At 43.5% G+C, this 576716-nt stretch overlaps 1 protein-coding gene across 1 annotated transcript; it reads left to right on the forward strand.

Moving 5' to 3' along the window:
• Positions 1 to 32876: 32876 nt before the first annotated feature.
• Positions 32877 to 446632, forward strand: LOC308125596 (partitioning defective 3 homolog; the record flags this gene model as incomplete). Its single annotated transcript, XM_080489471.1, has 24 exons — positions 32877 to 32996; positions 72902 to 73000; positions 163041 to 163215; positions 191961 to 192136; positions 196442 to 196573; positions 220858 to 220958; positions 223014 to 223097; positions 229778 to 229903; positions 232982 to 233197; positions 234197 to 234384; positions 242038 to 242177; positions 242650 to 242782; positions 258876 to 259057; positions 259475 to 259645; positions 276954 to 277101; positions 289899 to 290085; positions 305218 to 305366; positions 316513 to 316746; positions 321917 to 322139; positions 346571 to 346699; positions 355584 to 355886; positions 426360 to 426480; positions 437970 to 438097; positions 445220 to 446632. The coding sequence occupies 24 exons, from the start codon at positions 32877 to 32879 to the stop codon at positions 445659 to 445661; spliced, it is 4107 nt and encodes a 1368-aa protein (XP_080345597.1). The 3' UTR covers positions 445662 to 446632.
• Positions 446633 to 576716: the final 130084 nt, after the last annotated feature.

Raw genomic sequence — 576716 nt, forward strand, 5'->3', positions numbered from 1 at the left:
AGGCCCCGGCTCCCCAGCCAAGAGGAGGCGTGACAAGAGCCCAGAGTCTCAGTGAAGAAAGAGACGCAGGCTGAGTTCAGCGGATTTGGGCCTCGGCTCCGTCTGGACAAGGGACCAGGACCAGGACTCTGGAGACCACGACTCCGGAGACCAGGACCCCGGAGACCAGGACCCCGGAGACCAGGCTCCGTCCACCTCAGGCCCCGGCTCTCCAGCCAAGAGGAGGTGTGACGAGAGCCCCGAGTCTCAGGGAAGAAAGAGACGGAGGCTGAGTTCAGCGGATTCGGGCCTCGGCTCCGTCTGGACCAGGGACCAGGACCAGGACTCTGGAGACCAGGACTCTGGAGACCAGGACCCCGGAGACCAGGCTCCGTCCTCTCCCACTGAGAACACCACCAGGGGCGAGGACGAGGACTCTGTGGACCTGGCTCCGTCCACTCTGAGAACCAGCTCCTCCACCCCTCCAGGGCTGCACGACAGCAACTCTGACTGAAGCAAGTCGGTTTTGCTCGTTGGTCTGTGCTGATATCTGCCACCTTTGATCCGTTTATGTAAATGTAAATATAAGTCAGTATACCTGGGGTCCACCTCTGGAGTCCTGATAACTAGGTATGCGAAGAAAAATTTAAAAGTCAACCAAATTGAATGCAACTGGTACCACTGGAAAGAGCAGGGAAAAACTAAGGAAATGACACCAAAACCATTCAGTTATCTTAACAAATAAGGAAATAATTGGCAAAAGAAGTTTACTAATTAGTGCAATTTTCTTAAAGGTGAGTAGCACACAAATCTGTGACCAAAAACAAAACTTTTTACATAAAAACACTTGTAGTTTCTTTAATATGCAAGATATCTCTGGGGGCTTTTTCAAAGGAAAGAACCAGGTTCTAGTTCGGAGCCAGGGCCAGCCTTTACACCAGTTCTTTGTCTTTCCACTGCCAAAGCCCTGGCCAAACAGGGGCTAAACTGGTGCTACGCTGGCCCACTTCATTGCTGGGCCAAAGAGGAGCCAGACCGGGGCCCCGACACGTCATCAGCTGGGGGCGGAGTTATCGCTGGAGTTATCGCCACCTAAAAGGCGGAAGCGAGGTTTTAACCGGCTTTCTGAAAACTACAGCGAACACGGAGCCCCAGAGTGGTTATAGAGAAAAAAGTAAAAAAAATAACACGTGGGACAGTATAATAAGTCGTTCCCTGAAGTTAATAATACGAGGGAACAGGATTATTTAATCCGCGTTCGTGGCGCCGCGTCTCTCGAGATGCTGCAGAGCTCCTCCTGTCAGTCAGCTACGTCGGATATGATTTAGAAGCAGTTTTCCATTGTTGTTTATTTTTCACACTTTTCATGGTAACATTATTATAACTAACGTCACGTCCAGGTCTTGTTTCACCTTCTGACTGCCGACTGAGGCGCTGCAGCCGCTGAGCAATGCAGTGTGCGGTGCTCATTTAAGAACTGGCTCTGGCACCGGCACCGAACTAGCTCCTGGTTCTTTTTGGTGGAAAAGCCCCCATTTTATTAGGATTAAGATTGGAGCTGCCACACCCGTACGCATACTAGTAAGTCCTGAATGTTGCACCCATGTTGGTTAATCCCTGCAGAAAGAAAATGCATTCATGAAGATTACTAATAAATACTGTCTTGGTTGACTAAACAAAATGCGTCTTGCCTGCCTCACATCATTAAACTATTGGCAATTAAATCTGCTGCCAAGGCCCAGGGAGACACGTCATAGTCTGTGGCATCATAAGTTTCGTCCTCTGACCAGTATGCAACAACATACTGTTTTCTCTTGGCCTTCAAGCTTTCTATTTTGCCATTGTGTATGATCTGCTGATCCCTCTTGTAGCGGAGATGGTAAATGTGGTCCCCAACACATTTTCCTGGGACAAGGTTTGCAACCTGTTCCAGTTTCTCAGTGTCAAGATCTGGAAACTTTGTTGGTAATTGTTCGACGGGAGTGTTTTTCAGTCTCCGCTCCAATTTGTTTCTTTCCGTTGTCTCCCTCATTTTCTTTTTGTCTGCCTGTCTTCCTGCCATCACCTTCATTAGATCATTCTGCTTCAGTTTCTTCTTCCTTCAAGATGGCGTCTCGCTTCTCCTTCGGCATTTCATCAAGATAAGCAACAGTGCAATTCTTCTGGGCTCTCAACTTGGATGAGAGGAAACACAGGGTGGCCTTTGGTGATTCCTTCTGTGCTGCACAACATCCCCATGATTTCCTCAGCATCCATGTGGGCCCTGGCTGATTTTGTTTCCTCCATCAATACTTTGGTGACATCAGTTGTGAAGTATTTCTTATACTGGCGATCCAGGACTTCAAGTCTGGGAACTTTGACTTATGCAGGTGTAGGGTTCCACATATATGAAATAACACATGCAGGCGGTTGCCCCGATATCGGTGCAGCAAGCCACGTGCCAAATGTTCCCTCTCCAGGAACAGAAGGAAACCTTTGGGGTCCCCCTTGCCATCATTATAGCGCATCTTATTTAATCCCAACACAATATTTCCAGCGATGCAATCTTTACCAAACAGCTGTTTTCCTGCTGCTTCCTCACATCCTTTCAGGGCAGAGCCGGTCTTTGTTGCCATAGAATCGAGGGGGTGCAAGTGGCAGTTTAGTTCGTTTAGGGCCTTGTTCCAGGCTAGATTCAGCAACCGTATTGCTGCGTGGTTTGTGGCACATCTATCAGTAAGTGTGTTTGAAATGTTGGAAATAATTATCCGTCTTGTGTCATGGTGATCTCCATCATGGAAGTAGGAGTGGGTGGAGGCCAGATTGTTTATAGTGTCACATATATGCTTGCAGTAGTCATCAGCCGTGCCCCCAGGCAGCTCCTCTATGGCAGCTGCGAAGCAATCCCTGACCGCTGTAACATGGGCACTGTTTATGTGCTTGTCCTCCTGGGCAGTTGCATCAAATCCTAATGTGGTATTTGCATTTTGAAGAACTGCCTCAGCAGTTTGAAGTTCTGCAATGGCCCCCAGCTCTCAAACAATATGTTCCACACTCGATCTGTGAGGAATTTCTTGCAACATCACACCGAGGCCTGTCACGATAACAAATTTTGCTGGAGGATAAATTGTCCCAGAAATTATTGCGATAAACGATAATATACCGTTTTTCCACTAATATATTAATAATGGCTTATAAATGCAAGTATAGCCTTTTAAAGATAAATAAACTTTTATTCCTTAAGAATATTTAAAATGAGAATTGTATTGTGAAAAAACAGATTGTAAATATCCAAAATAAATAATTAAAACAACCTCTCTCTCTCTCTCCCTCCTCCTCACGGGGCTCTCATGGTGCACTCAGGTGTGCCAGGTGCCCCCCCATCCCACACACACACACACACAAGAGTGATTGACAGGCAGTGTTGGGAAAGTTCAGTTTCTACATGAACTGGTTCAAAGTTCAGTTCACAAATTTTAATATGAACTAGTTCAGTTCATAGTTCTAAATTCATAGTTCCAAAAATGAACTAGTTCATAATTCTTTTTTTTTTCAATATGTTGCTGCGCAGAACCCACGTATCAGCAGCATGAAGCTTGTTAACCCTTAAAAAGCCGAGTCGTCCTCCGCAGGGTTCAAAGCATATTAAAAAAAAAAAAAAAAAAAAAAAAAAGTAGTGGCTTGTCCGGAAAGTACGGTAACCATACGAAGATGAAGTATTAATTGTGGAGACAGAGTATTGGGTCGTGCTGCTGTCTTATATTTGTCGTGATGCTTCCCATGTTGACGTATGCGGTGGTGTGACTCTGCAGGCTGCTGTTGCCAGATTGGCTGTTTTCCCCCCGACATGTTCAGGCCCGTTTACAGTGAGCCTTACCCGGGTTTTCCGCTGGAAGGCTCAGAAATCTGGCAACATTAACAAAACAACATTAAAAAAATTATCGAGCCTGGCAAACTTATCAAGCTCATTTTTAATTATCGTGCAATTAATTGATTTATTGATTTATTGATTTATTGATTATTGCGACAGGCCGAGTCACACCATTAGGAATAGAAAATCTCTCAATTAGTTTTGGAATAATGTTAGTGGGAACTTGGTTTTCCACTGCATCATAAAATAAACCATTATCCGCATTTCTGAATTGTAGGCTTTCATTTCATTTTTTTCATTCATTTCATTTCCAAATTTATTTCGAGCTACACAACAGGGGGCATAAAAGCCAGAAAAAAAATACAATAAAAGAAAAAATAATATCAACACTCTAGCTCGAAAAGGAGTGGGAAGAAGACAAGCTTATTAACTCCCACCCCTGTTCATAAACTTAAATAATAATGATAATGTGGCTGCTACAATAACACTGTTAAAATAAAACAGAAAATAAAACAACAGAAACAGCCAAGACATAGTCTATTAGATAATGTAAGATATTACTAATACAATATAATCACTTAGTTATTTCTTGTTAACTGAATTACATGTTATATCCTCTTACAATAATAACAACCATAATGATAAAAAATAATGACACCAATAACAATAATGACTGCAATAGTATAATAGTAATAACAACAATAGACTTCATCATTAGCTAGATCTGACCATTACAGTATTAAAGTATACATCACTTTGTAACACCCATTAGTAATCAAGTACCTATTTCCTCCTTCTGGTATTTTGACCATACTATTTTTTTATATCTTGATTTTAACTGATGAATATTTGGACATTGTTTGTGCTCTACTCCCAATTTGTTCCAGAGTTTAACTCCACATACAGACACACACATACTTTTCCTAGTGGAAGACACTGCTTGAACCTTAAAGTTATCATACCCCCTCAGGTTATATCCCCCTTCTGTGCGTGCAAAAAGCATTTGTATTCTTGCAGGTAGCACATTTGTATTAGCTTTAAACAGAAGTTGGGCAGTAGAGAATTCAACTAAATCATGCAAATTTAACATTTTAGACTGCAAAAATAATATATTAGTGTGATCACAATATCCTACTTTGTGTATAATTCTTACAGCCCGTTTTTGGAGTATAACAAGGGGGTGTAATGAACTTTTATAGTTATTGCCCCAAACTTCAATACAATAATTTTTGTGATATCATAATAGATCATTATTACTAGCCTGGTTATATGCACGCCTTGCTGATTCCAGTATTTCGGTCTTGAGTCGGGTCTTAATGGTAGGAATGTGGTCTGGGGTGATGTACTGGGTTTTGAACCTGGGGTCCAGGATGGCTGCAATGTGGAGGTCAGGAAAACTATATTATTTGGTGTCAATGTAGTGGAATCATTGATAAAAATAAGCGATCGGGAAGCACCCAGGTATTATTGGTAAAAAACGGTTTGTGTACTTGTAAAAGTGAATTTGTAGTTGTGTACCGTGAGTTGTGTACCTGTAGAATTGTTTTCTCTCCACAAATACAACACCACACTTACAAGTCACAAATTCGTAATTACAGGAGCACAAATCCTGTTTTACAAGTCACAGAACTGTCATGCTGATATTTTTCCTCCAATTATTGCAGTACATCTGATGAAAAACATATTTGTACACCTGTATCGATGTGAAGTTCTTCCACACAAGTCACAGATTGTTTTCTTCAACTACAAATCACACAAGCGGCTCCCCTCCGCTGAGACATGTGGTGAAAAAGACCTGCGCGCTCAGTCTATGGAGAAAAAGGCGGCGCTTATCTGAGATTGACGGATTTCACAGCCAATCAGGAGAGAGGATTTTGTCCCGCAGCCAATCAGAAGAGAGGAGCCTTTCTGTTTTGATGCCGAAACGGAGGAAAGAAGTGACGGGACGTGAAGTTTTTAGTTAATGTATTCAAGGTCGATTCATACTCCATAAGAACAACACGAGAGTTCGGCAGTGCGGGGTTCTGCCGAACAAAATGACGTTTTTATACTCCGATAAGAAGCTGTCGAACTCGCAGGCCACGCCCCCTCACAGCAGCCACACGTCTGTGAAGCGGCGTTTAAACTTTTCAACTGCAGTTCATTTCTCGCCTCCAGTGCTTTCAGAAATACATTTCGCTGAACTGTTTCAGTAATAAAAGAGAGAGCTTTTGTCCGAGCGCGATGTTAGTCCAGTTATAACTGCAAGAGCTGATAGCTGTTCGTGATGCGTCAGGTGCATCATGTAAAAGCCTCCTCTCCGACATTGTAATGAGCTGCGGCGCGCCTTTTTCACGCTTCCGCGTTTTAAACCGGATATGGTGCTCATTTAGTTCCGGTGGCTCTCGCTTTAGCCTTGGACAGGAGATGCTGCCAGTGGGGAATCCAAAATGGCCGACAATATGGCGGCTGCCTCGAGATCGCCGCCATATTGTTCCGCCATTTTGTTCTGAATCACCACCACAGCGCCACCCTTGGTGGGAGGCGGTAGTACATGAAATATGGCCGCTTCCTTCTTGGGATCCAAGAGGCTGCCAGTAGGGAATCCAAAATGGCCGACAATATGGCTGCTTCTTTATGATCGCCGCCACATTGTTCCGCCATTTTGTTCTGAATCACCACTACAGCGCCACTCTCGGTGGGAGGTGGTAGTACATGAAATATGGCCGCTTCGTTCAGGTCGCCGCCATTTTGTTCAAAAGCACAATCACAGCGCCACTGTCGGTGGGAGGCAAGAGTACATGATCCGCAGTGCGACCTTGCTTCTCCAGAATTGAAACCCCGCCAGTGCGGTATCAAATAATGGCGGCGTAAGGGCGCCGTCATACTTGTATGTGGTCGTCGCCATATTTAAAAGGCAGAATGACGTCAGTGGCTAAAGTTGGCTAAAGTTAAAGTTGGCTAAAATGTCCAGTTCTGGGAAGAACAAGTACACTGGAAGGTACATCCAGGTAGATTGTATCTGACTAAAGCTCAGAGAGTATTTATAAGGTCCACAGCCAAGTGGATTGAGGAAGGAGAAAACACCATAATATTCATTAATTCATTCATTTTCTTCTGCTTCACGGGGGTGACAGTCTGAGCACCGTCACCCAGATCACATCGCACCAATTAAGAACCTTCCTGCAGGTGGTGAGTCCATGGGAAGGTGGCACCCGGCACGGGACACAAACCCACTACCTAGAGATTGTTAGTCTCATGCGCTACCAACTGAGCTAACCAATCAACCTTCATATTCCACATTCAGCCTAGAAAGAAAAGATTCACTCTCATGATGAACGGGGAAGAATACTTAGAACCAAAAAGTATCGTGAAGGAGATCTTGAATTTCTTTAGAAACTGTATGATGATTCTTATTCTAAACAAAATGCTGAATTACTTTAAATCATTTATTACTGTAAATGATGAAACCTTTATGTGAGGAGGATTTAAAATTGAAGTATCATCATGAAAACAGCCTCTGACTGATCTCCAGGCTCAGATGGAATCACTACAAACATTCTGAAAAGAAATGAAAACGTTGCTATTTGAGGCAATAATATATGACTAGAAATGAATTATTGACAATGAAACAAGGTAGAATTATTTCAGGATGTCTATTTGTCATATTTCCTTACCTTCAGGACAAAATAAGAAAAGTTTCACATCTAACTCCACTCTGCTCTATTCTAAATTCTGCTTTACATTTACATTTCACATCACTGCACCTGTGTCATTTTATAGCCCAAATTGTCGGCGAGCCATGTAACATAAGTTTATTCTGTATACACCTGCTGCGTACATGATTGACTAAGTTGTCTAACTCTCTCTGAGCCTATTTCAGCAACACACTGCAGCTGTAACCACAGTGAAGCTCAGGGTCAGAGGTCAGAGGTCAGCTACCAAACTGATCTGCCTCCTTCATTCATCCAGTGACAATGTGTGGCTGCATTAAGCAAAACAAACGACAAGAATGGAGAATAACTGTAGTTTCTTCAGCAGGAAGGAGTAAATGTCCATGACAAACCTTCAACAAATACCTATGACACCTTTAAAAGAATAAAACCATCATAAATCATGTCATTGTTCTTTATTTTATATACAAGCACAGGGTACTTTTTTTTTTCAATATTTTATTTTCATTTTACATTTTTTTTCAAGACAATACAGTACAAAACAACACAACAAAACAACATGGCTCAGATGCATAAATTGTTACCAAATGAGTATACACAAGAATATAACAGAAGGGATGCAGAGAAAAAGAAAAGGAGTTCAGTCAGCAGCTACTGTATCTTGATCTTTTCAAAATGAGAAAGAAATGGATTCCAAAAGTGGGCAAAAGTGTCCATGGAGCCATGACGAAGTCTTTCCATTTGTATTAGATACAACATGTCAGTGACCCACAGCTGGAACGAAGGAGCAATGGGGGACTTCCATTCTTTCAGTATTATTTTTTTTGCAACAATTAGACCCAGTTCCAGTGGTTGTTGCATTACAGCAGGGATAGTCCTAATAGTTTGAGTGCAGCCAAAGAGAACAAGTCCAGCTTCAGGTTGAATGGGCGTCTTATATGCTTTGGAATAGAAGTCAAATATTTTTGACCAGAAGCCTGTTAGTGAAGGGCAGAACCAAAAAGCATGAGACAAAGTACTTTCTGACACGTTGCACCTGTCACACATTGGGGAAACCGAGGGATAGATTTTGTGTAATCTGGCTTTAGAATAATGCAAGCGGTGGACAATTTTAAATTGGATCAATTGATGTCTGCTGTTCACAGAACAAGAATGAATTTTAGATAAGCATTTGGTCCACATGGATTCAGATAATTCAATGCCCAATTCTTCTCTCCAAGTATCCCTCGCTTTCACAGTACTAGCGGTAATATAATCATTCAATAGGCATACCGCTTTTGAAACAAGATGCTTGGAATCGGGAGGGCTTTTGAGAATTTGATAAATTTCATGTTCAACTGGAAGATTTGGAAAATGTCCAATTTTCGATTGAATATAATGCCTGACCTGTAAATATCGAAAGAAGTGTGACTGGGGCAAATTGTATTTTTCCCTTAATTGATTGAATGATGCAAATTTACCATCAACATATAAGTCATTGATTGACATCAAGCCCTTCCTTCTCCAGTCATTGTAAGACTTGTCATGCCAGGGAGGTGCAAAACAATGATTGAGGCATATAGGCGTTTGTACTGATGTGTTTGGTAAAGACAAAAAGTTTCTTATTTGGTTTAAAATCCTAACGGACTGCTTTAACGTATAGCACAGGTTCTTAAAGGACTCTGGTTTCTCAAATTTGGAAAATAGCATTGCTGGTAAAGAGGAGTTGTTGGTAGAGTTGGCCTCCATTTTAAGCCACAGTGGGGTAGAGGGTGTCTGATTGTCCAGAGTACCTTGTTGCCAAAACATTAACGCCCTAACATTGGCAGCCCAATAAAAATGTTTAAAAACTGGCAGGCCCAATCCTCCCTCCGTTTTAGACTTCTGTAAGTGTATCTTTGAGATTCTGGCATGCTTGCCATTCCAGATATAGGAAAGGATAATGGAATCCAAGTCTTTAAAAAAAGCGGATGTAAGATAAATTGGGAGATTTTGACATAAATACAGAAATCTAGGGAGACAAACCATTTTAATCGAGTTTATGCGCCCAATCATTGATAGAAGCAAAAGCTTCCAACCTTCAATATTCTGCTTTAATCCTGATATAAATCCTGCAAAATTCAATTTGAAAATACATTTTGGATCTTTGGGTATAGTCAAACCAAGATAAGTGAAATGGTCATTAACTACCCTAAATGGAACTCTTTCCAAAAAGCCTGGTGAGTACATTTTGGTGAGAGGCATAAACTCACTCTTTGACCAGTTTATGGTGTATCCTGACATTTTTCCAAACGATGTAATCAGGCTGAGAAGATGAGGAACCGACTCCTCAGCATCCTGCAGATACAATATTACATCGTCAGCATATAAACTGATGATCGTCTCCACACCACCAACCTGAAGCCCACGTAAGTGTGGATGCGCTCTAATTGCTGCAGCAAGAGGCTCCAGTACTATAGCAAAAAGTGCCGGTGATAAGGGACAACCCTGCTGAACTGAGCGTTGCAGGAGAAATGAAGTTGACCGATCGCCATTTGTCAAAACAGAACACAGCGGACTTGCGTATATTAATTTTACCCAAGATATAAAATCTTCACCAAATCCAAACCTACGCAATGACTCAAACATGTAAGGCCACTCAACCTGATCGAAAGCTTTATGTGCATCAAGAGACAAAATAGAAGCTGCTTTGGTGTGACTATAATCAGTGTAGATAGTATTGAGCAGTCGTCTAACATTGGAAAAAGACAGTCGACCAGGGATGAATCCCGTCTGGTCAGGGTGAATAATAGATGTTAGATGCCTATTCAATCTTGTAGCCAGGATTTTAGTTATTATCTTCCGATCAACATTTTGAAGTGCGATTGGCCTAAAACTAGCGGGATCTGTTTCCTCTTTGCCCTTTTTTAAAATAAGAGAAATGTTGGCTTCATAGAGAGTTTTTGGTAACTTCTCACCACTTTTGGAGTCACGAATCATTCTGAGTAAAAGGGAGCACAGGGTACTTTAATAGAGAAAACCCAACAAATCCACATGAGCAAGCGTGAGCGACTGTGGAAAGGAAGAACTCCCTCTAACAGGAAGAAACCTGCAGAAACCAGACTCAGAGGTGGAGGCTTCCTGCTGGCCGGTTGGGGTGAGAGGACAGAGGACAGAGGACAGAGGACAGAGGACAGAGGACAGAGGACAGAGGACAGAGGAGAGGACATAGGACAGAGGAGAGTACAGCGATGAAAGCGTCAACTTCCTCAAGAGAAAATGGGCTCATCAGATATTTGACAGTTTTACAGGTAGAATAAGGAGGGAATTCCAATTAAAAGAAGAAGAAAAAGATCTGAATTGGATATTTATTGAATCTCGGCTTTGTGGGCCATGTTTCTGAATTTGACTTGAATTTATCAGTCGGCCATTTTGCTGCTTCACTTTGCACTCCGTCCAAACAAGTCTACTCTTTCAATGGATCTCTGAGAAATGTGACATGAAGATGTAACCAGGTTAATAATGTAATTAGTTTATATTTGTATTTCTTTATGAAATCCCCCTAAATCCAGATCAGTTATAGATACTGTTGTCACTTTCTTAATTAGTTTATTCATCTTTTTGTTGTTGTATTACCATACCTGGGCTTTCCCTTTAAGAAATCGCTCCATCTTGACATGTAAATACTCATGTAAATACTTTGTTATGTAGTTGTGAGCGTTTTTCTTTAGTGTGTGCCGAGTGTGAATTTCGTGTGAATTTCACTTTTTAATGGGTTGTGTGAAACACGAGTGTATGTGTGTTTGTCTACCCGCCAACAGGGGGACTGTCAACCTGCTGTGTGTGCGCCGATTTTCAAAAGAGTTATTTTCATTGTTTTCTAAACAGGTATGTGCACTAACTCACTTTTATTGTTGATTTAATGAAGTTTGAACTTGTTGCATTTAATGCGTTTGGGATTTATTGTAATGTATTTAGCCCGTGTGTCCCATTTCCACAACACAAAAAGTGCAGGAATGGAATGGTACGGTCCGGTAAGGTTAAGGTTTCCACGGCAAAAATTGCTGATGGTACCGAAATAACCGCTCCAGAGGTTGATGCTTTTCCGTCGTCCTTCCGTTTTGGTTCCGAATGAGGAGCCGTCTGCTGATTGGTCAGTAATTTACTACACGGCCGCAGTATTTTAATATGCCGGCTGTATGAATCCTCTGTTGTTAACATATTCAGGTCTTTATTTGCGGCGCAACTCTCACGTTGGTCCAGAAAGAGCAGAAGCGAAGCAGGGACATAGACCAGGACTCAGGAGCAGGCGAGGATCGGAGCTCGGAGGCAGCTGTGGCCATCCGTCGTCCAGCTTGGAGCAGCTCCAGTGGACTATCGAGTCCGATCATCGCGTCTCGAGACGCGACGTGACGCGACGTGATGCGATGTGACAAGTTAGAGGGTGTATAACGGAGCCCAAGTTTAATAAACAGATGGATTTTAGTTTGAACAGGAACAAACAGATTTTGATTTCTTGTGTTTACCTTCGCCAACACGGGTTGAGAGGGGGTTGTGTGTTATTTATTGGTTTGTATGTATTTTACCAACTTTTCGCAAAAACTGTTAACCCTATTTTCATGAAATCTTGAGAGATGATTTGTCATCATCCAAAGACCAATTGGTTGGATTTTGGGACGTTAACGGCAAACCGTTTTCGATTAAATCAGCAAAAAACTGAAAAACATGTTCCCATACAAAGCGGATGAGAGGCGCCTAATGGAGGAGATCAAAGGAGATCAGCCGTCTGTTGCCATGGAGACGCTCCATGGTAAAATTCATGCATACAAACCAATCAAAGAGTTCTCTGACATAAAAGAGAAAATACATCATAGGGAAATGACATCACAACCTCTCTTTCATTCACTGCAAAGGAAGACGACCTGGTGTCTCCCAGAACTAACTGATTGACTGCAAAACTCACACTGCTGTGGACGAACGCTGTTAGAGAATCACACGACGCACACGACCAGAATCTCCTGCACATCGTATCTTTGTTGAAGACAAAACATTTGATCAGTGAAACTTTCAAAACTCAAGAAATGGCCAATTACAGACCGATCCTCCCAGAGGCAGGAGACAACAACAACAACGATCCTGGTAGGAATCCCACATTTTTCTTTACTCTTCATCTTTCAACCATCAGTGGAAACTCTCGCTCTCTGTCTCGTTGACTCATAGAAAGCCCAGGGTTTGACTTTGATTAAAAAAAAAACTCTTGGTTGGATGTCCCAACCTCAGTAATCCACAGCAGCACAATGTCATCCATCACATTGGATTGAGCTGTTTACTGCACTGCCGGTTATTATTTGGTTGATGTGGGTGATTTGGGAAAGACGAGGCAAAGCTTTTGTTAATGTTTCCCCCATCGTGTTCGGAGACCTTCATATGTTTTAACTGTTTGATATTCCTTCTGTCACAGGCCTACTCAGGTTGTTCTGGAACCATGGACTTAGAGGTCATCCACTAGCCCAACGTCTGAATGACATAGGATTGGACCTACATGAGTGGTTAATCAGGAACTTCGGACACCAGCTTGACAACGTTCCCCAAATGAACCAAGAGGCAAATGGAATCGCGTATGACAGAGGCGATGTCTTCATTGACCGCCTGCATTTTGAAGCAGAGGTTGGGGACGTCCCCGCCGTCATCCCAGATGATGAAGAGGCATTAGAAAATGTAGAGGACCCCCCCGCCGTCCTCCCAGATGATGAAGAGGAGTTGGAGGATGTAGAGGACTACCCCGCCGTCATCCCAGATGATGAAGAGGAGTTGGAAGATGAAGAGGACATGGTGAACTTAGAACAGGGTTGGCTCTTACCCTCTCACCCTGAGGCTCTTCAGCGGTCCCCCATGTTTCCCCCCGCAGTTGCGTCTCAGGCTCAGGAGATTCCCGATAGGCAACTGCAACAAGTTGACGAAGCCTGGGCTCCTGAACCGGCAGGCCCTGGCTCTCCGGCCAATAGGAGGCGCGACGAGAGCCACGGGTCTGAAGCAAGTGATATCTGGGAGCTGGATTGGTACGATAGTGACGAAGACGAAACATCCAACTCAGACCTCAGCCTCATCTGGACCAGCAACCACGAACAGGACTCCAGAGACCGGGACTCCGGAGACCAGGCTCCGTCCACCTCAGGCCTCAGTTTTCAGACGAAGAGGAGGCGTGACGAGAGTCGCGAGTCTCGGGGCAGGAAGAGACGGAGGCTGACTTTAGTGGATACGGGCCTCGGCTCCGTCTGGACCAGCGACCAGTACCAGGACGAGGAATCCCAGGACCTTGCTCAGTCCACCTCAGGCCTTGTCAGGATGAGGCCTGAGGATTCCGAAGACCAGGACTCCAGAGACCAGGACCCCGGAGACCAGGCTCCGTCCACCTCAGGCCCCGGCTCTCCGGCCAAGAGGAGGCGTGACGAGAGCCCAGAGTCTCAGGGAAGAAAGAGACGGAGGCTGAGTTCAGCAGATTTGGGCCTCGACTCCGTCTGGACCAGGGACGAGTACCAGGACTCTGGAGACCAGGACTCCGGACACCAGGACCCCGGAGACCAGGCTCCGTCCACCTCAGGCCCCTGCTCTCCGGCCAAGAGGAGGCGTGACGAGAGCCCAGAGTCTCAGGGAAGAAAGAGACGGAGGCTGAGTTCAGCGGATTCGGGCCTCGACTCCGTCTGGACCAGGGACCAGTACCAGGACTCTGGAGACCAGGACTCCGGAGACCAGGACCCCGGAGACCAGGCTCCGTCCACCTCAGGCCCCTGCTCTCCAGCCAAGAGGAGGCGTGACGAGAGCCCTGAGTCTCAGGGAAGAAAGAGACGGAGGCTGAGTTCAGCGGATTCGGGCCACGACTCCGTCTGGACCAGGGACCAGGACCAGGACTCTGGAGACCAGGACTCCGGAGACCAGGACCCCGGAAACCAGGCTCCGTCCACCTCAGGCCACGGCTCTCCGGCCAAAGGGAGGCGTGACGAGAGCCCCGAGTCTTAGGGATGAAAGAGACGGAGGCTGAGTTCAGCGGATTCGGGCCTTGGCTCCGTCTGGATCAGCAACCAGTACCAGGACTTCAGAGACCAGGACCCCGGAGACCAGGCGCCGTCCACCTCAGGCCCCGGCTCCCCAGCCAAGAGGAGGCGTGACAAGAGCCCAGAGTCTCAGGGAAGAAAGAGACGCAGGCTGAGTTCAGCGGATTTGGGCCTCGGCTCCGTCTGGACCAGGGACCAGGACCAGGACTATGGAGACCAGGACTCCGGAGACCAGGACCCCGGAGACCAGGACCCCGGAGACCAGGCTCCGTCCACCTCAGGCCCCGGCTCTCCAGCCAAGAGGAGGTGTGACGAGAGCCCAGAGTCTCAGGGAAGAAAGAGACGGAGGCTGAGTTGAGCGGATTCGGGCCTCGGCTCCGTCTGGACCAGGGACCAGGACCAGGACTCTGGAGACCAGGACTCCGGAGACCAGGACCCCGGAGACCAGGCTCCGTCCTCTCCCACTGAGAACACCACCAGGGGCGAGGACGAGGACTCTGTGGACCTGGCTCCGTCCACTCTGAGAACCAGCTCCTCCACCCCTCCAGGGCTGCACGACAGCAACTCTGACTGAAGCAAGTCGGTTTTGCTCGTTGGTCTGTGCTGATATCTGCCACCTTTGATCCGTTTATGTAAATGTAAATATAAGTCAGTATACCTGGGGTCCACCTCTGGAGTCCTGATTACTAGGTATGCGAAGAAAAATTTAAAAGTCAACCAAATTGAATGCAACTGGTACCACTGGAAAGAGCAGGGGAAAACTAAGGAAATGACACCAAAACCATTCAGGTATCTTAACAAATAAGGAAATAATTGGCAAAAGAAGTTTACTAATTAGTGCAATTTTCTTAAAGGTGAGTAGTACACAAATCTGTGACCAAAAACAAAACTTTTTACATAAAAACACTTGTAGTTTCTTTAATATTCAAGATATCTCTGGGGGCTTTTTCAAAGGAAAGAACCAGGTTCTAGTTCGGAGCCAGGGCCAGCCTTAGCACCAGTTCTTTGTCTTTCCACTGCCAAAGCCCTGGCCAAACAGGGGCTAAACTGGTGCTACGCTGGCCCACTTCATTGCTGGGCCAAAGAGGAGCCAGACCGGGGCCCCGACACGTCATCAGCTGGGGGCGGAGTTATCGCTGGAGTTATCGCCACCTAAAAGGCGGAAGCGAGGTTTTAACCGGCTTTCTGAAAACTACAGCGAACACGGAGCCCCAGAGTGGTTATAGAGAAAAAAGTAAAAAAATAACACGTGGGACAGTATAATAAGTCGTTCCCTGAAGTTAATAATACGAGGGAACAGGATTATTTAATCCGCGTTCGTGGCGCCGCGTCTCTCGAGATGCTGCAGAGCTCCTCCTGTCAGTCAGCTACGTCGGATATGATTTAGAAGCAGTTTTCCATTGTTGTTTATTTTTCACACTTTTCATGGTAACATTATTATAACTAACGTCACGTCCAGGTCTTGTTTCACCTTCTGACCGCCGACTGAGGCGCTGCAGCCGCTGAGCAATGCAGTGTGCGGTGCTCCTTTAAGAACTGGCTCTGGCACCGGCACCGAACTAGCTCCTGGTTCTTTTTGGTGGAAAAGCCCCCATTTTATTAGTAGTAAGATTGGAGCTGCCACACCCGTACGCATACTAGTAAGTCCTGAATGTTGCACCCATGTTGGTTAATCCCTGCAGAAAGAAAATGCATTCATGAAGATTACTAATAAATACTGTCTTGGTTGACTAAACAAAATGCGTCTTGCCTGCCTCACATCATTAAACTATTGGCAATTAAATCTGCTGCCAAGGCCCAGGGAGACACGTCATAGTCTGTGGCATCATAAGTTTCGTCCTCTGACCAGTATGCAACAACATACTGTTTTCTCTTGGCCTTCAAGCTTTCTATTTTGCCATTGTGTATGATCTGCTGATCCCTCTTGTAGCGGAGATGGTAAATGTGGTCCCCAACACATTTTCCTGGGACAAGGTTTGCAACCTGTTCCAGTTTCTCAGTGTCAAGATCTGGAAACTTTGTTGGTAATTGTTCGACGGGAGTGTTTTTCAGTCTCCGCTCCAATTTGTTTCTTTCCGTTGTCTCCCTCATTTTCTTTTTGTCTGCCTGTCTTCCTGCCATCACCTTCATTAGATCATTCTGCTTCAGTCTCTTCTTCCTTCAAGATGGCGTCTCGCTTCTCTTTCGGCATTTCATCAAGATAAGCAACGGTGCGATTCTTCTGGGCTCTCAACTTGGATGAGAGGAAACACAGGGTGGCCTTTGGTGATTTCTTCTGTGCTGTACAACATCCCCATGATTTCCTCAGCATCCATGTTGTGGGCCCTGGCTGATTTTGTTTCCTCCATCAATACTTTGGTGACATCAGTTGTGAAGTATTTCTTATACTGGCGATCCAGGACTTCAAGTCTGGGAACTTTGACTTATGCAGGTGTAGGGTTCCACATATATGAAATAACACATGCAGGCGGTTGCCCCGATATCGGTGCAGCAAGCCACGTGCCAAATGTTCCCTCTCCAGGAACAGAAGGAAACCTTTGGGGTCCCCCTTGACATCTTTATAGCGCATCTTATTTAATCCCAACACAATATTTCCAGCGATGCAATCTTTACCAAACAGCTGTTTTCCTGCTGCTTCCTCACATCCTTTCAGGGCAGAGCCGGTCTTTGTTGCCATAGAATCGAGGGGGTGCAAGTGGCAGTTTAGTTCGTTTAGGGCCTTGTTCCAGGCTAGATTCAGCAACCGTATTGCTGCGTGGTTTGTGGCACATCTATCAGTAAGTGTGTTTGAAATGTTGGAAATAATTATCCGTCTTGTGTCATGGTGATCTCCATCATGGAAGTAGGAGTGGGTGGAGGCCAGATTGTTTATAGCAGGGCTATTCAATTAATTTGGAATCGGGGCCAGTTCATGAAACTGATGAAAAGTAAGGGGCCGGACAAAATGAGTAATTACAGTAACAAATAAAGAAAAAATTACAACATGTTGAAGAAATCAATGTATTGTATTTTGCAAGTATTTAACAATGTACTTTGTGCTACACTGACACATACTGCCATTGTGACACTTAAATTGCTTGTTTAAATATTAAAAAATCTGACCAGGCGAGCAATATCCAGGCCATATTAACAGGCAATTAGAGAAAAACAATTAACCAACAGTAAACATCACTTTATTGAACATAACTGTACCAACACAACTTTACAGGTCGCTGTCCTCAATATTTATGATTCCAGTCATTTGATTAACAGGCAACATCAAATGTATCTCCACCAAAAATAACAACAAAAGTAACAAAGTGCAAAATAAAGAGAACTGCAGCAACACAGCAGTGCATGGTATTTCAAACTGAAGCACCAAATCAGTCATTTAGAATTTAATTAATCAAACAGGCAAACAACCTCCTAGTGCACCAACAAATCCAAAACAAAAGTGCATCGTATGCCTCCAAATATAATTATAACAAAATAAAAGTGCAAGATACTTTATCAAGACAAAATGATTCAAATAACATATAACCATCATCTATTTGAAGACAGAATAATCACTGTGACCGTCCCTCAGTTGGCCTCTCTACAATGCCAGTGTTCAGCAGTTCCTCTGCTGAGGGCTTTTCACTACATTTTCTTTGATGGAATTGCATCAGACACCCCAAATTTTAGTCCAGCTGAGCCAAACAGTAAACATAAAACAATACTCATTGCTTGCTTGACTGATCACTTACATACAACACGAAAAGATTTGCCATCTAATGGGAAAAATGGCATTTTTTTGACCTCGCAAGACCAGTGAAGTCAGGTGTATAGGTTGTCAAGGCAATGTGCAGGCAGTTTTGCAGATGCTGGTCAGTAAGGGACATGCGGTCATGAGTTTTAATTGCATTCATATGTGAGAATGACGACTCACAAGTGTATGTTGAACCAAACATTGTCAAAAGAAAAAGTGCAAGATCCCTTGAGTGTGGAAATTTCTCTTGGCTGACTTCACAGGTCCAGAATTTTTCAAAACCTGCCTTCTGAAATGACTGTTGCAAGTCATCTGATGACTGAATGTCAATGAGTTCCAGTTGTAAAGACGCCTCATCCAATGATGATACCAGCTCCTTTCCTCTCAATGCAAAGTCTGACTCCACATTCACACAGAAAGGGTCCTTCACAAATCTCATAACTTCCGTGGCGATGTTGAAGTCATCAAACCTACTGGCAAAGTTGCTTTTCAATGACTCTATAAATCCTGACATCACCTTGGTAATTTTCAGACCAGATTTCCTCAATGTGGGGAAGTGAAGCATCCTCCCAGGACAAAGATCAGCAGAGAAGAGGGAGAGCTTTCTTTGGAATGCATGAAGTTTCTCAACAAGCTCTGCTACTGTCTTCTCTCTGCCCTGCAGCTCCATGTTTAGTTGGTTCAAATGATGGAAAATGTCGCTCAGAAAGCAAACAGCCGCATTAAACTCCTCATTTTCCATCAGAGACAGAAACTTGCCAGCTTTTTGTAATGTTGAAGTTTGCAGAAACATCAGAATATCCTCCCTTAGTTCACAGAAACGTTTCAATGCATTACCTTTGCTCAGCCATCTAATGTCATTGTGAACAAGCAAATCTTTATATTCAGCAGACGTGTCCGTCAACAGTTTGCGGAAAAGGCGGTGTTGTAAGCTGGATGTACAACGGATAAAGTTGATGATTGCCATGACAGAATCCATGGTCTCTTTTAACTCACCACTGAGTTTAGCGCACAGGACGCTTTGGTGGATGAGGCAATGTAGCGCTCTGATCTGCGGAGCCGCAGCGGCCATTCTGGCGGCCAGCCCGCGGTGCCTGCCGGCCATGGAGGGCGCACCATCCGTCACCAACAGGTTGATCCGCGACAAATCCAAGTTGTTCTCCTCAAAGAACGAGACAATTTTGGAGAAAAGAATGTCACCGGTAGTGTGTCCTTCCATGGGGATTAGTCCAAGCAGATCCTCGTGAAAACGTTCCCCATCAAAAAATCGCGCGTAGAGGCACAAGTGCGCAACATCGCTGTTATCCGCCGACTCGTCCGCGGCCAGAGACATCACCTTGGCCTTCCTCAGCTTGTCCAAAAGCGTCTCGAAAACGTCAGATGCCAGGGACTCCACTCTCCTCATATTTGACGTGTCAGATATTGGAATTTGCTTGACGGAATCAATGATGGTTTTTCGGGATTTCTCATCGGTTACCACCTCCTCAATGGATGCAAGCAGACACTCCTTCACTGTCTCCGAGTCAGTAAATGGCTTTTTCTTTTTAGCTAAGATCCATGCGATTTGTAAGAATGCCGCAGTTGCTCTCTCTTGATCCGAACAGGCACGAAACAAAATGCGACGTCTTTGCTCATAACAAGATGTAAGACTTGATAACCTTTCCCTCCGAGCAGCAGAGCCCCACGGGAAAGTGGCGTCAAAGTTCGCATGCGTTGTCGTGAAATGCCTTTTCAAGTTGTATTCCTTACAAACAGCGACACACTCATTGCAGATTAAACACACCGGATTCTTTTCCAGTGCAATAAAGGCATATTTTTCAGTCCATTCGCTGTTGAACTGCCTATTTTCTGAGTCGACTTTTCTTTTTTTTAAAGTAGAGAGGGACATTTTGGCTGGTTACCAGCGCAGCTTCATACAAATGAGTCGGAAGATCAGAGCGCAGCACGTTGGCACCGATCCAAAAAGCTGATTGGTCAAGTGTTGTCCCTCAAAATATACGTCCGGCTAAAACAAGTCCTAATTTTACCTGTTTTGCAGTTTGATTAAAAGACACAAAAGCTATCGCCAGTCTGGCTCTTGCGAGCACACGCCACAATCTACGCTACATTCCGGGGGCCGGTAGAAATTGTCTCGGGGGCCGGATCTGGCCCGCGGGCCGCCAATTGAAGAGGCCTGGTGTACAGCAATGGGGGTAACTACGTTTGAGCAGTTGACAGATTTGATTCTTGCGGAGCAGTCTTAAGGCCACAGCGTTGGTGGATGATTTTGTGTTGACACATCGGATGTTTGCCCTGATCATCCCACTTTTCCACGCCATGGACCAACCTTTCCTCTTGCGGAGCGCACATTACCAGTGTCACCATTAACCGGACGCATCCGAGACTCACTCTGGGGATTCAAACATGTGTCATCATTGCCATAGTGTGGGCCATTAGAGAGATAAGTGTCCCCTCTTGAAGGATAGGGGTCCTGCGTTTCCTGCTATGTTGTGCGTTGAGGATCATAAGCAAAAGGTGGCGGTGCCCATGGAGAGTGGTGGCCGTTCAGGTTTTGAGCCTTTCATCAGCACAGGTGTCGCTGGCGGGGTGTACAGAAAGTGTGCAGATCAAAGTGCTTCGGGATACAGGTACTCAACATTCGTTCATTGTGGACTCAGTCTAGCCTTTTTACAGCGAGTCACAGGCTGGTGACTTCATTGTAATGCGTGGAATAGAACTGGGGTATGTCTCTGTCCCCCGACATCATGTGGCACTGGAGTGTGATCTGGCATCTGGTGTGTCTTCTGCGCTGCCGTTGGAGAGCATACACATGGTTTTGGGAAACGAGATTTGTGGAAGTACGGTGTGGTCCTCTTGTCCCCCACCATTGGTAGTGGCTGAACCGTTGGCTTCTTGGTGGACTGGTGAGAGCGATATTTTCCCTGTTTAGCCTGAGCCCACGTCACAGCACAAACAGGGAGGTGATGTGGAGCAGGAGGTCAATGTGAAAGCTACAGCAGACCTGGTGCTGTTGCCCATGTTCCCCGTCACAATGTATAAAGAGGACTGGTTTAATGCGGAGAAGGTCAACCGTACACTTTCAAAGGTGCTGGAGGAAATTGTGTCTTCGGCTCAGATATGGGATTTGGCACAGGGTCACCTCGGGTGTGGCCGGCCTGTGGCGGTTCCGGGGTTGCTGCTGGGGTTGGTGGGCCAGGCTTGGCGTCGCGGTCTGTGTCGGGGTAGGGGTTTGGGGTGGTCGGTCTTCCTGGGGGCCTTGCTGGGGGGCTGTTGGCCACATCTCCTTGCCCTATTGTTCCCTGGACAGGTGGGCTGGACCCACATTTGCACCACCTCCTAAACCACACCACAATCACCCCACACGCACACCTCACACACACCCCCAAGCCCCACACCCGTGGAGCATGTTTTAAACGCACCACATACACCCACAACTGGAGTGAAGGATTCAGGGGGAACAGGGCGGGGCTTCCGGTGGGGAAGGCTGCAGAGCAGTGGTGCCCTGCCGCCCTCTGCTGGGACCCCCCGCCTTGCCCATCTCCACACCCAATTTTAATGCCCCACACAGCAACTTGTTTAACACCAAGTCACAGGATTGGGGAATGTTGCTCGTCAAGGATCGAGAAAAAGGAAGGATGGTGACCAGCACTTTTCTCGTCTGGTGTGGCTCGTGGGGCTCCGCCCCCTCCCTGACCGGGATACAGTAATAGGACTCGCGGTGGGGCTGGCTGCTGCTTGGCAGGGTGTGTTCCTGGGCGCTGGGGGGGCGGGGGCGGATGGGTTCTACGGGGGGGGGACTTTGGGATGGATTGCGGCGCCAGGGGCGGCTTGCCGGCACAGCAGGGCTCGCGGCACCGCCACAGGGCGCCCCATGCGGTGAGCCAGTCTTGTGTTGGACTCAGGGTGCGTGGGGGTTGGGTGTCCTCTGGGGGACCTAATGTGGTGGGGACACATCTCAAGCTGACATTGGCTCGGGCTCCGGCTGGGTCTGGGTGGGACCGATGTTGTGGAAAATCTTAAGACCTTTGTACTGAGCAGTGTTGCCACAGTTACCTTATTACCTAAAAGTAATCTGATTACTGATTACTGGTTACTTTTTAAAAGAAGCAATCGGTGAAGTAACCAAGTTACTTTTAAAGGAGTAACTAAGTTAGATTACAAGTAACTTTTTAGTTACTTTCAGCACCTGCCGACGACACCCCCCATCGTCTCAACATAAAAATTACAACTGGTTTGGTCAAAAACTCAGTTTGATCACCGCCTGGCCTCCTGCTGACACATATTTAACTTTTGACCTTCATTCTTTGTATTTATATCTGACTCTTGGTTTTATTTTTACGATTACTGGTTTTATTTACCCGGAGATGTATTTGTAGTCTGTTGCACTAAAGGCGTTTTTTCACCGCACAAAAAGTGCGGGAATGTACTGGTATAGTTCGTTACGGTTCGGGTTTCCACCGCAGAAATTTGGGATTTTCCATAGAATCCCGCTCCAAAGGTGGAGGCTTTTCCGCTCCCCCTCTGTCGGGGTACTCCGGACCATGGAACAGGTCTGGTTTGAGGAGCTGTTTGCTGATTGGTGAGTGATTTACTTCACGCCCTCAATATTTTAATGTCGGCTGTACGAATTCTCTGTTGTTAATGTATTCAGCTTTGCACTGGTTGTTTTTTTTTGTTTTGTTTTGTTTTTTGCTGAGTGACTTTCATGTTGGTCCCCAAAGAGCTGACGCGAGGCAGGACGGAGACAGTGCATCGGTTACGGCCGTAGCGTCTGCTCCCCGAGTCCCGAACGAGTCCACTAGTCACGTCGCTGGTCGGTGCTCCATCGCGTCGCCCCGGAGCTTCGGTTCCCCGACGCTGGAACCTGCCAGCTGTCCTGGCGTCGCCATCTCTGCCTCCATGCGGAAGTTGCAGCCGTCACAACCAGCAGCGCGACACCGGCACCAACTGACTTTGTGACACGGGAGTGGCTCCGGTGTCACAAAGCCGGGGCGACGTTCGCTCTCTAGGAACCAACATGGAAGTTACCGCTGCAGCTCTGTGGCTGCAAAAAAATGTATAAATTCCTGGTGCAAAGCGGAGTATGTAATCAACAAGAGAGGATTCATAAGGTCCAGATCTGTCGCCCGGTTGAGATTACTGTTGCAACGTTGCATATCTGCGGAGCTCTAAACTCCGCCTACATTTTAACGGGGTCTGCTTTGCCGTAGCGCTCCGAACCGCTCCGTTCCTTCCCTGCACATTTGTGCGGTGGAAACTAGGCTTTTGTTGTCTATTTATTTGCACTGCCTGCTCTATGCAACCTTTTAATTGCCCCCCTTCTGGGGGCAAATAAAGTCTTTGATTGATTGATTGATTTAGAAAAGGGTGGGGGCTTATTGCAATGTTCAGGTAACAAAAGAATTGGAACCAACCATCGTCATCAATAAACCTTAACGACTCGTTGGAGTGACTTGAAGTGTGATTGGCTGAGAGTGGAGTCCTGCTGGATGCTACCATAGTAACGCACAGTGACTTGGACAAGTAAGTTTAATCTGATTACTGGTTTAGAAATAGTAACATGTTATATGACCACTTTTTTTAGTAACAAGTAATCTGAGAGTTAACATAATATAAAGACGTCTCAGAACCAGTGATGGCGGTAACGTGTTCCTGAGGTATCTGCAGCTGGATGGCTTCTGTCTTGAGAGCTGCATCCAGAGTGGACGGCTGAAATGCAGGAAGCCTTTCAGAAACTTAACCAAGCGTTGGTCCGGCAAGCCAAGCTGGAGCTGAAACCATCATCAGCTGTTCCATCTTCACGTGCATGAAAAGGAGGGTGTAGCAACAGGGATAGTGGTGCAGAAACATGGAGCACATACCATCCTGTCAATTATTACTCTTCGTATCTCCCCAGTGGTCCTCGGCATGCCTCCATGTTTAAGATCAGTGGCTGCTGTTGCCACTATGATTGATAAATCCTCACCAATTGTACTTGCACACGATTGTGTTGTTCATGTGCCACATGCACTCTTGCACATATTGAATACTGCTGCTACTGAGATACAGGGAGTGCGGAAAGAAATTACGTTTTCTCTCTTGATGATTGAGAGAGGTCAGTGTTGACACATAAAGGGGCGTGCACAAGACTCCAGGGCTGGCTTGTGGCCTGGTGGTCGTCCTGTTTGGAAAATGATCTTTTCCTCCATGTGTCCGTCCTTGTGCCACACATGGAGGACAGAACATGAACAATGCCAATTAATATCCAAATCGTCCAGGGATTGGCAATTTAATAATATTTAGCATTGACAAGTAATTATCTCAGTTTGTTTGTTTGTGTGTTTGTTTATGTAGAGTCAACAACATAGATGCTATAAGAAAGCATTTCAGCGTCGGGGTTGGGGTAACTGAACAGGCCTGATCACCCTGTTGGTTATCACAATCCTGATTGAATTATTTTGTGGTGAAAAGCCCAGACAAAGAAGGAAATGACCCAATACCCAGATAAACACAAATCAAATCAAACTTTATTTGCGCTGCAATTTTTTTGTATGAAAAGGTGCTATATAAAGTGCTTCCCATACAATAAAAATACAGTGAAATAAAATATAAACACTCACACGAACGCGCACACACCACCAACCCCAACTGCCCTTATCAAAATATAAAAACTGATGTAAGAATGGCAACTAACATTTGAAGGAAGGTTAGAGTCACTGTGGACGTGACTGAAAGCTATGAACTTACACAGCAGTCCAAAGTGAACCATGTGGCAGTTTTAAGAAATGGTAAATCAAGAAAATACAGATGACTCGACAACGGACTGGGGACTATGTGACTACATATGAGTTTCATCTACAGGTGTCCAGGAGACTGCCGAAGCCTGGATGATTATGATTATGTATTAATCAAGTGTCTGTCTGAGTCTTCGTTTCCTAGACAGAAAGGTCCACACCAGATGCTGGTGGGGACGAGAATAGCCCTGCAGGTGAAAGGAAAAGCAGAATGGATCCATGTGACAAGGTGCCGTCTGGTGTGACCACCCCAGGCTGGTTCGGACCAACCCGGTCCGGAGACGGACGTGAAAGTTCAAGGACAGTAGTGGGGTGGGCTGTCCTGTGTTCATCCTGCTGCTGGTGTTCTCGACCAAGGTGGTCCAAGGAGATCAAACTCTCTATGCGGAGGCGGAGAAGCAGGCAGGTTGTCGGACTGGATGAACATCCACCACAAAGGATCTGTAACAAGACATTCAACCAAAGTAGCTCCAGCTCCTGCTAAGTAACACATTCAGACGCACAATAGAGATACTTTTAGACTGACTGAAATTCAGGACCAAGGCTGGATTTTGGGAAATACACTTTGTGTGAATTGAAAAACTGAATAATATAAAGTTGCTGGACCAGAGAGAGCTGGACTATCGGCCAGAAGACACTGTGCCTGAGACAAATAACAGGGATGCCATTGACATTATAGCAGGATTCTAAAGCTCTTGAAGGTGAGACTCACTACAGTCAGGGCTGAGCTTCACCTCTGAGTTTCCATCCAGCTGCTGGTGAGGATACTAAACTTTTCTTCCTGATGCTTTAACACAGACGCCAGGAGATGAGGAGCTCCAGCTGCGTCTGCCGGCTCACATCACCTGGTCCAATGGCTACAGGGGGTGGGGAAAAGCCGGTGACTCAGGTAAGATCTCCTCCTGAGCTGCAGCTTCAATACATGGGAAGGTCAATTGGGCAGAAAGCCGCCCAATCTGGCAACACTGATTTTCTCCCCGGCATTGGCCGGAAGTAGACCCAGAAACATCGTATTCAAGGTGTACTTCCCCAAACCCAGCCTTGTACGATCAAACTTTCTTAGATATCTACTGTCAGCTCAGGAGAGGCTGAATGTCAATTTGAAGTATGTTGTTATAATAAAACTTTTTTATTAATTTTTTTGTTTTTTTATTTTTTTATTTTAGTTTTTTCTTTATTTTTATTTTTATTTTTATTTTTATTTTTATTTTTATTTTTATTTTTATTTTTATTTCTATTTTTATTTTTATTTTTATTTTTATTTTTATTTTTATTTTTATTTTTATTTTTATTTATTTTTTTTATATATATATATATTTTTTTTTTTAACATTTCATAGAGAAATGTGTTCGACCTGCACATTTCCTGTGGGACCTTGTGGCACAACGGTAGCGCGTCTGACTCCAGATCAGAAGGTTGCGTGTTCAAATCACGTCAGGGTCAGAGGCTTTCCAACATATTTCTTCATCTGCGACAGACGCTGAGGCATCAGCTCCTCCTGAGGGTGGTACTCAATACACAAACTTGGCCTCTGGTGAAGGTTTTGCTTAATTAGATTGAACTTAAGTTTGATAAGGCTGCGCAGGAGAAGGATGAAATGTGACGACAAATTAGCCAGGATTTCAGTTTTTCCACATTATTGCCCCCTTCATCAGTCATCAGTTTTTTAAAAAAAAAAATTTATATGACAAGGTTTTCAGGTAGAAAAGTTATATGTTAGCATTCCAATCCCAAGTTACATTTAATTCGATGGTATTTAACAAACATATTAACAAAAATATATACTTGGTTTATATTTAACCGTGCCCGATTTTGTGAAATACAATCAAATGTCGTCACATTGTGTCACAATTCCCCTTTTCTCGTATTGCCTGTCTTCTGTGTTATTTTCAAAGTGTCGCTTCTGTCTCAGGCTTCTTGACTTCCTCTCCTCGTGTCTGATTGCTGCTCCCCGCCCTGATGTGTTTCACCTGCGCATGAGCGTGCGATTGTGTGCACCTGGTGGCTGCACTATAAGTGAAGCGTCAGCGCTGGGTCTCGTGGCCAGCTGGTCTGTGTCTCTGGGACGGTTCTCTGTGGTTTCAGCTGCGTTTTCTAGGATTCCGTCGTTTGTCTGCGTTTCCTGACCAAAAGTCCACTTTGTCTTTCAACCTGCTCCGTCGGGATTGAATCTGAGTTAGTTTTCTTATTTATTTTGTCCATCACCAGGTTGTATCATGGGGTTTTCTCCTGAAACGATGCATTGCTCATTGCACTATTGGAGCACTCAGTTTCTTACTTTAACACTGGAATAAATAGTAAAAAACTACTAATTATAACTACAAATTCATCTTGTTTACTTGAGTCAAACCCAAACTGTCCATCTACTGGAATTTACACTTTTGTTTTGTTCTTTTTTTGAGACACCTTTCCTGTTTTTTGGGGGTTGTATGGGAGTTTTATATATATATATATATATATATATATATATATATATATATATATATATATATATATATATATATATGTGCAGACACACATTATAACAAATGATAATCATTATCAAGGACATGGATCATGATTCAACTGATTTTTTCCAAATACTCCAAAGATAGTGTAAATGGTAAATGGACTTCACTTATATCGTGCTTTTCGGCTGTGTGAGCAGCCCCAAAGCGCTTTACATGGTTCATCACATTCACCCATTCACACACACGTTCACACACCATTGGAACAAAAAAAAAGCAACTTGACTTCCATTGAAAACTTTTGTCGTGCGAGCTCTTTAATTATAAAACAAAAAAAACTAAACGTTCGCGCAAAGTGTCACCATTGATCCATTAAAGAAGTAACTTAAATACTCTTTTAAAGTGTTACACTGGGCTTCTTTAATCGTTTGAAAAAAACAAACAAAAAAAAAACACCCATACTTCAACGGCTGCATGAGAACTTTTCTGGACATTTCCCTGTATTTTTATTGCTCTTTATTCTAATTTAACATTTTACCTTTAAATATTGTCTATGGAAATCTGCACTATCCCACTTTAACTATTGTATTCTTTGTGTCGTCAGTTTAATGCGTTATAAATCGCATGATGTAATGTGAGCTGCAGACCCTTGTAAAAGGGATCTTGGCCTCAAGGGGTTTTATTTTCCAGGTTAAATAAAAGTTCATTGAAAAAATGATAAAGATTTGCACCAGAACGTTTCATTAAAATGTGTTTGATGTTGACATTGTTGTCATTTTCCATGCCAGTCGTTTGGTTTTGTGAAGATATTGACATTTCTATGACCTCTAATCTGCAGCACCACAAATATAAACTACTATAACATTAGTTTACCAATCAAGGCGTGAGACATGAATGAAATTGGGCTGCGTCAGTCTGGTTTTTGGGACCGAAACGTTAGAGGTTAGTAGTGGGAGCAGGTTCAGTAAAATTCCACGTGATTGTCGGACAACGTGTTGGATTCTCTCGCGGTGAGGGAGGTGACGGTGGAAAGCATCAGCAGTGGTGGTGGGACCAGGCTGGAGCTCGTCTGACACGGAGGGAAAAAAACGTCTCTGTCGTCAACAAACATTTGTCTTTCCGCACGGCGGCACTTCTCTCCACACGGGACAAGTCTGGAGGTGTGTGGAGGAAGAATGTGGATGTTTTCCAGCTTCAGTCATGAACACATGGAAGTTTATTTTTTTTAATTGGCATTTCAGCGTTTACAGCCTGCAATGGTTGTTGGTTTGTTGCAATACAAAGACTGGTAATGAAGTGCTGTGGCATCACTGAAGCATAAATCAATTTAGACAAAGATTCTACAATTAAACTTTGTAAAAGTCAAAGTTTCTCATTAGATAAATTTGTTTTAGTTTGGATTTCATTAAGAGACTTTCTCTTGAAATGCTGTTTATGTATATTCTGGACCAGCTTGATTTCAACGAGTAAATATCTTCATGTAACTCACATTTCAAACCTTAGATTACCGGGGTGAGCTTGTATTCATTTCATTTCACATGCACTTGTTGTGTTGTAGACGGTTTAAAAAAAGACCGAATTCAGGCTCACGTCACATCCAACGTCATCTTGAAATAGTGAAAGTTCAATAGAATTTAGATTTATGGCACATAAACTGGAACATTTCAAGCTTTTTGTGTTTAATTCTTAATGTTTCCAGTTTATAAATCATGGAAATCCCAAACACCGTATCTTCAATTATTAGGGTATTTTACAGTATAAGGTCTTTTTTCAGGCATAATTATAATCACAATGAGATTATTCCTGGTTTCAGTCTGAGATGAGTTTGCATGTTTTTCCTCTGCAGACTTTGAATCAAACCAGAGTAATATTACTGAGAACATTTTGAATAAAAGGGATCCACTGATGAGCACAACAGGAATATTCCAGGTGCAAATAAACCCCAAATCGTAACAATTAAAAAGTTATTTTAAAAAAAAAATCAAATTGTGAAATTTTAACAAAAAGACTCTGACACTGTATTATTCTTTGAAATATAATTTCATAGATTATCAATTATGCAGAATAACACCAAAAATATTTAAGCTTTTTGTTTCATACATATGAACTATTCCAGAACCTTTTATTAAAATATTTAAAAAAAACAACACATCCTTCATGCATTCAGATAATCAACAAGAAGCAAGAGAATAAAGAATTCAGAGTTATTTTCAGTTTCCAAACACGTCCTGAACGAGACCCTGACTGACACTCCTCTTACTGCAGCACCGTGACAAAACAAGTGAGTTTCCATTAATAACACAGATCTGCAGACTGATTTTCTTTCTTTACTCAATAATGAGTAGAAAAAAAAGCTTTCAAAGAATTTATGTATGGATTACTTGTGTGTTGATCAAAGTCATCAATAGCCCATAAAGTCCTCAATCTGTCCACTAGAGGGAGTGTTAGTAGTGTGAAAGTGGGAGAGAGAGAGAGAGAGAGAGAGAGTGTGTGTGTGTGTGTGTGTGTGTGTGTGTGTGTGTGTGTGTGTGTGTGTGTGTGTGTGTGTGTGTGTGTGTGTGTGTGTGTGCGCGCGCTCTGGTTTTGGTCTTGACTTTGTCTCGGCTTCTTGAAATAAACAAAACACAGTTTTCAAAACGTTGCAGTTTAGACATAAAACCTTTCTGATGCCTAAACGCAAAAATGATGCTTTTTAACTTGAAGTCGCTGAAACGGGGCCTGAGGTCAGCTGAGACCAAATCCAACCTTCTGAAACTTGTACAGAGAAACTTTTCTAGTAGATCTGGAGAGCCAGCCTAGATTAACCCTTTAGTTTCCTGCTCACCTGTTTGGGAGAGACGCTCTCAAGTTAGTATTCTTAATTTGAAAACAGAATGTCACACAACTTGATCAAACCAACCAATCAGAGTGCTTTATGTTTTATTTTGTTTAACTATTTGCAATACATTTCAACTTACACTTTCACTTTTTTTAATCCTCAGAAAAAGAAACAAATACGTGATATTGTTGTTTTTTTTTTTAATATTTTTTTAAATGTTATAAAGTATCCGAATGATATAATAGTACATTAGAACATAGTGAAACACGACAGGATGTACTATTAGATCAAAATACAATAAGATAATAGATAAATCTGCATAAAGGAAAAAAAACGACATTCATGGCCAGAAAATTGTCAGTTAAAAAAAGTGATTTAAAACAAAAGAGGGTTTAGATGTTATGCATTAAGTTAATCTGTACAGATAGATAATCACTCATTTTCCATATATTACATTACAGTGGAGGGTCATACAAACGCATATTCATATTCATCCACCGTATTCATCAGTTCCGTAAAAAATAGATAAATAATTAAGACATAAATCTATAATCTAAAATCAGAATTCTTCGGCTGCTGCCCTGTTCATGTTCACTCATTTGGACTCCATTAGAGAGAGAGAGAGAGAGAGAGAGAGAGAGAGAGAGAGAGAGAGAGAGAGAGAGAGAGAGATTCCTCAGAAAAGGTTTCAGCTTTTATCATTAAATTGGGTCATACTTCACATCCAGCCTCGGGCCGATTCCTCATTCTTCTCTGCAGGTCAATAATTTAAACATAAACCACGTTAACATGGTGGCATAACTGCAGATCAGACTTATACTGTGTGTGAGAAATACTCAGCGTGGCCTCCGTGTTCTGCTACATGATGTAATTTAATTTGCACATAACAAAACAAAATCAACAATATACCCTGGTTGGTGATTAAAGGTAACTGTTTCAACTTCATTTCCAAGTTTTATGATATAAATCACTAAATGAACCTGAAATCATTGAAAACACGACAAAACTATTGCACATTAAGACAGTAAAGATCCAAATCGGAGCTCCGGTCTCAGCGTTGTGTCTGCTACTCTTAGTAAATTTGTTCAGAAATCAATGTTTATCATTTGCTTGGTGTTTTGGCCGGATTGGAGCGTCTTACTGGCCGGTTTTGGGCCATGAACCTTATATTTGCCACCTTTGGTTGAGAGTCACAAATTAGCCTAAAGACACATGACGTTAGTGAGGAAGCTCCAGCATGCGCAGGGAGAATGTGCACACAGAGCAACACGTCGTCTGAAGATACTAAATAAAGTCACTGCAATCCACGTGAGTGGATGGCGTGCGCCATCTATTCAGGAAAAAGAAAGCGTGAACATCGCCCTCGTCCTCATGGCGTTTATGTTTTGTTTAAATCCCACAGACTGTTTTTGGTTTGTTTAATGCGTTTTGCCATCGTCGCCGCGAAGCATCTATTTAGCTTTAGCCTCAGTGTGGCGCTGTTCAGCACGTCACAACAAATATCTGACACAATCAGAACTTCATCGCAGGTTGTCTTCGTTCGCCATGACAACGAAAGTCCATGAACTATCTCACTGTGCGACGTAGAACCACCGATTTAGATCCCAGACCAAAGATACCGCTACGACGGCTGAATTTTGCAATAATGGCCTTTAATAGAATTAATAAAGGAGTGCAGGCTGATACTGGAGGGATTTTGACGCGCTGTTTAGTGTTTTGCCTCCATGATACCACTCCGATCGCTCTTCTTCTTCTTCTTCTTCTTCTTGGATCAAACAATCAGTTACTGTGTGAAAATTCTACGGTTGCCTTTTTTCTGGTGCGTTAACATTCTAATAGCGGTCAACCACCCCCCAACTATTTGCGCTTCCTGGTCGACATCCTCCTTCGCCCAGACAGTAAACCTTCCCTTAACCACAGCGCCACCCTGTGGTCATATTAATAAACCACCTTGAATTATGTGACTCCTACAACAATTCTTTGGACTTTGGGATGAAGTCAAACAGGATCGAACCAGGGATAACCTCTGTGTGAGGCGTGAGTGCCATCCACTATACACCATAGTGGCATGTTTTTTTTTTTTGTTTTTTTTTGCATAAATTGATTGATGATGATTTTTTCCTTTTCTTTTCTCATTAAATACCTGCAAACTGCGAAGTTATGCAACTTTTCACTCTGTAGTAAACGCAGGAAAAACGCTGCGTTCCCCGGGTGTGCGAGGCTGCCCGGCCCGCATTGTGCTGCCTTGGTGTCGGAAACATTCTTGGTGCCTGCTCTGACATGTGTGCGCGCTGCTTGTCAGCTGTCCAGCGGTGCGCTCTGCTCTGCTCTGCTCCGCTCTGCTCCTCTCCGCTCGCTTTTTTTGTTTAGGAAGTTTTCTGCGAGTGAGTCAACGCGGCACAGGGGAAGGAGGACGCCACCCAGCCTCCTCGCGAGGACACAAAGAGAGAGAGCGAGAGAGAGAGAGAGAGATCCCTTGGACTAAACTGGAGGATTTGTGTATTTCTTTGCGGGTTTTTTTTTCTTCTTCTTACATTCCCCTCCTTCATAACCGGGGATGGTTCTCGTCCTTTTTACGCGTCTTTTTCCTCTTTGGAATTAACGCCGCGCAGGAGGGAAATGAAAGTGACGGTGTGTTTCGGGAGGACCCGGGTGGTCGTTCCGTGCGGGGATGGGAATATAAAAGTCCACAACCTCGTCGAGAAGGCGGCCATGAGGTACAAGAAGGCCATCGCCAAGGTAAGCGGCCCCTCCCGTCTTTGCGCACCGGGCGATTCCGCGACGGTGCGGCGCGGAGCGGCTCCGCAACATGGCGCTCTACCCGGGAGAGACCGGGCACAGAGAGGTAGAGACGGAGAGAGAGAGAGAGGGAGGGAGAGTGTGACCCTCATGGGACCACCGGGGGACAATTTGCTCAAGTTAAAGAGGAGATCTTCTCATAATCTCATCCAAAGTTTGTGCGCAGAGTCCAGCGCTGCAGGATGGCCAGTGTCCGACGGCTGCTTAAGTTCAAGGACTGAGTGCACACAAGTCCGAACGCACATGCATGAGTGCGTTTTTTTTGTGTGCCATCACTGCAGGATCATTGTGAATGTAATTCTCATTACAAGAGACCAAATCATGACAGAGAAGCTCAATGAAAAGGACTTATGTGCACAATGGCAACTCATTTAATGAGGAAAAGTTCACTTTCATGCCTGTTAATCCACATATTGAAGTCATTTCAGTTGCTACCTGACTCAGATCAATCATTTTACCAGACAGATTTCTTTTCTGTACATCACCAGATATTAGAGACAGTGAATCAGTCTCTGTGTCTTGTCATCAACACAGGACAGTGCAGTGAAACATTTCCACATCTGTGCTCTCAGTACTGTTCTGCTCAGAATACGTCTGAAGTTCATCCAAGTCTCGTGTGTTAAATGCTGGAATGTTTGACTGTGAGACCCCCGTGAGGGGACACTGATTGCTTTTCCCTTTTGTGGGTTTCTCATGTCTGGACTCTGAAGCCCATTAAATGACTCGATGAATGAATTCAGGTTCTGGTGCAGTGGTTAGTGACTGTGATTTTCCCTGCCTGTTGCCATTTGGTGCAGAAGTAGAATTGGTCAGTATAAGAAAATGCTCCTCAGCTCTTCTGTAGTGGCTGCCTTACTTTATTATCTTATTTTAATTTTGTTCATGCCAACTGTCTTCCCAAAAGCCTCTTCTCTGGCGGCTTACACTTAGATGGTTCAATTGTTCAAAATATGCGTCACCCGCCACCTTTCACCGCATGTGCAAATGTTGACTCTCCAAACCGCACCTCTTGGTAAGTTCACCTGAGATAAAGCCGAAATAAAAATAAACACCTGAGAAGAAAAATAAAGACTCATTTCCTGCAAGCGATGCCAGTTTACCTGCATATGTGGTAAGAAGTTGCTTAAAATAAAGAGCGAAATGGCAAAAAAAAAAAAAAAATGGCTGAAAAAGCTCATTATGAGTGAAAAAGCCAAAAATAAAAGACTTTTGAAATGGATTCTAAAAAAAAAAGAAGTAAAATGCGTCGAAACTGCAGAAAGAGTTAAAAGTAATAAAATGACAATATGCTTAATTAGGCCCTGTTTATACAACAAGTGGAAACGCATCAGAAAACGATGAAAACAATGTCCGCTTCCACGGAAACGGCAGAAAACTAGACATTTTTCACGCTGGGCCTCTAGTGGGTGCTGTTGTTTGTTTTTGTAATGAAACCACACACACATACAGAACAATACGCTGTAAACATTAACAATGGGAGTACACAGACATTCATATGGACAGACCCAGGACAATATGGACTGGGAGTCGTGACACTCTGGAGGAAAACATTGTCCTTATTGTCTATCTACTGAGCATGTGCAGAAGAACTCTATACTACGGCCAAGATGTGCATGTGCCGCAGCGGCATTTCAGAAAAGTTGCGTTTTCAGTGACTCCGAGCATCATTGTCATGTAAACGGACCCCAAAAGGCAAGAGTTTACTTGACAGCTCTGAGTTTTGTTTAGCGTAAAGCACCAATTAACTTTATTTTTAGTCATAAAGCTTGTGGACTCCTGCAGTAGATGTAGTATTACTGAAACACTTTGTGTGTATTAATGTTGAACCCGCGCTGTAGATTTTTTTACCACTGAAGTCCAACAATGACAGCGTCGGTCAACACCGGCTTCCCACCACTTCCTCCTGAGACGTTTCACTCCTCCGCTTACCAGCGCTTGATGGGTTTTCCTCGATTCAGCAGAATGGAGGCGACTGGCCCATTGATCCGTGCAGCCGGAGTGTAAATGTAGACGTGTGCGCCCTCCTCCGCAGAACGCTCGGCTCCAGGTCAACACAGAAACGCTTGCCCGACTGGACCTTTGGACCGCGGGAACATTTACCCTCAGCCTGAAACTATCACCCGGCGTGCAGACGTTTGAACTCAAGGCCTCAGTTTTAGAATGTGTGCATAATTCATACGGGACAGCCGAGGAGGCGAAGCCAAGCAGAGTGAGTGTCAGCACATGTTTGTGTGAGATGTGGGTGTATCCTCTCTCAGGGATATTTAACTGCTGGCATAAAGCTGAATCAAAACAAAACCAAAAAAAAAAAAAAAAAGCAAAAGAGTTGTAGGAGGGCAAGAAGGTAGAAGGTCTGTTTGAGAACTGTCGAAGAGGACCACGTGGGATTAATTTGTTGGAGTTCAAATGTTGGCTCATAAAAGGTTGATAACTCGGTCAAAAAGGACTTTTAAATAGCATTAAAAAAAAAAATTAAAAAAATATATATATATATATAAACAGAACATATTCTTGCAGAGAAGTTAATAAATTATATTAGTGCAATTTAGTGTTGAAATGTGGCTGTTTTTTAAATTGTTAATTCTTGGCTGTGCCAATGCAAACCCAATTTAATGCATTTATTTACCTATTGTCCGTAAATCCGATGTCACTTCATTACAGTTCAGAAAATTAACATTTAAAGCTAAACATCCGATCGAACACTGTCACATGCCCCCTTTTTCTCAGCAGACAAGCTCACTTCCTGCCTTCGTCTTTCTTTATTCTACATGAAAAGACGTCTCTTAGCCTCAGTATTCTCCTGCTTTGCTCCGTTCTTGCTGATTTTGCTCTCGTCTTTCCCCTGTAATGCACGTCTATATTCTCCACTTTGTATGTGAAGCTTTGGATTATCTCGGGGTTTGTACCTGATCCCCTCCGGGGACCTTCGGGCGGTTCGCCGTCGTCTCGCCGGGACCTGGAGAAGCAGACGTCTGTCATGAAGGATTCACTCAGTAGTTTTTAATGTGAAGGTGGCTTTTCTGTGGGCTCTCCGGTTGGCGTATGAAAACACCACGTGGACATGACGGGAAATGTATTTCTGGATTAACCCTCAGCTGGTGAGACGACAGGCACATAAAACAAAGCTTTATGAATCTTTCAGGAGCTGCAATTCAGTGTGGATCCTATTTGTTTTTTCTGCCTTCCCACAGTCGAACGTAGACGAAAGCCTTAAAGCACATAATTATCTTTTTCTTTTTCTTTTTTTTTTTTCCTGAAAAATTCCAAACATACTGACTGCGAGACATGTCACGACTCCCATTCAAACTGTAGAAAGGCCCAGATGTGTAAAAAAATCCTCATGGGAAAACGGGATTATGTAAAGGGAAGCTGTTCGTCAGTTCATCGGCAGCCTGAAAGTCTGAGGGCAAATCTGATTCCATGAGCCAGTTATTTATCTATAATGGCCTGTGAAGATTCATGTCAGCTTACTTAACCGTGACTCTGTCAACTCTGGGAGGCGGAAATCGGAGGGATCCTTTGCAGAAATGAAATACCCTTACAATAGACGCTACTCACATGCACAGTGGTCACATTGCTCGAGAAAAAAACACCAATGTGATTGACGTGAGGAGGTTTAAAATGCGTTTCAGATGTTGAAAGCTTTTTCTCTACAAGCTGGGATAAAATAAAACACAAAATTCAGTAAATGTAAGTGTGTTTTTAGCTTCACGGGACCAAATAGTCAAATAGTCCTGGTGTATCCTGAATTAAAAGAATATGTACATGAAAGCAAAGATGTATAAAAGAAAAATCAGTGTAGATTGAAAGGCAAACCTTTATTAGTCAAGTCAATTATACGTAGTACAATGTGCAGCGAAATGCTTTAAGTACATGTTCCACACCGAAACAAATTTTTTTTTTATAGGATAGAAAAATAAAAATACCAATTTAGAACACCCAATTATGAAAAACAATATTAGTATAATATAGAAATCGTGAATGAACGTATATTTGTTGCAGATTTAACATAATTCATGAAGGTATATTTTGAAAATTGGATTTTCTGCTTTGTCTACTTAAGGTCCGTTGAAAAATGACATGAAATAGTCTAAACGTGTGGCCTCAGAAGAAAATGGCTTTTGGAATCAACGACAACGTTTCAAGTGAAAACGCGTCGTTTTTGCATTTTCATTTTCATACAAGTTTCGCTTTTGCATGCTATGCATGCCTAAAAAGATGTAGTTGGCATGTTCGGCCACTAGTGGGTGCTGTTTGTTGTTTTTGTCATGAAGCCACACCCGCGTGCGTGCACAGAACAATACACTACGACCATTTCTACAGAGTCGGAGGATATTCGAAAAGTGGCATTTTCAGTGGCTCTGAGCACCTTTGTCGTGTAAATGGTGCCCAAAGAATCAACGAAAGTTTTGTTTTCATTTGTAAAAGTTGTCGTGTAAATGGTGCCTACATTTAAGCTAAAAGCTACGTACAATCAGACTTTTTTAAGATGTATTTTCATGCGCTGTTTTAAAAAAAAAAAAGAAGCATAAATGACAATTCAACTCAAGCTCCATACTCTATAAAATAAACATTTAAAAACAACAAATGATTCTAAAACCGCTTACCTTTCCAAACCTGACTGGGAAAACCTCTGTTATTGTCCTCCGCTCTGCTCCAAACTACAGGCTTCATCATAACACCGAGGTATTTGTGAGGCTTCAGTCGGGTGTTTTGGTAGAAACAGAAGACATCCTGAATATTAGCGGTGAAGGCAGAGAGGAAGTTGTTAAGAAAACATGCTGGGAAAAAAGTTAAACTTTCATGACAACGTAATAACATGACGCAATAACGTTTAGATTAAGAATGGAGGAATAGGAAGAAAAAGTATAGATGTTTTGTCTTCAATAAAGTTGTGTTTTTGACCGAGCAGCCAGTTTTTAAAAGTAGTTTTTTTCCAGATTAAACATATTGATGGAGCGTTTCACACATGTATTAGCCTCCATTTTCATAAAAGTGAAATTGTGAGTTTTTTTTTTTAAAGAGTCTTGACACATTGGGAAAATGACATTTCCCATCTCAGTTAGATGAATTTAGTGATGTCTTAGGCCCCGTTTACAGAACAAGTGACAATGGAAAACTTTCATAGTGTTTCGGGTGCCTGCTTACACGACAACGGTGCTCGGAGCACTCCGTCTCCGTGGAAACGGGGGGAAAGCGCAACTTTTGTGAAATGCCGTCACTGCACATGCGCGCCAAGACCGTAGTAGATTTAAAATAACAAACTACAGCGCCAACTCAAGGCCTGGCAGGCGAACTTCATCGTTTTCAAAACGAGTGTCGTGTAAACGCAAAACGTTTCTGAAATGAAAAACCAAAACGACGCCTTTTCACTCCGTACGGAAGACCAACATGTTCTTGACTCCATTAACATCTCACCAACATCTGCAAACAAGCAACACACTGTGGTTGGGTTCTTAAACGAGCAACGCAAACGGGGATTATTTGCCCGTCGGCGGCGCGACTGGTGAGTTTCGGGGCTCTTCAAAGCCACATCTGCTGCCAGGTAAGACCTTACATGAGCCGGTGCAGCTGTGCAGAAACGCAGCGAGAGAGTGGGAAGTGCTCCTGAAAGGGCTGTCGGTGCTTGTTAGCTCACTCCACTCACTGGTTACGTAATAGAGTGGAGCTCCCGGATTATGGGAGCTGGTTGGAGACGATCAGTCAATGTATATGAGCTGAGAGAGGAGAAGGCCGTGAGGGATGATAGGGATGGAAAGTGACTGATGGTAAATGAGGTCTGCAGTTCAACTGTGGTCACGCCGTTAATTTCTCCCACAGCAGAGGGGGAGTCGAGGGAACGGCAAACCTCCTATTCTTTAGTTGGGATGTTGTGGTTTCTTTTTCTTTGTGTTTCGTGCAGACTCCTTCCACTGGAATAGTTTCCCGCCCGTGTTTGAGTCAATTATCGCACACCTGCTGCTCCAAAAGTCACGAGTTAGAGTTTTGAAAAGATATCCACTCCTTTAACCGTCCGCCGACTGAAATCATCACTTCTTAGTTGTTGTTTTTTTTTTTCTTGGGAAAACACGTGGAGCGGTGAGCTCACTTCAGGTGGTAAACGCAAAGCCCACAGAAATCTGCAGCAATAATAGAACAAACAGAGGAGAAATTACAGGGGGAGCAGCCTGTAATTTTACACGGAGGTCGGTAAGAACATGTTTACGTCTCTTATCGTCGAGAACTGCGGCGAGAGTCAGCGCGGCGATGACGATTTAAAAGAGCAGAGCTTAGAGAAATTACTTAAACGAGGCCGTGCTTCAGCCAATTTAGAAACAGGCACTTTGTACCTCAGAAATTGCAAACAGTCATTTTTATTTTGGTTGCGACACTGATGGGAGGTTTAAGGCCTCTTTTTGCATTTTGCAAGTTTTTGAAAATGGCTCCCAGGGTGGAACTTTTTTGAAATGCTGCTACTGCCTCCGCGCACAACAGCCGTAGTAAATAGTTATTCTGCACATGCTCAGTAGGTGGACAATAACAACTAGGGCCTGACTGATACGGAGTTTTTGAAGCCGATTCCGATATTAAGTGGGTCGACTGATTGAACTATTTAGTGCTGGGGTGACGCGCCGGTTAGTAACGCCGTACATCGACGCGTCACATCAAAGATGGCGTCAACGTGGCAGCGGCAATAACGGCACGGACGGAGAACGAGCTCACATACCAGTCAAGTGGGAACGACAGAATGAGACGTCATGGGAAATGGAAAACTTAGCGAGTCGTCGTTCGTTTCACAAACTAGTTAACTTCGGTTCAGTAGAATGTGACTTTTCACTCTTCACTGCTTCGCTCTGGAGCGTGGCGTGAAGGAGTTGGAGCGCCCCCTACTGGATACGTAACACAAGCAAACGCAACACTCCCTGCATTTTATTAGTGAAAAATAAGTGTGAACGTCGGCGCCAATCGGGGAACTTGTGGCCGAATACCGATTATTCTGTAGTGGCTACAATTGGTTGGGCCAAACTTTTCATGTGTCGCGTCAACTCGGCCTGAAACTGTGTCATTGTCTGATAAGCTGCGAGTGCGACACACTTTCGGTCTGTGTTTGTGCAGTTTGTCATATCAGTGGGTCAATGTCACCTCGAACAGGAGGCGACGCTCGGGAGGCTGGATTACATGGTCCGTGCTGAATGACTATTTTACTGTTTGTTTTCTTTTTTTGCACTTGAAGCCAAATAGCAGAAATTCCTTCTGTTCTCCAATCATTTACAGGTTCCGTGCGGCGGCCGTGTGTTTAAGGTGTGAACCTGCGTCTGTGTTTGTTCTGCTTCCTGTGATAATGCGGCTCCGCTCGGGCTTACGCAGCTGACCTATTAAACACCAGCCTCTGATGTGCAGACTCCTTTTCATTATCATTAACTGCTGGTTCAGATATTCTGGCTGATCATTAACCTGAACCGTTCGCTGATGCCTGAGTTACGATTAAAGCTTCAGGCATGTCAGAGGTAGTTAGGAGCCGAATTGCTCCACTTAAGATCGAGTTTACAGTAGGTTTATGGACTCTGAGAAATATTAAGGGTAACACTTATTAGATGATTTGCACAAAGTATTTTAAACTAAGAGTGTCAATGGGTACAGAATAAAACTTTCCAACTGTTAATAAAACACGTGCATCACCAACAATTCCCTACAATACAAATTCCTATTGTAATTCCCCCCATAAAAGCAAAAATTCTAATATTTTTATATTTTTTACACACCAACTGAAATATTTCAAACCTTTTCTCTTTTATACTCTATTATTTTAGCCCAAAAGTCATGAAAATATAAAGTCAGTATCTTGACATATAGTCTAAGATCTTTTTAGTTTGTATTTTATATCAAAAACAACAAACTGTATAAACTCCATGTTGAATAGAGGTTTAAAGTCACTTAAAAATAAACCCAAATAATGTAGTTCACTGCCAGAATTCACCAGATATATTGACCTGAACTTGCCACGCTTCCTGTCTTTGCACACGTAACTTCCACTTTGGTGCATATGTTTCCAGGAGTGGGTAATCTAACAGAGCTATAACAGAAAATAGAGTCAAAGTTTTTCCTTGTTGTGGTGTTGAGTATATGTGATGAAAACGTTGATACTTTTTAGCAAGCTCAAACAACTACTGCAGAATAAGTCTAGAATCTCAAAAGAGTATATCTTGCATCCAGAGCATCAGGAGCTCTGATCTTTGACCTTGATGTGATTTGAACACACAACCTTCTGATCTGGAGTCAGACGCGCTGCCATTGCGCCACGAGGTCCCCATAAAAGTCCCCTCCCCCTTTCTAATTATCCTTTTCCTTGGGACAGTTTAGCTGCACTGTTATCAGTTGTTTTGTAAAGAAGCAGCCCATAATGATGCGCTGACTAAATGTTATTCTGCACGCTACCATTGAACAAAGAAGTTTCGGTCACTTCAGTAACTGTGTCTTTATTTCTGATCCGTCCCTGCCCACCTGATGCGCTCCTGTTTGTGATCAGTCAGGAGAAGATGACGGGTTTGGAGAAGCTCCCCATTAATCTCTTTTAATCCGGAGACACTCGGAGATGACGAACTGCAACAGATTCTTGGCCGTCAAGCAACAAGTCAGATCAATGGAGGCTATTAGAGGCTATTATCTCCTACACCTTGTTTGTACTGACTTCTCTTTACGTACTTCTCGTCTCCTATTCCAGAAGAATTGTTCTATATTTTCCTCAGCAAGTAGTTTCTTGTTGGTTCTTTGACGTTTCCCTGACAGTCAATCTTCTCTCCTATTCACCCGATGCAGCACAGCGGTCTGAGGACCCGTTTGCGCGACGCTGTTTCAAGGTGAAAACGCATGGTTTTTTGTTTCAGAAAAGTTTTGTGTTTACGCTTAGAAAACGAGGTCCGTTTTCCACGGAAAATGTAGAAATGCTGAAAACAATGGAGTTAGCATGTTGGACCACGAGCTGGCGTTGGTGGTCGTTTTTGTTATGATACTACACACACGTGTACAGAGAACAATACTCTATAACAATGGGAGTACACCAACAATCGTTTGGCGGACTTATTACGGTGATTGTCAACTATAAAACTCTATAAGAGCGTTAAAATCCCAGGAATATATGGACTGGGAGTCTATTGTCATTGTCCATCTTCTGAGCATGTGCAGAAGAACTCTTAAAAACAGCCGTAGTGTGCATGCCCAGCGGCAGCGTTTCAGAAATGTTGCCTGTTTCCCCCCGTTTCCACGGAGACGAAATTGGAGCGTTTTGGAAAAGGAGCTGTTTTCTAAAAAAAAAGTTAAACTTTCTGTGGCTCCAAGCACCGACACGCGACCAAAGTTTTCCGTTTCTCACTTGAAAACGTTGTCATGCAGACGGGCCCTGAACAAGCTCATCACGCTGTTCCACTGCTGTTGCTACGTGACAGGTTGTTAAATTCAACGTATTTGATGCAAAAAGGGCCGACATTATGTTTGTTATAAGCTGCAAGGACGGAAAAGCGCTTTCACCCTCCCGTGTGTATCGCTGAAGGCCTTTTGAAAAGATTCTACAGTTTTCACTCCACACGTCTTAACACGAGGATACTTTTTTTTTTTAACGCTTTGAAAATACACACAGGCATTGATTTTTTTTCCATCCAGTAAGGGTATTCTCTGGTGGAGCTCCTTTTTTTTCAGTGGCGAGGTGATCCTAAATCTGTAAAGAGGTGGAGCGCTCTTAGAGCTTCTGCATATTATATGATCGTCTGCAGTTCAACTCCAGCCAAGGACTTGTAGCTGGTTTTGAAAAATATGAGCGTGAAATGAACTGGGAAGGTCAGTTCGGGTAAAAAAAAAAAAAGAAAAAAAAAGAGCCTCAGGCAGAAAAAAAGACACAATTTCATCTGAGTGAAATACCAGAGCAGCACGTCCGCAGAGAAATGTTCACGCTGGTCGGTGGCTCATCCGTTTGACTGGAGAGGAATGGACGTCCAGTGGTTTCCATTAACAACCCATCAACAGCGTTGGTGTGCATTAGCCTGGCTTTATCCATTAAATCTGTATTTGTCCTCGGGACGGCATGATCTGCCTAAAGTACCGTGCTCATTGGCAGGAGCTAAATCCTGGGATTTGGTGAGTTGAGCTCGGTGCAAAGCGCACGCGGCCCTTTTTTGTTGTTGTGTACAGTGGCCCGCTGAAGTCGTCTCTCCAGTTTTTTTTTTTTGTCGTCCCGCGTTTTCCGTGAGACGACAACTCCTGCCCGGAGCTGGATCCAACTACGAGCAAGTCGCAGCAGAGGCCAACTATGTGGCTTGTGGTGTTTCGACACGCAGACCACGCCAGGCCCTCCTGGGTGTGATCCACCATTTCGTCAACAACCTTTTTCTGTGGCCGTGATCGACGCTGCAGAGCGCAAAAGTTATTATCGTACCACGTCTTTAACCAAGAAATGACAGGAGCGGGTTTTAGGAGAAACTCCAGCCCAGCGATGAGCAGCTTTAATCATATTGTATTCACTTCTTCTCCCACAATAAAGATTAAATTAAGTCAATCATCACTGCTTTTCACCTTTAAAATACATTTAGTTGAGCAGAAAGAAGACCCAGAACCATTTTGAAACTGTTTATAATGATCTACTTCCTGCCATCCGGCCACATTGCGAGACAAGCCTCTCTCTACAAAATCGGTTTTGTTGATAGCAAAGACATACTGTCATATATTATATCCATAATATCATATAATATCTACATGTTGTTTTATATGTATTAAGATCGACTATATCCATATGTATGTTATTACCTACTTTTACTTTTATTTAATCATTCTCTGCATATTTCAAATAAGAATTTGTAAGTGGAAATTTAGTGGAATTAATCGTTTTTAAGGCACCAAAAGCTTTGTGATTAATTGAATAAAAATGTCTAATGAGCTGATGGAGAAAGACGTGAGAATTTAATAAAATAATAGATAAATAAGTAGAGATAACTAGAGTCAGCATTTCTAAATCTAGTGTTGCATCAAAACACTATTCTAATGGAATTGAACTCGACGAACTGCTTCACTGCAGTTGTGCTTTTCCTGCTGTGGCATGTCACAGTATGTGTCCAGGACCTGTTGTGCAAACAGCAGGATTATTTACAGTAACAACGACAGATGGGTCAAATATTCATTCATGTTTCTAGGTCGCTGTTCCTCATTTCTCACCTGCTGAGAAGCATTCTTGTTCTTGCTCATGAGGTGTGAGGAAACAAATGACGAAGAAGGTCATGATGGCGAATGAGGCGTGGAGGGATTTTGACCAAAGACTGCAACCCGTGATGAAACATGGAAGGTAGAGATAGGTTGAGACAGGCTCCCGGATAATCTGCAATATTCTCCTGAAAGTGTTAAAACCTCCATTTATCAACCACTGGAGTTTCGGCGCGATGATGGACGCATCACCAGCACAACACCCAAACGACTGGACAAAATGTAATGTAGGTAGAAAAATGAAACAGCTTGTGGGAAACGAGACGAAGTGGCTTTGTTTACACGTCGTACCGTCCACGTTCCAGTGTCATTTATTATCCTTCGTATCGACGCTTGACGTCTATGGACGTCTGATTCAGGTGAGGTTGAAGTCATGCGGTGAATCAACTTTACGAAAAGCAATAAAAATGGTCTGTAAAAGCCTTTCACCGTGTCCGAACGCCTCAATGACAACAACACTCCTCAGACGTGGACCTTGTTGTAGTGTGTTTGACGCCAGTTCAGAAGGTTGTGTGTTCAAATCACGTCAAAGTGTCAAAACTCTTTTCCAGCGAAAACGCAAACCTGATGCGTTTTCACTGGAGGCATTGTCGTGTAAACGGTTTCTCAATCTACAAATTGCGAGGTCAAAGCAATTTAGGTAAAATAGAATTTAAGGCCGCAACAGGATCGTCTGTCAATTGTGAATTAGTGTGACTCAGCTGACATTTGAAACCAAGACTGGAGGAAAGCCTGAGGGCCTCTGAGTAGCACTATGTGGACAAATATTTCTGTTTTTTCTTTGACCTTGTAATTACAGGTACAAACTCTCCTGACACTGATCCATTTCCCTTCCGGAGAAAAAGGGTCAAAAGGGTATTTTGCACCCATGTAATCCGTCGCCCTGCTGTCGTGCTTCCAAACCCGCCTCTGGTGTCACAAATTTCAGCGATAAATCTTATTTGCTAATTGATTTACATGCATTTGTCATGTTCGTTTGAAAGGAATTAAACGGACTTGCCTGAGCTGTGTTTTTTTTTCTCTGTCGTTGGCTTTTGATCCCACTAATGCATTGTGGGTCTTTTAACCCACCCAAAGTCTTCTCTTTCACTGGATGAGGTGAATAAACATGGCTGTCTGTACTCAGAATGTGGACTAAGCCGTCGGGATGCAGCACCTGATCGTGAACTTTGGCGGTTTCTTCACTGTAAGTACAGAAAAAAATAGCAGCTTTCTACTGCAGTAACCTCAACGAGATCACGAAAATGCTCATCACCCGTGAAATAAATGTGTAATTCTGGTTTTTCAACCCCAGTTATAAGTTTAGGCCTGTCGGTATTCATTATTCATCATCAGCTTAATTTTTCATGCTCCCTGGATGCATTTTAGTCTCATTATCTTATGATCCTCGGAGAAGAAAGACGTTACAGTATCTCTGAAACTTCAAAATCTATCGATTATCTGCAATCGCAATCTGTGAACTCACACACGTGATAGTTTTTACTGGACCGAATGCATTTTGGATTGAATTATTTAAACTGTGAGGATAAAAGGACTTCAGTGTTTCCTGGAAAAAACACCTTTGCAAAAGCATCTGCCCTAAAAAAAAACAAAAAAACAAAAAAGCTATAACACATCCTTGTGCTTTATTCCGAACAGAAATGTGTTTGAAATGCCCGGTGTGTGACTTCTCATGCACTGGGATGATGGTGTCAGTTTTTCCGAGCCCCTGCCCACCGAGATATCCTCCCAAACATCCAGGCTGTGCTGTGAAATGGACTTGGCATCGTCGGGGCTCCGGGAGAAGAAAATAAATCCTGGATCTTAGAAGTGCTGAGACGTTGGCAGGACCGTGCGATACTTCAATCATCTGGAACGATTGAGAACTCGTGAGCTGAACGATTGGAAAAGTTTGCTGCTCTGCTGTAGTGAAAATCTCGTTTTTGTGAAGTTAATGAACGTGAGGGGGGGGGCGAAGTGGCCTCGGCAGGTTTCGGGGCTTAACGTCTTTAAAGTTTCGACTCCCCTCGTTGGGAATTCAGTCTTGTCTCTTTGCTGGGAAGTGACCCAGAGGTCTTTGATGTGGAAGGAAAGTATTGAGGAGTTCAGTGTTGTGGGATGGACGACCTTTGAGATTAAGCTCAAAGCTGGACGGAAAGTGAAAATACCACACGTATAAAACAATGTTTCTCTGTATTTAGCTTGAGGATTTTTGTAATTTGTGAAATGTACCTTTTTTTGCATGTGGATTGAAAGACATTCTTGTTGATGGAGTTTGTATCGCACGTTAGTCAAATGTTTTGACTCAGCAATAAGCCATACCACCTTTTAAAGGTTTCCAGAAAAAGATGCAGCTGCCACCGAGGCACAAAGACGGTCAGGCGCCCAGTTTGTTCTTGTCATCTTCAGGTTGTTTCCATCCGGGCAGGGCAGGTTATGTAACATGAGAAGTGTCTTGCAGTGGCTGCACACAACAGCGAGCTGTAATTATCGGGACGAATCCTGACCTCCTCCTCATCCTCCTCCTCCTCCTCCAACGTGTCGGTCGAGCTCACAGGGCTTATTAGTGAACGAAAACGAGCCGAAGCTTGCGCTACGACTCACAGTCTCAGTGTTAACTGTGTTAGTTTCATGTCTCTGGGATGGATGAGTTTCCATCATAGGAAGAGCTCCGCGACCCCGAACAGGAAACGGGCGACACGGGAGGAAAACACTTGAGGCCAATGAGGGGAGGGTGAAAAGAATAACACAGCAAGAAGTGAAAGCGGAAAAGATGAGCAAAGAGTTCAAGAGTTGTCATGTGCCGCTTGTGGATCTCTGTGATCACTAAACCAAGAGTGAACGGACGGTGAAACAGTGATCAAGCATTTCTAACTTTCCACAATGAAAAAAAATATTTTTTTCTTTGTTTTACTTTCTAATTATAGCTGTTCAGACACATCGAGCAGATAAAATATTTCACATCAGTACAGCTGATATAAATCCCCCCCTCAAAGAAAAAAAAGAAATGATGTTGAAATACAATGAAAGCTTGGCCAGGAGCCCGACTCGCGCCTCGCTATCAGAAAACCACACAAAGGGAAACCAAACTGACCCTTCACGGGTGGAGATAAGCCGCACAATGCCAGGTAGAACTGTCGGAGATAAGAAGTTCAAAAACAGTTAAAAACGTTTTGTCGATCAAAAGGCTGGATGTTGGGAGGGTGTTAAGGTGAAGGCAGCGAAGCGTCTTTTAATGTGGCTTAAGCTCGGCTCTTTCATCCGGAACGTGACCAGGACGAGAGGCCCCATGAAATAAAATGAAATAAATCCTCACGTCTTTTAGCGTTTCACTTCTGGGCCGACGGGCCACCTGCTTATCTGTGTTTCCATTCCCACACTGCAATTAGTGCGCAAGGTTTGTTTAAAATCCTAAAAGCACGTAATGGAGATGAACTGCTTGTGATATCAGTGTGTTCTACTTGAAGAGCAAACAGTGACTTCAGTGGGTCTTATCAGGGTTAATGGGCTTTCTTAACATTGACTTAAGGTGCTATTTACAAATTTCTTAGATTTAAAGCGTCTCATGTAACTTCTATTGATCTATGATCTATGAATGAAGCGATCTTTCATCGTAACACAGAGCGCATGCAGACCATCATGGTAATGAAATACGTCAAGAGGTCAAGATATGTAGGTAAACTTCTGAAAAGTGGCAAATACTCAATTAATTGTCACTTTATTTGTGTTTTATCGCTGCAAATCTGCACTGATTGCTATGAAAATATATTATGTCATGAACATTATGATAGTTGAAGCGATTTCTTGACTAAATTCTTGATTTTCCTGACACTTTTTATTTTTATCAAAGAAAGTGTAAAATAAAGTGTGTTGGACCCCGGCAAGATAAGCGCCAAGGTTTTTTGGGCGTCCATTTTTTCACAGTATTCACATATTTCATGCACAAGTGAAAACCTGTGGTTGTATGAGGTAAATTGTAGAAAATGTATACATAAATACATACATACATTTTAAGAATTCTGCCAGTTGAATGATGGACCAGAGAAAACAACAACTACAAAAATGTGGGTACTGGTCAAGGTCACAATATGCGATTTTCTTTTTTTGTAATCTAAAATAAAAATTCAAGTATTACGTTAAATACTAATTAAAGTCAGAAGTCTGAAAATGGGTTTCCAAATCTTTTTTGAAGTCATCGCCCTTATTTTTTTATTTTGTAGGAGTGTACAACATTAGAGTTTCAGTCGGAGTTTGTTTAAACAGGTTGAATGTATAATTTATGCTCATTAGAGGATACAACTGGACTGTGATGATATTAATACTACACGAGATCTAGTTTTTTTTTTCTTTCAAAATGTATTAAAATCAAATATGTACGACGGTCTGATGCAGACGTGAGGGATCGATCAGACATCAAGTGATGATTAGTTTACATGATGCATGTTCATGATTGACGTTTCGCTGTATTCAAACTTTACAGTTTGAACCGCCTTTATTAGTTCAAAAACATGACCTGTCTCTCCGTCAGAACTAATAAATGCTCACCCCTGGTCTGATGGTACCTGGTAGCTGCTTTAGATCCAAAAAAAATATGGCTGTGCCTGTTTATTGTTGTTTACTAGTTGTTTTTTTTTCCTTTTCATATCATCCTCCTACCCGAGCCAGGGCTTAGTGTGTGTGTGTGTGTGTGTGTGTGTGTGTGTGTGTGTGTGTGTGTGTGTGTGTGTGTGTGTGTGTGTGTGTGTGTGTGTGTGTGTGTGTGTGTGTGTGTGTGTGTATTTATTGTCTACGTGACCAAAACATGCCAAACACTTAAGCATAACAATATTAACAACAAAGCACGCCAAAGCACCTGTTTGTCAGTCACACACACACACACACACACACACACACACACACACACACACACACACACACACACACACACACACACACACACACACACACACACACACACACACACACGATAAATGTGCTCCCATGCTAAAGGCTTTATAACTTCCAGTGGGATTACAATTGGGGGTTCTACGTCTTGCTCAAGGACACTTCAACACATGAACATGCACATGCTTGACCTAAAGAGCCACAGCTGTCCCAAACTGTTGATGCAAAGCTCTCAATGGTCTAAACTTGTGCATGACACAAAGCATAAACACACAAACACGTCAATCAAAGTTTCACATGTGAGAAAACCCGAGTGCTCCTCGAGGCACCTGCATACCTGTAGTACTTCTGCTGTGCCCTTTGTGTAAACTCCAAGAGGAAACACGACAACGACTCGGCTGATTTTCTGTTTGCTGTCTTCAAACTTGGCAGCGGACGCAGCATTTAAAGCCAAACGCTGAGAGAGCGAAAGAATCTTGGCTCAGCATGAGGGTAAGCAGTACACACGTGTTTACTCACTACACTGTGACCATTCTGCACCGGACGGTGTGAGAAACGACTGTGGTAAGGCCGGAGAGTCTGAGTTCCTCAATTTGTGCTTGTATAGCAATTTTTTAAAGATTTTCTTTCTTCATTTCAAAGACTTTACATGTTTGAGGCTCCAGACAAATTATATTTGGATGGACAACCACAAAAACGGTCCTTTAGCTTAAAGGTCGCAGACGTCTGGAAGACAGGCGGCCATGTTGGATTGTTAATACTCTCAACAATAAAACCACCAAGTCCCAGGAGAATATGGAGTCATGACACTCTGGAGGCCGCCATGTTTATTACTGGCCATCTTGTCAGGCATACGCTGAACTACTATTTACTACGGCCGTGGTGTGCATGAGCAGTAGCGGCATTTCAGAAAAGTTGAGTTTTCAGTGACTCCGTCGTCGTGGTAACAGAAGCCCAAAAGGCCACGACAGGTTTCCGTTTTCCCTTGAAAATCTCTTGGTGTAAATCCTCCGTGATTGTGACAATGTGTAGAGGAACTGGAGATATCACCACGAGGAACGCAGCCTCTTGAGTTTGTGCAAGTGTGCACAACGCCTGTGCATGTGGCAAAACAGAAAAAGGAAAAAACAAACAAAAAACGCACAATCTACATCCAGGTCTGCCAAGAAAAGCCGAGGCCTTGTTTAACACAACAGCAGCACGCTCCAGCTGTCAGCAGAAAGAGAGACCTCTCTTCAGATATGCCTAATAAACGCCAATAAATCACTGTCTCCGGTTCTGATTATCAGTTAGAAAACGCAGAGCGGCTGCCTTGACAACTCCCCCTAAACAAAGTGTGAACCAGAGGGAGCTCCCTCATCCCTGTTTTCTCTGGTCTTGTGATTTCCCGATCTTCTGGTGACGGGCTCCTCCAAACATAACAGCACTTTGTGGAGCTTGCAGGATCCCCACCCACAGACGACGGAGCGCCTGTGGAGAGGGAAGCGGTGCCGCTCAGGAGTTGCATTAAAGAGAGGGGAAGAGGGGAGGGGGGGGGTTGCATGCCCAGAAATAGTGCTCGCACATGGATTTGTTCATGTCTCCACAGGAGCAGCAGCTGGAAAAAATAAAGTTGAAGAAATGAAACGGTGGACGATATTAAGTGTGTCAGCAGCCACTGAAAGCTCCCACTACTTTTTTTTTTTTTTTTTCTAAACTCGACGTCTCTGCAGCTTTCAAAACCTCAGAATACATTGCAACACGTCACGGCATGATCCCCTCTTTATCTCCGCACATCTTTCAAAATACTGTTTTCTCAACGAGGATTTTTAAAGCGTACGGTCAGATTAACGCGTCTGAGCCGGTGGGTGGGAATATCTCAGAAAAAAAAACGAAAAAAAAAATCCATTTTGCAAGACTGTGTAAGCGTTTACCCCTGGCAGGTTGACAGAGAGAAGAGAAAAAAACAAAGCACAGTGTGGGTTCAGGATAAAAAATAAAACGTCAGACCAGAAGCATGGGAATGGAGTAAGGATAGATAAAAATGGAAGGTGGAAGGTTGAGAGGGAATAAAGAAGATGTTGAGAGAAAAGCACCGGAGGCTGAGCTGCAAGGTTAAATCTAATGAGCTCGGTGTTTATCGACGAGTGAATTAGGGACACAATTACGCCCGGGAGAGTGGAAACGCTTGAACACACGCACACACACACACACACACACACACACACACACACACACACACACACACACACACACACACACACACACACACACACACACACACTGGAAAACCACTGGAGGTAATTCCAGGACCTGCTGATACTTGAAACAAGAGCGTAACGTAAAGCAACCTCAATACATCTCATTCTCTCTGGCTGTGCTGAAAATAACCACAAGACACCATGGCGGCCTCCGCGCGGACCGTTTCTTTGTTCGGTTGCACTGCGGCGGCGGAGTCGGTGACGACGCCGCGAGCTGATGCAACCCCGTATTGTATCTGTGCGTTTGTCTGCCGCCTCCTCGCTGCTCCTCCACTGCGCTCATTAAAGCCAGTGAGTAATGGGGGAGGCCGCCATCAATCCTCTTTAGGACCACCACGGTGGAAGGCTCAGTGTGAGGGGAGCCACAATAAGAGAGGGAGGGGGGCGACACTTGTTTTTCTCGGACTCGGGGGTACGTGGTCAGCGGCGGTGGAGGAGTGGAGCTCACCCGGATTGAAGAGGTGACAAAGAGCAGATACTTTAAAACTTATGAGAGAAGAAGCGTTTTTATATAATTACAGAGGCCGAGCTGACTAGAATCTACCAGTACTATACATATGAGAGCAGTGGAGTTGTTGTGGGGATTCACAATATGAAGAAAAACAGACCAAAAAGAGTGTGTTTTTTTAAGCAGTCCGAACAGAAATAGTATATTGATTTAAATAGTACTTTTCACCATGTAAGCAGTCCCCAAAGCACTTTGTCATTGGTAATCACATTCACCCATTCATGCACCAATGGAGGTGGTTACCATGCAAGGCACAGTCAATCCCTTGGAAGGATGTCAGCTTTCAGGGTCTTGCTCAAGGACACTTGACACATAAACAGGTGGAGATAGGAATTGAACCCGCAACCTTCCAATTGGGAGACATCCTCCCTACCGGCTGAGTCACAGCCGCCCACATCTGGATTTTTGTTTCACTCTCTGCCTCAAACATTCAACAGCACCACAACTCAAAAGATAAAGGAAACCAACTGCTTTGAACGCAGCGCTTGTCATCTTTGACCGGGGGGGTGACCGTGTCACCAAGAAGTGAGACAGGAAGTCAAGCCAAGGCCTTCGCCAAATGTTAACACACCTAGCTAACAAACAGCCTGTCCATCCAACCAACCATCCATCCATCCATCCATCCATCCATCCATCCATCCATCCATCCATCCATCCATCCATCCATCCATCCATCCATCCATCCATCCAGAATGTGAATGAATCGATGGTAGGAACCTTTTCTTGCTCAGCTCAGGTTTTCCACCAGGGAGGGGAAGCTGTTTTTTGACCGCTGAAGCATCTTAGTGCAACTGGAGCTACACGCGTGGATGTATGACCGTTTTTTTGGAAACCTGTTCGGGTTTAATGGACATTTTATCGACCTGGCTCGGGCCGGCAAGACTCAGTTGGTAGAGCGGTCGTTTCCCAATCGGAAGGTTGCTGGTTCAATTCCCATCTCCACCTCTCCGTGTGTCTTTGACCAAGACAAGACAGTGAACACCAATTGATTGAGAAGTGCCCTGCCCGGTCCCAGCCTCGGAATATGTGATTAACGATGTAAAGTGCTTTGGGACTGCTCGTACAGTTGAAAAGTGCTTAGGAGAGGTCCATTTACCATTTGGTGATGCAAAAGTTTGACTCCGATTTTGATTCATCAAACACGGTAATAATCAGAGCCTAAATTAGGTTGTCGTTAAAGCGTTGGCGTAGCCTCTATAGGAGGTGATCATTTTGTATCTTTTTAAATTATTTGATTATCAGTTAAAAATCCATTCATTGTTTTTGGAAATACACGGTCATCAAGTGTAAATGCCTTCGTTTTTGGAGGACTTGTTATGATTAAGAGGGTGTAGAGGCTCGCACTCTCGCCTCACAGTGAGAATGTCTCCGTGTCGAGTCCCACGGTCCACAAATGTCATGTGATGTGAATATGTATACATGTATATATTAACATTTTGTTCCTCATATGCTGACGATACCAGGCTATAAAATCGTTCTGATTTCTTGATGGACAACCTGTCAGGGGTGAATTCCATAGTTGGCTGGAATTGCCCCCGGACTGGATTAAGTGGTAAAGAAAATGGATCAATATTGTGTTTCATGGCAGAAAAAAACCCCAGAGCTATTTCCTGACTCGGTATATGAAGCCGAGTGAGTAAAGTCAAACTCTTATTACTGTAAATACTCTCAAATTAACTCGACTGCAATAGTGCAATGAGGCAATAATGAATTAATGAAGCTAATTAGAGTTCAAGGTTATTGGGTGAGAACTAAGGAGGAAGATTAGATTTATGTCTGTCCTTTACAAGCAGAGAGGTTGCTGGGAAAACTGTGGTTAAAACCGGCTAAACCAGGTTCATTCACCTGCACCTCCTGACTCTGAAAGCAGGTTTTAGTGAAGGCGTGGCGGCGTGTGACGGACCTTTCAGGTAGCGGATGTTGACAAATGACTGGTATGTTAGTAACAATCAGATCCATTAAGGATAATAAAATCCAGCCGTCTGCAGGCTGGAATGTGATCAGAGTTTTTCCAACACCGGCCGTCAGTCAGCCTCCAGCCGGGATCCTAAAGACACTCTCTTCAAGCGCAGGGGTGGAAAACCAGTCCCACGGTAGCCCGCAATAAAGTTCACCTCTATGAATGAAGTATTTATAGACTTTAAGAAAAATCTTCCAATCTTTGATGAGGTAAAATGATCAAATCGAATCAGTTCAGTAAATTAAGAAATAAAACTCATTTCACAACAGTTGATAAGGAAAAGGAAAGGAAAAAAAATAGCTGCTGCTCCAACTTTTATTTTTTCCATTAAAGCCTCTTGAAAATTCTATACAATACTCAACTCTTTATTTGTAAAGCACTTTTAAAACAACTACAGCCAAACCAAAGTGCCGCACGTAAATAGACATAAAAACATAAAGTGCAAACAATAAAACAATAAAAATACAATTAAAACTATATAATAAAAACAGGAGCAGACTCTCAATCTGGGTTAAAAGCTAAACAATAACAATTATAATAAAAAATAACTAACACCTTTTTGCAGCGTGCAACATCAGATTTTGTGTAAATAATGACAAAGGATGACACTTCCATAACACTGCTGGAAATGAATCTTAAAAAATTATGCGTTTCGCCCCCTTTTGCATCGGAAATATGTGTTAATCCATTAGTTTGACAATCTGACAAAATCTGACAAATTTTGACACAATATGGAAACACTTTGCACTTTGAAGACACTGCATTGCATTACAGTACTGTGAATGAGATGATTGGACATTCTATAACATATGACAGAAATAGATCAGATTTTACACATTTGTGAGCTATAATTCATCAAATATGTGCAATTCTGTTCAGTTTTACAGAGAATCTTCATTTGAAATACCTTTGAAAATGTATTTTAGTGAGTGACCCATAAAAGGTTTAATGGAATAAAGGCAGAAGTCACTTTTCTGATTGTACGCAATGTCTGCGTTCAGGTATTTTTATTTCATTTAATACGTTTTTAAGAATGGGAACAGAAAAAAAATGCAACACATTACTTTGCTAAGAGTATTGCTGTTTTATTTAACTTTAATTAAATTTTTTAATTATTTTATTACATTTTTTCTGTTTTTAGTGCTGTTAAGCTCCTTATGACTCATGTCTGGGAAAGGTGCTTTCTAAATAAAATTCTATTCTATTCTATTCTATTGCAGTGTATTTTGTCATGTCGATCAGGACTCCTGGTTAAAAACATTTTTTTTCCTTTTTTCTCTTTTCTTTTCTCTTCTTTCCTTTTTTCCCACTTTAAAAAAACAACAACTTTAATATACAAAGGAAAAAAAGACTCCTGGTTAAATGTGTCATTTTGCCAGATTTTTGCTTCAGTATTAAAATGAGAAAGTTTTTTTTTTGCAGAAATTGAAAGGCCTAAAATAACAGGCGGGTGTTTATGGAGCTGCGGATACGTGTTTGTAGAAGTCAGAAGTTGCGTTCGGGCTGTTTCCCTCCATCAGGCGTCACTGATCCCTGAGTGTGAGACGCTCGGCTTGTTGGTGACGATCAGTGTACTACAACCAAACTGCCCTAAAGACTCCAGGATATCGCAGCCGCGACTGACCGAGTCACCAGGGGATTAAACTCCAGTCCGAGTCGAGCAAGAGTTTGTGTCTCCAAGAGTGTTTTTTAGGACAGCCGTCCCACTGGCGGAGTGCACACTGCGATTGACCCTGATCTGGCTTCTGAACGGTTCCCATGTCTTTTCAGCCGCGCTTCCTCCTAACCTGCACCGCATTGACCCCGTTTCACCGACTCATCATCCTGCAAAAACATGTTGGACCAGAAAGAGAAAAAAAAAAATGTCTGGGCAGGAAATTACTCCGGGGCAGATAAATCCACCAACTTTACATGTCGATTAGTGAAATTCTTCCAGCGGCTCAGATTTGAGACTCATTTGTAAAAAAAAAAAAAAAAACGGTTTCCCAATAAACCAGCAGCTTACGTACATCTTTTGAACGTTGTTATCTAAACACCAGCGTCTCAATCTCAATCACACTGAAAGCAGGAACGATGCATCCCTCAATATAAACACCAATCGAGATAATTGTATCGTCTGAATGAATTTGAGGAAGCAGATTGATGCTTTCGTCTTACAAACCACTGTAAACATCGACCCACCACAACAGCAAAACTAACCATTATCCATAATCTGTCAAAGCTACATAGACTACAGTCTGATAGGAACCTCTTTTAAAATCACAACAGCAAAACATATACGAGTCTCCTACTTACCATCCGTCATGCTATTGTTCTCCTGGCACATGTCAATTTAAAGCAAAGGAATCTGAACCACCGCCACAGAAAGCCTGAGTCATCTGTGAATCATTTTTCTCGTGAAGAAGTTGGTAGCCTTGGGCTGCAGTTGTTGGAAACCAGCGAAGAACCATATGACGCCCATGATGAATGTGCAAGGTCATACAGCGCTGCGATGTATTAGCGCTGTAACAACAGCGAAATATTGTAGACAGAATGTCCAGAGTGAGAGAATTCAAAGGCTGTGCGCAGGTAAGAATCAAGAGATACAATCCATATAACAGTACAATATTTAATATAATGTAAAATTATGAAGAAAAATCTCATATGTAACAAACAATAATGTATTAACCGTTTGCCAATCGTGTCGCATTAAAAACAAATATTTCAAAGAAGTTACTACTGCAGCCACTATTTTAATATTGCATAAATGCATAACTTTTTGGGGAAATAAGCACCTTTTTCCCCCATTTTTTGGGGAGTTTGCTTATAAGGAAAATGGAGGGAATAGTCGTGAAATTCATTCATTGAGAATATCCCCGCATTTCCATGGAGATGAAGTCGTATTGTTTTTGCAAAGTTGCATTTCCCGGCTGTTTTTAATTGAGATGGGAGTCGGAGCGTGTTCGAAAAGTTCCACCTTGAGAGCCATTTTCACAAAGTTGCATTTTCAGTGGCTCCGAGCAGCATCGTGGTGAAAGCGGACACCTAAAAACGCAACAGATGTTTTACGCTTTCACTTGAAAACATTGTGTAAACGACGCCTAAGATGCAGAAAACGTACTTAAGCGATAAGAAACCAACAGCAGAACTCTGATTGAAATTCAGGCCATCTTGCTGCGGATTAATTTTCACCATACGCACATTAAACGAGTGTCTGTTTTGTGCAAATTGTGGTTTTTAATTGCTACTGATCTCTGGCGTCGTATCTCGACCAGTCTGAAGGTTTCTACATGTTAAAAGTAGGGATGTCCCGATCCGATCGGTAGATATCGGATCGGGGCCGATATTAGCGATTTGTGAGTAATCGGGGATCGGCAAATCCAGCCGATCACCCCGCCGATCTAAAAAAAAAAAACTAAAACAAAAAAAAAAACGCGGTCCGCAACGTCACCTAATAACCACAACAATCACGGACTACAAGCTCCGGTCGAGCTGCAGAAGCTAGAAGCAGGAGGAGTGGGGCCATAGACCTATAAAACTAGAGTTATATACAGTGGTTTATGCGTTTATGTGCAGAAGTCTACTTCAAAATTTCTATGTGGTCTGTCTTCTTCTGCTTTTTTATTGTGTTTGGTGAGTCACAGCGCCCCTACAGGCCTGGCATGTGTACTACATGCCCTGAAGCCTCGTGTTGAGCCGTGTTCATAGTGAGGTGTGGACGGTTTTTTGGGAGAAGGCCAGCGAGGAAAAAGATCGTTTTTTTCGTTGTGTGGATGTACCCTCAGTTTACAACAACAACTAAAGAGAAGGAGAAGAATTTTGATTCAAAAAGTGAATTTTACAATAATCTCTAGCTAAACAAAGCTTCTGCCAATAGTGATTTTAGCTTCAGACATCTTAGTTGCTCCAGAAATAGATTATTGAGTATATTTGCAATACCAATGTGAGTATCGGATCGGGAAAGTATCGGTATCGGCCGATACTCAATTCTGAAAAATCGGATCAATATCGGGGGCAAAAAAGTGTGATCGGGACATCCCCAGTTAAAAGTTTTTCTTTTCCTATGATTGCTCATTTTTTGTCTCCTATTTCTAAAACAGTTGTCTTGATGACTGCTGTCGCATTTGATTTGAATTAAAATGAACTGAATGGAAGTGAGTTTTCATCCACAGTGTAAAATTTGAATTTGTGACACACATTACCCATAATCGATGAAGCACTAAAGCGGTGTAGTTGGCATCAGCCCGCATGGGGAGAGCCAGAACCTTTGCTGTATTTCCCTTGGACGGAGTGTTGTGAGTTTTTGGATGAACCGGCTGTCGTCTGCTTCTCAGCTGAGAAAACTCAGAGCAGCTGTGTTTTCAGTTGTGAAAGGCGGTTTTGCGTTGCCGTTTGATGTGAGACGTAAAGGCTGCGTACGAACGTGGCGTTTCAGTACAGATGTGGCGGCTGCGGCGCAAAGTCTGAACCGAAGGGGCGGTGACTCCCCTCCGGCCAGAGTCTGCTCTGCATATGTTGTTTTTCAGATTTGCACACATGAACACAGACGCACACCGTCACTGCCTCTCTGTTTGGAGTGAGGCGTGTGAGACATCAAATCCCATCAAGAGCCGACGTCGTACACCATTTGTGGGACGGAACCTTTTGTAATCCAACTCTTCAAAACCTAAATAAAAAAAGAAAAACCTCTGAGATCAGGGGTCTACAACATTTTTAGAGATTGTTTCCCAAAAATGTTCACAGATTTTTCCGTTTTAGCTATTTTAATCCCAAAAAAAATTAAGACGTTTTTTGCTATTTCCATATTTATCATCACCGTTTCCTGGTGGTTAGAGTGGTTTTAGCTGAACTACCACTTGTTTTTCTTTTTTACCTTTTTTTCCTTTTTTTCCTTTTCTCCCCCTTTATTCTTCTTTTCTTCAATTTTGTCTTTTTTCCTTTTTTTTCTTTTCCACCTTTTTGGTCTTTTCTTCATTTTTCTTTTTCCTTTATTTTTTTTTTTTTACCTTTTTTCTTCTTTTATCATTCTCTTCTTTTTTCTTCCCCATTTTCTTCTTTTCATCCTTTTTTCTTCTTTTGCTATTTTTTCCCTTTTTTCTTTTTTCCATTCTTTACTTTTTTCTTATTTTTTTTCCTATTCTTATTTTTTCTTTTCTTATTTTTCCTTTTTTCTTATTTTCTATCGTTTCCCCTTTTCTTATTTTTTTTCCCCCATTTTTCTTTTTTCGTTTTTTTCTTCTTTTCTCGTTTTTTTTTTCATTCCTCCCCCCTTCCTTTCCTTTCCTTTTTCCTTTTTCCTTTTTATTAACAAATACTTTTCTGAAAGCTTCAGGGAGCCGCTACAGGGGAGCTGAAGAGCCACATATGGCTCCAGAGCTGCAGGTTCCAGACCTCCGTCTTCGATGTCACTTTTTCAACACGTTCACGCCAAGTCACGTGCTGCTGGTTATTTTTTTTCATTTTTTTTCATGGACTCCTCTCGTCTTTGCTGCCGCTGGGTGTGTTCTTGCTCTCACATTTACCTCCGTCACTTCCACAACACAAAGCCGTCTGTCCCCAGGCCCCGCCCCCTCCTCCAGCCACACAAGCCCAAATGTTAGGAGACCCTGTGCGACTGCTCTGTGCTGCACATCTGCAGGCTGTGAAAGAGCCGAGTGTGCCGTGACATCTCCACGCTGGGGTGTCTGTGTTTTTGATGAAACCCCCCCCCCCCCCCCCCCGATGTTTCTCTTGGCCTGTTTCGGGCCCCATCTGGCAAACACGGCCCACGTTGCTTTTTTTTCTTCTTTTTTTCACGAAACAATAAACAGAAGTGTGTTGAAATTGTGCTGACCGCCGCCTCTCTAAGTGGGCCAATATTCAACTGCTTTAAAAAAAATCTGAGCGTCACTCATGGATTTTCTGTCTCGCTTCGGCCGAATGAGATTTAGATAATTGACGCATCACGTCTGCATCGTATCCGACTGAGGTTTAGCAGATGGTCCTTCACGGGAGGTGTCCCGCAGGGTTTCCCACTAAAACGCTCTTTTTTTTTTTGGTAACCTGACACCCTGACCTTCTGTTTCTGCTCTTTGTCTCTAAAAGGCATTTAAAATTGACAGATTGGCTCTTTTGTTTCCACTGAAGATGTTTTACTGCTGGGCTGTCAGAGAATCAGAGCTTTTAGACTCTAAAGGTAAAGATCCTACATTGGATTACACATCAATTTGTCTGAAGGACATACAAAACAATCTGTTCTCTTCCTTGTCGTCCTTCACAACTGCTCCAGTGAGCTTGTGTATTTCATTCTGGCTTTGTCGCATCTGCAGCTACAGGGAAATAGTTCCAGGGCTTTGCTCCACCCCTGAAAGTTATTGTAAGGAAGCTTTGTGAAGATCTGCCGCTGTCTCCGCCTGTCTGACGGCCGTACAATAAACAACAACGCAGAACCCGCAGTTTGAATACTGGCACTAGAGCGAGGTGCCGTCCGGACGACTTTTGCCAACAAATGATTTGAGGCGTGTTTCGTGCTCAGCTGTCCTGAAAGCAGGCTGAATGGAGATGTCAAGAGTTCATAGAGGAACCTCTGGATTCAGGAACCTTTTGTCTGCATTTACTCGGTGCTTGTTGGGTGTTGAGTACAGGAAGAAACACACGTAGTGCAAAAGTACAGGTACTCAACACCGACTTGTATTGGTTGTTCTCAATCCTTTGCTCAGGGCTGGGCGATTTGGCCTTTCATCAATATCTCCATATTCTTAGGCCATATCACGATACACAATATATATCTTGAATTGATTAATTAATTAATTAATTTATTTTGCCTTAACCTGAAATCAACACTTTTGAGGTACACAATCACTCTCGTATGACTATTCAATGTCACATTAAAACATTCTTATTCATACGACATTTATATACAGTATGCTCATATTTTACTAGGAAGGGGGGGAATCACAGGTGAATCCTGCCAAAACAGTATTTATTAAACAGCACAATCATGAAATTGTCATCTTTTTCTTTTTTTCTCTCACTTGAATAAACAAGTAGAGCATTCTGTTTGTGACCAGGTAGATTACATCTTGTGTCAAGTGGGTTTTCATGAATCCTCAACTTTTTAACCGCACTAACTGGGACCGTGTCTTCTTCAATATGGCAGGTTGCCGCGACGTTATATTTATGTTTTGGACTATTTTTGTCGTATGCTATTGATCTGGAAAGGGAAGACGTCGGACTCAATTGCGTCAGCACCGTTTTCTTCGGCTTCTTAGTTGTTGTGGAACCGGCAGGAGATGTTGACGTGCGTAGTTTTCACACAGGTTTTCTCGTGGGTGGATTTTTAAACGGTGATATAAATTTGTTGTGCTGTTACCTTTTACACCGATTGTTCAACGTCTTCCTTCTTGAATCCGAACTACCGGCCACACGATGGATCCCGTGCTCCTGTTCCTCAATCTATCGCGCTACCCGCCAGCACTGTGCTACGCTAAGGTGTATGACGTAGCTCTCGCGAGAGAACGGGACGTCTGGAGGCGCGCCTGTTTTGTCTCTGAGAGACAGCGACTTAATGCTGCAGCGTGAAATTCGAATATTCACGATGTCACCATTTTCTTTTGCTCAATAACCCGACGAAAGCAGGTTGAAAAGGTTTCTCTCATCACTACTGAGCCCGTTTGCGTGAAGAAACCCGAGTCCATTCAATCCTCAACAACAAAGTCCAGGTGTGACTTTATCTAAACTGCTAAAAGAGTTTTCACAAACGCCTCAGAAGGACCTGAATACTTCGTGAAATGTCTTTTCAGATTGCGGGAACGCGGCCAAAAACAACAGCAGATATATAATGAGCGGGAGCAGCTCAACCTTCAAGGTCTCCGGGCTTTGTTGTCACTTTAGCTTGTTAGAATTTCACAGCGTATGTCTCTGCATTGTGTCTTTTCATGTGACGACACAAAACTATCTATCCTTTTCTGCCTTTCCATTCTGGAGGATCAGAAAGTCTCCTTATCATCTGTGTTCAGAATGGCAACCAACTCCAAAAAGCTGTAATTTGATGATTCTGTACATCCCATTTACGAGTTTCAACCTCTGTTTCAACTGTCCGACAACCTGGTTAGTTTCAATGCAATGTGATGAAAGAAACGGCGCGCTGAGGATTTATTGAGTGTTCATCGTCTGAAATCTGATTCGATTGAAAGTCTTTACCTCTGACTCTGGTTCTGCAGGTTTCTTCCTGTTAAAAGACAGTTTTAACCTTTCCGCTGTCTCCTATGCTTGCGCGTGTGGAATTGTTGGTTTTTCTCTGTAAAAGTCGCTTGAAATTGCTTCATGTTGTTTGGCGATATAGAATTAAAATGGGATTGAACTGAAATTTATGGGTCAATTCATCAATAAGTGAAATTCCCTTGGTAAACAACACTTAATTTTTTAGGATTATTGCACTTTAATGACTGACACTGCTGTTTTCCTCTCAAATTTATCAGCTACCATTGTTAGAAAATCTAAAATTATATTGTTTTTAATGAAATCTTTGTGGGAATAATAAAGGTAATCATGCCTTTCTCGTTAGACCACCGCTATCGTGTTTGTTTGCCTGCAGTTCCTCAGATGGATTAAATGTGTAAAAGTGTAAACTCGTCCCGGTTTTCCCACCGGCCACTCGGGGAATCTGGCAAGTCTCCCAAACCAGTGAGTTGTTCTGGCCCTGTAGACAGATTGCTAATAAACACGCTAATAAAATTGTGACTGTGGGAATCGGGCCAACTCTGCCCACTGTTTGCCAAGATTAAACACATTCTGTGAGCTGCCTGCAGTCTCCCCATAAAAGTTTTTTTTTTTCATTCAGCTATCATATGTTATGTCTTTGTCATGTCAGTAAATAGCCTCCGCTCTGAAAGCGAATTATTGTAGAGTCACAAGGAAGAGATCATGTTTGGGGTTGCGCTTCATTAGCTGCTGGATTTTTTTTTCGTTTTTCTGTTAAAGTCTGTCATGTGTCTCCATCACTAACACGTCCTGCCTGAAGCTTTGCTCCTTAATTGGCTTAATGATCATTATGTATAATTATGAAAGTGCTCAATGAGATCCTCATGTGATAATGCCGCTCTTAATTCGGTGGCGGAGCCTTCATCGCAGCAGCAGCTCCAGCCCACGCTGGGACACGCACACGCACACGCACACGCACACGCACACGCACACGCACACGCACACGCACACGCACACTCTCGCCCTTAAACTAACTTCAACCACCCTAAACTTAGATCTATCGCGAAATTCAACAATTTGCCTTCACTTTCTGGCTTCCTGGGTTATGTTTGTAGACGTTTGTTAGACATTATTTATGTGGCCTGGCAGGTAACATAACACATCGTCTAGTTCAGGGTTGTCGAACAGCAATAGGCTCCGATCCGTCCCGCCAAACCACCATGAAAATTTGCAGAAGTTTCAAAGAAAATGTTTAATCAAATTTCTGAAGGGTAGCGACACAACATAAAATTATGACCTAAGATATATGTGATTCTGCAAACTAACATTAGCATCACAGCCATGACTTTGTAAAATCATGTTTAATGCAACAGCTTCTTTTTGGACATTACACTGTGTTTTGCACCAGAAGGCCTCATTAAAATTTGTTTCATGTTGAGATTGTAGTAATTCTCAATAGTCATGACTGAAAAACATTAAAGTTTCAATTTAAAGATTATTATTGCAGTCATTTCCAAGTCCGGGTCACTGAAGAAGAAATTGGGCTGCATGTGGCCCCTGAATTCAAATGTGTTTGACACCCCTGATCTACGTATGATGACCTTAAGCATTAAAAGTTTGCCAGTATTAAGGGTGTAAGCATGCTCTCACACAGCCACTAATTTACTAACAGGACACTGATAGTGTCTATGCAGATGACATCATAAACGCTGTCCATGAACGTGTTTGCACAGTCGGCGGCTCAGCCTCCAACAGAGATGCTGCCGTTATCGTGACGAAAGGCATTACCCCCGCTGGCTCCCCTCGACTTTTATCGCTTCTCCGTTCTTTGCAAATGTTCTACTTTCTGACGGATCAACTCCCATGTTGTGTTTCGCCAAATGCAAAGGTTCATTTGCTGTATTGCCCAAAATGTTTGATAACTTCCTCCACCGTGGCTTCATTTCCTGCTTGTGGGGAGTTCAGTGCAGGAACAAAAACACATAAATAACACTTTTTCCTCCAGATTATTGTGCTGTCAACAGCGTCTAATGCATGTAAAATGAATACTCCTGTTAGTTGAAGATGTCACCCATGGTGTTAGACGGAGGTCATCTTTCTTAAATTGCATGTAAATCAGAAGTGAAATGTATTTGTGAGCAGTTTGGCATGCATTATACAGAATCTTTATTCCGAAAAACTATATGTCAACCCTGGAAGACATGTAAAATGTTGACAGGCCCTGAGCGTAGGTTGACTGCTTGAAGGGTTCAGTCCACAAAAGGGGTGTAAAACAAGGACACACACACACTCCAAACCAAACACTTCAACCTGTTTTTTGTTTTTTTATGCGGACCAGATGCTCAGCTTTCCACGTTGCACTTATCACAAGGAGTGAGTGAGAGTATGGAGGAGGAAGAGGACGGGGGGTTGTAGTCCTGCAGAAACAAGGTTTAGAAGCTACAAATCCTCCGCTCAAGCAGATCACACAGCAGGAAAGATGACGCCACCGCTTGATCCAAACACACAGCTCATCCAAATCAGGGAAGCTCAGTAAATCAGGTGGCTCTCCACTTGAAGAGTGACTCTGTCTCACAGTGACAGCGAGGTATTTTCTCTGCTCCAGGCTTTTTTCTCTATCCCCTCCAGATCAGTTGACAGCAGACAGCTGAGTGTTTCAAGGTGCGGCAGATATATGGAGGTCTTTATGTAAGCATGGCTGCAGGATCCCGCTCAGTGTTTGACAGGCTGTATTACCAGCTTTATCCCCCGCTAACCTCCGCGACACAAACTCAGACAGCGGTTTAATCCAGAGAGGAAAATGCCAATTATTTACCCTAAAAGCAATCTTCGGATTTTACTTTTGCCTCAAACATATCTATTATTTAAAGCCATTAGAGTCGCAGACAACACATTCAAAACTTGGTTTCTGAGTTCAGATAACTTATTTCTTGCAGCGGTCTCACAAACATGTTTCTTATTTCTCTCTGAAAAGTAGATAAAAAAGACTATTTCATTGACAGATCTTGTCCTTTTGAGATTTCTGGGGACTCTTCTGACTGTAGATCTGTGAACCCACATAGAGGCGACGCGGCTGAATGATTCATCACCGAGGTTCATTGAAGAGGAGCAACGTGTGAAAGAGTGAGGAAGCTCTGTTTGGTTTACTTTTTAAAACCAGAAAATGGTTCAGTCCCGCCTTGCAAACTAGTCATTAAAATTAACTCAGTGTGAGAGAGAGAGAGAGAGAGAGAGAGAGAGTGAGAGAGTGAGAGGAGAGAGAGAGAGAGAGAGAGAGAGAGCGAGAGAGAGAGAGAGAGAGAGAGAGAGAGAGAGAGAGAGAGAGAGAGAGAGAGAGAGAGAGAGAGAGAGAGAGAGAGAGAGAGAGAGCCTAAGCTAATGGCAGCTACACTAGAAAATGGTCCAGGGTGTCCTGTAAGATTTATTAAATTAAATAGTAATCTGATTACCGACTGGTGCTGCCTGATAACACTAGAAGCACAGTGTTGCCTCACCTCCTGTTATATTCTTCTTCTCTGAAAGAAATTACTTTCGGAAGAACACAACACTGCCACCTAAAGATCGAAGACCAAAGCGCATGAATTGCTCTTTGATTAAAGCTTTTTTTTGTTTTGATATTGTTTTTCCTTAGTAAGTAAGAACTCTCAATAAAAAGGCACAATCCATCCTTTTTCATGTTTATTCTGTGATTTGAGCTCAAATATTTACACAATGTTTTTGATGCTCACTTTATTAAAAAACTGTAATCAACGCATTTCAGCCGTCGAGGTTTGTCGAGAGTGTTTTATGATTTACTAATGTACAGATTAAATGTCTGATTTGACAACAAAACGAGAAAGCCTACATAAGAACAACTCTGTATGTACAAAAAAATACATTTAATGTTTAATTCAATTCATCAATAGTGTAAAAAGCAACAGCGTTTGCTTAATACGGGTCAATTTGTTATGAGTATGGTGTCATCTGCATCCTCCAATTCTTATTGTAACTTAAACATACAGTCAGGCCTCCTGCTTGTTGAATGGAGTTTTATATGTGAAAATCGTTTGAAGAGCAAAAATTCCCGATGCAGCTCTACTGTATATAGACGCGCTGCTGTGGATAATAACTGGCAGTCGGCCTTGGTCTTGCAGAGCGAGCTGCATGCGTACGGCAGGGTGTCATGTTTCTCTCTGTGGCGCTCTGCAGGCTGCGGCCTCTTTGGGCAGGCAGGGCATCAATAATGCAAAGACCCTGGAGGTGACTTTGTCTCGGAGGAATACCAGCGCACGGCTTCCCTCAGTAGCCAGACTCGGTCTATCGTCAGGCCCAGATTTCTCCACGAGACCGTCGGTATGCCCCGAAGGGACGTTTGGTTTATTTTAGTCTATTAAAATAAACCTGGTGAATGAAACTCAACTGGAACATAAACTACCGTCTACCACAGACCGACCCCCCCCCCCCCCCCCCCCCCCCCCCCCGACTATCAGAGCTGCTGTGTGACGTTGCTGCACGCATGAGAGGAAATTTACTTTTAGAAACTTCTTTTCTGTTGTCTCTGGATTTAAGCAAATAAAGCAGTAATCCTACGATACACGGTCATGATGAGTGATTTGTCCAGGCCTTTGTTTTCAACCTCCTTCTTCTGCCGCACCTTCTGCTCAGCCCCGTCCAGACACAAGGTTTGTGTTTTATGTTGAATATAGAAAACTTTGATTGAAACATGAAGAAATATCCTCACTGCTGTTGACTTTAGTTTTGCTTCCTCCTGACAACAACAGCGAGCAGGAGGTCAGATTATCCAGGTGGGAGTGTGTCTGTCTGTGTGTGTTTGTGACATTAATGCCTATGACCCACAGTGGAGAACATGCACTCCATAAATCGGCTGTCATTGTGCTAAACAGTCCAGACTGGGAGTTTGACAACTTCATCCCTGAGTTCACCTCTTGAATCACCGTGAGGTCCGCTCTCCTGGAGGTCAGAGGTCACTGCCTCATGGTTGTGTTTAAGCTCCTGGGACAGACAAGTGAAAGTCCGGAGACGATTCCACATCACTTGTTTGTACATTTGGGCACAATTCCAGGAGATCGTGTTGTGGTGACCTGATTCGGTTTGCCTGTTTCCAGTCCGGAGGTTGGGGGTTGATCAAACCGCCTCGAAATGTCACGCAATTACAACAGCAGCTGGTTTGGGGGCGCTGTCGCCCAAATCAAACCTGGAAGTCCCGCTGCTTTAGCCTGTGATGGCTAGGCTAGTTGGCTAGGCTAATTGGTAGCCACAAATAACTGCGATATATCGTCTTGAGACCAGATATCAATGGAAGTCTTCCTCACTGCTCCACGTCTGCCCGTGAGATATTTTCCAACTTTTTCTTTCTACGCCTGCTTCTTCTGATTCGCGCGGTTAGCTTTGTTTGTTTACTACCCAGAATGCATTGCACAACCCCGTCCTCTCACCCCGCCCGCGAAACAGATCTCTTACAAACGAACCCAGATAGCATTTCAAGGGGACCAGAGATCGCGAGTTAGATTCTGTTCAGAGTTCGTGGGCACGCCGCCCAAACAAAATGGTTTTTCTTCAAAGAGAAGTCAGGAGAATGTGAACACGCTCTAATGTCATCAAATCTGCGGTGGTCACATGACTTCTCAGTATTCCATTCATAGCATGTAGGAGATGTTTGGTGGATTTCCCAGGCACCGCAACATCAGCATGAAACATACTGTTAAGCCACCATCCATAGCTTTGCAGTTGGCGCTTGGTTTAAAAGTAGAAATTTGGGAACACTACAAGCACGCATGTGCGATATTTCACAGGCAAGTGGAATCGCAAGAATGTGTCGCTTGATACGTGTAATGTGTGTTTAAAACAAACTAAAGAGATTTAGGCGGGAAATCCGATTTGAGCGTCAAGACTTGCAGTGTGAATGGGGCCATAGTTTCCTTGATCAACAGAGTTTTTGAAAAGATCTGCCATCAGGATTCAAATCAACCTTTCCCATTTCTGTCACAGTTGAAGAATTCAGTGTCATTAATGGAAATCATTTGGTTAGTACAGTTTATCCAACAAGACGCTCTCTTTGCCTTTCTATTCACCCCTCCTCCGTGAAATCTTTCCATTCTTCCTGTTTTTACAATTTGGACGATACAGTCGAGAAGTGACTTCTTCTGATTCTGTTTATGTTCAACTCTGAGAAGTTTCCGCCGATAGCAGAGATTCTTCAGCCTTGGGGGCAAAAGTCAAAACCAAAAATTGTGGTATGTTGGGAATGAATGAACTTGGAGGCTGCATATCCATGTTTTTTATTATTATTTTTTGTTTGGTATGAACAAATAGTTGTTCAATGCCAGTCAGATGGCGGTGAGGAACAGTGAATACTTTACTGCCTTCTCATCACATCTCAGCAACTTTCTCAGTTTACAGTTTGTTGATGCCATCTTTAGAAGATAACAGCCGAGGTCACGTTTCATGCACCCTATAAACTGTTCCTGCTTTGTCTGGCTTCTCCAAACGTTTCAACCACACACATTCCTGTGAACGCTCTCGCTCTCGCTCTCTCTCTCTCTCTCTCATCAGTACCGTGGGGTTTTTTTTTCTTGGGAGCTCGAACCGATATGCATGGGCGCTCAGACTTCAAGAAAAGGTTTGACCCCGACGTGATTTGAACACGCAACCTTCTGATCTGGAGTCAGACGCGCTACCGTTGCGCCACGAGGTCTTGCTGCAAGCTGGACACATGAGTAGTGTCTCTATCTCTCCGCTGGGAATAGCAGCGCCTGGCAGGACTAATATAGCGATCATAGAATACACACACACACACACACACACACACACACACAGTCGGGCACATGTTAGTTTCCCACCGCCTTCGCTTCCCCGTCGCATTTCCTGCAGGCAGCGGTCTTTGAAACAGGCGAGCCACTAAGAAGACAGTTGTCAGCGTGCGTGAGGCGAAGAACAACAGCCTCTCTGTTCTCCCCTCACCTTCCATGCAGAATCACCCGAGCGGACACCTGATCAGACAGCGGCGGTGGCGGCGGCGGCAGCGTGCCGCTCGCTCCATGTATGAATGAATGAAGGAGTAAAACGGGTCAGTGGGGCAGGAGCTTTGAATGAATGCCCCACCCTGCCTATCTGCTCTCATCTGTCCCACCGAACAATGAAAAAGACTTTTAACCTGCAGGTCTGCTCAGCGTCAGCATGGCAGACACACAATGAGTGTGTAGTGTTGTCTCATCAATCAACAGGCCTGAGTGATGTTAATTCATTTTAATTCAAGGGCCACATGCATACATCCCAATACCTTTCTAAGTGGGCTGGACTGGTAAAATGGTGTCATAATAACCTTTAAATGGAACATTTATAGTGTTTGTATATCGCGGTGTTGAGTATAACTTTTGCAAAATGTTTAGAACTAAAGATTACTACAATCTCAACATACACACATATTACATCACATGGATCATCTCTATCGAACTGGACCAGTCGGACAAATTTTATTTCTAATCGTAGGTTCAATCTTGAATTTTAATAGTAATTTAAATTCAAATCTTAACTGGAGTTTTAATCTACTACGCTTATTTTTATTTCATGTCTGTTCAATTTCAATCTGGTATTGTTGTATGAGTGGAAGTGTGGCCGCTATGTTTCTGTCAATGCCAATTTTACTGATACCTTCTCGTGAAAAATGAAGTAAATTGTCAAAATATTAAAATAAAATAAATATCATTGTTTTCTTTAACATTTTTACAATTTCCTTGGTGGTTTGGCCGAATTGGAGCCTCTTTCGGGCCGGTTTTGTCCCACGGGCCTTATGTTTGTCCCTCCTGTGGTACAGAGACAATTTCCACACTTTCTCAAGCGATGCAAAGCTCATTCTCATGCTCATTGTGAAGAAACATTTTATTGACATGACTGTAATATGAACCTGATCTCATTCGAAGGAATGCTTGACTATAAATTACCCACAGAGTGTTACTGTACATGCCAATTGTCATACTTTGGAGTGTTATCTGTCATCTCAGGGTTGCATCCTGACGCAGGAATCCCTCATGCTATCAGATGGCGTTCTCAGTTCATCCGAAAATACGACGTGAAACGCTTCAGATTTCATAGTGAACTTTTCACACTCGACCCGACTGTATGAACAGTGCTGCTGATGTTTACTCAGCACAGGTTACACTGGTTTCTACAGGGCTGCCATAATCCCTCTGCTGCAGTGTGGACCTGCCTCTCATGTTTCACTCTATTTATTTACTACACTGTCCTTGACTTGGCACTTTTAGTGTAGTTGTTGGCTCTTCAAAGTTCACATAAAAAAAAAAAAAAAAGTCTTCATATGGCTCGACAATCAGTCAGGAACCAGAAGAAGCCTGAGAGTCGTCACATTCATGCGCCTCAAATCAAACAATTTTGTCTTCGACGACTGCATCAATCATTAATCTTTTATTGTGAATAATCTTGTTGTAATAATCTAATCTGTTCTCTGCTGAACCTCACGTGTCTGCGAAGGAGACTGAATCCACTTTTGACGCTTTGCACTACCTGCTGTCTGCTGCTCATGTCGCTCACGTAGAATTTTGAAGAATGTGACATAAAGACTGTTTTCTAGATGCTGCGAGGAAACTTTGACTTTATCTACTGGCTTTTTATATTGTGTGAAAAAAATGAGCTTCCTAATGGACAACGTGATCATTTGTCTATATTATAGTATATTTACTGTTAAGATGTGGATATATGGTGATGTGTACTCTTTCCGCAGTATTGGACCAAAACTACTACATCACAGTTTTGAGCTTGTGTTTCCTGTTTAATGTTGCAGGATTAGATCCACTTTAAATCTGTGCGTTAATCTGACTTTGAAAGCGAGCCAACATGTTTACATGTGCTTCTAAAGTCCAGTTGAACGCAATAATGTTGGATTTTGTTGAAAAGGCGTCTTTTTCCCTATAAGTAATTCAATCAGGTGTTCAAATTGAAGAGAAATGAAGGAGAATGAAATTAGAGGACGTCATTGCCAGTCTTGCGTAGACAGAAGAGGGAAGGTGATACCAAAAAACAGGTTAAGAGGAGGATTGGAGCATTTTGCCAGCTGAATGGCTGACATGATCGTCTTCCAACGAGTCCTTACAAACTCCCACAAGAGGAAAGAAAATTCCTTGAGGCGCTCATGTCAGTTGATACCTGATATTCATGCCGAAGCCTTGAAAAGTCCTTGAAATGACACTTTGAGAGTATTGTTTTTGGCTCGCTGGAGGCAAAAGAAAAACGGCTCTGCGGGGTTTTGGTAAAGTCTCGGCCCTTCTCTTCCAGCTCGGGTTTGTTTCTGAGATTAAAATTTGAGCTGCTCCTCGTAATCCGTCTGAGGATGAGAACCTGAGCGAAAGACACATGAAGCGTGTCTTCTGTTCAGTGCAGAGGGTCAGCTTGTGGTTTGTAATGACTTCCAGAGGTTAGACATTTGTGGCTTGTCTCTCCTCTCTGCTGTATTTCCAGAGTTTAGTTTTTTTTCCCCCCTTTCTTCCGAACTGGAAATCTTTCCAACCTATACGAAACAACGCCATACTGTTTCCTGTAGATTATCTCATGAGAAAATCTCTTCGCACTGTATACACAATAACACAAAGAGCTCATTCATCAGTCGCATTGTGGCAGATTTGTCTTGATGAACCGGATGAACTCACCATCTTTTTCCATGTTTAATAACCTCAAGAAGGAGGAAGAAAAATACCACACATGATTTGGCCCATTTTGCCTGGTGAACCACAGGGAAGTTCAGCACAACAGAGCCGTGCATGGAGGCATTTAACCACAGCGCAGCCCAGAGGAGAAGAGCACATAGAGAGGCAGGACGGGGGGAAAGGCGGACAAAGGAGCGAGGAGCTTCTTTTGATCGCATGGTTTGAAGGGGGAAGGAAAAGGTTCCTGACCGGGCCACCACGTGTCAATGCCTGCAGGCTAAAAACTGGGCAAAGCCAGCCTGCATGGCGAATGGGAAAAATGGGAATTCTTGGATTATTCTCACCATCAAAACTCCTTTTAGTGTCTATAAAATGACTTTAAAGTTTAAGATACCATGAAACCAAAACCGAAAAAAAACAAAACAAAATGAAAATTATCTTCATCTTTCTATTCAGGTCGATAACCTTACAGGTACTTTTGTAACTCCTGAAGCTTTTCAAGTGAAAACACAAAACTTTTCTTCCCTTTTTGGGGATCCGTTCACACGACAACCCTGTTCTGAGCAAATGCAACTTCTTTCAAAACGGCTCCCAGGGTTGGAACTTTTCGAAAATGCTCCGACTCCTTGGAAACGAGGAAAATAAAAAGTTTTCCGAACCGCTGCTCCTGTGCATGAGTACCACGGCCACGGTGCACCACAGGGCCACATACAGTCGAATTTCATCTCGAGTTGGCCTGACCGGTAAAGTAGGGACATATTAACCTTTAAATTTAAACTATTGGCGTTAAAGTAACTTCCAGACACTCTTTGGGACCTGCTGTTGATGCACATTGGACGATGACAGTTTTTCCTCGGGGAGACGGGCGCAGGTTAAACATACCTATACCCACCCAGGCTGCGTTTCTCGGTGGATCCAGGTCGAACTATATGCTCGGGCCATCCAGCGGCAGATTAAAACATTTCATAACCTCCATCGTGATGTCAATCCATCACCATGTTGGCGGCCCTGGTGTGCCAGCTGGCCGGATCACAACATGAGCTACATTGTGGTTAGATCAGCTGACTCCTGAGGAGACACAAGCTCCTAATCATCGGGGCTTGGCGGTGCTAATATGTTGTATGGCTCTACTTACATAATGCTAATCCTAAGTCTATATGGTGCACATAGAGCTGATCCCATTACAAAGCTAATACTCGGGTCTTTTTTTTTCTTTTTCTTTTCCCCTCCTCCAGGACCCCAGCTATTGGGTGCAGGTCCACAGGCTGGAACACGAGGGCGGCATCCTGGACCTGGATGACCTGCTGTGTGACGTGGTGGATGACAAAGACAGGGTGAGTGTTACTGCCGCTTCTTCTAAACTCCCAACCATGTGCTAGTGATTACACCTGTCGAAACATTTCGAGAGCGGTAAACTCCCCCCCGCACGCCGCGTAATCGCTCCGACCTGTTGGCAGCGCTCCACAGAACGCAGTCAAGGCCCCACTCTGATGTGTGTGTGTGTGGATGTTGTGAGTAAAGTGTGTGTCAGAGGCACTGTACCCTCTCCACCCACTCGGCCAACTGTAAGTCATTACCCATAATCCCACTGTCCCGGTCCCATGGGAACAATGGAGACAACACCTGAGTCACCGGCTGTCTGCAATCAGTCGTGAACGGGGATGAAACTGAGATTTTGTCGTGTTTTTTTTTTTTTTTTGTCAGTTTAAATGACAACGGTGCTCTTAGGGAACTGAAAACGCAACGTTTTGAAAACTTTCCGACGGGGAAAGCATCCAGCTGGTGGCTATGATGGATGTAGGAGTCAAAAACACATAATAAAAAATAAAGAGCAGAGAGAAACTGCTTCTTGAAAACAACATACATACAAGCATTTGTACCCCAACAGTTAACTGAGGTCAGACAAGTGAAATTAAAAATGAAATTTACATCCATAGAAGTCGCAATGAGGCAAAAAAAGGCTCAAATTAATAATTGTAACTCTTGTCTTGCTGTGTTGAGTTGTACCGGTAACTTGTAGTCGTTCTTAAAGGTGACCTGAGTGATTTATCTGGACTTCACATCACTGCGTTATCTTTCATTCCTGTCTCCTGTGTGTGTGTGTGTGTGTGTGTGTGTGTGTGTGTGTGTGTGTGTGTGTGTGTGTGTGTGTGTGTGTGTGTGTGTGTGTGTGTGTGTGTGTGTGTGTGTGTGTGTGTGTGTGTGTGTGTGTGTGTGAACGCCTGCTAATGAGTGTGAAGTAGGCACCATGGTTACGCTGATCAGGTGGGATCAGCGAGGAGGGGGTTCGCTGCTCTGCACCTGCTCCTTTCACCTTTTTTTAATTTATCTTTTGGTCTCTCATCTTGATCCAACAGGAAAAAAAAGAGGAAAGAATCAGAATCATTTTTATTGTCGTTATGTGTGTGCTTACATACACACAACGATATTGCAGTTGGAAGTCTTTCAGCAAAAGGAAAAAGGCATAAACTAGACTTTTAAGAAAGTGGAAACACAATAATTATGCAAATATTAACATTTTAAAAGGAAGAATCAACAAGAGATTATCACAGAAATCAATAAGTTGGAAAGGATTTATGAGAATTAATAAATGAATTAATTAAATACATAAAGGGAAAACCATCTTTTATTTATGTATGTACAGTATTTTATCAATTGACTCAAATTTTTATAGCTGTACTGTCTGATTATATGTGAATATATGTGTTCTATACTGCTTTGATGGACTTGATCCTTTCAATGTGACTCTAAATAATATTATTGGAATTAATATTATAATTATTTGTAATTGCACACCTGATCTGGGTGCAATCCTTCTTGCACAATGCAAATTTACAACTTAAAATAGAGAATATGTTGCTTCTTTGGGGATTTCATGTTCTCTCACTGTAAATGCTTGCTCTCCCTGGTGGTTGTCTTGCCTCATTACACCCTCACTGATAAAACCAGTGTAACAGGAACCACATTTTATTTTTCTGTGTAGATTTTTTTTGTTTATTTTGTTGCATTTCTTAGCCGGACATTGATCATATAGACATTAATCTCTCGCTATGGCCTCTCCGCCTTGCCGGTAATACGCCGTTGATCCTCCCACCAATAGCACTTGGCCTGAAAAAGTAAACAGTGAGACTGTGTTGACGGTGACTGGAGTATAAATGTGTTGACTATTGTTGCATGTCAAGAGTGCAGAGCTCGGCTGGAAGTCGGTTTGCACAAACGACTTTGCCCTCCTCTGTGTGTGTGTGTGTGTGTGTGTGTGTGTGTGTGTGTGTGTGTGTGTGTGTGTGTGTGTGTGTGTGTGTGTGTGTGTGTGTGTGTGTGTGTGTGTGTGTGTGTGTGAATGTGTGTTTGTAGAAGTTTTATCTCAGCGTGTGGGAGTTCAGCTGCTTTGTGTGTATACAGTTGTAGAAGTAAATCCAGTCTGTCCAGTTCTTTTCCCTCAGCTCTTTCCCCGTTTATTGTCTGATCCACATGAAGCCAGTTAACCTCTTATGTGTCACTTTTTTTTTTTTTTTTTGTTGAATTGCGAACGCCGCTCCCAATCTCACACATTTAGAGGCATCCAGCAATGACGAGCCACACGGGAGACCTGTTTGTGTTGCGGCATATTGTCACAAAAAAAACGCCAGTTTGACATTATTGTCGGCTCATGTTGATGGATGGTTCACTGCAGACCTGAGCGTCAAAAGGCCCGGGGGCCATACGTGGCCCTTTGGACACTGCTTGACTCAACGTGACGCGTGCTTCCAACGGTGTGAGACGAAAATTTGGAAGAAACCAAATGAAATTAAAATTTAACCTCTTGTTAGGTGATTCCTGATGGTTGCACTCAATTAAATGCCCTCTATTGATTTATGTCTTTTAGTCCCATGTAGGATCTGAACCATTAAATCTTTAGAGAGTGTTATCTCGGGATATTACACCACTTTAAATTTCAACTCTTTATGTGTCATCTGCACATGATAAAACATGTTAAAATACCAAAATCACACATAGTTCAGCTTAAAAAGTATTTCAACTGAATATATTTCCCACTGGACTTCTATAAAAGATGGCATTGAAAACTGCTGCTTCACTACATGATGTAATTCTTGCAAAAAAAACAAACAAAGTACCATAAATGTAAATATGTTTGAAATCTTCCTCTAGTTTTATGTGCACAGTGCTTTAATCCAACAGGTTTAGTTCATGCACGTGAACTCACTGGAAGGAAATGTAACAATTGAATCAGAATAATAGGATTGTCACCAAAGAAACTGGAGAATCAATGCAGAAGTTACAACCTTTAAAGGGTTAATGTGTCAGTTTTAAAACCACATTCAAAACAAGCTCACAGTTAAATGTTAGGGTTTGAGACTCTTTGTACTGAAGTTTAAGGCTAGGATTAAGGGGATGGGGGTGGATTATGTCTTGTGGCTTGTGCACATGTGAGTGTTTGTGTGGACAAAAATAAAACAAAAAACAACCCCTCCTCAGGAAGACATTTTTCGTAGCAGCTATGTTTGCATTTAGCACAATAACTGTACTTCCGCTTAAAACAGCCCAATGTTACAAAGTGTGTGATACGTTACGATTACAGTTATAGTCCTATGAGAAGTGCTGCGTGTGTGTGTGTGTGTGTGTGTGTGTGTGTGTGTGTGTGTGTGTGTGTGTGTGCGTGTGTGTGTGTCTGGCACAGGTACAACTGTCAGATTATGCAGCAGTGATTCATGTGCATGCTGCAGCCTGCCTGTCTCTGCTACAGAGTTGTTGTTGTTGTTTTTTTTATGACTATGTCATCTAACTTGTGTTTCACATGTGTGTTTGAACATTTGGTTTAGCTCTGGCTTTGGTTTTTAACGTGTCTTTGTTTTTTTTGTTTGTTTTTTTTAAAAAGGGAATGTCCTTAAAATAAATCCCGTTCCTGTATGTTTTCTCTTGCCCACTGGTGGAAACACACACGATCAAGCAGCGCCCTCTGGTGGTGGCAGCAGCAGCAGCGCCAATATACCTCAGTTGTTCATAAACTTTAATATCGAGAAATTAAAAAAATATATACATATAACAAAAAACAAGTAAGTCTGAAATATGATAAAAAATGATTACTGATGATGGAGATTATTTGCATAAAAAACGACATTTGCTTCCATCAAGTGATGATTAGTTCCAGCTGTTTGTTTTCGGCCACACGGCGCGCGCGAGTGCTTAAAGCGACTCCAACCAGTGCAGAAGGCGTCGAAATACGACCAGAAATACTTGTGTTATAGCTTTTATTAAGTTCAGTGAAGTTTCCAGTGCAGTTAGTGGATCTTTTAAGGAGGATGAATTCATCGCGGTGGCGTACCGTGAGGAAACAAATAAACAAACAAACAAAACAATGCGCACCAAAAACGCAAAAGGCCACGTTTAGGGCGCTCTGAGTTCAGGTAGGACCTATATAACTTTGAAAACGTACAGAACTGCAATGATATCAAACAAAGGTTTATGCAATGAATTTATTTCATGTGGATGTGCACATATATGTTGTTCATAAAGCTGCAAATTAACTTTGAAGCGACGGTTGTAATTACTTTAATTGGTTGCTGCTTGTGAAGCTTTTTTTTTCTTCAATTAAAAAAATAAAAAAGTTTCTCTTAAATAACTCAGCAAACCACTTCCCTGCATAATCCTGTCACTTCAGACCAGGCATATCCAGTCAGACTCCATGCAACCTTTCCCATTTCCAGCTGAAACAAAACTAAACGAGTGAGACATTCCTATTTTAACTCATGTTGGTAGTTTGCATGCCAACCATTTCATTTCTTACTTAAAACATCGACAAAATCATACATTATTAGTTCACACCAAGCAATCAATCACAGGATATCTCACCAAACACTGAAAACATAACAGCAGAACAAGATAATCAGGTAAACATGTCTGTAAAGAAGATGGAAGAAGTGTAACTTATTAAATCCCACCCCTTCTCCATAAATAACTTTTGTTCCTTCCACATATTTAAACATATATAACTATTATAGTAAGGCTTATTGTTGAAGAGAAATATATTCCATATATTTTGTTAAAATAATCCATTGATGTATATAACCATGACTGTGGAAGGATATTATTCGAAATGGGACAAAAAATATATACATTTATTCTGTCAGAATAGACAAAATAATTCTTTTTTGGCCTTCATCAACTCATGATGTTTTACATATTTGCATGCAGAGGCATTTCTATACAAACAACAAGATGGAGATTTTTTTTTAAATTTCCTTATATTTTAATCATCCACTAAAGAGGAGCTGAATGGCAGGTTGCAGACCACATGCTTGGACTGAGCTTTGTATTTCATGGCGGTGTCTTCTGCAGAGATTCAAGCCTTTCTATGTGGAGTTTGCATGTTCTTGACTCTGGAGGTGACTGCTGCAGGGAGTTTTTTTTTTTATTGTACATTAAAGATCACAAACTAGCATTAGCCTCAAAGCCATGCTGTCCAGTTGAGTTTGTAAAAAGGCTTTTGGACGTTTCACTGTATTTTGCACCAAAAGGTTCCATTAAAATTGGCTTCATGTTGAGATTGTGGTAATCTTCCGGAGAAATTGTTTAGTCTTTCAACACTCTAGACATTTTCATTACGTATACTCTGCGCTACAGCAAAGATAAACTCTAAAAGTTTAATTTTAAAGTTCATTATGGCCCCATTTTCCCGGTCCGGCCCACTCCAGATGAAATTGGGCCCTGATCTAAAATGTGTTTGACACCCCTGCGCCGAGCCTTCAGGTTAAACTTTGAAAAATAGTTTCAGTGTGATAAAACACTTCTGATAGTCATTGAATGCCTTGAAAATAGCCGCAAAACAGGCACTTCATCCAGGCGCCAGATGGCAATGTGGCAATTAGAATGACTCCCGGTTAGAAGATGGCCGTGGGTAAGAAAATCTCAATATGGGTCTGCTGAAATGAGTTCATAAAGACGAGGGGAAACGCCTGTGATGTGGCCAATTAGATTAAATTAGATTAAACTTTAATGGTCATTGCAGGGAAATTGGGCTATTCCATTTGCAATTACATCGCCGTGGTAACTGTCAAGTGTCGTTGTGCAAGACAAACTTATCGTCTCATTAGCAGCACGAAGTTATTGGAAAAAGTGTAGTAAACACATCGCGGGGATGTAATTTGCGGAGTTGATTTCATTAGCAGGGGAAGAGTTTGCTGAGCGGTTTGGGGAGCGAATGGCAGAGTCTGGTTTAATTTTCCCGGTCTCCTGGGACACGGCTCTGACTTAAAGGTCGGCATACGGGAGAATGAATTTATTTATGTATTTTATTAAATTTTTTTTTACGATGCAACATTTAAACCACCACTTATGTTTTGATTTCTCCTTCATTTCAAACCGTATCAGCTTCCATGGATCCTCAATTAATTTGCTATGTTGCGTATTTGTGTGTGTTTGCTGGACAAGAAGTAGACTGTGTGAGGAAGAAGAGGAGATTTTACCATTAGTAGGATGAGGAAGGGCCATTCCACAGGCTTAATGAGTGCATAGGTGGAGTGTGGCTCCTCGGGTGATTACCAGGAAAATGCTCATTAAAGACCCTGAATCAGCGGTTCACTGCTTTGTGTTTGACAGGCAGAGGTGAGCCTGCAAAGTGGGGAGGACAGATGCTGCAGTGGCATGATGCAACCACAGAGGGGCGCTCAAGCCTTGCTCATAGGATCAACCAGTCCTGGCAGTCTGCTGCACAGCCTCACAAATAAATGTCAATTCAAAATAGAAAGAGGGATCAAAACTCTCCCTCCCCAAAAAATAAATAAAGGTGTCGAGTCGAACGTCCAAATCCGACCGCTTCCTGCAATGTGTGCTAATGTGTCCTCTTTATAATGAGCGCTGCGTCCGCCCGGCCCCCGCGGCCCGGCCCCCTTGGACGGTTGGCATTTCCCCGGCCCCCGAAGTTGGCATCGCCATGGCAACGGCGGTCGGTTGCCAAGCGGGCACCTGTGCAGGGTCGAGATCAAGCCGTGAGTGAAATTAGCCGGGGCTAAAGCAGGGACCCAGCAGCTGCCCCCTGGTAGCAGGACACTGCCGGGGGAAATCAAAGACTAATTACTGTGTGTGTGTGTGTGTGTGTGTGTGTGTGTGTGTGTGTGTGTGTGTGTGTGTGTGTGTGTGTGTGTGTGTGTGTGTGTGTGTGTCTGTGTGTTTAAAGCCTCTTTTGGCAGTGACGGAGGTCTGCTGGGGTCTGGTTTTCGCTCCGTCTCTCCGTCACCTCTGCAGACAAAAGCAGAGCTTTTACTCTGCAGACTCGTTTATTGACTCTATATCTTCTGTGCGTCCGTTCAGACGTCGTCGTGACTCGTCTGCTCTGCAGCTGACAAACACTTTCCACTTTCCATTGAGCTGGAGCGCAAAATGAATTTGTCCTCTCTAAACATGTGCATCACACCTGCATTGAGATGCTTCCAAAATGTCAGTTCGGAACCTTCCCCCCCCCCAATATTGTGATATGTTAAATATTTTCCTGAAAAAATGCCAACTTCTTATTTTGTTTCGTGAATCGATTTGAAGTTGCTGCCCTTGACTGAATAAAGAACTGATGGCTATTGATCGACTGGTTCAACTTGCATTAAGACAAGGAAAGAAAGCATTTGAAGGATATAAGCAGGTATAACAGCTTTTCTGTCTGTCGGTAAACAGAGCGGTCGCATAATCCCTTGCAGGTCATGAGTGAAAATGGGGATAAAAGTCAATTTAGAGCTTATTTGATTCATCTAACTGTACGTCCTTGGCATGTGGGAGGAGGACGGTCCATGCGGGCTACCCACACGCAGGTAGAACATGCACAATTCACGCGATGACATTTCAAATAAAAAGGCATAATTTCTGCGTTTTCGTTTCAGTAAAGTTTCAAGTTTGTATGGAAACGTTTAGAAAACGATGTGTGTTTACAAGGAAACAGCAGAGAAAGATGTAGTTCACGTGCCTGGCCACGAGCTGGCGCCATTTGTTTTTGTAAGGAAAGCACACCCTCAGCAGGGAATAATACGTGGATAACGTTAACAATGGTGAGCACACGGATATTCACGTGGATAGACAATAAAGTTAGATTGTTATTCCAGTGACTGTCAACTGTAAAACTACCAAGTCGCAGGAGAACGTGGACTGGGAGCCATGACATTGTTTCTTATTGTTCATCTACTGAGCATGTGCAGAATAGCTATTTACTACGCCTGCGCAGTAGCGGCAGTTTAGAAAACGGGGTAAACGGGGCCGAGCAAGAAGACTCACAATGAGGTGAAAACCGCAAAATGCTTCTTCACCGCGCAGCCACCGACGCTTCAGTTGAGGCGGATTAACTCATGAATTTAGATCCTCACACACAGACACACTCGGACGTCTCCAGGTCAGTGTGAACCGTTTTCACCTTGGCTCGCAGCGGAGCAATAAAAAAAACAAAAAAAAACACTTGAGACCAAACAAGACGTCACACAAAGAAACAGACACACGCTCTGCTGCAGTCAGCTGTAATTAGCCTGTAAGGACCAGAGTCGGCTATGAAACATTGTGTGTGTGTGTGTGTGTGTGTGTGTGTGTGTGTGTGTGTGTGTGTGTGTGTGTGTGTGTGTGTGTGTGTGTACTCTGCTCAGAGGCCCGTGGGCGGCAGCAAGCAGTTTTTCATTTCATTTTCCTCCGGGGCTTTGGATTTATTGTCTGTTGTTGCTTGTTTATTCGGCTCCTACTTTCTGAACTGCACTTACTCGGGGAAAGATTTGTCGAGCGCTGTTGTTCTTTCTCAGCTCCTCCCCGGTTGTACGGTAACAGTCCCTCACAGCGCCGAGCGGCTCGGGGTTTCCTCTTAAAGTTTACGGTCATCTGTTGGGCGGCTCACTGCACAAACCACTGAGAAAGCTTCCGTCTGCCACTGAACGAGCCGCTTGTACAGTAATCAGAGTTACAACAGTGGCCCCAAGTGTGAACAATCAAATATTAGCATTTTGGCACAGTGTGAGTTTATGGATGAAGCACATGGAAGTCAGAAAAACTGACAAATCTTGTGTATTTCGTTTGATATGTCCATTTTTGCCACAGTCTGTTTGACTCTGGGTTCTTCAATGTTGTCCGGGACACACAGTGAACAGAGTCCAGCAAACAGCATCAACAACTTGATCCAAGCCCCTAATGAGTGCTGTAAATATGAACATTTTGCCATTAATATGTCCGATTTGATTCATAAAGCTAAAGTGCGTAACACATGTTGTCTACTTGTGAATAAATGCTGACAATATTTCAAATACATTGATTATCTTGAGGGTTAGAAATAAAATAAAAAAGCCAGATTACCATCTCCTCCTACCTCTACGTACGGTGCTTGTATTTTTTTTATCTTCACATTTGAAATCTCTGGACTTTTTCCTCTATTAATGGTGCTATGGAAATAGATTTCAAAGATGGGAAGTTTCAGTTTGGTGAATGAGACGACAGCGGTTCAGGACTTGAGAACTACCACTGTTTTAATCTATCAGACATAAAAGTATTCAGTGACATTTTCTGTTGATCTTGCTTTCGTGTAAAAATGCTCTGCTACACTTTGGAGGGACAAGTCATGCTACCTTCACTCATATCAACGATGACAAGGAATTTTGAAACACAAACATAACTTCAGCTACGTATCACATTTTCGTTATTAAACCCCGGAATTACGAGCTTCTGTTTAGAAATGCTGAGAGTCACGTTCTCCTGGAATATCAAGGAAACACTCCGACCATGTATTAATCTCAAATTAATCTCAAATTCCTCATAAAGACCAATAAACTAGTTTTATCGTACAAGAGACTGGTCTTGGGCTTGACTGAATCTCGGCCCCTTAAATCTTGATCTCCTCACGAGTAGTGAATATTCCTGAGTCACCAAAGACTCAATATTTGCTCTTGTGGATCATGTCTATCAGTCAAGCCATTTATTTTAGTTAATGCATCATGTCCGAATGTCTTGGTTGACTCTCTTAACATTTCTGAGTCAGCTGATTAGGGTTTGACGGTCAAACGTCTCTGTGACCTCAGGACAGCCTGAACTTAGTTGACGAATTACCAGCATAATCGATCACTGCGACTTTCTACAATTTGAAACGCAACCTTGCTTGTTGGCGCGGGCGAACATCCTGCTGCACTAAAAGAAAATGGAAACCTGTTCGTGTTGAATCTGTACAGCATAAAGGCAGAATCTGTGTGACAGAGGAATATGTTCTACAATATATCGTGAAGTGCTCGATCAAGGCGCACGATTTCTCTTCAAAGCACATTTCAAACTTGTTTCCTGCTTCGTACAAACCTCAATTTCAAGGATTTAGGTTGAATCAACCAAAGAATAAAAATCCCTTGTTGATATCTGAAGTACCAGCTCCAGTCTGTTGCCACATGAGTTCACATTCACAGTTTAGCCCAGTTAAAGTAAAACTATGTCGTAATGTATATAATGCTTTGGAGGAATTACAGTACAGTGACCATGTGAGAGCCGATGATGTGAAATCGGGGTCTTCTGGTGTTCTGGAACTTTTCGCGACACTTGTTTACGTCTGTCTTGTGAATCTGCTGAACCTGCTGTTGGAGACCTGCTGAGGCGCCCGTATGGATGACATTATAGTTGACAAAGCTCCAGCTTCAGCTGCATAGCATATGCAGTCTGACATAGAAAACCCTGAGCCCGGGGTGACGTTGGTATCGCTCCATCTTGCAAAGCAGCAGGCTTCTCCTCCATTTTGTGCCGTTTGTTTTTTTCCTGAGCAAAACCGGTGGAATCAGGTCACGTCACCAAGCCCGCCATTCAGCTCGCAGGCGATACGGCGAGCCACGTAGGTGTTTCTGATTTCTCGTCCATGACAGCTCCCCTTCAGGAAGAGGCTTCTGCCCATGTGCCAAATTGCTCCTGACGGGGCGTCTGCTCGCCGGAGTTGTGTCTGGCGGTGCCAGGACGTTTCACCAAAAGCTCTGGATAGGCAGCGCCAAAAAGCACTTCAACACACCTACGCAGAAATACACGCAAACACACACAGACACAGTCCACAAAGACAGACATACTCCCATCCTCCATGCGTGTGTCATGCAGGAGGATGTTGGCGCTTGCTGACAGCTGTCAGGGCTGCTTTGGCTCCACTGTCTGGATACTTTGCCAAATACGCCCATTATCTGCAGCGGCGGGGGCCTGTGGAGGCGCCCGGCATCGCCTCAGGGGCCCGATCTGGGGGTCAGACGCTAAGAGACAACCCCTAAATAGAGGTGACAGTTACAGGCTCCCCAAATAGGGATCCCCCTCCCCAATCTCCTAAAGACCCTTCGGGGCATCCCTCAGAGCACTTGGTCTAACAAAGGGGTTGGTTTCCTGCGTTATGTGGCAAGCGCTGGCCTGATTTCCTCTTTGAGCTGGATGAGTTGCTTTTGCCGTTTTTCTAATCGTCTCATTATGCGGCTGCCAGCGAGTTCAGACCCTAAGTCTCCGTGGAAGTCGTCTTCCCCACATGCGCCTTTTTCTCTCCGTCCCGCCTCCTGAGGGCGGCCGCGCATTCGCTACGCGGCTCGCGACCGCCACGGCGTGCCTGAAAATTACCCAAACAAAGTCACAGACAGTTCACCAGAAACCGTAATCTGAAACAGAAAACTTCAATCTCCCATCAATTGCGTATTCTTTTGAATATAGGCCCATTTCCCTCTCACCCGGCTGCCTCTCGACTCCTTGTTAAACCAAGCGAGTGTCTCTTCTGCATGACAAGTATCCCTCTGTAGCTTTTGTCTCAAGAGTCTCCAGACTGTGAGCGGCTGTTTTCAACACTTGACTACTTCTCTCAGAACCATATGTAATTACCCCCACGGATCCAAAGTCACTCCAAGGTTGTGGATGTAAATTGGCTCTCAAATAGACTTTGCAGCGCGAGGCTACGGTTTAGGCCGGGCTAATTTATTACACGGTATGCGATATACGTTACGGCGGGCTGGTTGGGTTTTTGAGCGGTGTGTGGGTTTAAATTTTGGAGCAATTAGCGAAGCCATGAGCGCGGTCTCGGGGCTAATGGACGAAGGATCGGCTGAATACACATGAAATTTCATCCTTTAAGCACAGAAAACACACTTTCATGCTAAAGAACATTTACGGCAAAGAGGACAAACATACAAACAAAAGAGCGCGGGGAAGAAAGAAACGGACGAAAATGAGCAAAGTCTGAGAGGAAGCAGAGCAGGATGAGAAGGCGTTGGTGAGCCCAGAGCGGTGAGCGGTGACGCCGAGTCTGGCGTTGGCGGCTGGCACCGTCCCCAGCTGAAGTTGATGCTGGCATGGAGAGACATCGAGGGGGGGAGGGGTGGTGCCAGGGCTGAGGAGCTAAGCTTGGTTTGGAGGGCTTTCGACGAGGCATATTGTTGTAGACGGAGAGCTGATTCCCCTCTAACACCACCGCCTCTCGTGAGGAAAGCCTCGAGACGTCTTCAGATTATGTCCCACTCACCAGAGATGCTGGAGGTGTAGAGGCGTGTTGCTGCACGGCTGCAGGTCCGGGTCATTGGTAGCACGGTAAAGATAATATTGAATTGGATTATTAGGTTTAAGAGTCAGAATTATCTCAATCGTCACAAGTTCATTGTTTCAGCCATCAGTTGCTTGTTGGTTTTCACATTATTTGCCTCGACTTCCTCTGTCACTGACTTTGGCCACGTTTGCGTTTTTGGGAACGAAACAACTCTGAGTCACTGAAAGCACAACTTTTTGAGAATGCTCTGTAAACTGGGGAAAAATGCAACTTTGTGAAAACGCTGCACCTGCACATGTGCACCTCGGCAGTAGTAAATGGTTCTTCTGTGCATGCGTGAGTAATTGGACAGTAAGAACAATATTTTCCTCCAGAGTATCATGACTCCCGGTCCATATTCTCCTGGGACTTGGTAGTTTTATAGTTGAGAGTCACACGTAATAACAATAAAGACAATTAAATTTTTTTTTGTATAAATATGAAGGCATTGGATTTGATAAGATATTTCTTTGTTTGACCTGCAATGGAGAATTGTATTAAATTTGGATTAGTTTTCGTTTTTCTTTTGAAAATAAACTCTCATTCACAGTATTTTTTATCCCATTTTTGGGGGGGAAAGTTGTATCGATGGGTGTCGATATTTGGTATGTAGGTTAAGAGTCACTATCTAAAGATAATGTGACACCGCAGATATGTATCGCTATCAAGTGTCAAGCATTTCATTCTCAACTTTCTAGCATGAGGATAATCATAAAAAAGACTGCAATTTGTAATACTTGGCTATTGTTTTTGGTTGAATTTCATTCTATTTTTGATTGATGCAACTACGATCAGTCTTTCTTTCAGTCTAACAAAGAAAATATTTCAAAGTATTATATTAACCTCAGTGAATCTGTATTTCATACTTTGCTTTGTAATTAATCTGCAGCTCACATGTATGCTGAACTGAAAGCGGCAGACTGTATGGGTTACAGACCATGCAATTAAAGAAAAAGAGTAATAAAAGAATATGTTATTGTAAAAAGTTGGACTTTGTAAGACCCTAGTGACTTAATCCTGTGCGTACGAAGGATTTTATTCAGTCTTTAAAATGCAAAATGTCTCAGTTTCCATTGTATCCTGTCCTCTTTCTGCCTGCGCTTGAAGTCACGCATACTAAGCACCGCATGCATTCATTATGGAGGGTATCCGAAGGTCACTGGGCCAATTTAAGAGGATGTGTCTTTGTGTGCAGCTTTGTCCAGAAGGGATTTTTCAGTAAAATTGTTATAAGCTCCCTTCACCACTATGTCTTCCTTCTTCCTTTGTGCTTCAAGGAATTGTGTGTGTGTGTGTGTGTGTGTGTGTGTGTGCGTGTGTGTGTGTGTGTGTGTGTGTGGTACTCTGTGGAGAATGTTGAGACGGTCCCTGCATGAATGCCTTATGTCTCTTGTACAACAGATGTGCCACAGCCTAAGGCCTCGGAGTTGTAGCTTGTTATGCTACTCGCTGTGTGTGTGTGTGTGTGTGTGTGTGTGTGTGTGTGTGTGTGTGTGTGTGTGTGTGTGTGTGTGTGTGTGTGCTGGAAGTCCGCATGCTATCCCCCCCCCCCATCCTGAAATCAGCAGGGAGCCTTCCCATGAAAGTCCCAAATAATAGGCCCACGTTTATCGTCAGAGAAAGTCATCCATCAACGCACACGCAAGCCTTCACATGTGATGGTTTGTGATATTATTGCCATGTCGTGCCAGGAGCGCTGTCCTGTATACACGCATTAGTATAAATGTCTGTCTTCGCTCAGGGAGGAAGGAGTCATGTGACGGTGTGTTTTGTCCCCAGTCAGTAACTCTCATCTGGCTCTCTTGTTGAAAGGCTGCTGCACTGTAAAATATTCACTGACGGAGTCTGTGTGTGGCCTCACCTGCTGATGATACTGCCAAAAGTATCATCAGCTAAAATGTCCAGTCGGAGAAGGGTGTATTGTTTTAAATTGTCTCGTATTTGTCTATTCTGCGTGGGGTTTATTTGTCTGCTTCAGGAGTCTGAAATGACCCATCTGTCTTTGTGTTTTTGTTGTTTTTTTCTATTACATCTGGAATTAGGAACTTGAGAATGAAGTGGGGCTTGTTGAGGTGAAGATGAGAATGACCACTCTTCAGTGAGACATCCTGGGGATTCCCACCAGAGGACTAGTGACTAAAATCATCTTTTCCATCTTAAATGTATTGAAACAGCAAATATTGGAATATGATACTTGTGGACGATCTACTCATTCCCTAAAACAGAATTAATTTCTCATCAATAAGTAGATTCATCTCCATAGTAAAAAGCTCTTTAATCAATCAGGGAGCATGGTTTCACCATGTCTTACTGTCTCACTGACGACTCCTCTGGAAGAAATAGATAAAGGACATTTTCAATACTGACATCTAGCTTTCCAGGGCACAGTTACATTTACATTTATTTTACATGTATTTCATGGAAGCAGCTCTTGGCCTTGGTTTGAGTGGTACTGCTGGATTTTTGATGTTGACATTGAAAGAAACGAGGCATATCCACTGTGTTTGGATTGAAGGATGTTCCTGGTGACTAGTTTCTCTAATGGCTACACTTCCTTTAAAAGCCATTATTTAAGAAAAAATAGAGAGAAAATGCTCAGAAAAATAAACATCATGACGTATTCCATTCATTCCTGAAGCCTTTCACTTTAAAGTTAGAAGTAGAAGCTTTTTTTTTTTGCTGTTTAAATTGTTCTGAATGTGGCCATCGCCATTAGCAGCAGTGACTTACCTTGTTTATGCTGAGCTCTATAACAAGGTGACGAATAAATTATGGAAAATGTAAGACCTGGATTGCACTTTGTTGTTATCCAACGTTTTGAAAGTGAAAACGCTAAACTTTACACGACAATGGTGGTCGGATCCACTGAAAATGCAACTTTTTAAAGCCTGCTCCCAAGGGAGAACTTTTTGAAAATGCTCAGATTTTGTAAACGGGGGAAATGCTGCAACTGCACATGCGCACCACGGTCGTAGGAAACGGATGGACAACAACAACAATGGCTGCCTTCAGAGTGGCATGATTCCCAGTCCATATTCTCCTGGGACTTTGTGGTTTTATAGTTGAGAGTCACCATAATACAAAACAGCTCCCACTATTTGCCCTACATGAAAACAACAATTTTCAGTGTTTCTACTGTGTAAATGGACATTGTTTTCAAAGCATTGCCATGTAAGTACAAACCTTTTCTGTTAAGACGATGCAAAAACGATGTGTTTTCCCTTGAAATGCAGCGTAAACAAGGTCTGAGTCATCTGATCCTCAGATTCGTGCTCAATTCATAGCATCGGAAGACTTTTGGTTCAGGTTATAATCTGAATAAACACATTTCTGTAGGCAAACAGAAGTGAGAAACATCATAAAACAAATTTCTGTAGTATTATTTTTGCATCTTGTCTTATAGGCATGTGTTCTCCTGCCATCTGATTACCATGTTTCCTTTGCACTGATTGTGAGTCCTCGAACGCCACAAGAACAAAACCCTCCTCCGGAGCTCTAAAGCTGTTTTAAACTCCTCTCCACACCTTATCGCATTGCCCTTCACTCTATTGCTTTCCTCCCACCTGCCCAGGCTTTAGCAGAGTCCTTAAACAGTTGATGACTTTGCCTTCCCTCTGTAAACCCTTATCTATCGTCAGGCGGTGCCCCGAGTGTGAACTCGCCATCCGTTGATAAAAAAGAATTAAAAAAATGTGTGCGTACAAACACATTCTCTCGTTTACCTCAATTACCCAAACTCCTATTAAAGTTAACCCTTCTGCTTGTTACTGTGTGGAAAGTGACTGTTATATTATGTGTGAGGTAGCGAGATGGTATGAAACGTTGCCAGAATGAAAGCCAACGAGTTCAAGCCCCACATTACTGAAATTAATTTTCTGCAGCTCACGCAGATGAAATTGGATGTTTTCGTTCAGTTCGTTTTAACCCAGTCCGCACGGAGACACAATCGAGGTTGTTTCTGTTGCTTAAATGCAAGTCAGATCTCTAATTCCCAGTCTTGACCGGGGTCAAGTATACATGCGGCCAAGAATCTGTTATGAAGTAGCATTCCTCAAAGGTTTTGTTGTTTCACCCACGTTGCCGACTTTTAACCTTCCGTGTCTTCTTGCCGCGTTTAACCTAATAAAGTGTGCGCAAAGCTATTGTGACAGCGCTCTTCTAAAACATTCAGAAAAAAAACTATGCTTTTTCCAATATTTGTAGTAAAGTGCAGCGATCCCCGAGGACAAAACACACACTAGGTCAAACATAGAAGGGAAATTACAACCTGCTGCAGAACTGTGTTGCACTGCTAATATTGGCTGATAGCTCAAAGCCTTGTCTCTGCGTCTGCAGCCGAATGAACAGGTGAATGATCTTCTTAACAAGGACTTCCAAAGATAATTCCATTCTGAGAGTTGTCGTATTCGAGAAGCCAAATCTGATTAAACGCAGGACTCGGTCAGCCGCTGGAGCTCCCGCCATGAATTATCTGCTGCTGCTGACAGGAGGAGAACCGTCACCGCACAGTGTGGGAGCTGCTGGAAAATCTTTAAGTGTTCACAAATGAGCGTTATCCAGCTGCGGAGCCACAACTAATGAATCCTCCGCTTTGATAAACATTATTGACATGGAGAAAAGATCGAGGCTCTGCGGCCCGTCTGCGTCCCAGAAGAGGAGGCCTCATGTTGTTTAGCGTCAGCACTTTTCCAGAAAACTTATGTCTGTGTTTCCCTTCAGTCTGACACTAAAGTGATGTTTTAAAAGTTGTGCCCCTGGACCGAGGCTCAGCTTACCGGATAAGTTAAAGCACCAGAGAACAAGATGCCTCATGCAGATAATGTCTGTTTGCCTTGAGTTAAGCCACAATGCTAAGGCTAGCTAGTTGCTAGTTAGTATTAGCATGAGCTTCAGGCAGCTCATGGCTTCAGTTATGTTTTAGAATTAAAAAAACAGAACATTTTCTAAAAGTTGCATTTTCCCTCCATTTACCTGGAGACGGATTCAGACTGTTTTCAAAAAGTTGCATTTTCCCTCGTTTACATGGAAATTAAGCGTTTTCTAGAAGTTGCATTTCCCCTGCTTCCACAGAGAGGGAGTCGGACCGTCTTCCAAAAGTCGCATTTTCCCCCCGTTTCCAAGGAGGTGGAGTCGTTACATTTTAGAAAAGTTCCACTTTCAGTAGCTCAGAACACCTAAAACGCAACAAAATTTTCTGTTTTCACTTGAAAATGTAAACAGGGCCCTGGACTCAGGGAAACAGCACAACAGATACGTCAATGGAAAATAGAGTGAGATTTACTCTCTGCTCCAGATTCAGTAATAATACTGATATTTCAGAATATGTTTCACTTTATACAGAAAACCTTTGCAGTGTTTCTTTCTGCTTGCATGAGATATCCTAGATAGCACATGTGGTTTTGCATCTGTCCTTTTTCGAGACCGTATTTCTAAAATCTTCCTCCTCGGGGTTCGTAACCAAAGATAGACCTGCAAATTTGAACAGCAGAAAGGCTGCGTAGGCACAACATGCATGGAAGACGGAGCTTTGACACGATACTTTTATTCATAAGAGAAATGATGACGACTGTTGCTGGCGGCAACGGGAGGATGTTAATAATTCATGACAGAAAAAAAAAACCCCCACAATCAACAGATGTCCTACCTACTACTCGCATTCAAATATGGCCCTTAGAACAACAACCGAGCCACACACACACCCTTCAACCGGCAACCAAAAGAAACCTATTTTGTGTGGTTTTATTCTCTTCGCCGCCTCTGTGGGCGTGTGCAGATGTTAACGACGGGACAAAACCTTCCCAAGTGAAATGAAATCGAGGTGGCAAAATGTGCACGTTGGAATTGTTTGGCAAGATGGAGTTTTGGGGACTATGCATGAGATATAAACGAAATTGCATGTGTGTGTAATGTGGTGACATAGTGCACACAGACACACACGCACACGGTTACCTCCATGGTGGTTATGATGAAAATTTGAGAGAAATTGAAAGAAAACAGACTGAGGCCATGTTTACACAACGTTTCATTGTTATTGTGTTTCCATTCCTGAACAATTTTGCGTTTACATGGCAACCTTTTGAAAACTTTTCTGTTTACGATGAAATGAAAATGATGTAGTTAGCATGCCAGGCCACAAGTTGGCACTGTTGTTTTTTGTTTTTTTTTACACACAAATGCTTGCAGAGAACATTATGCTATAAACATTAACAATTATAGTTGAGGGTCACCCGTGACAGCAATGCGGGTACTCGCCATTCAAAGTCCCAGGAGAATATCGACAGCGTTTTCAAAAATGTGTGTTTATCACCCGTTTCCATGGAGACAGAGACTGTTTTCAGCGGCTTCGAGCACCGTTGTCTTGTAAATCGTTGTCTTTGGTTAAGAACGTTGATTCAACGATTCCTGAGATGAACTTTTGCACATTAATCAGATTTTTGTTTTCCAACATATTTAATGAGTAGTAAGTTAAACTTAAACCCCAACATGTAAAAAAAAATATATATATATCCAGACGCCTGTTCCATAATCCTAAAATCCATTTGGGACAACTCCCAGACGGCCAGACTTTTTTCTTTGTGTGTGTGTGTGTGTGTGTGTGTGTGTGTGTGTGTGTGTGTGTGTGTGTGTGTGTGTGTGTGTGTGTGTGTGTGTGTGTGTGTGTGTGTGTGCTCCCTCAGTGCCCTGCTCCAATTAGCAGGCCTGTTAGCTGAGGTGTTGCACCTGAGACCAGACGAAGCTCACTGGGATCCTCATCCTCTTCACCTCGGCATCAACCAACCCCGATGAAGAAAAAAAAAAAATTTAAAACACAAACACTGTGACATTTTGTCTCCAACGCCTATGTTAATATTTTGTCATGTGTCTGTGAAAATTACTGGGGGAGGGAAATACTGAGCAGCGTTTTTCTTTTTTTTTTAAGCTCGGGAGGCGAGATAGATTGCAAAATGAATACTAAAGCGTTTACCTTTTGCGCTCGCTTTTCATACGAGCAAGGCGATATTAAAGCAAGAGACACTCAAGTGCATTAAAGTGCAATATCGTCGTGCTCTCAAAGCTAAAATCTGTTATAAAAAACGAGAAAAGACAAAGCAAAGGGGAGGAAAGTGGATCGCGAAGGCACACATGGCTTCTCCACTTGCTGGTTTTTTTAACTCTTTTTCCAGCACAAATCATCATGCTGGCGGATGTTTGTTGTTATTTTCACTTTGCTGGGGAAGCTTTTGACACTTCTGTAGGAGGTCCCTGAAATGTCTCTCCAAGAGGAAACGGGTGCAGTCACCTTCATAGAAATGTCATTTCATTTTAGGATTAATTAATTTTTTCTTATTTTTTTTTCATCGGCCCACTTAAGTCTACTTTCCTGTCTAATTATTCTGATGTGGTCGATTGTTCCCCGATACTTTTAACGGTATCGGTGCGTCCCTATTATCCGCCCCATCAGTTTTGCACCGTGTCCTTATCGTCGCCTCTCACGTCTTCACTTCCTTCATCAAGCACAGTTCTGTACTTGCCTCTTTCTCTTTCTGCACATCTCCTGGAAACTTTTCTCCGACTTCTCCTCTATTTGTCTCCGCCCTCGGCCTATTTTCTCCCGATCAAACGCTTCACCTGCGTCGCTCCGTTTCGACGCGCCACTTTTATGTCGCGTCATTATTATTTCTAGGAGAGACGGAAAGAGAGAGGGGGTAAAAAAAGAAAAAGAAAAATAGAATGAAAGTGCGAGGTGTTTGATTGGGGCCTATGGAGCTGGAGGTTGATGTGAATATCAAAGCGTTTTCCATTCCTGCGAGCAGGTGAGGCTGCCTGTGGCGCTCGGCGACAGGGGGTCCCTGCCGGCGCCGGGGCTTGAATGCGACTCTATAGGCTTTCGGGTGCGTTTGAGTCGGCACACATTTGCATTCGTGTGCTTCTGTTTGGTATTTAGAGTACTGTGCCCACTGAGTGGAAGTGCGTGTCTCCAGATTAACCCCGACTGTGGCTGCTTGGTAATGAATGCATGTAATGTCAAAGCCATTGAAGGGGTGTGTGTCTGTCTGTGTGTGTGTGTGTGTGTGTGTGTGTGTGTGTGTGTGTGTGTGTGTGTGTGTGTGTGTGTGTGTGTGTGTGTGTGTGTGTGTGTGTGTGTGTGTGTGTGTGTGTGTCTGGGTGGGGGTGTGTGTGAGTGAGATCATGTGACTTGCAGCTCACATAGTCAAATGCGACGGTGAAGCTTTTTCCAAAGAAAAGTGAGAGAAGAGCTGCAGAGCTGCACCTTAAGTACGTCTGCGCTTTAAAAACCTTTTCTGAGAGGCGTTAAAGGATGGATCAGAGGGGGCTTCTTCCATTATTCTAGTGATTTTGGAGAGCTGGACATTTCTGAACCTTGGAAAAAGAAAACCTCACAGTCCAGTATTTAATGATTGCAGCTCTGCATGGGAAAAAGAAATAAAAAAATCACTGCCTTGAAGTCCGCTTGGGGTTATGGACTGTAAGGAGAGTGAAGAACCGAACAGTAATTCACAGCAACCGTTCTGAAAGTTTTATTTTTCTGTCTATTGTTCCATTTTCATCAAAACCACGCAAAATCTGACACCTTTTCTTGAGGGGTGCTTCAATCGTGAAACGCAGAATTTAAAGAAAACAATAGAAAAACAACATGAAAATGCTTTTGATCTTAATTCAGACTCACTTTCTAACCTCTTGCTCAAGGTTTCTGCTCACTCTTTTCCCAATAGTTAGAAAACGATTATAAAAACTGTGGAAGTCAATACTTTTGATACTTTAGTCGATGGGAACCTTATTTGGTCTTCCACAAGAAACTATAACATTTTCACACCTACAGGGAATTTTACAGCGACTACTCAACCTCAAATATGTTTGGATTGTGGGAGGAAGCCCCCAAAGAAAGCCCAGGCACAGGATGAAGATACAAAAACCCACTCTATAAGGCCCTCGAGCAAGAACGCTGTGAGGCCAGAGTGTTAATAAGAGCACCATGTGGGCCACACACAAATAAAAACGCCTATTCAGATGTTTTTGGCCCATTATGTTTTGAAAAAATTAAATAATCATATTTTAATTGCATAAGGCTGTGAAGAAGGCTTTTTAGTTATACAGAATAAGGACCTTCATCCAGGTGCAAGACTTTCTGAACATCTAATCTGATTTTCTTTTAAGAAAAACTTGAGTGAACTCAAGTTTTCTGCAACAATCTCAAGTAGTTGATACTTGATGGGTTCGTCAAAGACCATCACATAGACGACAAATTCTGATTTTCAAGTGGGTCAAAGCTTGGAAAACCTCCACAGGATTATTTAAATGCACACCTATCACACATTTTAGTGTCAGACATGTATTAAACAAGCTGATGCGACTGACCTTGTGTCACTTTGTCTGAAGGTTAAGTTCAAACCGATGACGTAACCACAAACTTCATCTGGATCTGTTAAAACCCGATACTGTCTTCCTTTACTCACCAGCTAAACTCCACCAGAGCACATTACTTTGAGGGGTCAGCAGGGAGTTCTTGACGGGCACCAAACATCTCCTTGTTCCTCGGCGGCTCGCTCCGTCGTAGCAGAAGGACGTCGATGAACGCATGCATCTGAAGGAGTATAATCACCTCCCCGGGGTGTAGGAGTGATCTACTGACTGAAATGGGAGCTTCTGCCTTGTGTTTCTTTCACTGTAGTTTCCTGCGCCTGCAGCAGGGGGCACTGTGGTGCCACCGATGGAGGCCGGCTGTTGAACAGGTCAAAGTCAACTGGAAGCAGGAATCCTTGTGCCACACGGTGCCAAGCCACTCTCAGAATTAACTTTAAAAATCCCCTTCTTTAAAATGGGAGTCTTGTGATTATATAATAGGTCGTATTCAATTGGCTGGGAGATATATTTAGCTCGTCTGTACATTTGATCTTTCAGTCGCTATTTCAAGCATGCTTTTAATCGTGAAAGTGAAGTGAGTTGGGTTTTTTTTTGTGGGTTTTTTTAAAGTCAAGGACACCTAAGTCGGTCGTGGGCTGCAGAGATCCAAAGCATGTGCTTCTTCACATATCAGGAATATCTCATTACCTCGGCGTTGAAGCATGGCTGCCTATTCAGAGGGGCGTTGAAGAGACGGGCTATTCAGCAGCGTCCGTCCACATCACAGCAGAAGTAACCCAAAACTACTCATCCTTCCTCCAGCAACGCTCGAGCTTCAGACACATGCGTGACTAGAATCTGCAAAGTTGAAAAGCCTGAAGAAACTTGTTGGGAATGTGGGAAGCTCGGAGAAGTACTAAAGCGCCCGAGTTCTCGCTCGTCACGGAAAGCACAACAAGCGTGAAGTTAGAAAGCAGCCACTCTTCCTTTCTCTCTCTTTCTCGCTCTCGCTCTCCTGCCGACACCTTGATGTTAGCGGAAAGACTGGGAAGACGGTCCCAGATGGGATGGGAGAATGTCCCATTTATTATCCACTCCTCCTCCTCCTCCTCTTCCTCCTCAGACAGTTGTCTTACACCATGCGTGAAATGGCTCCAAATGGTTTCCCTTTGTCTATTGGCAGTGCTGCCGTTATGCTTTACATTAAGTCCTGGCCTCTGCGGGCTCGTAGAGTTTGTACAGTGTGCGATTCACGCTGCGTTCACCCTGTCACTCTGTGATATACTGAACAGCGGGGGGAACCATACACACTGAAACTACATGTTTCAGGCAGGAATCAGATCTATACATTCAATATCACCTGGCTGCCAGTGTAGGGGGAGGAAGCAGCTGTTTTATGTTTTAGGCTTCTCTTGTTTTGTAGGTGTATGAATGAACAAGTATTGACTTTCAAACATTTGGTGGGTTTAATCTGAATGTTTTCCTATTTCACATTCAGCCAGCTTGGTTTGACTGCCGTGGTTGTTGTGATTACATGGACCCTAACTAATCTGATTAATTGTAGTCAGATTGCATTTAAACGCGAGTTAAGTAGCTATCTATCATCCCAGCTATGTAGATAGCACTAGGATCCACCCTCTTCATTGGTTATATTTTTCAGTAAAAACAATTTCACAGCCAAGCAGAGGACACTCTGCTCTAACAATCAACCAACAGTTTCAAATTCCTCTTAAATCTTTTTAAACAAGTGTGTTCATGTTAAACAGTGGGGTCTAATGCAAATCCCTGAATGTTTTTTCACGTGTGCAGTGACCTTGGGTGCCTTTAAAGGTGCTGATGAATAAAAAACATGATTATGATATTGACACTTCTATACAATTAAAGTGGTAATATCCAATAAAAGCTTGATTGGATCAGAGTAAATATGCAAAGGTAAAGCATTATGGGATTGAGCAGCTGATTCTTGGTGCATTTAAACCTTCACATGAATCGGATCACTTTATTCAGTGCTCATGTAAACGTAACAGTGATTTCTTTTTTTTTAGATTAAGAGAGCTTAAGAGAGATGCAGCAATTCTGTGTTTCTTTAAAAGAGTCTGGTTTCCTTTGAGCAGCAGACGACACAACGCTGCTGTGTGCTTGATGTTGAAAATATGAATCAGGTGGTGGTATTCTCACCGTGTTTCCTTTAAGACAGTCATCATACAGCAAATAATTGTTCTTGTAGTGTGATTTGTGTCACATTTTTTAATAAACCGCCCTTGTCACACGATCATCTAACATTATTTGCCTTCCTTGTCCCTTTTATTAGTTTTTAGCATTTGATAGAAACCTCTTCATTACAAAATGCCTGAAAAGGCTGAGGCATAACACCATGACACATAATTGTCAATATTTAAAGCCGACGGTTTGTTCTGTGCTGATTGAAGGTTATTACATTTTGAAGTTGATGGTCACCAAGGACTGTAAAAGTACTTTTTCAATATATGAGCAATACAATGCATTAAGTCTGGCAACGATAAGATGTTGTAGTTTTGGTTTCTTCCAGAAAGTTTCCAGATCGGCTCCTATCAGAAGTCCTTCAAACAAACTTCGTCTGACTAAGATCCTGCTCATCGACTTCTCCTAGCAAAACCACTCTAATCAGCCGTTCGGGTTGGTGCAGACATTAGTCCTTCAACACATCCCTCCCACTGTAAGACTGCCTGCCTCTCCCTCCCCGTGAGCAAATCTCCACTCGGCATACTTTAGAAAAACTTCCCCGCACGACTACAGTACTTTAAAGCCCTAAGCCCCCCTGCCTCTCCACTCCCACCATAGACATCTTTGAAGCATCGCTCATCGGCAGTACCGCGCGGCTCTCGGAGCTTACGCACGGAAAGCCTAATGGCCCAGCGCTGGTTAACTTTCAGGCTTACACCCCTGTTGATGAACTGGAGCAGCCATCACCAGTGTCTCTCATCCCCAGCTAAAACCTGCATTGTGCAGGCGAGCTTTAGAGACGAGGAGAGGGGAGGACTGTCAATAGATAGACGGGGAGAAGGGGGGGAGGGGGTCTGAGTGGTGAAACCTGTTAATAGGCGTTTAAGTCAGGAGCTAAAAACTCTGGAATAATGAACTTTGCGAGTTACACGATGTGGGGCAGATTAGAAAGGATCTTTAGAGTGAAGGATTTACCCCACCGTGGCACCCCCAACGCTGTCAGGGAGGTTTTACGTAACCTCGACTGACACCTTTTAACATTCGTCAGGCACCCCTGACTTGAGACTGAGTGGCATTAAGATTGGAAAACATTTGGAGAGCATCTCGGCGCTGACACGGGAGCCAGGCCCTTTTTTTTTTGAAGCTGCGCCGGTTCACGGGCAGTCAAGACAAATCCAACCTGACAGGAAAATACAGCTCCAGCTCATACCGCACAGACATCTCCTATGTGCCGATACCGAGCGTGACAGGCGCTAAAACACAACGTCGCACTTAAGCCACGTTGGTGACTGGGACACTTTCCGTGACTTACCTGGGACTTTTGAAAACTAATGGGGCTTGAGATCACGTTGCTCATGTAACGGCCTCGGCTAACAGCGTGTTAACCTCTCGCCATACTTCAGCGTTTATAGATCGCCTGCTCTTATCTCTACTGTACGTGTCGAGTGGAGAGAAATCAATGCTGTAAAATACACACAATGTTAAGAAAAAAGCCTGCTGGGAGGCACATCTCTTGACGTGGTCTGAAATACAGGATCTGTGAAGTGTATATTTCTTTGTCCTTGTCGCTGCGCTGCCGTTTTACGGCCATCCCTCTGCAAGTCCGGTTGACAGGCAAACCTATTTACCAGTCAGCCCGGCCGTCATGTTTTACTGCGGCTGATTTCTCTGCTCAGCATCGCGCGGGCTTTCAATCCTCTAGATGACTCCTCTTTGTCCAAAACACAAAATCTTTACCACCGCTGCCCAACGAGAGAGAGAGAGGGAGAGAGAGAGAGAGAGAGGGACGGAGCCCAGGATTTACTTGGAGGAGAAGCAGTTGTTTTCTGCCAGGGGCAGCTGGGTTTTATTGCCCTCCACATGAAGGGCTTATTGGAGGGCTCTTTTTGTGCGCGAGTGAATTTTACAGCTGATTGCGTGCATCGGAGTAATCGTAAAACTAAGTAGAGGAGACCTGTCTTTATGGTGTCAGTGGTGGCCCGTTTTCTCCAGAAATAGGACCTCAGCCTGTGTGTGTGTGTGTGTGTGTGTGTGTGTGTGTGTGTGTGTGTGTGTGTGTGTGTGTGTGTGTGTGTGTGCGTGTGTGCGTGTGTGTGTGTGTGTGTGTGTGTGTGTGTGTGTGTGTGTGTGTGTGTGTGTGTGTGTGTGTGTGTGTGTGTGTGTGTGTTTTGCCGGTACTCGCAGTAGCCCGGGTCGTTTTGTCATTTGTATTCTCTCGCAGTGACAAGGCAGTGCACTTGTTGAATAAAACATACAGGTGTGCGTTTGTTTCAGGCTCATTGCTGTGGTTCGTTAATTTTATATCTCCACACTCATAAATAGCCTGACTGCTGTGCTCACTGGAGTGTCAGAGGACTTAGCAGACAGCCTTCAAGGGCGTTTTTCTTTCTTTTTTGTTTGTTTCCATCGTTGGTACCAACCAAGTGTAAATCAGCAGGTGAATACTGGCAACTCGCTAAGTAACACCCAACTCAAGTTTGTTGTTTCTGAAAAATGTGTGTTTGTCATTTATTTGGTTGTCTTGAGAGATATTTCGACTTTGGATTGAGTTATGGAGCCACTGTCATTGCCGTTCATCCTGTTGTATTTGAATAGGTTTGTCTCCAAAGTTTGGTTTCTCCTGCAATTTGTTAACATTTCATATGAAAATATATTGTTTGTCATTTCAGTCACTTTTTCAGAAAACTTTTGCGTTTATACAACCAACAGCGCCATGAGTTGGCGCTGTTGGTTGTATATTTTGTTCATCTATTCACGCATGTGCAGAAGAACTTTTATTATCTTTTATGGCCGTGTTGTGCATGCGCAGTAGCAGCGTTTCAGACAACTGGCGTTTTCCCCATTTCCTCAGAGACGGAGTTTGGCTGTTTTCACAAAGTTCCACTTTCCACTATCGTCCACTGATGCCTGCATTAATACAGCACTTCATTTGTTTTTCTTTTGCCTCGTCTTCTTTATTGGCTGCTTTAAAGCAGTATCTTGTTTATTTTTTATGTATACTGCCTGCGGAGAAAGATATCCTGCTTACTGAGCACTGTGGAGTTAACAAACAAATGATTTCTGATTCTGAAATGTGGTGCGTGGAGTTTTCTGCATTAGCGATTCCACCGCGTGATGAGTATCTGGCTGTTTTGTTTGTATCTTGAGCTAACAGGTGCAGGGGGATGCACATGCTCATGGAAGATCACGCAGGTGATGTTAATCACTTCCCCGCTGTTTGCAGAAGGTAGTACAGTGCAGTACAAATGTGTTAAGCAGGTGTATGAGAAGGCTCAGGGCTTAGAACCTCCACTGGAATCATCTTTCTTAAATTTCCAACAACTGGTAAAACATTATTTGAGTGATTTTTTAATTTTTTTTCTTAAAGCCTGAGATCAGTTGACTGTCTATTTTGTTTACAAGACAATTATACCTAATGAAAGGCAAACACTGGTAGAAATGTGTAATATATTCACTTTAGTTTGATAAATATGAAGGAAATGAAATTGAGGTGTTTAAATCAGCTGTTTAGTTGTTCTGTAGCTGTGAGGAGTAACTTTGCTCCTGTGATGTGTGTATTTATGCATGTATGTGCTTTATAGTCTCGTCAAAACCACCTTAACAGCCAAGTCCAAGAGTTTAAGGGGTCAAGACTGAGTCAAGACCAAGACCTTGCAAAACCTTGAGAGAGTGACTTAGACTCTTCAGGTTATGGTGGGTTGACACGAATGCAGGCAGGAGTGAAAAATCGTGCTGCAAAAGTAGCTGAATTATTGCTGGAGCTCCTCAGATCCAGTGTCCCTGCTAAATCAAGTAAACGGAATTACTGTAGTCCTCAAGCTGTCGCCCTTGTGAATGGATACCACATTTTCATGTATAACATGTACAGCTGAAACTGTACATTTAGTTGTGTTCACACAACTCATAAGCCAAGATACTTTAATAGATTTTCTCATTGTGGTACCAGTTTAACATTGTATAGTATTGATATACTCTTAATTCTAAACTTATTAAAAAAAGCTAAACCTTTTCACCAGTAGCCGCCTTTGCTTATCTGCCCACAATGTGCTGTAAGGACACAGGATTCATTGTAAACACATGAATTATTCTATATAAAGGACAATAGATCTGCATAGCCAGGGTCACTTTGAAGAGGATTAGTTTGAACCGTTCCCAGAAAAAGCTTGAGAGACGTACTTCTCGTCGTCCTCGGGGTGAAACGTGCCGCCCGAGTGAGGAAGGAAAGGTTTCATTGGGAGTGTGTTGCTCAGCCTCGGTCGATCACACTCAGTGGTTTTCCCACCAGCCACAAAAGGCAGAGACACGCAAGGAGAGAGTCCTGTGGGTAACTCGCGGGTCACGGCCCTCCATTTATCCATTCACTTCCTTTTTGTTTTCATCTCCACACCCACGCTGCAGTCCTCAGTGCAAAGTTTCTGTTTCATCTTCTCCATTCTGCTGTGTGTTGTTTTTTTTTTTTTCCCCTACTCGTCTCTCGGGTGGGTTACAGTGCAGCCCTGAGAGGATGTCCAGAGGTTGTTGATGAGGTTATGGTCGGTGTATTGCTATGGAGCTGAATGAGGAATGCTCCACACCTCATCTTTCTGCCCACACAGCCACTGATAGGAGGCTCATTATGCATCAAATGGCCGTTAATGGCCCTCAGACTGCTGGTCTTATCTGGATGAGCAGCTCTCCTTAGGCTCCGTGTCATCTGAGTCTCTGTGTGTGTATATTTGCACTAGTGTGCATGTGCAAATAATTCTGTATGTTTTCAATATATATGCCTGCTTGCATCTTTCAAATCCTCCATTCCTTTTGTACACACAGTCTTTGTGTCCTCGTTGTACCTGAGCACCGACGCCACTGTTTTGTTGTTTATCTGCATAATTCATGTGTTTTTGCGGTTCTGTATGTTTGTGCGTGCGTGAGCCGGCGCTTGTTTATCAGAGTGCTGGTTGTACTTGCCGCCCCGCACGTCTAACCTCTCCTCCCTGCTCTCCTGCATTAGCTCATGCTACTGATAGAGAGCCGCGATAACGCAGCCTATCACATCAAACGAGCCGGGGAGAGGAGGAGGAGGAGAGAAGAGGCGAAGGAGGGCTTGCAGGGAGAAAAAAAAGAAACCCTCCATCCTCCTTTCCCTCCACTCTTCTCACTCCATCTCATCCTTCTTTCCATCCATCCCCATGTTAAACCAATTAACAGTAATTACCGGGCCACCCCAGGCGCAGCTTCTTTCTGCTGGCTCCGCTGTTTCGTCCTCATCGCCACGCCGACACGAAGGGAGGCTTCGAGATGTGTCGGGAAGCGGGTCATTACTGTTTATTAGCTGAGGGAGGTTGATTTCCCTTGATGGTCCCTGCAGGAGGCTGGTGAAGTTTGACTGTTTGGTCATACAGCTGACTTTACACATCAGTCCAGTTTCAGCGATATTGTGGTTGGTGGTGTTACTGTCACTTAAGGCACTGGTGGGGAGGCTTTTTTATAAGCTCCCCGCTACACAGTCTGGTTCATTATGGTCTTATGTTCACATTTTGACAAGATCAGGGCTACTGGTGGGAGCAAGGGTACATTTATGGCCCAGTATAAACCAGTGGTGGCAGAAGTTGGTCTTTGTTTTCCTCTTTAACGATGTGTAACTTGTTTCCTAAGGTATATATTTATCCCAATACTTAATATAGTGCGACTCTAAGGCCACAAAGTTGGACTGCTATTACTGCTGACGCTCAGCTTTCAAACTACCAAGTCCCAGGACACAATGGACTGGGACTCATGACACTCCGTAGGCCGCCATTGTTGTCATTGTCCATCCACTGAGCGTGTGCAGAAGATCCATTGTGCAGTCGCATTTCAGAAAAGTTTGGTTTTCCTCCATCGAGATGGCGTAGGAGCATTTCCACAAAGTTCCATCTTGGGAGCCGTTTTGAAAAAGTTGCATGTTCAGTGGCTCCGAGCACCATTGTCGTGTAGACGGACGCGCCAAACTGCAACAAAAGTTTAACATTTAAAAATGTAACACTCGGAGTAAACAGGGCCTCACTCAGTAAGGCTCAGCCCAGAATCCAACTGGGGTTTTCTAGCTGTATCGCAGCTCCTCTCATCTTGGAGCATTTATTAAATTTTCTGTGATCAACTTCTTTCTTATCAGTGTCAAAGTTTCTCATTTTGTGTGTTATATCTTAAAGTTACCCTCCAACCAGATACGGTTGCTAATGGCTTCTTTTAACGGTTGGAAAACGAGCCCTGATATCGCCACCGGCGCTGAAGCTGCAGACGTCAAACGTCCGTCCTCTTCTGTTTGGAGTGGATGAAACAAGACTGTCGCCTCCGACTAAAAACTATCTACCTAAACGATAACTGGTCGTCCAGCCTCTCCAAAGTGGTCACTTGCCTTGTGATTCAAGTGTTTTTGTACTCGGAGGCAAAGATATTAAATTAGAATGCAGAAACAAAGCAATTATAACTTGTTATTATATTAATGTTCAGGCGATAACACGGAAAGAACAGCTAATCTTTGTTCTGGAAATGTCACACATTTGCAACTCAATTATTCCAGCAAAATGTGGACCTTTCCCACACTCACAATTAACATTTGCTCGAGGCTTTCATTAACAAATGAGTTTATTTATGGACAAGACCACTTTAATCCGGCTTCGGTGGACGGGACGTCAAAAGCCGAGCAAACAAAGGCTCATTGAATATGAACAATGGCTGTTTTGGAGAAAAGTAATACTTGAGGAGTGTTATCTGGCACTCAAAGGTGCGCTGATGATACTTAAATTTACTCAAGTTTGAGTGATTCGATGACATTTCGCAGCAACACGAGTGGCCGGGTGTTAATATTCAAATGAGCCGTTGTTGCGCTCCGAGACACAATCAATCGGTCACAGATCACACATTATCCCAACAATGAGACGCGATCAATCACGCTTAGCGATCTGCCCGGCTCGGGAGTCGCGGTATATGCTGATTCCTCAAGTTTACTCGAATACAAATGAGCCTCACCCCGCCTCCTCCTCCTTCTTTAACGAATGCAGGCTTGATTAATGAAGGCCGTTTTTAGACGGCGTGGAAAACTTTGAGGTGAGATGAGCAGGAGGTCACACGCTCCCCCACCCCCACCCCCGGCCGTGACAGATCCCGCGACCGACTGGTGAGACTTTTTCTCATTTACACAACGCCAGGTGACGCCTGACACGTGATTACGATGGTAAACGCAGCAGACACGCCTCCACGCCCTCCTGAGTCGGAGGGACCATGATCTCATCAATGTGAGAGATCCCCCACTTCCCAGTGTAGGGTGGGCACCTCGTTCCTGAATAATTTAAAGCCCTTTTATATCGGCAGTCCTGATATTGGTGGATGATGCCACTCCGCAATTATGTCCGCTTCAATAATAGATGAGTGTGTGTGTGTGTGTGTGTGTGGGGGGGGGTACAGTGCCTATTCACCAGTTTGGCAGGGGACGGCTGGCATGGTAACACGATCAGGCTGACATTAGCAGGAAAAAGGCACTTTTCAGTTTGGGTGCTTGTGCGTGCGTGCGTGCGTGCATTCTTTCACTCTCTTTTTAGTGTTCAGAAACTTGAAAACCTTGTCACCTGTGGAGTCTGACCTGAATGAATGTCCTCACATGTGTAAAAATGTATGTCTATAAAGGTCAATGATGCAGTTTTACGGTGAAGATTATAATCAATAGTTTTGAGAGTTCAAGCTGTCAGTGTGTGAAGTTTAGGCAACAACATTTTTGAATGCGTTTTTGTTTGTCAAAAGTTTTGTGTTGAAAATTAGGTAGGCTAAAAACATGAACAGACGGACATTCGTTTCACTGTTTTTACAGTGACTGTCAACCATAAAGCTACCAAGTCCCAGGGGAATATGGGAGTCGTGACAATCTGGAGGGAAACGTTATTGTCCGTCTACTGAGCACGTGCAGAAGAACTATTTTCTGCTGCGGTGGTCCCCCCCATGCGTCTACACGGCGACGGAGTGGGAGCTGTTTTCAAAAAGTTGTATTTTCATTGGCTCAGACATCCGTTGTTGTGTAAACACCCAAAATCTGACTGCAGTGGTCTGTTTTTACTGAATGTAGAGCAGAAGGACAAAAGCTCGCTTGATCTTGATTGTCAGTATGAATACAGGAGGTGTCAGAGAAGTTACCACAGGGATAACTGGCTCGTGGCGTCCAAAGTGAAGTCGCTTTTTGCTCCTTCGATGTCGGCTTTTCCTATCATTGTGAAGCAGAATTCACCAAGCGCTGGATTGTTCACCCACTGGCAGGGAACGTGAGCAGGGATCAGACTGTCGTGAGACAGGTTAGTTTTACCCTACTGATGATGTGTCGTTGCAATAGTAATTCTAAGTTTTCCTTTTGAAAGAGTCTCGTTAAATCAAACCTCTTAGAATTTAGTGCAAAAGACATTTTAAACGGCTGTGCAGTGAAGAAAGTTTGAAAATCCAAGGGAACCCAAGAGGATCAGAAAACCAAGACGACGCAATGAGATTGGGCATAATATATACACTCACGCTACCAAAACTTTGATTTATCCATCGTTAGTTGGCTTTCGTGGGTGATATCTTGCTAAATGATAATTTTTTACTCCATGAAGCATACATACATTGTGACGTTATTGCGTGAATGAATGGGATTTTACGGTGTTAAGCTTTTTGCCTGAAAAGCTGCATCAACAGGCTATAGGTGTAATTCACACACTGATTTATTTTCCCACTGTAATCAAATAGGAATGTCTCCATTAAAGAAGAACAGTGTGAAGTTCTGAAAGGTGTAAAGTTGGAGAGACAAGTTAAACTTGACCAAAGCCTTGATTTTGTTGCCTTCACGGACATATTGCTTGTTTGATGGGATGATAATGAAGATGTTTTTTTTTTTTTTTTTTACACATTTCCCAGCCGTATTGTGCAACTGTGCTATTCATACGTTAGCTGTGTATGCAGCTGCTTTTGGAGCCGGTTCTCGGCTGGAGCTTTGGCTCGCTCGGACCGGCTGCAGGTGGCCCAGAGGGTCTTCTGGCTGCAGGGCTGGAGGCGAGCGCTGACCTGTGAAAACCTCCAGCTCCAGACTCTCGGGTTAATTCAATAAAAGCCATTCAGACAGACTGTAGCCAACATCTGTGTGTGCGCTCACGCGTCGCCACCGCTCCGCTCTGGAGTCACCAGGGCCGTGATTTACGCTCCGTTACCGCTTCGCTCAAGTTTTTAGGGGCTCTTCGCTTTTAGGGGTTAACTGTGGCCAAGCACGGCAGTATTTCATCCCCTTTATGTCCCTTTAAAATATCTGACTGTCCGGGCTTCAAACAAACACGGTTTTCATCAATCAGTCGTCTATTTCTGATGTTTCACACGTGTCAGAATGGTGAAAAATGCCCGTCATCAGCCCCGACGGTTCGGTGTAATGTTCTCTCCAGCCAGCTCTTGAAAATATTATGATATTCAATCCGCAATCTAATAAAAACTGAGAGAAGAAGTGGATCATCACTCGTCAGAAGCTCGAACCAGCAAATGAGCAGAAATGGCATTTTCCATCATCCATCATGAAAACTTCAGTCACTTTGAACGGCTGCGTGGATGATGTACGAGAATGAGTTTTGCCCTTGAAGAGATGTAAAGGCTTTTGGTCTCGTAGCGCTCTTTAACTTGAATTTGACTCACGATAGGAAAGTAGTAGATTCTGAGAAATTGAATCCTAAATTTTTGTGGTTCTTTTTGCACCGGCGATGTCTCAGGCATTGTTTTTTTTTTTTTAAAACGACAACATTTTCAAGTGACAAAACTTTTGAGCGTCCGTTCACACAAAGGCGTTGAGAGCAACTGAAAAGGCAACTTTTTCGACAGTCACGGTAATAACAATCCAACTTTGTCTGTCCATACGATTGTCTCTGTTTGTAGTATTTTTCTCTGCGAGCATGTGTTTTTGCGTACATGCGAAACTTTTTTGAAACAAAATTCAAAAAGCGACGCGTTTTAACTTGGAACGTCATCGTCTAAACGGGGCTTCAGAGTCGGAACGTGACAGTCGCACTCGTTGCGCAGACGACGTATCTGAGATCGGAATCCTGGAGGAGCTCATCCTCCCGTCTGCCTATTTTCCATCTGTCATCTGTCCCATGACTGAGAAGATGTCAGCGACCGTCCCCCCGCCAAAAAATAAAAAGGATGTCTTTGTCTGCGGATGCATTGGAGAGGTGGGATGGGGGTGTGGTGAAAAAGGAGAAGAAGTGATGTGTGTGTGTTTGAGGTGAAAGGGGGCGGAAGGAGGTATCAGGTTACCTCCCTCCTCCCCCTCCTTCACTCTCTCATGCTGTCTCCGGGTTCTATCAGTCCTCTGCACCTCCAAATTAAATTTGTCCTGGGGTGGGGTGGATGGGGTGGGGTGGGGGTGGAAGTGGGCCAGCCTGCTTTGCTTCATCAGAGCAGCAGGAGCCTCAGAAGAGCTGAGCTGGCTGATGATGACAAGCCAGATGCAATCAGGGACAGGGCCAAGCCGTGTGTGTGTGTGTGTGTGTGTGTGTGTGTGTGTGTGTGTGTGTGTGTGTGTGTGTGTGTGTGTGTGTGTGTGTGTGTGTGTGTGTGTGTGTGTGTGTGTGTGTGTGTGTGTGTGTGTGTGTGTGTGTGTGTGTGTGTGTGTGTGTGTGTGCAAGGAGGTGAAAGGAGAAGCCTATCACATAGATAAACACAGCGTAGCATCGGTGGGGCCCTCGGGCCGGAGCGAGTGCACGCTTCCTGTCTGCCCCGCGTTGTTCGCTCACAGAGAATTGATTCATCTCTCCTGTGCGGAGCTGACCCATCAAGAGGAGCCTGTTGTGCTGCAGCTTCCCGACTGGCTGCAGACTGCAGCGTCTGTCGGAGGGGGCGGATGGACAGCAGATGAAAACGAAAACATCCTCTCGGGGAAGCATTGAATGGGCGCTCTCAAGTCACTGACAAGCCCCCCCCTCCCCAGTGGTGCTCAGAAACTCCAGGGACGATTGCTATAACAACCATTGTGAAGGTTTTCACTGCATCCTTGCAATAATTTCTTTCCATTAGTCATTCTGAATGATTCCACGGTTTATGGGATGTGGTTATAGACCAACACAATAGTTGAATTAAAGCGTTTTCTTTTTCTTTTTCTTTTTCTTTTTCTTTTTTTAACTTTTAAACTATACAGGGCTGTACCTGCGGATTATAGCCAAATAACCGCAGCAAGGTTACCATCGTTTTTCTACCTATTAGAAAAGACATTTTTCAGATACAAACGTGAACGCAAACCTTAAACCAACGCCACTTGGGATACGCCTTCATGTTATATTGGCCATTTTATACATTGTTTACAGTCCAGTATTGACCTTTTGAGTCATGTTTGTGTGTGTATGCGGGTGTTTTCTTTTTGTTGATAAGTCTTCCATCACCTTTAGCCACTGATCCTCTGTTGGTGGTGCTTCTTTATCCCAAAGTGTAATTATTTCTTTCTTGCTTGTGCCTTGGTCTTAATTATTTTTCTCAACTCATTTTCTGACATTTCTCAAAAACATGACAATGATTCACATGACGATTCCACAATTTCAGCATGATACTTGTTTGACAATAATTGCATTTTTATTTTGGGAGTAATAAAGAAGCAAACCATATTCCTCGAGGAGAATTCCCTGCCAATTTCCCCATTTTGATTTTATGTATTTAGTTGTGTCCTTTGTTGGCTTTTGCTGTAGTGAATAAAACCATCAAATGAAGTTGGAACACAAACTTATAGTAACATTTTGGGAGAGTTTTGAGTGCTTTTCGTTTTCTCTATGCTCACATTTACTGGTTAAAGCTCAGCAAAGCAGAGGAGTCTGTTTTCACAGGCCAGTGGTGCTCGTTGTGCATTAAACGTGCTCATACGTCTGCTGTTGTTGAAGGGGAGACGCCACAATATGAACTGGGAGTCGCGACAACGTTGTTGTTTCTGTCCAACTATTCGCACATGTGCAGAAGAACTATTTACTAGGGCTTTGACACAGACTGCTGGCATGTAAACCAACGGCCAAAACGTAAAAGTTTTCAGTTGTCACTTGAAATCATCATGTTAACGGGGCCCGAGTGGTTTGTGTATGTCTTGATCAATTAGATTGCTGACAAGTGGAAACATGTCATTCAATGTCTTTGTTTTTTGAATCATCCACAATCAAATGTTCGAAGTTGTTCTGGAGACTAATTCTTCTTATTCTTCTTCTTATTATTCATACATTTTTTTTAGCCCAGTGTTACCCTTTTTTATTTACCTGATAAATTCGGCAACTTGAATTGTGCAATTGACTTTAAAGTTCATCGTGCTGAATGAAACTTAGTCTTAATTTATTAAGGCTATTAAACTAAATCACCACAGAAACAGTTGAGATGTTTTATTTATACTTCCAGGTTCGCACACTTGTGCCACCTTCACGGTGAATAATACATTTCTTCTCAAAAACCGTGTTATCTCCGTGAGAGTTTCTCTTTTCACTCCATCAGGGTGTTAAAGCCTCCGTGTCCTATTCAAATGAACTTCCCCCCAATTCACACCTAAACTTCTATTCTTTTTCTGTCCTTTCCTCTCATTTTTGAGTGTATAAAAGTGATCTAAGGTTGCATTAACGAAGAAAACTCCTCACAGAAAGATGTGACACTATCACAGGCAACTTAATGAAAACTGCTCCCAAGATGGAGCTGTTGGGTAAACCCTCCGTCTCCATGGAAACGCGACTTTCCGCTTGCATCGTTGATGTTTGCAGCTTTATTGTTCTCTACACGTGAGTGTGATTTCATTCCAAAAAACAGCCAACAGCGCCCACCAGTGGCCTGGCATGCAAACTCCCATTTCCGTGTAAACGGATATATTTTTTCAAAATGTCGCCGTGTGAAAGCAAGACAATGATTTTTCACTTTGTCGCCGTGCAAATGACGCCTCTGCTTTCAGCGTGAACGCATCCTGTCAGCTTCACCGTACGATTGCGGAGTTGTTATTTGTAGTGTTTTTGGCACGACTCACAGGGCCTTTTATATTGTTTGCCGTTTTTGTTTTCTTGTTTGTCGTATCTGTTTACTCAAGACATCTCAGCGAAAAGGTCGATTCTCCGTCGTCCTTGCTCCGTTTGAAACTCCCAGTCTGACAGCTCCAAGTGCGGCGCCTCGGACTTTCCACTGTTGTCCATAGTGTAAAGGCGACTCCTGGGGCAGAAAGGTTACTCTTAATTGAGAAAAGCATCTACTGGGCCTGTGGCAGTTTCAAAGCCTGCTGTTGAGATAAGAGGCAGCGTTAACGGGCTTTGAGGGAGGCTGCGTGTTGCTACAAAGAGTTATAATGAGCGGCTGGTATGCACACACACACACACAGTCTCACTCACACACACACACACACACACACACACAGTCTCACTCACACACACACATACACACACACAGACAGATTTGGCCTTTCATTGGTCTTTTCAATGAAAGGAGAAGCCCAGAGTGCGAGGTCCGGCACGACTGACTGATGGAGCCATTGATTCTGGCTTTCATACACAAACACACACACACACATACACACACACACACACACACACACACACACACACACCCACCCACCCACTGACACACTTATTGTCTATCTGAGATGGTGACAATGCTTCTTTTCAGACTTCTTAATCGGCCCGACATTGACTAATTGAATTCATTAAGTCAGCGGCGGCGGGCCGCTCATCGTGTTGCCGGTTATTTACAGGTCCTTTTTAAAGAAAAGAAGCAACAATACGGAGGAAATGTCAAGTTAGAGTCAGAGTGACACAATGCATTCAACAGGACGGGCTGGTAAAAATAGCGCCACAATAACCTTAAAATTCAAACTTTAAAGTTTTTCTTTGTTGTTGCACAGAGTATATCTGATGGAAAATGCCTATATTTTCACAAATACTAAACAATTGGTCAAGAAAATGACTACAATCTCAACACAAAGCTGATTTTAATGAAACCTTCTGGTGCAAAATAGATTGAAATGCCCAGAAAACTTCTCCTGTAGCTGTTGCATTATGGGTATTTTTCTTTCTTTACAAACCCACCCTGAACAGCATGGCTTTGACGCTGATGCTAGTTTGCTATCTTTCGCGACATCGCCCATGTCTCAGCGATGTGTTGCGTCACTACTCTTAAGAAAATTGTTCAAAAGTTAAAGGTTTCTTTGAAATTTTGCCCCAATGTCCTTGGTGGTTTGGCCCAATTGGAGTTGATTGCGGCCCACGGGCTCCATGTTTGACACCCCTCCTCTAAACACACGTAGCGTTTAAGAGTCATGAATGATTTAGTGTGTTGCCTAACAGGAGTCGAGGGAAGCCCCCCCCCCCCACATCACCATTTATTTCAACTCGACTTTGTTTAATGGGGAAATGATGACAAAGAAAATGTATCATAACCTATTTAACGTTCAGTGTGTGTGTTTAGGCTCGTGTGTGTGTGTGTGTGTGTGTCGGAGAAGGTTAACCAGCCTATAGGAGGAGGGCGAGCTCTGGGGAGGGCTCTTATTCCAAGCCAAATAAAATCCTACATCAAGTTGGTTTGGAGAAGCTATCCCCGAGGCCTACTTAAGAAAATATCAACGCCCCGGTATGTTCCAGATCCAGGGAGTTCTCGACTCTGTTCTCCCCCCCCCCCCCCCCCCCCCCCCCCCCATCCCTCGCTCTTATTATTCCACACACTAACTATTTGGACATGTCATGAAATATGCTTTTCTTGCTCTCTCGTTAGTTTGCTGTGATTTATTGAATTAATTTCAGATGTGTAACATGCTGGAATAACACTCTGCGGCCCATCTGTGGGGCATTACAGCATTATATTCGTTTCCCGGCATTGTAATATGCTTTTATAACGGCCTCACTTTGGGTTTTTTTCTTTTCTGCACTGATATGGTTTGAGCTGAAGCATTGCGGCTGCTTCATGCTCCAGTCAATCAAAGGCCGAATGTTGCAGAAGTTTAATTACTTAAGTAAGTTTAATTACGCTGCTTCCATTATTTCGTTCCACTCACCTCCCCGGTTTAATTTAGTCACGCCGCGCTCGCGGAGCATTCTACGCTCGCTCGTCTCCACACATCAAATCGTCGGACATCGTGATCCGACCGTGTCACCGCCGAGCTCGGCTTCATTTAGATTCCTCGGGCAGCGCGTCACGCTTGTTTGACAGGGCGGCGGAGAGCGAGGGCCCAGGTGTGTGTGAATGAGCTCTTTACACACACACACACACACACACACACACACACACACACACACACACACACACACACACACACACACACACACACACACACACACACACACACACACACACACACACACACACAGTACAAAACAGCCTGTTCAGCTAATTCCCTCGTATTTTCTTTCACATTTTAACCAAATTTACTCGGAGCGGAGCACAGGAAGTGCTTTACGGGGTCAGGAGGCCAAATGGTTTACATGTCGGGTGTGGCCAGCCCAGGATGCGCTCTGGAAATAATAGGAAAATCAAATCAAAACCAACAAAGACACCAATAATGTGTGTTTTTTTTTTTTAAATAACCCAAAACTCTTAATTTATTAATCAGAATTTATTTATCCCTCTTAGGGAAACTAAATCACTACAGCAACTTCATATTGAACAAAAATAAGAATATTAAAGAATATTAACCATAAACATACAAATTATATTAAGAGTTTGTAATTAAGCATTTACAACTCAATACATAAAATTTTTCTGAGGAAACAATAGGTGATCATGTTAATTTCAATGTTAATAATTCACTAGATTTATGTAGAAATCCACCTCTAAAGCACTGAAGAGCTTCTTTAACGAGTGACATTAATCAATCAATCATCTTTATTGTCATTGCCACAAGTCCAACGTAATTAATTTTTTCATGGTCGTTTTACTGAAGTACTTCATATATGATGTTGTTAACAAATAAGGGGGGGGGAAAAATCAATATTTTTGTGTTTGCTATGTAAGGTTTTTCTCAAAAGGATTTTTTTCTTATCTTGTTCAAACGAAAGTGCAAAAACAGACATTTAAAAACTTAATTTCACACAAATATTAATGTAGTCTACATAGCCCCACCCATATTTATATAAACAGGCCAATCTGGAGCAGGTAAACACTCGAGGTGAACTATTCAGTTAACAGATGAAGCTCAACAAGAATGTATTAGTTTCTAAAAGTGAATATCAACACCTTCTGTCATTCTGCGAACAAACTATACAATTAGATTTTTTTGACAAAAATACAAGTCAACTCAATTTTCCTGTTTTTTAACTCATCTTCTCAACCAACTTTTTTCGGTGCAGAGCTGGACAAGTTTAAAAATACTTTTTCGCTGCCTCCTGATCTCAAAGTCCCTGAAATGTAGTTTACCATTTTACTTTTTGTCGTTTTTCTTTCATGCAGCTTCATTGAAGCTAAATACTTCTGACAACTCGGCTGGTCATAAAAAGAATAATTTTTTTTGGTATTGTGGAAAGAAGTATTGTAATTTTTCAGCTTAGCGAGGTAACTTTAGGGTTAACTCTGGGTATTCAGTACTTGGTGAGGGGTTATTTGTTAGTTATGCTGCCATGGTAACTTATATGTAACCTGCCTTATGTTCAGGAGAAAATATTGTCTTGTAAACTGGACCAGACTTTCCTGAATGTTTATTGATTTGTTGTCTCAAGAAACTCTGCATAAAGAAATAGATTCTTAACTCAAAAATACAAATTTGTTATCCAGTTTCGTAGCACTTTTTGTCTGGATTGGGGATTTCTAATTAAGTGAGGAGATTTTCTGGTAATCAAAGTTTCTACATAGGCCTTCAGGTTTGTATGATAAATGTATTAGAATATGTGGAAAAAAAAAGAAGTTTTTTCCTCAACTGTTAATTCTTTTAACTGTGACAGGAAATCTCCGACATGGTAGTATATTTTACAGCGTAGTTTCAGGAGTCGACGTGGAGGAAATCTAAACCTGACGGGGGAAACAACTCTCACGTTGCTGCGAATTTCAGGCATTTGTGTATTTAGAGATCTCCCCCCCCCCCCCCCCCCCCCCCAAAAAAAAGATGTGCTTCACGGGAGAAAGAAAGAGATAAAAAATAGAAGTAGCTCGCAGACCTAAAGCGGGGGATAACAAGGCGAGGCCCAATGCCACATACATCTTGTCAGGACCAATTAAGTGTGGGAATGCGAGCCCAGCTCTGGGCCGTGAAAGCTGCAGCTCAGCGTCTCCTTGGAGATGTACAGCGGAAGCCCCGCGTGTACAGAGGATTTCAGAGGTCAGGTGCTGTAACTGAATCACCCACCTACGTGTAGGGCATTCGCCTGAAGCCGCCAGCGAGACGATGGAGTCTGCCTGGCCCGGACACTGGGCTGCCATCTGTTATTGGGATTACAGGCGGGTGGACAGTGCGAAGGCCCGGTAGGTACGACTGTGGAAGTGATTACCGCGTTAAAAGTGCACAAAAGAGGCCCTGTGTCACCGGCCCGAACAGAGGAGGCGCTGGGAGAAAAATGCAGACATGTGTTCCTCGGGTGAGAATTATTTCTGGTAGACATGATGCGGTTGTGTTATTTTACCCTGGAGTGATGGACGGTAAATTAACGGATGGATTTAAACTGTTCAGCGTAAGGCCTCTCGCGTTTCTCTGTGTGGAAACACTCTTGAGTTTCTGCTGAGTCGATTTTAATATTTCCCTTAAAGATCCCCTCCAGACATGTTTACACAGTGCTAAACTCTGAATAATGTCTGATCTGAAGATTTAATTTAAAAGTCTTGACCTGCCTTTAAAGCGGAGGGTCTCACACCTCTCACCGGAAAACCCCCCATGGAGTTTAAACAACTTTTTTTTGTAGGAATCGAGGCACTTTAGAAGATTATTGGAAAACAGTCATGCTTATCCAGCTGAAAACATAACTCTTAAAGCACAAGTGGTCAAATATAAAGCTCATGGGCCAAAACAGGCCCACAAGAGGCCCTAATCCGACCAAAACCCCTTTTTGTGTTTCAAATACATGATCATAGAAACGTTAGTTTGCTCCCATATTTTTCCATGAGCTACACTTTGATACCTAATTTTTCCTTTTTCTCTCCTTCTAAGTCAGACTTGTCTTCAATCATGTAAAATCGGTTGTCTTGGGCACGCAACTGTGAATTCTCAGTTTTACTTCCCCTCTCAATCCTTTTCTTCTATCATCTTATTTTTCTTTTTTTCCCCTCCCTTCTCTTTTAATCACGCCGCCGTGTTTTTCTCATCACGGAGCAGTAGGACAGTGGCGCATGTCTGCGGTCTGCCGTTCCAAAAAGCCTCGAGTTCGCCGGGGCCAAGGCACCGTCTCTTTTGGCTGCTTCCTCGCAATCGCGCCGAACATTATGATGTGTTAAATACATTCGCCAGCTGTTTAACCACTGCTGCGTGCGCCGAGGGTCTAAACGAGGCAGTTGAGATTCGGTGCCCGTAACTATTGATAGTTTTTTGATTGCTGTCATAATCTGCCCGTATTGCCTTTTAAGGCAGGCGGCGGATGTGTATTTATAACGTGATTAGCAGCACTGATTCGTTGGGATGCGCGCGCGCACAGCAGCATCCATCAGGACCGCCGCGGTCGTCTTTATGCAAACTTCCACATCGTAGGTAAACAGTGCGCTCCAGCCGCAACGTCCCCATAACAAATAGCTGACTGCTGGAGGAGAGCTCATATAAATACTTATTGGACGAGCCAATTGTCTTACTGCCAGCTTAGGGACGGCGCCCTGGCTGGCTAAATTGAGCCCTGAGTGGCATTCATCAGCGTCCATTGTCATTCTTCCTCCTGCCTCTCTGACTGGAGGTAATTGACTGGAGAATAATGCGGGCCGATCAGTCCACCTATGGAGAGACGAGCCGCAGATTGATTAGCTCTACGGCGGCGTGGCAGAGCCACACAGCCACCCAGATATTGTTATTCTCCAATATGAAACGGCCCTAATGGAGCCGGACAAGGACTGATGATCAGAGGAGGATGGGACGGAATAAGAAAAGCGCTTGAAATATTACCGCCGCTCGTTTATTTAAGAGGCACATTTCGCACAATGAAAAGGTTGGGTTTCTCACCGTCGCTCGTCATATTTGGAGAGCAGGGAAGCAATAACGGGCCTTATTAGACTGACAGTCCGCCTGGATGCACTCTGATTGCTGATGGCACTTTAAGTGACACCATAAACCGAACGTCGAAGCTGCTAAAGACCGATTCTCACACTCTGAACTCCAAATGGCACAGAGACGCGACAAAAACTGTCCCAACTTTATTGCTCAAGTTCTCCGGAACGCTGGGATAAATTTGGGTGGATTTTTATGGCCAGCTTTTTGATTCGGGTGTATTATATGAGAATCTGGAAGTGCTTAAGAGTTACTCCTACTTCAGAGGCTTACTGTACAACTTTTGCGCCGTACAGATTACGTGCAGTGTGTTCATGATGTCCATTGAAATCGAATCCCAGAGTCCAGACGGACCCGATACGCGCATTCGCCCATAAACCTGCGCGCACTGCATGTAGGTTTATTTGGGTGCACATGCAGCCAAATGCCACGCCAGACTTTCTCACATGACACTCACACACACACACACACACACACACACACACACACACACACACACACACACACACACACACACACACACACACACACACACACACACACACACACACACACACCAGTATGACAGTTGAACTTGCACCCTATTAGCTTACCGGCATCGCACTGCCCGTCGCCCGGAGTCTGACTCGCCACATTCTCATACAGCTCAGACAGATTTCGCCGGCAGCTGGATTTACATCCTCAAATATGAATTCTACACTGCAGGCTGCTGCTTAAGGAGGCTTGCAGAATGCCTCGTGAAGCAGAAGCCTAGTTTATTTTAGTGGCACCACAAATGTCTGTCTTTTTTATTTATGAGGAAATGGTATCCAACCCATCTGCTGGAGCGCTTGACAATTGGGCCAATGCAACATACTGTACATAACAAAACCAGACTTTATACTTTGCCTGGTGTGCGCAGGCCTCGGATATATCTGCAAGTGCTGCGGTAAATCTGCACACGGGGCGGTCGGAGTCATAAATATCAACAATCGGTTGGTTGAATTGACGGTCGATTGGTGCCATGGTACATCATACCGTGAAGAAGCTACTCATTGAGTTCCCCTCAAGTCATTCAGACATATTGTCGGTTTGGTTGTTACGTAAGATGTTGCCTGCCTGAAGACTAGAATCTAATTGTGCCAATTATTGGCTTCCGTTGTCATATGAGCCACGACCAAACTGTGCTGTTGAACCTTTTGATGGAGCAGCTCAGGAGCGGAACTAGAGCTCCAGGTCAGTTACAATAATGCTGGACATGCATCATTTGGGAGCCATGTGTGGCATTTTCAATTGGGCTTTTAAGTGAAAATGGGGCTCAGAGCCGCTGAAAACGCAACATTTTGACAATGGCTCTCAAGGTGGAGCGTTTTGAAAACACTCCATCTCCCTGGAAACAGGAGAAAACACACCTTTTCTAAAACGCTGCAACTAATAACAATAATGGACAATAACAACAATGCTTGTCTCCAGAGTGTCATGACTCTCAGTTCATATTCTCCTGGGACTCTGTAGTTTTCTGGTTGAGAGTCACACGTATTGCGATCCCAACTTTATTGTCTGTCACCATTAATGTATCTGTGATTTCATTACAAAAACAAGCAGCAACCACCATTGACCCGACAAAAAAACATTTTTTCTGTTTCCGTGGGGAACAAATTGTTATTTTTCAAAACGTTGCCGTTGAAACTGAAAACTTTCCAGATGTGGTGTTGCTTGAAACATATCAAGATTTGTGGAATCTGCTCTTGACTGCATGGAATGTTGAAAATCTGGTCAAAACCAATTTTTCCTTCATGTCACATCCAGGATTGCGTGATGCTGGAATGTAGGAACAATTCGGGGAAAGACAACGCCACTTTGTCCTGGTGAAGGAAAAATGATTCTATTTTAAATTGACTGTTTTCTTAAAAGTTTCAAGGACACTGATGGTACGTTCTTCCCCTTGCACCTTTGTCCAGTTGCTTTAGTCCAGGCTTTCTGAGCTGGGTTGAGTGAGCGAGGGCACAAAGGCAAAGACAAAGTAAGAAAGAGTGAGCTTCTTGTGATGGAAGTGACGGTGACACTGGGCTTATTGCCTAGTCAAACACACACAGCCGCTGCCACACGCAGCCTGACCCAGTAATGGAGGCCAATGAAATCTGCTCATTGGGAGCAGGAGGTGGGGGGTGGTGGGGTGGGGTGGGGAGGGCGCGGTAACTGAGCCGAAACAGTCTCATTCTGCTGCTGTCATACAGGGAAAAATAGGCTGACTTCAGTCACGGGCGTGCTCGAGGCCCCCGCGAGGTCCCCGCCACTTCTCTGCTCCAGCTGTGGCGGCTCTTGACACCGCCGATGAGAATTTATGCTTTTTACGCCGCGACGCCCAAACGGATGTGACATGCAATTTCACCTGGAATGAACAACAAACTGTTTTTATAGAGTTGTACTTTCTCCCCTGTTAAAAAAAAAAATAAAGAAAAAAATAAAAAAAGTCGAGCTCACGAAACAGAAGGGGGGGGGGGGGGGGGGGGTGTTTAGAGTTGACAGAGATACAGACCGACCTGCATCCACCTTGTCGACGGCGAGCGGTATTTTTCATCGTCCTCCTTTTGTTTCCCACCCTGTAATCAGATTGTACTGTAATGAGGCTGTAGGGGAAGAGGAGAACAATTATGTGTTCAAAATGAGCTCAGCTCCTCTGCGGAAAGCTTTTTTTTATTTATTTTTTTCGCCCCCACCCCTTTTTTTTTTTTTTTTTTTTTAACGTGGCTGTGGGAGATGCTGCCTGGAAATAGCCCAGATTGCTCCCTGCAGGGTTTTAACACAGCTCTCCTCTGATTGCTCCATGTGATTGCAGATTGAATCCGGACACACACACACACACACACACACACACACACACACACACACACACACACACACTTTTGTGTCGTCTTGTAAAACTGGGCTAAAAACAATGGCTTTTTTTTCTGGAGGCCTTCAGTCATCTCCCTGTAGATACAAGGTTCGGTCTTTTGTTGGGAAGCACTGATACCACGAGTGCGAGTATTTACCTTTGCCTACTTGCCGATACCAAGTACCGATACCAGTACTTATTAAATGAAATCAAGCCTAATTCATACTCCATACGGAAACGATACCCGAAGGCTATACGTTGCAGCATGTCATACTTTAATCATGTTTAGCATTGCTGGTGTGTGAGCCCTGAAGATCTTTAGCATGTAGCATGTAGCATGTAGCATTTAGCAAAATCCTCCTGATCCACGACATCAGGTTAACTGCTCTTCCAAATGTCTGTGTGATATTTTGACAGAACTTAATTTACAGGCTGTCTTACTATCGTCAATAATGTCATTGATATTAGAGGATGTCCATACCGCCCATCCTCTCTTTTATGGGTACATCCTGCAGTATCGGTATCAGACCCAATACTGGTATCGATATCGGTGCTTCTCTCGTGCAGGATAAGATATGAAACCCAGTTCACTGGAATTATGCAGTGTGTCAAAGCACGTCATTCATCCCAGTTCACGGGGGGGGCGGCGTTCATATCTTGGAATATTGTGGTTATGGACAATTGAACATCATCAACGGGCTATAGGAAGCGTTGCCTTGAACTAAAAGGATTTGCAAGTGGTCAAACATAAAGGTCACCACATTGTCAGGAGGGTGTTTCTCATATCCGACCATTGACTTGTCAGTGCTTGTAGTGACGAGGGCTGTCAGGATCTGCACTCTCACTCCAGTGAGAGGAGAAAAGGCAAAATGAAGCTTTCATTTTCCTGCCTGGATTTCTGGGGGGGAAAAAAAAAGCAGATGAAAGTAAACAAACAACAACAACAGTGTTTTATGTCTGCTGTCCCCCTCCTCCCCCTTTCCCGTCCTCCCCCCTTCCTGCCATCTTGCTGTGTGTCTCGGGGGGGTTTGGAGAGCCGAGGAAAACCCTCTTTTCTGGAACCTTATCTATCGTGCAGCTTGCCCTCATGCAAACACTCCACAAGCGCCTCAAGACACGCTGAAATTAACATAATTTCCAATTTGGTATGCTTTTTCTCAAATTTTCTTCCTCTTCATTCTCTCTTTTCTTTGACACATCTGTCATTACTTGTCCATTGACTCAAGTCCACATTTAAGTTTACTGTAGAAAAAAAGAAAGGACAAGTGCTGTGTCGTGATCCTATTGGCAAGACATGTTTCTAATGTAAAGTTCATACTCATGTCTTCATGCGTACGATGAGATATGAGGTTGAATTTATTATTTGCTTTTTCATAATATTGTCCACGAGGGTTGTTAACATTGACAAATCATCAGTCACAACCAACTGTGAACCATTTCCATTTTTCCATTTCCATTAGTTTATTCATCCCCGAGGGGCAATTCAAGGCACGTCGAGCAACATATAGACATACTGGACCCATAAAGGAAACATCCCGTATACATCAAAAACAATCAACATGGATAATTGTTTATGCCTGCAAGCATCTTTCTTAGTGGTTTTTGAACTTTTCAGTGTGATCGTGTCAGGAAATCTTGAGCTCCTAAAGCATGTGTCAAACATAAGACACGTGGGTCAAAACCGGCCTGTAAGAGGCTTAAATCTGGCAAAATCGCCCAAAACAAAGAAAACAACTTAAGGAAAACAACAAAAAAACCTTGTTGCAAATTAGCCTCAAACCAATACGTTTCTAAAAACATTATGTAAAAGCTGTAGGGGTGATTTTCAGGACATTTCATTTTATTTCAAGACGATTTCATTATAATTGGCTTAATGTTGAGATTGTAGTCATTTTCCATAGTAATTGTTTGGTTTTACGTAAATATCGACCATTTTCACCACGTGTACTCTGCGTCATGACAAAGTAAAACTTTAAGTTTAAATCTAAGTGTTATCATGGCACTATTTTATCTATCCGGCCCATTCAAGATGGAATTGGGCTGAATGTGACCCCTGAACTGAATTGAGTTTGACACCGTTGTCTTAAACTATCCAAAGAGCTTGCAAAGTAGACTTATTTGCCTCTATATTTTTTATTAATCATTATTGTTCGCGTTGTTCCATGTTCAAGTCCAGCAGGACTTGACACAAAATTATAAACAATGAAAGAAATTATTCCATATTTGTTGCATTTTTACTTAATGTTTTACCCTTGTTTTTAGTGTATTTTGTTTTTCAAATTGATTACATTATTTTCCCCATTTGCCACTAGAGGCAGCACCAGTCCCGCTGGTGGCACTCCTAACATGATTTGAGAATCAAAATCTGTATCGTCATTATTTTCATGTTGGGTAAAAAAAAAAAAAAAAACCTTTGTTTTAACTATCCACCTACCCGATCCTTCCAAATCCTCTTGGTTTAAACTGTATTGCTAATTTGTACCATATGGCCACTAGAGGTCAGTGTTTGCATGCACATAGGTCCATTTTCACAGTTTTAAAAATTTATACTCTCTTGATGGAAGCCTTATTATCATTATTGTTATCACCATGTTAACTTCAAGGCAGAGTATCCGATTATTTTTTCCCGTTGCAGATACCATGACTTGGCCTGTTTTCCTTTACCCATGAGAAGACATGTGTTTGGTCTCTTGAAGGATTCATTCGATATTTATCAGTTTTCTTTTTCCTTTGCTGTCCGTGCTACTGCACATCTCTCTCTCTTTCTCTCTTTCTCTCTCTCTCTCTTGCTTTTCCTGGGTTTTTCTGGGTCTCATCTGTATTCTCGGTTCCATCACAATGCGGTTTTTACTCCTCTCCTCTCCTCTCCTTCCGTCTTCCTTCCCCCCCCTCTCCCAGTCAGTGATGCTGGGTTGCCTGGATACTTGATGTTTTTTTCTTTTTTCCCCCTCTCCTTCTACTCTGGCTGAGGGGGTGTGGGCCAGAGTAAAGTGGGGATGGAGAGAGAGAGCAAAGAAGGAGGCCAACAACAATCACCATGGGGCTCCGAGCCCGCTGAAGGGAGACGGTTGGAGGGAGGAGGGGAGTGTTGTGGGGGGGGGGTGAGAGTGAGGGGAAACCGAGGCGGGGATAAGGGGCGGCTGTCAGTCTGTCACTCTGCTCGCCGCTCGTTACACTCCCACCTTATTTGTCCATTTTCTCCTTTCTGCAAGTGTGTGGGTGTGTGTGTGTGTGTGTGTGTGTGTGTGTGTGTGTGTGTGTGTGTGTGTGTGTGTGTGTGTGTGTGTGTGTGTTTGACCGATTGTAGCATCCCTGACGTGAGAACATACCATGGCTTCATCTCTCTCCGTCGATTTGTGTGTGAATTATTGATCCATTAGTCTTGTGTGAATTATTGATACATGAGGCGAGGGAAAGGAACTTAATCTGTTGGTGGATCTCTATATAATTACCTCCTAAAACTACACACACACACACACACACACACACACACACACACACACACACACACACACACACACACACACACACACACACACACAGATCTTGCTGCAGATCTGTACATCGTGGCCCCTTGCTCACCCTCCTCACCCTTCATTTCTTCCTTCATAATAACCCATGCCAGTCTCTGTTTCCAAGACAACCACTCCATCAGCCTCTCATGGCTGTGCTGCCAATAGTGTGTGTGTGTGTATGTGTGTGTGTGTGTGTGTTGTGTTGAGTACCCCAGCACTGTATGTGCTCTTTCTCCTCCCTCCTTGTGAGATATTGAAGATCAAGAGTCAGTCAAGATTGAAAATTGATTTCTGATACACCACGTCTGGGTTTTGTACACACACACACACACACACACACACACACACACACACACACACACACACACACACACACACACACACACACACACACACACACACACACACACACACACACACACACACACACACACACACACACACACACACACACACACACGCGCTTGCAAACTCATTAAAACTTTACAACATATACAAACTTAAATAATTACACCACAGTCCCAAAGTGTAAAGCTCACCAGCATCACAGCAGTCCTCACAGAGGAAGTGCGACCGTATGATTCGAGTTTAAACACCTCATGTTTACTCCCTCCCTCACTTGGCGCGTCTCCTTTCATCCGATCTTCACTTTGGTCCGGCCGCGTTGTGTTTGCACCGAATATTGTGAGGTTTTTTTAGTTTGTTTTTTTTATGTACTAACACGTCTTTCTCTTCCTCGGTGCTGCTCCTGGTTTCTCCTGCTGCCCTCCAATGTGCTGGATTTCCATCCGCCAGGTAAGTTATTTCATGCCTCTCAGTCGCAGAAGCCACTTTCATCAACACACCCGTCCCAGCTGGTCGTGATCAGAGAGGGCAGGCCACACACACACACACACACACACACACACACACACACACACACACACACACACACACACACACACACACACACACACACACACACACACACACACACACACACACACACAGTACCCACTTTCTTTCCCGCAATCTTGTTCCGTCCCCCTCAGCCTCTTGTCTGAATATTATAATTTCTTCCCTTCCTCCCAGTTTGTGACTTTTTTTATTTTTATTATGGGAAGTGTGTCTTTATCACACACACTCCCGCACCCCCCCACCCCTGCAGTGACGGGCCCTCTGTTTGTGTGTGTTTGGTGTGAGACAGTGCTGTTGATGAATGGGCTGTCAGAGCTCCATCCAGATGGAGGCAGGCCTCGTCTAATAGGATCCCATGAAGACGGAGGTCCCGGCGGGCCGGTGAGGAGGAGAGTGGTCTCCGAGCGAGAGAGAGAGAGAGAGAGAGAGAGAGAGAGAGAGAGAGAGAGAGAGAGAGAGAGAGAGAGAGAGAGAGAGAGAGAGAGAGAGAGAGAGGAGTCTCTTATCAAGCATTCTATTCATGATAAATAATTAAGTCATAATTAAAGAAGTAATTGGTTCATACTTAGGAGTCAGAAATCGACTTTACTGTTATCGCAGGAGTCGGCGTTAGACGTGTGTATACAGTATGTGACTCGGTTGAGCAGTCATAAGCAATACCAGAAGATTTCCACTTGTTACTGATTGGTAACAAGTGGACATCTTCCAAATGCACTAGCTTTCAATATCTTGCACATTACTTTCATCTGGTCAGATATCTGTGCAGTTTACAGACTTTGGCCCCGTTTACACGACAACATTTCAAGAGAAAATGCATTATATTTGCCTTTTTGTCGCAGAAACTTTTCGCGTTTATACAACATGTCTGTTTACACAGAAACTATATAGTTTCCTTGTGGGGCCACTCCTCAGTGCTGTTGTTTGTTTTTGTATTGAAACCACACACACATGCGCGCAGAGAACAATACGCTATAAACATTAACAATGGCAGTACATTCGTATGGACGGACGACCAAGTTGGATTACCGTTATGGATGACTTTTCGCACCAGAGAAAAATGTGGAACTCACAAAAAAACATAGTTTTTATAAGTTCATAGGTTTTATATTCTTCCATTCTATGTTTTGTACTTTTTTGATCATTGTACATGTTTTAAAATACATTATATTTGAAAAACTGTTTTCTACCTGTACTCACATACCACTAGAGGGAGCGTTCATCCCCCAAGTGGTCAATCAGTGTTACAGCACTTTGTAAACGTGTGTAATACGCCATAGGTGATGTTTATAACGTATTGTTCTTTGTGCGGGTGCGTGCGTGCATGTGGTTTCATTACAAAAACAACCAACAACGTGAACTAGTGGCCTTGCTTCCTAACTACATCACTTTCAGCGTTTCTGCCAGACAATGAGTGAGAATATGAGTCATCGTTTCCCCGCTGTGTGTGTTTATACGCTACAGGACATCACTGGGAGGCTGGCGTCCACCATCAATTTAACATAACAGGCTGATGTCCAACCTGAATTTTTATGCAAAGTGGACCTCACGCAAGCTGCTGGAAAGCCTGTCGTTGGCGCTCAGTCAAAGCCGCTCACAGGGCTTTGAAGCACAGAATAAGCTCAAAATATCAAACAAGCGTCATCAACATCATTGCCCCTAACGACCTGTGAGATTGCTGAATGACTGCTTCAGTAAAACACTCACAGTCCTTGATGAACTTAATCTCATCTAAGTATGGTTTACCTGTCAGTTTCATCCCTTATTATAAAGTATTTTGATGACTGTTGTTTTATTGATTGATTTGATCCACTTTTTCAGACTTTTAACTGTCCATTCATCAAAAAACTACAAAACCACACAGTGACAAAGACTTTTGGACAGTCTGCGTGGGCTCATTAGGCCCCGTTTACACAGGGACGATTTGAAAATGGCAGAAATGCTGAAAACGTTGTTTTTAGCATGCCGGGGTGCTGTTTTGTTTTTTGTAATGAATCAGCACACGCATGTGCAGAGAATGAAACACTATTAACAATGTGGGTGGAGGCTGCCATTGTGGTTGTTGACCATCTACTGAGCATGTGCAGAACTAATTTCTAAAGGCCTCGTCATACTCCAGGAGAAAAACAAAATACAATTTGTGCCACTAGGGGGTGTGATCGAACAAGTGACATTATTTTTTTGCTCAGCTCTCTGTCAGAAAAATTTATGCCCACCTGGCACCCTCGGGAATTTTGTTTTGCTGTGTGGTCCGTGGACCCTTGTTCAGATCATTCTTGTTTACTTTCGTTTTCCGCCGGCTGACAAACCAAAATGGATGCCATCAAAGAGCAGAAAGCAGAGGAGGTAAGGCAATAAGGAAATATCATCATCATGAGTTTAAAATCTTATAAGGACACCAAAATGGCCTGGAATTCGTGGGGAGAAATATCCCAAAAGTAAAAAAAAAACCCCAAATGTGAGCGTGCGTGTGAAAGTGGAAAAACCTCTGCGGTGAGGGGGCGTGGCCTCAGAGTTCACGCAGCTTTTTCTCAGAGTATAAAATGTCCCGACTAAAACACATTTTCTGCTGCTGGCAGAAAAAAAAAGTAGTTTTCTCCCTTTTGGACTATGGCCATGGTGTTTCCCATGCATTACAGAAAGGTTGCCTTTTTCAGAGCTTTTTCAAAAACCTTCCACCTCGGGAGCCATCTTCAAAGAGTTGCAAGCAACGTCGTTGCTTAAACGAACTCCCAAAATGCAATGGAAGTTTTCCGTTTCCACTTGAAAACGGAGACTTGGTGTCCCGTAGGAGCTTTTTTTAAAGAGTAGTTAAAAGTTTTAAAGTAGCACAGACATTAAAGTCGTCTTCTGACGTGTCTGGAATTACCACAATACTCGTCAAGATTTTGTCATGATAACCTGATATTGATCCCCCTGCATCCTATAAGAGATAAACATTTGAATCAAACTCTTCGCTTGCTCCATCTGCCTCGTTCCCGTTATCTAATCCGTCCGGTTTCTGTAACAGGAGAGTACAAAAAGAATTAAAGGATTTCCACGAACACTATGAGCCTCAACCACTGCAGGATTTATGACCTCACTTTGAACCAAGTTAAACCTCTTGTTTTACAACCTCGTCCTCCCGTAATGAAATCAGAATGTCGTCGCGGCGATGCAGGAGAGAATAAAGGCTCTAATAATGCCCGTGAAAGAAATGAAGAAAAGACTAGTGTAATGTATTCAAAATATTTCAGTGTCGTTGGCACCTCGAGTACCTGCCAGCAGTGAGAGAGCGGTGTCACGTCTTCCACGGAATTAGAACGGCACCTATGAGACTGCAATCAAACAGAGCAGGAACTTAACGCAACTTTGTAAAAGGCGTCTTTGTCTTTCCACTTCACCTTGGTTCACAGTCTTTGCTTTGATCTGCGGCGTTTCTCGCCTTCTCTTCGCTGTCTTTTAACCCGACGTTCACTGGATGGTGAGAAAACGTATGGGGTGCGTGTGCACTCCGCGTTAACCCGGCACTTTCGGCGATGTTGCCGCATTCAGTTTGAACCGGCCCGTTTGAGGTTACACTGCAATGAGTTAACCGTACACACACACGCACACACACACACACACACGTGTGTGTGTTGCAGTCTCTTTGTCCGCCCCTCTTCCTCCATCTCATTTTCCTCTAATTGACGGATGCCGTCTCTCACCCCTCTCCGGCAGCTTTTAAGAAGCTTTTAATGGGAGCTCAGAGGACAACCAGCGCCATCTTTCTTTTCCCTTTCTGCTCCTTCAAACTAGCAGCCTTCAATGGCTCTCTTGAAAACCATTATGTGTGTGTGTGTGTGTGTGTGTGTGTGTGTGTGTGTGTGTGTGTGTGTGTGTGTGTGTGTGTGTGTGTGTGTGTGTGTGTGTGTGTGTGTGTTCGATAGACATGGGGTGAAGGGGGTGGGGGGGTTCTGGTTGGAGGGGGTTACCAGCTGTGAAGTGCGCTAATAGGCTCGCCCCGGCCCGATGTCGCCGTCTCGCACGGTCACTGCTTCCATCTCCTCCCCGCCGCCCTCATGCCCGATGGGAGCTCAAGCAGCCTGCTCAAAGAGAAATAACACTCCGGCATTGTTAGCCGAAGAAAGAGGGAGCGAGACGGGAGGAAGCGGAGAGAAAAGAGACGGAGCCGCAAGAAATGATAAAAGAGACTCCCTGTAAACCTCGTGTTGTTACTCGCGCTGCTCTCGTCAGAGCGACTAAAAGCATCACAATGAGTTTGTCTGGATTTAATTAGACGACATCTGTAACATGAGGGTTACACCATATCATCAAGAGGACCTGTCTCAATCCTACTATGGAGAAAAAATTTTTAAAAAAAATCATATTGTAGATATCTTAACTTGTCAGCGTGATGACACCGCTCCAGGAAGTACTGCTGGAAATCCTCACATTTGAATGAAATTAGTTTTTTTATTTAGTTTTTTTATGTCTCGCTTTTCAATCAAATGAGCCTATAAATCCTCTACTGATGGGAGCAGTGGGGGTTTGAATGTGGCTTTAAAGATAAATACTGTATATTACAAGACAAGGGTTGCAATCCATTATACCACAATATACTCAATATACTGCTGTTGTAAAATAAACTTATGTGACAGATGTACTCAAAAGCATTTTTTTCGTGCAATTGAAACCGGCGACGTCCCTCAATCGTTGATATTCCAGTAACGGCAATCTGTTGGAATTTCTTTCTTTCCATCAGACAGGAAGTAAAGCCAAGCGATGATCCTAGTATTAGCTGACGATAACTGAAACTTTTAACTGAATTTTTCTTTCACGTTTACAAAGCAATGATTTGAAAACGATGTCCGTTTCACATGGAAACAGCAGAAGCGTGGAAAATGTGTACTTTTCATGTTTGGCCACAAGGGGCCGCTGTTGGTACTTTTTGTAGTGAAACCACACACGTGCGCAGAGGACAATACGCTATAAACATTAGCAATTCGTATGAACAGACGACCAAGGTGTATTGTTATTACGGTGACTGTCATCTATCAAACGACCAAGTTTCAGGAGAGTATGGACTGAGAGTCATGACACTCTGGAGGCCGCCTTTGTTGTCATTGTGAGCATGTGCAGAAGAACTATTTACTACGGCCATGCGCGGCCGAGTTTCAGAGACGCCCCCCCCCCCCGTTTCCCCGAGATGAAGTATTTCTGAGAAGTTCCGTCTTCAAAAAGTTGCTTTCACAGTAACTCAGCCCACAAATGTTGTATAAATGAACGGCCAAATGGCAAAGAAGTTTTTCTGTTTTCACTTGAAAACATTGTCCTGTAAACAGAATCCTAAAGTGCATGACAATATTCATATCATGCAGTCTTTTTTTTTTTTTCCTGTCAAAAGAAAAAATTTTTTTTCAAATAAAACATGATTCTCAGCCTTCAATCATGTCATCAATAACTTACTCCTCAAGTACCCTGATTTCAGATTAGAGCAATTTTGTTCGACTTCATCTTGTAGTTGACTTTTTCACTATTTAATCACTTGAACGTTCCGAATCCAAGTTGCTGTGAGCTTTGAATCCTTTGCTCCTCAGAAGGATGAATACAACTCAGACGATGTCCTCTTCTTTGCATAAATGTTTTGATCTGGAGTGATTTCACTCCCAGGTAGCACGCCACAAAGGAAGCGCAGTCAAAGTACAGTACAAAGGAAGAGGAGAGGCGAGGTGGGCTTTCTTTCTTTTTTTCCTTCATAAAACGCCATTTTTCAAACCCCCCTTTGTCTCTCACCAGCAGTTAATTGTGTAAAGTGTGTGATGCTTTGTTTGGAGGAGCCACAACCCTTCAGCGAGCTGATCAAAACAGGCAGAACCAATAGAGATGAAGGGTTTGAGGTGGGAGGCAAAAAAAAAAAAGGGGGGATAAAACACTCTCTGACACAGTCAGACCACTTTTGATTCTGCGTGTTAACCTCCTTTAGCACCCTACATCTCTCTCAATTCACGAGTACAAACAGTTTCGTCAGAGGACTACCTCAAGGGTCGGCAACCTTTATGACAAAAATACGTTTTTGTCACTTTCCACCAAATCTGATTTAACTTGAGCCGCAAAACACATTTAACCTTTCAAATGAGGCTTCTAAAGTTGCATATATGGTTTGATATGTGAACATAATCTGTGTCTTTCATTGCATTTAGAAAGTTTCAATTCCAATTTAGGATGGAGAAAATGTCATTACATTTTCAGATATTTTAGAGATTTCAGCCTCGTTAGAGTCTGATATGTAACAACGACCCACAATGTTATAAAATATTATGTGATAAAACCTGAAATGTAATAACTGGTTTATAATGTAACAGAAGTGCTGAGCTGGAAATGTAATAAAACACAAAATGTAACAACTGGTCAATAATGTTAAGACCCTGAGCCCAAAACTTAAAAAACTATTTTAAAAAATATTATATAGTGGATCAGGCAAAATATTTTAGCCCTTATATTGTAATAATTTTCTTACATCATAAGGTGAGTCAATGATTTATGGTTTGGACTTGAACTTGAACTGCTTCAATTTGAAGAATGCTGAAAGAATGAGTTCTAAAGGTTTGGACTATTTGTTTATATGTCTATCTATGTACAGAATTTCTTGGTATTCATGTATTATTGCAGTTGCCCAAGTCATTTATAGTCTTCTGTTCTTGATAATCTGTAGTATAATAGTTTCTCCAATCGTCAGTACAAACTAATGTATAAGCATTAAACATATTAAACATATTAAGATCACATTTCAATTCTTGTTGAATCTCTTTTTACATTATTTACCAGTTGTTACATTTTGGGTTTTATTACATTCTATTTTATAACAATTCGGGTTGTTATTACATTTTGGGTCACTGTTGCATATCAGGCTCTAACAAGCCTTTATTTTTAACATTTATTTCAGACTATTTTGACAATTATTCAAATGATCAGTATCCTAGTAATTTTAGCGTTTGTATTTAAGCTGTTTTAGCAGTTTTTTTTCTATTTCTTGAGATTTTACCAACTTTTTTATAATTTTAGTTGTGCATTTTTTCTAAAAGTAATTTTTAGTCCGAAGTTAAAGGTCCTTTTGAAAATGTCTTAAATAAAATTCAAATGATATAAAACATTTATTTAGGTGTAATTTAGTGAAAAGGTTCAGGAGGGCCTAAGACTCCAACATTAGATTCCTCACAAACTTCAAATCTGTATTTACACATCGCATTGGCGTCGTCTACGATGAAGCGATATAAATTGTTTGGTCTGGAAACACAATATGACAAAAAGACAAACCCAGAGCCTCGAATAACCGTGACTTATCGCGTCTCAATAAGAGGCAGTACACATTCGAACGCGTCCATCTTTGTCTTTATCACAATCTGTCTTCACCTCCTTCCCACCACCACCACTCAATATTACAGCACTAATACTGCCACTTCATGTGCAAATATTTGAGCCTGCTGTCAAATCCCTAATCACACCGATCAATCTCCCAGATATTACCGTTCAACGGAAGAGCTCTGGACAACCACACATTGATTTTGATGGGTTCTTTTCTTTCTTTGCTTGTCTTAGCCCTTCCCTCCCCTGCGGCTATATCAAATTAAAGCTTTTTTAATATTTTGTAAATATCCTCTATCTGCTCTCGGGGTGACAAGGACGGCCCGTCTCATAAAGCCGTCAATGTCGGATCGCAATCGTGCAATAACTGGCGGCGTCTTCCCCTTTCGCCTTGAACGCCTTGTGTGGATTCCCTTGTTTGCCTTCCTCGCCGTAAAAGCACCGGGAATTCACATCACCTTCTAAATTGTGCCAGAAAAGTGCACCCGAATAACAAGCCTGAAATGTTTGAGGGCGGAAAACAAGAAAATGTCTGTAGCCTGCATGTCATCAGGCTAATTAGGCCGAGCCAGGCACTCGAGATGCATAGCTAATGAGCTCCTTCTCCATCTCTGCCAGGATCACCCGGCACGTCTAACGGTCACATAAATTCTCATTTATAGGTCATAATCTGTCATTTATGTACATGGGCTCCCCCAATTAGAGACGTGGGCCCTTCAGATTGATGCGTCTCCGGGGGATTCACAGCTCTGGTACCCTGGCACTCACAGGGCCCCATTAGTGACGGACCCCGACCCGGCGTCCCAGTCGACCCTGGAGGACCGTCGATAACCTGGCTCGTAAACGACGCCCGGCCCCGGCGAATGGCTCCAGGTGCTCGCTTTGAGTGTCCTGCCTGTGTCTTTTTTTGGTGTCTGTCGGCCGCAGTGGCGAGAAAAAGGAAAAAAGGAGCCTGGCGGAAAACCAGCAGTGGATGTGCGGCGGCAGAGAAGGGGACGTTGAACAGCTGGAGCTCAGGCTCTGCTATGCGTCTCGTGCTGCCATTTGCCATTTCGGACAATTGCTATTCTGTCGTCTGTGGCCCCAAAAAAACATTTCCATGAAGCATGTGCGCCAAATTACAATTGTAAATAGATCATAAACCTGGACCGCATTCTGCTTCCCTCTAATTAGAAGAAAACGCGTGAATTGCCAATGAATGGGGACATTTAACTCGATCCCAGTAGAATCACCTAAAGGCCAAACTGCCACTTTCCCATGACCCCACAGCAGTGCCCCGCGAGCTTCATCTGAGCTTCATCCGGCTATTGTGTGACACTGTCAGTCCCACAAAGATGTTAAATGATCTGCTCATCGCAGTGTCCTCCTCCTCACGCACTCCGAGAGACGAAACCCATGTATCTCTGAGCTGGAAATGAATGCACGTCATTTATCCTAAAACTTAAGACGAATGGATGATATACCTGATTTGTTTTAAGCTTTCTGCTTTGGAATAATGCAACCGCACAGTATTGCCTGGATTATGAAGAGCGATTTTAGTTATTCAAAAAGTCATGTGAAGGATTAGCATTTTTGTCGTCTACATTCGACTTGAGAGCGTTTTTATTAGAGAAATGCTACGTTATCCTACTGATCCAAATGCAAGGTTGTCGAAAATCATGCTTAAATGTGAGGCTATTGATTATTTCCTTTCTGATACTTTTATGGTGACAACAACCTGACATGACCCTCACACTTGATTGCTTCAGGATTTATCACTAAAATATATAAAAACAGCAATGAATCAGAAATTCCGACTAAATAGTTATCAGGGTGTCAAACTCGTTTTAGTTCAGCCCAGTTCATCTTGTTTGGACCGAACCGGTAAAATAGAGCCATAATAACCTTTACATTTAAACTTTAAATGGTTTTCTTTGTTGCGACGCAGATTAACGTAAATGTCGATATTTTCACATACGCAAACGATAAGTACTTAAAATGAACATAAAGACAATTTTAATGAGACCCTCTTGTGCAAAAAACTAACAGTGAAATATCGAAAGAACTTCTCCTCCAGCTGTTGCATTATGCATGTTTTTACATTGTTTTATAAAATGTGTGACACCGCTATCATAAACAGTGAGTTGCGAGCTAACTGGCACTGGCTAAAACTAAAACTTCCTCAGATTTGATGACAGCAACAGACGTATTTGTTGAGGTTAGTTTTCAACTCAACAACATGTTGATTTTTGACGTATTTTTGGTTTCGAAAAATAACTTCAGAAGTACGGTTGTTTAATTAGTCACATCAATTTAAAGTTTCCTAATTGTGTTCTTGAGTTAAGTGCCTCCTCCTGAGTATTTCTCTGCCGTACCTGTTTTCTCCAGATTGGGGTTGCAGGGGGCTGGGGTCTATCCCAGCTAACGTCTGGTGAAACAACTAAACATACTTTGAAATTTGTCCCCTGACATTTTGATATTTCAACTTTTTTTTTAATATTTCAACATTTCAACTGCAAATATAGGTGGTGTTTCGGAACGATTGCGGGTCTGAACTAGAAACTTCAAAGAAATTAAACTCATCTCTGACTGAACTCGGCTGAACTCGACCTGAAGGCAGGCGACGTCCCGGAGAGGTTTTCACTCCATCGAAGGCCCACTTAGTATTCGGGTTGCGCAGGAATATTTGGGCCGAAGATCAGCCTCCGAATCAAAGGAGGCTGGAGATTTAATAGCAGATCCTCCAAGTGGTTAGCAAAAAATAAACCCAATTGGGTTATATTCAACCACAGTTTTTTAGAGTGATTGAGTTGGCACCGTTTCCACTTGCACAATTCTGGGTGGACAAATATAGAAATGAAGCGGTCACATTTGATTTCCACTGTCATTTAGTAGAAATGCATCATATGTGGTCTTTTTTTTTTCATCAGGGATAGAATAAGTAGATTAGTACTTCTACCATTACTCTTATGTTGTTGGGTTACGCTGATGGAAACGGTGAATCAGCATGATGTGGCTTAAAGTCAGGCTTCCTTGAGTGGGGAAAAAAGAAAATGCTAAGTGCAAGTTAGGAATGCACGATAACGTCCCACCCCAGTCGTACCTTTAACCGTTAACTTCCTGCTTCTCGCTACCGATACTGAACTCATAACATTTTTAATAGTTTATAAACACACTTACGGTCAAGAAAGGTTAGTTGGATGTGTTGAAACTGGTACTTTTTCCTCTTGGCACTTTGGATGAACATGTATCACCTTCGCCAAAGAAAGCGATGTTTGTTATTTACAATTGGATCTAGTTATCATGCATCCCTATTGCAAGTCATGCTGTCCCTGCTGTGATGAACCTGGCTCGTTGACCTCTATTGAGCCGTTGAAAATACAGTTTATGCGTCGTGTTCACTGATTTTCCAGGACGTCGATTCAGATTCTTTCAGCTTCAACGTCTTCTCGGAACTCCTCTGTTCATACATTTAGTCTTCCTCTCCATCCTGCATTGTTCATCCTGGCTTTTCTATGGTTCCTAGAAAAGAAAGACATGGAGGGCATCCCTCTCCAGTCATCCGTCAAACGGTCGGTGCACATGGTTTACCCTGGGAAAGGAATCATGTCCGATCGCGCCGCAGAAACGGTGGATGGGAAAAAGTAGGCCAGACAGCTTTGTTATCCAGCAGGCATTGCAGTTTCCCAGTAAAAGAGCAATATTTTCACTACACTCCAGTGTTTCTTGAACGGTCACTCACGGGAAAGATGCAGAATGAGCACAGTGATCCAGTCCAGGCTTCGCTTGTGGGCCGGCCAGCTGTGTTGCAACCCAAGACCTCCTCTTGGCCGAGCCGGCAGGCCGGCGCAGGTCAGAGTCGGAGCGTGGGCGTCGGGTAATTTGCTTCATGCAAAGCGCTCTCCAGAGAGGTTCCTCCCGGGTTCTGTTACCAGACGAGGAGGAGAGGAGACTCTTATGTTGTGGTTCACCTCTAAATCTGTGGGAAAAAAAGAAAAGAAAACTCTGCAGTCCTTCATTTTGATGCTTCTCTGGGTTGCGAGCCAAACATGCCGTTGTGACTCACTGTATTTGAAAGGCTGAAAGTTTTTGAAGGCTGTCAATTTATTTTATTGGACTAAAAGGCCAGAGCAGTCAAGGATGAATAAAACAACTTGTTTAAAAAAACCCAAAAACAAAGAGTGGTGTTTGGAAAATGAGAAGTTACCATCAAGGCCATAGTTTGAAAACAGAGTAAGAAAGGCTCGGGTGAATATGAGAGTCCACCGCCACTGTCATTACCTGACAAATAAAAGCTGGCAGTTGCATTGCTCTTACTACTCCGAGGCAGTTTGTTTATTCACTGCACTGAAAGAGTCATTGAGGCTCTGATGTGGCCCTGACTCGGCTGTAAGGTTCTTGTTGACATCCATTCCCCAGTTGATACCGCAGTCTCTGCTGGTTCATGGTTAGCCCTGAATAATGCATATTAAGTGATGAGCTGCCCAAATGGATCAGCGGACAGTCTGTTAGGCCATGCATAAAGCAATCAATTATTCGATCAATAGCCCTCATTAGGCCATCATATAGTTAAGCCGCATGTATGGGTCTCTGGTTGGGATGAATAATTTACAGCCCGCAGAGGAAAAATGGGGAGGTTGGATCAGTTCAGCTCTGCTTCATGTCTGATGTCTTATCATTGGAAGAAAAGTTAATTCTATTATTGTGTTTCCATGTGTTAGTTTATAACTGTGAACAAACAGTAACTAAGAAGCCTCAAGGATTCCGTTTACACAACAACACCTCAAGTGAAAACGCATCGTCTGCATTCTTCATTTCAGAAAAGTTTCGCGTTTATACCAGATGCACACGTGCAGCAGAGAACAACACGCTATAAATATTAACAATGGGAGTACAGGGACCTATGTACGGACAGTCGACCAAGTTGGATTGTTATTGCAGTGACTGTCAACTATAAAACTACCAAGTCTCAGGAGAACATGGACTGAGAGTCATGGCACTCGGGTGGGAAACCTTTGTTATTGTTCTATATAATCTTCGCTCGCAGGATCTTCTTTTACGGTCTGTTCCTAAAGTCAGGACCGATCTGGGAAAACAAGGCTTTCAGGTTTGTGGCTCCATCGGCTGGGAACGGACTACAAAAAACAGAACCTTAATGTTACTGCTGCTTGTCTTGGCCAGAACACTCTTGAAGAAGAATTTTTATCTCAAGGTTTTTTCAGAAAAAACCTTGAGATAAAAAAAAAAATATATATATATATATATATATATATATATATATATATATATATATATATATGTATAACTATTCACTATGGCTGTTGTGCACAAGCACAGTAGCAGCAATTTGGCCATTTACCATCCATTTCCATTTTTGAAATGTTGCACAATGGAAGCTATTTTCAAAAAGTAGCATTTTCAGTGGCTCAGAGCACCGTTGTGTAAACCGACCCCCAAAATGCAACTTTTGAAAATGTTGTGTAAACTGATGCTAAATCTACTTCTATGGACATGATAGTACCAAACACAGGACGCGAGCTTGGTTCTGAATCAACATCTCTTTTTGCAAGGAAGGTTTTAGTAACGAACATCATACAGACCCAAAAAAACACTTTGTTGATGTAAAAAGTTGTCAATGCGACTGCAGAGCCAAGGGTTGTTTTCTCATGAGCCAAACAACAAACAAGTGCCACTAAAAAGCAGATCTGGTTTCAAATGGACTCTGGTGTGGTTCACTTGAAGTTCAGTTTCACAGACCAAAAAAAAGCTTTTAACAAACATTAAATGTGACGGTCTTAGCAGATTGTATACAGACTCATAACAGTATAGGACTTTTTTTTTTTTAATGTCTGTTAGTAATTCCGTAACTGGCAACCCATTATAATGCATCATGTGTTATCTTATATTAGGCCCCAGCTCAGGTCACCACAATGCTCCAGCATGTGTTTCATTTAGAATTATGGTCCACCAGTGTTTAGTCCTGACTAGAAAACTGCACTACGTACGCTGACGCAACTTCTCAAGGCTGCACATAGAGTTAATACTTCATACTTTGCTGTTAGATTGAAGCCGACGTGATATGAAAATGTAAATCCAGCCTGCAGGGAGTGAAATCTGTACTGAATGACACTAAGGTGTACATTTCTCGTCCACGTTGTATTTATATCGGAAACTTAGACTAAACCAGTTCGCCTGCAGATTGGAATGCGTTTGAGCTAAAAAATCTTTGGCGCACATGTTCAGTTCGACGACGCCTTCAAAGCCTTCGCCGAGGAGTCGTGCTGCGCGGCCTACTGTAAAATTTCCACCACACATTTTCAGATCTTGGTCGGCGGTCTCCATTCGGACCAGCGTCGGCTTTTGTGTTTGCGTTCGGCAGCTAATGAGCACCGCGGCATGCGCCTAACACAACAACGCTGAAGGGGGCAACGCTGGGAAGCCAGGCGCTGCCAAAACCGCTGGCGCCAGTCCCACATAGCGATAATCTGGAATAGGTGGAGCCTTTTGGAGATCAGAGTCCGCCGCCACTGCCATAGTCTTTTCCCATGGGAATCTTAAAAGAAATGTTTACACGACAGCGTGCACAGCCGTTATATCGCCTCCCTTTACCCAATTACAATGTCACTTCCTATCTCGTAGAATTTGGGGAATGGATTTTTTTCTTTTTCCATGTCCCAATGCTTTGGAGGAATTAGTCCGGATTCGCTTATTCCCTCGATTTTCACTCACAATAACCACAAACACTGTCTAGCTCCTGATCATTAGGCTAAGCAACAGTAGTCCCAATTCCCTGCCCAGTGCCTTAAATCCCCTTCCTGCCATAAGAGGCCATGTTTCCTTCTTCTAATTGCATCCAGCCGTTTGGAATCAGACCTGAATGGTTGTCTAGGTGTTAATTGGTTTGAAGGACTGCTAACAGGAGACAAGCAAGAGAAAGGTGAATTAGGACGGTGCATGTGGCTCGTAAATAGCACGGTGTGGGCCGGGTGCTGTCAGTTCCTGCTTGGGGGGGTGTTCTGGGTTTTGTCTTCCCTACCTTACAGTGGATCACACAAACAGATGGCTTCTCCTTCATTCACCTGCTTTGTCAAAGGGAATTTTTGATTTATTTTTTTAACGGTATCCAAAGTAGACATTTAGAGCTTGCTGCTTATCAGAAGTTCCTAGGAGTGTTTGGGGAAAATTTCACCCTCGCCTATAGCTCAAGTAGAAACTTTCTTTCTCAAGCCCTCAATCAGTCATGCCTACTGCATCCACCCCCCTGTCCCCCCGTCCCCAGACGCACAAGTTATTCATAAAGGCTTTTTATAAAACATGACTTATGGGTGGAAATGTGGCCTCAGCCACTTCTGTTGGTGCTGCCCATCTCCTGCTTTGAGAGAAAAATCTCCAGTGCCTCTCTGGTGTCCCGTCGAGACCGTTTAAAATACAGAGCCAAGCAAAACGCACTTTGAAGAGTCTGCTTTTAAATCACTGGAAGATGGCTGTGGCATTATGGAGATGTCGTCACATGGCTCTTCGGAAGACTGTGTCATGGAAAAATGTTGGATCTGTGCTCAGTTCATAGCTTCACAACATGAGCCGACTCTTCCTATTGACTTTACGTGTACTCAAAAAGACGAGCACTAGCAGACTTTGGCCTTTTCAGTTCTTTGGGGTTTGTTTAACAGTTTGTACTTCAATGTCAGATTCCTCTCCCAGAAGCCATGTTTTCTGTTGCTTTAGCAAAGCGTGGTCTGGTTTTACATGCACTCCTCATAACAAGTGTCACCGAGTGTCGGAGGCTGCCGTTTCCCCCGCCGAGAAATCTGCTGATTCCGTCCCTTCAAAGCTGCAGCTTACACTCCTTCTGAAGGGGGAGCTTATGCTCCTGGGAGGCTTTTTGTTGCACCGCAAGACATTGCTGCCTCACCCACCTGCCAAGGCCTATTTTCTCAGCAGATCAGTCGTCCACCTGCTCGAAAAACTGACATTTTGGCTCCCGCTGCATGCTCTCTGAGCGGCGCTGAGGCGATTTGCAGCCGGGTTCAGTGCAGTGGAAGCTGGATCTCCTGCTGGGTTTTGGCATCGTGGCTGCACAGAGCAGGCTGGATGACCATCCTCTTTTGTTTGACATATTTCCATTGTCTTTTCTTGATTAACTCTCACAATTGTCCAGATTGCAGTTCTTTACAAAAGAAAGTATAACAATAATTGATTGGTTCACTGAAACAGTTCATACCAAATGATGTATATAGATTGTTACTGAAATGACCTGATCAGAATAATGTCCTTTTCTTGAGAATAACTTGAAAACGAAATCGTGAATAAATTCAGAAATATATGACTGATTTCTTAAAATTTAAAGTAGAGAGAATAATCAAAATATTAAGAGTTAATATCTTTATTTTAATTATGAGGAGGCACAATGCAACCGATGTTTTATTCGTAAAAAACGTAAGGAACGCAGACAAAGGCGCCTTTTACGCAACAACATAATAAGTGAAAACGCATTGTTTTTGTGTTTTCGTCTCTTAAAAGTTTTGTGTTTTTACAACATTTTGCAAGCGTCTCATGTGCAGAATTATTTTATTACGGCCGTGGCGGCCTAGCACAGTAGCAGCATTTCAGAAAAGTTGCATTTCCCCCCGTTTTCACAGAGATGGAGTCTGAGCATTTCTGAGAAGTTCCACCTTGGGAGCTGTTTTTTCAAAAGAGTTGTGTTTTTAGGGCTTGGAGCACGTGTAAATGGACACTAAAAACGCAATAAAAGTTGTTCATTGTCACTTCAAAACGTATAAACGGGGCCTCAAATTTTGCAGAGTATCAGAAGAAATATTCATATTGTTGGGAATAAAGCTGCAATTTTACAATGAAGTCGAGCTGTGAAAAAGAATATTGTTGATAAATGTAAAATTTGAAGCAAAAAAATGACCAAAATGTTAACTATAGACGTAAACTGCATTATCTGTTCAATTTTCTGTGTGTTAGCTGTCGTCACCACACTGTCAGACGACAATAATCAGCTTCTTCTGATATAGACCAGAATGTATATAAAAAAAATACCCTTGATGTTAAACAACTGATTTGACTTTAGTATGAAAGTAAAATACCAAATATGATAAAAACAGAACTTGTTCCTGCGTATAATCTCTCGACTACTTTGCTTCAGTGGAAAGCACTGCCTTTGAACTGTGCAGCTTTAATGGAGAAACGTATTTATCACACTTTATATTCAGACAATGAAGCTTCCCAAAGCCTGATAGGTAAGAAACGGTCTTCCTCTTGAGACTGGCCAATTGACACACGCAATTTCAAGGAAGGACGGGAAGTGCATGTTAATGTGCTGCGGAGCCATGGGGTTAGGCTTTAATGAGAAAGAAGAAAGTACAGGAATAGAGAGATGGAGGGAGATGAGGCTGTTTTGGCGAAAACAAAAAAGATAGATAAGGATACAAGAAGCAGAAAAACAACAACTTGGGTTTTGGACAAATTCACATTCTTGCCACTATGCCATCTTATGAAGTGCAGATCTTTATTTTACCTCTCTTCATCACGTCTTCATCCCAGGGTTGAACATCTTTTTGGTATTCTGTGAAAAAGATATAGAAAGACTTCAAAGTTTTTGGACAAGCCCCAACAGTTGGATTTTTTTGTTTGTTTGTTTTTTTTCTCAGTATGCAGCGAGTTCAGCCAAAGTAAAGTGTTGTGTACCTGAAAGAATCTCGCCTGCAGGCAGCTGCTCGCACTACTATTTGATAAGTTTCAAACTCAGGGCCAAGTCTTGACGGATGGTACTCGGAGTAACCTTGCCGACGATATTTGGATGATTTGCGCAACGTCTTGTAATCATGAAGTCGTCTGAACTGAGCTGCTGACAGGAACAGTTTACCAGCAATAAATTTGAGACTGATCTGTGTTGCCAAAATATTAAACGGGAACTGCAGAGCAAATTTTGACAGGTGTGAACCGAGGTCGAAACAAGCCCCGGGGCACCCACACACACACACACACACACACACACACACACACACACACACACACACACACACACACACACACACACACACAAGCACTTGAACATGAACATCAGTAGCACTCAGGCATACTGTGGGTGTGACATTCAGGTAGGTACACAGACGTGTGTGTGTGTGTCTGGAGATGGTTAGGGGGCTGTTTTAAATTTGCATTGAAGAGACTGCAGTAAACAGGCGCAGAGGTCTGCCCTACAGCTGGGACTTGTCGCCAATGCTGCCAATTAGGCATCAATTTGGAGGTGAATCGCCAACAGCTAGCTGCTCGCTGCCAAGAGCCCAGTGTTACCCCATTCACCCCTTCATTTCCACTGAAAACCACTAAAGCCTGCAATAACCTCCTGGAAAACACAAGCAACTTCACATCGAGTTTTTGTGTTCATATTGTGTCAAGGGCTGATTCTGAGAAGTTGGGGTAGTGATTAGCGTTGACTTCACAGTGAAAAGAAGGCAGCGGCGGCTCAGGGGTGTTTCTGCGAAGATCTTTGAAGTGCGAGTGTTAGGCAACATTGACACAACAGCATGTCAAGTGAAAGTGTATCGCATTTGCTTTTCAGAAAATAAAAAACGGTTGAAATGGCAGAACCGCAGAAAACAATGTAGTTTTCCTATAGGGCCACTAGAGGGTGCTGTTTGTTTTTTGTAATCGAATCGCAGGCACTTGCTGAAAATTATACGCTGTAAACATTAACAATGGCAAGTACATGGACATTCATATGGACATGTCATGGCTAATACGAATGATTCTTGACTATAAAAATACCAAGTCCTACTATATGAGGGTCATGCCACTCTGGAGGCCGCCATATTTCTGCCATCTACATGGAGACGTAGTTGGAGCGCTTTCAAAAAGTTGCATCTTGAGAGTCGTTTTCAAAAAAGTTGCATTTCCAGTGGCTCAGAGCACCATTGTCGTATAAGCGGACCCCCAAATAGTAACGGAAGTTTTCTGTTCAAACTTGAAAATGTTATATAAACAGGTCCTTCGTTTCACCCACGAACTTTCTCCTGCAGGTTGATTGAGATAATTGGAGCTTTGTTACGTTTTGTGTTTTGTGTTATCCCGCCACACACCATCAGAACAAGGAACGCTGTGTTTGTAAAAGAATCGACATGTTCAGTCAATATACTGATGATTCGCTGTGGACTTTATACTCATATTGTCTCGTTTTGATCAGCCTGTGTTCATTTTATCCTCCTGTTTTTCTGTTGTTGTCCATTTGCTTGAAAGTTTAGACAAGTTGGTTCGAACTAGTAGTTATTTAAATGTTTTTATCAACTAAAACCAGTTTGACTGTTTTCCTTTGACTTCTGGATTCATCCGGGTGAACGGCTTCTAACTAGATATCCTCTAATTCTACACAATTATCAGGACATCCTGACTGAATGGCTGAAACACATTCCAACAACTGTGCTTCAGAGTCACTTAAATCACCTTTAATCTCCATCCTGATGCCCAGTTTGAACACCAGACCTAAATGTGTCGGGTCTCCACTGTGTGATTGAGTGAATAGCTGAACAACAACATTAAGCTTTCATATACACGGGTCAAGCCAATGCTTTAAGCCCCAGAGATGCTAAACCAGGATTATGCAATTTGGTCAGATTCCTTGCTTCCAATTGAACACCTTAGTCTATGATTAAGGTTCAAAACACCCAACCAATTAAGAAAAGTCCCCCCCATATATAGTACATTAGCCAATTACCTTCTCACACCCAATGCACAGTGTACATATAGATAAATGTACATTATGCTCCTACAATTAGTCTGCAAAAGAAGTGATTCTATTTTCCACAGAATTTACAGTTGTCTTCTCTCCAGTCTCCTGAAACCTAACCCTAACCCCCCCCCCCCCCCCCCCCACCTCAAACTCCTTGAACTCGCCTCACCTTGATTGGGCAACCAAACCGGCTCAGCCCAGATCAGCGCTCCGCTACGCCCAGCACAGCGTCTCAAGGTTGGGCCAAGGATAAAACCGCAGAAAGGCAAGTCTGGCCATCTGTTTTATTTGGAGTCGGACCCAGACCTGACCAGGCAGCCAGGTACAGAAGAAGAAGAAGAAGAGGAAGGAGCTGCATTTGACCTGATTGAGACCTCGACGGTTGAAGAGAGGACCGTTATTCGTCTTCTGTCAGTGTGACAGTTCTGTTGTTTTCTTGCCTTGTCAGCATGCAGCTTTTTCTCACAGCTGACGGCTCAGTCAAGTGTGAGAAATCTTGAGGGCGACATGGGATCCTTGTTTTGTATTTTTTGTTTTTTGTTTTTTTTTTAGATCACGTGGGCACCGATGAGAAAACGACTAAACTCCCCCATAACCTCACCACTAAGCAATAACTCCCCATATCCTCAAACAATCAGTCTTCCCCCGCATTTCTTGCAGCCACCAGGTTTTCCTTTCAAGCACAAATATTGTTTTTCCCTTCAGCCAGCCATGGGAACCCTCTACCCTCCACGCACTGTCACACCCCAAGGTCGTCGGGCAAAAACCAACCAGTCCCCCTCACCTCCCGCTAACTAACTGGCCTGCGAGCTGTGACATCTTCATCTATCACGGCCTTGATAAGGGCTATCTTTAATTACAGCCTCCTCTCCTCTCGTGGATCCGTATCTCTTTTGTCTTCCTAACAGACTCCCATCCATCCATCGCGTCTTAAAGATCCCTCCCAGGGAAGGCTATAGCATGTCACTGTCCCAACTCTCGGGACTCGGTAAGTCGATCCAACAGGAAATCAATAGCGGGGCCTAATGCTGAATAATTGAGGTTACGGGAGTTCAGCAGCGCTCCCCAGACGAGCACCCCCACCACCATCGTGTAACCTCGCTTTATGAACGGGGTGGGGCGCACTCTGTCCTCGAGTCCCTTTTCCTGGCTGCGTTCGCTTCAGTCCATCATTTCAACTCAGAGATTACGAGTAACAAATCCAGCTCTGATCGATTCCTCCTCAGAACGACGGTTCACTGACAAAAGCTAAGAATACAGACCGCGACATGGAGAGACAGTGGTGCACCTCAGAGAGAATAAATCAGTCCTGTCATTTTATGGGAAAAGTAACCCTGCGGTTTTTTAGTTGTATAAGTTGTAACCTGTTCCTTCTTAACGGTGTGAAAAGACAAGAGGTTTCCCAATTTGTACAATTACATTTATATATTTGGTCCTCAGCTTTAACCATCCAAACTATAATGGGCTCATTTCACCATTCAGACGCTGATCAAAGTGACTTTAATCCACAAATGTGCAAAATTCTTGAGCCTTAGATTGACCTGACATAAAAAAAACCTAAAAAACATGCAATGTTAAAAAACCTCCTGTTTTCATCAAGAGAAATGGTATAAAACCTCAACTTTTGATTCTTGATAAAATCACTTTTTTTTTCATCATCAACGTTATGAAGGAAGTTGCTTGCTCTCTCCATGTGTCCAAACTGTGTTTGTTTCCTTATGAAAAAACCTGACTCTATCAGGTTTTTGACCTTCTTGTCTTTTGTTTTTTTTGCCTGCTGAGGTGATGGGAGAGAGGAGCGAGTGGAGTTACTCGTCAGGTACTTAGAGTGTGATATGCACTAGAGGGCACAAGCTGCCTTGCAAAGACACCAAACCTGCAGTTGGAAAGCAGAGATTCCAGCACGGCGCTGGACCTGAGCTCAGTTCTGTCTCCTAATAAATTTCTGAGCAGCCTGTCGGAGCGACTGCATTGTTGTTAGACGAGGGGGTCAAACAAAATGCAACCCATTCATCCTGCTTTTATCCTGTCAGTGTTGAATCTACCAGTGTTTTTATAAAGATGAGAAGCTGTCTTTTTTTTTTTTTTTGACAAACACTAACCTGCTCAGCGATCACACTCAGATATCAGCTGCGTATCTGATCATCTGTCCCTCCACCTGTCTTCCTCGGCGTCTCGTTCTCTCGCAACTCCAAGCGCCTCCTTTTTGTCTTTTGACATGAAGAGGTGACTGCACTGCACGCTCTTCTCTCTGGGCTCTGTGAAGCGGGGCGCCCGGCTGCAGCCAAAGACGCAGCAGGGAGAGGAAGAGGCAGCAGAGAGGCACTCAGCAGCCTCCGTCCTTGTTATTCACTCGGAAGCTTTTGTGCTGAGTTTTTTTCTTTCCTCTCTGCCGTTGTTATTGTTCAGAGAGCGTCGTCTTGCCTTCCGTGGGCCATGCGGCAAGTTTCTGCACAGGCCGAGTCCTTTTTGCTAATAAATACACTGTCGGTGACACTGGTTGAGTGCGATATCGCTTCGGGCCTGGTTCTGCGAATTACATGGAATTGAATTAACACCTGCATTTATTTAAAAGTTCGCACAAACCTCATACGTAAGCAAAGGTGTTAAGTTTGCCAGGGTGTCGAATACAACGTTGAACAATGATCTAAGGACTCGTCGACAAGTGAAAACAGAAATTTCTTGTTTGCCATTTGGGCGTCTTGTTGACACGGCGACGATGCTCTGAGCTGCTGAAAACGCAATTTTTTTTAAAACAGCTCCCAAGGTGGAACTTTTCAAAAACGCTCTGACTCTGTAGAAAAGAGAACAATGCAACTTTTCTGAAAGGCTACTACTGCACATGTGCACCAAAGCCATAATAAATATGCTCAGTGGATGGACAATAAAGGCTGTTTTATGCTTGACGCGTGGGCGTGACCTGCGGAATCTGCATGAGACGACGTGTGTGTCATTTCTACTACATGCGGCTTCCGCTCTAGAACTGCAGGGGGCAGTGCATCGCAAACACACTTCCACCGCAGTATTAGATTAGAGCAGAATAAGTAGACTTCTTCTCTTTGACACCAGCAGGTGATCCTGTCAGTGGCGAGCGGAGCGGAGCATCCAACTATTGTTTGAATTAAATTTTCCATCTGTTGAAGTCTGACACTGAAGCAAATTGGCATCTATGAATCAAATCCTGTGTTTTCTGCGTGGATGCGGATGTCAAGTACAAAACAACCTTAAGAACAATGTTTTCTCCACCCTGTCAAGACTCCCAGTCCGTATTCTCCTGAGACTTTTGTAGTTTTATAGCCGACAGTCACCATAATGACAATCCAACTTGGTCGTCTGTCCACTAGAATATCTGCATTCTCCCATTGTTAATGTTTATAAATTATTGTTCTCTGCATGCATGCGTGTGTGTGTAGTTTTATTGCAAAAACAAACAGCATCCACGAGTGGCCCGACATAAGAACAACATTGTTTCTGCTGATTCTGTCAAACAGAAGATACGTGACTGTGTTAAAACGGAAAACGGAAAAAAAAGATGCGGTTTCACACAAAACGTTGTCGTGTGAACTGAGTGTTAGAATCAAGCACACTGATCATGTGCTTCTCTAACAAAGCCATGTCTGGGTGCACAAAGTCATGTCTATTGTTTTTATTTTATAAACATTTTTTTTAGGGGGCATCTCCCAATCCGTCCCTGTACAAATACCCACATGAGGATGAGCATACTCCTCCTCCTCCTCCTCCTCCTTGCTCTGCCTCACCTCCCTCCTTCTCACCTCCTCTCCGCTCCGGGCGAAGGCCACTCTGGCCTGCAGATGGCCGATAATGACAGTGCCGTCCCCACTGGCTGGATTTTTTTTGTGTGTGTATTTGTGTGTGTGTGTGTGATCTGGGTGTTGGCTCCATCTCTGTTCCTTTCAGTGCCAGCAGTGGGGCGTTTAGCTCCACTTGGCCACCTCTTTGCCGGCTGACTGGGTGACTGGGCCACTCTGTCCCTCTGCAGCCATTTTCTTCTTCTTTTTTTTTTATGTTGTTCACAGCTCAGGAGCTCACGAGTGACACTAGATAATGCACCACCTGATAGACTTAAAGAACAGTTGGCTTAGGCATCAGCTGACTGGCTGATGTATTTACCGACTGATTAGTGGTCAAGCCGAGCACCTGACACACTGACTGACACGCTGGCCGGCGCAGTAGCGCAACACTGACAAGCTGCTCAGCCCGGAAGACAGGTAGGGACATGGTAACCAGACTACCTGTGTGTGTACTAAGGGCCGGAGGTGTTCCATGTGTCTGTTTCCCGTTGGCCTGCATCTGCTCGTGTTTGTCTCTCTGGTGTAGAAACTAATATGAACAAGACTCTGAAAGAGAAATGCACTGGAGCTGCATGTGGAGGAGGAACACACGGCCTTCCAGATGTGAGGTTCAGTTTATCTTGTCAGGATTTTACACTCGTGTCTTGAAACATCTTTAAAGCGTGGAGACGTTGAATTTGATGAGGGTGTTGTGATTTATGTATTATTACGGCGACGTGTTTCTTTTCACAGTAATCAATCGCTCTTTATCATACATTAAATAAAACCTTTTAATCAAGCCTCAGGGCAAAATTTTGAATTTAGTTTTGATGAGCTCTGACCTCACTGGTTTATTGATAGTTCTGTGTATACAGTACATTTAATGTCTTCTTTGCCACAGTAATTGAGACATTGTTTGCTCCAAGTGTTAAAATGCCCACAAAGTCACTATATTACATTTGTCAGTACATATAATGAGATAATTTGTTATTGTAATCATAGTTAATTACAAATATTAGTAAAAATTTTTAGATATCTTGGGATTTTAAGAATTTATCACCACATTTATGCATTTTTCTGTCAAATATGCACCTTTTTTAATTTTTACATCCAGTAAAAGTCCAATTAAGCCAGCTTTATCACATCTACCTAACAAGTCAAACAATAGATGAAACTTGGGAGACGTCTTCAGCCGTGAATCAAAAATCCATACAATGTTTTGGCTGCCAATACGGAATAAAATTTTGACATTGCAATATTGTGTGAATATCAGCATCTTTATACGTGCAAATGTTAAGTCTCTAACATCCAGATTGAAAATGTACAACATTGTTTTGCATAAGATTACAAGTTGTGTCTATTTTCTGCTCTGATGTAGGCAATATTTGACAGAACCTTCATAATGTCGATAATAATTCTGTGTGCTTGGCTACCTTCACTCAGTGGAACTCTTGTGTAATGCAAACAAGGATTGAAAACAGTGGCAGAAACGGCTCTGTTGTGGAGATTCGCCGCAAAACACAAGGTTTTGATCACCATAGTATCCTCTGTTTGCTCCGCGCCTCAGCCATACGTCAGTGGATTTATTTTGGAAGTGGATGGAGACTTGCCCTCCTCAAGGGGTGTCGGTCAGCTTGTTCGGTGCACACCAGCAATCTTACTTCCACCAATGAACGGCACTATAAAGGAACCGTGGTTTGTTTTGATTGACCCAGTGTTGCCAAGTGTTGAGCAAACCGTTCGTCGAGAGACTGGGTCGAGCCGAAAACGCAGCCCTCTTTTCGGGAAGGCCAGCGCCGTTGGTCAGACCTCTGCTAAATGCCCACATCTTCCAGTCTGCACGCACACGGTTCAGAGCTCAGGCCTGTTTTGAATTAAAAATACACAGAAACCAGCCTGATGCCATCATTTGGACTAATTTCACAGACTTTACAAAGGCTCCTCTTGAAACCACAGAAGACATTTAACAAGTGTGTCACAGACATAATATTTTTATTTGGGTGTGCTCAACACTCTCATTATTTAGTAACCTAATATCATCAGATTTAATTGGCACAATTTAATGAATTACTTCTTCTGTAATGTGAGATCCAGGCCCCATTTACACAACATTTTTAAGCAAAAAATGGAAAACTTCTCTTGAATTTTGGGTGTCCTTTTACACGACAACTGTGCTCGAATCCGCTGATATTAAAATTGACATTTTGAAAATGTTCTGTCTCCATGGAAACGGGGGGAAATACCGCTACTTCACATGCGCATCACACCTGTGGTAAATAGTTGTTCTGCACGTGTGCAAGTAGATGGACAATAACAATAATGGCGTCCTCCAGCTTGGCATTGGTTCCAGTCATTAGTTTCATTATAAAACAACCAACAGCACCTGTCTGGATACATAGATTTTGTTGGTTAATACCGGTATGTATATAAATAACTACTGGGGTATTAATGAGTGATGGTTGGGGTGGAGAAAAAAAATAAGCTTTGCTTTATCCTACTTCTTTTCTTTTCTTTTGTTTGTATTTTTTTGTTTTATTGTTCTTCCGACATGTCCGAAATACACTCACATAATGCTAACTACATCATTTTTAGCCTTTCTACCGTTTCTGTGTAAACGGACATCGTTTTGAAAATGTTGCCATTTAAATGCAAAAACAATAATGCAAAGAACTGTGTGTTTTCACTTGAAACGTTGTGGAAACGGGTCCTTAGTGAGCTATATCCATTGTTTTTCTTCCCAAACCAATACCTTGCCCGTTCGTCTTTTTCGTTGTGTTTATATTGAGAGGTCCAGCACCCACGGAGTCACTACATTATGCACGTAATGTATTCCGAGTCAGCTCCCGACAGTTGGCTGCGCCAAATCATTTGTTTTGAAGTCTGTTTTACATTATTTCAAAGTGCCTCTGTTCACACGCGAGGCAGTCGGTACCCACACGCAGCCTCTGTTGTTGGTCCATGGCCCCGGGGCTGTTAGGCAGCTCACCCGGGGGCCATCCCAGGTGACACAGTCGAGCCCACCCAAGAGGGCCACCAGGTCCCGGCTTTGGCAAACCTATTTCAACTTCAAAGCCGGAGACATGAATCTCGATTCCGTTGGTTAAACGGTTTTGGATTCACTGTATTTGTTGAGAAATTTGAGTCTGATGAGACTCCAGTCTTTCTCTGCTGATCCTTCTGGATTCCTCGTTGAGAACAGAGCTCATCATGTGCAGTTCTCCAGCAGAAGACGTGAAAAAAAAAAGAAAAAGGTAGAAATCACACTTTGAAGCTACCGTTGCCCCCTTGAACCTGGATATTTCCTCAGCGGTTAACATGGAGCATCGGTGTGAGCGAGATCTGTGGGCGTCGGGCTTCAGAACACAAAGATCTTCTCACAACACTGCGAGACAATACGAAAGCAATTAAGACACACATGTATGACATGACAGCCCAGAAGGATAAATTCTTCTGCGTGATGTTCGGCTCTGGCCTTGCTAAAGGCGTGAAACGCTTGATTTCGATCCGCCTTCACTGTAGTCTCGGCGTGGCCTTGTCAAGGATATGTCGCTCCCTCTCTGTCTGCTGCACTCCACTTTCTCTCACTCACTCCCTCCATCTCGTCCCACCAGGGAGGCCTGAAACGTTTGAAGCGATCCTTTTTTCTTCTTCTTCTTCTTCTTCTTCTTTTGGCCCTCGTGCTCCCTCTCTCTGTGCCGAGGTCCCTGGATGTGGAGTTTTTAATTACTCTCTCCCAGCTTTGTGCATAACCAATGAAAGAGTGAAGGGCACTTGCCTCTGAAAGGCACTGTTAGAATATGGGTTTTTCTAATGCTTTCGCTTTGGGAGAGGAATACTAATACTCAGACTGTGACTTCTTGTGCTTTCGTGAGCATCTGCAGTTTGAGCGCGTACGGGGGTGTGGGGGGGGGTAGTGGGGTAGCTGTGCCCTGGGAGTGTGTATTTGCGAATGTGGCCCCTAGACAGACCGTCTGGCCGTTGTTTTGCATGAGAATCAGGGTTGGGGAGGAAAGGCGTTATTAGATTGGGCGTGCATCGTGGCGGGGGCGTGCAAGATGAAGACTGCGAGAGCAGGTAGGTTCATAGTATTGATTAGATTTCTTTAAGACCAGTTTGAGGGTGTTGCACCTGAAGGTGCCCTCAACAACTCTGTTTAGGCAGCAAAATGAATATATAGAGTGGCATGAAAATCAATAGAGGATACCATAAACAAATTATTTGACTGCAAAAGCCTTTTTGAGTGCAGCCTGGATTTTCTTTGCGGTCAGACAGCTAATGAAACCACCCACTCCTGCTTTTTTTTTTTTCTTCTGCGTTCTCTGAAAACCCTGCAAATGCTGACTTTTGGTTGTTTGGATGGATTTAACTACAAATTGACATGCAGGATTGTATTGTATTAACTCAAATAACTCAAGGAAGAACGTTTTTCCGTGAAATACAGCCTATTTTATGAATGAAAAAAGTTCTGCTAAACCAAGCCATGTCATTTTCCAGCCAAACTCGCGTTACTGAAATCATATAATTTAAATATGAAATCACATGCCATTTCCACAATTCAGCTTTTTCTTAATAGTCCTGATGTCAAGACTAAATTCAGTAATCTTGTGATCATTTGTAGCAATTTTTTTCTTTCATGAATCTAATATGGATGTGAAAACAAAGCACTGATATTTTACAATAGTATCTTTGGTGATAGTGAATATATTTCTTTACAACAGTATGTATTTCATCTGCCTGCTGGGGGTGGACGTGATTAGTTATTTGAATTGTTAAATCAGTGGACCTCAACTTTTTGCACCACTGACCAGTTTTAAGTAACAGAAAGAAGCTGGAAAGAACCGCAGATGGAAGCGATGCCTTTTCAAAATAAAACTCGATGCAACGGAAATTTTAATGTACATTTCAAAATAAAACATTTCATTCTCTCTTTGCAGCGCGGTACCAAATTATCCATACATTGAGACAGGAGTTGGAGGCATCTTGAAAAAGTTCCACCGTAGGAGCCGTTTTCAGAAAGTTGCGTATTCAGTGGCTCCATGCACCGTGTAAATGGACACCTAAAACTCGACGAAAGTTTTTCTGTTTTCGTTTGAAAACATTCTCATGTCAAGGTAACGCCTTCCAAGCAACACCACATTGTTATTAAAGACTCACCATGTGCTCCATGTGCAGATTATAACAGTCCAGTTGGGTGGTATCCAGCGGGAATTTGGAAGTGTTGTTTTCTTTTTTTTTTTTTTTTAATTGTCTTTTAAAAGTAAATGTTGAGTGTATCCACAGTTTACATGAAGCAATTTAACAAGAAAAAAACAAAACAAAACTGCAAATTGCGGGAGAAATGTTGAAGAGAGAATTAGTGAAAGATGCGCTCCGTCTCCGGTGAATTGAAAAAGAACCCCCTAAAATTGAAAACCTCTCCGTGAAATGAAAGAAGAAAAAAAAAAAGGGATAATTAATATGATCACGTTTAAAAACGTCGACAGGCTGATGGAACAAGATTAGTTCGGCATTATTTCATGCGTCTGCTCGGTGTTAATTAGCGTCAGGTAATTGATGGTGATTCAGGCCGTCGAGGTCGCAAGATGCTTATCATGTTTCTTGCTTTCTTATGGACACCCGCCCTAATTGCTTCCACGGGCATGTCATCATTTTCCCCTCGACGGCTCCCTCTCCTCCCTCATTCACTCTCTTTTGTGCACCTTCGAGAAGAAAGTCCTATTTATTTCCCAGGGTTGGACTGCGCCTATGACCAGAGGTTAGAAGGTATTAATATACATGGAGGGAAAAGCATCAGGGGCGTCGTAGGAATTTTCCCTTCTGTCAGCACTGCGTAGGTAGGGCGCCGTAATATGTGTGAATTCGTTTCCCTGAACGCAGGAGGAAAACTTCAAAGGCAGGGACGAGAACTTAGCCGGGTGGATTTGAAAGGGATGAGTCTCTAATCTGGTTAAACTTTGCTTGCTCTGTATATTTTCTCACTGCCTCGTCGTCCACTGTAACACCCCCACCTCCCGACATTGTGTTTTTTTTCCCCTCCCCTCGTGCGGCGATGAATCTTACCTTTTCCAGCTTTCCTTTTAAAAAAGAACTGATGACTTCGTGTTTTCTTGTCTTTTTTCTTTTTCTTTTTTTTTTTTTTAAGCAAGAGCGGCGGCGTGAAGCAAAAAAAAAAATATCTCAGCCCTTACGTCTGCTTGTTTGGGGATTATATTTCTTTGAGCTCGTCATCGTTCTCGCTCCCACGCATGTAAACACCCGCCACCTCCACCTCGCGCCTCATTCTTTCTTGGATTTGAGGATGTATTCTGGGATGCCGCAGCATCTTTTTACGCGCCGCACCCGCTCGGCTGTGTGTCATCCTCGCGGGTCTTGCCTCGGCGAACATCCAGGGCCTTCTTCCCTGGCGTCAAGCCCGCGTGACAGCAGCTGAAATATGCATACGTTCCGGAGAAGCGCTGCGGGGTGCCGTCGGAGCGTTATTTAGAATGCTGCCGATGGCAGGCCCGAGCGCCCCGGACCCGCTCTCTGAATATTTGATGGCTCTTAATGAACAGGAAAAAAAATACAAGCACTAAGCACTTTGTCTCCTCGACTTTACACCGTGTGAGGAGCAGTAGACCAGAGGAGGCGATGAAATATTGAAAACTGCAACTTTTACAGCAGGAAGCTTCGTCCGGTGTGACGTAGAAGTTAAAAGTAAAGGTCACGTCCTCTTTTCTCGATGGCTGCATTAAGGGAAATAATAACTGAGCTGTAGCCAAACTTGCACCTGATTGATGGGGGCTCGGAGGACGTTCCATGACTGGCTGATCCTGACAGAGGGGGCGAACGGATGGATGGACAGAGGGATGGATAGATGGGCTTGTGTGTGGATGAGAGATGGCGACGCGGTGCCATCACTCAACAAGTTTGGAGTCCTTGGAGCTCCTGGTGGAGTAAGTGGCTTCCACTACTGTACCTGCAATAACTTTGCGCCCCTGGATGACCGTGTAATAAAATGATGACAAATGACGGTGGCGGGAGACGAGACCTGCTCTCTTTGTGTTGGAGTGTGTGTCTCTGTGAGAGGTCTTTGTAGCTGAGACAGTATTTAAGTGCAAGTACACTCAAAATACTGCATAGCCAGTATAATCTTTACTGGTTTAGGACACTGAATATTAAGACTAAAATAACCTGAGAGGTTATTTCTTCTTACATTCCCTTCTGGATTAGATTTGTCATGGTAAATTTCTAATATTAATGTATTGCACTGTTCAAAACATTTTTGTTTTCCAAAAGTGCATCATAAAGTGCTGAATTAAAATATATTTTCTCTCATTTTAGTTTGTCAACTTTATATAATATTACTACAACTTCCTGTATAGGTTTCAATTAAAACCAACCATACTTTTGGGACGCACTCTAGCTATACATTAGGTTTTACATTCCTTTTTAAAAGAAATATCCTTAAGAATTTACACGATCCTGAAGGGTTTAACAAAAGTCTAATAGAAGTAAAGATAGTCATGAAAATATGACGTGTAGATTGATACAATAATATGAATACTTCTGTAACCATGGCCCCATTTATACAACAACTATTGCCTGTATGTGTGACTGGTGAAAACAATCATATCCGGAGCATCAAGAGTAAGAATACCTTTGAATTATATCATTTTTAGTCTAATTTGAAAGAAAATGCTCTGTTATTACCACATTTCCTTCAGGTTACCCTAACACAGCAGGCCAACATCAGCTTTTTTGCACATCAGTATCATATATAAGGGAAAAAAGGGAGCTGCTGTTTGTAAAAGATGCGTATATTTTTAACATAGTTTGTTTTTTTCAATGCAAAAAGCAGTTTGAAGGTATTTCAGTTTGTGTTTTGTTATATTTTGGAAGATGAACAGCAGCTTTTGGAAGCTGTGAGGTAAAAAGGACAAAAACTTTCTGGAGAAATGACAAACTATTCCAGCCTTTCAAGCGGTGACTCTTAGTGCAGCAATAAATATTCCCGGCAGGACGACGCAGGCTGACTTCTGGATGTGTTCCGTCTTTAATTGAAGCTGTGGATTGTGCGGGACAGGCTTCCAGGGGGCTGACTCACGTCGTCCATTACTTTTGCTCTGCTGTGAAAAACAAAAAAAAGCCACTGTGGCAGATAGGGATTAGCGTCAGAGCAACGCAGTGCAGGTATTACAGGCCTCCATCAGCGCTGCCGGCCACTTCCTGTGACTGCTAATAAACTCTTGTCTTGCATCTGAATGTGTTGGACCGATTTATTTAGTCCGATCACAGTTTTTTTGAGGCAGAGGGCCGAGTTTAGTGTTTGCGGTCAGAGTTTTGAGAGAAGAGACGGAGTGAGGTTGTCAAAACAGCTCCTCAGCTCCTTCCTTCGTCTCCACCTTGCTGGCAGAATTCAGAAGATCAAAGGAGGCCGACATGAAAAGGCAAAAGCTGATATTCATTCTTTTTTTTTAGTTGCCTCGTCTCCCGTACAGATGTGGGAATTGTGAATCCCGACCACAACGCACACACCGCGGGGATGCTGAGGAGAAGATGTGCTCTCTTTCTCTTTCTCTTTCTCTCTCTCTCTCTCTCTCTCTCTCTCTCTCTCTCTCTCTCTCTCTCTCTCTCTCTCTCTCTCTCTCTCTCTCTCTCTCTCTCTCTCTCACCTTCTCTCCCGCCCTCTGCCATGCCTCACCCCACCATCATCTCTCACCTTCCCCTGCTCTCGCCTCTCTCCAGCAGCCCTCGGGCTTCCAGGTAGATAGCGCTTGATTGGCAGCTGCTGTGACAGTCAGTGGAACCGCCTGGGAGTGGATGAGTGTCAGCCTTGCTCCAGGGGCTTAAGGCAGCAGCGTTGTAGCTCCCTGCTTGAGAGAGAGAGAGAGAGAGAGAGAGAGAGAGAGAGAGAGAGAGAGAGAGAGAGAGAGAGAGAGAGAGAGAGAGAGAGAGAGAGAGAGAGAGAGAGAGAGAGAGAGAGAGAGAGAGAGAGAGAGAGAGAGAGAGAGAGAGAGAGAGAGGTCCATGAAATGAGTCTCAGTCAGTCCTCTTCTTCTCTTCGCTTCTCTCAACTGAAGCAAGTAGGAGCTAAATAGGTTTTTCAAATCGCTCCAGAGTTTATCCCGAAACTGGAAACTGGAACATTTCTTCAACTGGCATCCTGCAATGTGCTCTCCTGCTTTGATATGTGTGTGTTTCTTATTGTAGGTTGCTGCATCTGTTATTAAAAAAAGAAGAAAAATACCTTTCTCTTGCCTCCCCCCCCTCTCTATCTGCTCTGAATCCTCAGCCTCGGCTGTCACGCCACTTGACAATTAGCCATGCTGCTCCTGTCTGCGCTCCGTTTGGGAAAAAGAAATAAAAAAAAAATAAATAAAAACTTTTCTCCTTTTTGAAAAACTTCTGAATACAACCCAACAACCGGCTGTACAGCAGCCACAGGGGGAAAGTGTGAAAGTTAAGAAAATAAAGAAAATGAAACGTGAAATCGTCTCAGTTTTAAAGTGGCTGTGACCAATTCCCACATTGCGGGAAAGCGTTCTGTGATGGCTCTCGGCGTGCCGCCGCTTCGACTCTGTCCCGTCCGCAGCAAGAGTTGCGTCAGATTTCTCTCCGGCCAAGCGTGGCCTGTTCTCCTCAGGACGGCGAGAGAGAGAGAGAGAGAGAGAGAGAGAGAGAGAGAGGGTGCAGAGAGGAGAGAGGACGCCGTGCGCCATTTCATCCACAGTCTGGCAGCTCCGGCTCCCTACACTGTCTGCAGATGTGCTCTGATGATAATCATGTGACTCGAACAGAAATGTTTGGGCTTTTTCCCAACTCCTCCATCTTCATGTTTCTGTGCTTGAAGAAGAAGCCTCCAGCCAAGCTGGCACTTCTGGAAATAATCACTTTTTTTTTTTTTTTGTGTTGAAGCTTTAACCTGATAGAAAAATGTGACCAAGTTATCCATGTTATTTGAAATGTGCTTTCAGCGTTGAAGCGGAGGAGCATGAATGTGTACCGAGTGGAAAATATAAAAGAAAGTTACCAAGTTAGCTGTTAAAGTACCTGCATGTCATGTCTTTGCTGTTGTGTGTTATTGTGTTTATCCATCTATGTAGTTTCCCTTTTTATCCGGTCATACAGTACAAAAGCTGATCCAAACTGGTTTTCTCATCTCCTTTGGTTTCCTTTCAGTGACTCAAAATAGGATACTGTTGCATGCTTGATATTAGCCCCTGAGCAGGAACCTGCAAATTAATAATTCTCACCTCACTATTTGGGTTTTCAAGAATTAAGTATGGTAGTGGTGTTTTCTCCGAAAAAAGTCATATTATCCAGCTTTTCAACACTTTCACATGGTTTCGTCGGTACAAAAATATTTTTTTCCAAAGTTTATTGCTTTTCCTTGATTTTCCTCCATTTGAATATTGGATCAGAGGAGCTGCATTCAGAATCTGCTGTGTCTGTGTGAGCTGGACTGGCTCCGCCCACACATGCCCATTTTGGGAAGAGGAGGAAGTACTTCCTCTGGTGGTGCCATGTGCCAGAGCAGAGCTGCCCAATTGTGGGTGGAGTCAAAGTGAGGGCCTACCTTGATTGGGATTGGCTAAACCCCTGATGACACTATATAGGGTTTGATTTCTGATTGGCTGGTTGGAGCAACACACAATTTTTTAAAAACTGAAACAAGCCAGGGAGAGAGAGGACAGACTTTCTTCACTTCACGATTATTACTGTTGGAAAACCTTTAGAAAGGGAATTTAGCATAATGTGACCCCTTGAAATCGACCGTAGTATCATTACCATTTACATCATAGACCTCACCAGCTTTTACATCGAATGCTGTTTCTGCCACAAAATGAGATTTAAACCTCAGTTGCCCGTATTTTAAATGAAGATTTAGGCCCCCTTTTGCATGACGTATACAAATGAAAATGGAAATCTTTCGGGTCATCACTACTTTGTGTTCAGCATTTCTTGCACGTTGCCGTGGAAATGCAGAACTTTTCTGAAGCACAAATGCAAAAACGATGCGTCTTCACTTGAAACTTGAAACAAATACATGTAAAGATATTTTGTGTGTTATTTTTATAAACTACTGTTCTGCTTAACATCAGTTTTGGTTTTCTCAGTTTTATTAAAAAAGTTTGGGGGGTGAATATGGTTTATACCTTCAACTTCAGTAAATACATACATACACCTGCAGATCTCTGGAAAACCCTTCATTCTACCTTATTCTCTTTGTTTACTTCAAGCCAGAGAATTCACGATGAGCTCTGCTACCCAATAAGCTAACATTATTGATGCGTCTCAGCCGCTGCTTTCTGGTCTCACAACAATTGATCATATGATATACATATTTGATTTATCACAAGTTATACACCAAAACCCAACCCGAGCAGTTGCTCAAGGACCCACAGTGGTGAGTTATTGACACTGGGATTTGAACCAGCGAGGTCTGCAGGCTGTTTCCAATACACGGCACTGTAAAGCAACAACCCCTTCATCCCAAACCGAGAGAGGCTGGCACTGATCAGATATGCATCAGTGCAGAAGACTTGATTTAAAAATGATGAAATTACTCCACCACCCAAAGCCCGTTGCATTTCCATCTGTCTTTCTGATAAGAGTTTAAAGAGTTTCTGAAATGAATTTAAAATGAAACTCATGAATACATCACTTTTTGTTGAGAAATGTTGGGGGTGGGGGATTAATTGAACCTGACTTTAGGTGAATAGATCAATAACAGACGCAGCTAAAATCCAAAGACGCGTCTGCTCCTTGGAAACCGGCCGATTGTTCCATTTTCTCTTTGGCTTTATGAGCTGGATGACAAACGGTAGATTGATGTTTCTGCCCGAAACTTGACATCAACACCCCCACACCACCCCCCACCCCCACCCTGCCAGATTTCTGAAATGAGGCAACTTTTCATGTCTTTGAGGGGGACTTGTGGGGGAGGCAGCACTCCGAGGACCCCATAAATATTAGATGCAGGATAAATGTAGACCCATTTGATGATGAAACGGAGGGTGTGTGAACGAGTTTAGCTCCGTGTCGTCACATACCAACAGAGTGCTGTGGAGAGCCTGGTGAAAGGATGCGAGGCCTGTCGAAGTGGACCTAATTAAAGGGATTTGGATCGTGTTTAAAAATGAATCACACTTCGCGGCGACACCAACAACACCGCTCGCCACTTCTCTAAATGGACAGCTGGCAGGCAGACGGCTTGTCGGGCCGTTAAATACTTGCAGCAACATATGAATGAGAGGCCTGATTACTTTGTCGCTAATGACTCGCTGGCTCACGCACACACTGGGCCAGTGAAAATATGTCTGGGGACATCGCTTCACTGCCGCCTCCAGTTCCTCCCATAATCCTCCTCATCATCATCGCCAACACAGAAATGAGGATCCACAACATTTTTTTTTAAGCCACTGAAACAGAAAAAAAAACCAACCACAGAGAAGCAACAGGAAATAGATTACAACTTTTTATAAACATCAGCAAAATTCAAGTCAATACAGTAAAGATAGGCGGACATAGATTTCAATGGAGCTTTGAGGTATACATTCTGCTCGCCATGTCAAGAAAGAAACAGGATAAGTACAACCTCGAGTTCACCATCCCAACCCTGAAGCATGGGGGTGGAAGCATCATACTTTAGGGTTGCTTTTCCACAAAACAATACAGGACGACCGCATCCTCTTGAGGGGAGGATGGATGGGGCCATGTATCACGAGATATCGGGAAACTACCAAGAGCATTGAAGAAAGGTCGTGGCTGACTCGTCCAATATGACAATGAGCCGAAACACAAAACCAGGGCAGCTGAGGAGCAATTCCGTAAGAAGCATTTCGAGACCTAGAGTGGCCTATCCAGTCTCCAGACCTCAAAGAGCTGAAGAAGATCTGTATGGAGGAGCAGCCAACATCCCTCCTGCAGTTTGTGCAGATTATCTTTTAATCTGGAATAAAAAACAAAGGGTTCTATACCAATTATATAGTAAATGACAGACCTCTATATTTGTTGTAGGGTAGAACACTTACACAAAACCTATTTTCCCCAATGTATCTGTTGTCAAAGTTGATGCTCTTACTGAGGCGATCATCGGGGTCAAACTCCTTCTTGGGTTTTTCCTTTGTGGAATTTGTTTTGTTTTCTTTACAAATATTCGGGTTTCCTCCCACAGTTCCAGTCTTGAGCGACTTTGAGTTTAATGAAAGAGTATAGAAAGTGGATGGATGAAACATTTTCAGGGCAGTTTCTTAAACTCAATGAGAAAATTAATCGTTTCTACATGAACTACATGAAAAGTCATTAAATTTTTTTGTCCATTTCACTAAATTCATTTATTTATTCAAGCAATAGTTTCGTCAATTTGTTAACTCCGTGCTAATTTCATATTCTCAGCTTGTTAATTCCAGAAAAGAGATTGTATTTTTCTCTCATGTGAATGCAATGCATTTCCATATTTAGCCAGTGAAGATAAGCTAAAGTTGGGATGAAAAGAGAGGCTGTCGTTATGGTTTCATTCAACAAATCTAATTTAGGCAACCTCAGAGCAAAGAAAGCTTAAATCCCCCCCTCTGATCTCTGGCGTGTTGGGATTTTCACACACAAGCATCTTGAGGGTATAAAGAGAATGGCCCTAAAAAGAGAATATATCCACTGGGCGGCAGTTTTCTGGGACCAAAACAGATTCGTTGTTGATGTCAGAGGACGGACGGATGGCTTGAAGATGATGGAACTCAAATAATCACTAGTTACAACCAAGGTGTGCAGGAGAGCGTCTATGAGGGTGAAGCTTGAAGTTGATTGTTTACAGCAGAAGACCAAAACCAAAACCGGACGACAGTTTTGACAAACCTTGAAGGTCTCCAGTCTCCATTTCCGCTGCTACATTCAGATACAAGAGTCGGAATTTGGCACAAACATGAAAGCTTGGGTCCACCCTGCTTCATGCTACTGCTGCTGTAAAATGTGTGGGAGATTTTCTTGGCACACTTTGGGCTAATTAGTATCAATTGAACATAATTTCACGTTAACACCACAGCCTACTTGATATTATTGCCCGTCCCATCCATTCATGACCACTGATTGATACTTCCAGTGAGGAAAACACACCATGTCGGAAAGTTCACGTCATCTTTAACAGGATGTTGACTCCACTGGACTCTGAAAGCATCCAGAGTCGCCAGAATCCGGACCAAAACACCTGCAGTAGAAAACCGATTTACATCATAGATGTCTAGCCGAAAAGTCGGCTGCAAATGTGACACTGGCGTGTCAATAAACACCAAACTCCTTAACGGCCTGTTGGATCTATACTTCCATTCTGATGTAAAAACGAGTTCAACCTGCGACTAGAAAGTTAGATATAAAGTTTTAATTGATGTTTGTACATTACCGATGCGGGATAGTTTGTGTGTTTCTAGAAACCCTAGATCTATGTCCGATGGAGTGTTACACTCCCTGGTCAGGCCTCCCATGCCGAATAGGTCGAACGTTCGAGACTAGATGAAGAGTGATCCACCGGTCGTCCATGTTGGGGGTTTGGGATCGGGCCGTGGGCAAATAATCCGCTCCCGTAAAACCTGCTTGTTACAGAAACGAAAACTGGCATTGCCTCCATGATTACCACAGATTACAGGTTACCATGAACGAACTCACTGATACGGCAATTATTGCCGTTGTTCAGATGGTCCCAGGATGAATTCATATACTGTATATTATAAATAACAGTGTACAGGTATAACAAAAAAAGAATCCTTCTGGAATCCTCCTTTAATTCGTGGTGTTGTCATGAACTAAGGTCTCCAGGTTCGTAGGTGACAGAAAGTTGCAGAACAGGATTGACTCAGTTTTAAAATCATTATTAGCAGGATTGTGACGTATTTGGAGTTACAATAAGTCAAATTTTGTTGATTTTTGACAATATTTGTCCTTGTTTTGCCGGTTAACCGCATTTACAGCCAAATGCACAGCAAAGTGTGTTTGAATTTCTGTTTACCACTAAGCAAAGCGGCAGCATATTACCTCCACAAGCAGGCCATGCCTCCTCATTTCGTAGGCCTCTCCGATTGCCTCTCTTGCACTGAGCAAATTTGCCATAAACTCTTAACGACCTGAGGAACGTAATTTGGAGAAGGGATTGGAATGTGATTAAAGCGAATTGGGTGAAGCCTTGGGTGATAGAGAACATCTCAGAGATGGCGTTGGGATGTGAGCAGTCATCTTAGTGAAAGGAATGGAGGGGGAGGTTTAAAAAAAAAAAAAGGCGGCATGGTTTAATTGTGTGAAGCCAGCGTGAGAGACGTCGCCGTGAATTACGGCAACAGTAAACCACACGGGCACACTCACAGGAAAGGCATAGATTTACGTGTTTGCCATCTGCAAAACACGTACACAGTTAAAGCGCCGTTCCCTCTGCATATGAATCGAATCAAAAAGGAGAGCAGGGGCTTCTAAACTCGTTTATATGCAGATTCGGCTACGTCGGGGTGATGGAAAACACCGCGTGCGTGGAGGGGGGGAGTAAAAAAAAAACAACCCCCACACTCGTGCTATTTTTAACCCTCAAACAAATACGATGTGGGATACACTAAAGCTGTTTTGCTCCCAACATGAACTAATGCTCTCTTTGTTGGTTGCTCTCCCCGCATTCATGGCTTTCCATTACATAGATTTGCAGGTAGCACAAAGGCTCAGAAAGGAGCTCCTTTGGAGTCTGTCATACACATGCCATTGTTCCGCGTCGCGAGGCATGCGACACGCTGTTGCCGTATGATTGCTCCGTCTGGATGGAATACAGGGTTAATCTTCTTGTGTGAGCTTTAGTAACAGGTTATGCTGGCATTGAAAAGCCACTTGGCAGTGTTATACCTCCACTCTGCAATTACGGTTTGTACAGCGTTTTCCGGAGGTCTCTGAATCTTTGTGCGTGCGTCTCAACACGAGAACATCGGGGGGAAAAGCCTCGGCTCACATGACTCCCGTCTTGGTCTGAACTAGTTCTCAGTATTCCTCTGACGCGATGTTTCTTCCCGTAATCCCGATTCCTGTCTCTCTGCCTCGCTACGTGGGCAGGTTGTGCCGTATGAATGAGCTTTGGGCGTGTCGGAGTCAGCTCATTATGGGATGCTACGGGGGGAGTTTTCTATCTGGCACCACTTCACCTTTGTTGGAAACGCAGCCCACGGGAGCCCAAGTGGGCAACGTCGAGCAGCCCCCCCCCCCCCCCCCCCCCCCCCCCCGAAACTGCATGACTGCAGATGTTACAAGATCAGTGGTATTGTGGTATCGTGACACTTCCAGCAAGACTGAATCATTTAGCTAATTCATGCGTTTTACTGCAAAATGCCTAAATGTAAACTCATGTCATGCATTGATGGATCACAGTTTGATTCACTTCCAGAGCCTGGCATGCACATGTTCAGGGTGTTAGGGGAAAAAAACAGATGACACATTAAGGCCCTGTTTCCATGACGTTTTATTACGGGTGTCCGTTTACACAACGGTGTTTAGAGCCAATGAAAACACAACTTTTGAAAAACGCTGCTACTGTGCATGTGAACCGCAACAGCCGAAGTAAATGGTTCTTGTGCACATGCATGAGTAGAAGAACAATAACTACAATGGTGGCTCTCCTGGGACTTCATGATATTATATCAGATATTATATATATATAATCTTTATCGCAGACAAAGGTCCATATAAAACAAGAACGTATCAGTACATGGAGAAAGAAGAAAACATTGAAATATAAAATAAAAAAAATTACAGATACAACATACTAAACTGTGCCTATAAAAAATTAAATAAGTTTAACATTTTTAAAATTAAAGCAACTACACATATACAAAACTGCACATGTTAAAAATGATACAGACTATTAGATATTTTTACCCCCTGTTTGATAACTCCTGCCATATATGACTCAAAACTATGTTTATATTAAACTAAATACTGTGGAGTGCTGTCCATACATTGCTTTTATACATGAACACAACAAATTCAACACTTCTTTATTTACTTAACATTGACACATGCCTACTCCCCATACGAACCCACCTTTCCTTCAGATTTGTTGCCATCTATTTATCCTCTAACACACACTAACGCCTGTTCTTTCCCTGACCAGCTGGTTGCAGTTTATGAAGAGCAGGACCCTCACAATGGCGGCGACGGCACCAGCGCCAGCTCCACCGGCACACAGAGTCCCGACCCCTTCACCACCGAGATGAGCTCAGCCTCGGCCTTCCAGCCATACCAGGCCACCAGCGAGATCGAGGTCACCACCACGGCTCTGCGATCCAGTGAGTGCAATGTCCCGACTCATATCGCCTACAAAGTATTGTGGAAATATTCTGCATAATACAAAAAAATGTCGGCTCCAGCTTGACCACTCTGAATGACTTCATAAAGACTGAACTGTTCACTTATATATCAGGTATGCAGTTGACAATGTTCAGCATTTTTTATTTTATTTTTTTTAAAAGAAAAAAAAAACTGTTGCCTGATGCAAAGACATGAAATATGAAAATTAGTATGACTGACACCTTCTGCATCATGCTGTGCCTTTCCGAAGAATAAGAAGTGAGTTTATGCTTCTGAAATGCAAAGCCTCAAAGATCACAGACATAAAAACTGGCATCTGCAAAGCAGGGAGTTATTGTGGAAGACGAGCTGAACAAAGAGGAGCGAATCCAAAGCGTATTCTGATTGTTATCTTTAACTGCTGTACATTTGCTTATTTTCCGGTGCGAAGTTCAGGTAAACTAAAATTACAGCTCGGGGGAAATTGCCGTGGCCCAGGTACAGTCTGTATTGTTGTGAGTCGTCCGAGCCGCCGCGATGGCGGAGGAACGCGGACTGATTACAGGTTGCTAAAACATATTTGATTGAGTGCGGATTTAACTGACACTCGGGAAAAGTTAACTTTTTCGACTGTCCAGAGTCGGTTTTATCCGACATACTCGAGGCGTCTTGTGCGACTTCCAGACAGACAGGTAGAAACCAAGACAACGGGAAGAATTGAGACACAGCGGGATGTCCAGTCATGCATGAGCAAAAGCACACATGCCGGAGCGAAGTGGACGCACACACACACACAGACACACACACACACACACACACACACACACACACACACACACACACACACACACACACACACACACACACACACACACACACACAGTCATTGTGGCACAGAAGTTGCTGATGTCCACCTACTCATGTGCCATGAAGTGGAACCAGCGAGCTGATGCAGGCCTGTCTGATACTTCAAAGGACATCTAAGACATTTCGAAGCCGAAGCTCTGCAGCACACGCAGACAGGCATGGACTGACACACTCCTGCACACGAATGAACTGTGGACTTTACACTCCTGCTTTGACACTGGTGGAGATTTATGTAGATTGTTCTTGAGAGCAGGTCTGCCAGACTGCGTTTCAATACGGAGGTGAATTTGCACAGTCCAGGTGTTTCCAGTGAGTCTATCAACGTCATGTGGAACGCTATACAGAGACAACGCAATTTTATGTCCATCGTACCATTCAGACACAAGGCAACTCTGTGTTTTACAAGGAAATGGAGGAAATACATTAAAATGAAGTGATTAAAAAAGACATGAAAAGGAAATAAAAGGTGTAAAATGTATTATTTAATACATCATCTTGTTTCGTCTGACTCTGAAACACATCAAAACCTCTCCCTGACGACCTCAGGGGTCCAAATGTTTCATATTCTACAAGTAAATCTGAGCTGTATTTAGGCCCAAGACCATTCAAAGCTTTTTGGACCAGAAGAGAGATTTTGAAGTGGATCCTTATACTCACAGGCAGCCAGTGATGAGATTGAAGCTAAGGTGTAATGTACTTTTCCTCCTTTGTGTTGGTGAGGTGTATGAAGGGAAATGTATTGCGAGCTGAAAGAGTGAAAAGCCACTGTAGATTCTTTTTTTGACATTTTTTAAAGGGAAAGTGCTTTATTCTATAAAATGTTGTTGTTATTTATTTATTTGCCACCAGAATAGCTACAAATCGCATATAACCTCAACATAAAACATCCGACTTTGTGTGCAAGTTAAAGAGACTGTGGGAGTGATAAAAACTGCTCGCTCTCCACCGATCCCACCAGGGGGCAGTGTCACAGTCTATCCGCAGCAGTTTCTTCCACAGAAGAGCTCATTAAGACAGGAAGTCAAGCAGACCTGGCTGACACACGTCTGACTTCTTCCATTATCCTACCATCGTCCTCCCAATGCTCTGTCTCTCTGCTGCAGTTGCATTGTAGTATTTGCTACTGAACTGATGCATAAAAATACTTTTGGCTCGCCCAGTTTGATTGATTAACATAGATGCTTGACGAGAATTGCACGTTCTGCACAGCCACAGTTTGAGTGAGGGCTGTACCAAAGCAGTGGAAGGTTGCAATAAAACACTCAGAGAGGAAGTGCTGGTGATGAATAATGCAGCAGACCCCATATAAGTGTGGTTTTATGACTTGGTAAATATTGTTTTTGTCTTGATCTTGGACCTCGAGCTAAACCCCAATGCCTGGTTTAAATTACACAGCGTGCAGCCAAGGAAAACTAAAGAAATCATCTCACTCAACAAAACTTACCCCATTTATGTATAAAACTCTTACAGAAGAATGGAAAATGTAGGTAGTTGCATCTGTAAATCACAATCCAGAGTAACATATCGTCTGGTCGTGGTCAATTCTCAAGTTTTTTTTCCAGCTGAGATTTATCGCTATTCTGTTTACATAAACATGGTATGACGTGATCAGACTGGTGTGTGCTTTTATGTGTGACCTTAGCAGTTTGTGACAACACATTCAGTTGCACCTAGATGAAAACTTGGTTTTGGTGTTTTACGGTTCACATAAGCTGTTGAAAACAATGATTGATGCCTTTCTCTCATCCTCCAAACACTTGATAATGACTTATACAGGTTAAGAGTCCATAGTGAAGGTGGAGTTTGTTGCCTCCCTCCGGTTTTGTCCTCTCATCTCACTCAAAAGTACAAACAGGATCTATTCATGCAGGCATTAACACTTTAGGTTTTCTTTCCACTTGTACTCACATCGGGACTGCACTATTTTCATATAATCTAAAATATCAGAGACTATAGCTAATGAAACGCCCACGCAAACATATCTGAGTGTGTCCTGGGTCTCATTGTAAACAATATATCTTAGATTGTGATTGTGATGAAGAAGAAGAGCTGATTGCTTCCTACTCACCAACATAATGACAGTGAGGATTTGTGTGTGTGAGTGTGTGTGTGTGTGTGTGTGTGTGTGTGTGTGTGTGTGTGTGTGTGTGTGTGTGTGTGTGTGTGTGTGTGTGTGTGTGTGTGTGTGTGTGTGTGTGTGTGTGCAGACACTGTTGTGTTGTTTCCCAGATATATTTTGACCTCGAAGGCTCTATAGTACACTGTGCTCGTTCAAGTTGTTGTTTCCACTTCAGAGGTTGCTTGGTTTTTGAGCGGCGGGCTGCGTGCGTGCGCACGGCCAGTCGGATGAGCGAGACAGACAGGCGGAGGTCCCTTTTGAGCTGCAGACCAGCAAGTTACCGGCAGAGATAATGCACATCAGACATCAAAGTGTAGCAGTGGCGCCCTCGGCAGCTGTGCTGTGAGGCAGAGAATTATGGCTATTTAAAATCATCATCTTTCAGAGCCATATTGATTGTTTTTTACAGCATCCCCCCCAGTCTCCTCAACGCCACCCCCGCTTCTTCTTCTTCTTTTTTTTTTGCCTCTGCCTTGGGAGCCGGTTCTAGATTTCCATGCTAACGTGTGCCACGCAGGTCAAACTGCTAATAATTGGATTGGAGATGAGATGTAAATTACAATAATGAATGTCATTTTCCCGTAATTATACGGACGCCGGCGCTGCCTTTGCCTCCACGTCGCACTAAATTCTAATCTTTCTGAAGTGAGAGAAAGCATCTGAAACTTTAAATTAGTGCAGGATCTTTTAAATTGAGCATTCTGCTTTCACTGAGGTTCATCTGTGTGAACCAGGAGTCGACTCTTTACTCTTACGACTTCTTCATGATGTCTTCAGACACCAGTCTTGTTGAGCAGGCAACAGACTGTGATCTCCTTTAAGCTCCTCCATGAGGTGCCTCTCTCGTTCACTTTGTATAGGACATTTTTGTTAACAGTTTTTTATAAATTATTCAGAAAAGGTTAGAAGTTAATGTTCCCAAATCGTCCCATGAAGATGTCATGCAATTCTGGTGAAAGGTTCCAAAATGTTGGTAAAATACATACACACCTACATACATACATAGTTCTTCACACAAATAGCTACATTTTGAATTTAGAAATATACATTTTTTTCTATCACTCCTTTTTAAATATTTTTGTATGAGTCATGAATGAAGACTGTCAGCTATCGCAACCCCACACAGTTTGTGGTGCTTATCATTGTCCGCTGTGAATCTGGAGTATCACGTTTGGAACCCGTGTTGTTAAAAGCTCGACAGCTTCATCAACACTTATTGATCGATGTGAATCACCTTCGGGTTTAAATCAAAAAAAAAAAAAGCGCCATTCAACAGATCACACAAATTTTCACCAGCTTTCCATCAGAGTTTCTCGAGCTCGACTTTCAGAGTTACGCCACGGCTCATCGATTATGCCTTCACAGAGAGGACCTTTACTTTTATTTATTTATTTATTTTTCCCCCAACAGGCTCAACAGGAGCATCGTTCAAGATACACAATCAGGGAATCGGAGAAGCTTAAGTGCCACTAGCGGAGGTTAAAACTCGCTGACATTGATGTGGAGTGGCTTTTAAACACAAACAGATGATCACAGTGATTGCAGTGATACTTGTATGATTCCCCCCCCCTCCCCGGAAGATCAAACTGAATTATCTTGCAGTTGGTCCATTTATAACATGAAGTCTTTATAACTTTCAGGCTGGCAGTGTAATGACGGATTCCTCCGGTGACCTGCTCCTCTGGTGAAAATCTCCCTCTGCCTTTGGTCGTTGGAGTTGGTGCCCGTGGGGGGGATGGGGGGGTGATTTGCTGGGACGTCATTAGAGAGATTGCCTGCGAGGGTGTGCAGGGGGATGACACCTTCAAAGAGGAAGGCCTTCATCTAATCAATTTGGCTTAGTGGTCTGCCACTGAAGAGGCTCCCTGCCACCAGCCAAGGCCGTGTAAAAGTCACCGCAGGCGAGAGGACGCTGAGCGACACGCTGGCGACCCACAACAACAGGACATACGGTGGTTCACTGTGTGGCGCCTTGTCTGCACAATGACATGCTCAAGTGAAACTAGAAAACCTTCGGTGCGTTTACACGGCAAAAGTGGCTGGAGTGAATGAAAACGGAACTTTTAGGAAACGGCTCCCAAGGTGGAACTTTTTGAAAATGCTCCAACTCCGTGGAAACGGGGGAGAAAACGGTCGGGCTCTATCTCTTTGTAAACGCTGCGACTGTGCATCGTGGCCGTAGTTAATAGTTCTTATGCTCATGCTGACGGTCACTAACAATTGTGGCCGTCAGATGATCACCCGTGATAGTAATTTAACTCAGTCGTATGTCCAAACCAATATCTGTGTACTTAATGTTTATAGCGTAATGTTCTCTGCTCGCGTGTTTCTGTGGTTTCATTCTAAAAACAACCAACAGTGGCCCAACATGGAAACTACATCGTTTTCAGCGTTTGTGCCGTTTTCGTGTGAACCGACATTGTTTTTGAAATGTTGCCATGTAAATGTGACTTCTCTGAAACAAAAATGCAACGATGCGTTCTTCACTTGTTATTTGTTTAAACAGGAGCTTTCTTTGCTTGTTTCTTTCTTTCTTTCTTTCTTTTTTTCTGGAGCATGGTATGGACTAGCTGGAACTAGCAGATGGCGGTAGTGCAACTTCAAGCCCAAGTGAAGAGATAAAAAGTGACGGAAGGGACGGAAAAGCTGCTGATAAGAGAGAGAGAGAGGGAAAGAGTCATCAGGGGCAAAAGAGAGCCATGAGAAACAGTGAAGTCAAATGGAACCAGCGGATGGCGGTAATGCAACTTTATGGATGCAAACTGCCGTTAAGCCCAAAAGAAGAAGAAGAAGCAGAGTCTGAATAAAGTCAGCCGCCCTGCAGTACCGTGTGAAATATTACCTGAGCAACTTTTCTTCGAGATCTTCATCTCAGTGAGAGGCTTCAGAAACGGACTTGCCTCCATCGTGGACTCCCCCAACGGCTTTGGGTGACTTCTAAAATCAGTGATTGCCTATTATAGATAGACTAGCAGGTTCAGTTGTGGGACCACATGCAGCTCGGCCCCATAGTGGGAACAGATACTTATCTGTCTCGTCTGCGGTCCCTCCCTCTCTCCAGTCCAGGACTGCCTCTGTTATCTCTCCCTTCAGCAGTGGACAGGGGATGCTGGGGGATCTTGTTTTTTTTTTTTTTTCTTTTTTGATTGGCGGAATCAGAGGTGATAACAGCAGCGGTAAATGTCAGCTGATTGCTCCAGTCTTCATCTTTCAACCACCTCTTACTGTGACCCTTCCCATCATATCTCTCGGATAACTTTTGGAAATCTGTGGAAAAAGTTATTCAAAAGGATTTCCTTTGAGATTTATCTTGGTACAAAGTGGAAATAGGCAACGCAAAGCCTCCGTGTATTGTTGGCATTTTTCCTCCCAGTGCCAATCAGAGCTCTGTACCAGTCCTCACCTGGTTTTATCCTCATGGGCAATTAAACTGGTCAGAGGTGGACCATCATTTCTTAACAGGAGAGCTTGATATTTCTGTTTGTTCCTTTATTTTCTTTTTCTTTTTTTTTTATGACTCCTGGAAGAGGTGATGAAATAGCCTTTATAAAGACTCTCTGTTTCACTCTCATCCCCTGCAGAGCCATAACACTATCCATCATCATGACATTTGCCATGACAAGCTTATCCTCTCAGAACCCAGAATGAGAATTGAGCATTTATTTAGCTCTGATTCAGAAGGAAAACAAATGAAATAAATAAATAAATAACATTAATACACCCACTGTTATATTGTTATGTTGAATTGAGGCAAACGGCTGCTGTTCCAATTGAGCCATCAGTTTGGAGTCACATTTTATCACCGTACGGATGCAGGAAAAGACGATTGAACAGGAAACATGTAATTTGAGGTATTGCTACAATTATAGTCTTGAATGGAATCCATGAAAATACCAACGTTGTTGATTTCAAACGAGTGGAGACACTTGTGTAACGGTTGGTTTTGACAGCTATTAGCACTGCTGTGAAGTTACATAAAATTATTAATTGATTACAGATTGTAATTTCTGTAAAAACAAACAATAAAAAAATAAGTTGTGTGCTTACTTAGCTGATGAAATGCAATGTACACAATTAAAAAGAAAACTAGCTTTAGCACTGCTGTTAATGAGTTTGTAGAGTTACTGTGGCGCGTTAGCTAATGACATTGTTCTGCTGTACTTATTCACTGTTGGTTTGGCGAAATATTTTTGGGTCATTGGTGTGCACTGTTGACATTGATATCTGTTTTTGAGCATGTCCGAAAACAAAACTGAAAGAAATGAAAAACTGTCTGTGCGGTGAATAAGTTGAACTTCAGCTACACCCCGTGTGTTTAAACTGAAAATAAGAAGCTATAAAACACCTGAGATAACCTTAAATAAATGCAGACAGCTCCTCTAAATGGTATATAATTTTCTTATAAGGCTGCCAATTTAGTAATATAATGTTCTTGAGCTTTTAAGTAGGAGTTTTCAGTTCGGTGATGTTTTTTTGTTGGTTCTGAAGGGCCCGCTAATGTCCAAACTGAGAGCAGAATATGCTTTTTATAGTTTGACTGGCAATATGTTGTTTTTTTGGGGGGAGATATGGGCTTTTGGGGGGTATTTTGTCCTCTGTGGGGGAAAATGAAGAATCCATTACCAGTTTCGGATCAAGGAAATTAATTTCTGGTTGTAGCGGTTATCTTTGTACAGTAGTTGCATTGCTTCTCCTAAATTAAGCAGGATATAATACATTCCTGTCATGACAAACTAAACTGTCATCCCAATTAGCAGGATAGAGAGACAGCAGCTCTGCAACTCGCAATCTTGCACAGTAACAAATAACCGGAACAAAGTAAGTTCTTTACATTCACAATTGTAACCAGTCAATAATGTGTTATGCCAAAAGTAAGGCAGGGCAAGTTTATTTGTGTAGCGCCGTTCATATGCAAGGCAATTCAAAGTGCTTCACAAAGGCAAAAGAATACATTAAATTACATTAAATCCATAGGAATAGAACAAGGAGTTAAGAAAAGTGCATTTAATTAAAACAGGAGAACAAATAGTTTTAAATTAAGCTAAGAGTATAGCATATAGACAAAACAAAACAAATTTTATTGTTTGAGTCAACTCATTTCTTTTAAGCGTCATTCCTCCATCGTTTCTTGAATACTTCTGTGCAGATCCATGCTTTTGCGTCACCGTTGCCCTTCGTAGACCCACTCGTCTCTCCGTTGTTCGCCACCCAGGGCCTCTCCAGCCCTGTGCAGCGCCTCTCCACGTCGCTCCCGCCTCGAGCACGCACTCGGCAGAGAGGACGTTCGGATAGCGAGCCCATCGTTAGCGAGCTAAAAGCACTTTTAAGCCCCACTGGTCCTTGTGAGACTCCGAACTGCCTTTCTGTACCTGCGTTAGTGGAGAGGCTATTAGTTATGTCAACTCTTAATCATACTCACACTTGCAGTGGGAGAGAGGGAGAGAGGGAATGCATGGCCAGGCTGGGTCTTTACGCTGCAGAGAAGTGGGCGTTCACTGGGAATATTACTCATAAAAACACTCATACTGTCATAATATCATCCACAGCTTATTATAGCTAATTATTGCGGGCACGGCTAAATGGTGAAGACAGTGTTTTGGTAATGAAGTGTGCAGTGCTTGGAGTGTTAAAAAAATCTCCACTCAGCACTGCTGGGAATGGGCTACTAGTATTGTTCCTATTATTACTCCTGCCAGGATCCCAATAAAGCTGTAGCGAGACAGCTGAATCATGCGGAGGCCTGTGTGTCCGATGGGTGTCTCGACTACTTTATTACTTCCTGGGTCAAGCTGAGAGCAGCTCTCTGGGTCACTCGGGTCGCTCTTAAAGCAGCGGAGGTCTTGATTGGGACACAAAGTCATTTACACTTTCTGACTCGTGGGAACCCGCCGGATTGGTACGCCGCTGTAACCCAGTGACGGAGATCATGGGAAGTGAGCCAGAGTTTGTTTGGTCTGACTCCGGTGTCACCTCAGTACTCAGAGACACTCAGCAGAAGGATTTCTGGCAGAATTATGTGTCTGCCTGTCACCGTCTGAAATATGTCCCGTCCATTCCACTTCTGACTTCCCACAGGACCTCGAGCCAAAGTTTGTTTATCTGCTCTATTTATGTCGTGCCAGGATCCGCTTTGCTTGTGATGGACTTGCTGAGAGCAGAATCCTAACACAACATTTATGCTGAATAAAGCTCTGTTCACACGATGTTTTCAAGTAAAAACTGAAAACTTTTGTTGAGTTTTGGGCGTCTGATGCACTGCAAATTTGAGAAGAAAGTTATTTAAAACTAGTGAAATTATCTATCCATTTGGCGAGTAAATTTAAAAAAAGAAGATTTTTAAATCTAGAAACAAGATTATACTGTAAAATTAAGGACTAAAAATATGTAAAGTTTTAAAACAAGCCAAATTATAATGTCTAACAATAAGATTTTAACTCTTGGCCAAAGCCAAATATTTTTTTAGTATAGTGCCACAGATGGCATCTATAATGTATTGGTGCACAATGTTTTGTCTTGTTTTGTTTGTTAATTCAGTGTTTTGCCGGTGTTCCACCATTTTTGTTGTTTGCACCAAATCAACCAGAACAGATTCTTCGTACTGTGAAAACTACAGCTGATAGTAAATCGCTTTCTGATTCTGTTTACATGAAAATCATGCTCAGTGTCACTGAAAACGCAACTTTTGTAAACAACTCACAAGGTGGAATTCTTTGGAAGACGTGTTCAGGAAGAATTATTGTTCTCTGCGCGTGTGATTTTTGTACAAAGCGACCAACAGAGCATGTTAAATACCTGGTTTTCAACATCTCTGCCATTTCCATGAGAATGGGCATCGATTTCGAATCGTTTCCATGTAAACGTGAAACTCTGGTGTGGGGTTCGGTGGTTGTTGTTGTTTCTGTGTGTGTGCCTTGTGACGCACTGGCCACCTGCCTTCTTTGTCAGTGATTACATACGAACGAAAAACTCTCCAAATGTTTGATTGTAATTTTGACCGTTGTGACTTCCAGCTGAAAACAACAAAAAAAAAAAAAGCATCTGAAAATGCCGAGTTCAATCAAACGGCTCTTCCTGCACAATAAGCCTGATTAATCTGTGGGTCAGGTTGATTTTACATCACTGCCGACCTGTCAGTTGTCCAGTGGACACTCTCTGGTGTCACCTACAAGCAGAGGAAGCCACAGACGCTGACTCGTGTTCATGAAGTGCTGCATCAAAGCAGATTCATTTAAAGCCGTCTGAAAGGACAAAGTCACAAGCTGCGGTGAAGAGAGGATTGTAAGTAGAGACTTAAAGAGCTTCTCAGAGAGTGGACTGAGTCCGTAGTCACAGGATCAAGAGCTGGCACACATGTTTATCCAGGAATTACACTACACGTCTTTTAATCACAGCGTCGGATTCTCCATGAAACAGAAGCAGCATCTGGAAGTGGAGGAACAGGACCGTTGCTCTGTGCTCCTAAAGTTATCTTTTAATATGAAAATCAGAGCTGGATTTTGAGTGTCAGCATTTGGAGGAAGAGTGGAGAGGCTCACAGTCAAAACTGACTCATGTCCAATGTGAAGTATCCAATCAGAGAGGATTTGGGTGGCCATGTCATCTGCTACTGCACTGGTTGTTGTTCTTCTGGCTGGTTTACTTTACCAGCAGGACTTTTCAACTGCTCACTTTGCCAGAAAAACAAACAAACAAACAAAACCTCATGAGTTTCATCAGGTTTAATCATTTGTGGATGCGTCCAAGAATGATGACATGAAAGTATTTCGTCTTTGTCCATGTCACAGAATCTTTGTTGCAACGTTACAGCGAGCCTTCAGAATCCAAACTTCTTGAGTTGTCGCCTTGAGAAAATGTAAGCTAATTTAGAGATTTTGCATTTTTTTCATGAATTCACAAGAAAGACAATCATCAACATCGTTACACGTTTTCTCATTTTCAGTTTTCTTTCATCTCCTCATCATTCTGCTGCCATGTGAGAATACAATCAAAATGCAAACAAAGTTTCAATCACATTTATACATGGCATGATCATATATCTGAAACAGGTTTTCTAAGATGCATGATTTATGTTTCTCTCTCTAAGATATCAAAACAAAGGATGTAATTGATTCTCAGCCATCCTTCTCCTCAATCCGGGGTAACCTCACAAAGTTTTTCCTTCGTCAAATAGAACTGTGAAACATTGCTTTTCTTTTCTTTTCAGCGCCCTCTCTTTGTTTCAAAGCTGTTTAGGCTTCATCACTGCAAAACTCGTGATAATTACAATGATTATACTTGAGAATAATTAGCATAATTGTGCACGCTTTCATGCCTATTCACAATATTTCAAAGCACTAATTTAACTCTGAATGCATAAAAATCAGCAGGAATGGTAAAGTAAAGCTGTCTTTATGTCTCTCGCGACAGCCTCTGAGGTTCATTTACATCGTGTGTGTCTCTGTGTGTGTGAGAGAAACTTAAAGAGGGTCAGACTTGGCCGAGGGCGATATATCCTTCTCCCAACACGATAACTCAAAAAAAGAAAAAAGGTTACTGGGTGTTTAGCATCTCTTTGTCTCCAGACTTTTCGTCCCAGTGGGCCTGAACACAGCTTCCCAGTCGTCCCAAACCCCCCCCCATCCACCTCATTAGTCCTTTTTGTGCCGCCTCCCACTCTGACACCTCAGCCTCTCCCTTTGTCTCCCAGCGGTGGAGGTCACCTGTACGATTAGTCTGCTTCACAGCACACATGAGGGGAACGTGAGCAGCCGCACGCTGGCAAGCGACACGTGGGTGGAAACGCAGGCCCGGCACAGACAGGTGTTTATCAGCACGTTGCCAATTCACAACATGGGAGCGCTGTTAAACGCATACTTACAAGGGGGCAGGTTGATTGTTTCAAGTGTTCATGAACGAGCGCACACAGCCGCACTGTATGCAAATGTCAACATTAGGGATGCGCGTAACTAGTTGGCTGAACAACCAAACGTCCGCCCCCTCAGCAATGGAAATATTAGTGTTATTCATGTGCAATGAGTGTAGAGAAGTATTATACTGCGTTTGTCATGTGCAGAATCCTGTTTGTGTTTTGTTTTGTTTTCGGATTGCTCTGGTTCCCGCCACAGTTCAAAGAAATGCAGATTCAATGAATTGCCGTCTTCCTAAAAGTAGAGACTTATTTTTAATACATTTTAATATATTCTTTGTATTTCTATTCAATTTAAAATTTGATTTATATGCTTCCCGTCAGCCATATCATTGAGCAGCACAGTGTGTCTTTCCGACTCTATGCAGACGATTCACAGGTATACTTTACCTTCAAATGAGCTGCTTTAGTTTATTGTTTTATTGGTTACAAATTGTCATCCAACAAAACTGAAAGAATCCTGTTATATTCCTCAAATCTCATCACTTACATAGAAAACTCCCTCCCTCCAAACATCAACAAATCAATCAGCAACCTTATTATCATCTTTGACTTGAAGCTTTTGTTCCATCTTCACTTTGAATCAGATGTCTGGTCATGTTTCTTCCAGCTTGATTCCAGTAATTCTCTCCTCACTGGTTTGCATGATGACTGCTTTTCCCTTCTCCCGACTGGTTCAGAGGTTTTTGGTAGTTTTTGGTGGATGTCATCACATCAATGTAGTCTTAACTTTCTCACACTGGTTTGCTGTCCATTTTAGATTTCATTTTAAAATGATGCTGCGATTGCCTAGTTTTAAACCGTGTTCAGCCCTAGATCCCAGCCACATTGACATGCTGACCAAATATGAGCCATTGTGCAGATTCAGATCCTCGGACCGGAACGTTCCCGCCGCCCCAAAAGTCGACGTTGAAAACCAAAGGTTCCTGGAGGAGAGACTGACAGAATCTCCTCCTTTTTAATCTTGTGTTGTTGTTTTTTTGAAACTCTCTGTCTTTGTCTGGCAAACGAAAGACATGCTCCTTATGGTAATTGGTGAACTTAAATGTTGTGTGTTTGACTTTTCTTTTCTTTTTTTTTTTTTTCTGTGTTTGCTCTGGTGACAGACTGGCGAGGTGCCCAGTGTGTATCTTACCCTTCATCCAGTGTTAGCTGGGCGAGGCTCCAGCGTTCATGACTTTGACTTGGATAAAAACACTCATAGAAGATGGATGGATTCTTTAATAGGGAGAATCGACAGCTTGTGTTGGACACAAAACAAATATTGATTTTTTAAGTTTCTTTTTTAAGTTACTATTCACTCAGTCACAGTGCAGAAGATTTTACAGTTAAATGGTAAGAGTGAATTACAAGTGTATGAAGTGTTTGGGAATTGGGATTAAACTCATCCAAACTTGTCTGCTGTGGGACATCGATCCATCTTATTTGGCCAGAGCTACTGGAAATCTTTCATGCCTCAACTCTCCGACCTCCTGTTTTCCATCAGATCCTCACAGATACCGTCCTCCCCTGAAAGTGCGTTGGAAATCCCAGAGCACTCCCCCTTTCTGCCACATTTCCATCTTTCCCCACCAAACATGATCTCTCTCGGATTACTTATTTTGGCTCGCAATCCCAGCTTTGATCGTCGCAAAACATTTACGCAAAGGCCATTCTCATGAATTGCTTTCATATGAGGACGTTTGTATAGTAAAAAGCTAAATTAATTTGACAGTTTACAGCAGCGACTCGGCGGACTTCCCATGCTACTCGGCGACCACATGGCGGTATATTTAGCTGAGCTTCTGGATTGTTTATGAGCGACTTCATCCCCTGTTTTTCCCAGCGATGCGAGTAGTGATTATTTATACAAATGCGTCTTGTGAGCCTTTAATCTCTCTTCAGGAAACACTTGAAGGAAGAAAAGTCATTAACTAACAGTCATATGCAAGAACTGGTGAATCTCTCTGATCCATTGCAGATTTTTGTGTTTTCATCGTGAATTTTCATTTCTATTAACAGCACTTCATTGATCTCTATCGGAACAGTCTTCTTCCATTTGCAGCTCTGCTGATCAGACCGCAGTCGGTACAGGAAAACACCCCGAGGCCCGTTTCATTTCTCAGTGTCTCTTCCCAGTGGTGCACGTGAAGGTTGATGGTGGGTTTTGGATTTCCTGCCCACTTACTGAAGCCAGCTGGGCCCAAATTGTCTTTGTCATGTGGAGTTTTGTGAAGCGCCGGAGATCAAACCCACTTCTTGCTGACTCGCAGCACCGAACGCACGAGGCCTCGGTAGAGGGTGAAGCTCACTGGAAGAGCTTTTCCATGCACATCAGTTAAATTCTGGGTTTCCTCTTATTTCTGGACAAGGTGACGACATGATTCCGACAAATGAATGAATCATTCCCGATTCACTTAAGTCATGATGCTGTGCATGAAACCTGGTGCAACACTTAACTTGGATCATATAATTGAAACCACTGCTGAGATATAATGAGTCTGATTTACCTCGGGAGCAATCTTTCAAATTGAGGGAGAAAGCTCTTGACATACATAAAACAACTAAACCAGTAAAAACATGAGTGTTTATGCAGATTAAATACTTAAAAAGTTACAACAAAATGCTCTCAAAAATAGTAGTTAGTTTATCTAAATCATTAAATGGCATGCAAATTAAAAGAGCCGAATTGGGGGAAAAACAAACAATCAATATTGTTTGACAATGCTTGGAATGTCACTTTGTCCCTGTAACACTGATAGAGTATCTGAAGTAAATTGATAGTCAGGGTGTTTCAAGAAGCTTAGGCTTTGTGTGATTTTTGGTTGTCTCTTCATGTAATCCAATATAGACGTCAAGGCGCTGGGCGGTAAACTTATTCTCAGCTTCCTAAAATCTTTGTCTTGACTCAGTCTTGGCCTCTTAAAGTCTTGGTCTTGGGATGCTTTGGTCTTGGTCTTGACTTGACTGGGTTACATGTTCTTGACTACAGGAGGTGTTACTGGGGGGCGTAACTATCATGAACATGCCTCTTTGTTCTTTTTCTTGCTGAAAATAGTTTCAAAAGACATTGGCCATAAGTTTGGAGCAGAGCGTGCCCCATTGTCCCTTTGAAATGTTTGTAGTAGAACAACAGAAGGGCTCAGCCGAGTGCATTTAGACATTGGGTCTGACATCACTTTGAAATACCTTTACATAATGTTGATTTGTTCAGACGAACAAGCGCCAGTGTTTGTTTGGAAGCTGAACAAAAGGATTGAGGTTTCAGTCCACTCTTTTGGGGTCCAAATGGTGACGTCACACTGTTATAAAATCACATTTTGAGCTTGATTTGAATCCACTCATGCCTAATAGACCAGAAAGTCTGTGACCAGAATCAGCTGATTCAACCCAGAAGAAAGACAATACAACAATCTTTTCTAATTTCCCAAGATTCAATACTCTTCATAAAGTGTCAGCAGTCAAACAGCTACTGGGATCACCTCCAGTTTACTTGTAAGGAGATAAATTCTCACATGTGTGACGCGTAGACGCGAGGCCAACGTGTTTTCAATCACAAAGCACACAAACTTCAATGCGGCAAGAAATGAAAAGAGCCGGCAAGTGTCCACCTTAGCATGACGGCACAATGTCAAGAGGCCTCACCCAGTCTTCAAAGGAGCCCCAAATGGAAATATGTGTGCGTGTACAATGCGGGTCAAATGAAGGAACTTAAGGAAGTGTCATGCTTCTCAGCCTGTGATCGCTGCTCGAGGACTTCCAAGTGCGGTTGCTTTTCCATTTCATCACTCGGCACACCTCACTGTGGGCTCAAGCAGAACTCAAACTGGAGGAAAGTTTTGACGTCAGCCGAGATTATTCATAGTTTTCATCAACAAGAAACTCCGGAAACTTAGGCAACACTTGCACATGAAACTATTTTCTCAAAATGTTCAACAACAACAAAAGAAATCCAACTAATTCTCAATGAAATCCAACGCCGTGCTACACGATTGTATCACTGAGTGCTGCATGTTACTTTTTAATGTGGTTCCACCCTTCAACTTGAATTTAATTCAGTTATCCACCTTTTCCAACTCAAAATATATTTTGTGTCAGTTTTGTTGTAAACTTACATCATTAAATATAAAGAATAGTCTCTCATTATATATGCCAGTGTTTACCAATTACCTGTATTGTTCCAAGGCTGCTGTGCAGGCAATAACCCAGCGAGACGTAGGTTTTTATTCTCACCCATCATCCCCGGCTCTGAATGTCTATAAAAACCTCACGCGCTTTCATAAAACTTGGTGACGGATCAAAGGAAAGCGTATCTGTGGCACATCATAAAAGCATCTGTTTTCAAGGATCTTTTTATTCACGTTTTTCTAAAACAAGTAGAAAGTTCAGCGTGGCGCGCAGACCTGCGTCGAGTTGTTTTCTCTTCGTTTTTGTCTCAAACGTACGCTCTGCATTAGCTCTACTGAGATTTGCACATGGGGCACTTAAACCTCTCCGACCTCGCGGAAGCTGCCGCTGCATCTGTGCCCAGAGGGTCTCGTCATTTAGGCCCCGTTTACGCAACGATTTCAATGAAAACGGAAAGACTACGTTGTGTTTTGGGTGTTTCTTTACATTACAACGGTGCTCAGAGCCTCTGAAATGGCAACTTTTAGAAAATGGCTCGCAAGGTGAAACTTTTTGAAAATGATCAAGTTGAGTCTCTGTGGAAAAGAGGTCCAAAATGCAATTATTATAATTTTTTTAAATTTACATGACGAGTCAATGAAAACTGCCTCGGTGTGTGTGTGTGTGTGTGTGTGTGATTTTATTACAAAAACCAACCAATAGTACCAACTACATCTGCCATTTCCAAATTGTTGCATTGTAAACTTTTTCCGACATAAAAACGCAAAATCAATGTCTATTCACTTTTCACCCACCTCATACAGATGAGTTTGATTATTAGTGGCCAAGCAAAATTTCTTCTTCTTTTTTTTTTTTCTTTAAATATTGGCAAATCTTTGGAATTTCACAAACTATGAATGAATCTGTTGTAACAAAAGTGAAAGCCTGTCAAATGTGTTCAGCAGCGTTTCTAAAAATAGGCGCGCGAACTGGTTCAGCGACAATAATTACAAGATTTGCGTACAGTAAGTCAGAGCCGGCGTCGGGCACATAATGCCAACAGCAGTTAGCTGTTAGCAGGACGGAGGAAGGAGACAACCGGACTTTCAGCAGTAAGTAAACATGTACACCTTGGTGTGAGTGACCGCTGCGGACTGACCTGTGCAGTTGGATGATGAATACAACTGAGATTAATATGATTCAAGTCATTATCACATAAAAGAAGATGCAGCTTGGTGTGTTTGTAGCAGTTGAAAGTTACTTTAACACGGGCTCTCTTTTATATCTTGAGGATGTGACTGGCAGCTTGACAAATCATCAAGTGTTTCAGACCAACAAAACAGCCAATTAACTTATTCCGGATTAGATCAATTGAATTGAATTTGTCTTCTATTCTCTCATAGCATACTGAAGCCACGCCTCATCTTGTGTTGAGAGAAGAAAACCAACTCCATACGGGAGTCTTTGCTAAAACACGATCCTCCTTGTTTTTGGAGATATACTTACTCCGACGAGTCATGATCTTACCACTGAAATTGTCTTGCACGTCAATCTTTTTTTCCTAAAATGATTCAGGTTTCTACTGTATTTCACGCTCCGACACAAGCGAAGCTTATGAAACTCGTCTGCTGCTTTGAATTCAGAATCCAGATGGCAGAAGAGGTTTGATTAGGGGAAGCCTGCATTCATTTAATCATGAGCAGCTTTGATTTTTTTATTTATTTATTTATTTTATTTTAGATTTTTCCTAACCAAACCGAATCCTCACAATGCGAGCCAGTCTGGTAACTGCCTGCTACCTCCTTGCCCGTGACATTTTCGGAGTGGTGTTTCTAATCATGAGCGACTCGGCCACATATCGAGCTGAGTGAGATTTATGGCCCCTTTTCACCAGGAGCCTGTTCCTCCGGACCAGCAGTAATGGAGAGACACACAAAGTGGTGTTTACATGGAAGGTGCTGCCGTGGTCCTGTTTCTGGTGTCGGCTGAGAGCTTGTTTGGTTTGTTGATTAGGCGCTCTCGGGAGGCCTCGCCATAAAAGAGAGTCTCTGTGAGTCTGGCGTGGGGCGGGATGGAGCCGGTGTGCCGCTGCCCAACTCGGTCTCATGTATTGTTGTGACTTCATTTGTGGAATGGATTGAGCATTTTGAGGCAGCAGTATTTTACATCATTTTATGTACATGATGACTGCCATTGTTAAGTTTAGAGTGTTTAAAGTGCTTGTGAGATCCAGAATAATTCTCGTAGGTGGTGGTTGTCTAAAGCCCCGTTAACACACAAAGTTTTCAAGTGAAAACGGGAACACTTTTGTCGTGTTTTGGACGTCCGTTTACATGACAACAGTGCTCGTCGCCGTCGAAAACGCTCCAAGTCAGTCCCAGTGGAAACGGAAGAAAATTCAACTTTTTGAAAACTGTCCATCTCCATGGAAACAGGCAAAAATGCAAATTGTTGATAATGTTCTGACTGTCTTCATGGAAACGGGAGAAAATACAACTTTTTCTAAACGTCTCCGTGGAAACGGGGGAATAAAGCGACTTCTCAAAACAACCGCAGCCCTGCCGCCACGGAAACAGGAGAACATGCACATTTTCTAAACGGTGCTATTGCACATGTGCACCACAGTTGTAGTAACTCGTTGTTCTGCACATGCTCAGTAGATGGTCAATAAGAACAATGTTTTCCACCAGAGTGTCATGACTCCCAGTCTATATTCTCCTGGGAGTTGTTAGTGTTATTGTCGACAGTCGCCGTAATTTCAATCGAACTTTGTGAACATAATGGACTGATGGTCCCTTTAGCAACCCGATGTTTACTGGGTTGCCTCCGGTTGGATGAAGCAGGTGTCGAAGATGTTTCCTGTTTTTCTGTTGAACGTCACTCTCAACGAATGTGAAATTTGTCTCATCAAGGTTATCCACTTCACTGTAAACTCACTTTCTTGAAATTGCGTTGCCTGTCTCTTTTGGAAACAGAACTAACCAACCAACGCTCGCCAATGTAATTTCACACTCGCCTCAATTCTGCTCTTGTCTCCGGCCTGCCGTGACGCTACGTCTGGAGCAGGCAACCAAAAAATGAGATCTGTGATGAGGAGTTGTCAGTTCATGCAAACCAGGTTTTAACCAAGCAGCCCCAGCAGCATAAAACCTGAGCGTTCATCTCAAAGGATATGTTTGGAAAAGAGATTAACTTTCTTTGGCTACAATCGATGTCAACACTCGTTTTTTGTTTTGAACTTCGTTTCTAAACGTAACCATATTAACTTTTCTTTTCGAAGCAGATTAGTTGCACTTCATCTGTTTATTTTGCTTTTCCACCCTGAGTTTATTGAAGGATTTGATCTTTTTATGCTTCAGACGGAATTAAAATAAAACGAGAAAGAGAGGCTGGCAGAGGATTGGTATTATATTTCCATGTTTGGTCACAAGCAGCTACACAACGTTTACATTATTCACTGAGGATTTGTGCTAAAAAAAATTAAAAAAAAAGAAGGGAGAGGATGAAAATAACTTGGGGTCACGCGCAGGTGCACACGTACAAGAAAGCCGAAACACACCCGTGCACAGATTACTTAAACAAATATTGTTCAAATGCACACTGAAACCCACAATGTGTGTACGGCAGGCCATTTAAACCGACGGGATCTTTCCTTTTCTTTTTCTAACTGCTCCTTCATGTTGCAGCTCGTCTCCATCCATCCATCAGTCGGATTACATCTCCGTCTTTTCGTAAAGGTCAGCAGTTGATGTTTATTCAAAGTTGGTCTCGTCTCGCTCTCTGGGCATTGCATCAGATTAGAGTTTGCAAAACATTTCACAGAGGCTCTCTAAGTGGTTTCCTCGACCCCGCTTGGCCTTCGGTTGACCAGTCCTCTACATATTTCATCTTCTCCGTCTAACCACCCCCCCGTCCTGTTTCCCATCACTCCAGAACTGGTCTGCTGCTCCAGCAAAAATACATGAGGTAGAACCCCCCCCCCCCCCGTGCTTCAGGTCAGGGTGTATTCAGCGGAAGTCCCCTCTCCTGCACACAAGGGACATCAATATGTAGCCAGCGGTTGGGGAGAGAGAGTCAAAAAATGGCTCTGTGCCATAATTTATTCAGACATTGAACTGGCCCGGGCTTGAAGTATTCAAAGAAGCCCAGGAAAAAAAAAAAATAGCTTTTAGACATTTCATGAAGCCATGGTCGCTTGGCATTTATATTTAAATCAGCCCGATGTGAAAGCAGAGGTTTGGAGCACGCCAGGGCCAGAGGGCCACAAGAGAAAATACCTAATTCACCCGCCAGATAGTCTTCATCCACGGTGGGCCGGTGGTGCCTCTGTGCCCACTGCCTGCACACATTTGTATTTAAATGCTGGTAAGGACTTGACTTCATTTATTCGGTAACCTCTAACCCACGTCTCATTGAAAAGGAAAATTCCACCCTTGGACAGAGACTGCAGATTTTCTTTTTTTCCACACTGCTATTTAGATTTTTTTTCGCCTCACAGCTTGAAGGACAAACACCCTGCAGAACACTGTCAAACTCTGCGAGAGGTCACACCGAAAGGAAAGTCAGACTACATTTGTTTGGAGTCGATGTGAAAAACCTCAGCTCTTGTTTCGAATGTTTGTATTTTTCGCTTTAGGATTTCGTGTCTCCGTTTCACAACATGACACCTCGAGATAGCAGACATGGCGTTTCTGTTCCAGTTTAGAGATTCACGCTTTGCGTTGCTCTGTGTTTTGTGTCGAATCAATCCCCCTCGTCATCGTCGTCTTCTTCTTTGAGGTTTAACAGCCATTTGCATCCATATAGATGCACAACCGCCATCTGCTGGCTCTAACCATCTACAATATTTTTATCCAGCGCCTTGCATTGCAGCCGCCACCATTATGTGAATGTGTATGTGAATGAAAAACACCATATAAGTGAAATCTCATTCACAGTTTAAACAGGTGTTTCTTTCGACTTCACTTCCCTTTGTCTCAACACTAATCCATACAGTGTATTTCTGATTCCTTCCTGAACATTCTGAGGTCTCATTATCTACTCTCTCTTCACTGTGTGCTTGTTGATTTGTGCGTTTCCTGCTGATTGCTCCTGCTGGGCCTTATTTTGCTCTTATGTGTAAGTTGATATCATACCTTCCCTAATTGTCAATCGATCTTTAAGTCTCTTTCTACCCTGCGTTTGTTCCAGTGTTGTCCACACTTTCACATGCTTTTCAATTTAAATGGAGCAGAGAAAGTAGTGATCCAGCCAGACCAGACAAATGCTCAATCCGCTCCTGCTGATTGTTTTTACATACAGTGGAAGATACAGCTTACATTGCAACAGTGGATCCCTTCTTTAAAGTCACTGATTGACGATATATCTCACAGGCTTTTTTGCATGAAGGCTGAGTGGGAGTGGATTTCCCCCGCTGATCCCTGCAAAGTAAACGGCCGTCATAGAAGCAGAAATACAGACGCTCAGTCTATCCTGACCGTGTCCTCTCCGTAACCTCATCAGTATGCCGAAGCACCGGCTCCATTACCTTGACTTGGCAGCCAGTCAGAAGGGAAGGGCCACTCCCTGCTTCCCAGGTACAGTGAAGTAAAGGCTCCTGCCTTTATCCCATTCCAGTGATTGAAAACTTCCAGAGCCAATACATTAGCACTGACCGTCCCCTCCCGTCTCTTTCGCCACCGCGCTGGAAGTTGATTTTGCCGTGCATTTAGAGCAACTGGAATAAGAAAGTGGACAAGTAAGTGTTATGAGGTGATGGCAAAGTTTGAGCGGTATTAGTTTGTAGTGTGTATGAAGGTTGGATTAGGTTCACAACACAACAGGCGATGAGCTTCATCTGAGGCCCCGTTTACATGACATTACAGGTCAATACGCATCGTTTCTGTTTCTTTTTCAGAAAGGTTTTTTGTTTATACGGCAAAATCTTGAAAATGGTGGTAAAATGGGAACAACCCTGAAAATGATGTAGTTAGCACGGCCAGTTAGTACGGTCACTAGTGATTGTTGCTGCTGTTTGCTTGTAGCAGCATTTTTGAAAAGTTGCAATTTATCCCGTTTCCACGGCGACCGAGTCAGAGCATCTTCGAAAAGTAGGGTTTTCAGTCTCTCCGAGCGACGTTGTTGTGTAAACGAACACACAAAACACCATGAAAAATGTGTATTTTCACTTGAGAACTTCATGTAAATGTGACCTTAGTCTTTAAGTAAAAAAAAACTCAACGCTGGACTGAAGATGCACGTTTTGCCATCAAAAACAACATTTAACATCATTCCAAATAATCAGCCCAGTCAAATCAAGAAAATGCTTCCAGAACTGACCATTTAATTCCTCTCACTCACTCTGCTCTGAATTTCAGTTACATTTTTGATTTCTTTTTAAACTTTAGTCACGACATAACACACATTGGTTCTGTTTTGATCTGATTGGGTCTGAGGTTTTCTAAAACACACTAAACCAGACTCAAAGTGTCCTTTTAATAATTCTTCATCACTTGCACCTGCTTCACCTGCTTACAGTTGTGTTTTGTTCACTCAACGTCACCAAACGCGTAAGACAATCATAAAATTTAACAGTTTATCGTCATACAAAATAAGTCAACAATACAGAAACATCAAAATAACACAATAGTTTGTAATAGAAGTGGAATGCCCTGTTGTTCTCGTGCATATTCTCATTTATCGAGGGACTGATGGTGAAGCTTTTTTTTCTGGCTGCACCAGTAAGTCTACTGTTAGTGATTGCTTTGAGTTTGATTAAAAAAAATAGGCCAGTAAAAAACTCAAATAAGCAGCCTCAGATCAGTGTGAATTCCTCCCATTAACATTGTTCAAACAGCAGTAAATGACTTTACTATTGACTTTCTGCTATGAGGATATATATATATGATGGTGCTTTTATCCACCGTGATTCATTGGAGCTAATTTATTTCCCGGCCAAACAAGGTGAGTGTGAAAGATAAATAAAGGACAGAGCAATACGAGGTAATAGCCCCGGGAGAGTCTGACCTCTCAGCGGTGAATTGTGGTGTGTCTACATCTCAATGACCCCGTGCCCTGACCATAATCCCTCACTACAGGGGCTGGATTAGGGCCTCGACTTATTACCCCCCCCCCACCCCCACGCAATGGTCTCGCTCCTGTTTCGGCCTGGATCGATTGCAGACACGGTCTGAAGTGGCGGGGCCGGTTATTAAACGTGGGACCGATGAAACCCTTCGGACCGCCGGGATAATCCCATCACAAATTAAGTGAAGGAGAATTGGTCGGGGAAGAGTAGATGGTGGGGGTGTAATCTTCATATTGTGACCCCTGAGTGGCAAACAGACAAACAAGCACACTCTCGCTTGTTTATGATATGCTAATCTTGGAGGATTTGTTTTTGCACCTATCATGGATCTGCTTTTTATTAAAGAAAAGATCTCACTTCATCATGAATCCTCTGTGTTTGGACACTATAATCAAAGCGTTAATATCAGTACATGTGCATTGGGGAGATACTGCTCATGCATCTATAATCAACAACAATACGATCTGATTAAACAGAAAAACTGAACCATTGTATTGTAGATTAAAATATTATCTTGTAGATCATATCATCCATGATGTAATTTAGCCTCATACAGATTTTTTTGCTTGCTCCTTAAGCTGAATTCATCTGTTGTAACAAAGTCATATATTAATGTTTAACTAAAATCAACCTTATTCTACATCCTTATGAGCTTTTTTTTTTTTTTTTTTTTTTAAGGAATCTAAGGTAAACAGAAGAAGCGCCTCTTTGGATTTTGTTTTCTAACAAAACATTGCACACACTGAGTTGAAAGAAGAAAGAGAAGATGATCTGAAGCCGAGAAAATCCCAAAATACAATTTTGAATGCATCATAATCTGGAGTTTTTCTCCATGAACCTCCCCACGATAAGCTGCAGTTTTTCAGTGGCCCATTAAGCTTGGGTTTAAGTCGACCTGCGCTCTGCTCAGAAGTCGTCGGTACTTTGTTCCATGAGACGTAATCCCAAATGAGGCATGTAGGCAGCTGTAGTACTCACAAACAGGAGGAGCAGCGTTGCCTCATATGTGCCGACAAGAAGTGCTGCAGTTCCGAGGAATTGAAGAAAAAACACTTTTTTAAAAACTTGTGTTTCGCCCTGTTTTACACACTTGAAATCTGAGCGTTTACCAAAATATTCGGTGACTCCGAGGACCGTTATCATGTAATTAAGCAATGGAAATGCACCAAAAAATTTTCTGTCATCACTTTGCATCGTGTAACATTGGTTAAACAGGGTCTTATTTAGTTAAAATATATATATTTCTTTTCTAAAGTTACTGTTTTATTTTCCGTTATTCAAATGAAAAGCTAGTGAGGATCATTTCGTCGAAACTGTATTTTTCAAAATAAGCATCCATCCATCCATCCATCCCTGGAAAAGAAAGCTCTCATTTTGTATTTTAATTTCCATTGTATATACAGCGGAGGCATTTTTCGCATCATTATTTAATTGAAGATTGTTTTTCAAGTTATGTACTCCTGTACTATTGATTGTCAAAGAAGGTTTACTTTAGACACAATAAAGCATGTTGAATAACCTTTTAAAAGCTTTTCTGTTGTTTTTAGTTATTAGTGACATCTAACTGATCCAGCATCTCTGTGGTCGAGGCCCAGTTTGAACACATTAAGATTTTAAGGCATCATTATGAAACCTGGAGTAGCATTTAAACGTCTTTTGGGCACCCTCAGATAAACAGGCTTCTGGCCACACATGTAACAACAGTTGGTCTAATTCGTATCCGTTGTTTGATCTGCATGTTTGGAAGCCAAAATAACAAAACGACACAGATGATCATTCTTTTACAGCAGACGTCTCCGTCTGCTCGCATTCGGAGGCACTCAAGTCGAATAAAGCAAGACTGATGTTGTCACTGTTTCCAAACACCCAGAAACATCCAGTAAGAGCTGCGAGCCTTGAGATGTTCTGAGAAATAGGTACATCAGAGCTTTTAATCCGTTGTTCGGCGGGCGACCCTGTCCAGTCGAAAATACAGATACGCAATCTTGTTACGCGAGGATTCGGAATCATTAACCGTCTGACAGTTTCTCCTGTTCGGCTTTCCCAGTCTTGTCTTCCTGAGTCACGGTCACTTCCTGTCTCCCTCGATTTTTCTGTCATCTTTAATTCTGCCGTGTAGGATAATGCCGGACGTTAATTACCCCCTCTGTCGGAGGTGAATATCATTATAAAGCCCTGAACTGGACGTGAACCAGACATTAATGCCATTATTGAATCTCCGGCCTAATTCAAATGTAAACCCACGATGACCGGCCGTCTCGCTGCTTCATGTGGATTCTTCATTTGATTTTCCGTCGTCCGTTGTGGAATAAATAAATGAAACACATGTACAACAAAGGAAGACATATCGTCTTAGAAGCCGCTGCTGAGTTTTGTCTGTGCAGATTTAACTTTGTTGGAGTTTTCACAGCTATCAGTGACTCCCACGTGGGAGATAGGGTTTTATGAAGTTAAGTTGCTCCGAAAAAAAAACAAAAAAACCCCAGCTTGAAACCCCCTGTCGTCAGCGGAGAAAGTTCCTCGAAGTTTCCAGATGTCATCAGATAGTCATTTGCATACGAAACCTCGCTGCCGAGGGAGGGGCTTTGTGGCTTGTGCTGTGACAACAGATCTCTTTTGACTCGCGTCAGATAATACGGCAAATGTTTCTGTGCTGACATCAGCCAAAAAGAGAGCTTTGAAAAACCCGAAATGTTCGGAAACCCGGCGGCAGCAGTGAGAGTGTCGTAACACACAGCTTGGATTTAATGACGAGGATCATTGTGGATGTAAAGCCACTAAATCTTGGGTGTGGGTTTGCTGATTACTGTTGTTTGCCCTTGTGAAGCACATTGTCAGCATTGTTTTTTAAGCCACATATCCTTAAAAACCAAAGGAAATATGTAAAGGAACAGAAGAGACGTTTCTGTCTGAGTGAGATGCTCTATGAAAGTCAGCATTTATTGTCACTGTTAGTAACTATTTGAAGGAAACATCACAGATATTTCACACAAAATGCAGTAATCCACAGCCGGAATGTGTTTTCATTTCAGACAAGGTTTCTTGTTTACACGGTAATGTTTTGAAAACGATGTCAGTTTGAATGGAAACGGCAGAAACACTGAAAACTACGTAGTTGGCATGCCAGACCACGAGTTGGCGCTGTTAGTAATTTTTGTTATTAAACCACACACACACGATTGCTCCCATTCAAAGTGGATGGGATTTTGGGAAAATGGGAGCACATGCACACAAAGCACATACATATGTGTAGATAATTTGGGAACTCTGCGCTAGGACGTTTGTTCACAATTCGGGCGTTTCTGCAAAAATTGCAAAAAGAACCTGCAAAATATTTCCCATTCAAAGTGTATGGCATTTTGGTAAAAAATACAAAATGGAGGGGATACTCGTCGACAGCGAGCGACAGTAGCGCACAACATGTGATCTGACATCTTCTAGTCATAGTTTATTTCTGTTCAAAACCTACTTCTTCTGTTCTTTTTGATTTAGAGTGCGCCCTCTACTGGATCAAATGCTCATTCCAACACATTGAAGCTACAGCAGTACACAGGGAAGAGACTTTCGCCCAATTCAAAGAGCACACATCTGTTTTTGTGGGTACGCAGAGCATGAACGAGCCTCTGTCGTCCAGTAAATGTGTGTTTACTAGCAGATTGCAGAGAGTCTGTTGAGTTGTGTCTGTGCATGCTGCTCCTCTTTCTCCTCCTCCACAAAGCTTCTTTCCACACACTGATTTTTGACAGGTCAGTGTTTTAAAGACCTTTAAAGACTTATCTGGGATGGAGAAGCGCTTTAAGCCTTTGATTGTGGATGATAATCTCTCTCTAAATTAAGTGTCAAACAAGAAGGGATTAAATTAGATTAGTAGGTAAACTGAGTATTTATATTGAGAATAAAAGAAAAAAAAAAGATACTATTGGAAGTTCAGGTGAATGATACGATTGAAAGAGGTCAAAAACACTATCTTATCACGATCTGCTCGTCTTCCTCGTCTGGCCTCGTCACTGCAAGAAACACTTCCTGTCCGACACCAAACTCCCCAATCTTGTCAAAGTGTCACATACGCACGAGTTGCTACACATCGTAAGCTGTGATTAAAATGCGTCGCTTCCACCACTAAGACTCGTCTCCGGTGTATCGGTTAGGAGCTTAGCACCGCGCATATGCTCGCTGCAGTGATCCGGCAACGGATGACAGGTGGTTCCTCAACTATTTGCATAATTATGGGTGTAACGTGCAGGCTGCTCGTACGTCATAAACAAATCCATATGGCCTTTTGGGAAAAGTCAGGATGATATACGCGGCGGCTCACGGATACCATCTTTCTCCGTTGTAACACTTTTCTTCTAGATTCCTTTCGGAATGTTTCAATGTTGAGAGAATTCATTCCTCTATTGGCAGCTCTGAACCAAAGTGGGAACTTTACACCAAGCCTTCATAGCAAATTGTTCGACTCGGCAGCTGTAACAGGGACCGGGCTTTCCTGTGTAATTTTCTCGTACATGTTCGACCGTGGGGGTGACGCCGGTTATGAGACCCCGCTGGAATCCCTGGAAACTTTCAGTTGGTTGTTGAACGCAGCGGAACGACCCTTATCTTAACAGCCAGAGTGTGATATACGAGCAGCTTTTCAGCAATTATAGTTGTAAGTGTTATTTTTAGAGCGACCAGGCGTGCGTAATCACATGTATATTTTTTTCGGATATTTACTTTGGGGTAATTTTCCAACTTAAAGCAGTGTGCACAGAAACTTCCTTTCACGATAGTGAGGCCGAAGCCAAACCAAAAGTTCCATAGTCCCATTACACAATGTTTTCTTTTGGAGTTATTAGAGCTTTAAAAAAAAAAAAGTACAGTACTTAGAATCACCACTATCCATGTTTCAACTGACATTATGGAGCCGAAGCATTAATAATGAGTAACTATGGAATACGAAAGTTGTGTGATTTATCTTTTGGAACTATTTTTGGGAATTGGTTTCTTTCGGTCTGCCCATTCATTCGTGTGCCTCTGTAATCTCCAACAGTGTCTATAATATGTGGTTGGCTCAAGGAAAAGTGCAGGCTGTGGGTGAAAGGTTGAGAGTAAGCTTTCTTTACCTTCTGTCTGGGATATGAAGACTGAACACTGATATCAAACCCCCTGTGGTTACATCCAATTAACCACCCCAACCAGTTCTCCACCGCTCCTGTCGGAAGCCACTCGATGACATTGTTTTCACCACTAATGGGATTACTGATATGCCGCAAACGTCGACAGTTTGCACAGTCAAGCTGTGCAGAATTGTATATTATTGATGCTTTTCCTCGGAAACTAAACTAACCATATTTTATTAATCCCCATTGGGGAAATTGTGTAAACATGGGTTTTTTAGAATGTACACATTTGACCGAGTTCACTGAATGACCCAATTTTAGATTTTGATTGTCAAAGCCATATTCGTGAAAGACATATCAAAAGTATTGTGATGGAGTTTTTCTTTTCTTTTTTTTTACAAGTAGACTCTGGAACCGAAGTTCAGTTTCTTTCAAGTGGACTCCAATGAAATAATCAAAAAGTGGTCATCATCACCTCAGGATTTTAAATGGAAAAGCTATTGAGCTTTTTCCATCCATCCTTCCATCATGTGTCAATGCCCTTTCTTCTTTCTTGTTCTTTTTCCCTCCATTCATCTTGTAATATGATTCCCTTTCCGCAGGCATGGCTCTCAATGTCCGTCGGAGCAGTGACCCCTCCGCAGCTGCCCTCGAAGTGGACGAGGTCCCGGAGGAACCGTCCAGAAAGAACCCGGCTCGCTGGTCCACGACCGCCGGTTTCCAGAAGTACGGCCACAAACCGCAACCGGGCGGCGGCACCGGCAGCCTGGAAAGAAAAGTAAGATAAGAAAACTACACGAAACTTCAGCTTTCAGCTGTCGTCGAGAGAAGTGAGTCAGTCACGTTCGGAAAATGTGTCAAAACCAAATTATAAAAACACGACTTTCACATTGCATTTGTCGTTACACCACCGGGTACTGGTGTTACGGATTCAAACAGCATCTTGCCCAGAGGTGCTTCAGTAATAACGTCGGCGATATGTGCTCTGAAATCTTCCAACCTCCAGCAGTCTCAGTTTTTAACTTTTCCCCTGCTTCCTCTGCTCATTTTTATTCCCTCTCTTCCTCTACGCCCCGAATCAAAGGACCGGCAGTCAGATAGGACGCTGGCGCTGCCCTGCTTGCCGATCTCCAGCAGTGGCACTGATAGACTCTATCTGACACTATTCCCTCTGATAACGAGGTTTCTTCTCTTTTGAACAGACGAGCAGAAATTGTTAAACACCGTCTCTTTGTTCCGAACTCACCCTTTTGAAGCTTTCTCTGATTATGAATCCGATCCGAATAAAGAATAAAACAGTGCTCAGGTACATCTTCCCCGTTGCTTCCAAAAGAAAATGTAGCCAATTAACTTCTCACAAATGGCCGCCCCCATGAGGCGCTGACAGACCTTCACTTCTCGCTGAGAAAGAGAGTGTGTGGTTTTTTTGTTTGGTTTTTTTTTTCATTTAAGGGGTGGGGGGGTGGGGGGATGATTGAGTGCTCTGAACGTGACACAGCAACGCTCTGCATGATTAGCGCTCTCAGGAGCGGAGGCTTTATAATCCCATTTAAAGACACTTTGGTTGTCACAGCCCAAACAAAGGGAGTTCAGGCTGAATTGCTTATTAGATCTCTCTTTTTGTCAGTGAAACCTCCTTTTAGTCCCATTATGAAGCTGAAGTAAAAGACGAGGACCAAAAGTGAAACTACAGCACTGTCAACACTCGGTTTCTCTCTAATGCGAGATAAGTTTGATATAATGTGTGGCTTCTGAACCACTGACTGAGAACTCGCATCTGATTTGACCACTTTTTTTTTTTTTTTGGTAGCCTGCAAAAATCTCAGTAATAATAACCAACAGTTGACAAAGTCAATATTGTTCCTTCAGAGTTGCTGAAAAACCAATACAATGCCACTAACAAAGATATGTGTACATTTTATGTCTGGAGTTGAGATTATTTTTGGTGGATTTGCTGACAAATGTTACAGATAAATCTTGTTAATGGTGTCAAGTTCTCTTTTGGGTGATACTCTGAAAAATCCCAATGTGCAGTATTTTTGATGTGTGTGTTGAGCTACTTTCTGTTTACGTCTCTTGTGCCAATATGATATTGATTAACCTCTATATTGAACATTTCTCAGTTTTAAACAGCCTTTTAAGAACATAGCATCGTCTGCAAAATGTTTTGTGTCTGCAAGTTAATGAGGTGCAACAGTGTCTGATGTTGTTTTAATGTCTCGGGAACCATTTACGTGATGCTTTCGATTGAAAATAGAAAACTTTTGTTGTGTTTTTGGGGTCTGTGTACATGACAACGGCGCTCAGAGCCACTGAAAAGGCATCTTTCTGAAAACGCTCCGATTACGTCTCCGTGTAAACGCAACTTTTCTGAAATGTTGCTCCGGCGCATGCACATCGTGGCTGGAGTAAATACATTTTAAGCACATGCTCAGCAGCTGGACAATAACAATAAGAGTGTCGTGACCCCCAGTCCATTTTCTCCCGGTTGTTTTATTTTGACAGTCACAGTAATAACAATCGAACTTGGTCGTCTGTCCACTAGAATGTCCATGTTCTCCTCCCATTGTTGACGTTTATAGCGTGTTGTTCTCTGCATGCATCTGTGTGGTTTGATTACCAAAACAATGAACAGCGCCAACAAGTGGCCTTGCATGCCAACAACGTCTTTTTCAGCATTTCAGCCATTCGTTTTCAAAATGTCGCTGTGTAAAAGCGAAACATACACACAAAAAATATGTGTTTTTCTTTGATATGTTGGGCAAACTGGGTAAAGTGAAAATATAGTATTCACACTTAAACACAGCAGTGGAGGCCGCTGGTCGGAAGTGGACACTGAGTTTATGTCAGCTGAAAGTTGAGTTCCAGTCTTTTAAATTAGCAGTACTTGTTGCTTTATTTAATGTGGCTTAAGCACACAAATGTGAGCAAGTCTTTTTACTGTAATGTAGCCTGAGCCACAATGAAAAATCCATCAGCATGAAATAAACTGGAATCATCCTTTAACGACGCGTGATTGATAAACCGGTGACGTCCAAGTGTCCCGTTTTAGCTCTTGACTCCCGTCTGGAGCAGGTGATCAGTTATATGAATTACAACAATTTAAGTCATCATCCTGTCAGCCGCACTCGGAAGAGTATAGTATGAAAAGTAATGAGCTACCATGAGGAGGCTGTCATTTTTTATTTTTTTTCAGCTGACAGAACCATTAAAATTTTTCCAATAAAAAAAAAAAAAAGAGGGTGAGTCCTCCAGATCCCCAACTCCTCTTCCAAAACACCCAACTGTCATATATTCACCGTCAGTCCCGGAGGAAGTCTATTTTTATACAATCCATAACAGATGTTTAATGTATTAGTCAGCATGGACGTATTTATTTCTTGGCATAAACCGTCTCAGAAAGAACCGTACGTCCGTGGTGAGCATTGCCAGGAGAGCATATGGAGGCAAGCTGTACGCACGGCACAACTACCTACAATATCTCTGTTGTGTGGGATCCTTTCCCTCACACGCCACAGCCGGCCTTGTTCTCCTCGGCCCCCAGAGAGAGGCCCCCGGTACGGCCGAGTCGGGCTCGGCTCTGCTAAATCTCCTCCGTCGTCAGGTAGCGCCGTAAACTCATCACGTCGCACAATGACTTTACAATGCTTCATATTAAGGGCCCGCCATGCTTAGCACGGTCGACTGGACGGCTCGGGCAGTCAATATGAGGCCGTTGATTTACTGCCACCCCTGTGCGATTTGGCACTTTTTTAACGGTCTGATGTGTCGTAAAAGTTTAGAGAGAGTTCCTCCTGACCTGAGCCCTCGATAGTATTGAGTCCTCGTGTCCAGCTTGAGTTTTACAGTCCCGTCTGCAGTGCTTCCTCAGTGCTTCACGCCACACTAAGACACACATGGCTTGTAACGGCACACAAGGTATACGGAACTATCCTGTTATGTCTTGCAGTATTATGCAACTTAGCAGGCAAACCTTGCTCTTTCCCTTCCTTCACTCCTTAACAACCCACTTGCTGTTGTGTGTTTTTTCTATATTAGCTTCACCGGTGTTCTTTTCCGGCGTAAAGCCTCATTAAAGGTTTCTAGACTGCTGTCCGTGTTTGTCTAGTTCCGGGGTGTCAAACTGATTTCAGTTCAGCCCGATTTCATCTTGAGTGGGCTGGACCAGTAAAATAGTCCCCTAATCACCTACAAATTTGAACTTTTGAGGCTTTTCTTTGTTGCAACGCAGAGTATATGTGATGAAAATGTCAATATTTTCACAAAACCAAACAATTACTACCAGAAACGACTACAATCTCAACTTACAAATTAAATGAAACCCTCTGGTGCAAAATACAGTGAATAATCCCAAACATATAGCTGTTGCATTATGCATGTTTTCACAAACTTTGAGTCCAATGCTAGTTTGCCAACTTTCATAGCAGCATCACTGATATCTCAGCTCGGGTCTCAGCGTTATTTGATAAAAGAATTAATGTTTTCTTTGAAATTATAAAAATGTGATTGGTGGTTTGTCGGGCTGGATTTGGCCCACGGGCCTTATGTTTGACACCCCTGGTCTCCTTCTTCAGTTGCTGCAACTCATCAAACCATAAAATCAGTCATTCCGTTCTGGCGAATCATCCCACTTAGATTTTTAAAATTGATTTGCTCTCCATTTCATCATTTTTATTCAAGCAGCTTCACCCACGACCTTCAGTTGTCGGTATAAAATCCAAGGCGAGCACGTCTGGTTTGCAGTCTTGTGTGGTGGCAGATGTGGGTTGTTTTCTTTTTTTGCTACTGGCCATTGTAATGGGTCCACTTAATTCTGCTGGTGTTTGACATTACCTTGGCATCGGATCTCTGGAAGGTGCTTTTTGTGTAATGGAAGAGCTCAGCTGTGGCCGTCTCATTATGAAAAAGCCTCTTATTAGAAGCTTGGACTTAAATATATGAGCAAAGGTCAGAGGGTGAGGGTAGAATGTACTGAGACGTGAATGGAAAAAGTTGATCCAAGCAAATAAGAAACTTTGCTACAATTTGATACAACACTTTGGAAGTATTTTAATATGATTCTTCATCTCTTATTACTCTGCAGGGTCGAGGAGCCCACGCCTACCGGAGTCTTCCTCGAGATGCGAGTGGCTGGACCACTCAGTTCCAGAGAGAGATGACTCGATCCTCCCTCAGCGCCAACCATCCAATGGTGGACCAATGGCTGGACCGACAGGTAGTGTGGCGCACGAGTACAAAAACCTCTGTCTTCATGTATGCATGTGTGTACCGATTGACAGAACTTCTATAGTCTAAAGCAGGGGTGTCAACCATAAGGCTCGTGGGCCAAAAGCGGCCCGCAAGAGGCTCCGATCCGGCCGAACCACCAAAGAAATTGTGAAAAATTTAAAGGAAAACGTTGATTTTTAAAAAAAGTTTCTCAACACTGAGACCCGAAACTTAGATATTGTGATGCTGTCATGAAAGCTTGCGACCTCGCTGCTATCAAACTAACCTCAAAGCCATGCTGTCAGTCACTTTCTAAAAAATACCCATAATGCAACAACCGTAGAAGTTTTTTGAACATTTCAATATATTTTGCAGCAGAAAGTTTCACGAAAATTGGCATTATATTGATATTGTAGCAATTCCCCATAGTAATTAAATATTGTCATCACATATCCTCTGCACCACAAACAAATACGTGTTTAAATTTAAAGATGATTATTTCACTATTTTACCAGCCTGGCCCGATCAAGATGAAATTGTGCTGTATGTGGGGTTTAAGCTGAAATATGATTCCAAAGCATCAAAGCATAAGGTAAACCAATATCTTGTACTGGATATATTAATTATAACTTACTAACCAATTGGTAGCCTTCCCATGTGAAATGTTTCTCAGTGCACCTCTCACTTCATGGAATACCGATCACACCAATACAGCAACAAACACAGACATAGTAAATGTAGAAAGTTCATGAACTGGTCTAACGTGTTCAGTGCCATCGCCATTCATCCCAAACCAAACCTCATAAAAGAGCCTGTCTCCCTAATAGAAGTAAAGTAGGTCTTCATCCAACAAGGCAAGGATGCTTATACATCAGTTCCAGAAGGTAGAGGCAGTTAATAAGGCAAATACTTAAATATGTCAATACATATACTCGGCCTTTTTGTCACATGGCGTCGTTGGTTTCATTCACATTTATAAGAACAGTAGCAAGCGTACAGATATGATGCATCGGTTACAAATGAAAGCACGTTACTTGTCTCCACAGAAGTGTTTGCTCTTTTTGTTAATACTGGGAAGCAATTAAAATACAATTTATTAATTGTAAAGCATATATAATTAGACACACATTCATTTTGTACACACATAATTAGCCCGGGTAAGCTGAGATCTCATGAGCGGGATTCGAACCCGCCGCCCTCCACTGCTCTTAATGTCCGTTCACACGTTTCACTGTTGAAAGAACACTAATTCAGTCACTTTATAAGATTATAATCCATGTGTAGTAGCAGTAAGCAGAACACACCATAGTAAGTAACAACTGAGGAGTGATTCCAGCCCTACTGGCTGCTCACCGCCCACACCAGCTTGAAACAGAGTCCGTGAATGGCATCTAACTTCACACTCGCACTCTTATGTCGCTGTGCTTTTCATAAAGTAACAGTGTACACTGTTAGTCATTGCAGGCCCGTCTCCTCACTTCACACCTCCTCGCTCTGTCGGCACTTTGTGATTGACTCACCCTGTGACTGGTCCCTCTACTCCTCCGTCTGCCAGAGCAGGGGGAAAAAAAAAAGAAGCTCCCTTTAAAAGTTATTAAAAGTGACAGAGGCTCTCTGCGGGGAGACGGCGGAATGACCTTGGGAAGTGTTGAACACGGCGAACTGGATGTGAAGAGGATCTCTCTCAGTTTCTGCTGCACTCGCGGCTAGCTTGGCTACCTGCAACGACTCACGGAGGAGGTGTTTAATCGATTCCTCCTCCACGTTAAAGGATGAGGCTAGTGCAAGGAAAGGGTGTGAAACATTGGGCGATGAAAGGAGAGGATTGCAGAACCAACTGAGGGAGTGGCAACGAACCAGTGAAGGATGATGAATCAGAATTGAAAAGAAAAGGTAGAACACTCGACTGACATTCCCTTCATTTTCATAAAGAGTGTTTTTAAAAAGTTCCACCTTGGGAGCCATTTTTAAAAAGTTTCAACTGAAATTTCCGAGTTCTGGATCTCGATCTGCAGCGTGTAGTCCGCCGTTGTTGTTGTTGCTAAGTGACGTCACAGAAAGGCTCACGGGGTCAAGAGGTGGGGCGATGACGTCATCGTTTTCAGTTAACGCGCGTCTTGCCCATTCACACGTTAAAGGCGTGGCGGTGTTTTCAAATTTCCCCACGCTGGAACCCGTTTTCAAAACGACTCCGTCTTAAGGCTCCCACGAGCCCCCCACGCCGTGTTGATGATTGGCCAAGAACAATGCGGTTACATGAAAAGACGTTGTCGCTTGGACAGGGCCCGGATTACTGTATACAGGTACCGTAATTTCCGGACTATTGAGCACCTGAATATACCAACCAAATTTAAAAAGAACAAAAAAAGAAAATTTAGAGTTACATGATGCACCTGAACGCATCACCCATGTAAGGGCAGCATGATTCTTGTTAACCCATAAAAATCCATAAATTAGCCGCACCATTGTTTAAGCCTCAGGGTTCAAAGAATGCGGAAAAAGTAGCAGCTTATAGTCCAGAAATCACCGTAATCACAGTAACTTAGGAAATACACGTAAATGTTACTGAACTCCGAAATCCTTTTTTCATTCATATATTAAACACGACTCTCATGCAATATTTTTGTGTCTCAGCCTTTGATTTCAGTCGCAAAATTTTAATGAATGAATCTGCCACGAAACAGTCCAAGTGGAGGATTTTGCTCAAAAAATACGCCTGCCGAGATATAAATGCAATAATGCCACGCAACGGGCGTGCCACATGTATGACACTAAACAGCCACATGGCGGCTGAACCCCGGCGCTACCTGGCAGCCTGTAATCCGACAGCCTCCGCCACCGAGACAAGTTACAAAACATCACTCTGCTCATTAGAAGTGACGCGGCGCAGGGTTCAAAGTAGGCGCCTCGCCGCCCCGTTGTTTCCCTATCATCAGGACGATCACTGCTTCCCCTCTCACACATGACGGTTTGATATTCTGTCGCTTTTGTCTGATTTGACAGGCGGGTGACGACATGGCGGCGTCGGGTTGCAAGATAAAAAATATGCAGCGTGGGTTAATTAAAAAGAACTGTGATCAGTACTGATGCACTGGCAAATGTAATGACTACACACACACACACACACACACACACACACACACACACACACGTACAATGACATGCATATATGCCATGGTTGCAGTAAAAGAAAACACCAATTAGTCATTGTTTGTTTTTCACAAATCGTTTTCATTGTTTGATTCGATGAGAAAAGACAAACGTAGAAACACAGTACTCAAAGGGTATGGCACTGATTCTATCGTCTCAATCGTTACAGTTTTATCTCGACATCCACGTGGGTGTCAGTGTCACATTACACCTGCATCTTTTCTAAACTTAGATATTCAAACTATTTAAAAGTCTTGACTTTAGTGGCTCGTGTGTGAAGCAGTTCGGTCGCACTCGCCACCAGTTGGTACGCGGCTAAAGTGCTTCACTTAGACATTTATATTTAAGTAGTCCTTCCCAAGCTCCTGCCATAAATTAGGAATGTTGGAAGTGAGGCTCACTGAAATGACACATCAAATCATGTTGCTTAAAATACCCAAAGAGGTGTTGGGAAAGGTGCTTTTTGACGTTACACAATCCAGAAATAACAAACTCGGAAGATTCAGAGGGAAGCAAAGAGTCTAGATGCTGGTTACATAAGAGTGTGGAAGCAGTGTCTTTTAAGTAATGCAGCATTTTCTGTTGTTGTAGATATTCTTTAGATGCAAGGCATGTAAAAAAAATACAGTTCAGTTCCTGTGTCCGATTCATTTTCATGGATAAAATACAGTATTTCATGCAGATGGTTACCTTTTGTTTGACCTTCAAATGACTTTGGCGAATTTACCATTTTTGAAAATTCAGAATTTACAGTACGTTTACTAACATTCAAAATATACACCTTGAGAATAGTGATTTATTAAACGGATGTGTCTGGACAAGAAACACTTAAAGAAGAATTTGTCTGTACATTTTCCCAATGGCTTCAATATGATGGAAAACAACAAAAACAGACCTGACGACTTTCGTTTGTTTGGATTTAAGTGCTTTTCTTCAAGTTCTTCAGTCTCCTTTGTGTTCAAGTTATTTTGATTTGAAATGTTGAAGCATCACAAAAAAATGCAGTGTTTGTCTCCTAAGAAAAGCTAAAGTGCACTCTGCCAGAGGAGCTTGACGCCAATCACCCAGTGGGGAAATTGTTTTAAAAAAATATTTTCAAGGGTTTTTCAATATGATGGTTGCTGTCAAATAATTGGGATAGTAAAGCCCCGTTTACAGGACGGTGAAAACGCTAAGTTTTTGTTGAGACGGTGTTTGGAATGAAAACAACCGACTGACTGGTGGCCCAACATGAAAACAAATCAGTGTCCTTGTACACAGACATTGTTTCCAAAACGTTGCCATGCAAAGGTGAAACTTTTCTGAAACAAAAATGCAAAACGATGTTTTCATTTGGAACTCTGTAGAAGGAAATTTACATCAATAGGATATCAGAGATTTGTGGGATATTTTCTTTTAACTCTCATCTCTCCATGTTTTGTTAGTCTGTTTTGACTCCACTGGCTGCTGAAGGCATGCAACATCCCAGAGCTCATTTCCAGTTTTTTTGTTTTTTTTTCTTATGTCGAGCATACGTGTTCAACACAAGGTCACGTGACCTGCAGTTATTCAGGGTGATTGTCTTAACGTTGATTTAACTCGTCAATAAATTCATATCAGTGTCAAATGATTTTGCTGTAAAAATTTCAGCGGCCCACACACTCGCACACACGCATCCTGCCAAATGTGGCATGGGGAGAAAGCATGCTTTATCAGCCCATATACACCAAGGCCTCGTGAGTTATTCTTCATATAAACAGCTGACATTAATGCTGTCCTATTATCCCACTGATGAATGTTAATGGGCCTTCTGCATCGCGCGCACACACACACACACACACACACACACACACAAACACACACACGCACATTTTGATCTGGTTGAGTGGCTCTCCACTGGATTATTTTGTGGCCTTGATGAGAGACTGGAGGCCATTACCATGAGCATTACCAGAGGCGGGACCGACGCCGAGCTGCCAATCACAGGCGGATACAATCCAGTCATCGGACGAACATGAAGAGCGACCGACGTCTTCGCGAAGTTTTGTTTGTGTGATAATTCCCAATTCATGATTTAACTGTGTTTTGCTGATTGGATGTTTCGTGGTTAACAGCTGCTGAGCCGTCACGCCGAGAACAAATTGAAAGAAAAAGGAGAAACTGGGGGGGGAGGGGACAAAACATTACATAACGGCGTCAAAACCACGTCTGAGTGGAAACGGCACTGATCAGACATCTTTGATCAAGCTTCCAACCGTCTGAGTGCCTCTTCCTTTGTTGTCTAAATGAGACACCTTGTCTGGATAGTTTTAAAGGGAAGTGGCGCCGCGCCCGGCTGCATCGCAGCGCCAAACATGTTGAAAGGGAGACGAGTCCATTCAACTTCAAGCTCGAAGAAGAGAGCGAGGAGAACGTGCTCCTTCCCTTTTATATGTTCTCACCAAAGGCATTGAGCACAAAACAAACATAGATCGGCCTTTGAGAGCAGATTTGATTATTGTATTGTTTTTTTTTTCATCCTTTGTCTTTGCCTCCATCCCTTCAATCAGAATCTAACAGTTGGTCGCCAGAAACGATAGAGGAACGTTACCGAATGACTCTCAGATATGAGCTGTGGACAAAGGGATTCCCAGAGGCTTGATGTGTTCGAGTCCACATTGAGATAGCCCATCCATCCATCCATCCATCCATCCATCCATCCATCCATCCATCCAACCGGTCAAACCGCTGCACCATTGTGTGGCCTCACATTGAAATGATTATTGGCAAAGATTATGAGATGAAAATTGAGAAATGAAATGTCATTAATGATTTCAGTCAACAATATCACTACTACTATGTACACTGATTGTTTCCCAGAAGGATCGGGCGCCTGGAGCCAGTTCCACCTGACATGACGTCCCCATTTATTGACAAGTTAACAGGTTTTTGTTTGACGCCTAACACAGGAGAAGATGCCCAAAGAGAGCCACTGGACAATAACAACCGACTTTAAACACTTTAAACATAGTAGAGACAAACCCCCCCCCCCCAAAAGAAAAAACACAAAAACTAAAACAAGATTAATTATTAACATTTAGTTTATATTCTGGAGACTGCAGAACTGTGGTCTCCTCACAATCCAAACTTGGGCTTTGTCTTCATCGGCGTCTTACTAAATGATGGAGCAGAACTTCTGAAAGCAAAGGATTTCAAGTTGATGACACTTTGGGCAAGTCGGTATGAAAGTTAGCGTTTGATTCTTGGCACTGTTGTCGGTGAGAATTCGCGTCTATTCTCTCGACTAGCTTGTTGGTAAAGCCCACACAGTCTGCGGAGCCCGAGGCGAGCTGCGAGCAATGTTAAAGCAGCCGAGCATGGAGAGAAAGCACAGCAGTCACACCCCCCTCCCTCTTCACATCCCCACAAACCCCAGACTCTCTCTCTCTACATCTGTCTCGCTTCCTTTTTGTCTCTCCCGTCGCCTCCGCCTCTCTCCGCCGCTACCTGGTGGCCAACTCGTGCACCTCTGCATGTCGCCATGCGGAATCTGGGGAGGGTCTCCGATGAGAGGCGGCGGGGTTCGTTGTGTTTCACTACACATTTCAGAGCGGCGACGGTACAGAGGACCTGTCTCTCATCAAGGGGCATTCCTCTTGCAGCGCCCACGGTAGCGTGGCAAGAGGTCATCCGACCCTAAAATCAGTCGATGAGGGTTTTCGTGAGCTAAATTCATAGATTCAGCAGCACACACTCGCTCTTTTGGAAACTGGAAGTTGAACTCATTCTAAGCACTTTCACAACAACTACCCGCTTTCATGCTCAAATGTTTCCCTCTTTTCTTGCTTTGGGCGGCTGTGGTTCGGTTGGCCGAGTGGCCAGTCGATTCCACATCTCCCCCTGTCTACATGTTGAAGTGCCCTTGAGCAACATGCTGACCCCCCCCCCCCCCCCCCCACACACACACACACACACACACACCTTGCTCCTAATGGATGGACTGAGCATCTCGCATGGCAGCTGCCTCTATAGGTGTGTGTGAATGTGATCAAGAGTATTAAGGAATTTGGGTGGTAAAGCGTTAAGTAAGTGGAATCTAGCCCCCATTTCCTGTTTCCTCCACCTCGTCCAAGTTTTAAGAGTTTAGTAGAATTTATTTTACTCATTGTAATCTGGATCAAATTGTTGCATACGTAGTTTTATATGACTTTACGAGTTTGGAGGTGGCATTGAAATCGAGAAAGTCGTCAATCTTTTTTTGTAAAACTTAAATTTCCAACTAAAATAAGTGGAAACTAGTAATTCTCCTCCTCCTTTACGAGGGCTCTGTGTGAATAACCACTCATGGGAGAGACGCAGGTCTGGGGGAGTCGCGATGTTGCGTTTCGCCCCATAATGGCCTCTCTGCTCTTAATTAGCCACCGAGGCTGAACGGCTGGGACCCCCAGTCATTCCGCAGCGGCTTTATTTCCTGCCATTTCTCTCAGGGACCACACTGCCTTTTTTAGCCTCCTTCAGTCCTGGTGGCCTTGTTGTTTCACTTCCAGCTGAGCTTATCCAGTCATTTCTGGCATTGTGCAAACTCATAAGTGCCTGTTGATTGACCGAACCTATTAATAGGGCACACGAATTGGAGGTTGTTCAAGATTAATAATTCATCATTCACTTATTTTTAATGATGTTACTGGTAAGACTGTACCGTACTCCACTTATCTTTAATTACCTTGGTGCTAATTTGTAGAAGAGCAGGAGGCCCGTGCTCATTATTTGAATATTTGGAGTTTCAGCTGAAACGCGCTTTAACCGCCTCCGACAGTTGTCCAGTTTGAACTCTTTACATTTACTCCAATACTTGTATGCTTTAATCTCTTGCTTATTTGAAGTTTTTCCCCCTCATTTATGTTAAAATCTTCAACCAGAGAAGTGGGCTGAGTGTTGGTGTAGTTTGACAGAGCACAGCACAAACCAACGACAGTCTAAAAACCGATCAGGCCCGACAGATGTGGGAACCTCTGTGTTCTCTCTTGAAATCGTCTTCTATTTGTGCAACTAAGGAATCTTTGCTGCTTTTGTGTTTCATTCTTTTTTTCTTAAAGTTTCTCATGAGTTCTCAGCATTTATCTGAACACACACAATTACTGACATTCCTAAAGTTGCACAATTGGAATTCATCATGGACATGTTGAATTTTCTTAGATCTTTTATCTCCATGTTGAAAATACCAACATATCCCCAGATTGATTGAGCTTGAAATGCTGTTTTTGTTTTTCATCTGTACTTTGTAGCAGAGCAAAGGAACTTTTTAAGTGTGACCAAAACCTCAAAGACTTCTAGGAAGAATAAAAGGCCGTGACAATGCTCCTCTTACTTGTCTGTTTTTGATGTGGGAGACATTTGTACTGAAAATAGGTCTGAATACTCGATGAACCAACAACACAGCCTTGTTTTGTTTTTTTTGCTGTGGGGTTTTATTTTGGACAAAAATAGCTTCACTCCTGATTAAACTTGCCTTTGTAACTTTACTGTGAAGGGCATTTAAAAACCAAGTTCACACAACGTTTCTGAAAAGCTTCCAATTTACACGGCTCTGTGTCGAAAAGGATGTCCGTTTACGTGTAAAAGGAAGAAGTACTGAAAACGACGCAGCTGACAAGCCAATTCCATCCACCTCTGTGAGCGGACCCCCAAAACACAACGGACGTTTTACTGTTTTCACTTGAAAACGTGTAATTGGGGCCTTAGTCCCTATTCCATAATGATTTGACGGCAATGGAAATGATGCACTTTAAGATAGAGGAACTGTTTTCACCACATGAATGTTGTGTGCAACCATCATGCTAAAAAATAATCTTAGAAAAAATATTTGAAAAACATTTTTGCCACTGGGCGATTGGCATCAAGCTCTCCTGGCAGAGTGCACTTTAGGGTTTTCTGAGGATACAAACACAACAATTTTTTACTTGTGATGATTCGCAAAGAAGTCTGAAGAAGCTGAAGAAAAGCACTTGAACGCAAACAAACAAGAGACTTCAGGTCTGCTTGTGTCGTGTTGCATCATAGTGGAGCTATTGGGAAAGTGTCCAGACAATTTCTTGTTCAGATGCATTCGTCCGATGACGAGTCGCAATGCGTATATTATGTAGCGAGTGAATGTAAATTCCAAATTTTCAAAAAGTCTAAATTAGTCAACTGCGTTGCTCCAAAAAAGTTTCACCTCAATATGTTTCTGCCGCGAGCAGTGTGTTGGAGTCTGCCAACAGCCTGCAGCCACAAAACACATTTCCCACTTTTCTGTTGGTAAATTAATGTGTGTGTGTGTGTGTGTGTGTGTGTGTGTGTGTGTGTGTGTGTGTGTGTGTGTGTGTGTGTGTGTGTGTGTGTGTGTGTGTGTGTGTGTGTGTGTGTGTGTGTGTGTGTGTGTGTGCAGGTAACACACATGTCATTCATTCGTTTCACAGCAGGACAAATATGATTGTAAATGAGCAATTATATAAAAAGCGGCACCACTCGTCATCTCATTATTACCTTAATGTCTTTGTTCAAATCTCCCAGCAGCGATCACCTCTGGGAGCTTTAGGCCTCGTTCACACCATGTTTTCAAGTGAAAACAGAAAACTTTTATTTCTTTGCGCGTGTGCGTTTTCGGGTGTCCGTCGTAGCAATCCAACCTCGCCATCTCTCCGCACCGATGTCCGTTTGTTGGAGCGTAATGTTCTCTGTGCATGTGTGTGTGGTTTCATTACAAACAGAACCAACGACATTAACCCCTGGCCTCGCTTGGTAACTACTTTTTCAGCGTTTCTGCCGTCTCCTTGTAAATGCAAAACTTTTTTTTTTCCAGACAAAAACTATGCGTTTTCACCTGAAACGTTGTGGTGTAAACGGGGCCTCAAGTGCTCGTGAGATTTTATATTAAGACAGTCGGCCGTCCACCAGGAAATATGGAGCTCTCCCCTTCACACACCTATGAAGACACACACAAGAGGAGCGCTTTACACGGCTGAACAACTTCCACAACTTAATCCCAGACACGCCACTGGAAAGAGAATCGTACCTCCCAAGGCCGTCGGCGGGAGAAAAGTGTTGCCTCGCTGAAGAGGCAGAAACAAAATTCTTGTCAAGAAAGGAAAGATGATCTTCTCTCTCGTTTCGCCACAAAGTTCGAGTCCAGTCTGGCTTCTGATCCCCCGCCCCAAAGAAGATACCCCCTGTTTGTTCTCTTCCTTCGTCATTTTCTTTCCTTCTTACTTTACCGAGAGTCGTGTCTCCCCTTCCTCCTTCTTATCTCGTTTGAGCAGCAGACATTTTTTGAAGTTGTCGACACTCTTTCCTATCAGCTCTGCCGTAGCCGAGAAAATGTTTTCAGTTGTCTTGCTTGCGTATGTGTGTGTAACCAGACAGTTAAGATTAAGGTTTGACTGATTCAGGCTTTGGAGAATGATAGCAGATATCTAAAATTTTTCTTTTCAAAGCCCCCGAGAACATTTCCGAGCCATTTGAACACTAAAATGTTCACTCACAACAAAAATTAAACCACCTTTGTTGTTGACAAAGAGGAATCAGCGTTTCTGCTTTGGTAAAGCCTGAGGAAAAAGAGAGAAGTGTGACAGAGACGCTCAATTAAAAGTAATGAAGTGTAAGCCTGATCAACGTGTGTGGGTTTCCGTAATGCCCTTCAGACAACGGATCATTTTAATTGTCACTTCGACGACACACGTTGGGAGTTACAAAATGGCACTTTTCTAAAAAAAAAAAAAAAGAGAAAAGCGTTGTGGCCGTCAGACACAAATACAACCTCGCACATCACTCATTAACAAGTGGTTTACTTGCACCAGGATCACCCAGAAAGCTGCGGAAAAGTCCAGAGAATTTGCATGAGGACCCACAACATGATTAGTGAAACAACGACTTTCCACTTGGAGCCGAGGCGGCCATTAGTAGTCGGAGAGCTACGACTTGTCCTCATCTCTCCTCATCTCAGTCGATTTGTTTCTTTTCAGCTCCCTCCTCCAGCTCTCCTGCTCTCTGCGGTTAATTACTACTCAGATGTCTCTTGCACATTCACCCCCATCACTGCCAACAGCCCTTCAGCCGGCAGCCGTGTCTGCGCTTCACTTGTAAACACATCACCTTCTTCTTCTTCTTTTTTTTTGACAAGTTTTGTTCGCTTTTCTTTTTCTTCCTTCAAAGCATTAAAGTTGAGTGGATGTACTCGCTGTGTTTCTCCGGGGAGAGGTGAGGACTCTGTTTACCCGGCTCCTCCGTCCCCCCACGCCGCCCGGTCGCGAACGTGTTAATTCTTGATTAGAGTTCATGCGTTCGCCTTCTCCGATTTGCTCCGTGGAGTGAGAAATCACTTTCTCAATGAGAATAATTGAACACGGGCAGGGGGGTGCCAGCTCATTACCCACAAATCACAGGGAGCAGGGGCACCTTAGCCGGAGACAATAATGACTTCAGGGAATAAAACCGGGGCCGCCAGCGTGGAGCCAAAAACCGACGTGGGCAGCGTTGAACAAAGCGGCCGAGGAAGACGTGCAGTCTTTTTTTTTTTTTAAACACTGTTTCTTCATGTGAATTCACTTCACGCTTATCTCTGTACGGTGAAATCTGTTTGCTTCCCCTGGAAAGCGAAGCGCCCCGGCTTTGGAGGCAAGGCGTCGCTGGCGGTGAAGCTTCCTGGTCGACTGAAATGATAATTCTGCCACAGAATAGCTGCTTTCAGTGAAAAATGTCAAACCTTCTTTTGTACCTTTGACTCCGAGCCACAAGATGAACTCTGGTGATTGACGATGCCCGATTTCCCACAGGGCAAAGTCGTTTACTCCTCTTTATTTGATTTCTCTTGACTCTCTCACACTATTTCCCTCACTGCTTTCTCTTTTTTTTTATTTTATTTTTTTTAATATGCCACACATTTCCACTCTCAACAGAGTGCCAAATGAGTCCACTGCAGCACAATGAGGTCCATTGTCACAATAGGCTTTTCTCACTGTTTTATAGGTCCCATTAAGGAGGCCAATGCTTTTAAGTCGCTGAAGGAATGTAATAAGGCCCCGGCCGACAGTAAACATCCACATATCCGCGGCCGCGGAGCAACATGAGACGGGTCTCCGTGTTCACCATCGCGGCCGGAGAGACTCGTTTCATTTGCATCGGCCACTGAAACAAAGTGGTCACAGTCGGATGCAAACGGAGAGGAATGGGATGGTTTTATTTCAGAGCCAAGGAGATGGAGGAATAGAAGAAGGCTCTAAATGGAGAGGGCGAGGAGGGGAAGTGGTGGTTGTGAGCCGGTCGGTCCATTTTTATTCCTCATGCACGGACGTAGCCATGGTAGCCAGCCACTTGGAGATACACCATTTGGGCTATGATTGAGATTCGTTCAGGCGGTGCTGTGATCTTGATTGTGCACCATTTCAATCTGGTTTTGCATCAACATCTGACTGCCGCTACTTACGAGCATCATGTAGAAGAACTCGTGGTATATATAGTGGTTTTACAAGGCCATCGAACCACATACTGTTGAGGACATTACAGAGGAAAAACATCCACAACAGTCTGTGACTAAGGCTTTAAACCAGCTGTGAACACCTTGTCACCTGTCGTTCTCCTTAAAGTGATATTGGAATTGTTGCGAGGCAGATGGAAATATACAATATATTTTGACCAAAAGCTCAGAAATCCCAGCATTCAGAAATGAACTTGTCAGAAAGTCGATCCTGACAACAAGTAGGAAGTCGATGTGATGGGTTTTCCACCAAGACCAAAACAACAACCGGATGCACAAGACATTATTTCAAAAATATGAATATCAGCAGTTAACTACCGGGTGATGTCAATGCCAATGAGGTGCGATATCAGAATAAACAAACTGTAATATACTCTAAGATACTCAAGTTTGTTTGTTTTTTTACATTTTCATTTTGCAGACTTCTACAAAAGCATGCACAGCAGCATTGTTTCTGCCGTTTCCACAGAGACTTGAACCGGAACATTTTAAAAAACTTTCGGCTTCGGGAGCCGTTTTTATAAAAAGTTGCATTTTCAGAGGTTCTGAACACCGTTGTTGTGTAAACAAAATCCAAAAGTGCTATAAAGTTCACCGTTTTCAAGTGAAATCATTGCTAACAAGTTATTTCCTCTTTAGCAGCTTGGCAGCAGAGTTGCAATCGATGCTTAAACATTTGCTGCTCAATGTTAATTACTTCAATTCAGGAAGTTCTAGTATTAGCAAGCCTGTCTCTGAATAAACAGAAAAAGTTGCATTCAACTGCAGATGAATCCGACTAGCAATTAAGATTTGTATATAAAATTGTGCAAGTCAATACAATTTGGCAATTATAATTTTGCATTCACATTTGTAGATACAGAAGAAATGTATTCACATTAATGCACTTCCAAGGGTATTTACATAATCACATGGTACTTTGTGAGTGGTCTACAATACATCTGTTGAAGATACATGTTTATACTTCAGCATCCATTTTTTACTTGGTGTTAATAAAAGACCTGTGGGTCAGTGGCTCCTTCTCGAGTAGCAAGGTGAGCATTTTAGACTGAATTTCATCCTAAGATTGGACGTCATGTTGGAGGATGAACACCTTCAAGGACAGCACATCAGCGTCACTGTTTGAAATGTAAAGCACGACGAGATCCTGAAGGGCATATTTATATTTTTTGCATTGTATGAAAACCATTACCAATTTTATGACTAAACTTGTCTGAAAAAGCAAACTAGACCTTGGTTGCTGCAGCTTATCTCAAGGCCTCAACGACATCCTGTTGGAGTTTTCATAAAGTACAGGTCACCCTCCGTATTTTGAGTGTAATCAAAGCTGCACACAGTTCTTATGACTCGGTGAGTGGATCGCACAGCAGCAGCTCCCTTAATATTTTCCAAAACAGAACATTTTGAGTCACTTTCATGAATCTTTCGGAGTCATACAAAAACCCATTGGCATAATTCTTTGGCTCTCTCAAGGCTGGATGCCCACAATGAATTTAGAATAGCTCAGATAGTGTTAATGGTGTCATTTCTAGCAAGAGTGCCACCGTAATGGGCCGCACTTTTCTCCGAGGAGCAGTTTTCCAATGGAATTTTTCCCCTCTCCATGCTCCCCGTATACAGGCCGCGGGAGCTGTTGTGTAGAATAGCACCCCTGCCGAGCTCCATCACAGCGTTCTCCCATATTCCCACATGCATTTGTGATTTCAACCAGAACCATGCTGACAAGGGTTTTACATTTAGTCAACAGCATCGGCGAAAAGCATGTCGCTTTGCCTGATGAGGCAACTGTTGGGCTGCGAGGTGAGACCTCCTGCTGTGATTGGCCCAAGAATGAGTGAGTAGATCTGTAATCTGTGTGTGTGTGTCTGTCGCAGGTGTGTGTCTCAGTTTACATGGCACGAATCGGCGAACCATTGTACGATCGTTGGTGGCAACAGCGGTGATTTTCCCTTCCGTACTCTTATCTGGTCTGATTGCAATCACTTGTTGTGTTTAGGAAGTAAATTATCATCCGCTCTAACTGACACACTCCTCTGATCAATCGATTGATTGTCTAATCCTGCACTCATTGCTTCCAGAGACACGTGTTATACACAGTAGCTCAGACAGCGCCACCGTCAGGTCATTTCCTTCTACAAGTTTCTTTTCCTCCCCAGATGGTATTAAAAAAATTATCAAGATGTTTTTCTATAATAATTTAACAAGGGGGGCTGTTAATGTTTGAAATCTGTAAAGTAAGAACAAATGTTAAATATAGATTATATAATAAATAATAATTTATTAAGTCTTTAATCAATAATTAAAGGTTATGCTGTGAATTGGTAAGTTCATATTTACTTATTATCCAAAAAAGTGATTTCTAATTCAAACTGTCATTTAGGTTTGTATTTGATTACCGAGTTTTGTTTGTAGTAACCCTTTGACGGTACAGAAGGTAAATGTTTTTGTAATAATGTTCTTGTTTTGTATGAATGCAACCGAAATAAAAGTAACTAACTAACAAACTAACTAAACTGCTTTTCCTTCCTCTCTTCTCGTTAGCACTAAACAACTCACTGCTGCCCATCCCTCTCTCTCTCTCTCTCTCTCTCTCTCTCTCTCTCTCTCTCTCTCTCTCTCTCCTGGCTCGTTAGATTACTCTATGTCTGTGCAGAAGTCTTTTGGGACCTCTCTTCATTACTGGCCCTCCACAGGCCCCTCATCTCCACACGGCCCTCTTCATTTAGCCCTGGCTGAGAGCACGGACTCGGCCAAATGGCTTTCTGCGCTCCCTCCACCCCCCCACCCTTTTTTCCCCTTTATCCAAGAATTTCAGCTTCCAATTAAAACTAAATGGAAAGCACTCCCTTCCACCACCACCACCACCTCACCCCGCGCTTCTCCCACAGCGCTACAGATGAGGCCCCACTCATCACCCGCCCCACCTGCTCAAACAAGGCAGCAAACAATGGCGCCTCTCGGAATAGAGCCTTCTCCCGCCGCAATAACTTGTTTCGGTGTGTACCGAAGCTTTAGTTTCCACTAAATTATTCATAGTTCAACATCATTCACCCCTTTCGTCTCTCCTCCATTCTTTACGTTTAGTATATTGAGGGTGTCAGGGTCAATAAAACCCTATGAGAAATAGACGAGACAATCCACTTGCCATCTCTTGCACTGCTGCCACACTTGGTATGTTTTCCTCGGTTTCGGCGAGGAGGCGACATCAACCGTTGGCAGCCTTGATGCAACTCAGTAAGTCAGTGTGATAATTACAGGAACAGCTACTAAACATATTAGAAAACATAACAAAAAAAAAATGGACTTTGCATTTAATTACAATCCACCAACCCATTGGTCCTTTTGTTGGATTTCAAACGGCCGTTATTACTGCAACGGGGGCGACGTTTGCTCGCTGACCTTCACAGTTTGAAAGATGGATTAAATATTCGGAGCAGCGGAAAGCAGACTGTCCTCCCACTTAATAAGCTCAAAATGATGATTAATCTGTGAAAAGCACCAGAGAGCTCTTTTTAATGCATTGGTAAAGACCCCGGGATTCAGCTGGGACCGTCCGTCCAGCAGGGCTGCGCTGGATTATCCGTGGAAAACCGCCTCCCCTCACCTCAAGCATGTCTATACCGCATCTTCACAGCCCCTTTTGAACTCCTGTTTGTCTTTCAGTGCATCAGAAAATCAGCTTTGAATGCCTCTTTGAAGTGCGACTCTAATGCACAATCACGGAATCTCTTTGGAAAACACTTCCTCTGTATTCGAAAAGCATTTTTCACAGAGTGTAAGAAGCGTTCTGTACAATCACCGGCAACTATAACTCAATTTGTTCCTACCCGGTTTGAACCTCCGGCCCTGTGGCACAGGAGAGGTCTGGTCCAGTTGCGGTTGTTATTGATGAGGTTTGGACAAAGTCTCGGGCTTCTCCGTCCGCTTTCGGCCTCATATATTGACCCAGTGATTGATTTAGGCCCTCATAATTAGCAGGCCTAATTTAATTAAAGTGCGATTTAACGATACAGTCGGCAAAGGCAAAGGCAGCGGTGTCATTGATAGATCAGCCCGGGCCTGATGTGAAACAGGCACTGGCAGATGATGTATTCCACGCAGCGGGGCACTCGGTGACAGAAAGGAAGGGACAAAGACTTGAAGACAAAGAGGGAGGACGTGCCGAGTACAGAGAGAAGGAGGGAGGGAAGCCTTTGTTTTATCCAGAATGTCAAGACCGCAAACATCCCTGTCTGCCTCTCACCTCCACCCCTCCTTCCTCCCACCACTCAATTCCGATCTGGACAAATGCAGACTCACATTCTTTGATCTAATTTCCTTAACAGCATTAGGAACCTGTCTGTCCCCGTAATTCGCTTTTCAAGTGAATCCACATCAGAGCACGAACGTTTATGAACCAAAAGCAATGTCTTTCCATAGGAGAGAGAGAAGGGGAAAAAAAACAGGCCGGCTTAAAGGGTAGGGATCTGTTGTTGATTAAAGAGGCGTGTAGGGATTTCGGAGGTACATTAAATTTAGCCAGAAAAAAAATGTCTGAGAGCATAGATTAGAATATTGAGAATTGACAATGGATATTTCCCAGTTTGGGTTTTTTTTTCTTGTCATGGGGGGCAATCATACTTCTTGAGCAGATTATACAAATCACATGGAAGTAAAGAGCTCCAGCTTGTTAACAACTACAACAACAAAAGATAGATAAAATGCTGACATTTTTGTCATCCATTCATCATGATTCAAGTCTAACTTTAGGCGTTCTGTTTTACAAGGATTTATTTTCATAACAAAAGATGCTACTTCTGTGTTGTCACATAAGAAGAAATAAATAAAATAAACATCAATAAGCTGATGCAACAATCCATCTGGCATCAGGAGCAGACAAAACTTCAAAATGTTGGCACATCCTCACATGTTGGCTCAGAATGCTGATGGTGTGATTTAAAGAAATTGATTATTAGTGTGGCAGAAAAGCACAGCAGTGCTTTTGTGTTCCCGTGTTGTTTGGATTAGTTGTTTAGTAAATGCTTGGGTGTGAGCAATGGTTTCTTTATCCACCGGCACCGAGGTAGATAAAGCAGGTGGATGGATACTTAGGCCCCGTCTTTTTCATATAGATCTATTGAGTTTGTGAGTTTATTTCACCAACTGCAGACTTATCGAAATGCTGCTGCCTTTTTCGACTGATGTGCAGATGCAGTGATGCTTTCAAAGTTTTGCTTTATGAAAAACAGCAACTTCAAAACCGGATACGTTTTTTTTTGTTGTTTTTTTTTCTTTCATTGTAAACGTGAACCTGATTCCAAGTTAAAACAGCTTTTTAACACCCGGCTTTCCCTCGAATGCCTTCACCTATCACAACAGCACATAGCTTTTATTTCCCTCGTCCTCCTTATCAAAAGGAATGGTACATCTAATCGCTTGGCTTTGAACAAGGCTGGAGCCCCTGGATGCAGGGTGTGAAATATGAAAGGCAGCACATGTCCTCATCAGAAGACGGACACTGCCCTGTTGGCACACAAACACAGGACCCGTAGAATCGTAACCTCCCTCTTTATTTTTTGGTTTTGTTCTGCCATAAAACGCAGGAGATGGCAGCCGCGAGGGTCATGCCGCTTTGATTTTCTTCCAGATTTGTTCTTTCCAGTCCAACAGGGAGCTCAACAAGAGATTCACTCAAAATCTGAATGGCACAGAGCTATAGGTGCGGAGTTCTGTCCGTTCAGTGCCATATATTCGGATTACTATGTATTGAAATCCCTTTTAGCTGACATTATCATTATGAAGATCATAACAATGTAAATAAGATAAGAAAATTTACCAGTGGTGTTTTCGTCTCCATGCTGACAACCACTAAGTGCCATTTAGGGAGGTTGTGGCTTGGTCATTATGAGCCTTTCATCATCCACTAACTGGTTTAACTCTTTACCCAGCCTTCTATAATGCACCCCTATCTGCTGCATAAATGTAAATAAGTGTCCCCGCAATCTTAATCAGCGTGATGCATTGGCTGTTTTAATGGCAGTGGAGTCCGACGGACTGGTGGGTGATATAGGGTTAAGGCTGTTGGAGTGGAGCCAGGTCGTTGGGTGCAACAGTCACGTCCAATCTAATCACAGAGGCCATAATTTGGCCCTAATGGCAGTTTCCTCCGAGCAGAGGAAAAAGGAACCCTCTGTAACGTCGGAATAATGGCTATAGGGTGAATTCTGACATGGCCTTTCCTGAATGTGTGCATGCAGACGGTGAAGACGCCCACTCTGATTGTCCGCTTTGCAAATTTACCTGAGAAGTCTTGTGTCTGACACCTAAAAGCTTCCCCTAAGCGCTGATTGAAACCAGCACGATCCTGGCTCCGCTTGAGGTAGAAAAGTATCAGTAATTGCTGCTGGAGGTCAGATGAACTTTAATAGGACTATTAGGAGTTATTACCAGCAGCTTGTCTTTGTGTGTCAATGCCATTGTGCTATGCAGCGGCTCTGTGAAGTCCAACCTGGGCCTGTCTTGTTGTACAGTGTTTAGTCGAACTGCAGTAACTGAAGGTAATGAGGGTACAATTACAGCTCCTTAACCTTTTGTGAAGGGAAACCACTGCCTCTGCCATTTTCATGTTTTATTTTTTTTCTTCTTTCTCCCTCCTCTCCTCCAAGAGCCGATTTTTCACACATGTTGCCTTCACGTGTTACCTTTGGCTGGGCTAATGTTTCCATAAGGGGCGTATGTCACCTCGCACAATTAATGCTTTGCGTTTTTGCCCTGGCCTCTGTGAATGCTGCAGCAGTCAACAACCTGACTTGATTGCTGGTTTCCCCTCTTTGCTCATACCCCGAACACCCTGCGATATTTCTGCACCCTGTTCTCTGGCGTCCATTGTTCTGCCAGGCGACAGACGTCTCACTTGCGTGACATTGTCTGACAGGGAGAGCCCCCCGTCTGCCGGCCCCTGAAGGCTGGGCGGTGGCCAGAATTACACCACTCGCTGCAACCTTTGAACCCATTCTTGTTAAGACCTTGATGTCAAAGATGGCCTCAGGAGGGAGCCCCCCCCCCCCACACACACACACTCTCCTCCTCCCAAATCCACCACTTCTTTACCCTGTAACAACTGCGTGTTGTACTTGTGGCCGGTGGTGTGACACACACACACACACACACACACACACACACACACACACACACACACACACACACACACACGCACAAAAACACACTTACAGCGGGTCTGCTTTAGGACAGCGCTTGATGGAGGATGACAGCTCGTCGACATGCCGCCTTTGCCCCAAACCCTGGAGCACCAGTGTTCGTGCTGCGCTGGTGCTTGTTAGTGTGTGTGCAGAGAGAGTCCCCCCCCCCCCCCCCCCCCCCCCCCCCCCCCCCCCCCTCAACCCCCCTTTCCGACCAACCAGCTGGTACCTCCCTCCCTCCACACGCTCCCCTGCCTCCCTTCGGCCCTGTCGCCAGTCTCTAACCTGCCTGTCCATTTGGAAGTAACAGAGCTCTGCACTTTGCAGTTCCACCTGCTCCTGATTCGCTTCTTCGATGATTCTCAAAAAAATCTAATACAGCCTTCTCCAACACTTGCTTTTTTTTTTTTTTTTTTTTTTTATTGTCAAAGAGGCTAGTGATTTTTATTTTTTTTCCTGGCGTGGCATCATGGCTTGGTTCCCTGCCTGCTGCTCAGGAGGACGGGAGGGAGAACAAGCCTGGAATGAGTGCCACAGAGAGTTGAAAAGCCTTGTTGCATCCTCCACTCTGCTGGTTACCAAGGGATCAACAGGGTGCTAAAAGCACTCAAGGGAGGAAGGAATGGATGTTTTTTTTCTTTTTTTCTTACAAAGATGGAAAGGAGGGCAAAGGGACAGATTCAGAGTGATGGAGAGACAAAGAAAGACAGCAGAGAGGGAGAGTGAAAGGGCAGAGAGAGGTGAATATATATTTAGCCTGTGTTTCTCCTCTGCTGTCACTCAGAGCTTAGCTTCGCCACGGACACAAGGACAGACAATAAGGGGGTTGGCAGGAAATCTAAAGCTGCCCAGGGTCTCTAGGAAACCCCCGGCAGGTCTCGCTCTGCTGGGCGGTCAGCAGTACCCGCTAGGTCTTCACCCTCGCCGAATGTCAATCTCAACAAGTCATTATTCAGTCTTTGAAGTGGTATTTGTTAGTCCGGCTCAAACACAGCCTTTGTCCAAGGCTCTGGGAGATAATGAGGAAGCCGTGCCCCCGGCGGTTGAACACCCACAACTCCCGACTCTTAACGAACCGCGGCGGACACTTAAGCACTACCAGTCCAGTGTCAAGAGCCCATCATGTGTCTGTTCATGAGAGAAGTGACAAGCAGCTGGGGCCTGCCTTCAAATGTTCTGTCACTGCTCAAAAAAGCACATCTTTCTCCACATTTTGGCTATATAACTTTATATAAACTCCAGTGACGCTAATTCAGGCACCACAAAACAGGTTTTATCCTCCGCTCATTGTGAAGTCAATCCACGTTTAGTCAAATGGTTCATTGTGTAATGAGACGTCTGGCACTTCAGGCTTGATCCGCCTAAACAACAATAATACAAGAAAACACACTTTGTTATGAGAAAAACCTTGTTCACAATTATGTTAGTAAGTTTTTAGCTTTGCTTGACATGTATTAAACCGTGACATGTCTCTTGAATCACTTCGTCTTTTATTAGTCAATATTAAAATGATATCAATAGTACTCAGCCCAAATCCATCCATCCATCCTACTGCTTTATCCGGTCCAGGGTCACATAGAGCTGAAGCCAATCCCAGTTAATTATGGGCGAGGGAAGAATACGTCTGAATGATACTCGGAGCCACTGATAAACGCAACGTTTTTGCAGCTCTGACTCCATGGAAGTTACGGAAAAGGCAGCTTTTCTGAAGCTGTGCTACTGTGCACGTTGAGTCTCCCGTAATAGCAATCCAACTTTTTTGTCTGTCCTTGCAAATGTCTGTATACTCTCCATTATTAATATTTAAATTTAATTGCTCTTTGCTTGAATGTGCATTTTGGTTTCATTACAAAAACAAACAACAGCACCCACTAGTGGCCAAACATGAAAACTACATTTTCAAAAGATTGCAATATAGACATTCAACTTTTCTGAAATGAAAACACAAAAATTATGCATTTTTACTGGAAACGTTATCATGGAAATGTGGCATTGAATTACAAATTCTCTTCTGAGGTGCGAGATCTTTGTTGTTATCCAGCAAACCATCTCAGCTTGAAGCCGCAACACTTTAGTGTATTCTTCTTTAAAAACATCACAAAGCCAGCCAACATTCAATATGTAAAACAATTCAGTTGTTCTGCAGATGTCCTTGGAATAAAAATCAATATCTGGGCATAGCGCGGATCACTGCACTCGCATGGAGAAGAAAATACCTCAGAAGGTTTTCAAACAAATAAAATTCTCATTTTCATGCAGATTATTTTGTCATTTGTTCATAAACAAGCATGCGAGGTATTATTACGACACGATACATCCTTTTATCTTTGATTGAATGCCTCTTTTATCCATATCACCGCGCCACTGTGGTTAAAACTCTTTTTTTTCTTTTTCATCCTCACAGTCCGTCTTGGTTTTGTTTCACTCAACAGACGTATCACCTTCTGATCTATTCTCTTGCCACTTGGTAGCAATTTTAATTGTTGAAGTCCTACGTCACACATGATTACGCTGCTTTTTTCGTGTAGCTGTTTCCTTTTTCTTTTCCCCCTGTATTTCTCCTTTCATTCCATCACGCTTCATCTTTTTTTCTGTTCCCCACTTGCATTTACATGTTAAAAGAAAAGACATGAACCAGCTTACAGTATCAAACTAAAGTAACAAGCAAGCGTTGCTATGAGCCGCCGCCGAAGTTAATTACACGTCAGCCGCGATGATACACCACTAATCAGCTCACCTCTCTGATCACGGCGTTGTCTAATGAGATAAAGTTCCTAAGCACACTCATCTCCTTTGTTTTATGTATTAAAAAAAAAACAAGTCAACATATTTTTTTTTCCTCTCATGCTCCATCCAGCAACCGTCAATCACGATTCCATGAACAACTCTGTATTCATTCTTCTTGTCCGATTTCAGCCCTCCCACATTTATTTATGCATATAAAATGAAATAATCAAGTCTCTCACACACACACACATGGGATTTTTCACACATAGAAAAGGTCTGAATAACAGGCCGTGCGAGGCGCCCAGGGACCTCAGCTGACATGTAATTATAGGCCAGGGTTCCAGGTCGACTGACTTATTTTGATAGCGGCTGGTCAGAAAGGGGGGGGAAGAGGTCTTTTAAGGTAGACTGCAATGAAATGTTCATGCTCCCCCCACTTCCTCCACCGCCCCACCACCCCACCTCTAATAAATAAATAGGGGATTGTCTGATTGTCACTGAAGAAATCGTGCCCCTCCACTTTGCATCTATTTTCATGAAAAACTCAACCTATTTGTATGTGCTTGACATTTTAGTGAAAGAGGAAGGTGAAGGGGCTGAGGAAGGTGAGGGGGCTGAGGAAGGTGAGGGGGCTAACAAAGGGCTTCAGTCGGGCCCCACAGGGAAGATCTCTGCACAGCCTACCAAGGATCAGCTGCTGCTAATGGGACTGGAAGCCGGACCATAATGAAGAAACTATAGTAATCACTGCGTCTCATTTGTTGACAGACCCCCTCAGTTTTTCTTGGTCGCCAACCTTCAACAGCTGATTGAAAATGAAGCCTGTGTTATTAGATATGTCTCTCCCCCATCCGACATGCGGGATGTCATCGCTGCGCGTAAGTGCCTCGGCTCGATCCGTACCATCCCCATAAAGAGGCCTCCAAATGAAGATTTTATCCCCCATTAAGGAGAGCACGAGGCCGCTGTCTCGTCCCAGAGCCTAGTTAAGCCCTCAGACGTCTGGCCCCGCCCGTAACCGCCGCCGTCTCACGGTTCTGCTCTGCCTAATGGCCCCGAAAGTGAGACCGGTAAATAAGACGAAGAAAGCAAGAAGAAACCGAAGCCATCAGGCGAGATCGCTTTTATTCAGCGCTGCCATCTTTTATCTTGCTGCCATCACCTCAAACAGGCAGCGGAGGTGCCGCGCTCAGTCAGGTCTTAACTTATAGTAAAGGAACAGTGAATTACGAGGGTTGCACTTTTTTCTCATCACTTTTTTTATAGGATGAGTACAAGTACCAACCTTTGTCTACTTGCCGATACCAAATACCAATACAGGTACTTAAGAAATGCCATGAAGTCTAATTCATACACAGACGATACGCGGAGGCTTTGCATTGCCGTGTATTGTGGATCTTTTGAGAGTACACCAAACAGTATTGGACCCAATACTCCATACTGGTATTGGTATCGGTGCATCAATTAACACAACTTGTCAAATGGGTTGCAGCTGTAGAGTGATGCTTCCACAGCCACATCAGGGTTCCAGTCTGTCCTGCCTCCAGAGTGTTGGATTTAAAACTGTGGAATAGATGTGACTTTTCCAACAGGTAATTGGATTAAAAGCTGGTGAAAAGACATATAGGCAGGAGAGGATGAGCTGCAAGTCCAGCCAAATTAAAATAATGACTGAATGCGTGAGAGCTATTTGTATGTTCTTGGAATTTTTTCTTTTTTGTTTGCTTTTTTTTAACAATCTGTCCTTTTTGTTCTTGTATTTTATAGGAGGAAGAGGAGCTGAGGAAGCACGAGAGGAGAATTGAAAGGATCGAGCCAGTAGGGAGGGCCGACTCCTCACTGGAACACTCACCGGTGTTACATCTGGAGTGAGTGGCCTTTTTACACACCAAAAAAAAAAAAAAAAAACTACCCCCTCCACTTATACACCATGCAGCGTGTCTTAAAAGCTTCCACAAATATATGTTGTGTTACTCATGGGCCTATATTCATGGAGTCTTTTTCTTTCCCCCCATCGTCGCTCTTTTTGGTGCTCCACCCCCTTTTTCTGCTGGTGTCATCACAGACACTCTTCTCTGGACAGCCTATCATTTTGAGATCGGGCACAAGTTGTCACTGAAAAAAATTAAGGAAAATCTTGTTTTTACCCAATCTGCCTTTGGCTGTATGATATATGTGAAATTATCAAAAGACTTTAAACAGTGTGGCAGTATAACTTAATTATAAACGTCTTGTGTAACGTTAATCGAATACTATTGGAAAGCTTGTTTGTTTCCCTTTCAAATAGTTTTACAGACTGTTGGTTCAGACACCGGTGCAAATGGGGGAAATGGTGAAGTCCAGTAATGCCTGGATTATTGGTAGCACTATGGGAGCAGACACGTTGTCTCGTAAATCAGTCTAAGATGTAGGAATCTTCTTGTGTCCTCTATTCAATGATCCCCATCATCCCACTGGGCTTCAGAGATACCTGGCTCATCTCATAGGAAGCCACACACCAGCAGTACATCAGTCAAACGTGGCAGACGCCATTCTGACTCCTGTAGCAGGTCGCTGCGAGAATCAGAACCCCGAAACAAGAGCCACAAAGAAAGGCTCCGTTTTGGCAAATTTTTCATCCGTCAACTCGCCAACTCAGCTCTGGTGCTAATACCACAAATAAAGGTTTCTTACAAATGTGAAACCATTTCAAAGGGAAATAAGACTTTTAAATGGGGAACAATCTATTCACACACAAAATGTCATTGCTTTTTATCCGACTTTACCTCAGCCATGTCTGAGGAACTTCTATCATTTTACTTTTGTGTAATCCTACCGTCCTACGATACTGAGCAAACTCAATTTAGCAGTGCTTTTCCAAAGCTTTGTTTTTTCTTACGCAGAGCGGACACAAGCTGCATTATCTTTTGGATATATTTTTTTAAAACGTCTCAATATATTTTGGCATAAGCAAATCACGACATTGTACTTCCACGCTATCGACTTTGTGCACGTGGGGGGTGTTGGAGGGTTCTGTGGGACAAATAACAACGTGGTATTGGACGCTGTCCCTCTCCCCCAAAAATAGATTACTTGGACTTTGGATTTGTCAGTTTAGGTCTCAACTCTTTTTTTATTGCCGCAAAATTTGATGTTGGACCTGAACTTTAATATTCATGTTCACTACACCACCCTCCCAAACAGTTTGACCATGAAAATGTCAATATGAACATGAGCCTTGTTATCATTTTTCCACTTCAAGATATATTTTCTTAACTTCTCTTTAATTGTTCAATCAATTCATTCTGCCTTCAGTTCATAGGTATTTTCTGTTTGCAAGTTGCTGTTGCCAGATACCTTTGACATGTTTCGATTGGAATCCAGTCGAAAAAAAATTAAATGCTGATAAACTTCCCCTCCGACACCATTTTCTTGATTATTGATGTTGATAATTAGTAGAATACTAATCCAATAACCTCTGTATGTGAGACGCAGACACAGAGAAGAAAAGCCTTGTTCTTGAAACGTCATCCCGCACATCTACATTGACGTTTGTCTGTTCATTTGTCTTCACGTCTTTATCTGCACAAATTAACCTTCTCCTCCTCCTCCCTTCCCTTTACACGTTTTCAATTAATTTGTCCTCTTTTAGCACAACAGTCTGATCGTAATCACTTAATTGGAGTCTCCATTTGGATCCCTAATCGACCCCGAGGTCCAACAGCCAGTCTTTGTAATGGATGAGTCTCTATAGGCAACGCAATGCAGCCTCCACCAACACGTTCCCCTACATCTTATTGACCTGGTGTCATGTTTGACTCTGCTGTGTTTTTAGATTTTGCATTCCTGCGCCTTCTTGTCAGTCCTGTTAGTTTTTTTATTCATGCCTGTCTCTCCCTCCCTCCCTCTTCCGCCTCCTCCCCTCATCCATCAACGTCCTGCAGGAGCATGCTCAAGCCGGTGGAGGTGTCCAACGGAGGCGGGCCCCTGGGGATCCACGTAGTGCCTTTCAGTTCACAGGATGTCAGGTAAAGTGGAGAAGACCATCTGAGCGTGAGAGGCTCACCGTCCTTTATGTCAGGAGCGTCAAACATAAGGCCTGTCCACCGAAACTGGCCTGCAAGAGGCTCCAATCCGGCCGAACCACCAAGCAAATTGTAGAAATTTCTTAGCAGTAGTGGACACAACACTGAGCCCGAGCCTTTTTTCTTTAGATGACATATTTCCTATAAAAAGAATGTCTAATCTGCCCCGGAGCCAACTTTTAATCCACTGACACCAAATTCTAAATGAAATATGGCCGACACATGAAAACTTCAGTGACATACTTCACTTCTAGTTAGTAACCATGCCATTCATTATTTTTTTGTATGTAGCCGTTGGTGAATACAGATAAACACAAAGTTTAGCATTTCTGGTTCACTTGTTTTTTTGGTTTTTTTTGTTTTGATTTCTTTTCAAATGCCTGAATTGAAGCTTGTATTTAAGGTGTCAAAAGTAAAGCCGTTATGCTAAAACCTGCTTTGAAGAAGCTCCAATCCAGCAAATGGTTAAAAATTCAAAGAATACATTTATTATATGTGAACACAACACCGAGCCCAGAGCTGAGATATCAGTGATTCTGCCATGAAAGATAGCAAACGAGCATTAGCCTCAAAACCATGCTGTCGGGGTGAGTTTGTCCAAAAAAAAAAAGAAAATGCATAATGGATACAGGAGACGTTTTGGGACATTTCACTATATTTTGCACCAGAATGCATCAATAAATTCGGCTTCATATTGAGATTGTAGTTTTTTTCTGTACTAATTGTTTTGGCTATGTGAAAATATCAACATTTAAAACCCTTAAAAATCTATAAAGTGGAAATTGAAATGTTATCATGGCACTATTTTGCCACTCCCCTCAAGATGAAATTGGGCATTTTGTAGCTCCTGAAGACCCCTGCCTTATGTACAAATACCTGAATGTTGGATATGCAGTATATGTTGTTGTTTTTTCACTCATCATTCCAGATTTCTTTCAGTTTTTTTCATGTCTTTGTATTTTTTGGCCCACAGCTGTCTTTTCACTTTTGATTTTCACAGTTTTTGTTATTGTGCGCCTCAGCAGTTAAACGCCACGTCTGTACTCAGCACATCCCATCGTGCACGAGCCCCCAGTGGCAAGGAGAACAGATGAAAGCAGTCTTTGCTCTTGACTGCACACTTTTCTCTTTTGTCTTTAGTTCTAACCTCTCTCCACAGTCACAGTAGTGTCCGCTGTTTCCTTAAAGTGATTCCCTTTATACTTTGAACTGATGGGAAGTGTCGACGAGGGGAGACAAGAGACGGAAGACGTCCCACTTTATGGTTACTCCAACAAAAAAAATAAATAAAAAAAGACAGAAAGTGGCCAAATGTAATCAAACTAAAAGCTTAAGCTGAGGGACTGGCGTCACACCAAGGTGAATGTGACGACTCAGCGCAGCAATGGGGAGAGAGGAGGTGAGGGGGAGGAGGTGAAGAAATGAAATGGGATGACATTTGAGGGGAAGAGGACGGCTGTCATTGAAGACGGCTGACTGAGACACTAATCTCATTGCTGTTTATAAGCAAGTGTCAGGAAACCATATTTAGCCTTGACCCGGTGTAAACTCCATCAGAGGCAGTGACACTCCGAGTTATCCTGAGTCAGAGAAGATCCAGTGAGTCACGACGAGTTGTGCCAAACAAAATAAAGCGATTATGGAAACAGTGCAATATTGCTGAGAGAGAAGCTCAAATCCAGCAGTGCATTAGATATGCTTTTACCCTTAAATGGGACCGTCTGTGCTTCAGGGATTTTTCTTAATCTCAATACTCGATTATAGAAGCTGCGTTTGACTCACAGTGTAAATAGTCATACTTTTCTTATGTTGACCTCACCGACGGGCTGTAATTTGACACCTGCATTTTGTGAAAAAATAGATGTTTTCATCCTGCACTTTGATACAAGCATCATAGCTGTTGATGTTTCTCTGCTGCACTACATCAGCAGCGAATTACCAAAGAACGACGAGGGAGCCGAAACCCAAACGTGGGCCCCGTTTCCATGTCGTTTCAAATGAAAACATGCCAGTTTTGCGATTTTGTTTAAAGAACGTTGCGCATTTAAAGACACCGTGAGTTCACATGGAAACCGCAGAAATGCAGAACGACTTTCACAAACGTTTTTCCTTTTTACTTGAAGTCGTTTTTGTGTAGACGAGTGAGCTTTTTCCTCATTGGAGAGTTTTTTTCTTTAAAGTTCCTCTCTATACCCAAAGTGTCTTCTGCCAAAATGTCGCAGTGATGCCAGTAAATGTCTTCTCCATCGGCTCGGGTCCGGACTAATAGCCATCAGAGCCTTCAATTAACTTCAGCCATGATAAGACTCAGTGCCTGGTCAGTGGGATGATGCTAATGGCTGCGGCCCAGCCCCTTCCTGTGTGCGCTTTGTGCTCAGGACAGGAGGCATTAAGCTCAGCGGGGCTGTCATTAGCGTCTAGACCAGGGCCAGAGGGGTCAGACAGCCCCGCCACAGCAGACAGCGAACAAGGAAGTGCAGGCACTCCGGCATCGGCTGGCCGCATTCTGCTCCAGTGCACCGACATCAAGTCAGATCCAAGCGGTGGCAAAGGAGAAAGCCGAGAGACTCTGTCACTCCTGCAGACACAGTGTCTTTAATACACAGATCCTTACCTAAAAGTCAGTGTGGAACAGTTTCTTGAAAGACACAAACTCTACCTGTCTCGCAAAAAACATCTGGACACACAAGCATCGTCATTCGCACACACACACACACACACACACACACACACACACACACACACACACACACACACACACACACACACACACACACACACACACACACACACACACACACACACACACACACACACACACACACTCCAGATGCTTTCTGCGCCTAATGAACTTCTCATTCCGTGACCAGTTTCAATTGTAAACAAACTGCGGACAATTGCCGTGCATAAACGGCTCCTGATTGGATTATTACTTGATTAAAGGCAGTAGATGAGCGAGCAGGTGGCCCTCCTTCAAATCGTCTCCCGGCGCCGCCGCTCAGCCACGAGATGGAGCGAAGACGTGCCGTTGTTTTCATGGGAAAAGTGGGACTCGGCATCTGTGGAGAATCTTCTCGCCACCAGAGTCCTTGTCTTATGATGAATTTTACCCGATTTGCAGATATTCAAATGGCGCTTCAGCTCACCTCCGAGAAACCGACGAGCGTCTCCAAAAGGCGTGGGAAGAAATTGAGAGGGTGATTGTGCATTACAGTCAACACAGTAATAGTGCTTTTACCAAATCATCCTCGTCTTCAAATCCCTCAAAGATGCTCCTTCATCCCCAGTCCTCCCCGCAGCCGCTTTGAATACTGATCAGGGATCAGCCCGAACTCCTTTATCTACTGTTTCTCGTCTGCCACCAGATCAGAAGTCATTAGAGGGTGTCCGGAGTAATCTCCAGCGCGTAATACTTTGTTTTCAAGCTGCCAACACTTATGCAGATAAAGCACAATCATGTCTGCCTCCGCGCTCGCCGCAATTACTCTCTGCTCGGCGCACTTAAGCTGACCTGGCAACAAGGAAGAGGGAAGGAGGGCTCTTTGTGATCTTTAATTTTCGACTCGGCGCCGAACTGTTTACCCCGACGCGAGGGGCCGAGATGAGCCCGCGCCACGAACGTGGATTTTCACATTATACAGCCAATTAAGAGCAATGTTCTGAGAAATGGCGGGGGGCGGGGGCCGGGGGGGGGGGGGGGGGGTTTGGCTCAAATGCTAAAGAGCTCCGCAAAATCTGCCCTTGACGTCGGCGGTAAACAGGGTCACACATTTAATGTGTCTTTGTTTGTGTGTCCGGCCAGCGACGGGGAAAGAAGTGAAAAATATGAAAAGCGTGCCTCTCCTGTCCTTGCCACTAATGAGGTGTTACTTTCAGGATAATATAGTCTACCTGCTACATCTTAATGGTTCTGACCCTTATTTTTTTATTTTTGTTATTCTTCCCCATATAAAGTTGACTTCCTGTCAGTTTATGCAAGGTCACCAAAGACTCAGTCAGCTTAGCTGATACCGCGGGCCTCAGACTGCTGCAGGATGTAACTCTGCTGTGTGAGCACACGTCAGATGTCTTTGCATGTGGTTATCCTCAGGGCCCGGCTAAAGCCTCCGAGGAGCTCAATGGTGTATTTATCGAGAGGGGGAGGAGGGAGGGGGGCTGTTTGAAGGTAAAGGTTGCCTGTTTTTGAAGGGATCGCTGAGATGGCACCGCTGCAGAACTCCTCGGGTGTTTATTACTCTCGTCTTAAGCTCCAGCAAAGGCAACTGTGGCGTCCCCCCCCCGGTAGCCAGAAGATGATCTCTTTGCCGTTGGTCTGGATTATTTCATACAAACCCACAGAGTCCTTTCCTCAGACCTGCCCAGAGAAAGAGACACAGAGCAGAGGACAGGAGGACGGACAGAGGCTTAAAAAAAATGTGTTTGTGTCGCAGTCCAGCTACAGGCCGCAGGAAAATACTGGAAAGTTAAGTTTTGTTTAACAGTCGATCACATTACAATAGGATGAAACTTTGGAAATGTACTTTTCACAGAATCCATATGGGAACTCACAAGTGAGCACCTTTTGTTGCTCCACTTATTTGAAAGCAATGAAGCACTTCAAGTTTTTCTTCAAAGAATCGATGATGCTTATGACTTTCAGCTTTATCTTTGCAGCTACGACATTTAAAGGCTCCGTTTACACGACGATGTTTTCACGTGACAATGGAAAACTTTTGTTTACATGATAACGGTGCTCAGAGTCATGAAAACGCAACATTTTGAGAACGCTCCGTCTCCGTGGAAATGCTGCTACTGCACATGCACAACTAGATAGACAATAACAACAAAACTATTGTTTGCTCAAGATGTATTGATTGGATCTTTTGGTTATTTTTCATTATACAGGTACTTCTCAAAAAATTAGCATATTGTGATAAAGTTCATTATTTTCCATAATGTAATGATAAAAATTTGACTTTCATATATTTTAGATTCATTACACACAACTGAAGTAGTTCAAGCCTTTTATTGATTTAATATAGATGATTTTGGCAAAAAAGTAAAGAAAAACCAAAAATCCCCATCTCAAAAAATTAGCATATTTCATCTGACCAATAAAAGAAAAGTGTTTTTAATACAAAAAAAAGTCAACCTTCAAATAATTATGTTCAGTTATGCATTCAATACTTGGTCGGGAATCCTTTTGCAGAAATGACTGCTTCAATGCGGCGTGGCATGGAGTCAATCAGCCGGTGGCACTGCTCAGGTGTTATGGAGGCCCAGGATGCTTTGATAGCGGCCTTAAGCTCATCCACAGTGTTGGGTCTGGTGTCTCTCAACTTCCTCTTCACAATATCCCACATATTCTCAATGGGGTTCAGGTCAGGAGAGTTGGCGGGCCAATCGAGCACAGTAATACCATGGTCAGTAAACCATTTGCCAGTGGTTTTGGCACTGTGAGCAGGTGCCAGGTCATGCTGAAAAAGGAAATCTTCATCTCCATTAAGCTTTTCAGCAGATGGAAGCATGAAGTGCTCCAAAATCTCCTGATAGCTAGCTGCATTGACCCTGCCCTTGATAAAACAAAGTGGACCAACACCAGCAGCTGACATGGCACCCCAGACCATCACTGACTGTGGGTACTTGACACTGGACTTCAGGCATTTTGGCATGTCCTTCTCCCCAGTCTTCCTCCAGACTCTGTAACCTTTATTTCCGAATGACATGCAAAATTTGCTTTCATCCGAAAAAAGTACTTTGGACCACTGAGCAACAGTCCAGTGCTGCTTCTCTGTAGCCCAGGTCAGGCACTTCTGCCGCTGTTTCTTGTTCAAAAGTGGCTTGACCTGGGGAATGCGGCACCTGTAGCCCATTTCCTGCACGCTCTGGATGTTTCCACTCCAGACTCAGTCTACTGCTTCCGCAGGTCCCCCAAGGTCTGGAATCGGTCCTTCTCCACAATCTTCCTCAGGGTCCGGTCACCTCTACTGGTTGTGCAGCGTTTTCTGCCACACTTTTGTCTTCCCACAGACTTCCCACTGAGGTGCCTTGATACAGCACTCTGGGAACAGCCTATTCGCTCAGAAATTTCTTTTTGTGTCTTACCCTCTTGCTTGAGGGTGTCAATGTTGGCCTTCTGGACAGCAGTCAGGTCGGCAGTCTTACCCATGATTGCGGTTTTGAGTAATGAAACAGCTGGGAGGTTTTAAAAGCCTCAGGAATCTTTTGCAGGTGTTTAGAGTTAATTCGTTGATTCGAGGGTGGGTGTGGTGCTCCAGATGATTAGGTTAATATCTCATTTAGAGTACCTTTTCATGATATGCTAATTTTTTGAGATGGGGATTTTTGGTTTTTCTTTACTTTTTTGCCAAAATCATCTATATTAAATCAATAAAAGGCTTGAACTACTTCAGTTGTGTGTAATGAATCTAAAATATATGAAAGTCAAATTTTTATCATTACATTATGGAAAATAATGAACTTTATCACAATATGCTAATTTTTTGAGAAGTACCTGTATATAGTAATGCTGCCTCCGTTTCCTCAAAAAGGGGGAATTGAGGCTTTCAGCTTGCATCGTGACGTTTGATTGTCGTAAACAGAGTTTCTCTCACCACGCCACCTCCTGTGTGTTCCCTCTGCAGGACTCAGGGCTTGCTGGTGAAGCGATTGGAGCGCGGGGGCAAAGCCGAGCAGGAGCGCCTCTTCCAGGAGAACGACTGCATCGTCATGATCAATCAGGGAGACATCCGCAACCTGCGCTTTGAACAGTAAGCTCCAGCGTGGGCCCGTCGTCTGCATGCCGTCGGCTTTCTTCTGCCCAGTCGCTCCACTTGTTGTCAGCCACACTGAATGCCATGCTGATTTTAATTTCGCTCCACCATCTCCGGAACTGGGACGCACTCGGCCTTCCGTTGGCGCTCTGTCACTCTGAGTGATGTCGTTCACGCCGAGAGCGGCGTGTTGGACGTTCAGTGCAGTGACAATAAATTGTGTCCCGGTTGATAAGTGGAATCCAAAACCGCAGGGAGGACGCGGAGCCCACACAGCCGCACAATCAAACTGAAATATTACCGACTTGTTGGCCCTCGTGTAATCGGCCTCGGTGACCCGCAGTCCTTCACCACCGCCTCGCTGCCTGATCCAAAACCAAATATACAAGCACACACTCTCTCTCTCTCTCTCCCTCAATCCATCGCTACCGGTTCATTTCCTGAATTGGAATGAAGATATGAGCCTGACACCTCCTCTCTCACGCAAACACGAGTCAAACTCAGTGGACTCACTCATATGTGGACACATAAAGCAACACTGAAAGCTTTAGCTACACCACACACAGCGAGGCTGTGTGTGTGTGTGTGTGTGTGTGTGTGTGTGTGTGTGTGTGTGTGTGTGTGTGTGTGTGCGCGCGCGCGCGCCAGGTAGGTAGAGAAATAGATTGCTTCTTCTCCGGGCTGCATTCTGGGAGGCAGAGTACAGAGGTGGTCCGCTCAGCTCGCCCCTTTATCATCCAGCCCACCACAGGAAGAAGTAACCCAGATTCACACAACCTGAAGTCACACTGAGCTGGACAGAGACTTGTGTTTTGCCTATCTGCCCCAGTGTTGTTTGTGCAAAATCTCCAGATTAAAAATAAAAATTATAAAAATTTTGGGTGTCGGGGAAAATCAAAGAACTTCTTCAGATGCACAAGAAATATTTAATGTTGGAGTGTAAAAACAAAGCATGGTTAAATCAGTTGGTTTTTTTTTGTAATCATCTCATCAAAATTATTGCTTTGAAATTCTTCACTCCACTTAATACATATTTATTTAATTTGAATTAAAGTGACAGTAGCATGTTCGCCGTTAGGGCCAAAGGTAAAGCGCTAAACTGGACAGCTGCTAGTAAATCAATGGAATAACACCATTTAAATCCTCATTAAAACAGCCCCAACTTTAAAGATGTCCTCCCTTTGAATGACAAAACGATATCTAATTGCATTGCATCTTGTCGTATCATATCACATCATGTCGCATTGAGCGAGAACATGTATGTTAAAGCTTGAAGCCTCCACATGAAGGGGATTTGGTGAAAAAAGGTCATCAGGCGAGGAGGCCCTCTAAATGTAGTCAGTAGAGAAGGACGGGTTCATCATGATCATCACGACTTTTTGAAATGCTACCGCACATACGCACCGTGGCTGTAGTTAGTAGTTCTTCTGCACATGCTCAGTAGATTGACAATAAGAACAATGTTTTCCTCCAGTGTCACGACTCCCAGTCCAGATTTCTTCTGGGATTTTGTAATTTCATAGTTGATCGTCATCCGGAATAACAATCCGACTTCATTGTCTGTCCATACGAACGTCTGTGTGCTCCCATTGTTAACAAACAACGGCAACTCGTGGCCCAACACGGTAACCAAGTCTAGTAAAAAGAGAAAATATCTCCATGTTTTAAAACTTTATCATCCAGCTAACTTTGTCATGCTAATGTATTAACCCCCCCCCCCCCCCCCCAAAAAAAAATCAAAAAAATTAATCATAAATAAATAAATCGTCTCAGTTTCTTTCCAGGTCCTCTCTACTGTGAAAGAGGCTTACAAACCAAATCCACAAGGGAGTGATGTTTTGTAGTCCTTCCTCCTTCTCACCAGCATCCCAATGCATGCATAGCGATGAGGAGAAGGAGCCAAACTTTCCTCTTTTCCTCGCTATCTCATCACTTCCTTACCCCCCCCCTTGATTGTGCACCACAGAGAGTGACAATGCAAAGTGATAGTCTAATCTCCTTGGATTGTTTTGCATGGGTAAATATTTTGAGGCGCTTAATCTAACCGAATGTAATGATGCATTGATGGGGGTAATTTATTATTCAATCAGGCTTGCGTGGAGGCTGATTGCTGGAGTGATGGCACAGTATATGTGCGTACTGACACTCCCGCGCGCGCGCACACACACACACACACACACACACACACACACACACACATACATACATACACCAGCCCTCAGCGTACATATGGGAGTGATTTTCTTCTGTAAATTACCATAAGAATAAAAAATGGGAGAGGCCGAATCCTGCAGAAGTGACACAGTACGGTATATGAGCCTCGAATGAAGTGCCGTCGGAAGCCGCTTAGTGTCTGTCGTTTGGACGGATCAGTGTGGTATTCCTGGCGTGGTAATGGTGGGGGTCCTCACCCCCCCCCCCCCCCCCCCCCCCCAAAACACACACACACACACACTGCAGCGTGGCCCTCTCCTGGCCAGACTATCTATATGCTAAGTGCCGCTGGCACGCCAAACTAAACAATCCTCGTGTCTGGGAATGATGTGGAGCACTTGTCTCGGCTTATTTGGCCCCAAACCTCACACGGGACTCGGTGCGTGCCTCGCCTCCTTTTCTCTTTCCCCTATTTTGTGAGTAAGAAATGAAGTGTGTGTTTACTTACGCTCAACCTCGTTGTCTGGAAAGCTTCCCTCTGTGCATGATTCATCATCTGTGTTGGGACTGTTGAGTCGATTCAGCTCCAACCACACACAAACATCCCTGCGAGGCTGCACATACAGTCAATTTCACTGCATACAGTGTATAGTATTTCATCACCCATCCGCATTTTTTTTATCTGGCAACCATCTTGATGCTGGTAATTATAGATAATGTGATTTCTCTACAGGAAGTAGGCCCACGATTAGCCACGCTAACCTCAAGTCTCGCGATCGCCTTTCAACATCCAGCACCTTGTAGCTGCTCCTATCCGTCTTGATCTCCCATGCCATGATAGTGCATCATTCTACGTGTATCTCTCATCATGTTAAAGCTAATTATTCATTTCTGTCTCTTCCACCGTCCTGCTGTTTGCAGAGCCCAGAACATCTTCAAGCAGGCCATGCGCAGCCAGGCCATCCTCTTCCACGTGATCCCCGCCGCCATGAAGCGGCAGTACGAGCTGCTGTCGTCACGCAGCGAGCTCAGTCCGCCCCAGTCCAACAGGGTCCGCTTCAGCCAGGCCTCCCAGCGGTCCAGTGTGGTGGTAGGGCCAGGGTCCAAGTCTGGGCCACAGCACGGCCTCAACCACAAGTAGGTTTCACTATTTTTCTTTCTTTAAACAACCTGTACGACGGCTTGCTTTTTTAATTTTTTGGGGGGGCTTTTTTTTTTTTCAGTATTACATATTTCCACGGAAAAAGTCCTAACTGCCAAGTTTAAATTGACTTACAGCAAATTCTAATTGAAAAATGTCTGACACATAAAGATTTTAGACTGTATCATCATCATTTACTAAAAAACCACCTAAAGTCGGAAAAACCTAATTGATGTACTTCACTCCTAGTTAGTGACCCTCTAATTCATTATATATATTGTATGGACATTGAGGACAACAGATGAACTCCAATTAACATTTCTGGTACACTTGTATAGAAGCAATGGTTGTTTAGTTGGTCAAACACATTTTTGTTCAACGGCCACCTGCAACCCAGTTCCATCATCAGTTGGCCGGAAGGGTAAAACAGTACTATAATACCTTTTAAATGTAAACTTTTTTTGCTTTGTTGTGGTGCAAAGTATACATGATAAGAATTTCTATATTTTCACAAATACTTTTTATTGATACTTTCTGGTGAAAAATAGTGGCTTTCAGGTCCCAGTGTTGTGTTGTGTTGTGTACGTCACTCATAAGAGATGTTTTTTTATTTTTTTATTACATTTTCTTTGAAATTTGTACAATTTGCTTGGTGGCTTGGCGACCAGATTGGAGCCCTTAAGGAGGCTGGTTTTGGTTCGCGGGCCTTAATGTTTGACACCCTATATGTATAGGCAAATGTGTTTTTGTTTATTGGACACACGGTATTTGTTCAATCAATCTTGAGCTAAAATGTGACTCGATGCCTGATGGGAATTATATCAGCAGGTGATATTTTTAATTCTTGTCACAGTGCTGTGTTCAACACCAAGAACAGCTTGCTGGAAATGGAGGCGATGCTGAGTTCATAAGCACGGCATTGCACAGGAAACATTTGATCCTTGTGGGTGCGCACCGAGATCTTTAACCCCGTCGTCTTCTTCTTCTCGCCGCAGTCACCAGGGCCCCCTGGCAGGCAGCACGCCGGAGCAGAGTCGGCGTCACACCACTCTACCCCAGGTCCTGCTGGCGAGGGCCGCGTCGGCCCCCTCCCCCTCCCTGCAACGTAGGGTGAGCGCAAACGCGCCCGAAAGCTCCTACCTGAAGAACAAAGGCCGCAAGTTCAACATCCAGCTGAAGAAAGGTGAGGGAACACTGGAAATGTGTTTGCATCTTATGAATATGAGGCTGTGTGTCGGTCACGTTGGAAACTACCTCCGGCAAATAGATTGTAACTAGACATTCAGAGCTTAAGCTGTCATGTGAGTCAAATTCATAATTTGGTGTGATTTCAACAGGCACTCTTTATTGCACAAGGATTTAAATTTATACTTTTTTTTTCCATTCAACCAAGTTGTCACACTCACAGATTACATTATTTTCCACTCAGCAGAGAAATATGGAAGATCCTGGTATTTTTTATTTTTTTGCAAACTCAGAGATCCCCCGCAGAATGAAACGTTTATCTGCATGCAGCATCCGATGTAAAACACATCCAGGCATTAAATGTCACTCGTTACCAGAGAAAGAACTGACTGTGGGTTCTCACAACGTTTTCAAGTGAAAATGAAAAACTTTCCTCGGCGCTACTGAAACTATTGAAAACGCTTCCGACTCGGTCTCCGTGGAAACTGGGTAATTGCAGCTTTTGGAAATGCTGCTTGTGTGCGTGCGCACCACGGCAATAGTAAACAGAGTAGGTGGACAATAACAGCAACGTTTGCCTCCAAAGTGTGTTGACTCCCAGTCCACGCTCTCCTTCGACTTTGTCGTTTTTTAGTTGAGTCTCACCCGGAATAACAAACCAACTTTTCGTCTGTCTGTTTGTTTGTTTGTTTGTGTGGTGTGTGTGTGTGTGTGTGTGTGTGTGTGTGTGTGTGTGTGTGTGTGTGTGTGTGTGTGTGTGTGTGTGTGTGTGTGTGTGTGTGTGTGTGTGTGTGTGTGTGTGTGTGTGTGTGTGTGTGTGTGTGTGTGTGTGGTTTTATTACAATAACAAACAACAGCGCCTACTTGTGGCCTTGCATGTTAACTTCATCATTTTCTACTGTTTCGGTGGAAACTGACAGAATTTTCAAGATGTTGCCTCTAAATGCCGAACTTTTCTGAAACGAAAACACAAAAATGTGTTTTCACTGGAAATGCTGTGTCAACAGGCCTTTTTATTATCCCCATCTCTGTCGGCCATGTTGGTCAAACAATTAGTCGAAGAAGTCTTAGTATAACCCGACATCTTCCTTGAAAAGCTAAAGAAGTCTCCTCTTTCCTTGGAGTTTGGTTCAGCAGAACAAGCCAAGAACAAACACAGTTTGTGGTTTGATCTGTGTTTCCTTGTCCTCCCATGTTAAGTGTAAAAATATGTTATTTCAATCCTGGAGCTGTCGTATTTACGCGTGGCGGGTTCACTTCCTGCTCCATTGCTTTGCCGTCGTCACATGAATTAACCAACAGTTAGTTCTGAAGTGAAGCTCTGATGAGGTGACTCTCCTTCTCCACCTTTTTGCTCTTTCTCCCGCGTTCAGAGGCGAGGCGAGCAGATGCTCCGTTTAAAGCCGGTGCCGGGGCCTCGGCGGCAGGCTTCTGGGGAATATGTGGGTTCAGCAGTGCAGGCTAAACGCCGCTCACTCCGGGGAAATGCAGTCACAAGCTGCTCTGATTTGTCTGGCAAAGGTTTCCGAGCGCTGTTCTTGCAAAGCGCATGGCTGCAAGTTATATTTATTTGTTTACAATGTGATAAAGTCCCTCTTATTTATTTCTTTTTTCCCCTCCGTGCACACGAGCCTTTCATTTTGTAACCAAGGGTAGATTTTGGTGGAGCTCCAGGTCGAGGCCGATGCCAGTTGTACAGTTTATTTTCACGAGCCACATGGCTTCGCGATCGAATTCAACAATACTCATAACTCTGCAAATATGCACCCCCCCCCCCCCCCCCCCCCCCCCCCACACACACACACAAAAGTGACAGAAATAGTTTCAAACATCATTGCTCATGATTTAAATGGGGTTTACTGGAATGGATGTCTCTCATAAACTGCGAGCCGTTTGTAAACTCTAAACGGAGAGAAATTATTGTCCGAATGTTGTCAAATTGGCAATTGAACTGAGTGTGAAGCCCCCCCCCCCCCCCCCCCCCCCCCCCCCCGAGCTCCACGTTGACAGTTCTGCATGATTGCCATCAGACTTTATCACTGCTCTCTGACAGCGAGCAGTTTTCCTGCGTTGCGGCCCGAGCGGCCCGGAGTCCCGGGCGGTTCTTGAATGGCAAATTAACGAGAGTGCCTTAATCAAATGTGGCTGTCGAAAAGGACATACGCACCCCATTAAGTCATCCTAATGTGCCTCAGCCTCTCTTCATGTTTACTGTTTAATTGGCTTATTGGATCCCGGATTCCAGCTAATCCAGAAAGGAATACAATTACTTTTATCCTGCTCTTCTATTACCTGAAAATAAAGACGTCAGCGGTTAATTACTTTGGGGCTATTAGAGATGCATTCACCTAATTGCCCGATTGGAGAAGCGTTAACGGCGGGATCGTACAATGGGCCGGAAATTTGATTGTGCTCATTAGTTCGTGTGCAGGGCAGAGGAGGCCGATGGTCCTGGCATGGTGGACGAGTGGACGAGGAAGTAGGATAACACGTTTTGAAGAGGGGCGCTGTAATTTGTGGAAACTTTAGTGACAGAGGGTGAAAGGACTTCTGTTATTTAATCTACCAAGGGTGTTTTACCAATAACTACCCGCAGGTTCGATTCCCTAAACCCCAAATTGAACCCAATTTATAGATCAGCACCTTGCATGCCTCCATTGGTGTGTGTGTGTGTGTGTGTGTGTGTGTGTGTGTGAATGGGTGAAGAAAAGCCGGACAATGGTGCACTGTTCCGCGCTCCCGCCTCACACCTAGAATAACATGGGTTCATGTACCGGCTGGGTTTTTCTTTCTTAAGTTTGCATGTTCCCCCCGTGTGTACGTGAGTTTCCTTCCACACTCATCAGGATAGAATGAAGTATATTAACTGGTCGACGGGTACAATGGAAGATTATCCGCTCAACCAGCAAAGACGAGGAAGAAAAAAGTGGATCGTGGATTTGTTTGAACGCAACTCAGAAAAGCACAGCCTAACTACATGAGAATATTAATCTGACAGACTCATCAGAGACCTCGCCGGCTCGCGTGTTTGTGTTTAGAAGCCACCAAACAAAGATCCCTCGTGACGGCACTGAGCGTTCCTTGGAAAATCAAAACGATCTACTTTTTGTCAGTGGAGTGGATGTTAGATTTAGATGTTCACTCAGTATTTAGTGAAACTAATGCAAATGACAGCAAAATACAACCTGGAGACTTTCCTTTGACATGTCAGTGGTTTAACATATAATCTACACATGAAACAAAGACGAAAAGGTATAAACTATATTTTCATTAGCACGATCCTCCTTCATTCTTTTGTTTTGAGGAAAATGAGTATCAACAACTTAGCAATTCAATGATACCAACAAAGATATAACATTTACCTCAATCTGTGTATATTTCTGCTTAATTCTGACAATTATAAAGGTTGTTTTGTCAACGTGGAAAAAATGGTTTTCTATTATATAAGAATAAAACAAATACAGGGGAAAAGTTCAATATTTCCATAATTTCACCCAAACTAACATTTATTATTGATACATATTTCTGAAATATAAAACCTTAAAATATTGTACAATCTCATCAAATCTGTTGCGTTTTGTATTTTAAGTCACACTTTTCCATATTGAAACAAACCAATGCTTGATACTCTTTTAGTTTATATGTTATGAGTTTCAAGCCTTTTCAGTGGCACCTGTACATCCACTGATTGTGTGAGCACATTTAATCAAGTGTAGACCTTCACTTTCATGAATATTTGCAGAGCAGGTTGAGAGGTCGCTGCATCCAGCTCCTCCGCCGCATCATCTCTTGATTAAATCTGAAACTAAGACAGGGATATATTAGGGATTAGCTGTCATGCAGCAGTAATTACTAAAGCGTCAGAGATCCGGAGCTGCGCCCTGTCCTCAGCACTAAAGAAGAAACTTCCGCAGCAACTCTGTGACCTCGTATCGCGAAAAGTTTCGCAGCCCCGAAGACAAACTGCCGATTTAATATTCAAGATAAACGGCGACAGCTATTCCTGTCTGCTCAGTCGTCGCGCTGCACTGATGGAGAGATCACAAACCGTCATTACCCTCAACCCGCCCGGCTCTCCAACTTTATAAACACTCCCTTCATCGCCTCCCTGCCAGTTTGTTTGTGTGCAGGAGTCGGGAGTGAAAAGTTTGCCTCTTTAGTGTTCCCTGTTCATCAACGCCGTCACTGTCAGCGAGACGACAGCGCCCGCTCGGCAGACTGCTAAAGAGACGTGCGATCGGCGGGGGGAGAAACTAGGTCATGATGAAGCATCAGAGGTGCTGACAGCTCTGTGAAGTGAGCTGCTACTTTGACATGAATACTAATCACCGGCTGGTGCCGCGGCGAGATCGGCCCGGGTAATCCTAAACATCTCCTCTTAATGGCTCACTCAAGATCGTTTTTGTTACGTTTTTTTTTTTTTTTTTTTTTCAATATTCTGTCACAGAATCCTGCTGTGTTTGGTTTACCTCACTCCTCGGTTGACATTTGAAGCCATTTTCCTTGCTTTTATTTGACAAATTCAGGGTCTGGTCAGCAGGAAAGGTCAGACCCGAGATCCTCTTTATTTATTCGTTATTGTATTTGCCTACTTCCTCTCCACCGGCGATTCATATTCATTTGATGCACCTTAAAGGTCAGACTTAAAACCTGAAGCAAACGGCTCTGCACAGCTGATACCCCGAGCATTTTCCCTCAGCTGTTGGTTTTAGGCTTTGAACTCACAATAATTGCTGCGTTCTCCATTATGTAAAATGGTCCAAATGGCGATATGTAATAAAAAAGATTGCTTGGACGCAGCCTTCTGACCTGCTCCTGCACCGGGATGTTTGGTTTCAGCATCTGGATCTCAATCCAGAACAGAAATGATGGAGAAAACAGCATATTTTGGCTATTTTGGCAACCTGCAGAACATTTTAAGAGGCCATCGGAGAGCGTTCTGATCCATTCTGCCATCCATAATCATCAATTTCTCTCCACTTATTCCGCTTCCAAACCCAGTCTTTAATCCGACCACAACTTGCCAGTGTGGCTTTGCAGTCCACATGCACTCATCTTAAACACGCAATTTTGGTTCATAGCAGCGGCGCTATATTTAGATTCGGGGACATGCTTCGTATTTAAAAACCTGAACCAGGCACACCCTGATGACTGAAGCGTGCCAGCATGGAAGCGAAGCATGTGCATATTAACTATAGGAGGGTCGGAGTTGGTTGGAAAACTATAATTTGATCCCTGCTCAGTGGTTGCTGCACCAATTGAGCCTGAAAGTAGCAGCGGGCCCTTCGTATTTCCAGATGGAGCAGCAGGTACGGTCAGTGGACGCAGCCTCACCTGTCAGCATGAAAAGGCAAAAAGAAATCTTTCTTTGCTGATATGTGCCATAAATGTCCATGACTCCAAGTATTTACGATATCATCAAAACCACTAAGGTAGTTTATTTCCTTTTCCAATCGAGAGTTTGTGAGTTGTGGCAGCTACAAGCTAAGAATCCCCTCAGATTATATGATTACACATACAAACTGGATTCAGCTTATAGGGTGAACACTTGCTTATTGGCTGTCAAGTGCATGAGACACCCACTACTTTGTTTTCCCGCCATGTGTCCGAGTTGAAAAAGGACACAGTGAGTTCAATGTTGACCACCACTGCCTTTAGATCGCCGCCTTGCTGCGTCCCAACCAATACCTCAGAACATTTCAGCCATCCAGCCGACTTGTTATCCCCCCGGGTGGTCACCACGTCACAGTTCATTGTGGACACCTGACATGTGACCCGCTCCGTCAGGTGCCAGACTGCCTTCCGGGTGTTTTTTTTGTTTTGTTTTTTATCAGGTCTGGAAATGAAAGTGAGTAGATTCGAAACTATTCAGCAAAATTTCATTGAGGTAGTAACAGTAACCGGTCGTCTCTCAGTCCCCTTCCGCAATTTACACATGTTGAAGTGTCCTTGAGCAAGACACTGAACCCCAAACTCTGGCCTTGCATGGCAGCCGCCTCCATTGGTGTGTGAATATGTGTGTGGATGTGTTTAAAAGAGTAAAGCGTTTTTGGGATCGCTCAAGCAGTGGAAAAGTGCTACACAAGTGAAACCCATTTACGATAATACATTAATGCTGATGTGAGTCCTGCTTACAAGTTATGTTGTGAATAGTTACGTTCACTTCAATATTAAATTATCAATAACACAAACTGTTTAAATCTAAAAAATGTGGGATTGCAAAAAAAAACAAAAAACAATATCTCTTAGAAATGTTCAGCAACATCTTAAGATCTTGCTGTGTAAATGTGTTAAATTAAAAGTGAACAACCATGAGTGTGACCTCAATGAGGGAGCCATGATACTTTTGTTCAGTCTGCTGGTGAAATGGATGTAATCCAGGGGTCATAAGGACCGTGGGCTTGTTTTGGCCCACAAGAGGCTCCCATCCAACCAAACCACCAAACAAATGATGAAAATGTGAAAGAAAACATTGATTTTTGACTTGTGAGTTTGTAAAAACACCCATAATGCAACAGCAATAGGAGAATTTTTTGGGACATTTCACTGTATTTTGCACCAAAACGTTATATTAAAATTGGCTTTATGTTGAAGCTGCAGTGAACAAAGGAAAACTATATATTACATATTTGAAGTGTTGCCAGTTCCGTCCACAGAAAGGGCGACAGGCCATTTTCATCACGTCTCAACGTCATTCCTTCTCGATATTAAACAGGAGGCCACAAAGTTTCCACACAGCTGCGCCGACATGTTTGACTGGCTCTGAACTGAAAGTTTTCTAAGCAGGAATCCTCCGATTGCTCCACGCCGTTCTACACCCCCAGTTTGTGTTGTGTGTGTTGGTTCCACCGAACAGTGCTCAGACTTCTGAAACGAAAAGTAAAGGATTTGATGACTCTTCAGTATGTTTAATGGATCAACAAAGTTGTTGACATAGATGAAGTTGAGACTGTGGAAAGCTTTGATTTCACAGATATAGTGCTTTTCCACTGCTTTGGCTTTCCTCAAACTGTCAGTCACACATACGACTGAGCTTCAGCCACCCCTGAAATCCCTAATATCACTGTTACGTAGCAGAGAGTATGCTTTTATTGCTCACTATCTTCAAGCAACCGCACATCGGTTTTCTGAATGTTTTATTTGGCCTGCACCGATACCACATTTATTAAAGACCAGCAACATCACTCGGATTTATCACGAGGAAATCATGCACTTTTGAATATATTTATGTCAGACTACTGAGTAGGCACATTAATATTTGTTCCAATATTTAATATTGCATCTTTGTCTTTGTTTTCAACATATTGTTTCTTATGAGTTTTTCATTTTGTTTGATTTTATGTGGGACAGTGGATGGAAATTGGCCTTGTGCTAAATCCAGCATATTTACAGTAACATCATGAAGAGATGGCTTGTTCTTTAATATGGACTGTCCCGTCCAAATAAACAAATAACTAAAAGTATGAGTACTAACCTTGACCTACTTGCCGATATCAAGTACCAATAGGAGTACTTAATAAGCGTAATTTGTACTCTACACGCAAACGATACTAGCTTTTGCCCCACGACTTCTTTTTTCAAAAGAAGAAAAAAATTAACTTTTGGTCATTTTTACAATATAATTCTCCACATCTGTTTGCTAACGCCCCAGGTCCTGAAGGTCTCGGATTCAGCATCACATCCAGAGACGTCCCCATCGGCGGCAGCGCTCCCATCTATGTGAAAAACATCCTTCCTCGAGGGGCCGCCATCCAAGACGGCCGACTGAAGGCGGGGGACCGTCTGCTGGAGGTGAGGCCGGCGCTCTCAGCCAACCTCCAACCGTTTCCACTCGGCGAGTGCGCTCTGTGAGATTGGGTGTTATTTCGCAGAGTAATTACTCTTTTGCTGATACGGCTTTGTTCCTAAATTCGGTCTTTTGGAGCGTTTGGAGAAATAAGTCAAACATTCAGCGTTCCCTGTGGCTATAACGGTTCAGCCCCGGCTTTGAGTTTCTAAGAAAATGCGGTTAGATGGAACAATATTTTGATTATGCTTCAATCAGACTGACAAGAAAATCAGCAAGTGTTCACTTTAGGGGGAAATAACCCGTGTTTAATTCCAGCTCCAGCTGGCTGGGAGTAATATGCAGAAAGGTTATGTGGAGGCCAGACCTCCCCCCTTCCCACAATCCTTTTTTCAACTTAAGTTTTACCCCAAAGTTTTGAAGAAAAAAGAATATCTTTCACATTTTGCCTGCCTGTGGCTCTGTGTTTGTACGCAGGTTAACGGAGTGGACCTGAACGGTAGAAGCCAGGAGGAGGTGGTTGCTCTGCTGCGTGCCACTCCGATGGGTGGAGCTGTGAACCTGGTGGTGATCCGGCAAGAGGACTCCCTGCTGCCCCGAGAAGTGGTCAGTACACACCCAGCACAACCGTCCTGCAACAACACACTCTAAGAACTGACAAACCTGATGGAGAAAAATGCTTGAAAATACTGTGAAGACAGCAGGTTTTGGTGGTATATGGTGTATAGTGTTTGGTGGAAACCATCACGGGTCAGCAACTGAAAACACAAAAATTATGCATTTTTACTTAAAGGAGTCCTATTATCCAGCTTTTCAACACTTTCACATGGTCTCGTTGGTTCAAAAACTTTGCATTCAAAGTTTATTGCCCGAAATCCATCTTCTTCTTGATTTTCCTCCATTTGAATATTGGATCATATGAGCTGCATTCAGAATCTGCTGTGTCTGTGTGAGCTGGACTGGCTCCGCCCACTCATGCCCATCTTGGGAAGAGGATGAAGTACTTCCTCTCGTGGTGCCATGTGCCAGAGCAGAGCTGCCTAATTGTGGGAGGAGTCAAAGGGAGGGCCGACCTTGATTGGGATTGGCTAAACCCCTGACGGCACTATATAGGGTTTGATTTCTGATTGGCTGGTTGGAGCAACACACTTTTTAAAAACTGAAACAAGCCAAGAAGAGAGAGGACAGACTTTCTTCACTTCTGGGACGTCGTTCCAGGTATGGGAATGATTATTACTGTTGAAAAACCAGTAGAAAAGGGAATTTTGCATTATGTGACCCACTGTTTCAGGCCCTGTTGGCATGTTTCGCAAGAGATTCACATTTACATGGGAAAGTTTTGAAAACGATGGAGTTGCATGTACTGCATCGATGTCAGGTTACTGACACATATAGGTCGGATATATATTGACTTAGAAATGCATTAATGAGAAGAAAGAAGACAAACTCTTTTTAATCAAAGATTGCCATCTTTTGATTTTCTCTCTTTTTTTTTTTATAGATGTAATCTTATTAACTTTAAGGTAATTTAACCTACTAATCTATTGGTTACATGTGATTTTGTCTGTCCTAATGGAAATATGCGTCTTATGGTTTGTCTGCTGTGGTCATAATATATAATACGATGCCTCGTGTATACATATATCGATGATATAATTCAAAATATTTTCTTAAGAGGTCTTTGTCAGATTAGTTCTATTTTAACATTTAATAAACTGTCACTAGTAGGTGCCGTTATTTCTTTTGTAATGAAACTACACACGCATCCACAGAGAACAATATGCTATAAAAACATAAGCTCACTTAAAATCAGTCCTGCCGGTTGTATTTTGGAGCTGATTCGATAATACTGAGAGGGAAACTTGCTAGAAAAATGTATATATCTTCAGAGAAAAGTGTAAGAAAAGACAGAAGCACAACATAATGGGATTCTGTACTGAGGGAGTGTAATGTTTGGTCCAAACAGACGCCTCACGGCCAACTCAGAAGCTTCACATTTTGATCTCAACCTGCGTTTTATAAAGAAAATCCTTGAGTCGAGAGCCATGCATATTGTATAAAGACCATCACACTGCTATATATCACAGGGGTGTGAGGAAAAGAAATGCATCTCTACTAATTCATATTAGAATATTATTTTGGGTGATAGTGTTTATTTTAAAACGTTGCCAGGAAAACGCAAAACTTTTCTGAAACAAAAACACAAAAACGATGCGTTTTCACTTGAAAAGTTGTCGCATAAATGGGGCCTGAATCTGCAGTGAGTCCTAACATGTCTAATGCAAATGTTCTAAACTAACCAAAGTAACCGTGTTTTCTTAATCCCCTTAGAGAAATTACTTGTTTTTTCCCACAATGAATGACCCTGTAAACTACCAATCCCAAGCCCACTTCTTTAACCTCTAGTCCTGTGTTTATAATAACCGGGTAAAGTCATAGACAGGCGGCAAGTTCCCTGGAATCAAACTGAGGATTAATAGCGCAAAGAAGGCAGATGATCGCCTGTATATGTTGGACATCAGCCATGTCATCAGAGTAGCAAATCACTGTCAGACCTGTGGATGAATTAACTGCAAAGGGTGCATGCAGATACACTGTTATTGGATCAGCAAAGCACAAAAGTAAGAACATGCAGACTTTGATGGGTCCAAGCACACAGAAATACGCTCAAACACACACCCACACACTCTCAGTCAGACACGCGGTCTACATACAGGGTGACTTTGGCTGTCGCGCGGCAGATGGCGAGGCTACTGCCCTCGTCCAGCCGGCTCTCAGCGGCTCTGACAGCAGGCCGGGGCATCGCGACACCTTGGCAGACCAGGGTCCCCCGCTTCCTCCCCCACCCGACGCCAACCCCGCTCCTGACCGCGGCACTCAGTCTGGCGCCGGGGCCGTTAACCCCGCCATAGGAGCTGCCCAACCTGTAGCACAGCGGCTCTCCCAGACACATTTCACCCGCGTTTAATTTCAAATTCTTAAGGAGCAGAAATTTCCATTTAACTTCCAGAAGGTTGGTGTCATTAAGGCGCTACGTTTCGGTGGCTTAATCAGTGCCAACTGGCCACCGCTGGCTTTGCACCTCTGACCTTCGGGTTACTCAATCCCGGCGGTAGTTACGTTTTAACAGGAGGGACGCACCCGACTGATCCAGGCACCTGACGGCAGCTGAATGACGCCACCAGGAGGAGGAGGAGGTTTAAAGATGCACGGCTGCCCTCAGCTGATGGTTCGGCTCTTCAGGTGTGACGTGATTGGGGGGAGAGAAAAAAAAAAAGTCTGTCACGGAGGAAACGCCGCCCAATATCTCGCTTTTATTTTCGTTTGTTCTCCGGCGGACTAACGTACACACGCAGCGACAGAGCGCCGGCCTGATATTTCATTACTTTCCCGGTCAGATTAGCAATTTTTTTCCCAAACTCCTTGCATAGTTTCACATTACCCAGCAGTGCTTTCACAAATCTCAGTAATCCCTACAAGTATGTTCATAAAAATCAGATAAGCAGGGCCGAGGCTCTCGCGGTGACAGTTATTGCAAATAAAGCAGGGCAGAAAAGCTCGGCAGGTAATTGGCTCGTCTGTCACAGGCAGTGGAACGGTGCGTGTGCACACACTGCGGATGAGTTTTCATGTCATTCATGTAATTCTCTACAGTGACGTATAGTAGGGGTGTCAAACATAAGAACCGGGGGCCAAAACCGGCCCACAACATGCTCTAATCCTTCCGCCGAACCATCAAACAAACAAAATATTGATTGTAGTCGTTGTCAGTAGTAACAGTTTGGTTTTAAAAGTAATACTTTATGAATCCCATAGAGAAATTATAGAGCAATAGAACACATAGAGTAAATAGAATACAAGTTAAAATATCAACATAAGGAAATTCAAATATGAATATATGCATGGCTCAGCCAGTGACCCGTATAAGCCTAGAAGAATGAAATAACAGAAAAACAAAACAAACACTACTTACAAGCGGTGTTATAGCGCCTTGTGGCCACAGGAAGGAAGGGTCTGAATTGCACTTGGGTGGTATTTGTGAAAACATCGACATTTTCATCACGCATACTCAACAAAGTAGACGTATAAAATTTGAATTTAAAGATTATTATGACACAATACTCCGTTTTCACCGTATTTTGCACCACAAAGTTTAATTAAAATTGGCTTTATGTTGAGATTGTAGTCATTTTCTGGACTAATTGTTTGTTTTTTGAGACGATATAGACATTTTAATCACGTATACTCTGCACCACAACAAAAAAAAAATGGAAAGTTTATTATGGCACTGTTTTTTACCCCTGACGTATATAGCTTTATGTAGGCATGCAAGCAAACAAGAAGGAGTCCAACATCTATGAAAAGTAAACGGAGGCCAGTATTTAATGTCTGCTTGACATTTGCTTGCTGATGTTTAATGTCGGCGCTCCAAAAAAAATCCCTGCACACCTTCTTTTGTTTACGTTTTATTGTATGCACGGAGGCCCCAGAGGAATTCATTTGCCCTCCCAGCTTGTTTGCGTTGCATCTTTAATTACCACGGTCACGCTGTATTTTGACAATCAATAAATATGTCGTCTACTTGCCGGGGAAGAGAAAAGGTTAAACGGCAATAGAGGGAAAATGTTGCGTTCTCGACGTGTTTTCTGCCGTCTGCCGATGTTTTTCTCTCCGCTCTGCTGATATCAATAGACATTTTCAATACGCACTCTTAGTTCTTCAGCTTTAACCTTTGCTGCAGTCTGCATTCATCAATAAGGCTCATTCTGTGTTTGAACTTCACTCCAAAGCCCACAACCGCCATATAAATTTTCTATAAAACTCTTGGAAAACATAATTCTGATAGTGGTTGTTTTTTTTCATTATATTCAGTTTTATACAGTTCTGGTCAGGTTTGCTTTAAAATGTCTTTGACCAAGGGTGTCAAACATAAAGCCCAGAAGAGGCTCTGATCTGGAATAAACCACCAATCAAATATTAAAAATTTCAAAGAAAACAGATTTTTTTTAACATGTTTCTTCAGACCCAAGCTGAGCTATTGAATATAACCACAAATCCTAATGCCTACATTAGAGCTCTGAATAAAGTTCAGGAGTCGCACTGTTATTTTCGACTTAATGATAAATCTCGACGCATTGACATCCCACATTGTCCCACACAAACGTAGTCTTTGTCCCACATCTGGTGATTTGGGATCTGCTTACCCTCGTTACACGTGTCCTGTGTGGAACTCTATATAGCCAATAAAGATAATGGAGCATAATTATCTGACTGGTCGTTTGATGTTATGCCGACACCAAACACAAAGCTACCTGATTGGACCTGGACAAACTAAAATACACCGATTAGATGGTCGCGTTTGTTTAATCACATGTGACTGTAGCATCAGTGAGTTAAGTGTTAAAACTGAGGCGTGGTCACGTCCATTAGTTGGACTTCAGACTGTGTGTTCAGGATCGTTAAAACACAGCCTCCCCCGCTTGTCCTGCTTGCACTCACATAAATGCTCACATCCTTTTATGCCTTAAACCTGTCTCAAACCAACGCAGAGCCCCTCCTTGTAAAATCTCAGTATGGTCCTAATCAGCCGTATGTGCTCCCGCGCCATAAAATCGTTTCCCAGGCTCGCCCTCACATCATTCCCTGACCCTCCACGAACACCATATTTTACTGCCGATGGGACCACGGACTGCTGGGGAACAAATGGGCTTGTGTAGCCACTGTTGTAGCACATAAGAGCAATTAAACAGTACATTAAAATCCCCTCTTTATGATCATATCACACTTGTCACTGATCCATTAGTAGCTATATCTGCCAAGCAATGAGACTCTTAATTGCGGAATTAATTCCGGCCTTTGATTGATGTGACAGGAGGATTTATGAACGCCGAGGACACGCTAGACAAACGCGTGACAGAACTGGTGACAATTATAGTAGACAAATGGCCTGTTTCGTAAGCGGCCAGCCCCCGGCGGCCTGGTTTGAAACCCTCCCTGCCATGTTTTTAACATCAGACTGTAATTAGAGCAGTCAGAGGGAATTCATTTGGAGATTCTTTTAGCAGGTGTAGTAATGTATTCGGGATGCACTGATACCACATTTTTTAAAGGACGAATAAAAGTATGAGTACTGACCTTTTGCTACTCGCTGATACCGAGTATCTGATGCTGTCAAATCTCAGAAAATACTTCACTACTCACACTGAAACATTGACTGTATAGTGTTGTTGGACGTGACATTTCAAGTAATCATAATCGTTTCCAGTTAAATGATTGAGGAAACACAATTTACATATCCTTTGTGATTATTTCATCCCCTTTTTTGGGGTGGAACAGTATTCTATGTGGAAGGAGCAGGTTGAGGTGGAAAGTCTGAGGTGTCCAACAACACGATGTCCATTTTTATTTTGACTTTATCAATATATGGTGACCAGGAGGTGGGGGATACTTGTTTTTTTCCTTTTTTTTTTCTTTTATTAATATTTGAAATGCCATTATTTGTAATAATTTTGTCTTGTAGAAACTCAATAAACAAACTTGAGCAAAAAAAGAAAAGAGACCCAAGGAAAAGGAAAAAAGGAGAAAAGAAAAACGAAAGGACAAAAAAATGTCCAACGACGTTGCGTCGGGCTGCCGCAGCGTCTCTGAAAGTTTGATTTATATATCAGGTTTTTATTCATCACATAGACAGTGTGGCAGTGGAATTCAGCGACTTATCCACCAGGCTGCACAAACACAAAATAGCAAAACAGGCAATTAAATAGAAAAATGCAAACGATACAGAAAGAAACACAAATATGATATACAGGAAACACATGAACACACAAAATGTGGATGTGCATCCACACAGAGAAGGTGAAATCTGTCGGTCGGGAAGTCAACCCGGCTCTCCAGCGTGACAGGCGCAAACATTAGACTATGCGTTGCCGCGAACCAACCCTGGCTAAGTTGCTGGTGTAGAAGCTAGCTTTCGCCGCTTTCCTGGCGTATCGGACGCGATACCGGTATCGGTGCATCGCTCGTTCTGAGGAATGATTGCAAACCGTTGAAATAAACCAACAGATCTTCTGAAAATCCAAACAGCCCTGTTTTTTTTTTCGCCTCCACAATCCCTGTCATTGTTGACTTGTTCACATGTCTCCTTCTCCCTGATCGTCCCTCTAACAGCGTTACGCAGGTGGCTCTGCTTGTCGAGCCCGCGGTACAGTGAGGTGAGCGCTCCTGATTTTTGTTTTCTTTTTTCTTTTCTTTTTTCCACATTAAAGTTGGAAGAAGAGACATATGAAGCTGTATTGCTCTCCCTTCAGCAGAGCTGCATTTACCGCGTCGGTAGAGGGAGAAATGAACTGATAGCAAGCAAACAAAACACAAACACCCCCGTCTTTGGAGGCGACTAAATTACACACAGGTCTGTTGAGTCAGAGCCGGGTTCAGTCGTCATCCTTTCACTCAGTTTTTGTTTTTTTCCTTGTCGTTCCTAACAGAATGAGACGGCTTACACAGAAGAAGAGGATCCAAGCTGAGCGCAAACGCTCTGATGTGTAGCATCAAGGTTATCATCCTCTCACAGAAGCCTCCGTTAAACAGCAGAAGTACTTTCTCTTAGCAAAGTAGGTCCAAGGCCAAATAGTTTGGATATTGTAGAAGTAATGTAAGTGTTCAAAACGGTTCTGGTTTCCCTTTGAACTTTTCTCTGTTACCCGGCTCTGATCTTCCATTGCGTTAACACAGATGATAATAAACCTTTTGGCTGATTCCACTGAAGTGGTGATAAACAGCACTATCTTAATCCACACACACTATCTCCAGCCATGCCAGAAAAAAAAAAAAAAGACATCTTCGGTGTTAATATAATTAGATGTCTGTTTGAGTAATGCTTTTTTTTTTGTGTCGCTGAAAGAGGGGTGATGTAATGCGTTGCAAGTTTTGTTAATAAAGTTGTAGAGACGGATTCTCGCTTTTGTCCCTTTGAAGCAGTTTATTTATACAGCACCTGGTGACTGAGCCAGATATTTTACTTAAGTGAAACTTGGCAAACCACTCGAGGGGATGAAACATTTCTTAGTGGAGATGATAATTTAAGGTGCTTGCAACCTTTCTTACCGGCATTCACGCCGCTTCGATAATGAATCCCAATTCGTGCTCTGCGATATAACTTAAAAAAATAAAGAAAGAAATGGACCCAGCTGCCAGAATATAATTGGACGTAATCAGCAAATTGCTCTAGTGTTACTAATGTCTAGGAGTAGCTGACCCGTCCGCGGTAAATCGACTCTGAAAATACAGTTGGAACTCAGGTGAAGTCAAATTACAGGAATTGCTTGGAAAAGGCCTTTCGGAAAGGAGCGGCGTTGAGCCGCGGTTTGGCAACCGGCAATCAGAGAGAGCATCTATGACTTTAAAGAGCTCTTCACAACAGCTTGGCTGCCGCAAATGCACCTTAGAGGTCACTTTCTCTTCCACTCGGTGCCTAGAAATGTCTCCGAAATGACAGAGCGAGAGGCGATGGGGTCCAGTGTGTTATCGTGGCAGGAAGAATCGTTCCCGAAAAGAACCTACGGAGGAGAACTCTTTATCCAAATAGTCTGCTGAAAGCTTCGGAAACTTCAGTATCGGGAAAGGGTTTTATCCCGTCGCTGTTCCCTCCATCTTCTCCACCGCTGACGTCGTCTATTTGAGCTCCTCCTGCATTGTCAGTCACGCCCCTACTGAAAGATTCAGTTTTTTCCCGATCAGAGCGCAGAGTTCAGAAACGCGCTTCGTCATAATTAAAGCCACCGCTGGCAGAGCGCGGCGGAAGACAATGCCAGGCTGGTTAACGATTTTCGGAGCGCGCGTCTCGCCTGCGCCACCTGTTTTCGTTTAGCACTTTTCAGCAGCTGTTCCCGTAATTACGCTCCGCTGTCAGCGCGGCGAGCGGGAGGGTGCGCCGCAGCATTGTGCTACGCCGATAAACAAGGTAGTTAAAGGCCACTTATGGCGACACAGTTACTCTCCCGAAGGGGATTCGGCGTCTGTTTCTGGAACGCGTAATGGCTCCAAGTGCGTCTGTGCAGTTGGACATAGCAAAGCGCTTTTCATCCGCCATTAGCTTGGAATGAGCGGCATCTGCTTTACAGTGTTGCAGCCATACTTTGTTTCCATTGCAAACGTTCCCCATTTGCCAAGCGCACTTTCCAAAGTCACCTTTTATTTCGGATGTTCTTCTTGATTAGACGTAATCGCCCCCTAAAGTGCCAAGAGAAATATCTCACGTCGAGTCAGCACTGCGTACAAGTGTCTTTTTGGTTGCCCCGATTGGTAGCCAGTAGCCATAATGCTCCGTGATGTAGATACACGTGGCCTCGGACATCCTCAGGCTTTCTCGTTCTCATTAGAAAGTCCCTAAACGGGGAGCGGTCCCAGTCTGTCGGTGCCGAGTCAAAATCTGGATGTAACGTTACCTCACAAACACTTAAAACCCCCTCACTTCCAGCCGGGCACTTAATGTTCCTCTTTGTTGTGTAAAAGCTCGCCTCTTAACCCCCTCATTGGACGCAAATTTGCTTTTTTTTTCTTCTTTTTAAAGGCTTAGAGGTAGTTAAAATTCGGCCCCTTTGTCAAGAAAATGTTGCGAGGACAAAACACAGCCAAAGGAAATTTGTGTTACAATACTTATCACGCGTGCACCACTTTTGCAATTACACCCATGGTTGATTTCTTTTAGCCCTTTTTTAAATTCATTTCCAATGACCTTTATGTCACCAAATTGGGCCAAGTGTGGAGAGAAGTTTGCAGCGGGTGTTAATTGTTTTAGGCAGTGATGTGCGGAGAACTCGGGAGTTGTGTGTGAATGGAAATAATTGTGATTCATTTGCACTCGCCGTTTCTCTCTCTCTCTCTCTCTCTCTCTCTCTCTCTCTCTCTCTCTCTCTCTCTCTCTCTCTCTCTCTCTCTTCTCGGTGCTCTTTCGGTTTCTTTGCCAGACGTGAACGCATGCAGCACATCTTCCCTTGTTAGCGCACGAGGAGTTGAGACGAGTTCAGGTAGAAACGGAATGAAAAGGTCTATTAGGCAGGTGGGGGCTCCTCCAGCAGCACCATTAGCAATCACTTTCCTTTCTCTGACGCCTCGATGCTCCTGCTTGGGTCTTTGTTAAAATCCTGCCTCCGTTACCTTTCCCTCCCGGTAATGAATGGACGCTCGTCCATCACTGTATTAATTAATAAAGGATTTAATTGTATAATGGACTCTTGGCTGCAGTGGTAAAAGGACAAAAAGAAAAGTAGTTGGCCCTCCTTTGTGATTGACCAAGTGGCTACTCAACCGAACCAAGGGGATAATGATAACAATAATATTAGAACAGCTTCACTTGATCCTAATGCCGGTGTAGAGTTTGAGCTCAGTGGTCAGTAACTGAATGCAGCATTTGTTTCTAAGTACTCTGCTTGCTATTATGTAAAGCTTGCAGTGGATTTTGATTTGATTTGACACCTATTTAGACTTTTTCATCAGGCTGCGATGCAAATTTCTACTGACAAATCGTCTCATAAAAGACATTGTTGTCTTGTCCGGACTTCTATTGACAATCCCGATAAGGAAAGACGTTACGTTAATCCAGATTGACGATTAGAACCAGTTCAGAAAACAGATTTAATCAGGCTGTTATCTTGACGTACTGTCAACCAGTGTTAGCTGAAAAAAAAAAGATGTGGAGCTGAGCTATAATCCAGACCTCTAATGGCATTCAGATGAAAGAAACCTCCAGTCAAGCCATGAGAAAAGACCTCAATAAGGCCAGATGATGGATGTTCATAACTACTTTTTATAATACATTGATCCAGATGTTCTGTGTGTTCGGTCACTTTAAGGCCCCATTACATGTTTTATGTGAAAACGCATTGTTTTTGCATGTTTTTAAAAGTAGGCGCAATACCTTCCTATTTATTTATATTTAATAATTTAAGTATTTAATAATGCTATTAACGCACCCCCACCTTTTTTTTTTTTTTTTTTTTAAGGTTTAACCATTGTAATTTATTAGTTTATTTATTTTTAAAAAGTATATACAATGGCAGGGGTTCAGTGTCACGATGTTTTTAATCTTGTTTTTACCCTGTAAAGCACTTTGTGCAGCATGTTTTGTCCAAAAAGTGCTCTATAAATAAAGTTTGATTTATTGATTGATCTGGAGGCAGCCATTGTTCTTATTGTCCATCCACTCAGGCATGTGCAGAAGAACTATGACCAGTCAGGCATTTCAAAAAACTTGCATTTTCCCATGGAATCAGAATATTTTCAAAAAATTCTGTTTATCTCCATTTTCACAAGACAAAGTTGGGGCACTTTCAAAAAGTTCCACCTTTGCCGCCATTATCAAAAGGCTGTGCTTTCAGTGCCTCCAAGCGTCTTCCATTTTCACTTGAAAACGTATAAACCTGGCTTAAATCCTCTCGAATATTTTCTTGAACTTCAGAATTTATTCATTTCGTTTTCTTTTTTTTTCATGAACAGACCATTTCTGTATGTGCAGATTATTTATTGAATGACAGGCGCAATTGTGTCAATTGTTTATATCATAGCAAAAACACACGGTAGAAATACCAAAAATTCTGAAAAAATTGTTTGTTTCTTCTTTTTGCTCTACCGAACAACCCGTCCATGCACAGACTGTCTACGCTCCACCATCTTTGTTTGGATCTCTCACTTGGCATTGCACTGATTTTGAATGTTAGAAGCAAAACACTTTTTTATCATGAAACAATAGTTACTTTGGTGTTTTTTTTTTTCTTAAAAAAGGCCTGTTCTGTGCCTTCACAGTCTGGTTGAGTGAGTTCCTGGCTGGAGCAGCCAGTTGGGGTGGAGGTGTTGGAGACATTCAGGTTCCCTAAGTGAGTGCAGGAGTCCCTGGAGACTTCCTTTCCTGTTGAGATGACAACTTGGCTTTGCACGGTGATGTCTGCGGACTGTTTTCTGCCTGAGAGAGAGAGAGAGAGAGAGAGAGATGTTGCAGTTTTGCATGAAACCGTTTTACGCATTGATTTAAGCATGAAACCCTTCTCTTTTTCTTTTTTTTTTACCTGATTTCTGCGTCACTTCATTGTTCTTTCCGTCCCGAGTGAGGAACGCAGGGCGACGCTGGAAACAACGAGCCAAGTTTCTCTCTTTTGGTGTGTTCAGAGGAAGTGGAATCCTGCTCTGCCTGAGTTGAAGCGCTGCAACGGGGCCTGTCAAGCCGCCTGACAAACTCATTCTTGGCTCGCGGCGCTTGTTCCTGTCTGATGAAAATGTTACACTGCTCTCTCATTCTCTGCCTCGGCCCTCGATTCCCGGAACATGGCTCTGAGTGGGTGGTTATTCTGTCATCATTTTGGTGGATGTGCGAACACACACACTAAATCTCAGACATTGTCCGACGTTGTCCTTAAAGTAATTTTTAAGCAGCATGCTGTTACCTTCGGGATCCGGGCTGAAAGCTTCAATGTTGGGTCGTTCGTGTATTTTTGTTATGATGAAATATTTCGATCAAAAGCGAACGCAGTGACACATCAGACCGTCCTTTCACCAATGTTCCCTCAGAGGAGAAATTACATGTTTTTGGGCCAGTTTTATGATCTGAAGTTTAGTTTAGGTGACAATGTTTCAAAAGAAAATGCGTCATTTTTACATTCATGTTGCAGAAAAGTTTTGTGTTTAAGCAGGAACGTTCTGAAAACAAAGTCTGTTTCCACGGAAACGGCAAAAAAGCTGGAAACAATTTAGTTTTTATTCATATGGACACACCACCAAGTCGGATTGTTATTGCACTGTCAACTATTAATCTACAGAGCTTCAGGAGAATATTCACTGGGAGTCAAGACACTCTGGAGGAAAACGTTGTTGTTGTCCATCTACTGAGCATGTGCAGAAGAACTATTTACTTTGGCGCAGCATTTCTGCTGTCTCCGCAATTTTTCCACCTTTTCCACGGAGACAGAGTTGTTGCGTTTTCAGTGTCTCGTGTCGTGTAAACGCACACGCAAAATTAGGGATGGGTTTCGAAAACCTGTTGAGAAGACAAACGATTGCTCTATTGTTTCCAGAGTACACGAATGACATCACCATGCCCGTTGTGTCGTTTGCAGCGTCATTCACCAGTGCAGCCAGCAGGAAACATGGCGCCCAGGCGGAACAGACACTTGAAAGTTTTGTTACATTTCATGTGAAAGGATGACAACAGCAACTTGCAATACTTACAAAGTGGATATTTCATCACAGGGAAGAAACACAACCAATATGCAGAAACATTTGCACATACAGCAGCGATAACGTTGAATAAATTTCGCGTTTTCAATCCAGGGTGGACTGAATCTCAAAACAGGAGCAGTGGCGACGTTAACACGTCCTCTGCGGTTATCACTGCAGGCTTCGTTTCCACATGCTGATCGGTAAAGAACCAAATCGTTAAGCAGGACAGAAAAATGGAACTGGCATCAGAAAAATTGTGTCTCTTCCCTTCCCTACCCAAAATGTTATGAAACGTTTGTGTTTTCACCTGAAAACATTGCCATGTAATTGGGGCTTTAAGTACGTGCTTTCAAAGCTGATAGATTTTCATTCAAGAATCAGGATCGGTAATGCGTTCTATTTACACCAGCCCCAGATGTTAAATTGTTCTGTGGTGGTTGTCTGCTTCCCCTCCTCTTCCTTATCCCGTTCATTCATCGGTCCAGAGAAAAGTGAAGCGGCCGTTTCCTGACACAAACCGCCGATTTGTGTCATCGACCTGAAGGTGTTGATATGCGGTGCGATTAAAAGGATTCCTGCGGTCTGAATTGACTCGGGGTCCGGTCACGGACAAAAAGCCCAGTTGGCGAGTTGTACAGACAGGTGTACCGCTGTCGCAAGAAGGGGGAGGAAAATGAGGAGAGAAAGGAAAAAGGGAGGGGGTGGATAGGAGGTGAGGCCGTCTGGAGGATAGGGGCTCAGTCAGATGGTGTTGAAAAGTGCCTCCACCTGAACGCACCGCTGCATCCTAATAACTCCTCAGTCTCTGGCACACACAAAAAAAAAAAAAAAAACACACCTTATGCTCTATCTTTCTCTTGTTTCGTCTGTTTTACTCTTTATCCAAGCAGCTGTGAAGGGCACACACCTGGCTACCATCCATCTGGCGTGTGTGTGTGTGTGTGTGTGTGTGTGTGTGTGTGGGTGTGGGTGTGGGTGTGGGTGTGGGTGTGTGTGTGTGTGGGTGTGGGTGTGGGTGTGTGTGAGGGTGTGTGTGTGCATATACCGTTGAGTCTATTTAAAGAGGTGCACTGGGTTGATTGCTGTCACCACCAGCATTATCCGTGCGGACTCGGCTGCCATGGCGATGACTACGCAATGTACAGTACGATCTGACCAATCGCGGCGGTGCAACGCCACAGTCCAGCTTCCTGTGGAGAAGCCGTCAGCTCCTCTCTGCGTGTGTGTGGTGGAAAAGGGAAAGAAAAAAACCACTCTTTTTATCCGAGTGCTGTTAATGTACCATTGTGAAGAGCGTCAAGATCCCAAAGGGTTTTAGAGTGGGGGTGTCAAACATAAGGCCTGTGGGCCAAAACCGGCCTGCAGGAGACCCACCAGACCACCGCCGCTCTTAATAGCAGTGGACACAACACTGAGACCTGAGCTGAGAAATGGGCATGAGCGCTTGAGTTTGTTCCTCAGAGCCATGCTGTCAGGGTGAGTTTGTGAAATCCTGCATACTGCAACAGCTTTAGGAGTATTTTGTACATTTCGCTGTATTTTGCAGCAGAAGGTTTCATTAATATTGGCTTCATGTTGAGATTCTAGCAATTCTCGAAAAATGTATATATGCAAAAATGTTTTCTATTAAATTTTCACAATTTGTTTGGTGGTTTGGCCGGATTTGAGCTTCTTGCCGTCCAGTTTTTTTCCCACGGGCCTCATTGTTTGACACCCTGGTGTAGATGTTTTCTGTATTAGAAGCAGAGTGCTCTGCGGCCTTAATAAAGCATTGATCAAACCTATTATTTACCGCGCTGGACTCTGTTGGCTGTGGCCAAAGAAAATGCCAGTTTAAGACCATCAATGCCTTTAGCTCTCTCTGTTTATATCTGCGAGCAGAAAATAACTCGCTCCAATGCATCCCCTTTGGTTATTTTTTACAGATGCTCTTTGTGAGACACCACCGGAAATTGTCAGGCAAGCAGAGTGGTTGTTTGATGGACTATTTTCCACCTGGATTGATTGTGCAAAGTGTTAGACACTCTACAACAGTCTCTCACACCTTCCTGCCATTGAGAATAAACCTTTTTTTTTTTTTTTTCCTTAATCTTTTCGCGGACCATACCTAAGGAATATTGCAACCTCGGCCCCCGCAACAAAACACCAACAAAGCAGGCCATGGGTGTCACACGGAGGGAGGGTCAGTTCCTTATTGTGTGACAAATTATCTCTCAAAGAGGTCTTCTTCAAAGGAAGCCACCCTTGTTGGAGCGTCAAATTGCTACCTGGCGCCTTCAAAGTTCCCCGCCGTTGCCGTCGTTCCTGCGCCGAGCTTGTAATGGCGGAAAGGAATTATTTGGCACTCAGGCAGACGGTACGGCCAATTGACGATAACAGCGCAGAGACGTGTGACACGTCGCCATCCATCCGCTTTCTTCTCCCGCACCCCTCATTTTGCCCCTCTTTATCTTGTCTTATGCCTGCTTTCCATTTTCTTGTCATTCACCGTTCTCCTCTCACTTTCCGGCCTCCTGTTCTCTGCTATCTTAAAAAAATAAAAAAATAAATATGGAAATGCAACAAAACTGCGTTGATGCATTCAAAAGTGAGACTCGACTAACAGTCCGCAAACTTGGACTGTTGACTCGCTATTGTCTTTTTTTTTCTTAAATGTTTAAGAAAAACTATTCTTAAAAAATTACGATTAATGGAAAACAAATTTCAGAATGACATTGAAGTGTTGAGAATTTATTTTGAATATTCAAGCCCATAGTCAAAATACACTCTAATACAGTCTTTACACGCTATTTCAACTAATTTAACATGTGATAAACTGTCCGACTGTTATTGTAGAATGACGCTTTTGGTTGTTTCTGTATTGAAACCACACACACTTACACACACATGCGCACAAAGAACAATACGCTGTTAACATTACCAATGGGAGAACAGACGCTTGTATGGACAGACGACTAAGTTACATCGTTATTACGGTGATTGTCAACTATAAAACTACTAGAATCTGGACTGGGAGTCATGTGCAGCACAACTATTTACAACAGGTTTGGTGCGCAGAAGCAGTGATTTCGCCGTCTAGAGTTGGAGCGTTTTCGAAAAGTTGCATTTTTCTCCCGTTTCCATGGAGACGGAATCGGCCCATTTTCAAAAGGATCCACCTTGGGAGGTGTTTTCATTAAATCTGAGCCCCATTGTCATGTAAAGAGAAACGGAAAAGGCAACGAAAGTTTTCTGTTTTCTCGTATAGACGATTGTATTTTACTGACATTGACGATAAATTCCCAAAATGTAAGAATAAAGTCTAAATGCCATAAAGAAAGATTCTAAAGACAAAGAACAAATCATGAAAGATGCCACCAAATCCAGATATGGCCTCAGTATTCAGAGTTTATTCCTCAGATGCCCCCACAGAAATGTCTTCATAGTTGTTTTTTTTGTTGAAGCCCATCTGATCTAAAAAGAGACGTCTCTGTTTTTCTCTGTTGTTCATCAGCCAGAGGAAGACGACATGGTGCTGACCCCAGACGGCACAGGCGAGTTCATGACCTTTGAGATCCCGTTGAATGACTCGGGCTCAGCAGGCCTGGGGGTCAGCGTCAAAGGTAATCGCTCCAAGGAGAACCACGCCGACTTGGGCATCTTCGTCAAATCCATAATCAATGGCGGCGCTGCCAGCAAGGCAAGTGACTCTCCTCTGGTCTGCCGACTTTCTTTCTGTTCGCTTGAAGGATTTGAATGACGAGGAAATGCAAGGATCGGTTGTGACGTAGCCGCTGCCAAACAATACTGGTTTGCTGTGAAGTTCCTCCTGAAGGCAACAGTATTAGGTAATGTTTTATTCGCGGCTTGAAGAGAGGGGTCCAAGTTAATTCATGAATGCGTGGCATTCCAGAGGAACTGAGCAGACAAACAAGATTAGATCTGCTTCTGGCTTTTATTGGATGTTTCTTTTCTCGGAAACTTGTGATCCCTGAAATGTGCGGCACACAAAACTGCCTCCGGAGCAGCTGCAGAATGTCTCCTCTGTTCAAAACTTGAGATGAGCGTGTTTTATGAGCCGCGCCTCAAGCTTCCCCATGATGTTGTTTGTCCGCAGGACGGGCGGCTGCGTGTCAACGACCAGCTCGTCGCCGTCAACGGAGAGTCCCTGCTCTGCAAGACCAACCAAGAGGCCATGGAAACGCTGCGCATGTCAATGTCGGTGGAGGGCAACAAGCGGGGGATGATCCAGCTCATCGTGGCGCGGCGGGTGGCCAAAATTGGCGAGGTAACGAGCCGATGGGGGAGGGGGGGTGGACTCCTATTTAATTGTGTTTATTTCAAAACCATTATTAGCATTCTAATCATGAGCCGTGACAAAGATGGACGGTGGCGGGCATGCGGGTGGAGGTGAGCAGCTCAAGACACATAGAATGAAGGTGAAGAATGACTGCATTTCGCCTGAATGATGAACGAGGCTGATTTCCTCCATCGCGCTTCTGGAACCAAACCAATCCCCACGTAGGTTTTTGGTAACTTTAAGATTGCTGGAGGAGCACCTTTAGGAAGCCAATACGCCACATTGCAAATCTTCAAACAGTCCCATTTCCTGTGTGAGATGCGCGATATGGTCTCGCACCTCGCCAGCCCGTCATTCTGCGGTGGGCCTTGATATGATATCTAAGAAGCACTTCACTGAGTTGTGATTGGCAGCGCGGCAGAATACCACTGTAGGATGGGCAGATAAAAGAATATGCATTACGGCGAGGTGGAAATTTGTCATGAGGTAACCGTCGGGAGTCTGGAAATAGCTGCGATTCAAGTCTGTTGTGATGGGAAACTTATTCCAAGCTACTTTTTTTTTCTTTTTTTTTTTTTTATAGTAGCGAAGATGATGATTTTGACAAACGTGGAATGTTTGGTCTGTGTTTGTGTATTTCGGGTATGAATAGGAGTGAATTCTGCTCTCGCTCACGTTCAGTCACCCCACAGCCAGAGGTTATAGATCAGGTTTGATTAGTGTTGCTGCGGCTCTAATTGGAGCCTGTGTCCTGTGGCTGTGTGTCAGTTTGGAGTCCCATGCTGAGCCCTCGCCTCCTCCTCCTCCCTGCCCTTCACCCTCCTCCCCCCAGCACACCGTCTTTCTCCGCTCCTCACAGCCGCTGCCCTCTGCACTTGTTTTTTTTCTCCTTCTAATGTTAACTTCCAACTCCTTCCATTAGAACTTGGCGTAAACACAAGCGCTGCCTGGAAACGCACCGATCTGAATGAGGCCACTGTATGAATGCAAGGCGAGGGAAACAGCAGGAGGTCAACGATGCAACTGTTCCTCGTAATGCTTATGTAACTCCACGATATGTCACATCACTATTACAAAACTGTTCTCACAACACAAGAGTACCTCCATATTATATACTAGACTGACATCGAAATTACAATACAATGTTTTCAGGACATTTTATTCACGTCACATGTTTTTGTCAACAATGTTGTTGTGACTACATTCATATACAATGTTACAAAGAAGGTGTGATTATATACCATAGTATATGTAGTAGTATACACAATATGTGCATCACAATACAAAACTCATACATTATAGTTATTGTTGCCATTAATGCTTCAGTTATGCCGCATTAGCACAATATGTAACATAGGGAGGAAATTTAATTGTGACCCAAGTATAGTACTTTTTGTGTATCTAAGTCTTATTTTAAAAAGACCATATCATTATCATATTTCATTGTCAAGAAAATACCAAAGTTGTAATTGTAAATGTTCAATATTTTATCACAAAATTATATAACAAAATACCTTCTTTTTTTTCTTCTAAACATTTGTACTACTGAGATCATGTGTCTGGTTTGGTTTAGTTATCCAACTTTAGTGTCTCATATGGATAATCTATATTTTCAACACATTCACACACTTTAAGTGAAAATACATTTTTTTTTTTGCATTAACATCTCAGAAAAGTTCCACATTTACACGCCAATGTTTTCAACGTTCAGTGGCTCCGAGCGCCATTGTTGTTTAAACGGACAGTCAAAATAACGAGATTTCCATTTTCCCTTTAAAACGTTGCATGAATGGGACCGTGAATAAAGGAGAAGTGAAAACATGTTGAAAAATCAATTTGATCAAACTTTATGAAAAGAAGCACCTTGATGATGTTTGATTCTTAACATATATTAATGTAGTGAATTTATAGTGAAATTTGTCGTGAATAATACAACTACTATACACTGCAAAATGTTAATTTAACAGTGTAACATGGTTGAAAAGCAAATATTGTTTGAGATTCAAATATAAAGCGGCTCATCTATTCTCTGTTTTAAGGCTCCCACAAACCGTACAAGACGATCTGAAATAATCGTTTCACAGATGGTACGAGCAGAATCGGCACCGACATGATTACGCAATTCCGTCGAAGTGGCCACGCAAGAATGAAACGTCATAAGCGTGCGCCGTCTATTCAGGAAAAATAAAGGCGCTGAACGTGGACGGAAAGTCCGCCCTGGCAGTCTTCTTATTATTGGAGACAAATTCCAAATAAAGGAAGAGGAGAACATGGACGCCATCGTGGCTCGGAAAGAGAGGGTGGGTCTGAGCGTGTACTCAGTGCTCACTGCGTCACGTCATACTGCATCGGTTTGTCATAAGACGACGGATTCGGATTCGCCGCCACAACTCCTCAAATATCAGACACAATCTGTTAATGGTCGCGTGCTCCCGACCGACCGACCGATCGGCCATCTCAAAACTGCACAAAGCCCGACCAATTTCAGGCACGACCACGGATTCTTTCCCGATCCGATCTTTCGTCTCACACAGTCTCAGACGGTTTGTGTGACCCTTGTGACACCAACACCAGGAGGTTGATATTTGTTGCAGTTTATGTCAGAAAAATTCACATATCCAGCTAATATTGCACTCTACTGATGCCTCTCACCGAGTCAGGACATGGTGTCAAAGCTGCTTTCCTTCTGCCTCCGCTCCTCCTCCACCTCCACCTCTTCGCCCCTGTTTGTGTTCCCACCTCCTGACTCTGGGAGAGGACACACGTCCCCCCCGGGGAAGCTCAGCCCCAAGGTTCACTGAGTTCTATCGCTTTGGTCCAGTCACTCTTCTGTCCTCTGTAATCCCTCACCAGCAGGCAAACAGGTAGAAAGATGGACACTGAGCCCAGTCACATCTTCAGAAATGACAAAAATCTAGCTTTCTTTTTTTTTTTTTGCCCCACCCCCTCATCACTGTCTGCAGCGAGATGAAAAATAGCATTTTTACATAGAGGTTTATTACATCTTTGATCCATTTAGAGACACAATTTAGAGGGCGGCTTTGACAAGTTTGTGTATAGAGTGATATTCATTTCAACATTAGTTGCTATGAGACGGCGAATCGCCGACGTCGCGGAGAAAGATGTAAAGAGAGGAGCAGATGTAATAGTGCATTTTAGATTCCATCCATCAAAGTCCCATTACAGGAAATCACACGTCCCGGTGTTCTCAGGAAGCTTAGTGCTCTGAGCAGGTGCCATAAAGTCACTGGAGGGTGTTTTAATACACTCGCACGAGAGAAAAGATAGCATTGTAAATTGTAAGAATCTAAGGTCAGCTGCTAAACCGGCGTAAGAAAAGCAGAAGTTAAATGTCGTCGCAGGCTCCGGGCGGCCAACCCAACCCCACCCCCCTCTTCCTCTTCCTCACCCGGGAACCAGTTTGCCACTGTCACCCAGCCGAATGGGACCGAGCACTGGAGGCCACCATTGAAATGAATCAGATCCATCACTGTCTGCAGGGGAGAGGAGCCGAGCAGCACGGCCTAATGCATCAGTGGAAAGGGAGTTTGGGGGGGGGGGGGGGGGGGGACTTCATTGGGTGCAGCCTTTCCAGGCCACCCCACACCATAAACTGCACTGATTTGATCATCACTTTGCTTAGTCCTCTCAGCCAAACATCATCTTGGTGGAGTAGATATTGTGTTGTCCCTGGCTCGTTTAAACCCTCCAGTTACATTTACCTTTGAGGAACTCAATACTTTAAAAATACATGTTCCGTTTTCCCTTCGGTTTGAAAGAAATAACCAGCAATAACCCCCTCACGGATCACATAACAATGATCTTAAACTTGTATTTGAAGTAGAGGTAGCTATGAAAGTCAATAGACTAACCAGCAACCCTTATTCTTTTTTGTCTCGTCATTTTACTTTTGATCCACAAGGTGGTGTAGCGAGTCACAGCCAACCTTGTAGCCCCCCAAGCCACTTCTAAGGTCCCGTTTGCGTAACGTTTTCAAGTGAAAATGTAAAACTTTCACAGCATTAGGTTGAGCGTGCCTTTCCACGACAACGATTTTTATAGTCACACAGCTTTTTGAAAACAGTTGTCAGGGTGGAACTTTTTGAAAACACTCCAACTCCGTCTCCATGCGAACGCAATATTTTTCAGGCACATGGAAATCTATATATACACATAGTGTAACTTACATTGTTCAGGAACAGTGTACACAACAATATCACCACTACAAACTTCAACACTGGTGTATTCTGCTACGACAATATGTTGCCAACATTTACTGGCATATTGTAAATGTTCTGTTACCTCTTTAAGGTTAATTACTTTTGTGTTGTAACCGATTTATTGAATCCCAGTCTTCTTACACACACACACACACACACACACACACACACACGCACACGCACACACACACACAGACAGTGCGGTGTTTGCTTTGTTTAACTTGAATACGTCCTTAATCATGGTGAAGGTTTTTTTTTTTCTTTTTTTCCTCCACATATTCCAAGGCTGTTGAAAATTCTCATTTTCACCCAAGGCAAAGGCCACTCGTCGCCGCTGCTTTAATGGCAGCAAAAAATAGACCAGGTACTCCACCTCAGATATGGGCTTAATCATGGGCCATCAGCGGCATGAACCCGCCCACTGAAACACTTGTCTCTGCCACTGAGAGCATCTATTTGGATGGTCTGAGCCTCAAGTCCTGCTGAAAGCGGATGGGCCTCTGGAAGACCTTGGGCAAAATGTGTGTTTGTGTAGACAACGTATTTGTGAGTGGGTTTTTTTCTCATCTTTTATTCCCTTTGTTGGGCATACAAAAATGGGAGCACAATACACTTGTGTGGTGCAACCTGGCAAGGTTAAAATCTTTGGGTTAAGCTCAAGGCGAGGTTCAAGCACCAAGCTTTGGGTAAAAGACCTAAGTGTGTGTGTGTGTGTGTGTGTGTGTGTGTGTGTGTGTGTGTGTGTGTGTGTGTGTGTGTGTGTGTGTGTGTGTGTGTGTGTGTGTGTGTGTGTGTGTGTGTGTGGTGGGGGGTTATTTTTAATTTAGCACAAACTCAGAAGGTTCACATTGCCCATGTGGACACTTTACTGGCCTCATCTGAGCTGTAAAGTATCGGCTTCTTTCAGTGTCAACCAGGTCACAATAAGTGAAAAGTAGGGAGTACGAGTACTAACCTTTAGCCGCTTCCCGATGCCAAGTACCGATACTAGAACTTATTAAATGTAATAAAGCCTAATTCATACTCCGTATGTGAAGGCTATGCGTTGCCGCAAACCACCTCCGCACAGTCTCTGTGTCAAATATACGAGCACCAATAGCCTTGAAAGCTCCAGTATAATACTGCGTTTACAGAATGCACAGGACACAGCATCATGTAGTACTTGCACGGTTGTATCCGGGGACTTTTCCGAAAACGATGTGCAGAATTGGACCCGATACCCAACACTGGTATAGGTATCAGACCCGATATCTGAATCTGGTATTGGTATCGAACCTGATATCTGATACTGGTATCGGTATCGGACTTGATACATAATAGTGGTATCGCTATCAGAGCTGATACCCAACACTGGTATAGGTATCAGACTCGGCATCCGAATCTGGTATTGGTATCGGACTTGATACCCAAGACTGGTATCGGACCCAATACCTGATACTGATATCAGTATCAGACCTGATACACAATATCGGTATCAATATTTCTGCATCCTTATGTAAAAGCAGTATTGTCCCAGATAAAAAAGATGGTTAAAGGATGTGAAGCAAAATGTCCTGAAAGTCTGTCTTAATCCTCATATCTCATAATGTGTTGGATGAAAATCCATCCAGAGACAAATGTGGCTGGAATAAGTGCCGTTCGCAACATTTTGACGCACAAACACTCTGCAGCAGTACTCCGGACCAAGAACAATTAATCCTGCTGCTCCTCCGTCTCCACAGATAGCCCCCCGCTTGAAAAACTACCCCTCTGCCCCAGATAGTCAAGCGATATGATTGGTCACTGCCAATTTGTTTGAAGCATTGTAATTGCATCTCTGCCGCAGAGACTCTATAATTTCTCCTCTTTCTATATCTGCCTTCTATTAATACATCCGCACATGTGTTTAAGCAATTATACTTTTGAGGAAAAAAAATCGCAATTCCATTAGATTTTCTTCCCCCTTCAACCACAGTATCTGAACTTTCTCCAGCTTCCACTTTTCCACTGATTCCACTTTTTCTTCATTTTTTTTTTTTTGCTTTGAACTGTCCGTACATTGCTTCAACAAATCGGACATATTCACATTCATCACATCCCTCTGTGACAATTTGAGCACACGACCATGAGTATTTTGTGGGATTGTGGTTCGCCGGCGGAAATGTTAATGATATAGTAATTACACATTAGACGGAAGAACCTGCAATTACAATTTTCCATTTGCTTGAGAGTTATTTCCACTGATTTTGAAGTACAAATTCAAGACTTTGGTAATCACGCGCGAGGTGAGAGGTGTTCCGCGTCCCGAAAAAATAAGCCGGCAACGAACGGACATTCCCGCGAGTCGCTTGTCACAATGACTCACGGCACTACTTAACAGTTCACTTGTGATTTCAAACGTGCTCTTTTGTTCACCCCCCCCGGCTTCGTCGGCTGCCCTCCAATCTGGCTAAAACCGACAAATTGACCATTCTGCAAGCAGAACAAAGAAATCTGGCTTATCACAAGACATCGCCGGAACTCATTTTGCCACAGAGGAGATTAATAGGAAACTACAATAGTGGCTGATGTGCGGAGACGCGAGGCTGTATTATGCAAAATGTTCTAAACTGGGTTTTTTGTGTCTGAGCGCGCCGCGACCCCGTCACCTCGCCCTCTTATCTAGTTGAAGAACTTTCACTGAGTGCGCCGAGCTTTTGTCTCGGCGTGCTGCGGCAGTTTATGATATTACCGAGATATTCATCAGGCTGACGAGGAGCACGCCCGTCGTCGGATTTCATTCCCGTGTTTTGAAATTCATCACGCGACGCACGCTCACGCCTCTCTGTGCATTCGCAATGTTATTTATGATGGAGATCTCCCACAGTCATCTACTATTTTGACAGTCTCATGTGTCTTTGTTTTTTGGGGGTTTTTTTGCCGTCGTTGTCCTTCTTGACAACTCGCCTCGTATCTCTTCCACCGCAGAAGACTTCGCCGTCTGTCCTGCTCGATCCACAAATCCCCAGACTTCACAGTGTGTTATTTATACATGGCGGTGCTTCGCCACAGAGTTCTCTCATATTAATTCATGAGGCCGGTTCCTCCGCCTAAAGACGGCGGCGCTATCATGCCACTCGTCCGCTTCACCAGCGATCCCCCTCCCAGTTTGTTTGATTCCATTCCGTGAAATGAAGCTATTTGTAACTTTCACTTTCATTTTTTTTTTTTTTTTTTTTTTTGGTGCTTGTCTCAGCAGAGCTCTCCATCAAAAACCGCCCGGAGACATAAATGTAAAGCTTTTATGTGAAGCGTTCTCCATCTTTTGACCACTTGAAAGACTTTTCTAGTCCAGCAACCCTAATTATGTAAATACCATATGGGACTCAAAAAAAAGAAAAGAAAATACTGCATTAAGTCACCTGAGAAATGTCTTTCTGGTTTCCTGTTTTCTCATTTCACATCGTTCCACTTATATAGAAATATCGAGTGGCCCGTGCTTCACAATATTTAATCAACATAAAATTTATCCAAGAGGCTTTTTTTATGCTTTCTGTCCTTTACATTACAGTAAAGATCATATCTGTCCTTCATAGATGTGGCCAAAATCTTACGATGAGGTTAAATTCATGTTTAAGGAGATTGTCCTTCATGATCATCTGCTTGAAGCACTGGCAAGATCATGAGACAGGTGTCAAATTACAGCCATTTCATGCTGTATATCAAGTTTCAACACTGGAGAAAGAGGCTGTAATGCAGACCTCGGCATCATCAGGCTCAGGGGCCATAAGTGACCCTTTAGCTCCGCTTGAACAAACTGAAAATCACTGTTATTACCAGCTTGTTACATCTGAAATGGTCACTTTTTTTTTTTCATTTGAAATTTTTGGCTATTATTACATTAATGGTTAGGGCGAGTTGAGCTAGCATGTGTTCCCTCATGAAAATGGGAAATAAAAAAAAATATTGTTTGATTTACTCAGTCACTAAACTCATGATTTTCACACAAAGACGGATAATAAATGACGCAGAGCAACAATAGCTTCTAAAAGTTGTTTGAAAAAGGCTTTCAATTGAGAACTAAATCTTATTGAGCCAAACACACGTCAGTTTATGTCTCTGCTCTTTTGGCTTTTTGGGAAAATGAGTTTCCTACTCCTGCTATAATGCTTTCCCACTATGAATGAGGAGCTGAATAAAACGAGCTCATGTGATCGTCCCTCTAATAACAAACAAAACACTGACTGTGTTTCTTGATTTAAATTAGCTCAGGAAATCAGTAAACAGTAAACCAGCGGAATACAACAGTCTGTTTCTCTTATTTCATTCCTAACATTCAATAATTTGGTGTCAAGTCGGGCCCCGTTTTCACAACATTTCAAGTGAACACGTGTCGTTTTCGCATTTCCATTTCCACTGCATTTGCTGTTTACACGGCAACGTTTTGAAAACGATGCGTTTTCAGTGGCTCCAAGCACCGGTGTCGTATAAACTGACCCCCATTAAGTCACAAAAGTTTTCCGTTTTCACCTGAAAATGTTGTGTAAATGAGGTCTCAATTCAGTCGATCTAGATTTGGTCTAGTTTGTTAGAAGTGAGCACATTTTAGAGCATTTTATTTAAATCACATAGTAAAGTAGATTGGAGATAAAAAAGGTTTTCCCAAAGTACAATTTCAATCACTTGTCAAGTTTTGTAATTATATTTAGTTTCCTAAAACTTTACCCCATATGTGTTATTGTGGGCAAATCCAGACAACTTTTATAAACATGGTCATGTACTGGATGCGACAAGCTGAAACTCTGCTTCATTATTGATGAGAAGCAAGTGAAGGTACAAGAGGAGGATCGGCGCAGCAGAGATTTCCACTCTGTGCTTTTATCTTAACATTGTTGCATCATAAGGACGTTCAGTCACGGTAACTTTGTTAACTCGGTGAAGAGCGAAGACGTAACGGCTCGTTCTGTGTATGAAAGAGCACCGGCGAGGCCTCCGCAGCATGCCAATACGTCTGTTTGTAATCTATTCCACGAGCGATGCCCTGAGTCACTACGAGAATGTCTATGCAAAGAGACAAGGGGGAAGGAAGTGGCCGGCCCTCGAGAAAGACGCTCGCTCGGAAAGAGAGAGAAGGGCTGATCGATAGAGCCTTGAGAGAGCTATCAATCAGAGCCCGGGCCTAGTGAATTATGGTTTTATTAGTATTGAGCCGACTACTGCTGGGAGAGACCTTAAAACATTGAGATGCCGACCCTCAGCCCAGGCAAGAGGAAGAGAGAGAAATTTGTGTTGACCCCCCCTCCCTGCCTCCCCGGCGTAATATAGACTGATTGAGGTTGGGTTAGATCCTGACATAGAGGAACTACTGCTCCCCTGTTGTCATAGTAAATCGGAGTGATCCATGAAATGAGGAGCCAGCGTTGCACTCTGGGAAATGCAGTTCACGGTGACGCGGCGACCAAATTGAGGAAAGTAGATCGCAGGGCTGCGGAAATGCAATTCAAGTGCTGCCGGGCCCTCATTCCCAGCCGGCTCTCTGAGGACTAACTCATTTAGGAGCGGCAGGGGAAACTCAATAGGACCAATTGAGAAAATAATATATTGAATCTAGTGGCTGAGTGGGCTGCTTGGGTATGGTGGATGACTGCGGAGGTGAAGTATGTGCTTTAGTGTTTAGAACCCAAGAGTTAGACAACGTATATACACAGACACACTTCACTTCACATACCAGTCTGTCATAAACACAATTATTTGATAACCTTCAGCATGAAATTGGCGAACATGAGTGGACAATTATCTACAGAAGACGGAATTGGAAACAATTGATCCATACCAAAGAGAACGAATGTTAAAGGGAAAGTCTTACACTGATTTGATTAACTGGGTGAACAGTGGTTACCACAAACATGTATTTGAGTATAACTGTTGGATCCCAGTGCTGAGATGAAAAGATCACTGAAAATGTTAAGGAAATCTCCCATAGCAAAATAGTATTTTGGTATATCTCTTTATTTGGAACATTTTACAACAATTTTTTAATTTATTTACATAAAAAAAACTAATTGTTGATAAAAACAGATAAAAAGACTATAAAACAATAATGCTAGTACCAATAATAATATGAGAAAAAATATTATTTATCATAACAGCAATAAAAATGTCAATATTAGTATCAATGATAGGACAATAATATCAATAATCTGTCCAAAAAGGACAACAAATGAAATGCTTACTTTATGAGAATTAAATAGAATACATTCTAATAAAATACAATGAAATAATAAAATTAAGGCCCCATTTACACGACAATGTTTTCAAGTGAATATGAAAACCTGTCGCTGTGTTTTGGCTGGTTGTTTACACACCAACACTGTTCTGCGCCACTGAGCTACTTTTTGAAGAGGCCCGGACTCCGTCCCTGTCTAAACCGGGGAAGACGTCCTTCTGCACATGCTCAGTAGACGGACAATAAGAACAATGTTTCCTCCAGAGTGTCATGACTCTCTCTCCATATTCTCCAAGGACTTGGTAGTTTTATTTTGACAGTCACCGTAATAACAATGCAACTTGGTCGTCTGTCCACTAGAATGTCGGTGTTCTCCCATCGATAATGTCCATAGCATCTTGTTCTCTGCGTGCATGTGTGAACGAGCTCTAAAGGTTTAGTTTAGTATTATTAACCCTTCAAACTTTAACTGACTTGCATTACGTGACTGAATGTTGGCATTTTCTATGTTGAAAAGTGGCTGTGGCACTGTGTGACTCGTATTCAGGCTCAATGTCAAACGGAGAAATACCTGCCTTAGTATGTCTCTACTGTTTTTGTTTTTTGGAAAGCACCTCAGTATCAGTGTGGATAATGTGATCATCTGAACACAAATGTCGATCTTATGGATCAACAAATCTTTCTTCTCAGAATCCTCTGCAGTGAACAATCGCCCTGCGTTCCCCCGTGTTCTTTTTTCACTTTCACACAGAAAGCAGTTATTTTTTCTCGTACAATGCATTGCGAGAACAAAGAATCAAAGTTTTTACACAGCACATGTTCAGCTGCATTAGGTTTTATTGCTGGAACTGATCCTCTATCCAGTTTGAAGCACAGAAGAAAAAAAAAAATACTCCAAGCTTCTCTCTCTTCTGTTCGAATCGGAACAAGCATGATTAGCTCTTGCTTGGCTGTTACTCACATTGCATCAGAAAACAGTCAGGATGGAGTTGTGTTTTTCTTAGCTTCCCCCTTTATGACCTCCGTGTGCCTTTATAACCTCGGTAGCTCAGCCATTGAGTGATCGGCGCCCCCCCCCCCCGACAGGATTCAAAGGTTGTTCCGTAACGATTGACGATTGTAGTCTTTAGGTTTTACCGGCCTTTACCAACCTCATGGTATGCTGCTGTTTAGTTGGAGGTAATATTTGCTCTGTCTGCTGTGAGCCTCCATCTCAGAATTTGTTGCAGCGACTGCACCAAGACACTTCTTATGTTGTTAGTCACAGACCCACCGGTGGTGCAATAGTTCACCCAACACCAGAAGCCAGAGTTATTCCAACAGTTATTCTCAGTTATCCTGCTGCTGTGCTCGCTTCCTGTTTCTGTCGTGTTTTTTGGGTGAAATTGAAGTTTTGCAGAAAACTCTGAGAAGACTCTGGGAAGCTGTGGCATTAGGTGAGGCTCTGGATGGCTGCGAGAAGCTAATAAAAGTGGGGTATCCAGCCAACAGAGAGGTGAGTTGTGCCTGGGGCAGGATGCAGCAGCTTAAGGATTGTAATTACAGCATTATGGTGGAGGTTGACTGGATTAGGGCCACGGCAGCAGGCTGAGACCGGGATAGAAGGCCAGGAAATGGCCATGGACTAGACATTATTAGCCTTAGTTGACAGCTTAAGAGTGCGGCTGTCAACACACGGCTTCTTCCACCTTGCTGAGTGCTCAAGGTCACAGTGATGCTGATGCACCGGCAACATTTGTGCAGAATCTGCACTAAACAACAGCAAATTAACACATGCATTGAGATTGTGTCCACACAGACAGTGTCAAACTTACTGTACTTCAGTGACCTCATTTAGTACGTCCTGTTCTGAAAATATTACAATAAACTAATATGAAGGTATAACGGACTCCAAAGTTTACCTTCAGTCTAAGTGCAATGTTCACACTGAGGTCCCGTTTACACGACAGCATTTCACACATCATACTGGTACTGAACACACAATAACAAATAGCTTCAACATCCTAAATAATGATATGTATTTATCATATATCCTCAGTGTTCAGTCAACGTCAACAGTGCAATATTTTCATTATGTCTACTGTTTTTTTATTTTCTGTCATGCTTGCTCTTTGGACTACATACCCTACTTATAGTTTTATTGGCTTTATCTCCAGATTTAATCTTTAATGTTTATATATTTTATCTTTTTACCCGATTCCTATACATGTACTTTGTACGACAAGAGTTGTCATTTAATCACATGTATGATAATGATAAAACTATTCTATTCTATTCTATTCTATTCTATTCTTTAATTTTTGTATTTTTTAGTTCAGAAAAGGGCAAAATCATGCCAGGCCACAAGTTGGCGCTCTTGGTTGTTTTTGTAATGAAACCACACACACAAAGTTCAATTTTCCCCGGAGTGTTTTCAAAAAGTCGTGTTGTCAAAAAGTTGTGTTGTCAGTGAGTTCGAGCGTGGTCGTCGTGTAAACAAACTCCCAAGAACAAATGTTTTCCGTTCTCACTTGAAAATGTGTAAACTCAGTGAAGCCAGCGTGAGCTCAGCAGCTGCTGATCTTGACTGGGCTCAATGTGAGTCAAAGTGCTGTGCCCTCTCCCTCAGTCAACAGGATAATCCAGTCGGAAAATGACTAGATTAAGACAGATTAAATGCATGCTGAGGTGATGAGATCCCGGTGTAAGAAAGCACTGAAATCTCTCTGAAATCTCTGAATGGCTGAAAAGAACAACTTTTTGCACTAATAAGCTGCTGCTGTTGAATCAAATCTTTATCTTCCTGTGAGAGACAGCTTGGTCCTCTGCTCGGTTCAGCGTTGAATAAAAGAAAAGCCCACTGACAGTGTGTGTTTAGGGGAAAGCAGGTGCGCACGACTCATGGAAGTGTCACAGCTTGTTGGATCCACTCGCACCGGTCAGTCAATATTCACAAGTCAGCAAACACAGTGAGACGGCGTTAAAGCATTAGTATGCAACGGATGCTGACTTCATTAATACTGAACACACAAAGATTAAATTGCCGCAACTTTGGCTCTGCGTCGTGATGAGCTCAGTGTCTGTTTGACAAAGAAGACAATGAATACTTTTCAAATTAACCTGCTCGACTCTCAGACACTCGGCAACACACTAACATAGCAGTCGATCCGAGCGCTGTTTCGTTTGACACTATATACATGGACTCTCTCTCTCTCTCTCTCTCTCTCTCTCTCTCTCTCTCTCTCTCTCTCTGTCTCTCTCTCTCTCTCTCTCTCTCTCTCTCTCTCTCTCTCTCTCTCTCTCTCTCTCACCCCAACCCTTCCCTCTCACCTCTTTGCCGCTCACGACAAGTCCCCACCCGATCTGATACTGATTAAAAAGTGCACCAAGCGCTTGAATAAAGGAGAGGAAGGCGAGTAAAATAAATCTTCATTTCGACAATTTGAACCTTATTGAGTCGGAATCATCCAGGGACTTGCTTTTTATTAAAAGGCTGGCAGTGGCCACGGCTCTGATTGTAATTGGGTTGACCCAACCCCCCCCGCAGCACCCCTCCCACCCATTGCTATTACACGCACACACTCCGTATCTTCATACCTTCAAGGGACTTTGCATTGACTTTCATTTACTGCAGACTTACTCTAAACTCAGTCATAATTACTGTGTTCTCTTAAACCTTTCCTCAAGAGTGACCTCACTGACCTTGGGAATTCACGTAAATGTACACCCCCACAACAGGAATGGCTAAATATGATAATTTTAAAATAACCTAGTAGGCCTCTGACACATGTTGAACGCGGTTTCAGGTGTTGGGTTGGCTCACATGTTCAAGACCTCACAATGATGGTGAAGCAAGGCCACAAACACCTATTGTTTGAGCAGTCTTGGTTACGCAGAACTTCCATCCATTTATCTTCTGTAATGCTTTTGTCCACGTCAAGGTTGCGAGTGCTGGAGCTGATTCCAGTTAAGGCAGGGTACCTTCTGACAAGCCCATATCAAGGGAAACGCAAAAAAAACAGACCATGGCATTTGTTCCTACTTGCAATTCTGGGGGTACCATGGAATACCTGGAAAAACACCCATGCCAAGGATTTTCAATTAAATTCAGTTTAGTGCCGAATACAACGGTCGTTTCATTTCATACAGTTTCACTGAGGAACCAGACAAGACGGTGGAAAGGAAAAAACCCTTTTAACAGGAAGAAAGCTGCAGAACCAGACTCAGAGTTGGAGACAGCCGGCTGTTCTTCACTGTAGATAGAAGAAGGGAAAATTCAAACCCTTGTTCTTGTAGTGGGTAGAGATTCCCTATTCAATTCAACAAATGGACAAGTCAAACAGGAAGTCCTGGCCCGTATCCAAAGCCATAAGTGCTAAACTATACACCATTACATTCATGAAACATAAAAGTTAACTTGACTCTTGCCTTTGATAGAAACATACAGTTCAGTATGGACTGTATGTTGGTTGACACATGGCATCTGGGATCTACGCACCAATAACATCCTGATTTCGCAACCTCACTAAACCTCTCAATTGTATTGAAGTGCTGATGATTGACATTCTCAGGCCACACTCAGGAGAATAACTATCTTCCACATTACACAGTAGTTTCATCCCACATACCCCTGCAGCTCCACACCCTCTTGTAATTCCTTTCGTTTGTTTACTAGAAACGTTCTGCGACCTCCCATCCGCTCGCTCTTCCACCGCATCCTCCTCTCCTGTTCAACTTTCTTTTTTTATTTGTTCCCTTCTGTTTCTCCCCTTCATCCTGGCCGTGAGCCAGCTGTCTGTTGTGAGACATCAATATTAGCTAAGGCCTCCCGGTTTAAAGCATGCTTGAGGTCCAGGGTTGAACGCCACAATACTATCTCTCTGTGAGGGAGCTCTGTAATAGGCCCTGTGCTGGGAGTTCTCCTCCGGTGCATTTCCCCTGATGCCCACAGGCTGCGGGGAAGGATTCTGGAAAATAATGCCTGGTTTTATTCTCTCTCTCTCGCTCTCTCGCTCTCTCTCTCTCTCTCTCGCTCTCTCTCTCTGTCTCGCCACATGTGGAAATGAGACTTATTTCCCCGTCTTCATTTTGACTGTACTGTGAAAGCTTTATGGTCTCCACCCTGAAAGACTACCTTTGACAGGACTCTTTAGGTCCAGAGGTCCCAGACCTGAAGACTAACCACCAAATTCTCCCGCACCCCTCCACCCATCCACCCCACCCCCTCTTGTCTGGCCTGACACAAGCAGCGAGAGTACAGTGAGCTCGATACTCAGCAGTGCAGCACATTGACCACATGGCAAATGTCACTGGTCCATTTACCAGAGCTCATTGTTAGAGACAGCTGTCTATTGGCCTATGGGAAATCCATGGAGCTTTATCCAGCTTCAACTGCTGCAGTACCCGTTTCACACTGCTGAACTAGAAAATACCGACGTGAGCTGTGATGGATACTGGAGCCCCGGTTTCCATGTTTCTTGAGTATTGATGGCGCCACGTTAAAAGCCATTTGACATAGACCCGTTCCTTCCTTTGTGTGTGAATACGGTGGAACTTTGCAGCCTCGGCTTCCGATTCAGTTGAGATTCCGCTTTGCTGGTTATTGTTATCGCTGAATGCCCATTTTTATATTTTTTTTAATGCATGCATGGTTTAGTAAAATCTACTGCACATGTACTCAAGGCCACTTCTCAAATTAAAAAATTTACACCCGGTTCCACTTTAGTGGTTATACGTACACGCAACACAAAATAGTAGGAGACTATCACGAGTCATTGGCGATTCCATGAGCCCCCATCCCCCATCGAACATGAAGGAATGAGTGTTGTTAATGAGATTTACAGGATGGAAAGGAGAACTGCTTAATCTCCAAAGCAACACATTCACCGACAACTGGACGAAATGGGTAAAAATATATGAGAACCAGACTTTGTTGAAACAATATAGCCTCACTGATGACTCAACGTGAAACCCCAAATCTACTCTCTGCTGCACCTTTTCCTCTCTGGGAGTATGTATCTCCCAATTTCTATGAGGTTTGATTGTTTTGTTTTAACCTTTTAATTATTTTCTGTTCACCTTACCATATGTACATATTTAAGAAAAAGGAAAAAAATTGACATGATGTGATTGGCTGTGCCCTGCCTGTAATATAGAACTGATTCTGTCCAAAATGAAATGAAATGAAATTAAATTCAGGTACTGAAGCACTAATCCAGAGACATCAAACACATTTTAATTCATAGGCCACGTGCAGCCCAATTTCATCTTGAGTGAGCCAACACAGTGATGTAATAACCTTTAAATTCTTTTCACAGAACCAAACTATGGCTACTGACCATTACCCGAAAAAGCTTTTACAATATAAATGTTTTTTACAAAGTTATGTTATAGAACAGGGGTGGTGAACCACATACCCTGCATGTTTTCCATGTCTCCCTGCTCAAACACACCTGAGTTATCATGATGAGGCGCTGCAGAAAGCTTCATAACAATGTGAGGACACATTGAAAACGTGCAGGACTGCGGCCCTCGGGTACCAGGGTTCCCCACCCCTGTTATATAGAGAGCGATGCTAGAATGCATTTTTCATAATAAGGTAGCTGGTTTTCATGGCATTGTTATGTTGTTTTTACTAATCTTAAGAATTTGTTTAAAAAGAAAAAAATACAAATTCTTTCACAATTTGCTTGGTGGTTTTGCCGGACTGGGCCTTATGTTTGAACCCCTGCACTCACCAAACGCAAACATGACAACACAGTGAACGTGTTTATTCTTGTAACCATGACGACGACACAAACGGTTGTCAAATTTGACAAATTAGTCTCACTGATATCAGCGAATATACCAACGCCATCTTGAGTTCCTGCACAGAAGTGAGATCTCCCCTCCGTCTCTCTCCTGGTTCATACAGGACGCTCTGGCCAGTCCTCCATTGCTGGATCATTCCGGTAATTTCCTCCTGGACAGCCACGAGCGCCACATCTCCCACTGCTTCTACGAGACAACGGAGGACTCAGACAACATGTCCACACCGCGAGCTAATTCCATTAGCCGCATCGGTGAGTTTAATATTTCTTGTCTTTCCTTTTTTCATTCACTCTTTTAGTACCTTTGTGTATATTTTGACTGCTACGGGACAAAAAAGGCTGCGCAAATTAGATTTTTTTTCCCCTTTCCTTTTCAACCTCTCTCTTCCCCTTCGCCTTGATGGGAAGCGTGGTTGACCTTCTAACCTCCCCGCTCACTGAATATATTTTCCCCATGAATTGGTGTTGTCTGTAATCTGACTTCCCCCCCAGATCAATTTTACATTAACACCATCCCCTCTGAAATGCTTGCATCTTCCACAAGTCCACATACACCTTCAAAGCCTCACAACCCCCCTCGTCATTCCGTGGTCCGCTCTTTCACTATTCAAACCTCCGAGGGATTACCGTCAGTACCAATCCACCCCTCCTTCACTCCGGCTCATCACCGCTTTCACTCAGGTCAATTCCCATTCTACCCAGTCGACATCAGTGGGCCGAGATCTCTGCTCTTCAGGTGTATTAGAACTGGCAATTCAATCCTCGAGTAGTCACTGCTGTCATCTCGGCATCGACGAGGCTCCCGCATCAGCGTACTCACTGAAGGTGATTGCATCCGTGCAGGGGCGGGCATGTTGGTGGGGGATGATGCTGTGTTGTCAGACATTTCATATTCACGTATAACTTACTACCTGAGTCGCCATCCTCATTGCTTATTTACTTTTTTAGTCCCTTCCAGAAACGTTTGTCTTTTGTGTTTTTTATTATGTTTACACAACGTTTTCAAGTGAAAACACAAAACGTTTGGTCCATTTTGGAGTTGTATTTACACAGAAACGGTGCTCGGAGTCACTGAAATTCTTGAAAACAGTCGGTCTCCGTGGAAACGGAGGAAAACGCAACTTTTTGACAACACTCGTGCTCCATCTGCGGCTGCTCATGCGCAGCACGAGTAGATGGACAATAACAACAACGGCGGCCTCCATATTGACCTGGGACTCGGTAGTTTTATAGTTGACAGTAATAGCAATCCAACCTCTGTCCATACGAATGCCCGTTTACTCCCATCCCACATTCGTAGCCTGGCATGCTACCTCCATAGTTTTCAGTGTTTTTGCTGTTTCCGTGTAAACAGAAATGTTTTTTACAACGTTTCCTCAAAAACAACCCTATGCGTTTTCACCTGAGATGTCGCGTAAACAAGTTCTCAGTTTTCTCCATCCAAATTCTTTTCATCATTAATTTCTTTCCACCGTTCTCCCGGAGCGCTCTCCGGCTTTTCACCTCTCAAACCCCCCCTCCCGCCCCCACCGTCCCTCCCCCTCCTCTGCACTGCTTTGTAAAGTGAATTCATGATCCATCAGTTTTATCTGTCTGTTCACTTTCTCCTCCTCTGCCCTTCTTCCTTTCCCTCTCCTGTTTCTTTTCTCGGTAACCTCGCCATCAACTCCCCCAAGAGCGGTGCCACTCTGCCACTGATCATAGAGGATCAGAGACTGTGTCGGAGGCATCTGATGGTTAATTAAGCCTCCAGATCAATAGGCCTTGCCCCTGACACTCTATCCCTCCCTGTCTTCTTCTCTTTTTCTCTCCCTTCTTTTTTTTCCCTCTCCATCTGTCTCTTCTATCACAAGTCAAATGGTCTCAAATTGGTGAGTTTTGCCTCTCACTTTGGCTTATTTATTCCGCAGGCTTTTCCAATTCAGACTTTTCAGAACGCCGCTCTGATCACGAGCGGCAACTGATGGAATTTGCCAATAAAACTTCAAGGGCGCCCAGCCTCCGTCTCATCCCGCGCAGCGCCGAGGCAAATGAGCCGAGTGAGAAAGTTTTAGCAGGCGGGGGCGGAGCGGGTGCGAAGCTAGTGACTTATCACAGCCGTGGCTCAGCGGAGTCTCAGATCTTTGACTCGGCTTGTCTCGCTGCTTGAAAATGTCAGTTTCTGGGTTTTTTTCCCCTCTCCCCCCCCCCCCCGACATGTCTTCTGGCTGTCTCTGAGTCATACCCTCATTAACCTGTGCCTGACAGGTCTTCATCTTCTAAACTGACACAGTTCTGGTATTTAAATGTGTGATGCGCTGACAGCTGGATTTGTATCTGTTACAACAACACTGCACTGCCGCACCGAGGTGAAATTTAACACCTGGAAAGTTGCAGCGGCCCCGTTTTTCTGGAGTTACAGAATATGTAAATGCAAACAAAACATCAATAGTTGGACCTTTGTTGTTTGTGCTTTTCTTACTCCCGTAGATTCAAAGTTACAGTTAATTAAATGAACACAAGTGAACATTTAAAAGCCTTAAGACTTGTTATTGATACCTTATATAATGAAGCTATGAAGATTAAAGCTGACTGAGCAACGCTACTACTTTGGAAGGAATAGCTAACATATATTTAAACAGTTTTAGTCAAAGCTGTCCTTATTTTTATAAAAATGATAATCATGAAACAGGAAGTGATGTTTTGTTTTTTTGGACAATTTTTCTTTTCCGTTTTGCTTTCAAGGACATGTTTTTACAACCTCCAAGTTCCTTTACCCTCAGCTTTGTCTCTTTTCAAACATCTCTTTAGTGGCACCACAAGGCTCCATTGTAAGCCCCCTTTTATTCTTCCGCTATATGCTGCTATATTTTCCAAAATCATATTACAACAACAAGAGCATATATGTACAGGAAATGCTGGTGCTGCTTTTTAATTTGGATTTTCAGGCGAGTTGACGACATGTCAGTTATAACGGCAATTCAAGCCTGAAATTCAACAACCACATTAAGTTAAAAACAAAATCAACATCTTCCATTGTAAAAGGCTTGCAAGAATTAACGGATTTCTGTCGAAGGATCAACTTAAGCATGTGACTGTGGAAACACCTCTCACATTGACTTGTAGAATATGAAACATCCAGACCCCCGAGGTCCTCAGGAAGAAGTTTACTAATTGCTTCAGAGTCAGTAGAAACCAGATTAAGCAGCTTTTAGTTCCTACACCTGTGGAACAAACTTCCTGAACACCTGAGGACTGCTTGGACACTCACATCTGTTAGATCCGGCCTTAAAACACAACATTATTTGCTCAGGCTTGACAACAATTATTTTCTAAATGTATTACCTTTGTCTTAATAAAATCTTGACTTGATTCATCCATTTCCTCCTGCTTATCCGTTTCCGGGTGGCAGTCTGAGCATTGCCACCCAGATGACATTGCACCGATTAAGAACCTTTCCTGCGGGTGGTGAGGGAGCTGGCGTGAGACATGAACCCACTACCTTGAGATTGCGAGGCCCATGCTCTACCAACTGAGCTAGCCGGGGCTTAACTTGATTCATTATGTTCTTAATTGCTAAAGATTAAGAGGCTTAATCGTCTTGTTTTCAATTAATTCCTTTATTTCCTTGTCTTGATGGTGCTATGGAAATAAACTTGTCTTGCAATGAGAATGTCCTCACAAAGGGGATAATTATTTCTTCATTTAAACATTTTAGTGTCATCGTGAAATAATTTCAAATGTGTCCAGTATGTTTAAGAAAGATCTGTTTTTAGTGTTTTTAGTTGAAATACATATCTCGGCATGTTTTCATGCCTTTGGACGGCTGTCATGATATTCACTAGAAGACGAGACATATTATCACACTGCGTCTTCACTGTGGATGGTGAGTGTCTGCAGGCTAGACAGACAGTAGATGGTTCCTCTCCATCTTCTTCTCCGCGTTATTTCAGATGGGCTCAGACTTATTGCCTGGTGCCCGAGATGTGACAGCTGTGGTTAGAGGACAGATGTTGAGATGGGCTCAGCAAGGTCAGGAAACACTCACCCGGCAGGGTTTGACTGGCAGCTCCACGCTCTGTTTTTTCTTTTTTTCTGGGTCTGCGAAATTACTGGATCATGAAGGCCAGGCGCGTGGCGTCCGGGATGCTATGCGTCTACGCACAAGAAGCGCGGCCACGTCCAGGTTTGATGTCAGGTTGTATAGTTTCCGGTGACGTAGGCTGCTCAAACAGTGATTACTGACAAAACTCTGACATATTCGGTCTCTTAAAAAGAGTAACTCTAATCCAATCAGGCACCGTCCCTCCTCTGCTTGGCTCCATTACAACTTCTGTGCTGCTATAAATGAGCCAAGACACAGAGGTAAATGGGACAGAATGGTTGTGCTGAAGAATTAAGACCCGGCTATGATGGTGAGTTATTGCAGATGGCAGCAAGTCAATACGGGGAAAATGTAAACTCTCGACTTCAGCCAAGCTTTGATTGTTATTATTATGCTGTCTGTGTTTTGTAAAAAAAGAAAAAAAAAAAAAAATGTGCAAGGTCCCTTGGATGTCTTATTTCACCTTACCCAAGTATTGATCAGACAGAGGACAGTGGTGTGTATTCCCCCCCAGTCGAAGGTAGCTCGCAGCCTCTCCCCAGAAACAGTAGGGATCAGTATTAGTCCTCTTGGGGGATTGTATGAATTACAGGAATTATAATAACCATGGCAACAGCAAAGAAAAACTCAAAATGACACAGGAGACAGGTGCTATTAAACCGGTGCCGTGCCATGGTATTGATTGTGAGGGACATTTCGCAGTGATCTTCCCCCCCACTAGTATTCAGGGCTGTCATTCAGAACTATCTGCAATGTGTGCAATTCCCCTGATCAATAGTAAGAGGTAATCCTGTTCTCTGTTTGCCCCGCTGAGCCGTGCGGAGCTGCGATATTGTCAGCTTTAGCTTTGCACATACAGGCCCACCAGGCGTCGTCACAGCATGGCCAGAGGCTGAATCCGCAGCTCGCAGGTGGCGAATATACAGTGCGCTCCGCTTGACTCCGAGCTCAAATTAAATGAGTTCCTGACACTTTTATTTCGTATTTTTTTCCTCGCACCCCCTTTCTTCTATTGCTTTCCTCATATCCGCACCCTCGTTCTGCCCTCTGGAGGTGATAGAGAGATGGGAAACTGGCAACTCCATGAAGAAACAGGAGACAAAGAGGAAAAAGCTGATTTAGAACGGAAAGGAAGTACGGGGCCGAGTGGAAAATCTCCCGCAAGGGTTTGACGCAAAGGTTGTTAGCATCACACCCAGCTTCGACTTCCGTCCTGTCTAATTGAAAAGCGCCGCGAGGTGTGGAGTTCACCTGCTGAGGTGCAAATTGAGATCCGAGGGCCAGTGTCTTCACAGGAAAGGAGGCGTTCGCAGGCTGTAATGTGTGCAGTGGAGGTAAGGGTGCAAAATTCTGCAAACACTCACTGACCCAAGTCCAAAATAAGCTCAGTGGCGAACGACAAAAAAAATTTACTTTGACTAGAAAGTGAAAACACAATAAATTAGAACGGGACGCATACGCTTGAGTCATACCGGATGTCAGTTAGGATTGTCTGGCCCAGCTGTCCTCTCCACTGATGGGCAGTTACAAGTAACGTGTTACTGAAATCTGATTACTTTTTTCAAGTAACGATTAAAGTAAGAGATTGGTGAATCCGACTAATGTTGATATTTTTGCTGAAGGTGCCGCCATCTTTGATATCCCAGAATCCCTTGCGGCAGATTTCCAAAGAGGACGTCAGTTAGCAAAACAAAAAACACTTTGGTGTGATCGATTTAGGAAGCTGCGGGTTGGAAATTTGTGGAAATGACTGAGACTGGTCTCGTTTTGGTGTTTTGGTTTATCCTCTGTGCAGAAGTGAGACCTTTTTAGGGAAGTATATTTTAAAGACTTTTTTCTGGTAGAGTAACTTTAAAAGCAGGTGTTTGCTGAATCGCACACCCTCCAGGCTCTTCAGACAGAAATCTCAGCTCATATTCTTGTTTCGTGACCCATTGCCTCTCGTGACAACCCCATTGCAGTCAAGCCCATGACGTCTCCTTCCATCCAGGGTCTGGTTGCTGTGCGCTGTTTCCATGGGAATCTCTGATTAACTTTACATCTCTCTGTAAGTCTAAGAGTTCGATATTCCCGTTCCTATATCAGACATCTGGATCACAGTGTTCTAAATGACATGCTGTCGTCAAGGCAATCGAGTAAATGTTCCGGTTGGTGGTATCGATGAGGGGATCCCAGGTGGAACGGTGTTTAAAAAAAAAAAAAAAGGTACTGCTGTCCCCTGGTGAGCGTATAAAGGCTTTAGATCACTGGTGTGTACTTACCATGATTACCTGCTGCATGCCATGTATGGGTGTGATCGCGGTGGCAGCGCAGATCAACTAACGATCCCTCCTGCAGTCGGATCGATAGGCCAAAGTGTCATGGAGGAGAAGGACGCAAGACGGGGAGCGGGAGGGAGTGGAAGGCGGCGGAGCTGCGTGATGGACAGAGACGGACCGAGTGGTGTCGGAGAAAGAAGATGGAGTGCGGCTATTAGCGTGACCCCCCCTCACCTTACGGCTCAATGTTTCAATGGACAACGCCGGATTTGAAGGCAGAAGAAGAGGAGAGTGAAGCTCTGAGGCGTCTGGATGGATGCAGCCAGGTGGCCTCTGGAGTCGGGGAGCTCGTCTGTCTCTGTCTGCGCTGACTGCCGGCGGGCCGAACAACATCTCGGCTCCAATATCGTGAAATAGCCGCGGGGCTGCGAGCTCGCCGGCTGCATTCGCAGCAACAAGTGACTGGACTTATCGAGCCGGTAGTGTTTTCCTAAAACGTATTCACTTAGCAGGCAGAGAGGAATGCACAATCATGTTACTAATTTACAAACATTTCATGCTTCTCCGTTGTTTTGTGATGAAAGCATGTCGCCTCTGAGGCAATGACGTTTAATGTTCTGGCATTAAAAGTAATGACTGCAGTCATCAGATTGACTTTAATGGCTCTCAGCTGTTAACTGTGTTCCAGTTCAGCCTTTGCATTTCCATATTGTTTCTGTACGGCTCACCCCACCCAGTGGGTGCTGGGATGTGTGTCCGTAAGTGCAGCTATCTTTAACCACAGTGACACAACCATGTTCCCAGTGAACTTATTCCCCCTGCAAACATTTAGCAGAAGCCCTTTAACATATACCCAATAGCCTCTTTGGGACGGGATTGGGCCCTGCTGTGAACCATTAATCATCATTAGAGTAATGTTTATTCCCATGTGATCTCACATATACATGCTTCCAAGGTATGCTGATTGCTTGCAATGGTGATGTGATATTAATAATGAAAGCCGCGCAGCTGCATGAAAGGCTTCAGTGTTCTCCGGATGGTCGGAGTTTACCCAAGAAACCATTCAAAGAATTCCCGGTACTTGGATACATGATGTTTGTTGTTATTCTCCCACCCGGTAACATTGTGATGCAGCAATTAAAAAAAAACATTATAAAGTTTAAGATAACAGTGGGCTTAGATGACCTTCCTTTATTATGCCTCCTTTTCAAGTTTCAAGTGGAAAGGCATTGTCTTAGCATTTGTATGTTCCGCGTTTATATTTCAAATGATGTCTGTTTACACAGAAACATCAGAAACATTGAAAACACAGACGTTCTAGTGGACAGACGACCAACTTGGATTGTTTTTACGGTGACTCAGCTATAAAGTCATGACACTCTGGAGGTAAACATTGATGTTATTGTCTACTGTATCTACTCGCACATTTACTTTTGTGGTGCGCGTAAGAAATAACGACATTTCGGAAAGATTTTCCACTGTTTTCAATTTGTTTTGATAAAGTTGCGTTTTCAGTGGGTCTGAGCACCGTTGTCGTGGAAACGGACGCCCAAAACTCAATGAAGGTTTTCCGTTTTCCGGCCTAAAATGATATTGCACTTTACAGTTTATACTTACAAGAAAACATCTAACTCAGCTGAAATGTTCTACTAGATAATTAAATACTTATTGAATTTAAAATAATAATGATTACAAATAACTCCAGTGCAATAATTTTCCCTTGCAACATCCAGTATAATATTACAATATATCTTGGCACTTTTTATTACTGTTAATATCTTTTACTGTGTGCTTTCACACTTTATATTGTCTTTCTTTGTTTTGTTTTAGACGCTTTAAAGCCTTTGCAACGTAATTTCATTCTCGTATGCGCCTATAGTGTTTTATCTTTCAATGACAAAGATCTATCTATCCCTCTAGATGTTTTCACGGAAGTTTCATCTCATTTAAATCACCAGATTGTACTCGTACCCTGCAAAAAAATATATGTTTTCATCAGAAATGTGAGGTGTAGCTACTGTAAACGTTATTTACTTATAATTGTTAGTTTAAAAACACAAAAACAAAGAAAGAACTAGAAGTGACTGTATGGGGTTCTAAAGGGATTAACTGAAATCAACACGCTGCGCCTTGAGTCTTTTTCTTTACTTGTCTTGTGCTTCCTTGTCCTTGTTAATCCGTACAGTCATGGACTCAGTCCCAGTCATTATAATGCTGACTGCTACAGTTTCCTAATGATTTTCACCTTTCACTTCATCCCTGTGGCCTCGGCTCTACCTGTCCACTGGCGGTTTATCCTATGCGTGCGTTTCCTTTTCCTTCTTGAGGGGAGTGGACAACTTGAGCCGCTCTTCACCTGCAGAGTTCACCGCTCATGTCAAAAGGTCCTGACAGGAAAGTGTTCACCGAGTTTGGAAGAATGCTGACAGAATGTAATTAAAACTGAGTAAAAGTCCATTCCCGACATGGAAATGTGATGATGTTGTCTGTTAAAGGACATACTTTGAATGTATGGCTGCATCTCTTTGTTGTGTGATTGGACACAGACACACACACACACACACACACACACACACACACACACACACACACACACACACACACACACACACACACACACACATCCAAAACCTTTATTAGCACGACGCAACGAGTTGTGCACGTCTGCTTCAGGTACGGCAGTGAAATGCCCGGCGTTACTGATGCAACCGAGAGGTAACTCTACCTTAGGATGAGGGGAATGTAAAAGTTAGCATAAGAAAAACCCCCGTGGACACACAACCGCAGGGCATCTCAGGTATTTGCTCCAGCACTTATACTAAACTGACTATAAAGTAGATTCTGACAACAGAGGAAATGTTGAAATTTCTGGGGAGAAGTCTGTCGGAAGTTACTGAGCGAAGTTTTGCAAGCCTCTGAGGAGAGGTTGATGTATAGAGCGTACGTAAAATCCTACAGAAAATCTGTTTTTTGGGTTTTTTCTTTTGTCAAAGAAGCGGCGCATCGGTGCTGTAATCAGCACGTTGCAGTCAGGTCCAAAGTTGAGTCTGAGATGGTGCTTTTCCGGGAGGAGTAAGTTTTTCCACTTCAAAGTTATTCTTTTTAAGCTCATTTTAATTCAATGTAAGTTTGTGTGACCTGTGTGTCTTTATGTGTAAGCCCATTCATATCCAAGGTGTGCTGTCCATCCATGTCACCTGGAATAGACAGCGGTTTAAAGTTTTGAAACATTCCTTGCATTTGTGAGCCATTTAAGAGCCGTGTAAGAATATAGTTGCAAGTTTAAAGCAGTTGTTGAAAGCGCCCTCTGATAGACGACGCGTCATTACACTCGAACACATGACGCAACCGCACCAGGAGAAACATTGGGACGGTTTCAAGAAATCTGTTGTTGGTTTATTCCAGCTGGGTCCGAGGAAGACAGAAACTTCTGGGTTGGAAAGGAGCCGCCATTCGTCTCTTGTTCTGTCATGGAGGGGGCGTTTAATTGGGGCCGAACGTTTCACTGAAAAGGTTAAACTGAGTGACGCTGTGACAAAAGCCTTGTAAGACGACTTGCCATGCATGTTGCCACCGTGGTGCATCACATATCTAACACGATGCTTGTTACAACAGGCTACATATTTAAATACATTGATTTATATAATGTGTTCCACTTCCCTAAGTGCTCCGAACTGCAAGGTATTTTCAGAATTTATAAGCTAGAAAAGACGCCATCCTGAGGTCAGAAGTACAACTTTGGAAAAACTAAAAAAGTCAGAGATGACGTTTATTAGGCGGCACATAGTTTGGCTTGTTAATAGAAGTCATGTTTTGCTGTTGTTGTTGGGGTTTGGGGTAAGTTTTTGTTATTATGCTACCTGTGGGTAAGAAATTAATCACAGCATAAACCTTATATTTCTGCCCCTTGAAAATCAGGTTTTATACACACTGATCACTGGAGGAGAGCGTGTGAGGTCAGTTTAGTCATGGAAAGTTGCTTGGCTGCCATTCATTGCTCTTCGTCAGACGTTGTTACCTCAGAAATTGTCACTTTTAAAAAATGTTTTTACTGCTTATACCAAAATACACGTCAGGCTAATTGTTTTTCATTAGTTATTTTTTTTCAACACTTAATTAACAAGATACCTGATGAATGTGTCGCTGTAATTGAACTCCCATCCGCTTTAAAAGTGATCGGTTTAGCTCAGGCTAACTGACTTCCCGGGGTTTATCACCGCCATTACTCCTCTCCCGCCGATTTACAGTACCGGGTGAATTCAATTAGGTGCGGCTCTCTGTCTCGCTGCCCGGCTGAGAAACGGCCTTCATTTCACCTGTGCAGCGCTGGCAGCCATCAAACCAGCTCCGAAGAACACAAAAGGATGGAGGCTTTCCAAAGAATCAATTAACAACTGGGCACATCCATCGAGAGGCTTTTAGGATTTTGCTTTAATTTTTATTTAATGACGGGACATCAGTCGTATCATAGTTGGAAATGAAGCCAGTAGGTTAGATTATTCTGTCCATTTGCTGTCGCAGTAATGTATAATGAATCGATATTTTTGCCACGTACCGTTTAGAAAAACTCTGACGTGAGTGAGAAATAATGTAGTCAAAGCACATTTTCTGCAATGTTTTCATAGTCCCTTTCTTCTTCCCTCAAATTACAAACGCCTAAACTAAACTGTACAGCTCATTGTGGCGTTGATTGGCGCTCAGATTTTCTTCCGCCAGGCGCATTCATCATGCGCCGGGCCCCGGTGGAATTAAACGACTCTCCCATTGTACTTGGGATCCTGCCAGAGTAAATATTGTTGTCTGCTGTTAGTGATTACACACAATCGCTCCTCAGCTATTAAATTAGAAAAAAAAAGAAAAGTTCTGCGATAATGGAAACAAAAGCAAAGCGCCACAGGAAGTCTCTGAAAACTTTCGTCTAATGGAAAGCAGGTGTGTGTGTGAATTCAGGTCGCTCATCTTTGAACCCATTTTTCGAGTCTGATCAGCTTTCGGGGTGGATCCGCCACCGCGGTATTGCGACGCCACTTCTCATGGCGTTGAACAACCCTTCTGCTGCCCTTGGCGGTGAGTGCCGGCTCGCTCCCCATTGACTTTGACTGAGGAGCGATTCAAAAGAAGTCCTCAGCGGGGAGGGTCAGCCGGGACGGAATACAGATCAGGGGGAGCTCTTCTTCCTCCTCTGCTCGTCCTTGGAGGACCGTGAAGGAGACTGGATAAACTCAGCAGGCCCACGACTTTCTTTCTCTGAGAAATTGGACATTCCAGACAGAAAACACTGGGTCGCTTTTTTGTCTCGTGATTTTTCCCCCTCGTCTTTTTCCCAGATCATCATGTGCCCGCTGCCACTCGGAGCATGTGCTCTTATCGCATTGTAAAATTGTCCCCGATAAGCACTGCGATTTACTGTTTTTGAGAAAAAGTCTGCGTCCTCCGGGCATCTCCTGATAAGAACATTTTATATTGCTGTTTCATTGGTCTGTCATTTGTAGTAAAAGTTACCTGCACACAGCTCCATCCAGGTAATGGTGGACCGGGAGAAAAGTGTGCGGTAAATTTAATCTTTTCTTATCAGCTCTCAGACGATTGTCCAACTCTGAACAGGCCGTGTGCACATTCTTCTGTCAACCTTAATGGCTGCACATTAAAATATCTCCCAAATGTCTTGTTTGTTGTTTTTATGGTTGTGTTTCATGTTACACGACAGCTAAAATCTCAGTTTTCATGGAACTTGACTGGACGACTTATAACCATAAATTGCAACATTTGTTTGTAGTGTACTGATTTTCTGACTCGTGTTTACACGACAACGTGAAAGGAAAGGAACGTTTCACAATGTTTTTGGAATGGTGTCTGTTTTACACAGCAAAGGCAGGAAAAGCCGGGGGGGGGGGGGGGGGATAAAAATAGTAGTTTTGACGTTGGGCCACTAGTTGGTGCTGTTGTTTGTGTATTGTAAAGTTGTGCTTTCAGTGGCTTTACGCAACTTTGTCGTGTGAACAGATGTCCAAAATGCAACAAAGGTTTTCTGTTGTCGCCTGAAAAGTGGCATCGATTAATGTCTGCCGTCTTCTGACCGCAGTGAGTTGCAGCACTTCCACCTGGTGAATAAAGGGGGCGTTCATTTTTTTTGGGGGGGGCTTTGAAGTTTTATTTAGTTTGAACTGCGCACAAGTTGGTTCTGCTGGATGTTTGACAGTTACAATGAATACCATATTGCTCTGATTGCATTAAAAAAAGATGTATTCAAAGTTGAGGCTTCAGACGTGACTCCAGAAGGAATTCCTGCAGTTATTGCTTGGCTTACAGTAATATCGCCACGTAATTGTCATTATTTACTGTAGGTGGTCGTCTTGGACATGGCAGAGCAGGATTTGTCAAACAAAAAGTTGTTTCTGTTATACAGTTTTAGAAAGAATTAAAATCCCCCAAAACTCTAGTATGTATGACATAAACAACCAGGAAAATACAAGATTGCGTCACTTCTCTTCACACAAAGCAGCAATTAAATGTTGGCTTTTTTGTGTCAACTTTCCCATGAGAGCATTTAGAAAAAGAAAAAAAAGATTGTGTGGTATTTCAGTCCATGTTTTCCACCTTGAAAGTGAATATTAGTGAAGTTTTAAAGGTTCTCGTTTAAAATAAGCCAGTACAAAGAATATAAAGTGTTTTGATTTCGATGTGTCCTTCCTCTTGTCGTCTGCCAGGTCACTTCCAGCTCTCCCCCACGGTGAACATGCCGCAGGACGACATCGTGATGATCGAAGACGACCGGCCGCCGCTGCTTCCTGCCCACCTCTCCGACCGGTCGTCCTCCAGTTCCCACGACGACATGGGCTTCGTGGGGGAAAACCCGGCGCCCTGGATCCACGAGCTGCCGGATCAGAACGAGTGGTAGGCAGCAGCTTGGCCTCACTTTGCAGTGGAGGCGTCTGAATAATTTAGAACGGGATGGACTTCAAACGGGAAGGGAGCGGGGCAGCGATTACAGGAGGTGTGGGCCAGCTGGTTTCTATACGTGCAGCTGGGGAAGAATTGTGTGTCTTGATTTATAAATCCACATATTTACATTTTTTTTTTCTTTCAGTTTTTACTAGAATTTTTAAAAAAAGATAAAAAAATAGGGCATTTCTGTTACTTCCTTTTTCCTCATTTATCGCTGAGGGACTGTGAATCAGTTCAATTTTATTTCCGTGCCGGCAAATACAAGACAGGCAGTTTTATAGAGAAAAACAACAGTTCCACTTGAGCAAGTAGAGGAAAAAGGAAAAACTGCCTTTTAACAGGAAGAAACCTGCAGGACCAGAGTCAGAGGAGGAGACGTTCTGATGTTTCAGTTAAGATTGGGAGTCAGGAAGAGAGAAAAGGACCCGGCAGACACACACATTGTCTGGAGGGAACACATAACTCTGCGTCGCAACAGAGAAACTTCAAATTTAAAGCTTACTATGACACCGTTAAGTACAAAATAAAGTGTTTGTGTCAATTGCTTTGGGAAAGTGACATTATCTTGCTTCAAGGCTATTTTGGGAATCTTAAACATCAGCGTGCAGGTTTGATAAATAATGAATCAGCAGCAGTAAAGTGTTCGGGAAAGAATCTCTGAGTTCTACACCTTTTTAAGGCACATTTCAGCTCTCTTGTGTCTGCAGTCCAGCTGTACCAACTGAAAACAATTGGCAAGCAACCTTGAAGACCTTTTTCAAAGCAGCGTACTGATCTATTTTCATATATTTGGGGGTAAAAAGTGGATTGTAACTCTCTTTTCATTGGTTGAATGTCTTATTTCATATCTAAGCAACAGGTGAGGCTTGAAATCCACTAGTAATTCTATTAATTTACTTCTTTTCTGTTTTATGTAAATCCACAAACCTTGTATGTTTTTTTCCTGATTGGCTACTTAAAGTCACGTGGCTGTGGTGAGAGAAGCCCCGGGTTTTGAAGGTTTTCCTTTTCCCTACTGGCTGCCACAAATAGAGATGCCCGCTGTATTTATTTCTTTTTTTAGTGTTTTTATGTTATTTTCCCCAGAGACTCTCCACCCACCCCCCTTTCTCTTTCTCTCTCTCTCTCTTTCTCTCTCTGTCTCTCTCATTTATTATGAATGAGTGGATTTGCTCAGCGTGCCTCTTGTTCACGTGATGTCAGAGGTTTGTCGTAGTGGATTACGTCCACAGCATATGGCTAAAACACACACACACACACACACACACACACACACACACACACACACACACACACACACACACATGCAGATACACACCGACCACGCATGCGCACAAGGCTGGAGCGTGCCATACACTACTGCCCAAGGTTATCCTAAATAATTCATGCCTTCCAAGACACACACATGCACACACTCTCCTTTACTCAACAGCTGCTTAAACGTATCATGAGTCTCGCCGACTTTTCTCGTTTTCCTCTTTCGAGCGCCCGTAACGTCACGCCGCGCTCACTCACGGCGCCAGCAGAGCTCCGGAGCCAGCCTGGAGAGGGGTGGAGGTGGGCCATCCGGCCTCGCCCTGTAGGGGAACTGTTCTTTTTTAATTAAGCTCTCGCAACGGTGCAGCCCGGGCGCTGTGGGTTCTGAATATGTATTGCGCCGAGCGGTGGAAGTCTCACCTTTTGGCCCCTCCGGCATTATGCAGCCTCGCTTCCTCGCCGGAGAGACGCCTCGCCAAGGCCATGGCTCCACACCTCGACCGTATTCCCCCAAGGGGTGGCAAACGTGAGGCCCGTGGGCCAAAAACCGGCCCACAAGAAGCGTCAATCCGGCCCACATAACCACCAAGCAAGATTGTAAATAATCCAAACATTGATTATTTGAAGAGACACAACACATTGAGACCCGAGCTGAGATATCAGTGATGCTGCCATGAAAGATAGTTACCTCGTTGTTATCAAACTAGTCTCAACGCTGTCAGGGTGAGCTTGTAGTGGGCCTGGCGATTTGCCCCTCCCCCCCCCCCAAAAAAAAACGTATGATTTTTTTTTAAAGAAAAATTTGTGTTTTTGATTTGATTTTCTTTGTCAATTCACTTAAAAATGACTCCAGACATCAGATATATTTTCAAAAAAGAGCATCTTTATTGTTGTGATTGTCCGAGTTAAAATGTATATAAACAATCACAAAATAAAAAGTAAATGAGGCTCAGTCATTCAACGAATTCAAATTTCACCCAGGTTTAAGCTAAAGTGCAACAGCAACTCCGGAAATCGACAAGGAATGGTAGAACGGAAATGCCGAAAAACTGTGGGGGGATAAATAACTGGAATTTGCAAAAATAAAATCTTTTTCAGCTACAAATTCGATAAATTGATTGAATGGATTTGTTTTGCCCAGCCCTGGTTTGACGAAAAAAATAAATAACGCAAAGACTATATGAGGAGTTTTGGGGATGTTTTACTGTATTTTGCACCAAAATGTTTCATTAAATTTGGTTTCATGTTGAGATCGTAGTCATAATTATTTGATTTGATCAGATACACAAGGGGTCTGCATCCCACGACTCTGGAGCCACATGTGGCTCATAACGGCTCCTTGACACTTCCCCTCCAGTTTTTGGTATATTTTATTTGCACACCAAATTCTCAAAGGGACTTTTCTATCCTACAGAAGTGAAACAACGAAAACGGCTAAAAAGGTTTGAAAAGTTAAAATGTGTAAAGCAGCTAAAATAGCTGAAGCCCATTTCAAAAAGAAAACAGCCTAAATATCCCAAAGAGTCAAAACTCCTTTAACAGCTAAAATAAAAACAATTAAAATTAAAAAAATAAAACTTAAAAACTATTTAAACAGCCACAATAGTTAAAACAATCAAACTGCTAACACAGGTTCACAAAAAAAAAAAAAAGACAAACAGTGAAAAATGTGATGAAATGTCAGCAAAAGTATCTTTATTAACTATCTCCTCGTTTTAAAAGTTAAAAATCAATTTGCGGTGATTGCTAGTCAGTGTAAATCGGCATTAGTGGCTCTTTTTTGTCCGCTGACGTCTACAAGTTACTATTTCACTATTTTCCCGGTCCAGTCCACTCAAGATGATATTGAGTTGTAAGTGTCCCATGAAATAAAATGTGTTTGACACCCAGAGTGGAGAACAACCAACTAGTAAACTCTGTGTATTTCAATGTCCTTTTTTTCTTTCTTTCTTTTTTTTTCCCTCCTACATTCCAGAACTAAACAAATTTTCCATTTTCAACTGCTGAGCACGTAGATAAAAAATAATGCTGCTGTTTAGTTTTACAATTTAATTTCATCACCAGCCTACTTCCCCGTGTTCATTTAGGAGTAATCAAAAGGCCATTTTAGCATCTGGCGCTGCTTATTCACAGCGATATTACCGACAAACCAAACTGGAATTAATTTTGTTTTCATAATCTACTCTCACTTATTGAACTACACTTATTTTTCCTCCGCAACTCGCCGCCTCTCTCTCCGGCTCGCCTCTCCGGCTCTCTACGTGAACGATCCGGCTCGCGGGTTGTTGTGTTAATGGGTCGGGCCCGGAGATAAATGGTTGTTTTGGAGGCAGAAATCCCATCTCAGACACGCAGTCAGGAGACACGAAGTGACCTACTTTCTTCATCCTGACATCCAGAGCTAATAATATATCTGCTTGTGTGTGTGTGTGTGTGTGTGTGTGTGTGTGTGTGTGTGTGTGTGTGTGTGTGTGTGTGTGTGTGTGTGTGTGTGTGTGTGTGTGTGTGTGTGTGTGTGTGTGCACGGCTCTGCGTGGAGACTGGGAATCAGGATCATTTACATTTTATTGATACGACCGCATGTATTGATTTATCGGTCCTGGATTTTCAGATAGATCTTTTTTTTTTTTTTTTTAAAGAATTGATAGCAGGAATATAATTGCACGTTTTAAATGTAACAGTTACTTGCGTCTCTCCGTTCTGTGTTTATTTTAGTCTCTGGGTGGGAAGCTGTTAGTCTCATGTTTAATGATATTTAGCTTACATCCCGACAGCTTGTATTTCGCCTCGTGCTTAAGGTGTTCACTGAGGCAGCTTTGCTGGAAGGCTGCTCAGAGAGCAGGTTGAAATATAGTGGGTTGTTTTTTTTGTTTACAGATAACATTTGTGCACATAACTCACTCAATTTCTATAAAGAAAACAAAACAAGTATAGTTGTTTGCAATTTCTCTGAACTTGCATCTACTTTCACTGTTTCCACTGCAGCTTGTCTACTCCCCTGTGTGCCTTCAAACAAACAAACAAACGTATCCACTCCATACACAATGGTACTCACTGACAGTAACAAGCAAAGTTTCTTGAATGAAATCAAGCTTAATCAAAAATAGTCCGAAAATTAAATAAAATGTAATAAGAACAGAAGAACATATTGTAGGTTATTGATACTGAAATATTTAAGTATAGAGACCTGGGACCTGTTTAATACTGAGTTTTGTATCATAATCACTGTGGGGCACCCATCCATCCATCAGCACGTTTTTTGGACTGTGGGAATAAACTCGATTACCCATGGAAAACCAATGTTCAAACATGGACTCAAACCGGGAACATTATTTATGTCAGGTGGGAGTCCTAACCACTGCACCACCGTATCGTCAACAAGCAGTCTCATAGCTGTGAGTAATTATTTTTATTACATCAGGCTCTCGCTGTCCTTTAGTTTTACAAAATTTTAAACAATCTGTGTTTCCAGTGCCGCCTCTCTGCTCCGTCTTTATACGTCGTGGAGCACAAGGAAGGAAAAGGCTGCAGCATAATTAAAAACGAAATGCCAAAGAAAGAAAAAAGAAAGGAACAATAAATCACACCTAAAAGTTAATAAGTAGTGATAAGAGCAGCAATAATGTTGGAGCTTATCAGTATGGCTGCATTTCAAGATTCAGCCCAGAGGCCTGTTTTGCTTTCAAGTTGTTATAAAAACAATCATTGGATCACGTCTCTTTGGCAAATAAACACACATTGGATTGTAAATATTACAGCCTTGTGTATTAGAATGCTAGGGAGTGGGTACACTTGGTTACTTGTCACTGTTGCATCACAGACGGTTTTTATTGGGATTTATATGAATACTACTCATGTTTAATCAGCTGACTAATGGGAGTATTAATCTTGAGTCGCTGTCGACGGTTGCCAGTTCAAGTCTGTTCCTGCCACCACGTAATCCCACACGGGGCATCCAAGGAGAAACCCTGGGTTTGTGTCTAACGCGGGGATATCTCAGCCAGCTGCTGGAGCCTGTGTTTGCATTGGTTGAGTCATGAAAGAGTGTGTGAAAGTGATTCAGAGCGCTGATGGAAACCAGCATGTGTCGTCCTGACAGCTTTCGCAGGATAAATAAAGGTCGTAAATTATTACTCCGCATATCTGCGCTAAGTTCATTTGAGAGTAGGGTCCCGACCCGCCATAATGATTCCCCGAGCCTCCTGCTTCATTAGTTTAGAGTCCGAAGCCAAACAGGAAGAGGCACGTCGAGGTGATTTACAGTGTAACAGACGCGATGGGCCGCCTGATACGGTGGGTTTTCGCAGAATAATCTGGATAAATGAGAAGATGAAAGGTCTTTTCTTTCCTTCTTTCCTCTCTGGACTTGAGTGTGGAAGGGTGTCGGAGGAATTTAGTGTGCACTTAAGGCAGCTGCGGTCGGAGCAGGCCCTTCGGAGATGTAGGAGGAATGTTTCGAGTTTCCACCTGGTTTTCATCCCAGGATTTGACGCAGGCCAGTTGCAGGGTGTGTCAACGCTCTTAGGTTCCAGTCCAGACTGAGTTCTTCTTTACTCCCACGAGTGTGTTACCCAACGCCAGATCAGATCCAAGTCTGTTCTTCTGGGAACTGAAAGGGAGTGATTGATAAATAAATCAATAAATAAAGTGAAAATGGAAAATTCCTGTTCTATTTTAAATGTTAGTTTACATAACAGTTCTCAGAGTCACTGAAAATGCAACTTTTGTAAAACAGCTCCTAAGGTGAAACTTTTTCAAATTGATCCAAATTGGGGAAAACATAACTTTTTCAAAACTCTCCATCTCCTTGAAAACAGGGAAAAGCTAAACCCTTCTGAAACGCTGCTACTGTCGCTGCCGTATTGAAGAGTTGATCTTCACATGTGAGAGTAGATCAACAATAACCACAATGGCGACCGCCAGGGGGTCATGACTCTCAGGCCATATTCTCCTGGGACTTTATTAAGTTTGATTGTTGAAAGTCACCCAGAATAGCAGTCCAACTTGATCGTCTGGCCTCACGAATGTCCGTGTTCTCCCATTATTAATGTCCGTAGCGTATTGTTCTCTGTGCACATGTATGTGTGGTTTATTACAAAAGCAAACGACAACGGCCACTAGTGGCTCAACATGAGAATTGCATAGTGTTCTGACGTCGCTGCGTAAACGGTCTTCATTTTCAAAATGTTACCTTTTAAAATGTGAAACTTTTCAGAGACGAAAACACAACTATGATTTCACTGAAAGCGTTGTTGTGTAAACGGGGACCTCCGTTTCCCAAAGATGAGCTTTCTAGCACCTTCTGAAGCTCCGAGAGACGGTAACACCGGGGGAAACTTTAAGCTTTCATTTTGACTCCTCTGCATCATCGCCCACGCCTGTGTGAAGATTTCCCCTTTCACAACAGTCATCCCCTTGGTGCTTTGTCAAAATGCTTTCTGAGATGCCATCAACCTCGTCCTTCAGAGGCAGAAATAACAACTTTCAAAAAGCTAAAAAAGAAAACGCATCACAAGTCTCCGTGCGCAGGGGAAGTTTTGTACGAGCTCCACGAGGATTGAAGGAAAGCGTCTTGGCTTTGAACACGAGCCTCGGAGCGAGAACGGAGTCCAACAACAACACCTTTATGCTTCCTCGTGCTGCGTGTCGCTGAGCCCACTGTGATTCAATGTCTTTTCTTTTTCTCTTCGTATTGCTCATTTGGATGCTCATACTTAGAGCCACTATAAAGAAAACCACTTTCACTTTTATGGCCAGTGTATTACATGAGATGACAAGTGTATTTCTTTCTCTTTTTTTTTTACTACAGTTTATCAGCTCGGCCGCCTGTAATTACGAATCTGACTTAACGCTCGGCACGCTGCAGGTTTCCGTGTAATTGCACGGTAGTACGCGAGCAGAAGTTCACAGTTTTCCCACATAATTGCCAAAGAGCGCAGCTGGTTTTTGGTGCGGTTTTTTTTGTAACCGTTATTGGAGAAACGGGAGCTCCAGTTGAAAGAATTTGTGGCGAAGTCACCTTTTCTTTCAGCTCCAGTTGCGGCGGTGAACGTGCACTTCCCTCCAGGGCAGTGGGTGACAGCGCGGCGCTCTTAACATTTGGCGCTGGAATGCAGGGAGAAGCCCGGGGTGAGCTTTCTGCAGCAGGAGTCTGAAGAATAGGAAGCGTGGCACGGCATCACAGAGAGGCAGGAACTAACGACTTCCACCTCGCCTGTGGCGTACATCCTCCCATTAGCATCTGCATACCACTGCTATCACCACTGCTCGGCAGCCCACCTCATTACATTCCTACTGCTTTTTAAAGTAGCCAGGTACATGCAAGTTCTGGTAAAAGAAACGTATGCTACCATGTATTTTTGATAATTTGTCCTGTTATAGTTTATTTATGGTGAGACTGTTTTATAGAAAACCAGTGGGTTCAAGGTGTGTGTATTATGGGATTAAACCTCATGAATATTCCTCGTTATGAGTCATATATCATGTGTTGAGGAAAACACTGTCACAGATTCTCTAAAGTGGACATTTGTCTTTGTCTTTACCCATCACTCTCGTCATTTTAATATTGGATTTCCTGAAGTGCCGTACTGGAGTTAATCCCAGCTATCAAAAGGCAAAGGCAGGATTCCCCATGTACCACACATTCACACCTGAAATTTAAGGTATACCTTAAATTGAATGAGGGAAACAGAAGTACCCAGAGAAAATGTTTTGCATGTGCAGAGAGAGCTTCTCTGGCGTCGTTCACAAAAAAACAGGACCCATGTAGCGTCACAGTGCTCAAAAGTCAATTGTGATGACAGGAATTTGGCTGGTGGTCTTCACATTTGACAAACTGGCCCCTAAGAAAGTCAGAGAGAATGCAAGGGACAAATCTAAGAGTTTTTGAAAAGTTTCAAGGTTCCATTTCTGAAAATCAATTTGACCCCATCCTCCACAAACTAGATCAGGAGAGCCAAACACGGTTTAGTTCAGCAGCCACATACAGCCCAGTTTAATCTTACCTTAATAACCTTTAAAGTCTAAATTAAAAAGTTATTCTTTGTTGTAGTCTAAAAGTCCACTGCTTTTTCTTTGAAATTTTTACCATTTGCTTGGTAGTTTGACAGTCCAGACTGGAGCCCACTGGCCTCATGTTTCACTCCCCTGCACCAGACAAAAGCTAAAAATACCCACCTGTCCATCAACAGTATGTTACTTGTTCTCGCTGACATTGGGCAGAAGGTAGAGAAACGTAAGAAGACAGACAGGATCTCCGACACACAATCACTCATACGGCCAATCAGTCACAAATTGAACCTAAAATTCACGCCTCAGGAAGGACGTGTGAACTCTGGGCAGAGATGGCCTGTCCATCCATCCAATCCATCCAGAGGGTAGAATCCCTGTCCCCAATTAAAGTACAGATTCTACAATGGAGTCATAGTTTAACCACTAGGGGCACTGTGACAACTCACCTGATGTAAGTCTACTGCCGCTGCACTGCTCCTCCAGGTCTGGACCTCAATCCGGATGAGGCTGACAGAGTGGAGGATAGATGTCAATTCTCATTAAGGTGGTAGAGGACAGAGGGAGGAAGAGAGGGATGGAGGGAGGTGAAGAGAGAACCAGACTGCGTCCTCCTCTATCTCTGCGAGTTGTCACAGGTGGAAACATCATTTCCCAGGCAGCTCTGACACAGTCTGTCAACCAGCAGAGATGGAAAAGGACTCCAGACAAACATACACATTCACCGTGCCCCCCCAACCCCCCCACGCTCACGCACACACAAATACAACGTGCGGCACACGTGCTTTCGGTCTCACGAGTGTTTAGATACACATTGGCTGGTAAACAATTTCACAAATTAACATATAAAGTGGAAAAGGTCCGCACAGACACGAACAAACAAACTTTGCAGGGAGGCTGCCTACTTCAGTTGACTCCCTAATAGTCTCTATCATCAGCAGAGTAACTAAGAATCACAAGTGTTCTATTAAGCACACATTTTTCCCATCAAGCCATCAGCATAACTGCATATAAATGCAAACAGCCCTGCACACACACACACACACACACACACACACACACACACACACACACACACACACACACACACACACACACACACACACACACACACACACACACACACACACTTGAAATTTTCATGCAAGCAGGTGACTCTTTGCGCCACTCTTAAACACACACACACACACACACACACACACACACACACACACACACACACACACACACACACACACACACACACACACTCACACACACTCAGTCCAATTTCTAGAAAGGACGACGAGTAAAGTTTGAATAAATACCAGATGTAATGATTTGTCGAAAACTCATAGTTTATTCAAAAAAAGAACATATCGGATGTTAGAAATGAGACTTTCTTTTTCTTTCATTGCATAACAAAAAATAATTTGAAGCAAAAGGTGGACAAGTAATTGAAAATACTTGAAACATTACAGAAGAAAACCTCTTAGAGAAGAGTATTAGAGAAGAAATGGGCCTAATTCCTCTCACAAAACTCAATAAAGTCTCTTCATTTTTGAGTTTATACAATGGTAAATATGGTCTTGTCTCGACCTTTTGGAGATGTATGACTTTGTCAGTTCTCTTCCTTTCAATAGAATGAAAATAATATATTTGATGCCAAACATTGCGTCCTGTATTATTTGACATTTTGCGTACTTGGAATCACAATGTACACTTGGAATATTTTTTTTCCCCCTAAATTCAATTAGTCCCCTCCAGCTTTATGAATATTTAGCATTGCCTCAGCGGTGCAGGGTCGCCGCCGGCGTGTCATGAACGTTCTCACTTTTGTAACCCCACCCCAACCCCCGTCACTGTGAGCAGCTCTAGGTTCTCGTCATTGTGACGGGGGGTGCAGCTGAAGCTCAGCAGGAGCGATGCCAACACAGCAACACATTGGTCCGATGTAGAGAGACCAGCCAAACTCAATTACATCGTCCGCCCAGCAGACGGAGAGTCAACTCCACGAAGCAGTCGGCAAACGGACAAAGAGGTCTCAATTGATCTCCCTTCCCTTTCACGTGTCTCCCTGCGCAACTTCATCACAATTAAAAGGAGATTAAAGCAAATCACAGGTGCAGCTGCTCCTCCGCGTGGCACTGATGGAGGCGTTTTATTTTCCTATCCTGCAAGTCCGGTGATTCGCACAAGTAACTAAACGAGACCGTATAAAGTCGTCATGTGGCAAATATCACGTTGGACAAATTGTCCCAAGATGCAACAAAAAAGTCTGGATTTTCCTCCATGTGATAATTTCACACCATTAATGTAGAGATCAGCGGAGAGCCTGGCTGCATTCTGAGCTGCACCTACTTCCTGCACCTAAAGCATGTGAAAACGCATCATTTTCATGTTATGGTTTCAGATAGGGTTTGTGTTTACCTGGTAACCTTTTGAAAACAATGTCTTTATAACACAGAAATGGCAGAAACTCTGGAAACTATGTAGTGAGCATGTTGGCCCACAACAATACGCCATAAACATTAACAATGGGAGAACACGGACATTCTAGTGGACAGACGGCCAAGTTGGATTGTTAATACGGTGAGAAGAGTGCATTTTTCCCTGTTTCCACAGAAACAGAGCATTTTCAATAATAATAAAATGATAATACATTTTATGTATAGGCGCCTTTTAAAACATGTTCAGCTCACAGAGTTGAGAACATCAAAACCAATACAAGACAGAACAAAACACAGGCAGTATAATTTAAAAAAAAAGGTCAAACAACCGTGCTGTGTATATGTATGATCTGTGTTTCCCTCCATTTCCTTGGAGACGGAGTCGGAGCATTTTCAAAAAGTTCCACCTTGGGCGCTGTTTTTGAAAAGTTTGCTCAGAGCACCATTACTGTTTAAATGGACCCCCAAAATGCAACGGAGGTTATCCGATTTCGCTTGAAAACATTTTGTAAACACAGTCTAAGTGGGGTTTTTTTCTGCCTTCCTGCCACAATTCCTCCCATCCTTGTTAGTTATACATAACGGGTATGAGTCTCTGTATGCATAAGCTGGAATCGACTCCAGCCTTTGTCACTTTAACTTGGATAAAATGGGTATGCAAGATGTAAAGATCAGTATCCAGGATAGATTCATGGATGGATGGGTATTTTATACCTGAAAGCTGCTTCTGTACATGTTGGCAACTTCTCCCCACAAAGTGATTGAAGGCAACTCGAGCTTCCCGACCCAGCTGCCCACTGGTGCAGTCATCTGAATCTACCCCCGCCTCAAACCCCAGATGGGCCATTTCCGAAAGCACCTTGCGGGGGTGTTGCTCTCCACCTCTTGCTCCTCCCCCCCAGATCACATCCAACTCTTCTCAAAGTTGAAGAATCTGAGATTTGATTGTTTGACTTCATTCTTAAGGGTATTCGAGGGGGGGTAAAAAGTACATGTCACCAGGGTAATTGTGAGCACGCTGGGCTTTTAGCGAACGCCACTTAGCAATGAGGCCGATGTGCAGTTTGACACATTTAAGTTCTTGCGAGCGGAGACAGGAACAAGCTGATGCAAAATGCAAGTTAAAGCTGTGGATGTGCCTGTGAGCAATCCTCAGCGCTGGTTAATTTTAGATGATGTGGAGGGGGGGTGGGGGGGTGGGGGTCGCTTCGAACAGGGAGGAGAGCATCTGCTCAGGATGGAGGAAATTGCTTTTAAATTCTGGTTAAAGAAGGAGAGATGAGGGAATGTGTTATACAAATAGACTTGGCCCACTATTACAGGTAGGCCAGAGGCGCGAGGGATGACGTTGTGCCGTTCTTTTGATTATAAAACTCTTCTGAGACTAAGGTGGACATAATCATTTTTCCACAGGTTTTGTGAGAGATGGTATTTCCAATGGCCTCACTTTTTCTTACTCAGGCAGCTGAAGTGAACTTAATCATTAGACTTTTCAGGTTCAGGCAGTATCTCATAACAAAAGGCCTGTGGGAACGTTGATAGCCACGAGAGAATGAAAACAATCTGTAATCGACGTCGCTATTTCCATTAATGGACTGCATCGGCTGTGAATGTGTGTGTAGTAGTCGTAACCATGTTGGAAGATTATTCAAGCATTGCAAAGCTTACAAAGTACGTTTAAACAACACTTCAACATGGAGACGAATAAAGGTCTGCAGATATCCACCCAGATGTGCAGCAGGCGGTGAAACGTTGTGTGTTTTGACATATTTCCATCATTGCAGACTGAGGATTTGTTTACATCACAACGTTTTCAAAGGAAAACAGAAAACTGTCTTTGCGTTTTGGGGGTCTGTTTACACGACAACAGTTGTCAGAGACACTGAAAACGCTGGTTGTTCTGCAAATGCTCAGTAGCTAAACAATAAGAGCAACGTTTTCCTCCAGAGTGTCATGACTCTCAGTCCATATTCTCCTGGGACTTGGTACTTTTATTTTGACAGTCACCGTAATGACAATCCAGCTTTGTCGTCTATACATTAAAATGTCTGTGAGCTCTCATTAGTAATATTTATAACATAACGTTCTTTGAGTGCATGTGTGTGTGGTTTCATTCCAAAAACAAACAACAGCACCCACTAGAGGCCCTACATGAAAACTACATTGTTTTCAGCATTTCTGCCGTTATCCTTGCCATGCAAACACAAATTTTCAGTTGAAATGTTGGGTCAAATGTTTCTGCTGCATTTTTCAGTCATTTTTAAAAAATATATGTTACTGGAGTGTCTTTTGCACTACTATAGATAAAACACATAACAATGGCAAATGATCTTTAGAATGTCATATGATCTGTGATGTGCTTTGCCACTCCTGACTAGAGTGATATCATTGACTTGTGAAGAAGACGGCAATTATTGGGCCACCGGTGATTGCCACCTTTTTAAATTGTTATAGTAGCGACCACAGAGACTGGAGGCGTCAGCCTCGGCAGCAGGTACCGCTCCCTTGGAAAGCAACAGAATTGTATTTTCCCATCTGAGTGTCTCTGTATCTCCACATCAGGTGTTTAATCATCGCCCTGCATGCAACAAAGTAAACCAGAGGCCAAGCGGAAAAAATTGGAAGAGGCTTTCTCAACATTTCTTTGCTCAGAATATCTAGCTGTTAAAACAAAAGTTTCTTTTGACTTTTCACTGAATTTTGCACCAGAAACTTTCATTAAAATTCGCTTTCTGTTGAGATGTCGAAACTTTTTGCAAATAATTGCGAAACATTTTGCAAAAAAAACCTTTTTCGTAACTTGTACTGGACACAAAAACAAATAAAAACTTTACAATTCTAAATCTAAAAGTTGTTATGAAGTATTTTACCGGTCCAGCCTACTCAAGATGAAACTGAGCTAAATGTGGCCCCTGAACTAAAACGGGTTTGGCACCACTGATCTAGATCCTCTTGTTCCGTAAATTCGTCTCTCAATCATTTTCAATCATCAGTCCTCCATAGCTGAGTGACAGCACTGTGCTCCATCCCACTTGCTGGCTTCATGTGCATGGACCCCCCCCCCCCCCCGAAGCATAAAGGCGCCAAGAGTGAATAAAATCTACATTCAGGTTGAAAACGCGTCCTTTCTCGCCCGCGTCGTCTCAGTCACGCTCCGACAGATGACATTTGCGGAGGCAGAAAAATAGAGGGCAGGCTTTCTTTTTTTGTGTGTGTGAGCTCAGAATGATGAGAGGCGGGGGGGGGGGGGGGGGGGATGAAAAGCAAAGGATGATGAATAAATGAATAATACATCTGTGCTGTCATCGCTCTCTTCCTGCTCCACCTCCCTCTCTTCCTGTCTCATCTGGAGTTGGTCCTGCGAGGCGGTCTGATCTTAGTTGGGATTGTCAGGTGTGGTCGACGGCAAAGTGACACGTTGACGTCGGAGCCCCCTCCCTGACACCCGACGCAGCTCTTTTGTTAAACGGGGTTGACAACCTAAATAAGAACTGGTTACATGCAAACAAGTGCCAGCAGGTCTGTAGCGCCGCGTTGCAAATTTCCAAGGTTGCTTGAAGGAGAGTCGCCTTCCAGGAGGAGACGTTACTAAGTGCTCGTCTCCTTTCTCTAACTCTCTAGAACGTAAACATGAGATTAGAGAAGCTTTTCCTATTTGAAATTTCATGTATTCGGCGCTGGCTGTAACCGATGAACCTGAAAGAACAAACGACACATCAGCAATCCCAGCCGCGTCCCCTCCCCTCCCCTCCCGCCTCCCTCACCTTGATTGTAAATGCACCTTTTTGCATGCAAATCCAACTGTCCCCCTCTCTCCAGCCTCAACCCCTCCAACACCCATCCGATTTTCAATTAAGATCCAGACATAGATAGAGGATCTCAAAGGGAGTGCAACTCTGCAGGGTTGGGCCCGCCACTGCTCCAGACGTGCAGGAGGAGGGGTGGGGGGGTTATTGAGTGGCCGTGACCCCAAAGCAGCCCGACCTCACAGCAGTGTCACACGTCTGAGCCCAGAGCTTCTTCACTCGGGTGGTGCTGCATTCCTTTAAACTGCCGGGCAGAAGTGGAGAGCCTTAATTAGAACAGTCATTGAAATGAAAGATTGAAACTGACCGTGTGTGTGCGTGTGTGTGCGCGTGTGTGTGTGTGCGTGTGTGTGTGTTGTGTGGGTATCGAATGTCAATCAACGTTCACTGCTTTTGTGCTTCAAACTAAAAAAGCCTGAATATTCATGGGTTGATTCATTTGATCCACTTTTCCTACTTCCCATCGCCATTCCTCTTCAGCTGTCGGAGCTGATGCTTATTGTTAATTTGATAATATCCAGATCAACACGCCTCAAACGATGTTCCATCTTTCTCTTTCTGCTTTCTCCATGAACCTGCAGTTCACTGAGTCCTGATGCGGATGCTGACGGCTCGTTCCAGAGGGAGGGGTTCGGACGCCAGAGTATTTCGGAAAAGCGCATTAAGCAGTACGAGAACGCCGCTCACCTGGATATCATCAAGACCCGCAAGTCCAAAAGCATGGATCTCGGTAAGTCGTCTGTAATGTCTAACACCTGTAACAAATATTTACGTCAAAACAACTTTGTGGGTGTCATTCTTGGACTCAAGCCAACTCTTGCATATTTGCCTTTGATGGAAATAATTTCACACACATGAATACATTTTCAGAGTACTTTTTTGAGTTTTTCATAAGTCTGACTGAAGGTATCTGCCAATAAGATGTAAGAGCCTTTCGATTGTGGAGACAACAACACTGTTTTCAAGTGAAAACCCAAAACTTTCGTGTTTGTGGTTTCCCTACTAAAAGTCAACAGTGCCCACGAGTGGTCCAAAATTGAAACTACATTTTCTGTTGTTTCCGTATCAACTGACGTAGTTTTCAAAACATTGCCGTGTAAAGGTGAAACGTTTCGGAAACTGCATTTGCGTGTAGTCTTATTACAACAAATTAACAACAAACAACAGCGCCAACTTGTGGCCTGGCGTGACAACTACATCTTTTTCAGCTTTTCTGTTATCTCCTTATGAACAGACATCTTTTTCAAAACGTTGCGGTGTAAACGTGAAACTTTTCAGAAACGAAAACAGAAAATAATGCATTTTCAGCTGAAACGTTGCGTAAACGTCACCTGAGTCAGTACGATTGTGAATTCAACTACAAGGGACATCAAAAGCTTAACAAACAACTTGAGGAATTCAACATATGTAGTTTAATGTTGTAATGTGACAACTATAAAGTATTAGTGTGTCGTATCTAATACAGGACTTGAACGATTTTAGAATCAATTAGCCACACTACAGCTGTCCAGATGTCACAGAAGTAGAATGAACTCCTAAAATACAGTCGGGGTGATCGTAGGGTTATGTGGTAGTAAAGTGGATAAGGTTATAAATAGCCATGCTGGCTCGCACATCAGTCTGTTTTTTTGTTTTTAGTATATTAGTTCCCAATTAGTGCCTGGGACTCAGGTAGCAGCTCATTCTGTGTTAATTTAATGGAGTAAGTGCACTCTAATGCACTCCAAGTAAAGTTCAAAACACCCTGACTATGATGGATCAATTGCAGAGACGCTGAAGAGGCCAACTGGCAACAAACATCTATCTATTGCAAATGCCACTTCATTGCTTTGCTTGGCTCCCTCCACCGCCTCCACACCTCTTGGAGTAATGAGTGTTTTCTTCAATCATTCGCGGGCGCAGAACGAGCACAATGGCAAAGGTTTCCCGCATTAGTTGCCAAGTCACAATTCACCGCCGCGCACCTCCCTCTCGGCAATATGAAAAAAAAAACCTTTTGATCGCGCCGCAATTACCTCGAATAACATGCTCCCTCCACATGCATCCAAAGGGGCCAAGATCACACATCAAATAATGACGGGTTATGAGCTGGTTGTGGCGAAAGCAGGACCGCCTTTGTTATTGACAATCCCCACGGTTGATCGTAATAACGTTGATAGCGTATCGAGCCGGTTTCGGCATGCCTGCTTGCCTCAGGTTGGCTCGAGCGCCATCAGTAATCTCGTCTGCTCCCGTTAAAAAGAGCACAAACAAGCCTGAGCGGTCGGAGCCTTGTGTTTTGCGTGGTGTTCAGCACATGGGAAGCAGAAAAAGACTGATTCCGAAGGTGAAGGACAGATGCAGCGATCTAAGCAGAACAGATCTTGCGAGAGCCCGTCCATCACGGGGCTTACAAGGGCAAAGCTCCTTTTCTTCCCCTCGCTCAATCTTGTTCCTCGTTTAAATGGGATTGAAACTGCGGGGTGTCGGGCCAGTTTAGCATATTTCAATAATGATGATTTTCTTTTTTTTTTTAAGTCATGAAATCTGCCAGCTGATGTGATTTAGGGGCACCTGGGACACGATTAAAAGGACTGACACAGATACCTAGTGACAAAATAAAACATGGCCCCGTGGGGAGTCACGTCCAGGACCAGATTACCTATTAAGAGGCATTAGCTCGATTGCACAGGACGTCTTTGTTAACATGTTACCGGAACGCGGAGAGGTTTCCTTACAGCCGCTGCCTCTCAAGACAAACGTCCGACAGTGTGGCGACGAGAGAGCTGAGGGGTAAACGGTGCCACCACGTTTCTCCACTCATTTGGTGTTGAACTCTATTATACGTCACCCCGGGGCCACTTTTTATTGTGTGCCTTTGATGTAATAATTTCATTAAAATAATCACTCCTACTGCAGTGTGTGCCTTTGAGATAAATGGAGCTTACATGACATGAGATACGTAGCAAATCTCAATATGTGGCTTTCATTTTCCACTCTCCCGTCTCCCGCTTTCATGTATTGACGGGAACATTTTTCTTCTGGGAACCCATGTCACTTACAGGAGTTATTATGAGAGGAACAAGTTTGTTATTTCCCTCAACCATCCGAACGCCGTGGTATTCCTCGCTGATGGATTATGATTTTATATTGGCAAAGATTTGTGTGAGGCGGGATATTTCACAAACTCAATTGGGCCTGGTGGAGGTGGAGGGGAGCGTTGTTCTGAATTACATCTAGCAACACTCCCGCACTCACGGGGATCTTGATAACTAAGAAATCATCCAGAGATAATGGAGATTTGTAGGAGATCAATGGCACCAGATTATCCCGAGAGTGGGGCACCAGCCAGACGAACAAAAAACAACAACATCAAAAAATTGCTTGCAAGCCATCAAATTCACAAATAATTGCTGACTCCACTTTGGAACAATTAGGAAGCTCTTTTGATTAAGCCCATTGATAAAATGTCCATTAGGAATGATTAGAACACCATCAAAGAGTTATCAACACTTCCTGTCCATCCTATCCACGTCCTATCCTCTCTAATGTCCAATTACATTTCCAACGCAAGGAACATTATGGAAAGTACTTTTTATCTCCATGAAATTGCTTCATTTTCCTGAACAGCAGAGTTGTTAGAGAGTTTGGTTGGTCTGGGTTCACTTTGAAGCGAACTTTCCGATGTTGGACGTAGAAGGTAGAGCACAGCGGCCTGGACCTGCAGGATGTCTGCAGGGCTCTGGGCTCCGTGAGGAAGACAGTTGGCCGTTATCTGTTATGATTAGCCAGTGATCCGAGAGGAGGCAGCGTCTGCTTCAGCCTCGGTGGGAGAGCCCGGTGCCGTTTTCTTCCCTGGATACAGTCGTGTGTGTCTGTGCGAGCGTTATATGTTGTGTGTGTGTGTGTGTGTGTGTGTGTGTGTGTGTGTGTGTGTGTGTGTGTGTGTGTGTGTGTGTGTGTGTGTGTGTGTGTGCCTTCGCCTGATTGGCCTCCCCATCACTCGACAGTCACTAAAGAGGCCATTGTGCTTTTGCTTCTTGTGTTTTACCTACGCTCCACTGCGTGTGGAGCCATGGGAAATGGAGGCCAACAGTGGAGAGATGGTGGCAGCGGCTTGACATGACTGGAATACCTCGGCGGTGTGTTTCTGTGGATTTGCGGGCATGGCTGTTTTTGAAAGGGCCTTAATTTCCCAGATGGAAAAACCTTTATAGAGGCGGCTGGAAAAGGTCAGGGACAGTCAGTGATGGAGGAGTCAAGGGTTCGAGTAACGATGCTACATATGAGTGTCCATCAGGTAAAGGAGAGCAGATGACAATTATTCAAGTTGGATTATTTTCAGATTACTGTGATTTGCATTATTGTGTTTGTCCATGAAAACAAATGACAAAGCCAACAACAGTCCCCTATTGCTAAGGTGCATTGTTACTGGCACAGGGAAGTTGTAACAGAAGTCAAGTGCTCGTCAACTGTAATTACAGTAAACATGTTAATGTTCTTTCCATTGTTAACTCTATTGTTGCTTGGTGACAATGGGGAAATGATCCAAACGTTACCCTGAGCTGCTTTTGGCAGAAAGATCAGACACCTGAGTGTTTGTAGCTCTACTACGGATCACAGCAGCAAGAATAAGTTACACGCTAAAAGTACATTCGAACTTGTTTCCCTAAGTACAGCACAAGGAGAAAAGCCTGTCGCCTGTTTCAGGAAATGTGTAAACTATTGGTGGACACCATGTAAAAAACATTGAACTGTGTTGATCACTTAAGTTGTTGCAGTGTTTACATGCTAGTGTACACAGCTGAGCACATAATCCCGCTGAATCCAGTATCACACGTTTGTGCTTCCCATATGTGTAGTAAAGCTGCAAAAGGTAACCCGTTTACTTTGTGATATTTTGACTGTAAAATAAAACCGAAAGAAGCTCAGTGTAACGTTGCAGCCTCTTGACATTTTGGCACACGACGATGCTTCAAGTGAAAACGCAAAATGACAGAAACGCTGAAAATTATGTAGTTTTAATGTGTGACCACTCGTGGGTGCTGTTGTTATTGTAATGAAACCAGACATAAGCAGAGAACAATACCTTATAAACGTTAACAATGGCATGTACACGTCATTCACAATGAAGTTGGATTGCTATAACGGTGACTGTCAACTATTAAACTGCCAAGTTTCAGGGGACTATGGAATGGGAGTCATGAAACTCTGGAGGCAAACATTGTTCTCATTGTCCATCTACTGAGCATGTGCAGAAGAGCTATTTACTATGGCCATGGTGCGCATGCACGGGAGTAGAAAAGCTTTTCTTCGTTTACAGGGAGACCGTTTGCATTTTACCTGGTTCCCATGGTAGTCGAAGCATTTTCAAAAAGTTCCTCTTCACCCCGTTTCAATAGAGATGAAGTCAGGCCATATTTGAAAAGTTCCACCTTAGGAACCATTTTCAAAAAGTTGCATTTTCAGTGAGTCTGAGCACAGTTGTAGTGGAACTGAAAATGCATCTATGGTTTTCTGTTTTCACGTGAAAATGTTGTCGTGTAAACGGGGCCTTCATCCGGACAGGTATAGACTTCCACTTTTTTAATTATTCATTCATGTATTTATTTTTTTATTTTTTTATTTGAGGTAATGATTCGACTTTGAGTGTCACATCAATGTGGACACTTCCCCAAAAACAATATGTGTTGTTTGGTTCTCCGATAAAGTTTTTGGAATGTAAGTTCACACAATCAGGAAAGTATTTTCCTGCTTTTCAAACAGGTGTCAGTCATGAGTGTAAAGGCCTCAATGTTCCATCGACCTGTAAAAAAAAGATGGTCCCACTTTAAGAAATCCAATTCCAATGAATTATATGTGTTCAAACCGGCATTAGCCTGATAGCATACCATTTGAATTAATGACGTGGAGCGTGCACACATCCAAATCTACCAGAGCAGGGATCGCCAATGAGCAGCATTGGAAACCACTGATGGTGAGTAAGCAATAGTTAATTGAGCAAATATGCCAACATCTGTGCAGGTGAGGCCCATTGATCAAACTCTGAAAACTGATCCGGTCTCAAGTTTGACCAGTGGTGGTAAATTACAGACCAGCAGATAGTTGGCTGAGGCCTTCGGTTGCCAGGTTTGGCTTGAGAGTCGGTGTCTTCTGAAAATGAACGAGGTAAATCTCGTCTGCGCTTCTGATTAAGACGAACTCGGCGGAAGTCATCGCGAATCCTTGGTGAGACATGTTCAGCGTGCGGAGGACGTCCTGCCGTCGCGCTAATGATCCGCAACTGGCAGAGACATAATAGCGTTTCCGACCCAGGGACGCCTCACTTCCACAGGGATACTTGGACGTGGCCTTCGTCCGACCACCTCGGAGGCTATTTTTAACATAATTACCCTTTTACCGCCCTGCTTAAAGGCCCGGCTCTCTGAATAAATTATGTGTAATGGAGCCCCCGTCTGTACACAGATCTTTACATGTAAGGGCCTGTGGTGAATAATGGCCGTAAAGCATAGTTTTAGCTGCTCTAATTATACTATGAGCTCCTGTTCCTGTAATAACGGCTCCTGATTTATTCATGGAGTTTGCCATACCTCCCCTTTAACGTTTAATGGCAATGGATCTTTTCCTATTAACCGCCCTTACCTTTAATTCGGGGGAAGTAGTAAGTCAGACAGCTGTGTCTGCAGCCGCGACCAACATTTCTCCTCCACCTCGTTATGGTTTGATTGTCTTTCTTTGCCTCATTTTGATGATTTTCATTTCTCCTCCAGACGTGTGGGGAGTGGCAAAACTCATGTCTGAATGCAATGGGGGAATATGTATTTTCATCCCTGTGAATAAGAGGGAGATGAGGAGCAGAGCACCGAGGCTTCTGTTGTGTGATAGGAATCACATAATAGAGCGGCATACAGAGAGCTGTCCGTCAAACTCTCCCAGGAGAGCCGCGGCTGCTTCCGATGGAAACAAAGGCAGGTTCGAGACAGTCGGGTCTACGGGCAAACTCTCTCTCTCTCTCTCTCTCTCTCTCTCTCTCTCTCTCTCTCTCTCTCTCTCTCTCTCTCTGTCCTATCTCCACTCCTCCGTTCTCTTTGTCTCCGTGCTCCTCTCACCGATTCACCGCGCCGGCGAGAAACAATGGCGAACGGGATGGTGGCGCGGAATACCAAGCAGGGGGATAATTCCCCGTTTCTGAGTACAGCAGATGTCATTTGCGTTCCCTCGGAACTGTTGCGTTCTGTGCAACCCTTCCTTGCGATCCCATTGTGTCGACTCTCGTGCTCCCGCGGCTTCCGCGTGTCCGCCGCTGGCAGGCTTCACGCTTAAGCCTCACAAACCCAAATTTACATGGAATCTGTGCCGGGGTTGATTGAGTTTTATCCACAAAGTCTGAAACACTCCATCATTCTCTTGTTCTGGTGAATCCGGGCCTGTGTTTTCTTTTAATGAATTTTGTCCTCTGTTGTCCTTCGCTGGATGGAATTACTTCTTTTGATCAAGCGAATTGAGTTTTACTTGTATCCGCTCAGTCGTAACTCTGTTTATGCTTTTCCGGGCATTAAAGATTTGTCATAGTAATCAAAAAAAAAAGAAAAATAGCCCACCTCTTCTGAAAGTCTGAGCAGTAAAATGAATCTTGGGTTCCTGCAAAGCAGGGAGCTCTTGACCTTCTACACATTTGTTGAAAACAGTAAAGTTTGGTTTTACTGCCTGATGCCGCCCGTAAGCACACATATTAGCGTGTCCCTCTAAGTACGTTGCAGCATTTATAAGATTGGTGCTTGTTTATTTATTGGCACACTTCTGCAAAAAGGGAAAGACAACGGCGTTTTAAAGACGCGCAGCACGGTTATTGCTCCTGGAAACCCAACGCCGCCGGCTAACGGCTGACCTTTTAGCTTATCTGACTCTGACACAGGATCTATAGCTGCCACGGATAATGTGGAAGCGCTCGCACTCGCCATGAGCGTGCATTAGTAACAAATGGAGCAGAAATGAAGGATGCCCCCCGTGACCCTGAAAGATCTTCAAAGTAAACTTTTCAATCTCTTGAAATAACAAGGGGATTGGAATGAGAAATCAATCAGCGCCGCACTTTTTAAAAAACCGCCGCCCTGCCGGCGTGTGACCGTGCAGACGGTGCGCGTACGCACTGTGAAATTCAGCGGTGAAGTGTTCCGCGAAGATAGCTGGCTAATCACTGGTGAGCTGCTGCAGGTTTGCTTGGTTAAAGGATCAAGGAGAAAATATCAAAAAATAAATAAATAAAAAACCAGGGTGGTGGGGGGGTTGAGCCAACAAACCAGACAAGCTGCCACTGGTAAGATTATGATAACAGTAGCAGCAGAATATAAGCATCTGTATTCAGCGCCGTTAGCTCTTGCGACCTTTTACGTACTCGCACTACTCCATGAGAGGACGAATGGGGGTCTGATTTCTTTATGACGGTTTATTTTCTTTCCCAAAAAGATGCACCACGATCACCCGGCGGCGGCAGGATACGCCTCATTTGGGTCACTTCATACATGTCGGGCATCCTGTTGATTGCATCTGGCAATGTATACACAGGTATGCCGTGGGTTTCTGTGATAGTGCCTGTTGGGGAGCCCCTGCATGGTGCACACACATCTCAATGTATACAACGTCTGGGTTAGCAACGAGGCATTGAACCAACATTTGCTGTTGAAAACCAACAGGAAGGGCTGAAGAGGACATTTATTTACTCCACCTGAAGCCGGGGAGGAAACGGCGGAACACACTTACCACATGTGGCGGGCCTCCGCGGCCCTCAGAGACTCGTAAAGACACAATGCTGCTCTGTCCCGACTCCATCGACATGTGTTGGAGCCTTTTGAGCCCCTGTTTCCTGTCATTCCTTTTCTTCTTGTGTGATCCCATCAGAAGTGGACAGCTTTGAGTGTGTTGATTTACAGCTGCACTGGAGTCTATAAGTGAACATAATGATGGAATTCTCACTTTTATGTTATATACAGTGATATACTGTTGGGTGGATAAACATCAGATTTGTAGTTCTTTAAAAAAGAAACATAGTTTTGACAAAATGTGACACTTTTTTAGGCCTAGGTGGGACTGTATGTCACTTTCCTTCACTATTGATATCTCCAAACTCAGCCATATGGTTTTTCACTGATGCACAGGTTAATTTCACAGTGCCTTTAAAATAAAAGCCTGATACTTGCATAGATAACCTGTATCTATGGAAAACTTTGCTAGTTGCCTGCAAAAAGTTGACTCGTACAAACCTGAACCCCCTAACCTCGAACAATGGATGGATGTGTTTACAGACTATTCACAATGGAAACCAAAAATACTTTCTCTCTGAGAAATAGAACTAACTTTTTCCAAAAATGGGAAAAGTGGATTCCGAATCTAGAAATCAGCATTAACCAGCAAGCACACACTGAGGGTCACACAAACTGTGGACATGGCGAATTTGAAAAATAGTGAAGCGAGTGTCGAATTGCCAGCTTGCGTTGCTTAAGTGACCCAGAGTAAATTTTTTTAATTGGTTCATCACTCTTGTAAGTTACTATTCATTTGTTGTACTTTTTGTATGCAGATGAGTTTATTATCTCTTCTACGACACATTTGGGTCCGAACTATGTGGCTAAATCTTCAGTATCATTGATGAGCATTCAGATTTTTCCAGAGAGCAGCGAGCAAACATCTCCACATGGTCTGGATCCACATGGTGTGATGGGAGTCGAAAGTCTGTGATGCAGCTAAAGTAATTGAATCAACACTCTATCCATTATTACTGATAGCTTCCCCCAAAGACACTGACATCTATTTAGGCTCAAGCCCGCACATATTCCAAAATCCATCCTGCTCCGTGCGACGGCGCCTTCGCCGAACGCGAAATCAAGGAAGAATAAAGGCGACAGAAAATCAACAGGCTGCTTGTTTACCAACCAGCGGCTAAGGTGAGAGCTCCGGGGAGCTGACGGACGCTCTCTGACAAAATGAAATACCAATACCTGAGTCGCGCTCCACTTACATGCCCTAAACAAACCTCTGGCAAGCATCGGAAAAATAATTACATGTGTCTGAGGCTCCACTGTTGGAGGAGGTTGACTGCTGAACACTGGCTATGTTGTCCCCACAACTGGTATACAAGCTCACTTAACAGCACCGTGTGTGTTTCTTTAAGGAGATATTTTTTTTCAACTTTTGTGAAATGCTGAGACTGATCATGTGCGCCGCGGCTGTAGTAGATAGTTCTTCTGCGCAAGTAGATGGGCAATAACGACACTCAACACTTTTTGAAAACCACTTCCAAGGTGGAACTTTGCAAGAACTCTACACTCTGACTCCGTCTCCCTGCAAACGGGGAAAACTTTTTACCTCTACACACATACACCACCGCCGGTGTAAATATTTGTAGAGTAGATGGCCAATAACAATGGCGGCCTCCAGAGTGCCCCGACTCCCAGTCACATTCTCTCGGTAGTTTTATCGTTGAGAGTCACCGTAATGGCAATCCAACTTCATCGTCTGTCAAATAACAGCGCCAACTAGTGGCCTGGCATGTGAATTGCCGTGTTTTCATGACCTTTTTGCAGTTTTTGTGTTAACGGACATCTTTTTCAACAAACCTCAAAATGAAAATGCAAAAATTCTACATTTTCACTTAAAACTTTGTTGCGTAAATGGAGCCTCAAGGCCGAGTCATACTCCATAAGAAGAAGAAAGTTCGTCACCCCAGTGTCGAACAAAATGACTTCATTTTGGTTCAGCACTGCTGTGTGCTGCACATACATGTTCCAACTCACTAATGACTGTATCAATCATATTTTAATTATGTTTAACCTGTAACCTCGCCGCTGTATGAGCCCGACAGCTCGTTAACATGTCGGAGGTCAGAGTTACGTGATGCACCTGAACGCATCACTCAGGGCTGTTAGCTCCAGCAGTTAAAACTGGACCAACATCGCAACTCGGACACAAACTTTCTCTTTTATTACTGAAAAAGTTCAGTGAAATGCATTTCTGAAAACATATGAAGCGAGAAATAAGCTGTGCAGTTGAAAAGTTAAAATGCTGCTTCACAGAAGTGTTCCTGCCGTGAGGGGGCGTGGCCTGGGAGTTTCCGGCAGCTGGCTGACGTCACGGCCAAACCTTTCTTCTTGTTCTTATGGGTTCTTATGGGAGTATGCAGGGGCCTTCAGTCTTCAGCTTTTAGTTTGTATTTTGTAGTTCGTTAGAAGCTACTAGTTGGTTTTATACCTGGCAGACCAGTACCAGAGCAATCTGTTTCCTATTGAGGCACCTTTCTTCAACTAGTCCAGATACTGTTTGTACTGAGTCGAACAATCAATGAAAAAAAAGAGATTTTGTCTGAACTGAATGGTCGTGGGTCTGTTTGGTTTCCATACTCTTTCTCTTATTTCTCCATTTCATCTGACTTCTCTCAGAGAAACTGAGTAAAACAAAAAGCGAGGGGGCACCAGCAGTCAGTTTATCTCAGCGTTTGAGGAATTTATTATGTTTTAGCATAACACTATAATCACTATGGCTCTGTGGAACATTGCTGTTTTTTATAGAGGCCATTTATATGCATTATGCTTGAGCCACATAATTTAACTGTGCAGACACAGAGACAAAGGTTGAGTGATAATTCTCAGTAGGAAAATGTCTGGGTGAAGATATAATACTCTGTTCTCATTTCGCACACTCCATTGGCCAGGCAATGGCATCATTTGTTTCTCACATTAAGTGCCAGACTCGCACCTTCTTTTTGGCTTTCCAGCCACCATCTTCCTGCATAAAGCGAGCAAAACATGAGTGATTCATCGACATGCAGCGAGCTCTGTAATGATCCGGTTTCAGTTTGTGCAAGAGTCTGCAGGCCTCACTGACGCTGTGGACTTTTTCCACAGGCGCTGGGGGGCAGGAGGTCGGACCCTCGCTCGGCCTGAAGAAGTCCAGCTCGCTGGAGAGTCTCCAGACGGCCATGGCAGAGGTCACGCTGAACGGTGGGATCACCGTGGAGAGGTCGCACTCGCGAATCATCCGGGGCCGAGGGTGCAACGAGAGCTTCAGAGCAGCCATCGACAAGTCGTACGAGAAACCCGGCATCGTCCCGCCAGAAGAGGACAACAGCATGGACACGGGTGAGCGGTCGCTCTCTACATGGAGCACAATCACAAGTCCGAATCGCTTGTCTGTCAACTCCCAAGTTCATGTTAACATCTGAATCGGCGTGACATTGAAGTCAGTGGTGGGGAACATTCTTTAGAAACACATAAAAACTAAAAGCATAAAACAACCGCATGCAAAGTTTCAGAGCACATCTAACAACGGAGAAAGCAGAACAATATGAGCTCTCTGTTTTCGTAACAATATCAAGCATTTATTTTTGATCACAACCTTTCTTGATTGGTTAAGTCTGCATTCCGGGATTTTGTCTTTCATTGTTTAATTTGATCAATAATAGGAAAAGTAATTGGTTTAGACATCGTGTGCTTCAGGGTAATAAGATATGACGACCAGAAGTTGCACTAATCTTGATCAAAATTGGACAACATGGGAAAGCTGCATTCGCCAATTGTGCTTACTTTATTCTGTGTTTGTTTATGTCATAGCGTTACATAACAAGAAGTACAGGAAGATTATTACACAGTCAGTTTAATGTCGGCCAGTTTAATGTAGCCTCCCTGGAGCTTTCTGCTCACCAGCAAGTTATCCAGGTTAATAATCCCTCATGATATGTGATGGATGTGTGTGACACAAAGCGTGTGTGCAATAAAAAGGCTAGGTTACACACTCATTAATATTCACATCAGTCATGTTGAGTGGGATTGTCGAAAGCTTTGGCAACACGCTCTCCCAGGAGTTTACATACTCTTAAAGTGCATTGCCGTGTCTTCCAACACAGAGCACACGGGGAGTTTCTGCTGTTTACTCACATCCGTCAGGCTGGTGTTGCATCCATACATACGGTGAATTCCTAATTGCATTCACCGTGATTGGAAATGACAAACAGGGATAATTTTTTTTGGCACGTAATGCAGAACAACTCTGCCTGGTTTGTTTCAGCCGACTGGGAATGCAAGTAAACACAACTCTTAGGTACCTTTTACACGATAAGGTTTCAAATGAACGTGCATCCTTTTTGCATTCTCATTTCAGAAAATTTGTGTTGAAACAGCAATGTTTGAAAAACGATGTCCTTTTACGCAGAAGCGGTGAAACGATGTAGTTAGCACGTTGGGCCACGAGCTGGCGCTGTTAGTTGTTTTTGTAATGAAGCCACACACGTGTGCAGAGAACAATACACTGTAAAAAATTAACACAATAGAGTGTCCCCGACATTCATATGGACAGATGACGAATTGGATGCTATTAAAGAGGTCACATTATGATAAATTCACTTTCTAATGATTTTCCAACAGAAATAATCGTCCCCATACCTGGAACGACGCCCCAGAAGTGAAGACAGTCTGTCCTCTCTTCCCCTGGTTTGTTTCAGTTTTTAAAAAGTGTGTTGCTCCAACCAGCCAATCAGAAATCAAACCCTATATAGTGTCATCGGGGGTTTAGCCAATCCCAATCAAGGTAGGCCCTCCCTTTAACTCCTCCCACAATTAGGCAGCTCTGCTCTGGCACATGGCACCACGAGAGTAAGTACTTCCTCCTCTTCCCAAGATGGGCATGTGTGGGCGGAGCCAGTCCAGCTCACACAGATTTGAGGTAATAAACTTTGAACACAAAGTTTTTAGACCAACGAGACCTTGTGAAAGTGTTAAAAAGCTGACTAATATGACCTTTTTAAGAGTCAATCGCAACTACCAATGTTGATTACAGTGCCGAAAGGTTATAGCTCAAACAGAGGATATAAAATCTATATTAAAAAAATTTTTTTAAAAAATTGTTTGAAACTACTAAAATTATATGTCCTTTGCAGCAAGTAAATTTTACTTCATAAGAAATCTTAAAATAAGATTATACTCTAAAATCAAACACCGACATCCAAAACGCAACCAAAGTTTTAAATTTTCACGTCAAAATGCACCCATGTACACGAGGTCTTGATTTTACCCTAAAATACGTGAAAACGACGCAGGGACAGACACGCCGCTTTGAGCTACGAGATCTGTCCCTTCTCATGCTTGATGACAAAAACAAACGTGCATACTGAGAGACGGCCGTCTTAGAGTTTTAATTTTTTTTCCTCCCTCCCGACAGGTAATAGCAACGCAACAAGAGCAATCACTCGATATAAATATCTTTCACCATTAAAGGATTCCATTAAAAGAGCTGGGGGACATGTGAAGAAAAGGAGGAATTATTTGCCTGAAACGCTTTGTTCTCATAAGCTCTGTCGGCACGCCACTAAATACAGTCTTATCTCAACCAAGAAAAATGGGGGAAGCAAGCGATTTTCCCCCCGCCGCTGTATATTGCATTCTCCCCATGATATTCAAATAACTCTGTTTTTCAATTTAGATAAAAGCAGCCAGTCTGCGCTCGTCACCGAGGTTAATAGTCAAAGTTGACAGATAAGCCTTGCCTTCCGCTGCTCCCAGACTTTTATTTACATATAATAAGAATGTGGCTTCACCTAAAGCAAATGTGTCCCCACAAGATATCCCGCTGGGCCAGAAAAGAAGAAAAAAAAGAAAAAGAAAAAAGAAACACTTCCCCGTGTGCTACTTTGTGTGGCATTGTTTGAGGAAAAAAGAAAATCTACCTTGTCTTCCATGACGGACAATTTCACTTGTCTGTCATCACCTGGGCCCGCAGGACGGACGGCCTGCGTGTCCTCTGTTATTAAGCCAAGCAAGTTTAATGGAAGACTCCCTCCAAAGTGACAAAATGTTTCCCCTGCTTGTCTGTCTCTGCAAATTATCCCTCAGTCTTTTGACACTTTCATCAGCGCTTCTGTTTGAGATTGTCACTCTTCTTTTTTCCTTTTTTTTCTCCTTTGAATTCTCAAATACGCCGTCGATGGCTTCACCTCTTGAAGTCTGATGTCAAAGACTTTTGTCAGGTTTTTTTTATTTGATCGGAGACGGCGTCGCTTTCTGTCTGAAAGGCTGAAATTAAATAGACGCCAATGAAATATTGGAAGTTAATTGTAAAATGTGGAGGAGCTCTCATGTTAAATGAAGTGGACACAAAAAAACGGCAATGAATGAATGAATGGCTGAAAGACTGAACGTACAAAAGGAGTAGGTGGAATAGAAACGTATTAAATCTTCTTTTGTTATGGTCTCTACATCCAAAAATTACACATATGCCCAAAAAAATGAATATTTTTAAAAATTGGATGTTTTAAAAGTGTTTTAGAGGAGGCAGAATTAACGGTATTTGTTTTTCAACATGAAATCCTGCAGCCTGTCTCAGGCCGCATTTCCACGGCAACTCTTCAAGCCAAAACAAATCGTTTTGGTGTTTTCACTTTCAGAAAAGTTTCGCATTTTCCCGTCAACGTTTTGAAAACGACGTCCGATTCCCCAGAAACGGCAGGGACGCTGAAAACGATTTGGTTAATTGAAAATCAATTACACTCTATTTCTAAAGCGCCAAGTTTTTAACACATACCTATCTATGCACACTTGGCTGAAGCCCTCTGGGAGCCCCCGGATTACAATGTTTAGTGCGATATCTGCAGCTTGGCATCATTAAGCAGTTGCAACATTAGCACCGCTGCTAATCTCGGGTCATGTGAATAGGCAGATCCGGCTCGCAGCTGCTATTTGCCACCGAGGCTCTTAAGTGGATGATAAGCAGGCGGCAGATTGAGCGATAGCGCCGACACCCATCCAGAACCTGCGCCCAAATCTGTGGAGGTAGAGAAAACAGAAGGGGGGGGGGGGGGGGAACTGCATAATCGAGCTGATTTTAAACTCCCGGCTCGTCGTGTTGTGATCCCGGTAATTTCCTCCGAGATGGCAGCTGAAAAGAAATAGCTGATAGCTCCTCAGATCGCAAGAGAAAACAAACCCCGCCGTTCATCCTTGATATGTGAACCCCCCCACCCCCCGCTTCCTCCCACACCGTCAGTCCGCCTCGTCAGGTATGGCAAGAATCTATCAGCCTCTCCCTCACGATAAGCGTTTTTACTCTCCCCCCCATCAAAGTGAGGAAATTACTGGACGGCGCGCGTGACTGTGACTTTTATTCTGAAGGACATCCACCTCACTGATGCAGCGTCAGACAGAAGCCACGTCGTTTCCGCAGCTCACTATATCTGCAATTAAGATCCCAGCGAGCCACACCACACCAAGATTATTTAAATGTATAATTACTGACAGATTAATTACATTTTGCACATCGGTTCTGATTAGATGTGATGGAAATTTTGAGTTTAATCAACCTTGCATCACCTAAGGAGTTTGGTTCCAGTTTGATGTGTGGATTGAAATGAGTTCAGACATAATTAAGAAGCTGCTTTGTATGAGTCTCATTGTATTTTTTTTATTTTTTAATTGTAAGAAGAGGAAAAAGTTCTGTCGCGATCTTTGTGAAATGTACACAGCTGGAATAACTTGAGGCTTTAAGCTGAGTGAGAATGCGTTCAGCAGAATATAATCCTCAATGGGTTGTGCTGTGTAAATATAGCCTGCGCTAATGAGGCACACAAATTCAGTGTGTTTTGTTCAAAGCCGCTGCTCCTTGTGGGACACGGATTTCTTTATTTTATAATAGTCGCTACCAAAAGAAGGAAGCGTCTGATTTCTAACACCGCTTCAGGGATCTATGGGGAGCTGGCTGGAATCTAAAACCACGTTTTACATGACAATGTTTCATGTGAAAACGCGTCGTTTCTTTGTTTCGGAAAAGTTTCACATCAATGTTTTCAGTGTAGTGTTCCTGTTGGGCCACTAGTGGGTGCACACAAGCATGCAGCAGTACGCTACAAACATTAACAGTGGGAGAATACGGACATTCTAGTGGACAGACGACCAAGTTGGATTGTTATTACAGTGTAAGTTGCACTTTCATTTCCATGGGGGCGAAGTGTTTTTGGCATCGGAGCATTTCCAAAAAGTTGCGTTTTCCCCCTGTTTCCACGGAGGCTGTTGGAGCATTTTGAAAAAGTTGCATTTTCCACTTATTTACCGTGGCCATGGGTCACATGCGCAGTAGCAGCGTTTCCGCAGTGAGTTTTCTAAAAGTTCCACTTTGGAAGCCATTTTCAAAAAAGTCTTGTGGTTCCAACCACCATTATCTTTCAGGTTTGGGTTATTTATTTCGCACACATTAACAAAAATGGTACAAATAGGGAATTTCATCCCCTTTCTCTCGCTCACCATCCGTCTCGCGTTTTCCTTCCAGTGGACGAGGACACGGAGGGAAGCATCCGGTCCGGCCGCGAGTCGACGTCGACCAGCGGCGACCTCGCCGTGGGGCCGAGCGTGAACGGAAACCTCACCAGAGACGACAAGGACCGCAAAGAGCGAGCCTCGATGAAGGAGAAGAAGAAGCCGGAGCGCGAGAGAGACAAGGACAAGAACAAACCCAAGAAAGGCGTTCTGAAGGGTCTGGGCGAGATGTTCAGGTAATGAACCGATCAACCCCCCCCCCCACCACCATCGTGTGTGTGTGTGTGTGTGTGTGTGTGTGTGTGTGTGTGTGTGTGTGTGTGTGTGTGTGTGTGTGTGTGTGTGTGTGTGTGTGTGTGTGTGTGTGTGTGTGTGTGTGTCGCCCCGAGCAACGCTCACTATCTGCTTTATTTAATTCCACTCAACAAGGTTCTCCACCGGATCATACAGAATGTGAATGCGTTCTCTGAGCTAATCAGGGACCCTTGAACCCTGTGAGGTGTGGGGAGACGATGGGGGCGGGTTATCGACCTCGAGGGCCTCTGGCACTTTTGAGTCAGATTATTTTTAATAAGGGCGCCATGTTTTATTCATAATCCCAGCCGCGTATCCAAACACGCTCAGCATTTGTTAACCAGCAGACAATGTTCAGGGAGCACGCGGGTGCTACTGGGAGAGCTGTGACTCGATTCAGGGAGTTAAAAAATAAAAAATCCTTAAAGATGATCAAATCCACTGCAGGTTATAATTGTTGCCCGTGGCTGCTACTCATCACACACTCCTAAAATTTCAGAAGCGTCATTCTGCTTTTAGCATCTTTCAGGCAGTCATCTTTTAAGAAAAACCACAAGAACAATTATTACAACAACAATTTAGTTTTCAGGCAGATAAAAGTAAAATTTTCGGGAAAAGTGTTATTTAACTCCAACTTTCTCTTGGAAAGTTGGGGGTTTTGAAGGTTAGATATCGGTCAACCTGTTATGACTATTCAAATATTTAGGATATGTAGGATTACTGGACAGGATCCTCATGATGTTACAGATGAAGCCTCTCAGTCATCAAGATTCGATTCCCGTATTTTCCAGACTATAATCCGCTACTTTTTCACACACTTTAAACCCTGTGGCATAAACAACGACGTGGCTAATTTATGTGTTTTTTCTGGATTAACAAGCTTCATTCTGCCGGGTGATGTGTTCAGGTGCATCACGTAAATCTTTATTTTTTTTTTCTTTTTAAATTTGGTGGTTGTGGCTTATACTCAGGTTCAATTCAATTCAACGTTATTTATGTAGCACCACATTCCCTTTCCACCGTCGCATAGGTGGCTCAGAGGTGGCGGCTTTCTGCTTTTTCAGTTGGGGTGAGAGGATAGACGGGAGAAAAGGATCCGACAGGCAGATTGGATTAGGGATTCAGGTGCGAGCAATAGTCCAGAAACTACGGTAAATCTTAAAGCAGGGGTGTCAATCACATTTTAGTTTAGGAGTCAAACAGAGTGAGCTGGAGTGGGCTGGAGTGGTAAGATAGTGCCATAATAACCTCATTTAAACAATAGAGTTTTTCTTTGTCGTTGCCCAACGTATACGGAATCAAAATGTCTCTATTTTTGCAAATCATTTAACAGAATGACTACTTTCTGCAGTGAAATGTCCCCTCCCCCCCAAAAAAACACCCACATAACTGCTGTATTTTGCATGTTTTTACAAACCTTGGGCCGGATTGGAGCCTGTCCTTCGACCATTTTGGCCCACGAGCGTCATATTGTCTCGTACTCAAACAAAGTTCTTCACCTTGGAGAGAGTCACTCTGAACGACAGAATGAACACAGTCAGTAACATGCAAAGAGTCTTGGTGAAAACCAACGTCCTGCGGGGCATCCATCCCGTGTGTCTGAGTGCAAGAGTCACATTAATTATTTCAATTCGGGCGCACATTTAAACGCGGCATAAATTAACGGCGGAGGCGGCACGAGCCGTTATCGTGCCGTTGAGTTGTTTTCCTGTGGATTAGTTTAATGGGATTAGGTAGCGTATCGCGGCGCGCGGCTCAGTAATGAACAATAAAAGACGACAAGTGTGTTTCGAGGTCACGACTGAGGAACGCGGGAAGCTCTCTCATCTCATTTTCACTTTTGTTTGGTGGCTTTCTTTGCATCCCGCGATGTAGAAGTATCGGGGAATGACGCGGTGTGAAGAGAAGGAGCTCGTTTAATGAAAGCCGAGACTTGCGCCACAGGTTTGACCTTTTTGAGCAGCACGTGGAACGTTGGGCCCCGCGCCTGCTGCCCTACTTGGCCTCATCATCGTTCTTCATTATCTCTGAGTGCCACAGCCACTTAAGAGTTGGCACGCGGCGGGGCCTCGTTGACTCGGCGCTCCCCCTCCCTCACCTCCGCTCCATACATCCACCTCCGGGACCTCGGTGGAACCTGAATGCAGAGCGGCAGCGCTCTCAATGGGTGTCACTCTTTTTTGTTTTCCCCTCCTCTCCGCGGCTTCGACTCCTCAAACGGTTTGTCGACTGGAGTCGTGACAGCTCTCACTCCGACACATCTGTCTGCACTGTCCCCCTCTGTTCTCATCCCGCTTTCTCACAGTCTGACAAAGTTTAGAAACGGCAAAGAGTAAGTTGAGAATAAAATAGAAACTTTTTTTTTTTTTTCTTTTTCTCAAAAAAGCTAAATGCCTGCCGGTCAAAAAGGGAGTGAAAGCACTGTCTGGTGTGTGACTCACTTTCACAGCAGTTTATTTTTGCAAAAGTTTCGACTGATTTCAGGAGGGAGAAGTTTTTACTGTGAACGACAAAGTCTAGCTGAGAGGAACTGAGGCCCGGTTTAGACGACAGCGTTTTCAAGCGAAAACTGAAAACTTCAGTTGAGTTTTGGGTTTCTGTTTACATGACAACAGCGATCGGAGCCACTGCAAAGGCAACTTTATGAAAACGGCTCACCCCTGTCTCCATGGAAACAGGGGGGAATGCGACTTTCTGAAATGCTACTACTGCACACGTGTCCATATTCACCTGGGACCTGGGACAGTCACCGTAATAACAGTCCAACTTGATTGTCTGCTCATATCGTACTCGTACTTGTTAATCTTGTTAATGTGCTTCTTTTTGTGGGTTTATTGCAAAAACTTTGCAACACTGCCAACTTGTGGCCTGGCGTAATTTTCAATGTTTCTACGTTTCCAGGTAAACACATCGTTTCAAAATGGTGCTGCCTAAACACAAAACTTTTTCTGAAACCAAAACACAAAAATGATGCGTTTTTACTTGAAACGTTGTGTAAACGGGGCCTAAAGACTCACACATCACTAAACATCACGAAGCCCCGTCACTCTTAGAATTTTTCCCATGCAGACGGCGCCTTAAAAGAATTACTCAAAATGATGTAGTACATATGCCAGGGTTATAGGTGGCGCTGTAACTCTGCCACCAAAATTCACCAACTTCTGCAGCTCGATCGATCCAGCATGAAGCCGCCATTGTTGTTCAGTGACAAAGAGGAGGGTCACGGGGTTATAGGTCGAGAGGTGGAGCAATGAGATCATCGTTTTCAGCAAATGTGCGGCAAGGTGGCGTTTTAAAATACCTCCACTCTGGAACTCTTTTCACAAGAACCCCGTTTTTGTGGATGATCGGGCAAAAATGATGCGGTTGCGTGAAAACGCCGTCGTCGTTTGGACTCGGCCGAAGTTCCACTCAGCGTCTCAGCTTTAACACATCAAAAAGACAGCGTGGTTGGGTTGATCCTTTGCGCCGCTTGTCTCTGTGCTTCCCATTTGCATAAAACAGACGGCCACAAGCACGCGTTCTCCCGCATTTCGCACCACGCGCATATCTTCCGCCCACATTTCTCCCTCCGAGGAGATTTCAAGGAGCTTGCGGCACGCTGCAATTTAAGCTCATTTGCATGCGGGCCTTTGGACAGCCTGATGAGCGCGTAGCGCACGTCCACTTAATGGACAGCCTGATTGGGAGTGCATTAACATGAGAGCCAGGAGAAAAGGGAGATGACCTAATATAGAGGGGGAGAGAGGAGGGAGATAAATACAAGAATGAAACTGTGCAAAAGAAAATTGACTGCCTAAAGCCCAGCTACCCTCATGCTCCAGATTCATATACTGGTATATAGCGCTGTACCGTCCAGTAATGTACATCTTAGAATCTTATGAATGGATAGATAGCAGTGTGCATGTATGCATAGTATGGACGAGCTGCCCGCGGCGGATCAGAGTTATTCTAAGGTTGTCTGCTGCAGGCGCGTATCACTGCGTCCACGTCTGCATCCAGTGCATGGCGGCGTTGCATTAATCCCCCCCCCCCCCAAAAAAAAAGAAAAAATATTATGCATGATTATTCATGTCCTTTCTAGTGGATAACATGTGATCATTACTTTCCAGTCGTATTGGGTTTGTTCTGATGTTTGGAGCTTTGCTTGCTCCAGGGCTCGGTTAGCATGCTAGCAGATAACAGCGTGTCGGCCGGCATTTAGAAAAACTAATGACGTGTTTTTCTGCTCCGGGACGGACTGACCTCGTCCTTCAGAGCTTCAGCTCCATCATCTCATGTGGTTATGATTGCATGTGACAGTGTTGTGCGTATCGAAATTAGATTATTATAGTTCTACCTGAAGCGGTGAGCTGGAATTTGATAATATATTTCACAATAAAGGAGTTACCGGTTACGATAGAATTTCCAATTCCTCATTTATGTTGTTTATGCTCATCATAAAAATTTACTTTATGTTGAAACTTTTGTCATTTTCGGTAATAATTGTGAAACATCATACAAAAACGTACATTTGTTTCAAAACTTATTCTCGACACCACAACCCAGAAAAACGTTTAAGTTAAATTTAAGGGTTATTATGGCACTGTTTTACCAGTCCAGCCCACCCAAGATAAAAATGGACTTTATGTGACCCCCGAATCAAAAGGAGTTTGACGCCACCTGCTCTTGTAATATAATAGAATAATGAGATCCAAGTAAATCAGATATAAAGTAGTGACTTGTTGTTGAAAACATTTGTTTTTCTAATTGTTTATATTGTTTTCAACACTCTCCAGCAACATCTTGAGTCTCACATAATTTACACAATTCACATAATTTAGATTTATATAGGTTTCGAGGTTCATTCCACACTTTCATCTACACCAACTCTAAAACTTGGAATTTATTTCACCAAAAAGGAATCTGTTGTCTCAGATAATGTCAAAAATACAGTGATCTAGGACTAAAAAAAATTTATGTATAGTGCAATGGAAGAGTTATAATTACAATATATAAAGAGGTTCAATGTTCCACACATCTGATTCAAAGTAATTCTCACAATTTTGTAGTTTTCCACATGACTGTGAATTTAGAGTTTGTGTATTTGAGCACTATTGCTATGATACTTCGAACAGTCCTCATTCATCTGTTTTGCCATGTGATTATATATGAGCATCACCCTCAGAATAGTAGCAGGTGGAGGCTGTGAAACTGGAAGGAAGGACTGAGATGGGAAATGGGGAGCGTTGGGGGGGGGGGGGGGCTGGAGCGTGTGCACTGGAGTGAACTGGGGCACCGAGGGAGAGTGGGAAAGGAGGATGAAAAGGAAAGAGAGAGAGTGGGGGGGTGAGAAAAGAAGGCAGTCACGGCATCGTGCTACTGTCTGCCTGCAGGGAGCATCATCTGTGTGTGTGTGTGTGTGTGTGTGTGTGTGTGTGTGTGTGTGTGTGTGTGTGTGTGTGTGTGTGTCCAGGTGCATGTGAATTTGCATGTTTGTGCACATGGATTGCATATTTGCCGTGTGTACAGATGAAAAGACGGCGTTAATGGGCTCTGGCATCTCACCCCCCCCAACCAATCTGATAAGTGGCATGCCTCACGCCGAGCCATCAGCCGACACTGGAGCTCAGTGTGACAGCCGCCCTCCGCCCCTCCTCCCTTCACCCCCCCACCCTCCCACCTCCAGGGAGTGTGTGTGTGTGTGTTTGTATATGCGTGTGTGTGTGTGTGTGTGTGTGTGTGTGTGTGTGTGTGTGTGTGTGTGTGTGTGTGTGTGTGTGTGTGTGTGTGTGTGTTTGTATATGTGTGTGTGTGTTTGTATATGTGTGTGTGTTGCCTCCTCTTCCCCTCTCAGGACTGCACAGGCAGAGTGGAGGGGAGAGCAGTGAAAGGATGGAGTGGAAGACACTTTCTACCCTTCCATCTTTATTATTCCTCGGCGTTTAGGGATTGCGCTCGGAGCCCGGGGGTGCACGTGCGCGCACACGGCACGGCGCCACGAGAGGACAATCTCCTCCCGCACGAGAGTGGGTAGTTAGCGTGTTCGCATGCAGCTCCGCGTTGCCGCACCGTACGATTCCTTCTGCTCGCGTGGGTGTGAGCGGCTGATGGCGGGTAACCGGCTTGATCATTAGCACGCTGACACGGCACACAAATCAGCTTGGCTTTTTATTACTCTGCACGCACGCACGCGCACGCACGCGCACACACACACACACACACACACACACACACACACACACACACACACACACACACACACACACACACACACACACACACACACACACACACACACACACACACAGGAAGATGCCTGCTGTATCCAGCACGCACGCTTTTCTAAGTGTAACACCCGCCCATCAGCCTTTCCACTTCCCTCAACGCGCACACACACACACTCACATATGCTCGTAGTATTATGCCACAGTTGATTTGGAGACAGCAATTAGCCGCCTCCACATGTGGGCCCTGACATCTGCTGAATGTAATCTGAGAGAAAATGATAATTGTTCTTCTTTTGCTGTGCCTCACTCATCACCACGTCTGTGCTGCGTTGGTAAAGACAGACCACAGCGTCGGGCAGGACCTGAGAAGGAGCGCCCTCCCAGAGTGATGCGTTGAATCCCAATAATTCAGTTAAGGTTAATTACATGAAATAACATTTTAAAAAAAGCAATGTAACACACCATCAGGGTTTTGAAAAGCAATGAAAGCACATTTGACCGTATGAAACAATGTGTAATCATGTGCTGGATGGATTATACTTCATCAGTTCAAGAGGAAAATATTTCAAGTTCAATGAATATCAATGAAAAATACTTCTCCTGGGTACTCGTTTTTTCTTTTCTGTTTTAGATTGAGCTGTTAGCTGTGGAATTCTTTTGTTATTTTGTAGACTGACACTGTAAGCAGATATTTACGGCCGCATTTCAAGTGAAAGCACATAGTTTTTGCTTGTTGATTCCAGAAAAGTTTAGAGGGCAATGTTTTAAAAATGATTTATTTCCCCCGTTTCCATGGAGACGGAGTTGGAGCATTCTTGAAAAGTTCCACCTTGGGCATCATGATAAAAAAAAATTGCATTTTCAGTGGCTCTGAGCACCGTTGTCGTGTAAACAGACACCCAAAACAAAACGAGGTTGACAATTCGATCCTGTCCTCATATAAATATTCCTCCGTCCCCATGTTGCTGCCTTTCAAAAGAGCCCCTTGACTGCCACTCAACTCCATTAGCATCAACATGTGACAGTGACATGAGCAATGCCCTTCAAGACTGATGAAGCATTCATAACATGCTTAATAATAGAAGTCTATTTACCTCCGTCACTGTGATGTTCAAGAGCAGAAAATCCTCACATTCTCTTTGTTCCATGTCGACAGAGTCTGCTCGTCTTAATTCTGTCTGTTCGGAGTCCTTATTTCTATCCAAGTCCCCATATTTCTCAGTACATTAACAATACCTGCTGTATAAATACGACACGCCCAGTATTTTGTGAGCAAGAGCACCTGCAGCTTTTTGGATGAAGATGCCTCAAATTTAACGGTGTCTCGATTCCTATCTCCACCTTCCGAAACGTGGAAGTCCAAAGTTTCTCTCAATGATGGACAAACATTTTGCATTGCATCTGTCTGCGCCAGAGTGAAGAGACGAGCGGAAGTTTAAGTGTCTACTTCCAAAACATGACGGACTTATGTGCTCTGGTGGAGCATTAGCCACTGCTCTCATGAATTTTGATCCTCCGTTGAAGTGTCGGGCTCCACAGTGGTGCAGTGGTTAACACTCTGGCCTCACAGCGAGAAGGTCGTGGATTCAAATACTGTTTGGGCCTATCTGTGTGTAGTTTGCATGTTCTTTCTTCCTCTTGAAGCGCCCGTAGAGCTGATGGCTTCACACCAGCTATTCGGGAAGTTTGAAGTGCTGCCGATCCACTTTGCTGTCCCTGCGGATTGGCTGAATGGAATTTGGACAGCTCGTCTTCTCTGCCCCCGTCTCGCGCCGGATAAATATTTCAGAGGCGACTCTGCGGTGAACTTTGGCAGTTTTCGCCAAGTGCAAAGTCATGCCTCAATATCACCTTCAAATGGCTGCACAGCTAAAAGAAATATCATGTCACCGAGGGCGGCATGAAGGGAGCAGGTCAGCCTTTTCAAGTCGCCCCCACCCCCACCCCCACCCCCCTCCGCCGTCGACCGTGTCTTCAAAGTTCATTCATGATCCCCGCCGACTTTAAAGTGGGGGTCGTCTTCTTTTCTTTTTTTAGTTTTGGTAGGTGAACTTCCAGCTCTCACAAAAGTCCTGTGAAAGTGACATACCATCACGCTCCTGCCAGTCATGGACCAAAGAGGCTTAACGGGGGGCCAAACAGCTAACAACGGAAAGCCCCCCCCCCCCACTGAGAAGATTAGCACCACTGACACAGAAAGTTGGAGATGAAAACAGTAAAACAAGAAAGCCAGGTTAAATGCAGTCTGCACTTTGTGTCCGAGATCAAAAAACTGAATGTCAACATCTCATTTCCATTTGGGGGGGGGCATTCAGATCCAGGGGGGGGATGCTGAGAGATGGGATTAGGTGAGGTTGGGGGGGGTTGGTTTGACCACCATGCGAGAATGAGAGATGGAGGTGGGGGCAGGGTGGGTCTGGCTGTCCGGTTACACTTCCTCTGCTTTCGGCCACTCGATGCAAATGTAATTGGGCAGCCCTGAAGCCTCTGTCAGACAAGCTCCGGAGTAATTAGGTTTCCAATGATCATGCAGCGCTGCAAGATAGACCTTGATGTAGAGGGAGTAATGGGGAGGCCAGTGTGTGTTTGTGTGTGTGTGTGTGCATGTGCGAGAGTGAGGTGGTGTTGCACGATGGAGTTAATTGAATCTGAAATCTTGTCGGCCTGAAATGAGATCCACTGACGTCTCGCGCGCCGCGTCTCCTGCAGAGGGCTGCAAACACGACTGAATTCATAAAGTGTGTTATTAAAGAGCTCAAATTAAGTGTAGCAGCGCACCCCTCCATCCTCCACCAGGCCCATGACTACTAATGATCCAACCCCAGTGGAATCTCCGCCAGACGCACCGATGGAAACCCAAGACTCCCCGTTTTTTTTTTCTCCTGGCCTCCCGTCTTTTTTCTCTCCGTCCATCATCTCTCCTTTTCATCAGCCTCATTTGCTTTTTTTTTGCGGGGGGGGGGGGGGGGGGGGGTAACCTCTAGTGTTTCTCAACTACCTCCCTCTGTGTGATATTTGTTGTTTCACACTTTGAGACACTTTGAAGTTTGTTTGTTTTTTTCCGCCCGGGCTCCAGATCGCTTTGATCAATCAGACAAAGGCTGTTCAATGCGAGTGAGTCGACTCTCTGAGGATAGGCACATTTGAAAATAATGAGAAAACATTAAGAACACGTATATGGATCTGAGAGCAGCACAATCCCATTTAGTTCTGTTTTTTTTCTAAATAGTACAAATGAACCACAAATGCCCAACCCCCCACACCCCACCGCCCTCGTAATAAACCACGTTAAATGTATGTTTTTGTCCGGGGGAGGAAAAACAAAGTATAGGATGAGTTAGAAATGCAGAGCATGTTTGATATTACAGAGACAGAGGTGAGAAATGCACATGGGAGAATCTATTTATTTCCCCCTATGTGCTATGCAAATGAGGCGGGCCGCCTGCTACAGTAGGAGTCATTACTAGTCTGCTCAGCCATCCAGCAGGCTTAGCATGTAATGAAACACAGGCCTTTGGCTGAAATGACCTTTCCCATTTGCCGCGCTCCCACCTGCTGGCGCGCGCACACACCTTAACATGTCAGCGAGAGGATGACTGCTGGGAAAGAGACAATCACGGGTGGGGGGGGCAAGGGGGGAAAGGAGGGCCGGGAAAATTGCTTTTGAATCACAAAGGTAATATCAATCGATGTTGAATTACACTTCTGATTTCCATCAAAGGTAACCAATTAAAGCCTGGAAACCATATCGTTCGTGTTCTGCCAGCATCTTGACATGTGTTCGGCATGTAAAGAGAAAATGTCATTTTTTATTTATTTATTTTTTTCTCAGATTTCCTCCCGCCCATGCTTTTAGTTTGTGCTTGTCAGATAAATAGGGATTCTTTTCATGCTCAGATCAGGATTTCGTTCCCCTCCGTGTTTGTCATGAAAGAATCTTAATTGGGTTCTCAGCGCCATACCAACACGTGGGAGAGTCTCAGCCCTCATCCACACCCGCAACCCCACCCTTCAGCTAAGGAGGAAGGAGAGAATATAAGGCTAAGAGAGGAGGAGGAGAGAGGATGTGTTGATGGATGATATCAGATAAAGGCCAAGTAATCACACCATCGTGACATAAAAGATAACTCTAACCACACCTGTGTCCAAAATGGAAATCACGGAATTTATATCAGCCCCACCTGTTGTAAGACCGTATCTATGTGTTGGCAAGGAGTTTGGTCTGTAGTTCATCGGAACAGGTTCATCTTTCTTAAATTACTTCAATTCCCACAAAGCAAATTCACCTTTCACAGGTGACGGTGGAAAGGAAAAAACTCTGGAGAACCAGACTCAGAGGTGGAAACTTTCTGCTGTTTTGGATCCAAGTTAGAGAATAGACAGAGGGTTATCTACCCAATATCTCTTCAATATCTTCATACAGAAGTTCTCTTTCAATGTACCTTGCTGACATTAATTGTACCATTGAACCAGTTGATTTTCTGCACACAGTCACGTTTGTATTGAGCAACTTCACTGTACTTTTTGGTGCTGATGCAGTAAATCAACATATGTGTGTGTGACTTTTGATATATTTTGTGTCCATATACCATTGATTTTGTTGCCTAATGAATGCTCTAAGCTGCTTTTATAATGTGATTTATGGTGTTACAATTCTGTTCTTGCCTGTGTTTTTTTTCTTTTTCTTTTTCTACTATTGTAGAAGAGGAGTGTCCGGGGTTATTTATCTAACCTCGCTAGTGATGTATGGTCACTACTCCGGAGATTCCTCAGGATTCCTCCTCTTGCTCATCCTCACTTTATTCACCATTACTGTCAATCCCTCCCTGGTTTCATCCCATGTATCCCCACACATACCCCTCCCCTCTTTCCTTCCCTTCCCCTTCCCAGTTGCCCTGGAGATTCATTGTGGCATTGACAGAAAGACCTCTCCCGTCTCCCGCTGAATGCTGGGAGGGATGTTTATCACGGATCAGCAGTTCTGCTGTCTCTGTTCTCCAGTGGACTCAAAACGCACAGCCCGGGCCGGTGTGCGTCCGTGCCTGTACTTCACAGTCTGACGTTCACGAGACTGGAAGAGCCTGCTTTACGTCTTCCCCTCGCCCGTCCTCTGGTTGAGAATCTCAGGAAACTTGACACTCTGAGCGTCACATTGATCTCAAGGCTCATCAGCGTGCAAATTAGTTAAGAAAAAGCTTGTATAATCAATTGTAACAGACAAGAAGTATCCTGAATGAAGCTAATTTGATTTAATCTTATATTATGACAATAATCATGGGCTGCTTTTTTTCTCACACCGACTCCTCATAATGCGTCCCGGAGGTGGAAGTACTTTATACACATTTTGCAGCAGCAGTCTCTTATGAGTTTCTGCACATAAGTCATAGTTTTTAACCACAATTCCAAATATTCTGCGCTTCCTCCGTTGGCGTCGTTAGAAGAGCTGAGCCGACTTTTGGCTCGCCGAATGCTGACTGCATGTGTTTGAGGCGCGTGGCAGAAGCCGAGCCGAGGACACACAGAGAGTGGCAGTGATCAGAATGGCCCATTAGGAATGCACTGTGCCGTACTGTATCTAGGTCACAGCCCGAGCCACCTACTGTAGCTCTTCCCTCCTTCCCCCTCCTCCTCCTCCTCCTCCTCCTCCTCCTCCTCCTCCTCCTCCTGCATGTGTAGACAAGACCGGCAAGCCATTAGCCAAACATGAGTGCATGTATGCATATCAGCATATGAGCTTGTATTTTTATTTTTTTTTACACAGTTTGTGACTCATCACGGCATTTGAAGGCCGATTATGCCCACGCGTAAAGTGAGAGAATGAGAGTGCATAAGATGATTACAAGTTGTGACGGTGTCGCGCACAAGGCCTTGAATCCATATCCCAACTTCCCCTCGGAGCGCGTTTCAGCAAATTGTCCTTCAGGAAACTCCCTGCTCGCTGCACTCGTACACTTTAACAAATGGATGAATGAATGTGTTTAGACTGTTTATTTGTGTTGTAATGAGAGGCTTTAATCAGCGGTGTCAAGGATTTGAAAACGTTCCTCCGAGCGTGTGCACAAGCCGCCCTCCTCTTCTCCATTCCTTCGCGGGCACGCAGCCCCTGTGATTTATGTGGAACATTAAAGGCAATCATGTCGGGCCGAGCCTCGTCCTTTGTATCACGCAGGATGTTTGAAATATAGAAAAGCCAAGCTTGTCCCTTGATATTTGGGCGTGCACATGACGATAAAACATGCGGACGCTTGCGTGTTCCTGCTTCTGCCGGGATATGAAAAATTAGCACAACGGTATGAATGAATGAAGACTAGTTGTTCTTCTCCCCCACTTTAGAAAAATCTACTTTAGAGAAATGCTGATGCAGAGTCTCACAAACACATATATTAACACATAGGCCCTGTTTGCAAGTGAAAACTTCTGTTGTGTTTTGGGTGTCCGTTTCCATGAGAACGATGCTCGGAAACACTGAAAATGGAACTTTTTGAAATTGGCTCTTAAGGTGGAACGCTCCATTGTCTCCAGGGCAACGGGGTAAAACATAGCTTTTGTGCAACACTGCTAGTACACATAAAGTAAATAGTTTTTCTGCACATGCGAGAGTAGATGGACAATAAGAACAATGGCAGCCTCTCGAGTGTCATGACTCCCAGTCCGTATCCTCCCACCTACTATATGTATTTTTCCCCCATATGGGTCTCCTGTACTTCCATGTGTATATTTACATATATTTATATACTTATATGAACATGGTCTATTCTCTTGTGTGCCACGGTTCTAATTATCTTTAGCGAATTGTGTAATGTGGAGCTGCTGTGATGACCTAACTACATTGTTTTCAAAACTTTGCCGTGTGAATGGTGAACTTTTCTGAAACCGAAACACAAAAACAATGTTGTCACTTGAAATGTTGTCATAAACGGGGCCTCAATCAGTTCACCACTTGATATTCATAGTTTAAAGGGGTCATATTCACTTTCTAAAGGTTTTCCAACAGTAATAATCATCCCCATACCTGGAATGACGGCCCGGAATTGAAGAAAGTCTGTCCTCTCTCTCCCTGGCTTGTTTCAGTTTTTAAAAAGTGTGTTGCTCCAACCAGCCAATCAGAAATCAAACCCTATATAGTGTCATCAGGGCTTTTGGCCTATCTGATCAAGGTAGGCCCTCCCTTTGACTCCTCCCACAATTAGGCAGCTCTGCTCTGGCACATGGCACCACGAGAGGAAGTACTTCCTCCTCTTCCCAACATGGACATGTGTGGGAGGAGCCATTCCAGCTCACACAGACACAGCAGATTCTGAATGTAGCTCCTATGATCCAAGATTCAAATGAGAGTAAAATCAAGGAAAGGTTGGATTTGGGGCAGTGAACTTTGAATACAACGTTTTTGGACCAACGAGACCATGTGAATGTGTTGAAAAGCTGAATAATATGACTCCTTTAAAGAGTTTAAAGGCGAAAAAAAGACTTTCAGCCGTTGAGTCTGATGTAATGCCAATGTCTTGGATGATGCTGCCGCTCTGTTTGTATCTGTAGTCTATCTGGTCTCTGCCAGACTGTACAAAAAACATTTCTCAATAAGAACGGATTAAGTCTGATACTGCAATTTAAAAAAATATACCCCCCCCCCCACACACACACACACACACACAAACTCAGTGGAAGCACAATAAGATATCTGTAGGCTGGGATGCCACCCAAAAATAACCCTGCGGCAAAATGTGACTGACCATTCTCCACAGATTATGTTTTCGTCCCAGAATTTTTTTTTCGCTTTTATCTTCCTCTTCCTGTTATTTTAAGGGTGTCAGGTTTGTCGGTGGATAAGAAGTGCCCACGAGGCACTGTTTGTCCTCGGCTATCTGTGCCGACTCACAACTAGACCACCGCTGGATGTAGTTGTTGATCAGAGAATTGGACACGCCAACAAGCTTGGGAAACGGTTGGGGAAAAAAAAAAAAAGTGCAAGCCAGAGAGATAAATTGTGAAAGAGAAGCGTGAAGAGAGAGGAGGAGGGGCGGGTTGCTAGTAGCAGAAGCAACATGAAATAGTAAGCGACATCGAGGGGAAAGAAGATGGATTCAAGACCGAAAACAATTTTCTGAAAGTGTGGTATTGCATCGGTTTCCCTGCCTTTCGTAAAATCTCGATTTCCATATAATAACCTCTTTATGGTAAACAGGTAGGAGAGAGATATTTGTCTGGAAAGAAACCGTTTAGATAGAACGTCATGTGTTGGTGTACAGTCCATACACCTGTAAATAGTTTATCTCTTTCAGTCATTTTATCGAGAGAGACACCGCATCCACGCAATGTGATGGAATCTTCCATTTTATTTATTTATTTATTTATTTATTTATTTATTTATTTATTTATTTATTTTTGTTCAGCAGCTGGTAGGCCTGAGAGGCGTAGAAGTTTCTGGTTATAATCATTTCTCCTCTACCTCACCTGTGCCCCCCCCCCGGGGGAGAGAGGGTGGGAGGGTGAGGGGGTCATGAATAAATGCATGTCATGCCTCCCCGGTGCAGAACAACGCCGCTTGCCCACACAGGATGAACCATTTCGACTCCCATCCTCCGCCGACCAGCGCCGTCCCTCTCGCCATCTCCCCAGTTTCCACACCACGGGAGGAAATCGATTGGTTTTGTGCGCACAGATTCCTTGTCCAATGAGGCGGCAGCACAGCAATGTCATATCTTGCTGTGACCTGTAACAGACAGAGTAAAAAAAAAAAAAAGTAAAGAAACGTGCAACTGCATTAAGGGCGGTGGTGTTTTGAAGGCACGCTCCATATCTTCAAACCCTCGACAAGATGGCGCAGGGTGTTAGCTTATCTCATGCGTGCATTGATGAATCTCAAGCCTTTCTCGACAGGCTCTTGAGGAAAACACTCTTCTGAAGGGAAATTTTAAATTCTGGTCTGAACGAGTCGAGCACTGACGGACACTACAGGTTGCAGATAATGGGTTCTGCTGGGAGGTGGATAATCGGCCGGCTGCAGTCGGAGCCCGGGGGAAAAGATGGCCGAACGGTGCTCCCGTACCTCGCCATCGGGCCAGTGTCCCAGGAAACCATGCCGAGGCCACTCAACGATAGCAAATGCCCCCTTTAATGCCCGTTAATGACCACTGGGTCACCGTGTGAGTCCCACAGCAGAAAATACTCTCCTCTGACTGTCTTGGAGTTTGTTTGTTTTTTTCTTCCTTGTTGGTCTTTTTACAAGATTTCCTCAGTTTCTCAGCCTAGGTGGGGAGTATTTACACACCACAGCTGTAGCAATGCTTATCCGGTGAAGAGGAATGACAAATGTGGCCATCCTAACAAGGCGCTATTAAAATTCCATGTCACTGTCAGTATTTTGCCTGAGGTGCAGTAGTATTCTGAAATCATGCAGTGCTCCATATTGACATGGCTTGGTGAAAATGGGTGGAAAAAAACCCCCCAAAAAACCCACAAGTCTTAGCCTGTGTATGTGTGTATTCATCTTATAAGTCAGAAATGTGTGGCTTTACTTGCCAACATTGGATAAATATTAAAAAGAAATCTTAATTTTCCTATCATCGTGAAGCAGAATTCACCAAGAGTTGAATTGTTCACCCACTAACAGGGAACGTGAGCTGGGATTAGACCGTCGTGAGACAGGTTAGTTTTACCCTACTGGCGATGTGTCGTTGCAATAGTAACTGTGCATTGAACTGGAGGAGCATCTAGTCCAGGGATGTTCTACACATTTTAGTTCACAGGTCATAAACAACACAATTCAACACAAGTGGGCTGAACCGATAAAATAATGCCTTAATAACCTTTAAATTTAAACTCGAAAATTGGTCTTCTATTGTGGTGCAGAGCATAGGTGATGAAAAAAAATTCCTATCTTTTCCCAAAGCCAAACAATTACTTCCAGAAAATTACAACAATGTCAATATAAAGTCAATTTCATTAAAACCTTGTGGTGCAAAATACTGTGAAATGTAAAAAATAGAAGTGTTTTGCCAGTTTTCTAGCTTCAGAAATTAGTTTTTAAAAAAAACAGGTTTTCTTGTTGGTTTGGTGGGCCGGATTAGAGCCTTTTCCAGGCCGGTTTTGGCCCACAGACCTTATGTTTGACACCCCTGATCTTGTCTGTCTTCAGTCCAACAAGACAGACAATATCAGGAAAAGGAACCTGGAACCACAAACAGAACAAGGCCTGAAGCTCTTTGAAACCATTAACTCACAGACTATAATTATAACTGTAGTGAAGGACAGACTGGACGCGATAGAGCTTCTCAACCGTGACTTCAAATCCAAGAATGGGATTATTTAAATCCTATAACTGTTGTACTTTTTCTTTTGTACTTCTCGCCATCAATATGATGGCGATAACATTTTTCGACTGAGTGCGGAAAAAAAAAAAAAAAGCATTTAATTATTGGGCTTTATAGATTAGCACCATGAAATTCAGAGGTGGAGGCACAGTTATTTATTTTCTTCTTGACTGCTACAAATAGTTTGAGGGCTCAGACACCACATCAGACGCTTGTCACGCGGAGGGAGGACTTCGCCCCAGGAGATTTGGATTAACTTTCAGGTTGGCCGAGCAGAAACCGTAATGATTCTCTCAGTCTCCCCTTGAAATTATCTTCTCATCACTTACTCAAATTGATAGATGCAGCCTTTTTTCTTCTTCTTCTTCTTCTTCTTCTTCTTCTTCTTCTTCTTCTTCTTCTTCTTCTTCTTCTTCTTCTACTTCTTCTTCTTCTTCTTCTTCTTCTTCTTCTTCTTCTTCTTCTTCTCTCTTTCTGGCTCATCTGGTTGTGTTGGGAGGTTTGAATAATGCTGAAAGATTGGCCACCTTGCGGGATGAGGTCAAAGCAGGCGGCCCGGCACGTCCGTGTTTTTGAAACGGCACAAATTTTAGAGGGAATAGAGAGCTCTATCCCGGAGACAGCGTCTCGCTGTGAGCAAAGCGCGAAAAATTCCCCACGGAAGATGTCAAAACAGATTAGCTCACGTCAAATCAACTCCCCAGATTAAATGATTGTAACAATCAAACTGGCTTTGAGGCTTTGCATAATTGACTTTTCTCCCTTCTCTTTGGAAATTCTCTCTTTTGACTCTTTACTCCTCTGTTGTGTTGCAGCCTTGAAGAATTATTACCCTGTAAATCGATGAAGATGATGTATGAGGTGTCCACTGCGGGTGGAATAAACCCTTCTGCTTTCTGTGCTATATGATGATATATGTTTTTATTTTTTTTAATGCAGTACCTATTTACTGAACTTCTCCAGTAAAAGCAGACACACACAGTCCAACCTGGTACTTGGTAAAATTCCTAATGCGCAGCCATATTTGCAAGTGTTTTATTTATTACTTGCATCATGAACGCTTAAATTCAAATCTCAGTCTTTCATCACTGCAGCTGCCGTCGTATCATTAATAAAGCAAATGTTATATACGACTGTCACATGTTGGATAACACACCATCCAAATGGGATTTGATAGCCGATCTGTCACTATCAGGGCCAAACGCTGACGGATAGCAGCCCAAAACTCATAAATATCCCACACATCTGTCAGCATCCTCTCTGTGCGTCTCTATAGTCCCGATCAAATCTGCACATCGCTCAGCTGCTCTGTTTCTCGCGCCGTCCGAACCGAACGTGTCCCTGCCCAGACATTTTGGTTATCGACCGCTCATCTCCCCGAGGTCCTTTGTCTTCCTCAGAATTTGCGTATTCATCAGAGTCAGCTGCTGTTTGCCACACTGTGCTGGATGCTTAGGAACGCGTCATTAAACAGGCCTTTAGTCTGGTGGACTGGAGCGGAAAGAGAATCGGGGGTGTTAATGGCGTACTGTTGTGGTCGCTGGCTATAGGGGAGAAGTTAGGCTACGGCTGTTGCTCAAATAGTGACCTGAACGGTTATTTAACACAATAATTGTAATTTAAAGGTCTCTTTTCTATGCAAAACCCTGAAAACAAAGGGTTTCACGAAAGGTCCAGACTTGGACCCCGTTTACAGGACAGCGTTTCAAATGAAAAGGCATCGTTTTAGCATTTTCGTTTTGGAAAAGTTTTGCGGTTACACAACAAAGTTTTGAAAATGATGTCTGTGTATGCGGAAATGGCAGAAATGCAAAAAAAAAAAAAAAGAAATGCAGTGAGCATGCTAAGTGGTATGGAATGAAACCACAAACTCACAGCGAAGAGATCAATATGTTCCAAACATTAACCGTCCCTGGAGTACAGGGATATTCATATGAAGAGACGACCAAGTTAGATTGCCATTCAGGATGACTCAACTATAAAACTACCAAGTCCCAGGAGAATATGGCCCGGGAGTCTTGAAACTCTGGAGGCAAACATTGTTCTTATTGTCCATCTACTCGGACACAGGCAGAAAAGGTTTTCCCCCGTTTCCACAGAGACCCAGAGTCGTTTTCAAAAAGTTTCAAGTTGTCTCTGCCTTACCGGGTTGGGGGGGGCGGTGGGTGGGCCTGTTCCCGGGGGTGCGGTGGGACTCGCCGCCGGGGTTGGGGGGGCTCTCGGCCCGCTCGGCCCGGGGGCCCTGCTCCGGCCTTTTCTCGGCTTGGCGGCTTGGGTCGGGGCCTGGGGCCCTGTGCCCTTTGTCCTTCTCTTGTGGGCCCCTCTTGCCTGGGGGGGATTCCTCTCTGCATTCTCCGTCGGGTGCTTTTTGGGCGGGGGCGGGGCTCTCTGGGGTGGTTCGCTGGGGTCTCCCCGGGCCTGGGGGGCTTCTGTCTGCCGGGGTGGCGGTGTCCGGGCGCGGTGGCCTCGGACCCCGGGGTGTCACCACGGGTCCCCCCACAACAGTTCCGGCCACACCCAGTGGACAAGCCACACACACTCACATACACGCACACACACACACACACACTTTCACTCCTCACGAAAGGTGCTTCTGAAGTTGCTTGTTGTCTGTCATCATTTGCTCAAACTTTAAAAATCATGTTCCTCTTTTGTTGTTGCCTCTTTGTTATTTCATGTTCCTGCTTCACGTTACTGTCTAGATAGAGCTGCTCAGGCTGGTTAAATCTAGGAAATCATCTTACTGTCTAGATAGAGCTGCTCAGGCTGGTTCAATCTAATAACAGTTGGAAAGTATTTGGATGAGTGTGATTATTGCAAATAATATATGTAGCACAACAAGGACATTGTATGTTATCCCCTTCCCCCCACCCCCCTCCCCCCTCGACTTTCTTCTCTCTCTTCTCTTCTCTCTCTCTTTGTGCGTTCCCCCCCGGTCGTGTACGGCAGCCATGCCAGCTTCTGACGGAGAAGGCAACAGGAGGAGACTCCAGGTCTCTCCCTGTTGCAAGACCAAAAACTGTTCTGACTCCGAAGGCTCTCAATCACATCATATTGTTGGCCCAAGCTGCCGAACAGGACAAGGGCAAAAAAAAAAAAAAAAAAAAAGTTTCAAGTTGGAAGCCATTTTCAAAAACTTGCGCCTTCATTGCCGTGTAAACGGACACACGAAACGGATCTAAAGTTTTCAATTTCTCGCATAAATAGGGTCTTAATGTTGAACGCAAAATCCTGTCATATCAGTTTTGCCTCGGCACTGTCTTAAAAAGTGAAAATGCACGACCTTTCAAACTTCATCTTCATGAAGACTTCAAATAGTGGAAGACTCCGATACGTTTTAAATAACTGAAGACACTTGGGGTGCATATTCCAGCAGGATTTCATCTTTAAAAGTATAGTTACACTTTATTTTGGCTCCCAAACTTTCCTGGGCAGTGCAAGTTGCTCCATTTCATTTCCACCTGCCAGTCAATACGTTATTACCAAGCCTCATCAGGCTCCCTCTCAGTGCCACTATTCTGATGCCAGTCCAGATTAATGCTGAGGTGCCAATAGTAACCGAAGAGCCTCACAGAGTCTCTTCTTCCCGCCTGACACTGATTAACTCCTGATCATTACTGTGTTTCATCGGCCTCGCTTCATTCCTCACAAAAGACTCTTATCTCTAGGTGCAGGTAGAAAAGTCGATGTGTTTTTTATACGCTTGCATCGAGAATCTCTGCGTTTCCTTGGGAGGAGAGTGAACGTGAAAAGGGATACGCTGGTGTCTGTGCATGTGTGAAGTCCTTCTGGATAATCCCGTGTTCCAGCGAAGTTCCCACGGGCTCGATCCGGGCTTTTTCAAGTGAAGGGCAAAGCCACGCCGCCAGTGAACCAGCAAATGTCCCGATGGCCCTCTAATAGCTGTGGTAGCATTGTCCCTCTCCTCCGCCCCGGCTTTGATCCGGGCCCTCCTTCTCAGGCCACTCGTGACGGGGGAATAGCCTTTCTCATGGCGGCCGCTGTCCAGCCCGAGTCCCGCCCAGCTTAATCCGCCAATATGTTCCATTATAACAACCCCACTTTATTGATGTTGATCCAAAAGACGAAGAAAAAAAATGTTTATGGCAGAAGTTTATCTCCCACGTGGTTATTTCATGTTTTATTTTATTTATTTATTTGTTTGAGCTGGCTGGTTAGAGGAAAAATTATGTAGAGTAAGGTGAATTTCCCAGAGGAAGTTAATGAAAGTCCTTGAAGTGAGGCGAGAGAGAAGCTGTCACCTGCCGCGGTGATAGATAGCGGGCTCATTATTATTAGCATTCCCGGCCCTCGCTTGGAGTTTTATGCCTTTCCAGAGCCATTCTTTGATTAATTAATCAGGTAATGTATGCTATCGGTGCTACAAACGAGCCCCTTCCTCCTCTCCTGGGCTCTAGTACACAGTGACAAACCGGTATCTCCCCCCATGGCCACAACACGTTTAAAAGATTATGTTTCCAAAGCACCCCCCCCCCCCCCCCCCCCCCCCCCCACGCCAAAAGAAAAGCCCTTTTTTTTTGCACAAAATACCAGGTTGCTTTTAATGTAAAGTAGAATAATAAACATCCGTGAGGGGACCAGTCTCCCATTTCATGAATATATTTTGCTTCCACTGGCCCAAAGTCAACCTTGTCTGATGTAATTTTTTTTCAGCTTTTAGAGAAAGTTTTCAAACTGTCAAATAAAGCTCTGCTACTTGGAAGGTAAAAATAAACGGGAAGCGAAGCGCCGTGCGGCTGGCAGACTGCAAAGCTTTAATGCTTCCTCTGTCAGAAATTGAACAGGACTGCAGAAAAAAGCCCGGGCGGACCATCACAATAAATGTCTGCCTGTACAATGCGAGAACATTGACTTGCGTGATGTAATGTAAACACTCAATAAAATCCGGTCCTTTTTGAATTTCTTCTCACTTGTGTGCACGAGCCCAGATGTATGCACTTTAATGTTTTGCTATTACTTTATATTCACAGTCATAAAATGTGCACTTTTTGTTTTTTTTTTAACTTTCAAAACATGTTTCGAAGCTACATTAAACAAAACTGGGCATTCAGACATAAGCACATTTTCAGTAATCCGACCTTTAAACATTGACATTTGCTGGACGGGCTTTCTGTTTAGCAGCTCATTAAAGTGTTTCTCTGTTCCCAGTTTGTATCAAAACTTTACTCTAACCAGATGTTATGGTATCTGAATCAGCACAATAGCAGCAGATACTGAGACCCTTTTTACACGACAGCATTTCAAGTGAAAACGCGTAGTTTTTACATTTTTGTCTCAGAAAACTTTTGTGCTTACATGGCAACGTTTTGAATGTTCGTTTCACCTGGAACGCTGAAAACGATGTAGTTAATATGTTGGCCCACGCGTTGTTGGTTGCTTTTGTAATGACATCTCACACACACACACGCTATAGACATTAGCAATGGGAATATACAGATATTTGTACGTACAGATGAAATTGAATTGCTATCACGAGTAAAGCTCAACTATTAAACTACCAAGTCCCAGGAGAATATGGACTGGGAGCCATGACACTCTGGAGGCCGCCAATTTTGTTATTGTCCACCAACTGAGCATGTGCAGAAGAATGAGTTACTACAACCGTGTGTATGAGCAGTTGCAGCGTTTTTCCTGGTTTCCATGGAGACAGAATCAACGCATATTTGTAAAGTTCCACTTTGGGAGCCGTTTTCAAAAAGTTGGATTTTTCAGTGGCTCCGAGCGATGTCACGTGTGATTCATTACAAAAACAAACCAATAGCACCACCTTGTGGCCTGGCAGACTAACTACATCGTTTTCAGTATTTCTGCGTTTCCATATAAGTATCATTTTAACAATGCTGCCGTGTGGATGCAAAACTTTCTCTGAATCATAAAAACAATGGTTTTCACTTGAAACGGGGCCCTAATGAATCACTTTCTATTGACGTTAACCGCATGCTATGCTTAATGGGCCACATTACAGTGAAATATAGATCTTTAACCCTCTCATTAGTGAAATCTACAGTGATAGCTCACAAGCTGACAGGAGAAACAATTAAGCAAATAACATACATTAAACTTGTAATGGAGTAGGATATAGTGTTAGAAAACAAGCGACAATTATAGAGGCGCATAAGGATCTAAGTAAGACTATATATTTTCAATGTAGAACTTTGAATCCATGCATAATAAATTGACAGCTCAACCTTCAATACGCCCACACATCAGCATTTATCTTTGCCACAATAAGACACGAGACCTTTTTTTTATACTCCTACAAAGCCGAGAGTAAAGCAACTGAAACTCACCTGTACCAACACTAAACAGGGAGTCTTTAACCGCCTGCACTTCTGAAGTCAGGACAGATGATGGGATTGTTTAGCCGTCACGCACTCAACATGAGAGACAAATTTCATCCACAGATCTTTCAGATAACTGGAAGAGCATGATGGGATGCGCCCCCTTGGATCGGCACACAGCTCTGATGTTCTAATGGCTGCATTCTGTAGAGGCTTATTTAATTACGCTTTGCATGCACGTCCGTATTGAGATCCACTTACTGGAGATCAAAGAAGTTGGGGTAATGCGCAGGATGTGTCGTGCAGATGTTCCTCTATCTCTGTCAAGTGACCCTCACATGCACTTGGTGGATTTTTGGTAATCCATCTCTTTTATATTTACTGCTGTTTTGCACTTCCTCCACAGCTGACATCAGACCACCACCTGTTTGGTCACATCAGAGGTGCTTTCTTATCCCGCATGTATGAAACATAGTGGTTTTTGAGTTACATTGACATGATTGATAAAATGGACTCAGATAAAACAGATACGCTCACTTTAATTATGAAGGCTACCCTGGCTTACCCTCACCTAACCAGAAAGATCTCATGATTTTATTGTTACTGCTGTTATTAACATTATTTCCAATGCCAGTGAGGTTGTCCATTTCTTTGTTTGTGCACTTTGCTTATCAATTGACTGAATTCCTGGCTCTTATGTAAACCACGGGTGTCAAACAGAGGCCACATACAGCCCAAGTTCATCTTGAGCGGGTCAAATAGTGCCATAATAACCTTTAAAAAATATTTAGTTTGTTTTTGTTGTGGCATGTGATGAGTATATGTGATGAGTATATGTGATGGAAATGGCTTTATTTTTGCAAAAAACAAACAATTGCTCCAAACACGGCTACAATCTCAACATAAATCCAATTTTATTGATACATTCTGGTACAAAATTCAGTGAAATGTCAAAAAGACTTCTCAAATAACTGTTGCATTATGCAAGTTATTTTTTTTAATTCGCCCTGACAACATGGCTTTGAGGTTAATGCTAGTTTGCTCACTGTGATCTGTGTCCATTACTCTTAAGAAATTTAAATACAGAAATTATGTTTTCTTTCAAATGTTTATATTTCTGGCTTTGGCGACTTCATCCTCGATCTCGGGAAGCAGAGTTTTACCTTTAGTGCTTCTAAGTCTCTTGAACAGCTTCTCTGCTGCACTTAATGGAGGTCCGTCAGATCGGGGATTGACTCCGTTGAGTTATCTCTTCATATGGTTTGATGTGTTCTGATTGAATTTTTGTAAGAGACGCCAAGTTATTCCTTCAATAAGAAAACGGGCATGTGCGACGGCTCCCTCCGAGCTGTCTCCTCAGTGCAAACCCAATCTGGAGATTTTGACAGTTTGACACTTTAATTTCCTTCTGAGCATTTCACCTGAAGTTTTCTGGACAAAGAAAGAGCCATACTCCTCTGGGGAAAAAAAAAATAAATAAAAAAAAATCCATATTGGGTTTGAAATTATTAAAACTCAGGCCTCAGTTTAATCCTCCCTGTCTTTTTCTCAGGTTTGGAAAGCACCGGAGGGATGATCAGCCAGAGGACAGGGTGGAGAGGAGGAACTCCACTAAGTCTAAAGCTGAAGACGTTCAAGCGACGGAGGAGGAGACCTTGCGAATGAGGCTCGAACAAGAGAGGTGAGTGCACACACAGAGAGCTATGCCTCGCTAAAAGCCCCAACAATTAAGTCCCGACGCAACAAAAGAGGGTGGAAGAGGAGGGGGAAAAAAAAAATAAAAAACTGCTGCTGACCGGAAAATTAGCAAACTACCTAATTAACAAAATGGCAGAGCCAGGTTGCGTGATTCTGGGAAAGCACTCGGATGTCAATTTGTGAAACGTCCCTTTCTTTTATATCAGGACATTAAATAGATCATTTATGGATTGTTGTTGCTGGTGCCATTCAGAGGCGCTGACCTCCTAATGGTGCTCGGAGGCCCCCGTGGATTCAACATGATTGAATGGCGCTCATTGTAATAGTGAAATCGATGGAGCCCGGCGTTAGTCTGCTCCTGCAGCTTTGCCCAGGTTGTTAATCGCCCAAGAATACACTGTTTCTTCATTTTGTCCGCCCCGTCTTGGCTCTGAGTCCTCCAAACATTTTTTTGCAGACGGCGGGGAGGGGAGGTCCGGGTGAATGAGGCAGGGCATTGGTTTTACTCACACGTACCTCATCCCTCACAAATGAGCCTCATTTAATTCTCTCCAGTGTGTGGCAAGACAATACCGTTGGCGAGGTTGCGTGAAAAGACAGCTTCCTGACTCCATTGTTCCCGATCAGCCAAATGAACTCAGTAATCAAACTGCTGTCGGTAATGACAGCTAATTGAATAGAAACAATAGAGCTTGATGGTGCTCCCTCTCGCAGAGAAAGGCATCGCACGGCGGCTGCAAAACAGTGCAAACACAAACAAGCGTGCGCACGGATGGGGAAACAAGGAAACCGGTCACAAAGGCCCTCTTACCCCACTGAATGGAACATCTGGATAGCCTCGCTCAAAGAGGCAGGACAAGGTTTCTGTTCGGTATTCAGAGTGACGGCCGTCTCGATTGAGGGCGGGAGAACCTCTGGCTTAAGGCCCAACACATTTTCCCGGGTGCCACCCCGGAGACCAGCTTCTCCAACAAGATCTGTCCCCGTTTGAGCGGCATCCAAACAACCGTCACGCTAAGCAGCCGAATCGACACAGACGCACAGCGGGCACGAGATATGTAGAGTGTATGCCCATTTAAATCCTGTCCCTGCCTCTTCTCCTTCAACCCCCGTCGTTGCCCACTTCCTCATCTGCCACTTTGTCTGGCGGCACATTCTCATTCCCCATCTTGTTTATGTCGTTCTGCCTGCATGAGCCCCAATCCCAACACCCCCCCCAATCCTGTACCTGTTCCCCAAATCCCATCTACCAGCCAAGCCAGGATTGTCCCTCAGTTAATGGAAAGGGAATCCTGAGGGAAATTGCGACGGGTAATAATAAACCAACCTGCCACAAAGCCAAGTCGATATTCAAAGCTTCAAGGTTCAGCTGGACCATGTCTCAGAAATCCATTACCACGGGTATTTCGTTTTTTGGGGGGGTAGCACGACTGTATTACATTCCCTCCGTGCTTCATTTGGTTGCAAGGTAAGGCGTATGATCTGATTGATTACCATGTTGACACACAGATGGAATGTCATTCTAAAGTGCTTTTATAAAATTACAGATTTGACTGTACCGCCTCTCTGACGCTGGTACTCATCAGCCAGCGCTGTGCGTCAACAGCACCCGGGATGGTCCACAGCCAAACCCCCCCTTCCCCCCCTCGGCTCGGCTGACGTTAGCAGTCATTAATTCATGCAGACACTTTTGACAGGGGCTTTTAGCGATTCAAAATAGGAGTCAGACAAGAGGTGAAATAGATTAATGCATAAAAGCTGCCCCTTTTACCCCGCAATAAGGTAGCTATGGCTATGGTCGTATATTTAAAACTCTGACCTTGGTATGATTCCCACAATTTACAGTTTGGCCTGTGGTCCCTGCAGATACAATCCGTAAAGCCGCTCTTTCCTATTGATGTCTTGTCGGCCTGTTATGGTCTGAAAATGATGGAGGAGAGAGTACATAAAAGTTGGACTTCATCACCAGAGTGCAGTGCGTGCTGACGGAGGGTGGTTATCAGCAGCATTTGTGTTTGCAGAAATCTGGCCGCTTTCATTGGGCCGCCTCATCAAGGAGCCGTGTGGTTACCTGTGGTTCGGCTGATATTAATCTGCCTTCGGCTCAGCAGAGGTTGCCCATTATTCCGGATTGTTTTTGCCGGCAGACGGCACGCAGGACGCCCCCGCCTGACTGGCTCACATTGAGAGGGCCGTGGAAACAACAAGCACTCTGATTGGCCCCTGTGTGGCCGCAGTCCTCATTCATGCAAAGCCGTGGGGTTCGAGGCAAAGAATCGTAGAGGAACACAGGGCGGGCTGTGTTGTTGAAGCTTCTATCAGTCTCTGACTTATCTCCACGCTCGCTCGGGCCCAGGCTATTTTTTCTCGGCCAAAGTGGGCGCTGTGCACGAAGCCGACCTGACAACGTTGCTTCTTCATTTTCCGCCCGGACTGAACTCCATTCTTTCCGTCTTTCTCTGTGGCAGCTGATTATGATGTCCATTCTCTCTTATCTGCGCTGCTCCGCTTGGCTTCTAATCAGCGGCCGGCACTCCACTGCCACTCTTCTTGTTCTCGCTCGCTCCCCAGGCCGCAGCACATCAGCTCTGATTTTTTTATTTTTTTTCCTTTTCCTCGACAGCAGTTTGCTTCCTCCTTCTTTGTTGTTGCTGACTCTAAACAAACAAAACCCAACAGAGGCTTCTGAAACAGTCAGCATTATTGACTTTAAACAGAGCGCAGGCCTGGACAGGCATGAGAATGAGCAGTCTGTTTGTTTTTTAAATCAAGATAACTTGCTTTTCCCTTCAGGCAACATTTACACGACAACATTTCAAGTGAAAACTGATTATTTTTGCATTTTTGCTTAAGAAAATGAGTGCGTTTACATTTTGAAAATGATGTAGTTTTCATGCCAGGCCACTAGTGGGTGTTGTTATATGTATTTGTAATGGAACCACAAACGCAGAGAACAATACGCCATAATCATTAACAATGGCGAGTACATATAGAGAATATAGACTGGGAGTCATGCCATTCTGGAGGCTACCATTGTTGTTGTCTTTTAATCACGCATGTGCACAAGAACTATTTATGGCGGCCGTGGTGCGCATGCACATTAGTTTTCAAAAAGCAGCATTTTCCCCCATTTCCACCTAGACTGAATTATGGCTTTTTCAAAAAGTTGCATTTTCTGTAGCTCTGAGCACCGATGTCGTGTAAACGGACACCGATAGATGTTTTGTGTTTTCGCTTTAAAACATTGTCATGTAAATGGGGCCTTAGTCTGTTTCTGATTCTCTGGGCCACCAATAGAGAAAAAAAGTGATTCGCTGCAAAGACCCTCTTTTTTTTTTTTGCTCCACTGATTGTCGTGCCACTTTGTCGAACCATCTCATTATTTCACTCACCTACTGGAGTCTCATTTGCATAGAGAGTTCAAAGGAAGCTAAGCTGGCTGATTGTAAAGTCTGATTACATTCGTAATTATATTGATACCTACAGAAAGCTAATGCGATTATTATGACACCGTGAATTAACGCCACAAAACGTGGGACAATTATCCTGGTGATTGCGCGACGCCGTTCGGGGGCCAGAAGAGCATCCGTGCAGCCGGCTTTTGGAAGTTTTGCAATTTTACACGCGGGAGTCATTTGCTGCACTTAGATTAGATTCAGTTACATTCTGCCCTCCATCTGCACTTCAGAACAATGGAACATGTTTTGATGAGGGGGGGAACTGAAAAGAAGAAGAAAAAAAATCCATTCAAGGCAGCTGGTTGAGAGAGCGAGAGAGCAAACACATTCTGTTTCATCCGGCACGGTAACAATGCATATTGAAGAGGCAGCCTTTCAAACTTCTCAGCGTGTTGACTTCAAAATGAATGTTTGAGAGTAAAGACAACCCCTACAACTCTCCCCCCCCCCCCCCTTTTTTTTTCCCCTTGTCTCCTCTGGGTAGATAAAAGATTGACAAACATATGGAGAAAGAGTCTGTTTGCTTTGTTTGTCCAAAACAACAGCTCCTTTGGATTAACTGCCAGAGTTACTCAGCGCGCAGAGGAAGGACTTAAGCCGACACGTTGCCACCACTTTCCCGCCAGGCCTCGCTCACTTTTTCGCGGCTCTCGTTTCGCTTTGCGTACGATGAAATTAACCTGGAACAACGATGACGGTTTGCAGTGACGCGATGAATTTTAGCATCGGGTGGAAGCCGGCAGACTGGAGTGGAGAGCTACAAGCTTCTTGCACTGTGTCATATTATCTGGGGGCGTGCAAATGTTATGGACGAGCCTGCGCCGGGGCGGTGTGTGCCCTTTACCTTTTTAACAGCGCTTCTCCAATAGAGTGCCCATTCATTACGCCATCATGCGGAGTTTCACATGCAGATCGAGGCTGTGTGGAGGTGGGTTGCATCAACGTATAGCCTTTCTGTATCTTATACGAAACGTTTTAGGCAGCGTGACTGGATTACAGCCTTAAAGGGGAAATGCAGCGTCATCTGACACACAGTTCAGTGGAGGACGAGGCCAGTCAGTGGTTCAGATGTTGAACTTTACCTGCCCCGAAAGCCTCGGCTTTAAACTGTCTAGACTGACTCTTGGCCCGGAGGAAAATTCCTTCCTTCCTCCAGTTTTATGAGGAACAGAAACACCAGAGTTGTTGTCACAGAGATGCATCTGTACCCGTTTCATCCGTGTAATTAGGATAAAAATCCACCGCGGGCCTACGGTGAACATCTTTGCCTCGACCGTCCCTTCCCCAACATAAATCCTCCCCAGACTGGCGACATTAAAAGCTGCCGTGCCCTCTTCACTAACTCGCAGACTGAGAAAAGAGGAGGGCTGGTAATTGGGGCTGTATAGTAATAATGTGTTTAGTGTGGGTAGCACTTCCCTTAATGTTAACACGCTGCACCATTAATTGGCTAATGGAGTATGTATGGTGCAGTGCAGGGGTGTTCTCTGAAGGGGGTGGGTTGCTAGAGAACAACACAGTTGGCAGGTGTGTGTGAGTTTTGCTCCTAATGAGCATATTAGACGGGAGGAAAAGTGCTCTCAAACTCTGATCTTGACTGCTACCAGTATTCTGGTTGCTCACTCGATGTGCTTCTGAACTCCTGTGAGGAAACTGAAGATGTTTGTTTGCATTGAGACAAAGTCGTCCCATCTCTATCTATACATCTATCTATCTATCTATGCCCCGCTGTAAATAATCGTGAAGCGACTCTCAAGATAGAAAATGTTTATGTGAATACTATTTTATTTGAAGAAGAAAAAATATATAGAAGGAAGAATGTTAGTGTAAAAACAGTCGATGTCAAGATTGGAAAAGTGGTTCACACGTGCAAAGATTTTAATTTCTTGTCATTGCACTCCATACCAACGCAAACAATGTTTTCAGGTGAAAACGGAAAACGATTCCCAAGGTGGAACTTTTCGAAAAGGCTCAGTTTCTGTGGAAAGGGACAAATGCAACAAAGCTTCAAGTTTTCAGAAAAGTTTGGCGTTTACGTGGCAACGTTTTGAAAACGATGTCTGTTTACATGGAAAAAGCTGTAGATAGCCTGCCAGGCCACGTGTTCACCACGGACATTCATGACAGTCACGTCACTTGTTGTTATCGTCCATCTATTCGCACATGTGCAGAAGGACTATTTACTTTAGCGGGCAGTCGCAGCATTTCAGAAAAGTTGCATTGTAGAGTTACGACACTGTCAAAATGTTCCACTTTGGGAGCAGTTTTCAAAAAAGTTGCATTTTCAGTGGCCACGAGCACCCATGTCATGTAAACAGACTCCCAAAACACAAAATGATTCCCTTTTCACTGCCAAAGGCGGAACTTTTGAAAAACTTTGAGATACTTGCTATATGTAGGAAAGATTCGGTTCTTCGGTATTCAAACATGAAATAGTTTATTGATCGTTCCAAACCTGACTTTATCTGCATCGGTATTTGTTTTCTGATTCAGCAAAGCGTTCCATGTTCGCCATCTCTGCTAACACTGGTAGCTGTTCTAGATTAACAAAACGATGTACAGTGTATATTACAGAGTCTTGCTGCACGTCTGGATCTGGTACTTTACCTTCAGATTCCTGGCAACGCTCAGACGTGTGTAACAGTAATCTCTGGAATGAACTTTGGAACACTCCTTTTAAATATCAGCTCGGCGCAGAGAGGCCTGCTGCCACACGGCCAGCCGTGGAAACTTAACACCATATGATTGCCCAGTTTTTCTCCCTGACAGCCCAAAAATCGGGCTGGAATTGGCCTGTCACATCAGAGTGACAGGTTGGGATTGTGGATATGTTTTCTCCACACCCTCACACAAACACACACCGATTCCCTCGACAACACGAGCAGCCACGGCTTCTCTCTGAGGGAAACGTAAAGCACGCTGAAGAAAAGCTTGAGGAGCCAGTGTTATGACTCACAGTTTAGGCGACTTTACTTGTTCTTATGCCTTTTATTTCTATGCACCTCTTACCCTCGTCCATGTCAGACTCCTGAGGCCTGGACAAGAAGTCTCTCTTATTTAGTTTGATGTCGCCAGTCTAGCCAAGGCCATTATCTCATCCCGAATGTCAATATTATTTTCTTTATGAATCTGATTAGTTCGTAAAAATGCTAGAGGGTCCTGAGATCCCCGAGGACTTCCGTGAACCTGTGGTAACATCATTGTCTGCTCCTTCCTGGCATGGATCTGACATCACTTCAGCCATATGGCGGGTGAAAGGGCTTCTGGGATTTTGTGGGGTATTTATTTTTTTTTTTCTTTTACCTTCCTGTCTCTTCCAGGCTTGTTTCTTATTTCCTGACACGAGCAAAAGTGAATCTGCTCAAGCGAGTTGATGGGTTCCATAGTGTACCTGGCATGCGACAGTACGCAGACGACTCCGGGGCTTTACAGATGACTGCACATCATGCAACATTGCATCAGGCCTCCATCAAAATCCCATTCTGCAGATAATGCTGAGAAAATGGGATTTTCGACGGCTAAAAATAAACAAGGAGAGTCTATAGGTAGGATGTGGGAATTGGGTTAATCCGGCACTGAAAAATGGTGATTGTTTGAAATGTGATTACCGTTATTAAAATACACAGACACAGGAGAAGGGGTTCGGTAAGGGGGGGGGTTCTCGCCACGCTTCAAATCCATCAATCATCTCAGAGGAGCAGCAGCGGGAGGTCAGAGGTCAGTTATGACCCGAGGTAATAGGGAAGCACCAGTGGGAGGTGGCGTGCTTGTATCCCAGTGTGCTGCCTCCCCGCAGCACACACACAACATCTGGAACCGGTGAGCGGAGTGGCGGCTTCTGCCAGGGTCACCGCGGTGGGAGGTCAACTCCTCACCTCCCTCCTCTCCTCTTTTCTCCCCGCCGTCCACCTTCCTGAGCGCCGGCTCCCCGTGCCGCACCGCAACCGAGCCTCGTTAGCCGCCGACAGACGGGTATTCACATGAAACTCCTCTCCGGGGCAGGAAAGAGCCCGTGAAAGGCTCCGTTGTGTGGAAGCTGTCCCGGGGAGAGCCGCAGCATGGAGGGAGAGGAAGGGGCGGGCATGAGGAAGAGGGGCTCCGACTGCGCCCCTCCCACCTTTTCTTGGCTTCTAAAGCCACATATTTAAATAAAAACTGCGAGGCTTCCTTCAGTGGAGAGGAAATTCCTTCCATACTTTGAATGCGATGAAAACTCACTTTTGCTCAAGTGTCCCTGATCAATATCTGAGATGAATGTTGCCTCAAACATCTCTGAAGCTCTGCCAGAGTATTACATAAGGCTCATCTCTTCCTCTTTTGATGTTTCCTCTCACAATTGCCCCTCTATGTCTTTAGAATGATCAGATATCTTTTTATTGTTTTATTGTGTTGCATTTGATCCCTGCTAATGTAGCATATTGGTTTGATTGTGGAGGTAAATCAGCAATGACTGCTTAGTAATGATGTTTTCACTGGTACTTCGAACAATCATAGAAATGATTCCAAAACAATATTTTAATTTCCTTTTTTTTTTTCATTTGGGAAATTGATATGGTTGTTTTGTAGAAGCTTGTGTTTTCTCCAAAAAGTGGTAATAAATCCCTTTTTTTTAGTATTTCAAAATTTTCTTAAACTACTTTTAACTTCCTAAAACTAAAATTAATGAGGTAATCATCAGGCTGTATTTATAGTTTCAGGACACGTTTCCACTCGGCCATTGTTGTTATTTTCCATCTACTCGCACATGTGGAGTAGAGCAATTTCTTTGCAACAATATCTTTATTTAACTTTTCATAACAAAAGCTTCTCAGATGTATTGTGTTACAAAATTATACTGAAAATTTGTTGCTGTGCATAAAAAAATAAAAAACACACACAAACAAAATCAGAACAAAAGTGCTTCTCCTACCTTATCTAAACATAATCTGCTCAAATTAAAGTTAGATGTTACTAAAAAAAAAATTATGTTATTAAGATAAATAAAATTTTGGCAATTTTAAATTTTTTTTAAATTGTTCTCATATGGGGTTTTTGGGAAAAGAACTATTGGCTATGGACATGGTGTGCCAGCGCAGTAGCAGCATTTCAAAAGAAGTCGTATTTCCCCCCGTTTACATGGAGACAGAATCGGAGAGTTTTCAAAAAGTTGACTTTTCAGTGGCTCCGGGGACTGTCGGGTAAAAGGACACCCAAAACGCAAGAAAGTTTTTCCGTTCTCACTTGAAAACATCGTGTAAACGGGGCCTCAGTGTACTTCGCCCACTCCGTTGGTGCTCATTAGGATTTGCTTGGCATTGTTACTCACATGAGCTTCCGCCAACAAGGTGCCATAACCACTGAGAAGTGTCGTTTTTTAAAACCCTTTTTCCTTACTCACTGGACACTTTATCCTCGATGTGTTTTTCTCAGGATACAGGCCAAGACACGAGAGCTTCGGGAACGGCAGGCAAAAGAAAGAGAGTACGCCGAGATCCAGGATGTGGTCAGCAGGACCTTCAGCTCAGACGAGGAGCACACTTATGCTGGCATAGGCTCCTTGGATTCGTCGGTGGACAGCAGCAGCATTGACCCTTACAGCCATCCTTACCACCTGCCTCAGAGTCCCCAGAGCCCGCCGCCTCCCCCGGGTCTCCAGAACAACGGCGCACCCCTGGAGGTGCTGTACGCCCAAGTCAACAAGCCACGCAACGGACGCCCCGCAGCTCCGAGCAGGTAGGGGGCGCCTCCAGAAAGCGGTCGGCACGCCGACGCGCTCCGTGTTGTGTTCATCCGAATGACTCTAACTTGCTGTGTGCATTGCGGTCGGGCTTCGCACCGGCGCGGTTCATTTACACCTCATCTATAATGTATAAGCAGCAGTGTGATTGTGTTTGTTCACTTTCACTTGTCAGGGGTGACACACAGTTCACGGAAAAAACAATGAATTTCACGCAGGGCTTCATCGCCTGCTTTGTCCCACAAGGCATGTCTCGCTCACCACGCAGGCAGATGAAATTCACACACAGAGCAGAACAACAACAGCAATTTTCTATGTGTCAGAATTTTGATATCAGGCAGTTTTGTGTCTTTCACATTAATCCTTGCACCAAAGTTAATCCTCCCCGACCTCGCAAACGCCTTTTCAGGAAGCCACATTTTTGCATCTGTATTTTATGGGGGTTTTTTAGTCGCTGAGGGAGATTGTATTATGTTTGCTGCGGCGACTACAGCATGCAGAATTTGAGTTTATGTTGGTGTTTATATGTTATTGTCAAAAAAGGGAGTGCCCCACTTTTCAAAAGCGTGTTTTTTTTTTCATGCAGGTGTGGAATGTTGTTAAAGCTTAACAAATTGCGTTTTTTATTACAGAAGTATTGAAGTAGTTCTGCAGCAGCAGTGTCAAACATTCATCTTAGTTCGGGGGCCACATGCAGTCAAATGTCGACCTGAGTGGGCTGGACCAGTAAAATAGTGCCATAATAATAATCATTGTGAAAGGGGTCATATTGTGCAGCTCATTGTGTTTAAAGTTTCTTGCCTGAAATCCAGCTTTTCCTTGATTTTCCTCCATTTGAATATTGGATCACAGGAGCTGCATTCAGAATCTGCCACTGGCTCCTCCCACAAATGCCCATCTTGGGAAGGGGAGGATTGGCTAAACCCCCTATGACACGATATAGGGTTTGATTTCTGATTGGCTGGTTGGAACAACACACTTTTTTAAAAACTGAAACAAGCCAGGGAGAGAAAGGACAGACTTTACTTACTTCTGGGGCATCAGTCCAAGTTTGGGGACGATTATTACTGTTGAAAAACCATTCCAAATAAAATTTTGACCCCTTTTCTTTGTTGTGGTGCAGAGTATACGTGATGAAAATGTTCAAATTTTCACAAAACCAAACAATTACTCCAGACGATTACTCCAATCTCAGCATAAAGCCAATTTCAATGAAACCTTCTGGTACTAAATACAGTGAAATATGCGTAAACTTCTCCTCTTGCTGTTGCGTTATGGCTGTTTTTACAAACTCACCCCGACAGCATGGCGTTGGGGCTAATGCTAGTTTGCTATCTTTCCTGGCAGGGGCACGATATCTCAGCTCGGCTCTCAGCTTGACAGAATCAATGTGTTATTTGACATATTTACAATTTGCTTGATGGTTTGACGGCTCAGATTGGAGCTTATTGTCGGCCAGTTTTGGCCCACAGGCCTGAAGTTTGACACCCCAGGTCTTCGGGCTGTAATTCATAGACTGCATTATTTCAAAACGTTCTCTGAGTCGACAATGCCATGTGTGTAGGAGTTGTGCTGTGATTGTTGCGGAACACAACAGTGAGGATGAGAGTTTCTGTGGCTGAAAATGTTTTGTGAAAAGGCCTCACTGACTTTCTCCAGAGATGAAAAGCCCGACCTGTTTATTAGCTTCCGAGAATGCATTAAGAGCCTTATAATCCAATTTTACAAACCACGCAAACTGCAGATTTTTTGACTGAATGGAGAAAATGAAAAAAAAAAAAGAGAGAGAGAAACACGCCGCAGTGTTTCTTTAGGTGAGGATTTCGGGCTTGTTTTCGCTCTCAGTGCTTGCCAGACTCTTTTGGAGCTGCTGAGTTGCAGGAGACATCAAGGGCTGTGCAACGTTGAGCTCCATATCGTCTTCATCCCCCGTCCTCCTCCTCCTCCTCCTCCTCCTCATGACTCTTTCTTGCCCATGCTCGGAGGAGCTTTTGGAGAACTCGACTGGGTAATGGGAGCAGCAGTCAATCAAATTGCGGTTTCAAAAGGTGATTCTTTGTTTCACACTGGCTTCCCGCGAATCCCCACCGAGCACCCGCCACCTGTCAGGTTGCCGCTCTGGAACGCGGCATCCAGAGCGCCAGTCACCCGAGCCCCCGGGTTGACGGGGGAGAGGGGGCTGACTTGTCAGCTGCCTGTCGAGAAATGAGGTCATTCCATTTTGCCGTGTCTACCATTTCTTTTTCTTTTTTTTTTCATAAGGTGAAACCAAACAATCTGCCAGCAGAAACGCCGTGCCGGGGTGTTTACGTCTGGCGTGCTTTCGTATAAACTCAGCAATGGTCCGAGCTAATTCCAGGCAGCAGGTTTTTAGGGTGAAAAGTGATATTTACCTTTTCTTTATATGAGGTTTTAACAAAACCGAACGTAAATAAAACCTTGATTTTCTATTGGTGCCCTTCAGTTTTACTGATTCTGACAGCATTGTCAAAACACCACCGGAGCTGCCAGTTCTAATAACGCGGAGGTAAGTAATAAACTGTCAAATGAGCTCTTGTTGTACCATGATCCCACAGAGGAACAGTAAAACCTGATACAGCAAAGCGGGCAGGATCTCTGGACGCCCACAGTAACCGGGGGTCCTCGTATCTCTAAGGTTTTTTATATATTCTTTTTTATTTTTTATGGGCTCAGGTCTGACTCATTCCAGCTTTACAGTCACAGTGACCTTCCCATTAGGGCTCCATTACCAAAGGTCTATTAGGGAGGGACGCTCGAACCGGGGCTATTTATCCAGCTGCATCCTCATCTTATGGACAGCAGTGAATAAACACGAGCGCGGCTTTGTAAGCCCGGCCGAGTCACGGGTGAATGGCTTTATTAAGTCGTAAAGTGAAGGCACACATGAGGCACAAATCAGTCCAAGATGCTTAAACTCTAATTTTGTACAGTAACTGGCAATTGCATTCATATGGACCCCACCGCCTCCCAACATCTCTAATTGGCTGTTTGGATGTAAAACAACCAATCTTGGGAACGCCGCTGTTGTCTTGTGTCTGTTCAGCTCTATTAGGGGGAAAATTTTGATTTAAGTCCAGTAGTGTCGTCTCCCCTTCAGAGAAGTCATAAAGGAGAGACTGTCAGTTAATTACAACTCAATTCAAGTCTGTTTACTTGGTCTGTGGAAGCAGTTTCACCAGACAAGGGTTGCACAGTTCTGCCATGCTTCTCCAGGTCATGTGATAATCAGGGGTTTGCTCCTTTCATGGTGATATTCCCATGTAATGTTATTCACAACGCTGTAACAGGTGATGGCAGCTGGCCAAAGTAAAGTGCTGGTTTTACTTATGTTTTTTTTCTTTTCAAATATATATATATATATATATTTGCAACGAGACAGCGATTCTGTTGGAAACGACACACCGGCTGTTCCAGTTGATTTAATACGGTGGTCAGGTTGATTGCGCAAAGACCCTTTGCTCTACTTACTACTTTTTTATTTTTTAATACAAATCATTGGACTGGGTGTCTATCTGTAAATAGACTCTGTAAATAGACTCTGTACTCGACGCTTCTCCTCTTATCGTTACTCTCTTGACTGCTTTGTTAAATCGATTCGCAGTGCAACGTCTGGATGTGGTCTCACTTTTGACAGTTCCCCGGATTCTCAATGATGATCTTGTGTCCGACATTCTTTGAAATGCAAAAATAGTCTGGCCTTCTTTTTTCTTTTTTTTTTTTTGGAGCCAGGTGTTGATCCGATTTTGGTACGCTTCTGCAACGGTGTCTGATTGAATCAGAGACGCACCGTCATCTGTCTGGGACAGAACGTGACACATGTCTGATTCAGCGCTCGACTGCAAGACAAACCTCTCAAGGAAACGCGGCACCAGCCGTTCCCAGTCAACAGGCGTTTCATCCACTACTTGTAGCATTCAGAATAAAGTCAGGTAAAAGGGGTCCAGTTATGGAACAATGACAACAAGGACTCAAATGATTCTAAAACACATATTATGCTTAAACAAAGTAATTAAAACCAGGTTATTATTGAAATACAAAGAAAAGACGTAGGAGAATCACAGTGGGTTGTTTTTGTTTTTTTTTAACAGAAGAGTTTTTTTCAAGTTGTGCATCTAAGAAAATACAAAGTGCATTATTGTGCCAAAATGAAATACAAATAAATAAATAAATGGCAATTCTGAAAAATTTCTTAATTTCAGTCCCCATCCACAGCAAAAGACAGATTGTCCTGGGTTCAGGTGCAGAGCCATTCTGAAAATACAACTCAAAAAACATGGACAGAAACAAATTCAGTAAAGCAAAACACACACATTTTTTTTGTTTGTTTGTTTGTTTGTTTCTAATTAACAACAACTCTTATACCAGTGAGAATGGCTATGTAGGCCTCTCGGATTGTTTAGTCATGTTTGTTTATTTATTTGCGTTTCGCTTTTAATGTTCAGTGGAGAATGATTATTTGAAAAAAAGGGGAAGATTATAGAACTTCAATCGTCTTTCTGCTCCCTTTCATTCAGAAATGTGCAAACGTTTGTTCTAGGTGCCTCCATTGGTGTGTGAATGTGACTAAAGATGTAAAGGGCTTCGGAACTGCTCCAGCAGTTAAAGACAAAAAAAAAAAAAAAGGTGTGAAATAAGTGAAATCCATTTACCATTTAAAGTAAAATAAAGTGTTATAGTTGTGCCTTGGTGAAAACAAGGCTGAAAGTAAGACAATTTAACTTGTATGCCCAGAGGCGGCACAACTGAAAAATGTCCCCAGCAGTTTAAAAAAGGGGGGAAGTGGCACAGGCTCCAGAGTTCTGACTTTTGTTGGGTCAATTCTCTCAGAAAGTAACTCAGATTTCCTCTAAAATACAACCTTTAATCTGCCCCTTTGATCAGAGCGTGTTTCTCCAGGGCCCACCTCAGGAATAAGTAACCGTATCCAGGTCAGGGTTAAACGCTGCCCATTCTTCTCTTTCACACCGAAAGCTGACTGACAGCCAGAAATAGGAAGCCTTCCACGAATACACTCCATCTATTTCCTTTTTCCCGTCTTTGGTTAAGGAAATTCATGTCCTCTCCGCAGTCTTGGAATAGATTATAGGGTTCAGTGGCAGACAGCAGGATTAGAAAGTGAAGACTCGAAGTCGTACAAGTGAAAGGTAAATCAAAAGTTCTCAGCGCAGTCGGTGTCTTGATACGTGGATTAGTCAGAAGTGATTGCAAATTCTGTTGTGTCGACGCTTTATACCACACAATAAAAGTTCCATTAGGTTTAATTTAAGAATGCAAATTACTGTTTGCGTTTGTTATGATGGGCAAGTGACAGGAGTCTCGAGTCAGAATGTGTTTCAGGCTCCTTTCTGCGAAATCGTAAATAGAAAGCCTCGGAGCAAAAATAAGCAGTGCTGAATATTATTATGTCTCAAAGGCAGCAAGACAAATATCACCGACATACAGCTGGGCTGGCGTACGCAAGATATGCAAAGCAGCAAGAGGCGCAAAACAAAGAAAAAAAGGGTTGAACATGTGGTGCATATTTCACATCGAAACACCACACATGAAACAGCTAATCCCCTTTCTGCAAAACAAAACAACAACAAAACCAAAATAAAGAAATTTGATTTGAGGCTCGGACATCAGATCTCTGAAATGTGAGATTGTTTCCAAGAAATGAGAAAAAAGTGAAACTAACAAGTTGATTTTATGGTTTTTGGTTATTTTGAACGCAAAGAATTTGAGAGATGACTTCAAAAGAAAAGATGTTAAATGTGCACATACTTCTATTGTATTATACCAAATTGCAAGATTATAAAATAAGATAAAACAAAAATAGCTTCCAGATGGTCGGAGGAACTTTGGACAAAATGTGTGTGGGGGGGGGGAAGGGGGGGGTAATGCATGAGAGTTGAGAATCTAATTGAAGAAACGTTGCACAACCCCCACAAAAAAACTCTCAGCAGCCAGCTGACAGCGGTCCCTCTGGCACTAAAGAGGTAATAAGATAATCTTTCACAAGGTTGTTGAAGAGTTTTTACTGTATCCCCGCTCACCAAGTATTGACAGTCGATGGCATCGTGCTTATCACTGACCACCATCTCACACTCTCGTGATCTGAAAAGACCACTCTTTGTTTGACGAGCTGCCCGGAAAGGGGGTTTCTTTATGGTTGATAGTTGCTATGACAACATCGAGGCTGAACTGCGTGGCGTTACCCTTCACTTTGGACGTATGGATCCCTGGCCTTCACCGAGCCCTGGACGTATCGGCATGTGGATTTGGTTTTAGTTTTCAGTGAGGGACAGATAACCTTGTCTTCTTAATTTTTTTGGTTTTGTTTTTTTGCCCGACTGTCACTGGAGGGTTACAGGATGGAGATCCCGCTTCCATAAATCCTCTTAAAAAGCACATTCGCGCAGCGCTAGGCGCCGGTCGCACGCTGTTACACACACACACACACACACACCGCGGCTCCACAGCCGCGCAGCGAAAGGTCACGAGCCCCCCAAGTGACAGATGTCAATCACGGGAGTGTGGGGATCATCCAATCCCTTAATAACAGCCGGAAAGGCTCCAGGAGACCGAGGGAGTCGCCCGCTGGATGTGACCTACAGGAAGCCTGTACCCTCAGATTACCTCAACTTAGAAGAGCAACAAGCGAGGAGGAGCAGTTATACTTTGTGGATCGGATATATAAAACTAAAGACAAATTCGGGTCTATGTTTTCACTTATAGGATGTGGCGTCATAAGACGCTTTATAAACTTGATATCCGAGTTCAGAGAATCAGCATAACTCTTAGTATCTATTGAGCAAATCTTTTGAAATGTGAAAATAACACATGGGCAATTGGGAATTAAATGGAGAGGACAAACCTCAGTTATCATTCTGTAGTCAGTTATCACTCACTCATTTTTCAACTGCCTGAGAAGTTGAGGTACAAAACATTTGTAGTTCTACCCGTACTAAAACAAGTCAAAATCAAACATGACACTGTGCTTGTCTGTGTTTTTCAAACCGTTCATGATAAGCGTCTTCTTGACATCAATATGAAGATATTAAAAACATACATTTACACTTTTTGCGAGTAATTTATTAGAAAACTATGTTTGATCTTGCATAATGGTAATTTTCATGCCTATAGACTTATTTCTTTTAGTGTTGCATTTTGTAAAATACCTATTAAAGTGCAGTTGTTCTTCAATATGGCAATACAACATGACTTTACAACATTGAAGCATTGTTTTATCACAGTTAACCTCAAACATCCAGTCATACTACATGTGTAAGGCTCAACGATGATCAAAGGGGAAAAAAGGAAAAGTGTTTCCACTCTGGCAGTGTTGTAACTTCAGCCAGGAGAGGTCAGTCGGAAAGCAAATCTTCAAGTAGAAGAGCTGTGTTGACGTTGATATTGGTGCTGAGTCACATTTGCGAAGCGAAGAAAATGATTCACGCAAAAATGGCAGAAACTTTGAAAACAATGTAGTTGTAGCATTCCAAGCCACGAGGTGGCGCTGTTAGTGGCCTTTGTAATGAAACCACACACACACATGCAGCAGAGGACAATGCGCTCTAAACATTAACGATGGGAGTACCTGGACATTCCTATGGACAGGCGACCAAGTTGGATTTTCATTACGGCGACTGTCAAAATAAAACTACCAAGTCCCAGGAGAATATGGACTTGGAGTCATGACACTCTGGAGGGAAACAGTGTTCTGATTGGCCATCTACTGAGCATGTGCAGAAGAACCATTTAGGCGTTTCCTCCGTCTAGAGTCTAGACGGCGCCTGAGACTGTTTTTGAAAATTTGCATTGTCAGTGGCTCTAAGCACCGATGTCAAAACTGTTGTGAAAATGTGGCCTCACTACTCAGACGCGCTCATTGTGCCTTTTTATTTAAATTTTTTTTATCCCCCCCATCATTGGTTTTGGATGAGAAACCATAACAGTCGCATTCCAATGGATCCACATGATCATTTGCTTGTATTATGTGCTGCATCGTCTGAATGGCCGACTGGATGACTCCATTAAAGTAATGCAGATGGAGGGTGTGAGTTCTCCTCCACCTCAGCCACACGATCGCGGAGCCACTCACAAGTAATCACTTTTTCATTGTTTGCCGTCTCTTATTCGCCGCCTGTAATTAACTCCGCAATCAACAATCAGTCTCTGTGATTTTTATTGTCTATATTTTCATTTAGACGCAATCAAAGGCAGATTAACAACACTTTCTGACTGCAACATCTGTAGCTTTGATTAAATCCTACCTCTCAATAATTCATTGGTAAGCAAATGAATCTTTTACGACCCCTGCATCTGCGTTAAGACTTTAATAACAGCTCGTAAGTCCCTAATAATGTTTTTCTTGGCGCTCTCGAGGGGATAAAATTGATATGTCTAGCATCAAAGAACAAGTTTGCTGTAATGAGACTCGTACATTAGCAGTCACTAATTACATTTTAACCAACTCCTGGGCGTCACTGTGAGTCCTGGGTGTTTTTTTTTTTGTTTTTTTTTGGTTTTGTTTTTTCGTCCGTCTGCATCTGGTTCCTCGCCTCCCGCTGCCTGCCAAGTCAAACAGGACCTGAAGAGTCAATGCTGACTGTATCACATTTTTATTCCCACAACCTCGGAGGCCTGCTTTGTTTGCGTCTGACATCTGTCAGCATTTTTCCATTATTTCCTCCGAGTGTCGCCTGCGTGGGAGTGAAATTAGTGTCACGGTGAGCGTGTGAGCTCGTGCTCTAATTGTGAATAATGAAGACGGACCAACACAATGGGGGGGGGGTTCATCTCAGATATTAAGTCCTGTTATGTAGGGTCACGTTTTTAAAAGAAAAGCTTGAATTTGAAATCAAATCAGTTTTATTTAGATAAAGCAAAATACAACAGTCATCTCAAGGCACTTTGACAGATAAACAACAATGAGCAAGCAGCGGAGACTGTTAATATATACTTTAATATCACATTAAAAGTTAGAATGTTACATGTTCGTATTGAACAAAGTGTCTAGTAATTGTGCTGCAGGGTTAAATGGCTCCCTCGTGGACAAACCACAGGTTCGTTTTTTTTGGGGGGGGGTGGGGGGTTAGGGGGGTTCTTTCCAGTGGGAGCACTCCGTTTAGTCCAGGGATGCACGAGCTGATGTCGGCTTGTCACAGATTAAGTTGTCGGGTCATTTGCTCCGAGCACAGCCGCGTCTTGCTCGATAATTAGGCCGGTGTCAAAATACTCATTTACACAGGCTCAGCATCATTGAATACGGAGCCTTCTGGAATCCGGCCAATCAGAACCAAGTGGAGCCCCAACGAGGCACAACAGAAGCCAAAACAACTCATCTCAGACTGAGAATGAACAGACACACTCCATAAAAGGCCGATATAAAGAGAAATACAGAGTTTATAGGATAGTGGTATTATTATTTTTTGGGGAAATATCATTAATGCAACATAGATTCACTTTTACTTTGCAAAATGTTATGTAATGAATGGTTATTGAGCGCTAAATTAAAACTATTTTACAATTTCAAAAGGCCTATTATAAGTTACTAAATGTAGATTTTTACATTAGCACACGGCACATAATTACATATTGTAGACTATTTTATGTTTTTCCATTATTTCTACCAAAGAAATACATCAGTCAAAGCAAAGGGCCAAGAGTATTTGTGCGATTATAAGACACTTACAGTTGATAAAAACATCTTAAATTTGCGAAACTTCCCAAAGCTACACATGTCTTATTAAGTTCTAAGTAACCAGATATGGTAACTTGGATGGATGCATTCATCGGATATAGCAAGAAACACAATGTGGTTATTTTAATGAGGCGAGTTTTCAGGTTATGTGCACGTCGTGTGAGAGCAGAGATGACGTGTCAGTGTCTGCAAAGCTTCTGAAAAGTTTCACATAAAGCCTGCAGGTAACTTACAAAACGAGGGTAAAGTTGTGACGCACAAACAGACACACAGACGCGGCCTTGACTCTGTGCAGGAGATCTTAATGCACCGTATGCACATCAGCCTTATCGCCGGGGCCTCCACACAGATAGCAACATGTAACTTGCAGGCAAAGCAAGTGAGTTATTTTCCCTTCTCTCTCTCTCTCTCTCTCTCTCTCTCTCTCTCTCTCTCTCTCTCTCTCTCTCTCTCTCTCTCTCTCCCTCTCTTTATGTGTCCCACTTCAGAACGGGGCCCTCTGGGATGGATGTGATGAGATGGAGCGCACAGAAAGCAATTTATCCTCCGTTTGTACCATTACGTTCATTTAAGAAAGCAAACAGCCTGAAAGCAGATTGAGAGGGAGTGAAAAAGAGAGAGGTGTGTGTGTGTGTGTGTGTGTGTGTGTGTGTGTGTGTGTGTGTGTGTGTGTGTGTGTGTGTGTGTGTGTGTGTGTGTGTGTGTGTGTGTGTGTGTGTGTGTGTGTGTGTGTGTGTGTGTGTGTGATATAGACCCACCTCAGCTTCAACCCTACATCAAGTGGATCAAGCTCATTAAGGTTGCAGTACAGTATTTTATCAACGTCCTTCAGAGCCTGGAAGACACGCGTACAGTAAATAATGAATTTTCACCAGGAGATGAAAGGGAAGCGGGGAGGGTGCCATTTAGGGCAGACGTGCCCCGGCAGATGAGGCTGGGAGGGAGCGGAGGGGAGGGGGGTTTGAACATGGCCAGGGGGATGCCGAAGCCTCGGTTGTTGATCGGCACCATCCCCGACAATCAGCCGCTGAAAATGGATGGCTAATCCCCCCCCCGCCGTCCTCCCGTCCTCCCCGCTCTCCTGAAGGCCGGCGGCACCCCGACACCGTAACTCACAAAAGAGCGATCGGCACGCCGGGCCAGGCAAGTTTTCATCTGCAATTTCGAGACGAACTCGACGATTTGTTTTGAAAATGTCACAGCGACTAATTGGGAGGAAGCGCGCGGAGAACACGCTGTTAGCTAACGTCGGGGAAGTGCTCCTCTCCGGATTCACTGAGTGAGAAATCCTTTTTTTCTTTTTTTTCTCAATTGAAATAACGCTGCACACAGTGCAAGCGTGCTTGTTACGCAAATAAGAGGCGTCTGCGTGAAACAAAACAACAACAAAAAGAAAATTGCTTCTCACGTGACGGATAACCCAATCTGGTCAAACTAATGACTGGTCTTCTCCGCCACGCAGTCTCTGTCAGCGAGCAGATGACTCTCACACCTCTTCATCACCTCACTCTCATCTCGCTCATGTAAACACATGAAACCCGTGAAGAGTGACCTGAGAGTGTCGGGCAGGCCTCGGCCTCCTTCCTCCTGAGCTCCGATGTTTGCAGCTGCTGACTTGAGGCCAAAGAAGTCATTGTTCACTTGTGTGTGAGCTGGTGGAAGCACCAGAGTGGGTTTGCTACTTCTTCTCACTGTAAATAAAAACTTCTGCGAGACAGAAAAGCGTAAAACAACGGAGAATAAAGCATTCGTTCCTAATGGCAAAGTTCAGCCCATCTTTTCATTAATATTTTTTCTTTCATTATATCTAATTAACATTTATCTTTGCTTTGATTCGGTGATTTAACTGTTAACTTTTATCCAATCTCATTTATTTCTGGTTATACTGCAGCTACTGATGCAGTGATTTAATATCTCTGCTTTAAATTAGTCTCAACATAATAAGATATGATTCCGTCATTATATTTTGTAGGTATGTGTAGTTTTCCTTTTAGATTTCATCCAACACATGTGAATGTCAATGCTCCTTGAGTGAAATTTCCATCCATCCATTGCTGGTTGGTATTTTGTGGGTTGGCTGGTTGGCTGGTTGGTTGGTTGGTTGGTTGGCTGGCTGGTTGGTTGGTTGGTTGGTTGGTTGGTTGGTTGGTTGGTTGGTTGGTTGGTTGGTTGGCTCAGTGGTTGGTTGGTTTCCTTGGCTGGTTGGTGTCAATGAGTTAATGCAACCAATAAGAACACAATATCTCTGTTAAAAGCGTTGCCCGGCGGTGAACACGATGGTCAGCATGCTGTCGATCCACCTTTGCACTAACCTTGTAAAATGTCATAATTGTTACCCGTGTGGTATTATTTCATAAACCTGTGGTCTGGGGAAGAAAAAGAAAATGTCATCATTGTAATTCACCTAAACCACACAGCTTCATTCCAAAGCCTGCAGCAGAACAAGCTTCACCTCACAGAGTGACTGATTCACTTTAAAAAAAAACAAACAACCTTATAGGCCACCGTCATCAGCCTCTGGGCTCTTCACAACACCGTCCAAGAGAAATACAACCACCCACCCCCGCTGCCCTTCATATTCACTCAAAACAGTATCTTTCTTCTTGTTCCAGCAGTTTCAGATTTGAGCCTGACTGTTCTTGATGATGTTTGTGCAGGGTGTTTAAGGTGAAACCTTCTTTCATGTCTGTCTGCCGAAGGGTGAGTGTTTTTTTTTTTGTTTGTTTTTTGTTTGGCTGACTGAAAATGCAATTTGAAGCGCCTGAGCCAACGAGCAAGATTTTTGACATCAACAGATTAGCTTCTTATAAAGAGCAGACGGCTCTACAAAGACCTACGCCTTTAACTTAGTTACCTTCTCCATAAAAGTGTGTGTCCTGAAGACTGTTTTCTAAGTGGTCACTGGGGTACGGCTGTATCAAGAAGTGAGTTCCCTCTAATCGAAACCCAGCCAGTGTGTAGGGCACATAATTAAATTTACCTTGCCCACATCTGAGCCGGCGAGCCTGTGCACTCAACGCGGAGCAGCATTAGTTCCCTCTATTTCAAGAACAGTATCCATATTCCTTTTTGTCAGACTTACGCCATTGTCGCGTTCCAATCCCCCGTGCCTTCAACAAGCTCCCAGCGGCAAATCGGATCTCGGCGAAAGCCTTTGTAATTACAAGGAGCTGAATGGGTGAATACGTCCCAAATCCACAAGACCAGCCAGCGACACATTCCATCTGTCTTAAGCCCGCTTCCAATGTTTCAGATTGACTCATGAGGAGGTATTGAAATCGCATACAGCACTGGCATTTTTTTTGTTGTTTTTTCTCTCTCTTTTCTGCTGTTTGTGTTAAAATTCATCCGAGCCTTTTTGAAAGTTTCAAGCCAAATTTTTCCATTGCTCCGTCTCAGATAAGTGTCGGCCTTTCACACCAACCCGGGAGAAGTAATAGTTTCGGGTGTAATGGCGTCTCATTCCACTTCGACACGTGGCTCGCTTTGCCTCGAGATTGAATAGACCTCGTCTTATTGTCGCAGTTTGACGGCTGGGTTTATGTTGTGACAGCCAAGTGTTAAATAAAACGTAAGAATATGAAAATGCCAACGCAAACTATAACCAAAAATTGTCATTTCTGACTGAAATGGTTCAATTGTTTGTGTTCCACCTCTGGCTCTGTATTGTTGGACAGGCCCAACCTTTTCCAGCTTCAGTGTTGGATCGCCATTTATGTCAGCAGAGTGTATAACCTGTGGTCATACAGTGAACATGGGGCTCATTTCCTGACTATTACTCCATCATCCCACATGGGCAGAACAGAATTAGACCAGAATACGCCAGGGAAAGCCCGGGGGGGGGGCCTCTACCTCCGTGTTTCACTCCACTACATCCTCTGCTTGGGCCCAGACTCGGCTTCTCGGCCCCTCCGGCAAATCGGGACTTCTTCAAGTCACCTGATTCAGAGCAGCTCACTGTGGGACCTAATAAAACCCGGTGCAGGCTACCAGACATGTTTAATGCCATCAGCACGCCTGTAAAAATGCTCTTAGTCCTGTGAGACGGCGTAATGTCGGCGAATGGCCTTGTTGGGCTTCTGTAATGGGCCAGTGATGTCATCGCAGATCATGATGGAGCCAAAGGTCTCGGAGCCTGGCGCGTTTTCAGGGAAAAAAACGACTTGTGCAACGGAATGGCATGAGCATCTCTGCGTTATTAGTGTGTCCTTCGCTTGTTTACGCCAGACGAGATTTTCTGGGGAAGCTAATAACCAAAAGCATTTTAACTCGGTAAGACTTATTGAATTGGTTTAACGACTGGACTAAATGTCATTAATGATTTTCAGTAATCGGCCCCTGCTGCTTCTTCCCATTGCTTTCTTCTTCAGCTTCTCTTGGAAGTGAATTCCTTGAATAACAAACACAAACTTCATCGAATACAACAAGTTCACTTGTTTTCACTTTTGTCCGGTTTGGCTGAATTATACCTCGGCAGATCTGCACTCTATTTAAAAAAAGGCCACACGAAAAAAAAAAAAAAAAAACACTGGCATTGGCATCCTGGTGCACGTCTGACAAGCAAATCCACACAAGACAAATCGTGGATATCTGAACGAACCAAACACAGAACGCAACAGACTTCAGAGGCATTATATTATATTATCATCACGTTGAGATCATCATCTTCTTTGTTCTTTCACTGTGTAATTCCTGCTTCTGCTTTGACTTTTCCTAATAGTTTCTCTTTTTATCTAAAGGCCATAATACAAAACTTGTACATTCAGGCTTCATCTCACGTCAAGTGAACGTGTCTGTTTACACAGCGACGATGTGAAGCCACTGAAAACTGCAAAGTTTTTGGGGAAAATGCTCCAACTTTGTCTCCGTGGAAACGGAGGAAAGCTCTGCTACTTTGCCTGCGCACCACGACCGTATTGGAGTATTCTTCTACACATGTAATAACACTGTAATAACAATCCAACTTGGTCGTCTGTCCATTTTCGATGTCCGTGTACTCGCATGCGTGTGTGTGTGGTTTCTTTACAAGAACAACCAACAGCTCTCACTTGGCATGATAACTACATTTTCAGGGTTTCGTTAGTTCATTAGTTATAAAATATCAATACTTGAATAGCTGCAGCGGCGTAACAGGCAACAAAACAGCAAAGATAAAAAGATATTTTCAGTTTGAAGATGTAATATTGGCTTCATGTCGCATCAAGAATCCTCTCCACTCCAGCATTCGTCGATTTCTCAGCCTTCGAGCCTGATGGTCTGTAAGCGTCCCGCCGAGAGGCATCGTCCGGGAAGCACTCGTCTTCTCTGCCATGATTAAACATAAAGAATAATCCCCATCCTGTAGTTATATGGCCGTCATTAAAGGCTCAGTGCCGGGCCGACCCGCAGTCACTTTCAGTCGGGATAATGGTCGTGTTTTAGTGGTAGTCGGGGACGTCAATTAAAATCCACAGCTTTTTTATTTATTTATTTTTTATGACCTTTTGTAGGAAGTGGTGATTTATCTGTCGCGTCGCACTGTGGCTCGACGAGGTAAGCAGTTTATGGTTCTGTGTTTATGAGCTGGGTATGGCACTAACGTTCTTGCCGAGGTGTGAATCCAGACATTGTGAGTGGGCATCTGCGTTGACGCTCTTTCTCAGCGCGTGTGATTTATTAATAATGTATCCGACTCGGGAATGATTGGGTGGAAGGACTTTTAGCCGAGCGCTTGATGCCAGGGGTCAGAGGTGTGGTTGGAAATGGAGTGGCTCTTGGACAATGAAAGCAGACTGTGTCGGTGAGAAAACCCCTCGCCGTTAGAGCCACAGAGCTCCAACGTTGAATCATGTTCCTGATGCGTACTCCGCAGCGAGGTCAGAGGTCAGGGTAAAAAATAAAGAGACATTATCAGTGACTGTTGAACACGGTCGATTTGTAGCTGTTGTAGCGGACCGATGGTTGTGTAACGTTTGTTTTCTTTCAATTCATGCTCTACATTCCTGACGTCTGAAGATTTAAGAAAGTGCAGCGGATGTTTGAGATAAAGATCCTTCCAGACAGCAATTCCTTTCATGCTTATTTGATTAAAAATCAACTGCACAAGCTCGAAATTGGTTTGCTTTTCTTGCCGTGCACTTTGTTTATGTCAGAAGGTTTGTGGAAGCAGGAGGCGGCCCGTCTTTTGCGACGCACATTGTGAGTGTTGAATGGACTGAGGAAGGACCAATTAGCAAGGCTTTTCTACATTTTCCTCACCATTATGAGATAAAGCGTTTAACCTATGCTTTGAATAGTACATTGATACTAATAACAAATACAAAACTACATAATTTTAGGAATTATGAGGAATAATATCTACATTTATTTCTTCAAAACAGTGTAATTGTCTTCATGAATTGGCTCCAACAGTGTGAAAAACTGTCTCCTGTATTTAGACCTGAAGCAAAATACCACCGAGCATCAATGTGAATGTATTACTATTGTTTTAAAGACTGACTAATAATGCATTATCTAAGAGGAAAATACAGAGTTTAGTTGTATGTCGTGAATGTTTTTAGTGAACATATCACTAAAACTCGACTGAACTGTAATGGATTGTCTTCATGTACTGTGCATTTAAGCCTTTAGAATATAAAGGAAAAGAGCAAAGTAATTTACAAAAACTGTACCATTTTATAAGTTTTTGCAAAAATATTACCAAAATCTACAAAATGCTCAATTTCTGAAACACTGCAGGAATGACTTCGGTGTACTTGTGATGGAAAGAACAAAAGGCCAAACAAAAACTAACATAACTAATTACCTGTAATACAAGTAAAATTTTTGGATTCATGTAAATGATATTGTCATATACGGCATATATATATATATATATGGCACGTTTGTGTCATGTTGTGCAGCCGGTACTCTTTATACCAATGAGGAAATTTTCTTGCGATGATAAACTGAGAAGCTTTTGGCAGGAATTTTTACTCAAATGGAAAATATCTGAAGTCTTAACAGTTTTTCAGAAGGTGTGAAATATATGAAATAATGCGTCAGTGGAGCTGTTCGCAGGACAGTAAGTATAAAAATGTAATTCAACTAAAAAAAGGAAAACTTTTTTTCCATTTAAATGTAAACATTTTGGGATATGTTATCTCAGTCATATTGTTGTTCTGCTCTCTTTCATTCATAGTACGTGACGGCACACAGACAGAAAACACTACAGCAGCAGTTGTAATTCACATTTCCATGCTTTCTCCCTGCATGCTGTGCGAGCTGACACGTAATTCCAAGGTCTTCCACTGTGGAGGTTTGACAAAAACCACGTGACAGGCCTTGCTCTAAAGTTAGTGTGTCGGGGGATCCACCCTGAGAAAATGTGTCTGTCGTAGGATCATGTGTAAACTGTCGTCTCGCCTATTGTCCCAGTGTATCTCTACATAATCACCAGACATCTGTTTCACAGGCGAGGAGCAACGTGTTCTCACCATCCTCCGAAAGCATAAACTATGAGATGAAGAGGTTTGGATTTAGTCCTTGGTTATGGTGCCTGAATGATTCACCGAGCTTTCCACATGGCTCACGGGAGACATTTTTTATTTTTTTCTATGGAAGCGCTCTGTTCTTCAGAGTCGCACTACAGTGCTATTATCAATAGTATCCCTGAATGCTATCTATAATTTTCATCTCTCACAAAAAACTCCTCACATTCTCGGCGAGAGCCGGAACACTATGTAAATTGATGGGATTGGCTCCAACCCTGAAGCATAAGTGATTTATACAAGTGATTCAGGACGAGCAAAGTGCGTTTGTCTCCTGGAAATAACACAGAACGAGACGGAGCCGCTCTAAATGTGATCATAATATAGAAAAGGTGGAGGAGAAGGGAGTTGTAACACGGAGGCCCTCCACCCGGAATCTTCCCCTTCATTTCGCCCGTCGTGGGATCTGTTCTGCTTCATTAGCGTGCCTCTCCCTCCGCCGCCTGCATTCACTCCTATTCTTTCATTTCACTCCTCTGTTCCTGTTGCGCCCTTTCGCTTCCCCACCCTACGTCCTCCCCCCCTCCCGCCTCTCTTTATCCGTTCCCCCGTCCCCATTTTCCGTCAATGCCGGGGATACTGAACAAGCCCGGGCTATCAAGCCGTAATGAGGGTGTTCGGTAAAGCACTGATTCATCGGAACAAAGGGAGGCAGGGAGATGGAGGGAGAGGGACGGATGACGGAGGGAGGAGAAGAGATGCTGGAGTGGAGCTCTGAATGGCTTTGGACTCTAAACCCCGACAGCCCCCCCCCCCCCCCCCCCTCCCGGCTGCATTTTTCCTAATAGCCTCTTGCGCTATTTCTGGGTTTCTTTTTAAATGGGAGGTGTGTGTGTGTGTGTGTGTGTGTGTGTGTGTGTGTGTGTGTGTGTGTGTGTGTGTGTGTGTGTGTGTGTGTGTGTGTGTGTGTGTGTGTGTGTGTGTGTGTGTGTGTGTGTGTGTGTGTAGAGGGATATTTGGCCCCAGTGAGGCAGTCAATGAGCACTCTGACTCGCAGCAGGATCAGCCGGGGTGGTGGTGGTGGTGGGGTTGTGAGCACGTAGGGACTCTCTGTTGCCACTGGAGACGAGGGAAGAGATGCACAGACACACGCGCGCACACACACACACACAAACCCCGAATGTGGAACCTCCAAAGCTGATTAGTCAAACTTGTGATTTCCAATTTCAAACCAGCGACACAAATCCCACACTTAATATTCATGCAGTCAGGGCTCCTCGCCGTCCCGCCGCTGCCGAAGGCCTGGGGGGGGGGGGTAGGTGGTGGATGTGTGGGGGGGCATGTGAGGGAGGGTGTTGCCTTTTAATCAGCTTAGTTTAAAAAAAAAAAAAAAAGAAGAGGGAGTTGAGGGGAAAACAGGAGGGTGACATGAAAAGAGAAAGTGATGATTTGGTGACTACAGTGGAGACCAATTGGTGGAAAGAAGAAAAAGACCCTCACACACTGTGTAAACTTCTTATCTGGGGGTTCATTTTGACAGGATACCCCCCCCCCCCACCCCCCCTCCACCCACTATGTCCTGTCTCATTTAGTCAGATAGCCAAGAGGTGACCAATGCGAGCAGACAGTAACGTGTCCTGTTTAATGAAACTGTTTACAGCACGTCTTTCATGCTGTTTGTTCTGTGTGTGTGTGTGTGTGTGTGTGTGTGTGTGTGTGTGTGTGTGTGTGTGTGTGTGTGTGTGTGTGTGTGTGTGTGTGTGTGTGTGTGTGTGTGTGTGTGTGTGTGTGTGTGTGTGTGTGTGTGTGTGTGTGGTGAGTGTGTGTGGTTTTCCTGGAGCCTGCCCCATGCTTTTGTCAGGTAGCACACTCGTCACAAACAGGATTACAGCCGCGTCTGACAGATGCCATTTCTGCTTTAGCCGGGTTTGATTCCCGCCGGTGCCACTGTTTGTTTAACTCCCCCCGTCTGTGTCTCTTAACCTTGTAATCAGGATGGCGTGCTGTGTCATCGTCACTTCCATTGCACCGGCGAACGGAGCCGCAGGCAGAGGAGCGATGAATGAGGAGAGGAAGAATGGGAACGATGGAGAAAATGGCTCCTGATGCACGCGGGGATGTAAAAAGTGGGAGGTTTTTGTCGAATTCCGGGTAACAAAAAAGCGAAAAGCTAAAGTCCAATGTGCTGGTGTTAAAGATAGTATTCATGTAGACTTGAGATTAAACATGTCGGGAAGACTTCTGTCAAAGAGGCTTTGAACGCTGGTTTGAAGGAGTCTCAGTCAGCAGAAATGGGAAGAAAAAAAAGCACTTTTATTTTTTTTCTCTCCTCCAATACTTATCTAAAAGACATGAGCTGAAATGTGTGTCACTGGGTTACGGAGAGTTCACAGAGGCAGTATGTTGGGGATTAGGCTCCACAGTCAGAAACTAATGAATACCTCTGGACGGACCCTTTCATTAATTTAATATGCGAGGGATTTATTAATAAGTATTCATCAATCTGTCCATCTCCTTGAACTGGGATGTTCTCGGCGCGAAACAGGAATACTAAACACCGTTTCCTAAACCATTGAGCCTTTTTATCTATTGCCCTCTGTATATGGTTACATGTTTTATTTTAGTTTTATTTTATAGCACTGTATTAATCCCAGAGGGGAAATTCATTAAACATGATAAACTTAAACCTGATATTCAGGCCCTGTTTACACAACAATGTATTCAAGAGAAAACGGAAAACTGTCATTGAGTTTTAGGTGTGACGGTGCTGGGAGCCACTGAAAATACAACTTTTTGAAAACGGTCCAACTCACGTCTCCATGTCAATGGGGGGGGGGACTTTTCTACTACCGCGCATGAGCGAGTAGATCAACAGTAAGAACAAGGTTTTCCTCTCCGGGTCCTTATTCTCCTGGGACTTGGGAGTTTTATAATTGACAGTCACTCAGAATAACAATCCAACTTTGTCGTCTGTCCATACAAATGTCCACGTACTCAAAATTTGTAATATTTATATTGTTCTCTTTGCACTTGTCTGTGTGATTTCATTACCAAAACTAGAGCTACACTCGGTAGAGCGCAGACCTTTGCCAACGGCCACACATGTTTGCGGAACTGAGTTAGCATCGCTAGCATGATAGCCGTGAGCTCATATCGATGCCATCGAGCTTGTCAGCTATCAACATCACTGTGTGAAACACTGAGCAGGGAGCGTCTCCATGTCAACAGCCGTTGATCTACGTTGACATTTTTTCCGCAGTTTTGAGGGATTTATTCGGAAAAGGTTAGCCTTTAACATCCCAAAATCTAAACGATTGGTCCTTGGATGATGACAAGAAGATTTTCTGCAATTTGGTTGAGTAGTTTTTGCGAAAGGTTGGTGAAAATAGATGCATACAAACCAATACATAAATGCATTGATTGAAAAATACACACATAACCTCCTCCATGCGAATGACATCGTTATCAGGGTTTCTGCATTGACATTTGTAAAAGGGGAAACTTTTCAGAAAAAATAAAACGCGACGGTCAAAAGGTGTCAGGCTACTGTTAAAAGATGATTCTTTGTTCTACCTACTGCAGCAAAATCAAGGGTGAATGAGAGACAATAAACAAAGAGTGACAAAAAGACGAAGATTAACCCGCAGCAATAGACTTCCAGGCGATGAGTGGTCCTCCAGAGCAGGAGGGATTTCATCGAGGGGCTGCTCGGCCTCCCACTCCTCCTTGTCGGGGGCCAGAGCGGCGGACTCCCTGCCCCATCACTCTTCCGGCCACGGCGGAGCGGCGCGAGGTCTTTCCATTCTCCGCCGCGCTCCATAACTCAGCCCCTGTTTCCCCGCAGAGACGCTCCTTAAACACAACCTCTCCTCCCCGCCTCTCATCGCTCCCATCAGTCCGTCTTTACAACGACCGTCGGAGATATGAGAGGCAGCGGCCTGCGACCGTCGCTGTAACTCTGCACACGTCTCCCAGCCCGAGTCCCCGCAGGCCTCGCGGAGAAGAATGTGGCAGACATGTGGCTGGTGTTGCTCCTCGGGGAGACTTTAGGAAAAATGGCAACAATCGAGTCTACCGGGGCCTATAATTCACCGGGCCGACTCCGTGATGCCGTGGCACGGTTATTAGCTATATAAACTAGAACTGTCACTGTGTCATTATTGCTCACGCTCACGTGAGACCATCCTTTTCTTTTTATTTACTTATTTATCTTTAACAAGCTTCGTCTTCCATCACTGATCATTCTTCTTACCCCACCCTCACTCTTTTTTCTTTTTTTTTTTGTATCATGCCAGTGTGACTGATGCCAAACTATTTTCCTTTTGTTGTTTTGTTTTCTCGCTATCTGACTGAGAATTAAAAAAAAAAGAAACACACACACACTTTGGGGTTTTCACGGGACACATATGTTAATTAGGTGGCTGCGTGCCTGCAGCGTGTTGACGGGAAGGAAAACACAGCTCAGGAGCTTTCATGTGTCAACTCCGTTCCATACAGGTTCACTTTTGTAAAAGTGTTCCGTGGATTATTTCACAAGCTGGAAAATACACACAACTGAATCACCAGTTAGCACCTTCTCTGAAGAAGAAGAAAAAATCGTTGTTTTGATGTGAAATTGTTATTATTCAAACAAGCATAGTCGAAAGCTCCTACTATTAGCAGCAGGCCCCATTTTCAAGTAAAAATTTCACATTTTTGTCCTGTTTTTTTGAGTCAGTTCAGACAACTACGGTGCTCACAGCCACTAAAAGTGCACCTTCTTGAAAAAAGTTGTGTTTTGCTTCGTTTCCACCGACGACAGAGTCGGAGCGCTTTCGAAAAGTTGCATTTTTGTCCGTTTTCATTGAGACAAAGTCGTAATGTTTTGGAAAAGTTGTGTTTTCATCTCTTTCCATGGGGACAGACTCGGATCGCTTTCGAAAAGTTGCGCTTTTGTACATTTCCACAGAGTAGGAGTATGTTTGAAAAGTTGCATTTTCGTCTGTTTCCATGGAGACCGAGTAGGAGCATTTTTGAAAAGTCGCATTTTCACTCCCTTTCCATGGAGTCAGTCGAAGCATTGTCTAAAATGTGCATTTTCCTCAGTTTTCATGGAGACGGAGTTGGACCGCTTTCGAAAAGTTGTGTTTTCAGTGGCCCCCAACACCTTTGTCATGGAAATGGCCACCCATTTCCAACAGAAGTTTTCTGTTTTCGCTTGAACATTGTTTAAACGTGGCCATAATCTTATTTTGTAAGAGCCAAGACCTGATAATCAGATTTGTTCGGTGTTTGTCGCTTAACATGATTTACTTCGGTAAGTTGTGCCTGTGATTCTGTTGCAACCTTCTTTCCTCCTACATTTCCTTTCATGCTTCCATGCGCCGCGCCACGCCGTGAGAGGATCGAAATACCAAACATCAGGTGTAAGTCCTGCCTCCAGGTTTGGGAGTGTGTTTTATGAGCCGCGGAGCAGCGAGGTCAGGGTCTCTCTGACTTGTGAGATAAATAGACTGTTAGTCAGTGTTTACTCCTGGGTCAGAGTGATATATGTCCTCCGGTTTAAGAGAGGCATAAAGATCTCACCCTCCTATCTTTGTCCACCAGTCAGACATCACAGGCCAGCAGCCCGCGCAGACGTGATGGGAGTTATTGGCCCGCAGGTTTGATGTATTCCCAACGGCACACGGGAAAAGGACAGGAGATTTATAAAGAGGCCCGTGTGAGATTTAAAGCCCCGGCTTGTGTTTGGGCACCGCGTCCTGTCAAATTCAATTTTGGAGCATTTGAAATATTCTCGCCTCCTTGGCCGGAGAAATGTGTCAGCCAAAGCAAATATTTATCATGTACATTCATGATGGCTTCCTTGTAACTGAGTCCTGATATACTGTGCACCTCTGACACAGCTCTGCCTAAATCGTCCTGAAAATGTGTGAGCGGAGGTTCGAATCCCCACTGCGTCAAACCCTTGACTTAGTTACGTATTAAATTGGTTTGTTCGATGTGAAGGAATTATTTCAAAAGAGGTCAAAAAGTCACAAAATCGCCAAAATTCTTTGTATTAGAAACTTCGACTGCAGAGAGCATGGATGATGTGAACCCTTAACTGCAGATCAATGGCTAGGTTTTATTTCATTTAAAGGTATAAGTTGATAAATGTTGCTCCACAGTTAAAAACAGCTTATGAAAAACATGAAATGGGAAACAAAACAAAGTAACATCAAAACATAATAACAGGTATTGTTTCGTAGAGCTATAATTACATTAAAGCACGTCAATCATCTAAATAAACACGAGAAAATGTGTTGTGCCATAGAATACATCACGGCACAAATAAAACTCATTTCAAGTTGAGTATTTTATCTTGGAAGCCTTAATTTGCCATAATTCCTGTAATTATGCTGATTGCAGTTTGCATGCCGATCACTGTGCGCAGAGCTCACGGTGGCGTTATCACGTTCTGCACATGGTGTCAGGTCACGCCACAGATCTCAACACAATCACACAAACTACATTCAGCATCATGTGTGGACTGTCCTCCAGGTGAATGTGACCCGAATCCCCGCCGCTGCAGTCAGCGGCTGATTGGAACACGGTTATACATTATGTACTGACACACACACACACACACACACACACACACACACACACACACACACACACACACACACACACACACACACACACACACACACACACACACACACACACACACATACATACACACACACGCATCACTGCCCATCGAATTAGCCTGTCTGGTAAACACTTTGAGTCCAGACCGTTTTGACGTTTGAACCTCACTTCTAATTTGGTTCTGCATTAAATTACCCACAATTACCTTCTTTTTTTTTTTCTCCATCTTCTCTTCACCATCAACAGCACCCTCCCCGCTGTCACACCTCATCCCCTCTTTCTCTCCTTCCACGAGGCGGGACTCCCTCCTTCACACACATGCAAAGGCGCCCCGGGGAGGAGCTGTCAATCACCCATCAGGCTCCCCGGGTCAATTTGCCAGTTCTGCCAAATGTGTCGTATGAGCGCGCTCCCCGGTGTCAAGAGCCCTCATTATAGGCCAAAGGCTAAACCAAGGAAGTGAATGAGGCTTTCCTCTTCATTATCCCCCCCCCCCCCCCCCCCTGTGACCCCATAACCTCCCCACACTCCCTGCACCTCTATGTCCCCCCCCTCCTCCACACCTGGCTGCAACAGTACCCTTAACAAAGCATGACCCTGTTTACCTGCAGGCCACGGCCTCGCTGCTGCCTCCTGTGGATCCTCTTTCTGCTCCCTCTGCCTCCAGCTCTTCCTCTTTTTCCTCCCGGCCCGCTCTGTGTCTCTGCTGAAGCGCCCTGAGGAGCCTGTGAGACGGAAAGTGTTTGACAAGGAGGCCTCAGAGTGCCGTTTCCCCCGCCGTGCACGCTGCCTCCTGTCTTTAATTGTCAGACGGACATGCCGTGGTGTAGTCAGCAGTGTAAAATGGACATACAGCCTATACCCACTTATTTTTCAGTCGGCATTGCGTCCACCCTCTTCGAAATCCCCACAATGCACCACTCAGCAGTAACTACAATCCAGGTTGGCTCGTTTTTTTTCCCCTAGGATGATGAAGTCACGTCTTTACTCTGCCTCTAATTAGATCAAACTCTGTCACTGATTTGATTGGTTAATGTCTATGTTTACATGCAGCATGAGGGCTGACGAGCCAATCAGAGGCAGCGTAGGGCTCGTCATGATGAGGGAAATACTAACTAATAAATATTATCAAAATGGACAGATTTTTTACTTATTTCTTGGCTTATTTACAAGAAGGCAAAAGTCGAGCATATACCGACGAGGCAATTTCTCCTTCAATAGATGCCAGTTGGGAAGTAATTACTGCTCCTGTTTGTTGAAAATGTTGCTTTACAAGTTGACAAAGTGATGAAACACCAAGCACTTTATTTTCTACCTGAGTATTTCTCACTTGGATCAGTAAATCCTCCCTGCAGCACCCAGAGCGCCGTGACCAAGATTATTTTAACCCCCCCCCGAATATTAATTCACATATCAATTAGTTGTCATCGCAGCCCTTGTCTGATGAATGGTTGGTAATTAGCCCTGTAGGTGTAACGGAGCCGTCCTCCGTTATCTGCCTCCCACCCGCGAGCCGGTCGGGCCGGCCCCGTGTCAGCTTAGATGGTTTTCCCTGCACATTAGCCTAACACAATTAAACTAATTATTGATTTTTGTTTCGCCTCCGTGCTATTCACGGCTCAGATAGCACTCTGTTAGAAACAAAACAAAAAACCTAAATGTGGGTAGATTAGTGGCTATGGCTACAAGCTCCCGCCGAAGGACGGCGGTAACTTCAGACGTGCTGTTTATTTTCCGTCTTTGAACTCCAGAAGGCCGTCGGGGGGCCGCCGAGGTTCTTATTATATGGGGCATACATACAGAGGAGTAAACAAGGTTATCTGGAGACCTTGATGGCTTCACCTCACCAACACAAAGGCTGCAGTGTTTGTTTAGCGGCCCGTCTTATCGGGGAGCAAATGAATCACAAACGGCATCTGCCCACGTATTAAATGTCGTCCTTGGTGCAGATTTGAGTCACAACGGATGACACAACCTACGGTAAACACAATTCACGGCGCGCTTCACTTCCTCGCTAAGTGCAGGAGTCCGTTTGTTCTGGGTGAAAGCTGCACCGTCCTGTTCCCAATAGAAAGTTTACCAGCAAAACAAATAGAATACGACTCAGCGGCAGTGATCCCCTGAATCACTGTGTCTTCATTCAAACCTTCTTAACACATCATGTGATTGATACCTTAGAGTGATGTATTGCCTATATAATGGTAAAAGAACTTAATATATCAGATTTCCTAACTTGAGGCGTTACTCTTAATAATCAGTTTTCCTCGGAAAGTCTGCTTGTGGTTTTAAATGCAGCAGTATATTTAGTAACTGTGTTCTCATACATAATTACTTGAAAAGGTTATGATAAAAACTCCACAGTCATACTCCAGCAGTTTATTCATGCAAAAAAAATATTTTCATTTATTTCATCTCTTCCTTTCTCTCTTACTCCTGTTTCACTGGTCATCCGAGTCACTCTACTCTCTAATATTTTTCTTTCGACCGGTCAATGATTAATGGATCGAAAGGCCTCAAAGCACCTTGACATGAACAGTTACATTCACTCAGTGGCGCGTTTATGCAAAGTAAACAACTTAAACAGCAGCGTCCAATAAAACTGGAACGCATGTTTGTGGAACGGAGTTGGCTGCAAACATCACTGTGTGAAACCCTCGGCAGGGAGCGTCTCCATGGCAACAGACAATGAACTCCTTTGATCTCCATGAGGTGCCTCTCACATTCGCTTTTGTATGGGACATTTTGGGAATTTATTCGGAAACGGTTCAACGTTAATGTCCCTAAATCTAATCGATTGGTCCTTGGATGATGACAAATCATCCCTGATGATGTCATGTAATTCGTGTTAAATGTCTTTGTGAAACGTTGGTGAAATACATACGCATAAACCAATAAATACCTCGACGCACACAAAAACATAACCTTCTCACCCAAATGGAACCGTGTGTAGAATTGGAAGCTGATATCTCAGAGTGCAATAAAGACCCTGGATCAGAAGAGAACCTCGCTGTTTGCCGCCTCCCTGACTCTCGTGGAGCGTGTGAAGATTCTACAGTTGATGCATATTTCAGCTCCTACATTCCTAATGGCGAGCGTACACGTCCCTGCCACTGCTGGCACCATCTAAAAGCAAAGGGTGTCTGCCCGATGAGTGTGTCAGCATGTCAAGCAGCTTAACCCACGAGCCCATTCATCTCAGCCTCTTTGCGCACGCCGTTGTGTAGCCAGACGGCCCTGCATGTGAAGCCTGCCCCCTCATGGATAAGCCTCATTCAGCGCCACGTGTGGCGCTTGACCACGACGGTGGGGGAGAACAAAACGGGGAAGTGTGGCATGAGAGCGAGTCAAAGAGTGGGGGGCATTCTTCGAGCCGTTAGCCGGCGCGCTAATCCGCCCTCCCCTACCAGGTGCTGAGAGAAGAGATAACCTGGGAGACAATGGCAACAACCCGGCGCCTCCATTCGGTCCTAACTGAGGGTGGAGGAGGCGGGCAGCTGAGTGACTTCTCGTAGTGTTAGGGGAGTGGGGCAGCCATTGGGGGGGGGGGGGGACAAGAACCAGTGAGAGGGAGGCGGAGGCCTTTGTCTTTGTTTTCACAGGCCTAAGCATGGATTAGTGGCTTGCTGACGTTTTCTGTCACTCGCCACACGGCGATCGTTGTTTTGAGAGGCCGCGGCTCAATGAAAGTGACCGAGCGATGAGAGCGGCCCGCCTCGGCTTTAGAGCCCCGCTGACTGATCTGTGTCTGAGAGCTACTGGATTGACCCTTTCCCCTGCTAGAAACGCTTACGCTGCGCACACATGGGCTTTCACTGCAGTCACCTCGCTGTGTTTCACCTCACAGTCTCATCCACATTGTCAAAAAATAAAGCAGTTTGACTTCCATAGACTCTAATCCTCTACCTATATGGAGAATGTTTGTGGGTTTGAGTTTGCATATGTGTATAATTTCTATGCATACCTTTATAATTGCTCAAGTGTTCTCACTTGTATGTTTTTAATGAACGCTAAACAGATTGAGGAATGCTGAGCTCACATGGCTTCCGTTGCTCGCTGCTTTGACTGCAGATGTCATCTAACAACAAGCAGGGACTGTCAATGGTACTGAACAGTAATGAAATCTATGTTTCCATGGATTCATGCTCTTTATGTCAACATGTTTGGCCTATCAGATTGAACCTAACTATGTTGACAACAGATCACATTTAACTGTTTTAGTTAATTTGCATTGTTTGAACAGAACTAGTATCGACGGGCTAGAAGTCAGACGCACCGAATCACAAGCATTAATGAAAAGAACAAAGTTGACCCACTTCTGAAATGCTGTTGGTGGGAATGTCAGACGCACGTGTGATCGAAAAAGAAAGAAAAACCAAAAACGTGTACAGTGGTTAAAATGGGTTCCAAAAAGAAACTAATGGAGAGCAGACCTGGTTAAAGTATCAGGGTTATTGTAGGTTTCGTCTCAATATTTGAATCGAGCCCTGAAGTGTGTCATATAGCGACACGCCATCTTAGGTCCCATTTACATGACAATATTTTCTAGTGAAATCGCAAAAACAATTCGTTTTCAGTTCAAACATCATGCAAACTGGGCCTTCATGAAGGATTAAACTTCGAGAGAAGCTGATCAATGTATCGCACAGGATTTTTTCACATCAGACCGTACCCCGTCTGCTCGAAGCAACAAAGGATCTGATTTGTTTAGTGGTTCACGTGGCGGCGAGTTATTAAAATGAAAGGACATTCTACAGCTGCAGGTCCCCCGTTCGCCTTTTAACAGGAGATGATTGGCCGACAAAAGTGCCAAAGTGACCCGTTCCATCACCAAAGAGCCTTTTGTAAACCCCCGGCCCCAGAAAAGAAAGAAACAAGCGGGTGTTTTTGAGGAGGGGGGAGCCGTCACTTTTGATTCATTTAAAAAAAAAAAAAAAAAAACGCTGATAAAAGTGCAGCACTGCAAGTTTCCCCAGTTACCTCACCGCCCACACACAGGCATTCAGCGATCTGGCAGCCCCCTTTGTGAATTCTTTCTGTTTCATGCCTCCACTGTGCAAAAAAACAGAAGAAACTTTTACGTCTGTCTGCAGAACTCAGCTCTTTTACCGTTTTACGAAAATGAACGTCTACCAAGCAGAGACCAAAGAGACCAATTTTTTTTTCAAATTCATACCTGATTTGTGGCGTCAGATTACAGGGAGCCTCTTTTTACTTTAACCTAGATTCTTTAAAAAAAAAAGAAAAATTTTTTAAAGCATCTTTCATCGCTTTACCTCAAAATACATGAGCTTGTGTGGAACTTTTGCGAGGGAGAAGTTTGTGTTTTTGGCTTCACTTTTTGTCGCTGCTGCAGCCTCGTGTGTGTATATTTACATGTGTATGAAAATGGGTGGGTGTCTTAAAGGAAGATAAAAAAAACAAACACAGCTCAAGTGGGAGGTTAAATGTTTTATTTTTTATTTTAAAAAAGCATACAGTCAACTGAGACGGTGAGATTGCAGCCATTTTGATTTTTTATTTTTTTTTTACAGGGCGGGAAGAGTTTTTGTTTATGATACACTTTCCCTCCGACTGAGGGGGAGAGAGAGAGAGGAAGGTGATACGGCGATAAAATGCCATGCCGAGCGAGATAGGACTTGACACAAACTTGGCCGCCGCTCGACAGCCTTTCCCCTTTTCACCCTGGCTCTGGGTGAATGATTTCTTTTTCATGTGTTTCTTTTTTTTTTTTTTTTTCTCCTTTTTTTAAAGCAAAAAGATACTGTGAGTTGCCCGTTGAGACTTTTTGCAACAGCAGCGCTTGAATCATGTTGCCGTGATAAGATCGGGAATGTGAAACTCCCTCGTCGTGTCCCCTGGTTGATACACAACCCCTGCACTTTTCCAACGCGTGGCGGTCCGGCTCTTTGTCTGCTAATGGGACCATTAACTAGTGGCAGAATGTTTAAAGTGTGTGAAAAGTTAAGACATGGCCTCAAAAGTACAGTTGAAAACACCGTGTTAAGAAATCAAGTCAAAAAAGGAGCAAAAATAGATTTTCCAACTCCTTTCCTGAAACCAGAAATCCGTCACTTTTGCATGCTTTGGAAACGTTTGCATTGAAGTTGCACTTTCTTGCACACTGTGGCTTTTCATCACACTTCTTTTGCAATCATTGCACTACTTTCTGTTACTTTGTCACTCTCTTCCTGAACTTTTCAGTTCTCTTTGCAGTTCTTCTGTATTTGCAATATGCTTTTATTAAAGCAACAATTTTCTTTCGAGGCTGCGCTCAGTTACTCACTTGCAGTAGTTTGGTGTTGCTTGGCAATACTTCGTTGCCCGTTGCAGAACGTTTGTGAGCCTCGCAATGTTCTGGCGCCGTATATTCTCCATATGCAACTTTGCAATAGTTTTATGGTTCTACCATTAACTTTTGCATTTCCCTGTATTTGCAACATGTTTAATGCAATCCGTTCAACTATTTTTCTTTTATTGTTGCGATATTATTTCATTCCTTCATAACAAAATAACATCTAATCCCCCCCCCCCAAAAAAAAACCCTGTGTGTATGTATGATACTTCTTTACTATGCTGCAATGTATGTGTGTTGTGTTGCAGTATTTTAGGTTACTTACGAAGCAGAATGTAAGCTGGGATTGACTCCAGTGTCTCATCACCCTCGATTGGCTCCAATCTAATAGAAAATAGTTGGATAAATAGATGAATATTATATGTTTTTGCAATACTTTTACATTGATTTGAAAACTTCCGCCTTCAGTTGCATGGACTTTTCGTATATTTCCAATGCTTTGATCTTCCCACAAGGTAACTTCACATTCTCTTACTGTAGTTTTGCACATTATCATAGTGATTGTGACATAATGTTTTACATTATTTGAAAAACGCAACTATCGTTTATCTGTAATAAATTACTCGGACCGTACCTTTGCATTCCCTCATAATGTCTCTCTATTATCTCTCCACACTTTAACGATATGATTGACACTCCCTGTGATTTGCATTAACTTCAGTCTGTTGATAGAGAAGACGCTCATGAAGGGACCGTTGTGGCTGCACTCAGTGAAAACATTCTTATAAACAACCCAGATATGCCGTCCTTGTTTTGCTCACTACTCACCAAACGACAAGATCCTCGATTCACCACCACAACAGGAATTTAGCAACGTCATGACATCTTAAGATTTGGTTATATTGTTATCAAGGAGCTTAACGAGATCATCTGGGATCTGAAATTAAGTCTGTGAATCTCTGCCGAAATGTTCCTTGTCAGGTGATTGTGCAACAGAATAGTTTGACATAAAACAAAACAAAACCTCTGGGAGAATCGTGCGTTGTTTTTTTTTGTCCTGTTGTGTAACCAACTACACAAACGCTACCTTTGTTTGCATAATTCTGCAAGAATTCTGCTTCTTGTTTAACTGGGAGCCACAAAAGCAGCATCTGTGCTCCGCTTCATGAAACATCTGACTGACCCAAACGCGAGAAGCAGTCCAGCTCATCCAAAAAGAGGATGTTGCTTCCTTCTTTTCTTTTTCTTTTTCTTTTTTTTTTTTGCTTAATCAAAGCTGGCTTTGTAGAAGAGAATGGAGGGGATGTCTGTGGGAGAGGAGACCATCGAATGCCAAGGTCTGGAGGCTTCGGTGGTTACGGCTGTCCTCCGGCCCGTCTCCGGCACACGATGGCGATAAGGCTACAATGAGCACCTTGTGGGAAGCGCCGGGAAGAGGACGGTTAAAAAAGCTTGTAGCCCAAAGAGTTTAATCCTCGAATGCCCTGCAGTGTGTACCAGTCTGGTTTGGTTTTTTTTGTTTTGTTTTTTTACACAAACACACATGCAACATTTCAAAGCCGGGAAGCATCACAGAGCGAAGTGGCTGCGGCTGCTTGAAGTTCAGTGGAGAAAGATCTGGTAATGAGGCGAGTGTTTACCGGCAGAACTCCAGAAGTGATGCAAACAGTTGAAAGGAGCTCCCAATGAGCGTTTGCAGCCGTTTCCTTCCGCTAAAAACAAGAGCCGCCGTCTGCTGTCATCGCCGAACCACTTTAACTCGCGCTGAAAACTCGTCTCGGGTATCGTTTCCTCATCGAACCGACGGTTTGAATGCTTTATTGACTTTTCACTTCAGGGAAGATGCTTGTGTTTATCCTTGTTCCCAAACCAAGGAGATGCCCTTCATAAATATTGATGTGTAAACGCATGCATCATGTTTTTCTTTTTCTTTGGGGTGGAGGGGGGGGGGGGGGGGGGGGGGTCTCTTCATCCAGAAGCAGGGATGTTACCTCGATCTTTCCTGGTGTGTTTTCCAGCTCACACTTCCACTAGCCTCGCACTCCTTGGTTTTGATCTCAGGTGACAAGCGAGGGCTTTTGCAGACAAGGAGGAGAAGCAGGCAGCGTGGCGCGCCGAGAAGGTGGCTTTGATACTTGAAATTAATGAGCCTGGATATGTTTGGCTCCACTCATTATGCCGACAAGCAGACCCTCCCAAACCCCGGGGGCCTCTGCTTCTTGTCTTTGCGGCATGATTTCTCCCTGTTCACCCCCCCCAATTTAGAGCCTCCTCTCTTCTTTTCCTGCTTCTTTTTCCCCTCGTTTCTCTCTCTTCTTGCTTTCTCTCCAACATTGTCCTCGCGCCCATGTCTCGAACTCCTTCTCCTTGTGCGGTGCGTGGAAGATAGATAATATAATCAGCCGTGTGCACTGGTGAGAACAGCGAGAGTGACACGGCGGGCCGACGAGAAGCAGACGCCGCTTCCAAAAGCCGCCTTAACATTCCACTTCAGGCCCGAACTGCAACAGGGCTGTGTGTGTGTGTGTGTGTGTGTGTGTGTGTGTGTGTGTGTGTGTGTGTGTGTGTGTGTGTGTGTGTGTGTGTGTGTGTGTGTGTGTGTGTGTGTGTGTGTGTGTGTGTGTGTGTGTGTGTGTGTGTGTGTGTGTGTGTGTGTGTGTGTGTGTGTCTGTCTCATAACTGAAGTTAAAAAGTATTCCTTCCTTTTGCACAATTTGATTCCTTCACCCAACACTTGCTTTGTTTGCGTTTTTGTCTCGGTGTTGCTGTCTGTCGGTGTGTGTGTTGATGTGTGTGTTTGTTTATGTGTGTTTGTGTTTGTGTGTGTGTTAAGGGGTTGATGGGCTGGAGGTTGGTCCTGAGATAAAGCGAACATCTGTTAGTCTGTCTTTATCTCTGGCAGAGCTCCTGGCACACCGTCGTAAGAAGCCCCATCTAATCAGAGCATACACAGAGTCAATGGTGGGGGTTCCGGGGGGTGGGGGGTGGGGTGGGTGAGGGGGGTGTTTAACATGGCTGCCAGTTCTGCCACAGCCAGGGATACACACACACACACACACACACACATTCGTACATATTTCTTTTAGTCACCATCTCTACACTTTGTCACACTTTGGCAACCCAGTCTGCAGCTTCTGTGTTTAGTTTTTTTCTTCTTTTTTTTTTGCTTGCGATTTATAACGACGCTGTACCAAGCGTCCATGTTCTTCTTCCTTAAAGACCAGTGGCGTAAAATACTTACTGTATACTACGTTTACCCACAAATTAGGATTTATACATACTTGCGTGGCTTGATTTGAATAAAACAAAGTCTCTTGCGTTTGTTGGGTTCATGGGTGTTGTCACTCAGATACAGTTTATTTCTTGCAATGTTATACGTTTTAAGAGCATTTAAACTCTTAAAATCCATCGGGAATCAGCATTATGGGAGTTTATTTGGTCGTGTAAACAAACTCACGAAAATAAACAAGAAACTAGGAATGGCGACTTTCAACTTTACCATACTGATAATGTAATAACCAGTGATGCGCTCATATGACCACTTTTTTCAGCACAGAGGAATATAACATGTTACTATTTCCAAACCAGTAATCAGATTATAGTTGCTTATTTAAGTCACTGTGCGTTACTGTTGTGGCGTCACGCAGGGCGTTGAAAAGGGAGATGAGTTTCTTGTCTGTAAAGCCGCTTCATTACTGAACAGAACTGGGCTGCTCCTTCGTTCTTCTCCAACCGGACACACACACACACACACACACACACACACACACACACGACACAAAAGAATCTGAAACAACGAACATAATCACGAAACCTTAACATCGCAATAAAAACACAACTTCAGAGATTTTACATAATTTTTTTGTAATTATCCTGAGTAAACAGATACATTGGCAGGAAGCTCCGCCCCTTTTTGGCAAAACGTTTTTGTCATTTCTATATTGAGACAGATGGGGCAGCTGCTGAAATTAACTAAAAAAGTGACTTGTAGCCTAACTTAGTTAGTTTTAAAATCAAGTAATCAGCAAAGTAACAATACATTTTTTTAAAAGGAGTAACTAGTAATCAGATTACTTTGTCAAGGTAACTGTAGCAACACTGGTAACGCTAATTTGATAGTCTGAAGTACACAAAGATGGGATAACATCACACTGTACCCCCCATAGTAATGTCGATGGCACCACTGGTGAGCACTCTGCAGCTGGCCAGTATTAAACACTCAATCCTTACGGATGAAATGATTTATTATTATTTGTATCTTAAACACCTTCTACTCAGTGTGTGTCCTCTCCACGTTGGATTACATGTCATCAGCATGCATTATTTAGCTTTTTATACAAGAAAATGGTGTAAAAATAATCAAAGCTTCTTTCAAGTATATCCTCACTGTTGTCTCACTGCTGTCATATTTCCCCTTTAGATTGAAACAGTACTGACGCTGTCGACTGTTCCCAACTTTCACAAGCCCTGCGTTTCAATAGACGATCTCATATTGACTGTGACGTGGTCTCGCTGTGTAGCAGGATCGAACTGGGCCTTCTTCCATGTTTTTCCCCCATCTGGAGAATTTGCTTTGCTCTTGTGTGTGTGTGTGTGTGTGTGTGTGTGTGTGTGTGTGTGTGTGTGTGTGTGTGTGTGTGTGTGTGTGTGTGTGTGTGTGTGTGTGTGTGTGTGTGTGTGTGTGTGTGTGTGTGTGTGTGTGTGTTATTTGTAATCAGGAATGACACCAACCCACAGAGCAGTATGGATCCGGTCCTTAGCAGGTCTAATAAATCTCGAATCTCGATGGTCCTGGTCGCCGTGCATCATGAGAGCCGACAGGTTCGTGCGGCGGCGGCGGCGACTCCCCGGGGAGGACGAACGCACCTGAGGGGGCACACTTTCAACGTCCGCATGGCAGCACCGATGCACATGCGCTCACAGTCACGGTCAAAGGAGCATTAATCACGGTCGGGTTGGCCGGCGAAGCGGCGTGCGTCGAGGTGACCAGCAGCTGGAAGACCCGATAGGAGGTGGATCGAGTTCAGTCAATGTTTTATCTAAAAAGAGATTCAACTCTGTTACAGCTTCTTTTCCTTTTGTGGTATTCTCCTTCGTTTTGAGCCCCACACACACACACAAACACACACGCACGAACACATCGCTGTTGTATTGTCAAACATTTAGATGCTCATTTTCAATTTAATAACAGTGAGCAGAAATACAGGCACCAGGAGATACCATCTTTCATTTGCTGTAACTGTGAGTCAAAGATTATTATTTCCACTGTCGTCACCGTAATAAAAATTTATTCCAACTTGAGGGCCTTGCGTTTACGGGAATTAATCTGCGGCAGTGACAGAAACCGGAGCAGACGTTTGAATTACTCGTCCTGCACAGTCGAATGAGGGTTGATAGGGAATCGACTGTTGGGAGGGCGAATTGTTTGTTTGCCTTTGGTTTTATGGGTTATTTCTCTGGAAGTGGCCTCACAAGTCGGCGTTCCTGTGGATTTTCGTCGTCATGTGTTCGAGCAGAATTACGTTGGAATTGCGTATTTGATCGCAGAGAAACGACAAAACCATTTCAACCAGTGAGAATGACTCCCACCTGCGGCATGCACGAGAAAAATCCACCACCAACTTCCCCAAATACTGATTCACTCTCTCCCTTTCCAAATGTCAAAAGTCATGCACCGTTCTCCCCCCGGCTCCCCCCATAATGACTTAATTAGCCCAATTTTCTTTTTTAATCCCGACCATGACAACTCTCTCAGAGGGAGACCTTTGACTTACCCCCCCCCCCCCCCACCCCCCAAAAAAAAGTCTCGTTGCCTTTGTTATGCTGAGTCTTACCATGTGTCACTCCGACTCCGAGGTTTTCCTCCGCCTGTTCAGATAAATGCCAATTGGAAGTCCCGCTTGTCAGGAGAAATTATGGCATCACATCTCGCGCTGGAGAAAAGCCAGAAGCCTCCTTGTTTACACACATGTCATTTAAAAGCCGGACTTGAAAAGACAGACCCTCTTTTCTCCTGAGCAAACACTCTGGGGTTTAAGAGATTGAGGTGAACTGAAACTTCTCTCGTGACTCAAGGCGGGGGGGGGGGGGGGGGGGGGGGGGGGGGGGGGAGAAAGAAAGTGTAAGGAAAGGTTATGGCAGCCTTGTCAAAAAACGCTGAACAGGCTCCGCCGTGGCTCTGGCTTTTATCCGTCTGTCTGTGCAAATGAGCTGAGCTGTGTACGTAAAGTTCCTTACTGATCCGTCTAACAGTGTGTAGTCCTTTTTTTTTTTTTTTTTAGGTTCTTACACTTGATGTTCATATTCAGAGTTGTAATTTTTAGATTTTTAAGTACGGCATTCAAAGTAACTGTTTTTGCTGTATCGTCTATTGGAATCTTTTAAGCCACGTCGCCGAGTTTTAAGCTTTTAAATCTCTGTAGGGTCTGGAACAATCTATGCTGCATTCAGCATGTATTCTAGATTTTACAATGGAAGGCCAATGAGGATGAGAGCGCTCGAGAAAGACAAGCTCAAAAAGGAATTCCCAGGAATTGTTGTATTTGATGCAAAATAAATATATATGCAGGCTGTACCAAAGTGGCAAAATATTTTTTTCCCCAAATAGTGTAGGGGCAATTGTGTATAAATGTACACTGTACATTGAAGCATTAAACCCTTTAATCCATAAATCCTTGACTCACTCCGTGATATAATTAAATTATTCCACTATTCCACCAAAAGCAGAGAGATCCAGCAGGTAACGGAACAACACATACTCTTTTAAAGTGCTCACCTATGAGTCGTTTAAAGACAAAAACAAACTAATGTCAAGTTAAAAGAGCTTGGAAAAGGCACAAACTATTAGCAGACGGGTGAAGGAAGCATCGAGATAAGAAAATGTTTTTGCTACGCGGAGATATTCTGACAAAAGAAAGAAATCTGTGCACATTTATGTGGGAAGACTAAACTGAGCTGGTTGTTCAGGGGTGCAGCAGCACTGCAGGTATAAAGTTGTCCGACTTGTCAAGAATAAAGTGTTTCTCTTTTTTTTTTCCTTTGGCTTTGGCGCCATTTTGCCCCTGAAACCTCAGCAGAACCCAACTGGCTCACGCCGCACACTCTCATGTTTTCCTCCACGAGGCAACTCACACCTTTCATGGAAGAGCTTTGAAGGAGCCTTTTTTGGCCGTTGACACATCTCGGTTCACACAAACCCGCGCCGATAGCCCCCCCCCCCCCCCCCCCCCCACCCCCCCACCCACCCTTTAGAGGTCTTTTGGAAACACTGGAATGCCACAACTAGGGCCAAACCTGGCACTTTATAACCTTCCAAGCTCATACCTCAGGAGGTAGGCAGGCGCGGAGCAGATAAGGCTTAAGCCTCAGCCTTGCTTCTCTCCCTCTCGTTCCCGTTTGCCTTTTGCGGCGGGCTGCGGCGGGGTGGCGGCTGAGATATCCACAGTTCAGATGTCCCATTGTGAGCCTTTGATGTGCCACCTCATAAAGTTACAGTGGAGGGAGATCTATCAGTCGCAGCGCCGTGCGGCGCGACTCTTAACAACCTTGAAGCAGCCGTCATGACATGAAAATAAAAAATTCAAATAATCTCCCAGCAAAGCTTTAACATATTGTAAAGATCCCATAGTGGGTAATAAAAAGAGAGCACAGCATGTTTGCTTGAAAAGTACAAGCTGTTGCGTTGGCCTCCTCCATCTTGTTTCTATGGGAACTCGGAGCTTGTTGACAGACCGAGGTATTTTTGTCTGCTGAGTGAAGTACTCGGGCTCCGGTAGCCATCATGAGAGCTGAACAGGTAGTAGATTGTAGCCATCAGCTACTCCTGTTCACATTAGTTGCTGCTTGTTAAATTGGCTCCTCAGAACTGTACATCTCCTCGGGAGGACTGAAACAAGTCGTTGATTTTCCAACGCTCTGTGTGCTTTTCGCTGCTGTCTTACTTTTTACTGACCTGCTGGTTTTTGTCTCTCTTGAATGCAACACGTTCCATGCCTGACTAATGCAATATGGGGGGGAAATATTCTTAATATATGTATAAAAGATGCATAAAAGTATTCAAGTGAAGCTTTAAATAGGGAAATATGGAGATAAAACCAAAAGGAGTTCAAATTAAAAATTCTGTTATTATGACTTGTGCCACACCGATAACTTTATAGCAGTACTATTGTTCAAAAAACAAGATGACAGAAGTAAATATGCAATAATCTTTTATTGTGATAACAACCCAATGTGCAATCAATGCAAACGCTGAACCACACCACGTTATTATTGTCCTGTAATATTTGCTCATAATAACAGTGCTTTTTCTCTTGCCCCTTATTTGCCAATGTTACTTCCCCCATCACATCTGCAGCCTCAATTCCAACGAGCATTGTTTCATAAGCAGTTTATTGAATTGGGTTGGTTTTCTTTTGCTCTGTTTTGTTCTAATTTTGTTTTCCTTGATTTGTAACCATTCTCTCTTATATAAAATGATATGATGCCAACCACCACATCTGTCACGACTTCACTGTAAATGATCATTTGATTTGAGAAAGTGCTGCGTTAGCTGTGTTCAGCTGAGCGCAGGCGGGAGTCTCACACCCCAAATATGTCAGCTCTCAGCGGGGTGCTAAGCATAATGGCAGAAAGGTAACCGCACAACACACTCCAGCTCCCTGCAGACCCCCTTCCCTCCTTCTGACGACCAGCAGCACCCGGTGCGCGGCGCAGCAGCAGGAGGGGGTGGCCTTTGCACAGCTGGAGCGTCTTCCCACCGCGGAGAACTCATCAGACCTTCATGGAGGAGGCGCAGCATCGCTCGCCTCCCGACGAAAAACGCACGTTTCTGTCATCACGCTCTCCACTATCGTCCTCATTGCCTCAACCAAGTGTGTTACAGGAGAAATATGAAATCAGCAGAGTCTCTTAATGCTTAAATGACCTGTGGAAGACATGAGTAACGATGAGTGGTTTGCTCTGAGCTTCGCTCGCCACCAGTGGTGTCGCTTTTGTTTTTTTGTTTTTTAAATGGATTGTGTGAGACAGCATCTGTAATCTGACGGCCGAGGTTTGACCCAACTACAGGTTGTTGACCTCGAAATAGATGCTCTCCATTTAAGTAAACATACTTTTATTAATGTAGTGCTTCACTCATAAATGGATATGTTTTGACAAAAAAAGCCCCCCCCCCCCAAAAAAAAAAAACCAGAAAAAAAACAGGTAAAGTAAGCTGACTGAACTTAAATTAGATTTTCAGCAATGGAATAAGATGAAATGTGTCAAACAAATCCAGTAAGCTGAGGTGAAAATATCAAATGGAACAAGTTCAAGCAAAATCAGCAGATTTTTGTGTCAGTCTAAAAGTCCCTTCAATGAGCTCCAGTGAGAACACGCTGTTTCTGTGTCTGTACCTTTAAATGCTAATGAGCTGCGTCTGTCCATGCCACTCTCCAGTAGTGTTTGCGAGGAGTAAAAATGGCGCCCGCTTATAATTTTAGACGGTAGAGTTCATCTACCTGTAGGAGGGTCAAAGAAAGTATCCACTACCAGAGGGAATGGTTAATTCCCTGTATGATGTCATGAAGGGAAAATCTCTGATTCGAAAGTGACACATCTACATCTGCTGTGAACCTCCTCTCTCTTTATAAGCTGTATATAACACAACAACAAACGGAGTGTTAGGATTATGCCAGAGATGTAGATGAACTTAGTTCAAATGAAATAATTGTTTGAGGCTGTTCAGTCACAAGAAACAACATCATCCTGCAAGAACGAAGGTCAAGCAACATATGGCTCGTGCCCAATATAATGCTGATAAAGTGCTGAAATGACATTTTCTGCCTGAATTAATACAAATGTGGAACAAAATTGAATGTGTTGCCTGACTGGCATCGTCAGCCGGGATCGGCTGCAGGCCCCAGTGAACCTGGGCTGGATAAATTGGTGTAGAGGAATGTTAGAAATTGAGCAGATCGACAGTATTGTATACTGTATTGTATGTCACCTCAGTCACTCTGTAGACCAATGAATGTCATCATATGTCCTCCATCCTGCTTCCCTATCATCCTGCATGCATACGCACGAGATTCCACATGGTAATTCGACGCAGGTGTGTTTCGCTCGCCGCCGTGACCCCGACCGTCACGGCGGTCACGGCTTCCCCGCGCGCCTGCCGGAATTCATCCGCGCACAATTTGCACTTCAGCGACGCAGGCGTGCATTCGCACAATTTCCGCACAAACAATTTCCACTTGTTTGCACAGGCACTGAGCGACTACATATATATGTATTTTTTTATTTAAAAAAATATATATACAAGTTCCTCTATACACATACACACATATGAGCACCTGACACATCTAGCAGTAGGTGTACGCTCCCTCAGAGTCCAGAGTGGCTTCATAGCCTGTGATTTAATGGTCATTTTGTTGGCTGCAATAGCATCCTTTCCCCCATCCCCTGGTGCCCAGTGGTAAAATAACAGGCTCTGGGCTCATCCACAAAACCCACAGGACCACACTTGAATCATTGCTACAATTTGAGCTATCAAATCATAATGGGAGGATGAGATTGCCTTTCTTTCCTCGTTGCGTGTGTGTGTGTGTGTGTGTGTGTGTGTGTGTGTGTGTGTGTGTGTGTGTGTGTGTGTGTGTGTGTGTGTGTGTGTGTGTGTGTGTGTGTGTGTGTGTGTGTGTGTGTGTGTGTGTGCGTACATGGCGGTGGCTAAGCAGGTTGATATTCTCCAGGCCTGTGGGCTCGGGTTAATGTGTTTAGATGGTTCACATTTGTTCTCGTATTTTCTAACAGGGGAAGGGAAATTCTCATTTCTCTTTGTTGTCTCGCTGGTTTTTCACTTCAGAGCTCCAGATCTTAATTAGCAAAAAAACAACAAACTGCGAGCAGCTCACTTGTAAGCGGTTTGCTTGGCTCTGAATGCACCTCTCGCTCAGTTCCTCGCCCTGACGGATGTTGTTTACTACGTTGCCGTACTGTATTTTCACTATTAACTTCTCCAGCTGTTACCTTGACATTCCCGCCTGCGTGAGTCATTGTGTAGCGCCGTTCCTTGTTTAGTCTGCATGATGTGAAATGCAGTGTTTTATATCGAGACACAAATCAAACGGGAGTGAGGCCACGTTCAAGAGCTGCAAGGAATCACAAGTTCAAGATTCGGCATGTTCCCGCAACAAACGGCCCATTCTGATTCATGCATTGGTTTAGTGAATACTTATTTAATCAGTTTTCACATTAATCACTGGCTCAATGACATTTGAAGTATGAATATATCCACCAAACGTATATAAAAGCCTGATGTTAGATCACGAATAGTGTTACACACTTCAAAATGTAGTGGAGTCAAAAAAGTATATTTCAGTATGATGTTAAAACTCTTTATTTCAAATGAATCAAGAAGTTTTGTGCAGCCGCATTTGACTAAAGCTTTGTTTACACATTGTTTAAACATTTCAAGGCAAAATGCGAATCTTTACGCGTGAGTGTACGGCAACATTTTCAAAATTATGTAATTTGCACATGTGCACAATAATTCTTCTGCCTGCCTTAGTGGCAAGGCGCAAAGACTATCCTCGGCGGCCATTTAATTTTATTAGTATTTTTCGGACTTTCTTTTGTTTTTGCAGCGTAACTAGTCCCGCACTGTTGGGAGCACGGACACAAAGAGCACATCAAAGCGTGCGGGATGTGCGAGAATAGGTTGCTCCGAGTTTTGTTAACGATTCGGCTAACCATTTCTGAAAATAATCGCAAAAAAACGGCGAACACAATGTCCTACACAAAGCGGATAGGAGAGGCATCATGGGAGGAGATCAGAGATCAGCGTCTGTTGCCATGGAGACGTTGAGATCAAAGAAGAAGCGTGCACACAAAATTTCCTCTGGAATTTTCTAATCATTTACTACTGTCGTGGTGTGAATGTGCAGTAGCAGAGTTTCAAAAAGTTGCATTTTCTCCTGCTTCCCTGGAGACGGAGTTGGAGAGCTTTTAAAAGGTTGCCGTTGCCGTTGTCATGTGAACACACAACGGCAAAAAATTCAGCCTAAAGACAAAACACGTGTATAAAACTTTATCGTAAGGCGTTTCAGATTTAGAACTCTTGCCTCATGGCAGAAGGTAATGGGTTTCAATCTTGAGCTGATTTCCTTTCCCAAATGACACGTTGTCATTGGCGTTCATTGGCGTCGTTGTCATTGGCGTCAGCTGACAAATACCTTCTGAATACATTCTTACCTTCATAACATGAACAAAAGACCAAAAACCATGTCTTATTTTCTTCATTTAGGTCTAATTTATTCTCCTCTTTTCTGTCTTCGTCTTGTTTTTTGTCCCATCGTCACCCCTGACATTGTCACCTTAATTCAAGGCCAGAATGACGTCACGTCTTTCTCCTTTCTTTCAATTTTTTTTTTTTGTGTGCGCGCAAAATCAGCGTGAGACATTCACGGTGTCATTACGAGCTCTCCTTTGATCGGACATCACGCCACACGTTGCACAAAGAAAAGAAGAGCTGGTCAAAAAGAAAAAGGGCAGAAAGCAATGGATGATTGCCCCTCGGTCCGGAGACGCCGTCGTTACATCGCTCGCCTGCGCCACCACAAGAGCAGTGAGGTCAATTCTTCCTCTGTGAATGGAATGTAATTTACCGTCAGCTTTGTAAAAGGCGAGCCTCGGCGGCGAGTGCTCTCTCTCTCTCTCTCTCTCTCTCTCTCTCTCTCTCTCTCTCCTCGCACTAATGATCGCCTTTGACAGAGGAATGGCCGCCGCACTTTTCACCACAATCCTTATTCTGCTCACATTGACCCCCCCGTCTCCCGCCCCACCTATTTTCACACAGTAATGGATGGCATTGTCCCTCCCTCACCGCTGTTAGTACAAATAATTACGAATCAATATGCACTCAAGGCCCCTGCATCAGAATATAATTTTAACACATGATTTATGTTCACGGACGCGGCGCGGCACAGCCCTCCTTCCCCCGTGTCTGCGAGTCGAGGGTGGGCCGCTCTGCGACCCGATCCTCTGACGCCCCGCCGGATCAATCGACGCAATCAGCTAAAGACTCTGCATTGTGGCGGCCGAATGAATGAAGCTGAACTCGTCGTGTTGCCCGTTGTCCGTTCAGCCTGGACAGGTGATGCACACGACAGTGGTTCCGCTGGTCCAGGAGTAAGGAAAGTATAATTCTTGCATTAATTCAGGGCAGAGGTATTGAAATGGTCATGAGCTTTCTGGAGGATTTGTCATCGTCTCGCACTACATCGGCTGTGCCACCCGTTGAACAGCTGAGGCCCAAATAACATGACGATTTAGATGAAAACGCCTCATTTTTGCATTTTGATTTGTATGGACAGTCGATCAAGTTGGATTGTTATTATGATTGGATAGGATTGGAATCTTTATTTCTAACTTACAAATATGAAAAATGAAAGAAAGGAACATTTAGATGTATAAAACAAAAACAAAGAAACAACACAGTCCACTTGATGTATATTTGTTGGTCTCTTAAAGCTGAGATTTGAAACATTACTTGGCATGGAATTAATTTCGAAATCAACCGTTTGCTCTGGTTTTAACACGTTGATCTCTTTGCTCTCTGTCAGGACTGATGAAGGGTCACGCAGCGTTCATCACGACGATGTGTGTGTCAGTTTTGAGTGTGTTTTGGCTCATCATTTAATATTTTGGTGGACAGAAAGAAGCCAAATTTAAATAGTGATGAAATGTTCCCCCAACCCTTTGAATTTCTCATTCATCCAGCAGTGTGTGAGATATCACCAACACTGTAGCATCTTCTCTTGATACCTGAGAAGTTGTGCTCATAATCAAAGCAGAGCTCATTAGTTTTGACCACAACTTTCTCAACTGAACTTGCACTGGGACCAGTTTCCTGTGTGAATAGCGAAGATTTCCATACATTAACCATTTTTTTAAAACCCTGAAAACTCTCCCATATTGGCATCGAATTTCATAGCAGCAGCATTTTCGAAAAGTTGCGTTTTCCCCCCGTTTACATGGAGATGGAGTCGAAGCGTTTTCGAAAAGTTCCATCTTGGGAACGGATTTTAAAGAGTTCCGTTTTCCCCCCGATGCCATGGAAACGAGTCAAAGCAATTTAGAAAAGTTCCACCCGGGGACCCGTTTTCATAAAGTTGCATTTTCAGTGGCTCCAAGCAGCATTGTTGTGTAAACAACATCTGAAATGCAATGAAAGTTGAATACGTCATGTAAACGGGACTTTAATTTAATAGCATTCATATATCATCTATTTTATCCTCCTAACATCTCTTTTCATCGATACCTGCTCAGCTTTCTGCTTTTTCTATAGCAGCGCCGCTGAGACTTAAGTATAGCCTCGCATTTATGATCTCCGACACAATTTCTCACTTTGTACTCACACATATGTATTAGTGTTACATTTTGTGAGTATAATTATACATATAATGAAAAGAAAAAAAGACATTCAAAAGATCCGAGCAACGGAAGGAGGGACGAGGGCGGTTTAATTATTTAATCTCTGTTTTTCCCTCTCCCACTTCTCTGTTAAATTCTGCTTTAATGCAGCTGAACTCACAACACAGTTGTTCATATTTCCATATTTTTGTAATAAAATGAACTGGGATTCAGGTTAATGACAGCAGCTGTGCCGCGAGTCGGGCCGTATTGCCATTTAAAGTGAGCGATGATACCCACCCACGGGCTGAACACGCAGCGCTCGCCTCCACTCCCAGATACCTTTGTTTTCATTGGTTTTAGTAATCGTCGGGGTGAGACTGTGCGGACCCGTCCCGATATGACTCATAGCACTCGGTCTGCGTCGACTTCCCAACTGCACCGCCGAGGCCGTTGTGGCGTGATCAAAACGTGTTTATAGTTTATAGCGTCGACGGACTTCAGCCTGGAATCTGGAAGACACAATCAGCAAGGCAGAGCTATATGAACTCTCCACTACCAGCAACCTTTTCTTTTCTTTTTTTTTTTTTTATGGCACGACATCGTCTCATGCTGGATGCTCTTCCTGTGTCAGACACACACTCACAAACAACAAATATCCTCTTCCCTCCATATTTTCTTCTTGGGAGACGGTTGGTGAGGCCGCCCGCTTCTCGCAGGATTGCACTCTTTGATTCTCAGCAGATGAAACAAAAACAAATGTGGCACCAGCGGCGCCCAACAGATGGAGGTCACACACTCAGAGAAGTAATTTTGTGCCACATATTTTTCAGAACGAGTATGTTGGTGTGTGTGTGTGTGCGCACACACACACACACACACACACAGACTGCTGAGTGCCAGCGAGTGTCTTGTCAGCAAAAGGAGATGAGTGGTTTTGGGATTCTCTTTGATGGCTCTGTTTCCCCCTGCTGAGACACCAAGTCATCTCCTCTCTGTGCCAGACGTTTCTCTCCCAGCACACACACACACACACACACACACACACACACACACACACACACACACACACACACGCACACACACACACACACACACACACACACACACACACACAGTTTCCCCATCCATCCTTGATATACTGATGAGACGGCGTGGCTATCGGAAACACAGGAGCCATTTTTATCTTTTGTGGGCGATGTAATGGCAAAGAGAAGGTCAGTGTTTCCATCGTCTCCCGCGGCAGTGCTAGTCTGTCTTTTGCTGGCACCAGCACACACGTACACACACACATGCGCACACACACACACACAAGCAGGGGGAACATATCACAGTCTTGGCAAGGCAAGAGAGACAAGAAAGCCCCAGTGTACAATCACTAAGCGGGTGCATACATGAAAACCAACAGGCCAGGACTCGGAAGTCAAACTCTTCAATATTTGATGTGAAAACTGACAAGCAAACAAATGGGTATCGTTTTCACCCGAGAACCAGCAGAGGTTGTATGAGATGAGCCAACCCTGCCATCCTGGTGAATGTAATCGGTTTTCATCAATCCGTCCCGGTGACTGAACACCTGATTCCTCTTCGTTCCTGATGGAACTTCCACTGGCACTCGCCGTCTGACCCTCACTAGGGCGCGGCGGCGCCGCCAGTTTCAGTTTCTGTAATGCCGCTGCACTTGCGGGACCGGGTTGTTAGCCCACCGTTCAAACTCCAACCGGGAGGGTCAGGGGATCACTCTTCGTCTGGTCTCGACCCCTCGACCTGTTCAGCATGGGAGGCCCCGCCAGGAGCATGATACTCTATCTGACACAGCTCTTGGGGTTCTCCAGACAAACAAACTCCCCCAGCATGGTGAGGTAGTGATCCCATCAGGAAAGACTGATGTGTTTGCCTTGAATCAAATGTCTTTGAGGCAAGTTGGCATGTTAATACTGTCCTAAAATTATCATCACTTGATAACTTTACCTTAAACTCTGCACGTATAATGAATTCATATTGTAAGTATATATTGCCGTGTCCTCATATTTAACCAATCTGTTCCCGATGCAGCTCGGTTTTTGTCGTCTTTTCTTCCAAGGTGACATTGACCCGCTGTTTCCCACAAATCCTCTCCATCCTGCCACCTCTTCATTACCGAGTGACCTCTTACAGAGGTGCCCCTAATTAAAAGTGGACTCTGTCAGCTTTCCAGCTCGGTCAACGCCTCCACTTTAGCCCCCCCCCCCCCCCCCCCCCCCCCCCACACACACACACACACACACACACACACACACACACACGCCTGCCAACGCAGGACAATCCAATTCATTGCTCCTTGTTCTCAAGCTATTACCTCAACAACACCGAGCTAATGAAGACGGCCGCGTAGCAGGGAGGCGGCTCACTCATCTGCTTCTCTTTATTTCTGCCTTTTTATTCACTCTGTTGGAATAAGTCATGATGCACCTTCCCAGCGGTGGCTTTGTACCTTAACGAAGGGGGCAGATTTAAATAACTCAAAGCTCCTTCGCTCAGACCTAATCCCTTACCCCACTCTAATCAACCCCGCTGTTCCCGTCTTCGCTTCTTAGAATTTTCTATGTGATGGAGTGAAGCAAGGCCAGATAGAGGCATTTAAATGTAAGTGCTGGCAGGCTAATCTCTTCAAATCCACCCTCTGTTGCTTTTATTGCTCCGCCAAGGTGTGCCTTGTTTTCTTTTCTTTCGTTTTTCTTTGTGTTACAAGTGAGAAAGTGATTTCTCACAATGTGAACGTCTGCAATTTTGCCCCAGTTTCAGCACCGAAAAACACCTCCGGCTCCAGAGTATAAGATGCGGATCCACTTTATGTATCAACCGGAAAACTATCTCTGTCAGGCCAAAGTCGATACAGACATGATGCGCTCATCGGTCTACGGAGCGATGTAATAATCCTTCCTCACTTCTTTTTCTTTGCCAATCGTGACATGTACCCCATTACTTACGTTATCTGGGGGAAATGTTGCCGAGATCCTCAGAAGATGAGCGAGACCAATCTCACCTCGCGTGACAGCCCCTCCTGATCGCTCCCTTCAGTCCATGGGCCTCGAACCCCGGAGCGACGCAGCACAGTGAAACACGGCGAAGGCCATTTGAGTGTCCGGGGTTCTCGGTACGTTCGGCGAAGATTAAAAAAAAATTAAAAAATCTTCGGGGAGGAATCGGCAGCAGCCTCAACGTTTCACCGCAGGGAGCGAAAGCAATAAAAATAGACACGATGGGATGGGATGATGGTGCGAACAGCGTTTGCTGCTTATGGTGTCTTGGCTTTGTTGCACGGTGGCTTTTTGTGAAACAGCTGGAATCGGATGTGTGTGTTCGCTTTTAGGTGTATATTTGCTGTGTTGTCACGTGAAACGTTGTCGTGTAAACAGGGCCTTATGCATAACCACGTAGTTTAGGTACTGAACCAAGCCAATTACTTTGTTTACTTCACCTAACCAAGTATTATTATATTGATTGATGGACTGATTGCTTTTTTAAATATATACAGTATATATATATATATATATATATATATATATATATATATATATATATATATATATATATATATATATATATATATATATATATATATATATATATATATATGGTTTCCAAAGACTGGGTGCAGTGACCTCCTGGTTCAGAGCTGCTTCTAGCTGGTGAATTGCACAGTGCTGTATATTTCCACAAAATACAGCCGTGGTATTCCAGTGTTTGTCATCGCTTGTGTTGTTATGTAATAATTTGCCAATGGAGGGTCCTTATCGTTCCAATTTTTGAAGGTTATCCTTCATTTTGCTTCAAGATTTGAGAACCTCGGACAAATGTCTTCCTCAAAGGGCTTCTTACTCATCTAGTGAGCATAACCTCTGTGAGAGGATTAAAATGGACGACATCCTTTTGGAGGTTGGAGACTGAGCACTTGTCGTCTCGTCCATCCATCCATCTCTCCGTGGCTCTAACAGGGTTGATGACAAAGATGGAAGGTTGCGACATCTGCAGAGCGTTATTGTTGGGCGCCCCGGTGTACGGAGCACCAGCGTGCACCAGGAGCTGATTAAAGGAAGGTGAAAAGGTGAAACTGGTCAGTTTTAAAGGCAGGCGTTAAATTTATTGAGCCTCTGTCTCTATAATAATACATGGATTTCTTTTTGAACAGTGATTATTGATGGATAGCCTTTCACCAAACATTCCACCTGTTCCACATGAAATATGTTTGAAATATAGAATAACGCAAACCACATGAGACATTATTAGTGACCTTTGAGCCAAAGATCGATCATAGTCTTGCTAAAGAAGCAAGGAATTTTCTGAAGAATATGAATTTTATTGAAACTGGTTTTACTTTTTTTTTTGAGGCATGTTGACTTTTATATGAACAATACACACATGAAAGTGAATATCTGAAAAGTCTATTGTCTATTTTTCAAATTATTATTATTGATACACAAACGAATATATACAAAAAGAAAAATATACATGTTTTTACTTGTACATACCTTCTTTACATATACATAGAAAAACACATACAACACAAAGATCCAGTTTATCATGTCTGAAAAGGGGTAAGAACATATTTAATCCTGTAAAGCTAAACCTGTAAAATAGGTTTGGATAAAAAATTCTACAAACATTGATCTACATCTATACATGAATGCCTTTCACAAAACAAACTATGTTGAATGATATCACTGAAATATGTTTCAAACCAGACAGTGCGTATATAATATATATACTTTCTTGCTCACTGACACTGGTATCTGTTTGCTTTCCCCCGACACATCTACAGCTTATCTGTTATCCAGAAAGAGACACTAACTGGTTTTACCTGCTGTTTCTTCTGGTGTTTCCCATTAAAATATATATGTTCCGTCATTATCTTAGTTCTAATCCATTATGGCTCAGAGAGGGTGTTGTGTCTAAACCTCCTGGAGGAAAGCTGTGATATTGGGCAATATAAATAAAAATGGTCTTGCCTCCTGCAGCATTATTCTCATTTATACCCCAAAAAAAAAATCCACTAGAAGCAGCAGTTTTACTGTATCTGAGGACTCTGCATCGTGAGGATAATAGAGCTACAGAAAAAAAATATGAAAACCCATTAGAAACTATCTAAGCACTTGATTTAAAAATCGGTTTCGTTGCCATTTACGAGCGAATAATGAAATCGAATTACTAGGTGGAAGATTTAAGACTATTTTTACAACATTTTAATTGCATAATATAAATGCAAATGATTTGATAATTCCGTCACTTCTTTAGTTTTTTTTTTTTTTAATTTAATGCTTCCACTTTAAAAAGTTAATCACAATACACGTTAAGGAGTCGTCAATTATTCAAGCGCCATTACTATCTGTTACCTGATGGGGAAACAATTGATGGAATAAAATCTGTTCAACATGGGTTGCAATCTATATACTTGTCACATCATTAAGATTAACGGACTCTCCAACAAGTCTCCATGGAAAGAAACAAGCTGATATACAGTGTGAGGCCAACCTCTGAGTGGTCTCCTTTTGTTTAGGGTCTCCCTTTGCAGTATCCCCCCCCAGCACTTAGACCCCGACCTCCCGCCCCCCGACCCCCCCCCCTGCATGTTCACCCTTCAGTGTACAAAGAGAAGACCGAGTTGGCCTGGGTAATTTGGATAATAATTATTTCTGCATTTAGAGCCAGCTGGGTGCCTGAGAAGGTCAGGGAACAGCATGAGGACAGGCTTATCTCCATGTTGGCGCTGGCTTCCATATGGCAGCAGACAATAGGAAAGGGCTTTGGCCCTGGACTCAGCAGCATGGCACAGGACGACTCCCACCGACAGAAAAACAACAACACACCGAGGCCACGCAAACCGCGGTGGGTCTCAGGACCGCGACACAGGCTGGCTCCGCAAATGGCTGCACAGTGGTGGACTGACAATAAAGGGAAGAAGCAGAGAGAGAGAGAGAGAGAGAGAGAGAGAGAGAGAGAGAGAGAGAGAGAGAGAGAGAGAGAGAGAGAGAGCCTCTAGCCTCCTCTACAAAGTTAAATTCATGAACTTGTTGCCATTAAATCCTTGTCTCATTCAGGTCGCTTGTGTTCCGGCTTAAATGGGAACAATGAGCCCGGCTTTCGTAATTTATGAAGAGGACTTTGACCCGCTCTATTGAAACTCTACCTTCATGCGTTTGCCTGGTAAAGGCTGAAGGCGCGACGAAAAGATGTGAACACTGAGAGGTTAAAAGTCCCCTTTCTTCTTCTCCCCATTTGGCCGCTCTTTATTCAACCGCCCCCTTCGACCTCACTGTTCACTGGGTTACCATGGCACCAAATTCCCTGTAGCAACTGGGCCTGAGCTTCATAAATCAGATTTTTTTTTTTACTGCGTAGCACTCCTTTTAATCTCCATCCAGTGACGGCTTTATTTGATTCCTTCTCTTTGGAGGGCTTTCAGAGCTCGGTCCATCCAGAGAAGAATGCCATTTTGTGTGTATGCATGTGCACTGGCGTGAGAAAAAGGCCCTATAGAAAAACTGTAGTCTGCAGTTCTTTTCAACCCCGGTGTCTTTGACTTCCCCAGAGTAACTTGCCCCTGTGTGCTGACATTGAGATGGAGAGTCATTGTTTTTAATGACGACTTGTTAATCCGATACTGGGCTGTAATCAGACCACTTTCATGTCCGTACATGGAGGAAAGTTTTTTCTCCTCGTTTCTCAAAAAGCAAATGTGATTTAATTTAATTAAAAAGGAAACTTGGCAGAATCGGGGCGACGACATGAGGTCCAAGCCAGCAGAACCTCCTCTGGGCGCTATGAAACTAGGGCCTACATCATAATCCTGTTCTCGGCAGCTGAGAGTGGAGAGAGCAGCTCAGGTATGTGGGAGAGAGGAGTTGGTGGTTTAAAAGTGTGTGAGACTGGATGGAGCGCGGCTCTGAGAGCCATTTTCACTAACTCTCTCTCATTGATCTCCAAGTGAATAGATGGAATGGCCCTATAATAGCAGATACTTCTGACTCTCAACAGCAGCTGTCCATCTCTGGCAATTTCAGCTGTGATCGATGAAACAGCCACGTGAAATCTGACTCTGGCCTCAGAGAAACTGCTTCTGAAAGCAAGTATGTGGACAGGTCAAACGTAGTAAGAGTTAGCCAGTTTTTGATGATAAAGTAAGAATGCAAAACGACAATTGAAGCCAGTTGAAGTACTTTCAATAAGTATTTTTCACCTGCAATGGCCTCTTTGAAAGACCTAAATTTTACAGACCTTGCAAATTTGATAATTTAATTGATGCCAGAAAAAGGTTTTTGTAATCTACTGGTCATGAACCATCAAAATCTTAGTTAACAACGTAAATCTAATTATATAAATTAATCCAATCTGAATAACTGGTGGCAAAATGTTATAGTGGTTAGGATTGTTCTTCAAACAAAGAGTACTCTGTCTTCCTCCTACAATCCAAACATGAAATAAGGCCCCGTTTACATGCAGTTTCAAGTGAAATCACATTTTCCTTTCAGAAAAATGTCACGTTTACACAGAAATGACACAAATGCTGAAAACGACACCGCTGTCATGCCAGGCTACGAGATGGCACTGTTGGTAGTTTTGGCAATGAAACAAGAACGATATGAGATAAAGATTGAACATATTGAGTAAATTATTCCAGGTTACTCTCACTTATGAAACTACCAAGTCCCAGGAGAATATGAACTGGGACTTGAATATACTCGCACATGTGCAGAGTTTTCCCCGTTGGAAGACAGAGATGGAAAGTCCCCCGTTCTGAGTCGTCAAAAAGTTGTGTTTTCATTTGGCTCCAAAATGCAACAGAAGTATATTTCAAAATGTCGTGCAAACAGGGCCTGTGAGGTAAAGTTGTATTAACTCAGAGATGGGATGCTGTACATAATGCACCCTGCCTATTACCCTTTGTCATTGGGGATGCAACCAAACACCTTCCTTCGATTAAGGGGGGGTGAAGGATGGATGTATAGATTTACAAAACTTTTATAGTTGTTGAGCATGATGAATAATCTAAAAAAGACAGAGGTTAGATCTTAAACTTAGAGGTTCAGATCACCACTTGGAGGTCAAACTCTTTCTTTTGCTTCTAATGGATCATGGAATAATGTGAATTATCTTTACGAAGATGGCCTGACTATATGTTGCGATTGCTTTTAAGCTCTTGCTTTTAGTCCGTTTGCGGCGCCAGGGAGTGAAGTGAAGGTCCAGAGTTCATTATCAGAGATTTTCCTCTAGTAAGGGGCACCGCAATCGTGGCTTGTGGCGAGCTCTCATTACTAGCATCGCTGTCACGTAATCTTCGCCTACTTACATCGCAGAGACGGGGATCTGACTTGTCTGGAGTGGGCCTGTCTCGCGCCGGGATATTAATCTGCAGGTACCTGTAGAGAGAGCAGCCGTCAGAGACATTAACACTTGTCCTGCAATGTTGTCATTACTGAAATAACCCAAGCAGTGGCAAACATCATGGAGCAATAGGCAATTCATACTTTATGCATTTGTAAGTACAATCACACACTTGGGGCAGTATCTTATATAAATGTAGGTAAAACTGTTGTGATCGGCCTTGAGGGAAAACTCAAGGTTTCACTTCTGACAAAGAAATGTTAAAAGGAGAGTATGGAAACAAAACGTCACCCCCACCCCCTAACCACCAACCACACACACCCGCAAACATAAACATGCACTTCAACCAGCTGCAGAGGGAAGGAAAATAAATCCTCTTAAACAGTTTTATGGTTAATCTTTATGAGCTGTGATTGAGTTTTAAGGAATTTCCCATTGATTTCCAAGTAAACTTTGACGTCTGACCATTCATCAGCACAATTCTGCCAATGGCCATTGCCTGTTTTCGTATTTGATTTGTTATTTATTTATATCCTCGTTGGTAAAACCAACAAAGTCTTAGTTTTCAGATAGCGACTGAATGCCTTCTGCACCATTAAACCGCTCTAATCTCAGATCTGAAAGCAGAAAATTGTTCCCAGTCTATCATGTTGCTCAAATAAAAACTATTTATTTTGTCTGTTACCCCAACCACCCCCCCCCCCCCCCCCCCCACCCCCGTTCTATTTTTGGCTCCGCCGCTACCCGCCACACCCTCTTTGGAGATTGGCATTCTGTGAACAGCAGCCAATTGGCAGCCGCTGTTTACTGCCACCAGCTGCTTTTGCTCAGTGAAGTTTGCCGCCTCTCGTTTATACATCAATCTACTTTCTCCGTCTTTTCTCCCCTCTCATTAATCTTTACAAGATCCCAGAGAGCACGGCGCGAGTCAAGCTTTTGCCATATTAACCGAGATCTGAAACTCGTTAAAGCTATTTCGGGGCACGCCTTGGTTTTGATCAGACGGTGACAAAAGATGCCACTTGTTGAGCTAATTTCAGTCCTTGTTGTTAAGTCAGTTGATGGCAGTGGATCAGAATCTTGGGGGGTAAAGACGATTGTGGACGTGAGGTATTGCGCCTGAAAGATGGACCATTCCGGGGCTCCGTTTCTTGTCTTGCCTGAGGTGGTGGTTTTTGACTTTGCCGTTTTTCCTCAGACACTGTCGGGCCCCGAGTGAAGTTTCCTCACTTTGTCTGCCCTTCTTCTTCGTCAGGAGATCACCTTGGTGGAGACGCAGAATGCAGTAGGTCTGTTTGAAGGTGATAATGGTCTTTAATCCACACCAGTGAAGATTTATCAGCCTCTGGCCAGCCTCCTGTTGCTCTGCGCTGACTTTTAATACATAAAATAGAGCCTACCCCTTTACCCAATCATCACACGTTTCTTTGAGTTTCTGACGGTCGAGTGAAGAAAGCAAGGTTTCGTCCCTTTAGTTATTTATATATTTCTTTCTTAGCAAAGCCACCCGAGCTCCAATCCAATTTGCCCAGCATGTGGAGTTATCCCTAAGCCTGTTAAGCACGCTGACAGGGAAAGCTGTCACTTTTCATATGGTCATATGGTCACAATCACCACTCCAGCTATTTATAGGACTCGTCGGTCACACATACAGCCCACCGGTACGAGAACCCACCAGAACACGGCACCTTCCCACCGCAGGGCTCGGAGACCATAACACAGCCAATTTGCTCATTTAGAATGGCGTCTTTATCATCCCTTAACCCGCTTTTTTTATTATGAAACGCGTCGGGACTGTTGGGGAATCTTGTGCTTTAATGGATCCGACTTCTGTGAGGTGGTTTTCGGGTCTTTAGCAATTTACAGCAAGTCACGCAGGGGCCCTAAAAAAGAGAATAAAGATGTACAATAAACTGATTTTCTCTTGATAGACTTTTTTTTTCTGTAGTTATTACACTGTGGTACGGAAATGATTTGGGCAATTATATCTTCATCTAAGTGGTCCTTACACTGCAGCTTTAAATTGACTGTTAAAGATGGTGTGTGTGTTTTTGTGTGATTGTGATTGTGTGTGTGTGTGTGTGTGTGTGCGTGTGCGTGTGTGTTGTCATACCTGGAGGATACGTGTTAACTCAGCGGGTTGAGCATTACCAGAGACCTCCATTGTTCTCGGCTCCATTGAGAGTTCCTCCAAACACTGGCCTGTAATTAAAGGGCTCACTCCCACTTAGTGCTTTTGTTCCCATGCCCCTCCCCACGCTCTTTACCCCGCCCCTCCCTGTACGCCGGGTTAAGGATAATGAGCATTTTGTGTACGTGGGCGCACATATGTGCACGGCAGCAGATGCAGTGACGGTATCTTAATCTCGTCTTCGACTCAGCGGTTCATCCATACACACATCAGCCGCCACGGCTGCCATCTGTGGGTGAACCCATGACCGCTCAGCCTTTAAGGAGGGGCTAATCCCCCCACCCCCACCCCGGCTTGGATGGAGCACTGTGGGAGTAACCATGGAGAGCTTCCTCCCTGACACCCATTTCCTTGAACCACCTGAAGGTGACAGTGTTCTGTCATCACTGCGTCTCCTCCCCTCCTCCCCGCCTACCCAAGCCTGAATAATTCTCTCGGACATTACAAGGCACATTAAGAGTGCGGGCTGAGTGCTTTGCTGTGTCACATCTAAAATGTGGACCTTTATAGGGGTTTTTTTTGTCCATGAGCGTGCAGCCCTGCCAAAGGTAGGGTTTCTAAGAAAGGAATTTTATGAGAATTACACTACGTCATTTCTCACCCCTGCGACCTCCATGCCCAACTTTCAGCAAAAGGAAGGTGCAGAGGAAAATAATTTGACGTATCTTTTGGGTCTCCTCATCTTCTGTGACTCTCCCTCACTGTATTTGTATTTCCTTCACTCAGAAGCAGCTTCCTGTGACGATTAGAAGCGATTCCTCTGCGATCGTGTTTGTGATAGAAGCTTATATTTGGGGAGGCCCGACAGTCCCATTCAGAGAAAGACGAGACGGGAAAAAAACTATTAAAAGCTCGTACAAAACAATACCAGTCTGACCTTATGACGAGGCGTCATCTTTATTTAACTGCTTTGCCGAAAAACAGGAAGAAACGACGTCATATAGAAGAAGCAACAGAGCAGAAGTGAAGTGCAGAGCCCTGCTTTGGTTGAAGGCTGTCCTGCTCGGGGTGGAGGTGTGGCTGGTGCTTTTCGCTGCGAATCTGTGTGCACTTGGACCGCGGCCACGACTCCTGTCTTGTAGACTAAAAGCTTGTCACAGCTGACCCCAGAGCTTTCTGTTGCGCCGGACACGGACAGTTATGGCCCTCTAAATCTCCAGAGAGGACAGAGACACTTTAAGATCATCTCTGGCCTTGCTGCAATGTCATGAGGTGAGCTTTAGGAATATATATATATATTTATATATATATATATATATATATACATCCATCCACTGTATCCTTTTCTGATGGAGAATTTGTTCCTGTCTACAGCCGAGTGTTGACTTTGCCTGCCTCCAACCCATGCTATTTGTTTTCTCACTGGGGTCCAGGCTTATTAATTTAAGCCAATTGACATTAAATGACATAATTATTCAATTCTGCACCCGATGGCCTTTTCCATGCCTTGATTATTGACTGCCACTGGTCCTGATTAGCATGTCGGTCACCGGGGACGCGGTGGCCCGCGGTCACGATGATAATTGAGATCATAATCACAGCCAATGAGTATTTATGTGTGTGTACGGGGTGGTCGTAGTGGCGGGGAAGGGGGGGGGGGGGGGGGGGGGGTCCACTCCCAGCTGTCACACGGGGTTTTGATTGATTGATGGCTGATGCAAGATGATGGATGTGCGCCCGCATTAAGCCCGAGCGACGGCCTCGCCGAGGGTCGTCGCTGCCGCGGCAGTTTAAGGCAGCGTTACAGCTTCATTAAGGCAGAGAGTCGGCGTGGCCATAGATCACAGCAGTGACAGGCCAACATTGTGTCTGGCCGGGCTGATAATGATGTCATGAATGTGAGGGTCACAGGTTGATGGGGCATTAACATATGTAAGGCTCCTGGAAGTTGATGGAAGATAGCAGTAATAGCAGGAATTCCTCTGGTTTTGGTTTGTGACTTGCAAGGAGTGATGGGATATGTATTTTAATGTTACATAGAAAAACAGTGGGGGACAAAATCAAAACACTTTTTTCAAAAAATTTTGAACTCCCATTGCCATATGTCTGATATTCCTGTAAGCAGGACATATATGGTAGCGCCCAGTGGAGGTTTAACACCTTGCATGGCAGCTCCATTGCTATTGACAGGGAAGTGTATGAATGGCTTAGTGTGAAGTGCTGTGAGATCGCTAAAGCAGAGAAAATGCTCTATAAGTGAAGTCAATAGTGTGGTGTTTTGTTTGGGGTTTTTTTTAGCACAGATACATGTACAGACACACGTATTTGTGAAGCTTTTTTTGTGGCACTTATCCATTGAAAGAATCCAATTGAGAATGAAAGGCAATCGACCTTCATCTCCTGTCACCTTAGTCTTTGAAATTTCTTTTTAACCCTTTAGAATATGTACATGATTTATTCATTGTCTTGTTTTTGTACAATCAATGTTTTGTTCTGCTGTTTCAAGCATTTTTGCTTGTTGTTCAAGCATTACAATTTTAGTCTACGTCAAAGTGGTGACATTGATACGTAGAAGACAAGATCATCAGCGTCAAATGATATATTTACTTTTCTTTATGCAAGTGAAGCTCAGTGCATTGCAGTTGTGCCTTATTTTTGTACTGCTTGACCGACCCACCCTCATAACGCTCCTGGATCTGGGACTTTGATTTGGTGTGGTTGATGTCAAATCAACACCCTTCACAATCAGCTCATTCCCGGTCAAAATAGCCAGAAGAAGACTTGAACTTGCCCAAAAGCACCTTCCACTTGGGCGTCAGACGCCGAGGAAGAGCCCCAGCACTTCATCTTGCAAATCACTTATTGAAGCTTCAAATATGTTTTTGTTATGATGTGTTCGAGGCAACAAATCCTCATTGAGTGTTTTGATCAGAACACTGATGAGTATTTTTTCTGAATGGCCTTTTGTATTATCTCCCTTGTCCGTCCATCTGTCACAATCTGCCAACCTCCTGACCTTCACATTGATTATTACACAATATTGATAGCCTCTTTTGAGACGATGCTGCCAGCTTTTTATTTTCATTCCCTTGTCCGTCTGCGTGGCCATTACTAAAGGTCACGACCTCTGACCGCTCCCCTCCCTCTTCCCCTCTCTCTGGATTTCGGGACATGACTCTTAAAGAGTTAATCCCGTAATGGAGACGACGGCATCAGCGGAGCAGGAGGGGAGGAGGTACAAGCTTCTCTCTTCTATATCATCGCCTTCTTTTTTTCCCTTCTCTGTACCTCCCCCCCAACTTTACATCCCCCTCCTCCGCACTTAAGACTGGGACCAGCTGCGCCAGGAGCAAAAAAAAAAAAATCTTTGGAATCCATCTTTTTAATTCTGCTTTATTACACCCACTATCAATATTGTTATTGTTTAAAGTGGCTCCGGCTCTGGCTGGGCGCTGACTGACGGGCTTCCCACGGCGCCTCCCTCGTTAATTATGTATAGAGGAAGTAGCGGCGGCGCAGGGGGCTGCGGTGGAGAAGGCCGGCGAATGGCACGGCGAAGGAAAGCCACGAAGAACTGGTGTGAATTATTTACCGTTGGCTCGTGGCTCGCCCGCTGAGCGTCAGGCACTGACATTTGGAAAGGGAGCGATTGTCTGCATTCGGCACAGTGTGGCGTCGTGCCGAAGTGAATGAGACTCTTTACAGGTGTGAGACTTTCAGAATGAAGCTGGAGGACCCCGATGCCCCGATAAAAGACGGGATTTCTGCTTTGTTTGTTGGCGGCTAAAAAAGGTTTTAGAAGAAATTTTTTTTTAAATGGAAGTACAGTACATGTGTGGCCAAAATTTGCCACAGCGGAGACTTGAAAGCTCCACTGAAAATGATGCACCAGATGTCAAATGATACATCTCTGAATGCATATGTAATGCATGGTTAATGCACCATTGCTGCTCCGGTCCATTTGAAATCTAATATTAGCCTTTATATTACAGGACGGTGACACTTTGGTAACGTGCGAGAATAGATAAAGCGTAAGAGTGTTTCAGCTGCATCATAGCGGGTTTATCTGCTCCTTCGCATGCTGATGTAGTTGCATTGAAAGGCCATGACAGTGTTTTTAATGCCTTTACTCCACAGAAGGGTGATTATTCACCAGCATGTCAATGCCAGTGCAAAAATTTTGCTTTACAAAATAGCCTTGGCGAAGACTCAAATCTCTGCTTGATGGAAAAATCTAACTTTGAGTGAAGACGCAGTGGCACATTCCTCCCAAAAACTGTGGATTTAATCGACTCTTCATTTTCACTAATGAAGAAAGAGAAAATGTTGTACTATTTAACTATAAAAGGGAGTTTTGCTGAACTTAGGATGTCAGTAGATTAGACTGAGATCTTCCTTGGACCGAATCTGGTGCATCTGGAGAGAAAGAAACAAAAAACATCAACAGACTGGTTGCAACAACATTTATTTTGTTACTCCTTTTTTTTTTTTTAAACATGCCTCCAAGATGGAGGGATGTTTATTCCACTTTATCTGACTTACTCTCACACCACATTCATGTTAAACCCTGGACCGGTCTCCAGTCAATCACAGGACAAATACACAGGGACAGACACACATTCATATGAGGAGTCGTTTTGCATATTTTCTTATCAAGTTTCAATTTTGATTATTCCCAAAAATTATAATTTCCCACATAAACACCGTCAATTTTTTCAACATGAATTTGAAACCTCAATTTGTACACATCAGCCTGATAAAATCTTGGTCTTGGGAGGTTCTGGACTTGGATCTGACTCCGTCTCGGGTGAGGTGGTCTTGATCTCGACAACACTAAAGATTTGTGACTAGAACCACAAAATAATTGCGCATTAAGATTTGCTCTTCCAAATAACAAGGTAAAATCCCTTTTTGATTGTCAAAATACACACACACACACACACACACACACACACACACACACACACACACACACACACACACACACACAGCAGGCCCTTGAAGGCCGGCGACACATCGTATGAGTTTAACAATCTTATAAGTCCACAGCGAGATACACTGTACAACATGACTGTAAAAACTTTGGGTACCACATGAAGTTTGCTGCGTGCAGATTCTGTGATGAAAACCCAATCTGAATCGTTCCTACGATGTACGTGAATCAACTTGGATGCGCAAAAATGAAACGCCATCAGCTTGCGCCATCCATTTCACGAAGAAAATACTCGCCCCGCACGAACGTCGCCCTCGCCCTTGTGGCATTTCTGTATTTGGAGCGAAATCCGTAAAAAGGCCTTTTGCTGTCACATCTCTACAAGTCTGTCTTCTTCCTTTCCATTCTCCATGAAGCATTTTGCCATTGGAAGCCACAAAGCTACTCGGGTTTAGTGCTGATCACTACGTCATTTTGCAGCAGTGTCACCGTCAGACCATATTTCTGACACTGTCCGAATTTTATCGCAGGTCGTCTTTGGTCGCCATGACAACGGCCGTCTGAGACCAAAGATAGGGCCACTATTCTATCACGATGGTTTTCTTTCATCTGGGACGGCTTAAAACGGCCGGCTGTGCAGCGGGTATAAAGGACAGGAAGTTTGCTCTCCCCCCAAATTACAAAGTCTCTTTTTGAACCACACTTTGAGCTCATATTTCTCAACTTTATAAAAACCCATGTGGAGTTGTAACATGTTGAAAATGCCCTTCTGCTGTGCCAATAAATTGTTCAAACAGTGCCTGGCATGTTCTAATGTAAAACGACATGAGTTATCGACTGTAAACCTTATTTGTCCTAATTGCAAGCAGCCCTTCCCATCAATTATTTCCTGCATGTAAAAAGAACATGGCTTCATTTTGTTCTCCATGATGGTGGAGACAAAACGTTGAAGCAGAGGCCCGTAATCCCAATCCAGATATTCAGAGAAGCGGGCCCACTCACAGCGAGGGAGAGTGACTTGCTCTGAATAATACATTTACAGTCAGAGACACATGCACACATTCACATCAGAGACAAGACGTCAGAGCAGCACACTTTGTAATGAGACAAAGCTGCACTGCACGATGATGATTAAAGCAACATTCTTTTCCTTCAAACTTGGCTGAATCTCGCGCCTGAACTGTGATACAGTAAATCATTCATTTTACCAAGCGCCGCATGAGGAGTGAGAGAACGCGCATGTGACCGGTGGAGCCTCGCGGCGAAATGCATATATTTCACGTGTCCCCTCTGCACGGTGTTACAGTTGTTTATGTTGCTCAGATGCATCAGATGAGTCAACATTCCTCTCCGGGCCGGGAGAAGCAAGAATGAAGTGTCAGCCTTAAATAAGGTGTGAAGGCCATAGGCTAAAATATCCATCTAAACAGGTTAAGCCAGCTTTTTATGAGCCCATGGAGCTTTAAAGACAGCTTTTACAAGATATCAGCTCGCCTGACACTAAGAGGCCAGAAGAGAATTGAGCTGGGGGTATACGATGTGACTCCTATATGGACCCTGACACTCAAATATTTTGTCTAAGTATAGGCCGGCGCCTTGAAATATGAAATGGTTTGCTGCATTTTGCATTAAGGGGGACCTGGAGCGAGTGCCGGGACGAGTCACCGTTTGCTGGTTTCTCTGTGAAGTGCCACTCCAAAATAGCTTCGGCAGAAGAGCCGGCGGGACAAAGATCTGCACTTAGACAAAGAGGAGCCGAGTTGATCTTCAGGCAAATTTGCTCGGGGGCCTCAAGAGCTTTTGGTTGAAAACGAAAACTCCTCGACGAGCAAACCAAACATCCTACTTACTGAAAGGTATTAGAGAAACATTAAAATGATGAACTCATTTCATCTGAAGTCATGTTACCCGGTCATGGCCGAGAGATTCACTACTTTTGGTTTCCTTTTGGGAAAATGTGTTTCTGTGTGCCCCTAATCCTGAAATCACTTCATGAAGTTTTCACTTGCAGATAAACTTCGCTGTGTGTCGGGTATGAAGCGTGGCCGAAAGCAGGAAATGCATGATGCTATGGGAGCACGGTGGCTGTTGAGGAAGCTCGGTTTCGCTAAAAGCGAAAGCCGTGTTGCTCTGAAATCAATAAATGTGATCTGCATCAATTAGCAGCAGTTGTTTTAGTTTAAGTTTCATACACAGATCTCTTAAATGTTTTATGTTTTGACTCAGCAGCTCATGACTCCACGAGTTTGCGCATGACTCATGACTCAGCAACTCAACTTTTATTTTCCTTTAAAGGTTTCTCAAGCTTTCTCTTTCTTTGCGGACATAAAAGAAAATAAAAATCCTCAATGTATTATTTTACGACTTATCCAAGAAAGAAAGAAACTTTTATTGATGTTAAACATTTTAAAATTCAGCTTTTTTCCTCCCCCTCCATTCACATGGAAAACAGACTTTTTTTGAACTCGACTCCTCTAATTCACACCGACTTCAATTGAACAGCCACCGCGACGTCCCGCGTGTCCTTCAAACCCGAGTCAGAGCAGCTGCCACTCGCCTCACAGGATCACTTGAATAATTGATATATTTCCGGACTGCACCTGAGTTGCCATCTATATATATATATATTTTTTTTTTGTCGACTATATTTACTCCCATGTTCTGATTATCCTGCCGGCCTTGCCACAGCGTTGCCGCGAGCCATTTCACCGGCCTGCAGAGTACCTCTAATTTTAAGCATGAAAGCCACAGACCATATATTGGAAGTTTGGAAAAAAGAAAAAAATACACAAACAACCCAAAACAGTTTTAGTTCGTGTTCTGGAGGGGGGAAAAAAATCACACCTGTTTCCGTTTTAACCATGAGGAAAACATTCACATGGGGGGGGGGGGGGGGGCACTCCACAGACGTCACTTTTTCCCCCCTTGTTAATCAGAGCTCCGCTCTACCCGGTCACGCCGTCACACCACTGCCACGGTCAAGGCAGACACCCCCCGAACGATGGCCTCTCAAGACCCCTGAGGATCACATATTCATTCATACAGACTGCAGAGTGCAGCAACAGGCCCCGTCCAGAAGTGGATGGGGTGGAGGGTTGGGGGAGGATGGGGGGGGGGGGGGGTTAGCTGGCGAGGCGCCACAGTCGGTGCATCAGTCACAGGAGGACATGGGTGAAGTCAGAGCCTGACAAATCCAGGGTATTATCAGGCCTTTGTCCAGCCTGCAGCTGTCACTTACCAGGCTAGTGGGAGAGGATGAGGGGCGCTGAGGGGAATTCATGACCTATCCCTGGAACCGCAGAGGAGTGCCGAGGCATTTCGAGATAAAACATATGGGAAGAAAAGGAAAAAGAAAAAACAAGTTGGAATTTTTATGAAGAAAAGCCTGAGAGAAATATCCGGGAGGGTGGATATATGCTTCAAATGGAGCGAAATCACGGCAGATTGGCCGATATATGCTGATCTCCTGTGAAGAGGAAGGACCTGTTTTATCTTTGTCCCTCTCCCCTTCAAAATGACCAGCGGTAATATAGATCTAATCTCCTTCTATCATTACGGTAGGTCCCAAAGGCTTTCCAATCCCCCCCCCCCCCAAAAAAAGCCTCATCTTTCTGTCTTTGAAATAAATGAAAGTCCACGAGGCAATAGAATGAAGATGAACTGAGCCTTTGACTTGACGCAAGATTGCCAACGGGGTCCGAACTTAAGAAGCCCCCCCCCCCCACACTCACACACGCACACACGCACACACACACACACACACACACACACACCCTCCCTCCCTCCCTCCCTCCCTCCTGTCTGCTGCGTAGAGATACTCGGGGCTGGGAAACCAGATAATCTGATAGAATTTCAATCAACAGTGATCAGATAAAGCGTCACAGAATGTCTGATTTTAAAGTCACACTGACGCTGCAGCAGCCGAGCCCCTCGTTTTTGGGTGATTCTGTCATTTCAGCTGAACATTCCGTTACAAGTCGCAAAACTCCTGTCAAACTTCATCCCTTGAAATTCCATCCCGAGGATTACAGCACTCGGCTGCTCTCATTCCAGCGGGCTGGGATTGGCCCCGCTGACCTCCGGTATGCTCATATGACCCGTGTTACACTCTCGGTGATTGGATTACCCCCTTTATTGGCCGGTGGCAGTGTTTATGGGGCATGTTGAGACTCAGCGGGGCTTGGATCCACCAACAGAAGCAAACAGGAGGACCGCGGCGTGGTTCGCATCTCGGCCTTAAGCCTTGCGGTTTGTGAGACATCTGCCAAATCCTCCCGGATCAAAAGGATGACTATTACACACACAGGCATCCACAGACCCCCAAACTCCTGCTTCGGTGCGCTCATGACCCCTGTCAACGGGTCTCTTTTAGAAAAGAAAAAAACACACACAGGTGGGACGTGGGGTCACACATGCGCAGTGAACAAACGGGATCTTGCTTCAGTAATCTTCGGCCGTTTCCGTGACGCTAAAATGTCAACAAACCCGGGTGTCTGAGCGTGATGAGGAATTTCCTCAATACCTGATGAAAACTTTCACATTTATCTAAAACCGTTGTTAAAACATGAATTATTGTTGTGTGCCAGTTTGGGACTTATGTTTGACACCCCTTGTTTACCTCTTTATATATAATTATATTTGATCTCTTCATTTGTTCTCTAGTTTATGTTCAAGTAAAGCGGGAAGTGGACGGACAAAGCACATGGATTTTAAATTTGCACATTTTCTGTGTTGGTGCCTGACTCATTTAGAACGTGGAAAAATGGCACAGATTCTTGTAAACAAAGGTTTTGGGTTTAATTTGATGCCTGACATGACATTAACATCATGAGTGTGTTGTTGTTAGGTGTTCATGGCAAATCGGGTGTGTTTTATCCTGAGCGAGCTCATAATCCTGATATTAGGATCTCACAACACACACTATCATAATACTGTGATCCGAACTATTTATGCACACTCAATAAACCTCCACGATTATTTAGAAATGATCTTGGTTTTATATAAGAACTTATCCGACTGGACATATCACACAGCGCCGCATGTCGCCTGGAGGAATACTCACAATAACTCGTTAATGCTTTACACAAAAGTTATGGGTATCAATTTCCACTTTCCCATGATAGAATAAAATATTGTTTCAGCTTGGACAACCAGAAGTAACCTACATTGCTATTGTCTTTGACATTTTCGGTCCGGTGCCCTCTTGTCATCACTTTTTGAGTGGAACAGAATCACGTGCATCTGTTTTTATTATCATAGCCAGTCAATTTACATGACTCAGCAGTTCACGGTTGAAATTTGAATATTTGCAATTCTTCACACAGATTACAGAAATCAAGGCAAATTATAATCAAAAAAAAAAAAAAAAAACTTTGAAGGGACTGAATGATTTATTTTCTGGAAAACAAACATCTGCAAGTGAAAAAAAAAAAGCCTCTTGTGAAGTTTTCCATAATTTGCAGGGCTCCTTCACATTAAGACCGTCACTTCAGGCACCGTCCAACTTCCAGTGGGACACTTGTGTGGACGCGGATGAGCCGTCCTCCATTCTTCTCACTGAGTGCTTCATCAGCTTGACTGCAGCCGCAACCGTTCACAAATAAACAGATGTGGACGAGGCCGCTGCAACGCGTGTCTCAGACGTGAAGCTTTTCTGTGAATCAGAGTCTCGTTTCCCCGGCACCAGAAGTTTCTCGTCCTCCAGCGTTGGAGAGAGTCGCTTGCAGTGGGAACAGAGCGTCGCTCAGCTGGTCCTGGATGCTCGAGGTTTGACCCGACTCGGCATGCCTGCGGATTCACAGGTTCATCTCTGTCAATAAGCCCTCAGCCGGGCTATAAATACAGCGGCGGTGTGACTTTCCTGAACGCCAGTGTCTGGAAAGTGAGGAGGAGACAAACAAGCGAGGGGAGCGAGCAGAGCCTCCTTTGTGCGTCTCCTTCTTTGGACGTGGCCAACCCGAGAGGTGACATTTCAGCCCCGCTTATACCCGCACATGAATTTTCAGCGATTCTCATTATGCCGGGGACAGAGTGAGCTTCCTGGCTGCGAAAACGCTGCGGCGTATGTTACTTTATCCACCGCCGCACATGGTTTTTAATGACCCCACGGGCCCGTTTTCCACTGAAACTCATCCGATCATGATGCGGCCGGTCACCCTGCACCGCCAACCTGTGACCTTTTCTCCTTCGTACACAAACACATGGCTTGTGGCACAGCGACGAGCGGCAGCACTCATTCATATTCTCATGGCGCCCGTCTATTGCTGGGGTGTCACATTCTTCCCGCTGACGCGAGTCGCCGCTCGCCTTGTATTTGCGGAGCTTGTTTCCGACGGCCTCCATGGACACCGGTGTATTCCAGGGGCGGCTTTATAGGCGGCGGCACATGCTACATGAGCGACAATCACGCTGACTAATTACGCAGCGAGGCGTCGGAGCAACGAGGCGTCGGAGCAACGAGGGCCTCCAAGCGACGGCCACCGAATCCATCTTCTTCATGTTTCCGCGACGGGTCGGTGGCACGACGGTTTTCCCGGCTCCTCTCTTCAGCCTTTCGTCATATTTCGAAAGCGTGGAGCAGTTTCCAAGAATCCCATCAATCCCCCCCCCCTACAGAAAAGCCCCCGCAGATAATCTAGATATTGCGTACGCCTCCTTTGAACTGCTGTGACAAATTCCCTCCTCGTTAAAAAAAAAAAATAAAAAATTCCAGGCCCGCTCCCAAACCCAATTTCCATTTGAGAAATATATTGAAATGCTACGCCGCTTGTTTAGCTTTTCTTTTTCTTTTTTAATTTCCTCAAGATCTTGTCTTTGCTCATCTTCTCCCTTCACGTCTTCCAGCAGCTACTTTCATTTTATTTTCCCTCCTTATGCTTGAAAGTTGTATTACGTAATGAGCGTGTACGGTTTCAAGCGGTCTCGATTTCATCGCCCGAGGTCTCCCCGATCCCCAGCTGCTTCCTGCGGCCCCAGTGGCGGCTGCTTGAGATGCTGATGGTAGCGCTGAGGGTCAAAGAGAAAAATTTACGAGGCTGTTTGTTCGGAGCGAGCGTGGTCTTCTCTTTGAGCGGCCTTGGGGATTAAGCTAATTGCAGGCTGCGGACGCCATAGATCCGCGCGCGCTCTTTTCCTATACTCATCGCATTCTTGTCAAACCTCGAGACAAGACTGTACTCCAATGTATGTACCGGAGAAACATATGTTTTAGTCAACGTGAAGGTAATCTATTCAGAAACACAGATGTGTTTTCCCCTTCGGTTGTATGCCGTGTGTGTGTGTGTGTGTGTGTGTGTGTGTGTGTGTGTGTGTGTGTGTGTGTGTGTGTGTGTGTGTGTGTGTGTGTGTGTGTGTGTGTGTGTGTGTGGTCTCATTCTTATGCAAAATATCTGTGGGGAATAGAACACCTTTGGGTGTTGAGATGATTTTGCATCAACAAACAAACTGAACAGATGGACTCTCTGTCTTCAGGTTTGTCGCATCGGTTTTCTTTAACGTTCACCATCAGAAAATCCTGATTACGGAATCATGTCAAAGGTCGCAAAATACATGTATTCCCTTTGAAGCTCCTTTATGGAAAGTTTCAGTTATTACTCCTTTGTGCAGATCGCAGCAGTGAGTCGCTTCACTTTTGTTTTGGCTGTTCACCTTCGAGATGTACGACTGGTGTTGCCTCCACCGTTTACTTGTTTAAGTCCCTGTTCACACGATGTTTCAAGTGGAAACTTTTTGGTTTCGGAAAAGTTTCGAATTTTGAACAAAAACGATGTCCATCTAAATGGAAGCAGCAGAAATATGTAGTTGGCATGCCAGACCAGGAGTTGGCGCTGTTTGTATGGATAATAATGAAGTTGGATTTCTATTCCGGTGACTCTCGTCTGTAAAATTACCAAGTCCCAGGGGAATATGGACTGGGAGTCATGAAAAGCTGAAGGCCTCTATTGTTGGTATTGTCATCTACTCCTACATGGGCAGAAGAAGTATTTTCTACATCCAAAGTTGCGTTTCCATCATTTCCATGGAGTCCGAGCTTTTTCAAAATGTTCAATGGCTTCAAGCTTTGTCGCTGTGGGAACAGACCCTGAAAACGCAATGAAAGTTTTCCATTTTCCCTTAAAAACATAATGTAAACGGGGCCTGAATAAGGAGTTACTCAACTAGATAGACTCAATACACCACCTTCTGGTAGAAACAGGCATTACAACATTGGAGAAACCGAGCTGCCCATCCAACTGGCTAACACACAGTAAGTAGCGACAACACAAAATTGAGGTTTGAACAAACTCTTGGTTCAACTCTTTAAAAAAAAATAAAACTACATACGTTTTGAATATATTCAAATAGTACTTTGAAAGATGTTCCTACGAGTTTGCATTCAAAACGTTTCTCTTTCTTGTATTGAATTGTAACCACTGAGAATATGTGTTGGCAAGTAAATATTTGTGTTAAGTACAAGTACCCAAAAGCTCCACTTGAGTCAAGTAACGATGTATCTGTACTTCGATACTATATGATACAAGGTATTACGAATGATGGACCTAATCGATTTCTACAGCTGTTTATCATTAAGTACAATTGAGTCATTTCATTTATTTCAAAATTACATTTGCTATTCAAGCACCCTCAAGCAAATAGAGAAGGAACATTGATTTTGTAATGAACAGTCATAAAAAGACTCCACCATCACCCGGCGCCCTAAAAGCATAAGCCAGCTCACACCCCAGCGAGCCACTTAATTACCCACATCCACATAAAAAGCCTAATGTATGCTCCCTGCACTCCCGCGCATATAAAGCTATAGGAATCAAATGGAGGATAACTAATACAATTGATTTTGATCAGGCAGTACGAATAACAAGATAAACCGCGCCTCCCGTACGAGCGGCCATTTATTGTGCTTTTAATGAAGCTTGATTGGCAGCGCGTCCTCGCGCCCATTATCATCAGGAGGATGTGCTCGTTCTAATCTGCAATTATCACTGGAAATTGCGCTCGGAATCCTCCGGGTCCAAATGGGCAATCACTTCCACCGCTGGCGTGCGAGCCACCTGCGAGTGCTGCTCGGGGCGGACGCGCAGACGGGGTGGGGGGGGGGCTGCTCGCTTCGTCCTGGCCGACTTTGCTCCTCTTCCATGTTTTCACATGCTCTTGATTAACCTTTCTCTTTTGCACTCGGCGCCGTCCCCGGGAACAGCCCTCGCACCTAACCCACCCCCCCGACCTCCCTTCTCCTCCCCGGCAAGAAATTCCTAACCTTTGGCCACTCTCATCCCCATGGCATGCATAAAAGCGGGCCTATTATCAAGCCGGTTTGTCTCATCATAATTATGCGTTTTGTCATGTGCTGCCTCTGTAGCCGCTGATAAAAGGAGAGGCTGATTAAGCGGAGGGAAGGCTATTGATTCCTATTGACAGGCCCCTCAAAGCGCCTTAATGAAGGGGATGTAAATGAGGGTTTTCCACAGTGTGTAACGACTGCGTGCCGTAAAAAGGCCGGCATTCTTCTGCAGTCTAAAAGGGACACGCATCACTCGCAACGGGACGCTGGGGACACGTTCAGTTCCTGGGATGTTTGGGAGGGCGGGGGGGGGGGGGGGGGGGGGGTCAGAGGTGCAAACAGAAGTCCCGACTGTCACATGGAAGGATCCGCCAAATAACGTTCAGAGGTGTCGATACTATCAAGTGACGTAGGCCCCGTTTACAAGACATGTCAAGTGAAAAAAAACAAACATCGTTTAGTTGTTTTCATGCAATATGGAAAGTTTCAGTAATTCCTTGTTTGTGCATTCGATGGCAGCAGTTTCGTTATTGCCTTTAACTTTAAAGATCTAGATTGTTTACAAGATTGTCTACAGGTGTAACCGCCCCCACATTACTTCATTTTAAGGCTCTGTTTGCGCAACATTCCAAGTGAGAATACATCGATTTTGCATTTTAAGAAATGTTATATACGATGTCTGTTTACACTGAGATATGGTTTTACTTTTAGGCTCTGAGCTCAATCTGCCATATTTACTGCTTGTCTATTCATTGGTATGCACTGTCCAATTCAAATAAATCAATGAATGAAACGGCAGAAACGCTGTAAATGATGTAGTGTTGGCTGTTTGTTTTGTTTTTGGAATGAAGCCACACACACACATGCACACAGAGTGAGCTTAGCCAACAATACGGTAAAAACACTAACAATGGGAGAACACGGACATTTGCATGGACAGACGAGCAAGTTGGATTGTTATTGTGGAGACTGTCGACTATAAATCTAATAAGTCCCAGGAGAATATAGACTGGTTGCCATGACACCCTGGAGGAAACATTGTTCTGATTGTCCATCTACTGAGCATGTGCAGAAGAACTGTTTGCTGCGGCCGTGTTGCAAATGCACAGTAGCATTATTTCGAAAAGTTGCATTCTCACCCGTTCCCACAGAGTCAGAGCAAGTTGCATTTTCGGTGGCGCCGAGCACCTTTGCCATGTAGCAGCTGCTGCTTCACAGCGAGGAGCTTCCCAGAGGATTTCCATGTGAATGTATTCAGCTAACCTCTCTCTCTCTCTCTCTCTCTCTCTCTCTCTCTCTCTCTCTCCCTCTCCCTCAGCAGTCAGATGGCTCCCAGCAACCACGACCGGATACAGAGGCTCAGGGACGAGTTCCAGCAGGCCAAGCAGGAGGACGACCTCGAGGAACATCAGCACACGTACAGCTTGGACCAATCCTGGGTGAGTTTATTTGCAGTACTTTATCTGCGTTACTTCAAACAATTCTGTTTGCTCGTCTCTTGTTGACTACAGTCCCCCGTTGATTTCATCAGATAAGCAGGAGGTAAAATTACAGTGGTGATTTTCTCTTATTTTTTTGGTTCATTCCATGTGATGAAAAAGAGAAACTCTGAGCATAAATGGGGTTTGCCGCTTGCGATAATCCCCCGGGGAGGATCTTCAGTAACATATATCTGCACACTCCAATTAAGGAGGGCCGTAAATTCCTGCACCCCGGGGACTGACAGTAATAACAATCTTTCTTCTGAGAGGAGTTATAATTGATATGACACAGCATGACGCCCAGTACAACATCAACATTCAGCGTTTGCGTGAAGCGCCCCGGTCGCCTGATGCCGTCATCCTTCTGGGGCGGCAGACGCTCTCCCACTGCCAGACCCTCTGACGCATGTGGCTCAGAACTTCAGGCTTCATTCCCGACCGCTGCCAGAATTCTTTGACTAATTTCAAATATCCGACTCCGACCTCTGACCTGAAGCTAATTGCTAATTAGCCGTGTCTGTCTGGGCCTTTTCGGGGCCTGGAGAAGTGATGGCGGTGAACACGGCGAGGGTTTGATGGGATGGTCTAAGAGGGGAAGGGGGCCGACGACAGCGAGCCGCACTCTTCATTTTAATTTCCATTAGACTTGATTAAAGGGAATTTTTTAAATGAACACTTTCTTCTATTTTTTTTTTTAATTTAGAATTTGAGATGAGTTGCTTTAAGCTGGTGCTCGTCCTCCTCGATTGGTCCACAATAACAATGGGATTTATTCTTTGTAATTGGAAAAAAAAGTAATCAGGTTAATTCATTTGTTAATTCAGTCACACTTGAGCTCGTGCTTCTTCACACGTGCATGAAAAGTTCAGCTGCATCGACAGTTTAAGGAAGGAAGATGTATCTTATTCCAGTTTTTACTTCACAGTCTGTTTATGCTGCCAAGTTGGAATCAATACAGAATAGAATAGAATAGAATTAAACACAAGTGAAATTCTTACTAACACATTGATTGGGAATAAATAAAAGTTGAATTGTTAAGAAAGTAACCCGAATGTTTAGATTACATTTTAAATTACAAAACATAAATAGAATTATGTCGTATTTGTGGAAAAAACTTTCATCTTTTATTAAAAATGCAAATATGTTGCTTAATAGGTGGGATTAAAAAAAAAAAATAAACGATGCTGGGGTTAGGTTCATAAATGTAAATATGAAAATGTTTCAATAAGGTCAAACTTTTATTTATTTCATTTTTATCTATCGATGTCAAAATGACTTCAAAAAGGATCAAGTTAAATTATTGAGAATATGTAAAAAAAAAAGGAAATATACAAAGAAAAATAGAGTTTTCTTTCATAAATAAAGTGTAAAGATATACAGAGATTTTAAAGAGTCCTTTATAGCAGCGACTGGATGGTAAATAAAAAAGAGTCGCACAAGAAAACAACACAAAATCTAAAAGTGGGATAATAACAATGATTGGATTGAATAGCAGAGATGATGTTAGCATTGCACAGAATATATAAATACATGTATAATGTACATTGCCCTGCAAGATATTAAAATATATAAAGTACAGTAATTGAAATTAGAACATTTGGAAAAAATTAAAAAGTGAAAGATTTATGCAACATTTTAAGGCTAAATTCAAAATATAGATAAAGGTCAAACATCCTTCTGGATTTTCTTCCAAAATGCTACATAAAGTTTTTATAAGTTCATTTTCATCATCTTGAGCCATAAAGGGTATATTTTCCTCCCCGTGTCTGAACACAGACATCCCGCTGACTCCTCCGACCTTGATGCCGAGGGGAAGCGGCCAACTGTTGCACCAAGCCGAGCCATTTTCTAAATTGTGGGTCACCGTGTCGAACCCTGAAAGTTTAAACATCTGCAATTTTCCCTGTCGGGGTAATGGCTCTGGAGTGGCAGCTCACGTCTTCCTCTCTTTGTTTTGTTTCTTCTTCTTCTTCTTCTTCTTCTTCTTCTTGCCGTCTGAGTGAGTTTGGTTAAAAACAGAGCAGAGGAAGACAGACTTTATTTGCTCTGGATTTTTTTTTTGGGTGTTTGTCCTGCTGAAAGTAGTGACAGGACGTCTATCAGTGTTTTCTTAATAAAACCCATTTCTCTCTCTCTCTCTCTCTCTCTCTCTCTCTCTCTCTCTCTCTCTCTCTCTCTCTCTGTCTTAAGCGTTTCCTCAGCGCTAAGCAGTCGTCTTCTCCGAGCCTCTCGGCTCCTAATTGCTTGTGATTGTTGACTTTGTCGGGCTGGTAAGAAGACAGAAGTCTGTTTTATTCCTCCTCTTTCTTGTCCTTCCCGCCGTGTGAAGGAGGATCGGCCGTGGCGGAGCTTGTTAGGCGAGATAGACGCCCGGTCGTGTTTTACACTGACACTGATTAGGAGGACTCGGGGGACTCGAGGCCCGTCCTGCACGACAGCAGCCGACTGCATCGCAAGCCACTCTATTCACCGAGGGAGGGAGGGAGGGAGGGAGCGAGGGAGGAAAAGACTATAAAATGAGATGAGTCAGGAATGAAGAGCAAGACGAAAGATAAAAAGTGCGACGGAAATGAAGCATCAAACATTAAATCCGACGGCGCAACGAGAAAAGGGAGGAAAAGATGAATACAGGGAGACAGAAACTGAACGAGAGAGGCAACGAGGGGGATGGTCAGAAAAAATGAGAAGAAAGAAAGGATGGGGAAAAGAGAGGAAAATGTTTGAGAGCTGAAAAGATGGAAGAGAATCAATCGAAAACATACGAGAGAGAGGAACACAAATGATGCAAGAAGCAAAAAGATTAAGAAAAACAGAGAAAGAAAAGAAAGTAAGAAAGAAGAGGACAAAATAATGACAAAGGAAGAGAAAGAAACAATGAGGGTAAAGTATTCTTATAAAGAAAACAAATAACAAAATGAATGAAAAAAGAATAAAGGAATCTTTGAGAAAGAACAGAAAACCAAAAAAAAGGTTGATGAAACACAGACGACAGAAGAGAAACAAGAACAGGACTAAAGAGTTCTACGCAGAGGAAAACAAAGAAGAAGAAACAATCAAATGAACGATGAAAGAAATTGGAAAGAAAAAGAAGAAAATTGAGAAAGAAAAGAACTAGAGGTGAAACAAAAAGAATCAGTGAGAAATGTAAAGAGAAAGGACAGAACACAAAAAAAAGAATGAGATGCGGAGAAATGAAGACCAGAAAAAGAGAGTAAGAAGAATGAGAGAGAACACAGAAGGAAGAAGAAGAAAGATTGATCAAGGATAGATAGATAGATAGATAGATAGATAGATAGATAGATAGATAGATAGATAGATAGATAGATAGATAGATAGATAGATAGATAGCAGCCGTTCAGCTGGGCTTTACCCCGACGTCGCAATCGCTCGCCGACCAGTAGGTGGCGACGATCGTATCAGATGAGCCACGCGTCGTGGAACGAAGCGGCGGCCCCTCTATTAAGACCTCAAACGTTCAGCTCTGGTAACAGAGGAAACAGCCGTCGACTCTACAGTGTCCCCTCGAGGTTCCCCCAGGAGCCGTCCTGGAGCCCTCCCATCGCACGGTGCAGCCCCCGTTGCCATGGAGAATCCGAAGTTCATCTTTTATTCACCGAGCCACATGCACACTGCAGAAAACGGTGGGACTCCCAGGGCCAGTGTGTCGATCTGGAAAACTTTACGGAAACAAAATTGCAAAGGAAAGACATTTTAAACTGGAAACGTTGTCATGTGATATAAGCAGGGCTCGTCAAGAAACAATTTAAATTGGTGACAACCTGGCTGGATTTTATATGAAACTCTATCAATTTCCTGTTAATCTTTTTTTTTTTTTTCTTCTTAATAAACAGAAGCATGTCTCCAAATTCAACTGTTAATAATGTAACTCCATCACTTCGTTGATTGATCTTTGACTCATCATATCTGTAGAGACACTAGTAACCAGTAAGTCATTTTAAAGAATTTAATCAAGAGAAAGTTCAGATATTCCAGTAAAGGTTGGTGACTCAGTATCGCGGTGTGAATATGTGTGTGTCGTCTGCGTTTGTCTTGTGACTCCACCGTCACCCAGATTCTGCTGGGATTAGCTCCAGCACCCTGCAGCACCTGGGATACAGTCATGGAGAAGACGAATGATTGTTATATAGGTCTTCTCTTCTTTTCTTTTTTTTTTTTTTGTGGTGCACTTTAAAAAAAAAAAAAAAAAAAAAAAAAAAAAACACTCTTTCATTTCCCACCGCTGATCTTGTGGAGACGCCTGACCACCGAGGTGGCTGGATGCCCAGCGGGTAAAATTTACAGCGACCATCAAAGCATTTGGGGAATATTTTCCTACAGTAAATGTCTGGAAACCACAACTGGCACGATTTATTTATTTATTCATTTATTTGTATATTACAGTTTTTTCAGTACATAATCAAGCACTTCAGACTGAAGCATTTCACTCCAAAAACTGTAAATCCTGAACGAATTGTTCATTCGTCTTGATGGCGGTTGAGCCAATCCAGGACGGTGACATTGGATAGAGGGTTCAGCCTGGACGGGCGTTCAGTAACAGAGACACTCGGAGACACTCGAGGACACTCGGAGTGACCAATTAACAATCCAACCGGCACCTGACCGAAGCTGACAGGGACAACATGCAAACTCCCCGCTAAGAGGTCCCACCAGGACGACTCTGTCGCACCGCAACGCTTCATTTCTGGTCATGAAGTGCCGGTACGGGGACACGAGGTTTCTGCCACAGCCCGACCTCCAGTATCTCTGCTGGAGTCCTCAAGTCTGCTTCCAGCGTAATCGAATAATGACTGGAAGCACCTTCAGCTTTTCCCCCCGTTAGCGGCAGTCATCCACTTTTACTTTTACTTTTACTTTTACTTTAACACACACAAATAAAGCCTGTGTGGTGTTCTCCCACCTTGACACCGTCGCTCCCCGCTGCCCTCTCAGAGGGGATTTCCAGATGTTCATCATAAAGTCGTCCCCCCCCCTCTCTCTCTCTCGACCTTTCACAATAAAATTTATTTGTGCCGTTGGATCGCCAAAACGAGCGTGCCCACTCGCCGGTGTGAGCGCTGTGCTGGTACCTCGGCTCAAACACGGAAACGTTCGCTTGCAAATCCTTCATTACTGTCAAATTCTTTTCATTTCATTCTGACTTTTATCGCTACCAGGACACATGTACATTTGTTGGGCTTCTGCAAATGTGCTTTTAGGTGGCGGGGTCTCTAAAGGCCCGTTTACAAGACGTTTTCAGGTGAAAACAGAAAACTTTCTGGGTTTTCCGGGTGTCTGTTTACACGACAACAGTGTTTGAAGCCACTGAAAAGGGGAAACCCTTGACACCCCCCCCCCCCCCCCCCCTTGTCATTAGCTATCCAACTTTGTTGTAAAGTTTCATTGTAAACGCAAAACGAGGCATTTTTCACTTGAAATAATGTCGTGTCAAACAAGCCGAAGAAAGAAAGAACAATGTCCAGTGGACAATAAATCAAACGTGAGATGTTTCGCTTCATAATTCCTGTCTGAAAGTCTGCAAAACATCTGAACATCCTCTGAACAGCAGCCAGTCGCCTCTGTTGTTTGGAGGTTTTCATGTCTCATTAAACGTCTTGGACACATGGAGGTGATTGTCCTCTACTAAATGTCTGAATTGACGACAAGAACAACCAAGTTTGGCTGGTTTATTGCGTATTTGCTGTCCAAACCTCTCTGAGCAGCAAACAACACCGATAAAAGAAGAAAAAAAAAAAAAACAGCTTCCAAACAAACCTCGGCGCAGCTCGATATAAATACGACCGCAGCACGGACGAACGGCGTTCAGCGAACCAAACACAGGATGTGCGGCCGTCACAACGTCCAAGTCCTCGGTCTGTGCAACAGAGGAATTCTCGCCACTGTTCCAGCGACTTCTAATTTATAAGCCACCGCGCACTCACATCAAGTAAAATACCACAATTATCCCACAAGCGCATTTAGCCCGGCACACAGCTGGGTGAAGCAGATGTCATGAACGTTTTGCTGCAGGATAATATACATTGTAAAGTTATCCAGTATGGAAAATATGCGTGTTGTTTGGTGTCGTGGTAGAAAATACCAGCGCGGCGACAAAATCCGACTGAAGTCAAACACGTTTTAATCAAAGTTTGTGTACAAACTGAGGCGCAATGACGCACTGAGGCCAGGAGTCTGCTTTTATTTTGTAAATAAACAAAGTGTTTATTTCGCTCAGCTTATATTTAGACCCGACTCTGAACTTTTGGCCAAAAAGGGATTTATATTAAAAAAATAAATAAATACAAACTGGGAAAAGTAGCTAAAACCACCATAAATGGGGGAAAATGCTATTGAAGGTTTAAAATGAAAATGACTATAATTAGTAAATTCTACTTTTCATGGTTGCAAAATTCTAGGCATTTCCCAATAAATGGGAATTTATGCAAATAAACGGGAGTAAAGCAGGAATTTACTAAATGGAAGTTTAGCTCTTAATAGGGAACTTATATATAGTTGGGAAAATATGTATTTTAGTATAATCCTGACCAATACAATGACATTTAATGCAGGGCGATCGATTATAACCCCTATTTCCAAAATTCCCCAACTTAACTTCTTCTGGAAATTTACCTGGAATTTTCCACAAATGGACCCGGGCTCACGTATAATCAATTGGCCGAATTGGGCCGGCGCGTTGACTTTAAGAGAGAATCATTATCCCACCAGGGGTTCGTGTCAGCATGTGGCGCTTCGCTGCCATTCTCTCGCTTTACCTCTCTCGCTCTCCTCACCGCCCGTTAGCAACGTAAATGTCTTCCACATGTGTGTTTGTGGACGGCTGCTCTCTTGAAGTCCGTTCCGCGAAGGCGGCATCGCGAGGAGGCGTGTGGGCGTCAGAGCCAGATGTTGGCGCTGACCTGTCACAGCGGCGCCCTGCTCGGACATCTGACCGGCTTTGAACCGAGAAATCTAACACCTTGGGCCGTCTTGCTTTTGGTTCTTGAACTTTAAAAGGCTCAGCTCTCACCCAGCTGCCTTCCTCCTCACTGATTTTTGATAGCTGCAAATAATTTTCATAATTGCGTCGCCCCTCCCGCCTCCTCTGTTTGAACAGGTGGACAAATCTTTTTTTTTTTTTTTTTTTATTTCCTCTTTGTCTGTCACACCACTGAGGAAACGGAGGGGAGGGCTGGAGAGAAGAGCGTGCCGTATTGACATCATTTTTCACATTATTGGATAAAAAACAAACACGGACGTCTCTTTGATTTGATTTCAACAAATGCCATGTTTTATACGGCGTTGTATTCCAGGCCTAACATGGAATAATCCGATTCTCCTTCCCTGGATAATGCCATTACGCTGACTGATTTTCTCTCCTGGCTATTTCTCATGCGTTTCTCGCTGGCATGGCGTCACCCAGCTCGAGCCGTTTCAGACCGAGGCACCTCCGGATTCCTCGCCGCGTCGACAAACTTTGGGCCTGCGTGACTAACTATTTTCTCGCCGCGACGTCTGGTTCCAGTAAAATAATTTGGCTTTTAATGCGCCCAAACACTTTGGAAACATGTTATTGCACGGAAACCCGAAGCATGTGAGGCCAATTCTCTTCACCCGCGTGGAAAACCATTATGTTTTTAGGAGTCGCGGAGCCCGGAGAAAAAGACTCGCTATTGACACTGAGTGAAATGTAATTGCACTGTTATTACAGCTGTCCAACCGAGAAGGAAAGCAGCCATTTTGCCACCACAAGGTGATTTTACCTCCATCAGTTCGATCTATCACATGCTGTCCCTCCATCATCAGCACTCAAACCTTCAAGGTGCCGTTTAGTTTTGAAACTCAGCCAGCCAGTAAAATACTTTCTTTTTCCTTAACGTGTGCACACCATCCGGCTGCCCGCCACGCGGCCGTCTAAGCCTCGTGAGCGTTTCGACACTTGGTCAAGCAGCACATGCGACACCTTGTCGGCTCCCTTCGGTTTAATTGGCTTGTCATGTTCTTTCATCTGCGAGCTCGTTAGCGGTGCGCCCGTGTTGAGGGAGATGACGTCTCCATGTCAACCACGCCGATGATCACACAGCAGAAGCACAAGCAGAATCGGGTGGTACTCATCTATATTTGATGTGATCTGCACACCGGTGGCGTGTTTTTTTTTTTCTATCGAAGCACCAAATTGATGCAACATGTACTTAATGAGGGCGGGGACTTCCACTCCAGCTGATACACAAGTTATCCGTCAACAGCAGCTGGAAATGACCAGGACTGATTTATAAACCTTCATGGAAGTTCAACAACTTAAAGGGGTCATGTGATGCAAAATTCACTTTCGAAAAGTTTTCCAACAGTAATAATCGTCCCCATACCTGGAACGTCGCCCCAGAAGGGAAGAAAGTCTGTCCTCTCTCTCCCTGGCTTGTTTCAGGTTTTAAAAAGTGTGTTGCTCCAACCAGCCAGTCAGAAATCAAACCCTATATAGTGTCATCGGGGGTTTAGCCAATCCCAATGAAGGTCGGCCCTTCTTTTGACTCCTCCCAGATTTAGGCATCCCGGCTCTGGCACAAGGCACCACGAGAGGAAGTACTTCCTCCTCTTCCCAAGATGGGCATGTGTGGGCGGAGCCAGTGCAGCTCACACAGACACAGCAGATTCTGAATGGAGGAAAATCAATAAACTTTGAATAAAATGTTTTTGGACCAACAAGATCATGTGAAAGTGTTGAAAAAAATGGATAGTACCCCTAAAAACACAACTTTTTTGAAAACAGCTCACATGGGGGAATTTTTCACTGTGGAAATGAGTGAAAATGGGGAAAACAAAACTTTTCAAAAACACTTACTCCGTCTCCATCTGTTCATACGAATGTCCGTGTACTCCCATCGTTAATGTGTATAGTGTGTGTGTGGTTTCATTATTTATCTTTTAAACAGCTGCTACTAGTGGCCCAACATGAAAATTACAGAAACAATGTGTTTTTACTTGAAACCTTAATGGGAATGGAGCCTAAATGCGGCCTGCTGCGTCGATTTTGGGAATTCTAACACGGTAACTTCCTCTGATTAATGTTGTCATGACGGTCCAACATTTGTCTGAAACAAGTCGTTCTATCTCCTTGTCTCTTTGAGGAAATCTTTTCCTAAGCCAAATTCTATCTGCCTTGCCAGCAGAAGCAATGAGCCTGCTCCCAGCCAGCATTCAGCGACGCCAGCCTCTTCCTCTTGTGTCTGTCGGCTGATGTCCGTGACACTCTGAGATCAGCTGGCCCAAACTGATCATTCACACCCTCAAAACGTGCATTTGGTCCCGTGACCTGACGCCACGAGAAGCCATTCCTCTCATGTCTGAGATGAGACAGAAAACACGTAAAAGAGAGGAAACCTGCTGCGTGTGATGAGTCCCGTCGAGAAAGATCCCAGTCAACTGAAGAGAAAAGAGAATTATACTTGAGTTCTTTCATGAAATTGCTTCATGAAAGCGGAACAAAAAAAAGCACACGTCTGCCTCGGTCGTCCAGATGCACTTTCAGGTGTGGCTAATTCTTCATCAGCCACATACTCACATTCTGTCCACATCGATGTATATTGCTTTTCTTTTTTTCTCCACACTGACGTTTGGTTCATGGTGTATTTTTACAGATTGTGAGATGTTGTGCACTCATTGTGTATTCCACCAGTTACAACAAAAAAAAAAGCTGTAGGAAGCTATTTTATGTGCAACTAGATTAACAAAACCCTTTGAAGGTTGATTAAGTTCTAATTATGACCAAAAACACGTTGACGCAATCCAATCAAGGCCGTCCGTCCATTGTTTTCTACTCTCAAAAGTTAATCCATCCATCTGTTCTCTATCCTACTTTATTTTTTTTAAATTTACTTTAACTTTTACTTTTACTTTTACTCAACCACCAGACGATGCAGATACGCCCTGGACAAGTTGCTAGTTCACCTCCTGGCAAAGACAAAAGCTTTGGGTCAATTAACACTTGGTTTAGAAGCAGCATGAAGTTTGAAAACAGTTCATGTACGCTCAATGTCTCAGGCGTTGTAGGCAAGTGTGAACGCGAGAATCAGATCTGGGTCACTTGATAAAAAAATCACATTTAGGAAGGGAATGCAATGTGACCTGAGCATCACGACTTGCAGCGTAAATGTGCTTAAAGAGAGAAATCCACACCTGTAAGAGTGGCGTCAACTCCAAACAGCTTCAGTTCTTGGGCCGCGCCAGGAAAAGCCGCAGTACTCCCCGAGGAAATCCCATAGGAACAGAAAGATGTTTGGACTTGAACCGATGATGTTCACGCTGCGAGGCGAGGGCGCGTCTTCTCTCATGAATCCTCCGACACAGCAGCATTTCTCACAATCATCCCGGAATCACACCTTTCCACTGGCTGCTCCCCAAGGAAAGCTCAATACACCGGAGACTTCACACCGTCAACGCTCCCGCGGCGCTGATCAGAGCATGTTCCACCACCGAAACACGCGTTTTGTGTGCGAGTCCGCAAACATGAAGTATTGTGATATAATGTATGGATTTTTCATTGATCGTTGCAGTTATGAGATTTTTCTTTTCCTGATTCAGGCATTAGTTGCTTGTTAGCCAGCTTGATTAATACGTGTTTAAATTATTCTTCTCAACAGTCATCATGTAGCCGAACTCAGCCGTTTTTGATGTAGACAGTTGATTTCCTTTGTTCAATAATAATAATAATAATAATAATAATAATAATATCACAGTTGTCATCACACAAAAATGCATGTATTGTGCTTAGTTCCCAACAATATGGAATCCCAATAATCAAATTTGATTTTTAAATTATAATATATTGCCTTGCTTGATTCAAAAACATCAAATCAAGGGTGTCAAATACATTTTTATTCGCGGGCCACATACAGTCAACTCCATTCTGAGAGGGCCAGACTGGTAAAATAGTGCCAATATAACTTTTCAATTTAAACTTCAATGTTTTTCCTTGTTGTGGCGCAGTATACAAGATGAAAATATTGATATTTTCACCCCCAAAAAAACAAAAAAACAATCACTGCAGAAAATTACTACAATCTCAACATAAAGCCCATTTTAGTGAAATCTTCTGGTGCAAAATGTCTAAATAACTTCTAAAGCCTTTACATTATGCATTCTTTTACAAACCAACTCTGACACCGTGGCTTTGAGGCTAATGCTATTAGCTTTCGTGCAGATATCTCATCTTCAGCTTCAGTGTTGTGTTCTGTCTGCTACTCTTAGTAAATGTTTTTTGTATTTTTTTAATGTGTTTCTTTGAAAAAAAAAATTCAATTTTCTTGGTGGTTTGGTCGGATTGGAGCCACTCGCGGCCTTGTTTTGGCCGCCAGGCCTCATGTTTGACACCCCTGTGTAAGATCATCCCTGCTAGTATATAGTATTGTCTACATTTAGAGTCGTCTCATCGCGATTTGTCTTCGTTGGTGCGACAGGTGAGCAACGGGACGGAGACGGCGAGCGGGCGGCATTCAGTCACGGTGGACGGTCAATCCCAGAACCAGCCGCCGGACGATCAAGATGGCTTCCATCAGGCCCAGAGACAGTACAACTCGCTGCCGCGGTGAGACGGCCTTCCTCTTCCTCCTCTTCCTCCTCACGATTCGTCACGTTCCTCCTGCCCTTTCTCGACCCACCCGTCTGACTTTTCTGATTTACTTCTCCACATATTCTCTTCTTTTAATCCTTTTAACTCTTTGCTTTGTTTCCGTATCTCTCATACTAACCCTCAAAGTCAGACGCCACGACGCCCGTCTCAACTCATCTGCAGAAACGATTCTTTGTGTGAAATCATTTAATGTGATCGCTCAGAATTGCCCAGCTGATATTCAACTTCATTAAGTCGACGACGACCCCCCCCCCCGCCCACAGGGCGAGTGGCGACTTTGTCCCCCAGCCTCAAACGCACTCGCCTTTTAACGACCAACAGCTAGAATATCGGCTTTTTGAAAGGGATTTTCTCTCGCCTCCCGCAGCTTCAGTTGCACTTTATCTCCTCCGTGCTCCCGACGAGATGCCAGTGAAGCTCAACGTGTCTTTCGTCTCGAGGCCGTGGTGCGCGAGACGCGATCGGTATCTCCGTCTGCACCCTTTACCATCGCTCTGAATCCACCACCCACACCAGAGGAAGAGAAATTCCACATTTCAGGCTTTACATACTTAAAAAAAAAGAAAGTCCCCCCCCCCCCCCCTCCGGGACACTCTCTCTGTCCGTTCGGTGACTGACAGGCGGGATTTAAAATTTGCTTTAAAATAAACATTATTGTTAAATATTTCCACATTGAAAACAATCTGCTAAGCCTCTTAGTATTATGAAACGTACAATATGTCCGAAAATTTATTTAAGTTTCACTCAGTGCCAGTTTAAACAAAGAAAGAACACGTAGGGTGTGTGTGTGTGTGTGTGTGTGTGTGTGTGTGTGTGTGTGTGTGTGTGTGTGTGTGTGTGTGTGTGTGTGTGTGTGTGTGTGTGTGTGTGTGTGTGTGTGTGTGTGTGTGTGTGTGTGTGTGTGTGTGCATGTGTATATTGGATTTGAGCGTGTGTGTGGTCTTTTCATTTTCTTGGCTGAAGTGAACTCTCCTGTGTTTCAGGCTGCACAAACAGCAATCATTCCTTCATCGTCATCCTCCTCCCTCCTTTTCTTTTTCCTTTTTTTTTTTTTTTTCTCCCTCCAAGCAGTCGATTAAAACATGTTCCTGTCCATGACTATAGATCCACCGTCCACATGGACACATAATCAATGTGTTGTGCATGAGGCAGGCTGATGTATGCATTCCCCTCCGAGGTGTTATCTCCTGAAGTCTCATGCGCCGTGACAGTTGCCTCCAGGCCTCGTCTGTCGCTCGGGGAAAGTTTGGCTAAAAACAAAGAAAGAAGAGCAGGCGAGGCCTTTGATATGATTCCTCTAATAATCTCGTAGCGTCTTTGAGCTCAGTTAGTGCGGCTTCTTGAGAACCCAGAAAACACCGCCGCTGCGCATGCCCACCACGATTGGAGTAAATCGTTCTTCTGCACATGCTCAGTTGATGGACAATTACAGCAATGGCGGCCTTCGTCGTGTCATGAGTCCCAGTCCACTTTCTCCTGGGCCTTGGTAGTTTAATAGTTGAGAGTCTCTGTAATCCCAATCCAACTTCATCGTCTGTTCATACGACTGTCTCTGTACGAATGTCTGTCACATATTATTCTCCGTGTGTGTGTGTGTGTGTGTGTGGTTTCATTACAAAACCGGCCAACAGCGCCCACTAGTGGCCCTATATACTAAATACATTGCTTTCAAAACGTGTCTGTGTAAATGCAAAACGTTTCTGAAACAAAAATTATACTTTTCCACTTACCAGAATGAAGAATTACCAGAATGTGGGTTTTTTTTTGTCAATGTGTAGAGTGCAATCATCAGCTTTCAATTAATTAGTGTGATGTGTGTTTGACAGTTTTTTCAGCATTTTTTTGTTGTTTCCGTGTGAATGGACATCATTTTCAAAATGTTGCCGTATAAACAAGAAACTTGTTTGGGAATGCCAAAATGATGCCTTTTCTCTTTGTGTAAATGGCGCCGATGGATTCTCACAGTCTCGACCACGTCTCCCCCTTAAAGGAGCCATGTTCCCCAATTAATAACCGCAATTACCTAAAACTCCAACCGCGAGCCTCCTCATCCCGTCGCTCCTCTTCCAAACAGGAAGTCTGAGCAAAAAAGAAAAGAAGAGGGGGGGCATTCCCTCTCATGGATAAAAAACCCGGGAAAAAAAAACCTAAAGAGGTTCCAGAAGAAGGCCCGCTAGCTGGTTATCTGATGACGGCCGGGCTTAGCCGGCTGTCTGGGATGTGAGGATTGGAGGAGCACTAATGAAGGCCTGTTGTCAGAGCGGGATTAGCGGTGACAGGCAGGGAAGGGCGAGTAAGAGAGGGGCCACGAGAGGGACGAGTGTTTTAGTAGGAAGGAGAGACCGCTGATTAGCCTGTAAGAGTCAGTTGCACGCAGAAACACACACACACACACACACACACACACACACACACACACTTATAAGATAAGGTTCTTAGCTGTGGCCTGCCAGTAGCGCTCCCCTCCACCCAATCCGCTGTCAGAATTCCTCTTCTACCATATAAAGAAAACATTATTCCCAGTTTGTAGTTTATTCCCACAATATGGGACCGAATGTTTCATCACCCATTGGATGCATTAGGGGCTTTTCACGAGTGTGTGTGTGTGTGTGTGTGTGTGTGTGTGTGTGTGTGTGTGTGTGTGTGTGTGTGTGTGTGTGTGTGTGTGTGTGTGTGTGTGTGTGTGTGTGTGTGTGTGTGTGTGTGTGTGTGTGTGAATCCAAGCCTCCTCCTCATAAACGCTGATTCTTCCCAGCTGTTTCTAAAGAAACACACAGCAGCCGCAGATTTCTTCACGAGCCAACTTCCTGGCTTTGTTTGTTATTTTCTGTCATTCTAAATTTACCCCACTCTTTGGCATGATGTACTCTCCCATCCTCTCCCTCCCCTAAAATGGAGCTAATCTACTTTGTGACTTATTCTGGTCACGGGAGCAGAGGTGATAAGAGAACTCGATTCCCCCCCCCTCCGTCCCGAAGCATCAATCACGATTACATTCCTGTGGAACAATGCCACGTCCGCCCTCTTCCTCGGCTGCAACCGAAGACTCGTCACAAAAAAAACACAAAACCTTGACGATCACCTCAAAGCACCGCAGATCGCAGCCTCATGCAAGAACAAGCGGCTCGCTCCCTACCGAGCGGTGCTGGCTGGGTGTAAACGCGTGGCGGCCCGCTCAGACAGCGTGAGCCCCGATACAGAGCATGTGGTGGGGCTCGCCTCGCAGTCGGTCCCTACGTCTGCCCCTTCGCCATTTCGCCTGGTTCTCACACGCAGCGGCACGAGACCCAGAGTGTTTGCGTCGTGAAGCCCATCGAGCCCGGGCGCTTTATGCCACACGCGTAGAAGCAAGCAACGTTGCAACTGATGAACCCCATGACATGACAACCTTTCAAGTAAGAATGTGTTGATTTTTCATTACTGAAAAGGTTTTGAAAACGATGTTCTTTTACACGGAAAGGGCAGAAATGCTGAAAATGATGTAGTGAGCCTGCCAGGCCACTGGTTGGAGCTGTTGTTTGTTTTGGTATTGAAACTCCACGCATGCACGCAGAGAACAATACATGATAAATATTAACAAAAGGCAGAGTGTCTAAGTTTATCTTCCTTCTGCTCTCCCTTTCATTATGGAATTTGAAAACGTTTGTTTGATCTGGTATGACATGGTATGGTACCTGTCTTTATTTTGAACATTTAAAAAAAACAATAAAAATGCAATTCAAAGACAATGATACAACCTGTTAGTACCAACAAAAATATGAGCACAGAGACCAAAACATGGTAAATAAATCCAATATTAATATTATTAATACACCAATCATATTACTCATGAATTGTAATAATAATGTATACTTAGTTATTTGAAAAGGAATGGGGAGAAGCAATATATTGTTTGTTTTTTACTGTGAAAATGAATGACATCAAACTAAACTAAAAATAAAATTTATTTAAAAAACTAACAGTCCATGGATGTTTGGATGGACAGAAAATGAAGTTGCATTGTTCCTCCTGGTGACTCATTTTCAAAAACTTCCGTTTCCAGTGCTGACTCTAAAATGCAACAGAGTTTTCAACAGTTTTCTGTTTTCACTAGAAAACCGTCTGTATCCGTGGCCTTGGCCGCGTTTAAGCATCAAGACTGAGATGATGCAGCTGGTTGCTTAAAGACGCGATGAGATTATGAGAGGAATTCATATCAACGGGCCTCGCCTTCTTTTCTTCTTTTTTTTTTGTTTGTTTTGGACCTGACTTTTCCCCGGGCGAGAGACGGGAGACTTGAGTAAACTGTCACGTCGCATGAGAAGAGAATGCATGCATCAGCCTGCCTCATACACAACATATTGATTATGTGTCCATGTGGACGGTGGAGCTACAGTCAGGGACCACAAGAAGCTTTCATTAGGGACGCAGTAATTATGGGATCCTTACAAAAAGTTTGTTTCACAAAATAAAGCTGGACTAAAAGCCAAGAAAAACATTTTTTTTTATTTTTTTTTTTATGTTTGCGCCGCATGTTGGCTCCCAGGAGCAAGGTTTAGAAGCTCTACTTGTTATCACCGCAGCACTTACACCGCTGGGCTCTAATGGTTTTCCAGAGTCGCTGTGTTTCCTCGCTTCCTCACAGCAGCGGTGGGTTATTTATTGGAGGACGTAAGAAGTTGCTTTCACCACGTTGCTGAAAAGTGAGCCGCTTGTGTCATCGAGTCGTCGAGACGAGGAGCGAAAAGTTTGCTGAAGGAAAACCAGCTGCACAAAGATCTTGTGCTCGCTGAACCTCGCCTGTTGCTTCTCTGACATCGAAGCTGCACCGGCAAACTGCAAATCCAAATATAGAGAACTTGGAGTTTTAAATGGTATCCAAGTCCAAGCGGACATGTCTGAGTTGATTTAAGCTGTTTCAGCGCTACAACAACATTCCAGGGACTTGTTCTTAGTGTCTGTGTGGTGTGCTTTGGCCTCAGATTTGAATCTCCAGCTGCTTTTCACTTATTAAGACCTGAAGGAATAGTTGGGGGATTTTCTCTCCGGATCTGAATTCGACGGTCACAAAAGCACATACTACACCAAAACCATTCGACGGCCTTCGGCTCGGAGACACACAGATACTCTCAATTAGTAATGAAAGGACAGAATGTTCCCTCGATGTGTCCTTCCATCGATCTTCTACAACATTCAGGGCTGCAAGTTTACACAAGCTGATCCAAGCCGACGAAGGGCAAAGGCAGCGTGCGCGCTGGACGGGTCACCGCAGAGTTCCGTTCACCGGTTAACCTCATATGTATGTCTTGAAATTGTGGTAGGAAATTGAAAAACGGTCCAAGGATGAGACAGATTAAGGCCCCTTTAACATGGCAATGTTTTAAAGGGGCCATATGATGTAAAATTCACTTTCTAAAGGGTTTCCAACAATAATAATCATCCCCATACCTGGAATGACGCCCCAGAAGTGAAGAAAGTCCGTCCTCTCTCTCCCTGGCTTGTTTCAGTTTTTAAAAAGTGTGTTGCTCCAACCAGCCAATCAGAAATCAAACCCTATATAGTGTCATCGGGGGTTTAGCCAATCCCAATCAAGGTAGCCCCTCCCTTTGACTCCTCCCACAGTTAGGCAGCTCTGCTCTGGCACATGGCACCACAAGAGGAAGTACTTCCTCCTCTTCCCAAGATGGGCATGTGTGGGTGGAGCCAGTCCAGCTCACACAGACACAGCAGATTCTGAATGCAGCTCCGATGGTCCAAGATTCAAATGGGGGAAAATCATGAAAATCTGGATTTGGTTATGCAACAAAAGTTTTGGGTTTTCACTCAAAAGCGTGTAAATGGTGCCTTAAAAAAAAAAAAAAAGAAGCCATTGGTATCGGATTGCAAGCGAATCGTCAAACAGATTTGATGGGAAGGAGGAGAAAACGCACAGACTGCAGGAGAAGAGGCGTTTAATGTTCCCATATGGACGTAAGTACAGTGAGAAAAGGAGGGAAGCTCAATGCAGCACAGTAGGTCTTTTCCTTGTCAGAACCAATTTAGCGCCGCGTACAAAACAAGAATTCGAATCTGCTCCACTATTTTGAAGGTCATGAACGAAACAATAAGCAGCCCGTTGTGTCTTCCATCAGCTCCTCTAAGCTTCTCTGGAATGAGAAGACATCGCAGGTGTTTGGACCTAAAAGCATGCCGGGCCTATTTTTATATTATTTTTTTCATTATTTTCCTTCTCTGCGGTCTTGCGCTGTGATTTCAAAAGCCTTTTAAGCACACAGCGGGTCAGCGAGGTGTGAATGGGATTTCTCCTAGCACCCTGAGCGCAGAGGACACTGTCGCAGGTCTCCCATCGCACGTCAGCCTTAATGGATCCCAAGAATGGCGGCGCAGACCTCACACTTTAGCCAAAGACGCGGCAGTTTCCGACAGCGGGGTCTAGTTCTGAAGGAGGAATAGCGCGGCTGGTGAAAACACACACGTACCCTCGTCTGTATGTGAGATAATACGCGTGCATGCTTGGCAGGCGGGCTGGAGATGTGTAGCAGGCGAGCGGCGCTGCGAGGCCTGCCATTACTCCGTCTGGTGCTGTAAGTGCAGCCGTCTGCGTCTCCAAAAAGGAGTTAAACGCATGAAAGCAGCCATTTTTCTCAGGGAGGTTTTAACGTTTGTGTTTGTTTACAATGTGGAACTAATAGTCCTGTGGGCGGTTCTGGCTTCCACCATTTGTTTCCTGTCTTTTCATGTCTCGGTCTTTATGTCACCGGATTCAGTGTAATCGTGCGGCAGGCTTAACCAGATCCCTCTTCTCCACACTCATGTTGCTTTCAGTATTTTAAGTGAATACTGCTGCCAACCCCCCACCCCCCCAACCCCCCCACCCCTCTCTCTTTTAATCTCGCAAAATGTGAAAATGGATGCATTCTTAGCTGAAGTGCAGTTTCTTTTCAAGTCCTCTTCAAAAGCACTGACCCAGGGGCAACTGGGGACAAAAATATGATTTTTTTTTCCTCCAAGCAGGATGAACAGCTTTTTGCTTCTCTTGAGTTTGTTAAGGTGACTCGCTCAGCACCACACTTGACATTTTGACGTCTCTGTGTTCAGGCAACCTCGTAAGCACTCGAGCTCCGTGTCCCAGGACTCGTGGGACAAGACGTACGCCCCGGCGGAGGGGTTCCAGGCGTCCAAAGAGAATCCCCGCCACTCTGCTGCCGCTGCCGCGGGCCAGGGGTCCCGCAACGGCTACCTGGGCACGTCCAGCTTCAACGCCCGCGTCCTCCTGGAGACCCAGGAGCTGCTGAGGCAGGAGCAGAGACGCAGGGAGCAGGAGGCCAACAGATCCAGGCCGCTGCCCTCTCCGTCCGACGCCCCCGCCCCCGCTGACACCAACAACCACACGCCGGCCCCGCCTCAGACCAAGGGCCCCTACAGGCAGGACGTCCCCCCGTCGCCGTCGCAGCTTGCCAAGCTCAGCAGGCTTCACGGCTCAGAGAAAGGAAGGATGTTTTATTCCCCCGACAGTCGGACTGATCCAAACAAGCACTAACAGATGACAGAGGGCAGTGAGTCGGATCCGTGTTTTGTTTTTTTTTTCTTTTGTTTTTTTTATAAAATACTGAAATATAAAGATTTTATGGGACTTTTGAAATGTTAATATTTAAAAACAAATTTTTTTTATTTTTTTTTTTTTAAATGGAATCTTTTTGTTTTTATATATCAACAAGAAATAATCTGGGATGTACTTCGTTTACCCGTTTACCCTTGTGACCACCTGTGTATATAAGTGCCTTTAAATCCATCGACTGTTCATGTTTTGTACCCACTAAATAATGTGTTGAAAGCTTGGTAGGTTTGACATGAAAGGTGGAATAACAAACAGCAAATGATAAAATGTTAAATAACTGCAGTTCTCCTCATGACCGAGGAACGTTAAGCTCATCGGCACTTCAAACTGTTGAGTATTTGGGATTCAGACATACGTCAGGCCCCAGGTGAGAAAAGAAACTTCCGTTGCAGTCTCCATGTAAACCGGAGAAAAAAGCTACTTTTCAGTGTCATGACTCCCAGTCCATATTCTCCTGCGAATTGTTGATACACCCACTAGTGGCCCAACATTAAAACTACAGCGTTTTCAGCGTTTCTTCCATTTCCACATAAACGGACATCATTTTTGAAATGTTACAGTGTAAATGAAAAGAAAAGGTGAAAACGATACGTTTTGTTGTGTAAACAGTCCGGATCTTTGCTTGAAATGAGATCTGTGGCTAACGCATATCCTGAGAGGAAATAGAGCGTCTCAAATTTTTTCTAAAAAAAGATTCTTGGGGATGCCATTTAGCGCAATGGCGTGTTTCTTGTGCGTATCGTCCTTCTTCTGGATTCGCCACTTTAATGCATCAACAAACTCCGTATGTCAGAGACATAGTGTAACTCCAAATCATCAAATAAAGTTGACAACCGAGCAGTCGTGTAGTTTGCTAGGCTAGCAGTAGCCTCTAATTTACAATGACTGTACTTAATATTAAAAAAAAATAAAATAAAATGTATTGTTAAATTGATGATCATCAGTAACAAAATGTAATATTCTGTACAACACAGATCTTCCTCGCAATGATCCAAAAATCCAAGTTAACTAGTAGCATCACCTGGTGTCAATCAACACTCATTTAGAACTTTTTTTATATTTGACTTTGGCTATTTTGGATTAAAATGACTTTACTTCAGTGTGTGTGGGTAAAATCCCATAATCCAACTGTGCCAGCCCATAAAGTCTTGACGATTGGCTTAGTCGACTTCTGACCAACATAAGACGGATTAACCCGGCACTTTTTAAAAAAATGTCTGCACTCACACTTTTAACTCATCTCGTGTGCTTGTGTACCACCCGGGTTCTCAGTCAGAACCACACTCCTCTCGACGTTTTCGTTCACAGGAAGCCGCTATTGACCGAGACGCTGTGTGTGAGAGTTTGAATGTTAAGGAGGCTGAACTGTGGAGAAAAAATACCCATCCCCCCTCTTGTTTTTGTTTCGGATACTGCACTTTAGCCCAAATGCATACCCCCCCCCCCCCTCATATATTCAGTATGATAATCCCGAATTCTCTTTTCCTCTCTGCTGGCTGCTTTATCTTATCCTTCTCGCATTGTCGCCCGACCATACGCCGCTCTCTCTGGAGGAAAACAGGCTTTGGATCTCCTCTATTCCAACCCCTTCTCCACCCAATGGGAATCCAGTGGTGCAAAAAAAAAAAAAAGAATGGGGTCACGTCTGGGTTATTAATTAATGTGCATTCATTAAACATGCATGTAGCCCCCACCCCCCACCCCTTTGTGTGTGTCTGTTGTCGTAGAGAGAGACGCACAGAGAAAACGACGACCTTGCCAGCGTCGACCTGGCCTTGGCCTCACCTGGAGCGGTTTGGCTGTAAACCAGAGGCGCTTTGGCCTGTAGGTGTCGCCGCTGAATATTTCATGGAGGTGGTTCACACGGGGAAACCGCACGGGCCGCTGCAGCGGGCGGCCTCGGCAAGGGACAGACGGTCTGCCGGGGCCACGTACAATAGAGCTGATTTTGTTTTCCTCTGTGATTGCGTTCATTGATGGAGAAGCTCTCCGGAGCGTTCAGTCAATGATTAGCGGAAGTATTTTCGAAAGTGCTTGTGTAGGAGTGCGTGTATAACACACATATATGAGTGTATTTGTGAGCTGTCGGACTTTAATCATTTATTAAACTGTAATTTCTCCTTTAGCTAATATATTGTTCGGTCTTTTTTTTTCTCTCTGAATGGACTCAAGTGAATGTTGATTTCGGGTGATTTTCGGTTTCCGTTCCTTCTTGTCTCAAGCAGTGTTTATTCTGCCCCTGGTGTTAACTGGAAAAGTTTTAAAAACCAGACTTTGGATAGGGTTGAGAATACATTTCTGGGGTGCTTTTGGTTTTTTGGTGATGCAGCTACGTCCGGTGGCACGGTGGAACAGTGGCCAAGAGGTGGGTTGGCACCAGTTAGTTTGAAAGACGGATGAATCAATCAACGCATGAATCAAGTTCCAGCAGCAGTTCGGGTGAATGTTAGTGGTTAGTGAAAGCAGTACAAACCTGCGAAAAGTAGTCAGTTGTCTTTATCTCCTCACAAAGCTGGATACTCAGAGAAAACAGGTTCGGCAGGTTTACAGGAAGCTGTGGTGAAAACACGAGGAGTCGAGCGAGCTTCTTCTCGCACACTTCATCGGAACGGTCGCAGCAACGCGATACGCTGCTTTGTGATGAATGTTTCCTTAATGGACTCTTAACAGAACCTCGTGGAAACCGACCCGCGCAGACGTCTGGAGGCCACTTTGCGAACCGAATGGTTTTCCGCACAGTCGGTAGACGATACGAGAAGCGATCTCTGAAGCCAAGTGAAGGCGAACGTTTTGAAAAGGAAACCTCTTTTTGTTTGAGCCTACCTTAGAGACGTGGCTACAGCGAATAAGAGAAGGAGCATAAATGTGCTTTTAAAGCATATAAAGCACAGTGCAATGCAAAACGCAGTTGCTCGACATCCATCCTCAAATCCTCAGTTGATTCTGATTTCATATCATGATAGAGACTTGTGACTTGTGACCGCCGCATCACGATAGTAGTATATAGTTCCTCTGCACACGCGCCAGCAGATGGAAAAGACCAGCAATGTTTCTTCCAGAGTGTCGTCTGTCTGTACGAATGTCTGTGTCCTCGCCATTGTCCCCCGAAGCACATTTGTGTTGTGGTTTCGTTCCGAAAACAACCAACGGCGCCAACTTGTGTCTTGGCACGCCATGGATCCTACCGTTTCCATGTAAACGGACATCGTTTTCAAAAATGTCGCCGTGTAAACGGGAAACTTTTCTAAAACGATGCGTTTTCACTTGAAAAGTTGAACTTGAAACCACGTCTGCTTTCTTGAACTCGTATATAGGCGGAACGATTCTTTTCTCCACCGAAAAGCCCAAAGAGTATAAAGATATTACAACGGCTGCGACCGGGGTGCCTGCAGTCTTCCGATGCCAAGGACAGTGGTGCTTCCGTCACAAAGTGTGCTTGGTGAGGACTCCGCGTGGCGGCCGTTACTGACGATGTGTGAATCTGACTAATAATGTAAAGCGTGTGAAGGTGAAGACTACTGATGCAATAGACTCAAATCAGGAAAGTCCAGTTAACTTTGTTGACCAATAATGTCATCAAAACTTTATACATTAACCACCTTGTAAAACCTGCCCAAATGTAATAATTTGGACCATTTTATTTATTAAAATTTTATTTCATTTTTTTCCCCCCTTTTTTTCCTTTTTTTTTTTTTTTTCCTTTGGGCCATTGAAAAAATGTAAGAAGTCATTACATTATTGGCTGATTATTACACTATGAACGTGTTAAAATTGAAGACAATAATGCAATGAAACATAAGTTAGACAGCATTTTTTATTGAGGTTACATACTATAAAGGAGACGTGTCACAACATATAAGCAGGAGAGTGGAATCTTTCTTTCTTTTTCTTTTTCTTTTTCGCGTCCCTACCAAGCAAACGAGTGCCATCTTTGATTAGATAATCCCTTCATACTAGTTTGCAAGTGTTAAGGGTTGGAGTGCACAGATGCAAGCCCAGATTGCAGGTTTTATGGTTTTCACGAGTACATAATACCCGACGCTCTGTGTGTCTGCTGTCTGTTTGTGTGTGTGTGTGTGTGTGTGTGTGTGTGTGTGTGTGTGTGTGTGTGTGTGTGTGTGTGTGTGTGTGTGTGTGTGTGTGTGTGTGTGTGTGTGTGTGTGTGTGTGTGTGTGTGTGTGTGTGTGTGTGTGTGTGTAAAAAATATAATCTACCAATTTTCCCGCGAGCGCCGGCGTGTAGGTGGACATGTGTTTAAGTGTCTGCGAGCGCTGCCAGTAACGGGATGCTTCAGTATGTCTGCGAGGACGCCTTGGCAGCCATGCGAGCGGCTCGGCGCTCCGAGTGGGAGGGGGGGACGACGGGAGGCCTGACCTCCCGGATGATTCAGTCAATGGAGTAATCAAAACTATTCCTCCGAGCCCGCCGCGCAAACGGGAGGTTACCGATGTGTCGGTGCTCACTTTCTCTCGTTCTTATCCTCCACTTCTATCTCTCCTTTGTCATTTTTACACTTTTCTTTTTTTTTTCTGCTTTATTACCAGCTGTACTTTGTATGGCTCGTGTGTGTTCATGTGAAAGAAAAGGAGGGGGGGGGGGGGGGGGGGGGGGGGGATCGGTGCCTGCAATATGTTATGAGTTTTTTTTCCCCATATGCAAATTTGATAATATCCCATAATGCACATTTATTATTTGTGTTGTGTAATTAATGTTTGTTCGTTCACTCTGTGACACACAGATTTTTCCCGTAAAGCTGTTATATTTTGGGGGGGGATGTTTTTCTTTTCTATTTTTTTCTTTCTTTTTGGTCCTGAGAGGAAAGAGAAATATATTGTTATTGTTTCACTGTGTTTTCACGGCCATCCTTCATTGTGTTTTATTAGCCACAATATGGTACTACGATGGTAAAAATGACTAATATGTAAGCACCGTGCAATTTTCCTTTTCACTTCAGTGCATCATTACCAAATATTTCTGCTGTTCGCTGTACATAAAATAACTTTTTTTTTTTTTCAATGAATAAATCGAGGGTAGTTTCAATCCTTGTAACAACGATTTTTCTTGATTGTGTTGCTGTAGCGTTCACAAATGGTGCGTCTCCTCGATAACGCAGCGGCGAGGGGAAGACGCATAATTGAAGGCAGAGTAATGAATATCTGCTTCTCGCTGCCACCGTGCGAGAATTCAAAATGAAACACTCGAATGTCTTCTTTTTTTTTTTCTCTCTCTCTCCTCCATTATTGTGGCGAAATTGGCTATTCTCTGTCAGAGGCTCACGCATTTGAACTCGGAAATTTATCCTACTGTCATCAAGGTTCCAGATCATTCCTCGTGCCTTCAATAGCTCTATATATTAAAGGAACACAAGCGAAAAGGAGGAGGATCATCAGATCAGTGCCTCTTGTTATAAGAACTGCTCGTTTTTGTGCTGCTCGACTCTACAGCTCGTATATCTTCAAGCTGAACAAGCGATCCTTAAACTGGGGAAACAAAATGTATTTTGCTGTCTCGGTGCGGGTGCAAGAGAAGATCAAGAATAACAGATTGGCGTATCCCAGATATCAGTGTGTATTAAGATAATTACTCTTGACACGCGTACAATAAGAACAGAGAAGTACTTGCATGTCTTTGTGATATGCAGATGACGTTCTATTATTCATTAGACCCCCCCACACCCACCCCCGAGATATTCCTTTCCTTAGCATGATAGTACTTTCTAATGGAACACACACTTGAAACATTTTTCCCTCTCCCAGTGCGACTGCATAATTGGCTTTTCTCTGTCTGTGGCATGTTTGTCTTTTAGTCATCTGGGTTCCAGATCGTCCCTTTCGGCTTTGTTTCAACAGCTAAATGTTAAAGCAGGGATGAGAAAATGATTATTTTTTTTTTTTTCACACAACTTTCCTACCTAATTGTGGGAAAATAGTGAAACAATTTCTGCTTCTTTCGATGCACTTTTTTTTCAGATTTCTATGGATAAAGGTTGAGCAAACGTCTTGCAATGTTCCCAACCTTATGACTGAAGCTCTGCACCAACCAGCCACTGCCCACCGTTACATCTGCACCTGCTTATTTCTACTCTCGTTCTCTCTGTTTAATTTAGAACGGGTTCTAAACCGGCCAAACCATTGAGCAAAATGGAAAAAAACTGAAACAAAAAACCATCGACTTTCTAACATGATTTCTCAAGAGTAGCGACACAACAAATGGACCCGAGCTGAGATACTCCATGTCACCACAAAGAAAAACTTTACATTTTAAATCTGAAGGTTATTGTCCCACTAGTCTAACTAAAATGATTTTGACACCCCTGTGCTAAAAATATACCGTACCACCTCGGGGTATTAAAGTGGTGCATGCTTGTATATTTCAGTTAACTTGTGTTTCCACGGAACCAAACGCAGACGTCTATGAGATTGGGCCACGACCGTTTCCCCTTGAATAAGTTTAACTCGTAGTGAATTCACATTGGCTCTATACTGTGATGGGACTAATCCCAGGTCGGCTTTATTTATTAGAACTCGGTCATACTAGCAGCATGTTTTTGTTTTTTTGTTTTTTTAGGGCGTCCTGTTGATTGCAGCAATCGTCGGCTCTGAGTCAGCGGAGGTTCACTCTGTGCAATCTTCACAAATGAAAATGTAAATTTGATTAGAAATGTTTGTTTTGGACATGTTGGAACCACAACAAAACAAACAAACAAAAAAAGAAAAACAGAAACAAACATAACTGAGCAAAGCAGGCAAAAACACCAACAACCTAACATAACAAAAAACAGAATTAAATAATGACCCGACATATCCTCCTACCCCTTCTCCACCTTAACCAGTAGTTATTCATACCCATGTTTTTTTTTTTATTATATGAATATTTACCAAAAAACTGTATATATTCATATTTACAAGAAAAAAAATTGTCTTTCCAAAGTGTTTGAGTTTTGCAGGTAAACTAAAGTCACACATACATAAGAGGCTTAGGAGAGGAGCATGAAGAGAATCATAGGATAAGATTACAGAGATCAGATGGTGTTTTCTGCTTACCAACACAAATTTAAAGTGAAATCTCACAGCTTCATGACACACATTGTTTTTGTTTTCTGTTACCGTCAGGCGACACGGTGTCTCTTCACTTCAGTCCTTCTTCACACTGTGGATCGCTCCCCCTTCAGTAATGATCTGTTTGCTCCCTTTAACGTGTTTTTCCCCCAAATTATCAGCGCGAGTACTTCTTCTCTCTAATAACACGTTTAAATCGTTTTCTTCTCATCTGGTTTCCAGATCTTTACTTTTGACTTCAACCTTTTAAGAAGTAGAATGAAAAGAACCCCAAAAAATATGACGGTTTTCCACCTAGTTTCTGTTATAACTCCAGAAAAGTTTAAGGCAGACGAACCTCTGTCAGCTGAAAGTCTGTTTTTCATATATGGCGAGTATAAAATCTGTTAAAACAAACAAACGATATTCTCCGTCTGTGCGTGCCTTTCATCGGCGGTCACAGTATGGGCTTACCGGGAGGTTTGGCCTACAGCTGCCTGAACTTCTAAAAACATCCTGTGATGGCGTTAAAAAAAAAAAAAAAAGAAAAGAAAGAAAAAGCTGTCATCGAATTTATGACGTTCAGGTTTTCGAAGAGTGGCGGCCCTCGCCACATCACAGAACTCCTCATCCTGTCGACGGGAAAAAAAGGCTTTTTAAAAGGCTCCATCTGGAAGTGTCCGCGGAAGTGCAGGCGTCGAGAATAAAGACACCCAGTCATCTATATTTCACCTCCAGAGGGAAGAGTGAAATGAAGGTGAAGAGGATAGAGGGGACTAAACAGAGGACCGTGAGAGGGCAGAGAGCAGCTGAATAATACCTCCGGGGGAGGGGGGCGGGGGGTTAAAAGCAGCTCTGAAGTAACTCTGCACATCCCTGCTGAGCCTCAGTGCCTTTCCCTCCACATTAGCTTTGATTGAGGGTCAATGGAGCAAATGGAGAGAAATGATGGAGCATTTGGCCTCCATCTTTAGAGGCCCTCAGCAGTGTTCCCGCTTTCACCCATGGCCACATACAAAGGCCTCTATTACACTGGACTTTTTGTTTTCCACGCCGTATTGTCTCCTACCGCGTCTGTAAGCCGGTCCAAAAGAAACCCCCTCCAGCTCCCGGTTTTACAGAAGCGAAGTTACATCGAGCCTCCTGCTGCAACACTCTTTTAAGTTTCCCTTTGCTTTTCCTCTAAATTTCTTCTTCCGAGGGAGAAAAAAAATGTTCCAGGTCTCCCCGGAATTGTGAACGCTGAGATGATTTTTGGACATTTCACTAATTTGTACCAGGAGAAATCATTAAATCTGACATTCGGTTGAGATTAATGTAATTTTCTGTTAAAATTTGAAAGTTATTTTGCCACTGTTTTACCACTCAAGCAGAAATTCGGCTGAAAGAGGCTCCGGAACTGAAATGAGTTTGACTCCACTGCTTTAAATCTCGAGATTGAGGCAATGATGTGCAGCACCGTACGTCACTGGATTGAGGTGACACCCAGATGATGTCCACAATTTCGCAAAAAAATGTAAGTACTGTCAATTGAAGTTAAGCTTTATGACGTAGTGGAGAACCGGAATAAGCACTGTGTTGTCCAATCGCACTCTAAAGCCAATGAAGGTTCTCCACATCGCGTGTCACTACCATTCCCTGGAGATAATTTGGTAAAGAGGAATTAATAGCCTTCATACACAGTAAGAATCTCAATGTTGTGAACTGGTGGCATGTGGAATAACGTCATCGTCACAGAACCGACTCAGACACGTAAATCCAGTTGACGCATCCACGGAGCGAATCTAAAGCCATCAAAGCGCGATGGGTCTCATCCCAGCGTGATACACAACGCAGCATGTAACCTGCTCCGCTGGATCGGCTCGCACCCCTCACACTTTGAAGCCGGAGGGAACAGTGAAGCTGTCTCCGGCCTCGCTCCGTCTGATCATTACTCACGCCGAAAGAGCTCTGTTGAGTCTTTAATATCCCCACTCTTGCGTTTCCCCTCCTCATCATAAGACGCCGTAATGAAAACCTTCAGCGATTCCCAGCGTTTCAAAAGCAGACTCTCGTCATTCGGGCCGGTTTGATTTCATCACTCCGCCTTGCCCTCTCGACCCCTGTGGGCTAGACCAGCAGACCCCAGTGCTGGCGAGTGCAAGTGTGTTTGATATGAGAAGCAGATGGGGTTCGTGTGAACTGCTGGTAGATTTTAAAAAAACAAAAAAGAAACACTGATGTCTCAAGAGTGAAGAGACTCGTTTTAGGACTGAGCTGCAGTCACCTGTTTTGGGTTGAGGAACCTGCTCCGGACCTCCGACCCCCACCACCACCCCACCCCACCCTCCCACCCACCCATCCTCCCCTCTTGGGATTTCAAAAGCGGAAGCTGGCTCTGTTGTAGGAAAAGCTGCGGTCATAAATCGCAGCAGATGCACCAGAAAAGGCCAATTGTGGGAGGTTGACATGAAGACACGCACACACTATCACACATACACATACCTGGGGGTACGACCCCCCCGCCCCAAAAGCTCTGGGCAACATCTGGCGAGTGTGTGTTTCCGAGGACAGAGTGGAAGTCAGAGGAGGATGAATGTTTGGATCCGTGTGTGTGCCTGGATTTATCCTGCTTTCTGTTCCAAAACCTGAGAGCTGCTGTTACGTGTGCTCTTGATTTGCTCACTGCAGGAGGTCTGGAACACAGGAGCCAACTTACTTTTGGGCTTCGACCTTCATTGTAGGGACGCAACTTGTCATTGTGTTGGCTTTGTTTTTAAGACAAAAACACCAAACAAGAGTAGAGTTAGGGTTAAGCGATAGTTTAGGTTTAGTTATGCATGTTTTACCTACAGTGGACCGGAATCTGTTAACACACTCACATTGAGTAGCGAGTGTAGACACGATATCATGAATCCGAAAATTCTATGCTGACGACACATTTTTAAGCTTTGATTGAGATCAAAGCATTTGATCAAATGTAGTTATGACTGATTTTTCTGTATATCGGCAGAAAATTGAAATGAATGGATATCAATGCAACATCCTCAGAAGGTACTAAATTCTTTGCGTGTGTGTGTGTGTGTGTGTGTGTGTGTGTGTGTGTGTGTGTGTGTGTGTGTGTGTGTGTGTGTGTGTGTGTGTGTGTGTGTGTGTGCGTGTGTGCGTGTGTGCGTGTGTGCGTGTGTGTGGTGTGTGGTGTGTGTGTGGCTGAGAGACAAAGTCACAGATGAATGGTTTTGCTGAAAAGACGAACAGATGAGAAACAAGAGGAGGCAGTCGGTGTTTACCCTCACAGGCTTCGGCTCGGCCTCCCGCTTCGTGTGAGAAATTACAGGCTCAGCTGGAATGGGAGCACTTTGTACAGCCAGACATTATGTGACGAAGGAGTAAAATGTTTTGACCTTTAAGAGCGGTCAGCGATGTAGAGAGTTTTCAGTAAACTTTTAAGACCTTCGTGAAAATATAAAGGATACACACATATATATATATATATATATATATATATATATATATATATATATATATATATATATATATATATATATATAAAGAGACAAATACACACATATATATATATATATATATATATATATATATATATATATATGTGTGTATTTGTCTCTTTCTTTGACATGAAATTAATCCAAGCCGAACCAGGCTGTAAGTGAAGACGAAAGGCTTCCTGCTTGTATCTCCTAAACAATCATGATAAGCACCATTTGTATTCGATGAATTCTTGACTCAGTGCTATCGAGCTCTACCTTTTGTTGTCTCTGACAAGAAGCGAGCCTGGAAAGTGGATTACGAGGTTGTCACGCTCTGATCTCAAACGTGTGTGGAGAGGAAAATCAGTCTATCTCCACAATCAGACTCACTCAAACAACAACAACACTTCAAACGTGCAATTTGTTTTCTACTGTGCTGATGGGTTGGGCAAGTAAAGACTGCGCATACAAAGAGGTAACTATACTTTACATTCTGTTTGAAAATCTAGTTGAATTTATTTACTGCTTGAATAACAGTGATAACCAATAACATCTGAATGTAATAAAACGCTAAAACACACATTACAAGTCAATTGCGTACCGATCATTATCCACGAATCATTGACACAAACAAACGCAAGTTAACACATTGTTGTCTTTCTTTGATTGATATATATAGTTTCTGCGTCATGACTCTCTGGAGGGAACATTGTTGTCATTGTCCGTCTACTGAGCATGTGCAGAGCAGCTGTGGTGCACACTCACATTACCAGGGTTTCAAAAAGTTGCATTTCACTGCCTCAGAGCGCCCAAAACGCAATCGAATTTGACCGTTTTTACTCAAAAAAGTTGTGATGTAAACCTGAGTTTGACCATTTGTTTTCAGCATTTTTTACCTTTTTATTATAAAAATGTTTTTCAAGATTCCACCATCTAAAACCAAAGCACCCAAGAATCTCAGGAGTTTAAGATGAAATAAATGTTTGAAATGTCCTTTTGCTTCTTGTGATTACCGTAACTGATTTGTGATGTGAAACAATCGGCAATCTCTCTGGAAATATTATTGATTTAAACAGATTTCCGCTATCACAAGTAAAAGTACATGTAAAAATCATTAAGTTTAATGCTGTTACACATTTTAACACGAGATTAGAGCTCATTTTTCTTTCTTTGTGGAGACACGACACTGATTATTTTCGTGAATACAATGATACCTTTATTTATAAGGTGGCACTTTCGCTCTTCTTGTCTTCAAGAACTTGAATTTCAATATTATCCAAGCCTCAAGGAAATTTTTTAAAGACAAAGACAGCGGCTTGTCCGGGAAAGGCTGCAGCCAGTTATTTTCTAAACTGACTAATCAGCTCCCGGTAATCGAATCCGAGTGCGACTAATGTTTACCGTTTGGGAGAAAACACTGAGCAGCCCGTGAGTCAATAACTCACTCATTGTGGTTAAATAAGTGCTTGGTGTAAACATCTTAATGTGGTTGTTGACCTTTTCTAAGGTCGCACGATGTTAGATCCTAGAATTGTGATCTCAGGCATGTTTGAACCACAATTGTCGCCTAATAGCAGCACAATTTAGATAAACATCCCACCCAAGTGAAACGATTGATTTGGCACATGCTAGTCATCAGCTGGAAGGTCACCAGCTTATCTAACACGACATCGGGAAATCAGGTCTTCCCAGGCCCAGAGTCTGGCCTGAACAGGCCGCCACAGCCCCCCGGTAGCCGTCCTCTTCCTGTGTCACTTCCACCCCGAGAGGCCCCGCTTCCCTCGCCGCCACCCAGGGAGCGTCGCAGCTCCCGCGACCCGCCGCAGGAGCCCCGCGGGCGGCGGCAGAGCGAGAGGACCTCCACACAAATGAGGAGAAGCAATCAAGATAACAAGTCTGCACATGTGCCGCCATTCACCGCCTCGTGAAAAACCAGGGGAGGGATGTTTTATTCCAACGTTTGATTCGCGCTCCAACAGGATTCGAGGTCGCCACCGAAACCTCCTGCAGCGGCGCACATGAAACGTCCTTTTGGGTCTTTTTTTTTCTTTCTTTCCGTCGGGTTGTGATACAACTTCATTACACTGTGAGATGTTTTCATTAACGTACCAACCCTCCGACGCCTGCTGGAACGACCGCGGCTTCGCTCCGCTGTAAAGCTGTTTGTTCTGGCTTGTACGACACGCTGCGAAGAAACACACAGGCCTCGGTTAACTTCTCAACAAGAGCTTGTGGGCAACTGTGGTCCGATCCCTGGTGGGTTGCATGGAAGGTAATAGGTCCTGTCATGTTTCACACACACACACACACACACACACACACACACACACACACACACACACACACACACACACACACACACACACACACACACACACACACACACACACACACACACACACACACACACACACATATCCACGATGACAGATACACAAGACCCTTTGGCTTTTTAAGAAGCCTGTCACGGAGGCAGATTGAAAACAGGAGGCCTGCTGACGACTCTGTGATTGGCGACATGTGTTAAAGAAGCTGTTTGAGGGTTTCTCTCCTCGCCCGGGGAGAACGTTGATTCTGTCGAAAAAATGCCTCCGAGGCATTTTCCAGACGCCATTACACAGGTTGCCCACAAGGGTCACCTCAATGCGAGAGCCACAAGAGTGTGGATGAGCCCGTTGGGGTCGTTTTACTAACAGAAGGTGTCATGAGAAACTTGATTGATTCCACTTTCGTGTTTGTGTTGCCATTTTTGTAATCACTTTGTGGCCTTTGAAGTTTTTCTTATGCAGCGTGTAACTGTATTGCAACTGTTGCATTCTTATTAAGAATATTGTTACAATTTTTCAATTTGGCGTGGCAACTTTTGTATTTATGTTGCCATTTTTGCAGTCATTATGTGGCCTGTGTAGATCTTTCGTGCATTTTGTAATTATATTCAGTTTGGTTTGCGTTGCTACTTTTGTATTTGTTTTGTGTCTTTTGCATTTTTTTTTAAACAACAATTTTGTTTCAACATTTGTATTTGTGTTACCTTTTTGGTGTTTCTGCTCTGTGGTTTTCTGAGTCTTTTTGTGGAGTTAGTAGTTTTAATGTGACCACAGAGTTTATGTTGGGGCTTTTGTATTTATGTCACTACTTTTGTAATTGTATTGAAACTGTTGTATTTGTGTTGGGGCTTATGCGTCCTTTAAGAGGATTAGACCTCCAAAAAAGGAGTCTGTCAGACTAAAAAGTTGATCCAAATTTGTTCAAATGTCTTTTTATGGTCCTAAAATCCTCTTCTGAAAAAGATTAACGCTCTTAACATATGGTCAAATATATCAAAAACATGTCAAATCAACTTATATGGCATAAAGGCAGTACAAAATAACAGCAATAACATTAAATCAAATCTTCACTTCTAAGTTAAATTTAGTTTTTAGTCATTTTTAAAGCTCTCCAGTCTCCAAGACAGGCATGGATGGCGCTCCACGGGAGAGGCGATCTTCAATGGCGTCGGAGCTCAATCTTGAGTGATGAAGACGTCTGGAGTCGTTGATTAGGGGAGAAAGTGCAGACGATGTTTGGCGAGTCGCTCCTTCCAGGAGGAGGAAGACACATGGTCTGCCGTGCAGACGCCGTATGTTCGGAGGGCTTCTGCATTCATGTTGTGGCGTTTTTTTTTAAAAGTTATTTGTTTTCCCACTTTTTCTCTTTGTGTTGCGGCTTTTGTATTTGTTCTTTGGCTCTCCCTCTCATGTCGTGGAGTGCGCTGTGTCACGTTGGCCCCCCTGGTTCTTCGATACGAGTCACAAGTGAACACGAGTTCGCTGCAAAGATAAGAATATAAAAATAAATGAAAACAAATCTCGATTTCATCGTGTTTTCGTGCGTGGACAAGGAATTACACATACTTGACCAGCTTTGAAATGGTAATGTATTGTTTGAAGTGTTCTGGTAAACAAAGTAGCACAACAAATGCAAATACCCGCTGTGGTTTTGATCTGGTAATAATCTCTTTCCCCAAATTCAGGTTGTTTCTGTGTTTTCCACATCAAATAAAGGAATTATCCTACTTGCCGCGATAGCATCTGTAATTAGTGTTTGCGCTCTTCTCGCTGGGCCTCGGCTTCATCCATCTTTAACCGCGGGGACGACTGAGACCCAGCGAGAATGTTTGTACCCTCTGACACAGAACAAAGCCTCGATCTGTGGCTCGTCCCAACGCCGTAAACACACGCCGTGTTGTCATTTACGTTAAGGTTTCATTTGTTTGCCCTGACGGAGGCATGTTTGATCTGTGTGTACTCGCTCTGCCTGGCTGTCCCGGCTAATGAAAGACTCCGGCGATACTCCGTATTTATGTATTTATGGATTTATACAGAACCTCCCAGGCCCACGTGTGTGTGTGTGTGTGTGTGTGTGTGTGTGTGTGTGTGTGTGTGTGTGTGTGTGTGTGGTGGTGGGGGGGTTACAGAACAGCTCCAGCAAAGCGTCTCCGTCGAAAATCTACACGGGAATAAATCCTATAATCTCTCCCCAGTTTGCACACTAGACTGGCTGAGAGCAATTACTCCCACAAAGAAAGCATTTTTTCCCCTCTTTCCTCCTCTTCCTCCTTCTACTATCCCCTCCGCCTTGTGTCAAATTAATCCTCCGAACTTTCCTAAAGATCTCTGTCTTCTTTTTTTTTTTTTCCCTTTGGAAGTGTGTCTTCCTCTTCCTCTCCCCCTCCCTCCGTCTCTTCCAGATGTGGCACCTCGGAGAGGAGAGTGGCTTCCGAAAGAAACAGCTGTCAAGAATTCCCAACGTCTCCGCGTGCTTCCTCTCACTCTTTGTTCTCTACCTGACCCTCCTCCTCCTCCTCCTCCTCCTCCTCCTGCTCTTCATCTCACAGACGGGGAGAGAAGGAGGCCTTATCTCCTCACTCCTCTCCGTGGGATCCTCCCAGGTGGTGAGTGACGGGTGAGGGGGTGAGGGGGGTGAGGGGGGTGAGGGGGTGGGGGCGTAGGGGGTCCTCGAGAGGAATTAAATCCAGGAAAAGCCGAGGTTTCTTTATGATGAGCAGGACGGGGGGGGAGGGAGGAAAGGAGAGAGTCGAGATTATTTAACGGTGAAGGAGGAGGATCAGGGAGGGTGGGAGCCTGACACCTGTGGGGGAGCGCTCTGGTAAGGGGGGGTTGGGGGTTGGAGGGTGGCCATCTGTTGCGGTCGCATGTGATGGAGACGAGAGGCACCGAGAGCCTTCAACCTCATCCAGAAATGTTAATGGCAGGCCGCTGATGCATATCAAACGTACATCTGTGCACGGAGCCAAGCTCGCCCCTCTTCCTGTAGACACAAGATAACTACCCCCATCCCACCCCCCCCCACCCCCCAACTCCCCCACCCCACCACTGTGTCCGTGCTTCAGCTGGATGACACCCATTAGCAGCCACCCCTCCGCCCCCCACACCACCCCCCCACCCCTCCACCCCCGGGGTTGTTTGATTTCTCCTCTCCTCCACGTGAGGTTTCATTATTGTTTCATTATTGTATTATTGATTCCTGCTTTAATTGACCAGGTAGCATAAATGCCCCCAAACCAAACAATCCATACCCTAAGTGACTCTAATTTGATTTTTGTTTTGTTTTTGTTTTAAACATTAATCTGGCTTTGATTGTGGACGCGGCGGAGCGGGGATGATTTATTGTTCGGGGGCCACAATAGCTGCCACTCGGCAAGGTTACACAACTTAACTTTTTTGAGAGGAGCGAGGGGTTCCGACACGCCGCGCGGAGACACGGCGATGGTTAGGAGCAAGGTCACTGGCTGGATCCCACATTAACGTATCTGTTTACGTGTGCTGCAACATCAGTGAGGCGTCTTAACAAGTATGAAAATATTAGAAAACGACCACGACAAACTAATCTAATCATACTTCATTAATCCCCTTGAAGAAATTATTTTTTCCACATTGGCCCGTCGGAGTTCTGGGATGCGGTGGGCAGCCACAGTGAGGCGCTCTGAAAAGTGTTGTGTTTACACGACACGGGCAGACACACTGACAACGACGTAGTTAGTAGGCCGGGCCACGAGTTGGCGCTGTTGCTTGTTTTTGTAATAAAATCACACATACACGTGCGTGGAGAACAGTTCACTGTAAACGTTAACAAAATCGAGAGTACCCGACATTCATATAGACTGATGACGAGTCGGATGTTATTAGATGGTAAATCTTTAACTATAAAACTAGAATATGGACTGGGAGTCATGCGACCGCCATGTTACTCCTGTGTAACCGTTATTACATCTTCCAAGGACGTAGTAAAATCATCAGCTTATTTTTATCTGTTAGTAAGATTGCCTCAAAACTACTGCATGGACTGTGTCAACATTTTCACCACTGCTAGATATTAGGGCATGGATGATTCCATTACATTTTGGAATCTGGATTCTGAATCTGGATTTCTTTTTAAGAATACATCAAAACTGCATGACTGATTTTTACCAACTTTTTTACCACTGATAGAGTTTACAAAATCAAGATCACGAAAATAAAATCTGTGTTCCAGGTGTGAATTTTAGATAACATTGTAAACTATAAATGCCTGCCTTTTCTTAATGTCTTTATGCATGTTCAAGTGCGGAAACCTTTTTTTTTTACTGGGTTCAGGTCAAGCTTTTGCAGATGTCAGGAATCTCAGATTGCGCTTGTTTGTTAGTGATTCCACCTGCCATCATTAGCTGTATTTTTGTGCTACATTTAATTGAATATTATTATTTATGGACCTTTATAATATTGAGTTTTTCACTGTTAGATTTTGTTGATCTCTAGTATGATTAATAAGTTGTCAATTTTCGGTGGGTATTGAACGCCACATGAACGAGCATGCGCAGACTACACGGTGCGCGTGCTCAGCAAGTCTCCGTGAGGACTCGTGGTAAGTTGGCGACTATTGAGCTCCGGTAATATAACCATTTGAGGTGGAAAAAAGGACCATTTGGTCGTCACGCCTGCCAGGGTGTGCTCTGTCCAACAGTTGCCGATGTTTTGCGTTGATTTTTACACGCGCACCAGCAGATATTTACTTCTTAGGTGGTACGCATGCGCAGTTGCAGGGTCTCCGTGCGCGGCAGGTCTATCCAAAGGAAGCAGTTTGGTGTCTTGCTCAAGGACAGGGAAGATGGGGATTCAAACCTGCAACATTTCAGTTGAGAGACTAGCACTCGACCAAACAAACCCCAAGCAAAAATGATGGAAATATACATTTCTCATAGAAGGGCAGACTTGGACTGTGTGATAAAGAATCTATGCCTGGAAACAATTTATAATTTTAAGTGAAGCTGCAATGTGGATTAAAAAAATAAAAGCAAAAAAAGCCTGTTCTGGGAACTGTGAGAAATCACTTTCCAAACCCTGTCTGCGAGAGATTATATTTATTTACAACTAAATCGTTTCACCACACACGGGTTGAAGGGAACTACTGAAACACTTTGGTTAAAGGCGAGGGAAAGGTTGTGGTTTGGCTAAGTAGTGGAAATAAAAGCTCCCATGGACTCTGATTCTAGTCAGCATGGGCTTCTCAAGTTTTTTTTTTTTTTTTTTTCCAAAGACATGAGCTCCTCACATTCGAAAAATAAATGACTAACAAGATAGGAAGGAAATACTTTGTTACCCTGAGTGATTATATGTGCTGCAACCGGGGTTATCAAAACACACTTCATTACCACTCAATGTTTTCGTAGAAAATAATGTAATTAATGGAGCGGTGCTGTGTTTCAGGTGTGTGTCAGAGATTTACTATAGCTGTGAAGTTGCATGCTTGAGAGGACCAGCGACGTGACAAATCTGCTTTACTTGCAGTAAAAACGCATTTATCTGACGTAGTGTTGGAGTATACAATGGTGCAGTGGTTCGAACTCTAGAGAGAAGGTTGTCGGTTCTAGTCCAGTGTGTGGCTTTTGTCCAAATACCGTATAAATGTCTAAATATAGTATAAGTCATATAGCCGGGAGTCAATCAGACGAACAGAGCAGATTCAGAGCAGCCACAAAGGAAAAACACTGGTTTTGTACCCAAACCGAACCGAAGCGTCGGGTAAAATGTTTCTGCTCCAGAAACATGAATATGAATGGTTACTAGAAACCTTTGAAACCAGAGAGCCACTTCATACGGACCTGTCAGTACGTCCAACTCTATTCTTTTTGTTTTTCTCCAACCACCATGTAGCACTTTCTGCCAGTATGTTAACACTCGACATCGTCGCGTCAACCCAAGTTTGACATATGATTTTTTTTTATTTTATTTTTTTTCCCCCTGAGGACTTGGCTTGACATGAAACATCCACCAGTTTATTCGAGAAACATGTTTGGTATTGCAAACTTAAATCACACTAACCGAAGAAAGAAAACTATTTTTGTTTTGTCTGAAGCAGAGGTGTCAAACATAAGGCCCGTGGGCCCAAACTGGGCCGCAAGACGCTCCAATCCAGCCAAATCACCAGGAAAAAAAAGTTGTACAAACATTCATAATACAATAGCTATAGATGAAGTTTTTTTGTACATTTCACTGTTTCACACCAGAAGGTTTAATTAAAATTGTCTTTATGTTGAGTTTGTAGTAATTGTTTGGTTGTCGTGAACATATTGATGTTTTCATCACAAATACTATGCGCCACGAAAAAATAAAAATGTAAAGTTTAAATTTAAAGCTTATTATGGTACTATCTGACCAATCCAGCCCACTCGAAATGAAATTGGGCTAAACTAAAATGTGTTTGACACCGCTGGTCTAATGTTTGATATATTTCAAATTTGCATGTAGTGTTAACAATGACCTAGTTTTGTCTTCAAAATTTCGGTTTGACTAACAAGTTAACAAGTTTACACACGGCCGGAGTAAATCGTGTTTCTGCACGTGCTCAGAAGATGGACAGCAACAACAATGGTGGCCTCCAGAGTGTCATGACTCCCAGTCCGTATTCTTCTGAGACTTGGTAGTTTTATAGTTGACAGTCACCTGGAATAGCAACCCAACTTCAACATCTGCTCATACGAATGTCTGTGTACTCACCATCGTTGATGTTTATAGCGTATTGTTCTCTGCTGCATGTGCGTGTGGTTTCATTACAGAAAACAACCAGCAGGACCCGCGTGGTTATCAGCGTTTCTGCCATTGCAGTGTAAACAGTCATTAGTTTCAAAATGTTGCCGTGTACTTTTCTGAAACAAAAATGCATTTACGCTTGAAACGCATATAAATCATGACTGGCACCCTCATGTTTTCCGTTAAGACTCATCGACAGAGTGGAAGTACGGGCATTTCTTTCAGGTGGGATTACACCAGCAGCAGTAAACACCCCGCGGAGTCTCCTTTCAGAACAGCTGCGAGGAGTTTTGTCCTCGCACATGGGCCGTGTGTGTTGTTAGGTATTCATCGCACAGCCTCCACCTTCCCGATGCGTTCCAGACGTCTCGCTTTGATTCCGCCGTGCACACTTTTGGCGCCACTCCTCTTCCTCCGCACTGACAGTAAGGGTCTTTAATGGTGACGGTGTTTTGTTTTTCCCCCCACCCCCGTCTCCGGGGATAGATAATGGGGGAGCGCGCCCCCTCGGAGGCGAACGGGGCCAGAGGAGGCTCTGTAAACATGGGGGAATGAAGATTAATCACACACTAGAGATGGTGTTCCCACTTTAATAATCAGTATTGATTACTGTCACCTTACATCTGCACCAACAGCTGCTGGGGGGTGGGGGGGGCGCTGCTGTCGCCCAGGGCTGGTCCACCTCACACTTCCCCTATTAAATCGTGTACTCAATGGAGAATAGTGAGCGTCGCAGGCGATACTCGCCAATAAATATTCTTTATTGTCTGTCAAACTATTAAACTACGCAGCTAAACAGCATGCCGCAGCCTCAACATGAACATGAAGGTTCGTTTTAAAGATTCTTTGTACTTTTTGGCCAAAACCACTGAAAGCAGCATTTTGTTCCAGAAAGTACTTCGATCTATGTAAACAAGCCGAGTTATATAAGTCATCTTTTTCTTTTTTTTTCTTTTTTTTCCCCCATCAGATTTTACAGTACGTGTGTGTTTCTGGCTAAAATATTTATTCGCAGTAGGGGCAAATTGTTTATGGATCGTTGGGAAGAAACTTGTTTATTCACAAAACATCAGTAACGCATGGAATCAATTTAATAACCCGATTTCACTTGAAAGTCCCTGCCGATTTGGAAACGTTTGACTCAAACGTGTTCTTGTCAGCATAAAGGAAGTGGAATGAGTCTTCTGTCCCTTGACAGTTGACCAAAATTAAGTGTTTTCCTCATCTAATCAGTGTTTTTGTTGCTAAGACAAAACGCCGTAATTGCTTTTGGAAGTTTCCTCACATAAATCTGGCTCATTACTATTGTTTTTGAAAGGTTTTGCTGTCGTTGCTGAACTTAGGTTTAAATAATGTGGTGAATTTTAGTTTCCAGCTGTGTTTGGATCGCAACTCCTCTTATCGAAGGCGGGATGTACAAAACTACAGGTTGTGACCAAGAGTGCGAGAAAACAGCAAACCATTGATAATTACATTAAGAAAAAACATTACAGTGGGTTTCACAGTGCCTGATCCCCTCATTACTGAGATGAATTCACAGTTTATTGGCATAAACACTGGGCACTGTTCTACAGGATGTGGGGACAATGGGCTTGGGGTAGAAAACACCAAGAGAACAATGCAGGCCTGAACATTTGACCCCGACGCTGGACGCTTCAGCGGCCGTCATTCTGTGGGAGACGTTTCAGTGCTGTGAACTGGATCAACTTGTTCTTTTAAAGATAATTTTCTTTCCCAAACGGGAACTGGTTGGCATTCTCGCCCGTTGTGTGGAGCTTGTGGGATCTCGTCGGCCAGTGTTAGCTGGTACGAACTGGACAAGCAGATTGACGGATGAGTTGCTGGAGGGTTTTCTTCACGTTGTCACTATTGCTTGAGGGGACGCTGATGTTTGATGGTGTTTACAATTTGACTTTTTGCCAAAACAATGTCGAACCTTTTGCGCCAGCTTTCAATAGTCACCATGTCTGGTGTTGTAGTCAAGACCCACCAAACTCGAGATCGAGAAAAGAGCATTCCAAGACCAAGACATTAATGAGTCAAGACCAAGACCAGAGCATCACAATATCAAAACAAGACCAGGACTCTTAAGTGGCCGAGACCAAGTCAAGAGAGAACTCAGAGCACCCCAAGACCAAGAAAGACAAAGACCGAGTCAAGAGCAAGAACAGAGCAAGAACAGAGCATATCAACCCAAGGCCAAGACTTTAATGGGCTAAAACCAAAACCAAGTCAAGACTAACACCAAAGCTCCCCAAGACCAAAACTGGACCAAGACTTAAAGGGGCTGAGGCCAAGTCAAGAGGAAGACCCGGAATTAATAGTTTTAAGACGGGTCTCGAGACCAAGAGCGCTCCTGAGTACTACAACACTACTCATGTCACTCCATTTGATAGATTTTGGTTGTGGTGTCCAAGGTGTGGACACAGTTTGGGCTCCTGCCGTCGTGTCGGTCATTTTTCAACCTTAAGATTAATAGTTTAATTTCCATCTCCACCAGGCCATGTGTCAAAATATCCCCGGGCAAAACAATGGAACCCTCGTTTCTCTTCAGCCACGACGATGTTGAATTTCATGCACCCTGCTTTAAGACAGGTCATATGGTTAAAAATGTTTTTTCTCTTGAGCGTGATAACACCTAACCACACTCTACACCGTCTAGCATTTTTCAAAATTATCCCCACCATAGGGAGAAAATGCATCTGACTACGGTATTTGAATTTTTTCCTCCAATTTGTCACCACACCTGTACATCGCAGTACAGATGTGCTGATGTAAACACACCGAAGACATTCAGTGAATTCAAACTATTGTACCGTAAATTAGTGTTCTTTTCTAGTCTGAGAATGTGTGAGATCTTCATACTTTAACCAGTAGTTGTTTTGTTTTTTTAACAGATTTTCTCTCATAATTGAAATGTTCATTTGGAAAAGTCCACATATTCCTCATGTAGGCAGAGAGTCTTATGTGATAAATGTAAAAAAATAAATTAGGTACTGTAACTATGTGCACAAGTAAAAGTGAAAAAAAAAACCAAACAACTAATTTCTGTGTCCAGAAATCATAAAAAAGTGATCATAGGAGGACATTTCTAGGCACTTTTACAAACCCAATAATTCCACTAGAGCAATCATAATCGACGATGGAAAAGAAAAACTTTCCTTGAACAGGAAGAAACCTTTGCTTTTCTCAGTGGTCAGACCTCCCGCTGTCTGTCAAATACCAAACATAAATTAAGGTTGAAGTAACTAATCTGTTGGGAAAATGTGAGCAATAGGTTTTCAGAAAATGCAGATGTCTGACAACTGCTCTTCAATGCATTGTTTGTCTTTACTTTCCACTTCTGGCAGCGGCTGCTTATTTTACCTTCTTGCAGATGTGAAGCTCAACAAAAGGCTATTCAGTCCTGCTCAGTGGGTGTTTGTATTGTGCCCTCCTCCTGCATGAGCGCCGGCTCTCGAAATGTGTGACCTCCGGCGCGATATAACGCAACACACCCAAACATTTTCCACAGTTACAGCGACACTGCCTAGGACAAATAAATAAAAGTGACTTAAGTCATACCTGACCTGTGACCCCGAGGGGGGGGGGGGGGGGGGGGGGGGGGGCGTGCAGGCTCAGGGCTCGTGTCGTAATGAGAAAAAAACAGCGTTGAGGTTTTCTCTGAATGAGAACATGCTGCACCGTGACCCCGGGACGGCCTTTCTCCGTCTCCGGAGCTCCGGGGCAGGCGGGCTGGGAGATTGAAAGCCGATGGGGACCGTTTGATTGGCACCGACACTGTGTTGATCTGAGCTCTACAGTCCAGAGCAGCGAAGATAAAGCCTCACGCCAAACATGCAAATGGAGCGTACTGTGGTGTGAATAACATAAATTCAGCCAGTTAGTTTAAAAAAAAAGAAAAGAAATCCACCTGATCGGAAGTGCATCTGCCGATAATGCACAAGTGAACGCTGCAACTGCAGGAAAGAACGATGCACTCAGCTACGCTTTGTCTCCGACTTATTGTGCCGGAATAATTACACAATCATGTTGTCATGTGTAAGTACAAGCCCACACGCTTCGCCAAGGTCCATTAAAACTATTCAAAGCGCTACACCTCTCAGTAATTACGTGGCAACACAACAGATCAATAAAAGCATTTATTTGAAATGGCTTTTAAAGTGGAGTTCATTCATGCATTTTTTTTTTTGCTTGTATCAGCGACGAACAGCAAGGTGCGTGATGTTATGATTGTTGCAGAATGATGATGAACCTTCTGTCTACTCGAAATGCACTTACTGACCACGTAGCATCAGTTATGTACTTAAACAACATTCCCCATTAAAAGCCTTCCTGCATAGTGCACCTATTAAAGTATTTAAAGCCACTTGGAATTATTTGCTTTAATTCTCCCTAGCATCTTTGGATACGGAAATAACATCTAACATGCTGCTACTTTTCAGTTTCACAATGGGATTGTGGGATGGAACCTGACGGGTTTCTCTCAGACCAGCAGCTCAGTGCTGGTAAATTATGTTGAGAGCCACAGGAAGTGACAAGAGTAAAAAGAAAATGTGTAATTTTTAACCTGCTTTTACTTGTGCAAGCATGAGCCCTGATTCATTCTATGCCGATGACAGTCACCTATACATTTTGACCAAACCGATATAACTTCATTTGTATATATCTGAAAATTTAAACAGCAAATTTGTCATGCTGATCCCCGAAATCTTATATTATCCTGCTTTCTACTGCTGAATCCCTGATTTATGCCTTTATTCTCTTCAGATTTGATGATTGAAATAGCATTCTCTTTAGCTGGGTTCTGGCGAACACCTGATCTCTGGGATGAACTCCAGGAGATCCACATCCTTTAGCAGAGGCATTCTAGAAGCTTATAAGGAAATGACGGTGAGGATCCCAATATGCTAAGGCAGGGGTGTCAAACATGGGGCCCGTGGAGCAAAATTGTAATCTGGCCAAACCACCAAGAAAACTGTAAAAATTTCAAAGAAAACTGATGTTTTTTGTGGACCCAGCACAACACAGAGACCTGAGCTGCAATATCGCCATTAAAGCTAACTACCTCATTGCTATCAAACTGAAAGTCATGCTGTCAGACTTGGTTAGTAAATCCATGCATGATGCAACAGCTATGGGGGGGTAAGTTTTTTTTTTTGACATTTTGCTGTATTTTGCACCAGAAATTTTCATCAAAATTACCTTATTGTTGTAATTTCCGTAATAATTTTCCTTTTGTTTCATGTAATTATAGATATTTTCAAAGAAAAACTTTAACTGTTATTATGGCACTATTTCACTAATCCGACCCACTCAGGATAGAATTAGATTGTGTGTTTCCTCTGAACTAAAATATGTTTGACACTCACACTGTCTAAGACTGACGTCCAGATTTCTTGATAAGCAGCAACACATTGAAAAGTCAGCTGCTCATTTACTCACCCGCTCCAGGCTCGTCTTCCAGAAGATGAACTAGAAATACCATTTTTAGCTGATCCATCATTAATTCTTCTCTTGTTTTCTCAAGAGGAACTTTTATTTGTTCCAATGCCGTCAATAGTAAACACCTTTTATAGCCCGCTGGTTCAAAGATTAGCAATAAACGAGCCGAGGTGCTGCCGCTATTACGAGCGCAGCTTCCTTCATATATTCACTGCTCCAGAGTACAAATGATGATGGGTTATATCACATGACCAAACAGGCTTTCAATCACATCAGGACTGTGTGTCTGGTTGTAGGTCAGCTCTCCTGACAGGGCCTGATGGTTGGCTTGACTTTCCGAGGCTTGATGAAGGAGCGGAGGAAATAATTGCGTCTTTTCGTTCTGTTTATCTCTGCTAATAATCATCCCTGTGTGGATGTATGAGTGTGTTGCTTCCGAGTGTCAGAAACATCTATCAGCTTGTCTAATGGATTCGATGACAAATGCAATGGCAGACTCAGATGTGAGGGGACAAATCACAAGCCTCGGTTATTCATGTGTGGAAGTGTTCAGTTCAAATGGTTCGGTTCCCTGAACCTTTCACAAAATTATACATAAATAAGCATTTTATCTCATTTTCGTTTTATTTATACTGGATTATGCGGGGTTGTACTTGATATTAACTGAGCTGACGGAGAGGCACAATGTGGAACTGAACACAAACAAAAGGACCATCGCAACAACAAGAGCAGTGGAGGTCAGATTGTACAATATACACAAGTCAGATGCACCTTTTGTTTGTCTTTCTCATCGACAGTATGACTCTTCTGTTTGAATGGTCCTGCTGTGTAAATGCGTTTTCATACTCCTCTCTCGTATTTCTTACTGTCTCTTGTTTACACCATGGACGCTTCATACTTTCAGTCTACACAGTGAGTGAAGAGGCGTTGAGCTGGCAGGGCTAATTTACCCAATTTAGTGTTTGTTACCTTCTCTAGTCACCCTGTTGATTGTGGGGATTGGAGATTCCTCTTGTTTACTCACTGTTTGTATGCTATGCTGCCCATACTATATGAATAAAGGAGAAGATGGAACAATATGGGTCTGGGACCAGTTCCATTTGATGTCTCGTGCTTAGTGTAAGATATACCCGATGACAAAATCTCAAATTTGAACTTCATGTCCGCAGGTCACAGAAATCCTATTGGGTGAACCGAATGGCTCGAGTTGAAATAATGAAATAAGTGAATGAGCGATGGCCTTATGACTCAGCCCACACTTGGAAATAAGCGCACATAGATTGTCTTTATGGCCGCGGGCTGTCACCGCGGTGAGTGAGCAGATTTTCATGGGATACTTGCACAAATTAAAGTTGGAATCTCTCTGAATGATTATTAAACAGGTGTCAACATGATAAAAAGTTCCCATGTCCTCTGAAGCCACTTCAAGAACAAGACTATCCATAATGGCCAATAGCTCTTAAAGAAGCAGGAGGACATGTAATACCCTTCTATTGTTTCTGGAAGCCATTGGGACCAAGCCTGACTTCAAATATTGAAGAATTTTAAAAAATGGATCAAACTATATGTGTAACCTAAAGCGAACGCATGGTTTGATTTAATAAATAAAACGTATGGGTTACCTTCTGGCTAAAATTATTAGTTTGATGATTAGTCTAACTATGATAAAGAGTTCCCGTGTCCTCTCCAACTACTTTGAGAACAAGCTAATGGCCGATAGCTTTTAAAGCCAGATGAGCATTAGCACCCGTCACCCTCTCTGCTCCCGAGTTGTCCGGCGATAGTTAAAGGGGATCAGATTACATCGCCTGGCCCGGGTAATCCACTTCCCGCGTTGCTTGTAATAATTTTAGGCAGGTAATCAGCGATTTGCAATGGATTATCCTTCAAGAGTAACCCCGCCAACCCCTGCTAATCTATTACGATTCACCCCTGTGTAATTTCATATTAAACTGGGTGACAATTCATTAGGTGGGTCCAGGAGCTCTCGAGTGCCTGACGAGGCACAATTACATCCCGTCGTGGAGGGCCTGACCCCCCGGGATGGGCCTGCAGTCACAGAGACCGGCGGCTAATGGAAGTGGAGGACTGGGGGGACAAGATGGCTGTCATCGGCAAAGCAGAGGGCCCGGCCGTTGCCACAGGTGACGATGTGGCCCTCGTGTAATTATTTAGCAAGGGTAAAGGCCGGGTAACGTTCAGAACGGGCGGAGGAAGTGGAGATTAGATGGAAGGTGAAAGAGTTGCGGTTTGACAAGAGCGCTGTGTTTTTTAGAAAAACGAGGGAATACCACAATAGTTTGGATGGTTTTCAGTAAAGACAGATTTATTCATTCAATGTCACCAAACCAGAAAAGGCACCAAAAATACCCATCAGGGAAATGTTGGAACAACAGTGCCCAGTTTGCCTCATTAAGCTGAAATTAATGATAAAATCTCATGGTGATTGAAGCTCCTTCACAAGCAGCCCTGAAAAACCACATCAAATGACTTTTATACATCCAAAGTGAAACCTATGTCGTTGATATATCCTAACATTTTCCTCATTTCATGGCATGTAGAATTAAATTCATCATTCATACACCAGAATCCTCCAGGTGAAAAAAACCTTGGTTTTGTGGGACATTTTCTCAACAATTGCCCAGACATTTATGGGATTTTTATTGCTATATGTTGGGTGAATCAACAAAAATGGGCTTTTTTCTTCTTTTCATACGAAGAAAATCCCATCATGCATTGTTCATTAATGTACTGGCATAAACTACTCCCGGCGTTTGTGCTTTTGAGGCGACACGCTCAATTTTCCACATTGGAATGTGTAGATGAGTGTGCGCACAATTTCACATTTCCAGCAATTTTCCTTCAGAGTGTTTCAATTCATATTGTCTCCCTTACATTTACAATACATTTAATTATAATAAAATATTGGTTTCAAACTTCACTTATTCCTGCTTTAATGATGATTTCACATTAATGAGGCATTCTGGGAAATTACCATCCATCTTCTCCCGCTTATCCGTTTCCGGGTCACGGGGGTGGCAGTCGGAGCACTGTCACCCAGATCACATTGCACCGATTAAGAACCTTTCCTGCGGGTGGTGAGCCCACGGAAAGGTGGCGCCCAGCGTGGGACATGAACCCACTACCTTGAGATTGCAAGTCTCAAGCCTGAGTACAAAATATAAAAGCATCAGGCAAAAACTGATGCATTGTATTGTCTCTATGGGGATGATGGAAGCAGTCAGAGGAAGTTGGCTCGTCCCAACTGGGAGCCACCAACTGACCCCCCTTTTATCAATTGAAAACAGAAAACTTGTGCTTCTGGTGTCCGTTTATATGACAACGGTGCTCGGAGCCACTGAAAACACAACTTTTTGAAAACGAGTCCCACTCCGTCTATATGGAAACAGGGAGAAAGTGCAATCGCTGCTACTTTGCAGGTGAACTCACTTCTGCACTTTCCGTGTAACAAGCTTAATTGTCAAAATGTTGCTGTGTAACGAAAACAATGCCTTTTGACTTGAAATGCTGTTGCGCGTCAGGAAGAGAAGGAAAGAAAACGCCCGACCTCAGACAGTCTGAGGAATCATCACAGGAGTCCTTTGAGACATCACACTGCTTTACATGAGGCAATTTACTCATAAGTATGGAAATATCCCATTGAGCCAGCTTGAGAAGAGGCCTTTTAAAGTCAGAAGCTGCCTTTAATTTCAAGGTTTTGTTGTTTTTCCCCTTCTGTTTTCTCAGCTGCACGGCCTCACAGCTCTGCACTTCACTCCAGCAAATTAAACGAGATCAATGCGTGCGGCGCCGAGCTCCAGTCCTCGGTGATTAATTGGGCGCTCGGTTGTAAGCAGGAGATGCATTGAAATTCATAAGCGGAGGAATGTACGGAGGATCCGTGGCTTGACCAGATCTGTCTGCTGTGTTTTCATTAGCATGGTATGTGATTTCAGAGAAGCGCCCCCCCACCCCTCCTCCTCCGGGAGACCGAACATCCATTGCTACAGAGGCACAGATGCTCGGGTGTATTCAACTCACAGGATTCAGAGAGTCTGCTGGTGTTTTAAGTTGTGCCTCACGAGTGGAATCCAGATGACGTCCACTGGCATCGCTCCAATGACATGTGAGTCAGACATAAGGATCCCTGCTGATGTGGGAGGTAAAAGCTCCACACAGGCCTTACAGGCCATTCTCTGTGTCACTGCTTCAATCTCAGTTTGTGTGTGTGTACCCCACACCCCTCCTACACCCCCCCTCCTTTCTTGTTGCCAAGATGATCAGCTGGTTTCATCTATCCTATGAATAATGCGATTAACAGTTAATCAGGCCTCCTCGCTGATATAAACAACCGTGCCGTTAGTATGTGTAAAGCAGGGGAGAGGAAGTCTCCTCAGATGTTAGAAAAAGAGCCAAAACATGAATATATTAGGATCTGAAGGAGGAAGAATCTGAACTCTACCTAAATGCAGTCAAGTTGTGATATTGTTTAAAAATATGAACTGAACGAGAGACTCACAGGTGCAGACAATCAAGGCAATCACACTCGGGCACAGGCGACAGACACGAGGGCGGGTCGCAGCGTTAGAAGTAGCAGTCATAGAGGCTGAAACCAGAAACGACATGAGATTTCAAACTGAAACAAGAAATGCACAAACTGGAAGAGACAAGGCAGGTAAGAGACACAAACTTAATCACTGGACTGACATCAGTACACCATAAAAAAAATAAAAAATATGCCTATTGAAATGACATGTAATGGAATCTGAGAGTTAAATAAGTTTTACTTCCTCCTCCCCCTTTTCAGGCATGTTAATTAGATATATGACGCATTTATGTATACAAGTATGTGTTGGTATCGAGAATAGATTATCTATTTCGTGTAATATATGTTCATAAGATGTGTTTAATTATATCATCAAGGGCATTTATATATGATATGTATGTGTGTATATAGTTGCATCGATGTTCGTGTGTGATTGCACACATGCTTTCATGTATCTGAAATTAATTAATAAAAAAAATCTGATCTATTTACATAAATCAATTTACTTTCATTTCTGGACTATAAGCCACTACTTTTTCGCACGCTTTGACCCCTGCGTCTTAATCAGTAACGCAGCTAATTCAGCTTCATGCTGCCGATACATGAGTGACGCATTCAGGTGCATCACGTAACACCGATCTGCCGCGCTCCATGGCTGACTCATCGTCCTTCGTCCTGCTACATCGTTTTTGCAAACTCCGCAGAAGCCATGTTTTAAAACTCGTTTTTTTCTTAAACAAAACAAAACGCGATCCTGCAGTGAAATTAATGCCCTTTTACAACGTGGACACCTGTGCTTGAAGTGCTGCCTATATATGTACAATTTATTTTATTTCTTTTTTATTTGGTGGGTGCGGCTTCTATTGAGGAGCGCTCAATAGTCCTGAAATTGCAGTATTAAAAAAAAAAAAGATTGTTTACCTTGGAGAGTCAAATTTGACAGGCCAAGAAAACATTGTGATTTTGAATGAATGTTTTTGAAAAGTTGTGTTTTCAGAGTGTCCGAGCAAAAGGGCACCCCAAAACGTAACGAAGGCTTTCTGTTTTCACTTGAAAACGCTGTCACGTAAACTGAGCCTGAGGGTAAATACAGGACAGGTCAACAATCCATCACTGGACAAACACGGAGACGGACAACCACAAACACTCACATTCACACCGACCAGCAATTTCAGGATCACCAAGAAAATGAAGGACCAGGAAGTAACCCGTGAAAACGATCCCAGAACTTTGCTTCTCTTCTTGCCAGGCAATTGGGTTCTTACTAAATACCTTTGACATGCTTGTGGCTTGGTTGGTAGAGCAAGTCATGCCACAATTGGAAGGTTGCAGATTTGATTCCCTATCTGTCCGGATGTCGAAGTGCCCTTGAGCAACAAAACGAATACCAAACTTCTCCCCATGGATAGACTGAACTCCGCCTCCCGTGGTGGGTGAATGTGGTGAAACGGTGTTAAGTGCTTTCGGGACTTTTTCAGGTGGAAATGCAGAAACGTTACCTGGCCGTGGTGGATGACTCGTCGTTTAATGAGCTGGTCAGCGGCGGATTCCATTTGTCATGAAGATGGAAGAACAAGTCGCAGGTATGTTGTACAAACCTAATTGCCTGAAAAGAAGAATCAAATGACTTGTGAACAAACTAAAGGTATCATGAACCTTATTGAGACTATCCCAGGATTTGAACTCGCGTCCTTTTCGTCATCAGTCACTAACTTCATACTGCACAGACACTTCTGTCTGTGGCTGTTTCTCAGCCTCTGCTGTAGAAATGTCGGTTCCCAGCGCTCCAGCGAAAGCGGATAAAACCACTTCACTAAATAAGTTATTAAAAAGAAAACATAAAGCTGAGAAACGTCACGCCGCGCTATCAGGAGAATAGCGGGAGAACAAGAGGAGCGTCTTCGCTCACATCGCTGATGGCAGCAGTTACTGACACAAGTTTAGTTTCCACCAAAGTTTAATTATACTCGCGCAGGCACCCATTGGGAGAGACGTGTCACACCACCTCGGGGGGTGTTGAATCTCGCAGGTTAAACATAGAGCGAGAAGCGTGGGCCGACAGAATCCACCTGCTGTTCTCCATTACAGTCAGCATAATGCATCGAGGAGGGAGGGAGCGACGGACGGGCACTAAACAGACAAGTGTGTGTCCTGCATGCACAAACATTTATGTAGACATATGAAGGAAAAGGATTGAGTCTGGAAGCGGACGGGGGGCTGCTCTCGTTCAGCCCCACGATTCTCGGGGCTTGGCGTTCGGCGATGGGGAAGGATGGCATGTAATTGTCTTCGCCGCAGACGCTCCCGGACCCCCTGACGGCTGTCATGACCGCCACATTTACTGCAGCGTAAGAGCAGAGAAATTGAAGGTGGAAGAGAAACGCGGTGTGACAGGGCCGGTGACAGTGACGCAGATAAGACACAACGCGGCCACGTTTCCATCTGCTGTCAGGCAGATGTTATTTTGCACAAACAAACCCCAGAAAAAAAGAAATCGTAAAGTCTCGGGAACTCGGCAGTGTTGTGACATCCCTATCACTCTATATCACTATCAACATGTTGGTTATGCTTTTTTTCTCTCGTCTCGGTGCAAAAACACTCGGGTTGTCATTCTACCAAGAAGAAAAAAAAAGAAAAAGCAACAAACCTCTCGCAGACAAGGTTGCTGCAAGTGCGCTGACCGGTGAGCTGTCTGGGGGCACAGTTAGCTTCAGGACTCGATGTGTTTGTACACTTCACAGTGCGAGTGTAGCCAGAAACCCCCTCCTGCAGTTTTTTGTTTTTTTTTGCCGTTGCTTGCTGTCATATTGATTAGCTGCTCGAGTCCGAAAATCCAGACCTGGACAAAAGAGTGGAATCTGATGAAGGCAGAAAAGGAGGGGATCAGCTCAATCAAGGTGAAAGAAAATCAAGATATTACGGCTTAAGCCTGAATATGTGTGCAGTGGGAGGAACGTTTGTTTTTTCCCAGGCCGCCGTCAACGTGCACATCGGAGGAGGAAGAAACACGTGTTGACGTGCTCTAAATATTTCAGATTTGGAAGCTTTGACACCGTGCTGGTGTACAAAATACCTCTGAAAAGACTTCAATCAATAGTAATTTGCTGGAAATTCAGATTTTGTTCAGGATTGAGCTTCATTAAGACGTGGGGTTCAGCCATCAGCAATGTTTATGTTTGTTTTTCCTGAGCCACACTGAGCATAATGACAAAATCACTCCAACTATTTTAGACTTTCATAGCTGTATAGAAAGTCACATGTTGAGTGTATGGACGTTTTTCTCATCCAAGAACTGCTTTGGAATCAAAACTCGGTGAGAATTAACGCAACATACAGTCAGGCACCATTCAAAGGGTAAAAATTACTGAAATGTGCACGAGAAAAAAGGTGTACGATGTTATGGTGGTTTACACCATATTTCATTGAGCAGTTTCTTTGGTTCCGTTTACACAATAGTTGTGTTTTTCGATTCAGAAAAGTTTCGCAGTTCCACTGAAACAGCAGAAATACTGAAATTAGTTGGCATGTCAGGCTGCGTTGGTTGTTTCTGTAATAAAACCTCACACGCATGCATGTAGAAAACAATACAGTGCTAGAGCTACACTCGGTAGAGCACAGACGTTTGCCGCCACATTTGTTTGCAGAAGTGAGGTAGCATGGCTAGCATGATAGCCATTAGCTCATATCGATGCGAACTAGCCTGTCAGGTCGCGGCATCACTGTGTGAAACAATGAGCAGGGAGTGTCTCCGTGGCAACAGACGCTGATCTTTGATCTCCTCCATGAGGTGCCTCTCTCATCCGCTTTGTATGGGATTTTTTTTCACGCAGTTTATTGGGGATTTATTCAGAAACGGTTTGCCGTCAACATCCTAAAATCTATTCAGTTGATCCTCGGATGATAACAAATCATCCCTGAAGGTTTCATGCAACTCGGGTGAGTAGTTGTTTGCGACTAGCTGGTAAAATACACACATAAATACAAACCAAACAATTAATAAATACACTCATAACCTTTACCCTAACTATCGTTGGCAAAAGTAAAACATTAACAGTGGGAGTAGAGGAACATCCGTGTGGACAGGCGAAGTTGGATCGCTATTATGGCTGACTCGACTATAGGGGTGAAAGTGAATTTTTCCACAGTTAATAAAATACTTCCAGTGCAGTTCCTGTTCCTCTTCTTGAAATAAACTGAACTGAGGTATCTACACCGATGCTCAGTTTCAGCTGTTTCTTGTGAAACTTTAAATTACCATGAGGAATCCAGCTAAGTCCATCAAGCTTATAATCTTGTGAGACTGAGAAGGGGGTTGAGACTCGAGAGTGGGAGACACCAGATTCAAAGAAAACTCCTCCAGCACCGATGCTGAGCTGCACTTCGTCCAGACTGGGGAGTCATGCAGGGAGCTTAAGGCTAGCTGCTGCTGTGGCTGGTGCTGATGCTGATGCTGATGCTAAGCTTCCACCATGGTGGAAGAGCAACAAGACAGCTGCAGTAAAAGAGAGGGAGTGAGACAGAGGGGGGAAAGTGGTGTGTTTGGGGGGGGGCTGGATTAGGCAGATGGATTTGAATGCCGCTGAAGGGTGGCCAAATGGTGAGAATTAACGGAAGAACAGTGAGCAGTAAGGCTTATCAAAGGCAAGTAGAACTTAGCGAGGCCTGGAAGTGGACTCATGCTTCATGATGCACCTGAAGCCCAACATGGCTGATGGGCAAAGACCCAATTTTAGTTCAATTCCAATTCATAAGACCAACCTCACGATCATTTAAACAGTTTTTAATGTTTCCATTGAACCAAAATAGCTAAGTTCAGGTACTCCATGTTTCAGGTACTCCTTTGAGGTGGGACTAACCTGAAGAGATCACTACTTTACTGTGGTGGGATAGTTTGTGTCTCTAGGACTCTAGATCTATCGGCTGGATTATTATACTCCTGGTAGGGCCAGCCATTCCGAACAGGTCAAAGGGTAGAGACCAAACGAAGGGTGATCCTCCAGGTTGGCGATTGGGCAGTGAGCTAATAACCCGTAAAACCAGCATATTGCAGGTACTGACAGTGGCGTTGCCACCGCGGCCTACTGTGGGGAAGCAGAGGTACAAGATGTTGGATCAACATGCGAGGCAAAGATTGACGCTTAAACCGTCAATGAAATCGCTAGAAGCACATGTGCGTGTTTTAGGAGGAAAATTCAAATGTGTTTCAGTTTTCATTGGAATTGAGGCAGGTGTCAAATTCCAAGTTGTTAAAAGCCAAATGCCATTAGAATTAAGGGAGGGGTGTGTATGTATATGTGTCTCGTTGCTAAGAAGAGCAAAAGAAATAATTAAAAATGGTAAAAATCCCAAGAAAAGTCTTGTAATGAAAAACAGCTACAATATCTGAAAGCTTGCTAAAACTGCAATTAAAAATTGTGAATTTCGTGACCAAAAATATCTTAAACAGTATTAACAACTAGAAATGGTAAAAGTGTAGAACGTCAAACATTTTTTCTATCCTTCCAAACGTGAAAGCTTTAGGCGGCTGTGGCTCGGCCGGTAGGGCGGTCGTCTCTCAATAGGAAGGTTGCAGGATCGATTCCCCATCCCCCCCCCCCCAGTCCAGTCCACACATCGAAGTTTCCTTGAGCAAGACACTGATCCCTAAACTGCTCCGATCGGTTGGCTGGGAGTGCCTTCCATGGCAGCCACAACCACTGGTTGGACATTTTTTTTCAAGGCTAGAAAAAACGAAGTGGGATCTGAAGTTCGCGGGTTCGAATCCCACAGCCGACGGGTCACCACTGTTGGTCCCTGAGCATGACCTTTGACCCCCATCAACTCCCTGGTGTGCGACCTGAAATACAGGTTTGGTAAAAGTATGAATAAAGGTTTAACTTCTGTATTGACAAATTTCATTTGAAGGAAAGTGACAAAAAGCAGGTCTTTTAGTCCTAAAGGTTACAGACAACCTTCACTCATTTGTTTTCTGTAACAAATACTACAAACAAAAAGTATTGAATACAAATATCCTCCAGAACATTGCGTGCACAAATATACATGAAGAAGCCAAAGCTCAGAGGAAGACTTTTCAAAGTGTAGTTTGAAACTGACAGCCCTCTTTGGGCTCGACACAAGCTCTGCTGATTCTCCACACACTGCTGTCAACCTCGGGGGTATTAGTGTCAGGGCGGCACGATGCGGAACACTGACCCATTCTTTCCCTTGGCATAACGAAATGGCACGGAGAAGGTCTGAAACATGCGGGATTTGTCTCATTTTAATATCCACAACACGCCCCGCTTCCTCGGTGGCAAATGCCAGAGCATTCGTTTTCCATAATTCAACCAAGTGTAGATGAGAAATGATCCATGACCATGTTTCTTGTTTGGGAATCACCATAATGCCACCTAAGGAAGCGGATAGTTTTTCTTTTTTTCTTTTCTTTTCTTTTTTTCAAAACCCAGATAAAGCAGGACCCCTCACTTTTGCTTTCGTGTTTACTCAAGTTAAGTAAATTAGATGGCGTTTGAATATCAAAGCTTAGGAACTAACTGGAGCTGTCAGACTTGTCATTGTGCTCATGCAAACAAGCTTGTCTTTCTAAAAGAGCTTTAATTTTCACCTCGCATTTTCACCCAAATAAAGGGTGTCGGCTAATACCTGGAGGCACGCTGCAGAATAATTTACACCAGTGAGATGAAAAGGGTGTCGGGGAATTAATTACGGCATTAAAGGTGCAGATAGCAACAGTCTCAATGCCTCTGAGAGGAAAACAGTGACTGGGGAAGAAGAAAGGGAGAGATTGGTATGTCGAAAGTTATCTTTACCCCGCAGCATAATGGGAGTGTTAAACACAGTTAAAGACTTCAAAGTGTGATTCGGTACACGGAGCGGAGTAGGCGGAACGACCTCTGTCTTACGTCTGCATGCGAACGGGGCTACACAGATCACCTTTCTCCTCCATTTTACTCTCAGCCGCAACTTCCGCTCATGTTACAGAGTCAGAATCCTTATTTATTTCTTTTTTTCTGTTGTTCCCGAACATGTGCAAGCAAACGAGAAGCCGAGTGGCGCTTTCATCTCCGGCTGATTGCTGGGACGTTATTGCTTTGACTGAGGGTGACAGTAGCTGTCACGGCTGTCAAATGGCTCGGCCCGCAGCATGTCAAACCGCAGGTTATGGTGTGACTGGTTGACGTGCTCAATCAGCCATTAAAGAGAAATCACTGTCAGCGGTACATGGCTGCTGACAATCAGTCACCGCTGGGGAGGAAGCTCGCAGAAGAAAAGGTGATTGAAGAGAAAGTTTGTGGTCTCAGGTTACGACGGCAGATGAGTTTTCTGTTTGATAAGTATAAACTAGGCAATCATGTCGCCCACTCCCAATGTGCTGAAGGGTCCTTTATGGCTTTTGACAGCTCTCGCAGCCCACAGATCATCGTTCATGCTCTTTGTAGTCTCCCTGCACTTGAAAAACATCCTGGAGGGACCCAAAGGACTTTGTGATATGCACCTTCAATTATTAGGATTAACCATATTTGAGATGATGATATCCAACATTCCATCTTGTATAGCTACTTTATCCAACTTGAGGCCCTGCAAGGTGCAACAGGATACACCATGAGCACACTGCCAGACTTTGGCCCCGTTTTCACGACAGCGTTTCAAGTGAAAACGCATTGTTTCTCATTTTTGTGTCAGATATGTCACTTTCAAAAGGCGGTGAACGTGACATATCTGACACAAAAATGAGAAACAATGTCTGTTTTACACAACGATGGCAGACGCATTAAAAAGAATGTCGTTTTCATGTGTGGCCTGTTTGTTTTTTGTAATGAAACCACACACGCAGAACAATGCGCTGGACAGACGATGAAGTTGGACCGTTATTACGGTGACTGTCAACTTTAAAAACTACCAAGTCCCAGGAGATCAGGATACTCTGGAGGCCGCCATTGTTTATACTGTCCATCTACTTGTGCATGTGCGGAAGTATTTCCCATGGCCACATGCGCAGTTGCAGCGTTTCTGAAATGTCGGCTGTGGAGTCAGAGACGTTTCTAAAAGTTGTAGTTTCTGTGACCCCGAGCACCATTGTTGTGCAAACGGACCCCCAAATTGCAATAATATTTTAGCGTTCTCACTTGTGGAAATGGGGTTTTTAAGACTCAATTCACCTCACAATTGTAATTTGATTAATTTTTTAATTCGCCATGATATGGATAGTGCAACTCAAATTGTTGCATTGAACCAGACATTGTAGTAGTGAAAGAGCAATCGTATGTATGCAAAGAAGAAGACACACCTTGTGAATCTAAAAAACAAACAGAAAAAAGTTTATAAAACTAATAATGATGTTTATTTTACCAAAAAAACCACAATAATACCATATCATTTAGTTGAGATGACATCAACTTAATATGAATACTGTGAATACACAAGTTTGAAGGTGTTACAGGTCTGAGTTGAAAAAATGGTTTTAACAAGGACTGTTCAATTGCTCTTGTCTATTGATCCAAACTGTTAATATCTTTGAACCTAAAACTCAAGTAATCTGAAAGTCTATTATTCAAACAAAGATTACCACAGTGGGAGAAACTAATTGTGTGGCATGTTTGCCTCTTGTGAGCTGTATCTCTGCTTTGCTTAGATTGATTTCATATTTTGTCTATTCTGAAAGTGCAGCACATCTACTCTCTGTTTAAAAAAAAAAAATAAAAAATTGCTTTGGAACCCCCAATTTGCTGTAAACTCTTCTATAGAGGTGAACATTACAAATCCCAGAGTGGAGGTAAAATCCCTGCCTATTCCCCTGAGCAAACTGTATATGCATCTGGTCCAAAAGTGGCTTATTGTTACTGGAACTTCTGACTTACCGGCCAAAATATTTAGAGTAACTGTGTCCCATCCTGTGCTTTATTGTCTTGACAGTCAATTCTCGCTTTAGAAACAGCAAATTTCCATTTCATCAGTTAAAGTATTGGCTTGAAATGTGTGTGTGTGTGTGTGTGGGGGGGTTCAAGTCTCGGTTGCAGCTGAAGAGGCATCCAGCAGAAGAAATAACCAAATATATAATGCACGTTGCAATAAATTGCTTTTTCAACCCCTATAAAGGGGAGCGGCGGAATAGACAGGCTCTTTCTGATTCCATAAATGTTTTACATCGCAGTAGAGGTGGCCAATTTTGGGGGTCGCACAGAATCCAAACCACCAAGACTGACGTAAGAGGCCGAAACCGTCAAGAGGATGCCAAAAGGTGAGGTCAGAGAGAGAATCCACGTCTGTCCACAGTGGAATATTATAGTTCTACTATAACACTTGACACAAGGCACAAGCCATGATCCCCATAAAACATCAGTCAAAGCTTTCCCAATCACATGTGGTTTGCCCGACAGGTCAAGTGTAAACCAGAGACTGAGGGTTTGGTGTCTCGATTTGGGCGAGCCATCGTGGAAACTTTTCTCGACATAAAAGGAAATTCTGGATGAAAAAGCGGGTATTGTCTCGGGCGCAGCTGCTCCGCCGTTATCGGGCGTCACGCTCGGGACAGAAGGTAACGGGGGAAACAAAGCAGAAGTCGTCGGGATGAAACGGAGGGCTGGAGTCGAACCCCCGAGGGTAAAATATATGAGGTGCCTGTCAAACATATTCCAAGGCTCATAAAAGCTGATTCCAGGGGTTAACAGCTGGCTGGTGGAGGAGGAGGGATGAGGTGAGGTGAGGATGGGGTGCAGGTGGAACGGAGAAGAAAAGCGACTAACCTTAATCCCGTAAACTTTCTCCTGAAGGAAGCACTTTTTTTAATTCCAGATCCATCTTACCCTGGGGAGGGACTGTTATCAGCTGATTCTTTCTTCCACCCCCCCCCCCCCCCCCCCCCCCACCCCTGTTTTCCCTTTTCGCCCTTCCCTCCACGATGCATCTGCCAGCCGTGATAAGGCAGACAAACGTTACCTTTACAGGGCTATTAAAACCATTTCCCCCCGCAGTTTTGAAATGATTATCGCCTTAGGCCCACGGTTACAGGTTAGCTGATAGCTCACCTCCATCTGCCCGTATCGGGGTGACTCTTTGAGGCTTAGGGCTGGCTGGGTGGTTGAAGATTATATGCGTCGCCTAAACTGCTTGAATACCAGGGGGAAAGCGGCTAAGGTTGGAGGGAGGAGGAGAAAAAAGGGGAGGAAGAAATGAAAAGAGCAGGAGTCCTGACATCCACAAGGCTGCGGCCGACGATAAGGGATACAGTGACAGCTCTTCCTCCCTCTGTCTGGGGTTTGGACTGACTTTATGTGGTACATATTGTCAGGTAAAGGGCAGTCGTGAAGGAAAGCGCGTGATCTTTTTTGGCTTTCAGGAGGTTTTTTTTTTTGCCTCCATTGTTCACCTTTTTGAGCAGTCATATGCAAATAGACATTTGGCACTAAAAGGGTATTGGAATTTTCCAAGCTTCCTGCCTGAATGGTGATAAAATGGGGTCCGATCTTCATCTGAGTCACAAGTATAGACCAACACAATGTGCTGAGACCAATGCAACAAAAACTTAATAAAAGTTATTGACTTTATCAAACAACCCACTGAGCAAAGAGTCCAAAACACGTCTTTAAGACGTATGCCTCCAGAAGACGTCTTCAAGGAAGCCAGAATGAAAGTTTTTTTGTTCGTATTTCCTGGACATTTCATGGATGTCTTGTCTGGACGTCCAAACAAGACGTCTGGATGACGTCACTTAATAAAAGAGAAAAACTATGATTCCACCTTGAACCAAACTCAACCCTCATGCCTCAATGCTTTTTTTTTTTAGGTGTGTCACCTATAAGAGACATACTTACAAAACTGTTTGGACATTCATATGACATCCAGACAGGACATCCATGTAATGTCCAGGAGATACGTACAAAAAACTTTACTTTCTGTCTTCTGGAGATATAGAGATGCTGTTTTTGACCACTATTGCTCAGTGTGAAGTATGTGAAAATTTCAAGGAATAAAATCAAGGAAAAAACTCCTTTTAACACCAATTAAAAACACCATCTTTGCAGAGCCAGACTCAGAGGTGGAGACTTTCTACAGATTCATTCAAACAACAACCAAAAAAACCCCCAATGTTGTTGTATTTACCATGTTTCATTTAGTATTTCAAAACCCGCAATACTACAATACTCATAAGCCATCAACATTAGCATCACATACAGATTTATTTTATTTTTTTTATGTGTTTGAAAAATTTTAAGTAATTTTTAACAGCGCAGTCAAAAAAGAACAAGAATTCTAGATTTATAGCATTTGTGGGAAGATCAGCGTTGTGGTTTTAACATATTCCTGTGCAGTGGCCCGAGAGTATTTCAGGGCATCGACCTGAACCCTGATCCTCTGGTCAGAAACCCACGAGGCGGCCGTTCCCTGAGGAGGTACAGAAAGTTAGAAAATTGAAGGTTCATCCTTTGTTTGGTCTTAGATAAAGCACTTCTTTGTCTGCACATGTGAAATGGATCGCGTTACATTCTCGGTTGAAAACTCCAAAAGTTCAAAGGGATTTTTATATATTTTTCTTGACAAGCATTGGATTGACGCAACCTCGGGCAGTGGCAACACATTTTTTTTTTCTCTTTGGTTTATTTTTTTCCTCTTTTGCAGAATTCATAGAAATCCCTCAAAAGACTGAAGCGGTGTCATTTACAAACACTTAAAAATCGCTTACAGTCGACATTTGTTAGCTGCCGAGACGGCTTCAGTATCTACCCTCCAGTGTGGATGCTTCCTGCCAGGCAGCGCCGTCTCCCAAATCCTCTCAAGCATCACGCCTGCTCCATAGAGATATCACCACCAACGCCAAGCCACCGCTGGCTTCCTCTCATTACCTGCTCCTCACTTATCTGTCTGCAGCTGACGGATGGTCCTCTTTATATCCTCCCATTTCCTGCCCCCCCCATTCCCCCCCCATTAGGACGTGTAGCATATTGGCACTCAATCTGGGTCAAATATGATCTCCCTATTTTTTTTTTTTTTCTATTAACATTATAAAATGAGAAATCAGACACCAAGCTCGAAGAGACAATGCCATCTCGTGTACAAACCAACGGCGTCCCTTTGAGCAATCAGGAGGAAAATGCTGAGGGACGGCCTCGGAGCTGAAGTGTTCATTAACTCTGTAAAGGTGGAGACGGCCCTCATCCAGCCTCTCCGAAACCTTCCTAACAGAATAATCTGACAGCTCAGGCACTTAATTGAGGGAGCAACGAATACGTATTAACATTAATTTAATTGCGCTAAGAGAATTTTTTATTAATTTTTTTCCCTCCCCAATTGACCTTGGCCCCCGTTACAGCATAATTACTAACACTGTCACATTTGCTCACCATAGCCAGACACATCCTGTAAGGTCAGTGACCCCAGAATCTGCATAAGGAATTAAACAGGTGATAAAGCAGGGCTTACAACAGCTCTAATGACGAATTATTAGCCGGTAGAACCTGCAAATTCATTTTTAATGTAAACCCTGATAACAAGCCATGCGGGAGCCAGTAAGTATGTGGTTAATAAGACCAACTGGGAGGCATAAAGGTTACTGAAATAAAATCCAGCTCCTTTTTTTTTTTTTTTGTCTTGACGCGTGCACTCACACACACATTCTGCCTAGTAGGAACCAGCCAGAGCCGAGGCCGACCGTTTTTTTTATGGTTTTGAAGCTAAATGTCAAAATCACTTGTTATTCTGGCGTTTAACACAGAATTAACCACTCCTCTGGGGGCCACCTGACAGCCTTCAGTAGGCCATTAAAGGCATTCAAATACAAGCGATGGTTTACGATCGACTCTAGAACTCGAAAAGTTGGAAGAAACAATTCAGTCCACTGCGTCGAGCCGCGAATAGATCAAGACGTGGAGTTCTCGACTCTGTCGGGTGAGTGATTTGTAACCACAGGCGTCCACACAGACGCTTCCTTGCACTTTGCAGCAGCAAGAAAGCACCTTTAACTTGAGGAACACCTTCAACCCTGAGCTTCCAGCCGGCGGTTCACTGGAGGTGATTGGAAGAGTTCAGCCATGTAGACGAGAGCCTGCCGAGAGCCTTTCACCCCCCGCTGTATAATGAGCTGCGTTCAGGTCCACTCCACATTCATCCCCGTCCATTATTGGCTCCGAAAAGCTTTCAAAATGCTGTTCGAGCACTCGGTCTACTTAACCAATAGCCTATTCATGAGAGTGCCAATAGCCCCAGCTTCCTAAAAAAAAGAAAAAAGAAAGAGGTTATTTGAATAGTGAATTCAAATGAAACAATGAAAAATAGAACAATATCTTGGCTACTTAAACTCGGCACAGCGGTTTCACTGCGGAACTCTTGAATATTTCAATCAGCGCAATACATTGAGTGAAATTATACTGAAATATACATACAGTCAGCGGAAAAGTTAGTGCACCCGAAGAGATTACTTTTTTGCATTTTGAAATATTAGACATTTGATACTTTCTGAAATGGTTCATATCAATGAAAAAGTCATTTGTCCCACTGTCATTAAAATACTGATAATTGTCCTCTTAAACTATGATTAGAAAAAAAACAACTTGATAACATTGAACGTTGTAATAATAAACATTTTTCTTCCAAACATGATCAAAATAATGCTTTTGTTTTGCTTTCCAACTTCCTCGCCTTCCTCATAATTTGTCTCAATTTATCAGCAATGTACAGCACAATGCAGAACTGCCTGTGGATCAGTGGAAGTGTATTTAAACCTCCAGAAAAAAAACACTTTTAAAGGATTTCCGCCAGGTTGTTTTTTTCTGTTCTACTTAATTTCTTCCGTCGCAACTAGTTAATTTTTGTTTCAGTGTTTTCCAAATTGTCACGTTCATGCACTTATGATCATGTTATTTGAATTACATTAAACAATATGTCTAGAAAAATGGCAAAATGACAACAGAAACTGCAAGAAAATCAATACATTTGTCTTTTTGCCGAGTAGAAGAGCATCCTAATATAAAAAAAATACATTCCTATGTAGTTTAAAAAAAAGTACAAAATTCATCATTGGCTTTTAACGCCTGCAACAATCCAAATGATATTCAACCTACACATGAAGTTTGCCTTGAAAACCGAGTGTATAAGAGCCACGTTTCACTTTTCCACTGAAGATAATGGCAGAGACTGTGGTCTGCACAGATAAATCCAAGATCCAAAGACATCTCGTCTGGAAAAAAGAACCTGAAGCGCAGTGGTGAAATTGTACTGGTTTGGGGTTGATTTATTGCCACAGGGGGAGACTGGACTGGAGCATGAGCTCAACATCCTATCAAAGAGTGTTTGAAGATAATTTGAGGACATCTGTTTGAAGTCCAAGTGGAAAGTACAACTTTGAAAAAGGAAAATGAAGCTAAGATCACAAACAAATCCACCACAGGATAGCTGGGACGGAGGGAATGGAACCCGAATCCCTGTGAAACATTGTTGGGGGACGTACGAAATGGGGCCGCACAAACAAAACCAAAAAAAAAACCAACCTTCAAACATCTTGCAGCTGAGGGGATTTTTCATTAGAGAGTGGTCCGAATGTTGAACAGCTGATGTAAGTGACTGGAGGACCTTTATGCAAAACATAAGAGGCAATGTTAAGGTCGACTGTGTTTTTCCTAAGCAGCACTGTCAAATGTCACAATCAATTTTTTTTTTACCATGTTTACTGGAAATACCAAAATGTCAGAGAGTTGCCACAACATAGAGCACCCAACAGACGCAATTACAACAATCGTTTAAAACGATACTAACAACAACAAAAGACACTGTTGTCAGAGTGTGAGCCATGGCGGTGACAAAGATCTGCATGAGCATTAAAGCATGAGGAATCATGAAGTTTATTAATGTGTGCCCCGAAACTCTGAAAACATTCAGACTTGCAGTGAGTCAGAATCATACTTCATACTGTTCAATCACATTCATCCATTCACAAACCAACAGAGGCGGCTGCCACAATTTGGGGTTCAGCATCTTGCTCAAGGACACTTCGACATGTGGACAGATAGGGAATTGAACCGGCGACTCCATGATTGAGAGATGACCCACTCTACCAACCAAGTCAGGGTCCCCCAGTATATTTTTCTGCGTGCGTGCGTGCGCGTGTGTGTGTGTGTGTGTGTTTTCCTGGCACGCTAACTACGGCGCTTCTGACGTTTTCGTGTGAACGGACATCGTTTTCAAAACGTGAAACTTTTCGGAAACGATGTATTTTCACTTGAACTGCCGTGTAAATGGGGCCTGAAGGCCCGAGCTACATGCTTGAGCTTAACGTGTTTCATGCAGGATCTTAATATATCAAGTCCAAGGTGTCTAAAGATCCAGCAAACTCAATGCCCTGTATTCACTTTGCCTCACGACAGAAGTAAGATCACAGCTACAAAGCTAAAAACATGCTCCTAAAATGATCCTCCAGTCTTTTTGAACCTCCCTCTTGGAGGCCGAACGTGTTTTTGTTTTTTTGTTTTTTAAATTTTATTGCAAGACCAAACCCCGAATCACAAACGCGTACCGGATTAATTGAAATCCTCGAAGGTGTGTTAAAACATCCCTCCTCCCGCGTCTGATCCCCCTGGAGTGTTGTTTACTCTGCAATGGCATTATGAGGAAATTTCTCGTGATGAAACATGAAGAAGAAAAAAAAAAATCAACAGACTGAACCTCGCCTGCGCCGGCTCCCCCGAGGAGACGAGAACATCTTATGAGTGAGGCCTCTCAATAATAGAGTTCACTATTAATCATTTCCCTCACATGTCGGCCATGTTTCCTTTTCAATTCCGTTGCGTTGCCTTTCTTCTTGGCCAGAATAATAATAATTAAAAAAAAAAAAAAAAAACTCTGCCACGACCATTCAAGTAATTCTCCTCCTTCCTGTAGCGTAATACGGGATTATTGGCAAATGTATCTCTGCCCTGACGGTGAATGCCTCGAATACACAGAGTCCATCATCAATTAATTGCCACCATGGCACTGAATGGCTCTGCAGCCAAGCGCTGATGCTCGCCGTGATACAATTATTTCATTTTGAGGAACAGATGCAATTAGATTTGGAAGAGGGTTTTCATGAAAATGGGAGAAATCAATGGTCGGGCCAAATGTTGGCCGCGACTCGGGGCTTTATACATCTTCATAGACGTGACATTAAACCTCATGTTTTCAAAGAGAAGCAGCAGAATTAGCGGTGAATGTTAAGTAGAGGCCCAAACATAAAATCACAGAGGCTTTCACGTGGAAAAAAAAAAAAGAAAAAAGAGGGAGCACAATGCGACAACACTCTGGCTGTAATTGTTTAAAGTGGGTTTCAGCTAGATTTAATGTGAAATTGTAGAGTAGAGGAAAAGAATTGGTGTTATCATTTTGAATGTACTAATGCACCGGATATCTCGTCTAATCTAATTTAGCCTCTCGTTGCAGATGCGAATACTCATAACGCGTCAAAGCAGATTTTTAGTTTGGATTAGATATAATGTGAGCGGCTAAAAGCCCATTGTGCTCTGGAATGATTCGCACTTTGAATCTTTCAAAGATGCCAACATGAACATGTCGTATAGAGACACGAGGCGCTGCGGTTCGGTCCGTACGCCGGTTCGTATCTCAATTGGAATGTTGCGGGTAACTTACAGTAACTTATCGCATCGTCTCACTGCATGAAACACTTTCACTTCATTCGAGATCTCGAATCACAAATCTTTACTTTCGAACATGGACAGAAATTTGAAAATGCCTTTATTTTATTAAGCTATTTGAATTCTTTCGCCGCAATTCTTCAGTATCAGTAAAACTGTATCTAGCACCATTATGTCAAACATGAATACTAAACCTTGGATCTATTTAATCAGCAAAAATGTATGCTCTGAAACCCTGGCAATATTTTCCCTTTTTTCCCCCCTTTATTTCCAGTTTACAGAGAAGCTTAAACTGTCAAGCACAAGATACCCAGTCAGATAGTTTTCTAATTAAACTGTGTTATTTAGCAAAACACAATCAGACGGCTCTTGAGTGGCAGCTTTATAATTGGCGAGCATCCAACCTTGCTGTCTAAACAAACCCGGAGGAAATGCATCAACCGTTTGCCTCGCCGTGATTGGGAGCGAAACACAATGGAAATGAATATTTACCTCGAGAAATGACTGTCATGAACATTTATTACCATGTTTGACACTGGTTACGGTTAATATTTGTACATCTCTGGTGAGTTTGGAGCGGGCTGGTCTGGAAGGAGCTCGACAAGTGACTGAACCTGGACGAAGCTGTGAATGACCGAAACGTTTCCATCGAAAAAACTTTTTTTTTATATATACATTTATTACAAACTTGAAAACACAATATGCAAACTCCAGACAGAAAAGCCTTCAAAGCTTTCCTTTTTCAAAAAATAAAACAAGAAATACAATTCTGTTTGATATTCATAACAGTGACAAAATAAAAGTAGAAAGAAGTCTACACTATTTAAAGTACACGTACACACACTTCAATTCAAATGCATAGTATATATCACCATATGAACATGTACGTACAGCATATACTTTATATACACACAGACTGTACACACACATTCAAAAACACAATGTATATATCACCATATAAACATTTCCATACACCATTTACTATAGACACACAGTTACTTCTTTGGGAAATATTTTGTGTACACCCCTGTATAACTGTTATAAATTGTACGAGTACAGTCAACAAGGAGGAGGATGCTGGTGTTAAATGACTCACACTATGCTCCATTGCTGTTTTTAAGGGATCGTTCCAGACAGGATGATGAGCCAAAGATGATGCTGCACGGCTGGTTTGAGGAGGGATTTTATTTCATTTTTTTACGAGTGTGAATCATCAAACTTCACTTTAGATCCAGACTTTGCTGAAACTTGAAAGAAGGATTGCTTTCTATTTTTCAAAGGAGATAAAACAATGATAATCAAAAAGACTGGAGACGTATCATGGATAATTTATATAGACAGAAAGAGTTATACAACCCTTTTTCATTCAATTTCATGACAAGAGCGTCTGGAGCCGTTCCTCTTAAAAAGAAAAATGCTTGCACGAGCGCGCACACAGAGATCGCACATGTCCTCCATCTGTTGATGATCCCGACAAGACGCGTTCAGGCGGCGCCTGGCAGATCCACAGACGTCCGCCCGAGTGGTCGCCGGCTCCCATGGAGCCCCTCTGGAACTGCTCGCGCTCGGTGGTTTCCCCCCAAATTCCTCATTTGTTGTGCATCCATCATGCCTTCTGTACCAGTGTCTTAGACACGGACCCGTCAAGACGAGGGCACGGCAGAAGCGCTGCGACCGTATGGAGCCGGCGGATGTCCAAAAGCTGAGTCAGCGATTGGACAGAGAGGACCACTTCTTTGTCGTGCGTCCCTGCCGTAGTTAAATGATAATTCCACTTTATTCCCAACTTCAGTCCCCACTTGTAATGGCATGATTTAAAGTCAGCTGCTGAGTTTCGCACATGTCGGGAACATTGCTGGAGGAAACCCAGCCAAGGCAGGAAACATTATCAGCTTTTTTTCTTTCTTTTTTTAACAGAGGAAATAAAAGCTAAATCTGAACCCATTTACTTAACACATCCACTTCAGTTCAAAAACAAGCTTCTTTTTTTTTTTTTTTAAAGATGCGTTGGAAATACAGTGCCAGTAAATGCTTTGAAGTCCATGCCTTGGTTTCGCATTACATCTGCTGAGCTTCCCAGTGAAGAGCTTAAAAATAAAGTAGCAAACGATGAACGTTTCGATTGATTGGTTTAATTGCAAAAAACAACCGACAGCGCCATCTCATGGCCTGGCAGTATAACTGCATCCTTTTCAGCAAACGTTGCTGTGTAAACTAAATGATAATGCAAGAAAGGAGGCTTTTTATCTTGTAACATGGTCGTGTAAACAGAAACCTACGGTTCATTTAAAACTGTGATTGGTCAACGGTCACAGATATGCAGTCCCGAGAAGATGCAGCAGCATTCTGGAGCTGATCTCAACCCAACCAGGCACCACTTCATCTCCATCATCAATTAACGCATGCACAGAGGGAACATGCAAACTCTTCATGGAATTGGAATATCCTCACTGTGAAGCGTCTTAATGAACAGAAATCATGCCCAAACACAAAGACAGTGTAGGTTTTAAAGCACTTTCTATCATGAACCACAATGTAATTGAAAACACTGATGCCAATAGGAATTTATTTTTTTTTTTTATCTTGGCTTGCCTGTAATTTTCACTTTGCCAATATTGACAAACATGATTTGCATATAAGCAATCAGGTCAGTGTCTTATTCCCATCATGTGCCAAACCGTCCTGTTGGATTTAATAGGGATCTGGACCTCTTTCATTCCTTTCTCGCACAGTAGCCTTGCCCACGAGGAAAAATCGACAGCGCCGCAAATCAGAGCTCACAGCATTAAGACATTAAAGTCGCAGTCAAAAAAAATTTAAGGTTTCAAAACAGATGGTCTCATTTCATGCAAATGTTATTATGCAAAACCCGGCCCGGAGGCTTGGCTATTTTTCCCAGTCTTTTAATTGGCGGCGAACAGAGCGAGGTGCCAGACGTTGCAGGTGGCAAGGTGGCCCCCACTTTGTTTAGTCACGTCCTGAGAGGGAATTTCTTTTCTCTCTGCGAATTTTATTTAGTGCCATTTTCCACCCGGGCCTTTGCCGCAGCCATCTGCAACGCTAAGAGGGGGGGGAGCCCATTGAGCTCCGCGTGATGCTGCAGCTTCTCAAAGCCCCGCTGAACTGATAATGCGGCGCGCTCTTGCTCGCAGCGGGAGCAGCCTCACCAAGGCAACCGACGGCTGAGAATAAACCTTTGGTTAAGAAGGTGAGCATTATCCACCATGCTCTTTTATTTATTTATTTGTTTTCACTTCACCTCCTCTTTCATGCCCCCCCCCCCCCCGAACATTCTCCAATGCTGATTAGCACCGAGCAGTCTGGAATATGTCAGGATAATTAGGAAATACGATCCCAATGAGACCTTCACCTGGAAAAGGTCTCCTCCAGTCGCCTCCTTTAGGAGCCGAGTGATAAACTTTTAGCTTCTGACGGAGACACGTCGCCGAGGCAAAGCATTTTAATTTAACTCGAATGTTATTTTCTCGTGAAGAAAAGCGGTTTACGATACGCGCTCGCTATTTAAAAAAAATTGCTTTTAAACATGTAATAAATTGCCACAACACATACCAAGTGGAGACTCACATCAGCTGATAAAAACCCAGAGCTGCTTGCTGCGTCGGAATGATGAAATAAGCATCTGCACACCAAATCATGTCAGGAGCCAAGTCAGCAATCCAATTTAGAAGAGAGAGATCTGTGGGTTCACGTGTTTGTTTTGCAAAAAGCAGAATTCCAGAGGCCACCGGCCCGCCTTTGAAAAGCAACGCAGCCCGTAGCAGAGGAGACGGAGAGAAAACTAGATTTCTTCAATCATTCCTGATGAAACCCAGTTTTTTTTTTTTTTTGGAAGCTGATGAGATAGGCACATTCGGAGGACATATATCGCTTTGAAACCCTTGGATGTATAACGTCCTCATTCCCAAAATATTAGAGGGGGGGGGGGGGGGGGGGGGGGGGGGGGGCTTTTGATCTCTGCCCGTCTTCCCTCAAGATCAATCTCTTTGGAAAATGTGCTGTTGATCAGCAGAGTCGGGGGATATTGTGCTTTGCTTTTCTTCTTTTCATTCTCAAGTCTGCTGCTCAGGCATCCTTCATCTGCTCACCAGGGCCCGGGAATTACAGGAAATGGTTCCATTAACTGTGGGCACGCTCTGTACACATAGTGAACATATGTGAAGCTGCTGTATCGCTCCCAACACTCCCCATTCTGCCAGCACAAATATGTCTTTGGCTCACACGGATACATTTTTTAGGAGGTTTGTTTTTAACCGATGCCGGATTCCGACTTCCCAAACAAACCTTTAATGACTTTGCATTCACCCCAAAAGATATTTTCCGATAATTGCGGAGACTTCCCTCATTCGTGTTTCTGAGCGTAAAGCGAGCGCCCGCCTCTCTGTGCTTGTCGAGGGTAACAAAGCGTACGCGAGGTAACAGTGATCTCAGTGTAGCTCGACCTCTGGGGCAGCGCAAACAGCTCGGCAACACCTCCGACTCAATAAATATGTAAAAACCTTGACATGTTCCTGGGGCCCCCCCGTTGAGCTCTGCGCCTCTGAATCATTCAGCCCCCACCCCCCTACCCCCACTACTACTGCCCCTGCCCCGGCCCCTTTGGGGAGCAGCGAGTGTAAACAATGTAAATAAGTCATGATGACCAGGACTTGTTGGCACAACAACCTGCAACAAAGCTGCTCTTCCCTCAGCCCGCCGACTGCGCTCAAGTGACACTGATTTAAAAGAAAAATGGAAAAAATTAAAAAAAAAACCTTTAGATTGACTTCAAAGATTCCAATGAGCCTCACTGTGGGAGAAATCCAAAGTATTTTGTGAAAACTCATGCAAGATGGTTGAATCCGGACATTCTTCTTAAGGGGAATTTTAAAATGTTTCTGCATTCTCTTTTCTGAAAAGTTTTTCGTTTACATTTTTGAAAAGGATGTGTGTTGAAAATGATGTCTATTTACATTGAAATATTAACATAGACAGTAAATATCCTCCTCTGACACTTAATTCCTGATCTCACTTGGAAATTTAACTCACTATGTTTGCACTGTGTTTTCATCTTTCACTTTTTACCTTGTTTACTGTTCTACTGTGTCGCACCAATCTCATCAAAACAAACTCCTCGTGTTGTGTAAACTATATCTGGCAATAAATCCGTTTCTGATTCTGAAAACAATGAAGTAACTTTGCCAGGCCACTAGTGGGTGCTGTTGTTTGTTTTTTGTAATTAAATCACACAGAAATGCGCGTAGAGAACAATACACTATGCACATTAACAATGGGAGTACATGGACGTTCGTATGGACGGACAACGGAGTGGGATTGTTATTCCGGGTGACTCTCGATGGAGAATATAAACTGGGAATCATGACACTGGAGGCAAACATGTCCCTCTACTGAGCATGTGCAAAATAAGTATTTACGACAGTTGTGGTGCGCATGGCCATGAGCAGCATTTCAGAAAAGTTGTGTTTTCCGCGGTTTCCTTGGAGACGGAGTTGAAGCGTTTACGAAAAGTTGCGTTTTATCCCCTTTGCCATGGAGACGGAGTTGTAGCATTTTCAAAAATGTGCCTTTCCCCCCCCACAGAGTCGTAGCATCTTAAAAAAAAAAAACCTGTTCAGCCCTATTTCCGTGAAGACAGTCATAGCATCTTCCAAAAACTTGTGTTTACACGGTGACAGATTTGGTTTTTTTAAATGTTCCACCTTCAGAGCCATTCTTCAGAAAGTCGCGTTTTCAGTGGCTGCGAGCCCCCGAAACACTACAGAAGTGTTTTATTTTTTTCACTTTACATTCAAATGAGGCCTGAAATATTGTCCTACAAATTTTCCACGTCACCAGAGGGTAACCATACTTATTACTTCATGAGAATAACCCATTTTCTGTACATTTCTTATCATATATATATTCACTTCAGAGCGTATTACAAGGTATGTAAGTTCTTACAGAATCCATCTGAGTATACTTAAGTATTTGTACCACAACAAGAGATAACCCCCCCCCCCCCACACACACACACATTGACATTACAGCTACGTCACCAGCAGGCAAACCGCATCAAATAAATGTCTTTTACAGTGCGAGCAAAGCCGATGTTGTCACTTCTAACGCATCCAGACCATAAACTGTAACCTCACGCTGCACACACTGAGTAGTTACGTTGTGTGAAGGCCTCATTTAAAGTAGAACTATGTTCTTAATGGCTGCTTTGTGCACGCCGCGATGCCGCGTGCTCGTTACAGACGTGCTTTGAAAGAAGCTATTGTAAGTCTGCAATTGATGCACATGTGACCTTTTTTTATGCTCACGTTTTATATATTTTTTCTGACTCTATATGTATTGCTATCTCAGCGCTCCATCCCAGCAGCATGTCTGCGTGCATTATAAACGGCAGCCTGCAGACACATATACACATAGAAATCCATTTTCTAAGAGGAGGAAGTACAGTACTTGAAATAACTTCCCACATCTTTTCCATTAGGCACTTATTTGAGTGTAAGCTTCCTGTGCATATCTCATCATATGCACCTGAAGCACTTCAGCTCACTTATTGTGTGTTTCAGAATACCTTCAGAGAAGCATATATAAGTATTTTTGTCTCTCATTTGACTGTATATATTATGCATAAATGATACAGTAAAAGCTATTCTATCCTGGTTTCATAATCTGCTTTGTACATATGCATATAGAGCGATAAAGGAATCATTCATCAAATAGAAAAACAAACAAAAGTGACGACCAATAATCTGCAACAAGTAAATGTAGAGCTGAACGGTTTATTTAAACGCATATTCTCCCTGTTACTTTTTCTCCTATCATTAGTACTGGCATCATTGTTTTGTCGTCTTTTGAAAATGTTTAAAATAAAGAGATATCCCTAAAGCTGATGAAGAAATAATTAAAATCTTGTCATCAATTCAGTGTTTGGAGCAGAATATCAACTTCATATACAATTGTACCGTGCTAACTTTTATAATTTTAATAATCTATGGGATAGGCGAGGGGTCTGCATCATGTGGCACTTCTGTAGCGGCTCCCTGAAGCTTTCACTAAATAATAGTTAAGTAAACATTTTATCCAATTTTTAGCTTATTTACAGACAAGTCATTTTCAAGAGGACTTTTATTTCTTGGTGGAAAATGGCTTTAAAAAAAAGGCACAGCTAAAATGGGAAAACTTGCTAAAAGCACAAGAAATAGGGTAAAAAAAAAATAAATGCAAAAGCAGCTTTAAAAAAGAAAAAAACTGCCTGAAATTGCTACAACTCCTCAAACACAAAGGAGAAGAAAACATGCAATACTTCTTAATCATACAGCCAAAAATGATCAATTATCTCAAAAAATTTGGAAAAAGAAGTCGAAACCGCTAAAATCTGGTAAAAAAAAAAAAAATGGCTGAAAGTGAACTGCTAACCAGCCTGAACTCTAATTGGAACTTCATAAAAACAATATTAAAGACAAGTTTCTGTGAATCCATCAAAACTATGCATGGAATGTTAGAAAATGGCGTTGACCTCATTTTAAAGGTTAAACTTGTTTTGCGGTTCTTTTGGTCACATAGGTTGCAGACCGCTGGGATAGACGAAAGTACAGGAAACAAAAAAACAGTAATGGACAACTTCTCCTGGACCTTGACGACCCTGCGTTCCAACCATTACTGCGGCGATTGGTTGAGGCTCCTTCTAATTAAGAAAAGATCGCCTCTGGTTTCTCTTTGCAGGTGGGTGACGGCTATTTTCTTATTCATGACGACTGCCTTCCTGGTGACACAAAGCTTGTTTAGACATTTTTCCTTCTCATTTCTTCTGTAACACAACAAAGGCTCAAGTTAAGCTCTTTACTGAAGAAGACACGTGATTTTAAAAGCGCTGGCAGTCGCTTGTCATTTCCAGATCTGTCGGTTTTGCATTATCTTCACGTGACGGTGGATCCATTACAGGATTAGAGCGCCATATATTTGCAATGTACAGCATCTGTCATTGAGATATTTAATCTAATTTCCCTGTATGCTTACACCTTTTGTAAAAATAGCTTTTCTTTTCTATTGGGGAACCCAGATCCACACAATACTGAATTCTGTTAAGTACGCGAGTATAATCGCTATAATTAGGAACTCGTGTTTTGAAGTAAAGCCACAGGTGTTGCTTCACCGTCTACGAACCGGTGGTCTCGTCTTTGTTGGCGAAACCAATCAATTTTTCAAATGAATCCTTTTTTTTTTTCCTCTTGTATACTGCCAATTACCACCTAGTTATCTCGCGACACTTGACATTCAAATAAATGAAAGAGGTAAAATGAGCACACACGAGTGAGCGTCGAGTGGATCAGAATTACTTTTACCGGGAACAAGATTCATAGGTGTGGAAAATCTTCAACCAGTTGGGGTTAAAGCATCTTCACTCATGGACAGAAAACAAAATATCCAGTGTGTTGAAGGCTGATTGGACCAGGAACCACAGGAAAACGTTGAGTGTCACAGGAGGGTGCAGAGAGAGAGTGTGGCAGCCAAATGGCGTCATATGAAAGTATGAAACGTCAAGAGGATGGATGTTTAATGCATTTAGTAACTTAGGCCCCGTTTACATGTTTTCAAAGGAGAACTGGAAAGTTTTGTGTGTGACAGACGTCGGTTTACAGGACAACGGCGCTCGGAACTATTTGAAAACGGCTCCGTGTCCTCCCATTGCTGGTGTTTATAGCGTCTTGTTCTGTGTTTGTGTGGTCGGTAGAGGGCAGATCTTTGCCAACGCCACATTTGTTTGTGGAACCGAGTTAGCGTCGCTAGCGCGATCGCCGTTAGCTCATAATGAGGCTAATGAGCCAGTCGGGTAGCGACATCACTGTGTGAAACATTGCGCAGGGAGCGTCTCCATGGCAACAGACGCTGATCTTCTTTAAACTGCTCCATGAGGTGCCTCTCTCATCCGCTTTAAAAGTTTTTGGGAATTTATTTGTAAAGGGTTTACCATTAACATCCTAAAATCTAATCTATTGGTCCTTGGATGACGACAAATCATCCCTGCAGATTTCATGCAATTCGGGTGAGTTGGTAGAAGACATACGAACCAATGAATAGAAAAAATAAATAAATACACGCTGACGAAAACATGACCTCCTCGCCCAACTTTCATTGGCAAAGGTAACAGCCAACAGCATCAACTTGCTCCCTACATCATTGTCAGCGTTTCTGCCGAAAGGTTTTCTGAAGCAAATGCATAATCGTTGCGTGTTCACTGTAAACAAGGCCTCAGAAAAGTCTAATTAACAAAGAAAGTTTAAAGCTTAAACAGCAGGTCCCCATAAAGGGAGTCTGAAGCTGAAAGCTCCACTTCCAAAAGTCTTAGGCCCTTCACAACAAGGCAGCGCTCAGACATGAAAGGTGTAACGGCTCTTATACATGAGGAAAAGTTTGCGCAGACCTGTCTCAAAGCTGAAATCAATAAAAGAAAACCACTTCAAATCACTCCTCACAGTCTAGAAAAGAAACAGAAGAAGGTAAAAACAATTGTTACCATTCGAGTAATTACAATAATAACAATTAGACGTTGGCTTACTGGGCGGAAAATAAGGAAGCAATGCCGGGACTTCATCAAATATTCTGAATATGAGATTGACTTATCAGGTGGCCTGTTGGGTGCAATTCAATTATCTCTTTGTTTTGCTGCAGGGGAATGAAGGGAGGAGATGGAAATGCAACACACAGTGAAATGGCAGGAGACTGCTGGTACCGATAAAAGGTCAATAAAAGCAACAGCGTGAAAGAGAAAAGTGATTAGCAGTAAAACTAATAGATTGTGGAATATTGTACTGAGGGACCCATTTTAGTTGTTCTGTTTGAGTTGGAAATTGAACTGTTTAGGGTATTTTGTTTTACTGGTGTTTTTTTGGAAACAGTTATATTCATTTCTAATGGAAAACCTCCTGCCGCGTTTCCCCACATTGTGATGCTCAAGATCACGTCTGCATTGTACCGTTCCTCTTCTTTATGTAAGTTTCTCTTCAGAAATGATCCTAAAAGTGCTCCGTCTCAGCCGAATCTGATTTATTTATCCTCTCTGCGTTCAGTAATGGGCATTAAAAAAAAAAAATACATTTTATGTGATACCAAATGAAGTCGGGATGAGTAGAAGTTATTAGAAGACAGACGGGAGCTCCACCTTGTTTCTCCCTCGCATTCCCAGAACCCGGGTCATCTTCCAAGAACCTCTGATGTTATCCGAATCCACTCTCCGAATGCAGATCTCATTCAATCACTCTGTGATCGTCTCCTCTCCCCCTTATCTCCCAAAGCCTTTCTCTTAGAAAAACCCACGAGGCGACTCCGCGCCGCTTACTGTGATAACAGGGAATAGAAGACAGAAAGACGGGCCTGGGTTTACCGCATCGCGCCCGTGTGTGAGCCATTTCCAATTCTTGCTTTGTCTGGGACTGGAAACAGTGGGGCATATGGGACACCCTCGTCAAGCAATGCAATATTCAAAGAGATCTTACATAATTCATCTTTTTTTCTCTCTCTCTCTCTCTCTCTCTCTCTCTCTGTTTTTCGTGGAGCCATCCTCAAAGTGTCACTGGCAGACCCTTTTTAATTTGACGAGTCTGTGAAGCCGGAGTGCAAAATCTTGACTGCTTGGCTTTGCAACTTCTCACGGGACGGGTTGATATCAGGATGATAATGAGGCCCTTCTTTTCAAAAGAATAGATGAATTAATAAACAGTCATCGGTCTGGGTGGAATAGTTCAAAGGCCGTTTTAAACCGGTGGCTGATGGAGCGCCACTTCCAAATGAGTTGTGAGGCGGCGGGTGGTGGGGGGACGACGACCATGATTTATGTAGGTCAGTTTGTTAGTGGATGAATGTCGGGATTCTCTCAGTCTGGAAGCAAACTGGAAACAATGCGAGGTGACGCTCAGATGGGAATCGGCATTCAAGCAGCTGCAGTTCTACACAATTAAGTGGCAACATATTTATGACCTCCAGGAGCATTCTGTACATGAACGCTGGTTGTTGCTGTGTGTTCAGCATGCAGATAAGTCACTGTGCACTCGATATAAATGAGCCTGTGCAGGCAGGTGGTCAGCAAGGCGGAATGGAGATGAAAACATTCATTAATTCCCGTGGCTCATGGGTGGTTCGTGAGAAGAACGGACTGCAGTCTCTGGCTGTCTGGAGCTTTTTAACATATAGAGTACTAACTAACATTAATGCATCACAGTGGATGTAGGAGCTTAAATACTATACAGTGTTGGTCAGAGTTACTGGTATCCCTTTACAGATTAGTCAATATTTTAAGAAACCCTAAAAAAATCGTCATTGTTCCAAGGAGGATATTTTATGGAGCGATGAAACCAGAGCAGAGCTCTTTGGAAATGCAGTGCATCATGTTAAGCACATGGTTTTAGGCAGCGAACCATCCAGCCGTCATTTGGACGGTCAATTTTCAGAAAAGACGGCCGAAAAAAATAGCGAAAGTGTTGCTCAAAGCCTCTAAAATACGTGTATAATGGCCATCGCAATTTGTCACCATCTAATTTTGCCTAAATCATCTTTGTTTGCCAAAATATGGCCAATTATCAGCTCGAGTACACAATGAGCAACCGACTTCCGGTTTTGCATTATGCCTCGTATCAATTGACCAATCACGTCGCTCTAATGAGCGACGTGGTCAATTGATACCAGGTGGAATATACCTTTTCAAAGATGGTCCTCTGATTTGTCAAATGCTAAAGCAGAGAGGAATTTTGCCGTCCAGAATCGAATCAAAACACGGCTGCGTTGCCGCTTATCTGTACAGCGACTGGACCAGCTCATTGGGCTTTCATACAGGAGAATTCCTTTGGAGGAATTTCTAGGAACAACATTTAAAAAAGCAAGAAGAAAAGCAGGGCAGGTGAGCGTGTTCTGGTCAGTAAAATAGCGACTTTACAGACAAGAAACTTGCCCTGCGGGATGCTGCAGTAGAAACGCACAGTGACTTGCATAAGTACCTTTAATAGATTACTCGCTATTGAAAAAAGTAGTGATATTATAGTAACGCGTTACTAAATAACACATTACTGGCATCGCTGACCGCCACTAATTGTATTTGAGGTCCAATCCATGTGGATGGGCTTTTTGATGAAGGTAAGCTAAGCAGTGATTTGAACCCTTGTTTTGGGGGGGTTATGGTCAATGGTGTAGTGATACCTGAAGAAGTGGGTAGACTCTTTTAAAGCAACACAGAAACGCCATCTTTTTAAAAAAAAAAACGGTGCCATATTAGATTAATCTATTAAGTAAAACTCTGTTCATAGTATTTGCTCATTGTCACCTCATTTCCGAAACAATTTATCGGCGAGCGGTACGTACTTCGTAATGGCCCACCCAACTCTGCCTCTGATTGGCTCGCCAGCCCCCATGCTGCACGATAAACACAGACAATAACATATCAAATCATTGAAAGCAGCGAGTCCGAGCCAATTACGGGCCGGATATCCAGTGGTGCCATGACAACTCTGGATGAAATCCTACCCCAGGTAGCCCGGATTTTGAATTTTCGAGGGGCCCCGAACTACTACATGTCCCTGAAAGCTCTAAAACAACTAAGATCATCAAAGAAATGGGCTGGAACAGATGGATCTATCATACAGTCAAAGTCAAAACTCTGGACGGGGTTACGTGGCTAAATATTACTGAGGCCTTGGAAATGTCCATGTGCCTCCTTCAGTGGAGTAACAGGTCAACTGATGGCATTTTCTTCCTTTAAAAAAAAATTAAAAATTCACAAATCATTGCAAAAGAACCAATTTGTTCAGATATTTTAAATGCTGAAACAACAATATTTACACGTTTACAGGCATAAACTGATCTCAGGCGGTGAAACGTTGACATCTCACAAACGTAGCAGAGCATTTAGCCGCTAAAGAGCCAGATGTTTCCCTCAGGGATCCACTCAATCTAAAACAAAGCTTAAAGCACAACGAATGCAATAATTTCTCACTGCCAAGTGGCTTCCAGCCTTATCATTTACTGCATTCTCTCACTATATGCCAACGTCTTGATAGTTTCAGTCCTGACACGCTTGGCTATAGGAACGAGCGGGCCACAGTGTCGATAACGTCTTTTTTTTTTTCTTTCTCTCTCTCTTGATATCTTGGAGGGATATTTCCATTCCACAGAAATATACCATCATTCTCATTCCAATCATCCACATATTTTATGCTTTCATCGTCATATTTATTATTTTTTTTTCCAGCGATATAATTTCTAGGTCACTTTGTGGCGAACCACTCGGAACTGGAGTAAAAAAAAAAAGTATTTCCAACTCCCCCATAACTTTTTCAATCACGCGTCTCCATGATGGAGCGGGATCGGCATCCTGAAAATACATTACATGTTTGTTAGCCGACGCCCCGTCGCTTCGGCCCAGAAATTAATTTGTTGTGGCCAAATAGTGCACCGGGGTGGGGTGGGGTGGGGTGAGGCTGCTGTCTGTGAGCCCCCTCTATTTGTCTCAGCACCAGCACACATCTGCAGCTCTCACAGCTGGGAGAGAGAGAGAGAGAGAGAGGGAGAGAGAGAGAGAGAGAGAGAGAGAGAGAGAGAGAGAGAGAGAGGCCATTAGCAGTCGATTTCACCCCGACACTCTCCCTCACATCTTCATTCCTCCATTAGACAACTTCCTCCACGTCTTCCTGTCGGGCTGCTTTTTAACTTTTCGCGGGTCATTTTGCATACTGGCACACCGATGACTCATCCATGTCGGCCCCAGGTAGGGAAAGCTCTGGGATCTTTGATTTTTCAGGTCAAGTGGTCCAGTAAAAAGACAACCACACACACACAAAAAAAGGGGGATTAAGCATTGAGGGACTTGGTCCATAATCCATCCACCCACTTGGAATTGCTTCAACTGTATGAAAACATTCAGTACTGTGGGACTGTTTTTCCAAGCTGGGAGAATAATGGCGTCTTGCTTATTAGAGCATTTTAACAATTTACTCGCAGCCGGTGAACAATGAGCCAAAAATAAACAACCCAATAGGGAAGGGGGAAGGTATTATGCGCACTAAGCCGTCATTCAATCCATCATAATTGAATATCTGCACTATCAAGTACATTCATCCCACAGTCTCATTGTTGACTTATTGTGTGACTCTGTGAATGAATGTTGTTGATACTGCTGAATTTTAATTCGGGGCCACACTCACGTATAGCTCGAGGACAAAATTAAAATGAACGCCGTTTTTTTGCAAGTTGTGAGATTTGGCTCAAGGCTCGGCGGTAATCACTGGGCCGCTCGCTCTCTCTCTCGGCTAATCATTTCCGTGGGTGCAAGGCAGGATACTTGGCTACTCGGAAGATAAGCTCGAAACACAGTTCCTCTGTCACTGTGTACAATAATCCCAGCGCTGCATCTATCACGCCTGCTATTGAAATGAACAGATGGACTCCCACACGTGCAGCACAGAGGAGACGGATCAAGTATTTTTCTGCATGCTGTGACAGTTATTTATTGTCTGTTGGGTTGACAGAACGAGGCTTGTGCAAACATGCAATAACTCTCAACATAGTTACATGGGACGTTACGTATACACATAGTGTTTTGCCTGTAATTCCCCTCTGTAGGAAGTCTAGTGGTGTAGTGGTCGGGACTCCTGCTTCACAGTGAGAATACTCCCTGTTTGAACAGAAATTCTCCCTCAAGTTTACTTGTTTTCTCTTTAGGTACTCCAGATTCCTCCTACAGGTCAAAAAATCTGTGTTTTGGGGTTAATTATACTTTGTTCACACTGCAGATCCTGATGTCCAATACTGATTTCTTGCTGAAATCCAGTTTCTTTACGCGATCGTTCGGACTACACTTTAAATGTGACCTCAGGCAGACTGCAGTGTGAAAGTTATCCAACTCCAAAGTTATCTGGAATTCAAAAATGCTCATTCCATCTGATGCCAATTACCCCGTTTTTAACTGTTTTACAATGCAGTTTATATGCAAATGCTTGCTTATACTGTGCACTTGAGTGCCAAGAATGGCACCTTCAAATAAAGTATAGTATTATTATTATTATTAAGGTGTGACATCACATCAAAAACGCTTTTTACTTAAGTAGATATAGACGGTCAGCTTGTGTCCATACATTTTCAAGCGGTTGTGCAATAGGAATCGACAAAATGACGAGGGTAAGGCAGAGATTGAGGGAAAATGAACAGCGCAACTTTTACTCCGGCGCAGATTTGTGACTCAGTCACATGTCAATTGATGCATCACGCAGAGATGTGTTTCTGTAAGAGGGGTTAGTTTATGCAATAACCTGGATGATAATTCCCCACAAAAATCAAATACACTCAAAACATTCAAAATAAGGTTTGAGCTCACTATTTTTGAAAAACATCGAGCTCAGGAAGGACAGGACTAAAATTCACTCTGTTCCCTTAAAGGACAGGTTAATTTAGTTTTTTCTTTTTTTTTTTCAAGAATTGCAAGGTAAATGAAAGTCTCCTCTGAATCGACATTACTGATACTGTAGTTTTGAGGAATAATATTTTTTGGTTTATGTTGTTCAATTATAGAAGCTGTTTTATTGTAGAAGCTTTATTGGTATTACTTACAGGTTTTGGCAAAATAAGTTTAACTGCAGCCTGAACCCTTCGGTCACTTAGTTGTTGTCTCATTGACAGAATCACTGGACAGAAATGGTTTCTTTTTCAGTTTTTTTTTTTTTTGTTACATTGTGTATCTGGTTGACTGAATAAACTACTACTACTTGATCGTTCAGACTTCGGTCCCATTGAAAGACATCAAATACAGTACATATCCACTTTGGTACCAAATACGATGGAGGGCTGGGTCCGCTGTGCAGAAATCGGAATTGCAATGTTCACACAAAAAAAAATCAGATCTGGGTCGCTTTTAAGCAGAAAATCAGAATTGGGTCGCATTAGCCTGCGGTGTGAACCTAGCCTTGGTGACTTTGTGAGCTTGGATCGGCTCCAGCACTATGAGAACCTAAAGCTCAAGGAAAGATGGATGGATATCCCTTTGGACATTTTCACAGGTTATTAAATTCCAAGGTATTTTTAGTCATGAAAAAGGTCACATAGAAATATGTAGCACGAGAATACAACACTGACCAGCCACACACATCAGGCCCACTGACTGGCGGAGTGATTTACTGCCGTTTCATCAGTGGGTGGCTGGCGGCTCATTGGATGGATTGTTTTGCAGTCCTCAGGGTAGCGGTGTGATTTCCATCCCCCTCGTATCAAGTTAGTCGAGACACTGCACCTTAAATTACTCCTGACTTGAAGCTTGCATGGCAGCTGTCAACCACTGGTATGTGTGAAAGGGACGGATCTTGTTTGTTTTAGGAGAGCGATAAAAATATCCTCTGTAAGGCCCCGTTCACGTGGCGTTTCGAGTGAAAACGCCACATTTTTGTGTTTTTCGTTTCAGGAAGTTTTTGCGTTTAAAAAAAAAGTCTATTTACTCAGAAATGCTGAAAACCATGTAGTTAGCATGTCAGGACATGAGTTGGCGCTGTTGGTTGTTTTTGTAATGAAACCACACACACACATGCACACAGAGAACAATACGCTGTAAACAATAAAAATGGGAGTCCACGGATATTCGTATGAACAGACGGCGATGTTGGATTGTTGTTCAGGGTGACTCTTGATTATGAAATTTATCAAATCCCAGGAGAATGAGTTTTTTTTTTTGTGTGTTTTTCTTGGGGAACCACCCAGACCATACTGTAGTCCTCCTCAGGAAACCATTGGATTGTGTTCCTGAGTCTAATTTCTATGACCTGAATCTCCCGGTCCAATGCGTCCCAAAGGTGCTGATCTCAGCAAAATAGTCTGGCTATTGTCCTCTGACCTGAGTTACCGGCAAAACAAATAAGTGCTTTCTGGAAACATTTACTGGAACCATCCTCTGAAGACCCCACAGAATCCCAAATCCTAGCAGATCATACTCAACGCAGCCAATGTAACACGTTGAAACTCATTCGAAACACTTTTCTTTCTTCCGCTTCTTTCCTCTCTCGTCAGTCCGAAGTCCTTTGGGTCGTCTTGTCCATGTTAATGTGCCGAAATATTGTTCCATACATTTCCCTCTTTGTTTGGACATCCACGTTTAAACTGAGTCACTTCTTTGCGTGTATAACCTGATGTAGGCCCCCACAAAGTACTTAAAACTCACGCGCATACACACACACATCTCAGGCCTTCCCCCACTGCAGTTGAAATGTAGGAAAACTCTGAAGTTAAAAACATATCAAATGATTACCTTGAGGCCTCCTACATTCATAATGCGCATTCAGCCGTGTGTAAAATCTGAGATGACCTGAAAGTAACGGCTGTTTTGCATATTGTTTATCAGAAGCACGAGCTGAGGTTATTGTTCTGTGGTCATTAACGCCGTAGGGCATACTGTGCATGCAGAAAAAATAAAATAATGAGGTTTCTAACTGCAAGGCCGAGTTCCCTCACCGGTTTACTGAAATGCAGCTCGGTGTCAAGGTCCAACTCTCACTGATGTAACGCATAAGATCAGCCACTTAAATCACCAATAATGATACTTTAACATCTGCATAACTTCATTCCACTGGTGTAAATGCCGGTTTGGGAAATATGTCATAAAACACTGTGCTGATTCAGATTTTAATGATTGTGACATTGTAATCGGGTGAACATGGTGTGTGCTTGTGGTGTCTTCATATCTTGATCTCAGCCACTTAGTCATTAGTGTTGGAAAATATTTGGGTTGATTTTTGTGATTTTATGAGTGCTTAATGACCCCCCACACACACTCCAGCTATCATTGCACCGGTTCAGTGGTAATGGCTCATTTGGTAGTGTGCCTCCTTAAGAGTTGGCAAAAATAATCAAGGCAGGAATCACTACACATATGCAGAAACTGTAACTGGAAGATTTAATCCTAATATTCTGTTTGTTTTTAGCATTTTAAAAGGAAAGCTCATCACTTGGATATGATTTGATACTGGATTGTGGTAAAGCAGCGTTTTGAGCAACAATAACCGTCTTTTCTGGTTGTGTTGCTTCATTCAGCTCAAAGCAGATTGTAGTGTATGTCCTTAACGGTTTGTAGATTAGTCCACCAATCAGTTTGCTTTCAGCATCTGCAAACATTCGGTTGCATTTAAGCCAGTTGTGCTTATTAATGGATTCAATTAAATTCAATTTCAACAGCCGCAAATACAACTCAAGACACTCTAACAGAGAAAAACCAACAATTCCACCTCAGCAAGTAGATGAGATGGTGGAAAGGAAAAAAAAACTGCCTGTTAACGGAGAAAGAAACCTGCAGAACCAGGCTCGGAGGTGGAGAATCCTGCAGAACCAGGCCCGGAGGTGGCGAATCCTGCAGTACCAGACTTGGAGGCGGAGACTTCCTGCTTGGGAATAGGAGAATAAAGCTCAGGACAGACAGATTGTGGGAAGGGATTCAAACTGGTTCAGGTCGAGTCCGGGATGTTTCATGATTCGTCGGACTCAAATGTTCGATCCGGTCCGTCTCGAAACCATCCAACCAGAAACTTCTGGTTCACTTGAGTGTGAACGTTATTTTCCCTCCGTGTAGCAGTGCGGATGTTTTAAAGCTGATGGAAAACAAGATGAAAGTGAAAGAAAGCGCTGCTGCGCTGAATGCTCGTGGTCTTGGATCGGCTCTCAGACTATAGCCAGTAGTTTGGTTATCAGACATTTTGCCAGAGCCTATTAGTGTAATTAGCTGCCGTGTTGAACTCACTGCGAGACGGCTGCTGAATGGAGCCACTGACCTAGAATAATGTGATCACACAGCAACAGAACGAAGGCGAAAAACACACTGAAAGACGTAAAGGAGGATCTTTGGGCCGCTGCCTCGAAACAAGAGTGCCATCATGTCTTTGTGTGCTTTCAGGTTGGACATTTTTTCATTTTGTGTCTTAATCGCACACTATCGATCATCTGAGGACGATTTTCGCTAAGGGACACAGAAAATCTTGAGGAATTCTATTCATTTTCATGAATGGCGAGGGCACGTCGGGTAACGAGGGATCGGTGATCACACGCGCCGAGATATTTCGCCTTCTCTGAATAAACAAGATTTGTGAAGCAGACACCCCCCATTTAAATAGCACAAGTCCCTCGTTTCCCTCCGGTCTTATAATCAGCCAGCAGCACGACAACCCAGACATATGGTGCTTTCATTGCTCTGCTCCTGTGTCAGCGCTCATGCAAGTGGTGATTTCATTGTGTTTCCCTGTTCCTTTCTGGGGTTTTTCCCTCCCTTTCTGCAAGAGTGTGTGGCTTATAACACGAGTAATTAGTGACTGTGATAAATTGCAGTGAGCCTCATCCCAAGAGGCCAGAATAGAAGTCTTTCTCAAAGAAGAGACATCCTTCCACTGTCTTTTAAATGAGCTATTTTTACTCCGCCAGTCAACAGGCAGTTGGGGATTTCATCATGTTCTGCTTAGTCTTTGGAAAAATACTCGATAATGACTTTGCGGTACATCTGCGTGCAAATTAAGATATCATGTCTAATTAAACCTCGCAAAAGGCAGACATCACAGTACAAGGGTTGGCCGTATGGACTCTGCAGAGATGTGCGCATACCTCGCTCTAATATTTCAGCTGTGCTTCATCTCCGTGTTCCTGTAGCCACTCGGATGATTTATTCATCCTCTAAATGAGCCGCCCTTGACTTAATGCACATAAGTGATGCAACAGATCAACAGACACTGAACACTAATGAGGACTGCAAGGATACAGATGATGTGGAATATAGAAATCTGAAGAAAAGGAAAAAACTAAAGGGTCTGCACTTTCAGACTAAGTGGACTTTAATATAGCCTGGTTGCATTTTCTTTTTCTTTTTTTTCTATATCTTATTTATTTTTGCTGCTGCTGCCCAGCAGGAAACAAAGTCTGAGACATTGTGTTTTCTGATTGTCTGTCCATCTTATTTGTCTACACCACAGGTGTCAAACACATTTTAGTTCAGCAAAATTTCACCTCCACCAGTAAAGTAGTGTCATAAAAACCATTAAATTTATAGATTTTCTTTGTTGTGGTGCAAAAAATCAACATATACTACAGAAAATGACTACAATCTTGACATAAAGGTAATTATAATGTTACTCTCTGGTGCGAAATACAGTGAAATGTTCAAAAAACTTCTCCTATAGCTGTTGCATTATGGGTGTTTTCACAAACTCTGGTTAAATGCTAAGTTGCTCGCTCTCATAATGGCGTCAGTGATGTCACGGCTCAGGCTCCAGTGTTGTGTTTTGTCTGCCACTCTTGAGAAATTTGTTTAAAAAAAACAGTTGCCTTCAAAATGATTATAATTTGCTAGGTGGTTTTTCGGGCCAGATTTGAACTGTTGAAGTTAAAAATGAAATAAAAAATTCTGATAACCAAAGGTCAAGGTGATGGTGGATCCTTTGTTTGACCCATTTATGTGAACGTAGAACACAATCTTGTGAAAGCCTTAAGTAAATTTCACCATCTATCAATCTTTCATCCAGACTAGGAGTGTCGGGGCAGAGGCTCGAACTCAACTGTCATTGAGGAAAAATTGGGCTCCGCCCTGGTTATAGATCACGGGGGCGTACCGAATCGCACAAAATACTAGGAGGATTTTCTAGCAATAGATATATGTACAAAGCGCACTGTGATTCACTATAGAAGATGTCTACCTAGTTCATGACCATGAATGATGAGTGTCTGTTTTCACAGATTATGATGGACGTGTCAGGTCACTCATCTGATGTAAAAGCATCTTTCTTGACAGCGTTGTTGCTTGAAAAGTAACGCTAGCCTAAAGTAATAAACAACAAAATGAACATAATTCATCTCGGGTTGACTTTTTCACCGATAATCTACCATGATGTGTTTTTCTTTGTCATGAACTGATTCATACAATCACTCCATGGATCAAACTAACAGGGAAGCGACCAAGTGAACATTAAACTGTTTTTAATGCTTGTGTTTATCTTCCTAGTTGATCGCCCACAAAACGCACGCAAACTGAAGGATCACAGTGAATCGGGCTCTTCGGCCCCGTTTACACGACGTTTCAGTAAGTGTAAACGTTTCAGGTGAAAACGCAGCGTTTGTGTGTCTTCCGTTCAGAAAAGTTCTGCATTTACACAGAAATGCCTGAAATGCTGAAAATGATGCAGTTTGCATGGTGGGCCACGAGTTGGTACTGATGGCTGTTTTTCTCATGAAACCACACAGACGAATGTGGTGAACAATAAATACTAACAATGGCGAGTACAAGGACATTCATATAGACAGACGATGAAGGATTGTTGTTAGGAGAGACTGTCAACTATAAAACTACCAAGAGAACATAGACTTGGAGTCATGACACCCTGGAAGTTGCCATTGTTGTTGTTGTCCATCTACGTGAGCATGTGAAGAACTATTTACTACAGCTGTGGTGCCCATGACCAGTTGCAACGTTTCAAAAACGGTGCGTTTTCACCCGTTTCCATGGAGACTGAGTCGGACCGTTTTCAAAAAAGTTGTGTTTTCTGTTGTCACTCGAAAACATTGTGGCGTAAACGGGACCCGGGAGTGACTGAATGTGTTAATATGTCAAAGTACATACCGAGTGGCCTTGGTCCTGATCTGAAATAACAGTTCTACCCACAGTTCCACCGTGCCACGACTGAACATCTTCTTTTTATTGTATTTACTACAAATGTTCACATGGTCAAAATCACTCTGACCTTACATGTCCTCCCCATTGTCATTGCGCCGGAAAATCCTTTGCGGTGTTTCTTTGAATTGAGACAAATGCTCCATCTTTCAGGTGTTTTTTTTTTTTATGGTCTTTCAAGGTCAAGGTGACTTTGATCTCACACACTTTTGTGTACACGATCTCTCCAGAACACCTCCAAGGTATTCCTCCAATTTTGGCATCGACGTTCACTCAAACTCAAAAGTGACGTGATTAGATTTTTGTAGCCTGATCAAAGGTCACAGTCACTGTGACACAGGTATGTCCTTTATTTCCCTCCTAGTTTCTAAGAAAGTGTTTACTTTAATATATTTCGTATTCTTTACTGTGTGTATAAACAGTGCCTCGTATCCGGCTAGTGAAGGTTCGAATCCAAATTGAGGAAAACTGCGACTTCACTCCGCAGCACAGATATGGAACTTGCAGTTTGTGTCTTGAAACTCTAATTAACAAACAAGTGGTGAATGTATTTGCCAATAAAAAAAAGAAATAGAGACAAGCATTCAATTGTGCAGCTCAAGTCAACAACAATGCTGCCCTCTTTTACAGACGGGTCGTGATTCAGTCGTCTCATGACATTTCTGCAAGTCTTTGCCTCGTGACCAATAGCAAAACATGCGGCCCTTTACAAAAACCTTAATAAATACGTACAATATACTCAAATACCCAGATGTGGAACTTCCAATGGTGGCTTCTTCTTTAGGGAAACAGGGACGCAAACTTTTCTATTTTCACACCTGAACTATTTCTTTAGGTTTTTCATTAACTCTGCAGCATTTGCCTGTTTTGTTTTTCAACTGGAATAAAAGCTATTAATCACACTCTGCAACCGACTGTACCAAGACAGCTTTAAAAGAAAAAAAAAAGGGGGGGGGGGGGGGGGGGATCTGGGCTGGTTTCCAAGCACGCTCTGCTGTGGACTGTTTGTGGTGTTAAAGCAAAACAGACCAGCCCGCTGGATTCTGCGATTGCATGTGTGCCATTGCAGCATGAATGAGAGAAAACAAACGTCGTACTGAATCTGCCCTCTGATTGCATGAGATGGTCTGTGTGAGCGCTGCGTGTTTTTATGTAAGTTCATTTGATAACCACGAGGGTAGCCCGGGGGGGGGGAGGGCGGTTCCGCAGTCAATCACACAAAGGGAAGGAGTTTAAACCAGAGACAATAGACCTACTGTGTCCGTCCGCCGTGGTAATGCTCCAGTAACGATCAAATTGTCAACGGACTGAGTCCTGAACCTGATATATCGGCGTTTCCTGCACCTCCCGTGGACAAAAACTGGTTTGATATAGATTTCTTGTGAGATACTGTCTGGTTAAATAATATTGACGCAGGCTTAACTCATTTTTACATCTTTTCCCCCAAACGTAATAGGACCATACACGAGTTCATACTTCAGCATCAGGCCCTGTTTATATGTCAGCGTTTTCAAGTGAAAATCAAATATTTTTTAGGCAATGCGAGTTCCATGACAACGGCATCTGGAACCACTGAAAATGGCTCCCGAGGCGGAACGTTTCAAAAATTCACCGTCTCCATGAAAATGGAGGAAAACGCAACTTTTTGAAAACGCTCTGACTCCTTCATTGTAATATGGATGGGTTGACACAGTCCAAAGTGTGTTGATGACTGACAACATGCGTCAGACAAAACTAGTGAGAACGAAAACATTTGATTGCATATTGAGACTGATTTAGACATTTTCTGCTCCGACTCCGTTGTTCTCTCCCATGTGTCAGGTGTTTATCATAACATCCACAGTTCAAAGTTCTGCCGATTTTCCCACAAGAAGATTCTGAGTTTTGTCGGGAGTCTTTCTGACGTGGTCCGCCGAACATGCCTGATGTCAGATGTGGTCTGGCAGTGAGTGTACGCAGACAGGCTCAAGCTCTCACAGTGCAAAGGTCACGCAGTGACTCATTGTCTGGGTGAATGTTATTCTGGCAGATGATTAGCTCCATCTGACATTTTGCAGTTGGTCCCCCTCTATTGACCGGCTAATTCTATTAATTCCCTCTTTGAAGTGCTGAGAGAGGAACTCCAAAGTTGCTCATCAGAGAGCCCCTTCATCCAGGCATTTTTCATTAGCTCAACCCTTGATGGCTTAGTGAGTAACCCCTGAGTGAAGAAGACGAGGAGGGGGGGGGGGGTCTCGCTATGTAGGGTGTGAGAATTATTCACTACATCTCATGAGCTTTGAGTTCTCGGCTGATATTGCGCGGAGGGCGGATCAGATGCCTCCCTAACTTCTCAAACGAGTCCGCGGTTTAGAAGGATTGAGGATAATTGCAGGTGTGATGCAGCAATTTAGGCATGACAACTTTTTAATGAAAAAAAAAAAAGTCACCACCGCACGCTGCGTCTAAAGACCCGATTCAGTCGCTGTTAATCACTCTGGCCTCCAAACAAAGAAAACGGAGCAACAACAAGGCTTATTCAGGTGTCAGAGAGAGAGAAATGTCAGGCTGCAGTGCCAATGGCTCCAGGCCTTGTTTTGATTACTGCAATTATTCCTATCCTCTTGTAAGTTACGCCATGTATCCTCCCCCCCCCCCTTCACATTAGTCAATTTCCTGGGTGCCTTATTAATCATGGGAGTATTTGTATGCTCGGTATTATACCCACCGCACACACACACAACCGCGATACACGGCGCAATTACATGCTAACAACATATTTAACGTGTTTTCTGCATTAGCGGAGTTCATTTGGTTATCGCCACAACTCGCTGATAAGCAGCGCGTCGGAGATAAATCAACCCAATCTCATTCACACCTGGGCACAGCCAGGAGGCAGAGAAGGAAGGGAGGGAGGGAAGGAGGGGGGAAGAAAAAAAAAAACCCAACAACAACAAAAAACTAAACTAAACGCCAGGCTTGCGCCACCTGACTGATGAATACACTCATGCATGTGGACACTTGGCTGGGGCACGGAGAATAACAGGGAGGGGATCTGGCACTTCATCAAGTAGACCCACTACTGGGAGATCGCTGTGCGAGAGCGATGAGGATGATGCGTTTATCTAGCTTCCTTTGTGATGCATAACTGGCTCCGCTGGCCTCAGTCGAGCAGCGCGCAGCAGGACTCCGAAACAGCAACCAAACATTAGATACTTTTTATTCACTGGAGGTATTGTCTCTGTTTTTTTTTTGTGTGTGTTTAAATAGAAACAAACTGAAGCGTGTATGCACTGGGATTCCTCCGGTCAATTCTTTGCCGACCTCGTAAGTAGAACTTCTTGTGTTGTGAGCTACTGTGCAAGTCACATGACGAGCTGCTAGGAGATGCACAGAGAACGATTGCTCGCTCACAACAAATCCGTGATGAGATTACAGCTCGGGGGCGCACGCGAGACCATTTTTGTGTGTGTGTGTGTGTGTGTGTGTGTGTGTGTGTGTGTGTGTGTGTGTGTGTGTGTGTGTGTGTGTGTGTGTGTGTGTGTGTGTGTGTGTGTGTGTGTGTGTGTGTGTGTGTGCGCGCGAGAGAGTTAATTGGCAGCCAAAGAGCTTGGAGAGGGAATGTTCTCTGAGCCCAGCAAACAGTAACTCAGACCCAGGGCAACACTAATTATTCCAGGCCGCCCGCCAAATTCACAATATTACAGCTTCACAAAGCCGTCGCGGCGCATGTGCTTCCTCTGTTAGATGATGTGGCAGAAATTCAGCAGCGAACAGTAGAAGACAGTCAGACGCCCAGAGTACCAGGTGCAGGAAGAGAGAGCTACTGATGCCGATTGCCCGGCAGAGGTTGCAGCCACATTTAAGGCAGGATTGGCTTATATATGTATATATATTGTTTTTATAGAATTTGGGACTGGACAGTGGTGCAGTAGTTTGTACTCTTGGCTTACAACGAGAAGACTGTGTGGAGTTTGGGGTTTTATTTGATTGTTTCTTTAATCCACTGACATTATTTTTAAAAAAAGAATGTAATTTTAGAATCGATGTCCCTTTGGAATGATGCAGTTGCAGCTTTAAATCTTTTAAAAAAAGTTTGCAAAATATGGAGACTTGCCCTGTGCCAAGTTTTATTCTGACTGTTGCTGTTCATTGCATCCAACAACATTTTATTATTTTTTTTAATTTAAAGGCAAAACATTTTTTGCTGCTCTGTGCATGCGTCAAGCTCTTAATACTGCCACAGATACGCAGGGCGATATTGTGGTTGTGGATTGAGCAACCTTGGTGATTGACACCTGAATTAAAACAATAGAATTGAGTGCTGCTCCAGATTCCACCCAGTAACACCATCGGCTCATCACAAGGAAGTGAATGCAGGCGAACAAAAGCTGCTGGCTGCAGATGTGAAAGTGGACACTATTGTTTTTTTTTTTTTACTTAAATCAGACAGATTGGACTAAAACCAACGTTTGTTGCTCACAAATTATTTCTCGCTGTAAAGAAGTTTTTTTTTTTTTTTTAGGTTTGTTGTCTTTGGTTGCTGATTCACTGAGTAATGGACACGGATGATCTTAATGGAATTGTCTCAGTGTCAGCTTTTATGCAAATGACAGCAGTTCTCAGATGTTCAGGAAGGGCGTTCCACATGGTGAAGGGCGTAGGAACTAAAAACTGCATCTGACTCTGGGCTCACTTGGAAAAACTTCTTCCTGAGGATCTCAGGGGTCTGTTTCATATTCTACTCGTAAATCTGAGATGTATTTACGCCCGAAGCTTTTCAGACCTGAAGTAGGATTCTGAGGCGCATCCTTCGAAGCTCCGGCAGCCAGTGCAGAGACCGGAGCTCAGGTGTAATGTGCTCCACCCTCTGAATGAGCTGCAGCTGTCTGTAAACACACCGATACGATAATCCAGCCAAATGAAAATAAATGCATGAACAAGAGTTTCTGAACTTTGTTCACCCAGAAATCCTTCAACTCTTAAATTTTTTTTCAGATTGTCGTCAGACGATTTTGTTATTCGCTTGATACGCTTGTTGAATTTCAGCACCGAGTCCGTTATTGCAAGCAGATTTGTGGTTTGATTTGATATCCTGAGTGAGATGAAGTCAAGATGAGCGCTGACCTTTAAAATCTCTTCTTTGGGGCTGAAAACGAAGACCTCAGCTTGCAAAAAGATAAGATCTGCAATATCTTCTGGCATAGCAAGATCACAAACGATGAACTCGATAAGAAGATGAAGAGTGTGAATACGTCTCTTGAAATTGATAATCGCAGGGTGTGACGGCCTGGTCGTGTCTTAAAGACGCCCAATGATTAACTACCGAAAGTTGTCATGAGATGGAGTCCAACTGGAAGGACGGAAAGAGGCAGAAGGGTTGGGTGGTGAGATAGTAGTGTGTCCTTTGGTCACCGACAGGATGAAGAGGTTGAGTGAGTGAGTGAACATTCACTTTTCAGCAAGATCCTGACCCGTATCAAGTCTCGTCAGTGAATTCCTCAAACTGTAATTAACCAATCCATGAACTCCACGGAAATGTTGAACATCATCATTAATTAAACACCAGCGCTTAAATATTCAGTCTCTTTAATTCCAGTGTGACAAAAACAAGATAAAAGAAAGTTGGAGAGCAAAGATAAACCGGCTTGCAAATAAAAGAAGTAAAAAGCCCAGTGGCCAAGTGTTCCCAAACTCCGCAGAGTGATAACACAGTGTATTTCTGGCACAAGACTTTTTGATTGACGGGCAAATAGCGACGGCGCTCCTCCATTTTTCCAAATTTTGGAGAATCTCTGTGGTCTTCCTCGTCAGCCGCCGCCGCGGCCCCGACGCATGACGACGAAGTGCTTGCTTTAGTGCATTAGTGTGATTGCAGAGAGGAAACGTGGGCGAACAGACAATAGCGAGGAAAGGAATCATGAAAGTGGCATAAAAATGGGGAAAGGGGGGCGGGTGAGGATGAGGAGGGAGGAGGAGGAGGAGGAGGAGGAGGAGAATTGAAACCCCAGTGAGGTAAATAAGATTTGCCTCTATTTCTGCTGATGGCTGTCAGAACGGCGGCGCTTTAAGCTGCAGATATGGTGGCAGCTCAGGGTGTGTGTGTGTGTGTGTGTGTGTGTGTGTGTGTGTGTGTGTGTGTGTGTGTGTGTGTCGACGTGTGTGTTTTGGTCGACGTATGGCAGGGGCTAATTATCACGGGGGAGGGTGGAGGGTGGTGGTGGAGGGGTTCCTTTTTTTTTTTAATAGATGAGTGAGAGAAGAGTGCGAGCAACAACAACCCACCCACCCACCTCGCCAACATCCCGCCCCCTCCAAACCCCCACCCCCGACTCGCCACCCCAGCCTGTCACGCCCGCTGTGCTGATAGAATAGAAAAGGAGGATGGTGGTGGTGGGGGTGGGGGTTTGGGGGGGGGTTTAGAAAGCCTTTGATCAGCAGTCCCCTATGACATCAATTAACCATTAATGTGCAGCCGCAGAGCAGGAAGATGGAAAACTGTCCTGGGTCACCTCCATCCTACAGCCACATGGCCTGATAATGACAACTATTTAACCCAACTGGCCTCAGTGTGTGGGTGTGTGTGGGTGTGTGTGGGTGTGTGTGTGTGTAACACGCGCATTGGAATAAATAGTCTGCATGAGGAGATTAAGAGTGGAATAATGGGTCAGAGTGAGTATCACGCTCCAAAAGCAGTTGCTTTAAAAGGTAAATTTCAATTTAAAACAGGGATGTGGAGCGGATTGGAGCGAAGGAGAGAGAAAGGATGTACTTGTCATCTCTACACATGGCAGATTCTGAAGGGCGTGCACGCCGGCTGACAGGCTGACGGGGACAGGGCTTTCCATTACGGCAGACAAACAAACAATCATGACCCCCCCACACACACACACACACACCCGGCGTCTATTGATGCATGCTCACTGTTGACCTCGTCGCTCTTTCCTGGCCGAGACACCGGCGCACAAGTGACGGACATTCAGATGAGCACAGAGTAGTGTGACCAAAATCAAACATTGAGACACTCTTCTTTCTTTGCTTCAATCCTCGTCCCCATCCCCTCATTCATTTCCATCATCTGTCTCACTCATTTGGCATTGCTGCGTGACATCTGGCACAGACCAGTCATTCCCCCGGCTGATGACCAATGTCCCCCCCATAACAAGGATGTATAGCTCCATTAGTGCACAGCTGATTATTTAATCATTTCTTAGATGGCTTTAATTGAAACTGCGTGATGAATGGAGCAGAGGTTCACTCCCCCACAGAGAGGTCTAATTGGGCCGCCGTCCTGGGAGCGTCACCTTGGATGTGTCACAAACTTGTCACCACAGTTCGGAACCAGGTGGTCATCCCTGCTTTAGGAGCGAGTGTATATAAGTCAATATGACCTCAAACTTTCTTGTTTCATAAGACCAGGCTGGTTCCGAACCCATTTTCTCAGTTATGCTGCTGCATGTTTAGACGGCTGTTAGGCGTTACTCAATACACCAAAAGTCTATGCTTTCATTTTCTTGTCTCCCTTCTCGAGGCGGGGTTTGGCAGATAGATAATAGTTTTCCAAATGAGAAACAACATTTCTGAAATTAACCTTTTATTCCTACCACTTGAAGGCACTTCAAAAAAAAAGAAAGAAAGAAAGAAATGCTCCACATGGAATTGCATATTTCCCTCAGATATTTTCATTTGGACAATATAAATCGCGTGCACAGAGACGTATGTTATCACTGCTCATTGAAACACACATTATCTGCTTGACATGGGCAGCACAATATGTAAACGATGCATTTCATTATTAGATTTGGTTTGTGTGTCTCCGTCCTGTCCTCGCCATGTTTATTTGTTGACTGTTCTCTTTTCTGCTCTTTCTCTCTTTACTGTTCCCTTATCCGCACTGATCGATGCAGATTGTCACCACGTTACCAGCAGCAAGGTTCTGTTGGAAGTTACTTTATCTTAAAAAGTTATTCCCCTTCTTTCGTCCTATTCGTCCTTCATGCTTACTCATGAAGTAATGGAGCTCATGTCAGACTAAAACAATGAGTCATACTTCTTTTGGAAATAGCCCGACTGAATGGTCATTGTTGGGTTTTTCCATAGATATGAGGTTGTGGTGCCAAAACACACCAACTGGATTCAGTAAGATTTATGGTGGCATCTGTTGGTCATTGTGGGGCGGCTGTGACTTTGAACCGCAAATTGCTCCCAATGGATGGATTGAATGTCTCGCATGCTTGCCAACGCATTGTTGTGTGAATGGATGAATACGACTGACGCGCTTTGGGTGCTGTTGATTCAGAAGAAAAGCGCAAAGTGGAATCTATTTACATTGTAGTTTTGTTGTGTTTACCAACATTGTATAGATTTAATATGTTAAATACAAAGGGTAGTTTCTAATGTTGGTGCTCGAAGCTCAGCTTATCAAAGCACCAGCGAATTAATTGAGAAAGCTCTACTGAGCCATGTCGGAGGTTCAGGTGAGCAATGGCTGTAGAACAAATTAGACATGTCAATGGCCATTTTATTAGGCTGCCATCCAGAGTCTGTGCCAACAACGCATGGATAAAAGAAATGTATTGATGCAGAATACCATAAAACCATGGTATCATGAGCACTGACAGCAGCAGTGAATAACAGGGATTTATCTTACGAGGTTAGATAGTATGTAATAACATGAGGTTCTGAAGGTTTTTGTGTTTGAAGCATGAGAGATGACTAACCATGATGATTTGCGCGAGTTTGGTGGGACTCAAATGACAATGGCTGGACAACTGGGGCAGAACGTCTGCAGCTCGTGTTGGGTGTTCTCAGTCTGTGATGGTCAATATTTCTCAGAAGGGGTCCATGGAAGGGAAAACGGTGATGGGGTCAAGGGTGACCGAGGTTCATTGATACACAGGGGGAGTCAAGGCACCATAGTCTTAACAGATCAGGGCTGTTTTGGCACCAAAAGTTGAACCAACAGAATATTAGGCGGTCCGATTGTCCACAATACCTTTGCTCTAGTTCTCCAATTTCAATAATAAAGCCCTAACTGATAGATATCGGATTTGAGCTGCCTGTCAAGCTGTATAATGTAGTCAAAATGCCAGGAAACAATCAGATATGATGCAGGACTGACATTTCAAACTGTTTCACAATGGAAACATCAATATACAGTCTTTTTTTCTTTTTTTTTTTGTATCTGACTTGTGTGGACGCATTCATTCAGAAGCTCCTAACAATCCCGGAGAGATGGAGCGTCAATTCCATAGACACTGTGCAAAATGAATCCCATTACTCTGTCAATGCTGTGGCGCAGTTAAAAAGATTATGGACGCTGAATATGATACAGAATCAACAACACAGGCAGGGGGAAAAAAAACAACAAACATGAACATGTGCTTCTTCTTTTTGTTTTTGTCCTATCGATGCCTCAGAGCAACACCAAAACACTGGGAACACAAGAGACACCATTACTTGAGCTCACTAGTTCATGACCCATATTGCAGTGAGGAATAATTACAGTTTGGGGGCAGAGAGGAGTGATGGCGCTCCATATGTTACTGATACGACTGTCGTTTTGCCTTATGAGAGCTGCTATCTAGCTCGCTAAGATTAGTCAGGGCTCTAATCTATTGATCCCGTGGGAACATTTCTCCATAAGTCTCTCAATGGCTTCCTACTTAAACCCTCATCAAAGGCTGAGGCAATGCGCCCGGCGAGCTGTTTATGTCAATACAGTTAATGTGATGCACTTCACGGCTCCCCTCGCAGACACCAGCGGTGGCACAAATGAATATAGAAATATCCAGCCAGAGACCCAAATAAAAATGAATCCCCCCCCCCCACCACCACCACCACCACCACCGGAGGAGGAAAGCAGAGAGTGCTCGGGGAACGGCGTCAGGGAAATGTAAGACAAATCTCGAGGCTGAGCTTCAATTCTCCCGCTGTCATTTCGTGATCCCCTCCCTTCCCTTCCTCCCGCAGTAAACACATTACCATCTCGCCATTCAGACTGCCTCCTCTTTGTTGCCTGTCGTCTCCGTGTCTTCAGTTTGTGGTATGAATAACCTGTCATGGCATTGTGCACGTATGATCCTAACTGACAGTTAAAAGGATAAGTGCCATGAATAAGCGCGCCGCAAAGCGTCAGCCGTGACCTCTGCCATGAGGGACTTGATGCACATCAGTAAATGCAAGCAGTCATTAAAGAAACACACACACACACACACAAACATACAGCCACCTTGAACTTGAGCTCTGCTATGAAGGCCGGGAAAATGAGCCAATAATCTTGTTGTTGACATGTCATCATAAAGAAATCTTGATCTCTAAGTGTTGGTGAATCCAAATTGCACTTGTATGTCAGCTGCAGCTTCAGCCACAGAGAGAAGCCGTGTTTCTGATTCTATCCGTAAAGTAGGGTTGGGTACGTACACCTAAATGCTGGAAAACGTCAGAACTTCCTCCTGGAAAAGTGGGAAGTTTCTGACAGAGAAGCACATTTAATGTCAACCAAAATGAAAGTGTTTATATGACTGAACAAGAAATCGTATTTCTTTCTGATTAAAACTCTGCAGTAAACTAAATTAGTGAAAACATTATCAGCTTCGGTCTTCGGCTAATTGGTAGCCACAAGCGACTGCAATGCATAGTGTTCTTCCTCACTACTCCACGTTTTGCCCACCAGATATTTCTCAGCATTACCTTTCTGCCTCTGCTTCTTTGGATTTGCGCTGTTAGCTTTGTTTCTTTACTCCCAAAATGCTCTATGTCACGTCCTCTCGCTCCGTCCACTAGAAAGTCCGCTGATAGTCCCTGACGCGTTCACATTGGCTGTGAACCGGACCAGAGTTCACTTGTTTCACCAGGGGATCTTTCACACATGAATTGATCTAATAATGAACTCAGGTCCGGCTCAAACCGGGCTGGTGTGAACACGCCCGCTTCTTCACACTGCAAAGAAAATAGACTTCTCAAACTGTGGATTGAGCCCTACTCACCAAAGTCCGTTTTTCTTTTTTCTTTTTAAAACTGTAGATCTGTAGTCTGACTTCCACCAGATAATTGTGGATCACGTTGAGAAACCTAAAGCATGCCAGTTGAATCTGGCCCAGTTAGTGCTGTTACTTTCACACAGCTCGGCTATTGCCATTAAATGACCCTTTAGTTTCTCACACGAAGCTCAAGTCTCCTTCCTGCTTGAAGATATTCTCTTCTATAATGTTGGAGCTGTAGTTGTGCTGATGCCCGAGGGAATACTCCAACAACGATGAGAAAACTGTACGTTTACGGCTTCAAACTAACAGCGTTTCAGTAAATTTCACCTCAGGTTAGACACCTCTGACAACAGCAAAGCTTTCACACACCGGTACAGAGGAGGAGGCACAACGGTAATCACCGGGATATCCCTGCCAATACTTTGTGTAACCCTATATTTTCCACTTACACAAACATCTGAGATTGTAGAAACCTTGTTGCGACAAGTTGTACAGTTTACTCAGTGCCGTCTCCTCCCTTATCTCCTGCTCTGTGTCAACAAGACGAGACGAGGAGAAATGGTAACAGATGTAAACCTCTGACCTCGACTTTTTTGCGAACTTGTGATACAATAAACTCCAGTTCAGTGGGCCGTCCTATAGATTATTGCATCTTTACCGTGCCGCGCCACTGCGCGTCTTCAAACTGACTTAAACTCTGATCTTCTGTAACCAGTGGAAATATTATTTACCATGCTGGTAAATCCTTGAGCAGCCAATGGAAAACAACACTGAAACTTTAATATCACAAAAGAACATGACAGGAAGTCTTACATTATAATAGGAAGTCAAAGTCTGCGTGAAACAGTTTTGAAATTCTAATTTGAACAGGTAATTGTCTCATTATGCCAGCAAATTGAAATGATCAAAAAAAAAAAAAAAAAAACAGAAAGAAAGAAAACAAGTCAATTAAATTAAGTCTTAAAGTCCTGAAATTCTCTGGTGTCTATTTGCTGAACAAAGTTGGAGTTGGAAGCTGTAATTGTAACACATACTCACAAGAACTGGGAGTATATTAACTAACATGGATGTCTGATGATAGTGCAGGAAGTCACCACCTTGGTCGACGATGGTTTCTCTGCTCAAAGTTACGACTCGGTCTAAAGAGATCATTGCAGAGGCCGGTGGAACTGTTAAGTGTGTCATGTTTACACGGCAATGTTCTAAAAATAATGCCCATCAACAAATGGCAGAAACTGTGATGTATCTACATGATTGCCAATTTGCACCTGTATATATTTGTTTGTTTTATTTATAGTTTCTTTTACTTAATGTCTTGCATGGTTTTTCTATTCATCCAATCTCTGCCTGACTGTTGCACTGCCCGCTCTACATGCCTCTTGACAATCTCAGTAATGAGGCTTTATGGCTTCGATGCTCCACAGCTCACACAGTGGTTGCTGACCCAGGTTGTCTCTTAACATTTTAAATCGTTTTCATAAAGCAAACTGAACCTGCTTCAAAAGGTCTTGAAGAGGGTCACAGTTGATAGAGGCAACAAGCAGGATTTACACATTCAGAACGTTTTGGGAATGAATCCTAAAAGTCAGAATTAAGCCAATATTTTACTGCATCTGGCACCACTTCCTGTACTTTACCGGTTTTATATTACTTAATTGAATGTTTTAAGTAGAATCAGTCTGTTTACATGGCATTCACCAGTTTTAAGCTTTTTATTTCAAAAGTGATCACTGAAAAGACAAACTTTCCAACAATCACTTTAGATATATACATTTTTTTCCCCCATGCTTTAAGAAATATGCATTTAGACTAAATAAGGCCCTTTCTTTACCTTTTTACTCACATTGCATGTATTTAGCCTTTTTGGCACTCCTAACAATAACTTTATAATTGACAAAGAGTAAAAAGTGCTTTTGTTGCATCAACTGTAGTGGTGATTGGCCTGCAGTTTCAGCGGTCACTGTAATTCGGTTTAAAGAAAGAAGAACAAAAGCCATATGGAAGTAAAACCACCAACTTCTTCTTTTACAATAAAGGACACACTCCTTTTAGCGATTGAGGAAACAGTCCCAATGACATTGCATAAATACTTCCTCCTAGTGTGAGTGATCTTTGGCAGCCATTCATAAAAAACACTACAGTACCTGGACATTTTTAATAGTAATTTAAAAGACGGATATAAAAATGAACAAAGCAGATGAGGCAGTAGTGGGTTAGGCTTAGGGTTACATTCACTGTATTCGTTTCTTGAGCAAAAACAGGAACTCTGCAGGTCAAAGTGATTTCCAAAATCTTTTATACAGCACCCTGAATATTCTACAATCTGAGACAAATATGAAAAACACCTTTTTATACAAGGAGTCATCAAATATCACTCAATATTAAAGAAATATCAAACACTAGGGTGAATTTGAGAAAGGTTACTTGTACAGTAGTTTCATCAAGAGATAATTAAAAGGTTTAGGCCACCGTTTACGTATCATTTTAAGTAAAAAAAAAAAAAGACATTTCAGCGTTTTCCATTCAGAAAACTTTCATGTGTAAATAGTATGTTTGGAAAACAATGTCGAAAACTTCCACCTTGGGATCAGTTTTGAAAAAGTTGCATTTTCAGTGACTGCAAGCTCCATTGTCGTGTGAACGGAACCCAAAATACAACTGAAGATTTCTGCTTTCATGTGAAAACGTCGTCGTGGAAACGGGGTGTCACTGTCAGAAACGAATTGCCAATGTAAAACATGCACGTGATGATTTTTTTATATTAGTCGTATCTGGATCGTTACAACAACTATCCTAAAGCATCTTGAGGCGTGCCTGCAGTGGGAATATAGCCAAGCAATGGGTGCACAGTTTTGAGTTTTGATTCTAGAACTCAAACCTTCTTAAATTGTCAAATTACATCAGACCGCTATTCTGGAAATATTCATCAAGTGCATGAATATATAATGATGATCAGCATAGAACGTGGAGTTCGGTCCACGGTCTGTTGCATTAACATGCGTCGAAATGATTGGGTCACTTGCTTTCAAAGGACTCGGCGCCGTTAAAACGCCGGCCTGTAGTTGAATTCAGCAGTTGTCTCACGTTGCTCCCTCATTTAGTTTGTCCTTTTTCCACACATGGGGTGAGACGGCGCTGTTTGCTCTCTCCCCCTCCAGCCGTTATTACTATGTGTTTATGCTAATGGTGAAGTTACTTTTTTGAGATGCGGTTGCCTGATGTGATGGCGGGATAGCCGCCAAACGGATCCTCGTGAGAAGTGCATGCTCTCCTGCACGTTCCTCCGACCTGAGGCTTTGCTAATCAGATTTTTTTCATAGATCTAATCTGAAATAGCGTCGCCATGGATAACGCCGCCGTAGGCACCGATGACGGCCCATACCACCAGAGAGAAAGGCTTTTTCACAAGTCGAACGGCCCCTCGCCTGTTTTGTTTTGCAGGAAATCTCAGCTTTCCCCCAAAATAATTACAGATGTGGATTCAGCTGATCACAGAGCGGATTTCCATTTTTTTTTCCCCCTCAGTCCATTTTACATGAGCGCTGGTCCTCCGAAGACGGCGGAGCATTTGAAATTTTCTGCACGTATGGGTTTCTTTGCAACGATACGGCTTAAACTGGCATTGGGTGGATTTCACCGATGCCATGAAGTGTTGCCGCAAAGAGTCGTACCGCGACTTCATCCAAAATTCAACATTCAATGCCAATGCTCAGCCTTCTCCTTTGCAGGCAGGTATTTTATCGATTTCATCTCCGTATAATCAATGAAAATAACTTAATTTTGATGGCATCGTTCAAACATGAAATACAGCTCCTTCAAATTCTCAAGGACAAACGAAAAATCTTGGAAGCCATCAGAGACATTATGAAAACAGATTATACATGATCAGGTACGAGTATGACTACTATTACCAAGTACCGATATGAGTACTAATAACATTCCATTCAGCGTCATTTAAACTCCATATGCAAATGATATGCGAAGGCAATGCTTGCTGGTGTTGTGTGAACTTTTGGCTCAAAATAATTTACAGCCTGTCCTACTTTTGTCATTCTCACTAATATTAATACAATTGCTAGAAGCGCTTTGCCAATTTGTGGATCTGGTTTACTTCTTACAAATATTTTGATGGGTCTTTATTTTGTATGTAAATAGTGAAACAAAACAAACAGGTAAAGAAATAAGAAAAACATCCAAATGAGTAAAAACAAAATGTAGAAGAGTCGACACAATCTATCTTCAATATGTGCCATTCCGGCAGTTAGAAGAAGTGTCAAATGATTTAACCCTAATCCTTTGCATTATTCTTAAAAAAGCCTGTTTTTCAAAGCGTTGGCGTTGATTAGATAAGCTTTTGTTGCTCCGTCCGAACTTTTATAGAGTGTTGTTCGTTATACATCTTTATAACTTACTGTTATACTGATATATATATATATATATATATATTCCATCACAAGTAAAGTATGTTTTTATGAGGTAACGAATCGCAAAATATGCAAAATATCTTCCCAACATTTTTTTGGAACTGGGACGACTGAAACCCTGCCTCATTGTTCTCCGACATGATCCCGTTTGGTCCGAGTGCATTAGAGAAGCACTTGAAAGACTTTGAATGTCAAGTCAGAGCTAAATAATGAAGCACACACTGCGCGCTGACCTACATCGTAATCTCACTGCAAACACAATGATGATTACGTTGTGATAAGCATCCTAGTGGACACATTAGGCAGTGTTGTTATTTTAGCAGATAGGAGTTTACGGCCCATTTATCAGAATGTTTGGTGTCTCTAGGTTATCTCGGACGGAGAAAATGGCTCAATGGAGCCAGAAAACGATATCATTAATTGGGTTTGTTGTTCTTGGGAGTTAGATAATCAGAAGAGTAAGAGCTCGAGCTTTGTTTTGTTTTGTTTTTTCCTGCACCTCGAGGCTCTTTCGCATTGATTTTCCATTCTTTTCTTCCAGAGAAGCAAACTGTGATGAAGTACGTCCACAATTTTTCAAGATTTTTTGAAATCCCCTCAACTTCTTTATTTTTTTGGTTGCAGTTTAATATCTAATCAATGTACCTATTAAATACCTACTTCGACCTGAACAAGGGTTTGAATCCCTCCCCTCAACCTCTGTCTGTCCCCTAACCCCAACCAGAACAGCATTAATAAATAAACTGAATTGTATTTATATGAAGTGCATTAATTGTTATTTTTAAAGTGAAGAAATGTAATGACTCAATTTGGACTGGAATGAAACTAAATTGTAGTTATTAGTTCAGATTGGCATGCAAATGAGACATAAATTACAATTTAACAGCAGAGCACAGGTTTCCTTTTTGATTTCTCTCCATATTTACTCGTTTCACTACAGCTACTAAACCTCTCCTTTCAAACAATGATCAGTTCTACTCTGATTCACATGAAAGAAGGGATAGTTTCACTAGTGAGCAGGTACAATTGTGTGTTTTTTGTGAGGTGAATTTGGTCCAGGCCCACAGACAAGTGTGATCAGCCAAAGCAAAGATAAAAGAAGTTTGTTGAAAATTCAAACGCTGGTTTTGCCCAAACGGCACACTTTCACACGAGCTTCAGTGGCGGGCTGAAGATGAAGGTATTCCCGAGCAGCTCCGCCGTGAAAGTTGCGTCAAGAGTTTGTCGCCATGGCTCCTGCTCTGCATAAGTGAGTCGGGACAAATTAGAAATCCAATTTGTATTGTTTGCCATGCTGAGAATAGATTACAAATGTATCAGCCAGCTGATGCTAATTCGTTTGGCAGCCCGAGTTGCTCTGATGAGAAGGGAGAGGAGTGAGGGGGCGGCGTTGGTAGTGTGCACACTGTTGTTTGTCATCAGCTTTATTTACCTTGCAGCCACTCCACAGGCTGCAGGATATGGCTTATGATAATGAGAGTCCGTATCAGGGTTTGTTCGTCTCTCTCTCTCTCTCTCTCTCTACCTCACTGACTCATTCGCACATCATCCGTGAACCAGCACTCCTCTGGATCCGCTTCACTTTCAGCTCCGCACTCCCAAATCTGATACCAGTCAGATCATTTAAATTAGCATACAGCCTGAAGGTGAAATATTCTTTTCTTTTCTTTGTCTCTACTTGTTTTTCCCCCCCCCTTCCAACTCCTCGGAGAGTCTGCGCGAGGGGAGGAGGTGTTGCGGATGCACCGTTTGTAATGTTAATTTTCCGTCCCAGTGGAAGCCGATACGGCGATGTGATTGTTGCTCCTCTCCGTATCAAGGACTCGCTGCGAGAGAAGTGATGTCGGGGAGAGGGGGAAAAAAAAAAAAGAAATTCACATTGCACCGCATGATTTTCAGGGCGACTCATGTCTACCGTCTCTGGCGTGACAGAATTATGCACGGGCATGGATTTCTAGTTGTTTACAGTAGCTCATTCATTCTCGAACACGGTGGAGGAACCAGGCAGGCTTTGAGAGGATTCCTCTAACAGGGTAGCAGCAATCAGAGGCTCCAATTCAAGCTCATTTCTTCCTGGACGGAATCTCTTTTCAGCACCGCTGCTGTTGGTTAATGGAGAGCAGGGGTCTTTAGAGAGGCATGCTTTAAGAAAGAGGGTCTGCACCTCCGTCTCAGAAAGCCCTGTGTGGGCAAAGAAGAAACAAATGAATGGCAGGCCGGTAATTGGACTTCACCAGAATCCCCCCCAACAGGAACAGTGAAGCTCATTGAGACACAAATGTTTCTATAGCTCACAGTGGACACACTCTATTTTACAATATTTGGTTTCGTGTCTACTCTGTGCTTCCCCACTCTTTACATGCCGATGGAGGATGGATTATCATTCACACGTCTGCTGAAATTTACGACATCAAAACAAAACTTTGGCCATATTTTATCGTCTTTTTCTTTTAGCTTGTGTTCCAGAAAACATGCGTGCCTTAACTTTTACACCCACCTATCCAATGTAGAGGCTTTAAAGTCCATTAAAATGAGGTTTGACTCTCAAAGCTTCCTTGTCTTGTAACATTTAGCCGGGAGAGATTCTTATCCACCAAGCGCGACTAAGTACTGACATTAAGTTTTCATGAATCATCTTTATCACCCCAGGTAAACATCTGCACTGTACTGCAATAAAACAGCTTAAACTGTTGCATGGCGTCAATCAAAATACAGAAAGAGACTTCCCCCTCATGCAGGTAGCTACAGGCCCGACGCTTGCAGAAAATGTTGCTTCGTTTCTCGAACAATGTTGTGAACCTGCAGACGATGAATGCCGATCTTTAAATTGCAAGGTTTTGGAATCAATCCGACGGCAGCGGCGTCCCGAGGCTGACGCTCCTTCAGTGTGCCAAACACCAGGTCCTCGCTCAGCTCGGCACCGGCTGCCTGGCTGGGCAGCAAAACCACGGAGGAGGTGTTGGGACCTGCTGCCGGAGCAGCTCGTGCCCTGCGGTTGGATTTCTGGTCACATAAAAACATCAGGGAAGCGGTGGATGAACCTCTGGACGGGCGCCAGCTTTCCTTAGTTTAGATCATAACCCTTCAATCTCGGAAGGTTTCCTTCTTTCTTTCTTTCTTTTTTTTTTTCCCTCACTTACCCTCATGATTGTTGGTCTGCCACCCTGTCATTTTCCCTCCTTCCCTGCGTGTCTATAAAGACTTGGCGTTTCCTCTCAATCGTTTTATACATCACTGTATTCAAGTCTGACATTTCTTTATAGAGTCTATACACACATACAAAAATGCTTATTTCCGGATGAGGCACGACTTGCCACGCAGATTGGCAAATGAGTTTGGCCGGGATCGAATTAGGACTTGGAACTGCACACTAATTACAAATTACGAAACCCAGTACAAGTGTTGGCTCCAGAAGCCTGTCTGAGCATGTGTCGCTCTGCTCAGGGGGGATTTCAGGCTCTTTTTCTCATTTCTGATTCTCTAGGACGGGAGACTGAAACTGAAACCGATACACATATGAAAACATTGTTTTCACCCCACAAAACACAGCGTTATGGAAATTATGCGGAACTGATTCCAGAGTGCTTCTAGAAAGAAACCGATTCTTTTCTTTGGTCTGCTCTCGTTGTCTTCGGTTGCTTTGTGCGGACAGAAGTCCCAATAGAACCTGACAAATATAAAATTCACATTTAATCTGAGCAGTTGCAGAAACGCCAAAATCAACTGTGGGGTTTAACAAAAAGCACTTGGCAGCAGTGGAGACTTTTAGAGAACATAGTATGGTTTAACAGCATGTCTAATCAAGACCAGTGAAGTTTTCCTTCCTTGCCGCACCACAGGTACACTTCCACTGAGGTTTCTTGGCTTTCAGTTGCATAATTCCACAACTCCCGAAAACTTAGGATGTTATACAAATAGGCCCAGACCATAATTATATATAAATAATTGACACGCTAATTGAGAACCATGTATCCAAGTCAGGGAGCTGAAGCCTACTTCTACTGAGGTAAGGTACAAACTTTGCCGTCCATCACAGGGCTTCACTTCCAGAGACAAATGGTGTTCACCCACCTGCAGGCCATTTATAGTCAGCAGTTTATCTGAACTGAAATGCATCTTGTTAGATTGTGGGAGGAATGAGACAACCCAGAGGAGCTCCACACATATACAAGGCACTAGCATCTTGTATCTCTGCTTCCCTACTCTATGGCACAGTGGCAATGCTAGTTTCAGTTTCTATAATGCATTGATATTATGGGAGCGGGTTATTAACCCATCGCTCAACCGCCAACGCGGAGGGCCTTTGTCTGGTCTCTGCTCTTCGACGTAGTTGACCCAGCCAGGAGTATAATACTCCATCTGATATAGCTCCAGGGGTCCTAGAGACACACAACCTATCCTTCCATGGTAAAGTAGTGATCCAACATATCCAAGGAGAACATGCGAACCCTTCATTAAATGGCCTTATAGGAGTCATATTATTCAGCTTTTCAACACTTTCCCACGTTGTCATTGGTTAAAAAATGTTTCATTCAAAGATTTTTGCCTCAAATCCTTGATTTTCCTCCATTTGAATCTTGGATCATAGGAGCTGCATTCAGAATCTGCTGTGTCTGTGTGAGCTGGACTGGCTCCGCCCACACATGCCCATCTTGGGAAGAGGAGGAAGTACTTCCTCTTGTGGTGCCATGTGCCAGAGCAGAGCTGCCTAAATGTGGGAGGGCCTACCTTGATTGGGATTGGCTAAACCGTTGTCTTAGCAATTCTCTTAAACTGTTTGGGCCTTTGAATGATTTTTTATTATTTGTGTTGTGTAACACCAGAATCCTGTTATGATAGAGCCATGCTTCTGCAACACACACACACACACACACACACACACACACACACACACACACACACACACACACACACACACACACACACACACACACACACACACACACACACACACACACACACACACACACACACACACACACACACACACACACCTTTTTTTTGTAACAGCAAGTCACACAGAACAGTGAAGAAAAATAAGGACACACAGGCACTAGCCCTGTGATCTTTGACAGCTGAGTATATTTCCAAAAATGAAAGAAAATCTTACAAATCTTATGGCTGAGATAAAAATTTTGGGGTCGACTTGACTTGTGAAACCCCCCCCCAAAAAAAAAGATTTTGTGTAATTAAAACACTCGTCATAAAATATGCGTGAGCATGAACAATCCTATGAATGACAAATTCTCAATATTTACTCATCATATATCAACTTACAACACACCAGAGATCATTTACGTGCTCCTTGACTCATTTATTATGACCAGTGTGTTTCTTATCCTTCATGGCCTGTACGCTCTATGTGTATTTAAAACGAGGCCTTTACTCAAAAAGGTGTAGTTAATACAGCCACAGATGCTTTTTTAATTTTTTTTCCCCCCACTATTCATTGTCATTCTGTAATGATGATTACATGAATCGTGAATCTCAGCAGGCTGAATGGTCCATCTTATCTTCTGCCTGGATGACATAGGATCTTTCCTGTTTGTCTAAAGCCATTAAATGAGCTCGTGCTCACAGACGGCTGCAGTATTCCTTAATCTTCCAGCTTTTCCTGGATAAACTGTTGATGAGACAGTTTATCATTCCGATATGCTCCTGCTCAAGCTGTGATTTCCATAACACAATTGTATTTTAATTGCTCTTCGACTTGAAGGTTAAAAATCACCGGAATTGGCCTCGGGCTCGTAAAGATTTATCTAAATTTCAGTTTTAATGACCCATATATGATAAAATTCAAATTTTCTTTCACACATTCACTAACGTTATTGTGGATAATTCCAATATTTCACCCTGAAATATTAAATTGTCACATTTTACACACTGTTCCAGCACAGTGGTGTTTAAACAGGCCATGTGTGAAAATGCTACCTTATCTTCTCATTTGTTACAGGAGCATTTTGCTTGTTGACGACAAATTGTTAGTGTATGCACATATGGGTGTATATCTATACATGCACTGCAGCCTCCTTGCTCCCCTAACCACATCACTCTGCTTTCCTCCCTCTCCCTAATGACATTTTCCTGAGGAGAGGAAAAAAAAATGTCCAACGTTAATCTCGGTGCCATATGGGTGGACTGATAGATGCTGCGATGCTAAGTGGCTCGCTCAAAACCGTGCTGGCACGAAAATAATTATAATTTATGAGGCCAAACCATCCGATTCATCACAGACTGGGCCTTTTTTCAGGCAGCCATGACGCGTCATTATCGGGTATCGCCTTTCCCTCTCATTGGCTTCCTAATCCAATACAGCCGCGGTTTAGCTAAACCTACTCCTACACATGCAATTGTCTGTGGCCTTGCTGCACAGTTAATGGCTTTGACCCGTCGATGGCAGCAGTCAGACTGAGGGACAAATAATGAGGGTTGATTTGACTTGGTGAAGTCGTCAGTGGGACATCCTAGTGGCACCGCGACTGCAGCTCCGGCTGCATTGAGTGCCTTTGTTAAGTCCATGTGATCAGGCGTCATATGAGCCGAATTGTGCTGTTCTGTTGATTAGATATTTATAGCAGTTACTGATTACTGAAAATTAGGGGGCCGCCCACACGAGAATGCCATTTCATTTATATGCACCTTTTTTGGCTGATCATCCACACAGGGCGGCGTTTTAGAAGCTCGAAAACATTTTATTTTTCAAACCCGTGCCCTTGAGTGGGGAAATTCTAAAACCCCAGCTCCACTTTTAGATGTGGACGGCAAAGACGGAGCACATCCGCAGAAAATGATGTCGTCGCCATGAGATGACATCATTTACATGCCGATAGTGCTGAGTCACTGAAACTGCAACTTTTTGAAAATGGCTCCCAAGGTCGAACTTTTGGAAAATGCGCCAACTCCATCTCCAGGGAAACGCGTACCACGGCCATTGTCAATAGTTCGTCTGCATATGTGCGAGTAGATGGACGATAACAACAATGGCCGCCTCCAGACTGTCATGGTTCCCAGTCCATCTTTTCCTGGGTCTTGGTAGTTCAATAATCCAACTTGGTGATCTTTCCATACAAATGTCAGTAGACTCATTAATGTTAATGTTTTCAGCGTATTGTTATCTGGGTTTCATTCCGAAAATGGCCAACAAAACCTAAAGTGGCTCGATTGCTTCCTGACATTTCATACATTGTATTTTGCCATGTGCCGTGTGGTACCCTGTGTTGTTTTTCTGACTTTCAGGCCACTTTGATACAGATTTATTCCTTCTTTTATTGCCGCTTCATCACAGAAATATGAGCCAATTTGCAGCTCAATCAGTTTCAATCCTAGAAAGTAAGCGTCACATCTAAGGGCATGAAATTAACCGAACGGCATTTCATCCCGTACCTCCTGCATCCCAGCCGTCTGCTGCACAACAATCGAAAGTCATTCAACGGTCGGAAAAACTTTGCCTTTGTTCTCAATCATTTGTCATTCCTCGCGCAGCAGCAAGGACGTATCGGGTAAACTTTGATCATCTTCGCTCGACTCTGTTTAATGGTACAACGTTTGCAGGAAAAACAAAAGCAACTGTCTTCATTAGAAAAATGAGCCTGCTCCTGGATTAGTGCAGGATGCAACAGAAACTCTGCTAAACACTGAAGTAAGAACATTGATTTGTAATTTGTTTCTGGCTTCAGGGTGAAGTTTTAGATCCAAAACAGCTTTGGCCAGAAAATGAATGTGGAAGGCCAGAACTCTTTGCAGCTGCAAATGCATTCATTAAGTCATTGGTATTCATCAGGAGCCTGAACGGATCGTGCCAGCTCTGTCTATTGTTTTTTTTTAATTTTCTTTTATTGAAAGTCGTACTTATGTAGGTTCCAATGTGATCATAAAATGCCAAGCTTGACTAGACTGTGTCTGTCAGTGTCGCTGCAAAGAGAAATGCCAGCCAAGGCTCCCGAGTCAGCCGAATATAGCACGGCGGGCAGAGGGCACGTCAACGCTCGCTATTGACGGGTTGCTGTACCGCGCCGCCGAGCATCACCTACGAAGAGTGCAGGTGCTCTGAAGTGTTGCAGGACAGAGTCTTCGCTTGTTTGCCACTTCACCCTGCCTCCAAGCAGGTGCCCCGGACAGAAATAGCATCGCTTGGCAGGGTATGTGTGTCATGTACCAACCTGCTAACCCCCCGAACCGAACGAGGCGGTGCCAGGGGGAATTCTGGAGCACTTTTTTGACTGCCACCTCTGCGTGACCTCCGTCGACTGTCATCCGCTCGAATAAATCACAAGTTCTGTCGGGCTGCAAGCTGTTTATAGAGAAGAGTTGGAGTGGAAGTTCTTGCTCCACCTCTTTGTCCTTGACCTGCCGGATCGAGGGCCTTCGTCTTAACTGGTAACTTGAAGACCCACGGCACTGGAATATGACTAAGTGAAAACTGGAGTAGGCGTCACGGAGCACAGTTGGCACAGGCACCACCCCTTTGTTCACCCTCTCGGATTTGCTGGGACCTTTTGTCTTTTTGTGTGCGGCTGGATTTACTTTCGTCACAGGAGCGTGCGTGCGTGCATCTGTCTCGCCGCCACCAGGCTGAAATGTTATTATGTCGACACCCAGTCATGTGTGATGCCTGAGCAGGGAGAGCAGAGGGCTGTGACATCAGCGCTTGAGTGTGTCCAATTCTGGGTGCCCCTCTGAGCTTGATTATGTGCAAAGCTCACTTTCACATTGAAATCAGACTTCTTTTTTTTTTTTTTTACATGTGTGTAAGGTGGAGGGGGTGGGGGTGGGGGGCGCGCAGGGTCGGGGGGCCTGTCACCGACTCAGTGCATTTGTAAAAAGGGCATGCTGCATCAATTTGATTGAAGAGCTGTGAAGGATGTTGAAAGCTCCAGCGTCCAGCGGCGGCAGCCCGGGTTTTCTGCTTCGCTACTTCCTCTATTGCTTCACAACTGTGTTTTTAGCGCTGATTACATGTTCCCACTAAACATCAGAAGAACAAGGAGAGAAAAAAGAAAAAAGGGATGGACCCAGACAGCCACTTTGGCTCAGAGTTGATGTGCTCAGGCTAATCTTCTTGAAGGACGCAGGGGTCAGCGGAGATGAACCGTGAACCGCCTCCGCCCCATCCCACCGCGCCGCATGAAATAGGGCCTCTCCTTTTGGCATGGTGGCGATATTTCCATGTTAGGGAGCACCTGTCTCCATGGTGCGTTTATGAGGCGCTGCACAGCTGTTTCAGGGGTTTCAGCACGCACACACACGCACACACGCCTTTTCAATATGATTCATGCCTCGCAACCCCACTTCCCTTTCACCCCTACAACAGCCATCTCTTCGGCTTTCCACCAGCGTTCTTTTTCATCAATAAAGCCAAATATAGTCGGCAGCGCCTCTTGGTTTTGGGTGACACCCTCAACCTGTCGTTGCCAACATGACTCTGAATGAGCGGAGTCATGTCCGCGTGTTGGACAAGACGGGGGTTAGAGGTGGAGGTCTGGTTAGCGCAGACACAGAGACCAGGGGAAGACGAGAATAATGGTCTTTTTTTACATAAGGGTAAAAAAATTATAATTGGAATGTCTAAAACTGAACAAACTGGAACATATTTTATGACTCATAGCTTACAAAACCCTCCAAATGGAATATATTTCTCACTAGAGTTCTTGTTATTTCAACACACTGGTAAGTGGTGATGTCCATCCATCCATCCATCCATCCATCCATCCATCCATCCATCCATCCATCCATTCATCCATCCATTTTCGCCAGCTTACCCATTTCCGGGTATATTATCCCTTGCTTAGTGTAAAGTGCGTAGTGAATTCAATCAAATATTGCGTCGGAATATTGGGAAATGGAGCTTGTTGCTTTTTGTTGATAGAAAATGATGCTGTGAGGGAGTTTATCAATTGTCTGGTGTTGTTTAGTACTTTTTTTGACTTCTACTGTCTTTAAAGAAGCTGCAGGCTCATCTAATGACTAATGGCTGGTCAATGCTCGCTGAATGACATTTCCTATGATGCTAATTTATGAAGATCTGTCCTGGTTAATGATGATCTATACTAGTTTTAATAATAATGATCAATTTAATTTATAACATACGTTATACTTAAACAATCTCAAAGTCCTACAGAGAAAAAAATATACAAATTTAAAAGGTAGGTCAAGGAAAGAAAAACTGTTAAAGTTTAAAAGGAACACATAAAACACAATTAACAGAAGGCTTAGCTTGGTAGTTTAGATTGATGCCCCTCCAATGTTGGTGGCCAATAGTTCATATGGATTTGATGCTGGTCTATGAAGGTGTGTTGTGGTTTTTACTGTTTAATGTTGGTTTGTGCTATATTTATTCGGCTGGTGTGATGTTGGTTAATGGTTTTATGTTGGTCAATGCTAGTTAGATGACATCTGTTCTGGTCTGTTCTAGTTTCATGATGGACTTTTTATGCAGGTCTATACATATTATTATTATCTAGTTAGGTTGGTAGTGCAGATTGATGCTCATCTAATGTTGGTTGCCAATAGTTTTTATAGTTTTGATACTGGTTGATGCACGTCTATACTCGTCAATGTTGGTTTCTGCTATTTTTAGGATTGTCTGGTGTTGGCCTTTGTTGATTCATGCTTGTCTAACACTGGTGAATAAGAGTTTTTTACTGGTTTATGCTGGTATTTCCCAGTTATTGTGTGGTCTGTGCCAGTTTATCGGATTTTGTTGTTGGTTTGTGTCTGCTATGCTGGCCAATCATTGTGGTCCATGCAAATCTGTACAATGGTTTATGCTGGTATATCCTGGTTAATCTGTGGTCCGGTCTGGTTTATAATGGTTTCTTGTTGTTTTTACCTGCTTATTCTGGTCAGTCATTGTGGTTCACGTTGGCCTGTGTTTGATCAGGCTGATCAGACGCTGGTCTGACGCTGATCCGGTGCCAGTTCAGCTGGTTACCCAATATGTTCCCAGTCCTAGTCACCACATGCACACTGCCACGACACCAAAGGTTGGTATAAAAAGCGTAATGCATGTGATCAGACCAACATATGTTGTGTTTTGTTGCTGTTGCACTGGTGGTGCAGCTGTTCACCAAGGATCAGACTGGCATCATACCAGCAAGAAAAATAAGTTGCTTTTTTTTTTTAACAGATATTTAGGTAAAGCATACATTTACTTTGAAAACACCATGTGGCCCCACATTTTGAATCTCATTGTTAGAATTGTAGAACGGTAGAGCTCAAAGCATATGGTAAAACCTTGAAGCAGTACATTTATTAGAAACACCAGAGCTTTGTAATTTCGTCATGCAGACAATTTTGCAGTCCCTATGTGCCTTTGTAGAGAAATACACATGATGGCAAAATTGCCTGAAGCCCTCAAGCATTCAGGTTGTTGCATATTTTGAGTTACTGTTCTATAAATTCACATTTTACCTTCTGAATAATGGCTGGAGGTTTACGTGGAATTGGCCATGGCCATGCGTTCTTTCAAGCCGTACAAAGGTTGTCTGCAGCGCTTTTAAAAGGAGCCTTTTCACATATGTTTCCCGCTGTTGTTTGGTTCATTGTGAATGACTTAGGGAGGCATATAGAGAAAGAACAAAGGGAACACTGTCTGTCTTTAACAACTGTATATTCAGCCCAGTTAGAGGGCTCTCTAAGCTTCCACCGCGCTGCTGCGATCACCAATTACTGACCTCCACCCTCCTGCTGCTCCCCCCCTCCTCCCTCAGCTGTTTGAAGCTAATAGAAATTAGTTAGCCTGGTAATGTGGGGTCGACTAAATGAAGACTGATCGCGCTTGTGGACGGAGACCACTCACAGCCCAGAAGCAGCGCTGCTTATGATTTGAACCCCTCGGTTTCATTATACCCTGTTTACGTCTCCCAGCCTTGGCCATCTACTTATAGATATCTTTTCAGGGTTACATTAATGGGGTTCTGTTGTTGTGGCCGCATGCTTTTCTCTGCTTCATATTGGAAATAGGCCTCATCAGAGATTTGATGAGAACATACTAATAGGACAGATGTTTGGAGGAAAATCAATAGAGCTTAGCTATTAGGAGGTAGAGGGATAAAAGGACACTCAATGCCTGAAATAGCATGAGTGCATGGAACTAGGCAACTCTTGTGTATGATTAGTGGTTCACTCTCTTCAATTCCATTTTTTTTTATCCCCAAAACAGATGATTTTTTTTTTTTACATTTTGTTTTCTACACTTTCTGCCCAGGAGCCTCCATCTTTCAGCAACAAGAATCTTTGAAGCCGGATGCCAAAAAGGTTCAAACGTAAATAAAAACAGGATGGGAATGATTTCCCAGTATTGAACAACTGTAGTTAAGTACAGCTCCTTGCTTGAATTGTCCTCAAATACAAGTAAAAGTACAGTCGTTAAAACAAAAACAGTCAAAACAGTTAAAACAATGCAAATCAGTTACATACAAAGATTTAGAAAAAAAAGTTTGAATATTTACTTTTTGTAAGCTGACTTATGAGGGATAGATACTCGAGAATGAGTAAATTGTCCTGCTTGAAAAGAAGAGAGATAAAACTAGTTCACCCTAAATTACAATAGGATTTGTAATGTGTTACTTCCACTCCCATAAACTACATATTTAATGAGACAATAAAACAGAGACATCATTTTTGTATTATTTTGTAAAAAGTACAAGTTCATTTTTAGTTTGATTGCCATCAAATATTTTGGAAAGGGTGCAACAACTTGCTGGAAAAGAACGGCCATGTGGAGTTTACAAGTGCTCCCCGTGTGAGTGGGTTTTCTCAGTATATCCGATTTCCTTCCACTGTCCAAATATATATGTGTGTGTAGTTGTCTGTGTGTGTGTGTTTGTCCTGTATCGTAGTTCGCTGGGACTGAACCATGAACAGGATAAAGAGGTATAGAGAATGGATGGAATTCATTGCAGACAGAGGAAGATAAAAGGCAAATAGTTGGGATTTGTTTGAGTTTTGACTCCTGTTTAACAGGGTTCGAGGCAAAATGTCAAATCAGACCGTGTGTAAGTCAGAATATAATGTTTTGATATTCATAAATGCAGAGAAAATGTGACATCGGGTTCTATTCTTATTTGAGCACAGTAAAAAGTATTCTTATGAACACAGATTCAGCTACTAATGTAAATGCCACAGAAGTAATACAATGAGGGTATTGAACATCATATATAACGTCACACTATTTTGTTTTTCCACCTCTCGGGTATTTTTATTAGCTTGTTTGGTTTACAGGGAGAGTAGAAGTAACACAACATAATATTGCTTTAAAAAAAATGTATAATATATAAACACTGTGGATACACTTGATTTGAGTCCTTATATTTTATTTATAAATAGTATTATTATATATATATATATATATATATTATTGGATAAAGATGTTCAGGAAATCATTGTATATAAGATTAGATAAAAAAACAAATCGCTCCTGAATGTAAAATTCCCACTCCTAGTGAATGGATTGACCACCTTGGTTTTGTGGATGTGAATGGGTGAGTGTGATTAACAGAGTGATGTGGTTTGGAGGCTGTTCAAACAATGGAAAAGTGCTAATGAAGTGATATCTATTTACTGTATCTCACATTTGTGAAGATTCTAATAGAAATCTATCATAATTCAGTGCATCAGTTTTAAATACATATGGCAGTGAAAGGAGGAGCTACACAATATTCCACATGATTGGTGTATATGCCAAAGCTCTTTCATCTTTTGATTTCAGCTTTTAACAACTCGCAGCTCGGCGCTATTGATTAATTTCTTCCTGAGAGGGAAAGTCCACATCAGAGTAAGAAAATAACAGCGCCAATTCTGCATACTTTGTGGCTCACAATGATTGGCGTTACCGCTTGCTTTTAAGGTCACTTTTAGACTGAAGAGCGCCGTGTCAGTGATGTGTTAAAATGAACCTTTGTGATTAGCAATTTCAGAGTCCTTGCTGCAAATCTCAAAGAAATTCAATTTTTGTGAAATTATGCCCCCCAAAAAAAAAAAAATTAAAAGATGGAGGACTCAAGGCACTCAAGTCATTTCCTCCTTTTCTTCTTGCATGGAGGTAATTTTGTCATTTGGAAGTTCTTGAAATTATGTGCAGGACTAAAAATATGAATCGACTTTCTCCGCTGTGATTTTACGAATCTGCCACTGCCAGTCACGTGTCGTCTCCCTCGAAAAGTCATCTGGGGTTTCAAATTCTCAAACTCCTCTTGTAATTAAATGATTGAATATTTGTTTTTGTCAGCGTCAAGTTGATTATTGCAAGGTTAAATGTCGTAGACTTGCGGCACTGTTTCTTTATTAAAAGGAGAGGATGACTGAAGAATTTCTCTTCACCACTTAACGGAAGCTTAAACGACTATACTACCATTAAAATGAAAAAAAACATTTGGCTTTCAGGTGTGGTCTGTTTTTGCTGAATGGAATGTGCAATGATTACTCGTACACATTACGGCCCATCTGAAATGCATTAAAGGCATCGATTGAAAGCCCGTGACTGCATATTGCTCTCCCCGCCGCTAACACGGGGTACAAAGACACTGTTCTTCTTCGTTTCTTTCCACACGGCTTTGCTTTCCCTTTGTTCAGCTCCGTCTCTCACATCCTGAGCGATCGAGCATCTTCGATATCCAGTCACCTTTCAGAATCCCACCCAGCCCCCAAAACCTGCTTTGATTATATCAGCGTGGGTTCGTAACATCTCGCTAACATGCCCGGTCATTAACATTTTCCTTTCAGAGAGCCTGTCAGTACCTATTAGATCTGTGTCAGGAGACCTGAGAGCGCTGGGGGAAGGTACCTGGTGTCTGGTGTCAGACCCGTCAACTCAAACCGACCCACCCATCCCCAACCGTTTCGTCTCCGATCTTAATAAATGCAGACAACCTGCGCTTCAAGTACCCAAATCAATGGTGCATGTCAAGGTCAACACGCAGGCAGCTACTTTCAGCTGCAAACTAATGGAAATGGTATATGAGCTACTGGGTTAGTGGGGGAGGTGGAGGAGTGTTAACATCCTCCACTTCACCTATTACCACCCTCATGTACAGGGTCACAGTGCAGCCGTATGACGAGGTCACTCAGGTAGTGTATTATTGGAACTATAGGATTCCAAGGTTTCACTCTGGTATGGCCACAAGCCGCCTTTATGTTTAGTTTTGTTTCAATGAAGATTGTTTGAGTGACAATAATGGAGTGTTTAAAAGAAGCCTGCAATGTATCATCGAGCAAACATTGGCAATGCGCTGAACCAAGAGGTGCTGGATGCTGTTTAATATTAATGGGGAATGCAGGATATTTCTCTCGATTGGAGCTGCTGGCCAAATAGTTCATTCTCGTTGCAGTTTTCATTGGGTGGGTTTTCTTCAGATTTCTCCTACTGTACAGAGGTAGAACTATGATTTCCGTTATATAGAAATATGGGCAGAAAGACTGACGTAAGCCATTAAAATAGGACCATAAAGATGAAATTGTGCAGATATTGCATTGCCTTTTAAAAGCTCTAAATTTTATGGTCTTTCTGTTGGTATAAACTGCCCTCACAGCCTGCACAGCCCGACTTAATAGCAAAGAACAAACATGTTGTCTCGTAAACGTGTCAACAATTTTCATATCCACCATGTGAGTTGGTTTACATTCAATAATGCACCAACTTTATGAAAAAAGAAATTGCTGTTGTTAGGGTAATTGGTTACCAATAAATTGCTTGCAGGTGTGTGTGGCTCTCTGTGTTTAGCCAGACTGAGGACGGCCTGTCCAGGGCGCTGGGTGCTACTCACATTGTATTGGCTTTGATGAGCTCCAGCGATTCTAGTCTGGATGTATACTAGAAACAAAATGCAGTGACAGATGGATGGCATACATGTCACCACTGTCAGAAGAGCCACACTGGCCGGTGCTTTGCTATCTGAAAAGACGGGCAGAGTTCGGTGGAGTGCAGGACTCAACCTAACTCTGCCATCAGACATGCTGCCTTGCTCTCAGTCGGCTGACTTGCATTTGTATTCTCCGCAACTCGGAGCAAACCTTCGTGCATCAAATCCCCGACTCCTCATCTCTGGTTCAGTGTCACGAAATTCCACAACAGCTCATCCCAGGTCGCACTGTTCCACCGGTCTGTTATCTCTATGTAGCATTTAAACGTCTGAATCGGTTGTGGTTAAAGGCAACAACAACCGGACGTTACTTCCTTTGGCGACAACCTCCTTGTTTCCTCCTGTTGACACAGTTTGGTCGACGCTGTGTGATGCTGCTGCGCACACTGCCCCGAGGCAAAAGCCATATCATTCATTCCTGCGTCAGCGTGCACTTCTGGAGTATCTTAGAAGAGAAATCGCTGCGCCGGGAAAAGCGGCCTCGTGCGGTCGACGGAGGCCTGTGGTCGTCATTTGTCAGCTGCATGTGGGAAAAAAAACAAACTACATACAATGGCACATTGGAGCATCTCATCATTTCAGCCTTCCCTCTGTAGGAAGAAGCACCACGACATGCCCCCACTCCAGATACAAGGGGAGGCAAATACGGCAGCTGTATTCATGTCGAGGTATAATAAGCAGCGCTTTATTATTATTTTTTAAACTGTTAGGACATCGTCAATCACTCAAGCAAATTGAATGATCGCCACAGTTAATGTTTCTACATGGAGGAGCACCTGTTTACCCGTGCAGGTTAAACTCGATGATGATATATTTTTCAAAGGGGAATCAAGACCGAACGGGTTGGTGAAAATGTTTGTGTGCCGGCTGATTTCAAGCGCAATGGGTTTTCCTCTCATGCCCGACACGCTATTGTGCGGCGTGTTATTGTATGTAGGTTACAAAAGGAGGTTCATTTCTATCCGGGGGTTCAATCCGACAAGATACGTATGGAATCTGGGCTGTCGGCGTGTGGAGGTGGCGACGCCGCCTGAGCTGACAGCTTACACGCTCGCCGTGACACTTCTGACAGGAATTTTTATTTATAAATTAACGGCAGAACCGAAAGTTCAGAGGCAAATTATTTATCGGCGCGTCTTTGGTGCTGGCAAAAAATCTAGGACTTTGTGTCCCATGACTGCAGCTGTCAGCGCGAGATTTTAATATGTATGGCGTCTCATGAAGAAGTGTTGTTTCATTTTCTCTACTTTTGTTTATTCGGGGCTCAAAACGAAGGGGGGGGGGGGGGGGTGGAGACAAAATGAGTGGGAACAAGCGAGACGGGCTCAGATAAAGACTGAGGGACAGAGAAGATGATAAACATGCAGGGCGCCGTGTGAGATGACCGTGGGAATGGCAGCTGTGGCGGCAGAATACATTTGAATGCTGATCTCGGGTTAATAAATAACTTTGTGAACCGCAGCACCTGGCCCCGTCTCCAGCGCAGGCCAGTGTCACGGTGAGCCCGCGCTGATTAGTCACTAACTTTCCCCGCAAATGAAAAGCTTCTCCCTGCGCGCTGCCTCCATGCTTGTGTGCTGGAGGCTGAAACACAATCATGGCTGCCGACGGAGGTGGGAAAAGATAGAAAGGAGTTGGTGAGTCGTCAAACTCACATCAGAGCTGATTAATGGGGAACATGCTCACTAAGTATGAAGCCCCAATGGATTGTGGGACCACAGAAAGGGGGTGTCAAACACGTTTTACTTCAGGGGCCCACTATTATCTCCAGTGGTTCGGACTGGTAAAATGGTGCTATGATAACCTTTAAATTTAAACTTTAAAGTTTTATTGTAGAGTATATGTGATGAAAGTATCTACCCCCCAAAAAAAAACCAATTGCTAATGAAAATGACTACAATTTCAATATAAATCCAATTTCAATAAAACCTTCTGGTGCCAAATACAGTGAAATATTAAAAGAGAAAAAAACCCTATAAAACTTCTCCTTTCATGGCAGCATCAGTGATATCTCAGCTCGGATCTCAGTGTTGTATTATGTCCACTACTTTTAAGGAATTTGTTTTTTCAAAAAAAAATCAACGTTTCTTTGAAATCTTTACAATTTGCTCTGTGGTTTGGCCGGATTGGAGCCTCTTGCAGGCTGGTTTTAGCCCACGGGCCTTATGTTTGACACCACTGGTCTACAAATGAAGGTTTGATGGCAGCCGATATGGTAGAAAGATAAGCGCTTATGAAGCTGAAGAAAGCAGGAATGAAACCAAGACGAGTGTCTATATCTTGCATAAAACAGAATTGATCATTTTAATACTCTTGAGCGTTTATTGTTACGGTCACTCTAACCAAACTTATCACTATTATTGTGATAATGTTATATTATGCTGTAAATATAAAGAAAATACAGATAAATCAAAGCATTTTACCAGTTGCTATTTTGAAAAGCAAACTAATTTAACTTATTGCCCAATGGATACTGTTAATCATTGCTCTAAGACTTCACTTGTAATTACTATTGTACTACGCATGATTACTGGTACATTACTAGTATATCATGGTACAGTTTGTATTTATTATTGTATATTACTGGGCTTTTTTTTTTTTAAATCTGGGTATTCTTTCTGCATACTTTACTGACAGGGAACCATCTTCACCTGAAGAAAAATACAGAATCAGTCCGAACTTAGTCGTGTCAGTGCTGACATAGTTACCAGTTTAAATCTCTTAATCAACATGGAAAACATGAAAAATTTTGTAATGTGAGAAGTTCCTCCGATGTGCTCTTTGGATCTGATCTCAGGTCTGTATTAGAATGTTTTAGGTCTTTTGCTTTAATCAGAATCCCGACATGATGCTTGAATTTGGTTAAGTAGTGAAAGGAGACTTGTTCTGCTCTTCACACTCACATAAATCTACCACAATGATTTTTATCAGGACAAATTTGACACTACTTGATCTTGGAAAGTGCTTTAAATGTTTTACATTAAATGGATAAATGGAATTTTCAGAACTAGCGGAGCTCAAATGAATGGAGAATAAGCTGTGCAATACCATTAAACTTCCTGAACGTGAAATAATGCTTACAAATCTGGCTTCAGCATTAACTATGTAAATACCCCCTAGCCCGCAATTAAACAAACCCTTCCTAACCTAATTTTTTCTTTTTTTTTGTCGACTCCCCCTAATTTGTTCTGGATTTACCCGTTCTTCCTTGTCTTTATATTCCCACCGCACGCTGTAACTTACCCCGGGCCGTGGCTCCTGCTCTCGGGGGGCAAAATGTGCCCCCGCTGGGAAGGCTGGAAACCAAGGGGCCTCCCTATTATTAAAGTCATTTCCTGAAACAACAGGGTGCTCTAATGAGGAATTCTAATTAATATTGTAATTATTTTTATAATTGACTCCGCTAAGTGATTACGAGCAGGGCCGATCTTTAATTCTGTCATGGAATCGGCGATAAGAGCCAAAGTTCAGATTCTCGGCGTTCCCTTCAACATGTGAGACTATCGGGAGTGATTAGGAAGCCCTTTGATGATAAATAATGCCCTCGCAACTCATTTAGCTTAAGTCTGCGTGACGTTGGACCTCATTGTACTGATCACCGTGCCTCAGGTTATGGGAGAGGAGATGGCGGCGCTATTAAAAGGATTGAGCTGTTTTTTCCTTTGCGTTTATAGAGGGAAAATGATCGGGTACGTTCAATGGGCTGTTTCACCCAAATTAATAGCAACACATGTTCTCATTATCTCTAATGTTATCTCACTGTGTGGAGGCTCGTACCATTGAAACTGTTTTTATACAAATTTCAACACGCAGTCTGCCACCGAGCAGATATGATGGCAGTAAATGGAATTTTAATTAGTGGTCGTCACAGTGCTTTAAGATATCGTGACTGTAAATCAAACACTTTCTATTAAAAAAAACGGGCTTGATTTACAGTCATGCCAGATCTGTGTTTTTTTTTCTTTCTTGGAAAAACACTTAATAAATCAAATTTCAGAGAGGTAAAGTAACAGTGATGGATCGTTAAACCAAAAACACAATTTATCGTTGTAAATTGGTTCATGTGATGGGATTATTTTTATAGAGAGATTCTCGAATTGCAATGAGACAAGCTCCTGATTTCGATGCTGTTTAACCATTGTGGTAAAGGTCCTGATAGCCACTGTGAAGAAACTCCCACAGAAATGTCTCCATGAAAATTTGGCTTTGCAACCTTGAATTGTTTGAAATCTGTCAATAAATGAATTGCAAAACAACTTTCTGTCACTGGAACAACTCGACTAGGGTTCAGTTGGTAGAGCAAATCATCATTCCATTATATGTTGAAGTTGCTGAGCACCATTGGTATGTGAATGTGACTTACAATGTAAAGTAATTTGGGACTTCTGGATTGAAAAGAATCCATTGACTGTGCCAAGAGTCAGATCTGAGAGATTTAGAGACTTTCAAAATATTGGTATCATCTGGTTTCATGGAGCAATAGATTTGGGTATCATCTGCATAACAATGGAAGCTACTGGACTGTTTCTTAATAATATTCCCCTCAGACAATGGATGGATGTCAAAAAGTTGAATGAAAATTTCACCTAGTAAGTGATTTATAATGCATTATTGCGACCGTTCACTGATTGTGGCTCTTTACAGTTTGGCTCATTGATTTTGTGTATATATGAAATATAGATTCTTCTTATGTCACTCAGTGGAGGAAGACGTTCCTTGGTCAGAAAAGCAGGCTTCAATCAAGACGCTTGACTAAACATAAAATCCACAAACCGCAGAGATCCTGGACAAGTCCACATAGCGCTGAAACGTTGAAATAAAGGTGAAAAACAGCGTGAACAAAACAACAAGACTAACAGGACAATTAAATGATAGATGGGCTGACAAGAGAAAATGAGGCACAGCTTGAACAGTCAGGGGTGGAGCTCATAAACACAGGGAAGGAACACAAGACGACGGGCGGAGAAAGGGGGCATGAAAGACAGGGCTGACAGTTGGGGGCCAGACAGAAACTGGATTTTCAGATAAGGTGGACAAAGAGGAATGAAGTTTTACAGAAACTTGACAAGACAACACTGCACAAGATAAAACAGGAATGATGAGAAGATTGAAAGCACGTGAGACGGTGCCACCGGAACACCGAAAGCGGGGAAACAAGCAGGGAGGATCGACACTGTAGAGACGTAAAACACCACCAATAAACGGGACAAACAAAAGAACACTGAATTAAATACTAGCTGTGTCACAGAAAGCGTCAAGGTCGAGGCTTAAAAAGGAAAAAAGAAAGCACAGACATGGGTGCTGGTGACAAAGATAGTAAGTACAAAGAGCTGCACTCAAAGGTGCATTACCAAAAACAAGTGCAACCGATTGACAAGAAGACAAGGTAATTTTATGTTCATGCAGCTGAAAACTCCCAGAAAGTGTCGTTTCCCAGTTGGGAGTGCTCACATTATCTCGGGTGTTTTGTTTTTTATTAGGGTGCAAATTGTCCGCAAGGCTAATTAAGTCTTTCTGTTTGACTTTTAACTGTATTTTACCTTGAGACGCAATCAACAGAATTGTGTTTAGTGATGTGACACCATTTTCTGTGGGGAGTTCCCTGTCTGACTGCTTCCAGACGTATTTGTTCCCACTTGAAAGAAGGATCTTAACTAACTTCCAGTTACTTACGAATGCGCCACAAGACCAGGCGAGAACTAGAAAAGATACCAGTTGGGAGAGGCCAACTTTAGAGATGTGAATATTCACATAACAATATAAAACACCCAAAAAGTCGGCCAACAACAATCTGCAGATGATAATCTCCCCACGGAATACGGTGAATATAAGAATGAAATACAAAATAGAAAATATGGAAATACAGTTTTGTTTAGTTTTTTTGGTATAGATATGCCTTTATGTTCAGTAACTTTACTTTCTGAAAGCCCTAAAAAATAAACGCTCCTTCCTCAGTGTGACGTTCCCAGTCTGCGTGTGTCAAAGTTCAGTTTTTGATTTCCTAGTTAGTCATGAACACGTCATTATGTTATTCGGAAGAGGAAAATGAGCTGAAACAGTCAGAGGTCGGGCTAATCCACATTCACAAATTCAGACCTCATACACACGAGGGGATAGAAGACAATGATGCACAGTAGGAAGTTGGACAGAATGAAAAAGTACTGAGATGAAGGGAAACTCGTTTACACAACATTTTCAAGTGAAAACTGTTGTTGCCCTTTGGGTGTCTATCTATGTTAGAAAAATGCTCAGTCTCCAAGTAATTGAGCATTTTTCCAAAAGTTGTGTTTTCCCCCCAATCGGTCTCTGTGGACACCTTCGGAAAGACTGCTACCTTTTCACTCGAAGCGTGTAAATGAGGCCTAAAATTAACTTCTTTTACAGTATATTTACTGACTAGTACAGTCTAGTTAAGTAAGAGTCATTCTTCCTGGAGCTCTCTGAGAAACATTGGTAACCAACATTGTCATCCTCATATTTTCCTCAGTGCACTCGTTGGTATAAATTTTCTTTTCATGCTTCTTTGAATATAACAGTGTTTTTTTTCCCACGTACCTGCATCACAATCACAACATTATTATCGCCTTTTAAACTAATAATCTGAAGCTGTCAGCGAGAAGTTGCTTATCAACACCTTCCCTTTCTTTTCGAGGCTGCCTCTTCACAGCGAGATCAAACAATCAGCTCTCTATTGTTTTGCTTCGACATGAGCTTTAATGACGCCTGAGCAGGTTCACTTCATCGTATAGACCTTCAGGGTCTCGGCACTCAGCTGGCTGGCGTCAGGCATGTGGCATTAACGGTGATGAAGACGATGTGCAAAAATTTCATTAAAACAATATCCCGGAGCGGAGTTTCCCCCGGTTGAAATACGGCGTTGCGCTTGCACGTTAAAGGGGAAGTGCAGAAGCAGAATGCGAAAATAATTAAAGAAACGAGCACAGCATGTTACGCCACAGATCTGCAGCATGTTTATCTGCTGGGCGCTATATAGAAGATGCTTTATCTGCTGTTGCCATGTGTGCGCCTGCTGATAAGACTTGCACTTACACAAGCTGGGGGTTGGGATGATGGGTGGGGGAAGGAATGGGGGTGTAGGGTGGGGGGGGGGGCTTCGGAGAAACAGTCAAAGATCTGAAAAACCACTTAAATGCGATGATTGGTATTTTTGCCTAAAGAGAAATACAGCCTGGCCGTGTTATTCACACGTACAGCGGTTTATTACCCACAGTTCCTTGCTCACTCGGAACAAATGAAAACGCCCGGCCGCGGGAAATGACGGACAGCTAAAGAGGAGTCCCGCCTCCTGCCCCCGAAGTCATGCACGGCTTCCTGCGAAGCGGCGAGCGCAACTATGAATGTCTCCTGGGCACGGAGCGATGGGGGGGGATCAGCAGATGAGGCCTTTGACCGATTGAACTGGACGTGCAGAGCGGAGCCGGAGACATGCCGGCACTCCCCTGTGGGAGAACATCCAGGCCGGCTCGGGTAGGGCGAGAGCCGAGGCTATCCGACATGCCGCTCCACCCTAGGAGAAGATCAGATGAGATCAAAGTAGGGGTGGGGGTGGGGGGTATTTCAGATGCGTGTCCTCCAGGGGTATCCACCATCAACCTCATGCCGGCTGCTATATTCGTTTGTTCTCTCCACCCTGAGCCTTCGGGGAATAAATCAAATTTTTAGTCATACCCCCCCTTGTTTGTACGCGCGGGTTTCCCGGCGTGATCACGCGATGTGTACCGGCGACTAATTTCATGCCCGTTCGTTCTGATTTTATACACTCCTGCTGCAAATTCAGCCAAGCTTCAGCCAGATGCATGCCTTAATCTGTGAAAACGAGCAGTGAAGATGTTTACGAACGCTTAACCGTCCCGCTGTGATAAATCCTGGCGGGGTCGACTCGAGCCATTTGCTTTTGCAGCGAGCTGCAAACATTTCCCGCGGAATTTTCGCCTCGCACTCTTACTTTCCCCCTTTTTTCTCCTCAACAAATTCTGTGTTTTCTTCATTTTTTATCTTTGAAACCGTGCATCCTGTTTGTTGGGAGGCACAAACTGCTTTGCATTCGCGAACATGCACGGAGCATAAATATTGGATTAAGTAAACAAATCCGAAGGGCTCACTCCTGAATGATATCAGCGGGTCGGCCTTTCGGAGCCAGCAGGAATGCCATGGTCGCAGTCTTATACCCGAGACTCAACACATGAAAAGAGGGGGAAGAGAGGGAGGCTGAGAGAGAGAGAGAGAGAGAGAGAGAGAGAGAGAGAGAGAGAGGGAGTCAAATAGTGGTTTAATCCTCCCTGAGTGTTATCTCGCAGGTGTTTTGCAGACTGCGCTCTCTTTGGGAACTTTGAAATCGGGCCAGGCTTTCATGTGCGAGGATAAGGCGCCGCAGTCGGCGCCCGACTGTTTGTGGCCAATAAGCAACAACACAACAGTGCTCACAACTCCACTTAACATGTTATTCCCCCAAGCTCCTTGTTGGGCAGCAGTCCATGTTGTTAACTTAAAGACAATCCCACTTTCTTTTCCGCTTTGTTCCTTTTGTAGCGCAACGGAAATGAAAGCAGGTGGAGGGGTGAAAAAAATCACATCCTCCACTGGAGCTTCTGTTTTCCTCAAACAGGTAATCACGCTGCGTAATGAGTCGCGCTAAAAGCTGCAAAGAGTTCTCTAAAGTAATTTGGATTGATGTCACTTTACCGTCGGCAATTAGCTCACAGCGGCGTCCCACAACACCCATGCAGATCTCGAGTTACATTTCTCCTTCTAATCCGCGCACATGTTTCTGACTCGGTTAGAATCGAATCCCGCTTATGGATTCGTCCCCAGAAATTAGCCAGATTGCTAAAGTTGAGATGATAGCAGACATGTGACCCCCTTCCTGCAGGCATCCATTATTGACTGTTGATGGCTCTTTATGGCCCAGTTCGTCACCGGGCTCCAGGCTTTCGGCGACGGCGGGCGACCTGGCATCCTTTGCACCCCACCCAAGTGATTGTGCTGCTTTATTGGCGTCCTCAGCGCTGATCTGTCCCCTGTGCCGGTGTTATACAGCAGCCAGCGTCAGAAAGGGAGGGTTACCTCGGTCCTCTCCCTGATTAATCGGTGGTGTATGTTCCTGAATGCTTACGGAGTGCTCATGTTCCATATTTTCTAATGGTTATGGGCACAGTCATTTAGAGTGCTACTGTGGGAGCCATCAGTCAGGATGCTACATGGCTGAAGTGGGCCAAGGCGCGCGGCTTTATCGAGCGCAGCCGTCGCACATGAGAACACGTCTGGCCAGGAGAGGGAAGAGCGATGGGGATCGAACACCAGACACATGAGTGGGGAGATGCAACACAATAAAAATTCCATATTGGGATTATCATGACCAGAACTGTCACAGTCGGTCCTGATGATTATTGTGCCATTGCTGATATGAGGTGTAAATATTAACGGCATTGAAAAATCGAAGCTAAACTTTAGACGCATTGAGTCAGGAAACATTAGTATTGTATTTCTATTTGTTTATAATGTCATTGGTTTTAAGATTCTTCTCTTCGCCTTTCTTCTGGTCCACCTTTATAAGGGAATATCCATGAGCAAAGAGTAGTGGCTTGACCTGACTTTTTTTTAACTGTCTCTGGAACAAAAAACCTTTTTTCAGGATTTGGACTTGCTCCATTTCTGTCGTAAATCCTGTCTTGTCTTAATTTGATTATGCAAATAGGGAGCTCGATCAAAGCCTGACGATAAAGACATAAACAGCAATGATATAGCTCTGCCTGCTCCAACTGTATTAATGCAAAGCCGAAATATTGTGACGAGTGCTGCTGTCAGGCACGTCTGAGGCAATCTGCACGCAGATTGTGTGCAATCCAAATCGACTGGCTTTGATCGAAAGGTTGTTCCCAACCTTTTCAAATTGCTTTTAGGATAGAATGTGAACCCTCTGCTGACCTTTGATTTTCTTTAAAATGGTATAAGAAAGCCAAATGCTGGGCAGGAGACACACCCACTGTCAAGAACATATAAAAGCGGGATCCTTCAACATTATAGCACTTGGCAGTTTCTCAGGTCTGCTCCACATTACAAAGTTCTTATTATGGTTTTCTTTGACATATGCCAATATAATTCAGACAACTTCAGAGCGGGAAAAGCTTCAGACCCCAGCATGATGTCTGGCTCTTGTAATGGCTTGCTGGAAGGTGGACTCAAGACGCCAGACACTGTCATCAGTAGAATAGGAGCTCACTTTATTGAAATCCAAAGCACGAAAATTCTAGAACATCAAATTCCTCAAGTTCACTTAAACTAACCTTAAACCAACAACCTGAACCGAAGGGAGACGCCCAATATATACCACAGTCACCAGGTGAAGACAATCATTCACGTAGGCACTGCTGCTGCCTGTCCTGATGTGTTTCACCAATCAGACATGTTTACAGGGTAAATCAGTCATATTGAGTCACGTGAGCGTTCCTCAAAAACATCCAACCAAACCGACCAGAAAAACCAAAACCTGGACCATCATCCCCCTATAGTATTCATCCATCCACATCCTATAACAGTTTTATTAAGAACAGACTCCACAAAGGCTGTAATTAATCCCAGTCAACATAGGATTAAAAGAGGGGTACACAGGACGGGTAATCATTAAAAACCACAGACACGCTCACCTTCGGGCAATTTGTAATCACCAATTAACCTCACGAGCATGTCTTGCTTGTGGAGTGGCTACTTATCAGATTATTTATGCAGTCAAATAGTCATAATCATCTGGCTAGAACATGACAACCATTTGTAATGCTGTGAACACAAACAAAATGCACATAGAAACGTATTTTAGAATACAATTGTGTAACTTAAACCTCAAGGTCAAGGTGAAGTGCTGATGCATAAGAGTTAATCCCTCAAGATAATCGTTTTAAATACAAGTGCGGTTTTTCAATGCCGATTTATCTTGAGTTATTTGAAATTGCCACGATGCAATTAGTATTATTTAACAATAATTTGCATGCTTCTTGTTGGTCCTGGGGATTGGTCAATCATGCAATCCAAAGACCTGCTGTCTGGTGAAAGGATGATGCTATATGCTCCTTGTCCAATGTTAACTAATGCAACTCTGCCACAGAACATGGACGACTGGAATGTGGAGTTAAATAGTTTTCGGTTATATCGTGCATTTCCAGCAGTTTGAAAGGTGAGAAGGAAAAGGCCTCCATTTGTCTTCCTTTTTCTTCTCAGCTGCTTTGTGTGTTATTTAGTTTTTTGTTTTGTATATGCCTGTTATTTAATAGTATTTGTGTTTAAAGCTCCAATTCAGTTTATAATGATTATGATTTAACCCCAGGTAATTTTTACAATTGATTCATTAATAAAAAAAGGGCTCATGTGTACATGCGGCCTCACATCAGGAAATGTGCGTCACTGTCTGAAAGTCTTCTCTTCACACGCTTTGACGTGCTCCTGTTAGCCGGCTATTTCAGCCTCTAGCACTTACCTTCCGCTGTAAAGTGACGGTTAGCACCTCTCACCAGGTAACAGCTGAGCCATTCTGACAACAGCGTGGGGCACACATTATATCCAACGGAGAGAGCCATTCAGAGCACTTGACTCCCCGTGGCCAGGCATTATGGGAAACGGATGTCAGGTCCAAATGAAAAAGGCCATAAAGAGGAGCGGTAGCCGCTTTTTTGGGGGGGGGGGGGGGGGGGGATATAAATCCCACAGAGCCTGGCAACACCAGTGACTCAACATAGTGTCCAAATTCAATGTGGCATCTGATGTTGCCTTCACTGTACTGTAACTGTGCGGCTCTCTGTCTGAAAGGTTTTTCGGGGTTATACATATTAATCAGCGCTGCGAAGATGTTGTTTGCTGGATAATGTGCAGGCGATGCACCGCTGACATTGGAAGCAACTATTTGTGGACCAGTCAACAATAATGTTGTCATGATAGAAACCAATTTAGTGTCAAAATGCTAAGCAAGGTTCCGCGGAGGCTGTTTGTATTATTTTCTCGTCGACTGGTCAGTTGGTGTAAAAAGGCAGAATAAAATTCATGAATTGTGTTTATTGAGTCTGATACAGTCTGACAAAAGAGCTTTCGTTGTGCTGAAGTCACGGTTATTGAGAGTAAGTGACTCTTTGAAAACTTTTGACAACTCATTGTCCTGTTAGAAGTTCAGCTGACGACGAGGCCCGAAGAGTTGCTGTGGTGAAACCCGTGAAACAGTCATAACTTACTTCCTACCAGAGAATATGTTCACATGGTGAGCAGTAACCGAGGAATTGTACCTGCACAAGTTGGGACCAATGAAGTGAAACATTTATTGATTAGAAAATAATACACGTGGTTTCGATTTCACAGTCATTCAGGTGAAAGTCATACACCCGCAAATCAAAAGAAATGAGGTGGAATTGAATGAGTCTTGTTAAGTAAACCCTTCTGTAGAAGTTTCTGAGATAGCCAAGCTGATATGTAACGTTAAAGGGTCTCATATCTTATGAAACACCAGTCGGGTCAAGGGGGCTGGAGCGTTTCCCAGTTAACATTAGACAAAGGGCAGCAAACACTCCAGACAGCAGTCTATCACAGCGATAAGGTGTGCTTGTGCACAGCGTCTATTTACAGTCAACATCCATGGACTGTGGTGGAACGTGGAAGTAAATGCTGGAAAACCCACAAGAATATCTTTCAATTCAATCTTGTTTGTATAGCTTCAAATACACTCCAGTCATTTCAAGGCACTTTTACAGAGACAATCCACATGAGCAAGCAGAGGAGGCAGTGGAAAGGGAAAACTCATATTTTACGGGAAGAAACCTGCAGAATCAGAATCTTCGCAGAACCAAGACTCCGAAGTGGCGACTCTGCCTTTCCATTTGGGGTTAGTGGATAGAAGGAGGGGTTCAAAACCCTTGTTCGGATCGCGGGTCGGCCAGACACACTCCAAACATGGAGTTTAAAAGTACACAGCGCCAAAATCACCCCAACATCATTTTGGGAAAAGAAAAAAAAAAGTGCAAAAAGGTAAAATGCAAGTTAAATAAATGTGACAAATATTTAATCCACTTTGCAGGGAATCGTGTTTCAGATGTACGACGTCTCCAACTACCTGCTCCATCGCTGCACAAATGGATTTTTTATGAGGAAGCTGAAACCTTTTCAGCACATAAACCTGCTGTGCATTTTTTCACAGGCGTGTATAAGGCACCCCGTTGCAATGTGGTCTCTCGTTCCTCCTATTAAATCCATGATTGATACCAACTACCAGGAAGTGGGCCTTTGGCGGTTCGCCCAAGACTTTATTTTCTTTGAGTACTTCATTAAAAAAATCTCTACATAGAATGGTTCCTCACATTTTCCTATGAAGCCCAGAGAGGAAAAGCTGTGAAGCCCCACTTTAATCTGTGTTCAGCTGATAGATTGTAGTGAAGCCCAAACCTGGTGGTCACACTGTCACCGGCATACAGGTGAAGCGCCATATTATAGTTTTCTTTCACAAATGGTAAGTTTGACAGAACAAAACCCCCTCATGCTCCCTCTGTGATGTCTGGCATCTCGAATAGGTTTAGAACAGGGTTCCTTAACCTGTAGGAAAAAAAAACCGACTACAATTTTTAAAGCAAAAAAATCCATAAAAATATGATAAAAAAAACAACTAAACATGCAATACAGCTTAAAAAGCGAGACAAAATGGTTCAAATGTCAACATTATCTAGAAGGTGAAACCACTGAAAACAGGTTAAAAATAAAATAAAATTCCTGAATTGGGCATGGCTCGGTTGGCAGAGCAGTCGGCTCCCAATTGGAAGGTTACAGTTTAATTCACATCTCCACCTGGCCACATACTGAAGTGTCCTTGGGCAAGGCACTGAACCCCATTGGAGTGGCATGGCCGCAGCCTCCATTGGCGTGTGAAGGGGTGAATGTGATGAACGATGTGAAGCGCTTTGGGGTTGCTCACACAGTTGACAGTCGCTATATGAGTGAAGTCCATTTACCAATTGTAATTGAAACTTCATACATAATAAGAGTTTTTGTTGCGTGCATCATACCTTTATATGGAACTTTATAAGCTGCATTAGCCTCATTTTAAAGGTTAAACATCTGATTTGGTGGAAAGTGTGGTGGAAACTCTTTTGGTCATAAAGGTCGCGGGACCCCGGTTTAGAACCACATGCAGATGAATTTTGTTGCGAGTGACCTGTCGCTGATTTCAGTACCTTAATGAGAAACCCAGTACGGAGACAGAACGTCATATAGACCTGGACAAAGAGTGAGAGCTTTAAAAAGTGGATGTTCTCCAAGCCGAGCCTGAGATAAGAACGAAGATGATTGAATAAGATTGAGGGAGGTTGAGTGACAGACAAGCGAGTGGGGCTTGTACAGTACTGTATGTGATAAAAAAATAATAACATTCGACCTGAACAACAAGGGCAGATGTGACATTTCAGCATTGCAGGTTGTACCCCCCCTACACACACACCCCCACCCCCACCCTCTTCCCCTGCCCTCACAATCTCACCCTCCATCGCTGAAAGCAGGTTTATACATCTCCCCGCAGTCCCTTCTTTTTCTTTCCTTACTCTGATCGGCTGCAGCAGCAGAGTCAATAGAATTCCAAAAACATTGGGTCCACCCAAGCAGAAAATGTGCTCCGAACGCCGCCCTGCTTTGGGCCCAGGGTGACGCCGGGGCTCCGCTTTGTGAGAGGTTATCAGCAGGAGCAGAGATGGACCCGCTTGGAGCCCTCTGGTCATCCCGCTGAGCAGCCCGGAGAGCCGGGGAGGCACGACGTGCCTGATGGATATCTTTAAATTATATCTGGGCGACGGCAGTTACGGGTTTGCCTCAGTGAATGTTAACAGCCTCGCCGCTGCCTCCTCATTTCTTTTCACTCTCAACAGGTACTTTGTGTTGACGGTGTCGGCAGAGCGGCTCCGGCTCCGGTCATGTGCACCGGATCAGTCAGGTTGTCCTCTGATGTGGCCCAGGCTGGAGCTTTTACAGAAATATGCAGCCTCTAGAGCATGAAAGCAACAGATTTCGATAATCCGCAGAGTTATTCTGCCCCGCCACCATTTTGAGGTCAGAATGACTCCTTTACTTTTCTTTTTTTTTGAACAGGTTTGTCATGAGACTTTAAACAGACAGTCGATTGGATTCTAAAAGCTTTCTAATCCCGCATCATCACTGAAAGTCTCTCGCTGTTGATTTCTGCCCCAAATAACAACAAATTAAGCAGGTTTGTTGATATTTAGCTACTTAAATTGAACTAAATGTTTACACGTGTTTATTCTTCAAGTCAGTATCAAGCAAACTCTTCAGGTTTTTTTCATCATAGAAAGTTTAATCTTGTCAAAAGGCTGATCTGTGTTGTTCTTAATTCCATTGTTTTATCCTTGTTCATTTTTGGGGGAAACAAATACAATACGTCAATACAATATGTGGTAATGTTGAGGATTGTGATAACTATATTTTGCGATAAATACAACTACTTAACGAGATGATGTTAATGTCTTTGTGCTTTGAGATGTTTTCTTCCAACTTGCCCCTAATTCACGACTTAGTTTTCATTTATTTCGTCCCATTAAATGTGTCTGCAATTCCCAATATCAGCATTTCGGAAGTGGATTTTTTTTTTTTTTCATCTTTATTTTTGGAGATTCTTCCTTGAATTTTGTTTTTGTCCGGCTGTCTACACTGTGGCCTACAGTATGAAATAATTGTCAATGAATTTAAGTTTGCAATTAGTTCAAAGCACATTTTAGTGAATTAATTGTGATAAAGCACATTTTTCTCTCAAATTTTATTGTTTGAAATTTTCTAAATTGGAATTTATGGAGAGCCCTGTTTATGACAACATACATATTGACATTGCAAATGCAATACATTTGTGATATATTGTGCAGTCCAAGTTCCCACAGTGCACATAGCCCCTGCTTTCAAATATGTGCTGTTTATATGTCTTGCATGGTGGTTAATACAGTCAATTTGGATATTAACCACACGACCAGACCAAACTACCTTCGTAAACCATTAGTACCTTTAGGAGTCCTTACGCCTCTTTATAAAGGATGCTCCAGGTGGAAATAGGCTCCTATTTTTCCACCTTGCCATTTTGTATAAAAGGTATGAAATAGAACAGGTTGTTTTTCCAACGTTTAGCCGGCAGCAGAAGTAGTAATGCAGCCGAATTAGAAGCTTTTCAAAAAAGAGGAAAGCAGCTGTAAGTACCAGATCAGCTCAGGGTCTTAAGATGAGTGATGATGGTACGATATTATGAACCTTGTATGTAGAAAGGCAGAGGTTATGTATTAAAGGTGACTAAACAGAGCGTCAACTTATACCAGGGGCAGCCAGACAGTTGAAGTTACCACCCAGACATCACAGCAAACCTTCACAGGTCCAGTGGAGTAGCAAGTACAGCAGAAAGTAGGTATACTCTTTGGCCTGGAGTCATTAATGCTGATTGTTGTAATCAGTAATGTGGTAACGTCAATGTTGTTTAGATATTAATTTCCTACAATAGTAACATTTTCATTATTCACCATCTGAGTGTGAATATTGTCATTAAGGGTGAATCTTACAACGGTGAGCTCTGCTGGCAGTCCAGTCCAGAGCTGGTCCAGCGAATAAACAATGTCCAACCTTAAGTAGGAAGAAGACTTGGATGTTTCAATGTGTGATGCCAGTCGTAGCGTCAGGAACCATCAGATAATTTTATATGTAGGCCAGCTTTGTGAGACTGTAACACTTATATGTTAACCATCACAACTCTACAGTTCGCTGCCGGTGATTCCTGTCCATGACGATAAATTAAGTATAATGTGTGCTTTTCCTTAGAGTTCCTAATTTTTTTTGCAGTCTAATTTTTCTAATAGAAAAAATGTTGGATTCTCGATGCCAAATTGCAAAACGCACACAGAATTTATTCACCCCCGGTTTCACAAAATGAGATTTCAGTTAGCATGACTTCCCTGTGAATGCAGTATGTTGTTCATTCTCACTTCTGTTCCCCTCCGTCCTCCCCCACCACCACCCACACCACCACCACCACCCCGTCCCCCCCCCCAGTCTCTCGTGATGATTGCCTTGCCCGCTATCTCCAGGCAGCAGTTCTGTTTGTGCAGCGTCTCCATGTGTCAAAAAAAGAGAGCAGCCTGTTAATTTTATGATCTGTCACACGTCTGCTCCTCTGCGACGGGCGGTGGGCGACTGGGTCCGGACTTCCTTATCGCTCCATTCATTCCTGTCCACCCCTGCCAGACTGGAGTCACATCACATATCGGGTGAAGCGGCGCTGAATTGCTTTCCACGCGCTATCCAGAATGGGTCAGGAGATTATTTTGATACTTTGAATGCTGTTCAAACCACGGTTGGCGGAGATGGACTGCGTCAGCCATGACACCTGCGGCCATTAATACACAAATTTTCAAACTGGGTGACTTTTAAAAAAAAAAAAATTCTGATTAGATTTCTGCATAATTCAAGTATGTGTTTGTATGCAGATGATGTCAATCTTTCCATTGCAGCTTAATTCGATTTAACAATGGACCGGGAAACAATTCATGGAGTGTAATAATGCTGTGACAGCTATGCAGCTATGAAATCCTGTTGAGCGTCTTCATAGAGCGCAGTCACTTTAGTTTCTGCTTTCAAAAGGTGTGTGTGTGTGTGTGTGGGTGGGGGGGTGTTCTCAAAACAAGCTTTCATCAAAAGGAGAAATGAGAAAATGATCTACGTGACACTTCCTAAGCCTCCCGGGAAATGTTTTCATAAAGCCAGAGGAACTGTGTGTGTGTTTGCCTTTCACGTGCACGCTGGTTGAGTATGTGTTGCTGTGTTGTCTCGGCAGGGACTCCTAACAGAAAATTAAGATGAAAAACAATGAATTGCAATCTCACATGTGGAGCAATAGCAGCTCTCTGTATATTCAAAGTGGAAGCCAAACACTGAGGAATGGGGGGGGGGGGGGGGGGGTGTTCTACAGTTAATGAAGACCTCTCTATAACTTTCAGCATGTTTATTGGAAACTTATTACAATGTTTGTCTTGTGCTTCCTCAAATCATTATGTAGACAAGTGTGCTGTAGCCTTTATAGATAACTTCATTTACATAAGCCAATCTCCTCGCATCGGCACCGGATTGGAAATTCAAGATCTTTCCAAATCCAGAAAACACGTTGCACTCAAGTAACCCAAGCTTTGTAAGGATGAATTAGTAATCTTCTAATCAAATCGACAATCTTAAACAAAGACACTGTATCCGTCTCTCTCTGCGCTCGACAAACACGAAGCAGGTGGGCCACTTTACGAATTTAATCCGAAGGCTGTCCGCCAAAATTGCATGCAGCCGCAAAACTAAGAGGGGGGCTTTGTCTTGGAGGGAAACACAGACGTAGTCAAAGCACACAAAACAGGCAGTTTGTAAGCCAAAAAGGCAGGAACACAATCTCCACTTAAACCAAATACAGAGGTGGAAGTGCAGCGCCGCTGATTGCTGAAAGTGGCTGGACGATCGCCAGGAAGCAGATCCTCCAGGAGTGGTGCTGACTGCACTGTGTCGTCCTGGGTTGTGGTTTGTTGGGCAGATTGACGCCCCGTCGGGAGTCAGATCAGACCTTTGAGGTGACTTCTCAGGAGCCAGGGTAATGTGGCACTGTGGGTTTTCCTTTATTATAATTTTTTTTCACTCAAAGATTTCATGGACTCCTTATGGGAGACATGTTGAAAAAGCAAACGTGAACTTTGGACCTTGGAGATATCGGAGTCGATATGAGACCTCCCTCACTCTTTTCAGAACAGTTCCCACATACTGGAACGATAGAAAGGGGTCCGGGCCGCCTCACGAGTCAGCTATGTGTTTAGTTTGGATCGTTACATCGCGGCTGCCCAAAAAGCCGTTTGATGGTTGGAAACTAAAATAACAAGATTATATAGAGTTCAATAGAGGTGAAATTGGAAAAAAAATATTCCCAGGATTCTAAATAGATAACATGGTAGTAGGTTTTTAAGTGAAAACTGGAAAACAGCTCAGAAGGTGGAACTCTTTGAAAACGTTCTTGTGCTCACGTGTGAGTAGACGGACAAAAACAAAGGTGGCCTTCAGATTGAAATTATTCCCACTGTTCTCTCCTGGGAACTGGTAGTTTTATAGTTGAGTCACCCGTAACGGCAACCCAACTTTCTGAAATTACCCCCCCCCCCCCCCCAAAAAAAAAACTGTTTCACTTGAAACGGTGTGTGAACGTCTGAATCGGTTCCCTTTGCCCCATTCTTCTTTCCCTTGTAGATTTTAGTCATTAATGGTTCTCTTAGTTGTCTTTACTGCACTTCGTGTGGAGATTTATCCTTTCTTTTACTATTTCTTTTACGAACACCGCCAGGTTATATATGTAACATCATTTAACAGAATATTCTTGAATCCAATTGCCCCCCCCCAGTGATGCTACAACTGCATCTCTTTTTATTTTCAGCTTCAATTTTCTTCCAAGTGCCTCGATTAAGAGTACGTCTTGAGTTCAGCTCCAAAATGTAACCTCCGTACTGCAGCATTGACCCATTCCCTGCCAAGCTCCGTCTGAATGCTCCGGACGAGATGTCAAACCGGGAAGCTTCCATTTTGAAATGACCGGTCCATCATTCACCAGAGAGAACGAGTGAGTGGCTTCTCACCCTTGGTGGCCTGATATCCCATTGTTACATAAGGATGGTCGCCATCAGAAAAAGATGTCAGCTGCGTATTCCCCGCACATCGCCAGACAAAGGCCGAGGCATGTTTATATCAGCGGTGGGAGAAGTTGTTTGTCTGGGGCAGGGCTTCAGAGCGCGGAGCTGAAGGGTGGCACACTTCAGAGGCCAGATGGAAAAATATGCCAAGCAAATAGAGCAGAAATTCTATTGTTGTGGGTCATGATTTTTTCTTTGCTGCAGGAATCATGCTGGGAATATCAAAAGAAACCCCCACACACACACACATAGGTGTGAATATATTCATATCCTCCAGAAGCTCTCCTCCTCCTTTCCCTTCTAGACAAAGCCATCAAGCCAGCATATTTCTTCTTCCAGAACCTCGCTCATGATTTACTATTTCCTTTATTTGGCTGTCTAGACAAAGCTGCAAACGCATTTCCTCCACCAACTATCATGTCCTCTGCCGTTCACTTTATTTTCAGGTTGAGCCAAAGCCATCAACGCATTCAGAACACAGTCCGTGAACACAGAGGAATACCGTCGCGAGGTAATCCTCAGCTTTTAGCGTAGCCACCGGCAAGTTAGTCACCGAACTAACAGGTGATACTTTCAGTCGCGCTCCAATAACGGTGTCAAAGCCAAGCAGCATCCAGAACCGAGATGTTAATGATTGCCAACGTTCAAAATCCAATTTCCATTTTCAAAGTTGGACATGGTCCAAAACCGAGTATCGAAGCGTATGAGCGAAATCGTACATCAATCCACACAGGAAATGGAACGTTTCATAATCTTTTAGGCAATATCAACACTCCAACACACGGTTATCCTCTAAAACCTTCCATGTCCAATCAGTTCTGTCTCTTTCTCGACCTTCTGGATGAAGTCATCAAACAAATTAGATTTGTGTGGTCGAACATCTGAATTCCAGCACATACAGAGCTTATCTAATCCTTTTCTGACACTTTCTTGATGAAGCAAACTAACATTTTGATTCTCTAAAACCTTTTTTTTTACTATCTTCTGTCCCCTTCGCTTATTCAAATACATCCCTTCAAACATATTTACTGTATATCCTATAGAAACGCTCTTCATTTTATGCCTCCTGGTTCTACTGATGCAAACCAGCAAACCAAAACATTATCCCCCAAAATCTTTTCCGATGTTTTCAGTTTGCTCTCGAGATGAAACCATCAAACATATTCACCTCCTCCAGCATATATAGAATATATAATATAGCTCTCAATGTGTAATAAGCAGGTGCAGTCCCGTTGGGGTTGGCATCAAAGAGTCTTATTATCCCATCGGGCACATGATGCACTTTTCCAGGATCGGAGCAAACAATTAGTCTGATCACGATGCTGGCTCACGATATTTCCGCGCCAGCTTAATTAGGACTCGGGCCACAGAGGCCAACCATCAGTGGTTTGAGCACAGAAACTCCCACATCAGGTGACCATCTGCGAAGAGTCGCTAAATTAATCAGCACAGTGGAATGAGTCCATGTAATTTGCAGGAATATTCTAATACAGTCGGTGGCTTTTCATTCTCCGTGCGTAAGTCTGTTTTATTTGCCTCGCTCCATTTTTTCAAAAAAACGAAATGCTGCAACAAAACGGTGTCTCGTTGGATCGAATGCTTGATGCGGGTTGAAAAAGGAGCGAGCGTCGCTCTGAAAACCCCTCTGAAGGCCTGCTGACTAGGCCTCCCAATGTCAGACGGAACAAATGTGAAGAACTGCATATAAAAAAAACATTTCGACATGCGTAAACACCAGCAAGGTTGCAGCAAATAAGGAGAGAGCAATTACAGTTACAATTCTATGCAACAAAAAGAACAGAACTCGTGGTTTTAAAGAAATAACGTCGCAAAGCTGAAAGAAAGTTTGAGCGTCTCTGCAAGTGAGGAAGCACTATTGCGTGCACACGTCCTGCAACAGACGGCCCCAACTTCCATGACCTCTTTTTTTTGTGATTTGAGGAAAAAAAGGAAAAGGACCAGAGGCAAGGTGGGGAGAGGTTGTCGTTACACTCGGAGGGGCGTTTTCTTTTGATTTGGAGGGAAATGGGTTCTGCATTGATGGAGCCATTCTGCCACTCGTCTCCTGCTTCAAAAGAGCTGAAAAAAACAAAAGGCTGGAGAACGATGGCCTGGAGCGCTCGCTGCACATGTGCGATGGCGGTACATTAGTGCATGGAGCGGCACCCGTGACGTTGGCGCACTTGTTTTGCTATTCAGAGGATATTTTTGTGCCTTTTTTATTAATTTTTTTTTTTTTCCAAAACTGAAGTGAATTGATAGTTGTGCCATTAAAGATAAACACAACCTTGAATACAAGTGGAGCTACATACTGTACCAATGAAATATTTACGGTTTGTTTCACCTTGAAAATGTTCTATTCACACAATACCATCTTGTTTAATATGACTCACATTTAATGAAGCATCGGGAGGAATATTGAGGTGTATTCAGGTTGTGATGAAACCAAAGATCATTTAGTTAAATCTTGAAAGAAATTGATAAAACATACATAAATAACAGATTAAATAAATATACATGTAACATCTGAGGTGGTTGCAGACATTTCAAAATAATTACCACAGCCGAGCTTGTCAACAAACGAGATGTTATGTCGATGAATCTATACAGCTGGAAACAATAACATCCTGCAATGAGAAATACAGGAGGAAGTCAAGCATTTCAAAGTTTGTGTCCAGAATTTTAGTGACAAAAAGGGAGGAAAAGGTCACTGAAAGAGTAAAATATGTTTGATTTATTATGTGTGAAATGATCGGCCATATAGGTTGTACTTTTTATTAATTTAGGTGAAAATTTTAAAAAGCCCATGATGTAGATATACTAGAAGAGATTTTTTATGGGAGAAACGTTTTTAGTTTCGATGTTCTGAATGTAGAAATAACTTCAGTGGTATTCTACTTCTTTGAGATGAATCTGTATAATGCAGGAGTGTGAAACTCATTTTAGTTCAGGGACCACATACAGTCCAGTTTCATCTTGTATAATTAGTGCAATAATAAACTTTCAATTTCAACTTTAAAGTTTGTCTTTGCTGTAGCTCTGAGGACTTGTGATGAAAATGTCTATATTTTCACACCACCAGACAATTACTCCCAAAAATTATTACAAACTCAACCTGAGGCCAATTTTAATGGTGCAAAATACAGTGAAATGCCCCCCAAAAAAAACTTCTCCTATAGCTGTTGCATTATTTCTGTTTTTACAAACTCACCCTGACAACTTGACTTTGAGCAGCGAGGTAGCCAGCATTCATGGCTGCGTCACCAAAATCTCAGATCTTCAGAAATGAATTTTAAATATCGATATTTTCTTTGAAATTTCACCATTTTCTTGGTGGTTTGGCCGGATCGGAGCCTCTTGCAGAACACTTTTTGTCTCCCGGGCCTTATGTTTGACACCCCTGGTATAATGCTCATCCATACAGGTGCTTTGGCAGAGTTTGGTAGAGTTTAGCTTTGTTCTCACACTGCAGGAATCCAAAGAATGATTGTTTTGGTCAATTGGTGACTCTTAATAGGCGAAGGGTATAACTGAATTGTGTTGGGTTTTAACCCTTTGATAGATTGGCTTCCTGTCTGTAGGGGTACCTTCCGTTCCAGAGGTGTTGTTGGAGAATAAATGAAGTTTACTTAAAGGAAAAAAATGGTTCTCCAACAATTCTCAAATCTGTCACCAATACATAATGATAACTTAAGTTGCTGTATCAAACTGATAAACTTTGATTTAACACTGAGTTCTCTAATTAAAGCCATTTTCTTTTTGGAGAGAAAAGGAAACGGATGAGCTCTCATGATAATTAACTCCAAATTAGCGCAAAAAAGCTCCAGTCACAGGTGCCGAGCCCTCGAACGGAGAAAAACAAAAGCTAGCAGCGCTGGCGGTATTGATTAGCCGCTAGAAGTTCAGCTACTCACATCTGCATCCACTCCTTTGCTGCGCAACGTGGTCAGCTAATCATCATCACAAACCATTCAAAAAAACTCTGAGAGAGGAGTTTGATTGCTGCAGAGAGAGAGAGAGAGAGAGAGAGAGAGAGAGAGCGCAGGCTTGCAAATGTGCCAATAGCATCAAGTTTGCAGAGCTTAAAGAATGTCGTCGGGGTTTTCGTTGTCTGAGACTTGCTATTTCGGTTTGTTTTTCTCTTCCATGGCTACGCTTCTTTACACGTGTAGATTTTCTTTCATTTACAAACTTGTGGCTCATTTAATTGAAGTGGTCCTTTTATGGTTAGCATCTCTCTGCTGTGGTGTTTTTTTGCCCCCCCCCCCCCCCTCCCATATCTGTCGGTTGTACTTTGACTTTGTAGATTTATACAGTTACTTTATGAGCCATCCTTTTCTGGCGGCAGCCCAAGAGTTTCCTTCGATCCTGACAAATCACTCCCGGTGCTGCTGCTGTAAGCACAGACACCCAAATGTCATTACAACCCGACTCGACTGCCTTTTTCTACAATTCCATAGGTAATTTATCCAAATGCTGAAGCTTGACCTTTTTAAATTCATATGATCCGCGGCTCTCTCTGTATAGAGAAGCTCTCGGTGAACAAATGAATCGGCTGAAGGAGGAGGAGGAGGAGGAGGAGACCACCTGGGACACGGGATCTTCTCTGTGGGTCTTGGAAAGGACAACAGAGGTGTAATGAGGATGGTGATAGACATCAGACTGGAGTCGTGTTACATCACCAGAGAGAGAGAGAGAAAGAGAGAGAGAGAGAGAAAAAGGCCTGAGACAAAAGAAGAGGACATAAAATAACTCGGGGGGGGGGGGGGGGGGGGGGGGGGGGGGGGGGCACACACACATCCCCATGCCTGACTCTGCAAGTCTGATTTATTCCTCTCTCTCTCTCTCTCTCTCTCTCTCTCTCTCTCTCTCTCTCTCGCTCGCTCGCTGGCTCTCCTGCTCCTCTTGCTTGTCGCATCTCTTGAAGGATGCAAAGCAGTCCGACTGCACATGGCGTGCTGTTCTTAACAACTGGGTGTGCTGGGATGACAGCAGCAGACGGTGTAGCGGCGAGGCGATGCGACGAGGGCTGGTGAAACATGAGCTCCTGCCACCTCCCCAGTGTACAAACAAGACATGGCTGCAAGGGAGGCTGCTGTGCAACAACTCTCTCCCCTCTTACCTCTTTCTTGTGTTTCCCAGCGTCTGGCCGATACTTATCTCCGACTGTCAAGATAGCTTTTTTATTATTTTTTCCCCATGTAGATGTGACCAAGTCGGTTGACTGGAATGCATAAAGACCTTCGGGCTGGAAGGTACATGTGTGGGCCTCTGTGGGGTCTTGTGCCTCAAAATACACACAATACAATGTTAATAATGAACCTAACTGCCATGCAATATGTGGAAAAGTCGACTATCAATGGACAGTGCCTTTAGCTTTGTCAGCTTAGCCTGATTATTTTAATCCGCTTGAAGTTCTTGGCGCTATTTACCAGCCATCGAACGGCACAGGAAGACGTGGTGGAAAAGTATTTGGTCGGGTCATGCAAACCCCTTAAATACACAACTGCATTCAGGGCTCGCTTAATGGAAAACACAATATGTGTGGTTGTGAAGATCAGTGCTGCATTAGCGATGTGGCTACATGACGCGGGAGGTTAAATTCGGTAGTTTCTGTGTCATTACCAAAATACTTTCATGCCCAAGTATGAAGCCAGAACTGCTTTTGAATTGAGACCCGGTGGCGGCATTTCACATGCAAAGTAGTTCAGCTGAGCGACTGTTGTTTTTATTGGTTCCATGAGTACAACGACCCAACTGCACCAGTAAGACTCTGATGGCTTTATTTGTTAAAATACAATACATTGAGTCCTGCACTCCACAAACCGAGCCTTTATGGAAGAGTGGCAGGAAGGCGGCCATGATGGAAATGAAAACTACCACTGCATATCAGCCTGAACTCCTCATCCCCACTGAGCAACATGGCGGCGGCAGCATCATGCTGGAGGGAGGCTTTTCTTCAGGAGGGACGGGGAGGCTGGAGGAAGGGTGGAGACAAATGCAAGGACAATCTTGGAGGATCAAAAACCTTTTGAAGTTCACCTTCCAGCAGGACAACAATCCAGCAGAGCTACGATGGAAAGATTCACGTGTTGGAATGGACGAGTGGAAGTCTAAACATTCATAATCCTTTTATTTCAATTTCATTGTTTAACCAAAGCTTATCAGTGCTATAACACATTTCCTAAAGTGTTGCCTCATACAGTATATCCATAATAACAGTGTATTTTATTATTGTTATGATTATTAAAATGATTTCCCTCGATATTACTAGTTACCAATACCAAACGAACATGGAACTCCTTTTTTATATTTCCTAAATCTTTGCCCCAGAAATATTGTATACCAATACATATATTACTTCCAGAAATCCCCATGTTGTTGATGAAGCCACCACGAGGCGCAGAACCGACTCATATCTAGAACTTATCGGGTTGTTCAATGAAGCCCGAGCGAGTTTAAAGCAGGGTGGATATTCTGAGGTTCCTACTCCTTTTCCGTCTCTTTACAAACTCTCGAATGTTCAAGGATCTCCAAACTTTCATCTCCGTGTTTTAACAGCACTATTTTAGGTCATGTTTGTACTGATGAATATGGAAATGTTCCGTGTTTACTGTGATAATGCTTCTGCGGTTTTCGCAGACGGCGTCGGGGGAAATCCACAGAGAACTGGGAGTAACCCCATTAGCACGCTGCTGGAAAACCACGCAGAGGCCCAGGGGAGGTCATTATGAAGGAGCTGTTTGCTATCTTCATATCTGTAATTAACATATGCAACGCTGATTACTCGGTTCGGCATTTAACCCAGATCTAGATTTGAGGCGCGAACATCCGGAAAAAAAAAACAAAAGAGGCAGAAACGAACCAAAAACTTGTGTGAGCGCTTCGTTCAACAGGTTGAACGTTGGGCGAAGAAGCAAAGATCCCAGGTTTGTGTTTAGCTGTTGGGAGACGGTGGGGTCCGGGCAGGAAGATGTGACGGTAACGACACGGGGATCGTACGAGTTCCCGACGGCATCCGGCGTCCCCGTGCGAAGCTCGGTGTGACGACCGGCCGCAGGATTCAGCTCACGCGCCGTATTTACATGGGGAAGGCGACGCGAGCGAAGAACAATTCAATCACGCTCCACCCCTGTTTTCATTTCCCCGTCATGCAGGAAGGCGGAATGAAAGGAGGTGGGGATCGGGGGGGGGGGGGGTAAAAAAAAGGGGCGAAGAGAAAATGGGTGAAAGAGAACAAATAACCATGTGAAAGAAATTACAGAGCCGAGGAAGAAGAGCGTTTGATATACACTTGGACTGCGACGGTGGGAGTGAAAAGCCAAATGTGTCTGTGTGTGTGTTTGTGTGTGTGTGTGTGTGTGTTTGTGATAAAACAGAGTCTTTCATCTGGAGGGAAATGCAGGAGGAAGGGCCGATCTCCCAATGCAAACATGCCGTTTCACTCCACAAACAACAATTTCTCCCGGCTGCCTTCAGCCACAGCGTTTGTCTCTGTCCTTTGATAACATCGTTTTGTTGCGGAGACAGTCACTTTGATTTGCATTCTTTTGAAAAACTCGTGAATTCATCCCGGGGAACAGGTGGAGGATGGAGGAGGTGGAGGAGGAGGAGGCGGAGGAGGGACGACCGGTCGTGTCTTGCGTCGACTCGATTCCCAGCCAGTGTTTAATTCAGCCATTGGGAGGCGACGGGCAAACGTTCAAACAAATGCCAGCTTTGCTTATCAGGCCCCTGCCTCATCCTTCGATATGTCAATCTCTTGCCAGGCGGCTCACAGGCCGGTGAATACACCGAAGTTTGATTTCGTGGGCTGCCAGCCGAACTTCTAAGTAGACAGGCGGCTGGGTGCTCTGCCCCAGTTTGTTCACTTGTATCATTAGGCAGACAGTACAAGTCTCACAGGACACTTCTCATTGAATATTTAATGCAGTGATTAGCACAGTCAGGTTTGCAGAGTCAGCTTTATGTGCTGGGGACTCGGATACAGTTCGGTAAAGAGAGGAGAAAAAAAAAAAAAACTGTTCTTGATTAGGTGCTGATGTATTGTTCCGGTAAATAGAAAATTCCAGAGTGAAGTTTGGTGCGTGCCCTGCCGGCAAATCTGTCACTGTTTTTTGCGATTTATTTCAGGAAGTTTGACCAACATTTAACAAAAGTTCTTCACAAATTTTCCAAATCTTTTTATGTGCTTTTTGTGGACGTGCTGCAATCACCCCCAAAATCCCATTTGCATTGAATGGCCAATCTTTCACTTTTTTATTTTTTTATTTTTTTGCAATTTCTGTGGAAATGGTTCGCCGAATCATTAACATGATTCCCAAATTTTTGTGTACATGAACCCAACAGCATCACTATCTTTCATGGTAACCTCGCCCATATGGCAGCAGGTCTCAGTGTTGTTAAAAAATGCTCTGGGCAACGACAAATTTCACCATTTGCTTCCTCCTGTGATTATTGTACTTTTGCTTTGCTCCCCCCCCCCACCGTCTTGTATTTGCCGTTCAGTGGTCATCCGCCCCGGCCCCCGTAATGCTCCATCACGAGGCGTTACTCCAGTGTTCTCCGTCAGTTTTCCTTTCTACAGTTCACCTGCTCGCTCGGTCTGATAGAGTTTGCTTTGCCCGTTAGCCTGCCAGCTCTGGTCGGGTCTGTTTGCTCTGCATCCGGTTAGGATTTGTGTATTATCTCGGTACTTTGTGTTCTTTTTGGAGTCCTCTCTTTGGGCGGCACAATCATCCACCTTGTTTTCTTGTATTTTCACCCGCCCAAAAAAAAAGTAATTGGAAAAAAAAAAAGCACAAGGATCTTGATGTTATTCATTATTTACCAAGAATACAAAATATCAAAGAGAAAGTGCACTTCATGTGATTTGGGTTGTTGGACTCGGTTCATTGACTCACATGTGGAATCATCACGGGGGGAAAAAAAGAAAAAGAAAAACAAGAGCTCTCTCCAAGGCGACGTTTCCCTGGGGGGAATTCACAGTGTTGCACTCCGTTGTGCACAAAAAAAGATGACGGGAAAACCTGAAAAGAGAGAGGAATTGAAAACCCTGGCTTATTTTCTCACCTCTGTAAAGCTGACCAATCACCACGGGGAATGGGTGAGAGCTTCAGACTGTCTGTTTTGGGTTACCGAAATGTTCCAACACAGGAGGCCCGAAATTTCCGTAACCTTTTGAACCACCTTTCTTCTCCTCCTAGAAACATTTCTATTTGACAGGAGGTGTGTGTGTGTGTGTGTGTGTGTGTGTGGGGGGGGGGGGGGTAGTTTCGAAAGCTATTCAACCCATTTGAAGGAGAATGGTTGTAATTTCATCCAGAGGTGGTCGAGTCCGTCAAACCCAAGCCACATTGTGGAAAACAGACCAAATCACTTGGTAGACTCAGCTCTGAGCCACCCAAGATTTTAATTGATTCTGTGGTTGTTCACGCCCGTCACTGGCCAGTAATCATGTTTACTGATAAACTGTTGGCGTATTTGAGTCTGCGTGTCGTATAACAGAGAGTCCAGCTGACTGGTATTAACGTGATTTGAGGACGGATGTCATGTTGGTTTGTTTACCTCATTCAGTATGATCTATGTACTTTTATTGGTTGTTGCTTCAGTGCTTTTATAAACCTGTTGCAAATGTCCTATTTTTATAAGTTAATGGTTTGTTTTGTATTTAGCCATTTTGTGAATTCATTGATAAGGTATGTTTAGCTCCCATGCATAAAGGGAACAGGTCAGTTGACATGTCTATGAATAGGAATCAACCATTTCATGCAGTTTCACTGTTGTAAACTGCATTAAGAGCAATGTCACAAATGACCACAAAACCTAATGGTTCCAGGGAATGGCTGGAAATCAAAGCATTGATTGTTGGTGGCTCAATGTAGAAAAACATTTTTTTATCCAAAAGACCATAGGGTCTTTTGTATTTTTCTAAACACGGACCATGTTGACTTGTGTGTGATGACAATCTGGTTTAGTTTTGTTGCTCAGGGGTTGATGGTCGGGGGATCACTGTGGGTAGTTTGGAGTGGGTTGTCTTTCCATCGCGCGACATCCCAGAATGACCTTTGGTAAGAGAGTCTAAGGCCGCATTTATAGGAGAAGGATTTTAAGGGAAGAATGTACTTGTGTTTTTTGGGTGTTTGTTTATATGACAACAGTGTTTAGAAGCACTGGAACCACAATATTTTGAAAACGGCTCGCAGAGGTGGAACTTTTCTAAAACGCTCCAACTCCGTCTCCGTGGAAACGGCAGAAAACCTTTTGAGATGCTGTTACTACGCACAATAGTATCTTTTATTATGAGTTAAGCTCCTTTTACAAAACATTTTCAAGTGCAAACGTGCCTCCAGAGAGTCATGACTCCCAGTCCATATTCATATATCAAAATGGGGTCTAAAACTTGATGTTGATGTATCCCTTTCAGAACTGTTATGTACTGTTACCTTAAGAAGTGAGTGTTTTTTATTTAAAAAAACAATTTTTTACCGACTCCTGTACAACATGAAGCATTTTAATGTTACTGTGTCACTTTACAATTCATGTTGCAGAATTAAACATCGCGGCGTAAGCTTTTCTTGCTCTAATAAACAAGGTGCCTCAGGCTACACACTCTTTAAGTTTTCACCACATCTACACAGATTAATAAAACATAATTAAATATATGCGCCGTCATGCCTCGGTTTCTGTCTGTCGTGCCGCGTGCGAATGACTTTGCCTGATATGCACACAGCGTTTTGGCTCACCATTGTTGTTTGGTAATGTAAAACAGCGAACGCTTGCCAGGCATTCCTGCTGTTCGCTGTGTGACGAGCCAAGGCCCCCGACAAACATACGGTACCAGCTGGTCAGCACCCATTTCCACAGAAGTAATTTGCAAATGGTAAATGCTTTCATCTTACTGATTCACACACACACACACACACACACACACACACACACACACACAGAAAACAGAAGTATGAAAGAGCCTGAGGGTGTTTCAGCGTATCCGTACCGAGGAGGAAAGTTTTGAAGTTATGCAGGTTTGAGATGTTAATGTTTTCCAGGTTGAGTCTGGGTGTAGCGGGGGCTTGCCTGCAGTGCATTGCACGCTCCGGATGATTCTGTACCTGATCCAAAGGATTCTGGTGCTCATGTGGGACCCCGGGGATCAGGGGGAGGCAGGGAAGCATGAAAGCTCAAGATGAATGAGTTCCGTAGGAGTCGGAGACATCCTCGTTCTGAAATCTTTGGCCAAAGTGATTTGAGTTTTTCCACATATCTTTTCATTTCCACGCTTTAAAAACGAGTTTGTCAGGGGTAAAGGACTAACTTTCCTGTGCTGTAGAGGTGAAAAAGTTACTTTTATCCCACGAGTTTCTCCACAGGTGCACGGAAGAAGTTGCCCATTAACAAAAGAGACAATTGCTGACTGTTTGTTGTGGGATTCAAACTGAGCTTTGAGGGGGGCAACAGAGTCTTTCAGTGGAATGCTGATCCAGTAAAAACTCAGCCCTGTAGAAACACAAACTTGGTGAAGAACTGGAAGCTTGCCTCGTCAGGAATTCACATTGATACTTTCAAGAAGAGGGCAGCTTCTCCTCCTCTTTGCCTTTTCTCCCTCCTTCACTTTTCTCTTTCTGTCGTGCATTGTTCTGCACCGCGGCTTCATCAGCACTTTCCCTTCATTTGATGGTGAGGGATTATGCAAGAGAGGCAGCATCAAATGATAGGTAGAACCCCCCCCACTCACTTCAGCACCACCCCCTCTCTCTTGTCTTTAAGTCTCTCGACTGCTGAGCATGTAAATCTGTGAAGCCTGTAAAAACACAACTCAACATTCAAGCCAGTCACTGACAGGGAGCACTGTCAGCACGCACGCACACACACACACACACACACACACACACACACACACACACACACACACACGAGAGCTGGTTTTGTTTAAGTCAAGGTCGAACACGCAAAAACATACCCCGGTCGTTATAACGTGTGAACGTGGGCGAGCTGATAATAGAGCGACTCCGAAGCCGCAGGAGCCTCCAGGGCACGGATGTCGGAGACTTTGAGGCTTTTGTGTGGCGACGCTTCGAAGGATGCGTTCAGAGCCGGACGTCAGGTCGGCGGCGACAGCGTCCTGCTCTTCTGGCTCTTCTTTGTTATTCTCGGTTCGCCAGT

This window comes from Lipophrys pholis (genome assembly GCF_963383615.2).
Source record: "Lipophrys pholis genome assembly, chromosome: 20".
Classification (NCBI taxonomy): Eukaryota; Metazoa; Chordata; class Actinopteri; order Blenniiformes; family Blenniidae; genus Lipophrys; species Lipophrys pholis.